We start from the raw sequence: 576,716 nt of genomic DNA, 5'->3' as shown, positions 1-576,716 counted from the left end.
AGCATGTTTTATCAAAGTCTTACACTACGTGCACACCATCACCATTGCCTCAAAACAAAGTGCATTGCGGCGGAATAAGATGTTTTTCTCTATTTTTACTTTCAATATCTCAGTCAATACCATTTATTCCTATTTCATCATCAAATATTGTGCAAAAATGTACACAAAGGAAAGGGTTACTGTCTGCTTTTGGCAGAACTCTGCAGGTAAAGTACTAGTACTTGCACTGCAGAAAGAATGATAGAGATATCCTTCACTTTTATATCAATGGTGCTTCTCACAACTGTATCACCTTAATCTCCTCTTTACACTCTTCTGCTGATTAAACGAGAGCTGGTATTGCTGATACTCAAGTCTTTTCAACACCTTTCTATTAATGCCATGTTCCAGTCGATATCCAAAGCTCCTCTTAGTCATCTTCCTTTTTTGGAGGAGCTTTGAAGTAAGTAGCGAATTCTCAAGAAATGGCAGATAGTTGAGTCTCGGTCTGAATACATGACAGCATATTATGCTGCAATCTCTGCTGAAGCACAGTCAAAGTGAGGGGCTGCCACATGCGCAACAGGAAGCTGTTGAGGCTGAGAAAATTAGAAGGCAACATTTCCTTTGATGATCAGAGGGGTAAGGAAATCAAAGGGGGCTCTTCTTCAAAACACTGAGTTTGAAAAACAGGTGTTGCTCTCATTAAATTATTCACACAACATGTATACAGTACACTGTACTGTATGTGTCACAACAAGTGTTATTCTTTCAGCTTAAGCTTACCCCATCCGTAACACTTATCTCGTTCTACGTACATAGTAAATGTTTAATAAAAGCATATTGGCCATATCCAGAGACATTTGTACATGTACAAGTACATTTGTCTAAAGTAAGTGAATCAATTATGCATCACAGTCATCCTAAGCTGAACCTTCCATAAGAATAAGTGCCGCATGCAGTCATGGTGCTAGTTTTTGGACATTGTGGTATTGTTTTATTTGACACCCCTGAAGTAGGATAGGTTTGTCAATGAGTCGCCTGAACTGAAAAATATTATTAGGTCCACTCTATCTAGTCTTTGGTTAACTGCAACCCTTTGACCCCCCGACCACGGTTTTATAGCTGCAGTTTGGTCCTCCACCCACCAGATGTCAGACTTTGAGTTGTAGCCCTGGTGGTTTAGCACTTCAGGGCTCATGTAGAAGGGCGTACCCGTGAAGGTGGTGGCTAGGTCACAAGACCCCATCAGGAGACAGGACACTCCAAAATCTCCTAAACAGAGGAAAAACATCATTGGGTCGATTCCAAGCTGGGAAAACTGTCCTGTTTCCTTTGCCCATGATGACTTTCTGAAAGGTCTAGGGTATACAGTAAGGTGTGATCAAAACATTGAGAATGCCCACCAATTGGCTGATCAGTGTTGCCCCAAAAGAAAGAAGATGGCTTTCGCTGAAGAGGGAGTTGTGACTCCTTCTTCTGGCGATCTTATGATTTTGGGCAAGACCTTGAGTCAGAGTTGGTCCTTACAAGATGCTTCCACTTCATACTTCATTATGCCATTTTAAATCAACAAGGCGAAATCATCCGAGGTAATTTAGAGAAGGTTTTCAATTTCAAATTGAACAATGAGAACCTAAAGTTATTCACTCAACAGCCATTCGTGACGTTAGAATTATAAGGTTCTATCTCCATTTTTGTAAAAATTGAGTTTTTTACATAATCTGACCCATTAGGTGTTTATTAATGCCTGTGTGGTGTTATTTTTAAAATGTTGACATTTTTGAGTTAGTAATTCATAAAATACAAAGGTTCCATCACACAAAACATAATGGAATGTAAAAACTTTGACGCTCAATATCTCTGAACTGCCCTAAACGGAGATAGAACCTTATAATTCTAAGCTCACGCATTGTTCATTGACTACCATACATTTCAGATGTTGTAACTGTAAAGGAAGTGAACGTTTTCATTATACATTTAACCTAAACAATTTTCATGGAACAAACAGTACATTTGTTTGTTGTGAATGAATTCATATCTCGTGGGGATTGAATGTGTACGTTAAACAGTTTTGTATTAATTATCTCCCTTTGTACACAAAAGTCTGCTGTAGACATATAGAGAGAGCCTTTGAATTTAAAATGAGAGACTTAGCCACTTGCTCATTTTAACATTTCAAACAAACATATATATATATATATATATTTTTATAAACACCAACTGCCATGAGCCCTGGCTGCAAGGAAACTCACCGATTTTAACAATGTTCCTTTTCAGAAAAATATTTTTAGCCTTCAGATCTCTGTGGAGAATGCGCCTGAAAGGATAAATAAACAGGAGTCAACAGACTACAGGCATACTGGGGTATTGTTTAATTAGAATTGACTGTGGAGCCAATACTGTGACCTTTGAAAACCAATGAATTAAAGGGCTGTTCTGCTGCATCCTATTTCTACACCCTTTAACTGAAGTATGCACTTGTGCACTCCCCTACACAGACTTAAGCCTCTTTCACACATAGTTGCCTGTAATTTCCATGGACCTTTTGCTTAACACCAGCAAAACAAAGGAGTTGGTGGTGGATTTTAGGAGGAAGAGAAGGACCCCAGCCCCCAACACCATCAAGGGGGTGGAAGTCGAGAGGGTGGACTCCTACAGGTACCTGGGAGTACAAATTAATAACAAACTGGACTGGACTGACAACACCGAGGCTCTTCTCAGGAAAGGGCAGAGCAGACTGTTTTTCCTGAGAAGGCTGAGGTCTTTCGGTGTCTGCAACAAGCTGCTGCAAATGTTTTATCAGTCGGTGGTTGCCAGCGTTCTGTTCTTCGCCGTGGCCTGCTGGGGTGGAAACATCTGTGCCAGGGATTCTGCGAAGCTAAACAAACTGGTGAAGAAGGCCAGCTCTGTGGTGGGGACCGGGCTGGACAGCCTAGAGGTGGTGGCAGAACAGAGGATGGGGAAAAAACTGGCGGCCATGCTGGCCAATCCCTCCCACCCGATGTACTGCGAGCTGGCGGGGATGAGGAGCAAGTTCAGCCACAGATTTGTTCTCCCCCGTCAAAGTACAAAAAGATTTGGACAGTCCTTTGTTCCAGCTGCACTCCGACTCTACAACCAGGCCCTGCAGGGTGGGGGAGACCTGGAGCTGGAACTTTGGAACTTGGAACTTTTTACTTATTGAGCCTGCACTGTTTTATGTATTTTATTGAATGTTTTCTGTTTTCTGTATTGAATGTTTTCTGCCCTAACTGAGCTGTTTGACAACAAAATTTCCCCATTGGGGACAATAAAGGTTTTCAATCAAGGAATCCCAAACTGTACTTTCCATGGAATTATACATGGTCTCGACCAGAGTAATTCCCGAGCGGATTTCCCTGGTCAGTCGCATTCAGACATACGTCGACCCTGGAAATTGCATGGTATCTACTGGTATGTGTGAAAGGGGCTTTAGATGAGAATAGATTGGAGTAAGAGACCATGCTTAGACCAATCCTATTCTTTAAATGCATAACTGCATATTTCAAGAGAAGGGCGGGGAAAAGAGACACAGCATTAGTTATGATAATGTTGACAGTGTGCATAATGCTGTCTTGGAACACTGAGTTGGAAGTTCAATATCTCACTCTTATCTCATCCTTCATTTTTGAGAATTGGGGTCCTCTACTTGGGGTCCTCTACTCTAATAGTAGAATGAATTCATGTACTGTACTTATCCATACTATAATTGTTTATATCATATGCACACAGTACTCAAATTCTTCACCCTAGTTTATACTGAAGTAGGCATGTAATGGTTATGGGAGGTGGAGCAAGTAGGCATGGTGATGTGGAGTCAACCTGTCATGCATGTAGTGGAGTCCGAGCAGCAGCTGGATTAGCCAATCGGTGATGTGCGTCTCAGGCAGATTCTGCCCTGCTTCTCGCACTTCCTCTAATTTACAGTCCAGGTCCCTGTCCTGTAACATAGACAGACATACACACACACACACACACGCACACACACACACACACACACACACACACACACACACACACACACACACACACACACACACGCGCGCACAGACACACAAACACAGAGAGAGAGAGAGAAAACATACATAAGCATTTTAACTCGACATTCTAAAAGTTTGGATTTCAATTCAAACAATTATGATATGGTTAAAGTAGAGATTCTCAGCTATTATTTACTCATTAGCATGCGATAATTGCCTGAAGTCTGCCCATTGACCGCACCAGGCACTGAGTATCTTCTCTGGTTTGTTTTGAGGTATTTTTGCCTAAAATAGTATAATCAGGCCAGTCAATATCTTTCCACTTGTTGGCCCTGAAAAACTCCCATGTTGCTATGGCAGTATGTTTTGGGTCATTTTCTGACTGATGAAGCGCCATGAATTTGGAGGTATTTTTGCACTCGAGCAGACAGGAAGTTAAACCAGTTCTAGTGGCAGCTATACATGCATACAACACTCCCTCCATCATGTTTCACAGATGAGGTGGTATGCTGTAAATCCTGGCCAGATCCTTTTTCCCAAAAAACTTTTCACTTGCACTTTGGTACATGAGAATAATCTATTCTATTCTAATATTCGTGTATACTATACATATCTGTCCACAATATCTTTTTACAGACCTCTGCATGCTTTTTAGGGTACTTTTTTTTGGTAAACGATAATCTGACCATCATTTTTAAGCGTATGGTTTGCACCTTGCAGTGAAGCATCTGTAGGTTGTCAGTATTCCGTGGATGGTAGACTCTGACACACTCATGCCTACCTCCTGGAGAGTGTTCCTGATATGTGGGACAGTTGTTTTAGGGTTTGTCTTAATTAGGTTGAGCATTCTTCAGTCATCCACTGTAGTAGCCTTGGCCTACCATTTGCGATTGCTGAGCTTGCCAGTGTTTCTTTTTTTCTTTTTAATGATGTTCCAAACTGTTCCTTTTGGCAAGCCTAAGGTTTTCACTATGTTTCTGATAGTTTTTCAGGTTTTTCTACCAAATAATGACTTTTTTGGTCCTCATGTTGACCGACACCAATAGAAGACTCCAAAGGCAAATGCAAAGCCAAGAATGAATGCTAGACATTGACTCTTCTGCCTGCACAGATGATGTAAAAGAACACACTTGACTTACCTGAAACACCTGTCCAGTCAATTGTCCCATTACTTTTGGGTATGTTAAAATAGGGGGACTATGCATTAATAGTGTAATTTCTGAATGGTGAAACCAATAGGCTATGTACACAAATTCCATCAAATAGAAGCTGAGAATGTCTACTTTAACCTCATATTAATTGTTTGATTTCAAATTCAAAGTTGTGAAGTGTAGAGGCAAAATGAGAGAAAATGCTTCACCGTCCCATTACTTATGCAGGGTATATGAACAGGATCTCACACAATACCACATTGTGAGTAATGCCTAAAAACATACGGTGTTCATCCCATTCCGGAAAGTCCATTAATATCCCATTCTGCTGAAAATGTGTATGCAGATAAAAGAGCTTCCAATCCCATTCATCAAAACCCCTGAACAAAAAAAGTCTTTTATTAGCTGCCATCAGTGCTTGTGGCCATTTAAATTTATATGGGTCTCAGTCTCGCCCCATTCACCCTAATGGGAGTTATACAGCAACCAGTGCACTGAGAGCCTTTATTGGCACTGTGGGGGCGGTTGATAATGGGCTCACTCAGAGAAGATAAGGAGATCTATGATACATTCCGGTGTGTGTAGGTGTGTATGTGTATGCCCGCTTGTGTGTGTGTGTGTGTGTGTGTGTGTGTGTGTGTGTGTGTGTGTGTGTGTGTGTGTGTGTGTGTGTGTGTGTGTGTGTGTAGTAGTAGTAGTAGTGTTTATGTCGGGCAGGGATGCATTTGTTTTGAATGAAGAGGAGGGTGATCCCACAATATGAGGTACAGAAAGAAACACAGTGGTGGGAGAAAAAAAGGAACACCGGGGGAAGAAATACGAGAAAACAGCACAAAGATCAAGGGACTCCGACCTGCTGTAATCTATACTATACAAGATGAAAAGAGAGATAAAGGGAAAAGGTATGCTTTATTTCTTTCATATATTTTATTCTCTTTTTATTTTCAGATCAGAGGGTTACAGCTTGATGAGCTCAGGAGAGCGAAAAGGAAAAGAAAGAGAGGGGCAGTAAATCAATTGCTTCATGCTCTGTCACTCTATGCAGTCCATTACTCCTTCACTCCAATCTATACATTAGAAAAGTGGAACATCGAGGGGAGTCAGTCCATGACTACAGGCTACCAATAATAATGCTACTACTACTACTACTACTACCACTACTACTACTACCACTACTACCACTACCACTACTACCACTATTGGAACGAGCTGCCCACTGCTGTCAGGACAACAGAGTCTCTACCTATCCACTGCCATCTCTTCAGGCTACATCTTAACTGTCCCTCCGAACAGTGGAAAACAGACTGCCAGCGTCAACCTCAGCAGCATGTGTGCATGGCCCCTTGTACATGGCCCCTTGTACTGTTTCTCAGTTTCTCCAGTAATAAAAATAAAATAAAAAATAAAATAAAAAAAGTTTTAGTAGAAGGCGATAATAGGGAGAAGGTTTTTCCTCCTATCAGTGGCCCCGGGCCCGAGCTAGAGTACTCTTCCTGCAACGAATGGTGGACTGCTGATTCACATGCTTAGTATTCAAATGTATTGATTGTAAGTCGCTTTGGAATAAGGCGTCTTCTAAATGCCAAAAATGTAAATGTAAATGTAAATGCATGGCGGGACTGCTGCGGCTCTTACTGTTGCGGCTTTCACACTGGCTGCGTGTCTTCTGTGGCTCTAACTGCGAAGCTGCTACTGCCAGCCCTATCGTTGTACATTGAGTTATGCCTGCAACGCGTGCGGCATGTGAAAAAATAGGTGAGAGCGCCTCACACACGCTGTATGGCTGCTCTAACCCGTTAACATGGGCGCCGAAATGAAACGCACACGCACTGCGTGTTTTTTCGCCGTTACTGAAGTCACGGTATATAGCTAAAAATAGACTGTCTCTGTTTTCTAGTGATTTTGTAGGCTTCTTGTTGGACATAACTGTAAAACCACACTTAAATAATAAATGATAAACAACTTTGGGCTATATTTTGAAACCATCTCAGTTTTTATTTCAAAATAAAATATGAAATAATAATAACATTTTAAATAAAATATGAAGATACATCTGCAAAGTATCCACCGATACAAACTTTATATTTTATATTGAAATTGTACCTGTTGATAGTTTACCATGACACAATCATTTAATGAATGCATGTAAATGCTGGATTCCTACAATGGAGGTAAGGGTGAGTACATTACTATAACTTTTTATCAATTTATTTTATTGTACTTTTATATTACTATATATTGTATATTGTATATTACTATAAGAATAGAACACCATCAGCTGGCTGTTTTTGCATTTTTTTTATATGACAATGCATTTATCATGACATGAATTGTATCAATGCCCAGCTAAATGTTGAAAGAATCAAATTGATCATCAGTTGGAGGTGCTGCACTTTCAGATAGTAGCGTGTAGGATTAATTTTGATAAACTGCTCTGCGCACATGGCTATTGTTTACTGGTTACTATAAAGTTGACTTTACTAGTCAAGTATACACCGTCATCAAAAAGAGCTAATCAACATGCCAATTATTTTTTTGTCAGTATTAAAATGTATCAATTGCTGCACATAGCCTGCCAGCTAGCATCAACACTTTGTTTACAGTGCTGCACTGTCCTGGCTTTGCATCAAGTTCCCGCATGGCTCCGGGATGCTTCCGCTTCATGTGCTCGTGCAAAGCAGTTGTACTGCTCTCTGGTATGCCATTTGGACTTTTCACAGTGGACAAAGTACCATATTATTGGGTTTTTTGTATTCCCAACCTTAAGACACTCTGCGTCTCAGCGTTCTGGAGGAACCCTCCTCAGCACAGACAACGGGGTTTACCTCCACCATCTTCAGAAAAGAACGATGCATACAATGTGTTGTCCTCCCTGGCTTGTTCAATTAAAAGGCACTGCAATTTATAAAACAACTCATTGATCATAAATATGCAAATTTACACATTTACATAATCAGAAATCATCGACTAATCATTGCATCACTATGTCTATGACTAAACCAAAGTGAATATACTGGATTGTTCAAGGTCAGGAATGAGACTGCAGTGAGTGAGAGACTTCAAGAGGCTCTGAGACGTGCCAGATGCTGATCAAAGAAGCAATTCATAGAAATAGACAGTGTGTCTTCTGAGATCAGACCTAGGGCAATTTGTACTTTTGGGAGATGATGAGGTCTTGCAAAAATCTCATGTAGGTGGGCACCACAGTTTCCCCATTAGCTCATCAAGGAACAGTGCAATTATTCCTGTTAACAGCTATTTAAAGGGCCAGTTCACTACTTTTTGACCTCACATTCATTATCTTCAGCATCATCAGTGTCTACATATGCGGAAACTGTGATTGTCACAGTTTGATTGATCATGTCAAAAAAGATAAGAAGAAAAGGTCCTGAGTAAATTAATTGGGACATCGGGAGTCATCAAAAAAACAAAAACTGTAATTTTCCAAAACTCTGGAGTTGTTTTTAATTATTTGGCACACAGGGTAGCATGCTCGCCTTACAAGTGTAGGATGCCAGGTTTAAGCAAGGAGATCCACATAGAGCCTCACTCTTTACTGCCTTATTCTGCTTCATAGGGAAAAGGGTTTGGTGGCAAACGTTGGTAGGATCTGTCTTTGGTGTTGTAGTCTTTGGAAAAAGCAGTCTTTAGTATGGTCAGTCTTTAGTATGGTCAGTCTTTGGAAGAACCAGTCTTTAGTAGGGTCAGTCTTTGTAAGACTAGTCATCGGTAAGGTCAGTCTTTGGGCGGAAAGAAGGGTTGTTTTCGGCAAGGGCCAGTCTTTGGTATGGTCGGTCATTGGTAGGGTCATTCTTCAGTAGGGCCAGTCTTTGGTATGGTCGGTCATTGGTAGGGTCATTCTTCAGTAAGGTCAGTCTTTGGTCAAGTTGGTATTTGGTAAGGTCTCTGAGTCTCTGATACAGTCAGTATTTATTAAAGTCAGTCTTACCTGGCAGTACTCAGTGATGATGCAGAAGGAATCTCTCTCTAGGAAGCTGCTATAGAATGTGAGGATGGCTGGGTGGTGGAGCTGAGACAGCAGCTGGGCCTCCTGGGTGGCCTGGACCGTCTCGTTGGGCCTCAGGTCTCCCAGTGGGATCTCCTTTAACACCTTACTGTGGGTCAGAGATCATAGGTCACAGATGAGATGGAGGGAACATTTAGGATTTTATCATTTGACAAAAGAAAAAAGAATGTTCACATTGTATCACACTGAACAAAAAGTAGTGCATTTCTGCATTGTCAAAATTGGCAGTAACGTAGAGAAAGTAGGAGCCAGAGGGTTCAGTCAGCATCCATTTCCATCTGCAGTCTGTGGAAAAATAAGGACTGGGCCGGATTTTCAATGCTGGAAAATAATAGGATGCCTGTGAACATTCACTTTTTTACAAATATTTACATATTGTCCCTATTGATTTATGCTAAATGTGTGTAATGTCCAATGTATTTTTTGCTGCACAGAGCGAGCATGTTAGCCTGCTAATCTGAAAGAAAAAAAAATGTATTGAAGGAGAGTTTGTTTTTAATTTAAGTTACTGTGCAGTCTGACAAGAATGCCCTCATAATTCCTGATATGCATGAATAAAAACATCTGTGACATGATCATGTTTTTTCCCACGCACAAAATAAGGCTTCGGTGGTAGAAGTGGAGGTGAAGCATGTGTGTGTGCACAAAAACAATCTTTGTGTTCCCGCAAACCTGGTGCTTGTTCTTATAATCGTTGTGCTGCCATTATTGAGATGTATAAAGAAATGAAATGCATGACAAAACATAACAAATATTTTACATTACATACAAACATTTTAAACATTTATTGAAGGATTTGTAAACAACTAAAACGCTCGCTCTGTCAGGGAGGTGGAGTGTGTGCGATAGGACCCGAAATATGGTGAACTACATAGAAACGTATATAAACATGCTATAATATAATAGCATAACAGTGTTATGTTATAAGGCCGCAAATTGTGTTCGTTGCTGCGGAAGTCTCGCTAGCATCCTTCATCAGCAGAGTGGTCGGGACTGCTAATAGTTACTAGCTACAAGCCTGGCAAAATTAGTCTAAAGTAACCAGTGCGCTCCCAACTACAGTTCTGGGCCAATAAGCTGGAAAGGTCCCCTTTGGATTTCGAGCCACTCAATCTTCTTAATTCTAAAATATTTGGCAGTAACTACTTGTGTGATAGGAAGTGATACATAAAAAGGAGGTCTAAAGCCTGAAGCTTTCAATGCTCTTGTTGCTACAGTCAGTGAGTCTGACTGCTCTAGGTAGTATGGTGATGCATTCAGACAGTATCTTAAGAGAGAGAGAGAGTGATAGCCATGTTAATAGGGGTGTACTTTTTAAGCCTTAAGATTAGCAAAAGGCCAATATAAGCTAAACAATGAGTATGGCAATTATGGAACAAAGTAGGATCTCTTCAAAGTAAAATATAAAAAATGGGCACAACATGCTATCCACTCAGTCATACTCTAACCATTTCTTTAACCACTTTTGCACAGTGTGATCATGCTGAAGACACACCGTTAATGACTGTTCCATTAGGGTTAGGGTTGCCGATTTGGGGGTGCCGATTATTTTCTAACATGTGTTAAAGAAATTAAAGAAAGGCAGCCTGCTTCATTTCAAAATGCATAGGAAAAAGGTATTTAATATTTACTTCTATAGAAGGAGAAAATGTACAGGTACGTCAGACAAGTCTGAACGGTCAAAGTTTCTCTCAAAGTCCAGAACATTAATTACATCTCTGTATATATACCCTCAGGTACCCTCAGGTAACAAGTCCGCCCTCGGGTGAGGTCTAGGCCAATCATTTACAAGGGGTGTGGATTTGTACATGGATGAAGATGATGTGGGATGAAGGTTAGGGGGGAACCTGGCCCTCCCTTCCTTACAGTATAACAAAGGTGAGGAGTGATGGCACCAGAGTGAACAATGCAGGGCAATCACTCTGGTGTGACTCAGCATTGTCTTGAGTTTCTAGGGTCAAAGACAGACTATGGAATACAAAAGGGTAATTGCATATATTAAAATGTCTGGCCCAGGATAACAAGTAGGGAAAACAGGTTTCATTGTGTGCTTACAACGTGAAATCAGTTTCTATAGCTTGCTCTAGACAGTCAATTTACTGTTGTGTGGTTTGAATCTTAAATGTAGAAAAATGTCTTATTACATATAATAATTTTCTCTTACACATGTCAGTAATGTTGGTCGTCGCTCTTGTAGTGTGAGAGGGTCTACAAGGTGACTTCCATAGGAATACAGCTATAGGCAATAGAAACGCATGAGAGTGGGTCAGGGAGAAGTGGGTCAGTCAGCTGTCGGTAGAATTGCCTCTCTTGCAGGTTGAGCAAAACCAAAGAAAATAATCACATAATCAATATAGTGTCTTTTGTGTGCTACACAAAATTACATAGCACAACGACAATCCCTATGGAAATGTGAGAGGTTCTCAGGCATTAAGATTCTTTAAATCATGGAGTGGACTGTCTGGCCGGTATTCTGATATTTTGCCATCCCCTGTTGCATTCTGGCCAATCCAGTCTCTCTACCTCGCTCTCTCTCTCACTCACACACACACACACACACACACACACACACACACACACACACACACACACACACACATGCACATGCACACACACAGGCTGTCATCAGTGTGCTAATTGTGTAAGACAGATGTAATTACTAGAATTAGAATATTAGTTCTGGATCTTTGGCCACATAAGGAGGGGAAGGATAAAGAGTTGACTGGAATTCTGTGAAGGACAGGAGGAAGAACATGACAAGGATGTTGATGTTGAGACACGGATGTTGTTATACTTTCTCTTTAATCGAGAAAAAGAGTGACAGGAACCAGTAAGACCCCAAATAACTGGAGAAGCTTCCTTCGAGATGACAGCAACAAGACTGAGCTGTTTCACTTCCTTGCAGAGAAGATTTGTGAAGCACAGACGACAAGCACAGTCATTGTCACAAAAGGAGAATATGCCATTAGCAACACAAGGAGGTCCCTGGATGCTGTGTCTCCATGCTGTCATGAAGAAGACACGTATATTTGTACATGCCAGGGATGCAACAACAGATGGTAGCAAGTCCCTCATCATCAACTAATGACACTGACGTCCTTGTCATAGCAATATCTGTACTGCCATCCTTACAGGACCTTGGTATTGAGAACTTGTGGATTGCCTTTGGCCAAGGAGCCAATCTACGATGGATTCCAGTCCATGAGGTAGTTTCTGCAATAGGGCCTGAGAAATTATATACTTTCATGCATTCACTGGATGTGATGTGGTAAAGGGAAGACTACTGCATGGCAGACTTGGAACATCTATGATGAGGTTTCTGAAACCTTCACCAATTTCAGCCAGCATCCAACATCAGTTAGTGATCTTGACCTGCAACAGCTGGAAAGATGTGTTGACAGATCAAGTGCAGCCACTGGTGTGGACAAAGCAAGACTTGATGTCTTTGCCCGCAAGCAGAGATCGTACAACTCAATTCCCCCAACACAGGCAGCCCTCGGAGAGCATGCCAAGCGTGCTGCTTATCAGGCTGGGATCATCTGGGGCCAGGCTACCATCTCCAGGCCAGACACCAGCAGTCCTGCTGACTGGGGGTGGACACAGGAAGGAGAGACATGGCAGATATGTTGGCCAACATTACCCCCAATTGCAGCCAGCTGTTAGGAACTGACCAAGTGTTCCTGTAAGAAAGGTTGCAACCGGAGATGCAAGTGCTTTAACTCAGGGCTCCCATGCACAGCACTCTGCAGCTGTATATGTGACCAGTAGCAGCTAGAGGAGCACAACGTTGAACACTCAGTCAGGCTTTCAGCAGTTTAAACTTACAATCAGATAAATACAGTTATATTGGTGTTCTTTTTTGTTACTTTTCCAATTAGCAATCTTTTTTGTTGTTTTTGATGTATTTATCTATCTATCTCTTAAAACATAAAAATCGACACCAAGATCATTCAAATCGGCCAACTACACACATTTATAAAAAAAACTACTTCGGGAGGCCAATTTAGTGGCCATCTTGAACAATGGCCGCCATATTGGATTTTCAAGTGGCCAATCAGGCAGATTTGATCAATAAGCCCTTAAGAACAACTAAGCCAAATTGCATGCTTGTATCATAATTTGCACAATGTATCTGTTATCCGCTCCACTATATACACTATAGCACAATTAGCACCAAAAGCAATAACACTATTGCAATAAATACTATTGCAAATACATTAATATACAGTTAGGTACAAAAATTCTGTCTGTGGCCAAATATATATGGACCTAACTGTATATATAGAGGCTCATTTCAAGATTACAGCCAGTAAACACTACTTCCACAGTTACAGTACATGACCTAAAATGTGCAGATTACAGAAAAAAGAAAAAAAAATCTACTGCAGTTCAGGCTTACTGCTGTGAATCTTCTTGATTGTATTTCTGTGCAGTTCCAGTAATCAAATCTAATGGGGGCTGCTATGCTAATACTAAATCCATACTAATGAGCCTGAGACTGGATGAACAGTCGGTTCCCAAACGCTTGTCCCTGTGCCTGTCCCTATCCTACTCCTATTCCTCAGGGAGCCAATCAAAGGCTACTAACGGACAGGACAGACGTGGGCTCAGACTAAATTGGTCCTCAGGTCATCAAGGTGAAGCTCAGACAGTCGGTGAATCTCAATATATTCCGTTTCCGACTCCATAGGAGTCATGAGGTGGAAACACTCCAACTTGCAATCATTACTGTTCAGAAGACACAAAGAGCAGGGTTTTTGGTGAACCGATCTGTGGTTGGGTTAAGTTATATTATAGATATTTTATATTTTATTTTAATTTATATCTTATTTTATTTGTATTTTATTTTATTTTGTTTTTTTCTTTTTAAATTTAGTTTTTGTTATTTTTTGTTATTACAAATGTGTGTGTTTTTATGGTTGAAATGTTAGAGATAAATAAAGATCAAATCAAATCAAAAGATACATGTTGTGGTCGGGTTAAATTAATGGGAAAAATAATTATTACAAATTTAGTGACGACTTTTCTAACAAAAAAACACAGTGACTTTTTGAGGTGTGTTTGGAGATGAAAATTAGAATGATGACATGGCCCGTTTAATCTACTGGTAATCTTTATTAGTGGATTTCTGCGAGAGCTGATTGACGGACCACGATGCCGACAGCTCTCAATGCCGAAGGTTAGGGTCCTGCTGTTACGGTACATGTGGGAATACGGTACATGTGGGAAAACTAGGGTTAGGGTTAGGTGCTAGGGTGCTACGGTTAGGGTTAGGGTTAGGGGTAGGTTATATAGTTTGTTAAAGAGAGGGCTGAGAGAGAAGCGGAGAGCATTCACATGTAGGGAGGGCTGTCGGCACAACGGTCCGTCGGCATATTGATGCGGCACCATATAGCCTTCCGCAGACTGATGTGCTTTTTCGAACCTCTTCCTGATGTCCTCTGAGATCTCCGTTCCCCTTTCCTCTTGATAACACAAAACTGACCAGGTTTCTTATCTCTATTTATCCCACCCAAACTCTTTCCTAAAGATCTCTCCTTCAACTGGTTAAAACATTTTTTTTAAATGTAACACACAGTTTAACCCTAAACAGCTAACACACAGCTACCAGTAACACAATGGTTTAAACAAGAATAATATTCACTTACTCAGGCTGAATAAAAGATGTCTCAGAGAGTAGAGACATCTTTTATTCAGCCTGAGTAAGTTAATATTATTCTTGTTTAAGTCCAAATGTATGTAGCAAAAGGTGGGACCAACTCCATATTAATGTCCATGGTTTTGGAATGAGAAGTTAAACAAGCACATATGGGTGTGATGTTCGGGTGTCCCAATACTTTTGTCCATATAGTGTGTATGTTATAAGTCAAATTATGTGCTGTGCTCGCCTGAGGCAACTGCTTCCCCCATCTTTTCCCCCATACCCTTCACCTAACCAACTCTCCTGGTTTTCAAACGTCACGCAACACGGGCCACCACAAAAATTGCGTTGTACATTTGGAGCAATTGAAAATGACTTTTAAACACACCCCACCCATACATTTGGATTCATTGTAATGGCGCCTACAATGACTATTGTATATCATGCTTCTCATGAGGGGAAACACACAAGTCATCAGAACGTGCAACTCTCTCCATATTCAAAATCTCAAATGACTGTGCACTGTTGATAAATATGCTAAGACACTATCTCATTTCATTTCAAGACTGCAAATCCTTCATAACACTTCCTAGAGGGACTTGGCCAATCACATCAACCCCCCGTCTCTCAATGGTTAACAAAGCTCAAAGCAAAAACGTCTTTTGGTTTATGCAATTGCCATTCAGGTAATTCATCTCTCTTCCAATATCACATTGCAGCTGAGGGGATTCAGAGTGCAGAGGGGCACCCCTCCATGCAATTTCAGAGGACAGGGGTTCTCACGAGCATGATCATAACATTCATCATTGAGCAGTCCCTGCATAGAATAACTGAGCAGGTGTATCGCTATCTCTGGTAGTGAGGGTCTGGTTGGTATGGTCCAAGAATAGTGGAGAGGAATGCCGCTACAACACACGCACGCGCACACACACACACACACACACACACACACACACACATCTTGAGGAATAACGCATTGTTAGATAGAATGTCTATAGTCTGCCCGATAACTCATGACTAGCTGTCCTATACAGTATGTAGGGCAATGAGAGACAAGATGATCAATCACTGTGACTACAAAGCCATGTGACTGTCGATTTTATGTCGTGAATGTGGCAAAGGTGTTAGGTTATTGTTCATCTGTCACCCTTGAGTTCTACCATCATAACAATAAACCAGAGCGCATTTACATGTATGCATACAGTATCCTAATGGGTCCCAAAGGCTCGAATTACAATAGCATTGGTGTGCACTGTGGAATGGGAGAGAGGACCCCAGGCTGAATGACGTAGGTTGAGTGCCTCGACAGCCCAGATACAGAAGAAAAAAAACAGGCAGCAATTAATACCAACGAGGGCCTAGATCTGTCACAGCAAGAGAGAGGGGGAGGAAGAGAGGAAGCAAGAGAGGAGGGAGAGTTAAAGCAAGACAGCTATATTTTCTTAAATATTTCACGTTGAATGTGTGGAGGAGATTATGTACAGTCAGTGACTTCAGAAAGTATTCACACCCTTTCACTTTTTCCACATTTAAATGGTAAATAGCCTGACTTACTGTATATAGCGCCTCATTCCAAAGCGTTTTACAATGGCCTCTCATTCACCCATTCACACACCAATGGCAGCTTGCTACCATGCAAGGCGCTGGCCCGCTCATTGGGAGCAATTTGGGGTTCAGTGTCTTGCCCAAGGACACTTCGACATGTGGCCAGCCGGGGCTCGAACCGCCGATCTGCCAACCTTGCAATCATTAGACGGCGGCTCTACCTCCTGCGCCACAGCCAATTTCTCACAATTTCTCTCTAAATGTCACATCAGTGTTCACATGGCAGACAGGGAGATGAGTCGCGGGGTTACTTCTAAATCGAGTAAGGAAGATGACTGTTTGCACCAACTGACTGCTGTATATTCAGCCTAGAAGTCATTATCATCCATGTGTTTGTTCTTAGGTATATAACTATGAAACATTGAAACATGTTGAGACAGGGGTAAACAACGTAAGACCATGGCAGCAGTGTCAGTTAGTCATTATTTAATTTCTCATTGCTGTGTTAATTGATCATCTAGGGGCGGTGATGAGGACAGTGATTAAGCCGGGCCCTAGACTACAATACTTGGTCAATGGAAAATTTCAATTGAAGATGATTTTTATAGGTCCAGTATGTATATTTGAGCTTCAAAATAGTGCTTAATGGCCATGGTAAATCAGTAGCAATTAAGGAATGACATCACAACGTAAAGGAAGTTTAGTGAAGAGCCCTGTTTTGGCCTCAAAGCTTTGCATGATGGTCTAGCACTAGACTAGCACTAGACTTAAGCAGCTGTTACTTTGTCATTAACATAGCGCCTCCTCTTATTCTGAAATGTTACTCAAAGTCTTGTCACTGAAATAAATATATTCAAATTTAAAAGGAGCAGCATAGTGAGTAATTACTGTGTGTGCAAATACTGACTGCTAGATGTGTTTGTGTGTGTGTGTGTGTGTGTGTGTGTGTGTGTGTGTGTGTGTGTGTGTGTGTGTGTGTGTGTGTGTGTGTGTAAATAAAGAGAGGAAGAAAAACAATTTCTGCCTCTCTTGGCTGCCTGTCATTTTTTTATTAAACAGGCAGTGGAATGCATTGCGCCTCAATCCGAGGTAATCATTTTAACATCGCAATCAAATGATAAGGAGGAGGAGGAAGGTGAAGGGGGTAGTCTCAATAAGGGGGAAGGAGGAAAAGCCATTCATCTTCGGCTGACAGGAAACAGCTGTACCCCAAAGCCTTCTACGTTTGGTGGTCTCAAAGTCGCTCTGTTCCAATTTAGTCCCTTTTTTGTCCAGTTAGAATGCCCTTTGTGTTGGAGAGAGGAGTGTGGGTCAGATTCTGCCACTTGTGACATGAGGACCCCATTCTCGACTACCTCACCACGAGGCGTGATTCCAAATCACCACTGCTACATTCACTCCGCTATGACCTCCCCTCCACTGGAAGACCCATCCATGTCACGGCACCATGTGACAAATAGGATTCAAACGGAGGGTCTCCAATGTTTAAGACCCAATCGTCTATCATTAGGTCAAGACAACATCCTTTAGATCCGAGGGCGACACTTGAGTTTAAATGAGTCAGGCATGGTAGTGTCACTAAGTCAAACTGTCCATAAATGGAGTCTGACAGCTAACCGTTCTGACTCAGGCACCTAGCTCCACAGATACTATTGACAAATCATTATTTAGTAGAGTATGTACTTGAAATTGAGGTAGGGAGTTTAACAGGAATGTTCTCTGGAGGTGTGCCTGGAAATATTGACGATCTAAATACAGAGTGAAGCGGTTCTCAAACACAGGTGTTGTCGTGACTTGAATCCACAACGTTCACTCACAAAATGATGGCATCAAAAACATTCCCAGCCAATTGCACAATTTCATACAATTTCAGATGTTAACAGAGTGCACTCGGTGGAACAAGTGAGCAACAACTTTTGGAAGGAGGAGACTTCCTATTCCTCTCTCTGACTACCCTCAATTGAGATTAGATTCTGGTTTCAGAAGATTACAGGCAGGTTACCTCAGGTCACCTAAACTACACTTGTTTTGTAATGTAATAGGTTCACTGATTTGAATACATACTGTATTGTAATTGGGAGTGTGTGTGTGTGTGTGTGTGTGTGTGTGTGTGTGTGTGTGTGTGTGGGCTCAGGCTGGTGTGTATGTGTTGGGGGATCCTAGATCATGAGGTGAATTACATTGGTGTAACATCTATGCAAATGTGAACTCATGTTGTCTTGTCTTGACACCGACGTTATTTTGTGTTATGCTGACAAACGACTTCATCCCACACTGAGACCATGAGCCATCAATCAATCTGCCAGTTCATGCCAAGGAGCACCATATGACTTATTGGTGGTGATGAACCCCCTGACGTTCAGAGTGTGTCACACAGTATCTCATTTTGAATTTGATTGCAACTGAACTAAGAAATGCTATGCTACCGTTGAAACAATCGTCCAGTATCACTTTAATCAGGAATATTGTTGTTGCGTCTCCTACATGCCTAAAGACCAGAAAACTATTTGGAACAGCACAGGAAGTGGAACTGTGCATGTATATGATACTGTATACGCTCTCTCCAACATCCACACAAAGTGGTCCCTGGGGATGCAGCCTGACTGACAACCTGAGGCTTGCAAATTAGGATGAAAAACAGCCATCATTCTTATGTGACAGTGTGGATCCGTATGTGACTGACTAGCTGGTGGAAAGCCAAGGACGTGGAATATGCAAATCTCTCAGAAGAATCAGACACGAAAATGCTTCACTCAAAAGAAAGTGCAGTTTATGACAGTAGTGCTTACAGTACATTGATCACAGCAGATGGTGATGTGATATCTATTTTACCAGCCCACTACCACTACCTACACTCCAGGAGAAGAAGTCCATGTCATGCAATGGTGTTTGTGTTCCCCCACTTAAGTGTACGTTGATTAATGTGTGTGTCTCTACTATACATGCTATACAGTATGTGACAAAAAAGAGAAACAGCATACACATGAGTGGGTAGCATACAGTATCCTTGGGTTGTGTGTGTGTGTGTGTGTGTGTGTGTGTGTGTGTGTGTGTGTGTGTGTGTGTGTGTGCGTACATGAAGAGAAATCGGACCTTGATGGTCTTTTAATGGCCACACACGGCAGTTTTACACTCTGATCACACACATGCAAGTTTTTAGGTGAACACACACACAAACACAAGCACATGCACTATCTTCGGCGGGTCGCCAGGTGGAAATTGTCCTCTGCCTTTGTAACCCATCCGGGCTGCCATTCCTCCACTGGCAGCCAGGAGCAGCGGTCGCCCTTTTGGCGTGGCTTGAACCGACGCCCGGCGCCCCGGGGACCAAGTAGCGTTCTTCACCGTCGTGGTCAGGGACGGGTGTTCACTTTGGCATGTCTTTCCATGTGGGGGGAAGGAGACCCCTAGTGGACATGGGGGGAACATGCCAACCCCAAGCCACATATATGTGCCACGGCAACCAGGCTTTCACCCTTTTTGGACTCCCATCCAGGTTACTAACCAGGCCCAGCCCTGCTTAGCTTCTGAGATCTGACGAGATCAGGCTTGACAAGGTGGTACGGCCGCACCTTGAGTGTGAGTGTATTTTCAGATAGCAAAAGCACTACATATTTTCCTTGTTTCCATCCAAGTTTATGAAATGAATCCATGTTGGAATGCCTCCCAAGTATTCTGATATAGTTAGAATACAACTATTTAACGTCTACTGTCCTGCCTGTTATCACTATAGAGACACTAAATGAACGTGGAAAGCTGGGATGAACAGAAACAGGGGAAAAAGGACCTGCACCTGGAAAACTGGTGCCATATGCCACACTGCACAGAACAAAGCAAATCCAGGCAGTGACTTAGAAGATCAAACCGCATAAGAATGTGCCACACGCACGCACAGACACACGCACAGACACACACGGAGACAGGTACAGTAACAAGCAGATGCCATATGACTGGTGCATTAACTAGCCTATACTGTATAGCTCTCAGATGTGACTCCTTTGGCTGACATTCAGATGTGATGGTGTGCTATAGGAGACTCTGGTACTGATGAGTGTTAGCAACTGAACACAGAGAGGAGGCAGCACAATGTGCACACACATTAATGTTCACGCCTGGGTTTCCGTTAACCGGCAATTGCCGGTCTTTGTCTCGGTCGCTCTGTGACATCGAAGCCAGCGTGCGCTCCGGCGCTCTCAGAGCGTGTTTACGAACGCACCCCTAGAAGTTTCCAGCCAGCTAGCTGAAGCTGCTACACACACCAGAGCCATGGCGACCGAACGGCAAGTTAAACAACATACTATAAAAGTGACATTGTTTTACTCATTACTCATACGTTTGTTGTCATTCGGCGGTGCTAATAGTCGCTTTCTTTTTTAATTTATTTAATTTATTTTATTTTAGCAGTTTCCCCGAAAGTTAAGTGTTTGTTTTTATATCACTATTTGCACTTCTGGTTAGATGCTAAACTGCATTTTGTTGTCTGGTACTTGTACTCTGCAATGACAATAAAGTTGAATCTCACCTAATCTAATCTAATCTAATCTAAAATAATCTAAAATAATCCCATCACTATTACTCCCTATTTTCATCAGTGTTTCAATCCTTGAATCTGTGATGGAAATCAAGCAAAGCCACTTCAAGTCTCCCCACCACTGACCTTTCCTTACACTCTCGGTTATTCCCTGTGGATTTTAAAAAACGGTGTTTTGGTTTCTATAATGTGGTCTATTCTCAGTGTTGACGAGCAACTCAGGGGGCTTTGAGATGGCTAACAGCTAATTAAAGGAGTAATTCCACTCAAAAGGGTAGAAGTAAGCTGACTGTCTGTCTGTCTGTCTGTCTGTCTATCTGTCTGTCTGTCTGCCTGTCTGTCTGTCTGTCTGTCTGTCTGTCTGTCTGTCTGTCTGTCTGTCTCTCTGTCAGTGTGCTGGACTACCTATGACTTCCATGGTACCTGGGAACGCGTTGTCGGAGAGAAACGCCCTCTGTACAAAGGACCTACTGACCAAAATCCCTGTTCCCCGTAGCCTACATGCTTGCACTGTTACTGTTCAATAAAATGTTATACATCTAGACATTGTGGTATTTCTTTATATACGTATCCCAGACTGCCTATCAATTGTTTCTCAATAAACAGTTATGTTCTTCCCATTGTCATACTCCCGAGCTAAACGAAATGCCTTCCCAACCAGCGAGACTTATAGAAATGACGTTGTTTTATTGATTTAAAAAAAAAAAGAGGGTAAAACTGTAAAGAGAAAATAGAAAACTCACATTAATCCCAAATGTTACGCTTGCCTGGCTCAGGACAAGGTGACAAAAAGGGAGACGACACATGGATAACAATAATAGGAGATTTATTAAAGTATATAATATTGAATTGAAATAATGATAACGTAAATAGTAACAACAACCCAAAAATGGCTGCTGGTCGACAAGGAAGAGACCGAGTCCATCAATTTGACCCCCTCTTAAAGTTCCTGGGACAATCAGGATGATCACCTTCACCTGTGCCCATCAGGAACCAAGAGAGAGGGTCAACAAGACAACAGATAATTGGCGCCCACTGGTGGTACCAGTGTGGATCGTCACATCCCCCCCCTTAAAACAGAGGCCTACTAAAAAGGTCTCTGCTAATTTGTTTCCCAGATTACAAATAATACAAATAATAACAATAGTTTATGGCAACAAAAAACGGTGATCTCTGCCACACAGCCTAAACGTCAAATCCCAACCTCCCCTACAACCTGCCCACCCTCCAGCAATTCCTGGTACCTGGAAAAGCTCTATTTAAGGAGGGAGGAGCAAGAGAAAGAGAGATTAGAGACAAGAGTTTTAGACCGGCAGCATTGATTCACCTGGAAAGGCGCTGGCTCGGACTCTGCAAAGAATGCAAAAAGGTCAGGGGGTTATGATCTTAACAAACGACCACTGGATGGGACCCCCCTCCCACATAACATCAAAGTGCTGCAGAGCCCAAACCAGTGCCAAACAGAACCCAAACAGTAACCAAACAGTAACCAAACCATAACCAAACCATAACCAAACTCCAGGCCCACTCACATCCTCCTCCCACCCTGCTGCCACTAACTCCTCAAAAACATCCATAACTCAATATAATCAAATAACCAATATTAACCAACCCTAACAAACGGGAATCTCCCCTCCTATTACAAACTCCTCCTATAAACTACTCCCATATCAGCCATAATCTTCAGCCCATTTAAAGCGAGTAACTGTGCACACATACAAAACAGAAAAGTAACTAACATACTTCGTAAGAGCTGCCCCGCATCTAACTCAGTAATGACTGACTAACCACTCAGCTAGTCTTCAGTGCGTTCACATGCAACTCTTCCACCAAGCAAATGCCTGGTGGCGCCCCCGCGTTCAACACACCAAAAATAACAAACGAAAACAATAAACAAGCGTTAAGCGCTTCTACTCCTAGCACGGGGTTCACGTATAGCTCTGATGGTATCTAAACCACCCGCCCTACCTATCCTTCTCTGCTTTGCATAGAACACAGCACTCACCAAACTCCAGCCGAAGATCACAGCCAATACCAAGAGTTACGTCCTTGTCAGCACAGTCGGACGGCCAGCTCCCCCTCGTCACCAGCACCCAAACCAACGTACCAAATATACTAAACAATACATTACATCCAATCCAACCAAAACCCAATAACTATAAACAATAACCATGCGGGTCTCCCAATATAGAGTTGGACAAATCCAACAATCCAATCCCGAATATCAACTATGAAAAGGGAGAGAATATTGCTCTCACCAAATTCACTCCCGGACGAGCCCCCAATTTGTTACGCTTGCCTGGCTCAGGACAAGGTGACAAAAAGGGAGACGACACATGGATAACAATAATAGGAGATTTATTAAAGTATATAATATTGAATTGAAATAATGATAACGTAAATAGTAACAACAACCCAAAAATGGCTGCTGGTCGACAAGGAAGAGACCGAGTCCATCAATTTGACCCCCTCTTAAAGTTCCTGGGACAATCAGGATGATCACCTTCACCTGTGCCCATCAGGAACCAAGAGAGAGGGTCAACAAGACAACAGATAATTGGCGCCCACTGGTGGTACCAGTGTGGATCGTCACACCAAACAATTTAACAAACTTCAGTTAACGTAATGTGGAGTCCGTTCATTGATCGATGCTGTCTGTTCAGTTCCCAGTGAGGCGCCCGTTCAGCGCTGGACCCGTTCAGCGCTGGATTTGACGCATGGCATAGCGCGCATGCGTCAAATCATGTTATATTATTATATGTTATATAGCTCGCATCTAATCGTATCGGATGAGAAATAGACATTAAATGGCATATATAGGCCGCTACACAACAGTAATCACCGCGACAAACATTAGATTTGGAAGGAAAAAAAATATGATTTTGGAAAAAAAAAAAAAATATATATTTTAATATGATGACCGGAATATATCACGTTTGTCCGGTAAATCGAATTCTTCCCGGACACGATGTCCGACGGCAAATTTTTCTAACGGAAACCCTGGTTCACGCATTAGGCTACAACAGACTCAATGAAAATTAATGGTTGATGATTCAGTAGCAGTTTAAAACCTTTCGAAATTATGTTATTGATTTTGGTTGCTACTTTTCTTTATTATTTGTGCTCCTGTGGGCTCTGTTGTGGTTCTTTGTGGTCTGGTATTCAACTTTTTGTCTGTGTGTACATACAGTGGGGGAAATAAGTATTCAACACGAACAATTTTTCTAATTCAACATATTTCCATTGCAGCTATTGATATGAAATTTAGACCAGGCTGGTGGAGGCAGAAATCAGAGGACGGGCTCATCCTACTGCGTGAGACGGAATGAGGAATGGTATCAAACACATGATTTCTACCTCCGCCAGCCTCCCCAGGTACAGGCTTAGGGAGCCTCTACTGAGCCTTGTGTTTGGCAGAAGGCTGGTTGATGGAGCAGGGCTGGGGGGGAGGGGGGAGCCCTCCCCAGGGGACGAGGGTATGTCCAGTGGCATCTGTGTGCTCAGAGAGACATGGGGGCTCTGGGCTTGCAAGCAGTGAGGCTTGGCCAGATCTGGTTGCATCATGCTATATGCCCTTTGTACTGGGATCTCTGTCACAGAAACAAATTACTGTTGAGGCGGGGATCATGTCATTTGTTGGAGGCAATCTGTCTGACTTGGGGGAGACTATGCTTGTATCATGATTAGCTAGTGTATATCCTGAGGGGAAATTTAGACTTTGGTCCCTACTCATTTTCATATAGCCTAGGCTACACTAAATACCATTCATCTCGGAAGCTAGAATGTTTCAAACGGTGGGACGAGAAGTTGTCCACAAAGTCTTTGCCTTTTGCTGAAACACCAAATAAACACCATCTCTGTTTACAACTCAACCAGCACGCAATGCACAGAATGAGGGTTAGGGTTAGCTGAGGATGTTTTCTATGCCCATTATTTCGTTGATGAGCAGTGTGCAGTACATTCCCTATGATTCTCGCCTTAATTTACAGCTCTACCTCTAGGTCAATAACTCCCTGGGGCTGGACTGATACCCACAGCCCTGATTCAGTATAGTTAATTGCCAGAGAGTTAGTGAGACTAATATACCAAACAGACACACACACACACACACACACACACACACACACTCAAACTCTCACACTCTCTCACTCTCACACACACAATCCTGTGAAAGCTCATCATTACTGCTGCATGTACAGGCATGCACATGTTGTTTGGGCAAGTCAGTCCATCCAAGACTATTGGATTACCACTGATACTGTACCTCAATAATCTATTGAGCCAGAGGATATATATATATAATTAATTATTATTAATTATTATTATATTATATTCTATACACACACATCATTATACTGAATTTAATTAAACTTAGCAGAGACTACTTTTCAAAGGATGTTTCTCTGGTTCTGCAATGTGGTTAAATGTGTTTGATTAGCACAGATCTAAGAGCAAACATTATCTCCCCTGCGTGCATGAAGATACAATGTGAAAGAAAGTGAGGAGAGGGAAGGGAAAGGATGCTCTTAGTTATATGGCAGATAATGAGGTGAGAGGGGAAAAGCTGTGCAGGTCAATGCTGCCTCCCAGAGGATATATGTGGAACAGCTCTTTGTATTGAGTTTGTCAAAGGAATTAACAAGCCTTTACAGTTTTTCTTGATTGCTCTAACACAAAAACGGGTTCCTGTAACACAAAAACCCATACCCTTACATCATTCCCAAAAACACACACATTTCCCATAACCGTAAACACTATTCACCTGTTTCGACACACACTTTAATATTCAAAACTCCTTCTGCAAAAGTTTACACAAAAGTGGCCAAATAAATCATTCATTGCACTACAGTATGTTGATTCAGCAAACACATGTTCTCAATATAGTTAAGTCATCACAACCTAAACTCAAAGAGCAAACCTTGGGGGATATTCTATCAACGTCGCTAAAGGAAAATCCAGGCTTATTTTTATTTTTTATTTTTTTATCTCGCGATCCTAGATAAACCTCGATTTGCCATTATGAATGAATGAATGAATGGTCTTTATTGTCATTGTTATAGTACAGGTACCAAACAACGAAATTTGGGAGGGGGGGCTCCCCTGGTGCTAGGAAAGAAAAAACAAGAAAAAAAAAAAAAAAGAAGGGAAAGGAGCTGGTTTACATAAATAAAGGCTATGTACACTATCCACTATACTATACTGTACAGATAAAACACTGTGCTGTACTCTATGCTATGCTATACCTATTCTAACAGTTCCTATTTCTCTGCAACCTTATGTACCCTAGGGTTGTCATATTGCACATAGTGTTATTGCACATTCATTTCAAGTGTCGCAGTTTGCAGGCTTGAAATGTACACATTTGTGCCTCGGCACTACATCTGATTTTTCAGTCCAGCAGCTGCCATCAATCCGTCCAGACTGTCCAGGGCCCAGAACCTAGGTTTTTGCTGGTAGAAGCTGAGCTTCAGTCTGTTTGTCCTTGCGAACATGGTCCTGTACCGCCTGTTCGAGGGCAGCCGAGCAAAGTGTTCGTACCCAGGGTGGGATGGGTCTCTGGAGATCTTGGAGGCCTTCCTGAGGCAGCGTGTGTTGTACAGCTCTTCCAGAGAGGGGAGGGGGGCGCCGGTGATCTTCTGGGCCGTTCTCACGACTCTCTGTAGCGCATTCCTCTCTGCGGCTGTGCAGCTGGAGAACCAGTTGCAGATGCAGTAGGTGAGGATGCTCTCCACTGCGCAGCGGTAGAAGGCCACCAGCATCTCCTGTCCGATGTGGTCTTTCCTGAGGACTCTCAGGAAGAAGAGCCGCTGTTGTGCCTTCTTGATGATGGCTGCTGTGTTGTTCTTCCAGGACAGGTCATCCTGTATGTGCACCCCCAGGAATCGGAGGGTTGAGACTCTCTCCACGCTCCCTCCGTCGATGAGCAGGGGCTGGACCTCAGATTTTTTCCTCCTGAAGTCCACGATGATTTCCTGGGTCTTTGACTGGTTCAGCAGCAGGTTGTTAACCTTGCACAGCTTGCTCAGCTGCTCTACCTCATCCCTGTACGCCGCCTCGTCCCCCCCCGAGATGCAGCCCACCACGGTGGTGTCGTCTGCAAACTTTACGATGGAGTTGCTGGGGTGGACGGGGGTGAAGTCGTAGGTGTAGAGGTTGTAGAGGATGGGGCTTAGCACGCAGCCCTGGGGGGACCCAGTGCTGAGTGTGAGGGCTGTGGAGGTGTGGGAGCCCACCCGCACCCTCTGGGGGCGGTCGGACAGGAAGTCCTTGATCCATGCACATATAGGGTGTGATAGTCCCAGGTCTAGTAGTTTGGTCACTAGCCTGTCTGGAAGGATGGTGTTGAAGGCAAAGAGCAGTCTCGCGTAGCTGTTTCCCCTCTCCAGGTGGGATAGAGTGGAGTGGAGAGTCGTCGCGATGGCGTCCTCTGTGGACCTGTGGGCTCTGTAGGCGAACTGGTATGGATCCAGGTTGGGCGGGAGGCGTGTGACTATGTGGGCCCGGACTAGTTTCTCGAAGCACTTGATGATGATTGGTGTGAGTGCCACCGGGCGGTAGTCGTTTAGGCAGCTCACCGTGCTTTTCTTCGGGACTGGGATGATAGTTGAGGTTTTCAGGCATTAGCGACGTATTCCATGAACGCCGATAAAGGAAAATCCAGGCTTGATAATTTGCGATAATTTCTGCATGTCAAAAACCTCTGACAGGCGGAAACAAAATCCCGAAAGACAGTTCCGTCAAGTGTCTTTTTGGAAACATTATGTCCGACCTATTTCGAGATAGATAGATTGATAGTTTGATCTATGGATGATTAGTTAGATAGAAAGAGAAAAATATGTAAACAGATAGGTATGTGTATACCTACCTATATAGCTTGCATCATTAGCAGCAGAGTGGGGTGTCTGGTACAGGGTTTAAGGCAGTCAGCTAGCAATCAGAAGGTTGCTGGTTCGAAATTTGTCTTAGGAGATAGTGGTTGACTTTAATTTAATGTAGCCTAATATATATTTTGGCCATTTAACATTTTAACCCGTTGGTTAGTGATGGCAGACTAATAGAATTGTTGAACAAGAGGATGCTCTCAGACTTCACTTTAACATGGCTTGAAGTGCAGAACACTGCTATTCTGGCTGGTTATTAACAGAGATGTATAACGCTGTTTTGTGACAATATAGGTTTTGGGCTGGTTTTTGGTGGATTTAGTGTTTTTAGACTGTTCGGCTGGAAATTGTCAATCCCATCTGGTAACCCTGGCCTAGAGGCATGTCCATGTGCTTTGTAACAATGGATCCTAACAATGCTTGAGTTGCAAGACAACAGAGAGGAGGACGAGGACCAGGAAGAGGACGACGACAACAATAACAACAAAGACAAGTAATCTTAAATGAAATCCATGCCATGTCATCAAGTGCTCATACATGGGAGAAGCTGGACAGCAACCCAACCCAACCCAACCGTTACACAGTTGCATCCATTAGGCTACTTTCAGAAGGGAAAACAGATCATTTGCCTTGTTGTTACTGTGATACGTGTAATGCAGTGCATATAGACTGAATCTCCACTTTGTTCTCAGTGTAGTTTTTACCACAATAATGGATTAATGGTCAAATTTCATTTTTACAGAACTCCATCTATTGGAGGTAGACAGACACTTCTGAGAAGGAGACTGTCCTGGGGGGTATTCCATCAATGTCGCTAAAGGAAAATCCAGTCTTATTTTGATATGTCTTGCTAATTTCAGTGAGAGTTCCTTTCCCTGAATGTAGCTTAAAGAAATCGCTGCTGAGTAACCACGGCAACTTATGCCACAGAACTAACCATACCAGGTTAACTGTCAAGATTAAGTTAGATGTGTTTCAAAAATGTCCAACAGGCGGAAACCAAATCCCGAAAGACAGTTCTGTCAAGTGTCTTTTTGGGAACATCTGACCTAATGTGACAAAGCATGAATTGTGAAAAGTTCCAAATAACTAGAGATGCTCCGATCAGGGTTTTTGGTGCCGATCACCGATCACCGATCACTGGAATCAGTGATCTGCCGATCCGATATCACCGATCACCGATCACAGCGTCGAAAATGGCAATTGAAGCATTCTATTTATTGTGTAGCATTATTTATGTTTTAAATTATTCTTAACACCATTGACATTGTATATTAAGTATTTAAATGAAATTAGGAGATGAGAAAGTATCATGAATTGACGACCATCTGTTTTATTGAATTCACAACCACCTGTAGCTTACTTCAGGAAAAACAAATAAAATGTGAAAATAAAAATCATAATAAATAAAATGTACACTGTCACATCAAATGTGCAACATTCCACTCGAATGAGAGGAACTAGGGGCTCTTAGAGAACTTGGAGCTTATACTGTAACTGTAGCTTTCCTGAGGAACAATAAACATACCCAAACTAAACTGCAACATAAACAGGCTATAGCCAAATATAAAATACTGTTTCAAGTCAGTCAGTTTCAAGTCATATTTAGGAGGAGATAAGACAGCAAGTCAGCAATAATCAATAAAACAAAAAAACAAAACATTGCACCTAAGGAGATTTCAGACTCAAACCTTACTTCTGATTAAGCAGCATCACTGGCAGATTAGCCTTGAGAAATACAAGCATCTCAGCGTTTTTGGCACTCAGCCTGTTCCTCTTATCATCTAAAATATGTCCTGCTGCTGAAAAGTCGCTCGCTATCTACACTTGTGCAAGGTGCACAGAGGAAGACCTAAAACTCACGCGCTAATAGTTGTTGTTGCTATGGGCCAAGTGACTTCCTGCTCGCGGGGTCACATGACGTCGGTGAACACTACCTACACTACGCTCGTGAAGTCGCGCTGGAACTCTGACCAGCACTCGTGGAACGCCTCTCGTCCAATCAAAGCACTCGGTCCCTTTATGACGTCGAGCCCAGTGTGCGCTTCGGCGCTCTCTGAGCGAATCGACGAACGCAGCAAATGCCGTATGATATTCGTGGTATTGAAAGACCTTGTGTGCGTTCCTCCGCAAGGTATTTCTTTTGAGCAGACATTACAAACGGCATATTTGTTGTCTCTTTCCGACACTGTGTAATATTTCCAGACTGGCGACGCCATTTTGTAAACTGATCGGTCATGTTTGATCGGCCGTTTTGAGAACTCCGATCAAAACCGATCACGGCCATATCGGCCGATACCGATCGGCGCCGATCAGATCGGAGCATCACTACAAATAACATATTAATGAAAATGACCACTTTCACTGTCTTCAAAAGCCGATAGATAGATAGATAGATAGATAGATAGATAGATAGATAGATAGATAGATAGATGTATCAGCTTGCATCATAAAGAGTGGTCTGACTGGTGCAGAGGTTAAAGCAGCTGGCTAGCAATCAGAAGGTTGCTGGTTTGATACCCACCTCAGGAGAGTGCTGTGGACTGTATTTAATGTATATTTCTTGGCCACAATCATTACATCATTACTACTAATGATTACTAGATTACTAGGTCAGAAAACACCTCACCCAATTAGGCTAACAGTAAATGCCTTGCAGTTATGTCCGTTCTCGTAAGTTAGCCTACACCATCATTTTTAACATACATGATTACAAACTGATATTATCTAGCCCGCTGATAATATAGCCACAGTAGTGAATGTTCATTTATTAAAGTATGTATTGTAGGAAATAAGTAAGCAGTAGACCTAATTATTTTCCACGTTTCTTCTCCTCTACCCACCACACCAACAATCACCACCTACCCTGACTATACTTGTACTGTGTTGTATCATAGTAGCTTGTGGCCTGGGGTGGTCTACTGCAACATCATACAAAGCACGCAAATAACCCTGTTCACACACACACTCTCCCTCTCAGTTTCCTGTTCCTTTGTTCAGGCTAACTTTCCAACCGCATCCGCTCTGCCAGTTATAGCTGGAAAGCTACTTTGATGAACAGAATGAGGGCCTAGTCTAAATATACAGCTATACAGTACATGGTAGTTGCAGATAAGTATTAGTACTCTGCTGCACGCCTCCTCTCAAACACCCGCTCCCGTGACCACATCACTCCTGTCCTCCACTCTCTCCACTGGCTCCCCATTAAAGAACGTATACAATTCAAAGTCCTCATCCTCACATACAAAGCCCTCCATAGCCTGGCCCCCCCTTACCTGACTGACCTCCTTCTCCCCCACCGCCCTACCCGTACCCTCCGATCCTCATCCATTGTTCCCCTCACTGTCCCACCCTCAAAACTCAAAGGCTTCGGTCACCGTGCCTTTTCACGAGCCGCACCCCGCCTCTGGAACTCTCTCCCTCAACCACTCAGAGACTCACCCTCACTCCTCACTTTTAAATCCCACCTCAAAACCTACCTGTTCTCCCATGCCTACAGCCTCCCCTACCCCTAGCCATCTCCCCCATCCCTGCCACCCCCGCCCCCCCTGGACATGCATACAACCTCCCCTACCCCTAACCATCTCCCCTAACCCTGCCACCCCCTCCCCCCATGGACATGCATACAACCTCCCCTTCCCCGTTCGTTAACTCTGTGTTCTATGTGCTCATGTTATCTGTTGCTTGTTGTTTCTGTGTTTTCCGTTTTTCCCATATTGTCAGCGTCTTTGAGCCTCGGAAAAGTGCTATATAAATCTAATGAATTATTATTATTATTATTAGTATACAATTTTAAGGAAAGGAAAGGAAACTACACAAATTGTGTGTGCAAAATGTGCAAAGGAGCAATGCCTAACTAGTTGCCTGAAATTACAATATTAACTTGAAATGTGATGTAACTTCACAGTATATATAGCACCATGTGAATGTCAGTGGAGAGAACATCTGTTGGAGGACTACTCACAGTCTCTCCTCCTCCCTGGCCTTGGTGTCCTGTACCAGGTAAACGGAGCCGAAGCTCCCCCTGCCCAACTTCTGGAGGATGCTGTATCTCTTTGCAACCAGGCAGCCGGGGCCCGGCTTCGTCAAGGCTGATGAGGATGTGGCAGGGCGGGATGGATGAGCTTCCAGCTCCTGAAACTTGGGCATCTTGTTCACAGATGCTCACTGGAGTGTTGACGTAGATCTACACATCTGCTAAAGAAACACAGGTATATCCTAATGTCACCATGCTTATCCAATTAGGATGAACAGCTGGTCCCAGTTATGAATAACTTTTAAGAATTCTTTGCCAAATAAAAAATGTAATCTTCTACTAATTTGGTACAAGATATCTTAGGGTTCTTGACTGTTACATCCCGCAGTTGCAAGAACTATCCAGTATTAGGAACCAACATACAGATAAGATATAGCGTGCAGCAACATAGAGCATGCCTATAATTCTAAAACGTTATATACCCGGTGAATTATTGCTCTCTTCTTTGCGATTGTACATGTAACGTCAGTTCAGCTAAATCGGTCCATTGTCAATGTCAGTACTACAGTATCAACTTTGAAGTAAGTCTGTAAAACGCTCTTAATGGGTCTTGTGCACGCATGTGTATGTACTGTGCCTGTGTTCACATCTCACTCGCTCAAAGGTGGAACTTGGTGAAACAAACATTAAACTGTTTGATTGATAAGCTACGCATTATCGTGACGTTAGAATTATAAGGTTCTATCTCCATTTTTGTAAAAATTGAGTTTTTTACATAATCTGATCCATTAGTGTTTATTAATGCCTGTGTGGTGTTGTTTTTAAAATGTTTACATTTTTGAGTTAGTAATTCATAAAATACAAAGGTTCCATCTCACAAAACATAATGGAATGTAAAGACTTTGACGCTCAATATCTCTGAACTGCCCTAAACGGAGATAGAACCTTATAATTCTAAACGGAGATAGAACCTTATCATTCTAAACGGAGATAGAACCTTATCATTCTAAACGGAGATAGAACCTTATCATTCTAAACGGAGATAGAACCTTATCATTCTAAGCTCACGTTATGCCGAGGATGGAACTCACCTGTTTAATACGAGTCGGTCTTTTTTGTGCTTTCAGCATCCATACTTTGTCAGGACTAACTTCCGTGTTTACTCTTGTTACTATGGTCATTTCTTTCTCCTCCAGTTGGTGAGACGGAGGCAGACCCACCTGAAGACACTGCGTCTAAAACACTTTTAATAAAAATAAAAATAAAAAAAGAACTAGGCTATCTGTTTCATTCGAGTTAATTTAGTTGGCCAAATTAAGCATAGCCTGTAAAGCGTCTTTGAGTGTCTAGAAAGCGCTATATAAGTCTAATGTATTATTATTATTATTATTATTATTATTATTATTATTATTATTATTATAACAGCACAACCTCGAGTGTGATATTGCTTGTATACAACAGTTCTACAGCGCCATTTATTAGTTAACAGTAATAAGCGACAACAGATAATGATTTGTTTGTTTATTTAATCATTTATTTTGGACCCACCGACAAAAAATAGTTCCGCAACTGCTACTACAACTGGACTGTTGCCTAGTAACCTGAACACAAACACCCGCAGGCTAGCTACTTTGTATCGTGTACATTTACCTGTACGTTTCCATGTATTGCGCAACCAGTGAAATATGACTCGATCACATCAGATTGTTTCCTGTTCTCGGTGGATGGTCTCCAGTGACTTTTTAGCAAGTTTTCAGACCTGCAAAACACATTCGTCCTCTTCTGATGAGTATGACCATTCATCATTTAACTCAAATGTTATATTTGGAAATATATCCATCTTTGTTTGAAACCAACACACTGATAGATAATCTGATAGATAAACGACCGTTAATCAAGTTATATTACTCCTACTAAGCAAGTTATATTACTCCTACTACATGTGTGTCAGTGGAGGCTCCTCCATAGAGGTGGAGGAGGCCTGGCCTCCCCAATAATTTGAGAGAAGAGAGAGAGATTTAAAAAAGCTATAATTATATTTTTTATCAGACACAACATACAATTCAGAACAATACTTCATCCATTTCTAATATTTATCCTGCAGAACAGCACTCATACACGCGTGTGGCGGAAAAAGGTACTACACGGAGGCCAGGCCTCCTGTCGGAAAGTGGTTTCTCATAGAAGTCAATGTAATGCAATTTTTTTCATGGCAATATGTGATTGGCCAAATCACTGAAAATGGGTGGGCACAGGAGGCCTGGCCTCCGTGTAGTACCTTTTTCCGCCACACACGTATGAGTGTTCTGCAGGATAAATATTAGAAATGGATGAAGTATTGTTCTGAATTGTATGTTGTGTGTCTGATTGACATAGTGTTTGAGTGCTTTTGACATGTCATTGATTGTATGTAGTATGTTGTGGTGAATGTTGTGAGCCTGAGCAGAAGGGACAATAGCTGCTGCAGGCGGACCAGAGATTCATGCCAATTGTTTTGTTTATTTGATGACCCATTGTGCAGGCAATAAAAGCTGCTTCATCCACCATCCTGAGAGTGTCCCAATCCCTTCAGTACCGCCAAACACAAATTAATAATTTTTAACAAAGACAGATAAGAAGAACAGGGAACATTCCATCGCGAGTGAAGCGAGCAAGCGGAAAAAAATTTGGCCTCCTCAATTCTGGAAGTCACCAGCCTCCACTGATGTGTGTGTGTGTGTGTGTGTGTGTGTGTGTGTGTGTGTGTGTGTGTGTGTGTGTGTGTTGGGGGGGGCTGAAGTTAATGATTGATGAACAATAAGGAACTGGGCTCAAGGTGATTCAAAAGGAAGCAGTGTGTTTACACAAAGAGGGGATTAAAGTACAAAGACAACTCCTGAGAATGTAATGAGTCTGACTAATGTCTGTATAAGTAGACAGGTGGATAGAGAGGTAAGAACAGGATTTGGCTGGTGTTCCTTCCGCAACAGAGAAGGACAACATTCAGACAACACATAGCACACACAGGTAAACCTTGCTGCTCTATCATATAAAATGAACACAGACAGAAACAAGTGCATACTCCTCATTACTGTGTGTGTGTGTGTAATGTGTGTGTGTGTGTGTGTGTGTGTGTGTGTGTGTGTGTGTGTGCGCGCCTTATTTCCACAGAAAGAGACTTGGACTACTAATCAGGACCATCATGAAGGTTGAGGACAAGATACAAATTCTGAAATTCTTTTCAGCAGTTTTAAATTCTGTGTTTCTGGTAAGATCAGAAAGCTTTACTAGAACATGACATTCTAAAGCTGTAACCATGGCTAAACAGTTAGATGTCACATGGATAGGGTTAGGGTCAGTAGAAACATTAGCATATAGGCTGTTATTATTCCTAAAACTCTCCAAATCAATGGAAGACCGTCAAGGAATGTCCTTGTTAAGTGAGATATTTCATTGTTAAAGGTAGACTGGTATGATGTCAGGCCTGGACTTTACAGAAAGCTTTATCAAAGATATATGGAGTAAGTAAAGATGTGAACAATGTTAGGCACTCGTTAGAAGTCAGCACATGAGCACAGTCGAGGAATGTGTGCTTTGTCTCTGTGATGGTGTGGACCTGCTCTTTTCCCATTGACGTCATATCTTTAATATAATGTTTATTATTGTTTATTTGTGTAGTTAGAGTCTCAAGTCAATTTAGACAACTCTACGTGACAGCATGCTTTGCTTTCTAACTTCTCTACACAGATTCTGGGATGCAGTGTGCTTGGATGTGCAGTGTGGATCTTGTTCGACAAAGGCAGTTTCATTGCTGTTCTTAGTTTTAGTAAGTGTGTGCGTGTGTGTGTGTGTGTGTGTGTGTGTGTGTGTGTGTGTGTGTGTGTGTGTGTGTGTGTGTGTGTGTGTGTGTGGCGGGAGTGAACTGTCCAAGTTCCTATGTGACTATTTGCTCTTGTAAGACTATTTGCTATTTTTTTGTTTTTGTTTCAGGTCATCTAATGTGATTCAATCCCTAATGGGACTTTTTTTGTATCTATCAAAATGCATTATAACACATGAAAGTACATGCAGGCACTTCAAGCGATTGTGTGTGTGTGTGTGTGTGTGTGTGTGTGTGTGTGTGTGTGTGTGTGTGTTGTGTATGTGTGTTTGTGTGTGTTTATGTGTGTATATATGTCTTTATATAGGAGATGAGGAGATGAACATAGTTGCTGGGGGACTCTTCATCATCGGTTTGGTGGTGATTGGTGTAACCGCTCTAGGATGTGCAGGTGCTTATCTGGGGAACAGGTTGCTCTTACTACTGGTGAGTGTCCATGTTGGGGTCATAATACTGGTCAGTGTCCATGTTGGGGTCATAATACTGGTCAGTGTCCATGTTGGGGTCATAATACTGGTCAGTGTCCATGTTGGGGTCATAATACTGGTCAGTGTTCATGTTGGGGTCATAATACTGGTAAATGTTCATGTTGGGGTTATAATACTGGTGAATGTTCATGTTGGGGTTATAATACTGGTGAGTGTCCATGTTGGGGTCATAATATTGGTCAGTGTCCATGTTGGGGTTATAATACTGGTCAGTGTTCATGTTGGGGTCATAATACTGGTGAATGTTCATGTTGGGGTCATAATATTGGTCAGTGTTCATGTTGGGGTTATAATACTGGTCAGTGTTCATGTCGGGGTCATAATACTTGTGAGTGTTCATGTTGGGGTCATAATATTGGTCAGTGTTCATGTTGGGGTTATAATACTGGTCAGTGTTCATGTTGGGGTCATAATACTGGTGAATGTTCATGTTGGGGTCATAATACTGGTGAATGTTCATGTTGGGGTCATAATACTGGTGAGTGTCCATGTTGGGGTTATAATACTGGTCAGTGTTCATGTTGGGGTCATAATACTCATGAGTGTCCATGTTGGGGTCATAATACTGGTCAGTGTTCATGTTGGGGTCATAATACTGGTGAATGTTCATGTTCGGGTTATAATACTGGTGAGTATTTATGTTCGGGTCATATTACTGGTGAGTGTTTTACTTTGGGGTTACAGTATAATAGTGGGAAATGTACATTTTCGTGTCAAGTTACTGGACAGTGTCAGATTTTAGTGTGTGTGTGTTTGTAACTTGTGTGTTCTCTTTCTCTTCCTCAGTACATGGGACTCCTCATCATGATTGTCCTTGGTCAGCTCTTTGTCACATTTGTCCTATTGCTAAGTCGTGGGAAGGTAAGTCAGTGTACATTTTCATTATACATCGCAGAGAAGAAAACACTGTAGGTCCTACTATGTGAGAGTAGTATACGTATAAAGTGGCTTTTTCATGGCAAACATAATTCTTAGGAATGGTAGCCAGAGCTGGCCTACTTTTGCCACAGGGAACAAAATTGTACAGCCACATTTGGATGCCGCTAGAAATCTCTGCTGACTGGGCTCTGTTTTACAACATGTCTGTATTCATTTCTGCATTCTCATGTTGTACATCAAATATCAACAAAATGATATAAACGTTCAAATGTGAAATAACTTATTTTGTCATATGCTGACAATTTAACCTGGTCAATTGGTGGTGTCAGGACACTGGACAAATGCTGCACAGTTTTGGATCAAGCAGAGTGATCAGCACTGGTTTGTTGTCATAAAATTAAAACTTCTGCTTATACAGATTGCAGCTTAGATTCAGTGGGTCGTCTTTTGACACTGGGGGCGTTTAGCCACCAAGCCGTAAGGTCTTCAAGCATCTGCCAAGCTGGTTCTTATAGACAGGTGTGCTCAGACGGACAGACAGACAGACGTGCACAGACAGTTGATCTCCAACAGACATACTACATACATACAGATGTGTCTCTTCAGATCGAAGACACCCTGACAACATCAGTGAACAGTATGATTGCTGACTATGGAATGGACAGCCCAGAATTACAGTGGAAACTTCTGGACAATGTGCAACACTACGTAAGTAAAACCACTAAAATGTCTTTCCCATACTGTAACATTAATGTAACAAAAGCATAATATTATGCCCTGTACCCAGTGTTGGGGAGTAGTTCCTCTACATGTAGTTGAACTATCAGTTTAAGAATTCAGACTAGCTTCACTGCCCGTACCCTGAGGTGACATCACTGTTACACAGTACTTTTATGTTTTCAGACTGAGCACATGCTCACTTATATTTCACATTGTAGGTATGTAGAAGGCCTTATAATGAGCACATTCAACTTAGGCAAGACACAAGTAAGCTTTTTATCTCTCAAGTAAGCCTTTCAAGGACACTTTCTATGAGCCTCACACAATACAGTATAATTCACTATATGCACTATAACTCATTGTAGGCATGTAAAAAGTCTTCATAATAGGCCTATATCATAATATGCTATCTCTGTTTATTATACTTACTTGTAACAGGGATGGCATTTGTGTTTTAAGGTGGAAGGCTGTGCTAATGTTTTAATAGTATGTTGATAACATAAGGTACTAACATTTTGATTGTTTCTGTGTTCGAAGGGGGAGTGCTGTGGTAGAGAACATCCTTCTGATTGGTCAGAGAACACATTCATTAAGGCAATGAATCTGAGTGGCCACACAGTATTCCCCTGTTCTTGCTTTAACTCCTCTGAATGCCCCACCCTCCCTGGATACAAGATGCTCTTTGGAAATGGAACAAACATCCATTCAGAGGTAACATTCACACTCACACACACTCTCTTTCTTATCAGCATTGTTCACACAGACATGCATTGCATATCTCCTCTCACTCTCTTCCTCTCACACAGATATCTAATATCTTTAACACTAGTCATCCCAATGAGGGGTCTACAGGCGTGACACTATAATAAAATAACTGTGATTGTGAAACCCATGTCCCCTTCCTTCCCAGATTTTGTTTAAACCACATTTTTAAACATGTTAAAATCTGGAAGCATTCTCATGACTACCACACAGTGGCGGATACAGAAAGTGGCTGATGGGTAGGCCTGGAAAAATCTGGGTGGGCCTGAGTGAAACTCATCACCGCACGTTTTAGACCTATGTATGAGCAGCCAGATGGATGGAACACAACCGGGCTCGCGATCATAGGCGCCGATTTATGTTTCTGCCCGTGGGTGCTCGAAACATTTGGGTACGACCAACACGCATGCACACACGCAAAATATTCGCAGGGACTGCATGGAGGAGATCACTATGCAGACCATGAAACGAACGGAAAATAAATAAAGTACCTGTCTACCCAATGCAACGGACAGCCAAACAAGTTATTATAATACACACACGCAAGGCATTCAAGCGCACGCAATTCAATGAATTAACCAATAACCATCAACTATGGAGGACCAAGTCTGACAGAATTAACAATAAATATATAGGTACATAAATGAATGTATGAACAAATAAATGAACGAATACACACTAGGATCCTCTGTGATATTCCTTGAGCAGACAATTCCGCAGTTTCCACAAAGCCTACTGCTCGTTCTTTAATTACCCCTCCATGAATGAATCGAATACAGACAGCAACTAGCTCGCGCTTGGATAGATCTTTATACTCATCCGCAAGTATGGCATAATATGTGGATTGCTCATGCAGTTCAGACTTTATCTTTCGAATTAGCAGTGAGGCTGCAGCCTCAAGCAGCTCATCCTGAATGTGATGGCTTAGGAGCGTGGCATTTCGAGGCAGTTCCTTCAGTCTATTTTCAATTTCTGGATCATATTTTGACATGAACTTGAATAGCTCCAAGAAATTACCTTTATTGAGCGCCTCTTCCGTTTCTCTGTGACCTCTTAGTGGAATTTCCAACTTGGCACACAACATAGCAATGTCTAACACAACTTTAACATGTTGCCGGTTTCGCTCTATGAATGAAACGGCATCACCGTGCATTTGATTTAACACTGTCCCACGGCTTTGGGGTCCATGGCTTTGCCTGTACCCATCCAACTTGGTGAGGGCAACAGCATGCGGCTTGCTAGACTCGTGTTTGTCACAGGCCTGCCGGAGACGTTTCCAATTTTTGTATCCATCTCTTATAAAAGTGAACTCCGTGTGCGCCTCTGGGAAATGTCGACACACTATACAAAAAAATAAAATTCTTTACTATATTCCATCCACTTGAACTTCTCGTACCAATTTCTACTGAAGGAGCGCGATTTCCCATCTATTACAGTGGTAGTAGGGAATGTTACCAGCTTTGGTTGAGTGGCTGGTTCCTCCATGGCTGACAGATCCGACGGTGTAGTCCTACCAGTTCTTCACAAGCCGGTGGCAATGACGGTCGCAAGACAAAACTATTCACATTACAGTTAGTTAGTGAAAATTAAACTTTAAAAATATTTTATTATTAAAAAATATGTATTTTTATGAATCTGACTGGGTGGGCCAGCTGTCAATCTGGGTGGGCCTAGGCCCACCCAGGCCCACCCATAGATCCGCGCCTGCTACCACACCTTTTTTGATCTCCAATCACGTCCTGAGGGGTGATTGATACCTGCTCCCAAAAGCGTCCATGTAAAAGTCCATATAACTGACCTTACAGTTATAAATAGCTTACCCGTTTCAACCGTAATGGTGATATAAGCAACATAGACAGACAGACAATAACAGTTGTTGAATAGAGTGCAGCTCAAATCCAGCCTGCAAAGTACAGACACGTACCCTTCATAACACCCCTGTATGTCGAAACCAGAGGCGTTGTTATCTTGAAACATCCAGGGCTTCACACAGCCCACGTTTCTGCTGTGTTTTTGATTGACGGGTGGTAGCTTGCGCTAAATCGACGGCAATGTGCTAAATCGATGGTAATGCGGTAGATTTTTTCAGGATCTGGAGGTCCGGGGCTATTCAGAAAACATTCGGGGCTCGAGTCCCAGATGCCCAGGCCTAAGAACGTCACTGGAACGTACATTTTATTTACTCACGCCATCTGTGTGTGTATTTCTCCACCTGTGTGTGGCTAGAGTAGCTTATGTGATCTACGCTCAGGAAGACAGACAAAATTTGCCCTGATTACAGGCATTTGAAATACTTTAGTGCGTAGTAGCGCGATTGCTTGTTATAACCCAGCAGACAACATCAATAATAAGCCCTTAAACATATTTTGAGTTGAGTTCTTCTGATGTCAGCTTTCTAACCATACCAAATGTGTGTCAATAATGAGCGAGAAAGAGCCAGTTACAGTCACAGTATTACTGAATATTGATTTGGAGAAATCCACTCCTGGTGTTTACTTACTTATCTTTGAGGTAATGGCTATTACACTTGCGGAACCATGGATACTCGTTTACAGTTGATGCAGTTGTAACGAGCTAGCATCTCAAACTGATAGCTCTATTCACCTTATCATTTAAGGCATGACAAGTAGGTTTACACTATAATTTTGCCTTTAAAACAAAGTGAAATGGATAGAAAAGATGTTATTCTAGTGAAATATGTTTAAATCTCAAAACAGCCCCATGTAAGTGTTTTTGACAAAACGAGTCATTATATGCTAATTACGGGTGGCGTCATGCAACTAGAAATTATATCACATATAGGCCTAATCTATGTTCTTTGTTATACCAGGGCTGTGAAGAGAAGATTAGCAGTTGGCTGAAAGAGAATATTCTTTCGATAGTGGGCATGGACATGAGCCTGATAGTCATTCAGGTAAGTCACTATGTTGCCAGTGGCATGCTTTACCAACCAAGGAGCATAATATGTTACCGTATCAAAATATATGCATTCAGGTCACCTGTCACTCAAGCACGGAATAACCCCAACATACATTCAGACATTCGGACTAACTACCCTATTCTACCCTATTCGTGTTCAGCCTCAGTATTGAGCAGTCCTCTTCTCTCCACAGGTGCTGCAGTTTGTGGTGGTCGTGTTCTTATACCAGAGTTTTGGTCAGAAAGCCAGGCTCAGACGTCACAGTCAGTTGATCAGTTCAGAAGTAGACCCAGAGCCAAACCAGACGTACTCCAACCCAGAAGACACCTACCATGAGCCAAACCACACCGACTCCAACCCAGCCCATAACTACCACGAGCCAAACAATGCCTACTTCGAGCCAAATCACGACTCTCAAAATATGTCTTCTTGAAATCTCTGTCACGCATTTCTTTTGGGTTTCACCGAACATTCCCATGGCATTTATTTTTTAAAAAGGTCCATAATTGTTTATGTTCTGGGTGTCAAGGTATCTATAATCACAAACCATCATATATTGACATATTCTTTACCAAATGTACCCTTTTTTACCTCAATTTTGAACCATGCCCGTAGACCTATTTATTGGTAAATTATAGAAAAAACAGCTAGACAACATTAGAATTTGAAAATTGTGTTTTTTTTTAAACTGCAGTCATCTTGGATTTCTGCCCTGCACACCTTTTTCTTGGATCCCAATTCTGAATGTAATTCCAATGGCGGTGTGTATTGTTTCTGGCCAAATAAGGTTGATTCCAGTCTGACTGATGTTCTACAATTACTTATATAAAAATTCATGCCATGGCTGTTTTTTAGAGCCACAATCGGACAACAGAAACATTTCTCTAACTGTACTTCTATACAGCGCTGACGTCGAGTCTGAACATGCCATGGTGGGGGAACATGCAAGGATGGTATCAGCAAGCATGGAAACCTTATGAACCATGCTAGACTTGCAGGTCCAGAAGTCTGCAACAATTAAGAACACTAACACTACAGTATATAAAATTGCATTCTGTGTGCAGTATAGGCCAGTACATGCATTATCATTTTGTATATTCTCAAGATTATTCATTGTGTTATTTTCTTACTATGCTCCTCTTACTGTATTTTTAAATAATGTATGTAAAGCACTTTGAATTGCCCCTGTTGTATGAAATGTGCTATACAAATAAACTTGCTTTGCCTTGCCTATGGCCTTTACCTGTCTGTCAGTCAAGCACTTGAGTTGAGATTCCTCAGCTTGACCAGCTGAGCTTATCTCACAAAGTGCATCATATACACTGGCATGGATACCCTCTTGCAAACGGCTTTGCTCCCTGAGTTGTCATCATCGTCATCAAACATGTCTGCCTCAAGAACAATAATGGATCTGTATCAACAACAACATTGGGATCATATCAATAATTGTCAGTAACCTTACCCAACCTAATAAGAAACATTTGATAATGACAAAAGTACAGGCTCTCAAAGGATAGTAAAAGGAAATTAAATATTGATGGATAAGGGATTGGTGTGTGGAAACTGGAAATAGTTTTTGCATGGCCAATCCTCTTCTGAGTTCTTGACAGGGAGTGAATGTCCACAATATCTGTGTCAGATGCTTTCTCTTCATCTTCCAGGATGCACAGGATATTGAAGTAAGAGTGACAGAATATGTGAGACATATCAAAATGTCTCACATATCAAAAATGTCTCACATATCAAAAAGGTCTCACATATCAAAAAGGTCTGTAAAATTGTCACGTTCAATCTGTCCAACTTCCGCTTTATAAGGGACTACATGTCAACAGAGGCAGCTACCATGTATGTCCACGCCATGAACTTCACACACATCAACTACTGTATAACAAGCTGGTCACAAGCAAATCCCACAACCTGCAAAGCACTCGAGTCACTATACAAACAAACAATCAAAACACTAGACAAGAAGCCAAGACACTTTCACCACTGCACAATACTGAAGAAACACAACATTCTAAGCTGGGACAATCTGAAAACCTACACACACCTCTGCCTTGTCTATAAAACCATCCACAATTTAGCCCCACCACCACTTAACATCTTCATCTCACGACCAGGAAGTACAGCACGCACCACAAGGGGTGTCACCAGAGGGGACTGCACCATCCCATTTAGGAGGAGTGCCTTTAGTCAGTCTGCCTAGTCAGTTAGAGGGTCACGAGAATAATTAGGCACCTTTAAATCATTTAGAAAGCACCTAAAACAGTGGATGATCAACACACACACCTGTCAACATTGAAATGTCCTGTCCTATACCTGTATGTCATACTTGTACGCTACATGTATGTCATTATGTCAAAATGTATGTGTACCGCCTAACATGTCTTACCTGTACAGTCTGTGTTGCTTGCTTTTAGTCTGCTTACCGTGCTTATATGTTGCTTGCTTTTAGTCTGCTTACCATGCTTATATGTACCCTCCTTTTAACCACCTATGATTAATGTATGCTCTTTTAACCCCCTATGCCCTTAAGCTAAATGCTTGTCCTGTCTACTTTTTTGTGCCTCGGTCTACTTATATTTTATCTTTTAAATGTACTTTTCTCCTCCAGGGAGTCGTATAAAACATCATGGCATAGGGACTGTGGATGAAAACTAGTATTTACAATGTATTTTTGTTTTATTAATATGCACTGTCCCTTGAATAAATAAATGAATCTGAATCTGAGAACAGGTGCCAATGTCACCTCAAAGTATAGCCTACTGTTGGCACGTCATTTGCCAAATTAATAATTAATAATTAAAGCACTAATAATCCTCCTGTTTGTTATTTTTAATACACTGGAGATTTACTTACATTGTCCGATAATGCAGCAGTCAACACCTCAATTGCCTGAGGATACATTCAGATTCAGTGAGAAAAACTCCTGATCACACATGAATGTAAACAGCTTTTTACCCCCATCCTATTATGTTCATATGATTGAGAAACAAGTTGAACTAACCAAGAGTTGAACTGATCCAGTACAGTCTGGAGATGTGCTCTGTCCTCATTTTGGTCCAGTGAAGAAGAGGATGATGATGATGATGATGATGATGAAGAACATGTTCTCACATGGGTAGTATCAGCTCTGCATTGTCAGCACACCTTGGGATGTGTGCTGCTGAAGTTTTTCCTCAGAGTTGTTTGGGGATGTTAAACACACTACCCATAGAGAGAACATACTGTAATTTATTACATGTATAATAAAGACTCAAGTAGTCATCCGCACAGCTGTGTGGTTCAGGTTTAGTGTAGTCCCAAGGATCCCATTTAGCATCTACCGTTATGGATTGGGCTTTAGAGAAACACTTCACAGAAAATAACTGACAGGAAAGATGGGTGAGAGAGAGAGGAGGGATGACATGCAGGATATGTCGACAGTCGGAATCGAACCAGGGACCCTGGGGGCGTGCACCCATTTAACAATGGCCAGGGTGCAGAGTCTCTTTTATGACCCGCTTCCAGGGGTGAAAGTGGTTTGAGTTTCTTACAGGAACTATAGGCTACTACCCCAACCTTCATCGTTTCATATTGTTCTCCTCCTGCCCCCAGCTTCATGCATCCCTGAACACACACATCGTGGTGTTGGTGTCGAAATTAGAAACACTTTAGGGCTGCCAAGTTTCACCAAAAGTTTGGAGTGAGAGTTTTTGGTGGTGGAGCGACCCAAAACTGTGGACGTTTTGGTAGCGGCGGCCCCTCTCTCCCACACAATTATTTGTGCTAGTTTCCTGCAATTTTAAACCAGCACAAGAAATGAAAATAATTGGAACATTTGATAAAACAAGAGAAATTCAGATAATATATCTTAAGTCTTAATAAACAAATACCTACAGAGTCTAAAACAAAATTGGGCCTCATCAAGTGAACTCAACCCCTTGGTCAGCAGCAGAAAGACCCGTGGTCATCATCTTATATACAGTGCATTGCTCATAGATGGCTATCATGTTATACAGTACATACCAGGGTTTTTCCTGGGTCAGAATCAAGCCTTGGAGGTTGATGTTGTGCGCGCGCAGTGCGCCCACATTTTCTTTGAGGGACCCCCAATTGTTGTATTTGTATTGTAAATTGTAATTATTATTATTATTAATAATAATAATAATACGATGCGATTTGAAAGTACCAGTAGGCTACCAGATACGTATGCACATATTTTGCTACCAGGGTTGCCAGATGGAATTGACAATTTCCAGCCCAACCAGTCTAAAAGCTGCCGAATCCACCCGTCCAGTGTGACCAAAAGTAGCCCAATGTGGCAACACGGCTTGCTTATGGAAGCATATAGTGGACTAAATTCAAATGTTAATGCAATTTGAGATTGCATTTGCATGTTCCACTTTTGCATGCATTCTTTCAGACAATATTCAAATTCAAATGCAATTCTAATGAGCGGATGTGTTTCCTAGAACATATAAATGCAATTGCTAATCACATTATTGCATTACAATTTGAATATTGACTCAAATAACGCAGGCAAAAATGGCAAATGAATATGCTATTTTGGGATTGCATAGTCATTTTCACATTAGAATGAAAATTTGAATTTTGTCAGCTACAAAGCGGATGTGTTTACTAGAACATGTAAATGCAATTGCGTATCACATTATTGCATTACAATTTGAATATTGACTCAAATAACGCAGGCAAAAGTGGCAAATGAATATGCTATTTTGGGATTGCATAGTAATTTTCACATTAGAATGAACTTTTGAATTTTGTCAGCTACAAAGCAGCGCATGACTTTGAAAATTAAATGTCAAATGGCTTTGCATTATCATTTTAATATTGACAGCGAATGTGCACATCAGGTACATGAAAATGAAAATGCAAATCATTAGAATTGCATTTGAATTTGAATATTGTCTGAAAGAATGCATGCAAAAGTGGAACATACAAATGCAATCTCAAATTGCATTAACATTTGAATAAAGTCCACTATATGCTTCCATACGGCGCGACTGTAATCCCGGTCGGACTGTCTCAGTGCCCAGTGCTGCCCACCCAACCACGTCGCGTCGCGTCGGGTCTACTGTAAAGCGGGTTAACATGTCCTTTTCAAAGGTATTAAAATAGACGCAACGAAATATAACGTCAGCCATGTGTTTCCTTGTTGGAAATTATGGATTGTGATTGCTTCTGCACTCTGCAGCAATCGGATTTTGATTGACAGGCAGCTGCATCTCTTCCCCCAACGGCGTTCCGGCACAGAAAGTCTTGCCGGAACGCAGCACCGGACCGTTCCGGCCCACTTTCACCTATGCCCGCTTCAGATTTTCACTCCCTATTTGGGTGAGGTGAAGAGAGGTTCACATTGTCTTTATGCTGAAAAGAAATGTGTGCACAAAACAAGATTAAACAAGTGTACAGTAAAGAAGTGTACAGTAAAGACCACACACACATTATGTTGTGCTCCCCAAAAAAGGAGAGTGATGGGGAAACCTGGGAATGACCTTTATTCATAAACTTTTAATTCTGTTTTACAGTGTCTCTGTTTTACAGTGCTGTGTCCCTGTGCTCACACGGAGGGCTTTCCGCTTGGTACGATCAACTTCTATAGTAATTTGGGCACCATTATGCTACCATCGTACTAACTCTCTATTGATAGACAGACGGACGGACGGAGAGATACTTCAGGGAAGTGGGTAGATAGTTGGTTTGTTGAGTGGTGGTAGAATTGGTTGGTCAATGGATGAGAGGTTTTGGAGTTACAAAAAGCTTAATAGTTTAAAAGGTTTAATGGATATCAGAAAGCTTTTATCAGGGTTGATGGTACCTTAAATGCATTTTTCTTCTGAAGGGAGGCTGTCAAAAGGCTTGGGTTTATAGGCAGGAACAGTACAGTACAATTAAATACAGTAAAATTCTTCATAATTTATGAGGTCAGAATCAAACTTTCAATATACATTCTCAAGAAAATAAGAGTCCCCATTTTTAAGCTACAATCAGTTGAAGAAATTCCTATTTGCATAGATTAAGACTAAAGGGTTCTTATTGCTTGAACCAAGTTTTCTTGGTACACTATTGTATACTTGTCTACATGTCATTCATTCTAGCTTTACATTATTGTCCTTGGTCTGAAATATGTACATCCCCTAACCCTAACCCTAGCCTGTTTGATTAACTAATCAATCCATCTGTATAGCCCTAAAAAGGAATACTCTTCAATGGGTACAGTATACCATACAGTGTCATATATTTACAGTATATCCAAAAAGAGCTTCACGATTACAGATTGTGGCTTTAATGTCTGGCTGTCATTACACATCAAACAAATTCAAGTAAGGAGTAAAGCATTACATCCTCATCGCAAATAATTTGACTGTTGAAGTTCTGTACTTCCGAGCTAGAACCTATTGAGCCCACAGATAAAGTATTGTATCAGAGAACATTAAAATGAAAGCAACTGTAACAGAAAACTATCTGAACCTTTCATTTGACCATACCTTTATATAATTATGTTCGTTTGTACGGTTGTAGGTTGCACCTTGATTCTAGGTATACAAATTGCAGTGGATTAATATACAGTACAGTAACATCAAACCTTTTGTAACAGATGAGCATTTCTAACATTAGCTTTTTCCTCTATATCCATGTGTAACATGGCAGGGTTCCATTCAAGAATGGTGACATGCAGTTTGAAAACTATTGAAAGAAAATCTAATTCAATCAATAGTTGAACTGTCAATCAATCAGATATGAACAATTGCAGGCGGCGCAAGCAAGTTAGCATAATCCTGTCCAACATGTTTGGCATTTTGAAGAAAGATTTTGACAATCTGAAGAAAGTTTGGGTGAACTTGAAAGGGTACAAATGCTTCAGAAGCAGCACTTCTTCCTCTGTCTGAAAGGTTACACTTGGTATGATAAATACAGTTATTGAAGTGCAATTTAAGCTATATTGTCTGTCTGAAAAGGTTTTTGGTAGGCTAATAATTGTGATACGGTCTGGTGAAAAGGTCATATCTTCTTCAACTATTTTCAGATGTCAATGTATGACACATCATTTTAAAGCTTACAACCTGCCTTACTTGGGGACCTTTTAATCAGACCATGTCACAATTTAGCCTGGGATTGATATACTGACAATTAAAGATTGTGATCTGGTTCTGCTCTGTAAATCAGCTGTAGTTCTATATACCCAAGGCACCTGGCAAACGAAAAATATCTGACCCGGATCCGAGTCTAGTATAATTTATGGACCCGGCTGGGGTCCTGGGTCAGGTCTCAGATTTTCGGATTTGGGCGAACCCAGTAATTCTTTGGTCTGCAAATGCATGTTTTGAAATGTTGTGTTCTTGAATGCAACCATGCAATATATTGTATGCAGTGATAGGCCATGGCTGAGTAGAACCACCGTATGTACAGACAAACAGGATACATTGGTAGTGAAACATTAAATGGTGCCAATTTGGTCAGCAAGATTGTAAAGGTTTGAAGGATCAATCCCTCAACAAAACATAATGTAACCACTCTCCCAATGACTACATTCAAAGTCATTCATAAATAAATAGTGTGGTTGTACACACTTAAAGTCTTTAATTGTGCAAGAAAAGTGCTGTACGTCCAGTCAAGGTGTCATATGGGCCAGCCGACCTTTGAACTTCCATGTCAGTCAGCATGCACTTCCTGGGTGCTCCAGTGTTGACCCACCCATCACTTTTCCACTCAAAATGTCCACTCTTTATTTTCTATATGTACACTGCCACTTTGCACAACGTGCTCCTCACTTGTTAATTTTTTCATCAAACCTGGAGAAAACAAAAAAATGTCACTATGGGAAGTTACAATTAACCTCCCCAAATCCATATAAATATCAGACATCAAAGCATTGTTTTCTTATGCATATCCTTACTTGCTTGTGTGGGATGCATAGTAATATTAGGCATACAAAATAGACATCCCCCTTTCGTATTATTATTTTTTGATTATTATTATCTTTAGACATACTGTGTGTGACAGCAGGTGGTGAAACTGGGAAGTCGGCAAGCAAATGTTCTGACTTTTAATCAAAAATGTAAATAAATGTCAACATTGTTTAAAATCAATGACACACTCACTAGTCAAGCCAAAATATTGAAATGCAATGGATTCGGTGAGTAATCCCCACTGCTACCTAGTTAGTGTAGAGTAGTGTTGTTCCCGGTTTCAACAGCTGCTATCACATATGGCTCATTCACACTATGCTAAGACTGCAGACTAGTATTTTAAGATATGGTTATTGTGGTGATTACTGAGTAAAGCTCAATGTCAAGCACTGTTAAGCCAGCTTAGAGATCTCAGAGGACTTAGGGATCTTAAAGTTATTGAACGCCAGTAGAAAGTTCAGAAAGTAAAGTGAATGTTTTAAACTTCTTTCACACTTGGAAGTCGTCTGCATTATTCAAGTGTGCAATACTTGCTCAGTGGTGACCCAATCGCACACTGGAGAGCTTCAGTGTGGACAGGCTTTTTTACTCCAGCTTGGCAATTACTACTCAACTAACAATTAAGACCTTGATGAGTTGTGTTTGCGCTGGGCTGGAACCAATGCCTGTTCACCCTGTGTTCCAGGTCCAGGGTTAGTGGCCACTGTGCTAGGCTACTCCGGTGTCTAAGGGAAGCTAGTCACTCACTCTCGGATGCAGTCAGGAATCTGCAAGCGTTCCATAGGGATGTAATCTGACAGCTCCTGCAGGGTTCGGATGAAACGGATCTTCCTACTGAACTTCTCGCTGTGTAGAACATAAGGGTCAAAGGTTAAAGATCAACATGATACCTAACTCTTAATGTTTACGTCCTGCACGTCCACAACAAAGTTTTGAGTTCGAGCCTTATCTCTTTTGAGTTTGAGCCCTAAGTCACTTTCCTTTCTGTCTCAATAAAGCACAAAAATAAGAAAGGAGGTTGGAATTCCAAGGAGAAAGAATTAAATTTTTGATTGCTCACCTGATGAAAGGCTTGACAACTGTGATCAAAGCTTTGATGTACCAGGCCGGGTGGACCACAAACAGTCCTTTCAGATCCTTTCTCAACCTGAGAGGAGAGCAGCACAGTTACTAAGGTAGACCCACATTCAACATTTTACACTATACTAAATTATGTATACAGACATTCCATTTAGATTTGAGCAGTGACCTTTTCAGACCTCACAAGAAGTGCACTCAAGTCTAACAGTGATGTCACATCTGTCTCAGAGAAGCCGGGACTTTTTGCAGTTCAAGCCAATAATCACTAGGGTATTATTGTATCACAGGTTTCTGCCCCCAAAAGTTCTATCCATCACAACATTGCAAATTTGCCCAACAAGTTTATTGTGTCTAAATGACACATTTGGGGAATTATAAGCACATAAGCGTGGATATAACCCTCAAAACTCACATTGTTTGTCTTGCCCACCCGTTATTACGAGCTCACTCATAGATGGATTCCCGGCTACATCTCTGTCCCCTGGAAATCCTACTCCTAGTAAACACTACCTTACACAGGAAGTATGAAATACAAGTAGATGGCTTGTCAGAGATCGGGCTTTCCCCCTCCAGACAGATAAAAATGCAGCGGAGATATAGGGCATAGGCTACACACATCACCCAGTAGGTATTGTCTCGGAACTTGTACCTTCTGTCTATGGAGGTGTAACACTGCCGGAGCCACTTGATAGCGGGCATCTTATTCCTGGGTGCCATGCCACAGAGGTACAGAATAATGTAGTTCTCCGAGACCATCAGGTCCAGTGTCCCCACAATGTACCTGTGTTTACACAACAAGGCATAGATCAGCACTATACTTTCAATATCAATCCTTTCTATATACCGGTAGTCCCCTCTCCATACACACAGTTTCAGTAGCATTTTCCATCATGATGGATATCCAACGATAAACATACAATGTTAATGCAACATCAGTTTAAAAAATGGGGTAGTGGGACTCTACTCACCTGAAGAGGTTATCCATGACGTAATCATAGTTCTCCATGGTGTTCTCTGGCAGGTAACAGGAGGAGAACATGATGATCGCATTCATTCCCTCCCCGTAATAACCTAGAGACCAGTGGGAACAATGTGAGAAATCACATGCAGTCATGGTGCAATCTTTCCAATTAATTTGGGAACCAGGGACTCACTGATACAAATTAGCTTTGTTTTTCTACTCAATGTATGGTATCTGCTATGCTATCTCACCTCCGTGAGAGAGCACCTGGAGGTAGGGCTCTAGCACGCTCATGTTGACGTGGGTCTCGGTCCCCGCAATGGAGAAACGCCGCCACCGGCGCCCCCTGCTGTCCACCTGGTCCAGCTCCATGGAGCCCATCTCCGCCTGGTCTAACCCTGAGGTGCCAGACACCCCCTCCCCCTCCCCCACCTGCCCTAGCCTGGGGAGGTCATCTGGAGGAGAGGCAGGGTCACAAGGTGGTGCAAGTGGTCAGAAGTCAGTTGAGAATTGTGGATATTGCAATTCTGTATCCTGCATTTGTCCACTTATTGTTGCACTAAATCTGTACTTTTAACAGTTCTGCCTTTTACCACGGTACGTGCGAAATCTACATATTTATTGTTTTCATGTCTGTATCAGGGAGACGTTTTGGGGGTAATGTGGTATTTGTCTACCGTTGCTTACTTACTGTTGCTGTATCATACTGTGTGTGGAGGCTGTATTTGTGTTCAGGCAATACCTTTCTTACTTAAAATGCACGTTTTGGTCACCAAAATAGGCAACCGGTTATATGTAGTTATAGGGAGACATCTACTGGATTAGACTTTCCACTGCCAGAAGTGCTGTGCAATTTATTAGTAGCTGGGGGAATCATCCAACATTGCATTCATAATGTGCCCAATTTACATGCTTTCTGTCTGTCTGTCTGTCTGTCTGTCTGTCTCTCCAACTCAAGCTCAAACTATTGGTCTGTTTGTTTGTCTTTTTCGATCTTGCTTACCCTCATACTAATCCTGGCTGTCAGTCCCTGACTCTCTATCATCTCTACTCCCCCAATCTCTCTCTCTCTTCCTCACCCTCCCACTCCAGGTCGTGCATGCTGTTGGGGAAGGTGCAGGACTCGCTGTCTGACGGGGTCTCCAGGGCCTCCAGGTTGATGTCCAGCTCTGTGTCATCATCGGCTGAGGGAGAGAGGGCCGCGGCCGAGTAGCCTTCGTCACCTGACACCACGCTGCGATCCGTTGAATCTGTGCGTTCCAGGGTCAAGCTGATCGTGGGAGCCACCAGACGCTTCATCCTTCCGGGGTTCCCAGACAGGGCCAAGCTGGTGGGCGGAGCTGGGTCCAAACACAGAAAGGTACAGTGGGATATTGAGTATGTAAATGAGTATGCAGTTCTGTCAAAATGTTGAACTATGCACCAAAAAGGTTTTTGCTTTACAGTTTAAGCTTATAAGCTTAGAAGATGCTCATATGTGTATTTATGGTACTGTCTAATTCCAATACCACCTGAATTTCCCTTGAGAAAAATTAAGATCAGAACAATTCAATTCAAGAGTACATTTAGAATTTATAAATAACGTTCCATTTTGTTCCATTGCCCCTTCCCCCTAGAACCTTTCCCCCTTCCTTTTCAGTGTCCACCTGACCAAAACCATTAATACTGTTGGTCAATATAGAATTAATAGCTTGAACAAAGATCATGTTTATGAATAGAAAACAGGGAAGATTTACTGTATTTTAAATGTTCATTTTACCGGGTCTCTCTCCATTGACCCCTGGGCTCTCTTGTTCCTCCTCTTGACTATGGGTGTCTTCTGGAAGAGGCCTGGAGACAGGAGTATTGTATGAATATGCAGATTTGCAAAGAGATATGAAGTTATTTCTAGCTGAAAGGTTTGGACTGATATAAGGTGAAGCAAGCCCACCTAAATATGCATGTTCGCCAGTTGTGAGTAAGCACACATGCACACTAACACCACTTACTAAAACGATTATTCATTGGTGGCCAAGTACACACAAACTCATGCAAGGGACAACATTTTCATATCCATCCAAAAAGGCAAATATTTCCCCCTGTGTTAACAGATGACAGAGACATTGAACGACCCATCCCAGTTTTCCTTTTGGTGGTTAAATGTATGTATAATTTGTCCTTGTCTGAACCGGCCAAGAGGTGGACTACCACAAGCTTGCCACTAACCTGGGGAACTCCTCATCCTGCCACTCCTCCCTCAGCTCCATGTCCTGGATGTAGGGCACCGCTTCTGGACTCCTAGAGGGAAGACAGAACAATACAGCTGTGTCTCAATGGTCTGGCTCAAGAATTTCACATTTTTGGAATGGAACTTAAACATGTTACCCATGTTTCTAGTCATTCTTCGTGGCCACTGACTTAAAAAAGACTGGATAGATTACAACCATTTTCACTCATTAAGTGTTATCAGAACTTTGAATAACATTAGGAGAGTAAACAATATTGAAGACTATTTGATATCTAGCAAGTAGCAACGTCTTGATCCCTAACTCAGAGATTAAAACTGAGATTATGCTACTGTTCCAAAGCACAGAAATCTCATATGAGGTATGACATATACAAAGTAGTTGGCTGCAGTGTTGTACAAAATGATAATGTCAGGACCTTGGTGCCATGATCCTTGACCCTGAACGTAGCCTGTACACATCAAAAACACATCTAGAGCACTTTCACCTTGGCAACATTGCTATGATCTGGAATTTTGTATCGTTTCATGACCCAGAGAAATTGATTCACGCTTTCATAATATCACAACTTGATTACTGTAATGCGTTACTATCTGGCTCCTCCAACACAGCCATAAGAAGTCTGCAAATGGTCCAGAACGCAGACACCAGACTTCTGACTAGAACCAGAACATTTGATCACATCACCCCTATCACCCCTATGTTGATCACCCCTATTTTATCATCGTTACACTGGCTGTAAGTCAAACCGCGAACAGATTTCTAGGTCTTGCTTTTAACTTATAAAGTATTAAATGGCCATGCACCTGATTATTCAGTAGACCTGATCAACCCCTACCAACCCACTCACACTCAGACCCAAAGATGGCCCCACATAAAAAAAGAATACAGCTGGAGGCAGGGCTTTTTCGTACGGAGCACCACTTCTGTGGAATATCCTGCCTGCCTCTTAGAGGGGGATCAGAGACAGTTACCATTTTTAAGTCCAACCTCAAGACCTTTTGAGCTCTGCATACGGTTGCCTGTAGCAACTCTCCCTCCTCCATTACCATTGTCATTATCTCACTGTGTTAATAGTGTTTTATTCCATATTGTATATACTGTTTTTATATGTCTTTGTAAAGTGTGCAGAGACACCTGTGTGAAATGCACTTAAAATAAAGTTTGATTTGATGCCCAAATCCACATACAGAGATGTTAGGAGTGTATACCTCCAGAACCCCATTGCCTATATAACTTGAATAAGATTTAAGATTTAAATCATAGGCTTCTAATAGTTCTTTTAATTGATTCAAAACTATTTAATAGCTGTCTGTCTGTAAACTGATTAGAACCATTTTATAAATCCCCAAAAGGTAGACCCTAAAGGCACAATATGGTATCTGGCATCTGGAAACATAATCTGTCCAATGCTAATTTGTTATACAGTAAATGCCTCATGAGCTAAGCACATCTTCTTACCTGGCTGCTGGCCGACTGACCCCAATGCCAGCACGGCAGTCACGCTGCCCGGCTACTGTGCTGCTACTGTGTCTCCTAAGATGTTCTACTTCCCCCCTTGTACTGCTTCTCCTGTGTCAATTTATAATTTATTTTTTATAAAAATAAAAAAAATATATACTTTCTTTCTTCTTCTATCACGACGACTGCCATGGCCCCTGGCGTGAGCTAGATTACTCTTCCTGCTACGACTGGTGAATTGATGATCATGTCAATGTCATGGACTGTCCGTTTCACTATAATGAGAGATATTATCTGTTTTTCAGAGGGGTTAAGTTACTTTTCTTTAGCCCCATCTCTCAGCTGTATATTAAAAAGAAATACAGTAGTAGTATACTGTTTTGCTGCACAGTGTTACCAACATTCTATGGTCATTGCAATATGCTCATTGGTCAATACAGATAGCTCAATAACAACAGTAATGCGCAAACCTGACCTCAATGAACATGAACATTGTTGTTGGGCTTGTTTGTTCATGTGCCGTCACACAGCTATGTTGACACAAAGAGAATCATGGGAGGCGTGTCAAGGCGACACAAAAACATCACTATGATGTTAAACTTAAAAGAGAAGCTTCTTCTGGTAGAGCTGCCCGTGGACCTGTTTTCTTAATATCTAAAGAGCTCCAAGCTCAAACACACATGGCTCCCTTTGACACACATGTCCAAGTGCCGTGGCTAGGGAGAAAGAAAACACACCACAAAAGTGAACAACTGGTCTTACTCTGTGTGCGTCCTCTAGTTGTCATTGACCTGCACTGCCAATGTGACACTTGACAAGGTCTCAGGGCAACTGAGTCTAACAGCACCCTCTGCCAATATGCCATGAGTAGTCCATAAAAATACGGACTAGGCATCTTTCCTGGAAAAACTCTTGGACCCATTTAGATTTGTCAGTTGTTTTATATATACTGTAGATTATTTCATTCAGAAATGTATACAATATAGACATGTGCTTCCCATACGTCCCACCTTAGCATGATAAAAAAACATTCCTTTACTGTTGCTTGTATACATATACACACTATTATGCAAAATAGCAGATGGCATGATGCATGTATTCAAGTAAGCAATAGATATATATCCACTTTTACTTCTTCATTATTATGTATATTCAGTTGTGGAAGTCTTTTGAAAGGTGATATTGTGGTGGTCGTAACAGTTATCGTCCCCAAAACAGGTAATGGAGTTGTTGAGGAAAGCGTTTGCTTTCTGTGTGTGTGTGTGTGTGTGTGTGTGTGTGTGTGTGTGTGTGTGTGTGAGAGTGTGTGTGTGTGTGTGTGTGTGTGTGTGTGTGAGTGTGTGAGTGTGTGTGAATGTAATCAACATGAATATTTTTTCGAAGAGGCTGTCACCAGATACAAAGCCCACTGATTGGCTAAGATAAAGTAGCCTAGTATTTGCTTTGGGGGTTACCTCAGAAGACTTCACTTGTATTAATTCACTACAGTTTAATAGACTGTTCTGCATGATTGGCCGTTTATGAAGCGGAAAGGCTGCCAGGTATGTGACCTATGTTTGTTTGTTATTTCCATATTTACACAATGGGATTGGGCAAATACAGTATACTGTTGGACACAGGAAGGTAGATTTGAAGAAGTAAAAGTGGGAACTAATAACCCGATCTCTCTCTCTCTCTGTCTCTCTCTGCCCATCTCTCTCTTTCTCTTTCTGTCTGTCCATCTCTCTCTGTCACTCTTTGTCTGTCCATCTGTCTCTGTCACTCTCTGTCTCTCTCTCCCTCTCTCTCTCTCTCTCTCTCTCCCTCTCTGTCTTTCTCTGTCTCCCTCTCTCTCCCTCCCTCCCTCCTTCTCTCTCTCTCTCTCTCTCTGTCTCTCTCTCTCTCTCTGTCTCTCTTTCTCTCTCTCTCTCTCTCTGTCTCTCTCTCTCCCTCTCTCTCTCTATTTCTCTCTCTCATTCTCTTCTCTCTTTTATACAACAGTTCTACAGCGCCATTTATTAGTTAACAGTAATAAGCGACAACAGATAATGATTTGTTTGTTTATTTAATCATTTATTTATTTTGGATCCACCAACAAAAAATTGTTCCGCAACTGAACTAGGAACTGGACTGTTGCCGAGTAACCTGAACACAAACACCCGCAGGCTAGCTACTTTGTATCGTGTACATGTACCTGTACGTTTCCATTTATTGCGCAACCAGTGAAATGTGACTCGATCACATCAGATTGCGTTGCTCCATTGTTTCCTGTTCTCGGTGGATGATGGTCTCCACTCTCCAGTGACTTTTTAGCAAGTTTTCAGACCATTCGTCCTCTTCTGATGACCATTCATAATTTAACTCAAATGTTATATTTGGAAATATCCATCTTTCTTTGAAACCAACACACTGACAGATAATCTGATAGATAACGACCGTTAATGTAGTCTAATTAAAGGTCATTTAATAGAACACCTGTGCGGCGGTCGGTGCTTGATTGATTATACTTTATTGTATAATTGATTATACTTTATTGTCTTGGGCATGGTACTTTCATGCTTCAAGTGCAACAGAGACGATACATACAACATACAGTAGGCAAAGTAAACAACAGGACAGCAACAAACATTGAGTGACATTGCGTAGGTACGAGGCCGCATCACAGCCGTGCTGATATTCAGTATAACAGCACGACGTCGAGTGTGATATTGCTTAAGTATCACTCCGCCCACAGGTGTTCTAGTAAATCACCGTTAATTAGACTACATTAACTGGCACATTTACATTGATGTGCACTGTCCCTGTAAATTGCATAAATTAAATCATTAAACAAGTTATATTACTCCTACTACATGTATGTGTGTGTGTGTGTGTGTGTGTGTGTGTGTGTGTGTGTGTGTGTGTGTGTGTGTGTGTGTGTGTGTGTGTGTGTGTGTGTGTGTGTGTGTGTGTGTGTGTGTGTGTGTGTGTGTGTGTGTGTGTGTGTGTGGGGGGGGGGGGGTTAATGGTTAATGAAGTTAATGATTGATGAACAATAAGGAACTGGGCTCAAGGTGATTCAAAAGGAAGCAGTGTGTTTACGCAAAGAGGGGATTAAAGTACAAAGACAACTCCTGAGAATGTAATGAGTCTGACTAATTTCTGTATAAGTAGACAGGTGGATAGAGAGGTAAGAACAGGATTTGGCTGGTGTTCCTTCCGCAACAGAGAAGGACAACAGTCAGACAACACATAGCACACAGGTAAACCTTGCTGCTCTATCATATAAAATTAACACAGACAGAAACAAGTGCATACTCCTCATTACTGTGTGTGTGTAATGTGTGTGTGTGTGTGTGTGTGTGTGTGTGTGTGTGTGCGTGCGCCTTATTTCCACAGAAAGAGACTTGCACTACTAATCAGGACCATCATGAAGGTTGAGGACAAGATACAAATTCTGAAATTCTTTTCAGCAGTTTTAAATTCTGTGTTTCTGGTAAGATCAGAAAGCTTTACTAGAACATGACATTCTAAAGCTGTAACCATGGCTAAACAGTTAGATGTCACATGGATAGGGTTAGGGTCAGTAGAAACATTAGCATATAGGCTGTTATTATTCCTAAAACTCTCCAAATCAATGGAAGACCGTCAAGGAATGTCCCGTTAAGTGAGATATTTCATTGTTAAAGGTAGACTGGTATGATGTCAGGCCTGGACGTTACAGAAAAGCTTTATCAAAAGATATATGGAGTAAGTAAAGATGTGAACAATGTTAGGCACTCGTTAGAAGTCAGTCAGCACATGAGCACAGTCGAGGAATGTGTGCTTTGTCTCTGTGATGGTGTGGACCTGCTCTTTTCCCATTGACGTCATATCTTTAATATAATGTTTAATATTGTTTATTTGTGTAGTTAGAGTCTCAAGTCAATTTAGACAACTCTACGTGACAGCATGCTTTCTAACTTCTCTACACAGATTCTGGGATGCAGTGTGCTTGGATGTGCAGTGTGGATCTTGTTCGACAAAGGCAGTTTCATTGCTGTTCTTAGTTTTAGTAAGTGTGTGTGTGTGTGTGTGTGTGTGTGTGTGTGTGTGTGTGTGTGTGTGTGTGTGTGTTAATATGTGTAGCGGGAGTGAACCGTCCAAGTTCCTATGTGACTATTTGCTCTTGTAAGACTATTTGCTCTTTTTTTGTTTGTTTCAGGTCACCTAATGTGATTCAATCCCTAATGGGACTTTTTTTGTATCTATCAAAATGCATTATAACACATGAAAGTACATGCAGGCACTTCAAGCGATTGTGTGTGTGTGTGTGTGTGTGTGTGTGTGTGTGTGTGTGTGTGTGTTGTGTATGTGTGTTTGTGTGTGTTTATGTGTGTATATATGTCTTTATATAGGAGATGAGGAGATGAACATAGTTGCTGGGGGACTCTTCATCATCGGTTTGGTGGTGATTGGTGTAACCGCTCTAGGATGTGCAGGTGCTTATCTGGGGAACAGGTTGCTCTTACTACTGGTGAGTGTCCATGTTGGGGTCATAATACTGGTCAGTGTTCATGTTGGGGTCATAATACTGGTCAGGGTTCATGTTGGGGTCATAATACTGGTCAGTGTTCATGTTGGGGTCATAATACTGGTGAGTGTTCATGTTGGGGTTATAATACTGGTCAGTGTTCATGTTGGGGTTATAATACTGGTCAGTGTTCATGTTAGGGTTATAATACTGGTCAGTTTTTCATGTTGGGGTTATAATACTGGTCAGTGTTCATGTTGGGGTCATAATACTGGTGAATGTTCATGTTGGGGTTACTGGTGAATGTTCATGTTGGGGTCATAATACTGGTCAGTGTTCATGTTGGGGTCATAATACTGGTGAGTGTCCATGTTGGGGTTATAATACTGTCAGTGTCCATGTTGGGGTTATAATACTGTCAGTGTCCATGTTGGGGTTATAATACTGGTCAGTGTCCATGTTGGGGTCATAATACTGGTCAGTGTCCATGTTGGGGTTATAACACTGGTGAATGTTCATGTTGGGGTTATAATACTGGTGAATTTTCATGTTGGGGTTATAATACTGGTGAAAGTTCATGTTCGGGTCATAATACTGGTGAGTGTTTTACTTTGGGGTTACAGTATAATAGTGGGAAATGTACATTTTCGTGTCAAGTTACTGGACAGTGTCAGATTGTAGTGTGTGTGTGTGTAACTTGTGTGTTCTCTTTCTCTTCCTCAGTACATGGGACTCCTCATCATGATTGTCCTTGGTCAGCTCTTTGTCACATTTGTCCTATTGCTAAGTCGTGGGAAGGTAAGTCAGTGTACATTTTCATTGTACATCGCAGAGAAGAAAACACTGTAGGTCCTACTATGTGAGAGTAGTATACGTATAAAGTGGACTATTCTAGCATCATGAGACATCCTAACTCTTACTTAGAAGACATTCCCTAAGCCAGCAGTTGGTATAAAGTACATATCAAATAACGTATTGAGCCCACCCTTTCATGCCAAGGAATTGATGTGTCTACAGTAATGTCTATTGATTGTCTACAGTAATGTCTATTGATTGAACTGTGTGGTCAATCAGTTATATTGCACTTCTACTTCACCACAATTATCTCTTTACACAATCACTTCCCAGCCAGCAGACAATTGTGGGCCAGATCTTTTCTTGTGGTGGCACATGGGCTGAGTGCCAGAAACGGCAAGTATTATATGGGCCAGACCTGGTCCGTGTGTGGGGGGCCAGCCCTGGTCCGTATGTGGGGGGCCAGCCCTGGTCCGTGTGTGGGGGGCCAGCCCTGGGTGAGAGTTGCTTATGGGCCAGTTCTGGGATGTAATATCTGGCCCTGATATATTGCTGTAGTTACTGTGCCATCTTTGGTCTGAATGCAGTTGACCAGTTGGCACTTGTGATAACTGTAAGTCTGTCTGGGAAGAATCAACATTTGATTACCTCAGTCTAGTAGACAATGAGAAGTGTTTTCCTCTGCTCAAGGATTCGACATTTGCTAGATAACAGATACATTTGAATAGTTCACCTCCTTTTTTTTTTTTGTCATAGTCTTTGATGCCAAGAAACTCAAGGCAATGTTGATCCACACCAGGGGGGTCGCTCAGCTTTTGTTCACTCTGGTGCTCTCCTTTCTTACCTTTGTTATACCGTAAGGAAGGGAGGGCCAGATTCACCCACATCACCTTCCTCCCTCTTCCTCATCTATGGCCTTTCCTCAACACGATTGGTTTGACCACACCTGAGGGCGGGTTTGTTACCTGAGTGTATAAAAATACATGTCCCCCCTGTGTCTGGACTTTCCTGAGACGTTTCACTGTTAAAGACTTGTCTTAACATGCTTGTAAACTGTTCTCCTTTTGCAAAAGATAATTAAATAGCTTTTCTATACAATCTGAAGAAACCAGGCTACCTTTGGCTATTTTATAATTAGATACTTAAATATTTCCATAACAGCCCTGATACCTTCCTGTCATTAATGGCCCACTTTTAGTCTAAATGTGGGGGACCAGTGATAGGCGAGAGTTGGAATTTGCTCATGGGCCAGCTCTGGTATAAGGAATGTGGCCCTGGTACAGTAGGTCAGAGTTTAAAAGCTGTATGCTTTTACAGTACTGCAATGGCAGTAAGCAGTCAGCTTGACTATTTGCCATGTTTTTTTTCCAGGTAATTGACCTTGGCAAAACAACCACCTGAACATTTATTTTAATTAACTCAATATAATGTTTCTCAGTTCAGCGCATCTCAGCAGGAGACCATAAGGACACGAAGCCAAGAGCGAAGCTCGTATCAATAATGTTTTTGTTAACGTCGAACGGATTTCACATGATGAAATGAGAGCTTTCATGATCAAGTGTGTACATTCCATGTGCAATGACGAGAATACATTTCAGGGATAATGGGAGCAGGCATCATGGGCCACATCCTTATGCCGGCCAAGGTCTGGCTTTTTCATGGCAAACATAATTCTTAGGAATGGTAGCCAGAGCTGGCCTACTTTTGCCACAGGGAACAAAATTGTACAGCCACATTTGGTTGCCGCTAGAAATCTCTGCTGACTGGGCTCTGTTTTACAACATGTCTGTATTCATTTCTGCATTCTCATGTTGTACATCAAATATCAACAAAATGATATAAACGTTCAAATGTGAAATAACTTATTTTGTCATATGCTGACAATTTAACCTGGTCAATTGGTGGTGTCAGGACACTGGACAAATGCTGCACAGTTTTGGATCAAGCAGAGTGATCAGCACTGGTTTGTTGTCATAAAATTAAAACTTCTGCTTGCAGCTTAGATTCAGTGGGTCGTCTTTTGACACTGGGGGCGTTTAGCCACCAAGCCATAAGGTCTTCAAGCATCTGCCAAGCTGGTTCTTATAGACAGGTGTGCTCAGACGGACAGACAGACAGACGTGCACAGACAGTTGATCTCCAACAGACATACTACATACATACAGATGTGTCTCTTCAGATCGAAGACACCCTGACAACATCAGTGAACAGTATGATTGCTGACTATGGAATGGACAGCCCAGAATTACAGTGGAAACTTCTGGACAATGTGCAACACTACGTAAGTAAAACCACTAAAATGTCTTTCCCATACTGTAACATTAATGTAACAAAAGCATAATATTATGCCCTGTACCCAGTGTTGGGGAGTAGTTCCTCTACATGTAGTTGAACTATCAGTTTAAGAATTCAGACTAGCTTCACTGCCCGTACCCTGAGGTGACATCACTGTTACACAGTACTTTTATGTTTTCTGACTGAGCACATGTTCACTTATATTTCACATTGTAGGTATGTAGAAGGCCTTATAATGAGCACATTCAACTTAGGCAAGACACAAGTAAGCTTTTTATCTCTCAAGTAAGCCTTTCAATGACACTTTCTATGAGCCTCACACAATACAGCATAATTCACTATATGCACTATAACTCATTGTAGGCATGTAAAAAGTCTTCATAATAGGCCTACAGTATATCATAATATGCTATCTCTGTTTATTATACTTACTTGTAACAGGGATGGCATTTGTGTTTTAAGGTGGAAGGCTGTGCTAATGTTTTAATAGTATGTTGATAACATAAGGTACTAACATTTTGATTGTTTCTGTGTTCGAAGGGGGAGTGCTGTGGTAGAGAACGTCCTTCTGATTGGTCGGAGAACACATTCATTAAGGCAATGAATCTGAGTAGCCACACAGTATTCCCCTGTTCTTGCTTTAACTCCTCTGAATGCCCCACCCTCCCTGGATACAAGATGCTCTTTGGAAATGGAACAAACATCCATTCAGAGGTAACATTCACACTCACACACACTCTCTTTCTTATCAGCATTGTTCACACAGACATGCATTGCATATCTCCTCTCACTCTCTTCCTCTCACACAGATATCTAATATCTTTAACACTAGTCATCCCAATGAGGGGTCTACAGGCGTGATGTGACACTATAATAAAAGAACTGTGATTGTGAAACCCATGTCCCCTTCCTTCCCAGATTTTGTTTAAACCAAATTTTTAAACATTTTAAAATCTGGAAGCATTCTCATGACTACCACACCTTTTTTGATCTCCAATCACGTCCTGAGGGGTGATTGATACCTGCTCCCAAAAGCGTCCATATAAAAGTCCATATAACTGACCTTACAGTTATAAATAGCTTACCCGTTTCAACCGTAATGGTGATATAAGCAACATAGACAGACAGACAATAACAGTTGTTGAATAGAGTGCAGCTCAAATCCAGCCTGCAAAGTACAGACACGTACCCTTCATAACACCCCTGTATGTCGAAACCAGAGGCGTTGTCATCTTGAAACATCCAGGGCTTAGCCCAGCCCACGTTTCTGCTGTGTTTTTGATTGACGGGTGGTAGCTTGCGCTAAATCGACGGCGATGTGCTAAATCGATGGTAATGCGGTAGATTTTTTCAGGATCTGGAGGTCCGGGGCTATTCAGAAAACATTCGGGGCTCGAGTCCCAGATGCCCAGGCCTAAGAACGTCACTGGTCAAAACGCAGGCTTATTACATTTTATTTACTCAAGCCATCTGTGTGTGTATTTCTCCACCTGTGTGTGGCTTGAGTAGCTTATGTGATCTACGCTCAGGAAGACAGACAAATTTGCCCTGATTACAGGCATTTGGAATACGTTAGTGCGTAGTAGCGCGATTGCTTGTTATAACCCAGCAGACAACATCAATAATAAGCCCTTAAACATATTTTGAGTTGAGTTCTGATGTCAGCTTTCTAACCATAACAAATGTGTGTCAATAATGAGCGAGAAAGAGCCAGTTACAGTCACAGCATTACTGAACACTGATTTGGAGAAATCCACTCCTGGTGTTTACTTACTTATTTTTGAGGCAATCCGCTTGTTAAGTCTGACGTCAAATGTGACGTTTAGCCATTTCCGGGTCCAAACCAGAAATTCCCCGCACCAGAGTACCTGTGAACTACAGCGGTAGAATGACAGTTTAATCGTTTTTTAGACTCGGATCTATTCATACAACAAGGGACACAGCACTTTCCCGTTTTCTCCATATTGTCAGGGTATTTGAGCCTCGGAAAAGCGCTATATAAATATAATTAATTATTATTATTATTTCGGCATTTCGAAGACAGCGCCTCAGCCAACGTTGGACCCGGAAACACGTCACGACTTAACAAGCGGATGGCTATTACACTTGCGGAACCATGGATACTCGTTTACAGTTGATGCAGTTGTAACGAGCTAGCATCTCAAACTGATAGCTCTATTCACCTTATCATTTAAGGCATGAAAAGTATGTTTACACTATAATTTTGCCTTTAAAACAAAGTGAAATGGATAGAAAATATGTTATTCTAGTGAAATAATGTTTAAATCTCAAAACAGCCCCATGTAAGTGTTTTTGACAAAACTAGTCATTATATGCTAATTACGGGTGGCGCCATGCAACTAGAAATTATATCACATATAATGTATGTTCTTTGTTATACCAGGGCTGTGAAGAGAAGATTAGCAGTTGGCTGAAAGAGAATATTCTTTCGATAGTGGGCATGGATATGAGCCTGATAGTCATTCAGGTAAGTCACTATGTTGCCAGTGGCATGCTTTACCAACCAAGGAGCATATGTTACCGTATCAAAATATATGCATTCAGGTCACCTGTCACTCAGGCCCAGAATAACCCCAACATACATTCAGACAAACTACCCTATTCTACCCCATTCGTGTTCAGCCTCAGTATTGAGCAGTCCTCTTCTCTCCACAGGTGCTGCAGTTTGTGGTGGTCGTGTTCCTATACCAGAGTTTTGGTCAGAAAGCCAGGCTCAGACGTCACAGTCAGTTGATCAGTTCAGAAGTATACCCAGAGCCAAACCAGACGTACCCCAACCCAGAAGACACCTACCATGAGCCAAACCAGACGTACCCCAACCCAGAAGACACCTACCATGAGCCAAACCAGACGTACCCCAACCCAGAAGACACCTACCATGAGCCAAACCACACCGACTCCAACCCAGCCCATAACTACCACGAGCCAAACAATGCCTACTTCGAGCCAAATCACGACTCTCAAAATATGTCTTCTTGAAATCACTGTCACGCATTTCTTTTGGGTTTCACCGAACATTCCCATGGCATTTAGTTTTTAAAAAGGTCCATAATTTTGTATGTTCTGGGTGTCAAGGTATCTATAATCACAAACCATCATATATTTACATATTCTTTACCAAATGTACCCTTTTTTACCTCCATTTTTAACCATGCCCGTAGACCTATTTATTGGTAAATTATAGAAAAAACAGCTAGACAACATTAGAATTTGACATTCTAATTAAGGTGAAAAACAGGTACATTTGTCAAAAAAGGTATTAACTCAACATCTGAATGTGATTTTTTAAAAAAAAAAAATTTAAGACTGCAGTCATCTTGGATCCCAATTCTGAATGTAATTCCAATGGCGGTGTGTATTGTTCCTGGCCAAATAAGGTTAATTCCAGTCTGACTGATGTTCTACAATTACTTATATAAAAATTCATGCCATGGCTGTTTTTTAGAGCCACAATCGGACGACAGAAACATTTCTCTAACTGTACTTCTATAAAGCGCTGACGTCGAGTCTGAACATGCCATGGTGGGGGAACATGCAAGGATGGTATCAGCAAGCATGGAAACCTTATGAACCATGCTAGACTTGCAGGTCCAGAAGTCTGCAACAATTAAGAACACTAACACTACAGTATATACAATTGCATTCTGTGTGCAGTATAGGCCAGTACATGCATTATCATTTTGTATATTCTCAAGATTATTCATTGTGTTATTTTCTTACTATGCTCCTCTTACTGTATTTTTAAATAATGTATGTAAAGCACTTTGAATTGCCCCTGTTGTATGAAATGTGCTATACAAATAAACTTGCTTTGCCTTGCCTATGGCCTTTACCTGTCTGTCAGTCAAGCACTTGAGTTGAGATTCCTCAGCTTGACCAGCTGAGCTTATCTCACAAAGTGCATCATATACACTGGCATGGATACCCTCTTGCAAACGGCTTTGCTCCCTGAGTTGTCATCATCGTCATCAAACATGTCTGCCTCAAGAACAATAATGGATCTGTATCAACAACAACATTGGGATCATATCATCAATTGGCAGTAACCTTACCCAACCTAATAAGAAACATTTGATAATGACAAAAGTACAGGCTCTCAAAGGATAGTAAAAGGAAATTAATTATTGATGGGTAAGGGATTGGTGTGTGGAAACTGGAAATAGTTTTTGCATGGCCAATCCTCTTCTGAGTTCTTGACAGGGAGTGAATGTCCACAATATCTGTGTCAGATGCTTTCTCTTCATCTTCCAGGATGCACAGGATATTGAAGTAAGAGTGACAGAATATGTGAGACATATCAAAATGTCTCACATATCAAAAAGGTCTGTAAAATTGTCAAGTTCAATCTGTCCAACTTCGCTTTATAAGGGACTACATGTCAACAGAGGCAGCTACCATGTATGTCCACGCCATGAACTTCATACACATCAACTACTGTATAACAAGCTGGTCACAAGCAAATCCCACAACCTGCAAAGCACTCGAGTCACTATACAAACAAACAATCAAAACACTAGACAAGAAGCCAAGACACTTTCACCACTGCACAATACTGAAGAAACACAACATTCTTAGCTGGGACAATCTGAAAACCTACACAAACCTCTGCCTTGTCAATAAAACCATCCACAATTTAGCCCCACCACCACTTAACATCTTCATCTCACGACCAGGAAGTACAGCACGCACCACAAGGGGTGCCACCAGAGGGGACTGCACCATCCCATTTAGGAGGAGTGCCTTTAGTCAGTCTGCCTGGTCAGTTAGAGGGTCACGAGAATGGAACCTGATTCCAGGGCACCTCAAAGAATTAGGCACCTTTAAATAATTTAGAAAGCACCTAAAACAGTGGATGATCAACACACACACCTGCCAACATTGAAATGTCCTGTCCTATACCTGTATGTCATACTTGTACGCTACATGTATGTCATTATGTCAAAATGTATACGTACCGCCTAACATGTCTTACCTGTACAGTCTGTGTTGCTTGCTTTTAGTCTGCTTACCATGCTTATATGTACCCTCCTTTTAACCACCTATGATTAATGTATGCTCTTTTAACCCTCTGCTTATATGTACCCTCCTTTTAACCGCCTATGATTAATGTATGCTCTTTTAACCCTCTATGTTATGCCCTCCTCCTAAATAGTATGTTATGCCCTTAAGCTAAATGTCTTACCTGTACAGTCTGTGTTGCCTGCTTTTAGTCTGCTTACCGTGCTTATATGTACCCTCTTTTTAACCACCCATGATTAATGTATGCTCTTTTAACCCCCTATGCCCTACTTATGTCTACTTTTTTGTGCCTAGGTCTACTTATATTTTATCTTTTAAATGTACTTTTTTCCTCCAGGGAGTCGTATAAAACATCATGGCATAGGGACTGCGGATGAAAACTAGCTTTCGGGCTAACTCTGGCGTATTTACAATGTATTTTTGTTTTATTAATATGCACTGTCCCTTGAATAAATAAATGAATCTGAATCTGAGAACAGGTGCCAATGTCACCTCAAAGTATAGCCTACTGTTGGCACGTCATTTGCCAAATTCATAATTAAAGCATTAATAATCCTCCTGTTTGTTATTTTTAATACACTGGAGATTTACTTACATTGTCCCATAATGCAGCAGTCAACACCTCAATTGCCTGAGGATACACAGATTCAGTGAGAAAAACTCCTGATCACACATGAATGTAAACAGCTTTTTACCCCCATCCTATTATGTTCACATGATTGAGAAACAAGTTGAACTAACCAAGAGTTGAACTGATCCAGTACAGTCTGGAGATGTGCTCTGTCCTCATTTTGGTCCAGTGAAGAAGAGGAGGAGGATGATGATGATGATGATGATGAACAGGTTCTCACATGGGTAGTATCAGCTCTGTTCATTGTCAGCACACCTTGGGATGTGTGCTGCTGAAGTTTTTCCTCAGAGTTGTTTGGGGATGTTAAACACACTACCCATAGAGAGAACATACTGTAATTTATTACATGTATAATATAAGGACTCAAGTAGTCATCCGCACAGCTGTGTGGTTCAGGTTTAGTGTAGTCCCAAGGATCCCATTTAGCATCTACAGTTATGGATTGGGCTTTAGAGAAACACTTCACAGAAAATAACTGACAGGAAAGGTGGGTGAGAGAGAGGAGGGATGACATATGTCGACGGTCGGAATCGAACCAGGGACCCTGGGGGCCCGTACCCATTTAACAATGGCCAGGGTGCAGAGTCTCTTTTATGACCCGCTTCAGATTTTCACTCCCTATTTGGGTGAGGTGAAGAGAGGTTCACATTGTCTTTATGCTGAAAAGAAATGTGTGCACAAAACAAGATTAAACAAGTGTACAGTAAAGAAGTGTACAGTAAAGACCACACACACATTATGTTGTGCTCCCAAAAAAGGAGAGTGATGGGGAAACCTGGGAATGACCTTTATTCATAAACTTTTAATTCTGTTTTACAGTGTCTCTGTTTTACAGTGCTGTGTCCCTGTGCTCACACGGAGGGCTTTCCGCTTGGTACGATCAACTTCTATAGTAATTTGGGCACCATTATGCTACCATCGTACTAACTCTCTATTGATAGACAGACGGACGGACGGAGAGATACTTCAGTGAAGTGGGTAGATAGTTGGTTTGTTGAGTGGTGGTAGAATTGGTCAACGAATGAGAGGTTTTGGAGTTACAAAAAGCTTAATAGTTTAAAAGGTTTAATGGATATCAGAAAGCTTTTATCAGGGTTGATGGTACCTTAAATGCATTTTACTTCTGAAGGGAGGCTGTCAAAAGGCTTAGGTTTATAGGCAGGAACAGTACAGTACAATTAAATACAGTAAAATGCTTCATAATTTATGAGGTCAGAATCAAACTTTCAATATACATTCTCAAAAAAAAATAAGAGTCCCCATTTTGAAGCTACAAATCAGTTGAAGAAATTCCTATTTGCATAGATTAAGACTAAAGGGTTCTTATTGCTTGAACCAAGTTTTCTTGGTACACCATTGTATACTTGTCTACATGTCACTCATTCTAGCTTTACATTATTGTCCTTGGTCTGAAATATGTACATCCTAACCCTAGCCTGTATAGTATCCATCTGTATAGCCCTAAAAAGGAATATTCTTCAATGGGTACAGTATACCATACAGTGTCATATATTTACAGTATATCCAAAAAGAGCTTCACGGTTACAGATTGTGGCTTTAATGTCTGGCTGTCATTACACATCAAACAAATTCAAGTAAGGAGTAAAGCATTATATCCTCATCGCAAATAATTTGACTGTTGAAGTTCTGTACTTCCGATCTAGAACCTATTGAGCCCACAGATAAATTATTGTATCAGAGAACATTAAAATGAAAGCAACTGTAACAGAAAACTATCTGAACCTTTCATTTGACCATAGCTTTATATAATTATGTTCGTTTGTACGGTTGTAGGTTGCACCTTGATTATAGGTATACAAATTGCAGTGGATTAATATACAGTACAGTAACATCAAACCTTTTGTAACAGATGAGCATTTCTAACATTAGCTTTTTCCTCTATATCCCTGTGTAACATGGCAGGGTTCCATTCAAGAATGGTGACATGCAGTTTGAAAACTATTGAAAGAAAATCTAATTCAATCAATAGTTGAACTGTCAATCAATCAGATATGAACAATTGCAGGCTGCGCAAGCAAGTTAGCATAATCCTGTCCAACATGTTTGGCATTTTGAATAAAGATTTTGACAATCTGAAGAAAGTTTGGGTGAACTTGAAAGGGTACAAATGCTTCAGAAGCAGCACTTTTTCCTCTGTCTGAAAGGTTACACTTGGAATGATCAATACAGTTATTGAAGTGCAATTCAAGCTATATTGTCTGTCTGAAAAGGTTTTTGGTAGGCTAATAATTGTGATACGGTCTGGTGAAAAGGTCATATCTTCTTCAACTATTTTCAGATGTCAATGTATGACACATCATTTTAAAGCTTACAACCTGCCTTACTTGGGGACCAGACCATGTCACAATTTAGCCTGGGATTGATATACTGACAATTAAAGATTGTGATCTGGTTCTGCTCTGTAAATCAGCTGTAGTTCTATATACCCAAGGCACCTGGCAAACGAAAAATATCTGACCCGGATCCGAGTCTAGTATAATTTATGGACCCGGCTGGGGTCCTGGGTCAGGTCTCAGATTTTCGGATTTGGGCGAACCCATGAAGACCTCTACCTGGGAGTAATTCTTTGGTCTGCAAATGCATGTTTTGAAATGTTGTGTTCTTGAATGCAACCATGCAATATATTGTATGCAGTGATAGGCCATGGCTGAGTAGAACCGCCGTATGTACAGACAAACAGGATAAATTGGTAGTGAAACATTAAATGGTGCCAATTTGGTCAGCAAGATTGTAAAGGTTTGAAGGATCAATCCCTCAACAAAACATAATGTAACCACTCTCCCAATGACTACATTCAAAGTCATTCATAAATAAATAGTGTGGTTGTACACACTTAAAGTCTTTAATTGTGCAAGAAAAGTGCTGTACGTCCAGTCAAGGTGTCATGGGGGCCAGCCGACCTTTGAACTTCCATGTCAGTCAGCATGCACTTCCTGGGTGCTCCAGTGTTGACCCACCCATCACTTTTCCACTCAAAATGTCCACTCTTTATTTTCTATATGTACACTGCCACTTCGCACAACGTGCTCCTCACTTGTTAATTTTTTCATCAAACCTGGAGAAAACAAAAAATGTTCACTATGGGAAGTTACAATTAACCTCCCCAAATCCATATAAATATCAGACATCAAAGCATTGTTTTCTTATGCATATCCTTACTTGCTTGTGTGGGATACATAGTAATATTAGGCATACAAAATAGACATCCCCCTTTCGTATTATTATTTTTGGATTATTATTATCTTTAGACATATGTGACAGCAGGTGGTGAAACTGGGAAGTCGGCAAGCAAATGTTCTGACTTTTAATCAAAAATGTAAATAAATGTCAACATTGTTTAAAATCAATGACACACTCACTAGTCAAGCCAAAATATTGAAATGCAATGGATTCGGTGAGTAATCCCCACTGCTACCTAGTTAGTGTAGAGTAGTGTTGTTCCCGGTTTCAACAGCTGCTATCACATATGGCTCATTCACACTATGCTAAGACTGCAGACTAGTATTTTAAGATATGGTTATTGTGGTGATTACAAGCACTGTTAAGCCAGCTTAGAGATCTCCGAGGTCTTAGGGGATCTTAAAGTTATTGAACGCCAGTAGAAAGTTCCGAAAGTAAAGTGAATGTTTTAAACTTCTTTCACACTTGAAAGTCGTCTGCATTATTCAAGTGTGCAATACTTGCTCAGTGGTGACCCAATCGCACACTGGAGAGCTTCAGTGTGGACAGGCTTTTACTCCAGCTTGGCAATTACTACTCAACTAACAATTAAGACCTTGATGAGTTTTGTTTGCGCTGGGCTGGAACCAATGCCTGTTCACCCTGTGTTCCAGGTCCAGGGTTAGTGGCCACTGTGCTAGGCTACTCCGGTGTCTAAGGGAAGCTAGTCACTCACTCTCGGATGCAGTCAGGAATCTGCAAGCGTTCCATAGGGATGTAATCTGACAGCTCCTGCAGGGTTCGGATGAAACGGATCTTCCTACTGAACTTCTCGCTGTGTAGAACATAAGGGTCAAAGGTTAAAGATCAACATGATACCTAACTCTTAATGTTTACGTCCTGCACGTCCACAACAAAGTTTTGAGTTCGAGCCTTATCTCTTTTGAGTTTGAGCCCTAAGTCACTTTCCTTTCTGTCTCAATAAAGCACAAAAATAAGAAAGGAGGTTGGAATTCCAAGGAGAAAGAATTACATTTTTGATTGCTCACCTGATGAAAGGCTTGACAACTGTGATCAAAGCTTTGATGTACCAGGCCGGGTGGACCACAAACAGTCCTTTCAGATCCTTTCTCAACCTGAGAGGAGAGCAGCACAGTTACTAAGGTAGACCCACATTCAACATTTTACACTATACTAAATTATGTATACAGACATTCCATTTAGATTTGAGCAGTGACCTTTTCAGACCTCACAAGAAGTGCACTCAAGTCTAACAGTGATGTCACATCTGTCTCAGAGAAGCCGGGACTTTTTGCAGTTCAAGCCAATAATCACTAGGGTATTATTGTATCACAGGTTTCTGCCCCCAAAAGTACTATCCATCACAACATTGCAAATTTGCCCAACAAGTTTATTGTGTCTAAATTACACATTTGGGGAATTATAAGCACATTATAAGCGTGGATATAACCCTCAAAACGCACATTGTTTGTCTTGCCCACCCGTTATTACGAGCTCACTCATAGATGGATTCCCGGCTACATCTCTGTCCCCTGGAAATCCTACTCCTAGTAAACACTACCTTACACAGGAAGTATGAAATACAAGTAGATGGCTTGTCAGAGATCGGGCTTTCCCCCTCCAGACAGGTAAAAATGCAGCGGAGATATATTAGGGCATACACACATCACGCAGTAGGTATTGTCTCGGAGCTTGTACCTTCTGTCTATGGAGGTGTAACACTGGCGGAGCCACTTGATAGCGGGCATCTTATTCCTGGGTGCCATGCCACAGAGGTACAGAATAATGTAGTTCTCTGAGACCATCAGGTCCAAGGTCCCCACAATGTACCTGTGTTTACACAACAAGGCATAGATCAGCACTATACTTTCAATGTCAATCCTTTCTATATAGTCCCCTCTCCATACACACAGTTTCAGTAGCATTTTCCATCATGATGGATATCCAACGATACACAATGTTAATGCATTTAAAAAATGGGGGGACTCTACTCACCTGAAGAGGTTATCCATGACGTAATCATAGTTCTCCATGGTGTTCTCTGGCAGGTAACAGGAGGAGAACATGATGATCGCATTCATTCCCTCCCCGTAATACCCTAGAGACCAGTGGGAACAATGTGAGAAATCACATGCAGTCATGGTGCAATCTTTCCAATTAATTTGGGAACCAGGGACTCACTGATACAATTAGCTCTGTTTTTCTACTCAATGTATGGTATCTGCTATGCTATCTCACCTCCGTGAGAGAGCACCTGGAGGTAGGGCTCTAGCACGCTCATGTTGACGTGGGTCTCGGTCCCCGCAATGGAGAAACGCCGCCACCGGCGCCCCCTGCTGTCCACCTGGTCCAGCTCCATGGAGCCCATCTCCGCCTGGTCTAACCCTGAGGTGCCAGACACCCCCTCCCCCACCTGCCCTAGCCTGGGGAGGTCATCTGGAGGAGAGGCAGGGTCACAAGGTGGTGCAAGTGGTCAGAAGTCAGTTGAAAATTGTGGATATTGCAATTCTGTATGCTGCATTTGTCCACTTATTGTTGCACTAAATCTGTACTTTTAACAGTTCTGCCTTTTATCACGGTACGTGCGAAATCTACGTATTTATTGTCTTCATGTCTGTATCAGGGAGACGTTTTGGGGGTAATGTGATATTTGTCTACCGTTGCTTACTTACTGTTGCTGTCATACTGTGTGTGGAGGCTGTATTTGTGTTCAGGCAATACCTTTCTTACTTAAAATGCACGTTTTGGTCACCAAAATAGGCAACCAGTTATATGTAGTTACAGGGAGACATCTACTGGATTAGACTTGCCACAGTCAGAAGTGCTGTGCAATTTATTAGTAGCTGGGGGAATCATCCAACATTGCATTAATAATGTGCCCAATTGACATGCTTTCTGTCTGTCTGTCTGTCTGTCTGTCTGTCCGTCTCTCCAACTCAAGCTCAAACTATTGGTCTGTTTGTTTGTCTTTTTCGATCTTGCTTACCCTCATACTAATCCTGGCTGTCAGTCCCTGACTCTCTATCATCTCTACTCCCCCAATCTCTCTCTCTCTTCCTCACCCTCCCACTCCAGGTCGTGCATGCTGTTGGGGAAGGTGCAGGACTCGCTGTCTGACGGGGTCTCCAGGGCCTCCAGGTTGATGTCCAGCTCTGTGTCATCATCGGCTGAGGGAGAGAGGGCCGCGGCCGAGTAGCCTTCGTCACCTGACACCACGCTGCGATCCGTTGAATCTGTGCGTTCCAGGGTCAAGCTGATCGTGGGAGCCACCAGACGCTTCATCCTTCCGGGGTTCCCAGACAGGGCCAAGCTGGTGGGCGGAGCTGGGTCCAAACACAGAAAGGTACGGTGGGATATTGAGTATGTAAATGAGTATGCAGTTCTGTCAAAATTTTGAATTTTCTTTTTGCTGAACTATGCACCAAAAAGGTTTTTGCTTTACAGTTCAAGCTTATAGAAGATGCTCATTATGTGTATTTATGGTACTGTCTAATTCCAATACCACCTGAATTTCCCTTGAGAAAAATTAAGATCAGAACAATTCAATTCAAGAGTACATTTAGAATTTATAAATAACGTTCCATTTTGTTCCATTGCCCCTTCCCCCTAGAACCTTTCCCCCTTCCTTTTCAGTGTCCACCTGACCAAAACCATTAATACTGTTGGTGAATATAGAATGAATAGCTTGAACAAAGATCATGTTTAGGAACAGAAAACAGGGAAGATTTACTGTATTTTAAATGTTCATTTTACCGGGTCTCTCTCCATTGACCCCTGGGCTCTCTTGTTCCTCCTCTTGACTATGGGTGTCTTCTGGAAGAGGCCTGGAGACAGGAGTATTGTATGAATATGCAGATTTGCAAAGAGATATGAAGTCCTTTCTAGTTGAAAGGTTTGGACTGATATAAGGTAAAGCAAGCCAACCTAAATATGCATGTTCGCCAGTTGTGAGTAAGCACACATGCACACTAACACCACTTACTAAAACGATTATTCATTGGTGGCCAAGTACACACAAACTCATGCAAGGGACAACATTTTCATATCCATCCAAAAAGGCAAATATTTTCCCCTGTGTTAACAGATGACAGAGACATTGAACGACCCATCCCAGTTTTTCTTTTGGCGGTTAAATGTATGTATAATTTGTCCTTGTCTGAACCGGCCAAGAGGTGGACTGCCACAAGCTTGCCACTAACCTGGGGAACTCCTCATCCTGCCACTCCTCCCTCAGCTCCATGTCCTGGATGTAGGGCACCGCTTCTGGACTCCTAGAGGGAAGACAGAACAATACAGCTGTGTCTCAATGGTCTGGCTCAAGAATTTCAAATTTTGGGAATGGAACTTAAACATGTTACTCATGTTTCTAGTCATTCTTCGTGGCCACTGACATAAAAAAGACTGGATAGATTACAAACATTTTCACTCATTAAGTGTTATCAGAACGTTGAATAACATTAGGAGAGTAAACGATATTGAAGACTATTGGATATCTAGCAAGTAGCAACGTCTTGATCCCTAACTCAGAGATTAAAACTGAGATTATGCTACTGTTCCAAAGCACAGAAATCTCATATGAGGTATGACATATACAAAGTAGTCGGCTGCATCTTGGTGCCATGATCCTTGACCCTGAACTTAGCCTGTACACATCAAAAACACATCTAGAGCACTTTCACCTTGGCAACATTGCTATGATCTGGAATCTTGTAGCGTTTCATGACCCAGAGAAATTGATTCACGCTTTCATAATATCACAACTTGATTACTGTAATGCGTTACTATCTGGCTCCTCCAACACAGCCATAAGAAGTCTGCAAATGGTCCAGAACGCAGACACCAGACTTCTGACTAGAACCAGAACATTTGATCACATCACCCCTATCACCCCTATTTTGATCACCCCTATTTTATCATCGTTACACTGGCTGTAAGTCAAACAGCGAACAGATTTCTAGGTCTTGCTTTTAACTTATAAAGTATTAAATGGCCATGCACCTGATTATTCAGTAGACCCGATCAACCCCTACCAACCCACTCACACTCAGACCCAAAGATGGCCCCACATAAAAAAGAATACAGCTGGAGGCAGGGCTTTTTCGTATGGAGCACCACTTCTGTGGAATATCCTGCCTGCCTCTTAGAGGGCGATCAGAGACAGTTACCATTTTTAAGTCCAACCTCAAGACTTTTTGAGCTCTGCATACGGTTACCATTGTCATTATCTCACTGTGTTAATAGTGTTTTATTCCATATTGTATGTATTGTTTTTATATGTCTTTGTAAAGTGTGCTGAGACACCTGTGTGAAATGCACTTAAAATAAAGTTTGATTTGATTTGATACCCAAATCCACATACAGAGATGTTAGGAGTGTATACCTCCAGAACCCCATTGCCTATATAACTTGAATAAGATTTAAGATTTAAATCATAGGCTTCTAATAGTTATTTTAATTGATTCAAAACTATTTAATAGCTGTCTGTCTGTAAACGGATTAGAACCATTTTATAAATCCCCAAAAGGTAGACCCTAAAGGCACAATATGGGATCTGGCATCTGGAAACATAATCTGTCCAATGCTAATTTGTTATACAGTAAATGCCTCATGAGCTAAGCACATCTTCTTACCTCTGCTGGCCGACTGACCTCACCACCTCTATGCCAGCACGGCAGTCACGCTGCCCGGCTACTGTGCTGCTACTGTGTCTCCTAAGATGTTCTACTTCCCCCCTTGTACTGCTTCTCCTGTGTCAATTTATTATTTATTTTTTATTAAAAAAAAAAAAAAAAAAACTTTCTTTCTTCTTCTATCACGACGACTGCCAAGGCCCCTGGCCTGAGCTAGATTACTCTTCCTGCTACGACTGGTGAATTGATGATCATGTCAATGTCATGGACTGTCCGTTTCACTATAATGAGAGATATTATCTGTTTTTCAGAGGGGTTAAGTTACTTTTCTTTAGCCCCATCTCTCAGCTGTATATTATAAAGAAATACAGTAGTAGTATACTGTTTTGCTGCACAGTGTTACCAACATTCTATGGTCATTGCAATATGCTCATTGGTCAATACAGATAGCTCAATAACAACAGTAATGCGCAAACCTGACCTCAATGAACATGAACATTGTTGTTGGGCTTGTTTGTTCACGTGCAGTCACACAGCTATGTTGACACAAAGAGAATCATGGGAGGCGTGTCAAGGCGACACAAAAACATCACTATGATGTTAAACTTAAAAGAGAAGCTTCTTCTGGTAGAGCTGCCTGTGGACCTGTTTTCTTAATATCTAAAGAGCTCCAAGCTCAAACACACACGGCTCCCTTTGACACGCATGTCCAAGTGTCGTGGCTAGTTAGAAAAAAACACACCACAAAAGTGAACAACTGGACTTACTCTGTGTGCGTCCTCTAGTTGTCATTGGCCTGCACTGCCAATGTGACACTTGACAAGGTCTCAGGGCAACTGAGTCTAACAGCACCCTCTGCCAATATGCCATGAGTAGTCCATAAAATACGGACTAGGCATCTTTCCTGGAAAAACTCTTGGACCCATTTAGATTTGTCAGTTGTTTTATATATACTGCAGATTATTTCATTCAGAAATGTATACAATATAGACATGTGCTTCCCATACGTCCCACCTTAGCATGATAAAAAAACATTCCTTTACTGTTGCTTGTATAAATATACACACTATTATGCAAAATAGCAGATGGCATGATGCATGTATTCAAGTAAGCAATAGATTATATATCCACTTTTACTTCTTCAAATCTACCTTCCTGTGTCCAACAGTATACTGTATTTGCCCAATCCCATTGTGTAAATATGGAAATAACAAACAAACATAGGTCACATACCTGGCAGCCTTTCCGCTTCATAAACGGCCAATCATGCAGAACAGTCTATTAAACTGTAGTGAATTAATACAAGTGAAGTCTTCTGAGGTAACCCCCAAAGCAAATACTAGGCTATTTTATCTTAGCCAATCAGTGGGCTTTGTATCTGGTGACACGCTCACTACACCTGAGAGGTGATGTTCGGTACAGTCGCCAGATTAAAAAAATCACCTTAGTTTCTCAACCACTATGCGTATGAAGTTCATCATTCCAAACAGTTAAGATGATCTGCCCAGCGCATACTTTAGAGCCTACTCTCCGCCGCCCAATAACACCGGTTGCATGACATGTGTGGTCAAAGTATCCAGCAAGGTATCCCACAATAACAATGTCCACACATATTTTCAGATACCACATACAAATTAAATCTGGATTTCAAATAAATAAATGCCAACCAAAGCCTTTGAAAGTATTTAAACCATATAAAGCGAAAACATTGTGTTTGTGACACTCACCTGTGTTGTAAGAACATTTGGTCATATGGGTGATCATGGATAAAAAAAAGACTCATCGCCTAACAGTCTGCAACAGTCACTTGCGCAACATCTTACAACACAGAAAGGAAACTGTTCTTGTGTTACTCAAGTCTCTCTCCCCTTTTCAAAAAAAACATCTATTTGTATAGATGAGAAGAATTATTTAAATAAATATTAAATAGATCTGCCAGTGGAGTGAGTATGGTCTCTGTGTGTGTGTGTGTGTGTGTGTGTGTGTGTGTGTGTGTGTGTGTGTGTGTGTGTGTGTGTCAGGAATATGTGAGTTTGTGTGCCTTGAATTCAGTGATATCAACTTTGTTATCTCAATAGGTGTCCTATTATCACTGAATCGGTGAACATGTAAAAGTGGAAACCTGAAAATCGTGTTTGGTCTCATCTTCAATGAGCTCTATAGCACATTCCATACCCATTGTGTAATGTATCATTTAGACAAGAGAAAACATTTCGTCAATGGGTCTACGTATTATGATGTATGTACAGTACCTGGCACGCCTATGCATCACTAGAGGAGGCTGTAGAGAGATCAGTCCTTTAAACATCCCTTACATAGACACACCCTGCATTCAAGGCACATTAATTTCACTATAGTCTCCAGATCTTGGCCTATAGCCACAGGCAGTAGTTCACAGACAGTCTCCATTAAAACCCCAACAAACCCACAATATTGACAGAGCACATTGCCTAGCACTGAGCTGCTTCACCATCTTGTGGAGTTAAGTGTCATAAGACACAGTGTGACGTGGACGTTTGCCAAAAAGGATGATATTAGTGAAAAGGGGGTGGGGAGAGAAGACAGCCGCTGTTGCAGTGTTGTTGTTGGAGCGTTAAAAGGGTACTGTATATCCTCCATTGTCCTCTATGTTAAAGGTAACCCGATCTAGTAATGGCAGCTTCTTACTAAGGCGGTGTTTTGTTGCCTTGGCCTATGGAGGGTAAGAATGTTGCTGCTGGATTGAGACATTAAATGTTGAAACAGCTTAACAAAATGATGATGCAATGATGAGCAAAACTACACTTGTTAAAACATGACCTTGGATTAAAGGAGGTTCCTCCAGAAGGAAGTGTGTTGGATACAAATGTGTTCTCTGCGTGGCTGGAGGATGGATGGATGATTCAGCAACTATGGTGGATGCACAACTAGACCAGCCCAGTACAGCTCAGCTCTGTAGTGTAAATTAGAGTAGTGTGAGTATTTAACATCAAGATCAATATGATGTTATGTTATAATAGGGTATAATAGTTTTAGATGTATTGTTACTTCTTGGATCGTTTTCCCAGACGCAGATTAAGTCTAATCCTATCCTGAAATGTTGAAAGTTCTTTCGTAGAGATTCTACATTGAAAGTGGAAACATTAGAAGTGAAGTGGCAAGGCTCTGCATCATTTAACATGTGATTAAATCCAGGATTTTGCTTAATATGTATCGAGTAATCCCCCCTCCCCTGTACAGACTATATTATAACTACAATTATTATTTTGAGGCTAAATTCATCATAGAATACTATGGGTAAAAACACAAGGCTTCATTTTACAACCTGAACACTTTCAATATCACTAGTGAGGGCCTTTAAATATAGGAGAACAAGGCATTGTTGAATACAACAGTGTCCCTAATTTGAGCATGGTTAACACTTTGGTCCCTAGGAACTGATGCATCAATTCCAATTTCAAAAGCCACAAATCAAGCTTTAATCTAGGTCTGTTCCCCAAGAAGCAGAGGAAGTTTGTTGTGCCGCGACTTCCTGGATGGATGAAATCTCCTCTCTTCACTGCCAGTTTATTTACGCAACAGTGGGTTGTGATCTCTCACTCCCCCCTTCAGTAAGTAACCTGTCAATAGAACGGCCTCATGACATAGGTGTTTGAAAGGGAGCGCATGAGACCAACACACAACTCAAAACTCTCACACTCCAATAGTGGACACCCACATGCTATTTTATTTCAGGAAACCTACTCTACTCATGTGACACTAAACGATGGGTTTCCACAAAATCAGCTGTCAAGCCGTTAAGATTTATGTCCAGTTTTTTGTTCAACAAACTCACCCATTTAGCATATACTGGTCTCCCTGCTCAGAGTAGGTTCCCATGTTGTCCACCTTATCCACCAGATCTGATGTCCACTTCAGTAACGCCAGGACGCATCAGGGAACATTTTACCTCCAAACAGACTGATCTCATCTGCCTTTCTCCTGAGGAAGTCTTGATGTGGTTGGGTTGATGTGAGTATTGTGTCTTTATCTGTCAGTGAACTCACCCCCGTCCCTACAGGTTTTTCTGCATTTCAGCTCCGACCTGTTTAGCACTTCACTCCCTATTGGCTGAGCTCACCGGGGCGGCCACAGGGATTAGTCAGTGGAGTGGAACGCTTCAGAGAGCCTTGCCAGGAGAAACATAGTACATACAACAGGTAGAAACATAATACATACAGAGGAGCAGCACAGCTACATAGTATTTTAAGTCACATGATAAGTGATGTGTCCATTCTATACATGACAGTTCTATCTGCAATGTTCTAAATTATGGCTTCCTATTGGAGTGAGCCATATAGTAGGAGCTGCCCCCATGTTCCAACATACATCACAGATGGTGAGGTGAAATAAATAGTCAAAAGAAAAAGACAAAACAGAATGTGCTGCCCTCCATGGCCACACTACGAATGTAAAATACATTTTTTAACATTTTATCCAAAGCGACTTTTGTCTAGTCAGTCATCATTAGAAAAACAAATCTATGCTAGGACCAGGAGCCATTGGCAGTCACAATGCTAGAAGAAGGGAGAATTAGTTTTTAAAATGATTATTAGTAAAAAAAAAAGAGGGATTTAGACTCTTTTTAAGGCAACATCTTACATCTACCTAAATACCTTTAACGCAACACAAGTGAGCTAATTAATGAGACAAACATCTTTTTTAATACTTCAAATGTTATTTATTTTAAACACATCAGAACATGTTGCTATGTCTAAAGGCAGTCTTCTGGGGTTTTGCTACTAGTTTCCATACAAAAAAAGTCATATGTTGGATTTTCTGAAGAGCATATTTCTTTTAATTGGATTGTCCTGTTTTGAATTGCAACCGAATTAAATCTGCTAATGAATATACAATTTTAGTGTAGAATAGGCCTAGAGCTGCATTTTAAACATTGCTCATCAAGGATGGAAACATTACAGATGTTTGGCACTATAAGAACACAGTACCTTCAGGTAGTGTAGGCATTTAAACAGGAGAAAAGGTTTTGAGTGCGACTAATAACACATTCTTGGTTTCTTCCGTTTCAAGAATTTGCACGAGCCTTGTTTCAGATTGATATGGATGATTAGGATTACATATTTCTTAACATTGTCATAATCCAAAACATTAATATTGCATCAACACTGTCAGAGGGTAATCATCACTGGTACCAAGTGCTTTAAACTAATCAAATTTAGGGTAGCATATCTGGCATAAAATCAAATCATATTCTCAGATTATGTACAAGCAGCCTATGCAGTAGGCTATATCTCGGATTTCATTTGGGGAACATACTATATACCGGTATACATATAAATTCATCACTACATATCATTCAATATAGGTTGTTTTGAATCTTCTCATATTTGTATCGATAATTAACTGTCTTGCGGTGCATCGTTACATCCCTAGTATCTATGCAACAAACAGTATAATGCAAACACACAAAGACGCACACTTTTCATCTAGGTGCCAAACGAAACGATTAAACAAACAGAACTGTGCAGGCTTACTTTGAAAAAAGGTTTTGCCCTCCAAATAGAACTGAACTCCACTAGAACATCAATGGAAAAACATGCATACCCATATAACCGCAGGCATGGTTTGCTTCAGTACCGTAGTAAAAAAAGATCCTTGACTAAATCTTGAATTTACCAATCTGGAGGAGCAATCTTTTCTTAGAGACATTTCCTTCACCTTCAGGATGATCAATGACTTTTGATGTATTTTAAGGATGACTTTTTGTTATCAACCTCAGCGAAAACTAATTTCACGAACAGTAAAATCACACCAAAGTGTAATGTTTAGAAATGTGTTGTGTATGGCAATTTCAAGTATTTTTTTCCAGAAATATGTGAAATCCTGAGATGCTACACTATATTTGTATATTTTCAGCCACTAAATGAGCGCTCACAAGCCAAAAACAGAACATAAATTCTGTAGCATAGCAGGATTTAAGAGATGCAATATAGGATAGTTAGGAAGTTAATTCTTCAACAACTTTTTCCTGACTTCACATTAAACCATTTTCAGGGACCGTGGGAGCCCCGTCAAACCACTGACCACAATCCTCTGAATAAGAGAAAAACAATCCGTTATCCCCTCTAAAAGACTTATCCATTATCTTGCCTGAAAATGTATACCAGTGTTCCCAGTCCCTGTTCTATCTAGCTGTACTTCACAACCCTGCATATTCAGAAAATACTCAAAACTTACTTGCAAAGAACATTGATCGGATTTGACTGCAGATTTTGTAGTGTTTTTTTCATTTTGTCCAGCTCCTTTGTTCAACTGGATTTACATAAATGCTCTCCTTTAAAGAGGAACTGAAGATAAAAACAACGTTTCCTGTTGAAAACGGTCAATGAACTCAGTATTTTCATGGTTCAGCTTTTTTTAAATTATTTTTCGAGAACAGAATGATTGGTGGTGAACTGTGATCCTGATTCACCCTGATAAGGTTTGAAGGTTGTGCTTTCGCTGGAACATCAAACCACACCTCACAGAAACACAATCTCCATCTCAGTTACACTTTAGAAACAGGGGAGGAAAATCAAGGCAGAGTAAGCCAGTGCAGCCCCCTTTAAGAAAGAAATCTCTGGCCATCCAGGTGCAAGATGAGGGGGCGAAATGGGGTGACCAGCAGTGGCTAAGATGTCAGTGCCCCTCCATGTTTTTTTGCTCTTCGTCGGCCATCTTGTTGAACTTTTCCACAAGGGCCTCTTCGCTGATCTTGGGCAGCCCACTGTCCAGGGGACATCCCTCCACCAGACTGTTCATGGGGGTGGGAGGAAAGTGGGAGTCCTCCTCTATCCCAGCATCCACAAGGTTCTCCAAGTTACCACAATGCTCCCTGTCCCTGAGGAAGTCTTTGATGATGGGCAGGACCTTCTTGCGGGAGGCCAGTGTGTTGCCCTGGAGATAGGCATCGATGTCGGAATAGGGGCTGCCCATTGGAGACAGGCTCAAGCTGGGGTTCTGCGCGTGCTCCAAGGCTCGGGTTATCTGCAGGAACACAGAAAACACAATGAAGACCATCCAGGTTGATGGAATGAAACAGGCTGCTTTTTTGGCGTTTTTAATTTAAGTAGTGCTCTATTGACCAACACTGTAATACAGATCACAGTGAATAGTTTAATGAAAAATGTTATTGATATGAACTATGAGTAATACTTTATTTGATTATTGTTATCTTGATGTATAGCTTTAATGTATACTTTGCCTATCCACAGGAGGGATTAGGGTTAGGGTTAGGGAAGACTTATAAGAGCAGAGGTCTAATGGTAAAATGATCATGAGGGGGTACATCGGCAGAGATTAGATTACATTAATCTTTATTGTCATCGCAACGATGCGTTGGCCGGTTTTCACCACCTGTTGCAGGGCCTTAGGGTCGGACACAGTGCAGTTGCCATACCACACTGTGATGCAGTTGGTGAGGATGCTCTCAATGGTGCAGCGGTAGAAGTTGGTCAGTATCCTGGTAGAAAGCTGGGCTTTCTTCAGTCTCCTTAGGAAGTATAGGCGCCGCTGACCAAGGAAGAGGTGTTAAGGGTCCAAGAGAGGTCCTCGGAGATGTGGACCCTCAGAAAATTAAAGCTGGGAACACGCTCCACCTCCATCCCATTGATGTAGATGGTGAACTGTTCACAGCGTCCAGGTTTTTTTAGAAGAATATGATTGGATTAAGTAATACAAAATGTGGAGCACCACTGGTTTAGATGTAGACACCCCTCTGTCAGGCACTCCTTTCTGACACTGGAGTTGACTGTCAGTACAGCTCTATGTACAGCTCTATTCTGGCTGAATTGGTACAGTATAGGAAACAGGAGTCATGTAGTTCCTACCTTCTCCCTGTAGAGGGTGCTGGAACTGTAGACAGCCAGCTGTCTGAAGGGCTCACTGTTGTTCTTGAAAGAGATAGTCATGGCCACCAACAGATTGTAACTGCGTTTGTGGCAAAACTCACACAGCTCCTGCTGTAAGCTTTGTCTCTGGAGAAAAGCCTGTGGGACGACATGTATTGATAAATGAGTGAGTGAGTTTGTTTGGTGGTGAAGGAGGTGTGGTCTCTACTAGCTATACAGGAAGACCTTTGGTGTTTAACATGCTTTCCCCCTGCAAATCACACACTCCACAAAGGTTCATACACACAAACATCGAGTCTCCAATAGACTCATACATATTATAGAAGTGCAAGTGCACTCCTTGCTCGCATGAGCAAACAGACACACACACACCCTGTCTCAAACATATTGTTTCTATTTTTGGCAGTGTGTGGTTTGTGGGTGGTTACACCCAATTTGTCATGGGGTATGTTTTCTGTTCATGTTCAATGTTCATTGGCTGCAACATTCCAGTGCTCATGATTTGAGTGACTGTACAGGGTGTGTGGCAATAACCCAGGGAGGGCCACTGATAACAGAGGTCACAAGTTTGTATATTTATTTATTTTTTGAACATGAAAACTAGCAACAGGCAGTGCACTTGTACACATGTGTTTAAACAGACCACTATGTTTTTCAGATATTCACAATGAATTGCTATGATAACAGAGAAGTGAGCACAAGGTACAGTGAAAAACCTTTGTATGTCAATGATATTCAATGCCTAACATGCACACCCACCTCCAACGTCATGTATATGACACTGACTGCCAGGTTCAGACCTCCTCCTGACACTGCTTTCATATCTTTCAGGAGCATCTGCTCAGTGGTAAGGCCTGTCAGAGAGAGTGTTCTATGAATGGTCAGGAGAGGCAAGGTGTACGGACATGTGTATGCTATACCTGAAGAGTGTGAAATGTAAACAAATGTGTGGTGGCCTGGGAAAACCCGCCGGATGTCGCTGGCGTTCGTTTGTGGCAAAGAGCAAAAATAGACGGAAATCGCGATTTTGATATTATGTGGTATTCTAGTACTTTGAACTCCATACTACATTATGGTGAATAAACATTTTAAGAAAACAAAAGAGAAAGTACTTGTTTTATACCGACGAGGCGAGCAGACTAACACCGCATCACAAGCAGACAAACGAGACCGGCCGATCTGGATAGGCTCCTCCCCCGACCCGGAGGAGAAAGGAGTCGGGGGCAGCATGGGGGCAGCATTTCTTACCTTTCACTTTTTTTGACATGATGCATTAAAATGCTCATAACTTTTTAAAATAAAGGGCTATCTCAGTCATTCAACCAGGTATGAATAGCTGAGAACTTCTAATTTATGGAAATATAAAAAAATTAAAATGTCAAAATGCTACCATGTGAAGGGTTTTCCCAGGCCACCACACAAATGTTATTTCCTTTTCGGAGCATTTGATCTCTTGCTTCGCTTTCAGTTCTGAGGTACTGTACCTGACACGTCAAACTTGGCATTCTGCAGGGACTGGAAGAGTGTGCCCCTCGGTGGCAGATTAGGGAAGCGCGTCTCCAGGAGGACGGCATACTGGCTATCTTTGGGGGTGACCTTCCCTGCTTCGGGGGCCATGTTCACACAATCTAATACTATGGTGCCTGCAGTCACAGAAAATAAGGCTTCGTTTACACCAATGCATGCAATAAAGAAGACAATTCTGTTGTTTTCACACACTTGAAAAGGGGAGGTCTGTAATTAACTCAACTACACAGGACAGTCAGTCATCTGCATCAGCCTTCATAATAGGGCTGGGCGGTAAAACTATCAATAATTATTAAAATATGTGTTGATTCAATAACAATAAAGATGTTATGTCTGTTGGTATAAGTATATAAGTATATCCTATCTTAGTATCAGTTGCATGGCTTTATACAAAGACAATTGATAATAAGCAACATCTTGTTTTATCGTTAAGCCTTGTGCCAACTACACACAGCCTGTCTTTCGCAGAGGAGCTAGGCCTATTGACTTTTGAAAACGTTCTAGAAGAGTCTCTCTTTTAAAATGTCATGCAAAAGAGAATAACAGATACAAATCAGACCTATTGATCATTCCTACTACCCATCATGCCTATTTTTGTTGTCTGGTATTGCCTTGAGACATTTGAACACTCTGGTTTCTTCAGGTTTCAGTCATAATATTTAAATATGAGTATTTGTTTTTTTAAATGAAAGTACACATAACTGTCAGAGTAGTAGTCAGAGTAGATCCCCATTATATCATCAACCCAGCATGCAGCTGACTTTCATTTAAACAAAATATGGCATTGAACCAAAAGACGTTGATGTCTATGGCATCTGATTAAAGATTGCAATTATAGGATCAGGGTTAATCACCTAATTGCAAATATAAGACAATGTCTCAAAGATGGCAAAATGGGACTAATGTTGGGCAAGACCGTGTTGTTGTTGACATTGTTGTTTTTATATCTTGCTTATTTTATTGCTGCTATTGTTGATTTGTTGTTTTTATATCCTGCTTATTTTATTCTTGTTTTTGTATTCTGCTGCAAAGCCAATGTCGAATGAAGCCGAACCCAAGAATATTACTCTGTGTACCCGTACATTGATGTAATAAAAGCAATTCTCTATGGTAGAGGGTGTGTGGAGCCTGATGGCATCGGGAGCAAGTTTGATCTACGGCCAAAACAGTAAATCTAAGTAAGATGAAATATCTTAAATCAAGGTAATATATGCTTGTTTTTTGTCTGACTGCGGTCCTTTTAAGATATCTTTTACTTTAACCAATGTGAATCCTCTGTCACCATCAGCAATGGCTTCAATTACCGTATAAGAGCTGAGCCATCTGTTGGTCGAGGATCGCAGGGGCCTTCTGGAAGATTCGCTCGGTCACCAAGGTGGCGCAAGAGCCCACGGTCTCTATGGTAACAGGACAAGAGGGGGAAGGGGCTCTCTCCAAGCGGTGATGGTCTATCACATCCACCACCGCCTCCTCCAAATCACTGTCAGAACTGAAAAAAAGCAAACAATAATTGGATCATTTACTGTTTTCTTATTTTTTATTTCTCTAATAAGATGCTATTCCGGCGATGTCATGTTCGGATTCATTGGATAGCAGTCCTGCGAACTGTCGGTAGCAAAGAGAACACATTACTGGAGAGGATTTTTTTTTATGGACCATGAGGACAACTCAGGGTAAACATCTATGTTAATCTAATCATGAATATAGGCTGAACGTTACAAAAGATGAATAAGTAGTAGCACAAATGACGTATGATACAACATCTTGACGCTTACCTGGGCAGCACGTTGTGGTCCACCAGAGTGAGGGCCAGCTGCCCTGACAGCTGAAGACCCCGTAAGTCCACATCATCTCGGAACAGCAGGTTATCTTGGGAGAGACCACTCTCTCTCAGCAGGAAAACATTGTCTGTGCGCAGTGGGAATTCTCCCCGGGGAATGTTCAGGACGGGCAGAGGAGTTTTCCCAGAGTCAAGTGTCTGGTAAGGGGAGAGAGAGGTATATGTGCTCCGACTCTATATCAACTCCCTGACAGATGATGTATGTCACAGGTTGGACTCTGTTCTCAAACAGTTTTGTGTCGTGTGACTTGGTTTTCTGTGAATTATATTTCTGACATTGCAGTGGTTTGCAGATTGCTGTCTTTTTTATTTTGGTGTTGTGGGGAGCATGGCGCGTTCTGGCCTGCAGTGGGAGCCAGACTGTGGTGGATGGATGGATGACGGTCTGATTACGGACAGGTGTCAGTCAGTAATCAGACTCGTTATCCAACTGGTCTATTTAACCTGTGTGTGTTTGTTCCCCTGAAAGTAGGACGAGGTAGGGAAAAGCTGCCGCTGAGGGAGAGCAGCCGGAGTCACGTGCGCGGAGGAGCGCATGTCATTATTATTACTTTGATTGCCTTTTTATTATTTAGAAACCTCTCTCCAGCACGTCAGTGGCGTTGCTGAACCTGTACAAAGACAATAAACCGTGTTTAGTGCACCGTCCCTGTGTCGACCTCCCTCTGTGCCTAGAGACCTTTACAGGTGTTTACTTGGTTTGTAGTGAATTAGAATGTATTTATTTTTTTATATCTTTAATTGCCATTGTGCCAATGTTATTTTATTTTTATTATTGTTTGTATATGTATTGTTTTATATGGTTTGATTATTGTTGATACCTGTGCCTCTTCACCCCTCCTATACTAATTGCATCATTGACCCTAAAGAGACAATACTACCAGCCAAGGGAAGGCATTGCCCTGCTGGACCTATGGGAGTGGACTGGGGGCTGGACATTGCTCTGTACCTGGATACAGGTGGCAATTGGGCAGGTTTGGAGGAACAACCTGAAGGAGAAAGACTGGCAAAGTGGACGCCGACCGCTATTGCAGTGACGAGAGACGGAGCACAAACGTGCACCCACAAGGCTCCTTGACACACACCTGGGTAGTAGGCAGCCGCTTACTCCCAGGCCGATCGTAAGTAGGAAACCCTACTATAGAGGATCCATGGGAACAATGTAATCAATTACTCCAAGGGTGACAAAACCTATGCCTGGTTGGATATGCACACAGGTGAAATGGCTGTCACTCCTTAATCAATCAAAGATACCCATTTGCTGACATGATAGTCCCAGGAGATTAGGTTTTGCCGCATGAGCACCTTTACCTGTTTGACATGATGTATTCCAGTTTTGAAATAACTATGCAAAAAAACGGCACCCAGAAATCTCCCAAAGACGGCTTAATATCCATAAATATCATCTTTATACCCAAAACTGCGGTGTTCTAACTCTTACCTTGGACAGAAAGTATGCGTAAACCAGGGCTGACACCATGGAGTCAAGGTCGCAGGCTTCGTTCCCCAGGACCACATGGAACCCAGGGTCGTCCTCTGTGTTCCCCTAGGGGCCGTAGAGTAGGATGCACAAGGTTAAAGGTCTCTCTGGCTCTCCATATGCGTATTGCTGTATTCCACATCAGCCTCTAGACTAGCCCGCACTCACTAGTCACTCATGTGGATCTGATAGGTGTAAACGACATGGCTATGTACAGTGCCTATATGAAGTCAACACGTCCTGCACAATTTTCACATTTTGTTGCATTATGTCACCGACTCTAGCTCTTACTCCTTGTCCCCTTTTTTCTTTGTCATGAACTAAAGCATGAGTTGACTTATCGGTTTGATGTATCTGTCCTAAATGTATGTGATAGTGAAGGGTGTTTTTGTTGACATTTGGGATGTTGTAAAAATGTAGGCTAGGCTCAAATAAGATTTAAGACAAAAAGTATTGCTGCTGGAATGTAGTTTCTATTGTAGTTTCATATTGTTGACACTGTTGTTTTCAGATCAGTGCAGATGAAAGAGGAAACAAGAATAAGAAGACTTTCTACCCCTCCCGGTCTCGATCCACTAGAATTAGCCTATACATTTACACTAAAAGCACTGTGTGCTTGTTTAATGTTGATTGTGTGTGTGTTGCCAAACTTCTTCACCGTCTCCCCTCTGTACTTTCAGACCACTCTAAAACTGAGTGTAACTAGGTTGTGATGCTCTGCCCATCTTCATCTCTCTGATCTCACTAATCTAGCTCATACTGTTGTGGTTCAAAACAAGCCAGATATGATCCTCATCTGTGTTCTCTGACCTCAAATGAGCTCCATATAGCTCCATTAAGACTTCCGGTTTCTCTTCAAAATAAAAGCACGTTAAAAAAGCAAGTAAAACATTTAATGGAAAGTGATGGGACCACAATTTTGTCTCTTATTTTTGGCTGAAATAAGGACAAATTACCCAACAGAAAGTATATACAATTTTGGAAAAGTAATGTTGACCTTTAGAGAGTAGACATGGTGCAATTACGCCTATTATATTATATTTGTATAAACTAGAGTGTAGAGAAATGTTGTTCAATAATTTCAATTAATCTCTGGTACCACTCTACTCGACAACACTTCTAGAATATGGATCAGGTGAGTTTTGAGTCTAAAAGCAATGTCTTAGCAAATGTTGATGGCTCCTTACTCTGGCCATACAGCTCAAAGTGCCCTATCTAAACTGGATAGGACACATTATGGTCCGTACAGAAATATTTTTCAATCAGTAAAATTAATCTGATACCATTAAGGTGGGTCAAGACGGCATTGAGTAAAAAGCCAAGGATAGGTACAACAACAACAACAACAACAACAACAACAACAACAACAATAATGATCATAATAATAATAATTTCACTAAATGGCCGTTTAAAAGGCTGCTGTAGATGTGTATTCTTTGCATTTTCATCAGGTATCCGGCTAGCGGTCGTGCAGACACGTGATGTTCTGATAACTACAACTTGCTTTCAACATCTTGGGGGTAACGTTTGCCAGCTCACTGAAAGTGACATGGGACATAATCTGCACACGTTGGAGCTTGACAACATGCAACTACTCGGAATGTCATGTCAGGATTTCGTAAAACATAGCAAACAAGCTAGCGAGTTAGCTAGCTAACAAACTAAAAATAGATTAAGCACAACTGAGCCAACATGCGGGACTCTTGACATAGAACTAATGACGACAGAACTAATAACCTTCACGTTTCATGATGCGAGGAACGTTACCTTCAGCATATCGCTGCAGCTCCTCAGAAAGGTCTCCATGCTTTATTTACACCTGTGCGTGAACTGTACTGGCTTAGAACGCAACATTGGCCACACGTGATCTGTGTTCTCTGAGCTCCAAAGTGGAACTCCGCCCACCTATTTCCGGTCATTGTAAACGCATGTAAATTAGGATTTCTTCAAAATAAAAGCGCTCGTGGTCTGGGGTGGTCCAGTGGTCTAGCACCGCGGTCTACAGTGCACACATATGCCCATGTCGGCATGGGTTCGAATGACCTCTCTCCTTTCTTCTCCTTACTTTCCTGTCTGTCTTCACTATGCCTGTCCAATACAATGAAAAATATGAGTGGGACTGCCCCCACTCAGAAAAAAATAACTAAAAAATAACTACCGGTAAATAAAAGCGCTCAAGTTAAACTTGTTTAAGCATTTAGAAATACTAATGGATAAAGGAACCACTAATGATATGTAACTGTATCAGGTAATAAACATGTACTCCTCTCAATGTATTATTTCTGTTTTAAGGGTTTATTTATTTCTAATATCCAAATTATTCTAATATCCAAATTACCCTGATGAAAGACTTCTGCACTGCATAGCGAACACATAATGGACTGAAGGCTAGGACATGATTTTTACTCAAGCGAGTTTCAACCGGGGTTTCAATCTGGGCCCTTTATATTACTCTGTCCCCCAACAGTTAAAAGTGCCACCTCTAGATTGCATAAGGGAACACAAAATATTTTCCCAGACTGAACATGATTTTTACTACCACTGCATTCAACAATACTTGTAGCTATATGCCAAGTATCACTGAACACTGATTTGGATAAATCCACTCCGTACGTTTATGCTATTCTATTTTGAGGTTGGCCTAGCGAATAGCAATTAAGATACCGGTAGGCATTTTTTGTCTGACATTTAGCAAATCACATAGGGTTTACAGTTCCGCTAATGAGTGTATTGCCTTTCTTTTCAGCCAATTAACCTTTTAGCCAGTTAGCTAGCCAGTGAGTTTACACTTGGTGCAGTTATAGAGCTCCGGACGTCACGTGACTCGAGTCACGAAACTTGGTTTACGGCACCATATTGGCAGGTATTCAGAGCATGGCATACTTGTGTCCTACAAAAACATGGAATCATGGGACAGCAAAAAACATGGAATATGTCACAAGCATCAGCTTTATTTCACTTTTGAACATCCTCAGTAGCATGTCACACCTGTTGGGACAGTTTAGGTGTTCACTGGAAGGGTACAACAGACTCACAAACATTTGTAAGAGTACAATATACTGTATACAGACTGGATAACATTAGCTTCTAACGTTAGCTAATGCTAACGCTATTTGCCAGCCTTCTGCAAACATATCTGAGACCAAACCGGGCTACTTAACTGCAAGAGATCCTCCGGCAAGAGAATATGTCCACTATGCAGTGAAATCGGCGAAAATTAGCTTCAAAATTCATGAATAATAATAGAAGACTGGACGCTCTCCCGCTTTCTACTACCGCTTCTACTCTGCCAAAATGGTGGCGTTAAGGACCATTACTCGGATTTCCAGGTTGCGTGACGTCAGCTCCCGGAGCTCTATTTCAACAGCCTTCAGAACTCTAAATTTGTTTAGTGGTTAATAGAAGCGCCACGAGTGGGCCAGTGGGGTCATGTGACCCAGTGAGTAAAAAATATATCTTTGCACTCAATCAACTTACTTTTCATTCTCCACGCTGATGAATTCAAAGCATTAAGACATCACTGCACAACACAAATACAAATGCCCACATGACTTGACAAAGAGCATGTACGATAGGTTGAAACATTGTTTGTTTCTACCACAGCCATATCTCCTGGGGGGTATTTCATGAACATCACTAAATAAAGCAGCACTTAATTGAAAAAGCCCAGTTACACTTAACGTTGACTGTGATTTTGGACTCAAGCCGTTTCATTAACACAATTTAATGCTAACTCTGGCCAGGCTTGTAAAAGTCTTGCTTTGGGCAGTGTTCAGGTTCAGGGTGGAGGAGGAGCAGTTGTCCAACTTGACATGCTGGGGTCTGTTGGTAAGGAAGTCTAGGATCCAGTTGCAGAGGGAGGTTCTGAAACCAAGGTCTCTGAGTTTGATGACCAGTTTGGAGGGCATGATGGTGTTGAAGGCTGAGCTGAAATCACCTCCTAGCGTAGGAGTTGCTTGTGTCGCGGTGGGTCAGGGTGGAGTGAAGCGCTGTGGAGATGGCGTAGACCTGTTCTTGCGGTAGGCATGCTGGACTGGGAGTCTAGTCCGGGGTTACTGGGTTAATGAACGGTCTTTACAGTATATAAATCCCTGATTGCTAACAAATTATTCATCCAGGAATTTGTGTGTGTGCACGCGTGCGTGTGTTTGTATCTGATGATCCTCTGATGCCTCTTTAACGCCTATCAGTGACCTAGAACACATCATCACCACATGATGTTTGTTACAATAAGTCATACACAGCATACAGCAACATTGAATGTTATAACAGACAATGTATGAGTATTAGTGCCATTAGAATCCTCAATACAGTCAGTGTTTGAGTCTTACCTGTGATTGTCCCTGGCTTCACCTCAGAATAGACAGGATCTGCCTCCTGTGGGGTTGACAGTTGCGGTTGTTTCTGTAGGGGGTTGGGGACAAAACATCAGGATATAAGGTAAGATTAATGTAATGAGGTTAAAGAACTGTTAGGATGATGATGGTAGGATAGGAAGGAAGAGAAGTCAAGTCAGGTTTTATCTGAAGTATATTACATAAGAGTCTTAACATACTTTACAGAGAAATAAATATATATTTGTTATATTTACAGAGATAGATCATAGGTCACTTCAACAGGTCTTGCTCCTGCTTCACATTATGTACTGTATCTTTTCATTCTATTGTATTTGTTTAATTTAACCTTTATTTAACCAGGTAAGATGCATTGAGGTAACAGCATGTAAATATAGGCTATGTTAGATATTTTTGTTCAGTGTATGAACTCTGGCACACACAGTTGTGTGTTTTGTACCTCCCAGTGTAAGAGCGTGGAACTTGATAGAAGCTTGTCTTTTGTGACCCTCTTTTGTCATATCATAGAATCTAGTCGTCTATGCTCTAGTGATATAAGTTAAATGCTTTGGCTTGTTATTTTTCCTAAGTCTGTTCCTGTCTACTCTGTGTATTACTGCAAGTAAAGTGGCTTTGCCTTTCAACTGCAACTTTGTCTGGTCTCTTGGCACCTTGATCCTACCCCCCACACCTTATACATTCAGTCTTCATTTATTTGTCCTTGCAGGAGGGGATTTTCACAGCTATCACTGGCCATACAGCCACACAATCAACACCTTCATAATGTTTATTCCCCATATCATAACATTTTATATTGAAGTTCATACAAACTTGTTACAATCCCAGACATTCAATAATCAGCAATCTGGGTTATGGATGATGGTCTTACCTGTAGCTGCACCTGTCTTCACCTCAGAGTACACAGAGTCCTCTTTTGGATCAGTTTGTGTGTCTGGAGAGGATCAGAAATCTGAATTGTTGAATTCAATATTTTAAAGATCCTGAATCACTCTATGTTACTTTTCACACTTCATAATAAGTGTATGTTTGATATTAAGATTGACAGTGGGCATGTGGAACATTTGAAACCCACCTCTCTTTCTCTTGGTTTTCCCTAAGCTTTTGAGTTGGATCTGAGCGTAAGTCACGTCACTGAGTCCAGCTGCTACACCATCTGAAACACGATACAGCACTCTCTACTTATGACTAGAATCTATGTTTGTCATTATGTGGGACAGAACCAGCACCTACTCATTATTATTCAGCTTAAACGCAAAAAAAACATTATTTTACCATTTTGATCTTTATCAGCAGCCGAAATGGTGTCATTTGTGCCACCTGCTGGATTGTAATGAAAAAGACAGGTTAGGAGGTTAGAAACCACTACATGGGGGCAGAAGTACATGTTTCAGAGACGTTGGCAATGTTTCCGTTCATAGTGCATTTTTCAGCCCAGTTCAGGTTGTTAAAAGCATGCTCAGCTGGCCCCACAACACTTCTGGTGCCGGCCCGTTTATTCCTGTGCTGAGGTGCGGGTAACTGTGACAACGTCTAAAGCCACCCGTGTTGAGGGCGGGCAATCTAATCATGAGGTTATCCAAACACGTGTCAACTCAATGGTGTTAACCAGGGTTCGAGTTATGTGGGAGCCAATGGGAGCTGAGCTCCCATAGAGATGGTCTGAGGCTCTCTGAGCTCCCATGAAGGCAGTCAAATCAAAAATCTGTGGGGGTCGCTAATAATACATTACCACAACTATTATTTGATCAAAATGTCAATGTAATGAATATTATTTAATTTATATTATAAATATTGTAAAATAAACACGTTTTCCAAAAGAACTACGCGCACCATTAATCTCCTGTGAATGACAGTATGCCTTTGACTGCCTGCACTTCACCACCAAGACACCATGGGGCGCAGTAGAATATTGTGCAAGAGCAAAAGGTTGATTAATCAGCTGTGCGGTAAACCGTTGGAACACACAGTGCACAGCTGATTAATCAATTAAACCAATAGAGTGAGACACCAGTTGCCTTTCAGGAAGTAGTGAGATCGTGCACCTAGCCTATTATTGAGAAGCAAACATTCATTCATTAGCTATACAGGAGTATATACATACAGTAGTAGCTACCATGCCGCCCAAAAAAAGGCCACTGCTGCCGACCGGGTCATCAAGCCTAGAAAATTTCGGGTTTTTATCAAAGACAAATTTGACCCTCTCCCGTTCATCCAATCTTGGATAAAGAAAGGACATCGGACGTCAGCATCATGGGTTAGGACCGCGACCGCAGCCTACTGAAAACAGACCACTTTGGTCTATCTTGTCTCCGTAAAGGTACGGTGGCTTTTACTTTTTACTAACCTAGTGTACTAACCTAATGTATTTTTCGCTCCTTCTGTATAGCAAAAATAACACAATTATTGGCCGAGATACATGTGTGACTATCGCTTTTATAGCTGTTGTTTCATGTGGGGCTGTTGATGTGGTGAAATGAGTAGCCTGCAGCTGTAGCGTCAGGATATGTTGGGATTTGAGGATGAGGATGATGTTTCGGTACCGGTACCGTTTTTAAAGTATCGATTTGTCACCGGTATCGAATAAAACCCAAACTGTACCCAACCCTAACTATATGTTTACATGCCAACTAATTAGCTAATTCATTTCTGTCATTTAGAGCTGAGGGGAGCAACAGAGAGACGGACAACAGGACAGCAACAGAGAGACAGACAACAGGACAGTAACAGAGAGACAACGGGAGAGGAGAGCAATAGAGACAGAACTGAATGCACTGAACCTTTTTTTTATTCTTTGCATTATTAACACTGTTGTGTTATTGTGTTATTAAAGTGTTTAAGTGTTTTATGGTAAAGCATTATGAGTGGTGTGTGTGTGCAGGTTGCTCGTGAGTTGTATATTTTGGGGAGGGGGGAGGCTTGTGTATGGGGGCAGGGGGGTCCTCACACAAAGGAGTAGCCTAGGGCCACTGACCACCTTAATCCGCTACTGCCTATAGCTAATTAAAACTTGTAAGTCCCATCGCTGTGTGGGCATGATTCGCGCGTGCATGAGAACATTTCGCACTGTTATTTTGGAGACCCCCACAGAGTTCAGCTTATAACTCGAACCCTGGTGTTAACACATTATTTATTTTAACTTTAGCTCCAGTGCTGGAAAGGACAATGTGAAAGGAAATTCCTATGCCAGCACAGTAGAGCTCTGGTTAGACTAGTAATGTGTTACGAGTTACAAAGTAAGTGACAAAGATCTACACTAAGACTGACCGTGCTGCAGAGGTGTATATCCAGCATCAGGAGCCTGGCTCTGATTGGCTGCCTGGTCCCCATCTGACCTCAGATTGGTTTTCTGGGACAGGGTGACCCTGTCGAGAGAGAGAGAGAGAGAGAGAGAGAGAGAGAGAGAGAGAGAGAGAGAGAGAGAGAGAGAGAGAGAGAGAGAGAGAGAGAGAGAGAGAGAGAGAGAGAGAGAGAGAGAGAGAGAGAGAGAGAGAGAGAGAGAGAGAGAGAGAGAGAGAGAGAGAGAGAGAGAGAGAGAGAGAGAGAGAGAGAGAGAGAGAGAGAGAGAGAGAGAGAGAGAGAGAGAGTCTGAATATGTTAGCATAGTTGGATGAATTCATCCCCAAAAATATTTTTCAAGATCTTTGTGGGAAAGTAGTTTGTTGATGCAAATGCAATTTCACTGCAAACAGACTGTAAATAATCACATATTCTCAAGTTAGTTTACAAAAATAGGTATACTCACACAAATATTGTGTCAAAACAGCAACCTGTTATGACAAATGCATGAACAAAAATATCATATCTTGTCTATTGGAGTGTTATTCTTTTCTACATTGATTTAAAATGTGTAACGATTTCCCCCAATAGTGTATTCAGAAGTAGAGAGAACACAATCATCTGGGTGTAGAATCAGTAAATAGCTAGTCTCACCTTTGACCTTTTTGTAGTGAATTAGCAGGAGCAGTAGAATGAGCAATAGAACAACAGCTACACCCAGCCCCACAACCACTCCTACTACAACTGATGAAGAAGGCCCAGAGGCTGCGAATGGAGAGACTGATGAACACCAGCAAAATACCAGAGTTAAGGAAGGGTAAATGAGGTAGACGTATTGAAGAGCATGAAGGGAAACATAATCAGGTGGATGGATTCCTTGGGCAATCTTGACAATTGAAATATGTGTGCTTGATGATGATACAATTAAAACACTATCCTTCTCACACACACACGCACACGCACACGCCCACACACACACACACACACACACACACACACACACACACACACACACACACACACAAACACACACAATTAAACAGATGAGAGGGAAGCATTTGAGTAAAGGTGTTTTCTCACCTCTCACTGCCACCCAGCTCTCCGGAGATTCTCCCCTGTCAGAGTATTTACACTTGTAGGAGCCTTCATCTGACTTTGATACTGTAGGGATGGTCATCTCTCCTGTGGTTTCATTCACGATGAGTCTTCCATCTTTATAAAAATCAGCCTTGGAGTTTGAGTTAGCGGCCTGATACCTATATCTACAGCCCAGAGTCACAGAGTCCCCTTCAGTCGCAGGAACAGCAGAGCTCTCCAGGATCACATTTTTTGCTGTGAAACATTGAAATGAATATATCCTGTCGTTGTAAGCACACACAATACATGAACATCTTGAGCTTATATTGCATTGTGTGATAAATATGATGATTCAATTACAAAATTAAATGACATACAGTATCAAACATTTAAATGCTGAACATTTTAGTAAATAGTAGTAAAATGTACGTACTGTGCACAGTGATGTTGACAGCATTGCTGTACTCTCCTGATCCAGACTCACACCAGTACACTCCACTCTGCTCCACAAATGTGTATTTAATGGTACATGTGGATCCTGTTCTTATTCCAGAGTAGATTGGGCAGTCTGATACCAATCTTTTCTTAGTATAACTCTTCAGTCTCCATCCAGTAGAATTGACCTCACAGCTCAGTGAGAGAGACTGAAGTGAAAACTGCTGGGTTCTGTTGGTACTCACCCTGAGAGATACTGAAGAATGCCGACCTGATACAAAGAGAAACAGAACCACCAGATAAAGGGGAGATATTCTGTAACTGACAGAGACATACAGAAGTCCAGCAGTAACAGAGAAGAAGGACAGATAATGAAAAGAGGCATACCTCCTGACCAGAGGAACTGAGGTTGGCTGTAGAGTGTATAATAGACTGGGTCTCCTCTCCCAGCTCTACACACATATCGCCCTGTGTATGTGAGACCAACAGATCTGAGAGAGTAGGAGGAGATTCCTGCAGTTCCATCTGTGTTGTCTGACAGGAGAGTAAGAGAGTAAGACTGGTCTGGTAGAGAGGGTAGCCCATCGCTGTAGGGAACAATCTTGTACCAGGAGAACCTCCAGCCTGTAGAGGGCACTGTAACTTCACAACTCAGAGTGACTGAGTCCCCAGGGTTTAGCCACCACGAGGGAGAGATACTCAGGACAGGCTGGGGTTTATCTGTTAGAAAGCAGACAGATTCCCACATTGACTTTTTTAGGAAGATTTTTTGTTTATCAATTATACTCAGACATACTGGCACAAAATACAGCACTGCATGCAGCCTTTTATACACTCAGTCTTCAATGGAATACAGTCATAATTGTAATGGAATTGTTTTGTCTAAGTGTTTTATCACCAGTTAATCACTTTCTTCACTGATTAGACATTGTCTGTCCCACTGTCAGGAACACTCCCAAAGGTAGGTGTGAATGTGTCAGACTACCATCCGCAAAGTACTTCACCAGCCAAACTACAGACGCTTCACTGCAAGATGCAAAGCACTAGTTATCCTCAAAAAGGATGGTTACTTACAGTTTGTTAACTGTTGCTCCTGGCAAACAAACTCCCTGAAGAAATCAAACAGGCCCAAGGCCTTAAAATATTTAAATCTGTTTTGCAGCTGTTATGATTAAGCACAAACACTTCTATCAATGTCTTTTTATTACTATTGTCTTATTACTTCTTATATTTGCTTTTATTCATTGTAACTTTTATTTTCTTACTATGCTGCTATTGCTGTATTTTCAAATAATGTTTGAGCACTTTGAATTGCCCCTGTTGTATGAAATGTGCTATACAAATAAACTTGCCTTGCCTTGCCTTGCCTTGCCGTGTACAAAAACATCTGGTCAGCTCAAGTACAAGCAAATGTCTCCAAATTCATTGGATGGCAATTCATCAACAGTAATGAACCAAAACATACTGCCAAAAACCAACCAAAAAGTATAAAGTTCTTGACTGGCCAAGTCAATCTTCAGATTTAAATTTCCTAATAATTTCTGAATCTGTACACAAATACCGTCAAATAAAAGCTGAGAATATTGAATAACCTCATAGTAGTTTGAGCCAAAAAGAAGAAAAATCCATACCTATTTCTTTACAAGGACATTGTTTACAAACAGTGAAGTTGTGCAGTAATTTAACCATAGGGTATTTATAAGTTATATTCTTTGAGAATCAATCAGGGAGTTAACCATTGAACTGTTTCTAAAATCCCAGATTCTACCATTAAAATGGGGCCCATGGTGATGGTCAAGAAGGCTCTGAAACGAATAAGAGATGTGCTGACTTACCAGTTACTGTCAACCTGACTGGATCACTCCAATCAGAATACTGTTGGCCACTTGCGTTTCTACCAACACATGTGTACTCCCCACTGGTGTTCTCCCCAGTACGACCGAGTGTCAATTCAGGCTCCATTCTGTTGGTCTGGGTAAGATTACCATCCCGTTTCCAGGAGTACTTCCAGTCAGTGACTTGTCCCTCATCTATCTCACATCTGATAGACTCTCCGCTGAACACCTGTGACCTGTCAGGCTCCTGCCTCACAGCAGCCTTTGGTTTCCCTACACAAATTGATTGATTGATTGAATTGAAAATTGATTGAAAACTTTATTAGAATGTTTGCAGAAGTAGGTACATGAAAGTACATATTACATACAAGGTCAACTAAAAGGATAAAAACCCAAGAAAGCCACTGGCTTATTTCAATTGGGGTCCTTGATTTTCAATTCATCGTTACATGTAAGACAGACATAAGAAAAAAACTAGTACTATCTACAAGATAATACAGACAAATAACTATTACTATCTACAAGATAAACGTACATCCATCATGGGAAGAACAATACAACAAAACATAAGGTATCGGGTAGGACAGGTGGGGACATACACCACAGGTGGGGGCGGGGGACAAAACACAAAGTATGTACAGTGGGTAGTTCGGGTCTTTAATCTGATTTTTGATTTAGAGGGTCCAGTTACGGATTGCAGCCTCCTGTAAATGTTTTTTGAGAGTGGTTTTGAAGGTGGGCAGTGTTTTGCACTCCTTTAAGATTATAGGAAGGGCGTTCCACATTTTTACTGCATAGTTTGCAAACGAGTTTAACCCCTTGTTTGTGGTGCAACGCGGTTGAACGTGGTTCGTGGAGCTTCCTCTGGTGTTGTATGTGTGGACGTTGTTCACTTTTTGGAAGTATGTTGACAGGTACTTGGGTGTCTTTGTGGTGTAGCGTATCTTGAAGACCAGGCCCAGTGCAAGCTGCTGCACTCTGTCAACTACTCGTAGCCAATCAAGGCTCAAAAAATGAGCAGCGGTTAGATGTGTCCTAGGGTTGAGGCCTAGCAGAAGCCTAACCAGTTTATTTTGGGCTGTCTGGAGTCTTGTTTTATGGGCCTTTGTGGTTCTATAGTACCATGATGTTACGGCATAGTCGAAGTGACATTGAATGAGAGCTCCTGATAGGGTCCTCAGTGTGTTTTTACTGACAAGTGAGGATATCCTGTACAAGAATCTAGTTCTATGGTTCACTTTTTTGATTACTTTTGCTGCCATTTTATCTCCGGAAAGATTTGCCTCTAAGATGGAGCCCAGGTATGTAATATCCTCTTTTCTTGTGATAGTAATGTTACCCACTTTTATTTTAAAATTTTCAGCCTTTCTGAGTTTAGATGGGGATCCGTATAGGATGGTTTCAGTTTTACCTAGGTGTATTGATAGTTTATTGTCAGCTAGCCAGATGCAGATTCTACTCAGTTCAGTGCTTAGCGCTTTTTCCACCTGCAATATGTCCCTGTCAGAGACCAGCAGAGCCGAGTCATCCGCGAACAGGAACAAATTGCAATCACATGCTGATGACATGTCATTCACATATATTAGGAACAGTAAGGGTCCCAATATGCTTCCTTGTGGAACGCCGCAGGTCACTGGGAGGGGGGGGGACAGTGTTCCGTTCACACTAACCACCTGTTCCCTCCCCTCTAAGTAGGATTGCATCCAGCTCACCGATGTTCTATCGAACCCAATTGCTTTCAGTTTATCTAACATGGAACGCCGCAGGTCACTGGGAGGGGGGGGGACAAACACAACCACATTACAATTACTGTATCTTCAAGTATTATCACGAGACAGCAATCACTGAATACGTTTCACCTATTGGTTCACCTATGTTTCACCCATTTTGAAGAGTGTATAGCGCAAATTGAACATACATACATACAGTCCATCTCTTTACATACACTATAGAAATAAATGGACATGTTTTTTCATGTAATGAATTAACAGAATGAAAGAAGAACACATTGAGACGAGCAACAGCTGTGAAAGAGACAGAAGCATAAAGAGATCGAGATGATCAAGAGAACTAATATCAACCATCACCTTGCGTGTGTCCAGAACATAGGAACACTGAAACAAAGACAGAGAACGTCATGACTGAAAATCTGAAATACAATAGTGAAATATCATGCCATTTTCGAATACCTAAGCCATCTTATGTGGTCATCGTGTGTCTTTACTCATACCTTTTACTTTAATCAGCATCCAAACTATGCACAAAGAACTGTAGACAGCAGGGTAGATGTTGTGACAGAAAATCACTCAAAGCCATTGATAGGGTGTGACCTGTCTTAATCTACTGTACTGTACAGTACACCACACTGATCAACCCCACTGGCGTCTGGTTTACAACCTCACAGAGATGACACTGATTAAACAGCTCACTCTGACTAAAAACACAGTACTCGCAGAGCAACACACAGACCGCTACTGGAGTTATCTATGTATTCAGTATTCACTCTCACTTTCCAAACAATTATCCTCTCTTACATCACTCTTGCCAACTGACAAACACAGTACTCACAGAGTAGTAGCACACAGAGCAAGGTGTGCTTCATTCTCTCCTGGCTTCGATGAGTGACTCTCTAAGCGACGTGCATCTTCTCACTCCTCTACTTCCCATAATTCTCAGACCAAGATCACGCCTCTGTAGTATGAAAGAGGGAAACAGAGAGATGGTGAAAGAGAGAGAGAGAGAGAGAGAGAGAGAGAGAGAGAGAGAGAGAGAGAGAGAGAGAGAGAGAGAGAGCACTGTGGCTTTGTGAAAAGTTCAAAAAAAAAAATATCACTAACTTCTGCTTTAGTTCCTTCCCTTCCGTTGAACAGACAAGGGGGATGAAGCAAGACTACAGATGTGAGATCAGTGTGAAAACAGTGAGCCTGAATACTGGCCCTGGAGGGCCATAGCACTACAAGTTTTTGACCCAGCTCAGCAGTGACTCACCTGATTCAGGTGTGATTCAAGGTTTTGAAGATCAGTTGATTAGTTCACTAGGCTGTGATAGCGATAGACTGGGGCACAAACATGGACCCACTGCGGTGTTCCAGGGTTGAGTATCACTGGTTTAAAAGCAATGTATCATGGGTTGATGTCTAAAAACGCAGATGCTAAATATTCCCCCACCCTGCAGGGACAATGTCATAATCACCCTCAGATTGTTGATAATGTGGCAGCTCTTGCCATGTAGCTGACCTTGTGTCAGTTCCTGAAAGCTTCTTGGCTAGTTATGTAGTACTGTCCTTCTCCCAAACAATCTAGCTGCAAAGCTGTGAGCAGGTCAATCTGTTGTGCCTTTCAGAAGGGAATTCATTACATTAAAAACATACATACCACAGCAGTCACATGAATAACTATCCCTTCCTATGTGCAGATTACTGTAGTAGCATAACTACCAGGACAGGACACATCAACATTAACTGGCATTCCAACATCAATGCCTGTCTGAATATTTTGCAGAACCAGTAAGACTGGAATGGAAGGCCATAGTGTGTAGCTGAGTGTTCGCCATCTAAGCTCTATACTGTTAATAGTCTACTTTTACTAAACATCTACTAAGGTTAGGCCTACCATGTGACACCAGATTACCTGAACAAAAAAACAGATATACGTATGTGACAGGGTCTGGTAATAATGTCTCCAAGTAGGGAACGGTCATTTTTCAGTTTTTTAGATTATGAAAGTGCTGATTGTAAGCTTTCAAATGATGTGTCATACAATCTGAAAATAGTTGAAGATATGCTTACTTGAATGTTCGTACACCTCAAATGGAGAAAATCGCTCTGAATAATAACACGTTTGCCACCATCGTGTTGGTAGCTACCTAGCAGCTAAAAAGAAAACATTGCTATGTACTGTAGTAACCACTACTTAGGACCAGGTATAACAAGCACAACCAAGGTAGGAACAGACACCGGCAACAGGGAGCAGTTCAGCCTCACCAGCATATTTAAAGACAATCTGTGTAGAGGAATGGGCCAAAATCACACCTGAATACTGCAGGCGATTAGTTACTTCATACAGAAAGCACCTTGAAGCTGTCATTACAAACAAAGGCTTCTCCACTCGTGTTCAATACTTTTTTTCCTGTTTCATTCCACTTTATTCCACATAACTTTATTTACGGACTTAAATGTTTAGATTTTTTGTCTGGATTGTTTGAGTTAATACCAAAGTCTGGTGCAAACTTCACTTGAATAGACTCATTGGAAATACATTTGCTGGACAAAATATCGATGTGTTCAATACTGATTTCCCCCATTGTATGTGACACATTCTACTGCTTTGGTCCTCATATCGGCAACCAATCAAAATGTTCAGACTTTTCTTTTGAAACACGGAACTACGTTTCAACGTTGTTTGAGAATCACAACAAAAGAAAAGAAAGGAAAATCATTACGTCGGATCCCGCTATGAGGACCAAAGCATTAGGGCATGTCACATATTGAGCATGAGTTCGTATTAGGGATGGGACGATACACTCAACTCATGATACGATGCACCTCTCGATACAGGGGTTCACGATACGATACAGTCACGATACGATATCATAAATAAAACAAGATCAGTGTTTCCCCTAGGTTTGCTGCCTTGGGGGGGTGGCCAGCGTCATGTCCAGGGGTTGGAGGAGACACAGACAGGACTGACAGACAGGTCCATTAGAGGAGGGTCAGACAGACAGACAGGTCCGTTAGAGGAGGGTCAGACAGACAGACAGACAGGTCCATTAGAGGAGGGTCAGACAGACAGACAGGTCCATTAGAGGAAGGTCAGACAGGCAGGTTCATTAGATTAGGGTCAGACAGACAGACAGGTCCATTAGAGGAGGGTCAGACAGACAGACAGGTTCATTAGAGGAGGGTCAGTCAGACAGACAGGTCCGCCTGTCGCCCCCACACTGCAGAACAAGGCTCTACTAATCATGTGTTTAACAGGCAGCATTAACACACACACACAGACAGTCACACATTCAGACACACACAGACACACACACACACACACACGCACAGACACACACACACAGACACACACAGACACACACACACACAGAAACACAGACACAGACACAGACACACACACACACACATGCACACACACACACACACACACACACACACACACACACACACACACACACACACACACACGCACACACTCTGACACTGCTTCTAATAAGAGGGAGACATAGCAAGCAAGACGTATATATATATATATATATATATATATATATATATATATATATATATATATATGTATATATATATATATATATATATATTATAACATCTGTGACCAAGCCATTGATTGGATGTTTTTGGGGAAAAAATACAATTCTATCTATTTTGACACTAAACAGAGAATATTCAAGTTGTTCTGTCGGTGTAAATTAACATTCCCAAGACCAAATCATTGGTAAACATGAGTTTCTCATGAGACTTTCCTTAACTTAGGTGGCTGATAAGGTTCAAATGGATAGCTATGTTTTCAGGTTATTTATTATCTGATATGGCCCATACGCAACATTTAGTTTTACTTTGGGCTGACTAGGTAGGATAAGGAGAAGTTTGTATAATTGTTTGGTTACACATGAGTGGATTACTTGAATACTCTTGTTGGCCTCTAATAGTATTTTTTCAACACTGAAAATGTTTATGTATGTAAAGCCTACTGTAGTTGTACTACATAAGCGTCTTTGAGTGTCTAGAAAAGGGCTATTTAAGTCTAATGTATTATTATTATTATTATTATTATTATTATTATTACAATGAATTTGAGGAACTTGTTGCAGTTATGACACTTCCTCCATCTTTTAGCAATAATAACCATGTCATTTTGACAACCCAGAAAATTATAAATTGTGTTTACATTTTGCTGGGTTGTCATGGTAACATTAGGCTACATGTCAGAGTGACATCATTGGAGGGTTCCAAGGGTGCATTGGGTGCAGGAAGGTCCTGACAGAGTGATGATGTCATAAAGGGGTTGCCAGGTGATATTCTAGAAGGTGAGAGTAGAACAACAGATGGTTTTAGCAGTTGGTACAGAGACACTGAAGAGGTTACGTGAGTACGATATCTTTGGATAATGATTATGTAACAGGTTGTAAATAGGCTAACTAGTTTGGTGATGGTGAAATTCCTGCTAAAAATGTGAATGTTCGTCTCAGGAATGTGTTCAAACAGCGACATCTACTGGTAGTAGAACATCTATGAAGTGATAATTTATGAAGTAATAATGTATTACTGTAACTTAGTTGGCACTGTGTCTCGGATGTGATGCTTCTGTTGCTGCAGTGTGAACTATTGATGGGTATATAGGCCCTAGACCTCATGGATTTAAAGATGTTTAAAAAATGGAGTCTGGGTGTGGCTGCGCGGGTGCGTGTGTGTGTGTGTGTGTGTGTGTGTGTGTGTGTGTGTGTGTGTTATTTTATATATAAATATAAAATACGTCATTTCACATTCTCTTCCTTGTTCAGATGTTTGTAGAAAGTTATAGAAATGCCAAATAAGAAGAAGAACCAGGGAGATGACTTCAATTTCCAGTCTGCTTGGCAGCTTGAAAAGGAGTTTCCCGATGACGACATCACCTTAACCGAATCTCTGGCCCACAGAGCAGAACCCAGAGGTGTGTGTGTTGTGTATAGCACAACTGGGCTACAGATGTCAACTTTTAGTTTTTATATTTGGCAGCCTGGGCCATGTTCATAAGTCTGTTGTTAGAGGCCTTCATATGGCTGGTCTTCCTAAGAGAAGGGCCAAACAGTTAGCAAAATACTGCTCAATATCCGCTATTATTGGTAGCCGCTCAATATGGAGAAGGCGGTGCTTCCTGTACCCATGAGCGGGATACTGTCTGTCTTATTGTATTGATACTGTATCTGTCAACCCACTGGTATCATCTGGTGCGAATAACATCCTGTGTGTGGCAGAACTGGTTGTTGGCTCAGCATTACTGTAACAGATTGTTTCTATGATATCAAAATGCACTGTTAGTATTTATGTCCTTTAGAATTATACTTTGTATGTGGACATAAATAAAGCATCTAAAATGTGTGTGTGTGTGTGTGTGTGTGCGTGCGTGTGTGTGTGTGTGTGTGTGTGTGTGTGCATGCATGTGCGTGTGCGTGTGCGCGTGCGTGTGCGTGTGCGTGTGCGTGTGTGTGTGTGTGTGTGTGTGTGTGTGCGCGCGCTGAGTAGAGATCAACGTGAGTGTGTAAATTACCGGAGAGTCTTGAATTACAGATTTGCGCTTTAAAAATGTGCCTTGACAAGTAAAAGTCTATGGGCTTGACGGCCCGCCTGTATTAATAGAGTGTTTTAACTTTTTAGGTTAAATGATTCACTTTAATTGGTCCCAGAAGGCCTTGCGGCAAGACGTCATAGACGTTGACAGTTTAGTTTGTTGGTTTTTGAGAAATGCAAATTGTAACGTCCAGAATTAAAGTGAACATCCAATAACTCGTTTATTGTTTGAAAGTGCTCAAAAGTGTATGCCAACAGATTTTTTAATATAAAGAAGCTTTTGCTTTATAACCCGACGTCCTAGCCATCATTTAGGAAGGTAGAAATACAACAAGGATACAGATTTTTGGCACGTTGGCACGTTACTTACTTACTTACTTACTTACTTACAACTGATGCTTCGATCACAATGTCGCGCAATATCTATACGTCAGTCACTTTTGAAGTTCAAACAGCCTCACAGTCATCCATGAACTCATAGGGGACAAGTCATTCTATAATAATAATATATAAATATAAAATACGTAATTTCATATTCTCTTCCTTCCGTTTCTTATATCGTAGTCATGAGCAGGAGCGCTCAGAGGAAGCTGGAGGAGGAGAAGGAGAAATGGAGGGCCGTGGTGAAGGCCAAGTGGAGGGCCGTGGCCAAGGACTCTGAGCTGGAGGCCAAGGACTCTGGGCTGGAGGAGGAGAAGGAGAAATGCAGGGCCGTGGTGGAGGCCAAGGACTCTGAGCTGGAGTCCAAGGACTCTGAGCTGGAGTCCAAGGACTCTGAGCTGGAGGCGGAGAAGGCCAGCAGCGCTCTGGCAAAGGCGGAGTTGGAGAGAGCGAGGGAGGAGGTGGAGGAGGGCCGACAGAGAGAGAAAGGCCTCCTCCAAAAGCTCCACGATATGGAGCAAGAAAAGAGGAGCCTCGTCTGTGACAACTCCGACCTGGAGAAGGAGAGGAGCCAGGCCCTCGCTGCGCAGCGAGAGACTGAGGGGAGCCTGGCCGGGGTCAAGGCGACCCTCCTGGAGACCGCCAACGCCACCAGGGAGGCAGAGGACCACATCAAGGCCCTGCAGAAAGAGGCCCTGGAGGACAAGCTGGCGGCAGCTGAGAAGGCTCAGGTGCTTGACAGGGAGGTGGAGAAAAGCAGACAGAGAGAGAGAGACCTCAAAAGAAAAGTCCATGTTATGGAGCAGGAGAAGAGGAGTCTTGTCTTGAGCAGAAGAAGAGTCTTGAAGGAGATGAGCCAGGCCCTCGCTGCCCAGCGAGAGACTTCGGAGAGCCTGGCCGGGGTCAAGGCGACCCTCCTGGAGACCGCCAACGCCACCAGGGAGGCAGAGGACCACATCAAGGCCCTGCAGAAAGAGGCCCTGGAGGACAAGCTGGCGGCAGCTGAGAAGGCTCAGGTGCTTGACAGGGAGGTGGAGAAAAGCAGACAGAGAGAGAGAGACCTCAAAAGAAAAGTCCATGTTATGGAGCAGGAGAAGAGGAGTCTTGTCTTGAGCAGAAGAGGAGTCTTGAAGGAGATGAGCCAGGCCCTCGCTGCCCAGCGAGAGACTTCGGAGAGCCTGGCCGGGGTCAAGGCGACCCTCCTGGAGACCGCCAACGCCACCAGGGAGGCAGAGGACCACATCAAGGCCCTGCAGAAAGAGGCCCTGGAGGACAAGCTGGCGGCAGCTGAGAAGGCTCAGGTGCTTGACAGGGAGGTGGAGGAAAGCAGACAGAGAGAGAGAGACCTCAAAAGAAAAGTCCATGTTATGGAGCAGGAGAAGAGGAGTCTTGTCTGTGACAACTCCGACCTGGAGAAGGAGAGGAGCCAGGCCCTCGCTGCCCAGCGAGAGACTGAGGGGAGCCTGGCCGGGGTCACCTCCACAGCCTCGGTCACACAGCCTCAGAGGGATGCTAGTGGGAAGAAGAAGAAAGGGAAATTCAGGAAATTCTGTTCAATGGTGAAGCGCAAGGTAAAACAGAAATATACAGTGAATTTATAAGAGAGCCACATTCCACATAATTTCACATTAAGGAAATGTAATGTAAAGGTAAAGTCTTACCAGTTTATCGTAAAACAACAGACAAGCTATGCATTGTTGTTGTAGGAATACTGGGGTTTTAAGAGATATGTTCTGTCATTGATTCTTCTTCTGTAACAACTGATATAGTGCAAGAGGACCAACCAGGCAACCATGGACGAGTCTTCCATCTTTATAAAAATCAGCCTTGGAGTTTGAGTTAGCGGCCTGATACCTATATCTACTGCCCAGAGTCACAGAGTCCCCTTCAGTCGCAGGAACAGCAGAGCTCTCCAGGATCACATTTTTCGCTGTGAAACATTGAAATGAATATATCCTGTCGTAAGCGCGCACAATACATGAACATCTTGAGCTTATATTGCATTGTGTGATAAATATGATGATTCAATTACAACATTAAATGACATACAGTATCAAACATTTAAATGCTGAACATTTTAGTAAATGCAGTAAAATGTACGTACCGTGCACAGTGATGTTGACAGCATTGCTGTACTCTCCTGATCCAGACTCACACCAGTACACTCCACTCTGCTCCACAAATGTGTATTTAATGGTACATGTGGATCCTGTTCTTAATCCAGAGTAGGTTTGGCAGTCTGATACCAATCTTGTCTTAGTATAACTCTTCAGTCTCCATCCAGTAGAATTGACCTCACAGCTCAGTGAGAGAGACTGAAGTGAAAACTGCTGGGTTCTGTTGGTACTCACCCTGAGAGATACTGAAGAATGCAGACCTGATACAAAGAGAAACAGAACCACCAGATGAAGGGGAGATATTCTGTAACTGACAGAGACATACAGAAGTCCAGCAGTAACAGAGAAGAAGGACAGATAATGAAAAGAGGCATACCTCCTGACCAGAGGAACTGAGGTTGGCTGTAGAATGTATAATAGACTGGGTCTCCTCTCCCAGCTCTACACACATATCGCCCTGTGTATGTGAGACCAACAGATCTGAGAGAGTAGGAGGAGATTCCTGCAGTTCCATCTGTGTTGTCTGACAGGAGCTGTAGAGAGTAAGACCGGTCTGGTAGAGAGGGTAGCCCATCGCTGTAGGGAACAATCTTGTACCAGGAGAACCTCCAGCCTGTAGAGGGCACTGTAACTTCACAACTCAGAGTGAGTCCCCAGGGTTTAGCCACCACGAGGGAGAGATACTCAGGACAGGCTGGGGTTTATCTGTTAGAAAGCAGACAGATTCCCACATTACATTTTTTAGGAAGATTTTTTGTTTATCAATTATACTCAGACATACTGGCACAAAATACAGCACTGCATGCAGCCTTTTATACACTCCGTCTTCAATGGAATACAGTCATAATTGTAATGGAATCGTTTTGTCTAATAAGTGTTTTATCACCAGTTAATCACTTTCTTCACTGATTAGACATTGTCTGTCCCACTGTCAGGAACACTCCCAAACAGGGGGGGCGACCGCCCCTCCTGGTGCCCCCATGGTTGAAAAAAGTCTCTCTTAAGTGCCCTTTTGAGTGGCAAAAATATCCTTTTGAGTGGCTAAAGTGCCCTTTTGAGTGGCGAAAATGAGAGGATGTGCCCTATTGGTGCCCCTCCAATGGTCTAAACTTGACCGTGTGCCCCCACAGTTGAAAAACGTCGCACTAAAGTGCCCTTTTGAGTGGCAAAATTAGAGGATGTGCCCTATTGGCTGCCCTTACAATGGTCTAAACTTGACCATGTGCACTGATGGGGTCCCATGTTGTGCAGTAGGTGCCTTTTTTTTCTTTTCGCCCCTGCCCTTCAAACAGCCTGAGTCCGCCACTGCTCCCAAAGGTAGGTGTGAATGTGTCAGACTACCATCCGCAAAGTACTTCACCAGCCAAACTACAGACGCTTCACTGCAAGATGCAAAGCACTAGTTATCCTAAAAAAGGATGGTTACTGACAGTTTGTTAACTGTTGCTCCTGGCAAACAAACTCCCTGAAGAAATCAAACAGGCCCAAAGCCTTAAAATATTTCAATCTGTTTTGCAGCAGTTATGATTAAGCACAAACACTTCTATCAATGTCTTTTTTATTACTATTGCCTTATTAAATGTTTTATCTATTTACTTCTTATATTTGCTTTTATTCATTGTAACTTTTATTTTCTTACTATGCTGCTCTTGCTGTATTTTCAAATAATGTTTGAGCACTTTGAATTGCCCCTGTTGTATGAAATGTGCTATACAAATAAACTTACCTTGCCTTGCCTTGCCGTGTACAAAAACATCTGGTCAGCTCAAGTACAAGCAAATGTCTCCAAATTCATTGGATGGCAATTCATCAACAGTAATGAACCAAAACATACTGCCAAAAACCAACCAAAAAGTGTAAAGTTCTTGCCAAGGCAATCTTCAGATTTAAATTTCCTAATCATTTCTGAATCTGTACACAAATACCGTCAAATAAAAGCTGAGAATATTGAATAACCTCATAGTAGTTTGAGCCAAAAAGAAGAAAAATCCATACCTATTTCTTTACAAGGACATTGTTTACAAACAGTGAAGTTGTGCAGTAATTTAACCATAGGGTATTTATAAGTTATATTCTTTGAGAATCAATCAGGGAGTTAACCATTGAACTGTTTCTAAAATATATAAAACACATAAATACTCTTGGCCAGAGACCAGCTTTCCCACCCCAGTCACCAGCTCATCCAGAGTCTCCCATCTGGAAAAATGTTCCAGTCTATCAAGACCAAAACCTTGCACCACCGGAACAGTTTCTTCCCCGTGGAAGTGGGCCTCACAAACAAGCCCAGCCTCTTATTGACTCTGGGATTGTTTATTACAATGTTGTTGTTTTTTATTATATTGCTGTCTGTGTCTTCATGTCTTATGCACCAACCACACCAGGTCAATTTCCTGTATGTGCGAAGAATTCTGATTCTGATTTTGATTTCTATCCAATCATATTTTTCCCTCTGTCTGTCACCTCTGTCTGCCTGTCGCCTTATAAAAAAATAAACTTGGCGTGAAAATGTGTCAAAATATGTTTTTTCTTTCACCATCTTCTCCCCCCCCCCCAAAAGGTCATATGTGAGGTCACATTCACTCACAAGTCCAGTCTAACAACTGGTTTAGCGACCCGTTTAGACCTGGTCTGTGACAGTTTTCCTGTACCAGCATGTGTGCTGACACTGGGGGTGTCTGAACCAGTCTCATGTCCGACTGTGTTGCCTGACTCTTGACTGGTGTCCTTGCGAACAGGTGAGACAGGCTCTGTGCTCTGGAGCAGGCACCTCTTGGAGATGTCGACGGTTACGTCAGAACGTTGCTCCCTTGCTGTGTCTCGACGAAGTAAGAGTGTGGCGTGACTCTCTCGCTGGTCACTACTGCAGGAGCTGTCCAGGACTTCTGATGGTCCAGTCCAGCTTAGTGAGAACATGACCACCTGGCTGCAGAGACCTCACCCCATGACGTCGGTTGTAGTAGAAGGCTTGCTTCTTCGTTTGGGCCTCATCCTTCTGCTTAATCCGTCGCTTATAAGGCCATGTGGGTTGCAGGTTTCTCCCTAAGGTAGGAAGCATCGTCCTGGTCTTCCGGCCCCATTGGGAGGTCAGCTGGGCTGGCTCCCGTGGTGCTGCATGGAGTCGACCAATAGCACATATAAAGTCCATAATAAATAAATAAAGAGTGCAATGAGAGGGTCCTTCTGTTTCAGGATTCTCTTGGCAGTCTGCACGGCCCTTTCTGCGTGACTGTTTCTTTGTGCATTGTGCGGGATTGAGGTGATATTATGATTGAAGTCGAGCTCACAGGCTAGGTCTTTGAACTCGGCACTCAAGAACTGTGGCCCGTTGTCACTCATATGCAGTATCTCTGCCTATCTAGACTAGGTTGTTGTCATATGCAGTATCTCTACGTATGTAGACTAGTATTCTGAGATAACGAAATAGTTCCGTTTGTTATGCTCACACAGGTCTAGGGCTATGCATTCCCATGGTCTGTCAGGGAGCAGGGTAGAGATCGACGGCTCCTTCTGCTGTGCTCTTCTCAACTCACAGCAAGACTGACATGAGGAGACTCTGACCTGATGTGTCTGATCACAGTCTGCAGCTTCTCATATGCTGCTGTGGCTGCTCGGATGCTGTCCGTCTTCTGTGGAGTAGCAGGCATGTTGTCAATGACTGCTGCGATGTAGCACTCTACATCTGAGTGTATGTCCCTCTCCTTCTCCGTGTAGCGCAAAGGGCTCCTTGACAGCGTGTTTGCCACAACGAGGGTCTTTCCAGGTGCATACTCAGCCCTGGCTTTGAACCTCATGAGCACCGTAGTAGAACTTTGTCCAAGTCTTTGCTGTTCATTAGTGGGACATGGGGTTTGTGATCTGTCACTAGTTTGAAAATCTCGAGGCCATAAAGGTATTTCTCTAAACTCTCACAGGCCCAGATACTCGCCAAACACTCCTTCTCGATCTGCACGTATCTGGTTTCTGTGTTAGTCAATCTGCTGAAGCAATACACTACTGGCTTCCAGTCTTCTCCATGGAGCTGCAGTAGCACACCACTAATCCCATAGCTACATCAACTGAGATTGCGGTGGGTCTGTTGACGTCGTAGAATGTCAACACAGGCGATGTCATCAGGAGCTCTTTGAGCCTCTCAAACGCTGTCTGTTGAGCTGGCCCCCAGGTCCATGCTGTCTTGGACCTTAACAGCTCGTACAATGGCAGGCCCACTGTGGACAGGTTTGGCACATATTTAGCAAGATAGTTTACCATGCCAAGGACTCGTTTCAGGTCCTGCACGTTCTCTGGTGTGGTGAGCTCTCGGATAGCCTCCACTTTGGCTGGGTCTGGCCGCACACCAGAGGCGTCGATCACATGTCCCAGGAAGTGTAGCTGTCTCTGCCTCAGCACACTTGTTGAGCTTAAGTCCAGAGGACTACCCTCAAATAAAAGTTGACAATCTGTACTTTAACCTCATCTGAATTGTTTGAATTCAAATCTAGAGATTTGGAGTATGAAGCTAAAAGAAAGAAAAAAATGCTTCACTGTCCAAATCCTTACACAGGGCCACTATATAAAAATAAGCCAATGGTAAAAAAAAAAAAAATGTTGAGCTGGAAAGATAGACATGGGGCAATGAGTCTACAAGGTGAGTCAGCTTGGGGTGGATCCACACACACACACACACACACACACACACACGTCTCACACACACACACACACACACACACACACACACACGCGTCTTCATATGCTCTATTCCAAACACAGCAGTCTTACCATGGATGCCAGGTTCCTCTGCAGCATCTTGAGCCTCCTACTATCTTTCATCGAAGGTAAGCAAGCCACAGGGTAACACACTTCACGCTGTAAAGCCAGGGCTCCAATTCTTGCCAAACAGGCTAGTATTGGGTGGTCAGACACACTTTTCAGTGGTTTCGAGTTTTTTTTGGTTTTGTTTTGTAAATTCTGTTTCTGGCAGTACTGCCCTGCTCATTTTGCTATGTTCGTCATATCTTTAAAGTCTACCTTGTCTTGACTAAAACTATAGCTGTGTTCCAAAATGCATTCTTGTACTCTATCCAGAGCGTATACCAAGTACGGTATATTATGCTCTACCTAGAGTACAAGAACACATTTTGTAACACAGCCTATTTCTCTCAAGATCAATTTGACTAAAATATTTGTATTTTATACAAAATAAGCCCTCAGCTCAAGTCAACAAAAAAAGTCCTAGAATTTGATTTTTCTTTACATTTTCATAAGGAATAGGAAACAAAGTTTGATGATCTCAATGATCTCAATTGTTATGCTTTACTCAGGACTAAACTTTCATGAAATGTCAGCTTACAACTAGCCCATAATTACTTTAAAGTTATAATAAGTGTGTATACTTTGAAGATGACAACTGTTGATATAGGATGTAATTATTTTCCAACTTGAAAATGAATCGAATTTCACAGAACTTCACAGCAGATAGCAGTATATCACCATACCTAAGTATTAGAACAAGAAGTGTGCTCTGAATGTGAGATGATGTAGTACATGAGGTGCTAAATAAATATACCTGGCTTCATGTTATTCCATTGTGTCTTCATCTAACGTATCAAACACAGGTTTAATACATAAGAGCAGAAGTATCTCAAACGTCAAAATATTGCACAGACAAACCCCTGCCCATTCACAATGAGTCATGGGAAACAACATCTACAGCTGTTATTTTTAGCAACTGCATTATGGAATATATGTCTGAATGTGTCAATAGCCTTATTTGATATTCTTGTTTTTTTCCTTTTTGGGGGGTGTCCACCTTTTTGGTGGTATGCATCAGAGTGCAGCTTTAAAGCAAAGCTTTTAAGGCAATGTCACCAATTGTACAACTCAACAGCAAGTTATTAGCTGTCTACAGTCAGGAAGTATACAAATGCTAAACATACTTGAGCAAATAATCAGTGAAGTGTCACATTAAGATGGCAAACTAGAACTGAAGTGCTTCATGTACTTTCAGTTTTCAAACTCTTTTAAAAATATTTTTAATAATGTCATCAGGTGGGCTTGCTTCAGCTATTCTTCGAGATAATAAGTATGTTGATGAACAATTGTTGGACTTGCTGAAGCAAGCCCACCTAATAATAATAATAATAATAATAATAATAATAATAATAATGATGATGATGATGATGATGATAATAATAATAATAAAAATGATAATAATAATAATAATAACAACAATAACAATAATATTAACAATAATAGCCTTTAGATTATTATTATTATTATTATTATTATTATTATTATTATTATTATTATTATTATTATTATTATTATTAGTAGTAGTAGCAGTAGTAGTAGTAGTAGTAGTAGTAGCAGTAGTAGTAGTAGTAGTAGTAGTAGTAGTAGTAGTAGTAGTAGTAGTAGTAGTAGTAGTAGTAGTAGTAGCAGTAGTAGTAGTAGTAGTAGTAGTAGTAGTAGTAGTAGTAGTAGTAGTAGTAGTAGTAGTAGTAGCAGTAGTAGTAGTAGTAGTAGTAGTAGTAGTAGTAGTAGTAGTATTATTATTATTCCAATTCTGCCCATTGCGACTCCTCCTCCCACACCTTTTAAGCTATTCACACCAATCCAACTTTAAATGCAGAGATGTCACTTTTGCTGCACGTACACCATTTAAATGATGATAAAAATGAATAGAAATCTCAAAATTATCAAATGTATCTCTGATAAAAATAAAAAATAAAGTTATCGATTGAACTTTTTAAACTATTAAGCTTTGTGGAACTCCAAAATGGTGTAACATCATGTTGATTTAGGTCAGAATTCTGTGAGCTCTTTTATTACTGCAACTGGTATGGTACTTTCAGGACTCAAAAACAACAGGAGGACAGGACTCTGATGAACATGTTCTACCAGTTAGTGGTGGCCTGCGCAGTGCTGTACACAGTGGTATGCTGGTGGGGCAGCATCAAGGAAGGTGACACCACCATACCCTGGACATAGTGGAGGAGGTGGCCAATAGGAGGATGAGGACCAAACTCCTGGTCATCATGGACAATCCCTCCCATCCCCTACATGACATTGTGACAGAGCAGAACAGCTACTTTAGCAACAGACTATTAGAACCACGTTGCACTAATGAGCACTATAGGCGATATTTTCAGCCTACCGCAATAAGTCTGTACAGCTCCTCTTCTGGCTGGCTCGATGGATGTGATCAGAGTCAGGCTGGGGGATGTTAAATCATATTGAACTGTTGTATTTTTAATTCAATTGCCACTTCGATTTTGTCACTCTATCTATCTATCTATCTATCTATCTATCTATCTATCTATCCTCTCTTTCATCTATCCATACATCCAGCCAACCAACTAACCATCCATCAAAATCATATCTACTACCATAATAAGACCATCTCACTCTCTTTCAATTACCCAGCAAATCTGCTGTATACCAAAATAAGACTTTGCAAACCCATAAAGTTTATTCTGGAACCTGTTCCCCACCCCCCCCTCAGCTGCCCAAGATGACGGCTGGTCCATGAAGGTGTCCCCTGAGGTGAGGGCTAGGGAGGGTTACCCGGTGGTGCTCCCCTGCTCCTTCACCCACCCCCACCACATGCTGCACTCATCCCTGAAGGTGGTGTGGCGTCTGGGCCACGGCCAAGGCTCGTCTGTGCTCTTCCATTGCTCCAGCCCTAGTGGGACCAAGACCTGCCAGCCTGGGCACCTGCAGGACCAGCGCTATCGCCTGGAGGGCAACCCTCGCGAGCATGATCTCTCCCTACGGATCAACAGTGCCGCCTTGCAGGACAATGGACGCTACTACTGCCGCGTTGAAGTGCCCGGGCATGCCCATGCCAGCTATGAGGACAAGATGGGCACAAGGCTTAGAGTGGAGGGTAAGGGCAACGATTGAAATGTTGGTTGCAGGCATTCTTACACTGCATTAAAGTGAAAACTTAAAGAGATGAGTCATGAGCTCATTACAGAAGGTTGGAGTTTTTGGCATAATAATAGGAGACAAGTTTCGAACAATGTAGGATGGTTAACTCTCTGGTACTATAGACTAGGTGTATTGTTTAGGAGAACTGTTTGAAATCTGAGAGAGTAACCAAATGGGTAATATCGTTGATATCGGTACATGTTTGTTCATCTGTCCTTTTTGTGTATATGTGGGTGTGTATGTGTGTGGGTATTTTTTGTGTGTGTTTGACGTGACTGTCATTGTTAGCTGCCCCTCGGATCTTGGGCTTGTCTGTGGAGGGCAATGAAGACTCTGGCTACAAGGCGCTGTGTCTCGTACAGGGCTCCCCCTTACCGGACGTCCAGTGGCTGGGGTCAGACGAGCTCCTGGAGGGGGCTGACACCCCCCCCCTCTCCCAGGAAGACCCTGGGCAGCACCAAACCACAAGCCAGCTCCGAGATGTCCTCCCTGGACAGCACTACACCTGCAGTGCCTCCAATCCCCTGGGAAAGGACCAGGCCACCCTGTACGTGCTGCCCCCGAGACTAGTGGAGGTCACCGGGGAGGCGCCTCCATTCCTGCTCCTTCTCTCACTTTCTCTGGGGGCCAAGGTAATCCTACTACTGGGGATGGGAGCTTGGATGGTGTATGGAGCGAGACTGTCATGGTTCAAGTGCTGGTGGGGCGGCTGTGGCACAGGAGGTAGAGCCGCCGTCTAATCATCGCAAGGTTGGCAGATCGGCGGTTCGCGCCCCGGCTGGCCACATGTCGAAGTGTCCTTGGGCAAGACACTGAACCCCAAATTGCTCCCAGTGAGCGGGCCGGCGCCTTGCATGGTAGCTTGCCGCCATTGGTGTGTGAATGGGTGAATGAGAGGCCGTTTTAAAGCGCTTTGGATAAAGGTGCTATATAAGTGCAGTTCATTCATTTCATTTGGTTCAGATGACATTGAGTGAATTGAGTTGAGAATTGCTGGTGCCACTTATTAAGCGATTTTAGCATGTAATTCAGACAATGCTGTTATTGAGTTATTGGAGAGGATGCAACTAACTGTTATTAAAGTAGAGAACAGATAAGCAGAGATATTTTCACTACTGGTGTATGGGGATACTACTGGCTTCCCTTTAATTCAATATACATTAATATTAAAACCATCTATGTCTTTTATTCTATATTTTAGGATGTGGAACAGGGTTGGGGTGAATTTGATTTCAATTTAATCAATTCAGGAACAACAACAAACACAGAAAGAAAACTGTAGATCTAAAAAGCTTCACAGTTTCAGTTGTTTGAGAAATCATTGAAAATAAATTGTTATATAAATGTTTTCTTAATTGACTGATTTGAAATTTAACTGACCACAGCTCTCATATGCAACACAGAAGCACATGGCATACAGCTTGACTAAACCACAAAATCACGACACTGTGAGACTAGCAGATACAGAGTTGACACTAAATTGTATTCAATGTTTCCTGTTACATCAGAGTTGGCTATATTGTATTCATGGTTACCAGCTACATCAGCGTGTGCCTAAAGTGTAGACGTTGCGCGATATGTATGATACTCAAAATACTGTTTCTCATTTTGTGCACATAGTCTCTCTTCAGTCCCCTGCCTTGTAGATGTTCTGTATGTTCATGGCCTGTAATGAGCTTGTTGATCTGAAATAGCCATACATTACCCTACATTCATTTTATGTTGGTGGAGGTCATCTCCAACTTTCAGACACACCCAATTTCAAATGCAGACAATGACTTTCCAGGATAACACAAATACATGATTCTAATTGCACAGCAATAATAATAGATAGCTGGGCTCATATCTCAACAAAACTATTTGATTTGGAAACAATGTTAAGTGCATGTAACATTGAACATGTTTTCTTCTTGCATTAGAATATTTTTGGTGGTTATCCTGGTAACTTTTTACATCCAATTAATTAAATTGGGACCTCAGTCTCACACAGTATAGGGGCTTTAAGACGTAAAATACATAGCATCAACACAAATACAGCCTCTCACACAAATATGCAAGCATTTAATTTTAAGTTGAATTATATGAACACACCCAAACAACATCTAAAAACATAATTGGCATATACTGTAGGTGGCACTTGCCTTTGCTCTATAGGTTAAACATAATATTTGTTTTGTATCCAGCACTATTTCAATTCATGTCTAACACGTACGGTACTATAATTGTCTCTATGACAAATAAGTGATTTTACATTCAACAATAAAAAAACAAATTTTGCTCAAGTACTCTAAGATTGTTGAAACAATCAAGTTTGTAGTACACCTATAATATATGAATACAAATAATATGTGCATGCTCTAAAAAACAGTTTTGTGTACATGCTGTACACTCGACCAACTGTCCTTCTACCAGGTAAAGTACTGTAATGAATTACTGTACCACCTATACCAGGTACACCACAAATTTTTATGCAGCAGGTACATTAGATGCTCCCTAAACAAGGACACTACTGTGTGGACATTCTATGGTGCATAGTCTCTAGCAATCCATACCAGCTAATGCACCACATCTGGAAAAAATCCATCAAGCTTTTAGAACTTAGGGTGTTCTACAGATACATGTGGTTCATGAGTTAAACATGAAATGGGGGAATCAGAGGAAGAGGGTAGGTGGAGTTCAGAATGACATGGGGGAATGTGCTTACCAAACTCCCAACCAGTCCAAAGGCAGCTCAGAACGAAACTGACAATCATTTTCAATGATCCCCACATGGGTAGTGTTTCAACATCCTAATTACAATTCCAGGAAAAAAAAAGACTTCAGCAATGTCCATTTAAAAAATATATAGCTGGCTAGCAATGTTAGCTTAGTTGATGATGACTAAACTATATAAATGCTGTCACAGCACCGTAACATCTCTGTACTGTGAGTCCCAGTTTAAAAACTAACAGGGATCTATGAGACATGCTGGACTGCATGCAAAATATATAATATATAATATATGCCATTGACTGACGCTTTTATCCAAAGCGAATGAGTACATTTCAGTATATATGGTCCCAGCGGGAATCGAACCACAACCTAAGCATTGTTAGCGCCATGCTCTACTCACAAAAGCAACACATCTGTGAAGCAAGGCTTGCTTGAAGCAAGTTCAAATTAAAGTTTAAAATGTATTTAGCATTACATTACATACAAGTATACAGTGCAACAAAATGCTTGGGGCAGAGTAACTCTTCAACAATATGACAGCATCAACAACAATCAACAATAAAATGTAATAAATAGATAATAGCGCAGTATTATGCTCTGAGTCTATTTACTTTGGGAACAAGATCATTGCAGAGGCATAGATGCAGAGAAATAAGCACAAAATATCAGTAAGTAAATTCACAAATAATCTCAATCATCCTGAAACTAAGTAGGAAATAATAATAAAAACAGTGTTTACGCAATTGTTGTAGTCATGCAGGTATAGGCTACTTCCAATAATTGAAATTGCAGAATAATTGAGGTATGAAGAATATAAACTTTGCTGAGACCTAGTTTGCTAGTTCGGAAAGCCTGGGGAAATCCTTTGCAGAAAGTAGTGACAATGAGGTGGAAACCAGTTTGAATTGAGTGATGCCATGCAACACATCAAACCAGTCAAATACCTTGCTTGGGAGAAATGGCCAAAAAAATCAGTGTAGTTTTTCGTCCAGTTTTTTTTTTTTTTTTTTCAATGGTGAATGCTAGCATAGGACAATAATAACTCTCTGCAAAATAGTCCTAACTGGTCAGAAAACATAACAACAAGCAACCATTTCTCCAGACCCAAACTGTGGTGTGAGAATGACATGATTTAGACGTATGGCTAGTGAATGAATGAATGGACTTTATTGTCATTGCTACAGTACAGGTACCAAACAACGAAATTTAGGAGTGGCTACACAAGATTAGCATATGTAATTTGTTTGGAGGCAACACGTCTGACCTGAGAGGCTAGGATTCAAGCACTAGTTCACAGGGAAGTACACTGGATCTTTGTAGCAGACGGCTTGGAGAGCCTTACAACAGCTCTCGTCACTCCATGCAAAGTCAGCCTTAGGATCTAGACTCATTACAGCACACTGGCCCTGCATGGGGGTGCCCGGCTCGCTCTCTGCCCAGTGGGTAAAGTCAACTGGGGCCCTGCTCAACCAGTACCACTTCCCTGTTTGTGAGCTCCGACGGAGGCCTATCCACACTTGCCCCTTCCCCACAGACTCCCTCAGTCTCTTTGTCACATCTTGATAAAAAGACTGGGTGTTGAGGCTGATCAATCTGAATCCTCTTGAGTGGCAGTACTGCAGCGACTCAGGCCAGCCATCTTCCTCCTTCCCAATTTCCACAACATCTGGTCTCAGAAGACAGCCTTGGGAGTCTTTGCAAACACACACAGAAAAAGAACAAAAGATGAATTCATACACTGCAAAAACATGATTCTTTTCTATTCAGACTAGTAATGTTAAGAGTGTTATGTTATTCATGTACTTAACAAGCACTGTGTCTTAGCACATTTCACTGCACTGGGAAATATATTTTGCTTATTGTAAGCCATTTATATGAGAAATATAATTTCTCAATTATATTCCAGTGCAGTGACATTTTACCTGGTAATATTTATTAAAAGCAGTAAGACAATTTTAAAGCTATAAACATTGAAATTTTTGGCATTTAGTAGACAATAGTAGCCTTATTCTAAAGCGACTTACAACGTACAATCAATACATTTGACTAAGTTAGTGAATCATCAATCCACCAGTCGTAGCAGGAAAAGTAATCTAGCTCAGGCCAGCGGCCATTGGCAGTCGTCGTTTTTTCCTCTCTTTAGTAAACCATTTGGCAGACTTAGAATTAGAGATTACAGGGACAGTCTCCCTGGAGTAATTTAGGGCTAAGTGCCTTACTCAAGGGCACACTAGTGGTGGTGTTCCCAGGTGGAATTTTAACTCATGACCTTCTGATCACCAGTCCAAGTCACTATCCACTAAGCCACCACTATCTCTATGTAAATGTGAACATGTATAAACTGTTAAAAAGAAGAATACAGCATGATCAAACTTAAACACGTATTAAAGTCCTTCTTATTGATAATGGATTTTAACATTAAAGGGACAATCTGAGATTCAAACAATAACAAAGTGGTCAATTGCCACTTTTTTGGTAAACAGTTGGAGAAATGTAACCACTCCCAAATTCATAGACAGAGCTATGGATGCAAGGACTCACAATCCATGAGATGAAAATAATAGGTTAACCATGTTGTGAAGCTACACAGTTTTTGTTTACAATTACATTGCTTACAAACAATAGTAGAACAAGCTTATATTTGTGTTTTTGATGGGGTAAAGCAAATTAACGAAGCTCATGAGGGATTTATTATATTCTTCAAGAATACATGTCAATATATCATTCATTTAAAAGTGATTGATGTACCAATCCAAGATTGCACCTTAAACTAATTTATTCTGAACAACTGAAATTGTAAAATGTGAAGTGTGCACTTGTTATTTCTATATAGTGTGCGTCTGCAATGAGAGACAGATAAATGTCCCCATGATGGTTAGTTAGAAGGAGTTGTGAATTGAATTGTACAAGTCCAATAAATATTATAATAAAAATAGGTTGAGTAGTAGTACAGGTATGCAGAAAATTAATATTACAGGAACTAAACTGCTCGGGAACACCATACCTGGATCATTGCTGAGGCTGAGAGCTGGATTCCCAAACATCTTTCCACTGGCTTTATCCAATCCCAGGTAGTAGACAGCCATTTTGGTGGAATTATGCCAGAACACATACTTCAACTTTTGTGGTTGCAAGTCAATAACTGCCCAGGAGTGCTCCGTCCCCTCCATGGATGTCCAGGTGGCTGTAAGTTGATCTGTCCCTAAATGCACCCCACCTGTCTGGGCTGTGGGGGCCACTAGTAAGGCTTGGTTCCTAGTGTCCGGGAGGGAGTGTAGGAGGTAGCAGGATGACAAGTCGTTCAGTGGGATGAGGCTGAAGAGAAGGCCAGGCCTGTAGAGGGTGAGGGAAACAGGACCAGAGGTCTCAACCAGAGAGGAGCTGCCGGGGAAGCCAGGGTAGAAGGGCAACTCATGCGCAGACAGATAGGAAGGCAGCTCTGGGGGTCCACTGAGGAGAGACACGCTCTGTTTGGACATCAACAGAAAGACTGTTTCATTCGGGGCTCCTTTTGCCAACCAGGAGGGCACCAGAAAACGTGATCCCCAAGAGGGGACAGGGGCCAGAGGAATAACCAGCATGGTGCAAGTACAGTTATTTATCGCAGCACACGGATGGCTAAACAACACCGCCACAGGGTGAGAGGCAGACACATGCTGCAATGGTTGTGACTCATTGATCCAGAGCTGGACAAGCTCGTATGATTTGAGCCTGATGATCTCGTTTCCCCCCCCATCCGCCCCAGAGACGGTGACGTTGTTGTCTGTATCATTAATATTACCATTAACGATAAGAAGTCTAAACAAGGTATTCTGTGAGTCTTTTAGAAGCCCGGACGAGGAAGCACCTGATGTTAAGGGGAATGGATGTTTCATCTTGGGTATCGGCGGGATGCCGTACTCTTTTCCCCAGCTCTCTACAGGTGGAACCAAACTTGTCTGGACACTGTCACCTCTTTGGTTGATGGCATAAACAGTGATGTCGTTGTTGCTCGATACAACCAATGTCTTGTCGGAGACCGTCGACCAACCGAGATCTGAATTTGGTAGGGTTACCTCTTCCTCCTGTCCTGCCGACAGATATCTGTATTGTATCACTCTATCCATGGTGACATTGACCTCGGTGTCACTGTAAAGGGCTGTGATTTTGACCCTGTTTTGAACATTGGCGGGATGGTAAAAGGCAATGTTCTCAGGGAACGCTGTGATGAACTCTTTGCCATAGCTAGTTGGAGAGGAGAGGGCTGTGGATTTTAAGAGAGGGAAGGCATCTTAATGCTTAAACATTTAGAGTTTCCCATTTTGAAAACGTTGCTCTCAGAGAAGTTAAAGCATCCAAAGCAACCAATTTGTGAAAAGAATTGTGCTATTCTTAGTACAGTACATGTAGGCCTAGAACTAGAACCGTAGTTGCATGTTTCTATTTGTACCACATTTTAATGAGACAAAATGATAGGGGGGAAAGAGAGAACGTAGCCCAATCAAGCCCTTCACAATGTTTAGCTGCCACAAGAACTGGCTACTTTTCTTAATTGATGATGTAACTGCTGATGGTGGAATGTATTCTGAAGTGTACAGAAACATTGTACCTTTTTCAGGGCCAAAGAGTGGAATTCCCATAACTTATACAGGGCTTTAATGCAAATTTGCTAATATTCCTTTGATCTCTTTTCTCTTTATTGGCGCTATTTAAAAGACAGGATAACAGTATGGTTGATGAATTTGCTTTGTGTGAATGATAGAACAGACATTAGAAAAGTGGGGCACTTTAGAATACTGGGATGCACCCAAATTATCTGTCTTTCTCTCTAAATCTTGTGATGTGGCAGAACTCGAGAGCTACTGTGTGGGACTCACTCACCTGGATAAAATGATGCTATGATTACAATAATTCTCATCAGACCCATGACTACCAGTGGGGCTCCACTCCAGATGGGTACAACAGATACTTCAGGCTGGAGTTTAGCAGGAAGCTGGGCTGTTGAGGTAGACAAAATGTGTCACGGCTTGGTGAAAAGGTCTGCATGTCGGGAATTGTGAAACCTCACAATCGAGCCAAACAAGTCTTATTGTGAAAAAAAGAGAACATTTAATCAATCAACATACTATTCACGGGACTGTGGTTTGTCGATACATCTTCTGATTTGTTTTTGGGTAAGTGAGTTAAATGCGTTGTTTACTAAGCTGTGTGCATGTACAAGTTTGTATGTTTGTTGCCGACACACAGACAGTGAGTTACATGCAAGAGCCAATTGTGTTAGTTTGTTAACTAGTGTACTGAGTTACATGCTAAGCTGTGTCAGTGTTTACTAGGCTAGCCACACAGGTGTTAGCTTGTTAGTTAGCTTTTTGTGTTAGGCCTACAATGGGCACCATTCTCCTATGTTATCCTTGACACACATAGCTTTAGATGTATGGATAAACCTCCATTAGTTTACTACAGTTTGATTCTTGTGTATGTTTCTTTGAAACCATTACATTGGTTGATTTGTTGATACTCTATTCTCATTCTTCCTATGTGCATTAATGTGATGTTGTGTGCTAGATAAAGGTTATGTTAAAAGAGCATAATCATAAAAATAATAATAGCAAAATAATAAAACAACATAATCATGACCATGTTATCACAGAGTTCACCATTAATGTGTAATGTTCACACACATAGTTAGCAACACATAGACTCGAGTCATCGGACCATGTCTAAACTCTAAACTGATTTCTTCTAACTTAAAAGCATGGTCATATCGTATTGGGTATTCTTAATGGAATCTAGGATCTGATGTGATCGAGTGTCTGTCACACAGGGATGAGCAAAGCATTGTCAGTCATTTTAACCATGGAATATCTTTCGGAGTCAGATATAACATAATGTTAACTTGTGTTAGTTGATCATGTGAGCACTTACTGTATGTTGAGTTCACTCATTTGGGATATGTCTTATGTTTGACCTGTCCTCTATTCTTCAGTGTTTTATTTTCATAGTTTTCATGGGAACTTACTCACATTAACACATACAGCAAAACAGGCCCTTGACCTAGGCTAATATCGTTGTATTGTTTTATTTCTTTCCTTCGAAAGACAAGGTAGCAACCTTGGTTAGGTGCACCACAGGTTTTACATCTAGTCAAATGCCCAGTCTAGGACAAGCTAGTTTGTGATGGCAGGAAGTTATTTGCATCATGACACACATGAAAGTTTTCTCTAATGTGCTCTTTAATTTAAGAGAGGTGAGTAGCCAATGTTGATAAATAAGTCTTGTTTTATCCTGACACAAAAGCAACTGGCCAACCGTTTGTTTTGGTATTAAACTGATAATTCAGCCTATTTTCATGTTTCGGTCAATATCATCTTACCCTGTTGTCTTCATAGGTCAGTAGTGAAAGCTTCTCCAGTTCTACATTCTCTACTTTGCTACCATAGCAAAGGCTAACAGTATGTATGTGTAAGTTGAGCTGGGCTGGAGAAATGTGACCACTTCTAAACAAATTCATAGACAGATGAAACGTCTTAACAGTCCATGATATTTAAAAAAAGAATATATATATATATATATATATATATATATATATATACGGTATATATATATATATATATATATATATATATATAGTTTGAAACACTTTTTTAAATGTTATGTAAATTTGACAATGACATTGTTTACAGTCAGTAAATAAACCACCTTATTTTTCAGGTTATGATAAGGTAAGACAGTATTGCTAAGTTTATGAGGCATTTAACTAACTGATATGTGACACTGTCTGGTGAAAAGGTCTGCATATCGGCAATTCTCAAGTCGGCAAATTTTAAAAAATAAAAAAATAAAGTGTTTTCTATTTTTTTGTCTAAGTTTGACTAGGCTAATGTCATACTAATATTGAGCTCTGGAAATGAGGCATCGAGTGTAGGCTGAGTATAGGCTACTGTAATACTGAATATTGTATAACATGATGCGCCAGTGAAGCTCAGCAGTGGACATTTGTTTAGTTTTACTAACACGTGTATTATTTTTTACGGCTGGCATGAGGTGGTACCACTGGTGTATATCATGAATATAAATTACTATTGAACATCAGATTAATTCCCAGACCCCTCTAACATAACAAACACTCAAATCTATTAATGGATAAACTACTTGAAAGTGACATCCTATTGTATAAGTGGATTACATTCATTTGAGGTAGAACAATTAAATAATTTCTGGATCTACAGCATAACCTTAGCCCTGACCATAACCATGCAATGTATGTAGTTTAACAACTAATAATAACAATATTTCTTTACAGAGAAATACAATCACTATTATATAATATTTATAGTTATACAGATTGACCAATAGGGTTTAAAATAAAATGCTTACATTGGTCTAAACAAAATTCCAAAGTCAACATCTCTTACCAGAGGGCAGATACACTCTTCCCACCTTCTCTCAGTATATTGAGTCAGGGAAGATTCAATCCTTTTTTTCCTCCTTTGGACATGTAAGGACACATTTGACAGTCAAACTCCTGACATTTGGCAACTCTTTGCATAGGAAGATGCAAAGGTTTGGAGGATTGGGGGGGATTGACTGCTGTAAGTGAATTGACAGAATCTACACTATGATACATTCTGCCATAACATGTCATTGTCATTACAACAGTTGACATTCCGTTTTAACTAAATCATTTTGTATTGACTGAAACTGTAATGGCATTGTGCTCACTGTACAGCCCAGGTCAATGCTGTATTAATCACTGCTCAGCCCAGGTCAATGCTGTATTAATCACTGCTCAGCCCAGGTCAATGCTGTATTAATCACTGCTCACCCCAGGTCAATGCTGTATTAATCACTGCTCAGCCCAGGTCAATGCTGTATTAATCACTGCTCAGCCCAGGTCAATGCTGTATTAATCACTGCTCAGCCCAGGTCAATGCTGTATTAATCACTGCTCAGCCCAGGTCAATGCTGTATTAATCACTGCTCAGCCCAGGTCAATGCTGTATTCATTTGTGGATTTCTGATTGTTTAGTGATTATTGGGATTTCCTTCATGAGTACTTTTTCATCATTGACATGCACATGTGATTTAAATTAATTATTGTCCAGAACACAGTGCAGTGAAGAAAACTGTGCAGATCAGTGATATTCAAACTTGGATCTGGACTGCTTAAACCCAATCACAGTCATCTTATCACTATATTTAAGTGTCCTGAGTGAGTTAGCAGATTGTTTAATGGAATTCCAGTTAATACATTGCCAAATAAATTACAATATCAAGAGCATCCCAAATGGCCAAACAATCATTTTGAGTAGTGACCATTCAGATCATTATACAACATGTTCAACTTCATACTGTAGTTGAGAAAGACAAACCAAATTCAAAACAGCTGTTACGTCCACATGTGTCCTTGTTGTGTTTCCTTCCCTTCTGTGTTCTCCTCTATCATTCTCCATCCAGGTGTTGTCAATTGGCCAATCATTCCCTCATTCATCATCCCACTCCCATCCAATCAGAAGGCTGCCCATTCTCCAATCAGAGGGCTGCCCGTCTGTTTAAATGCTCCTCCTTGTCTCCCATTGTTAGTTGACTGTTTGGTTGTGTTTTGTTTGTTAGTTTGTCAACTCTTAGTTTCTTAGGTTGTTTGTGTTATTTCGTACGTACCTTTTCCATTTAGTTGTTTGTTTAGAGTAAGATTAAGTTTGGTTGTTTGTTTGTTTGATTTAGTATTTGACTACAGTTTATTTTCTATTTTTGTATTGTCACACACTAGCCATAGGAAACAGGCGTAGGTGAGATACCCTTGGGTATACATTCCATCACGTAGCCGCATCTATGTTAAATACAGTAGGCAAAGGAGCGGCTGTCATTATGTAGAATTGTAATCACTGGTAGGGTCACACTTTATTATTTTGTTTCTTTGGGTTGACACCGCTCATAGTCTGCCTGTTGTCCTATGGCTTGTGTTTTTGTACACCACAAAGTATTTGTTTATTAAATCATTGCACTTTAGTTCGTTCGTGTTGTGCCTTTTGTATAGTTTTTTCCCTCCCACACTACAAGTGGCAACTTCCTTACACCCTTTATGTTACGGCTCCCCCCTACACCCATCAGACCTGGGGTTCGTAACAACAGCAAACAAGCAAACAAATCTCTATTGTCACATAACCTTTTTCTGTGGGCATTTTGTTATTGATGTGTCATTGCCCAGTATCACATATAATAAAACAATAAACTAAGCTCAGACGAAGGCGGATGGAGGATGTTCTTTGTAATATCTTCTTGGCCCTTGCCCCTTATTAGAGTATGTCATCTTAGCTGTATCTCTGATCTCTCTAAAAAAACAGACCTCTAGCTCTCCCAATGCAGCCAGAGAGCTATTATGCATGTTTTCTCAATGGGTTACAAAAGATGCTCACTTAAACCTGGCTGCTAAACTCCAACAGTTTGATGTGGGCTTCTCTTATTGACAGAGCATGAAGTATGAATTATCATACCTGAATATGATGTTGAAAACAACAAGCCCTGGCTAATTAGTTTATTCCTGAACAGGAACAAGGAGCATGGACTATAATGGAAAGTATTTGACCACTAGACCTAACTACAGTATGTTGTAAACAGAGAGCAGACAGTAAATACATTCATATGTACACACACAGCAATAAGCAATGCAATAACAGTTAACTCATTAGTGCCGAGGGAGAATGAAGTCACCCAAATGGTCAACATTCTTGAGTGGGGTGACTTTATTCACAAAAAAATCATAAATTATGATGCTTAATTTTTGTGCAATATTTTTGCGAGGTTAACACCACAAAAAACTAGTGGTGTGTGTACCGGAATTCTTTGACAGTTAGTGAGTAAAAAAACTAACAAAAAAACACACCAAGTCAATTTCCTGTATATGCGAATATACTTGGCAATAAAGATAATTCTGATTATGATTCTGAAGTAAGAATTAATAAGTAGACATATTTTCAGATATTCTGTATTAGATAAATCCAGCAACAAAATTGTCCCAATTGTAGTCTGAGAATAACAAGAAGCAGGCTTTAAGACTTTAAGATGTTTTATTTCATTTCATTATATAATTCCGAAAATGTAATTGTAATGAAAATAAAGGTGTTCTGTCAACATAACCATCATTCTGATAGATTGCAATGGTCGTTGGGGTCCTCTATTTCAGAAAGCCACTTCTGAACCTTAGCGTTCGTCTCTTCTGCCCCCCTCTCCATCTTATTCCTGTCAGAGAAGAGGTTGTCCCTTTTGGCGTTGGCCTCCAGGGACCTCCCCTGAACCCTCTTCATGTCACTTCGACAGCGGATTTCCTTCAGCTTCCTGTAGTAGACCCTGCAGCTGAAGCCCTTCTTCCAGCCCAAAGTGATGTGGGTCTGCAGAAACGACAGGCTGGAGTAGTACCACAGACAGCTGGCACAGCGGTATAGCAGTTCCCCGTTGATCTTCTCCAATGCAGAGGAGGCTCTCAGAAAGTGGAAATCGAGGTGGTCCGACGTAGCCTGAGGTTCTACCAACTTTCTCCCGCCTCTCCTCACTGTGTGTGTGTGGGAGAGGTCTGCTGGCTTCAAAGGAGGGCAAAGAGAGACTCTGGCCCCAAGTACACAGAGGGGCTCTGCTCCTCTAAATGCCTGGGTGTGGGGAGGGCACCACAGGGTACCTGGTAGGGAGAAACAATGCTGTTGTATCCTGGTTGCATATCTATCAGTGTTAATTCTCAGTCAATCTAATAAAATAAAATACACTGTAATTGTAATACACATTTGCACAATTTTTAAAAAGCGTTTACGGTACCTGTCCTATCCCGCAGCCTATTCGAGACACAAGGATCTCTCAAGATAACTTGTGAGGACTTCATCTTTACCACCACTAAATAGAACACAGGAGAAAGTGTTCTGTGATTTTGTCAATTTTCAGAATTCCCAAACAATTATGTCATAATTAACTGTTCCTCATTAATGATGATGAAATTTGCAGGCCATTGTAGTGTCATTGGAATAAAATAACAACGAGTTAAAAAGGGAATACATTTTCATGTTTTTAAATGAGCAACATGAAGGTAATAATAAAATAAACTCCCACTTCTTACGGACGGGATCGCCTTTTCTTTGGCGACTCCTTGGTGCCTCCCTCTGGTGGCTGATGTGTTCCATGTCAAGATAAGTCTGTTCCTAGCGCAAGTACTGAGACATTGATCTCACTGTGTATTTGTTTTCGTGTTAGTCTGTATTTTGTATATCTGCCTTCGTTATTATCTCAGTAAAGACAACTTTCATTCGCTGCCTACAGCCTGCTCCTTATTCTGCACCGCACCTGGGTCCACACCTCTCAACAAACCCTTATACCCGCCCACATTAATTATTATACTAATACTGGGTAGGACCTCCCTTTGCTCTCAAAACAGCCTCAATTCTTCGTGGCAGCGATTCCACAAGATGTTGGAAACATTCCTTTGAGAGGAATTCCTTTGGTCCATGATGACATGATTGTATCACGCAATTCCTGCAGATTTTTCAGGTACACTTTAAAAACTGTGAATCTCCCATTCTACTACATCCCAAAGGTGTTCTATTGGATTCAGATCCAGTGACTGGAAGGACACTGAAGAAAACTGAACTCATTGTCATGTTCATGAAACCTGTTTGAGATGACTTCTGCGTTGTGACATTGTGCATTATCATGCTGGAAGAAGAAGGGTACATTGTGGCCATGAAGGGTTGACATGGTCAGCAACAATACTCAAATAGGCTGTGGCATTCAAGCGATGATTGATTGGTATTAACAGGCCCAAAGTGTGCCCCACACCATTACACCACCTGAATGAATGAGATGGTGTCACACCCTCCACTTCCATCTAGCCTGCAGTACCCCTCCTCCCCTGCTCTCTTTGGTTTTCTCTCTTTGGTTTTTTTCTCTATTAGCCCGCAAATCAGTTTAAAGTGGCACTACTGATTACTGATGGACACACCTCATTCCCATTTTTGTAAGTATTATTTTGGTTAATAGTTAATAGTATAAGTTAATAAATATTATGTTATTCTATTGATTCTGAGTGTGGTCTCCCCATTTTGTCTCGATCCATGAGCCTAGGTTACGACACAGGCTAAAACAAGATTTTTTTCAGAAAACGTATTTTCTCTCGATCCTGACAAAATCCCCAGTCCCTGCCAGTGACAAACATACCCATAACTTGATGCCGCTACCACTTGCACTAAACTTAATGCTTTGTAGTAAACCAAATAAACACATTTCCAGTCACTTTCTTTGCTGTATCACTTGAATTCTTTATTGCAAACACAATTATGGATATGAGGTAGATTATTTTTCCATTAAAGCCTATTTATTTTCAAAGAGTTTTATTCTATTTTATTGTATCTGATAAAAGGCATATGAACGGAAATTAGGCTAACCTGTGTCACGCCAGAAGCCTACATGTAACCTCTTGCACTTTTCAATAAAATGGTATAAATCTAGACATTGTGGTATTTCTTTCTATACGTATCCCAGCCTGCCAGTGGCGTGCAGTCAGGTGAGGCAGGGTAGGCAGTGCCTCACGCAGGCATTTAAGAAAGAAAAAGAATATCAGTCTTTTTAAAATATTTTTTTATTTATTTTTTATCTCAAAAATATATATATATATTTTTTATTTTACTAATTATTCTTAACTTTAATGTGTTAAAATGTTGTTAAAATAAAAATAAATGATGTAAAATGTGTTGTTTTAAAAATAGAATGCATGCCCTGGCACCAGGAGAGTTTGCTCCCAAAGCTAGCTGATTGCTGGCGAGAGGCTGAGGCAGACTGTGCTTGCCTTGTGCCTCTGTGCTATGCGAAGTGATAGACCAACGGTTTCGTAGGTTTGCGCATGCGTAGTCTGTTCTCACATTGTCTTCATTGATGGACGTTGAGGCACCGTGCCACGCTGCCTCTGACTGTCTGACAGCATGATTGACAGTTTGCGTTTGGCTTGTTTGGCTTGCCGTAGCGGCATTCCTCTGCTGTTTGCGCCGCGGTTCTACATTTCCCCAGCTAACTTGCGATCTCGGCATCATGGATATCCAACAGTTAAAAAGATTTTCAACCTTCAGTTTTGAGCAAAAAGTAAATGTGATTGAAAATGGGAGGGCAACACCTGATCTATCTCAATTAATCCAAAGGAAGGGACAGAAGATTGTACGAACATTTCAAACGGAATGGTACAAAAAAAAGGACTGGCTGTGTGGATGTAGCCAGGCTAACAAGCTATTCTGCTTCCCTTGCCTATTGTTCTCGTCTAGCGACAGCGTGTGGGTGAAAGGGGGCTACTGTGACCTGAACAATTTTCCAAGAGCTTTAGAGAAGCATGAAAAATCCATAGCCCACATCCACTCTCAGATGGCCTTGAAAACCTTTGGCAAAAGTCGCATAGACATGGCCCTGGATGAGCAGCACCGGCTGCATGTTACTGCACACAACGCAAAGGTAAAGGAGAACAGGGAAATCTTGAAAAGCCTAATTGATGCAACATGCTACCTTGCTAAACAAGAATTAGCATTTCGGGGGAACGACGAGAGCAGTAGCTCCATCAATCGTGGGAATTATGTCGAACTTTTACATTTGATGGCAGGAAATGATGAGAAATTAGCTGCACATTTAAAATCATCAACTGTGTTTATGGGTACATCGAATAGGATTCAGAATGACATTATTGAAGCAATCGGTGATGTTGTAAGGTTTCATATAAAAAATTACATAAAGGCTGCATCATTTGTTGCACTCGAAGTGGATGAAACCACGGATATCACAAACAAAGCCCAAATACGTGATTTTTCGATATGTCAACAGCGACAGTGAAGTAAAAGAAGCCTTTTTGGGATTTGATGACGTGAGCAATGACAGGCGGGCACAGGCAATATCAGAATATGTATTGGCTGTATTACATAAATATGAGTGCATTGAAAAGTTAGTCGCCCAAACCTATGATGGAGCTGCAGTGATGGCCTCTGAGCTCAACGGAGTACAGGCAAGAATAAAAGAAAAAGTGCCAGAAGCTACCTTTACGCATTGCTATGCACATAAATTAAACCTAGTCCTTTCACAATCAGCAAAATACATTCCAGAGTGTAAAGTGTTTTTCAAAACTGTTGAAGGGCTCGCATCATTTTTCAGCAAGTCTACCAAACGCACACATCTACTGGATGAAATTGTGAAATCCCGCATCCCTAGGGCATCGTCTGTTAGGTGGAACTCAAACTCCAGGTTGGTACAGACTATCCTCCAACACGTACCAGATCTCCGCCAAGTCTTCCGGACAATGATGGAGAACACTGATGAATGGGACGGCGAGACTCTCGCTATGGCCTCTGGATTTCATCTGTGGCTTTCAAAAGCATCCACCTATTTTCTCTTGAATGTTTATGGTGACATATTCAACGTGACAGACGCGCTCTTTCGTGTTCTTCAGAACAAGACAATGGATATTGGCCTATGTTGTGTGCGCGTCAGAGACACCATGTGTGTGTTGAACAATCAGCGCGAACAGTTTGATAGTTTATATGATCGTTTTGAACAGAAATGCAATGAACTGAATCTTTCGGAAGACAATTCTCGCCACAGCAGATCCCCCAGAGATGAGAGGAGGAGACTGTTTTACAGTGTTCTTGACAACATCACTGTACAAATGAAGGCCCGGTTTCACAATATGAATGAGCTTGCTTTCCTTGGCCTCGATATTTATGATATAGCTCGCATCTAATCGTATCGGATGAGAAATAGACATTAAACGGCATATATAGGCTAGGGTCGAGATGCTTCTAGTAGACCTGCTAATGAACGAGACAGACGACAGAGGGCGTGTGTGAGTTCGCCCCCCTGTTTGTGTGTGACTACATGTTCCCTGATGAGAGCCTGGCTGACGTGAGCGAGCGGCTCAGAGAAATGCTGGACCTGCACATCCCAGAGTCCCTCCTCCTCTCCCCCGAGCCCCGCCCCCACGACCCAGGGACAACCTTTCACACATATGAGCCTTCCCAGTATATTCCATGGAATTTACCAGCTCCTCCCACCTCTACGGAGGCTCCGCCCACCTCCACAGAGGCTCCTCCCACCGCCACAGAGGCTCCGCCCATTGAGGGGTTGAAACACCAGACTAACGTCCAGTACTACGCTGGTGTCGCCATGGCAGCTGCAGTCGCCCTCATCGCCACGGTAACCTCGCTGCTCTACCTCAGTGACTGATGGCTCAACACACACACACTGTATGGAAAGTTTGATAGCATTGTGCTTTACAGAAGACGCTTTGTATTGGAGGAATAGATAAAATGAAATAAAATTCGAAGCTACAAAGTAAATCGTGTGGAGTGCTATCAATAAAAATGTGCGTTAGAACCTATCCCTGTGTTCTAAAAGACACGGCTTTAGCCAGGAAGCTTAGCCGTGACAAAGTTGCTAGCCACAGATGGAGCCCCTTCCATGACTGGGCGCGCGCAGGGACTCGCCGCTCGTCTTGCTGCCCTCACGCCACAGATGAAACCACTGCACTGCCTGATACACCAGGCCGTTCTCTGCGCCAAGCTAAGTGGTGAGTTAAAAGGCACCATGGACAATATAATGTCGATGATCAATTTCATCAGAGCCACCTCGAGTCTACAGCACCGTTTGTTTCGCAAACTTTTGTCAGATATGTCAGCCGAGCAGTGATTTACTTGTACATAATGACATTAGATGGCTAAGTAAGGGTAACGCACTAAAGAGAGTTTGTGAACTCAGGCACGAGAAAAAGCATTGTCAGATTCTGAAATCAAGCTGTACAGCAGCAAGCATGAGGAACGAGGGAAAGTGTCATCCATTAGAATTCGCAAAGCGTTACCCAAACCGCTCTACAACCTCACACCGATGGGTCTGCCTAAGGCAATCAGGCTGAAGAAGAAGGAATTCAGTTTGGAGGAGATTTACACCAATAAAAACTTCACCAAGCCTTTGGAATCGCGTCTGGAGATCCTGGAGTCAACTCGCTGGTCCCAACTTTGTTGTCAGGAGCAAGTGGCATACTGCCGAAAGAAATGTCGCTGTGGGAGACATTGTCTGGTTAAGTGACCAGAACGCTACTAACCCCTCAGGAAGACAGGGCCCTGCATTCCCCAAAAAATTGATAGAAATGAGCCATTGAATTGTTGCACTCTCTCCAGCAATTCCCAGTTCCCGGTGTACCATTCTGTAAGTATTTTCTTCTTGGGGTAATAAAAAACCTAATAATGTTCTTCCATGAAAATTCTCTCCATTGTCCAGAGCTAGAGGTGGTGGATTGTATTTTACATATGTTCAACCATTCTTCCTCAGTTAGGACTATGTTTGCTTCCTTCTCCCACTTATCCCTAACATATAAGGTGGAGTGATTCTTGGTGGACTGTATACTCTTCTGTATAATTCTTGACACCAGTTTCTTGTGGGTGTTGCCCTTATACGCATCAATACAAATGTTGACGAGACTAATTTCAGAAACCTCATTATTCTTTATATTCTTATAGAAGTAATGCCTCAGTTGTAAATACCTGTAGAAATCTTGTTTCTCTAGGTTGTGATTATCAATAAGATATTGAAAGGCCTGTATTGGATGAAATTAGGTAGGGATGTCCCGATCCCATTTTTTCACTACCGATACCTGGTCTTCAGGTATCTGCGATACCGATATCAATCCGATATTTGTATTTATTGTTTTACTCCTGAATAATAACAAATACTTCCCCAGTATAGTCCACAACATTTGGCTATTAAAGACTGCCAGCCTTTATTCAAGCAACAAAAACAGTAGTCACTGTTACTCACTACTCAGTGACCAACTGGTTTCAAGTTAAAACAATTTAAACAGCAGCATTCAGCATTGTAGAAAAAAATGAGTTACTGTCTGATTTCTAGTTGTAGTGCCTTCAGTTCTCTTTCAGAGTATTCGTTTGGTATCTCACTATGGGAACGCCCCCTGCGTGACCTCATCAGAAACTGAATTACACTGCGCCAGCCCATTGGCTGGCCCAGGCGACGCTTGTGTCACGAGGGACGGGACCCTCCGCCTATATAACACGTACACACGGCATCTGTCGTCCTTTGGTCGCTTCTCACTGGTGCTGATAACTACTGTGCGGGTGGCTAAACAGAGAGCTAAACAGTCCACAGATACGAGCGACCACAACACACACACTGTATGGAAAGTTTGAGCGGCAGTAACGGCCGCGCGCTGCACTTAGTATTTATTCTTTATTATTTTGAACGTCTCGCTCAGCCCGTCTGTGACGGTGCGGTGTGTTAGCCCGTCAGTGACGGTGCAGTGTGTGTGTTAGCCCATCAGTGACGGTGCTGAGCCGTGCTGTACGTTAACAAACACGTTTGTACAGCTGTTCCTTTGTGTCGACCTTCCTCTGTGCCTAGAGACTCTTACACTAACGTTACCACCAGGTGCTAACCAGCTACGGTAGCTAACGTTACCACCAGGTGCTAGCCAGCTACGGTAGCTAACGTTACCACCAGGTGCTAGCCAGCTACGGTAGCTAACGTTACCACCAGGTGCTAGCTAACTAAGGTAGCTAATGTTACCACCAGGTGCTAGCCAGCTACGGTAGCTAACGTTACCACCAGGTGCTAGCTAACTAAGGTAGCTAATGTTACCACCAGGTGCTAGCCAGCTACGGTAGCTAACGTTACCACCAGGTGCTAGCTAGCTACGGTAGCTAATGTTACCACCAGGTGCTAGCTAGCTAAGGTAGCTAACGTTACCACCAGGTGCTAGCTAGCTACGGTAGCTAACGACCGTGGTAAAGTTGTTTTTATATTCGACATTCAACAGACATTCACATTCGGCATTTTAGGGACCGTGGTAAAAGTAGTGAAAAACCCAATGGAGATATGGCTGTCCTGATCAATAACTCTGCCAATATTGGGTCAAAACACCTCAAACCAATTGTAGATTGTTCTGGGAGTGCCCCTCCAAAAATGGCAACCTTTGTTTAACTCAAAAACCCTATGGAGATATGGCTGTCCTGATCAATAACTGCCAATATTGGGCCAAAGCAGCTCAAACCAATTGCAGATTACTATCGGGGAGGTGACAGCAGAATCTGCTGTAATCACTGTAGCACAACAATACAAGGCTTAGGCTATCAGTAGGTGTACTTATTTCTGTCAAGGAGCAGATTTTCTCAGACTCAGCAAAATGGACACAAAATGTTTATTGAAAAAAAATATTGGCACAAAAAATAAACTCTCCTAACCAGCTGGAACAGAGAGGAGAGAGGGAGAGGAGGAGAACAAACAGCTGATATGACGCACAGAACAACACTGGTGGGGAGGGGTGAGGCGTCGAAGTCGTTAGTTAGAACAGGGCACTGCACATTCTGGTGTAGTCACTGAGCTGCTCAATGGGCCCTGTGGAATGGAGGAAGAGCGAGAGAGAGAGGGAGAGAAGGGTCAATGCGTAGACAGGCCACATAGCCTGAACCCTGGCGTAAAGCTTTTGGACTGGGACATTTCCTCGCATTTAATTCAAACCCATTCTCTCTTTCTTTCTACATAATATTTACTGACATATAATTCAAAGACATTCTCTCTTTACTTCTCCATATATTCTGACACATTAGGCTGTGGTGTTCAGAAAACAATGCCACCAGTCCATAGAATGGGTGGTGATAGTCTTATTTGGGATGGAAATGTGTTTTTCCTTGTGTCAATGGGCTTTAAGGTGATACATTCCTATGTACCTGAGTTTACCCTTTTTACTGTCACAGCAAAGACGGCACTTCCAGACTGGAGCTCGCTTGGCCTCCTGAGTCATACTCAGACACTCTGAGTGGAACCACCTCATGCACACAGAGCAGGCAATCTGTAGAATTGAAAACAAAACTATCACTGAGAGTAGCACATGATACTAGATTCAAACTACTTCAGATTCAACTACTAGGTTCAACTACTGAACCTAGAAACGGTTACATAATGTCTTACACCCTCATGATGCATGTTATCGTCATGTAGAGTTAGTGAGTGGAATAGGAAAAGCTAAAGTGTAGATCTCCAGACATATAGCACAAAACAGTTGATTATCCAATGTCGCCCTTTTGTTTTTACTAATGTCCATGTCAACTAAGGTATTAGTTAATACAGTAATGAGAATGAATTAACAGTTAACTTATGGTATTTTGTACATTTATAGTAATTTAAGTTTTACCAAATCACATGCTCATGAATTGAATACTGGACGGTGTGTAGCCCAACGGTTAGACCATTGGAGCAGAGACCAAAAGGGCCTTGCCACTTGATGGTAATTGCCTAATGCTAACAACATTGTGCCCACGAGCACAGAAACACAATACTATCTCACAATATTGGCACATTCTATAAACATCTGCTAAATTACACAAATACTGCAAGTTTAGTGTGACTGCATTATCTGCCAAACAGAGATACATAAATAAGTAATAGGTGTGACGTCATCTGCTATAGCTAACGTGCTGTAATCTAACATATTTATTCATAAGGAAGTAGTTTACATAGCAGAAATATGCAACGTTAACGCTAATGTTAGCTTGTCAGCTAACAGTAACGGCACAAATGTTTTCGGTACAACCCCTAACTTGGAAAAGTCCGAACGAACCCCCTCCTTGTCAACGCCCACCTGGCTGGAGTGTGCCGATTCAAAGAGGAACAGAAAATAGAATTCTCTCGTATGACGTCACTGACAAGTCAATCCGTTTTCGTTTTCAAAAGGAATATCGAACTGACAAAACATACACGGACCGGGTTGGTTGTAGCACCCTCAGATTTATTTTTATTTTTATTTTTTTTATAAATAAAACACCATTTATTGTCTCATTCAGGTTTCTAAACTCTTTAACTAAAAACGACTCTATAAAAAGGAGAGTGAATGTCCTATTAAGCAATGTAAAGTAAATTAGTTACTAGTCAGTTAACAGACGAACAATGTAAGTAATGCAAGTAAACTGAAGGCCAAACACAACATTAACAAACACACTGAAAGTCAAAACAACAGACACTGGTACACACTACACACTGGTACACACTACACACTGGTACACTACACACTGGTACACACTACACACTGGTTGATTAAAAATAACAATGCATCTGAAGCAGCTTCAAACATATATCATCTCAGTTCTAAAACTATCAAGGACAGCAGAACAAAGCTGAACTGCTTCTTTCCGTTGTGGTCCTTCTTTAAAACACTTTAAGATAAAACACTTTCAGGCTGGGTCTGTCATCCATCCCCTCTCAGTGGCCTTGCTAGATGATGATATCAGACAGGTCATGGACCCACCCCACACGCCTCCAAGGCACAGAGGCCTTTTGTGACTTATATTCCCTGGACCCTTAAAGGGCCAGGCAGAGACCTGAGTTGGATTTTTATTTCCCTGTATTGCTTATTCTTTAGTAAATGTGCCGTGAGTTTTCTCAAAAGCTTCGTCGATAACCCAGTTCAGAAGATAAACACAATTCTGTATATAAATATGAATCTCCCTGACCTGAATGGCAATGAGAATGAGTTATCCTACTACATGGACAAGACATGGGTGCAGTGTGAGTCACCCAGCTGCCTGAAGTGGAGGATGGTACCCAAGGTTAACGATGGAGGGGCTGAGTTGTATCAGTGATATGGAATGTGAGGACAGGCTACAGATTTGCCACTTCAAGCCTGAGGAACTGCCCTATCAAGAGAGAGACATTGAGAATAAAGAGAGACAGTGAGAAGATGTTAAGGCAGTGTACTTCAAGACAGCCAGGGAAAGGTCAGCCAGGCAGCATAGAGGAGATAGGTGACATTGTAGTGGACAATACTATGATGTACATAATTCACCTGTGTGTTTGTTTATGGGGAATTGTGTGCGGGCACTTTAATGCCGGTCACTGGGGTGTGACGTATGGGGTTACAGGTAACATATAAGGAAGTGTTGTGTGTTGCTATTGGCGCTATGTCTTCAGTTAAATAAATGCCGACACGGTCGGCTTTATACTGGCAGCAAGTCTCCGTTTCGTTTGTACGCTCCAACTCCTACAACATGTTGATCATCGAGGGCTTCAGATTTAAGAGTGCTATGTGTAAGGAGGACTTGATGCTGTTCAGTTAACTTCACAGCTTTGTGACAAGGGGATTCAGAGAGTAACCAAGGCATTCACAGAATCTCTGTGTTATGTTTGGAGTAAGGATCACACAACGTTCTTTACTTGAAAATCAACCACAGACAGGAGCAATACATCACAGATATAGGCACATCACTTAGGCTTCACATCACAATCCAAGAGCAATCGATCATACATGAAACACAATAGTGACAAGAAATCAAACCCCGAGTATCCCCAATTAACCCTATGTGTGGACACAACATTCCCCCCCCCCCTGGCGGAACTTCAAGCATGGAAGGTAGACACAAAGTCCTCTAAGTGGCCAGGGCGTGAACGTATACGGACAGGTCGTGATGGGGACGAGGAAGGCTGAGGCAGAGGAATATCTACGACCTGTGTAGGGGCTTCCTGAGGTATCGGGGCATGTAAGTCCCCTGAGGGTATAGTACACCGTAGTATAGGGTAATATTATTGTGACCAGGTTACAATTGGTTACAATTATAGTATATTATTATATACCTCCGCTGGGGGAGGGGCCTCTTCTTCCTCCTCTTCCTTGTCTCCTCCCTGACAGAGAGAGAGACAGAGAGACAGAGACAGACAGAGAGAGAGAGACACACACAAAGAGACAGAGAGAGAGAGTTCTCTTGAGAACTGATTCCGAAAAATCATTTTCACACTTTTTTTTTTTTTTTTGAAAACCTGATTTCTGATTTTTCTCCTGAAATCTTCCATTTTCTCCTGCATCCTGCTGATCCCTGCGCGCTGATCGGCATACATCCTACATATATGTAGTATAGGGTAATATACATATACCTATATAAGGGTAATATATACTGATGTGCACATTAAAATCAAGTAAATTCAAAAGACTTTTTTTTCAGTGTACAGTGTGTTATGTACAGACAAGGGCAATGGATATCAATCAGTCACTCAGTTGTTAACAATCACTGTTTTGTTAAAGCAAACTTTAGCAAATCGAGTAAAAAGAAAACACAGATTAAAATACATTTGAACAATCCAATAAAAAGTAATAAATAGAAAATAATCAGATTGAAGTCTATTCATTTCATGTTCATTTGAATACATAAAGTCTGCAGTATAAGTTAATAAAGTCAAGCTACTGTATATAAATACATCACCAGCATGCACAATATTGTATTATCGAGAATATTGGAGCAGTTATTTTCTTACACTGAAGAAACAGTATAATAATAGGCAATTGCATTTCTTGACAATTAAAAAAGTTATATATGTAATTCTGGGTATATATATTCTGTGGTCCCCTGAGGGTATAGCAGCGGGAGTTTCATTGTCTATGTCCGGCGGGGCTGGTACCTTCCGGAGGCGACTGGCGTGCCATCAGTGAGGAGGAAGGTGGCTAATCCTAACTGACGGGTGACTTGGAAGGGGGAAGACCAGAAAGAGGCCATTTTATTGTCCCGGTGGGGCCTACGAACTCTGACCCAGTCTGAAACCCTGATGTCTGGCACCCTGACCCGTTTGGAATGGTTAAAGCGCTGCTTCATCCGCCTCTGCTGACGGGTGACTGTGGCTCTGACCCCAGGGGACTGTGCCGAGGTTGTAACGGGGCGGAGTCTGTCCAGGGGCAGGTCGAGTTCCCGGCCCAGCATGAGGAACGCTGGGGAAACACCCGTCGTCGAGTGTTGCGTGGCTCTATAATGGAGCAGAGGGTGACGAATGGCCTGTTTGAATGAACACCCTTGGGCCAGATGCGCTCTAAGTCCATTTTTCAATGACTGATTGAAGCGTTCCACCCCCCCGTTGGCCTGGGGGTGGTAATAGGCTGTACGGATGTGGCGGATGCCCTTACTCTCCAGGTAGGAGGTGAACTCTGCAGAGATCAGTTGGGGGCCGTTGTCAGTTGTAATAGTCTTTGGCAGCCCCCAGCGGGCAAAGAGAGAGTCCAGGAAGTCCACAATGACCTGAGAGGTCACCGAGCCCGTAGTGGTAAGCTCTGGCCACTTGGAATGCAGGTCATAAACGACCACCAAAAAGCGTTGGTGGTGAGGAACTCCATGGATCTCCCCACAGATGTCTAGCTGCAGGTGCTCCCAGGGCTGAGAGGGCCAGGCCAGAGGTTGCAGAGGTGGGGGAGCCTGGTGTCCGGTCTTTCCACTCACCAGACAGGCAGAGCAGTCCCTAACCAGGGCTTTTTATTTTTTTATGAATAAAACACCATTTATTGTCTCATTCAGGTTTCTAAACTCTAACTAAAAACTACTCTATAAAAAGGAGAGTGAATATGTCCTATTAAGCAATGTAAAGTAAATTAGTTACTAGTCAGTTAACAGACGAACAATGTAAGTAATGCAAGTAAACTGAAGGCCAAACACAACATTAACAAACACACTGAAAGTCAAAACAACAGACACTGGTACACACTACACACTGGTACACACTACACACTGGTACACACTACACACACTGGTTGATTAAAAATAACAATGCATCTGAAGCAGCTTCAAACATATATCATCTCAGTTCTAAAACTATCAAGGACAGCAGAACAAAGCTGAACTGCTTATTTCCATTGTGGTCCTTCTTTAAAACACTTTAAGATCAAACACTTTCAGGCTGGGTCTGTCATCCATCCCCTCTCAGTGGCCTTGCTAGATGATGATATCAGACAGGTCATGGACCCACCCCACACGCCTCCAAGGCACAGAGGCCTTTTGTGACTTATATTCCCTGGACCCTTAAAGGGCCAGGCAGAGACCTGAGTTGGATTTTTATTTCCCTGTATTGCTTATTCTTTAGTAAATGTGCCGTGAGTTTTCTCAAAAGCTTCGTCGATAACCCAGTTCAGAAGATAAACACAATTCTGTATATAAATATGAATCTCCCTGACCTGAATGGCAATGAGAATGAGTTATCCTACTACATGGACAAGACATGGGTGCAGTGTGAGTCACCCAGCTGCCTGAAGTGGAGGATGGTACCCAAGGTTAACGATGGAGGGGCTGAGTTGTATCAGTGATACTATGTTTTCTTCTTTTTTTTTGCCCTGAGAGGATGATGGATCTATTTAAATGTGTCATATGTGACATCTATCATTAGCCTGAAATATGTGGTTGTAGTTCACATTTCAATATATGAACTGCTAGGGTTGTAGACAGGCAGGTAGACAGACAGGCAGACAGACAGACAGAATGGCAGGTAGACAGACAGACAGACAGAGAAGCAGACAGACAGGCAGACAGACAGAGAAGCAGACAGACAGGCAGACAGACAGAGAAGCAGACAGACAGACACAGTCAGGCACACACACACTCACACCTCTCTGTCTGTCTCACACCTCTCTGTCTGTCTCACAAATCACTTAGGGCCTAGGCAGGTGTGAACATTTTTTAAGCAAAGAATGGTTAGGCTTCATGCAAACATAGGCTTTACAGGTTTTAGTTCAACAGTTGAAATTCAGACAGAGAGACATTAAGACATTGATCAGCAAACGTTACCTAAATTGTGAATAAATTGATTACCCGTAATTTGTGCTGTAAGGCTTTCAAACCTCCCGTAGTTTCAATCCGAGACAGTCGATCTGTTTCAATTTCTTCTTCGAATGCTTCAATTGTTTGGCGCGTGGAGACTCCCATATACTGTCTTAATGTGATTGGTCGACAGAATTCAAATGGGGGCGGAGGCATGTGTGATTGGTTATTATGTATGTATATCTTAGTATTGTGATTGGTCTGCAGAATTAAAATGGGGGCGGGTGCAGTGTGAGTCACCCAGCTGCCTGAAGTGGAGGATGGTACCCAAGGTTAACGATGGAGGGGCTGAGTTGTATCAGTGATATGGAATGTGAGGACAGGCTACAGATTTGCCACTTCAAGCCTGAGGAACTGCCCTATCAAGAGAGAGACATTGAGAATAAAGAGAGACAGTGAGAAGATGTTATTACACGGACCGGGTTGGTTGTAGCACCCTCAGATTTATTTTTATTTTTATTTTTTTTATAAATAAAACACCATTTATTGTCTCATTCAGGTTTCTAAACTCTTTAACTAAAAACGACTCTATAAAAAGGAGAGTGAATATGTCCTATTAAGCAATGTAAAGTAAATTAGTTACTAGTCAGTTAACAGACGAACAATGTAAGTAATGCAAGTAAACTGAAGGCCAAACACAACATTAACAAACACACTGAAAGTCAAAACAACAGACACTGGTACACACTACACACGGGTACACTACACACTGGTACACACTACACACTGGTACACACTACACACACTGGTTGATTAAAAATAACAATGCATCTGAAGCAGCTTCAAACATATATCATCTCAGTTCTAAAACTATCAAGGACAGCAGAACAAAGCTGAACTGCTTATTTCCATTGTGGTCCTTCTTTAAAACACTTTAAGATAAAACACTTTAAAACACTTTAAGATAAAACACTTTAAAACACAACACTTTAAAACACTTTCAGGCTGGGTCTGTCATCCATCCCCTCTCAGTGGCCTTGCTTGATGATGATATAGTGTTGCGTGGCTCTATAATGGAGCAGAGTGTGACGAATGGCCTGTTTGAATGAACACCCTTGGGCCAGATGCGCTCTAAGTCCACTTTTCAATGACTGATTGAAGCGTTCCACCCCCCCCGTTGGCCTGGGGGTGGTAATAGGCTGTACGGATGTGGCGGATGCCCTTACTCTCCAGGTAGGAGGTGAACTCTGCAGAGATCAGTTGGGGGCCGTTGTCAGTTGTAATAGTCTTTGGCAGCCCCCAGCGGGCAAAGAGAGAGTCCAGGAAGTCCACAATGACCTGAGAGGTCACCGAGCCCGTAGTGGTAAGCTCTGGCCACTTGGAATGCAGGTCATAAACGACCACCAAAAAGCGTTGGTGGTGAGGAACTCCATGGATCTCCTCACAGATGTCTAGCTGCAGGTGCTCCCAGGGCTGAGAGGGCCAGGCCAGAGGTTGCAGAGGTGGGGGAGCCTGGTGTCCGGTCTTTCCACTCACCAGACAGGCAGAGCAGTCCCTAACCAGGGCTTTTTATGTTTTAATAAATAAAACACCATTTATTGTCTCATTCAGGTTTCTAAACTCTTTAACTAAAAACGACTCTATAAAAAGGAGAGTGAATATGTCCTATTAAGCAATGTAAAGTAAATTAGTTACTAGTCAGTTAACAGAAGAACAATGTAAGTAATGCAAGTAAACTGAAGGCCAAACACAACATTAACAAACACACTGAAAGTCAAAACAACAGACACTGGTACACACTACACACTGGTACACACTACACACTGGTACACTACACACTGGTACACACTGGTTGATTAAAAATAACAATGCATCTGAAGCAGCTTCAAACATATATCATCTCAGTTCTAAAACTATCAAGGACAGCAGAACAAAGCTGAACTGCTTATTTCCATTGTGGTCCTTCTTTAAAACACTTTAAGATAAAACACTTTAAGATAAAACACTTTCAGGCTGGGTCTGTCATCCATCCCCTCTCAGTGGCCTTGCTAGATGATGATATCAGACAGGTCATGGACCCACCCCACACGCCTCCAAGGCACAGAGGCCTTTTGTGACTTATATTCCCTGGATCCTTAAAGGGCCAGGCAGAGACCTGAGTTGGATTTTTATTTCCCTGTATTGCTTATTCTTTAGTAAATGTGCCGTGAGTTTTCTCAAAAGCTTCGTCGATAACCCAGTTCAGAAGATAAACACAATTCTGTATATAAATATGAATCTCCCTGACCTGAATGGCAATGAGAATGAGTTATCCTACTACATGGACAAGACATGGGTGCAGTGTGAGTCACCCAGCTGCCTGAAGTGGAGGATGGTACCCAAGGTTAACGATGGAGGGGCTGAGTTGTATCAGTGATACTGTTTTCTTCTTTTTTTTTGCCCTGAGAGGATGATGGATCTATTTAAATGTGTCATATGTGACATCTATCATTAGCCTGAAATATGTGGTTGTAGTTCACATTTCAATAATGAACTGCTAGGGTTGTAGACAGGCAGGTAGACAGACAGGCAGACAGACAGACAGAATGGCAGGTAGACAGACAGACAGAAGCAGACAGACAGAGAAGCAGACAGACAGAGAAGCAGACAGACAGACAGACACAGTCAGGCACACACACACACTCACACCTCTCTGTCTGTCTCACACCTCTCTGTCTGTCTCACAAATCACTTAGGGCCTAGGCAGGTGTGAACATTTTTTAAGCAAAGAATGGTTAGGCTTCATGCAAACATAGGCTTTACAGGTTTTAGTTCAACAGTTGAAATTCAGACAGAGAGACATTAAGACATTGATCAGCAAACGTTACCTAAATTGTGAATAAATTGATTACCCGTAATTTGTGCTGTAAGGCTTTCAAACCTCCCGTAGTTTCAATCCGAGACAGTCGATCTGTTTCAATTTCTTCTTCGAATGCTTCAATTGTTTGGCGCGTGGAGACTCCCATATACTGTCTTAATGTGATTGGTCGACAGAATTCAAATGGGGGCGGAGGCATGTGTGATTGGTTATTATGTATGTATATCTTAGTATTGTGATTGGTCTGCAGAATTAAAATGGGGGCGGGTGCAGTGTGAGTCACCCAGCTGCCTGAAGTGGAGGATGGTACCCAAGGTTAACGATGGAGGGGCTGAGTTGTATCAGTGATATGGAATGTGAGGACAGGCTACAGATTTGCCACTTCAAGCCTGAGGAACTGCCCTATCAAGAGAGAGACATTGAGAATAAAGAGAGACAGTGAGAAGATGTTATTACACGGACCGGGTTGGTTGTAGCACCCTCAGATTTATTTTTATTTTTTTAATAAATAAAACACCATTTATTGTCTCATTCAGGTTTCTAAACTCTTTAACTAAAAACGACTCTATAAAAAGGAGAGTGAATATGTCCTATTAAGCAATGTAAAGTAAATTAGTTACTAGTCAGTTAACAGACGAACAATGTAAGTAATGCAAGTAAACTGAAGGCCAAACACAACATTAACAAACACACTGAAAGTCAAAACAACAGACACTGGTACACACTACACACTGGTACACTACACACTGGTACACACTACACACTGGTACACACTACACACACTGGTTGATTAAAAATAACAACGCATCTGAAGCAGCTTCAAACATATATCATCTCAGTTCTAAAACTATCAAGGACAGCAGAACAAAGCTGAACTGCTTATTTCCATTGTGGTCCTTCTTTAAAACACTTTAAGATAAAACACTTTAAAACACAACACTTTAAAACACTTTCAGGCTGGGTCTGTCATCCATCCCCTCTCAGTGGCCTTGCTTGGAGATGATATAGTGTTGCGTGGCTCTATAATGGAGCAGAGTGTGGCGAATGGCCTGTTTGAATGAACACCCTTGGGCCAGATGCGCTCTAAGTCCACTTTTCAATGACTGATTGAAGCGTTCCACCCCCCCGTTGGCCTGGGGGTGGTAATAGGCTGTACGGATGTGGCGGATGCCCTTACTCTCCAGGTAGGAGGTGAACTCTGCAGAGATCAGTTGGGGGCCGTTGTCAGTTGTAATAGTCTTTGGCAGCCCCCAGCGGGCAAAGAGAGAGTCTTTGCCCGCTGGGATATAAGGTCTTCTTTACAGGTTTTTCATTTTGTATAATTGTAACGTACAGATCTATTGGAATCATGTAGATAGTAGCTGTGATTTAAGTAGTGTTAACTGATTAAAACCGTTTTATTTTCCCCCCTGCACTGCCAGATGCAAAAACAAGTGTCATGTCCATCACTGCATACCCTTTATTTTTCCGTTCAACACAACACAACAGAAAAGGAGCTCCGTTGCATTGTTGAATGTATTGCAGTGTTTCCCCCCTGCCTGGATCCGTTTTGTTATTATTTTTACATAGTTTTTCTATGTAAACTCTTTAACTAAAAACTACTCTATAAAAAGGAGAGTGAATATGTCCTATTAAGCAATGTAAAGTAAATTAGTTACTAGTCAGTTAACAGACGAACAATGTAAGTAATGCAAGTAAACTGAAGGCCAAACACAACATTAACAAACACACTGAAAGTCAAAACAACAGACACTGGTACACACTACACACTGGTACACACTACACACTACACACTGGTTGATTAAAAATAACAATGCATCTGAAGCAGCTTCAAACATATATCATCTCAGTTCTAAAACTATCAAGGACAGCAGAACAAAGCTGAACTGCTTATTTCCATTGTGGTCCTTCTTTAAAACACTTTAAGATAAAACACTTTCAGGCTGGGTCTGTCATCCATCCCCTCTCAGTGGCCTTGCTAGATGATGATATCAGACAGGTCATGGACCCACCCCACACGCCTCCAAGGCACAGAGGCCTTTTGTGACTTATATTCCCTGGACCCTTAAAGGGCCAGGCAGAGACCTGAGTTGGATTTTTATTTCCCTGTATTGCTTATTCTTTAGTAAATGTGCCGTGAGTTTTCTCAAAAGCTTCGTCGATAACCCAGTTCAGAAGATAAACACAATTCTGTATATAAATATGAATCTCCCTGACCTGAATGGCAATGAGAATGAGTTATCCTACTACATGGACAAGACATGGGTGCAGTGTGAGTCACCCAGCTGCCTGAAGTGGAGGATGGTACCCAAGGTTAACGATGGAGGGGCTGAGTTGTATCAGTGATACTATGTTTTCTTCTTTTTTTTTGCCCTGAGAGGATGATGGATCTATTTAAATGTGTCATATGTGACATCTATCATTAGCCTGAAATATGTGGTTGTAGTTCACATTTCAATATATGAACTGCTAGGGTTGTAGACAGGCAGGTAGACAGACAGGCAGACAGACAGACAGAATGGCAGGTAGACAGACAGACAGACAGAGAAGCAGACAGACAGGCAGACAGACAGAGAAGCAGACAGACAGGCAGACAGACAGAGAAGCAGACAGACAGACACAGTCAGGCACACACACACTCACACCTCTCTGTCTGTCTCACACCTCTCTGTCTGTCTCACAAATCACTTAGGGCCTAGGCAGGTGTGAACATTTTTTAAGCAAAGAATGGTTAGGCTTCATGCAAACATAGGCTTTACAGGTTTTAGTTCAACAGTTGAAATTCAGACAGAGACATTAAGACATTGATCAGCAAACGTTACCTAAATTGTGAATAAATTGATTACCCGTAATTTGTGCTGTAAGGCTTTCAAACCTCCCGTAGTTTCAATCCGAGACAGTCGATCTGTTTCAATTTCTTCTTCGAATGCTTCAATTGTTTGGCGCGTGGAGACTCCCATATACTGTCTTAATGTGATTGGTCGACAGAATTCAAATGGGGGCGGAGGCATGTGTGATTGGTTATTATGTATGTATATCTTAGTATTGTGATTGGTCTGCAGAATTAAAATGGGGGCGGGTGCAGTGTGAGTCACCCAGCTGCCTGAAGTGGAGGATGGTACCCAAGGTTAACGATGGAGGGGCTGAGTTGTATCAGTGATATGGAATGTGAGGACAGGCTACAGATTTGCCACTTCAAGCCTGAGGAACTGCCCTATCAAGAGAGAGACATTGAGAATAAAGAGAGACAGTGAGAAGATGTTATTACACGGACCGGGTTGGTTGTAGCACCCTCAGATTTATTTTTATTTTTATTTTTTTTATAAATAAAACACCATTTATTGTCTCATTCAGGTTTCTAAACTCTTTAACTAAAAACGACTCTATAAAAAGGAGAGTGAATATGTCCTATTAAGCAATGTAAAGTAAATTAGTTACTAGTCAGTTAACAGACGAACAATGTAAGTAATGCAAGTAAACTGAAGGCCAAACACAACATTAACAAACACACTGAAAGTCAAAACAACAGACACTGGTACACACTACACACGGGTACACTACACACTGGTACACACTACACACTGGTACACACTACACACACTGGTTGATTAAAAATAACAATGCATCTGAAGCAGCTTCAAACATATATCATCTCAGTTCTAAAACTATCAAGGACAGCAGAACAAAGCTGAACTGCTTATTTCCATTGTGGTCCTTCTTTAAAACACTTTAAGATAAAACACTTTAAAACACTTTAAGATAAAACACTTTAAAACACAACACTTTAAAACACTTTCAGGCTGGGTCTGTCATCCATCCCCTCTCAGTGGCCTTGCTTGATGATGATATAGTGTTGCGTGGCTCTATAATGGAGCAGAGTGTGACGAATGGCCTGTTTGAATGAACACCCTTGGGCCAGATGCGCTCTAAGTCCACTTTTCAATGACTGATTGAAGCGTTCCACCCCCCCCGTTGGCCTGGGGGTGGTAATAGGCTGTACGGATGTGGCGGATGCCCTTACTCTCCAGGTAGGAGGTGAACTCTGCAGAGATCAGTTGGGGGCCGTTGTCAGTTGTAATAGTCTTTGGCAGCCCCCAGCGGGCAAAGAGAGAGTCCAGGAAGTCCACAATGACCTGAGAGGTCACCGAGCCCGTAGTGGTAAGCTCTGGCCACTTGGAATGCAGGTCATAAACGACCACCAAAAAGCGTTGGTGGTGAGGAACTCCATGGATCTCCTCACAGATGTCTAGCTGCAGGTGCTCCCAGGGCTGAGAGGGCCAGGCCAGAGGTTGCAGAGGTGGGGGAGCCTGGTGTCCGGTCTTTCCACTCACCAGACAGGCAGAGCAGTCCCTAACCAGGGCTTTTTATGTTTTAATAAATAAAACACCATTTATTGTCTCATTCAGGTTTCTAAACTCTTTAACTAAAAACGACTCTATAAAAAGGAGAGTGAATATGTCCTATTAAGCAATGTAAAGTAAATTAGTTACTAGTCAGTTAACAGAAGAACAATGTAAGTAATGCAAGTAAACTGAAGGCCAAACACAACATTAACAAACACACTGAAAGTCAAAACAACAGACACTGGTACACACTACACACTGGTACACACTACACACTGGTACACTACACACTGGTACACACTGGTTGATTAAAAATAACAATGCATCTGAAGCAGCTTCAAACATATATCATCTCAGTTCTAAAACTATCAAGGACAGCAGAACAAAGCTGAACTGCTTATTTCCATTGTGGTCCTTCTTTAAAACACTTTAAGATAAAACACTTTAAGATAAAACACTTTCAGGCTGGGTCTGTCATCCATCCCCTCTCAGTGGCCTTGCTAGATGATGATATCAGACAGGTCATGGACCCACCCCACACGCCTCCAAGGCACAGAGGCCTTTTGTGACTTATATTCCCTGGATCCTTAAAGGGCCAGGCAGAGACCTGAGTTGGATTTTTATTTCCCTGTATTGCTTATTCTTTAGTAAATGTGCCGTGAGTTTTCTCAAAAGCTTCGTCGATAACCCAGTTCAGAAGATAAACACAATTCTGTATATAAATATGAATCTCCCTGACCTGAATGGCAATGAGAATGAGTTATCCTACTACATGGACAAGACATGGGTGCAGTGTGAGTCACCCAGCTGCCTGAAGTGGAGGATGGTACCCAAGGTTAACGATGGAGGGGCTGAGTTGTATCAGTGATACTGTTTTCTTCTTTTTTTTTGCCCTGAGAGGATGATGGATCTATTTAAATGTGTCATATGTGACATCTATCATTAGCCTGAAATATGTGGTTGTAGTTCACATTTCAATAATGAACTGCTAGGGTTGTAGACAGGCAGGTAGACAGACAGGCAGACAGACAGACAGAATGGCAGGTAGACAGACAGACAGAATGGCAGGTAGACAGACAGACAGAAGCAGACAGACAGAGAAGCAGACAGACAGAGAAGCAGACAGACAGACAGACACAGTCAGGCACACACACACACTCACACCTCTCTGTCTGTCTCACACCTCTCTGTCTGTCTCACAAATCACTTAGGGCCTAGGCAGGTGTGAACATTTTTTAAGCAAAGAATGGTTAGGCTTCATGCAAACATAGGCTTTACAGGTTTTAGTTCAACAGTTGAAATTCAGACAGAGAGACATTAAGACATTGATCAGCAAACGTTACCTAAATTGTGAATAAATTGATTACCCGTAATTTGTGCTGTAAGGCTTTCAAACCTCCCGTAGTTTCAATCCGAGACAGTCGATCTGTTTCAATTTCTTCTTCGAATGCTTCAATTGTTTGGCGCGTGGAGACTCCCATATACTGTCTTAATGTGATTGGTCGACAGAATTCAAATGGGGGCGGAGGCATGTGTGATTGGTTATTATGTATGTATATCTTAGTATTGTGATTGGTCTGCAGAATTAAAATGGGGGCGGGTGCAGTGTGAGTCACCCAGCTGCCTGAAGTGGAGGATGGTACCCAAGGTTAACGATGGAGGGGCTGAGTTGTATCAGTGATATGGAATGTGAGGACAGGCTACAGATTTGCCACTTCAAGCCTGAGGAACTGCCCTATCAAGAGAGAGACATTGAGAATAAAGAGAGACAGTGAGAAGATGTTATTACACGGACCGGGTTGGTTGTAGCACCCTCAGATTTATTTTTATTTTTTTAATAAATAAAACACCATTTATTGTCTCATTCAGGTTTCTAAACTCTTTAACTAAAAACGACTCTATAAAAAGGAGAGTGAATATGTCCTATTAAGCAATGTAAAGTAAATTAGTTACTAGTCAGTTAACAGACGAACAATGTAAGTAATGCAAGTAAACTGAAGGCCAAACACAACATTAACAAACACACTGAAAGTCAAAACAACAGACACTGGTACACACTACACACTGGTACACTACACACTGGTACACACTACACACTGGTACACACTACACACACTGGTTGATTAAAAATAACAACGCATCTGAAGCAGCTTCAAACATATATCATCTCAGTTCTAAAACTATCAAGGACAGCAGAACAAAGCTGAACTGCTTATTTCCATTGTGGTCCTTCTTTAAAACACTTTAAGATAAAACACTTTAAAACACAACACTTTAAAACACTTTCAGGCTGGGTCTGTCATCCATCCCCTCTCAGTGGCCTTGCTTGGAGATGATATAGTGTTGCGTGGCTCTATAATGGAGCAGAGTGTGGCGAATGGCCTGTTTGAATGAACACCCTTGGGCCAGATGCGCTCTAAGTCCACTTTTCAATGACTGATTGAAGCGTTCCACCCCCCCGTTGGCCTGGGGGTGGTAATAGGCTGTACGGATGTGGCGGATGCCCTTACTCTCCAGGTAGGAGGTGAACTCTGCAGAGATCAGTTGGGGGCCGTTGTCAGTTGTAATAGTCTTTGGCAGCCCCCAGCGGGCAAAGAGAGAGTCTTTGCCCGCTGGGATATAAGGTCTTCTTTACAGGTTTTTCATTTTGTATAATTGTAACGTACAGATCTATTGGAATCATGTAGATAGTAGCTGTGATTTAAGTAGTGTTAACTGATTAAAACCGTTTTATTTTCCCCCCTGCACTGCCAGATGCAAAAACAAGTGTCATGTCCATCACTGCATACCCTTTATTTTTCCGTTCAACACAACACAACAGAAAAGGAGCTCCGTTGCATTGTTGAATGTATTGCAGTGTTTCCCCCCTGCCTGGATCCGTTTTGTTATTATTTTTACATAGTTTTTCTATGTAAACTCTTTAACTAAAAACTACTCTATAAAAAGGAGAGTGAATATGTCCTATTAAGCAATGTAAAGTAAATTAGTTACTAGTCAGTTAACAGACGAACAATGTAAGTAATGCAAGTAAACTGAAGGCCAAACACAACATTAACAAACACACTGAAAGTCAAAACAACAGACACTGGTACACACTACACACTGGTACACACTACACACTACACACTGGTTGATTAAAAATAACAATGCATCTGAAGCAGCTTCAAACATATATCATCTCAGTTCTAAAACTATCAAGGACAGCAGAACAAAGCTGAACTGCTTATTTCCATTGTGGTCCTTCTTTAAAACACTTTAAGATAAAACACTTTCAGGCTGGGTCTGTCATCCATCCCCTCTCAGTGGCCTTGCTAGATGATGATATCAGACAGGTCATGGACCCACCCCACACGCCTCCAAGGCACAGAGGCCTTTTGTGACTTATATTCCCTGGACCCTTAAAGGGCCAGGCAGAGACCTGAGTTGGATTTTTATTTCCCTGTATTGCTTATTCTTTAGTAAATGTGCCGTGAGTTTTCTCAAAAGCTTCGTCGATAACCCAGTTCAGAAGATAAACACAATTCTGTATATAAATATGAATCTCCCTGACCTGAATGGCAATGAGAATGAGTTATCCTACTACATGGACAAGACATGGGTGCAGTGTGAGTCACCCAGCTGCCTGAAGTGGAGGATGGTACCCAAGGTTAACGATGGAGGGGCTGAGTTGTATCAGTGATACTATGTTTTCTTCTTTTTTTTTGCCCTGAGAGGATGATGGATCTATTTAAATGTGTCATATGTGACATCTATCATTAGCCTGAAATATGTGGTTGTAGTTCACATTTCAATATATGAACTGCTAGGGTTGTAGACAGGCAGGTAGACAGACAGGCAGACAGACAGACAGAATGGCAGGTAGACAGACAGACAGAGAAGCAGACAGACAGGCAGACAGACAGAGAAGCAGACAGACAGGCAGACAGACAGAGAAGCAGACAGACAGACACAGTCAGGCACACACACACTCACACCTCTCTGTCTGTCTCACACCTCTCTGTCTGTCTCACAAATCACTTAGGGCCTAGGCAGGTGTGAACATTTTTTAAGCAAAGAATGGTTAGGCTTCATGCAAACATAGGCTTTACAGGTTTTAGTTCAACAGTTGAAATTCAGACAGAGACATTAAGACATTGATCAGCAAACGTTACCTAAATTGTGAATAAATTGATTACCCGTAATTTGTGCTGTAAGGCTTTCAAACCTCCCGTAGTTTCAATCCGAGACAGTCGATCTGTTTCAATTTCTTCTTCGAATGCTTCAATTGTTTGGCGCGTGGAGACTCCCATATACTGTCTTAATGTGATTGGTCGACAGAATTCAAATGGGGGCGGAGGCATGTGTGATTGGTTATTATGTATGTATATCTTAGTATTGTGATTGGTCTGCAGAATTAAAATGGGGGCGGGTGCAGTGTGAGTCACCCAGCTGCCTGAAGTGGAGGATGGTACCCAAGGTTAACGATGGAGGGGCTGAGTTGTATCAGTGATATGGAATGTGAGGACAGGCTACAGATTTGCCACTTCAAGCCTGAGGAACTGCCCTATCAAGAGAGAGACATTGAGAATAAAGAGAGACAGTGAGAAGATGTTATTACACGGACCGGGTTGGTTGTAGCACCCTCAGATTTATTTTTATTTTTATTTTTTTTATAAATAAAACACCATTTATTGTCTCATTCAGGTTTCTAAACTCTTTAACTAAAAACGACTCTAAAAAGGAGAGTGAATATGTCCTATTAAGCAATGTAAAGTAAATTAGTTACTAGTCAGTTAACAGACGAACAATGTAAGTAATGCAAGTAAACTGAAGGCCAAACACAACATTAACAAACACACTGAAAGTCAAAACAACAGACACTGGTACACACTACACACTGGTACACACTACACACTGGTACACACTACACACTGGTACACACTACACACACTGGTTGATTAAAAATAACAATGCATCTGAAGCAGCTTCAAACATATATCATCTCAGTTCTAAAACTATCAAGGACAGCAGAACAAAGCTGAACTGCTTATTTCCATTGTGGTCCTTCTTTAAAACACTAAGATAAAACACTTTCAGGCTGGGTCTGTCATCCATCCCCTCTCAGTGGCCTTGCTTGATGATGATATAGTGTTGCGTGGCTCTATAATGGAGCAGAGTGTGGCGAATGGCCTGTTTGAATGAACACCCTTGGGCCAGATGCGCTCTAAGTCCACTTTTCAATGACTGATTGAAGCGTTCCACCCCCCCGTTGGCCTGGGGGTGGTAATAGGCTGTACGGATGTGGCGGATGCCCTTACTCTCCAGGTAGGAGGTGAACTCTGCAGAGATCAGTTGGGGGCTGTTGTCAGTTGTAATAGTCTTTGGCAGCCCCCAGCGGGCAAAGAGAGAGTCTTTGCCCGCTGGGATATAAGGTCTTCTTTACAGGTTTTTCATTTTGTATAATTGTAACGTACAGATCTATTGGAATCATGTAGATAGTAGCTGTGATTTAAGTAGTGTTAACTGATTAAAACCGTTTTATTTTCCCCCCTGCACTGCCAGATGCAAAAACAAGTGTCATGTCCATCACTGCATACCCTTTATTTTTCCGTTCAACACAACACAACAGAAAAGGAGCTCCGTTGCATTGTTGAATGTATTGCAGTGTTTCCCCCCTGCCTGGATCCGTTTTGTTATTATTTTTACATAGTTTTTCTATGTAAACTCTTTAACTAAAAACTACTCTATAAAAAGGAGAGTGAATATGTCCTATTAAGCAATGTAAAGTAAATTAGTTACTAGTCAGTTAACAGACGAACAATGCAAGTAATGCAAGTAAACTGAAGGCCAAACACAACATTAACAAACACACTGAAAGTCAAAACAACAGACACTGGTACACACTACACACTGGTACACTACACACTGGTACACACTACACACTGGTACACACTACACACTGGTTGATTAAAAATAACAATGCATCTGAAGCAGCTTCAAACATATATCATCTCAGTTCTAAAACTATCAAGGACAGCAGAACAAAGCTGAACTGCTTATTTCCATTGTGGTCCTTCTTTAAAACACTTTAAGATAAAACACTTTCAGGCTGGGTCTGTCATCCATCCCCTCTCAGTGGCCTTGCTAGATGATGATATCAGACAGGTCATGGACCCACCCCACACGCCTCCAAGGCACAGAGGCCTTTTGTGACTTATATTCCCTGGACCCTTAAAGGGCCAGGCAGAGACCTGAGTTGGATTTTTATTTCCCTGTATTGCTTATTCTTTAGTAAATGTGCCGTGAGTTTTCTCAAAAGCTTCGTCGATAACCCAGTTCAGAAGATAAACACAATTCTGTATATAAATATGAATCTCCCTGACCTGAATGGCAATGAGAATGAGTTATCCTACTACATGGACAAGACATGGGTGCAGTGTGAGTCACCCAGCTGCCTGAAGTGGAGGATGGTACACAAGGTTAACGATGGAGGGGCTGAGTTGTATCAGTGATACTATGTTTTCTTCTTTTTTTTTGCCCTGAGAGGATGATGGATCTATTTAAATGTGTCATGTGACATCTATCATTAGCCTGAAATGTGGTTGTAGTTCACATTTCAATATATGAACTGCTAGGGTTGTAGACAGGCAGGTAGACAGACAGGCAGACAGACAGACAGAATGGCAGGTAGACAGACAGACAGAAGCAGACAGACAGGCAGACAGACAGACAGGCAGACAGACAGAGAAGCAGACAGACAGACAGACAGAGAAGCAGACAGACAGACAGACACAGTCAGGCACACACACACACTCACACCTCTCTGTCTGTCTCACACCTCTCTGTCTGTCTCACACCTCTCTGTCTGTCTCACAAATCACTTAGGGCCTAGGCAGGTGTGAACATTTTTTAAGCAAAGAATGGTTAGGCTTCATGCAAACATAGGCTTTACAGGTTTTAGTTCAACAGTTGAAATTCAGACAGAGAGACATTAAGACATTGATCAGCAAACGTTACCTAAATTGTGAATAAATTGATTACCCGTAATTTGTGCTGTAAGGCTTTCAAACCTCCCGTAGTTTCAATCCGAGACAGTCGATCTGTTTCAATTTCTTCTTCGAATGCTTCAATTGTTGGCGCGTGGAGACTCCCATATACTGTCTTAATGTGATTGGTCGACAGAATTCAAATGGGGGCGGAGGCATGTGTGATTGGTTATTATGTATGTATGTCTTAGTATTGTGATTGGTCTGCAGAATTAAAATGGGGGCGGGTGCAGTGTGAGTCACCCAGCTGCCTGAAGTGGAGGATGGTACCCAAGGTTAACGATGGAGGGGCTGAGTTGTATCAGTGATATGGAATGTGAGGACAGGCTACAGATTTGCCACTTCAAGCCTGAGGAACTGCCCTATCAAGAGAGAGACATTGAGAATAAAGAGAGACAGTGAGAAGATGTTATTACACGGACCGGGTTGGTTGTAGCACCCTCAGATTTATTTTTATTTTTATTATAAATAAAACACCATTTATTGTCTCATTCAGGTTTCTAAACTCTTTAACTAAAAACGACTCTATAAAAAGGAGAGTGAATATGTCCTATTAAGCAATGTAAAGTAAATTAGTTACTAGTCAGTTAACAGACGAACAATGTAAGTAATGCAAGTAAACTGAAGGCCAAACACAACATTAACAATCACACTGAAAGTCAAAACAACAGACACTGGTACACACTACACACTGGTACACTACACACTGGTACACACTACACACTGGTACACACTACACACACTGGTTGATTAAAAATAACAATGCATCTGAAGCAGCTTCAAACATATATCATCTCAGTTCTAAAACTATCAAGGACAGCAGAACAAAGCTGAACTGCTTATTTCCATTGTGGTCCTTCTTTAAAACACTTTAAGATAAAACACTTTCAGGCTGGGTCTGTCATCCATCCCCTCTCAGTGGCCTTGCTTGATGATGATATAGTGTTGCGTGGCTCTATAATGGAGCAGAGTGTGGCGAATGGCCTGTTTGAATGAACACCCTTGGGCCAGATGCGCTCTAAGTCCATTTATCAATGACCGATTGAAGCGTTCCACCCCCCCGTTGGCCTGGGGGTGGTAATAGGCTGTACGGATGTGGCGGATGCCCTTACTCTCCAGGTAGGAGGTGAACTCTGCAGAGATCAGTTGGGGGCCGTTGTCAGTTGTAATAGTCTTTGGCAGCCCCCAGCGGGCAAAGAGAGTCCAGGAAGTCCACAATGACCTGAGAGGTCACCGAGCCCGTAGTGGTAAGCTCTGGCCACTTGGAATGCAGGTCATAAACGACCACCAAAAAGCGTTGGTGGTGAGGAACTCCATGGATCTCCCCACAGATGTCTAGCTGCAGGTGCTCCCAGGGCTGAGAGGGCCAGGCCAGAGGTTGCAGAGGTGGGGGAGCCTGGTGTCCGATCTTTCCACTCACCAGACAGGCAGAGCAGTCCCTAACCAGGGCTTTTTATTTTTTTATGAATAAAACACCATTTATTGTCTCATTCAGGTTTCTAAACTCTTTAACTAAAAACGACTCTATAAAAAGGAGAGTGAATATGTCCTATTAAGCAATGTAAAGTAAATTAGTTACTAGTCAGTTAACAGACGAACAATGTAAGTAATGCAAGTAAACTGAAGGCCAAACACAACATTAACAAACACACTGAAAGTCAAAACAACAGACACTGGTACACACTACACACTGGTACACACTACACACTGGTACACACTACACACTGGTACACACTACACACACTGGTTGATTAAAAATAACAATGCATCTGAAGCAGCTTCAAACATATATCATCTCAGTTCTAAAACTATCAAGGACAGCAGAACAAAGCTGAACTGCTTATTTCCATTGTGGTCCTTCTTTAAAACACTTTAAGATAAAACACTTTCAGGCTGGGTCTGTCATCCATCCCCTCTCAGTGGCCTTGCTTGATGATGATATAGTGTTGCGTGGCTCTATAATGGAGCAGAGTGTGGCAAATGGCCTGTTTGAATGAACACCCTTGGGCCAGATGCGCTCTAAGTCCACTTTTCAATGACTGATTGAAGCGTTCCACCCCCCCGTTGGCCTGGGGGTGGTAATAGGCTGTACGGATGTGGCGGATGCCCTTACTCTCCAGGTAGGAGGTGAACTCTGCAGAGATCAGTTGGGGGCCGTTGTCAGTTGTAATAGTCTTTGGCAGCCCCCAGCGGGCAAAGAGAGAGTCTTTGCCCGCTGGGATATAAGGTCTTCTTTACAGGTTTTTCATTTTGTATAATTGTAACGTACAGATCTATTGGAATCATGTAGATAGTAGCTGTGATTTAAGTAGTGTTAACTGATTAAAACCGTTTTATTTTCCCCCCTGCACTGCCAGATGCAAAAACAAGTGTCATGTCCATCACTGCATACCCTTTATTTTTCCGTTCAACACAACACAACAGAAAAGGAGCTCCGTTGCATTGTTGAATGTATTGCAGTGTTTCCCCCCTGCCTGGATCCGTTTTGTTATTATTTTTACATAGTTTTTCTATGTAAACTCTTTAACTAAAAACTACTCTATAAAAAGGAGAGTGAATATGTCCTATTAAGCAATGTAAAGTAAATTAGTTACTAGTCAGTTAACAGACGAACAATGTAAGTAATGCAAGTAAACTGAAGGCCAAACACAACATTAACAAACACTCTGAAAGTCAAAACAACAGACACTGGTACACACTACACACTGGTACACTACACACTGGTACACACTACACACTGGTTGATTAAAAATAACAATGCATCTGAAGCAGCTTCAAACATATATCATCTCAGTTCTAAAACTATCAAGGACAGCAGAACAAAGCTGAACTGCTTCTTTCCATTGTGGTCCTTCTTTAAAACACTTTAAGATAAAACACTTTCAGGCTGGGTCTGTCATCCATCCCCTCTCAGTGGCCTTGCTAGATGATGATATCAGACAGGTCATGGACCCACCCCACACGCCTCCAAGGCACAGAGGCCTTTTGTGACTTATATTCCCTGGACCCTTAAAGGGCCAGGCAGAGACCTGAGTTGGATTTTTATTTCCCTGTATTGCTTATTCTTTAGTAAATGTGCCGTGAGTTTTCTCAAAAGCTTCGTCGATAACCCAGTTCAGAAGATAAACACAATTCTGTATATAAATATGAATCTCCCTGACCTGAATGGCAATGAGAATGAGTTATCCTACTACATGGACAAGACATGGGTGCAGTGTGAGTCACCCAGCTGCCTGAAGTGGAGGATGGTACCCAAGGTTAACGATGGAGGGGCTGAGTTGTATCAGTGATACTATGTTTTCTTCTCTTTTTTTGCCCTGAGAGGATGATGGATCTATTTAAATGTGTCATATGTGACATCTATCATTAGCCTGAAATATGTGGTTGTAGTTCACATTTCAATATATGAACTGCTAGGGTTGTAGACAGGCAGGTAGACAGACAGGCAGACAGACAGACAGACAGAAGCAGACAGACAGAGAAGCAGACAGACAGACAGACACAGTCAGGCACACACACACTCACACCTCTCTGTCTGTCTCACACCTCTCTGTCTGTCTCACACCTCTCTGTCTGTCTCACAAATCACTTAGGGCCTAGGCAGGTGTGAACATTTTTTAAGCAAAGAATGGTTAGGCTTCATGCAAACATAGGCTTTACAGGTTTTAGTTCAACAGTTGAAATTCAGACAGAGAGACATTAAGACATTGATCAGCAAACGTTACCTAAATTGTGAATAAATTGATTACCCGTAATTTGTGCTGTAAGGCTTTCAAACCTCCCGTAGTTTCAATCCGAGACAGTCGATCTGTTTCAATTTCTTCTTCGAATGCTTCAATTGTTTGGCGCGTGGAGACTCCCATATACTGTCTTAATGTGATTGGTCGACAGAATTCAAATGGGGGCGGAGGCATGTGTGATTGGTTATTATGTATGTATATCTTAGTATTGTGATTGGTCTGCAGAATTAAAATGGGGGCGGGTGCAGTGTGAGTCACCCAGCTGCCTGAAGTGGAGGATGGTACCCAAGGTTAACGATGGAGGGGCTGAGTTGTATCAGTGATATGGAATGTGAGGACAGGCTACAGATTTGCCACTTCAAGCCTGAGGAACTGCCCTATCAAGAGAGAGACATTGAGAATAAAGAGAGACAGTGAGAAGATGTTATTACACGGACCGGGTTGGTTGTAGCACCCTCAGATTTATTTTTATTTTTATTTTTTTTATAAATAAAACACCATTTATTGTCTCATTCAGGTTTCTAAACTCTTTAACTAAAAACGACTCTATAAAAAGGAGAGTGAATATGTCCTATTAAGCAATGTAAAGTAAATTAGTTACTAGTCAGTTAACAGACGAACAATGTAAGTAATGCAAGTAAACTGAAGGCCAAACACAACATTAACAATCACACTGAAAGTCAAAACAACAGACACTGGTACACACTACACACTGGTACACTACACACTACACACTGGTACACACTACACACACTGGTTGATTAAAAATAACAATGCATCTGAAGCAGCTTCAAACATATATCATCTCAGTTCTAAAACTATCAAGGACAGCAGAACAAAGCTGAACTGCTTATTTCCATTGTGGTCCTTCTTTAAAACACTTTAAGATAAAACACTTTAAAACACAACACTTTAAAACACTTTCAGGCTGGGTCTGTCATCCATCCCCTCTCAGTGGCCTTGCTTGATGATGATATAGTGTTGCGTGGCTCTATAATGGAGCAGAGTGTGGCGAATGGCCTGTTTGAATGAACACCCTTGGGCCAGATGCGCTCTAAGTCCACTTTTCAATGACTGATTGAAGCGTTCCACCCCCCCGTTGGCCTGGGGGTGGTAATAGGCTGTACGGATGTGGCGGATGCCCTTACTCTCCAGGTAGGAGGTGAACTCTGCAGAGATCAGTTGGGGGCCGTTGTCAGTTGTAATAGTCTTTGGCAGCCCCCAGCGAGAGAGTCCAGGAAGTCCACAATGACCTGAGAGGTCACCGAGCCCGTAGTGGTAAGCTCTGGCCACTTGGAATGCAGGTCATAAACGACCACCAAAAAGCGTTGGTGGTGAGGAACTCCATGGATCTCCCCACAGATGTCTAGCTGCAGGTGCTCCCAGGGCTGAGAGGGCCAGGCCAGAGGTTGCAGAGGTGGGGGAGCCTGGTGTCCGGTCTTTCCACTCACCAGACAGGCAGAGCGGTCCCTGCTTTTTTTTATTTTTTTATTTTTTTACATTTGCAAATACAAACTTTATTTAAATGCTTGGTGTCAGCTTAACATGCTGTACAACAAATTAACCAAGAAAAAAGCAAAGACAACATGGATAAAGAATTAATAATAATAATAATAATAAATGTTATTTATAAAAGCACTTTACATTAAAAATCTCAAAGTGCTACAATTAAAAACAAGAAGATAAAACAATAAACATTTTCAATTAAAAGGCAAAAAAAAGTCTCTATTAAAAAGGTGGGTTTTAAGGCCTCGTTTAAAAGCATCCACAGACTGTGGTGCCCTTAGGTGGTCAGGGAGAGCATTCCACAGCCTGGGAGCAGCTGAGCAGAAGGCCCGATCTCCCATGGTTAATTAACAAGAGTTTCAAATGAACAAAGAATTTACAATCATACTCTTTTGCAAAAATGTCATTTTTTGGCTTGTTATCTATGCAGGCTCTGAGAATGTCTACCTCCAGGAACTATGCCAGACATCACAGCACAATTAAAAGGTATAGGAAACCCAGTGGGTGGTATAATGAACGAGAAAGGGCTGTGTCAACCGAGGGGTGGAATTGAAAAAAAAACATCAAAAAACGACATCAATTCAAAAGTAATATATTTAAGCATATGCAACAGGGTGAAAAAAGCAGACTCTGCACTCAAACGGAATGAGGATTTGGACATGAGTGTTATGCTATGAAGAGACGAGACAGTAAGTGTAGAAGAACTCGCACACTGCATTAACTTTAAGGAAAACTCCTTAGAGAGAGATTAGAAAAATATTGTTTTCTATTGTTTTAAGTGCTGGACAAACATTTGGGTCAGGTGACCATCATCAGTGTCACCGGGCAACTGACAGACATGCTATTATTATAGGGCCACAGGCCGACACAGGTGTTGATGATCAGGGTCATCAGGATTACACAATCATGGGCTCAATAAAAAAAATGTACATAGCAAAAATAGAGGCGGGTTAACTGGGACACTATATATATATATATGTTACGGTACATGTGGAAAAACTAGGGCCAGGTGCTCCATCGACTTGGTACATGCTGGCATGTCTAACCCCAACCCTAGTTTTCCCACATGTACTTTTTTTTATTTTATATATATTTTTATTGAACAATAGACATTCGGAAGTCAATGTACGTACATTCAAGGTCCACATTTCCCCCCCTTTTTCTCCCCCCCACCCCGGTCCTATACACACATTCTACTACATTTGTACTGACAACAAGCATCAACACAAGGTAAATTATTCATCATCACTTGTCATAAAAGAAATTTAAAAATTAAAAAAATAAACAAGAAATAACATACTACAAAAACAATGCAGTGGAGACATCATCCAGTCTTACAGAAAGTTAGATATAACCCTGTAGGTAGTTTGCAGAGTGGTCAGTGTCATCTCTGAATTAGGCATTAGAATAAGTTTAATTGTCCTGTAGTGTCTTTAGTTTAGACATGTAATTAGTGATAGGGCCCCATACAGATTCAAATTTTCCTGGTGAACCCCTCAGGTCATATTTAATTTTCTCCAGGTGCAGAAACATCATGAGGTCCTTGAGCCACAGAGACGTTTTGAGGGCGTATGAAGATTTCCAATCTAACAATATTCTCCTTCGTGCCAATAATGATGCGAAGGCAATGCTGTCAGAAATGTTCCTCCTATCAGTCATCTGACGGTCTGGTAAAACCCCAAAAATTGCCATTTCTGCACACAGTGTTAGCACTACATCCAAGGCCTCAGCAAGGTGTTTGAAAATATTTGTCCAATAATTTTGTAGGTGAGGGCAAGACCAAAACATATGTGTCATATTTGCTGGAGGTATGACATCTATTACAGGGTATATTTTAGATAATCTAGAGTTGGTATAATAAATACGATGGACAACCTTAAATTGTATCAAACTGAGCCTGGCACAGGATGTGCTGTCATTCACCCGAGCTAGTGCATGATCCCATACACCATCATCTATACCCTGACCAAGTTCATCTTCCCAACCTAGTTTAATCTTATTCAGAGAGGTTCCTGTGAGAGAGAAAATCGAGGCGTATATTTTGGAAACGAGACCTTTTCCTGATGGAGGGATGTCTAATATTAAATAAACTATTGAATCAGGGGGTTTATCTGGGAAAGAGGGGTTGTTCACTCTGGCCCAGTTACGTACCTGGAAGTACCGGAATAGTTGTGTTTTGAGGAGACTAAACTTGTCACACAATTGACTGAAGCTACAAAAGACATTGTTAATATACAGGTCTTTTAGTCTGACAAGCCCTGACCCCTGCCACATAGAAAATGCTATATCAGTATAGGGAGGCTGGAAGAGATGGTTCCTGCAAATGGGGCTGTGAATAGATGGCTCTCGGCATCCATAAGTAAGTCTGAATTGGCACCATATTCTTAAAGTTGCGACGACAATTGGATTGGTCGAATTTGATTGAGATTGATTGAGATTGATTGAGAAGGTCGAGTGGGCAACCGAGATGAAAGCAATGCCAAAAGAGAGGTAGACGGGCAGGATTTTGCTTCAAGCTCACACCAACTCAGTGTTGGTTCTCTAAACCAGAGGATCATTTTGTGGATATTGGCCGCCCAGTAGTAGTTTTGCATGTGAGGCAACGCCAATCCACCTTCTGATCTAGGTCTCTGTAGGAACTCTCTCTTGATCCTGGGAGTCTTGCCTTGCCATATAAAGGAGGAGATCAATTTGTTGATTGCACAAAAAAAGGATTTAGGTAAGAAGACCGGCAGACATTGGAAAAGGTACAAAAAGCGGGGAAGCACATTCATTTTTATGCAATTGACCCTTCCAGCAGTTGTTAAATGCAACCTATTCCACCTTTCCAGGTCTGACTTTAGCCTTTCAATCAGGGGCGGGAAGTTGTTCTTGTAAAGATTTGACAATCCTCGGCAGATATTCACACCTAAATATTTAAATGTATCCCTCGACAGTTTAAATGGGAGGCTACCCTCAGTGATCTGAAGAGCCAAGTCGTTTCCCTTGAGAAGATTTTGATACAGACAACCATACAAATTGTACCTTTTGTATTTTTATGGAAAAAGCCGACAATAACTTTCAGCCTAACAAAAACCTACTGAGTTTTGGGGGGTTGACTTGACACAAATTACATGTTAAAAAAAATTTCACTTTCACTTTCTGGGACATCCCACATCAGGGTATCAAGTCCAATACTATGGTATAAGTCCCTAACCACCCTAAACTAAAAAAAAAATCACTTTCACTTTCTGGGACATCCCACATCAGGGTATCAAGTCCAATACTATGGTATAAGTCCCTAACCACCCTAAACAAAAAAAAAATTCACTTTCACTTTCTGGGACATCCCACATCAGGGTATCAAGTCCATTACTATGGTATAAGTCCCTAACCACCCTAAACTAAAAGCTTTGCCAAAGTGCATTATGGGACATCCCACATCGACATATGTGAAAACCAGACCTCTAGCTCACAGCTAGGAGGGGTGTTATGAATTCTCTGCACTTACGAATGGCCGATCAAGCCGAAACGTTGGGTAAACACTTGTCTCACCAAGATGTTCCACATATGTGAAAACCAGACCTCTAGCTCACTCAGGAGGGGAGTTATGAATTCTGGCCACAGGGGGGGCCGCAACCGAGTCGGGGCTCGGATATGTGTTCGGCGGGCCCGAGCCGATTCAGGAAATATTAGAACGGCGTCTGTGGCTCGTACGGTTGCGACACAGCGGTACTTTGACCTGAAGTGCCTAGGCCGAGAAGCCTGAATTTGAGTAATTTTTAAATGCTTTTCGGTCAGCGCGGCCGTTCCGAGGCGCAGAGACGCACCGTTTTCGACGAGGTCATTCGTAAGGGGCTTGGCACCCGTACTCTGTCGAGTTTTTTCTGCTAGGCGCGACCGAAGATGTTCGACATTTGTGAAAACCAGACCTCTAGCTCACTCAGGAGGGGAGTTATGAATTCTGGCCACAGGGGGCCATACAATGGACTAGAGACTTGAAAACAATTTTGTCTGAAAGCTGGCATCCCACTGATGGTGTGTGTCTTTTTCTGTTCCCCTGGCTACATAGGAAGTGTCCCAAAAGTGAGCCTAAAGTTCAGGAGGTCGCCAATGTTAAATGGCTGAGTGGGGAGGGGTAGGCGAATAGTGAGTGACTAAATTGAGCGCTGTTTGGTGATACATTGGGCTAGAGACTTGAAATCACTTTTGGATGAAAGCTGGCATCCCAGTGATGGTGTGTGTTTTTTTCTGTTCCCCTGGCTACATAGGAAGTGTCCCAAAAGTGAGCCTAAAGTTCAGTAGGTCGCCAATGTTAAACGGCTGAGTGGAGAGGATTAGTGAGTGACTAAATTGAGTGCTGTTTATTGATACATTGGGCTAGAGACTTGAAATCACTTTTGGCTGAAAGCTGGCATCCCAGTGATGGCGTGTGTTTTTTTCTGTTCCCCTGGCTACATAGGAAGTTTCCCAAAAGTGAGCCTAAAGTTCAGTAGGTCGCCAATGTTAAACGGCTGAGTGGATAGGGGTAGTGAGTGACTAAATTGAGTGCTGTTTATTGATACATTGGGCTAGAGACTTGAAATCACTTTTGGCTGAAAGCTGGCATCCCAGTGATGGCGTGTGTTTTTTTCTGTTCCCCTGGCTATATAGGAAGTGTCCCAAAAGTGAGCCTAAAGTTCAGTAGGTCGCCAATGTTAAACGGCTGAGTGGATATGGGTAGTGAGTGACTAAATTGAGTGCTGTTTATTGATACATTGGGCTAGAGACTTGAAATCACTTTTGGCTGAAAGCTGGCATCCCAGTGATGGCGTGTGTTTTTTTCTGTTCCCCTGGCTACATAGGAAGTGTCCCAAAAGTGAGCCTAAAGTTCAGTAGGTCGCCAATGTTAAACGGCTGAGTGGAGTGGGGTAGTGAGTGACTAAATTGAGTGCTGTTTATTGATACATTGGGCTAGAGACTTGAAATCACTTTTGGCTGAAAGCTGGCATCCCAGTGATGGCGTGTGTTTTTTTCTGTTCCCCTGGCTACATAGGAAGTGTCCCAAAAGTGAGCCTAAAGTTCCGGAGGTCGCCAATGTTATAATCACACTAAGAGTCACACTACCGGACATATACCATTGGCTATGACGGGAGTAGAAACACAAGATGTTGCTCAGTAGGTTCATTAGGTCATAATGGTCATTTTAAGCCGTCAGCCAGCCCGCTACGACCAGGGGAAGTCATGTTAAACTGAAGTTAAAACACAACGAGATTGCTAATCTAACACCGCTAATCACACTAAGAGTCACACTACCGGACATATACCATTGGCTATGACGGGAGTAGAAACACAAGATGTTGCTGAGTAGGTTCATAAGGTCATAATGGTCATTTTAAGCCGTCAGCCAGCCCGCTACGACCAGGGGAAGTCATGTTAAACTGAAGTTAAAACACAACGAGATTGCTATGCTAACATCGCTAATGCGGAAGTCCCTTGTACAGTATCTATATGTACACTACATATATGTACACTATCTATATGTACACTATCTATATGTACACTATCTATATGTACACTACCTATATGTACACTATATTTATGTACACTATCTATATGAACACTACATTTATGTACACTATCTATATGAACACTATCTATATGTACACTATCTATATGTACACTATCTATATGAACACTATCTATATGTACACTATCTATATGTATATGTACACTATCTATATGTACACTATCTATATGTACACTGTCTATATGTACACTACCTATATGTACACTATCTATATGTACACTATCTATAGAGAGGGACAGAACCCTCTCTATAGATAGAGATTGCTATGCTAACATCGCTAATCACTAACGGGGTCACACTACAAACATTGTGTAGTAAGTATGGCGTAAATAAGACTTGGGTAAGAATCTGTTGGTGTTTTTGTGTGTGCACACTGAAGACAGACATCTTTTAATTGTCTACTCAGTCCTGACAAAGGAAAAGACAAACTATTTTATGGGATTCCACTTTTTTTTAAATCTTAACCCATTATTTGTTGGCACACTGCCACAGGTACTGGTGTGTGTGTGAGAGAGAGAGAGGCAGACCCTGGTACTGGGAGTTCATACTACCCTCCACAGTCTAATATAATATAACATACATACATCTTCTGTAGTACGATCATGGCCTCCTGCCTCGGCCTCTTCTTAATTTGCGTTGGGGATGAGTAGATGTGAATGAATGAATGAATGAATGAATGAAAACCTGAATGAACCTGCGACGAGAACCTCAATGAATGAAAACCTTTATTGTCCCCAATGGGGAAATTTTGTTGTCAAACAGCTTAGTTAGGGCAGACAGAAAACATTCAATAAATAAATAGATAAAACAGATAAATAGATAAAACAATGCAGGCTCAATAAGTGCAAGATAAAGTGCTCAAGTGCATGTAGTCCAAGTAGCAGTCTTAACGGCCTCTCAGCTCCAGGTCTCCCCCACCCTGCAGGGCCTGGTTTTAGAGTCGGGGTGCAGCTGGAACAAAGGACTGTCCAAATCTTTTTATATGTGGTCCTCTGTCTGAATTTAAAAATATATAATAATTAAGGGCATAAAGATTTGATGAGTGTCTTTGGAATAATTCCTTTGACAGTAACACAGCTAGCTACAACTAACACAGTAACACAGCTAGCTACAACTACTTTATAGTACTTTAACACCTGAAAACACCTGGAGACTCAGGGTCTGACTGTGGATTACAAAAAGGTGTTCTGTTTATTTAGCATTCAGGATGTCACTTACTTGAACCTAATTACATTTGTCCATGATTGGGTAGCAATGAAACTCATTGTATATATACTGAAAATGTAAGAAGCATATATTATAAATAAATAAATAATGAGTCATTAGTAAATAAGAACGATATTCCATTTGTTCATTTGCTTCTTTAATGAAATAACTGCAAAATGACAATAATCAAACAACTCCTGAGCAGGGCGAATGCAGGTGTACACATTATAACAGTAGTCTATCAAAATGCACCTAAATATATGACCGTAGTGCAATATTCCCTAATTAGCTTCCCTGGTTACAGGTACTGACAGGTGCCGCGACGGGAAAGCTGACTCAAATGGCCCCCAAATTTTTTTTTTTTTTGCCATTTTTACAAATGATGCTTTACACAAAATCAAGTTTTCGCCGCTTGTAAATCTCGTTTACGGCAACCCTTTTCGGAATTGGGGGGGTTGAAAGGTCCTCAATCTGAAAAAAAAAAGAAAAAAAAGAAAATAAGGGCATAAAGATTTGATGAGTGTCTTTGGAATAATTCCATTGACAATGGACACAAATGATGCTTTCAGCTGTGTAGTTGTCATAACCGTTTAATAATCATATTAATGGTGATTACCACTGATTTCATCAGGTTGTAGCCACATAATACTTACGGGAGGAACAGTTGTCATAACAACACCGGAAACACCTGGAGACTCTTGATGATCCTCTCTTTCCCCCTCGTCCTCCTTCCATTTCACAAAATCACGTTTTCGCTTGTGTACGGCAACACTGCTCATAATTGGGGGGGTTAGGGTTGGTGAAAGGACCTCAATCTGAAAAGAAAAAAAAAAGAAAATAAGGGCATAAAGATTTGATGAGTGTCTTTGGAATAATTCCATTGACAATGGACACAAATGATGCTTTCAGCTGTGTAGTTGTCATAACCGTATAATAATCATATTAATGGTGATTACCACTGATTTCATCAGGTTGTAGCCACATAATACTTACGGCAGGAACAGTTGTCATAACAACACCGGAAACACCTGGAGACTCTTGATGATCCTCTCTTTCCCCCTCGTCCTCCTTCCATTTCACAAAATCACGTTTTCGCTTGTGTACGGCAACACTGCTCATAATTGGGGGGGTTAGGGTTGGTGAAAGGACCTCAATCTGAAAAGAAAAAAGAAAAGAAAATAAGGGCATAAAGATTTGATGAGTGTCTTTGGAATAATTCCATTGACAATGGACACAAATTATGCTTTCAGCTGTGTAGTTGTCATAACCGTTTAATAATCATATTAATGGTGATTACCACTGATTTCATCAGGTTGTAGCCACATAATACTTACGGGAGGAACAGTTGTCATAACAACACCGGAAACACCTGGAGACTCTTGATGATCCTCTCTTTCCCCCTCGTCCTCCTTCCATTTCACAAAATCACGTTTTCGCTTGTGTACGGCAACACTGCTCATAAGGGGGGTTAGGAATACCCTTGGTGAAAGGTCCTCAATCTGAAAAAAAGAAAATAAGGGCATAAAGATTTGATGAGTGTCTTTGGAATAATTCCATTGACAATGGACACAAATGATGCTTTCAGCTGTGTAGTTGTCATAACCGTTTAATAATCATATTAATTGTGATTACCACTGATTTCATCAGGTTGTAGCCACATAATACTTACGGGAGGAACAGTTGTCATAACAACACCGGAAACACCTCGAGGGTCTGACTGTGGATTACAAAAAGGTGTTCTGTTTATTTAGCATTCAGGATATCACTTACTTGAACTTAAATAAATTTGTCCATGATTGGGTAGCAATGAAACTCATTGTAGGTCTATCTATTGTATGCATTTAACTGAAGAAAACAGTGCTACAATACTTGCAAAAATATAATGCTCACATCCTGGTTTGTTTCCTCCCTCTCTTCGTCCTCATCATCCTCTTCCTGTTCTTCCGAATCCTCTCTTTCCCCCTCTTCCTCCTCCTCTTCAGAATCGGAAGAATCTTGAACCCTAAACCGACGGAACTTCCCCTTCCCCTTCCCCACAGTTGACATAACACCGGAAACACCTGGAGGGTCTGACTGTGGATTACAAAAAGGTGTTCTGTTTATTTAGCATTCAGGATATCACTTACTTGAACTTAAATAAATTTGTCCATGATTGGGTAGCAATGAAACTCATTGTAGGTCTATCTATTGTATGGATTTAACTGAACAAAACAGTGCTACAATACTTGCAAAAATATAATGCTCACATCCTGGTTTGTTTCCTCCCTCTCTTCGTCCTCATCATCCTCTTCCTGTTCTTCCGAATCCTCTCTTTCCCCCTCTTCCTCCTCCTCTTCAGAATCGGAAGAATCTTGAACCCTAAACCGACGGAACTTCCCCTTCCCCTTCCCCACAGTTGACATAACACCGGAAACACCTGGAGGGTCTGACTGTGGATTACAAAAAGGTGTTCTGTTTATTTAGCATTCAGGATATCACTTACTTGAACTTAAATAAATTTGTCCATGATTGGGTAGCAATGAAACTCATTGTAGGTCTATCTATTGTATGGATTTAACTGAACAAAACAGTGCTACAATACTTGCAAAAATATAATGCTCACATCCTGGTTTGTTTCCTCCCTCTCTTCGTCCTCATCATCCTCTTCCTGTTCTTCCGAATCCTCTCTTTCCCCCTCTTCCTCCTCCTCTTCTTCAGAATCGGAAGAATCTTGAACCCTAAACCGACGGAACTTCCCCTTCCCCACAGTTGACATAACACCGGAAACACCTGGAGGGTCTGACTGTGGATTACAAAAAGGTGTTCTGTTTATTTAGCATTCAGGATATCACTTACTTGAACTTAAATAAATTTGTCCATGATTGGGTAGCAATGAAACTCATTGTAGGTCTATCTATTGTATGGATTTAACTGAACAAAACAGTGCTACAATACTTGCAAAAATATAATGCTCACATCCTGGTTTGTTTCCTCCCTCTCTTCGTCCTCATCATCCTCTTCCTGTTCTTCCGAATCCTCTCTTTCCCCCTCTTCCTCCTCCTCTTCTTCAGAATCGGAAGAATCTTGAACCCTAAACCGACGGAACTTCCCCTTCCTTTGGCTCTGCTTTTCCACCGCATTCTCGCACATGTTCCTCCTTTTATGGATTTCTTCTGCCGTGTCATAGGCCTGGTAAAATCTCTCACTAGTGTCCGCGTCATGGCACATAAGCGTACAAATTTTATTAGTTTCCTCTTTCCCATAAGTACGCCGGGCCTGCGACAAAGATACAATGGTAAATGGACTGCATTTACTGCATTTCTGGTTGCTGGGCGAGGACTCTACCTCCTGAGTCACTGCCACCCAACAAGTTCATCAATTAATTAACCACATTCCAAAATATTTAAATAAAAACTAGAAATGTTTGCTTACATTTGTTGCCATTGATGCCCTGAGCTGGCTAAAGGTGGGCTTGCCTGGTAGGCCCATCCTGGCCCACTCCTGCCGAAAGTATTGCGGCAGCCTCGTGCACGGGCCGCCGGCATTGTTGTGGAAGAAATATTTTGATTGAATATTCATTTTCCGGCGTTCAACAAGGTATGCCTTCATCCAGCCTATTTCTTCCTCTTTGACTGGCATGGCGGCACCACCAAACTTCCTTTTTGTCTTGTGTTCCAATACCTATTAAATAATACATTTGGGTTAGACTAAAGAGCTACCACGAGCTACCAATTAGTTACTACTAGGAAATTACCAGCAATTACCATTACTTACCGGTAGTTAATAGTAGTAGTTACGGATGCTTTTATATATTACAAACACAGACAATGTCAATACACAGGCATAGAAATGCATGCCGTCCACCAGACAGGCTGAAAGCTAAGCTGTTGGACATTATGTTGGAAAAGGTGTGCTTTCAATGACCAACCACTATATGGCCCTAGAGCTCCTATGCAATATGGAGCAATAGAATGGAATGGAATCATGTGTTTTATGCCATACCAACAGGCTTTAAGCCATACCCATTCACTCATATAGCACTCATATAGCATCCAACATGTGTAATATAACATAACCATATAACTTTTAAGGTATTAGTCCCTATCAATAAACATTGTGGGCTCACTATATGCACACTACAAGCTATCAGTGCTGGTAGTCAGAGAGAGAAGGAGAGCATTGTGAAGAGGTGGAGCACTGTGCCCTCACAGCGAAAATGACCCGATTCACACCCTGGTTTGATTCTCACCCTGGCCATGCCCTTTCTGTGTGTTGTCCTTTATTTAAATAGGTGATCACATTGAGATCGGAATCTCTTTTTCAACTGAGACCTATATGCACGTAAGAAGAGTCATTTCAATGCCTATAAAACGCCAGGGACTAGTAACATAAAAGTGGATGTGTGTCTATTGTATATTACATAAGGTGGACGCAATATAAAATTAATACAAAATGTATACTCACTCTTATGACCGAGCGGCCATCTGTGTCCACCTCCCGGTTCTCCACCTCCGCCACTGTCATGTTGATCAGTACCCCTGTCCTATGGCCAGTTAAGGCGATGAGGTACCCACCCAGCAGGCCGAAGAAGCGTTCTTTGAGGCTGTTATCTCCTCGTTGCCCTTTCATTTTCTCTGCAGAAAGCACAAAAACAATAAATCATTTGTCTCCACCCTACCCCTTTGTCCAGCACCAGACTGTAAAGCAATTTATGAATTTAACATATGAAGGCCCATTAAAGGTCTGAAGGACCATCCAAGATGCCTGTGAATAATACTAAATATTTATTTTGAAAAAGGTACCCTTGAGCAAGACACTTAACTCTGATTGCTGTATAAATGGAAAACATCTAGCTACTCACTTAGAACATCTGCAATCTGGCCTGGGGCCTTCTTTATTAGGCTCCAGTGAGCGGCGACACTGATGAGGTTTTCTGATTTTTCTTGGCGAACCTTCTGGCGCCTCGCCACAACATCCCTGCTGAGGTCCTTCATCCGACATTTTAGTTCTTGCAAGACCCGGTTGAGGGACTAGGGAGACCCTTAAACCGTCTGGCCTCATATCCTTCAAATACTTGATGAACGTCATGACGTCCATCACGTACTGTCGGATTGTAGTGACAGCTAACTCCTTCGACCTGAGCACGCCAACCCATCTAAGACAAATACATATTATTTATTTATTATTTTTAGGTTAGCAGGGACACACACATATGGGCATATATAAGTCCAATCCACCTAGCATGCATGTCTTTGAACTGTGGGAGGAAACAAATGCAGGTAACAGCCCATACAAATGGCAAACATGTTTTTCTCTTATGTTTACTCACTCCCGAGCCAGTTTTGGGTCATTGAGGTGAAGCATTGTTGCGGGCGGGATCCCCCCTTCAGCCATGTGCACCATAAACGAATTTATGCGGGACTTCGTTTGCGAAGCATTTTCACTCTTCTTCCTTGTAGGATTTAGCCCTGTCACATGGCTGTGATATTCCTTTAGAATGTTCACTGAAGAAGACAGAAAAGTCAGTCAGAGTAATGAAAATGCAGAATAACCTAAACTAGAATTTAAGTCTATAAATAAATAAAAATAAATAAAAAAACAACAACCACAACCTTCAGCAACCACACTAATAATGGCATTATAATTACACTTACTGTATTCAGGAACGCCGGCTTTTTTCGTTTTGGGGGACCTTGAAATTTTTTTTTTGCGCATCCGTTCGTCCGGTGTTGGCCTATAGGAGTCGAGTTTTGTCTGAAGAACCTCCAGGCTCCTCTTCAGAACCTGGTTCTCCACCCAAATTTGCCTGTACTGTGGGCACTGCTGTTTGCATCCAACAGGAATGGGGCTTGAGGGTGGCCTGCAATGTGGGCAAAATGGGCATCCTCTAATGGGTGTTGAGAATCCGGGTGTTGAGGGTCCGGGCGAGGGTCTCGGGTCTCGGGTTTGAGGGGCCGCGGGGGTTGAGGGGGCCTGCTTGCGTCTCGAGGAGAGCACCATCCGGCCCCTCGATCTCCCTCTCTGCCCCTCCTGCTTCACCCTCTGGCCCTTCCTCATCCAGCCCCTACTCACGCTCTGCCGCCGGGTCACCTGGGTACCTCTCGGATGACCTCCGGGCCGCCTCAACCACTGCCTCCTCATCGATTCGGTCAAGGTGACTGACCATTGGCAGGGTTGGTTTTGTTGTCCTCAGGATGGCCAGCTCCTTCAAAATATACCGGTCCTTAGCCTGCTTGGTAACGAGCTCGATTGTGTCAGACTTGGGAAGAAATAAGAAGAGCTGAGAACCTTTTCGGTAACACTTTACATTACACATTGACAAGAACAGGGTATTGACATGTTTGGGATGTTGGTGGGTGGGTTGGTTATAATGAGTGGGCTACTTATAGAGGGGTTGTTGGAGAATGTTGGGCAGTTATAGCTGGTGGCCATAGTTGGGTAGTTGGTGAGTGTGGAGTAGTTTTAGTGAGTGGGGTATCTGTAGTGGGGTGATAAGCCCATTTTTAGGCTCAATGGGTATAACAACTTACAGATAAATGGTGTATCTTATCAAGATGGCGCTTTATGCGTGCCACCTTCTTCTTTGGGCACTGAGACACCGGGCAGTCCAGTTTTACGGCGAAGCTATTTAAATCAGGACAAAAACACATGGTAAGTGCACTTCACACTTGCTCACCCGCTCTATGGGAGCAGATAACTGACATAATTCAGATAATGCTCTTTTATGACTCAAATTGATAAAAAATGCCCAGACCAATATAATGATTTGTGAGGCCCAAAAGCCTGTCATTGCATTTCCCCATTAACTTACCTGCCATTGTCCAGCTTGAGCAGGAGGCCCAATTCTTCCTTATTTGTGACTAGGTGTGTGAGTATCAGGTGCTGTCTTAAGCTGACGTATTCATTGCAGCACAGTGGACACTTGCACATGCGTGGCATCTGTTATAGAAAAATAGAGGAGAGGAGGGGAGAAGAGAGGAGAGGAGATGAGAGGAGGCACACACACAGACACACACACACACATTTTAAACTTGAATACAGTGGCATTCTCAAGGTGTTCTTTCAACACTCCATCAAGGGTGGCCACAAAATTCACCAACCCACGGAATATTCCTGGATTAGCTGAGGTCTCACTCTCATCATGTCCACGCAAAGCCAACTCAAAGGCTCCACAAAATTTCACACAGTCTATAATTCTAGATAGGATGTGTCGATTTTTTCTCACCTCTTCGTTGTGCTTTCTAATGCCAATTCTGTAGCCTTCGTCGAGCTGTTCAGCAATGCTAAGCCTACCAAAAAAACTTAGCCTCATGCTATTTTCAATATGGCTGCGGCTACTTTGATGCCTTTTGCATTTATCTGAAAGATGTTTGAGGTCGTTTACCCCCGTCTTTGTCCACAACGCCTCGGTGCCGGCACTTTGAAAAAGCAAACACGGAAAGCAATAAAAGGCATTACTTACACCACATCCAGTTAGCCAACTCCGTTTCTCATAAACCGTGCCAGTGAACGCCCTGTTGTAAACTCGTCCCCGATCTCTTGCTTGTTGTTTTATTTTCAAATCGGGTCGTTCCGGTCCAAGCTCTTTAATCCGTTTCTGTTGTTGAATTGAACGCCTTGAAAACGGGTTTTCTTTAAGCGAGACAACCGAATTGTCTTTTAATTCAGAAGCACTTCTCCCAGTAGAACATCCAGCAGACTCCATTGTTTCACTCTCAAAGTGAGGCGCCAAAGTCACATAACAGTAATGAGGTCTACAATTGGCTATGGGGAGTTGCCTCCCCTTCCTCCATCTGGGTGATCAATTGGCTATGGCGGAGATCCCTCCCCCTCCATCCGGATATGATCCTTACATTGTAAACAACTAGCTGCGGTCCAGCTGCGGACAGCAAATCTATCACTCGGAAGCTCGATGGACCAATGCATTGTCTGCAAGGACGCACATTTCTGCGCCCAGGCCAAGAAATAGAGACAGCCAATTGGAGCGCTGCTACAGCTCACGTGTAAGCGAAAAGTGTTCGTCCTGGCATAGACATCCATTGACCGGCGCCCCGCGTGTATTTTAACAGTGAGTTTTACACACACACACACAGATAAAAATGTTTATTGTATTTGAGGATTTTTAATGAATGCTGATAGGCGCCGACAGAATATCAGCCGCATTTTGTGAATAAACAATGTTTATTTATTTTTTTACAAATCGCAACTAGGAAGTGAAGGTGGGGGCGGCGCCCCAGCGCCCTCTATCGGCCAGCCTTCACTGGCGCTCACTGACCCCGTGTAGGACATGGTGTGACAACGTGATTTGAACACGAACCTCTAGGAGTCCTAGAGCTGTGTGACTTCTCTCCTGTGTGTTTCCTCTGATGTTTCTTTAGGGTGTTAGGTGAAGCTAAACTCTTCCCACACTGACGGTCAGGGTATGTATGTTCTCCTCTGTGAGCCTGTGGTTGTTTGTGGTTTCCTGACATGGTGGAGCTGGACTCACTGTGAGCCTGGGTTGGAACTCTCTCCTGTAAGAGTAGGAACATATACAGGATTAGAAACATTTCATTCAACCTTCATTCAAACAGGGGAAAACACACTGAGAACCATAACGTTATCCACGGTGGTCTGCGAGGAGAAATCCAGTCAAACTTTCGGAGGTAAACATGATAATCCGGTAGAATTGACAAGCTGCTGTAACTGTATAACTTCCATACAGCGAGATGGAGGACTAGTCTCGTGTCAGGTGTCAGACGTCTCCAAAATCCAACTCACCCAGCTCCTTCTTGATGATCTTCAGCTGCTCCTGCAGGAGGTACATCCTGTCGGTCAGTTTGATCTTCTCCTCCACTGTTAGAATTGGGAAAGGGGAGCTCCTCATCTGGGGTGTGTCAGGGGTTTGGGTGCAGGGGTCTGGGTGCAGGGCTCTGGGGTTGGGTCCACGTCTACTTCTATCCCTTCATCAAACACACCCTCGCCCAGGTACAGGGTCACAGGGTTGAACTGCTCACACAGCTCTGAGTTGACTGCAGAGGGACAGGAGAGCCCGTGGCCCTGGCTCTGCAAGACACTGTGAATGTACACGTCCTCCTCCGTGTCCGTCTCACACAGGAAGACCTGCAGGAAGTCTGCCTGATAGCTGTGCAGAGCCGCCCACAGGAGGCGCTCACAGCACAGCTTCCGGAAGGAGGTGGTGGCGTTCAAACTCCAACTGCCACCCATAGGCTTGATTCCAGAGAGTGATGAGGGGACTGCTTGGGCCGGGAGCACAGAGTAACAAGACTTGAACTTGAGGCTGGTCGTGTCCACAGTGGCGAGGTCCACGTAGTACACCTCCACCTGGGTCAGGCTGAGGAGGCGGTGGATGACGACCCGGTAGAACCACATGTCTCTGGGCGCCACGCAGCACACCTGGCCCTGGCGCACGTAAGGTGAGGGAAGGGAGTACCGCTCCGACACCTCTGGATAGGTGTAGCAAGACCTCATCTCCACCATCATGCTCTCCCAGGCGTGGGCCTCCTGGGTCTTGTTGAAGCGGATGTAGAAGTTGCTGGGTGACTCCACGTACTCCACCAGCGCCTGGATCACCTCCCTAGGGTCCCTGGGTGTGGGGGCCCTCAGGCGCTGGCCCTGCAGGGCATCCAGAGGAACCATACCTGTCATACACCGTATCTGCACGGCAGGGAACATGACCACCATCTTTTTACCAAAAGAAGAAAATAACCTTGTAGAAGGAAATTGTGGAAGTTGTCCGAAGATGTGCGAAGATGTCAGGTGTTTCTGAAGTTGTCTCATCTCGTCATCATTAGTGACGCACCATTGTAAACCTGACTCAGGATTTTGTCAGGGCTCAGTCCAGCTTTCTTGAGCTCATCAATGATGACACCTGTTAGTGTCTCTGCATCCCCCTTCTCTGACGTGGACATTACCAATAGGCGCTCACTGACCCCGTGTAGGACATGGTGTGACAACGTGATTTGAACACGAACCTCTAGGAGTCCTAGAGCTGTGTGACTTCTCTCCTGTGTGTTTCCTCTGATGTTTCTTTAGGGTGTTAGGTGAAGCTAAACTCTTCCCACACTGACGGTCAGGGTATGTATGTTCTCCTCTGTGAGCCTGTGGTTGTTTGTGGTTTCCTGACATGGTGGAGCTGGACTCACTGTGAGCCTGGGTTGGAACTCTCTCCTGTAAGAGTAGGAACATATACAGGATTAGAAACATTTCATTCAACCTTCATTCAAACAGGGGAAAACACACTGAGAACCAGGCCTCTTTTGCAGTTGCCCCCTGTCCACAGTATCTATACTATTACAAAACAACACATAATGAACCTTTATTTTACCAGGGAATTCCTTTGAGACGAGTCTCATTTTCGAAGGAGCCCTGGGAATGCTCACTCGCATTCACTCGCATTCTTACTCATTCATACTGCATGTTTCATTCATGTGGGAGGAAACCGGAGTGCCCGGAGGAAACCCACACGGCACGGGGAGAACATGCAAACTCCCACAGTGATTACCAGGAATCTAACCCAGCACCTTCCGAGACCGGGATTCGAAGTTTTAAAACAGTATAATGGTTACATTAACATCAACAATGGAGCTTAGGGTTAGAGAACTCAACAGGGCAGAATACATTGCAATGTTAAACCAATAAATAGCATAAGATGTCCTGTTTTCTTTAATGAAATGAATTATAAATCATCAAAACATGTTGTGTTACATTAAACATTTAATTGATTAAGACTTTTAAAAAGAAAATATTTTTGACAGTAATGTCCTCAGGTGGATTCGAACCCGCGGCTGAAAAGACGGCAAGAAAGGGTCAATAAACGGTTAAAAATCTCCGTTATAGCAATACTCGACTGGCCAGACTGTGAGGCAGTGATCTTAACCACTCTGCCACCGTGCCACCCACCAGCCACTTACTGTGACTCATCCTCATAGGAGTGCCCGGTCTCCTCATAGAAGGATAAGACCACCTGAGGACAGCGAGTCTTTGCCTCACGGGCCGGAACCAGATCAGCCTCGTCTGAGCCCTTCCATTTCATCAAGAACCACATCAGTCCACCACTGCTGTCTGTTGCGCCGATGATCCTCTCTGGGTCAAGGTTCCTGGCAAAGCCCCGTGGCTTTTCACTCTCTTCCTCTTCCTCCACTTTAGCTATTTTGGCATAAGAAATATTTTCACATAAGAAATACAGTTGAATACAGACATCAATACATCACTTAAAACCACAATATATGAAGAGAAACAATTATTTTAAAGATGTCCTCTATCAACACCATAAATTCCCTGGGTGTGGGGGCCCTCAGGCGCTGGCCCTGCAGGGCATCCAGAGGAACCATACCTGTCATACACCGTATCTGCACGGCAGGGAACATGACCACCATCTTTTCACCAAAAGAAGAAAATGACCTTGTAGAAGGAAATTGTGGAAGTTGTCCGAAGATGTACCGAAGATGTGCGAAGATGTCAGGTGTTTCTGAAGTTGTCTCATCTCGTCATCATTAGTGACGCGCCATTGTAAACCTGACTCAGGATTTTGTCAGGGCTCAGTCAGGGCTCAGTCCAGCTTTCTTGAGCTCATCAATGATGACACCTGTTAGTGTCTCTGCATCCCCCTTCTCTGACGTGGACATTACCAATAGGCGCTCACTGACCCCGTGTAGGACATGGTGTGACAACGTGATTTGAACACGAACCTCTAGGAGTCCTAGAGCTGTGTGACTTCTCTCCTGTGTGTTTCCTCTGATGTTTCTTTAGGGTGTTAGGTGAAGCTAAACTCTTCCCACACTGACGGTCAGGGTATGTATGTTCTCCTCTGTGAGCCTGTGGTTGTTTGTGGTTTCCTGACATGGTGGAGCTGGACTCACTGTGAGCCTGGGTTGGAACTCTCCTGTAAGAGTAGGAACATATACAGGATTAGAAACATTTCATTCAACCTTCATTCAAACAGGGGAAAACACACTGAGAACCATAACGTTATCCACGGTGGTCTGCGAGGAGAAATCCAGTCAAACTTTCGGAGGTAAACATGATAATCCGGAAGAATTGACAAGCTGCTGTAACTGTATAACTTCCATACAGCGAGATGGAGGACTAGTCTCGTGTCAGGTGTCAGACGTCTCCAAAATCCAACTCACCCAGCTCCTTCTTGATGATCTTCAGCTGCTCCTGCAGGAGGTACATCCTGTCGGTCAGTTTGATCTTCTCCTCCACTGTTAGAATTGGGAAAGGGGAGCTCCTCATCTGGGGTGTGTCAGGGGTTTGGGTGCAGGGGTCTGGGTGCAGGGCTCTGGGGTTGGGTCCACGTCTACTTCTATCCCTTCATCAAACACACCCTCGCCCAGGTACAGGGTCACAGGGTTGAACTGCTCACACAGCTCTGAGTTGACTGCAGAGGGACAGGAGAGCCCGTGGCCCTGGCTCTGCAGGACACTGTGAATGTACACGTCCTCCTCCGTGTCCGTCTCACACAGGAAGACCTGCAGGAAGTCTGCCTGATAGCTGTGCAGAGCCGCCCACAGGAGGCGTTCACAGCACAGCTTCCGGAAGGAGGTGGTGGCGTTCAACCTCCAACTGCCACCCATAGGCTTGATTCCAGAGAGTGATGAGAGGACTGCTTGGGCCGGGAGCACAGAGTAACAAGACTTGAACTTGAGGCTGGTCGTGTCCACAGTGGCGAGGTCCACGTAGTACACCTCCACCTGGGTCAGGCTGAGGAGGCGGTGGATGACGACCCGGTAGAACCACATGTCTCTGGGCGCCACACAGCACACCTGGCCCTGGCGCACGTAAGGTGAGGGAAGGGAGTACCGCTCCGACACCTCTGGATAGGTGTAGCAAGACCTCATCTCCACCATCATGCTCTCCCAGGCGCGGGCCTCCTGGGTCTTGTTGAAGCGGATGTAGAAGTTGCTGGGTGACTCCACGTACTCCACCAGCTCCTGGATCACCTCCCTAGGGTCCCTGGGTGTGGGGGCCCTCAGGCGCTGGCCCTGCAGGGCATCCAGAGGAACCATACCTGTCATACACCGTATCTGCACGGCAGGGAACATGAACACCATCTTTTTACCAAAAGAAGAAAATAACCTTGTAGAAGGAAATTGTGGAAGTTGTCCGAAGATGTGCGAAGATGTCAGGTGTTTCTGAAGTTGTCTCATCTCGTCATCATTAGTGACGCGCCATTGTAAACCTGGCTCAGGATTTTGTCAGGGCTCAGTCCAGCTTTCTTGAGCTCATCAATGATGACACCTGTTAGTGTCTCTGCATCCCCCTTCTCTGACGTGGACATTACCAATAGGCGCTCACTGACCCCGTGTAGGACATGGTGTGACAACGTGATTTGAACACGAACCTCTAGGAGTCCTAGAGCTGTGTGACTTCTCTCCTGTGTGTTTCCTCTGATGTTTCTTTAGGGTGTTAGGTGAAGCTAAACTCTTCCCACACTGACGGTCAGGGTATGTATGTTCTCCTCTGTGAGCCTGTGGTTGTTTGTGGTTTCCTGACATGGTGGAGCTGGACTCACTGTGAGCCTGGGTTGGAACTCTCTCCTGTAAGAGTAGGAACATATACAGGATTAGAAACATTTCATTCAACCTTCATTCAAACAGGGGAAAACACACTGAGAACCAGGCCTCTTTTGCAGTTGCCCCCTGTCCACAGTATCTATACTATTACAAAACAACACATAATGAACCTTTATTTTACCAGGGAATTCCTTTGAGACGAGTCTCATTTTCGAAGGAGCCCTGGGAATGCTCACTCGCATTCACTCGCATTCTTACTCATTCATACTGCATGTTTCATTCATGTGGGAGGAAACCGGAGTGCCCGGAGGAAACCCACACGGCACGGGGAGAACATGCAAACTCCCACAGTGATTACCAGGAATCTAACCCAGCACCTTCCGAGACCGGGATTCGAAGTTTTAAAACAGTATAATGGTTACATTAACATCAACAATGGAGCTTAGGGTTAGAGAACTCAACAGGGCAGAATACATTGCAATGTTAAACCAATAAATAGCATAAGATGTCCTGTTTTCTTTAATGAAATGAATTATAAATCATCAAAACATGTTGTGTTACATTAAACATTTAATTGATTAAGACTTTAAAAAAGAAAATATTTTTGACAGTAATGTCCTCAGGTGGATTCGAACCCGCGGCTGAAAAGACGGCAAGAAAGGGTCAATAAACGGTTAAAAATCTCCGTTATAGCAATACTCGACTGGCCAGACTGTGAGGCAGTGATCTTAACCACTCTGCCACCCACTTACTGTGACTCATCCTCATAGGAGTGCCCGGTCTCCTCATAGAAGGATAAGACCACCTGAGGACAGCGAGTCTTTGCCTCACGGGCCGGAACCAGATCAGCCTTGTCTGAGCCCTTCCATTTCATCAAGAACATCAGTTCACCACTGCTGTCTGTTGCGCCGATGATCCTCTCTGGGTCAAGGTTCCTGGCAAAGCCCCGTGGCTTTTCACTCTCTTCCTCTTCCTCCACTTTAGCTATTTTGGCATAAGAAATATTTTCACATAAGAAATACAGTTGAATACAGACATCAATACATCACTTAAAACCACAATATATGAAGAGAAACAATTATTTTAAAGATGTCCTCTATCAACACCATAAATTCCCTGGGTGTGGGGGCCCTCAGGCGCTGGCCCTGCAGGGCATCCAGAGGAACCATACCTGTCATACACCGTATCTGCACGGCAGGGAACATGACCACCATCTTTTTACCAAAAGAAGAAAATAACCTTGTAGAAGGAAATTGTGGAAGTTGTCCGAAGATGTACCGAAGATGTGCGAAGATGTCAGGTGTTTCTGAAGTTGTCTCATCTCTTTTTGCAAATCTATCATGTTATGTTATGTTGTTTATAAAAGTATCAGCTTGAATCAAAACACATTTTACGTGGTGTTTAAAGTGTTAACTTAAATAGTGTTTCATTTTATTCATCTTTATTCCAAAGGCACCAAGTGATGAGGAGGACGGCTTTGTGAACCGGAAAAGCTTTCACTCCATCAATACGCAGGTCATCTGTCATCTACGGATGATCATCTGTCATCTGTCATCTGTCATCTACGGATGATCAGGTCATCTACGCAGGTCAACGCTCCGGGTTACAGACCTTGTTGCAAAGTGGCCAGGTAGCACCCACGACTCCTTCATACTGAACAATTCAGGCACAGGGATTGTTCAGCTCTCCCTCTCGTTAGCTGAATGGGTGAATCTTCTGCTTACTCCGGCAGTTACTAGAGTTAAACTGGTCTCACTGTTACTTTATGGTATATGCCTGCTCCTAAGAATGTTGTTTACTACTGAGAGTGGGCACACTTAAAGTATGTTTAAGGTTAAACAATGAGTATCACAAATTGGGCATATAGTCACACAAAAACGCATCATATCAGGAAAGAAGTCAGATCTGCTAATTGTTCTGACAGAGAAGACACAACAGGAACCTCCAGGTACTTTTTTTTTTTTTTTTACAAACAAGTTGTAATCAGTCAGTAGCATTAAGTAATATCATCAAATTACCATTTTTAGTTCTTTACAACCTATAAAATGTTTTGAAACTCTGTTGTCCATAATAATTTGGAACAGTGGATTTTGAGTTTATTGAAAAAAAAAATAATAATACTGTTATCATTGGGAGGTTTGTTCAATAAAATTTGAATTATACTCTAACGGTTGATGACTTGAAAATTATACTGATTGTCATTTGCATCGACTATTTAGGAAAATCTCATCATCATAAGGAGTAGACCATCTGGTAGACCTACCTAAAATTACTCAATTGGGACAGCTGGGTTAGGTTGAATGTGTGTGATTAACTAGTGGAACCATTTATACGAGCCCCATATATTTCTGACTCTTGACCACTATACATTAGGCTACTACTTATTTGTTTTAGGGTATACAGACAATTTATTTGAATATCTGGACATCCAAGCTATGTGATGTGTGTTTGTTAGGTGTGGTTTCTCTTTTTTCTTTTTTACTTTATTTTATTCTACTTCATTTATTTTTTACGTCCTTTTTTGTTGTTGTTGTTGTTGTTGTATGCGTCTGTGGGTATATATGGATGCTGTATCATTTGATTACCTCTCTGGCTGCTCATGCATTTGTATGACCCACTATTTTATGTTTTGGGAAATGATCAATAAACAAATATTTAAAAAAAGAAGAGGAGGTGGTGGTGGCTATGGAGGACATAGTGGAGGAGTGTGTCAACCTCCCTGAGAGAGAACCAGAGCTCACCCCTGAGAGCCTGCTGAGAAAGGTGTCATTGGAAGGGGACTTCCATTCTCTGCTGCCCCCTGATGCAGACCGCAGTACTGCAGCTCAAATGTTCTTCCAACTGTTAGAGCGGATGACTGGCAGAGAGCTGGGTGTGTGTCAGGGGCATCCCTACGGCCCCATCACTGTCATCCCCTCCCACTCCCCCCGGACAGCCTGAGGTACAGAGTGGGACCTGGAACCCTCTCACTGACGCTACTGCTTATGTTAAGGTCACCATGGTTACGTGTCGTTGGCTTTGAATGTTTCTAAAAACCGGAATTAATTGTTTGATCAGTAATTAGTTGTTGGTTGTTAGTCACATGTTTCTTTGTGTTGTTATTCTGCCAGTTGTGTATGTCTGCTGTGTGTTTCAGGCAGACCGCAGTACTGCAGCTCAAATGTTCTTTGTCTGTTTATTTAAAGTCTGTACGGCTGACTTTAGTGTTGTATAAGTTATAAGTAAGTTAGTAGTCTTATTTCAGGGTGGCAAGGCCTTCTGTTGACCAAGTAATGTTGGCTCATAGTTTCTTCTGAAGCCTTACTTTTCTAGTTCCTCTTCTGGAGCCACCATATAAAAGTGTACTTTCACCTGAAAAAAATAAATAAAAAATAAATAAGTAAATACGGAATTAGTTGTTTGATCAGTAATTAGTTGTTGGTTGTTAGTCACATGTTTCTTTGTGTTGTTATTCTGCCAGTTGTGTATGTCTGCTGTGTGTTTCAGGCACAATTTTACCAAAACGGTTGTGAATACATAAATAATAAAATGGTATTAATAAATAAAAAAATAAATAAAAAAAGAAGACATTCAAAGAACAAGCACTAGCTCTGGTGCACACCATCACTGGGATGAGCAATCCATTCCTAGATGATACCCCCGAGCTTCTAATGCTGGACACACGAAATATAACTGACGAGTCTGTGGTTAACACAGTCCGCAATGTGGAATCAGTGGGCAGAGATCAGTACAACAAGTACCATGAGAGAGTGATCAGGAACCGCACACACTCCATTCACGAGCCCATCAAAAAGAACTCACTGCCTCTCTTCAGATGCCCAACACCCCCCAGCCAGCACGCCCACGTGGGACCCATATGGGTTCAATGCGGGCTACTTGGGTACCAAGTGGGCATGGGCTGGAACTGGGCAAATTATGAGGGTCCCACATGGTCTGCATATGGGCTAACTGGGCATGGGATGGAAGTGGGCAAGCCCATGTGGTTCCCACGTGGTCTACATGTGGGCTAACTGTCATGGGTTGGAAGTGGGCAAGCCCATGTGGTTCCCACGTGGTCTACATGTGGGCTAACTGGCAGGGGTTGGAAGTGGGCAAGCCCATGTGTGTCCCACGTGGGCTACATGTGGGCTCACTGGCATGGGTTGGAAGGGGGGGGGGGTTAAGTTAAGACTTTGACAGGGGGCCATTTTCGAAGTTTTGAAAGTGAGTAGAGTTTTACACTCCTTTACTCCTTTGGGTAGGGCATTCCACATTTTTGTTTTATAGCATGAGAACGAGTTCATTCCCTTAATTGTTGAGTCAAATCTGGGTTGAACATGATCAACCCAGATAATAATAATTAATAATAATTTATTTTTCTGCCATGCAATCAACTTCACAGTCAATTGTTAGAATTCTTGTTCTTGCTCTAGGCAAGGGGTCAGCCATATTCGGCCTGGCCTGCTCTATTGTAATATTGAGCAACATTTTAAATTCTAAATGTGTGTCAATGTATGGCCAACGGATGGCGGATATGATTTTTTAGTTCCCATACATGGCTCTATCCTGTGTCCATGCTGTTCTACCCTGCTGACCAATGTAAGGCTCCTATGTCCTTAGAGTTAAACTGGTCTCACTGTTACTTTATGGTATATGCCTGCTCCTAAGAATGTTGTTTACTACTGAGAGTGGGCACACTTAAAGTATGTTTAAGGTTAAACAATGAGTATCACAAATTGGGCATATAGTCACACAAAAACGCATCATATCAGGAAAGAAGTCAGATCTGCTAATTGTTCTGACAGAGAAGACACAACAGGAACCTCCAGGTACTTTTTTTTTTTTTTTTTACAAACAAGTTGTAATCAGTCAGTAGCATTAAGTAATATCCTCAAATTACCATTTTTAGTTCTTTACAACCTATAAAATGTTTTGAAACTCTGTTGTCCATAATAATTTGGAACAGTGGATTTTGAGTTTATTGAAAAAAAAAATAATAATACTGTTATCATTGGGAGGTTTGTTCAATAAAATTTGAATTATACTCTAACGGTTGATGACTTGAAAATTATACTGATTGTCATTTGCATCGACTATTTAGGAAAATCTCATCATCATAAGGAGTAGACCATCTGGTAGACCTACCTAAAATTACTCAATTGGGACAGCTGGGTTAGGTTGAATGTGTGTGATTAACTAGTGGAACCATTTATACGAGCCCCATATATTTCTGACTCTTGACCACTATACATTAGGCTACTACTTATTTGTTTTAGGGTATACAGACAATTTATTTGAATATCTGGACATCCAAGCTATGTGATGTGTGTTTGTTAGGTGTGGTTTCTCTTTTTTCTTTTTTACTTTATTTTATTCTACTTCATTTATTTTTTACGTCCTTTTTTGTTGTTGTTGTTGTTGTTGTATGCGTCTGTGGGTATATATGGATGCTGTATCATTTGATTACCTCTCTGGCTGCTCATGCATTTGTATGACCCACTATTTTATGTTTTGGGAAATGATCAATAAACAAATATTTAAAAAAAGAAGAGGAGGTGGTGGTGGCTATGGAGGACATAGTGGAGGAGTGTGTCAACCTCCCTGAGAGAGAACCAGAGCTCACCCCTGAGAGCCTGCTGAGAAAGGTGTCATTGGAAGGGGACTTCCATTCTCTGCTGCCCCCTGATGCAGACCGCAGTACTGCGGCTCAAATGTTCTTCCAACTGTTAGAGCGGATGACTGGCAGAGAGCTGGGTGTGTGTCAGGGGCATCCCTACGGCCCCATCACTGTCATCCCCTCCCACTCCCCCCGGACAGCCTGAGGTACAGAGTGGGACCTGGAACCCTCTCACTGACGCTACTGCTTATGTTAAGGTCACCATGGTTACGTGTCGTTGGCTTTGAATGTTTCTAAAAACCGGAATTAATTGTTTGATCAGTAATTAGTTGTTGGTTGTTAGTCACATGTTTCTTTGTGTTGTTATTCTGCCAGTTGTGTATGTCTGCTGTGTGTTTCAGGCAGACCGCAGTACTGCAGCTCAAATGTTCTTTGTCTGTTTATTTAAAGTCTGTATGGCTGACTTTAGTGTTGTATAAGTTATAAGTAAGTTAGTAGTCTTATTTCAGGGTGGCAAGGCCTTCTGTTGACCAAGTAATGTTGGCTCATAGTTTCTTCTGAAGCCTTACTTTTCTAGTTCCTCTTCTGGAGCCACCATATAAAAGTGTACTTTCACCTGAAAAAAATAAATAAAAAATAAATAAGTAAATACGGAATTAGTTGTTTGATCAGTAATTAGTTGTTGGTTGTTAGTCACATGTTTCTTTGTGTTGTTATTCTGCCAGTTGTGTATGTCTGCTGTGTGTTTCAGGCACAATTTTACCAAAACGGTTGTGAATACATAAATAATAAAATGGTATTAATAAATAAAAAAATAAATAAAAAAAGAAGACATTCAAAGAACAAGCACTAGCTCTGGTGCACACCATCACTGGGATGAGCAATCCATTCCTAGATGATACCCGAGCTTCTAATGCTGGACACACGAAATATAACTGACGAGTCTGTGGTTAACACAGTCCGCAATGTGGAATCAGTGGGCAGAGATCAGTACAACAAGTACCATGAGAGAGTGATCAGGAACCGCACACACTCCATTCACGAGCCCATCAAAAATAACTCACTGCCTCTCTTCAGATGCCCAACACCCCCCAGCCAGCACGCCCACGTGGGACCCATATGGGTTCAATGCGGGCTACTTGGGTACCAAGTGGGCATGGGCTGGAACTGGGCAAATTATGAGGGTCCCACATGGTCTGCATATGGGCTAACTGGGCATGGGATGGAAGTGGGCAAGCCCATGTGGTTCCCACGTGGTCTACATGTGGGCTAACTGTCATGGGTTGGAAGTGGGCAAGCCCATGTGGTTCCCACGTGGTCTACATGTGGGCTAACTGGCAGGGGTTGGAAGTGGGCAAGCCCATGTGTGTCCCACGTGGGCTACATGTGGGCTCACTGGCATGGGTTGGAAGGGGGGGGGGGTTAAGTTAAGACTTTGACAGGGGGCCATTTTCGAAGTTTTGAAAGTGAGTAGAGTTTTACACTCCTTTACTCCTTTGGGTAGGGCATTCCACATTTTTGTTTTATAGCATGAGAACGAGTTCATTCCCTTAATTGTTGAGTCAAATCTGGGTTGAACATGATCAACCCAGATAATAATAATTAATAATAATTTATTTTTCTGCCATGCAATCAACTTCACAGTCAATTGTTAGAATTCTTGTTCTTGCTCTAGGCAAGGGGTCAGCCATATTCGGCCTGGCCTGCTCTATTGTAATATTGAGCAACATTTTAAATTCTAAATGTGTGTCAATGTATGGCCAACGGATGGCGGATATGATTTTTTAGTTCCCATACATGGCTCTATCCTGTGTCCATGCTGTTCTACCCTGCTGACCAATGTAAGGCTCCTATGTCCTTAGAGTTAAACTGGTCTCACTGTTACTTTATGGTATATGCCTGCTCCTAAGAATGTTGTTTACTACTGAGAGTGGGCACACTTAAAGTATGTTTAAGGTTAAACAATGAGTATCACAAATTGGGCATATAGTCACACAAAAACGCATCATATCAGGAAAGAAGTCAGATCTGCTAATTGTTCTGACAGAGAAGACACAACAGGAACCTCCAGGTATTTTTTTTTTTTTTTTTACAAACAAGTTGTAATCAGTCAGTAGCATTAAGTAATATCATCAAATTACCATTTTTAGTTCTTTACAACCTATAAAATGTTTTGAAACTCTGTTGTCCATAATAATTTGGAACAGTGGATTTTGAGTTTATTGAAAAAAATAATAATAATACTGTTATCATTGGGAGGTTTGTTCAATAAAATTTGAATTATACTCTAACGGTTGATGACTTGAAAATTATACTGATTGTCATTTGCATCGACTATTTAGGAAAATCTCATCATCATAAGGAGTAGACCATCTGGTAGACCTACCTAAAATTACTCAATTGGGACAGCTGGGTTAGGTTGAATGTGTGTGATTAACTAGTGGAACCATTTATACGAGCCCCATATATTTCTGACTCTTGACCACTATACATTAGGCTACTACTTATTTGTTTTAGGGTATACAGACAATTTATTTGAATATCTGGACATCCAAGCTATGTGATGTGTGTTTGTTAGGTGTGGTTTCTCTTTTTTCTTTTTTACTTTATTTTATTCTACTTCATTTATTTTTTACGTCCTTTTTTGTTGTTGTTGTTGTTGTTGTATGCGTCTGTGGGTATATATGGATGCTGTATCATTTGATTACCTCTCTGGCTGCTCATGCATTTGTATGACCCACTATTTTATGTTTTGGGAAATGATCAATAAACAAATATTTAAAAAAAGAAGAGGAGGTGGTGGTGGCTATGGAGGACATAGTGGAGGAGTGTGTCAACCTCCCTGAGAGAGAACCAGAGCTCACCCCTGAGAGCCTGCTGAGAAAGGTGTCATTGGAAGGGGACTTCCATTCTCTGCTGCCCCCTGATGCAGACCGCAGTACTGCGGCTCAAATGTTCTTCCAACTGTTAGAGCGGATGACTGGCAGAGAGCTGGGTGTGTGTCAGGGGCATCCCTACGGCCCCATCACTGTCATCCCCTCCCACTCCCCCCGGACAGCCTGAGGTACAGAGTGGGACCTGGAACCCTCTCACTGACGCTACTGCTTATGTTAAGGTCACCATGGTTACGTGTCGTTGGCTTTGAATGTTTCTAAAAACCGGAATTAATTGTTTGATCAGTAATTAGTTGTTGGTTGTTAGTCACATGTTTCTTTGTGTTGTTATTCTGCCAGTTGTGTATATCTGCTGTGTGTTTCAGGCAGACCGCAGTACTGCAGCTCAAATGTTCTTTGTCTGTTTATTTAAAGTCTGTATGGCTGACTTTAGTGTTGTATAAGTTATAAGTAAGTTAGTAGTCTTATTTCAGGGTGGCAAGGCCTTCTGTTGACCAAGTAATGTTGGCTCATAGTTTCTTCTGAAGCCTTACTTTTCTAGTTCCTCTTCTGGAGCCACCATATAAAAGTGTACTTTCACCTGAAAAAAATAAATAAAAAATAAATAAGTAAATACGGAATTAGTTGTTTGATCAGTAATTAGTTGTTGGTTGTTAGTCACATGTTTCTTTGTGTTGTTATTCTGCCAGTTGTGTATGTCTGCTGTGTGTTTCAGGCACAATTTTACCAAAACGGTTGTGAATACATAAATAATAAAATGGTATTAATAAATAAAAAAATAAATAAAAAAAGAAGACATTCAAAGAACAAGCACTAGCTCTGTTGCACACCATCACTGGGATGAGCAATCCATTCCTAGATGATACCCCCGAGCTTCTAATGCTGGACACACGAAATATAACTGACGAGTCTGTGGTTAACACAGTCCGCAATGTGGAATCAGTGGGCAGAGATCAGTACAACAAGTACCATGAGAGAGTGATCAGGAACCGCACACACTCCATTCACGAGCCCATCAAAAAGAACTCACTGCCTCTCTTCAGATGCCCAACACCCCCCAGCCAGCACGCCCACGTGGGACCCATATGGGTTCAATGCGGGCTACTTGGGTACCAAGTGGGCATGGGCTGGAACTGGGCAAATTATGAGGGTCCCACATGGTCTGCATATGGGCTAACTGGGCATGGGATGGAAGTGGGCAAGCCCATGTGGTTCCCACGTGGTCTACATGTGGGCTAACTGTCATGGGTTGGAAGTGGGCAAGCCCATGTGGTTCCCACGTGGTCTACATGTGGGCTAACTGGCAGGGGTTGGAAGTGGGCAAGCCCATGTGTGTCCCACGTGGGCTACATGTGGGCTCACTGGCATGGGTTGGAAGGGGGGGGGGTTAAGTTAAGACTTTGACAGGGGGCCATTTTCGAAGTTTTGAAAGTGAGTAGAGTTTTACACTCCTTTACTCCTTTGGGTAGGGCATTCCACATTTTTGTTTTATAGCATGAGAACGAGTTCATTCCCTTAATTGTTGAGTCAAATCTGGGTTGAACATGATCAACCCAGATAATAATAATTAATAATAATTTATTTTTCTGCCATGCAATCAACTTCACAGTCAATTGTTAGAATTCTTGTTCTTGCTCTAGGCAAGGGGTCAGCCATATTCGGCCTGGCCTGCTCTATTGTAATATTGAGCAACATTTTAAATTCTAAATGTGTGTCAATGTATGGCCAACGGATGGCGGATATGATTTTTTAGTTCCCATACATGGCTCTATCCTGTGTCCATGCTGTTCTACCCTGCTGACCAATGTAAGGCTCCTATGTCCTTAGAGTTAAACTGGTCTCACTGTTACTTTATGGTATATGCCTGCTCCTAAGAATGTTGTTTACTACTGAGAGTGGGCACACTTAAAGTATGTTTAAGGTTAAACAATGAGTATCACAAATTGGGCATATAGTCACACAAAAACGCATCATATCAGGAAAGAAGTCAGATCTGCTAATTGTTCTGACAGAGAAGACACAACAGGAACCTCCAGGTACTTCTTTTTTTTTTTTTTACAAACAAGTTGTAATCAGTCAGTAGCATTAAGTAATATCATCAAATTACCATTTTTAGTTCTTTACAACCTATAAAATGTTTTGAAACTCTGTTGTCCATAATAATTTGGAACAGTGGATTTTGAGTTTATTGAAAAAAATAATAATAATACTGTTATCATTGGGAGGTTTGTTCAATAAAATTTGAATTATACTCTAACGGTTGATGACTTGAAAATTATACTGATTGTCATTTGCATCGACTATTTAGGAAAATCTCATCATCATAAGGAGTAGACCATCTGGTAGACCTACCTAAAATTACTCAATTGGGACAGCTGGGTTAGGTTGAATGTGTGTGATTAACTAGTGGAACCATTTATACGAGCCCCATATATTTCTGACTCTTGACCACTATACATTAGGCTACTACTTATTTGTTTTAGGGTATACAGACAATTTATTTGAATATCTGGACATCCAAGCTATGTGATGTGTGTTTGTTAGGTGTGGTTTCTCTTTTTTCTTTTTTACTTTATTTTATTCTACTTCATTTATTTTTTACGTCCTTTTTTGTTGTTGTTGTTGTTGTTGTATGCGTCTGTGGGTATATATGGAGGCTGTATCATTTGATTACCTCTCTGGCTGCTCATGCATTTGTATGACCCACTATTTTATGTTTTGGGAAATGATCAATAAACAAATATTTAAAAAAAGAAGAGGAGGTGGTGGTGGCTATGGAGGACATAGTGGAGGAGTGTGTCAACCTCCCTGAGAGAGAACCAGAGCTCACCCCTGAGAGCCTGCTGAGAAAGGTGTCATTGGAAGGGGACTTCCATTCTCTGCTGCCCCCTGATGCAGACCGCAGTACTGCAGCTCAAATGTTCTTCCAACTGTTAGAGCGGATGACTGGCAGAGAGCTGGGTGTGTGTCAGGGGCATCCCTACGGCCCCATCACTGTCATCCCCTCCCACTCCCCCCGGACAGCCTGAGGTACAGAGTGGGACCTGGAACCCTCTCACTGACGCTACTGCTTATGTTAAGGTCACCATGGTTACGTGTCGTTGGCTTTGAATGTTTCTAAAAACCGGAATTAATTGTTTGATCAGTAATTAGTTGTTGGTTGTTAGTCACATGTTTCTTTGTGTTGTTATTCTGCCAGTTGTGTATGTCTGCTGTGTGTTTCAGGCAGACCGCAGTACTGCAGCTCAAATGTTCTTTGTCTGTTTATTTAAAGTCTGTACGGCTGACTTTAGTGTTGTATAAGTTATAAGTAAGTTAGTAGTCTTATTTCAGGGTGGCAAGGCCTTCTGTTGACCAAGTAATGTTGGCTCATAGTTTCTTCTGAAGCCTTACTTTTCTAGTTCCTCTTCTGGAGCCACCATATAAAAGTGTACTTTCACCTGAAAAAAATAAATAAAAAATAAATAAGTAAATACGGAATTAGTTGTTTGATCAGTAATTAGTTGTTGGTTGTTAGTCACATGTTTCTTTGTGTTGTTATTCTGCCAGTTGTGTATGTCTGCTGTGTGTTTCAGGCACAATTTTACCAAAACGGTTGTGAATACATAAATAATAAAATGGTATTAATAAATAAAAAAATAAATAAAAAAAGAAGACATTCAAAGAACAAGCACTAGCTCTGGTGCACACCATCACTGGGATGAGCAATCCATTCCTAGATGATACCCCCGAGCTTCTAATGCTGGACACACGAAATATAACTGACGAGTCTGTGGTTAACACAGTCCGCAATGTGGAATCAGTGGGCAGAGATCAGTACAACAAGTACCATGAGAGAGTGATCAGGAACCGCACACACTCCATTCACGAGCCCATCAAAAAGAACTCACTGCCTCTCTTCAGATGCCCAACACCCCCCAGCCAGCACGCCCACGTGGGACCCATATGGGTTCAATGCGGGCTACTTGGGTACCAAGTGGGCATGGGCTGGAACTGGGCAAATTATGAGGGTCCCACATGGTCTGCATATGGGCTAACTGGGCATGGGATGGAAGTGGGCAAGCCCATGTGGTTCCCACGTGGTCTACATGTGGGCTAACTGTCATGGGTTGGAAGTGGGCAAGCCCATGTGGTTCCCACGTGGTCTACATGTGGGCTAACTGGCAGGGGTTGGAAGTGGGCAAGCCCATGTGTGTCCCACGTGGGCTACATGTGGGCTCACTGGCATGGGTTGGAAGGGGGGGGGGGGTTAAGTTAAGACTTTGACAGGGGGCCATTTTCGAAGTTTTGAAAGTGAGTAGAGTTTTACACTCCTTTACTCCTTTGGGTAGGGCATTCCACATTTTTGTTTTATAGCATGAGAACGAGTTCATTCCCTTAATTGTTGAGTCAAATCTGGGTTGAACATGATCAACCCAGATAATAATAATTAATAATAATTTATTTTTCTGCCATGCAATCAACTTCACAGTCAATTGTTAGAATTCTTGTTCTTGCTCTAGGCAAGGGGTCAGCCATATTCGGCCTGGCCTGCTCTATTGTAATATTGAGCAACATTTTAAATTCTAAATGTGTGTCAATGTATGGCCAACGGATGGCGGATATGATTTTTTGCCCCTCAGGGCGCCGGAAGTAAATGGACAACTTCTTCTTTATTTAGGCAAAAGAAAACAATTATGATTGCTAGGGTTACACTGTTGCACTGATTATGAGGAGTTGGGGAACATGAACCCAGACTCTGAGGATGAGGAAGCGGGTGAGGGGTACTGAGCCTCGGTGACTGAAGCTGTCAGCTGTCTCGCCACGCCGTTTATAAAGTGAAAGGGAACAATGTCATATCTGTTTACTAAGAATATCTTATAGTATCTGCTTAGGGTTAGCTGTAACAATTGTACAATGCATCACCGTGTGTATCTTCCTGAGCTCAATCACCTGAGGTTGTAGTAATGTTTGTTTCGACAGCCAAACTGCGCTTGTTCATGATTGCCTCCATGTGTCAATTCCAAAGTGTAAAAAAAAAAAAAAAAAGTATTTTGCAACTGACAGGGTTATCAGCCTCTGAATAAATTCTGTCTGGGAACAAACATGGATTTCTTAATCTCCGAAATGTATGATGATAAACATGTTACTCCTCAAGCTAAGACCTGTTTAATGTTGTTGTTATCTAGAAGGGGAGGAGTTGTAGAGTATTTGGGTTTGCATGTATTGCTCTAGCATTGTTTATTCTACCTGGCCTGAGTACGTTACGTCACCACGTTATTACGTACCTGTTGGACGTACCTCCCAGGATTCCTATGTAGGACGTGACATGCAATGTAACGTGGTCATTACTCCAAGTAAAGAAGCTAGTAAACTACAGTCCGTTTCTCCGTGTTTATTTGAGTAGCCTACTAACCACAGTAGGTACACAACATTGCAACAGTTACTAGCTGGTGGAATGAGCTCCCCACGGCTGTCAGAACGGCAGAGTCACTACCCATCTTCCGTCGTAGACTGAAGACCCATCTCTTCAGGTTACATCTTAACTGCTCCTACGTCTCCTAAAGACACCAGCTTTCCCCTCTACTGTGTCCCTAAGAACTTCTATTGCCCCCCTTGTACTGTTTCTCAGTTTCTCCAGTAATATATAAAAATAAAAATAAACTTTTAGTAGAAGGCGATAATAGGGAGAAGGTTTTTCCTTCTATCAGTGGCCCCGGGCCCGAGCTAGAGTACTCTTCCTGCAACGAATAGTGGACTGCTGATTCACATGCTTAGTATTCAAATGTATTAGGATCGCTAATCGCTTTAAGTCGCTTTGGAATAAGGCATCTGCTAAATGCCAAAAATGTAAATGTAAATGTACCCCGAGGTCACCCAGGCCTTCAACTACATGGCAGCGAATCCGCACAGTCCCGTGACCATAGATGCCCAGCAATTTCAACTTCTGGAGCGCTACACAATCGTCCTTTACGACAAGACGAGTGATGTGGAATCTATTAATGAAGCACGGAGAGAGTTGTTCTGCCAGAAGAACAGAACCATGGAACACATTCCACCAACACAAGATTCCCTTCTGCAGCACTTGAAGCGAGTTGCCTACCAGTCTGGGATCTGGGTAACATCTGAACTGGCTCAGCAGCCGACACCCAGTCCTGTGTGGAGCATTCTACCAATGGCTTCAAAAGCCTGCACTGAACTGGTTAAATGTGGCTGTAAAAGCGCAAGTGACTGTGGTGCAAAGTGCTCATGCAAGAAAGCACACTGGAAATGCACAGAGCTTGGCAGTTGTAAATGTGACCGATAATTTGATGATATAAAATGCTTTGTTATGTTAAAAAGTGAAGCACATAAAGTTCAATTCAATTAATGCATGTTGTCCATTTTTCAATATACATGCCATTGAAAACATACATATGAATATATGTCCAGCTGCTTAGGAACCGAGTTGAAAATTATGGATACATTGCCAGAATGAACATATTTATTTGATCTCGGCACAAATAATCATCTAGTGATATTCTCAATAGCTTTAATGCATTCCTTGACCCAGAACATGTATATTTAGACACCAAGATTGACCTTCTATGTGGCTTGGAAGCCGAGATATTTGCACTTAGATTTTACATGGCGGCCACCTTGGAAATCCAAGATGGCTGCCATCGAAGTGGCTCCCACCAAAAATTGAAAGCTATGGTGATGTAGAGCACATGGAAAAAATGTGGTGCTTTTGTCCGGCGCGTCCCCATCATTTTGCTAAGCTGCCGCACTACTACAAGAAGGCAGTGCAACAACTACAGGACCCAGAGGCAACAAATGTAGAGGGACTCAAGTTTGACTCTGTTTTCAACTCTCTTGAGTATTTCCATGTATGCCAGCCAGGGCTCCCACCATGTATAGGACATGACTTGTTTGAAGGCGTAGTAGCCTATGACCTTACCCTTTACTTGAGGTATTTTGTAAAGGTGAAAAAATGGTTCACATACACACAGCTGAACCGACGAATCGCACAGTTCAAATATGTGGGTTCTGATGCTGGTTCTGCTCCTTGTGAAGTGAGTAGAAGTAGTATGAAGATTGGTGGGCAGGCAGCTGAGAATTGGTGTCTTTTGAGACTTCTACCAGTGATTATTGGGGATAAGATGTCAGATACTAAGGATCCAGTGTGGCAGCTACCGATCTGGTCTGTGCCCCCAAGATATCTGTCCCTCAAATCTGTTTCCTCAATGTTCAGATTCAAGATTATCTTGAAACAAGGAAAGAGCTATTTCCCAGAGAGAAACTCAAACCAAAGCATCACTACCTCGTCCACTATCCCTCTTTGATTATGAAACTTGGTCCACTCATACGGTTGTGGACAATGAGGTTTGAGAGCAAACACTCATACTTCAAAAGATGCATAAGGAGGACACAGAACTTCAAAAATGTGTGTCAGACACTTGCAAACAATCATCAGCTGCTTCAGTCATATCTGAACTCCAGCTCTTTCTTTGCTGCAACTTTGCAAGTCAAAAGCTTGTGTCCTTACCACACCGAGTTGTACAGTGACAAAGTGCGTGATGCGGTTGAGGCAAGCTCGCTCCCACATCCTGAGATGGTGTCAACAGAAGTGCAGTGGAAGGGTACCCTGTATAGGAAGGGCTTTTTTCTATGCATTAAGAATGAAGAGTCAGTGGAATTTGGACAAATCGAGCTTATTCTGATGAAGGAAAACAAGTATTTGTACTTCCTGGTGACACCACATTCCTCATCCTATCTGGCAGAGTATGGCCTCTATAACCTTGGAGAAGCAGCTAGACAAATGGTTTGCATCAATGCTGAACAGTGTTTGGACTTTTATCCACTAGCTGCATATAGTCTATGTGGAATGACAGTCCTGTCCCTTAAACACAGTGTTCTGGATAAGTAGCTTACTGAATTAGCTACTGACGATATATGGGTAGCTGATTAGTTGGGGGAGGGGATTGGAATCTCAGTTCTATTTGATCTTGATTCTTGGAGTAATGATTCGATTCGATAATTTATTCAGTACATTACATTTTAAATTGCTGCATAGGGGTTAGGGTTAGGGTTAGGGTTATAACTCTTGTAGTAGGCATAGGCTAGGCTCTTTAATCTTTTAATCCAAGCATTCTTACATTTGTTGGGAATTTGTATTAAAATAACTAGAAGTGATAAATCATGTACTATGTGCTCATTTAAATAATATGTGACTGAGGTCAGTTGAGAACAATAGGAAGGTCACGCAAAGCCAAAAGAGAGGTTCTGTTTTTGAGCGACAAGAAGAATACAAGCTCCTGACTAAAAGAACGTTTTATGATTCAAACTGCCGGAAAATTACTTATTTTTACCTATGTGCTAAACAACCATTTTACACCTGCTTGATATATACATGATATTCTATTTTTCTGTACTGATTTTATACTTTCATAACTAATGATTAATGATAAGTCTATTCTTCTAATACTATATTTTAACTTGTAAATCGAATCCTAATATTACTGTGTAACTTCAATAGTTGTGTTTTCACAAGACATTCTGATAAGGACACTGACACACTGCTCTGCTCACACCATGATATCACCAGGACAACGGGAGGCCAGCAGGACACACTGCTGATAACACACAGTACACTCTCGCGCACCCACACAGAGAGAAGTTGAAGGCCATGCTAACGAGCAGCTGCAACGGATTTTGTACGGACAATTGGAAAACTACTAGATAGGGGGGGGGGGGGGGGGGGGGGCACGACCCAGCCCCAAATGTAAAATCAAATGTATAAAGACTGTGTACGAAGGCTAAAGGAGACTCTTGTTTGGTGGAGCCCCTGCAGTTAACTTGTTGACGGCTAGCTGAGACGGGCCTGCAGAGGTGAAACTAGATGAGACTTTTCCATGGAAATGAACTATTATTGCTTGCTGATGTGCTTGAATAAATATTATCTTAATGAACAGTTCAGTAGTGGTGCCTAATATTTGATTGGATCATATCATCTTAAGAAGTGATATCAAGGACGTCTCGTTGAGATTAAACGAACTCGCTTGTAAGTGACGACTCAATTAAATCGATTCTGGAGAAGTTGATCGCCTTACAATATACTCATTGAGTATGCTAGTATGCAGTATGCTAGTACGCTATTCCGAACACAGCCATAGCCTGCTCGCGACCAGAATAACTCGGGAGGTTGCATAGCAACCAAACTGAAATGTAAACGATGACAAGCTGCTGTCCAATGAGGTCGCAAGAGTCAGGGCATTGATTGGAGTTTATAGATATTATATATTAGATATTATTATATTAGATATTATTATATTAACAGATATTAGGCTAACAGATCCATTTTCATGGCAGAAGAAGAAGACACTCTTTTATAATGAGCGAATCGTCTATGCTACACAACACAAATCCACATATGTTCTAGATGTGTACACGATTAGCTAAGTTCTCTAGCCCCGAATTGTTGTTGACAGAACACAGATCTAACAAGACGAACCCGGATCGCACGCTGCTCCTCAACAGTCAAGTTCAGTTCACATAACCAACAACACTAAACATGTCATCTGAACAAATTGCAATCGTCATGGATGACAAAACATTCAACGTCAACAAAAGCAAATTGATTGAGAAAAGCGACTACTTCCGTGCACTGTACCGTTCTGGGATGCGAGAGTCCAGAGAGGATTCCGTCCAGCTGCAAGGACTGAGCGTGCCCGGGCTGGAACTGGTCCTGGAGTTCATCGACACGTCCGAAGTGCTGGTGGTCAACGAGACACTGGAAGACCTGATCGAGACAGCATCTTTCCTGCAAGTCACCTCGATCCTCAAAGTCCTCACGTCGGAAATCCGACAGGACAACTGCGTGGAACTCTACAGCCTTTCCGAGGTCTACGGAACACACGACCTCCGCAAAGCCTGCCTCAAATACATGAGCCGTCACTACCACCCGATGGTGCGGAGGCGCGAGTTCGGTAACTTACCGGGTCCCCTGCGCCACCAGGTCAGGGGGATGCGCATGAAAGGCACGGCCACTCTGGTCGCTGTTACTACGGAGAGATACTGTTATGTATCTCGCTGTTATTGCTACGGAGAGTTGGAGCAGCGCTGGAAGCCGCTCGCAAACAACCTGCCGCCGTACATGGTCAATGTCCGAGACTACGGCTCGGCCGTGTTGGACAACTACCTCTTTATCGTCGGTGGGTACCGGATGACCAGCCAGGAGATCTCAGCCGCTCACTGCTACAACCCGTGTACGGACGAGTGGAACCAGGTGGCCCCGCTGAACCAGGAGAGGTTAGCCTGCTATGTATTTAATGACCTCCGCTCTGACCCTGTTCCCTTAACAATCATTTAAACAAAAAAGATAACCATGTTATCTGTCCGTTTGTTGTTTTGTTTTGAACTCCACAACCATGAAGCCCCATGCTAAACCCGACTAGATGTGATGGATGGGAGGCAGGGGGAGGTAGACAGACAGGCACATTCTAATGCGTGGAATGGAATCAGTATCAGTTCGAGTCGGGTTACCACTTCTCATTTCGTTTCCATGCATTACAATGAGCCCCGTCCTCTGATTTCTACCTCCTACTAGCCTCCCCAGATGTGATATGTGCCCTGTTGTGTGTTAATTTTCTTAACATGTTTGTGTATCTGTATCTGACTCTTTCCTGCTTGTCAGATCGAACTTTAAACTGCTAGCCGTGAGAGGGAAGCTGTACGCCGTGGGAGGCCAGTGTCTGGGCACGGTGGAGTGTTGTCTGGGCACGGTGGAGTGTTTACAACCCAGAGCAGGACTGGTGGACCTGCGTGTCCTCCATGCCCGACCCCCTGGTCGAGTTCTCGGCCTGCGCGTGCCAGGGCATGATCTACGTCATGGGTGGCTACACTGCCCGAGGTGTGTGTGGTTAGTATTAAGTAATTAGTCCCAAAGAAAAGCGTTGTTAAAAAATAATCATTGTTATTAGAACACTTGAACTGTTAAAACAATCGCATAAAACAGATGAACACACTGTCCTGGGTGCCTTGTGTTTTACAACAACAGGGTCTCGTGATGAGTTTGTATTCGCGTGTGTGTGTGTGTGTGACAGACAGGAACACCAGCGTCCTCCGCTACTGCCCCACCTCGGACGCCTGGACGGTGTTCCGCGCCTGCCCCGCCCACGTGCGCGAGCAGCAGATGCTCTCGGTGGAGGACACCATCTACCTGGTGGGGGGGTACACCCACGAGCTGGAGCAGCCAGGCCGGAGCCGGGGGCGCCAGCGGACCAGCCAGACGGAGGACATGCTGACGGTGCAGTCCTACAACATCACCACGGGGGAGTGGCTCCAGCTGAAGGAGAACACCTCCAAGTCGGGCCTGAACCTCACCTGCACGCTGCACAACGACGGCATCTACATCATGAGCCACGACGCGAGTCTCAGTCTGCCCACCAGCCTGAAGCACCGGGTCTTCCTCAAGTACAGACCTTCTCCCCACTAATCCGAAAGCGATGAGTGGGGCCCATAAGGCTCCCACTAATCCTAAAGCGATGAGTGGGGCTCACAAGAATTCCCACTAATCCGTAAGCGATGAGTGGGGTTCGCGCAGCAATGTGATTTCTGCCCAGTGCTCTGAATGTCAAAGTGAAGTAATTCAATGAAACGCGGGTAAACGGTGGAAGTAACTATGACTCTCTTAAAGTAGCCAAATGCCTCGTCATCTAATTAGTGACGCGCATGAATGGATGAACGAGATTCCCACTGTCCCTACCTACTATCTAGCGAAACCACAGCCAAGGGAACGGGCTTGGCGGAATCAGCGGGGAAAGAAGACCCTGTTGAGCTTGACTCTAGTCTGGCACTGTGAAGAGACATGAGAGGATTTGTAAGCCCAGGAAGGACATAATTCACGTTAAAAATTATTTTGGAAGGTTAAGGAATACTTGTATTATCGAGTGGAAAGTCCGCTAGCTAGCGCGGGGCTAACAACATGGCGTCGCTGAGGAAAAACGAAACCTTGAACATCATCTAAAAAGGTAATAAATGACTTTAATATCGCGTATAAAGTTCATAATAGCGTGTATAATGTTGATAATATAGCGCTTAATGTCCACATTGTCGAGTGTAACGACTATTTATCGTGCATGAGGCCATGGAAAAAGATAGCTTGGTGAAAACGAAAGTAGTCAGGATGCTATAAACAATGCAACATTGAACAGCATCTAAAAGGTAATAAATTACTTTAATATCATGAAAAACGTTCATAATAGGATTTGTAAACCCAGGAAGGACATAATTCACGTCAAAACTTTTTTCTGAAAGGTTAAGAAATACTTGTATTATCGAGTGTAAAGTCCGCTAGCTTAGCACGGGGCTAGCGGAGGTTTAAATAAAAACATGGCGTCGCGAGAGGATAATGAAACTTGAACAGCCTCTAAAAAAAAGGTAATAAACGACTTTAATATCGCGTATAAAGTTCATAATAGCGTGTATAACGTTGATAATATAGTGCTTAATGTCCACTTTGTCGAGTGTAACGACTATTTATCGTGTATGAGGCCAAGGAAAAGATAGCTTGGTGAAAACGAAAGTAGTCAGGATGCTATAAACAATGCAACATTGAACAGCATCTAAAAGGTAATAAATTACTTTAATATCATGAAAAACGTTCATAATAGGATTTGTAAACCCAGGAAGGACATAATTCACGTCAAAACTTTTTTCTGAAAGGTTAAGAAATACTTGTATTATCGAGTGTAAAGTCCGCTAGCCTAGCACGGGGCTAGCGGAGATTAACAACATGGCGTCGCTGAGGAAAATAAAACTTTGAACAGCCTCTAAAAAAAGGTAATAAACGACTTTAATATCGCGTATAAAGTTCATAATAGCGTGTATAACGTTGATAATATAGTGCTTAATGTCCACTTTGTCGAGTGTAACGACCATTTATCGTGTATGAGGCCATGGAAAAGATAGCTTGGTGAAAACGAAAGTAGTCAGGATGCTATAAACAATGCAACATTGAACAGCATCTAAAAGGTAATAAATGATTTTAACATCGTGTGTAACGTTCATAATAGGACTTGTAAACCCATGAAGGACATAATTCACGTTAAAACTTTTTTCTGAAAAGTTAAGAAATACTTGTATTATCGAGTGTAAAGTCCGCTAGCTTAGCGCGGGGCTAGCGGAGATTAACAACATGGCGTCGCTGAGGAAAATGAAACAATTTGAACAGCCTCTGGAGGTGCCAGACTAGAGTCAAGCTCAACCCGAGAGACAGTCCTGCCTGTCTGAGAGACAGTACTACCCGAGAGACAGTCCTGCCTGTCTGAGAGACAGTACTACCCGAGAGACAGTCCTGCCTGTCTGAGAGACAGTACTACCCGAGAGACAGTCCTGCCTGTCTGAGAGACAGTACTACCCGAGAGACAGTCCTGCCTGTCTGAGAGACAGTACTACCCGAGAGACAGTCCTGCCTGTCTGAGAGACAGTACTACCCGAGAGACAGTCCTGCCTGTCTGAGAGATAGTACTACCCGAGAGACAGTCCTGCCTGTCTGAGAGACAGTACTACCCGAGAGACAGTCCTGCCTGTCTGAGAGACAGTACTACCCGAGAGACAGTCCTGCCTGTCTGAGAGACAGTACTACCCGAGAGACAGTCCTGCCTGTCTGAGAGACAGTACTACCCGAGAGACAGTCCTGCCTGTCCGAGAGACAGTACTACCCGAGAGACAGTCCTGCCTGTCCGAGAGACAGTACCACCCGAGAGACAGTCCTGCCTGTCTGAGAGACAGTACTACCCGAGAGACAGTCCTGCCTGTCTGAGAGACAGTACTACCCGAGAGACAGTCCTGCCTGTCTGAGAGACAGTACTACCCGAGAGACAGTCCTGCCTGTCTGAGAGACAGTACTACCCGAGAGACAGTCCTGCCTGTCTGAGAGACAGTACTACCCGAGAGACAGTCCTGCCTGTCTGAGTCTTATTCTCACCCAGAACAATCAATCGGAGTTGCACCCCGGTGCATCTATCCGCAGTTGGGGTGTCGCAGGCAGCCTGGTGTTGCCTTCGTCCCCTTAAATACAGACCAGGACGGCCCCGGTGGGAGTTTCGGCCCAGGCCGACTCGCCCCCGCGCTGCCTCTGCTGGGCCAGGCCAGGAAGCGACACCGCGCTCCCGTATGTTCGGGCGCGGCTGCCGGGGAGACGGATCGGTGGGATTATGACTGAACGCCTCTAAGTCAGAGTCCCCCCTACCGGCTCAACGTGCTGCCCGCGTTACGAGTGCGCACCCGGGGTGTTTCGTTACGGTGAGCAGTGGCATGGCGTGGAACGACCGGAGCCGCCTCTGACTTTAAAGACCGTGAGTCCCGGCCCCTCCGGGGATCGGGCCACAACTAAGCTCAAGAAATCGGCAGGTCGAATCCAAGGCTGTGGCAGCTCAAGAAAGGATCTAGTTAAGAAAAGGCATTGTGGATCATCGTGGAATCAAGCGCTGTATAGGGTCATCTATGATGATGTATACCTCTCCCCCTCCGCATTGCTCACCGGGTTTCCAATTGAGGATTCCTAATGGAGCGACTCGGGGCCGTCGATAAAACCTCCTAGTCAAACATGGAGCCTAAGCGGGGATACGGCCACGGGGGCTGGTCCTGGGGCAAATAATGACAGTCGGCCGGTAGGGCGAACGATTATAACGCACCCCTGGGGCGGTGGTGTGATGGATAAGGGCCGTCCTTGGATTGGTACGCCTAAAAGGTCCGAATGCTTGTCATAGGGGCGTGCTGGGGTCCGGGTCTCGAGTGCGAGAGCCTAGCTGCGTGCACACAGGGCCATGGAGTCTCTCTTTTCCCTCCCCCTCTCTCTGTCTGCATCCCTCTCTCGTGTGCACGCAGCGTGGGCCTCATTCGAACCACGTTTATTGGGACACATGTGCGCTAATCACCAGCCCGGATTAAAGGCGTGTGGCGGCCGCGAGTCCACAAGTGACTGCGACGGTGACGGGGCTTGCGCGCTGACGGTACCGTGCGCCGGTTCGCGTGCCGGGACCTCCGGGCGTCGGCGCTGTCCGGTGAGCGGGACTGCGTTAAACCGGTCTGTCGTTCGCCGGGCGGTGCCGGCGTTCGGGGGTTTCGGCGCACGGACGCGGGCCGGCGTTCGGGCCGCCGGTGTGCAAGTCCTACAAACTAGCCTGCGTAGCCTGGACACGGGGGCGGCAAAAGTCCGCAGGTGCTCTGGCAACAGCATGCATTGCATTGCTAGATACGATGACGTCCCTTCTGACCTGACACTGGTCAAAGAAGCACCCCGAAGGCTAGGCCTAGTCAGGATGACCAACATTGACCAACACGGCAATGAAGGAAACCGTAAGGCTAGGTGCTGACGGGGTGGGGGCTGGGAAGGAAACACTGGAACTGCGCTAGGGGCTCCCACTCAGATCAGTAAAAAGAAGGAGGGCCTAGACAAATTGACGGTAGTGGGATACACAGTACTCCCACTAATCCGAAAGCGATGAGTGGGGCCCATAAGGCTCAACATAGTCTTATTAGTCTTAACATGATCTTAACTAGTCTTGACATAGTCTTAACATAATCTTAACACAGACTCAACGTAGTCTCTAGTCAAGATAGACCCATAAGGCTCCCACTAATCCCAAGGCGATGAGTGGGGTTCGCGCAGCAATGTGATTCCTGCCCAGTACTCTGAATGTCAAAGTGAGGAAATTCAATGAAGCGCGGGTAAACGGCGGAAGTAACTATGACTCTCTTAAGATAGCCAAATGCCTCGTCATCTAATTAGTGACGCGCATGAATGGATGAACGAGATTCCCACTGTCCCTACCTACTATCTAGCGAAACCACAGCCAAGGGAACGGGCTTGGCGGAATCAGCGGGGAAAGAAGACCCTGTTGAGCTTGACTCTAGTCTGGCACTGTGAAGAGACATGAGAGGTTTTGTAAGCCCAGGAAGGACGTTAAATTCACGTTAAAACTTCTTCTGAAAGGTTAGAAATACTTAAATTATCGAGTGTTATGCCAGGGCTAGCTAGCGCGTTGCTAACGGAGGTTAGCAAAATGGCGTCGCGGGAGCAAGCAAACAGGATGGAACAGCCTCTGAAAGTGTATTCTACGGTCTGACGCTAAAGATGGAAACGACTACCCGACCCCACCAGTTAGGTCGCTCTGTCCCAAAAGCGACCCCCACCCGGCTGACCGGAGAGCCTGGGTGCGGTAGTGAACTCCCCGGAACTGGCCACCCTGGAAACTGGTGTGCCAGGACGAAAGCAAAGGTTTCCCACGCAAAGGTGACGACTCACCGAAGACCCAAGGAAGACCAACCATCCACCCACGGACGTGGACCCGAATCTGAGCCTTCTGCCCCCCCGCAGAGAGGGGAGAAGAGTGGGAAGACCGCCCCAACACATAGGCTAATCCTCCGCCGGAATTGGAGGGGGACATGGGGATCCTCACACAGGGATAGGAGGCCAGGAGGAATAGCTTCCAAGACACCCAGAGCAGAAGCTAGGACAACTGCTGACGTCCAAGTGACAAAGACAACGGTGGAAGACAACGGCGGTGGAGATAAAGCAGGAGTCCCTTCAGGACCCCTCCTTCTATGGCTACCAGGAAGCCAATACTGGTGTGAAACATGTGAAGCAGGGCCATACACCATAGGGAGGATTGTAAAACACTACAAGGCCTCGCACAATGAAGTGGTACTGAAATTCGGGTGCCGAGGATGCAGAAGATCCGGTAACACATATCACTCGATCGCATGTCATGTCCCCAAATGTGAGGGGACAAAGGTGCACAGGATCGAAGGGACAGACCAAGCGTTCTCATGTAGTACATGTGGAAGCACATTTGCAACGCGAATCGGAGTCTCACAACACCGGAGACATAGACACAAACTTGAGTGGAACAGAGAGAAGGCCCAAGCCCCAGGTCGAGACAAGACAGGAGCGAAGGAACAGAGGTGGAGCGCCAAGGAGGGGGACGAACTCCTCAGATTGAGAGCCCTATACAAGGGAAAAACCAAGATCGAGAGTGCTGCATGCATAGCAGCAAAGATGGGTAAGACAACAGGACAAGTCAATTGGAAATGTCTAGACCTGGACGTAAGAGCAAAAAGGAGGGTAAGGATCACCAACCCAAGAAAGACCATACCATCTCATGGCACCTACAGTGACACCACCCCCCCCAAAAGGTGTACAAACTCAATTGTTAAAGGCATTGAAGATGAGGGCTGGTGAAGCGGGACTCACTAAGAACGAGGCAAAATATACGGAATACAGCACGATAACCAAGGTGCCAGACTGGTCCAAAGAAAGGCCTTGGAAGCCCGGAAACAAATGAGCGTCCTCATGGAAATCAGAGAACACCAAAACCCCACTATTGTAAAACCCACGAAGGATGAAGGAAAAGACTCACATGGATCCGGAACAAGGGAATACGGAGAGTATCAAATCCTATTCGGAAAGAATGAGGCCAGACTGGCCGCCCTGGTCCTAGACGGCGGAGAGGAACATAGGTGCAAAATCCCTATGGTAGAACTTACCGAAGTTTTCAGAGACAGGTGGGATGGGGTGAAGGAATACGGAGGACTGGGTCAATACCGCACAATAGGGGGCGCAGAGAACCATGAGTTCGCAAAGCTCATTTCAGCCGCAGAGGTATCCAACGCATACAAGGCCATAAAGAACGGATCAGCCGCGGGCCCAGACAGAATCTCCAAAAAAGCAGTGATAAGCTGGGACCCAACCGGAGTGCGACTCGCACAAATGTACAATTGCTGGCTAGCCTCCGGGGTCATACCAAAAGCCTTTAAGGAGTGTAGGACCATACTACTACCGAAGTCCTCGATCCTAGCGGAATTGGAGTCGGTGGGTGGATGGAGACCCATCACCATCGGATCAATGGTGCTAAGGATATTCTCAAGGGTAATGACAAAGAGATTAGCACGAGCATGCCCCATTAACCATCGGCAGAGGGGCTTCATTGCTGCGCCTGGATGCTCTGAGAACCTGATGATGCTTCAAACCGCCATCAAAAAGAGCAGGAACGATCGAAGGACATTGGCGGTAGTGTTCATCGACTTCGCGAAGGCCTTTGATTCCGTGTTGCATGAGCACCTGCTGGACGCTCTGCAACAAAGGGGCCTGGACGAACACATCCTGAAGTTGATTGGCAATTCGTACGAGGACTGCAAGACGGTAATAGAGACCAACAGGGAAACGTCTCCGGCCATAGCAATGAACATCGGGGTCAAACAAGGAGACCCCATGTCCCCATTGCTATTCAACATCGCAATGGACCCCATGATCCAGACATTGGAAGACCAGGGATCCGGCTTCCGAATCAGTGGCAGCAACACAGTCACAGCCCTGGCTTTCGCGGACGACTTAGTGTTGCTAAGTAACTCATGGGAGGGCATGGAATCCAACCTGCTGATCCTGGACGGATACTGTGAGCTCACGGGACTCGAGGTGAATCCCAATAAATGTCACGGTTTCCTGATAAAGCCGATCACAGTATCCAAGACGAGGTCAATCGTAGTAAACGAATGTCCAAAATGGATGGTAGGAGGCGGGGAACTGAATCTGATAGGACCCGACGAGACTGAGAAGTACCTCGGTCTCAAAGTAGGTCCTTGCCTCATATCGAGCCCCTTCAACCCATTAGAGAAACTAGAGGCCTGGGCGGGAAACATCGGTAAGGCACCGCTCAAACCTTCCCAAAAAGTGGAACTGTTAACTCGGTACGCCATCCCTAGGCTAATATACACGCTGAACCACTGCAATGTGGGAGTGAAAGCTCTATGCGAAATAGACGGCGTGATTAGGAAGGCGGTAAAAGAATACCTCCACTTACACCATTCAGTGTGTAATGGAGTGATATACTCAAAGAATTGCGATGGTGGACTGAATATCCCGAAGCTGAGCAGAACCATACCTGCTATTCAAATAAAACGCTGGGACAAGCTTAGCAGATCAGAAGATAGGCTGGTGAGGGAAACCGCTATGGAGGCGTTCAACCAGGACAAATTATGGAAGAGGGCGGGGGGTGACCCGTTGAAGGTACCGACCCTAGGGCAAGCAACCGGTGTAGACATAGAGGGACCTGAGGACACAATGACGGTAGCAGCAGACCCCAATTCACCGCAAAGAAGATGGCCAGCCCCATGTGACTGGCGCAGAGAGGAGTACCAGAGATGGGTAGCACTACCAACGCAAGGCCTGGGCGTAGAAGTGTAGAAAGACAGGATCAGCAACAACTGGCTGGCCGATCCGGTCCAAGCACACCTAAACCAAGCACAATTTATGGCCGGGCTTCAGCTTAGAACCAACACGTACCCGACACGCGAGGCGCTGGCCAGGGGCAGGAGTGATCAGGAGACCCTATGCCACAGGTGCCATTCCGACTCGGAGACTCTGCCGCACATTCTTGGAATGTGCCTAAGCGTGCAGAAGTCCCGCATGAGGAGGCACAACAAGGTGTGCAAAATCCTGCAAGACGAAGCCGAAAAGCACGGATGGACCGTAGATGCGGAACGCCACATCACAGACGATAATGGAAATAAATGGGTTCCAGACTTGGTTTGCCGGAAAAAGGATCGCATGGCGGTGATCGACATCACTGTCTGCTTCGAGACGTCGGTGGAAAACTTGCAGACAGCAGGGGCTCAGAAAGTGGCATACTACTCACCGTTGGTGCCCCACCTATTACAAACAATGGGGCCCCGTGGAAAAGTAAAAGTCTTCGGCCTCCCGGTAGGAGCCAGAGGTAAATGGCCTACCCAGAACCACGAGGTGTTGAAATTGCTGGGGCTGAAGACAAAAAGAAGGGCCCCCTTTGCCCAGCTGGTGAGCAGGAGAGTGCTACTATACTCACTGGATGTATTGGGTGACTTTTACAATCCTGTAGAAGAGGAGGCAGAACACACCCAGGGAAGACCGATGGAAGAGGACCACTGAAAGACAAAGGAGACAGGGTGCGACGATCCACACTTGCAAAACAGAGAAGGATAGGTAGGGCGGGTGGTTTAGATACCATCAGAGCTATACGCTAACCCCAACCACAGTCTGTTAGACCCCAGCCCCCCCAACCACAGCCTGTTAGACCCCAGCCCCCCCAACCACAGTCAGTTAGACCCCAGCCCCCCCAACCACAGTCAGTTAGACCCCAGCCACCCCAACCACAGTCTGTTAGACCCCAGCCCCCCCAACCACAGCCTGTTAGACCCCAGCCACCCCAACCACAGTCTGTTAGACCCCAGCCACCCCAACCACAGTCTGTTAGACCCCAGCCCCCCCAACCACAGTCTGTTAGACCCCAGCCACCCCAACCACAGTCTGTTAGACCCCAGCCACCCCAACCACAGTCTGATAGAACCCAGCCCCCTCAACCACAGTCTGTTAAACCCCAGCCCCCCCAACCACCCAAGTGTGTTGGTCTGGTGGTGGAGGAGCCCTGCTTACTAAGTCTGGTGGTGGAGGAACCCTGCTTACTAAGTCTGGTATAGGTTGGTATGGTATAGGTATAGGGTATAGGTTGGTATAGGTTGGTATGGTATAGGTTGGTATAGGTTGGTATGGTATGGTATAGGTTGGTATGGTATAGGTATAGGGTATAGGTTGGTATGGTATGGTATAGGTTGGTATAGGTTGGTATGGTATAGGTATAGGGTATAGGTTGGTATTGGTATGGTATAGGTTGGTATAGGTTGGTATGGTATAGGTTGGTATAGGTTGGTATGGTATGGTATAGGTTGGTATGGTATAGGCCAGGGGGACATTTGGCGATGCCTGCTCACTCATGGAGATGGAGATAGGTGATAGATAGCCAGGGGTTGGAGGAGTCCTTTGTGGCGGCTAGGGGAGGTTGTAATGAGGTTGGAGCCAGGTCATTGAGCATCCACCGGAGTTTACATTGACATTTTGGAGGGCAAAAAGAAAGATGTTTCTGAAGGCACAGGTCTTGATACAAACACACCTTTTCAGAAACTTTTACTTCAGCCATTGATTAAAGTGAATGTCTGCAGGGGAAAGCTGAGAACCTTAGTTGTGGAATGTGCTCCCTAGTTTTCTACTGAATTGAATAGACCAGTAGTGGAAGTGCTTATTTAACTGAAATTAGTGTCCCCACCTTTGATTAGATGTTATTACCATTACAGTATGTGGGCATTATTGGTTATTACAGTGGATACGCATCTCAGCGGAAGGACCCAGAAGCAGCTAGTGGAGTACGTCAGGGACAGCGGCGCACGGAGGACACCATACCAGAGAATATCCTCTCGGCGCGGACATGTCGCCTTGCAGAGGCTGCAGCGGATATCTACAGAAGATTGCAGTACTTGAAACAAAGATATTTCAACTGAAGGACTCTGCGAACCGAGTGGCACCGAGTCAGAATTCTAACGTGAGTAGCACCCGGCCCACTGCCCATCGGGGAAAGCCGGCGCCCTTGACTCTGCTTCCCGCAGACAGTGACTCTCAACCTGAGATTAGTACCGCGACCAGCTGGCCGTCAGTGGCTACCCAACAGCTACTGTGTGAGCCTGGATTAAAGGGGCAGCAAGCTAAGGATGCTACACCACAAGCTAACAATGCTAGTTCAGGGCCCACCTTAAAACCAGCTACCAGGCTTAAGCAGCACCAAGGTAATGATGCGACAAGACCAATAGCAACTTTAATTATTGGTGACTCTGCTGTAAAGCATATCAATATTGGCAGTAAGAGGAACATAAAAGCATACTGCTTCCCTGATGAGATGGTTTATAACATAACAGAAAAAATCCCAGAAATCCTGTCTGCCCATGAAGATGCGAACAAGATTATTCTACATGTTGGAGCCAAACAGCAATCAGAAATACTGAAACGTGACTTTGTCAAACTCCTAAAGATGTTAAGATCCTTGAATGTTGAATCATACATTAGTGGTCCCCTGCCTTCAAATGGACGGAGAGTTAACAGATTCAGCAGGCTACTCGGAATAAGCACATGGCTATCAACTACTTGTCACCTGCATGAAGTAAACTATATTGACAATTTCAATCTATTTTGGGAATGCAGAGACCTCTTCAGCAAGAATCAGATGGGATGTGTGGACCCGTGGCGCTCTTTCTATCCCAAAGCCAAACAATTTTCTTTTTACTCCCATGTTCATAAAACATTTTCAAGAATTGATTATTTTTTTATAGACAGCTACTTTCTTCCCTCTGTTGCAAGCACGGAGTATTCAACCATAGTATTATCGGATCATGCCCCATTGCTACTTGACCTCTCATTCACACTATTACAAAAAACACGCCCTCCTTGGAGACTGAACTGTTCGCTGCTAAAGGATGAGGGGTTCTGTGATATGATCTCTAGGGTGATCGATGATTTCTTAATAACTAATACTTCGGACCATGTCTCACCATCTCTACTCTGGGAGACTTTGAAGGCAGTACTTAGAGGAGAAATTATATCGTATTCAGCGAGCCAAAACAAACAGAGAAAACAAAAACAGGAACACCTTTTGAGTAGCATAGCAGATATAGACCGTAAACTATCAATATCTCCATCCCCTGAATTAGAAAAGGATAGACAAAACCTACAGATGGACTATAACTTGCTCTCAACGCAAGAAACGGAGAAGATGCTTTTAAGATCGCGTGGATTTTTATATGAGCATGGGGAAAAGGCAGGCCGCCTTCTGGCACACCAAATTAAGATCAATTCGGCCTCCCATCAAATTAGACAGATTAGGACCCCTTCGGGTGAACTCACAGCAATTCCATCGGTTATTAATGACACATTTAAAACATTTTACTCTGGACTGTATGCGTCACAATCCCCAGCGGATAATGCAGACAGGACAGTATTCCTTAACAATTTAGCATTCCCCTCCATTACACCTGTTCAAATGGGTGTGATGGATCAACCTTTAAAACCCAGTGAAATTATGGATTCGATTAAACTAATACAAAGTGGCAAGGCCCCCGGCCCAGACGGCTATCCAATAGAGTTTTATAAAAAAAATAGTGGTAAATTAACTCCCCTCCTTTTAAGAATGTACAGTGACTCCCTGGACCATGGTGTTTTGCCCCAAACACTTACGGAAGCGTCGATAACTTTACTCTTGAAGCCAGGCAAGGATAATTCTGATTGTGGCTCCTACCGCCCCATATCACTCTTAAATACAGACTATAAGATCCTAGCCAAAACACTGGCCACACGACTTGAAGCAATCATGCCAGACGTTATATCATTGGATCAAACAGGGTTTATGAAGAACCGACATTCCTTCTCCAATATTCGCCGCCTTCTAAACATCCTTCTCTCCCCTGCGTCTGATGAGACCCCAGAGGTGGTGGTCTCCTTGGACGCAGAAAAAGCGTTTGATAGGGTATCTGTTTGAGGTCCTTAAGAGGTTTACCATCGGTCCCAAGTTTGTGTCCTGGGTAACGTTACTATACTCTTCACCTAGGGCCTCTGTGAATACTAATGGAATGAACTCCCAATATTTCACTCTGGGTAGGGGGACTCGCCAGGGGTGTCCACTAAGCCCATTATTATTTGCTATAGCAATCGAGCCGTTATCAATCGCCCTTAAATCTGCTAGTTTCAGGCGTGGAATTATTAGGCATGGCTCTGAGCATATACTCTCGCTGTACGCGGATGATTTATTGTTGCTGGTTTCGGATCCCAACTCTACGATTCCACAGACGGTTGAATTATTAAATAGGTTTGGAACGTTTTCAGGCTATAAATTGAACTACTACAGACATGAAGTACTTTTTTTTATTTCCAAATGTTAAGATAAAAAAATAATAATCAATAAAACAGATGGATAAACATTCATTCCCGTTACAGGAAGAAGCTACAGAACAGACTTCTTATGGATTGGTTTTTTCTTCCCATTTTCTCTTCCATGCAAATCTCAAGCTGCTTTTTTTATCTGCAAAACACAAGGAAAACAACTTATTCCCAAAGTATCTTTGTGATTGAGCTGACTACTGAACACATCCCTTTCCCTCCCGTTCTGTTCCCCTGGCCCCTACCCCACAGTTAAGTGTTGGGGGAGACGCCAGATGGGTAAAAGGACTTACCAGTCAGATCCTGAACCTTGCTGCCTGAACAAAAGCTACCAAACATGGTTGACAAGCTACTTCACAACCTTGAAAAATGTATTGTGTTAGTATTTTGACAACAGGCCTATTATATGAGCCTGCTCTCCTCTCATACCATTTTGCCACCCTGAGAAAAATATTAATATCAGAACCAATCACAAACCCTTTTTATTGAGTGCCCAAAACCCCACCCTGAATATTAACATGTAATTTGTGTCAAGTCAACCCCCCAAAACTCAGTAGGTTTTTGTTAGGCTGAAAGTTATTGTCGGCTTTTTCCATAAAAATACAAAAGGTATGGTTGTCTGTATCAAAATCTTCTCAAGGGAAACGACTTGGCTCTTCAGATCACTGAGGGTAGCCTCCCATTTAAACTGTCGAGGGATACATTTAAATATTTAGGTGTGAATATCTGCCGAGGATTGTCAAATCTTTACAAGAACAACTTCCCGCCCCTGATTGAAAGGCTAAAGTCAGACCTGGAAAGGTGGAATAGGTTGCATTTAACAACTGCTGGAAGGGTCAATTGCATAAAAATGAATGTGCTTCCCCGCTTTTTGCACCTTTTCCAATGTCTGCCGGTCTTCTTACCTAAATCCTTTTTTTGTGCAATCAACAAATTGATCTCCTCCTTTATATGGCAAGGCAAGACTCCCAGGATCAAGAGAGAGTTCCTACAGAGACCTAGATCAGAAGGTGGATTGGCGTTGCCTCACATGCAAAACTACTACTGGGCGGCCAATATCCACAAAATGATCCTCTGGTTTAGAGAACCAACACTGAGTTGGTGTGAGCTTGAAGCAAAATCCTGCCCGTCTACCTCTCTTTTGGCATTGCTTTCATCTCGGTTGCCCACTCGACCTTCTCAATCAATCTCAATCAATCTCAATCAAATTCGACCAATCCAATTGTCGTCGCAACTTTAAGAATATGGTGCCAATTCAGACTTACTTATGGATGCCGAGAGCCATCTATTCACAGCCCCATCTCTTCCAGCCTCCCTATACTGATATAGCATTTTCTATGTGGCAGGGGTCAGGGCTTGTCAGACTAAAAGACCTGTATATTAACAATGTCTTTTGTTGCTTCAGTCAATTGTGTGACAAGTTTAGTCTCCTCAAAACACAACTATTCCGGTACTTCCAGGTACGTAACTGGGCCAGAGTGAACAACCCCTCTTTCCTAGATAAACCCCCTGATTCAATAGTTTATTTAATATTAGACATCCCTCCATCAGGAAAAGGTCTCGTTTCCAAAATATACGCCTCGATTTTCTCTCTCACAGGAACCTCTCTGAATAAGATTAAACTAGGTTGGGAAGATGAACTTGGTCAGGGTATAGATGATGGTGTATGGGATCATGCACTAGCTCGGGTGAATGACAGCACATCCTGTGCCAGGCTCAGTTTGATACAATTTAAGGTTGTCCATCGTATTTATTATACCAACTCTAGATTATCTAAAATATACCCCAATGTCACAGATGCCTGTAATAGATGTCATACCTCTCCAGCAAATATGACACATATGTTTTGGTCTTGCCCTCACCTACAAAATTATTGGACAAATATTTTCAAACACCTTGCTGAGGCCTTGGATGTAGTGCTAACACTGTGTGCAGAAATGGCAATTTTTGGGGTTTTACCAGACCGTCAGATGACTGATAGGAGGAACATTTCTGACAGCATTGCCTTCGCATCATTATTGGCACGAAGGAGAATATTGTTAGATTGGAAATCTTCATACGCCCTCAAAACGTCTCTGTGGCTCAAGGACCTCATGATGTTTCTGCACCTGGAGAAAATTAAATATGACCTGAGGGGTTCACCAGGAAAATTTGAATCTGTATGGGGCCCTATGACTAATTACATGTCTAAACTAAAGACACTACAGGACAATTAAACTTATTCTAATGCCTAATTCAGAGATGACACTGACCACTCTGCAAACGACCTACAGGGTTATATCTAACTTTCTGTAAGACTGGATGATGTCTCCACTGCATTGTTTTTGTAGTATGTTATTTCTTGTTTATTTTTTTAATTTTTTAATTTCTTTTATGACAAGTGATGATGAATAATTTACCTTGTGTTGATGCTTGTTGTCAGTACAAATGTAGTAGAATGTGTGTATAGGACCGGGGTGGGGGGGAGAAAAAGGGGGGGAAATGTGGACCTTGAATGTACGTACATTGACTTCCGAATGTCTATGTGGGAAAACTAGGGTTGGGGTTAGACATGCCAGCATGTACCAAGTCGATGGAGCACCTGGCCCTAGTTTTTCCACATGTACCGTAACATATATATATATATAGTGTCCCAGTTAACCCGCCTCTATTTTTGCTATGTACATTTTTTTTATTGAGCCCATGATTGTGTAATCCTGATGACCCTGATCATCAACACCTGTGTCGGCCTGTGGCCCTATAATAATAGCATGTCTGTCAGTTGCCCGGTGACACTGATGATGGTCACCTGACCCAAATGTTTGTCCAGCACTTAAAACAATAGAAAACAATATTTTTCTAATCTCTCTCTAAGGAGTTTTCCTTAAAGTTAATGCAGTGTGCGAGTTCTTCTACACTTACTGTCTCGTCTCTTCATAGCATAACACTCATGTCCAAATCCTCATTCCGTTTGAGTGCAGAGTCTGCTTTTTTCACCCTGTTGCATATGCTTAAATATATTACTTTTGAATTGATGTCGTTTTTTGATGTTTTTTTTTCAATTCCACCCCTCGGTTGACACAGCCCTTTCTCGTTCATTATACCACCCACTGGGTTTCCTATACCTTTTAATTGTGCTGTGATGTCTGGCATAGTTCCTGGAGGTAGACATTCTCAGAGCCTGCATAGATAACAAGCCCAAAAATGACATTTTTGCAAAAGAGTATGATTGTAAATTCTTTGTTCATTTGAAACTCTTGTTAATTAACCATGGGAGATCGGGCCTTCTGCTCAGCTGCTCCCAGGCTGTGGAATGCCCTTTTTAATAGAGACTTTTTTTTGCCTTTTAATTGAAAATGTTTATTGTTTTATCTTCTTGTTTTTAATTGTAGCACTTTGAGATTTTTAATGTAAAGTGCTTTTATAAATAACATTTATTATTATTATTATTATTAATTCTTTATCCATGTTGTCTTTGCCCTTTTCTTGGTATATGTTGTACAGCATGTTAAGCTGACACCAAGCATTTAAATAAAGTTTGTATTTGCAAATGTAAAAAATAAAATAAAATAAAAAAAGCAGGGACTGCTCTGCCTGTCTGGTGAGTGGAAAGACCGGACACCAGGCTCCCCCACCTCTGCAACCTCTGGCCTGGCCCTCTCAGCCCTGGGAGCACCTGCAGCTAGACATCTGTGGGGAGATCCATGGAGTTCCTCACCACCAACGCTTTTTGGTGGTCGTTTATGACCTGCATTCCAAGTGGCCAGAGCTTACCACTACGGGCTCGGTGACCTCTCAGGTCATTGTGGACTTCCTGGACTCTCTCTTTGCCCGCTGGGGGCTGCCAAAGACTATTACAACTGACAACGGCCCCCAACTGATCTCTGCAGAGTTCACCTCCTACCTGGAGAGTAAGGGCATCCGCCACATCCGTACAGCCTATTACCACCCCCAGGCCAACGGGGGGGTGGAACGCTTCAATCAGTCATTGAAAAGTGGACTTAGAGCGCATCTGGCCCAAGGGTGTTCATTCAAACAGACCATTCGCCACACTCTGCTCCATTATAGAGCCACGCAACACTATATCATCATCAAGCAAGGCCACTGAGAAGGGATGGATGACAGACCCAGCCTGAAAGTGTTTTAAAGTGTTGTGTTTTAAAGTGTTTTATCTTAGTGTTTTAAAGAAGGACCACAATGGAAATAAGCAGTTCAGCTTTGTTCTGCTGTCCTTGATAGTTTTAGAACTGAGATGATATATGTTTGAAGCTGCTTCAGATGCATTGTTATTTTTAATCAACCAGTGTGTGTAGTGTGTACCAGTGTGTAGTGTGTACCAGTGTGTAGTGTACCAGTGTGTAGTGTGTACCAGTGTCTGTTGTTTTGACTTTCAGTGTGTTTGTTAATGTTGTGTTTGGCCTTCAGTTTACTTGCATTACTTACATTGTTCGTCTGTTAACTGACTAGTAACTAATTTACTTTACATTGCTTAATAGGACATATTCACTCTCCTTTTTATAGAGTCGTTTTTAGTTAAAGAGTTTAGAAACCTGAATGAGACAATAAATGGTGTTTTATTTATAAAAAATAAAAATAAAAATCTGAGGGTGCTACAACCAACCCGGTCCGTGTAATAACATCTTCTCACTGGCTCTCTTTATTCTCAATGTCTCTCTCTTGATAGGGCAGTTCCTCAGGCTTGAAGTGGCAAATCTGTAGCCTGTCCTCACATTCCATATCACTGATACAACTCAGCCCCTCCATCGTTAACCTTGGGTACCATCCTCCACTTCAGGCAGCTGGGTGACTCACACTGCACCCGCCCCCATTTTAATTCTGCAGACCAATCACAATACTAAGATATACATACATAATAACCAATCACACATGCCTCCGCCCCCATTTGAATTCTGTCGACCAATCACATTAAGACAGTATATGGGAGTCTCCACGCGCCAAACAATTGAAGCATTCGAAGAAGAAATTGAAACAGATCGACTGTCTCGGATTGAAACTACGGGAGGTTTGAAAGCCTTACAGCACAAATTACGGGTAATCAATTTATTCACAATTTAGGTAACGTTTGCTGATCAATGTCTTAATGTCTCTCTGTCTGAATTTCAACTATTGAACTAAAACCTGTAAAGCCTATGTTTGCATGAAGCCTAACCATTCTTTGCTTAAAAAATGTTCACACCTGCCTAGGCCCTAAGTGATTTGTGAGACAGACAGAGAGGTGTGAGACAGACAGAGAGGTGTGAGACCGACAGAGAGGTGTGAGTGTCTGACTGTGTCTGTCTGTCTGCTTCTCTGTCTGTCTGCCTGTCTGTCTGCTTCTCTGTGTCTGTCTGTCTACCTGCCATTCTGTCTGTCTGTCTGTCTGCCTGTCTGTCTACCTGCCTGTCTACAACCCTAGCAGTTCATATATTGAAATGTGAACTACAACCACATATTTCAGGCTAATGATAGATGTCACATATGACACATTTAAATAGATCCATCATCCTCTCAGGGCAAAAAAAAAGAAGAAAACAGTATCACTGATACAACTCAGCCCCTCCATCGTTAACCTTGGGTACCATCCTCCACTTCAGGCAGCTGGGTGACTCACACTGCACCCATGTCTTGTCCATGTAGTAGGATAACTCATTCTCATTGCCATTCAGGTCAGGGAGATTCATATTTATATACAGAATTGTGTTTATCTTCTGAACTGGGTTATCGACGAAGCTTTTGAGAAAACTCACGGCACATTTACTAAAGAATAAGCAATACAGGGAAATAAAAATCCAACTCAGGTCTCTGCCTGGCCCTTTAAGGGCATTGGAGGCGTGTGGGGTGGGTCCATGACCTGTCTGATATCATCATCTAGCAAGGCCACTGAGAGGGGATGGATGACAGACCCAGCCTGAAAGTGTTTTATCTTAAAGTGTTTTAAAGAAGGACCACAATGGAAATAAGCAGTTCAGCTTTGTTCTGCTGTCCTTGATAGTTTTAGAACTGAGATGATATATGTTTGAAGCTGCTTCAGATGCATTGTTATTTTTAATCAACCAGTGTGTAGTGTGTACCAGTGTGTAGTGTGTACCAGTGTGTAGTGTGTACCAGTGTCTGTTGTTTTGACTTTCAGTGTGTTTGTTAATGTTGTGTTTGGCCTTCAGTTTACTTGCATTACTTACATTGTTCTTCTGTTAACTGACTAGTAACTAATTTACTTTACATTGCTTAATAGGACATATTCACTCTAGAGTCGTTTTTAGTTAAAGAGTTTAGAAACCTGAATGAGACAATAAATGGTGTTTTATTTATAAAAAAAATAAAAATAAAAATAAATCTGAGGGTGCTACAACCAACCCGGTCCGTGTATGTTTTGTCAGTTCGATATTCCTTTTGAAAACGAAAACGGATTGACTTGTCAGTGACGTCATACGAGAGAATTCTATTTTCTGTTCCTCTTTGAATCGGCACACTCCAGCCAGGTGGGCGTTGACAAGGAGGGGGTTCGTTCGGACTTTTCCAAGTTAGGGGTTGTACCGAAAACATTTGTGCCGTTACTGTTAGCTGACAAGCTAACATTAGCGTTAACGTTGCATATTTCTGCTATGTAAACTACTTCCTTATGAATAAATATGTTAGATTACAGCACGTTAGCTATAGCAGATGACGTCACACCTATTACTTATTTATGTATCTCTGTTTGGCAGATAATGCAGTCACACTAAACTTGCAGTATTTGTGTAATTTAGCAGATGTTTATAGAATGTGCCAATATTGTGAGATAGTATTGTGTTTCTGTGCTCGTGGGCACAATGTTGTTAGCATTAGGCAATTACCATCAAGTGGCAAGGCCCTTTTGGTCTCTGCTCCAATGGTCTAACCGTTGGGCTACACACCGTCCAGTATTCAATTCATGAGCATGTGATTTGGTAAAACTTAAATTACTATAAATGTACAAAATACCATAAGTTAACTGTTAATTCATTCTCATTACTGTATTAACTAATACCTTAGTTGACATGGACATTAGTAAAAACAAAAGGGCGACATTGGATAATCAACTGTTTTGTGCTATATGTCTGGAGATCTACACTTTAGCTTTTCCTATTCCACTCACTAACTCTACATGACGATAACATGCATCATGAGGGTGTAAGACATTATGTAACCGTTTCTAGGTTCAGTAGTTGAACCTAGTAGTTGAATCTGAAGTAGTTTGAATCTAGTATCATGTGCTACTCTCAGTGATAGTTTTGTTTTCAATTCTACAGATTGCCTGCTCTGTGTGCATGAGGTGGTTCCACTCAGAGTGTCTGAGTATGACTCAGGAGGAATTCAATGAGGCCAAGCGAGCTCCAGTCTGGAAGTGCCGTCTTTGCTGTGACAGTAAAAAGGGTAAACTCAGGTACATAGGAATGTATCACCTTAAAGCCCATTGACACAAGGAAAAACACCTTACTATCAATGACTGAATTGTAACACATTTCCATCCCAAATAAGACTATCACCACCCATTCTATGGACTGGTGGCATTGTTTTCTGAACACCACAGCCTAATGTGTCAGAATATATGGAGAAGTAAAGAGAGAATGTCTTTGAATTATGTCAGTAAATATTATGTAGAAAGAAAGAGAGAATGGGTTTGAATTAAATGCGAGGAAATGTCCCAGTCCAAAAGCTTTACGCCAGGGTTCAGGCTATGTGGCCTGTCTACGCATTGACCCTTCTCTCCCTCTCTCTCTCGCTCTTCCTCCATTCCACAGGGCCCATTGAGCAGCTCAGTGACTACACCAGAATGTGCAGTGCCCTGTACTAACTAACGACTTCGACGCCTCACCCCTCCCCACCAGTGTTGTTCTGTGCGTCATATCAGCTGTTTGTTCTCCTCCTCTCCCTCTCTCCTCTCTGTTCCAGCTGGTTAGGAGAGTTTATTTTTTGTGCCAATATTTTTTTTCAATAAACATTGTGTGTCCATTTTGCTGAGTCTGAGAAAATCTGCTCCTTGACTGAAATAAGTACACCTACTGATAGCCTAAGCCTTGTATTGTTGTGCTACAGTGATTACAGCAGATTCTGCTGTCACCTCCCCGATAGTAATCTGCAATTGGTTTGAGCTGCTTTGGCCCAATATTGGCAGTTATTGATCAGGACAGCCATATCTCCATAGGGTTTTTGAGTTAAACAAAGGTTGCCATTTTTGGAGGGGCACTCCCAGAACAATCTACAATTGGTTTGAGGTGTTTTGACCCAATATTGGCAGAGTTATTGATCAGGACAGCCATATCTCCATTGGGTTTTTCACTACTTTTACCACGGTCCCTAAAATGCCGAATGTGAATGTCTGTTGAATGTCGAATATAAAAACAACTTTACCACGGTCGTTAGCTACCGTAGCTAGCTAGCACCTGGTGGTAACATTAGCTACCTTAGCTAGCTAGCACCTGGTGGTAACGTTAGCTACCGTAGCTGGCTAGCACCTGGTGGTAACATTAGCTACCTTAGTTAGCTAGCACCTGGTGGTAACATTAGCTACCGTAGCTAGCTAGCACCTGGTGGTAACGTTAGCTACCGTAGCTAGCTAGCACCTGGTGGTAACGTTAGCTACCGTAGCTGGCTAGCACCTGGTGGTAACGTTAGCTACCGTAGCTGGTTAGCACCTGGTGGTAACGTTAGTGTAAGAGTCTCTAGGCACAGAGGGAGGTCGACACAAAGGAACAGCTGTACAAACGTGTTTGTTAACGTACAGCACGGCTCAGCACCGTCACTGACGGGCTAACACACACACACTGCACCGTCACTGACGGGCTAACACACACTGCACCGTCACTGACGGGCTAACACACACACACCGCACCGTCACAGACGGGCTGAGCGAGACGTTCAAAATAATAAAGAATAAATACTAAGTGCAGCGCGCGGCCGTCACTGCCGCTCAAACTTTCCATACAGTGTGTGTGTTGTGGTCGCTCGTATCTGTGGACTGTTTAGCTCTCTGTTTAGCCACCCGCACAGTAGTTGTCAGCACCAGTGAGAAGCGACCAAAGGACGACAGATGCCGTGTGTACGTGTTATATAGGCGGAGGGTCCCGTCCCTCGTGACACAAGCGTCGCCTGGGCCAGCCAATGGGCTGGCGCAGTGTAATTTAGTTTCTGATGAGGTCACGCAGGGGGCGTTCCCATAGTGAGATACCAAACGAATACTATGAAAGAGAACTGAAGGCACTCCAACTAGAAATCAGACAGTAACTCATTTTTTTTCTACAATGCTGAATGCTGCTGTTTAAATTGTTTTAACTTGAAACCAGTTGGTCACTGAGTAGTGAGTAACAGTGAGTACTGTTTTTGTTGCTTGAATAAAGGCTGGCAGTCTTTAATAGCCAAATGTTGTGGACTATACTGGGGAAGTATTTGTTATTATTCAGGAGTAAAACAATAAATACAAATATCGGATTGATATCGGTATCGCAGATACCTGAAGCCCAGGTATCGGTAGTGAAAAAATGGGATCGGGACATCCCTACCTAATTTCATCCAATACAGGCCTTTCAATATCTTATTGATAATCACAACCTAGAGAAACAAGATTTCTACAGGTATTTACAACTGAGGCATTACTTCTATAAGAATATAAAGAATAATGAGGTTTCTGAAATTAGTCTCGTCAACATTTGTATTGATGCGTATAAGGGCAACACCCACAAGAAACTGGTGTCAAGAATTATACAGAAGAGTATACAGTCCACCAAGAATCACTCCACCTTATATGTTAGGGATAAGTGGGAGAAGGAAGCAAACATAGTCCTAACTGAGGAAGAATGGTTGAACATATGTAAAATACAATCCACCACCTCTAGCTCTGGACAATGGAGAGAATTTTCATGGAAGAACATTATTAGGTTTTTTATTACCCCAAGAAGAAAATACTTACAGAATGGTACACCGGGAACTGGGAATTGCTGGAGAGAGTGCAACAATTCAATGGCTCATTTCTATCAATTTGTTTGGGAATGCAGGGGTGCTGGCCCAAAAAGGTGACAAAATAATTTTCACTGAAAACGACGGAAATTATCATTGCGCGGCGCCCAGGCACCTTCCTATGATGCATGCTATAATTTTTCTATACAAGCTCTGTTCAAGGGACACATATAAAGCCTGTCAGTGTTATTCAGACCTGTGAAGCAGCGGTAACAATAATGAAAACGCATCTATTAGAATTAGAAGAAAGATGTATTTATTTTGTAAATATATTTTGTTTGTTTTAGTTTTTTGGGTTTGTCACTTAAAACATTTATTCCCACATACATGAAACCACACATCAAACCCAAAAAAGAAAAGTCGCTTTGGATAAAGGCATCTGTTAAATGCCCAAAAATGTAAATGTATCATGAGACTTGTTAACCAAGGGCAGTGTGGTGAGTGGGAATGTAACGATGGACATATGTGCTGAGAGAACATTCCACAACAAACAGTATCAAAACTAAACTTCAAAATGGGAATTTCTTAACAAGGTTCCCATACGTAGGGACGTCTACAGCTCCATGAGGGCTTTTATTTCATTAATGCGTGACGCCTTCTTGTCGGTGGGGTTCTTGGAGCCGAAAGCCTTGTCCACCAGATCCTGCTTCTGCCTCTGAATCGTCACCATGGTCTCCTCCACAGAATCCTTCACGATGAACTTGGTGATGAAGACGTCTCTCTTCTGGCCCAGGCGGTGACAGCGATCCACACACTGGTCCCCTGCTGCAGGGTTCCATGCTGGATCCATGAGGAAAACACGGGAGGCGGCTGTCAGGTTGAGTCCCACCCCGCCAGCTTTGAGTGACAGCAGCATGATCGTGGGGCCGTCAGGAGCGGGGCTCTGGAACTCATGGATGACCTGGGGCCGCCTCTTCTTTTTTTTTTTTTTTTCAAAGATTCTAACATTTTTACAATATAATTGAACACATTTTTTCTTGTTTCCCCGCCCCCTTGTATCCACCCCCTCCCCCCCCCCACCCACCATTGTGCGGCAACGCCCAACGACAACACAACAAAAATATTATAATAATAAGACAAAACACACATGCCTACATACACACACACACACACACACACACACACACACACACAATAATACATTCATTAGGGATATAAAATCTATATGTGGTTGCCATTTTTACAAAGTCCTGACTCTTATGTCTTATATTATAGTATATTTTATCTAATGGAATGTAGCTAGAGATTTCATTTAACCAATGTGATATTGTAGGAGAGTAATCGGATTTCCAATGGATTGCAATACACTTCTTTGCAGCAATCAAAGCAAGATCAATATATATTTTTAGAAATTCATTCCAAGGATCCATATTGATTGTGCCTAAAAGACACAAGCGAGATGATTTTGCAATGTGAATATTTAAACATAATGCTATCGTGTCAATTACAAAGTTCCAAAATGTTAACAACAAATTACATGACCAAAACATATGGTAAAAGTCCCCTTTCTGTTTTTTGCAGCGCCAGCACAAAAAGGACATTTCATTATTCATTTTATAAAGTTTTGCAGGTGTATAATAAGTTCTATGCAAAATTTTAAAAAGAAGGAGTTTGTGCCTCATATTGTAAGAACATTTATGAACTTTAAGACAAAAGAAAGACCAGTCCTCTTTACTTATATCCATGTCTAAATCCTTTTCCCATTTACACCTCGTAGCATCTGTACTTGTAGACAAGCATTCAAGCAGAGATAAATAAACTTGAGAAATACATTTAGAACTTTGAACCTCCTTATTGATAAGGCCTTCTATTTTTGAGGGCTTGGGTTCTTCAAGAGTGCCTTGAGTTGTCTGTATCATATGGCGGATTTGAAAACATCAAAATAAATGTGTGGAAGATAAATTATATTTTGACTTTAACTGAAGGAAAGAAACAAATGTACCACTGTCGTAAAGATGTGTTATTTCCCTTATCCCCTTGTCGTACCAAGACTTGAAGGTGTCATCATTAAAACAAGATGTAAAATTGGGGTTTCTCCAGAAAGGAGTATAGGGCGAAAGGTGTTCCTTGTGACCCATACGTTTATGGGAGTTCTTCCATATTAGTAAACTGTTAATAATAATAGGATTATTTGTGTTTTTTTTTTACCTGTTGTAAACCAATATAAGGCAGGTATCTCAGTTCATATGGAAGAATGTCATAAGATTCCAGTCTTGACCATGCGCTAGATGAGCTAGAGAACCACTGCCTAATCTGGGTAAGTTGGGCAGCCAGAAAGTAAATGTTAAGGTTCGGTAGGTTTAAGCCACCATCATTATATGGAAGTTGTAAAACTTGTTGGCTAATCCTTGGTGACTTACTCTCCCAAATGAAAGAGGAGAAAATGCTCTGTAATATATAATGTATATGCTTGTATATGCATATGTAATGCTCTGTAATATTTTGAACATTTATTTTTGAACAAATAAAACCAATTCTGATGAAGTCCATCCCACCAAGCACATCACTTGTGCTTTTTTGCCTTCTTTGCCTGTACCAGCACTTCCAGTGCTTTTTTTTTCTTTTTTGAGCAGCCATGTGCCTCACTGTGGCTTGCCTGTCATCCTCCACTGCAGTCTTCCTGCTTTGTGCAGCACTGGCTTTGGCTGGCAACCAAACTCTTCCTGCCTCCCTTTTGTCTTCAACAGGGCCTGTTGTCTGCAAGCCTTGTCTTTTGAGCCTGCAGTGTAGATGTTCCTGCATAGGACCTTGTCTACCTTTGAGAACTTGACATCCTCTCTCCTGAACATCTGTATTGCTGTCTGACCTCTGGACCTGAGGGCATACTTGGTTGTCTGGATTGGTTGTCCCTTAAGGTGTCCATGCTCATTCTGGTGCTTTTGCAGTCAATAATATCTCCCATGGCACTGAACGATGACTCCACCATTGGTCCATGGAAAATGGAGAGCGCTGCTCGAACCACATGGTTGAGGCCTGGGTAACTTCCAGTGTCAATGACATTTGCCCACCAGTTAACCATGTTGTCCCCATCAGTGTACAGGGGAAGGGTGGAATTTGTGCTGAATTTGACAACTTCCAGTGGCACGTCAAATTGGGGTGTGGCACCAAGTGGCTCATCATCCCTGCCAGCCACTTCAGGAGGATGCCTGTCTCTGAGTGTCCCCTCACCAATGGGTCCAAGGCAGACAGTGACTGCATGGTCCTGCTGTCCAGTGGCAGCTTTTTCTGCATATAGGCTGCTGTCGACATGTATGCAGTCTTCGCTGTTTCGAGAAACTGCAGCACACTCTGTAAAACATTAAAACGATTGCAATTAAATCATTTTACCTGGAGAAATGTATACATGTTTGATTTGCCGTTTTTAATACATTTACTAACCTGATTACGTGGATTTCCTGCCTTCAGTTTCTCCGCCACCTGTCCGACATACAGCTCACAGAGAGGCAGCATTTTGTCCTTGAAATCCAACTCCATGATATTCTTTGGGGTGGTATGCAGATTCTCAGCCTTGATAAAGCACCCCATGAAGGTTTTCACAACTTCAAGCTGCTTGTCATGCAGCTTGTGGACAAGGGTTTGGCTGCCCTGTGAATAATGGCATTATTATAAAATGCTACAACAATTCTATTACCATACACAGACATGCAGTTGAGGGTCTGTTTATATCACAATCTAACTGATGAGAGAATACAAGGATAGGCCTATTTAGTTTATCTATCAGAGATTGATAATTCACTAATTCATTAGTGTGAAAACACACACCTGGAACACCGTAACATACTCCTTCATGATGGGAAGGACGCCGAGGTAAATGCTCAGCTGGAGGTCTGTGTTGCGACTCTCAAACCAGAGCTTCTTCCACACCCTTTCTTTCCTGTCCTTCCCAACTTGCGTCATTCCTGGAAGAGAGAGATTAAATACAATATGTATGTTGGGCTACATACAGTATACAAGAGGATTAATCACATAAGATTGTTGGCGGCTGAGGCCCCCCTTTACAATATTAGATTAATTTAAGGAATTTTTGGGGGGGTCCTGGTGGAAAAATTGTATCCTGGCCTTTGCCCGCTCACCAACACTGTGGTCCTTGTATATCTCATTCTCCACTAGGGCTGTTACGATTATTCGACGTCGTCGACGTCATCGACTACGTCAATACGTCGGTTTGCGTAATATGCGTCGGTTAGTCGTAAATAAACAAAATGGCGACTTTTTATTTTTATTTTTTTTATTTTTTAAACCTTTATTTTACCAGGCGAGACAATTAAGTGTATGAGTGAAAAATGGATAGCTACTAGCTAATGTTACACAAGCAATGTACCTCACCACAGTTCGTATGTCTTGTCTTCTGGTGTTAGTAACGTTAGCTATGTAGCTGGCTAGCTACGGTAGCCTATTGTCATTGTGGTGCGAGCACCTACTGTACGTTATCTAGCTCGTAGCTCGCATGCTACGTTAGCATCAATTTAGCTAATCATAACATAGCAGCGAGAGTAACGTTAGCTAGCTATGTAGCTACTAGCTAGCTATGTGTTGTGGTGATGGACAGACTTCTAAATGGCCATGTTGGCATTCAAGTTGGCTAAACATAGCAGTGAGGTGGAGACAAATCCGTTTATTTTTTATTTATTTTTATTTTTTACAGTACAAAAATTATCGTTAGACTTACCGATAAATTAGTCGTTAGACTAATCGACTAATCGATAAAATAATCGCTAGATTAATCGTTAGAAAAATAGTCGTTTGGGACAGCACTACTATATCACTGTGGATCTTGTATATCTCCAATTTTGCCGGCATTGTGGATGTGGTGGCAGGAATCTCCATCAACATCTAGGAGGTTCTGACAGTACTTGGACCTTATCCTGGTCTCCAGCCCGGACTTACTCCCTCGCATGACGTTGCAGGAGTCCATCATCATGCTAACCATGTTAGTAAATGGAATTGTGTGTTCCTTGAAAAAGGTCACTAGGGCCTTTTCCAGATGTTCAGCAGTGCCCTTTAGTACTTCAATGGAGCCAAGGTGCTCGACGACCACATGCTTCAGCTCCTGATTAAAGTAACCAACAAGGATTGACAGCACCTTCTTATTGGAGCTTGATGTGCTCTTATCCAGGTTGATGGAGAAAGGGCTTGACTGAATGCTCTCAAACGTCCTCTCTGAGAAGGTGTACAATGATTGCAGCTTGGCAAGAGCTTGTAGTAGATCTCAAACTTCTCCCGCGGGTCCTGGGGCGCATGCCCAAAGACGAACCAGTGCAGCTTGGCACTGATGCTCCACGCCTCTGAGTGTAGCTTGTCAAACACCACGGGCGTCTTGATGGTCAGTGACAGCTGATACATGGGCATCTTGATGGTCAGTGACAGCTGATACATGGGCATCTTGATGGTCAGTGACAGCTGATACATGGGCATCTTGATGGTCAGTGACAGCTGATACATGGGCATCTTGATGGTCAGTGACAGCTGATACATGGGCATCTTGGTGCTGCGGCCACAGTCGGGGATGAGCCGGTGCTTGGGGTGCAGCTTGCCAGGCCCCACCCGGGAGTCAAAGTCCAGCAGGGCCTTGTTGAGCTGTGCCACCTTTCGTCCTCCTGGGCGAGGGAGAACAGGTCCACCTGGTCGCCTTTGGACTCCAGCACGGCCTCCAGCTCTTCCTTGCCTTTACAGATCATAATAAATAAATAAAAAAGCGTCTGCTGAATGTCAGAAATGTAAATATAAATCTCAGATCAAATCTGAATTGGGTATCAGAGTACTCTAATGGGCATCAGGGGCCTCATTTATAAAGCTTGCAAAAAAACTACTTTGTAAAAACAAAACGTGTGATGCATGATAAATCTACAACCCAAATCTGATGTTTTACATGAAGACCAATTTAATAAGTAATATGTCCTGAGCATCATGTCCTCTCAGTATTTATTCTATCTATCTCTGATGGCTAAAATGTTTTTTTTCCAAATCCAAAAGTGCTATTATCAAGAGGATGTACTGTTGAAGGAGACCTGGGAGGAAGGTAGGAGATGGCTGATCATGCAGACAGTCGGCAGCTGAGGGCAGTGGTCATGTTCAGCCACATACGCAGAGAGTGACCGTTTCTGCGCGATGAGGCTTTCAATCATGTAGTGGTGTGTGTTCTAGGTGCTGTTCCACCTAGTTTGAACGTCCTGCTGCAGACGCTTAGGCAACATATTTAGTTCTACTTGGATATCCTGCAGCCGTGAATATGCCAAGGGTGAGTGTTTGAAATGGCCTACCATTTTTCTCCCGTTGGCCAGTGCATCACTCACGCTGCGCACACACAACAGTCCCTCATGCACGATAAGCTGCATAGTGTGCGCAAAGCATCCCAGACTCGCCACTCCAAGTTGATCCATGCCCTTCTTCATATTTTTTGCATTGTCTCTTAAAACTACATGGACTGCTTTTGTTCATCTTCCATTTGAGCAGCATCTCCTCCATGGCTGCCTTAATGGAATCCCCAGTGTGTGAGCCACGGAACTCACGGGCATGCAGCACCGCTTTCTTCAAAGTAAAACCTGAGTCTATCCAGTGTGCTGTGAGACTCAACAACGACATTGGACACACGCCTGAGCTCCAGATGTCTGTTGTGAAGCTAATAGCGCCGACATTCTCCAAGAGTTTGGCGAGGAACTCACACACTTCGTTGTGCATTTGAGGGATGGCTTTTTCGGTTATATGATGGCGACTGGGCAAAGTATAGCGCGGGTTGCTCAATTAAGCTCCGAAACCCCAAATTCTCTACCACCGAAATTGGTTGGTCGTCGAGCACAATCAACTGAACTAATTTCTCCGTTATCGCTTTCACAATTTTGCTGTCTGGGGGGAGTTTCTCTTGCCTCTGTATTGATTGTAGCAATGTCTGCTGTTGCAGGGGCTTTTTCTTTGCAGCAGACGCTTGCAGGTATGCCTGGTGCTGTTCCACGTGGCGTTTTTTAAAAATGTTTAATTAAATTAGTGGTGTTACACCGACTAACATCGCTGCTACCCCTCGAAACTGTGAATTTGCAAAGACTGAAGTATTCCCACACCGCTGACATGACTCACACACAGGTAGCTACTAGCCAACTCTCATGCACGTGACCACTGGCTACTACTGTTGTCATCACGTGAGTGACACACCAGATCGAGAGCGCAGATCGTGCGATCCGCGATCCAGCGATCCGCGATCCAGCATTCAAGTCCAATATCGCAGCGATATCAGTATCGGATCGGGACATCACAAACACAAAAAATGCAGATCGAGAGTGCACGCTGGCGTTGCTTCTTCGCCGTTTCTCCACCTGAAATCTATGTGTATTGCAGTATACAGAGTAGATTGTCCTACAAAGACACTTAGATTTAGTAATCTAAAAATTAATTAGACCCCTATACTTTCTTTTATTTATTTTTTGTTTCTTTTTATTTTACTACTCGATATTTTCAGTTTGTAAAGCGTCTTTGAGTGTGACCTTTTTAGAGGATGTGAATATAAACATGTACATAGTCAAAAATGTATGAGAGTTTGAGTACACACTTACCAACCGTTGCATTTCTTGCTGCACTTTGTTAGGTCTCCTAACAGGCTGGCCAACCCCAAGGGAACCACTTGCCCCAGCTAGTGTGCCCACGGGCTGGCGCACTGTGGGGGAACTACTGCTGCTAGGTTGTGGGCAGCTTTGTCTAAGGCAGCTGAGAAGATTTCTAACAGCATTTTCTACTTCAGAATTCTCTCCATGGAAGAAATTAAATGTAGCCTCTCGCATTATAGATTGCAAGTTTTCTGAAATTGACATATCATTAGCTAAATAAGCATAAAAGTAAAATAGGTAAAATAAGTTTAAAAAAAGCTTGTAGGGTTAAACAACAGTAGCTCTACGCTAGCTAAGTTAGCGCAATCACAATCAACCCATGTTAGATAGCTAGCTTACGGCCAAGCTCCACCATGGCCATCGAGCTCAAATGTCAAATGTGCGTTACGTCCGGAATTGGGATCAAATGCATTGTAATCAATGAAAGGTCAACACTTGCTGCGTTGTGTCAGCGCTGCGTTGCGTCAGTGTTGCGTTGCGTCCGATGGCTGCGTCAAAAGTAAAAATTCTGCGAAGTTAGATTTTTGACGGCGGACGCATAATGAGATAAATTGTATATTTACAATTGTAGTTGTTGGTTATAATTGTATAGCCTATTGGTTGTTTTCTGGTGTTGTTTTATTGTTTTGCTCTGTTTGTAGTCTACTTGATATTATTATATTATTTTGGTATTTTTTAATCAGCTGTTAAATCACCACAGCGGTTAATAGAGATAATACCAGATTGAACATTCTTGTAGCCAACTACTACTACTAATTGCTATTCACGCGAGTCAGCTGTCAATCACCACAGGTGCTTGAAAGCTTGTTGCAGGAATGGACGACAAACGGCTGATCCTTGAGGTCGAAAAATATTATTTTTTATATGCGACAAATGATCGATTGTACCATGATGCCCAGGTGACGGACCGAGCATGGGGTGAGATTAGGTCCACACTTGGATTATCAGGTAAAATATAATGCTACACATCACAATGCTAACGCCAGCTAGCTACGTATGATTTTCAATGTTGGATGAGCAGCTAACGTTAGCTAGATAGTTAGCTAGCTAGCCTATGAGCTTATCATATAAGTGCATAACAACTGTAAAGCCGGTAGTTTAGTTTTTAAGTTAGCCAACTGCTTGTGGGCTCTATGAATAAGATAAGATAAACTAGATAGACTGGAATAAATACAGATACTTAAAAGTAGAGATCACACTGCTATGAACGTTTATTTTGTATGTATTTACAATAAACACTAACCAGCCATATGAACACTATTCATGCTATATCATAATCATATTATGAAGAGGGGAGTCCAGACAGCAATAATTTCAGACCAGTGGTGCTAAATGCTAAATGGATGCATTTGCTTGGAGGAAAAAGGAGAATTATCTAGGTAGGCTATATGGAAAATGACATATTTTTTTTCCCTAAAGGAAATTATTCATACATGTTGCGAGGATTATTATTATTCATTATTATTGTAGCACTACACCTGTTTCATACTGTTAACTGTTAGGCTGGCTGGCACTGGACCCAAGGAGGTGACTCTGAGACAGCGTATGCAAGGAGCCCGTGGGCGCGTTTATTCAAAAACTGGGGAGGGGAATGTGCGAAGTGTGTGGTGCGTTTAGTGGGATGGTTGTGGGGTGTGTATCTAAACTATGTGTGCGGAATGCAGGCTATGTGTCTCTAACGTGGGTGCGGGGAATGGTGTAGGCAGCCCTCCCTGCTCGATCGGCCCCAACAGGTCGTAGTCGCAGAGCCTGCTCTAGCCTTTGCCCACAATCGTCAGGCTCTAGCTGCAGGGCCCTGGCTTCCTGAGGGGTTAGTAGCGTTCTGGTCACTTAACCAGACAATGGGCCCTATTATGCACTTCTTAACTTGCCGTCTTAAGTCTTAATTAAGACGCACCGCCAGGTTAAGACCTACCGCCACCCTTATTATTATTACCACCCGCTTCATACGCGCTACTGCTATTATGCCAGTGTCGATAGGCGCCCACACATAAGACGTAATACTCCCGTGCATATATTACTCATTGTGGGAGTGTTCATATGTTAATGAAGTGCGTTAGGCGCCCCTGCTATTATGCGATCTGACTTTGCTCCTAGCGCTAAGAAGTGGTTTGAAAAGTTCTTAAGTTTAGACTTCATGCACGTTTTGAAACACGAGCGCGCCTCCGCGGTTTGCGCATGCATGTGGGCACACGGCAAGACGTCAATTACGGTCACAGTATAAATGCTTTATTTCAGAAGGGAGAGGCAGAGAAGCGCGGTGACCTCCTTCTTAGGACTTCCATAATAGCATAGCGCTAATGACTCAACGCAGCCGGTTCTTAAAGGGAATGGCACCTGGCACGCTGATTGGGTTGATTGAGAAGACGCCCAAAACACACCCATGACTAATTTCTTTGCTTAGCGCCGGGTTTTAGGCGCCCACTACCGCACGCATAATAGCAAAGTGGCCTTGACCACGCCTCCACGTCTTAAGTTTAGATCTACCGCCTCGTCTTATTGCTTAAGACTTATGAAGTGCATAATAGGGCCCAATGTCTCCCACAGCGACATTTCTTTCGGCAGTATGCCACTTGCTCCTGACAACAAGGTTGGGACCAGCGAGTTGACTCCAGGATCTCCAGACGCGATTCCAAAGGCTTGGTGAAGTTTTTATTGGTGTAAATCTCCTCCAAACTGAATTCCTTCTTCTTCAGCCTGATTGCCTTAGGCAGACCCATCGGTGTGAGGTTGTAGAGCGGTTTGGGTAACGCTTTGCGAATTCTAATGGATGACACTTTCCCTCGTTCCTCATGCTTGCTGCTGTACAGCTTGATTTCAGAATCTGACAATGCTTTTTCTCGTGCCTGAGTTCACAAACTCTCTTTAGTGCGTTACCCTTACTTAGCCATCTAATGTCATTATGTACAAGTAAATCACTGCTCGGCTGACATATCTGACAAAAGTTTGCGAAACAAACGGTGCTGTAGACTCGAGGTGGCTCTGATGAAATTGATCATCGACATTATATTGTCCATGGTGCCTTTTAACTCACCACTTAGCTTGGCGCAGAGAACGGCCTGGTGTATCAGGCAGTGCAGTGGTTTCATCTGTGGCGTGAGGGCAGCAAGACGAGCGGCGAGTCCCTGCGCGCGCCCAGTCATGGAAGGGGCTCCATCTGTGGCTAGCAACTTTGTCACGGCTAAGCTTCCTGGCTAAAGCCGTGTCTTTTAGAACACAGGGATAGGTTCTAACGCACATTTTTATTGATAGCACTCCACAAGATTTACTTTGTAGCTTCGAATTTTATTTCATTTTATCTATTCCTCCAATACAAAGCGTCTTCTGTAAAGCACAATGCTATCAAACTTTCCATACAGTGTGTGTGTGTGTGTTGAGCCATCAGTCACTGAGGTAGAGCAGCGAGGTTACCGTGGCGATGAGGGCGACTGCAGCTGCCATGGCGACACCAGCGTAGTACTGGACGTTAGTCTGGTGTTTCAACCCCTCAATGGGCGGAGCCTCTGTGGCGGTGGGAGGAGCCTCTGTGGAGGTGGGCGGAGCCTCCGTAGAGGTGGGAGGAGCCGGTAAATTCCATGGAATATACTGGGAAGGCTCATATGTGTGAAAGGTTGTCCCTGGGTCGTGGGGGCGGGGCTCGGGGGAGAGGAGGAGGGACTCTGGGATGTGCAGGTCCAGCATTTCTCTGAGCCGCTCGCTCACGTCAGCCAGGCTCTCATCAGGGAACATGTAGTCACACACAAACAGGGGGGCGAACTCACACTGGGGGAGGCGGTGCAGGGGGGCGAACACACGCTGGGGGAGGAGGTGCTGGCCACACACACGCCCTCTGTCGTCTGTCTCGTTCATTAGCAGGTCTTCTAGAAGCATCTCGACCCTAGCCTATATATGCCGTTTAATGTCTATTTCTCATCCGATACGATTAGATGCGAGCTATATCATAAATATAATAATATAGGCTTTCATGATTCGAATGCGCGCTATGCCATATGTCCAGCGCTGAACGCGCGCCACACTGGGAACCAGGGCTGGACTGGCCATCTGGCATACCGGGCATTTGCCCGGTGGGCCGCGGTAGTTTTGGGCCGAGCCGACCGGCAAAATTAAATTCAAAAAAAAAAAAACGTTTTTTTTTTTTACCAGCCGGCCCGGCCGAAAGCTACCATCGAACGGCCCATAAATCGAAAGCTACCATTGAACGGCCCATAAATCAGGGACAGCGGCCCATTGGCTGATTTTCTGTACAGACACTGGGCTGGCCCAATCAACAGAGAGAAGGGGGTCAGGGGTCACGCACGCACGCAGCACCAGACCTCCGTCTCAGTTTCGCGGTAGTTTTGGGCCGAGCCGGCCGGCAAAATTAATTTAGTTAGCCTGGATAGTTACTAGATAGATACTAAGAGAGATGGAGCGCAAAAGCACACTAAAACGGAAGGGAGGCTGGGAAAAACTTAGGGAGAAAAACAAAAAGAAACTCGAGGCAGATGCTGCCAAATGTGTAAACATTAGGGACATGTTTGCTGCACCCTCAAGTTTACCACAGCAGCAACAGCAACAGGTTGAAGAGGAGGCTGGCAGGGAGGAGCGGGAGCAGGGTACAGATACAGAGTTTAGAGAGGATACAGAAGAAGCGGGGCCAAGTCAGCCTGTAACCGTTGACCCGGTAAGGAAAATATAGGTAGCTGTGTAGGGGTGTAACGGATCGCCCCCCACGGTTCGGCACGCATGTGTACCGCGGATCAATTGCAAAATGTAACCAAGTAATAATATTACTTAATATTAGTTAATATCCCTTTTAAATCACAATGTAGAGTTGCCATGAAAAGATAGACGCGACAGTTGCGTGCTTTGTTTTACTCTAAAGCGCAATGATAGGTTGATAATGGAAAAAAAAATCTAGAACAACAAGGCTGCGTTCGTAAATTCGCTCTGGAATCTGATCACTGAGTACACTGGTCTACTTGCACTGGTACCATTGCTTACTGTATGTAGTCGTCTTTGTAGTGGTTTGGGGGAATACTACAGTTTGTCATATGACTGTACAGCACAGTATATAAGACGAGTATATAAGGCAAGTATTTTTGTGCTGGTGGGTGTGGTCCGACCGATTGGGGTGGGCCTGTCTGGGCCAAAAATGCCAGGGCCTAATTTTTGTCCCAGTCCAGCCCTGCTGGGAACTGAACAGACTGCATCGATCAATGAACGGACTCCGCATTACGTTAACTGAAGTCTGTTAAATTGTTTGGGATTAATGTGAGTTTTCTATTTTCTCTTTTCAGTTTTACCCTTTTTTATCAATAAAACAACGTCATTTCTATAACCAGGTCTCGCTGGTTGGGAAGGCATTTAGTTTAGCTGCCTGTCAAATCATACTTAATCGGACTCGGGAGTATGACAATGAGGAGAACATAACTGTTTATTGAGAAACGATTGATAGGCAGGCTGGGATACGTATATAAAGAAATACCACAATGTCTAGATTTATAACATTTTATTGAAAAGTGCAAGAGGTTACATGTAGGCTTCTGGCGTGACACAGGCTAGCCTAATTTCCGTTCATATGCCTTTTATCAGATAAAATAAAATAGAATAAAACTCTTTGAAAATAAATAGGCTTTAAATGAACTTGCAATGCGCATAGGCTAATTTCCGTTCGATGTTAATAGGCCTATAGTAGCCTATGCCTTTTCTCAGATAGGGGATAGCCTTAAATAAAATAGCCTGCTATTCAGGCTTTCAGTAGCTCAGTCCCACATACTGATGACATGCGATGCCATTTTTTGCCATGTGAAATGCAACTTGTAGCTGAGAGTGCAGCTTATTGTTAGCCGTTTCATTAGCCTGCTCACAGTGGCCTTTCATAGCGGTTTGCTGTTGCCTCAAACTGACCGCCGATGTGGTCACTGCACCGACTGTGATCAGTGAGAGCCGACATTCTCATATTCGTTGCTCCTCTCATGAATCCGTTATTCCTCCCCGATTTTTTGCACGGTGAGCAGAACATTTTTCCTTCCCCATCTAAACGCAGCCAGGGGACATTTTCTTTCCATTCAACTCGGAACCCTCGAGACTTTTTGGCTGGAGGAGCCACTACGGCACTACTTAAACTTTGTCTTGCCATGTTTACCTCTCGCTCGCTATGGTGCACTTTGAGCTGCAACGTTTGCAGGTTAAAAGTGCTAGCCTATACAAATAAAAGTTATTATTATTATTATGGTGGCCCGCTACGCAGGGTTGCCAGATGGGCCGGGTTATCGCCGAATGGGCTACTGGGTTTAGCGGTAATAGACTGATTAGGCTGTAAATTGTCAATCCCATCTGGCAACCCATACCGGCGTCAAATCATATAATAATAAAAGAAATATATAGCCTATATATTCGTCTTTTTTAATATAGAAGGAATCAGAATGTGACAATTAAACTTTAGCGAATTGTATTCAAATTGTGCTTAGAGGGAATTATTTTCACCGGACATTATGACCGAAGAGGTTTAAATTTGTCGGACTTCAACACATTTTACCGGACAAAGACCGGTAATTACCGGTTAACGGAAACCCAGGAGCATGATACACCAAGATCCCTTTCAGTGAGGTTTTTATCAGAAGCTAGCTACAGAGGTAACTTGTTAGCATCAAGCTAAACTCTTAGCTAGCTAGCTACATGTTGTCATGGACTCACCAAATGGTGGAAAAGCTGCGACGTTGAACAACGTCACAAAACGCCGTTACGTATCCTCACACATGTTTAAGTGGGTATTGCGTGGGTAAAGTGAAATTACGTCTTTGTTTTGAGCGCCAGTGCGCGTTTTATGCGCACGCACGCGAAACAAAAATCGTGCACGCGAAAACACTGCTGTGCCCCACCCAAAATTTTTTGCACCAGCCGCCACTGATTTTCAGTGAATAAAGTCACCCCTGGCACTCAAGAATGTTGACCATTTGGGTGACTTCATTCTCCCTCGGTACTAATGAGTTAACTGTTATTGCATTGCTTATTGCTGTGTGTGTACATATGAATGTATTTACTGTCTGCTCTCTGTTTACAACATACTGTAGTTAGGTCTAGTGGTCAAATACTTTCCATTATAGTCCATGCTCCTTGTTCCTGTTGAGGAATAAACTAATTAGCCAGGGCTTGTTGTTTTCAACATCATATTCAGGTATGATAATTCATACTTCATGCTCTGTCAATAAGAGAAGCCCACATCAAACTGCTGGAGTTTAGCAGCCAGGTTTAAGTGAGCATCTTTTGTAACCCATTGAGAAAACATGCATAATAGCTCTCTGGCTGCATTGGGAGAGCTAGAGGTCTGTTTTTTTTTTTTGGAGAGATCAGAGATACAGCTAAGATGACATACTCTAATAAGGGGCAAGGGCCAAGATATTACAAAGAACATCCTCCATCCGCCTTCGTCTGAGCTTAGTTTATTGTTTTATTATATGTGATACTGGGCAATGACACATCAATAACAAAATGCCCACAGAAAAAGGTTATGTGACAATAGAGATTTGTTTGCTTGTTTGCTGTTGTTACGAACCCCAGGTCTTATGGGTGTAGGGGGAGCCGTAACATAAAGGGTGTAAGGAAGTTGCCACTTGTAGTGTGGGAGGGAAAAAACTATACAAAAGGCACAACACGAACAAACTAAAGTGCAATGATTTAATAAACAAATACTTTGTGATGTACAAAAACACAAGCCATAGGACAACAGGCAGACTATGAGCGGTGTCAACCCAAAGAAACAAAATAATAAAGTGTGACCCTATCAGTGTACAATTCTACATAATGACAGAGATACGACATGAAACATGTCAGAATGCAGCACTATCATGCACAGATCAGCCTTATAACATGTCATTTATATATATATATATATATATATATATATATATATATATATATAGATATAGATATATACAGTAGATAGATAGATAGATAGATAGATAGATAGATAGATAGATAGATAGATAGATAGATAGATAGATATATAACGTTAGACAGGGAGCGCAGATGTATTTTTATGGCGTTCCGAAATGAACGATATGAGGCTGGGAGGGAGAAATCACAGTATACCACTAGAAAACACTAGACTCCACCACTGATAACACTCAATACATGATGATGAAAGGGGTTGATATGCTACGTCTGGTCAAAGGGCTAACGCCCCCTGTTGGTGGTAAAGGGTCAGGGACTTGGTTCAAAGATAATCATCATGTATCAAACAATCATCTAGTAATCAATCAAAATAAATAAATAGGTAAGGACACTTTGAATTGAAATGTTGTTTAAATATTGTTACATTTGTCTGGGAAGATGTGATCCTTCTTGATGCAGAGTATTTATTACTTTTAAAAAAAATATGTTATAGTTTGCGACCTAATTCTGATGATTGACAGTCAATTGTATAGTAATTCATAGTATAGTAATTGTTTGGATAGTTACAGACAGGTAATGTCCTGGATCTGTAGTTGCTAGTCTGACACAAGGTATACATGTGTTGATGGACAAATAGAAGTCAAAGTTTATTAATCCCATTTTTTATTGGCTTTAAAGTACTCCTGATTCAGTGCCTATATTACAATAATTCCTTCCTTAATGCAGAGTTACTATATATACACAGTACAGCAGATAGGGTTTCAAAGGGTGAAAATGTAATCAATATGCTTTTGATTTTACATTTTACATTTCCATCATAGTAGCCACATACTCATGTTAGTGAACTGATTTGTCAGTCAAATAGAAAAGATTAGATCAAAGCAAATAAAATAGATGAGTTAGATGTGTAGACTAGTGACTCATAGACCCATAGTTGACAGTGAAGGTTCGAGGTTGTCTGGGTAAACTACTGATGGGTTTGGACACATCACACCTGAACAGCCCCTGGTCGTAGCAGGTCACACTGGCTATGGTGAGAGCTCTGCCTCCATCACCAAGCTCAACTCCCTCTTTGGCAGTGACCTCCATTCAGAGAAGGGAACGAACAGACACTCAAATGTCTGAGCCTCATATTCAGCCTCAATAATGACAACACCATAAACCAGGATCAGTATAAGAAGATATGACATCATAACATGCTTATAACAATCCTTATATGTGCTTTGAATGCAATAAAACTATGCTCTAAAGTTTTACTCACGCGTCATTCACCCCTCTTAAAAAAAACAGTATAATTATGCTTTATCTCATTTACCATTGTGTTGTTTAGTCTTTCTCTTAAAAGTTAAAATGCAAAACAAAAATACACATTTAAAAAAAAAAATGAAATGTATTATGTACTATTTCCAGCTGCCCACTGGGTGGTGCAGGACGTGTCTCTGTGTGAATGCAGGAGCAGACTGAGAACAGTGGTGTGTTACTGTGGGGAACATGGCGCGTTCCGGCCTGCAGGGGGAGCCACAGTTACATTCTGTGAAGTTATTTTGTGGCTGGAGTATGCTCTTCTTACTTCTGTTCCTGGAAGATTGAAGTGAGATTGTTTAATGCAAAATCAGCAAATACAGTAAACACACACACACACACACAGTAAACAATGCAAATCACACACATCACTTTCTTTGAGAATAACTAAATAAATACATTTTCATTTCATTTCTATTTACATGTACAGTATATTTAATTTTATAGTCAGTCACATGAAAGGTTGTGTGGCCTGATGCAAATGTACTGTAATCCGGCACGCAATAGCCTACATTATCTTAAGCATATGTAACATGCGTAGGCAAATGTGCGGCTAATTTCTCATCCTTTTCTGCCATCAAATGTAAAAGTTCGACATAATTCCCACGATTGATGGAGCTACTGCTCTCGTCGTTCCCCCAGAAATGCTTATTGTTGTTTAGCAAGGTAGCATGTTGCATCAATTAGGCTTTTCAACATGTCCCTGTTCTCCTTTCCCTTTGCGTTGTGTGTGCAGTAACATGCAGCCGGTGCTGCTCATCCAGGGCCATGTCTATGCGACTTTTGCCAAAGGTTTCCAAGGCCATCTGATAGTGGATGTGGGCTATGGGTTTTTCATGCTTCTCTAAAGCTCTTGGAAAAGTGTTCAGGTCCCAGTAGCCCCCTTTCACCCACACGCTGTCGCTAGACCAGAACAGTAGGCAAGGGAAGCAGACCAGCTTGTTAGCCTGGCTACATCCACACAGCCAGTCCTTTTTTTTGTACCATTCCGTTTGAAATGTTCGTACAATCTTCTGTCCCTTCCTTTGGGTTAATTGAGATAGGTCAGGTGTTGCCCTCCCATTTTCAATCACATTTCGTTTTTTGCTCAAAACTGAAGGTTGAAAATATTTTTAACTGTTGGATATCCATGACAGTGGCGGGCGGTGCATTTCACACCTAGGCCTTCAGTGATGTCCGACACATTCCTACCTGAATTATTCTACCTCTTAATACCATCGTTATGACGCCATGGCTCTAGAAACTAGACAGAAACACAGTATAACCGGGCGTTGCATCACCTTAACATAGTCAGACAAGTACAACAGAGTTATATTAATATTTCCGAAGCATTTTTAATCAATAAATCCGCATTTACAATGAAGAGTGTTAAACTAACATATTTAAGATCGCTACATTACCCACGTCTGTCGTCTCGTCCACCATAATAGCGACAAAGGGTGCCTTTTTAATCTCCATTTTGATCTCTTCTCCCATCACTTCAGAAATAGCAAAAATCAGGTCGTTTTGTATTTTGCCTGACGTCCCAGTAAACACTTTGTTTGTGGACAGGTGGTAATGTAAATCTGGCTTTCATCGTGTCCCCTAAATGAAAGTTATTGTTTACCCAAAAACAGGACACAATCGATCAGTATTATCGATCAGTCAACGAAAGGGTGACACTTGTTCGTTGAGCTGTAAATCCACTCGCGTGTCCCCAAAGGTGTTCAAAAATCCCACATCTACCGGCATAGTTACGCATCTCAATAGTGAATATCAATAGTGCGTATCAATAGTGCGTATCCAATCAAAAGACGTGCTGGGTGCTGACATCATTGAGCCTTACAGCAGGCGCCGTTGTTGCTATTGCTCACCAACTCGAAATCTACGTAGGTTTCCACTAGGAACGCCACAGGTTTTCTCGATCAACGTTAAGTTACAGGTCGTATCCGCGGCACGGTTTATTGTGCAGGCGGGCAGATTTTGGAGCCCCCTGGCAACACATTTTGATTGGATAAAAGCTCTAACATAAAAGCCAGCCCTCCAAATCTCAATCGGAGACTGGAAGCAGCGCAACCAAGAGGAAAGCTATTAAATGAAGAGAATAGACTATGGGGAATCATTAATACATATTTGTGGAAAAAATATATTAAAATAAAATGTATATTCTGATGATGTTTAGGCCAGCAGAGAAGGCCTTGCTGGCCCTGACGGCACACCACTGATCCATGATGCCGATCGCAAGTTAGCTGGGGAAATTTAGAACCGCGGCGCGAACAGCAGAGGATGCCGCTACGGCAAGCCAAACAAGCCAAACGCAAACTGTCAATCATGCTGTCAGAGGCAGCCTGCACGGTGCCTCAACGTCCATCAATGAAGACAATGTGAGAACAGACTACGCATGCGCAAACCTACGAAACCGTTGGTCTATCACTTCGCATAGCACAGAGGCACAAGCACAGTCTGCCTCAGCCTCTCGCCAGCAATCAGCTAGCTTTGGGAGCAAACTCTCCTGGTGCCAGGGCATGCATTATATTTTAAAAACAACACATTTTACATCATTTATTTTTATTTTAACAACATTTTAACACATTAAAGTTAAGAATAATGAGTAAAACAAATAAAAAATATATATATTTTTGAGATTAAACAATATTTTAAAAAGACTGATATTCTTTTTCTTTCTTGAATGCCTGGGTGAGGCACTGCCTACCCTGCCTCACCTGACTGCACCACTGGTTAAATGTCAAAAAAGGGCCAATAGTCAAATAGGAACACTGCAATATGTATCATGAATAATTAAGAAAAATATCACCAATGTTTATAATAAATTAATACATTTTCCATTCCAATTGATTTCTTTATACCATGCAGTTGTAAGCTCAGTTTAATTGTTGTATTTCCCATTACACAAGTATAACACATGTATTTATATCATATTTTTATATCATATTTTTATATCATGTTTTTATATCATATTTTTATATCATATTTTTTGAATGAATGAATGAATGGTCTTTATTGTCATTGCTATAGTACAGGTACCAAACAACGAAATTTGGGAGGGGTGGCTCCCCTGGTGCTAGGAAAGAAAAAAAAGAAGAAAAAAAAAAGAAGGGAAAGGAGCTGGTTTACATAAATAAAGGCTATGTACACTATCTATACTATACTGTACAGATAAAACGACTAGGGTTGTCATATTGCACATAGTGTTATTGCACATTCATTTAAAGTGTCGCAGTTTGCAGGCTTGAAATGTACACATTTGTGCCTCAGCACTACACCTGATTTTTCAATCCAGCAGCTGCCATCAATCCGTCCAGACTGTCCAGGGCCCAGAACCTAGGTCTTTGCTGTGTTCAGGGCCTGGATGGCCCTGGGGTAGAAGCTGAGCTTCAGTCTGTTTGTCCTTGCGGCCATGGTCTTGTACCGCCTTTTCGAGGGCAGCCGGGCAAAGTGTTCGTACCCAGGGTGGGATGGGTCTCTGGAGATCTTGGAGGCCTTCCTGAGGCAGCGTGTGTTGTACAGCTCTTCCAGAGAGGGGAGGGGGGCGCCGGTGATCTTCTGGGCTGTTCTCACAACTCTCTGTAGCGCATTTCTCTCTGCGGCTGTGCAGCTGGAGAACCAGTTGCAGATGCAGTAGGTGAGGATGCTCTCCACTGCGCAGCGGTAGAAGGCCACCAGTATCTCCTGTCTGGTGTGGTCCTTCCTGAGGACTCTCAGGAAGAAGAGCCGCTGTTGTGCCTTCTTGATGGTGGCTGCTGTGTGCTGTGGGGGCTAGGCCTACTACAGATACAGCAGCCATGTCTCATCACCGTGGAGTACGTCAACAGTGAGTGAGTACACTGGTTCACACTTGCATTGGTATACTTGCTGTCCATGTCACTTACTCCGCTCTATAGTTTTTTTTTTACAAATGGTATATTCAACAGACTGCCAGCATGTTGATCGGCGGTGTCGGACCGATTGTATACATACATATAATCTAAATAGGTCCATCGTCACCTCCGCCATCATCATCTGGTTCCCCGCTGCAGCGGCCAAGGACAAGGCCAAGCTGCAGTGGGTGATACGCTCGGCGGAGAGGGTGATTGGCTGCCCTTTGCCCCCCCTTGAGGCCCTGTTTAAAAGTAGGGCTTTGGGGAGGGCCAGGAAGATCATGGCTGACCCCGCACACCCAGGACACGGTCTCTTCGCCCCGCTCCCCTCAGGCAGGAGGGTGCGGTCCCTAAAAACTGTGAAGGCCCGACATACACACAGCTTTTTCCCCACAGCCATCCGGCTCCTAAATGCCGCTGCCCCCCCCCCCCCCCCCCCCCTGACCTGACCCCTATCTATCTACCCTCCCTCCACCCCCACCCAGAGAGTTTTGGACTGTCTGGATATGAACACTTGAACACTTGATCTCTGCACTTTATATTTATATTAATTATGACTCTTGCACTTTGATGTTGGTTTGCACTGTCTTGTCCTGTCTTGCACCTGTCCTGCTGTAAACCGTGCTCCATTGTTCCAAACCAAATTCCTAACATGTTTACATGTCATGGCAATAAAAGTCTTCTGATTCTGATTCTGATTCTGATTCTATTGCTATTGCTATATTGCTATACTGTATTTTTAGTTTGCTATTCTACATTTTGCCTTAAAAAAGCAGTACACTCCTACGTTAAATGCAATTATTGTAACTCGCTTCGAATAAAAGCGTCGGCTAAATGACTGTAATGTAATGTAGGCTAATATACTATACTATAAAGTCAATCACATAGCCCATATACTATACTATCAAATAGCTGATCAAAAATGTCAAATGTATTGTTATCTCATAACTACACATAGCGTAGCGCAACAGCCTGTAATCTGGATCATTCTGATCTAGATTACATTAACGCTGGGCCCTGGTAACCCTGGTAACTGGGAATGCTGGGCCCTGGTAACCCTGGAAACGCCGCAAACCCTAGTGGCCACTTGTTGTACTGTTCTGGTTCTCACTTGTAGTAGTTCTGCCCAAAAAGACAATTCCCAATGTAATTCCGATGCAAGTGTGCAGTAACACACTTGTTAGTCCAGAGGATTCACAGCCATCAGCTGGATTCATAGTCGTTGCTTTACAACGCTCCTGTTTTTCGAAGTCATGTGGTTATTGGGGGGAGAGTGAGCGTCAATTACAGCGGCTTAAGACCCTCCTCCCTCAGTGAGGCAGATGTGATAGCTGCCTGCCCTAGTGCTTTTTCATCTCAGTTTTATGACAGGTCAGCGAGCCTAAATGTCTTTACACCAGTGGCGGCCTGGCGGGCTGTGAATTTTTTACACATATGCCTTCAGTGATATCCTCTCGCAATTACATTTTGCAGAATATGAGCCACTGAGTCAGCAGTTGTGGAGTAAAGGCCACTTGTGTTGTGTTTCCTTGTTTGCTGTAATGTGTCCTAGGTTCTGCAGTCTCTCCCACAAATTGATTCAAATGTGGTTGCGGTTAGGTTTAAGGTTCAGGGGAAGGGTTTGGTTGAAGGTGTATCACCTTATGTAGGTGTTACACCGAGATACAGCGTGTGCAAATGTGAACGTGCCCGTCAGCCCAGTAATGTAACCTGAAACGTGTTGAGCATGGATGCAGAATAAATATCCCCCCCTCCCGTTTCTGCATAGAACTTCAAATATATTTTCAAATGATGTTGAATTTGTGAGGGGGCACATATTTCTCATCATTTTTTATTATATATATATTTTGTATTATTATCAATATATCCATACAACAAACTATTTCAAGGCAAGGCAAGTTTATTTATTTATTTGGAGATCTGAAAAGTTAAAAACTGAAAAATCTGATAACAACAAACAAAATGCAGGAGATATAAACCAAACCAAGTAAGACATTGTGAAAAGGTGTGTTTTAAGACTGGATTGTGAAAGTGGTGAGATTGTCAATAAATAATTGTCAATTTGATGGGGAGCCAATGAAGTTGTTGGAGAACTGGAGTGATATGGTGAATGGAGGGATTTCTAGTAAAGTTTTTTTCTCTGCTAACCCTAACCCTAACCCTAACCCTTGTTGCTTAGGGGTACCAGATATTAACCCCTTCATGCCCGAAATGCCAAAATCCCAGATTTTTATTTATTTATGAGATTTCATGCAAAATACTCAAATCAAATGCATCAAATTTATGTTCACTCATGTTTACTCATAAAGGAGGTCGTGTACAATGTATTTTTTGTGTTACTATTCATTACTTTTTTTAAGTAAGTAAGTAAGTAAATTATATAGCACCTTTCATACAAGAAATTCAGCTCAAAGTGCTTTACAACAGGAATAAGAACATAAAGTAAGGCAGTGGCTTGGTCGAGGACTTGCTGGAACGGTGCATCCACATTACCAATGGCTGATAGTTCGTACTCAGCTTTCAGGACTTTGATGACAGAGCCTTTTCCAAACCCCGATTGCATCCCGATATGGCATGGGCTGATGAAAGGTTCTGAATGCTTGGCCAGTGTCGACTTGATGTCCACTATTGCCCTTTCCTTGCGGGGGGATTCCATGATGAGTGGTACATCCAGTCCTGCCTGAAGGTGATGGTGAAGGAGGAGGACAAACACGTCTGTGTCGTCAGAAACCACAGAGATCTGATGGGCTTCTCCAGCACACATCAGGACTTGTTGGACAACGATGGTGTCAGCTTCTTCCTGCTGATCTTCTTGATCATAGTGGTTCCTTCTTTCTTCCATCTTGATCTCGATGGGGCATGGGTCCTCCCCTGTCACCACCAACTTGTGTTTGTTGGTGCTCCGTGGATGGAAAAGCCTGTCTTGGGTCAGTTTCTCATATAATAACAGGTTCATCTGTTTCTTGTTGTAAATGGATGACAACCTTCTGGGCCGGTAGCTTTGTTGATAGGAGGAGATTATGTTTCTTGTTGACCCCTGTCTCTCTGACATCTCTGGTGACAGACTTGATACTGTAATCACGACAATAACAACAACAAACGCATGCACCAAACGCCTGCTGGATAAACTCCAGGGAAACATCAAATGGGCACGAATGGAGATTAAACCCAGTAAGTCCCGCAGTATCTCCATTGTCAAAGGCAAGCTTGCCAATGAGAGGTTCCACGTCAACAACGAGCCAATACCAACAGTTCTGGAGAAGCCTATCAAAAGCCTTGGCCAATGGTATAGCGCAGAACTCAAAGCAGGTGGAACAACTCAAGCAGGATATAATCAGTGGCCTCAAGCAGATCAACAACACTGCTCTCCCTGGGAAGCTGAAGCTGTGGTGCTTTCAGTTTGGACTGCTGCCCCGTCTCATGTGGCCAATTTCCATCTACGAGGTCACACTATCCCATGCCAACCGGCTGGAGAGACTGGTGAATGCACAAGTGAGGAAGTGGCTTGGACTGCCGAGAGGCCTGGAAATGACTCTCACAGAATCCCGGGATCCATTCGTCAGAGGTGCTGCTCCAATCCTAGCAACGGGGAGGAAATGGAAGCCATCTGCAGCAGTTGCGGTGGCAAAGACCGCCCTCAGACACCGGGATATAGTGGGGCATGTCCAACATGGCAGAGGGGGCCTTGGCTTAGAAACAACAACACCCACATGGCAAAAGGCTACTCCAACAGAACGGCGGAAGATGGTGGTTGAGGAGGTGCGCCACCAGGAGGAAGCAGCCAGGTGCGCCAAGGCAGTCTCCCAAGCCCAGCAAGGCCGCTGGATGAAGTGGGAGAGCGTGGAGAGGAGGAAAATCACGTGGAACAAGCTGTGGAGCATGGAGTCTAATAGGCTAAGTTTCATCATCAGAGCCACATATGATGTCCTGCCCTCTCCTACCAACCTACATCTCTGGTATGGAGAGGACCCAGCCTGTCTCCAGTGTGCAGCCCCAGCAACCCTCAAACACATCTTGGTGGGTTGCAAGACCAGTCTAACTCAAGGAAGATACACCTGGCGCCACAACCAAGTGCTAAAGTGCTTGGCTGCCGAACTTGAGCACAAGAGGGTAACCACCAACGCCATGCCTCTAAATGCCCAGACTACCTTTCCACAGAAAACAACCTTCATCCGGGAAGGGGAGAAACAGCGGACCAAGCCATCACCTCCAGACTCAGGCCCACTGAACGCAGCCCGGGATTGGGAAATGCGGGTAGACCTCAGCCAGAGGCTCACCTTCCCACCCGAAATTGCAGTGACCAACCTGCGCCCAGACCTAGTCCTCTGGTCCAAGTCCTGCCGGCGTGTCTTCATAGTAGAACTGACGGTCCCATGGGAGGAGGCCATCGATGAGGCATTCGAACGGAAGAGGCTGCGGTATGCCAACTTAGCAGTCGAAGCAGAGGGGCGGGGCTGGAACGTGAAGGTGTGGCCAGTGGAGGTGGGCTGCAGAGGCTTTGTAGCCAGCTCCACCACAAGGCTCCTGAGGGCAGTAGGGATCAGAGGACAGGCCCAACGGAAGGCAATCAGAGAACTGTCCACTGCAGCAGAACGGAGCAGTCACTGGCTGTGGCTGAAACGTAGGGACCCAACATGGGCTCCCAAATGACCACGTGGTGCCACCGTGCGACACACACCCAGGCCTGATCAGCCTGTGGTGGGCCAACCTCGGCAGAGGGTGTCTTGTGATAACTGGCCGAAACACCCAATGAGGTCGGGGACCACAACTGAAGATGTGTCGTACTGGTGGCACCACGTGATCATTGCAAAATTCCACTCCACCCAAGAGGACATCTCCAACTCCACTCAATTGTTGTGCTGAATATTTAGGGATTTTAACAACCAGTCCTATTAAGAATCCTGATGTCTGGTGTCAAAACCAGTGACCGCTGCGAAAGGGCAGCTGACAACCTGGGAAAGACCTGGTGACGGCCTGAAGAGACAGCTGACAGGAGGGAACAGACCCCAACGGGGCTGGCATGGGTTAGCTACCCGTGTTGGCAGGAGCCTTTCACTACACAGTGACTTGGTTCCACCCAACTATGGCTACGAAAAATTCAAAAGGAAAAACACCCCTAGAGTCTGCGAGAGCGGGGGCGGAAGATGACTCATCGGCGGATCACACGGTAACAGACCCTGGAACGGAAATGACAACGAATCAAATGATCAGCACGGTAGTTGACGGAGTAACAACACTGGCAGGACACAAGCTACAAAGCTGCATCTGTGGCTGGAAAAAGATAACATCAGAGAAGGGTCTCAAGATCCACCAGGGCAGGAAAAAGTGCCTAAGAGAGCTTAGCGAGGTGCCTCGCATTGACCACTACTTCCTCAGAGGTAGGGCAAATCAGTCGAGTGAAGCCCAGTGGCAGGATATTCACCACAGTCCACAGGGTATCAGAACCCCAGACGAAGCTCAACCAAGCACAGATCCATCAACGGACATGAGTCCAGAGCCTATCCAGCCACAGACAGCAGTGGAGAGGAAGATGAATGGACGAAAGCCTCAAATCTTGTGGCCTAAAGCCTGCCAGAAAAAGGAGTGGGAAAACACAGACACAGACCTTGTCCATCTTCTAGAAGGTCTGAAAGGAGGCGTGGAAAGAAAACTGGACAAGATTGGAGAGATAATTTACAGCTATGGAGCAGAGAGATTTGGGGTGAAAAGTAAGAACCATGGGACACAGAAGGAACCATCAGCCCATCTCAAGTCCAGGAGACAACAAGAGATTGAAAGACTTGTGAAAGAAAGAAGGTGCCTGAGAAAACAGTGGAAGAAGGCCACAGAAGTGGAAAGGAAAGGACTTGAGGCACTACAGGCCGACATCAAGCGGCGTCTTGCAACACTGCGAAGAGCAGAATGCTTGAGAAAGCAACACAAGAAGAAAGAGCGAACGAGGACTGCCTACTACAGAGATCCCTACAAGTTCGTCAAAGACCTCTTTGTCAAGGAGAAAACAGGGACCCTCAAAGTACCCATAAGGGAACTAGAGGAGCACCTGAGGAAGACCTACTCTGACAACCAGAGGCATGTGCCAGCCAGCATTCCGGATGACATGCCACCAATCCAACCACCTGAGCACCAGATGGAAACAAGGCCCCCTACATGGAGCGAAGTTGAGAGCACAGTAAAACGGGCAAGAACAGCCTCAGCCCCTGGGCCCAACGGCCATAGTACCTGTCGAAGATGAGGTAGACGTCACTGTCTGACAGGTATGAAGTCAGTCTTGTCTTTTCTTAGGGAAAGATTTCTTAGGGAAAGATTTCAACCACTATGCCTTGTGGCTCTGTTCAGAGGCTCTAAAGCGAGTGGCACTCCAAAACGAGCTGTAGGGGTAGGAAAGGGAATCGGGATCGGGCCCAAGTCCGTCACCAGAGATGTCAGAGAGACAGGGGTCAACAAGAAACATTATACAGGGTCATCCCTATGTTCCCATAACCCAATGGTCCCACAGCCCAATGGTCCCACATTTCTAATATTTCATAGGTGGGCTAGGGATAGGGTTAGGGTCAGTGTTAGGGTCAGTGTTAGGGTTAGGATTAGGGCTAGGGCTAGGGCTAGGGTTAGTTAGATTACTTAGAAATGTGGGAACATTGGCCGTGGGACCATTGGGCTGTGGGACCATCGGGCTGTGGGAACATAGACACACTCCCCATTATACAACGGATAGATCCGGTCCATTGTCTCTATTGGTCAGTTTGCGTTCTAGCCGTGCTGATATCCATGATATACGCACGGCTAAATTACTCCGCGTTTGTATATATTACCGTTATCGAAGTAACATTCTTACTGTTGCTTAGCAACCAATAAACAACTGTTCAGAGGATTAATACACTTAAAACATAGTTCCATTCAAATACATTAATTAAAAGTTTGTCTTGTCTTTCTTTTGTGAAATATTGATAGATAAACGTGGTAACCGTTGTATAAAAGCGTTATGGAACTCGAAGCTTCTCGTTCCATAAAGCGTAATCATCTCCTCTTATCAACAAAGCTACCGGCCCAGAAGGTTGTCTCGTCATCCATTTACAACAAGAAACAGCTGAACCTATTATTATTATATACACAGTCACCAGCATGAAGTCCTCAATCTGCGCCTTGGACCGCATTCCCTCCTCCCTAGTCAAGGCCTGTCTCCCCACACTCACCCCACTCATCACAAACATAATTAACTTCTCCCTGTCCACCAGCATTGTCCCCCCTGCCCTCAAGTTCGCTGCTATTACACCCATACTTAAAAAACCCGGTCTCGCCCCTGACACCCCCAACAACTACCGACCCATTTCCAATCTCACCTTCCTGTCCAAAATCCTTGAGAAAGTTGTTGCTGCCCAACTCAAATCCCACCTCGACTGCAATAACCTGTATGAACCATTCCAATCTGGCTTCCATTCCAAACACAGCACTGAAACAGCACTACTAAAAATCACCAATGACATACTCCTTTCTGCCACCTCACCATCCTCATCCTCCTCGACCTCAGCGCCACCTTTGACACCATCAACCATTCCATCCTCCTCGCCCGTCTCCAACACATTGGCATAACCGGCACCGCCCTCTCCTGATTCAAGTCCTATCTCTCAGACAGATATCAATACATCTCAATAAATAACAGTAAATCCTCCACTGCTCCAGTCACCCACGGTGTCCCCCAGGGTTCAGTGCTAGGCCCCCTCCTCTTCATCCTGTACATCCTTCCCCTTGGACAGGTCCTCCGCCGCCATAGCCTCCGCTTCCACTGCTATGCTGATGACACCCAACTCTACCTCTCCTCCAAAACCATCTCCCCTAACACCCACTCCATTCTCACTACCTGCCTCAACGACATAAAATCATGGATACAATAACATTTTCTGAAACTCAACTGCAATAAATCGGAAATCCTCATCATCGGCCCAAAGTCCCTCACCCGTTCCACCCAGACATTCTCACTCAACATCGATGGCTTCACCGTAACCCCCCCCCAACCACGTCCGCAACCTCATCTTTGACCCCAAGCATCATCTTTGACCCCACCCTCTCGTTCCTTCCCCATGCCAACCAGGTCACTAAATCAGCTTTTTTCCCACATTGCCTGCACCCGACCCTCCCTGTCCTTTTCCGCTGCTGCAACTCTCATCCACGACCTTCATGACTTCCCGACTCGACTACTGCAACAGCATCCCCTACGGTTTAACAACAATAACATCCTAAACAAATTCCAATACGTCCAGAACTCTGCTGCCCGTCTGCTCACCTCCACTTGCTGCTGTGACCACATCACCCCTGTCCTCCAAAACCTACACTGGCTCCCGGTAAAATACAGGATCCAATTCAAAATCCTACTCACCACTTACAAAGCCATCAACAATCTGGCCGCTTCCTACCTTGCCGACCTCGTGCCCCTCCACACCCCCTCCCGTTGCCTCAGGTCTGATGACCAAACCACCCTCAAGACCACCAGGACCAAGCTCCAGACCTGGGGTGATAGGGCCTTTTCAGCCACAGCCCCGTCCCTCTGGAACGCACTACCTCAATTAGGCCCCTATACTTCTATTTACCTTTTGTTTCTTTTTATTATTACTACTCAATCTTTTCAGTTTGTAAAGCGTCTTTGAGTGTCTAGAAAAGCTTTATATAAGTCTAATGTACACTACCGTTCAAAAGTTTGGGGTCACTTAGAAATTTCCGTATTTTTTCCGTAGTTTTTTTCAATGAAGATAACATTAAATTAATCAGAAATACACTCTATACATTGTTAATGTGGAAAATGACTATTCTAGCTGCAAACATCTGGTTTTTAATGGAATATCTACATAGGTGTGTAGAGGCCCATTTCCAGCAACCGTCACTCCAGCGTTCTAATGGTACATTGTGTTTGCTAATCGCGTTAAAAGCTAATGGATGATTAGAAAAACCTTGAAAACCCTTGTGCAATTACGTTAGCACAGCTGAAAACAGTTTTGCTGGTTAGAGAAGCTATACAAATGGCCTTCCTTTGAGCTAGTTGAGTATCTGGAGCATCACATTTGTGGGTTCGAGTATACTCTCAAAATGGCCAGAAAAAGATAACTTTCATATGAAACTCGACAGTCTATTCTTGTTCTTAGAAATGAAGGCTATTCCATGTGAGAAATTGCCAAGAAACTGAACATGTCCTACAACGGTGTGTACTAGTCCCTTCAGAGAACAGCACAAACAGGCTCTAACCAGAGTAGAAAGAGAAGTGGGAGGCCCCGGTGCACAACTGAGCAAGAAAACAAGTACATTAGAGTCTCTAGTTTGAGAAATAGACACCTCACAGGTCCTGAACTGGCAGCTTCATTAAATGGTACCCGCAAAACGCCAGTGTCAACGTCTACAGTGAAGAGGCGACTCCGGGATGCTGGCCTTCTAGGCAGAGTGGCAAAGAAAATGCCATATCTGAGACTGGCCAATAAAAGGAAAAGATTAATATGGGCAAAATAACACAGACATTGGACAGAGGAAGATTGGAAAAAAGTGTTATGGACAGACAAATCGAAGTTTGAGGTGTTTTGATCACACAGAAGAACATTTGTGAGACGCAGAACAAGTGAAAAGATGCTGGAAGAGTGCCTGACGCCATCTGTCAAGCATGGTGGAGGTAATGTGATGGTCTGGGGCTGCTTTTGTACATGCTAAAAGGGATTTTGAATAAGGAAGGCTATCACTAAATTTTGCAACGCCATGCCATACCCTGTGGACAGCACTTGATTGGAGCCAATTTCCTCCTACAACAGGACAATGACCCAAAGCACACCTCCAAATTATGCAAGAACTATTTAATGAAGAAGCAGGCAGCTGGTATTCTGTCTGTAATGGAGTGGCCAGCGGAGTCACCAGATCTCAACCCCATTGAGCTGTTGTGGGAGCTGCTTGACCGTATGGTACGCAAGAAGTGCCCATCAAGGGAGGTGCTTCAGGAAGCGTGGGGTGAAATTTCTTCAGATTACCTCAACAAATTAACCGCTAGAATGCCAAAGGTCTGCAATGCTGTAATTGCTGCAAAGCAATTTGACGAAAGCAAAGTTTGAAGGACAAAATTATTATTTCAAATAAAAATCATTATTTCTATCCATGTCAATGTCTAGACTATATTTTCTATTCATTTTGCAACTCATTTGATAAATAAAAGTGCAGGTTTTCATGGAAAACACGAAATTGTCTGGGTGACCCCAAACTTTTGAACGGTAGTGTATTATTATTATTATTATTATTATTATTATTATTATTATTATTATTATTATTATTATTATTATTATTATTATTATATGAGGAACTGACCCAAGACAGGCTTTTCCATCTACGGAGCACCAACAAACACAAGTTGGTGGTGACAGGGGAGGACCCATGCCCCATCGAGATCAAGATGGAAGAAAGAAGGAACCACTATGATCAAGAAGATCAGCAGGAAGAAGTTGACACCATCATTGTCCAACAAGTCCTGATGTGTGCTGGAGAAGCCCATCAAATCTCTGTGGTTTCTGATCACACAGACGTGTTTGTCCTCCTCCTTCACCATCACCTTCAGGCAGGGCTGGATGTACCACTCATCATGGAATCCCCCCGCAAGGAAAGGGCAACAGTGGACCACTATTATACTAAATCAAGTCGACACTGGCCAAGCATTCACAAGAAATTGTCAAGAACCTTTCATCAGTCCATGTATGAATGTAATACCATATCGGGATGCAACACCGTAGCGTCTTACTATGGGTTGGGAAAAGGCTCTGTCATCAAAGTCCTGAAAGCTGAGTACGAACTATCAGCCATTGGTAATGTGGATGCACCGTTCCAGCAAGTCCTCGACCAAGCCACTGCCTTACTTTATGTTCTTATTCCTGTTGTAAAGCACTTTGAGCTGCATTTCTTGTATGAAAGGTGCTATATAAATAAAGCTTTACTTACTTACTTACTTAAAAAAAATCTTTCAAATTAATGAATAGTAACACAAAAAATACATTGTACATACATGAGTATGAGTAAACATGAGTGAACATAAATTTGATGCATTTGATTTGAGTATTTTGCATGAATATTTGGCATTTCGGGCATGAAGGGGTTAATATCTGAAATGCACAAGGGCTATCACAGGGCACCTTCCTGTATTTTGAAGAGGTACCCCCAAGCAACAAGAAACAGCAGAGAAAAAAAACTTTACCTGACAAAACAAGGTTCATCCAAAAAAAAAGAAGAAAAAAAAAGCTTTGGCTCCCGGACTATCAGTGTTGTTTCACATCTTCACTCTCCTCTTTGGCTTTGAGTCTTGCCCTTTCATAGGTCTCTGCCATCTTCTCTCTGAGTAGCTCCTTTGACGTTGTTTTTGGTCTGTCCTGCTTCTCATTTCTCTCTTCTGCCTCCTTTTCCTCTAATGCACGTTTCTTTTCGTCCTTCTCCTTCTCATTTTCTCTCTTTCTCTGTTGCTCCTCCCAGTCTTTTATTTTCATATCTGCCTCCTTTATTTTTTGCATCACAAGTTCAATTTTAGCAAATTTTTTCTGTTCCTCCCATTTCTCTTTCTCTTGCTTCTTCTCCTCTCTCCTCTCCTGATACTGTTTTATCTTCCGTTGATAGTCTAGTACTCTGGTACTCTAGTGCCATTCACACATCATTACTACCAGTCTTTAAAAGGTCTGGGGAACACAGGAAACAACCCAGGTAAAAAATCTATATCTTCTCCTGAACCGATAATGCACTTTGATTTTGTGTGCCTGTCCAGGCGAAACGCCTCCATTTCTACCACTAATACACACACACACACACACACACACACACTCACACACTCACACTCACACACCACACACCACATGAGAACATCATTATGGCGATGCTAGGAAGAGATGGAGCCATCCCCCCACCCTCCCCTCTCCCCCCACCACTCTCCCCTCTCCCTCCACCACCCTCCCCTCTCCCCCATCACCCTCCCCTCTCCCCCCACCACCCCCCTTTCTCCCCCCCACCACCCTCCCCTCTCCCTCCACCACCCTCCCCTCTGCCCTCCACTACCCCAGCACCCTGAGAGGGGTGCCTATCAGCCCACCACCCTCCCCACCACACCACCACCCTGAGAGGGGTGCCTATCAGCCCACCACCCTCTCCCCCCTTCTCTTTTGTTCCTTCTCTTTCTTTTTCTTGTCCTTCTTCTGTATTTTCTTTTCAGTCTTTAGTCTCCTTTTCTCTTCTTCTGCAAACCTTTTATTTTCCTTTTCCTTCTCCTTATTCTCATTTTCAAGTTTCTTTATTCTCTCTTTTGCGTTCTTTTTTTCCTCCTTTAGTCTCCTTTTCTCTTCTTCTGCAAACCTTTTATTTTCCTTTTCCTTCTCCTTATTCTCATTTTCAAGTTTCTTTATTCTCTCTTTTGCGTTCTTTTTTTCCTCCTTTAGTCTCCTTTTCTCTTCTTCTGCAAACCTTTTATTTTCCTTTTCCTTCTCCTTATTCTCATTTTCAAGTTTCTTTATTCTCTCTTTTGCGTTCTTTTTTTCCTCCTCTAGTCTAATCTTCTCTTCCTTCTCTTTCTCTTTCTTCTCTTTCTCTTGCTTTTTCTTATTCTCTTTCTGTTGCTTTTTTTCTTCCTCCAACTTCACTTTCGCTTGCTTTTTTGCCTCCTCTGATTTCAGTTTCTCCTCCTTCTGTCGACGTTTCTCCTCCTTTTCAATCTCTTTTTTTTCTTGCTCAAGGCTCTTCTCTTTCTCTTTCTTCTCTTTCTCTTGCTTTTTCTTATTCTCTTTCTGTTGCTTTTTTTCTTCCTCCAACTTCACTTTCGCTTGCTTTTTTGCCTCCTCTGATTTCAGTTTCTCCTCCTTCTGTCGACGTTTCTCCTCCTTTTCAATCTCTTTCTTTTTTTGCTCAAGGCTCTTCTCTTTCTCTTTCTTCTCTTTCTCTTGCTTTTTCTTATTCTCTTTCTGTTGCTTTTTTTCTTCCTCCAACTTCACTTTCGCTTGCTTTTTTGCCTCCTCTGATTTCAGTTTCTCCTCCTTCTGTCGACGTTTCTCCTCCTTTTCAATCTCTTTCTTTTCTTTGCCAGGCGGTGAGTGACGTCCCACTGGGGCCTCTTGGGGGGGATGAAGGAAAGAGTCAATTCTCTGTGGAAAGAAAAAGCACTAAGGCTTAGGCTGTGTTCGAAATGGCATACTAGCATACTGCATACTGCATACTAGCATACTCAATGAGTATATACTGTATACTGCCTACTAAATTCATAATAAGTATGCCAATACCAGCCAACCGTTTACACTGCAGTATGCATACTGCATCCCAGAATGCATTTCGCCGGTCCAGGAGCGGGGATTTTAAATCCTCTATTTAAAAATATATTGGCTAAAAGCTGTAATTTTGGCTCTACAAGTGTTAACATGTCATTTTATGAAGTTTTAATATGTTTTCAGGTGAGAAAGTAACCATATATATTCCAAAAATGTGATGTATGTATCTGATCTGACGTTACCTTAGTTACCGTAGATACCCGCAGATACTACTTCGACATAGTCCGAACTTAATAGCTAAACAAGTTGTAAAAAGATTTACAGATTTTTTTACATACTACTCATAAACATTTTAGCTAGTCAGATCTCGCATACTGTACAGTGTGAACGCTCTGGCATACTAAAATCTAGTATGAGTAGTATGCTAGTATGCCATTCCAAACACAGCCTTACAACGTAGCACACAAACCCAACACCAGATGAGTCACATAGCATTTTTCGTTTTTTTCTTTAAAGCCCATGTGACTTCCACCTATGGGTGTTGTATTGCCACAAAGAGCATGGTGGCGCAGTCGGACCTGTATAGGAGGGAAGACTACACCGGGAGGAGATGGCATGTCATTCATCAGGGGAAGAGGGCCAGGCGGTGAGTGACGTCCCACTGGGGCCTCTTGGGGGGGATGAAGGCAAGAGTCCTACAACGTAGCACACAAACCCAACACCAGATGAGTCACATAGCATTTTTCGTTTTTTTCTTTAAAAAAAAAAATCGGACAAAATAAATCCACAATTCCAAACGAATTCTATTACTCAACTACATGGAGAAAATATTGGCTATACCCAGCAAACACAGTTGAACCTTGAAGTTAGGCTGTGGTGAGGTTGTGGACAACATTCTCGGAATAGTCGGCTGTAGTGTGGCAACATGTTGGAAGGCACCTACCAGATGGGCTAAAGGCTAAAGGCTCCGCAGTTACGTTGTCGCGACCCTTAGTAGTATTAAAGTAGCATTTCATTGGCTACCTTCTAACAACGTTGCAACCTCACAGGAGGTTAACACACAGGCAACAACTTGGCTGTGTTTGCTTGGTACCTTAGTGTCATAGCATTGGCATAATAATAATAATAATAATAATAATAATATTTATTTGAAAAGCACTTTTCCTGCAAACTTTGCAACTCGAAGTGCTTTAAAATATCCACACAGCATAAAAAAACAAAAAAAACAATAGTAATCAATAAAACACAATAGCAATAATATAAACTACTTAATAAAACAAGAATAAGCCATACAGTCCACAAAGATAAACAAAATAACTAAATAATATAAAATATACTATACGATTTAAGTAAATATGCAAATATATACAAATATATAGATTCATCAACTAACATTAAAAGATACATTAGATATTAATAATATTAACATGAATACCATTATTAGATATAAGATATTATTATTATTATTAAATGGAAAGAGAAGACAAAGCTAACATACCGAAAGGGGGCGTCGTGGAAACGAAGAATTCCTCCTTTTTCTACCCCTCCTTAACTGTAGAAGTATCTCATTCTTCTTTTTCTCTCTTTCTTTCCTTTTCTCCTCTTCTTTCATTAATGTTGCTTCTTTTTGATTGAAAAGGTTTTCTCTCTTAACAACCTTTATGTGGTCCTCCTCTTTAGTATCCTCTTCCAGCATCCTACACTGTAGAAGTATCTCATTCTTCTTTTTCTCTCTTTCTTTCGTTTTCTCCTCTTCCAGCATCCTACACTGTAGAAGTATCTCATTCCTCGATTTCTCTCTTTTTTTCCTTTTCTCCTCTTCTTTCATTAATGTTGCTTCTTTTTGATTGAAAAGGTTTTCTCTCTTAACAACCTTTATGTGGTCCTCCTCTTTAGTATCCTCTTCCAGCATCCTACAGTATCCTTCCAGTACCCTCTCTTCTTCCTGTAAACTTTTCATGAGAAGCACTGCCTCTATTAGCTCTGGTTCGAGACATTCAAGATTACCCGGATCTGGAAGGCAAGGGCCGGGGCGCTTAGGCAACGGGCGTGGAGGGGGGGAAGGCCGGCCGGCTGGGAAGCCAGACATGAGGGTTAGGGAGCCCATGTGAGAGGAGCCCATGTGACTTCCACCTATGGGTGTTGTATTGCCACAAAGAGCATGGTGGCGCAGTCGGACCGGTATAGGAGGGAAGACTACACCGGGAGGAGATGGCATGTCATTCATCAGGGGAAGAGGGCCAGGCGGTGAGTGACGTCCCACTGGGGCCTCTTGGGGGGGATGAAGGCAAGAGTCCTACAACGTAGCACAAAAACCCAACACCAGATGAGTCACATAGCATTTTTCGTTTTTTTCTTTAAAAAAAAATCTGACAAAATAAATCCACAATTCCAAACGAATTCTATTACTCAACTACATGGAGAAAATATTGGCTATACCCAGCAAACACAGTTGAACCTTGAAGTTAGGCTGTGGTGAGGTTGTGGACAACATTCTCGGAATAGTCGGCTGTAGTGTGGCAACATGTTGGAAGCCTACCAGATGGGCTAAAGGCTAAAGTCTTCGCAGTTACGTTGTCGCGACCCTCAGTAGTATTAAAGTAGCATTTCATTGGCTACCTTCTAACAACGTTGCAACCTCACAGGAGGTTAACACACAGGCAACAACTTGGCTGTGTTTGCTGGGTACCTTAGTGTCATAGCATTGGCATTATAATAATAATAATAATAATAATAATAATAATAATATTTCTTTGAAAAGCACTTTTCCTGCAAACTTTGCAACTCGAAGTGCTTTAAAATATCCACACAGCATGAAAAAAACAAAAAAAACAATAGTAATCAATAAAACACAATAGCAATAATATAAACGACATAATAAAACAAGAATAAGCCATACAGTCCACAAAGATAAACAAAATAACAAAATAATATAAAAAATACTATACGATTTAAGTAAATATGCAAATATATACAAATATATAGATTCATCAACTAACATTAAAAGATACATTAGATATTAATAAATAAATGGAAAGAGAAGACAAAGCTAACATACCGAAAGGGGGCGTCGTGGAAACGAAGAATTCCTCCTTTTTCTACCCCTCCTACACTGTAGAAGTATCTCATTCTTCTTTTTCTCTCTTTCTTTCCTTTTCTCCTCTTCTTTCATTAATGTTGCTTCTTTTTGATTGAAAAGGTTTTCTCTCTTAACAACCTTTATGTGGTCCTCCTCTTTAGTATCCTCTTCCATCATCCTCCTTAATCCTTCCAGTACCCTCTCTTCTTCCTGTAAACTTTTCATGAGAAGCACTGCCTTTATTAGCTCTGGTTCGAGACATTCAAGATTACCCGGATCTGGAAGGCAAGGGCCGGGGCGCTTAGGCAACGGGCGTGGAGGGGGTGAAGGCCGGCCGGCTGGGAAGCCAGACATGAGGGTTAGGGAGCCCATGTGAGAGGAGCCCATGTGAATTCCACCTATGGGTGTTGTATTGCCACAAAGAGCATGGTGGCGCAGTCGGACCGGTATAGGAGGGAAGACTACACCGGGAGGAGATGGCATGTCATTCATCAGGGGAAGAGGGCCAGGCGGTGAGTGACGTCCCACTGGGGCCTCTTGGGGGAGATGAAGGCAAGAGTCCTACAACGTAGCACACAAACCCAACACCAGATGTGTCACATAGCATTTTTCGTTTTTTTCTTTAAAAAAAAAATCTGACAAAATAAATCCACAATTCCAAACGAATTCTATTACTCAACTACATGGAGAAAATATTGGCTATACCCAGCAAACACAGTTGAACTTTGAAGTTAGGCTGTGGTGAGGTTGTGCTAAAGCACAAGGGAATATCATATCATTTAATATATTTAATAATATGATGCAGCCATTTTGCAGAGACTATACAGAGAGTAAACACAGGGCCCATACTTAGTCTCTTCACCGTGTTCCAACTAATTGTGCATTATTGTATCACATTCACACACTCTATTCTCTCACCTTGATCCAAGGGTGTAGTAGACATTCCTCTGCTGTCATTCTCTCTCTGTTTGAGGAGATAATCACAGAATTACTAGTACCATACAGATGTGTACTGATATTAATCAACAAATGTATTGTAATCATATGTGACACGGTCTGGTCAATCGGTCCGCAAGTCAGCATCTGATTTGATGTTCGGACTTTTCTTTCGAAAAATGTTAACACATTTTTTATAATGACACACTCGCTTATCAACTAACACAGCTTGTTTTGTGAGCCTGCTGACAATGTAAAGTAGTGTTATAGTTAACTAGGTAGTAGTGGGAATTACTCACTGAATCCATTGCATTGCAGTATTTTGGCTTGACTAGCGAGTTCGTGTTGTGATTTTCAAAAACTTTGAAAAGTATTTCCGTGTTTCAAAATAAAAGTCGGAACATTTTGATTGGTTGCCGACTTGCGGCCCAAATGACCGGACCGTGTCACATATAAATTATATCAAAATATGAGTAATAGATTGTTTGATTACATTGGGTCTTTAACCAGCAGTTTTTCAATAAAGTCTTTGGCCATGACACTGGTCTGGCTGAAATAGTTCTCCTCAAACTCGTAGATCATCCCCACAACCTTCAGTAGTGTCTCATCATCATTATCTCCTTGAAAAGGGGACATGCCACTCAACCTGTAAAATAGGGTGGTGTTAGGGAGACATTAGGGAGCTAGATACTAGCTAACACTGTAATACTGCATCCACAGTGAAGTTCAACCTGTCAGCTTATCTTTGGATACTCACAATATGTAGGTTATGACGCCAATACTCCTGTATAGACAAGAGATACAAAGAGTAATGAAAGACTGTATTCAAAACAAGAAGAACTACATCTAGCCTACCACAACTATGACTACTGCATGGTTAATCCAGGAGTGTTAGGGCCTATGGTATCCCTCTTTGTCTTATGAACAACTTAAGATACAAATGAAAATTAATATAGTTTAATTTGTCAGTATAATGCACCTATTTGCTCATAGTAACATGTAAAATGGTTTACCACATGTCAGCGGCCTCACTCAGGGGTTCATAGTTGATCACCTCAGGGGCTGGGAGGGAGTGAGGATGGGGGGAGGAGTGAAATAGCAGAAATGTCATTATTCATTCATTGCACATTTATCTGTGCACTAGTTGTAAAAGTTCATATTCTGACAAATCATACTTAAAATGTGTTGTTGACTCGTCCCTCTCTTGTATTTGTTCGTTTTAGTACACAGAACTAGGGGTGGGCATCGACGATCGATAATTGATCGATAAGGATCTTGGTCGATCACAAAATAAAAAAAATAAAAATTGTGATCGACCAAATGTTTTATTTTGTGATCGACCAAGATCCTTATCGATCAATTATCGATCGTCGATGCCCACCCCTACACAGAACCTTAGTTTCCCAAATCTGTGCAAAAATGATGATAATGGACCATTAAAAGTCTAACACACATAATCATACCCAATACCCAATACAGAGCAATACTGTAATACTGGTGATAATGGAGAGGGCAGGATTAAGAACCAAGAGATGAAGAGAAATTAAAACAATCTACTCTGCAACATGAGTGTCGGTCATGCAGTTAAACAAGGCCGAAAGTCACCCTCACTGTGTACAGTTTGGTAAGCACATCATTTTGTAAAAAGCATTGGTTCTGTAAGGCACTGACAGTGTCTGTAGGCTACAGTAGAGCTGCCAGGGAGGGACCTGATACCATAGCTAGCAACCACATTTTCCTGGGAGAAATTAAAGTTTTGAAGAAGCCTCCATTGATGCCAAATAACACACCCCAGCCTGTGGAGTCAGATGGCCATAATATGAACACAGAACAAGTAAGTGCTGTGAGCTGTGATTCGGTCATAGGTACGAGGCCGCAGGCAATCACAGCCGCGCTGATATTCAGTATAACAGCACGACCTTGAGTGTGATATTGCTTTTATACAACAGTTCTACAGCGCCATTTATTAGTTAACAGTAATAAGCGACAACAGATTATGATTTGTTTGTTTATTTAATCATAAAAATAAACAAAAAATAGTCCCGCAACTGAACTTCAAATGGACTGTTGCCTAGTAACCTGAACACAAACAATGTAGTCTAATTAACGGTCATTTAGTAGAACATCTGTGCGGCGGAGTGATACATAAAGTCCCAGTGCTGTTATACTGTATATCAGCACTCATGGAATGCCTCTTGTCCAATCAAATCCAATCAAATGACTTGGTCGGAACTAACTGTTGTATAATATAATATAACCTAGATTTGCATCAAATGCCTTTCTAAAAGACCAGACTGTCAGGTGTCCTGGACCTTCCCCTGTGGCTGAGCCCTGTATGTGTACCATTTCGAGAAACACGCATGGAGAAATTACTTGTTTTCAACTCTGATATTAGAAACGAATATTTCTGGACAAATGTTATTGTTGTCATATAAACTGTGTAGAAATGGTAGGTGCTAAAAAAAAATTGTATGTTCCAACATTTGTAATGTTTTGCATGAATGTGCAAAAGGGATAATAACTGACAAAATTATATATTTGTATAACAGTGAGAAAGGAAATGAAAGAGTGTTAAGAGAGAAACATGTGGTTCACCCCCTTCGACCATACAGGTCGGTAGCAGGTAGAAGCGTGAATGACTTTTGTTCTTCTGTCTGCAACTGCCACAGATACAGCAGCTCATTGTATTTGAGTAACACTGTAAGATGCACACACATGTCTATTGCACAATATTGCACACAAGACAGACAAATAGATAGAGAGATATGGGTTCATTCTACTGCAGAATTTTTACAGTGTTTCTGTGACTCAGTTGTAACATGTTCCCCCCTGCATTTCCTGCTGGGCCTATGTAAACTTCTCACCTAGCCAGAAGCCTTCTCTCACTACCCCCTGCTCCCACACCGCACGCTCTGACGTCACATCCTGTCCATAACCACCACCACTACCCGTTTGTTGTCTCCATGACAACCTGCGCAGGTTTCGCAAGGTTCAAGCTAAATAAAGACTGACAGATAGACATAAAGAGAGATTGCTTAAACAAGTCCAAATATTGTTCTTCAACATGCTTTTTGTAGCCTCAAATCGTCTCATCTGGTTAACATGGTGGAATGTTGATTTTAGGCCAACATTCCTAGAGCCCTTTTGTTACTGCAACTGCCGTGGAACTTTCCGGACTCTTATATAAAAACAACAGGAAACCTGCAGAACACATTCTGATTACTCAACAATGCACTCTCTTGGCTACCAGTTCTACCCCACTGAAGCCACTCTCAACCACTTCAACACCCAACTATACCACTCTCAACCTCTCAACCATCTATCTATCTATCTATCTATCTATCTATAGTAGATATGCTTTGCTATTGACAATACATTGCCAAAATGTCTTTGCCAACCGCATATTGGGGTAGTGGTGGTCTAGTGGATAGTGAGTTGGACTTGTGATCGGAAGGTTGTGAGTTCAAATCCCGCCTGAAGCCACACCACTACTAGTGTCCCCTTGAGTAAGGCACTTAGCCCTCAGTTACTCCAGGGGGAATGTCCCTGTAATTCGTAATTGTAAATCGCTTTGGATTAAAAGCGTCTGCTAAATGTCAAAATTAATTAAAATTAATATTGTAACTGTCAGACAGACAGACAGAAAGAAAGACACAAAAGCCAGTAGACACATCAAACATACACGCTCGCATGCTCCTCAATCACACATACCGTACACAATTAAATGTTCTAAGACCACTGAAAACACCCACATCAGACATAGACTTCTAATTGTTCATGTGACCATTGTGAGAATGTGGGTTGTTCCACTTACCAATGTACTGCGGGGTACCACAGAGACTTCTGTACTCCTCCCCCGGTGTGAAGCGGTGGGCCAGCCCAAAATCAATGATTTTGATGTGGGGGTGTGGCACTGTCTTATCAACCAGCATGATATTCTCTGGCTGAACAGAGAGGAGAAACACTTGTTACTTACGTGAAGCGTTCAACAATGTAAAATATCAAGGTGTCAGAAGAGTGTCCGAAGTTTAATAAACATGTAGTGGAGGTGGTTCAGTGAACCACAGTACAGTACCACAGCACAGTAGGATGATAATAACGGACCTTGCCTGAGATCCGAAGACTTGCATTAGCTCCCAGAACTAATGCCTGGGCTTTAGCTCCACGGGCTAACACAGTCTAATGGAAGACCACGGTTTGAACCTAGTAGGTCACACCAGCTACAAGACCATGATTTGAACCTAGTAGGTCACACCAGATAGGGGGAACCACCTTCCCATTTGTCTATAATACCTCTAATTTCTACACCCATTAAATCTCCCCTTTTTCTGTGATTGCGTCCCAATTGTCTGTCTTCGCTCCCTTCTCAAAAGGATTGGATCATAATATAACTGCCAAGAGGGGTGGGAGGGTACGAGCAGATGGGGTGATTATTATTATTATTATTAGTGTTCCTACTACGTAGTAGTATTGTTATTGGTCTTTATTTGTTTTTTACTCTGTGTGTTTACTTTATACTTTATACTACTTACCTTTGCTTTTGATATGTTGAAAACATTTACTTTCTCGAATGCTCCTTGTTGTGCTCCTTTTCTCTTGCTGATTTATTTCCTGCCCATGTTCATCACTACATTTTCTTTACTAAAAGCACATTTCCCCCATTCTAGTGACTCTTTATTTGATCGTGATTTGGATGTGAGGACAGAGGGTGTGAGGACAGATGTGAGGACAGAGGAAGTGAGGACCATGCGCCCCCTGTGTGTCCCCCTCTCACCTTGAGGTCAAAGTGGGCGATGCGTTTGCTGTGCATGAAGCCCACTCCCTTCAGGATCTGCTTGAGGAACTCGATGGCCTCTTCCTCTGACAGGTTCTCTTTCGCCACTATGAAGTCTAACAGCTCCCCTCCGCTGATACTGTGGCATGGAGAGGAGGGAGGGGGCGTAGTGAGGGAAGGAGAGGGGAAGGTGAGGGTGACAAAGAGAGAGAGAGAGAAAGAGAGAGAGGGAGAGAGAGAGAGAGAGAGAGAGAGAGAGAGAGAGAGAGAGAGAGAGAGAGAGAGAGAGAGAGAGAGAGAGAGAAAATATGGGAAGTTGATTGTATTAGTGCTGCTTACTGATTACAAGGAAAGTCAATAGTTCTGTCTGTCTATACAGGCCGCTCCATTAACAGCTCAGACAAGTACTGAACCAGCACAAAGGCACAAACTCACTCCCTCACTCCCTCAATCTCACACACACACACACACACACACACGCACAGAAACAACCTCAGTCGGCACACTTATTCTGATTACATTAGATTGCATTTGTGACTCTATGTGTGTGTGTGTATGTGTGTGTGTGTGCGTGTGTGTGTGTGTGTGTGTGTGTGTGTGTGTATGTCTCACACATGTGTGGATCTCTGCATTGCTGCTATATGTATAGGAAGTGGGTGGGGCCATAGGGAGCCAGTGTCTGGCTGTTAAGATTAGAGGTAGTAATGATAGTTGATTCTCGTTGTCTTCCTATTAAACAGGATAGGTGAGGTGATCCAGGGGTGGGCATCGACGATCGATAATTGATCGATAAGGATCTTGGTCGATCACAAAATAAAACATTTGGTCGATCACAAAAAAAAAAATATAAATTTTTTTTTTTTTGGGGGATCGACCAAATGTTTTATTTTGTGATCGACCAAGATCCTTATCGATCAATTATCGATCGTCGATGCCCACCCCTAATCCACACAATGTTTTCTATCATACCCACTGTGTCCTGAGGGGGCAGACACACAGACACACACACAGACAGGCACACACATGTGACACGGCATGATTGCATCTGCACATTATGAGCAATCATGTCTGACACCCATGCGATATACAACAGACCACCACAAAACCAAACACACACACACACACACACACACACACGTCACAACAGAGACAGACCCTGTCACTGTACCAAACACGTCATCCAGCTTTGTTCTGATCCAGAGTCTCACTTTCGCCCCATATCAGTTTTCCTTCTAGACTAACATCACTTGGAAGTAACACCAGTCTAGTTTTATCTCTTTCTTTCCTACAAAGTCTCTCTAACTCCCTATGGTCTTTGCCCTTTTAATTTTTCATTGCCTACATTTTCCTATTTTTTTCTTTTCTAATCTTTTCTTTTCTAATCTAATCTAAGGGAGTAACCTTAACCAGTTGTTCAAAACTTAATCTGGATCAGATTGATCCCGATTCTTTTCTCTGATCGAGGATCAAATCGAGCTGGCTGATCCTGATCAGAAAAAAAAGAAAGAAAAAAGATCTGATCCTGGATCAATCCTGGATCAAAGAATCGGAATCCAGATCAAAAGTTTTAAACAATTGGGCCAGATAGACAGATCCCATAATCGGACAGGCAGAGAGAAAGACAGACAGGCTCCTAGACAGGCTTCTAGACAGGCTCCTAACACGCAGTGGATACAGAAGTTGGGCTTTGTTGCCATAACGTTGACATGTTGCAGCACTTCGTGCCTCCTTCTCCATCCCTTCATCACATCCCACTTCATTCACAGCTCCACAATAAGCTGTGAATGAACACCTCCTCTCAAACACCTCACTCTTTCCACCCAACACCCTCTCCTCCCCATCCTCCATCTCCTTTTCTCCATCCCTCCATCCTATACTCACAGCTCCACGATGAGCACCACCTGGGCGCGGCTCTCGAACACGTCCCTTAGCGCCATGACGTTGGCGTGCTGCAGCGCCTGCAGGATCTCCACCTCTCTCTCCACGTCCCTCCTCTCCATACCCAGCTGGCTGCTGGCGCTCCTCCGCAGCTTCAGGAATTTCCCGGCCCAGCGGACTCCCGAGGAGCGCTCCCGCACCGCCCGCACCTGCCCAAAGTTACCACTATGGGGAGGGAGAGGTGTGGGAAACATGGGTTTCTTTGGTTTATTTTCTGGAATACTTTGGTTTGATTGAGCCTGCCTGGAGTGGTAGATGGGCGGGCTTGCACTTTTCAGACTATTCCCGTTAGTTCCATTGTACCAAGCTCAAATCAAGTTCAGATAAGGAGAGAAAACTATATAGGACAGGCACCCAGGTTTCATGTTGGTACTGCTCTGGGTCAAATATGTACGTACAGTGCCCTGCATAAGTAGTGGGACAGTGAAGCATTTTTTCTTCTTTTGCCTTTGAAGGTTTGGCTTTGAAATCAAACAATTACATTTGTAGAGATTATCAGCTTTTATTTTTATGGTATTTTGTACATATTGGATACATATATATACACATGCATATCTTCTTTTGCCTCTACACTCCAAAAATGTGGTTTTGAAATCAATGATGGTATTTTGTACATATTGGGTGCACCATTCAGAAATTACAACACTTTTCTCCATAGTCCCCCTTTTTCAGGGTACCCTAAAGTGATGGGACAATTGGCTTGACAGGTGTTTCTGGTGTGTTACGTCACATAATTTTGCAGTTATAAGAGAGCTCTCAATGTCAATTGATTCTAAGCTTTGCATTTGCCTTTGGAGTCTGCTATTGGTGTCTGTCAACATGAGGACCAAAGAGACAGCAATAAAAATGAAGGAAGCTGTTACAGCCACAGTGTGGTTGTGTGTGTGTGTGTGTGTTTACTGCCGTAATGTGGTTGTGTGTGTGTGTGTGTTTCTGTTATTCCCTGTGTCTCTCCCCAGGTTATTGTCCTTCCCCCTTCCTATCGCCATGGTGATGGCATAAGGGAGCACACCTGTATTCACTTGCTCATCAAGGATGGAGGATAAAGGACAGGTGGAACTAACAGATGGTGCCAGTGGGCAACTGTGTGTTGGTTGCTAGACAGATACTACTGTAGTATGTTCCTGTGTGTTGGTTGCTAGACAGCTAAAGCTACTACTGTAGTGAATTTCTGTGTGTTGCTACAATTTGTAGCGTGTACTGGCGTCAGTAACCGTGACTAATTTTTTTAGACGGAGTGTGTCTGTTAGTATTGTGTTTGGCCACTTTAATTGGCTTCTACCTTGTTAAACAATCTATCATTTTCTCCCTGTTTTTGAAAGTAGTTTTCAGTTAAGTGTTTTTCTGAAAACTGTTTATTTTTAAGTTATACAATAGATTCTTGGTTTATTTATATTCTCCTGTCCGCCTCTTTGTCCTCCGGTTCATTTCATTATTACTTGCCGCGTCCCCTGGATATTATTTGGGGACATAACAGAAGCGTTTATGAGGCTGAAAAGAATCTAGAAGAAACATAACCAAAACCTCAAATGCAAATGCAACTGGTAGGCCAAGGAAGGCTTCTACAGTGGATGACCGAATAATGTGCACCACAAGAAAAACCTGAACTTCACTAGCAGAACTAGAGGCGACATTGCAAGACACAAACCACAAAAACAGGATTATGGTTTGCTAAAAAATACCTAAAGAGCCTGCAGACATCTGGAAAAAGATGAGAGAAAGATTAACATGTACCAGAATGATGGAGTAAAGTGTGGAGAAAAAAGGGAACTGCCCAACATCCACAGCATAACACCTCATCTGTGAAATATGGTGGAGGGGGTGTTATGGCTTAGCCATAGATGGCCTCCAATAGACCTGAATAATTGTCTTCATTGATGACGTAACCGCTAAGCTAACCCCAGTGTACAGAAACATTTCTTCAGCCCAAGAACGAGCCAATGCCTCCAAACTCATTAGATGGACATTCATCATACAGCAGGACAATGACCCAAAACATACAGCCATAGCAACTAGGGAGCTTTTCAGGGACTGGCCAAGTCAATCTCGATTTAAATCCTTTTGCATTTAAGCATTTTGCTAAAGAGGAGACTTAAGGCAAAACCTCCTCAAAAGAAACAACTGAAGATGGCTGCAGTACAGGCCTGGCAGACCTTCACCAGAGAGGATACCCAACTTTTGGTGTGGTTAATGGGTTGTATACTTTGTATACAAAGGATTAAATAGGGTACTATATGTCTAAAACGTGTTGTAATGGCTGCATGGTGATAGCAACATCCACAGAACACTTCAATAAAAGCTGAGAATCTCTACTTTAACTTCACTCAACTTTTCAAGTATAGATCCAAACGAAGAGCAGCACTATTTTGGGTGAGGACTGAGGGTTAGTCTAGAGCCAGAGTGGTGAATGTCATAGCTCTCTCCTCTCTCTCTCTCTCAATGTAACCCCACCTCTACAACTTCTACCTATCTAAATAAAGAAACATAAAGAGTGAAGGAGGGTAGATGTCCACTCTCCTTTAAAAAAAGAAAAAAGAGGAGTCTGAGGATCATCATTGTAGCTGCATCTCTACTCATACCTCCTAGTAAAGATTTGACGTGTGTGGCCTAGCAGTGTAACTACTGTCTAAACATACACACTTGTCTCTGGAGTTTACTTCTTTGTTTTTTTAATAAGGGGGCGTTTAATTATTATTATTTTTTTAAATCCTAATAACACTTCAACACTTTTTGTGCAGCAGTGTGTTCAACATTTCATATGATGTTCAATTTAGATCAATAACAAAACCAACTAATTTACATACATTTGTTATGTTATTTACAGTAGAGAAACAGTACCGGGGGTAGTGGGGATGAAGAGGTCTTTAGGAGAGACAGTAGTACTCTGTACGATTATACTCTCTCACCTGCCCAGCACTTCTCCGATCTCATAGTAGTCCTCCACATTCTGTAGTTTAAAAACAGCCATTCTGATGCTCTTCTTTCTCTCTCCCTCGTTGTCCTCCACGTCTACTGCATTCTATATAAGTTATAGGGATGACAGAACATACAGTATGTGTAAGGTTAACAGATGTAAATCATATGAAGGATAGGACATGCTTATTTGCACGAATCAGACCATGGAATCCAGGATGATACACAGACCAATGTGAACGCAAGAGAGCCATAACATTCCACTGAGGCATATACAGTACACTAAGGGAGAAGGCAGTGAGACTGAAATGTGTTATGCTACTGATGTGTGAAGAATCCTGGCATACAGTCATAGAAAATACTCTCCAATGGGGTTCTTACAGACACAAACTGTCATTTGGGATGCCTTTCTTGGATATATTAATGTATATATACCCATGTTGATTCTTGAAAGATATTTGTTCCGTCTATGAATTTGAGAGTGGCACATTTCTCCAAACCCATCCCTCAGCTTTTTGTGGCTGGGCTGGCGTTTAGAAATGATGGATTGTCCCTTTAATGGGTACCATTGAAGAGAAGCATTTGAAAGGCAAGGTGAACATAAAACATGTAGTAACAGCTTAACATGAAAACTGAAAAATGCATTCACACACAACTACTGGTACTACTACAAACACACATTCAATTTCACATCCTGTACTGTAAATAGACCCATTGATTTGTATCACTTTCTTGAGTTAAATCAAGCTTTCTACTCCCTTTTAAATATGCATTGATCAAAGGCCATAATGTGTGTGTGTGTGTGTGTGTGTGTGTGTGTGTGTGTGTGTGTGTGTGTGTGTGTGTGTGTGTGTATGTTAACTTGAACAAAAGCCAGTGTCCTGATCTGAACTTAGACACGGCAACAATGGCCTTTGATATTTATATAGCACAGATCATTTGTTTTTCTGTGTGTGTGGGTATGTGAGTGAGTGTGTGTGTGTGTGTGTGTGTGTGTGTGTGTGTGTGTGTGTGTGGTCATCATGTATAAATAACACAACTATAACCTGTCACAGCCTTAATGAAGTCACTGGAGACACTCTATGAAACTTGCAGAAAATGTGTGTGTGACATCAATTACAGTAAGCTGGTACTGATGTATGTATTCCTGGCAACCAAGATCACAAACATATAAGTTGTCTATTGTTAGCCAATCACGCGATTACAAGGCACGGATGCATGCGACAATGTCACGTGAAGTCTTATTTAGAAAATGAACATCTAGTTGGGGGCCTTAGGGCTATATGAGGCCTAATTAGCATATTTCCAAGATGGCGGCTCCCCGAAAATGAAAAAAAAGAAATTGAAAATAAAAAATAAAAACTCCAATATTTACCCATTTTTAATGTTGGGGAGCATGTGGGAGGGCCAGACCTCGTGAACTTAAAGACGGTTACAATTTGAAGTTATTTTTTCTGAGTGGGGCAGTCCCACTCATATTTTTCCTTTTTATTGACAGTTACAGTGAAGATTTAGACAGGAAGGATGGGTGAGAGAGAGAGGAGGGATGACATGCAGGATATGTCCCCGGCCGGAGTCGAACAATATGACGTTGGCTCCTCCTTAGTAGTGAGTCCTAAAAAGCTTCGATCATGTCAACCCAAAGCCTGTGGCATTCATTGTGTCATAGCCTATGTGAGGGGGAGTATGGATGACCTTCCAAGTATGGATGACCTTCACAAGGCAGTAACAGATAATGTTGATTCCAATCTGAAAAGCTGGGCAGAATCCTGTAAACATTTTTAGCTTCTTGGTAGATAAGTTACACAACCTTCCGATGTGCATGCAGCAGGTGTGTACTACATGCCAAATGTTATCTCATGTTGCGATATGCAGCAAAACGGCAAGCATCTCATGACACTGCCAGACCAGGGTATCAGAAGGGGAAGCATCTACCAGTGAGTGGGGGACAACCTTTGACCATCTAACTATTGCACAAATTGTTGCTCTAGTTGAGGATTCAGATCCTCCTTCACAATCTCCTATTACGGCAACTCTACAGGAACCTTATAAAAGAACACAGGTGTTTGTGTCTGATTATGAACCCCACACAACAACATTCAACAACATCTCCTCAGCTATCTGCCTGAATAGAGTGAACACCAGAAGGGGAGGGAAACCTACATCGCAAACAAGGAACAAGTGGCTAAGAGGAACAATTAGCTCAGGATGATTGTAGTTATCAGCGGCAGGAGAGAGGGGAGGGAGGCTATGACCAGGGAGGAGGGCAGGGGGTCAAGTTGGCAGGTGGATGGCTTGGATTTCCGGATGAGTTTAGATAAATCGGCAGCAGAGGGGAGATGGAAGCAGGAGAGAGGTACAGAGAGGGGGGATGGGGAGATAGGGGAGATGGACAACTGGACATAAGAGGGGTCAGTTGTTGGTGGATGTTGGCTATTTTTGAGTTGAAAAATGACATCAGAGAGTTACAGTGGTCAGTGGAGTAGAAGTGTGGGGGAAGGGAGTCGGGGGGGGCGGAGTGAGTTGTTGACCACTGAGAACAGGGCCCTGGTGTTCCCAGCACCAGCAGTGATTTTGTCTGTAAGATATTGGGATTTGGCTGAGGAGAGGGCGTCTTTGTAAAGGAGGATGTGGGCATGGTGCATCTGTTTGTGAACAGTGAGACCGGTTTTTCTTGAAAGCCGCTCCAGCTGACGTCCTTTGGCTTTCAGCAGACGTAGGTGAGGGGAAAACCAGGGGGCAGAATGGGGGAATGAGACAGTCCGGGTTTTGAGGGGGGCGAGTGAGTCCAGCAGAGTTTGGAGTCCATCATTGTAATGAGAGACGAGCTGATCAGGGGTGCATGGGGGGGTGATGATGGGGAAAGTGTCGATGCCTGTTATGAGATCTGCTAAATTATTATGTCTGATGTTGCGGAAGGACATAGTACGTGACTGTTTGGTTTTGGATAGAGACAAACTTAAGTTAAATGAAACAAGCATGTGGTCAGAGATGGGGAGGTCAACAGCAGAACAGTTGAGGGGAGTGACACCTGAGCAACAGACCAAGTCCAAAATATGACCTTTAGAATGGGTAGGGAAATCAATATATTGTTGGAGACCAAAACTGTCCAGGCAAGAGATGAAGTCCTTAGTGAGAGCATGATTACTATTATCCATGTGAATATTTAAATCACCTAACAGAATTATGTTGGATGAGAGTGAACAGATGTGGGTGAGAAATGTGTTGAATTCATCAAAGAAATCCTTGTTTGGTTTGGGTGGGCGGTAGATATTAACTAAAACAGTTGGGGTAGGTCCATTTAGTTGTAGAGACACAGACTCAAAAGAATGAGACACTGGCAGAGTGACAGGAGAGACCTTCCAGGACTCGTGGTGGATTATCGCGAGACCCCCCCCTCTGCCGGTGAGACGAGACCCCCCCCTCTGCCGGTGAGACGAGACGCCCACAGCAGGTTAGACACGCCTACATTAGGTTAGACACGCCCACATCAGGTTAGACACGCCCACCGCAGGTTAGACACGCCCATATCATGTTAGACACGCCCACAGTAGGTTAGACACGCCCACAGCAACTAACACCAGGACGAGGGTCAGGGGATGCACAATATCAGGCTGGATGCTTAAGTGTCTAATCAGGGTCACCAGGTGGAGTATTGTAAGACCTTAACTGGGTTCAAGTTCGTGGAACACTTGTTGATTTATAAATATGTCTGAAGCCTCGGGTTGCACTTACAACTACCATTACGAGGCGGACACACTCACACACACACACACACACACACTCAGACACACACACACACACACTCAGACACACACACACACACACACACACACACACACACTCAGACACACACACTAACACACACACACACACACACACACACACACACTCAGACACACACACACACACACACACACAAACACACACTTTTGGCTCTTAGATATCTCACATACCGAAAGGGGGCGTTGTGGAAACGAAGAATTCCTCCTTTTTCTACTCATCCTTAACTGTATCCCCGCGGACAGTCTGTCTATCATGTACCGTTATACATATTTAAGTAAATATGCAAATATATACAAATATATAGATTCATCAACTAACATTAAAAGATACATTAGATATTAATAATATTAACATGAATAACATTATTAGATATAAGATATTATTATTATTAAATGGAAAGAGAAGACAAAACTAACATACCGAAAGGGGGCTTCGTGGAAACGAAGAATTCCTCCTTTTTCTACTCATCCTTATGAAAGTAGCAGACTGTAGCAGAAATGGTATATAATATATATATATTCTCAGCGGACAATCTCTCTATCATGTACCGTTATACAAGTCTGTATGTACCGTTGTCACACAAAAGTTTGACCAAACCATTCTATTATAGGTTTATTTTGACGCCATAGTGCCGTTGTCACACCAACCCATTCTATTGGGTTTTTATGACGTCATGGTGTATTTTTTACGTCTGCGGTCAAACTTCGGAGGGCGCGCTCAAACAGATATGTTTGCATGATAATAATAATAATAATGATGATGATTATTATTATTATCATTATTATAATCATAATCATAATCATAACCCTTTTTTGTATAGCACTTTTCCTGCAAACGTTGCAGCTCAAAGTGCTTTAACATATAAATACAAATGATGCAATTCAACCCCCTCTCTGCAAGCCAAGCACACATATCTGTATACGCCTGTCTTCCTCATAAATAAATATTGCCTATGTTTTCTTTCCTGTCCTGATTATGATAGTATATGTTCTGTGCATAGGCTATTATGTCCCTGTTAAACCTACGGTTAGACTTTCAAACGTTCAAATGTTGCAATATGGTGATCAGACGTTGGTCAGCCTCAAATTCGTTCTATGTATGTGTGCTGATTTGTCAACTTATCAACAAGTTATGCTGCTATAAGCCTATATTTTGTTTTGGTCTGAGTTAGTTAGCCTTTGGTTGACATGATATGATTTATATATTGTATAACGAATACAACTCGCCCCGGCTCCCACCAATCAATGTCATACAGGGACTGTTTTCCTGACAATTCACTCGCCTCTTCCTCGTCTATACTATATGATATTATAGTAATAGTATTATTGTAGTATGCTTAGTACTGTATCAACAACTCATAAACGTAAACTGCGCAATATCGATGTTGATTATGGTGTTGAAATTGCACCTACTTTCCTTGCACCTACTCTGCCTATGATGTATTACGGATGTAATACGGTATTATTAATACATAATAATAATATATATGTTTAAAAGACTGGGCTAACCCTGTTGTGTCCACACATAGGGTTACCGGTACTTGGGGATACTCTGCAGGGTTGATACGGTGATTAATGTATGATCGATTACTGTGATTGTGATGTGTAGCCTAATTGATCTGTGATTTATTTGTATTTGTATTTTATTTTTTATTTAACCTTTATTTGACCAGATAAGTCAATTGAGAACCAATTCTCATTTACAAAGACGATCTGGCCAATTGGCAGAACAGAGGCAAGTCTGTACACAAAACACAACACAATATATACAATATAAAACACAACCCAATATAAAACATGAATGCCATGATACACATGTATCAAAAACATCTATACATTACAATACAATATGTAAAAGACAGCAGGGACCAGGGGGAAGTTAACTTAAAAGCAGGTGCAGTGATCCGAGACAACATGTAAAAGTGAGTGTTTAAATAGTATCATAACACCTTTAGATCTCCTAGAGCCATGAGAGAAGAAAATAGGGCCGTCCCATTCATTATGCCACTGCGCCTCGTCAGAGATTATAGAATGTGTTTCTTGTAAACAGATAATCTGGTGATTTTTTTCTTTAAGCCAAGAGAAGACTGTGAGCCTTTTTTTTAAATCAGCTAGACCGCTACAATTATAGCTGCCTATAGTTATTTGATCCAGGGTCATGTGAGGTTATGGTAAAAATGAGTGTTTAGATCTATTCTGGTGTCATGATAATAGTATTTTGTGGTTATGTAATGATAATACTCCACAGAAGGTACATTTTGGTAGTAGTTAAGGTATCCTCCAATACACAAAAAACATAAAACATTGACCATAAAAGAACAGGCTAGACCACATAGCGGAACAATAAACAAAAGACAAACATATAACAGCAGATAACATAGATGCGTTAAGGACACTAACGTTTTCAGTCATCCTCCTATTTGTGAGTAACTGTTTTTTTACTGCTCCTATGGTGAGTTACTTATTTTCTATATTTTTATTTATAACGTAAAATGTGTTTTTAAGTTAAACAATTTAGGCTACTCACTGCCTTGTTTAAGAGGATTGTTATCTGACTGTAGTGTCTAGTTTGGATGTGAATGAATGAATGTGTGCAATAGCAACACAAATAAAGTTTTTTCCCCAAGGAAAACATGCTTGTTATTTCTGCCCGATTTTTTTCCCCCGATTTTTTTTGTTGATATCAAAATAAAAAATAAAAATAAAAATTTATACAAAAAAAGCTTATTGATTAATCGATAATTGATCGTTAATTCGTTACGATTATCGAAAAAAAAATGTTGATCGTTTGCCCAGCCCTAACACGCACACACACACACCCTGCTCACCGCCTACAAGAACCAGCAGGTACACACACACACACACACACACAAACACGCACACACACACACACCCTCCTCACAGCCTACAAGAACCAACAGGTACACAATACAACTTTATTTAAACACTCTAGGACCAGCAGGTATGAATAAAACTTTATTTAAACACTAGGACCAGCAGGTATGAATAAAACTTTATTTAAACACTAGGATCAGCAGGTGTTGCAGCCATTATGTCTGTGCTGGATGTCATGTTTACTGTTGACCACTGAGTGGCGAGGGCATAGGAGTGCACAGGTATATAGGTGAGCTCACCGGTAGCCACAGGTGTTACTGATTGAACTGGTGAGCACACAGTCTTTGACCGTGTTGCCACACGCGAAACTGTTTTAGTGTATCATGTTTTTATATTAAAGTAAACAAATGATTGCAACGTACAGAAGTCGTCGGTGTTGGTATCACGAGTCAACTAAAGTTCACAGTTCAACAGTCGCGGTGACTAAGGAGGAAACAGTCACCACATTTAAGTCAAAGACTGTGCTCATTTGGGCGAGTGGACTAATTGGTGAAGTGTTGCGCTTCAAGAAAGAAGAATTGGAAACCGATGTATGGAACCGAGAGGACCAGTGGACAACTCGACTTCAGTAAGCTATCCATTTCAGATCCACCCGTTTCAGAGCTCTGGGTGAGTGATTGAATTGCTACAGCGGAAATCTGCCGTTGAGTGGTGAGTAGCCAAGTCGCTGGAGATAATTTGTTTGAAAACAAAGCGTAAACAAATGACTGAATACAATGGCTACAGCGCAAAGTAACAATTGTGATGATGCACAGCTGGTGGGCGTGGCTACTGCCAGCCCTGTGGAAATGAGCCCAGAGGATTTAAAACGCAAAAGGCAGCTCACCACAAAAGCTTTGCTAGACAAAATAGACACTTTGCAAACAAAAAGAAAATGTCATTTGAACAAAGCAAACAAACTAAAGGAGACTATTAATAAACTGATGTCTAACAGCAACAAGGATGGTAAAGAACCAGTGAAATGCGAGTTTGACAAGTTTAAACTGATGTGCCATGACGCACAAAATGCACACACAACTCTATTACCTTTGCTGCCAGCCGACGAAGCTGACAAGCATGAAGTGTGGTATAAAGCCAAAATGTTGAGTGTCAATGAATTTACAGATGTGGTTACAAAATGGTTGGAATGTGAAATGGATAATGAATCGACTGGTGCAGTTACAAAATGGTTGGAAAGCAATAATGATGTTGATGGAGCTGTGAATCACTACAAAATTGACGACGAAGATGAGGTGCATCCTTATGACAGTGTTTCTAATGTGGGAACGCAGGTTTCAAGTAAACGATCACAGAAGAGCCGTGGCAGCTCAAGGAGTGGCCGATCTTCTACATTCTCATTAAAATGCATTGAAGCTGCAGCCGAGAAAGCTGCACTAGAAACGCGCGCTGCTGCTTTGCGTGACAAACATGTATTGCAGGAGCAGGCTGAGCAGCTTCGGAGGAAACAGGAACAGCTTGAACTTAACACCGAGATTGCAGTGTCTTCTGCTAAACTAGCAGTGTTTATGAAATCTGATGGAGGGAGTTCAATTAAAGAATCGTACACAAAGAAAGGTGCAAAGACAAAGGAAAGGAAAACACCTCTCAATCCTGGGGCCAATGAATTCAATCCATTTCCAAGCACTGTTATGAAAAACATGTATGTGCAGCCAAAGCAAAATATAGGCCTACAGTCTCATTCACAATCCAACCAGAAGGCATCAAGGTTAAAGAGACATGGAACAACAAACCAAATGATGGATTCTGGACAGGTCATGGAATCTTCCCACATTCTGGATGCTGCACAGGTCATACAATCTCCTCACATGCAGATTTCACACAGTCAGGATTCTGAACATGCCGTTCAATCTTCTCACGGTCAGGCTAACCGTGGTGTTGTACCTTCTCCTAACACCCAGGATGGCAATATTTACAGTCTACTTCAATCACAAAATCAAATAACGGCGCTCTTGGTGCAACAGCAAAACATGAATTCCCTTCCAATAAGAGAAATTCCAGTGTTTTATGGAGATCCTCTGTCATACAGAGCTTTCGTCCGAGCATTTCAACACTGTGTGGTAAATAAGACCAACAACAAAGGTGATTGTTTGTACTTCCTACAGCAGTACACAAGAGGGCAGCCTCAGGAGCTAGTCCGCAGTTGTCAACTTATGCCTCCCGACAGAGGTTATGAAAGAGCAATGGAACTGCTGCAGGAGCATTTTGGGGATGAGTTGAAAATTACCGCTGCATATGTGGACAAGGTGCTTGGCTGGCCATTGGTGAAGGCTGAGGATGTCAAAGGACTGCAAGCATATTCACTCCTTTTGCGTGAGTGCTGTAACGCAATGGAAGAATTGAAATACATCAATGAACTTGACATGCCAGCTAACATGCGAGCCGTGATTCAGAAACTCCCCTACAAGTTGAAAGAAAAATGGAGAACAAAGGCGTGTGAGCTTTGGGAGCGCCATCAGCGCAGAGCTCAGTTGTTAGATATTGTTCTTTTTGTTGAGCGCCAAGTGAGAATTGCATCCGAACCTATTTTTGGAGATTTACAGTACAGTAGCTATGAAAAAACAACTAAGCCTGTAGAGAAGAAACCATTTGGTGACAGGAACAGATCACCATCAAGGATCAAGGGAAATGCCTATGCTACAACTATTGTAAACACTGAACAGAGTGATGTTGCAGAGTCTACAAGTAATGACAGAAGCAAGAGACAAAGTGTACAGTACAAGACTACAAAATCAAATCTGTGTCTGTGTTGCTCCCTTGAGCATGGGTTGGAGCAATGCCCACAATTGGAAAAGAAAGCACACACACAGAAGATAAGTTTCCTGAAGGAGAAAGGCGTTTGTTTTGCTTGTTTGCAAACTGGACATATGAGCAAACACTGTGAAAGGCGCATGAGTTGCAAGGTGTGTGGTCAGAAACATCCAAGTGTTCTCCACATAAACATGGAAAAGAAAATTGACACAGATGGGCTACAGAAAAAATCAAGTGACCACACACACATCTCTACCTTTTCTGGACATACAGGAGCCGGTAGCAGTGACGGCATTCTCTCAATCCTCCCAGTGCAAGTTAAGTCCTCCAAAGGTGACATAATAATTCAAACATATGCATTTTTGGACCCAGGAAGCACTTCAACATTCTGCTCTGAAAGCTTGATGACAAGGTTGAAAATGACTGGAAGGAGAGTAAAGGTTCAGTTGCGTACCATGGCGCCAGATCAGGAAGTTTCTAGCTTTATTCTTCAAGGTTTGGAGATTGCTGGCTGTAACGATGGACAGTTTTACAGCCTTCCTGAAGTTTTGACCCAAGAGAAAATGCCTGTGTCAACATCTAATATAATCTCAGATGAAGAAGTGGCGAAGTGGTCATATTTGAATGGCATCTGCATCCCTCACATCCAAGCCCAGGTGGAATTGCTGATTGGCACCAATGCCTCCAGGCTAATGGAACCCTGGGAGGTGGTGAACAGTGTTGGAGAGGGGCCGTACGCTTTTAAAACCCTGCTGGGATGGGTGATAAGTGGACCCCTCCAAGGAATCTGCATCGAGCAAAATGACTGCTCTCCGGTGGTTGTGAATAGAATTGCAGTGGATAAGCTGGAGGAGCTGCTTGTCAATCAGTATAATACAGATTTTAACGAGAAGACCTCAAGTGAACAAGAGGAGATGTCCAGAGAAGACAGGAGATTCATGGATGTCGTGTCCAGCTCAGTCCAGTTGCAAGATGGACATTACAAGATGAAACTCCCCTTCAAGAGAGATGTTGTTATGCTTCCAAACAATCTCAGTGTGGCTAAACAGAGAATCTGTGGATTACGGAAGAGGTTTCTGCGGGACCAAGCCTTCCATCGTGAATATGTCGTTTTCATGGAGGATGTTATCAGCAAAGGATACGCGGAGAGAGTACCCCAACATCAGTTGAATCAGCCTGATGGTAAAATGTGGTATATACCCCATCATGGAGTACGTCACCCCAAGAAGGGAACACTGCGGGTCGTTTTTGACTGTGCGGCCGAGTTCAAGGGAACATCGCTAAATCAGCAGCTGGTGCAAGGGCCCAATCTGACCAGCTCTTTGGTGGGAGTGCTGACCAGATTCAGACTGGAACCAGTGGCAGTCATGGCAGATGTGAAAGCCATGTTTCACCAGGTCAAGGTTGCAGATGAACATACTGATTTGTTGAGGTTCTTGTGGTGGCCAGCAGGTGACATCAAACAGGAGCCGGTGCAGCACCGTATGACTGTTCACCTTTTTGGTGCGGCCTCCTCACCCAGTTGTGCGTGCTACGCCCTTCACAAGACAGCGGAAGATAACAAACACAAATTCCCTGCCGAAGTGATTAACACCCTTACACACAACTTTTATGTGGACGATCTGCTTAAGAGCTTGTCAACGGAGGAGGAGACTGTGCACATGGTTGAGGACCTAATGGCACTATGCAAAGAAGGAGGATTCCAGCTGACAAAATGGACTAGCAATAGCCGTAAAGTGTTGCAGGCCATTGCCAAGGAGCACAGGTCAGCACCTATGCATGACCTGGATCTTGACCAAGACAAGTTGCCATTGGAGAGGGCTTTGGGCCTACACTGGTGTGTTGAGACGGACACATTCACATTCAAGCTCGCCATCAAAGAGCAGCCGCACACAAGACGTGGAATCTTGTCCATGGTCAGCTCTGTGTATGATCCTTTGGGATTTTTAGCACCACTTACACTCGTGCCAAAAATGATGTTGCAGGAGCTTTGTCGCATGAAGTATCAGTGGGATGATCCAGTGCCTCAGGTTCTACAAAAGAAATGGAGAAAGTGGTTGACTGACCTTGAAAGGGTGACAGACTTCAGAGTCAGTCGATGTTTTAAACCAAAAAGCTTTGGACAACCAACAAGTGTTCAGTTGCATCATTTTTCTGATGCCAGCCAGGATGGATATGGCACTGTCAGCTACATCAGGATGCAACATGAAGAGAGCAGTCACGTCGCCTTCGTCCTTGGCAAGGCAAGGGTGGCGCCCCTGAAGCAAATGACGATCCCTCGCATGGAGCTCACAGCTGCTGTTGTCGCAGTCAGAGTTGACCGAATGCTTCAAGCAGAACTGGGCCTTGAACTGGAGAAATCTGTATTTTGGACAGACAGCACCTCAGTTCTCAAGTACATCAAAAACGAGGATAAAAGGTTCCACACATTTGTTGCCAATCGAGTGTCCACCATCAGGGAAGAATCTGACATATCACAGTGGAGATATATCCCTACGGCACAAAATCCGGCAGATGACGCCTCAAGAGGACTGAGAGTGGAACATCTTTTGACACAAAACAGATGGATTGAAGGACCAGAGTTTCTGAGAATGTCAGAGGGGAAGTGGCCAAGTGAAAGATCAGACTCAGTCATTGTTGAAGGTGACCCAGAGGTAAAGAGGGATCTCATGGTAAACGCTGTTGTGGTTGCCGACAGCCCTAATGCCACTCACCAGCTAATGACATACTTTTCAGACTGGAAGAAGCTAAGAAACTCTGTTGCATGGTTCATGAAGGTGACAAGGACTCTACTAAAGTTGAGTCAGAGGAGAAGGCTTTTACAGGAAAAGGCCCAAGTGAATCCTCATGTTCAAGTGGAGGATGAAATGCAGCAGCTGAAAGGTACTCTTGGTGGACAAAGTCTGTCGGTGAAGGATCTTCAGGAGGCGGAAACAGCCATAATGTACTTCAGCCAGCAGGAAACGTTCCACAAGGAAATTGAAGCATTGACATCTGGTAGTTCTGGAGTAAAACGGGACAGTGCTATCTACAAGTTGGATCCTGTGCTGCAAGAGGGGTTGCTGAGAGTCGGAGGGCGTTTGGGCAAGGCGGCAATGCCTGAAACCACAAAACATCCCGTCATTATCTCCAAGGAGCATCATGTGTCCTCTTTGATTCTGAAGCACATCCATAACCAGCTGGGTCATGCCGGACGAAATCATATGCTCTCCAGGTTGCGCAGAAATTACTGGATTACAAATGCCAATACTGCAGCGAGGAAAGTGATTTCAAACTGTGGAGTCTGCAAGCGACAAAGGGCACAACCAGGTGAACAGAAGATGGCCGATTTACCGAAAGAGAGGATTTCTCCCGATCTTCCTCCTTTTACAAATGTGGGAGTGGACTATTTTGGACCAGTGGAAGTGAAAAGAGGACGCAGCAAAGTGAAACGCTACGGGGTCATTTTCACGTGCATGGCAAGCAGGGCAGTCCATCTGGAGTGCGCCTACTCATTGGACACAGACTCGTGTATCAATGCTCTACGAAGATTCATCTGTCGGCGTGGGCAAGTTGTGCACATGAGATCGGATAATGGAACGAATTTCATCGGAGCAGAGAGGGAGTTGAGAGAGACGCTGGCTTCTCTGAACCACAGCAAAATCCAGAGAGCTTTTCTGCAAGATGGAATCGAGTGGAGTTTCAACCCACCTGCTGCGTCCCACCACGGAGGTGTGTGGGAACGAATTATCCGGATGATAAGGAAGATACTTACCTCCGTTTTTCAGCAGCAGACATTGGATGACGAGAGCTTTCACACAGTGTTGTGTGAAGTTGAGGCCATCTTAAACGATAGGCCTATCACAAAGGTATCTGATGATCCAAATGATCTTGAAGCTCTTACTCCCAGTCACCTGTTGACAATGAAAGGACTGCCTGTATTACCACCAGGATTGTTTAAAGATGAAGACTGCTATGGCAGGAGACGCTGGAAACAGGTGCAATACATCTCAGACTTGTTCTGGAAAAGGTGGATGCGGGAGTATTTACCTTTACTCCAGGAGCGTTCCAAATGGAATAGAGAGAAGAGGAATCTTGTTCCAGGAGACGTGGTTTTGGTAGCTGACTCTACCGCTCCTCGCAGTTCTTGGCTGTTGGGCCGAATACAGGACACGTTTGCGGACAAGCGTGGATTTGTACGTTCTGTGAGGGTCAAGACCAAGACTAGCGTTCTGGTCAGGCCCATCACCAAGCTGTGTCTTCTGCAAGCGGCACAGTAACTGTCGTTTTTTTTTGGGATTATGGACTATGAATTTTTTAAGAAAACCTCTTGCTACAGTATGTATGGTGTTGCTGCATAATGGCTTTGTTGTTTGAATTGTATTTGTTAGTGTCTCTAGCCAATGAACAAATAGGAGCCGGAGTGTTGCAGCCATTATGTCTGTGCTGGATGTCATGTTTACTGTTGACCACTGAGTGGCGAGGGCATAGGAGTGCACAGGTATATAGGTGAGCTCACCGGTAGCCACAGGTGTTACTGATTGAACTGGTGAGCACACAGTCTTTGACCGTGTTGCCACACGCGAAACTGTTTTAGTGTATCATGTTTTTATATTAAAGTAAACAAATGATTGCAACGTACAGAAGTCGTCGGTGTTGGTATCACGAGTCAACTAAAGTTCACAGTTCAACAGTCGCGGTGACTAAGGAGGAAACAGTCACCACAGCAGGTATGAAGAAAACTGGAAGAAAACAAAAGACCGCCACCCCCAAACCAACCCCACCACACTACAACAACGAACATGTTATTATCCGAGATAATTATTGTCCGAGGGGGGGGGGCGGGTCTGGCTGTTGTTGCTGCTGGGGGGTCGCGGAGCCCTCTGGATCACCTCCACCATGGCCCGGCCTCCCCCTGCCCCCGCCCACCACCACCCCCACCGTCCCCCCCAGCCCCCACCCGGGGTGCTCGGAGCCCTGCAGCAGCAGTCCGCCTGCTGGAACTGGACCACCACGCTACGATGCACCTGCTCACCTGGAGGAACCGCAGAGGAGGAGGAGGAGGGGGGGGGCAGCTGGCCTAACACCAATCCTGGAACACGATCTCCCCCACCTGGGGATGGGCGGAGGAGGAGGAGGAAGACAAGGAGGAGGAGGAGGAGGAGGAGCAGGCCTTCTGGATCACCCCCCCGGTGGTGACGGCGGACGGTATGACGATGGAGGAGGGGGGGGGGGCTTGGCTGACCGAGCGAGGAGGAGGAGGAGGGGGAGGGGGGGGGGGGCAGAAAGAGGAGGAGGAGGAGGGGCAGCAAGAGGAGGAGGAAGAGGAGGAGGGGCGGTGGCGTCTTCCGGCCGAGGCTTTCTGGGTCGTCCTCTTTTCCGTTTGGGCGGCGTCCCCGGCCGAGGCTTTCTGGGTCGTCCTCTTGGCCGTTTGGGGGCCGAGGAACGGGCCCTCTGGAGCACGGAGGTGGGCGGGGCCATGGCGGTCGCCACGGTGACCGTGGTGGCGGAGGAGGAGGAGGAGGGGGTCTTCTTCTCGGGGGGGTAGGTGAGGCTGACGGTCTGGGGGAGGATCATGACGGGGAGGGGGAGCCAGTTCTTGGGGGCCAGGGAGTGGGGCGAGGAGCGCACGGAGAGCGAGAGAGCGGGGGCCGGGAGCGGGGGCTTGTCCGGGACTAAGCTGAATGACAGGATGCGGGGCAGGTGCTTAATGAGGACCTCCACCTGGGGGTCGCGACCCCCGGGGGGGGGCGGGGGGCCCTTGGCCGACTTCTCCATGGATGTCTTGCCCCCCTGGGATGCCTGGTCCTCCTTCTCCCTCTTTTCAGAGCCGCCTCCTTCGGTCTCCGAGCCGCCTCTTTTGGACGGCAGAGGGTTCTTCTTGATCACCTTGTGAGGCTTCGGAGGACCTCCTGAGAGGGCAGCAGAGGTGACCAGCTCCGCCTGGCTGCAGCGGGGGTTGACGATGTGCTCCTGCACCAGGAAGCGGGCGATCTCCACCACCGTGTCGAAGGAGCGCTTCAGGATCTTCTGCGCCCAATCACAGATGAGCTTGCACGCCGCCTCCGTCACCTCCTGCTTGTAGGTCTGCACCAGCTCCGTCAGCTCCGACGGGTCGTTCTTCAGGTCCAGGTTGGGCAGCAGAGGCATGTTCAGAACCGTCTTCCTCCGGATCCCGCTATAGAAATATTTGGACTGGCCCCGCCCCCCCAGCCTGTGGGCCTTGATGTTGGGGAAGATGTCACAGATGATCTTCCCGAAGTTGGCGGCGGTCAGGTTCCTGTGCTGCAGGTTCTCACAGTACCGCCTGTAGGACTCGTAGACGTCCTGTTTGGGCAGGCAGGTGTCTGCGTGCTCCTCCAGGTGGCTGCGTATCCAGTTGAGACTGAGGTAACAGACAGCAGAGAGGAAACAGACTGAGGTAACAGACAGCAGAGTTGGTTTGTTTACATGATAAACAACACAGTCAGCAGAGTTGGTTTGTTTACAGCGTTAACAACAGTCAGCAGAGTTTGTTTTTTTAAACAATATTTTTAGTATCATTTTTATATACCAACATCCAAGACGAGACAACAAAAGACAAAAAAAGAGAAACATACAATAACAAAATTCACAAACATAGACACACACAACTTGCATCAATTTTGGATTGAATGAAAAAACAATACAAAAACAAAACTTTCCTCCACTTTGTATAAAGTATTCTATCCTACATGTTCTTCATGTATGGTTCCCACAGCTTGTCAAAGTCTTTCCGCTTGCCTTTAATGATGTAGGTTAATCTTTCCAGACCAATAGATTCCAAGAGCCCCCTCTTCCACATTCTCAATGTTGGAGCGTCCATACTCTTCCAGCATAGTGCTATGGCTCTCCTGGCTTGAAGGAGTCCAAAGTCCAGAAGTTTGGTCTGTTTTGATGTCTGTGTGGAGTCCTCCGGATATATTCCAAGCACACAGAGTTTTACATTTAACGGTATTTTGGCATTAAATATCTCAGACAAACATTTTATTACATCTTTCCAGAAATGTTGGAGCTTCGGACACTCCCATAGACAGTGAAATAGAGTACCTTTGTCATCTACACACTTAACACAAAGAATCAATGCGTGAGTGAGTTTTATATGAACTTGAGTAACGAGAGTATTCCCTTTTATTTGGATTCTGCATCCTCCATACTTCAATTAAACTTAGATCATTCATAGGTAGTCAGAGTTTCCTAGTTTGTACAAGAGTTGCATCAATTTGGGTGGATCTATCCATCTGTGGATCGAGGGCACAGTTAAAATCCCCTCCGATAATATGAAGTCCCTCCAAGGCAGACACGGTTAGAAATATTATTTGGAAAAATAATGGGTTGTCCTCATTAGGGCCATAGATATTTATAAGATAAATTTTTTGTGACAAGATGTTACCTTGAACAATAATATATCTTCCATATGGATCTTGGGTAGTTTTTGTGACTTGAAATGGTATTGATTTATGTATCAGGATAACTACTCCCCTTGCATAAGTATTATAGCAAGCATGAAACACTTGGCCTGGCCATCTTCTATTTAAGGTATGATTGCCAATCATACCAGGATGCACACACAGCTTGTCCCAGGTAGAAAAAAAAAGCCCTAGATATTATACTTAGCTCCCACATCATGCCTACCTAAATATGTCGGGAGAGGGAGAGAGAGAGAGCGACAGGGGGAGAGAACGAGGGGGGGGGGGGGGGGTGGCTATACACAGTGAACACCATCCATCGATAGATGTTTGAAAACCAGTTAAGAGGAAAGTATGAAGTCCAACCCTCCAGTAAATTGCCACTACAATGGAACATGTAAAAAAAAATAAAAAATAATAATAACACACAAAGCATGACATTGTAGCGTCCAACATATAACCAGTACGCGCATGTATGACTCCAAGAGTACATAGTGCAGTAGTTCAAAACATCAATGTCCACAATGCGTAATTATGTCACTGTGTCAGGACCAAGAGACTAAAGCTGTGTCCGGTGTGTGTGTGTGTGTGTGTGTGTGTGTGTGTGTGTGTGTGTGTGTGTGTGTGTGTGTGTGTGTGTGTGTGTGTGTGTGTGTGTGTGTGTGTGTGTGTGTGTGTGTGTGTGCGCTCTCACATGTATGACTCCAAGAGTACATAGTGCAGTAATTCAAAACATTAATGTCCACAATGCATAATTATGTCCCTGTGTCAGGTCCAAGAAACAAAGTTGTGTCTGGTGTAATGCATATATATGTGTGCATGCGTGAGCGTGTTCGCGGACGGACGAGGACCAAGAGTGTGTAGGTGCGTTGGGGGGAGAGGGGAAAGGAGAGCGGGAGAGGGGTGGGGGCTGGGGGTGTAGAGCGATGGAGAGTGTGGGAGTAGGTTTTCAACCCAAGGTGATGGCCAGGGGGCTAGCTTTCAATGGTTCAATCCAGAATAGTATAGCAGGCTACTTACAGTTGGCTAGGAACAGAGGTTTCTCACTATAACCATTTCATACCCTTTGCGCGTAGATCTTTCTGGATTGGAAATAGAATGCGTCGTCTCGACATTACCTCGGGAGGGTATTGATCATTTACTGAGAATGGGGTACCTTTCAATTCGCGCCCTCTTTCCAGAATCGCCGTCTTCATTTTGAAATGAGTTAGCCTGGCAAGTATTGGCCTTGGCTTAGATGGAATCTTTTTGCCAAAGCGATGCGCTCGTTGGAAGTTGATCTTCGCCACCAATTCATCAGACATTTTCAGATTGTGTCTAAGAAACTTCTGAACCTTGTCTTCTGTTTTTGCATAATCCTCCGACTCATCTTCCTTCACTCCAGTAATTACGATATTCTCTCGCATACTCCTACACTTGAGATCGAGGATTGCAGCGTTTAGTTGTTTGTTTTCAGCCTGCAGTGTAGTTGAGATGCATTTGAGTGATTTTACGTCCTTCTGGAGCTCGGTGTTTGTTTGTTTCAACTCCGTGATCAAATTGTTATTAAATTCTGTTGCCACCTTCAAAGCCTCAAGTTCAGATATTAGCAAGTCGAGCATGTCTAACTTGTCGAGTTTTTTAAGTTGGGATTCTATTTTGGCAAGGCGATCCCTGTCTTCTACTGTGAATACGCCGTCCATGATTGAGTGTTTGGCCGGCGGACGCGTCTCGTCTGAATCACTTGTTGAAGACAGTTGATCACGGAGTCTTTTGTCTTGCCGTTCTTCCTTGAGGGCCATATAGGCTGTGTCAATGTAATTTTCTATTTCTATTAAATCATCCAGGTTGATGGTTGATGAGTTAGCCTTATTAGTTCATTTTTACCAAAGAGAAATGGGACAGAGCTGATCGCAGTACTACCTTACATCATACCGGAAGTTGGTCTCCATTTAGTTATAGGCCCCTACAGTCCAGTTCTCCATTTTAATAAAGTATAAAATGTCCCTAAGCCACACACAGTGAGATGGAGGATTGGTGGATTTCCACTGCAGCAAAATCAAACGTCTGGCCAGAAGCGTTGTAAAGGCGACCAGGCCAGCTTTATATGATGGTAGTGAGAGATTGGCAGGGAGCACACCAAAACAAGCTGTTAGGGCCGTTGGCCAGATCGGAGTTTCAATGCATTTTGAAATGGTTTGGAAAATGTCAGACCAAAAATTATGTAGGGAGGGGCAGGACCAAAACATGTGACCGTGTGTGGCAGGGGCCTGATGGCATCTGTCACAGGTGGGCTCGACATCATCATAAATCTTAGCTAGTCTAACCTTAGTAAAATGTGTGCGATGGACAACTTTGCACTGAATCAGCCCATGCCTAGCGCAGATTGATGACGAGTGGACCCTACGTAGAATTTTCTCCCACAGGTCTTCTGTAATTTCTCCACCTAGGTCCTCCTCCCATCTCCTTTTTATATCTTGCAATGAGGAAGGGCGCAATGTAAAAATAAAGTTGTACATAACAGATATAATGCCCTTTGTATTAGGTACAAGTTTCAGAAAGGGGTCAGTAGGGGTGGCAGCTGGGAGATTGGGAAATTGAGGATTGATATTATGGATAAAGCTACGTATTAGCTAAGTATCTAAAGAAATGTAGTCTCTGGAGTGAATATTTCTCAGACAGTTGTTCAAATGATGCAAATGTGTTTTCTATATATAAATCCCTGAATGTTGTAATACCAAGAGTGGACCAGGATAGAAAACCTCTATCCATCAAGGAGGGGGGAAAGACAGGATTAGCCGCAATTGGGGCTAATAAAGAAAATGATTTTAAACCAAAATGTCTCCTAAACTGATTCCAGATCTTGAGTGTTGATTTAACAATAGTATTTTTTGTTTATAGAGTAGAGGAGAAGTTTAAAGGTGCATGTGCAAGAGCTGTCAGTGACGCAGGGCTAGAAGAGGAGGTTTCCAGCTTCAGCCACCCAGGTAATAAAGGGGAGTTCTCAAACCGAGCCCAAAACTGTAAAACTCTGAAGTTGGTTGCCCAATAGTAACATCTAAAATTAGGCAGGGCCAGGCCTCCTTGAGGTTTAGGTCTCTGCAATAACTTCCTACCTAGCCTAGGGACTTTACCGTTCCAGATGAATTTTGATACCAGGCTGTCAATTTTACGAAAAAATGATTGTGTAAGAAAAATTGGTAAACATTGAAAGAGGTATGAGAGTTTTGGTAGGGAGTTCATTTTGACCGAGTTAACTCGTGCAGATACAGACAGAGGTAATAATGACCATCGTTCAAAATCTTCTTTATAGCCAGATATTTTACCAAATGAGTTAAGTGTGTCAAGGGTAGCTGGAGTGGAGGTTGATAAATTAGAAACATATAAGAGCAAATCATCTGCGTACATAGAAGTCTTCTGTTCAACACCGAATCTACTAATCCCAGTTATGCGAGGGTTCGATCTGAGAGCAATGGCCAATGGTTCGACTGCAATGGCAAATAGTAATGGGCTCAAGTTGCAGCCTTGACGAGTGGAGCGAAAAAGGGGAAAGTATTCAGAATAGGTGTGGTTGGTTCTGACTGAGGCTGTGGGGGATGTATAAAGTAATTTCACCCAGCTAATAAAAGTTCTACCCAAGCCGAACTTCTCCAGAGTGTGGAAAAGGTAGCCCCACTCGACCCGGTCGAAGGCCTTCTCGGCGTCGAGCGAGATCACAGCTTCTGACATTGATGAAGTGGAGGGGTTATACATGACATTTAGAAGACGCCTAATATTGGAAAATGAGTATCTGTTTTGTATAAAACCGGTCTGGTCAGGGGAGATGATAGAGGGTAAAACAGGTTCTAGACGCATAGCTAATAATTTAGAGAGAAGTTTCAGGTCTACTGACAATAAACTTATAGGGCGGTAGCTCCCACATAAAAGAGGGTCCTTGTTTTTTTTCAGGATTAAAGAAATTGAGGCCTGAGTAAGTGTGTGTGGCAATTTGAGATGTTGAAATGACTCATTATACATATCCATAAGGGTTGGGGCCAGTTTATCAAAGAATTTGCTATAGAATTCAATAGGATAGCCATCAGGGCCTGGGCATTTACCTGCCTGCGTGGCATGAGCGGCTCTCCCAAGTTCCTCTATAGTGATAGGCTCATCTAGTTTCTTAGCCAAGTCAGAATCAACCGTGGGAATGTCAAGTGGGTCAAAGAAAGTGTTAAAGGTAGAGGGATCATTAGGTTGCTCAGCAGTATAAAGTGAGGTATAAAATTGCTTAAATTGATCATTAATTTGTTGCGGATCTGTGGTTATACCTGTCGGAATTTGGATTTGTGGGATCAAATGTGCCGCCGATATCTGTCTTAATTGGTGAGCTAGTAGTTTGTTTGTTTTGTCTCCGTATTCATAGTAACTGCTTCTAGATTTCAATAACAGTTCTTCAGTTTGGGTGGTGGAAAGAAGATCATATTTTGCTTGTAACAAGAGGCGTTCCCTATATAAGTCTGGCGATGGAGTGACAGAGTACACTTTGTCAATCTGTGTGATCTGTGTGGTAAGATTTAGCAATCTCTTCCTCCTAGTTTTTGTTTCATGCTCTCTCCATTAGAAACATTAGAAACATATTTATAATTACCTTTATATGTTCACTCTTTTTTTAGTACTTATAGGGAACAGTTGTGTATATAGTACCTACAGCAGGCTCGACTTATTAGAAGTCGGCACGCAAAACGACAGGATAGTTAGGGCGGATTTCCTGGAGCAATACAACATTGACACGGACATCGCCAGGCTACCGGGAGAGCCCTGGTTCACAGTCCCCTCCCTGAGGCGGAGACGCCGGCGGCGGGATCGTAGGAAAAAGCGAGGCCGGAGGGGAGGCCTGCTAGCAAGGCTAAGGAGAAGCCCAAACAAGCCAGCTATTCCAAGCATTTTCCTCTCAAATGTCAGATCCCTGACAAATAAGATGGATGAACTGAGACTACAGGTGGCAAAAAACAGCATCGTAGGGGATAGCTGTGTGATTATTCTGACCGAAACCTGGCTAAATGACAACATTGTGGACGCTAACGTTAGCTTAGAGGGCCGAACGCTTCATCGCGCTGACCGCACGGAGCTTAGCGGTAAGTCAAGAGGAGGTGGGATCATAATATCGACGAAGGATAGCTGGTGCTTAAACACGAAAACTGTAAGTAGCCACTGCTCACCAGACCTAGAATACTTGACTGTTAAATGCCGACCCACATACCTGCCTAGGGAGTTTAACGCGGTGCTAATTACATGTGTGTATATTGCACCTAGCTCAGACAGCAAAGTAGCATTGGCGCGACTATACGACGTCATTAGTAGCCAACAAAGTACTGATCCACAGGCTATCCACATCATAGCGGGGGACTTTAATCATGTCGACCTGAAGGCAGTACTACCCAAGTTCTACCAGCATGTAAAATGTGCAACGAGAGGAGAAAAAACACTGGATAAGGTATACACCAACATCAAACGTGCTTACAAGGCTAGTCCGCTAGCTCATCTAGGCATGTCTGACCATGTGTCAATCCTCCTGATTCCTGCATACACCACAATGGGGAAAAGTGCTCCCACCACCACTAAGACTGTCAGAACCTGGCCAGAAGGGTCCGCTCCACTGCAGATCTGCCTAAATGACACCCTATGGCAGGAATATGAGCATGAGGACCTGGAACAGTACACGTCGTCGGTTCTGAACCACATAGTGAACTGCACCAACTCAGTCACCGTGGACAAACGGGTCCGGGTCTACCCCAACACGAAGCCATGGATGACTGGGAAGGTCCAAAAACTGTTAAATGAGAGGGACAACGCCTTCTTCGCAGGGAAGCGCACACCGCTGTACAGCTCCACCAGGGCCAACCTAAAGCGCGGCATCAAAGCGGCCAAGGCAGAGCACAGAGAGAAGATTGAGGAATGCCTCCTGAGCAACGACTCCAGGCGGATGTGGCAGGGGGTTCAGCAGATGACAAACTTCAGAGCCAACAGGCTCACAGCCGCAGAGGACGACCCCCTGCTGGCGGGAAAGCTGAACACCTTCTACGCCCGGTTCGACGAGGGGCGAACGGAGGTAACCACAACACAGACACCACTCTCTCCAGCTCTCAGCAGCCTCACCCTCACAGAGCACGAGGTGAGACGCGTACTGAAGGCGGTGGACCCCACCGGGGTGGAAGGCGGTGGACCCCATCGGGGCCGGATGGCGTCCTGGGACGGGTGCTGAGAGACTGCGCCGACCAGCTGGCCGGGGTTTTCACCAACATCTTTAACCAGTCCCTGTCCCAGGCCACCGTCCCACCCTGCCTGAAAACCTCAACTATCATCCCAGTCCCGAAGAAAAGCACGGTGAGCTGCCTAAACGACTACCGCCCGGTGGCACTCACACCAATCATCATGAAGTGCTTCGAGAAACTAGTCCGGGCCCACATACTCACACGCCTCCCGCCCAACCTGGATCCATACCAGTTCGCCTACAGAGCCCACAGGTCCACAGAGGACGCCATAGCGACGACTCTCCACGCCACTCTATCCCACCTGGAGAGGGGAAACAGCTACGCGAGACTGCTCTTCGTGGACTTCAGCTCCGCCTTTAACACCATCCTTCCAGACAGGCTAGTGACCAAACTACTAGACCTGGGTCTATCACACTCTATATGTGCGTGGATCAAGGACTTCCTGACCGACCGCCCCCAGAGGGTGCGGGTGGGCCCCCACACCTCCACAGCCCTCAGCCTCAGCACTGGGTCACCCCAGGGCTGCGTGCTAAGCCCCATCCTCTACAACCTCTACACCCACGACTTCACCCCCATCCACCCCAGCAACTACATCGTAAAGTTTGCAGACGACACCACCGTGGTGGGATGTATCTCGGGGGGGGACGAGGCGGCGTACAGGGATGAGGTAGAGCAATTGAGCAAGCTGTGCAAGGTAAACAACCTGCTGCTAAACAAGTCAAAGACCCAGGAATTCATCGTAGACTACAGGAGGAAAAAGTCCGAGATCCTGCCCCTGCTCATCGACGGAGAGAGCGTGGAGATGGTCTCAAACCTCCGTTTCCTGGGACACATCATGCGGGATGACCTGGCCTGGAAGGACAACACTAAAGGCACCATCAAGAGGGCACAACAGCGGCTATACACCCTGAGATGCCTCAAGAAACAACACAGCAAGCAGGAGATGCTGGTGGCCTTCTACCACGGCGCAGTGGAGAGCATCCTCACCTTCGGCATCTCCAACTGGTACCACAGCTGCACGGCAGCGGAGAGAAACGATCTACAGAGAGTCGTGAGAACAGCACAGGGGATCACCGGCGCCACCCTCCCCTCTCTGGAGGAGCTGTACAAAACACGCTGTCTCAGGAGGGCCTCCAAGATCTCCAAGGACCCGACCCACCCTGGGCACGAACACTTTGTCAAGCTGCCCTCGAACAGGAGGTACAGGACCCCGGCCGCTAGGACAAACAGACTGAAGGACAGCTTCTACCACAGGGCCGTCAAGGCCCTGAACACAGAAAAGGCCTAAGTTCTGGGCCCAGGACAAGTCCGGACGGATTGTATGGCAGCTAGTGCTGAGGCACAAACATGTACATTTTCAAGCCTGCAAACTGTGACACTTTAAAAAAAATGTGAAAAAATACTTTTTGTGCAATATGACAACCCTATTTGACTATCTGTGCAGTATAGTACAGTGGATTGTGTACATAGCCTCTATTGATGTAAACCAGCTCCTTATCTTCTTGTGATTTTATGCATCTATGCTTTTTCCAAAATGTGTTTCTTTTTCCTTTCTTAAACACCAGGGGAGCCTCCCCTCCTAAATTTCGTTGTTTGGTACCTGTACTGTAACAATGACAAATAAAGTCTATCTATCTATCTATCTATCTAACATTACCACATCCCTTTAATTACAGAGCATATCACTCTCTCCATTAGAAACATCTCCACATCTTCTGAACATTGTTTTTTATTATTATGTTTTGCAATGTCATAGCTGTAGGGTAATCGAACATCACCTGTTTACATATCCAAACATTTATATTTCAAGTAATATACTGTACTGTGAAACCAAATTGTCACATTGTCACGTCAACAAAAGGTAAAGAACAAGAAATACATAAGAAAGAAAGAAAGATGTGAAAGTCAAACAAATATTTGTTGAGTATGAACTTGCAATTGTCCCTTGTTGAGTATGAGATTGAGATTTGATTTCGTAGAACTTGACATAAAATAGGCATTTTAGTCATATTCCGTAAAATTAAAAGGAAAATATATGTAGATATTCAATTGACAAAATCTTTTGCCATATGAAAAGTCCACATGAATGACTAACATGGAGGACTGGGATTAAGGAGCATGTCACCTAGCATTTTGGTAAGAATGGTAAGAATGGTAAGAATAGTAAGAATGGTTTAGATAAGAAATGATCTCTCCCCTCAGATATGTCTTCAGTGTTTCCCACAGTAAAGAAGCCGAGATCCCTGGCGTCTTATTAGTGTCCATAAAAAAATCTATCTGCTTGGAAAGAAAGACAACAAAGTCTTTGAATGTCTTCTGTGTAGACATTCCTTCTTCATGGTGTTGTTGTATATTGCCTTCTTCTGAAATATACTCCTGCTCAAACTCTTTTAGGAGTCGTGCTTGTTCAGGCCCTGCGATCATCCACTTCTTGAATGCTGAGGGATTCTCGGTGAGTCCCACTGCACCCCCAGAACCCTTCACCAGATCATTATTCTGCTCATGAGCCTGGTCTATCGGTATGCTTGAGAATCTGTTTGTGGTCTTGGGAATAACCCAGTGACCATGTTCTTCAAATTCATTGTGAACGGACGAGGGCAAGCTTTCCATGTCGCGGATGTGGACAGGAATCCATCTGGCATAGTTCTGGTGATCAAGGGCGAAGAACCATGGGACGAGAGCCTTCAGTGACTCCACAAAATCCTGTTCTCTGTGGGCACGTACAAATATCAGACCCATTATTTCCAAGTTGAGGATGGTATCCCAGTACTGGAATGTTGGACTCTTGGTGATCATATCTTGTCTCCAAGCTTCTTTGATCTTCTCATCACGTGGTCCCTCAGTCACCATGTCCAAGAAGGCATCCTGCTGCAGCTTCCCCAGTGCCAGAGCGCTCACTTGGTGGGCATGTCTTGTCCTAGTGAGGTGGGATGCTTTGAGGAAAGAGTCAGCTGTGCCAGAGGATGCGATACCAGCCTCAGTCAGTGCAGTGGTCCAAAAAAAAAAAAAAATCACATAATGATATTCTCAATAGCTTTAATGCATTCCCTGACCCAGAGAATGTATATTTTGACACCAAGATTGACCTTCTAAGTGGCTTGGAAGCCGAGATATTTGCACTTATAGATTTTACATGGCGGCCACCTTAGAAATCCAAGATGGCCGCCATCGGCCATCTTGATGAAGTGGCTCCCACCAAAAATTGAAAGCTATGGTGATGTAGAGCACATGGAAAACATTTGGTGCTTTTGTCCGGCGCGTCCCCATAATTTTCAAATATGGTCTTAAGCCACCGCACTTAAGGTAGCACTATTAGGTAGTCTCATGTTAGGGTTAAACAGCCCTGTCTCATGTTAGGGTTAAACAGCCCTGTCTCATGTTAGGGTTAAACAGCCCTATCTCATGTTAGGGTTAAACAGCCCTGTCTCATGTTAGGGTTAAACAACCCTGTCTCATGTTAGGGTTAAACAGCCCTGTCTCATGTTACGGTTAAACAACCCTGTTTCATGTTAGGGTTAAACAGCCCTGTCTCATGTTAGGGTTAAACAGCCCTGTCTCATGTTAGGGTTAAACAACCCTGTCTCATGTTAGGGTTAAACAGCCCTGTCTCATGTTAGGGTTTAACAGCCCTGTCTCATGTTAGGGTTAAACAGCCCTGTCTCATGTTAGGGTTAAACAGCCCTGTCTCATGTTAGGGTTAAACAGCCCTGTCTCATGTTAGGGTTAAACAGCCCTGTCTCATGTTAGGGTTAAACAACCCTGTCATGTTCGGGTTAAACAGCCCTGTCTCATGTTACGGTTAAACAGCCCTGTCTCATGTTAGGGTTAAACAGCCCTGTCTCATGTTAGGGTTAAACAGCCCTGTCTCATGTTAGGGTTAAACAACCCTGTCTCATGTTAGGGTTAAACAGCCCTGTCTCATGTTAGGGTTAAACAGCCCTGTCTCATGTTAGGGTTAAACAGCCCTATTAGCATAAACAACCATGTCATGTTAGGGTTAAACAGCCCTATTAGCATAAACAACCCTGTCTCATGTTAGGGTTAAACAGCCCTATTAGCATAAACAACCATGTCATGTTAGGGTTAAACAGCCCTATTAGCATAAACAACCCTGTCTCATGTTAGGGTTAAACAGCCCTATTAGCATAAACAACCATGTCATGTTAGGGTTAAACAGCCCTATTAGCATAAACAACCCTGTCTCATGTTAGGGTTAAACAGCCCTATTAGCATAAACAACCATGTCATGTTAGGGTTAAACAGCCCTATTAGCATAAACAACCCTGTGTTGTTGCTCAGACATTTGTAATGAATTAAGGAGGATTTCACAGTGGGGAATTGCTGCCTTACTGAAAACGAATTAAACCTAATTAAACCAGGACTTTGTCCAACGTGTTAATGAGACAGATTAGAAAAGAACAATTCCCTAGACTCAGTAACTTTGTCTACTACTGTGGAACCTTTTTCCAGTGGACTGCAGAGCTCTTAGTATGGCTTTCCACTGGATTGGCAGTGACCTGAAAACTACAGTATCTGCATTGGGATACTACAGTATTATTCATACATTTGAAGAAAAGAAAATAACTGCCCTAAATTAGTATAATCTAGTATAACTTAAGGTAGCACCGCACTATAAGTCTCAACTGTTCTTACAGGAAACCGGTCTGTCACGTGTTCCATTTCTTTTGTAGGCACTAAGCAATACCTGCAGCAGTGACTAGCAGTACTGAAGTTTTCAGTAAAGCCACCTATAGAGTGGGATCCCAAATTGTCACCCAGAATACATAGGACTGTTGCCCGCACCACCTGGCCAGATGACGTGACCAGTCCATGTCTCTCAAGCTCTCTCATATCTGACAGCATCCGTGCGAACAACTTTTCATGTGCAAAGTACTTAAAGTATCTCTCAGGGCACAGAAGCAAAAGCTGCAAGTTGTCAACACTAGAACGATAGATGGGCTCGAAGTTGGCAAGTGTAAAGTATACGCCTACTATTTTGCGCTTTTTCTTTGATGATCCAAGAGGGTTCACTACCTCAAATGCGTCCTGGTACAAGATAATCTTTAAGCTTATACCTGGCTCATTGAATAAGTCGTTGGACTTGAAAACAGATCCATCACAAACATCAGTGAACACATTAGTAGAAGCAGCATTATTTTGTGGCTTCACACACTCTTGCCACACAGCAGGGTCTTTTAACATGGATTTTAAAGTATCTTTAAGTGGGATATATTGTGCATAGCACTCCCTCCTATTCTCATCTGTGCCAAGATAAATAGCCTGTGGGTGCACATATGAAAAGTTCTTTTTGAAGAACTGCTTTCTTCTGTACTCAGTGGAAAGATGAGAGCTGCACGAAGAATGCAAATCTGCTTCTCCCAAACAACTCAAAACACTGTCAATATCAGTCTCAGACAGGTTTGTTTTAGCTGCCATTACCTCCTTGAATTCCTTCTTAGTGTACTGATGACAAATGTCATTCAAACTGTCATTCTTCAACAATAATCTGTATTGTTGATGATGGAATGAGGCATTTAGCCTGCAGACGCATGTAAAACAGGCATAGATTCTTTTGATACAGGGCTCTCATTTCAGTGTCATCTGGCATGTTGTCAGATCTACTTGCTCTATGACTTGCATCTAAATCACTTTCAACCTCAGCGGGATCCTGAGTAGACTGCGATTGTGTAGGGGTTACAAACAATTCTGTTTTATGCTTATGAACCCTTGAGATATGTGCAGTGAATGATGATTGAACTTTAAAGGTTTTGTTACAATGTGCAAATGGACATTTTACTGTCTCTTTTTTCAATACATGTGATCTCAGATGTGCAAGGAGATCCTTGAGATCAGTACATTGTTTCTGACAACTTGCGGTCTCACATTTGAATGAACTTCCTATATCCTTTCTTTGTGAAACAGAGGTGGTCCTGTGGTTACGGTAAATATGTGCTTTCAAAGCACTAAACTTGAAACTGAGTTGACGTGTGCAGTCAGCAAAACAACAAGGGTATTGCTTGTTTGCTTCATGTCTATGTAGTACCTGATGGTCAACATAACTTTTAACCGTTTTCAAAGACAGGCCACAGGATCGACATGTAAAAGGACCGGACATTTTGCGTGTGTGGTGCTATTGATTTAGCAAACTTGTGTATGTCGCCTAACCTGTCCTAACTCTGGAAGCTGAAGTGCAATCCAAATCTGTTAAGAAAAAATAAAAGTGTAAGTGAAGCAAATTTCGGAAATGTTATTTCAGAGCTAGCTAGCTACATCGTTTGCTACACGTGTACATCAAGCAGACCTAGCTAGCACTTATCTTTTAGACAGTGTTTCGTTATGGTAAAAATACGGGAAAATATACATTTGCAGACTAATGTTTATGTAATGACTATTTCAAAACCATGACTTAATGCATAATATCAAGTTCTCACCTCTTAATATCAAGTTCTCACATCAAGCAGAGCTAGCTAGCTACATCGTTTGCTACACGTGTACATCAAGCAGACCTAGCTAGCACTTATCTTTTAGACAGTGTTTCGTTATGGTAAAAATACGGGAAGATATACATTTGCAGACTAATGTTTATGTAATGACTATTTGAAAACCATGACTTAATGCATAATATCAAGTTCTCACCTCTTAATATCAGGTTCTCACTCGCGGGACACCGGAAAATTGTGAGCATGACCAGAACATTCCAGAATGAGGGTGTAAGTCTCGGATTTTCCCTGCCTCTCGGATTTTCCCATCCGGCCATAGGTCCTACCCTTTCCGGCCATAGGTTGCGCTATGATTCGCTGTGCCAACGATGACGACGAAAACCCATTATTAGATCTGAAACAGGGCCCCTTGATGCATTTTTAGGTGGCCAGTGTTTTGCCGGTAAACAACAGACATCCGTATTCTTCATTATAAACTTCCGTTATGCAATAAAATATTCGTCATATTCGTTAAAATTCTTGCCTGGCATTCTGTGTTTTTAAGTGAATCGACAAGGTAGCCACCTGCTAATCAAATGTGTTAATTTGACCAGTTAGTTTTGAAATGTTACATTAGCAGAAGGTAGGCTTACAAGCCAACATCAGAGATTGACAGTGGTTGGGGTGTAAGCGAATGCATTGTGTAGACAACACACAATTCACAGGCAAGTAGATCAATCATATCCTCTGGCTCATAGAGTGCAACAGTTGTTCAGTTCAGTTGTTCTGCCTATGTATCCTCTTGAGGATAAAACATGTGAGATCAGGTTTTGTATAGATTTGTAAAAATGAACATTAGAACCTGAAATGAACTGATTGAAAAGAACCGATTGATATGAACTGATTGAAAAGGGCCTATTGATATGAACAGATTGAAGTGAACAGATTGACAATAGCAGGCCTATTAAATACAATGGCAGTCAAAACTGTCCTTTTGAGCCGTCTTTGGGTCTTCAATATATACAAAGGGGTAGAGGAGCACCAAAATATTATGTCCTGCCTCGAAGGAACGATGAGAGAGGGGCACTGTAATCCACTGTGTCGCGCCTCTGTAGTGGATGAGGGGCACTGTACGGTAGTGTCCTGCCTCTGTAGTGGATGAGGGGCACTGTACGGTAGCGTCCTGCCTCTGTAGTGGATGAGGGGCACTGTACGGTAGCGTCCTGCCTCTGTAGTGGATGAGGGGCACTGTACGGTAGCGTCCTGCCTCTGTAGTGGATGAGGGGCACTGTACGGTAGCGTCCTGCCTCTGTAGTGGATGAGGGGCACTGTACGGTAGCGTCCTGCCTCTGTAGTGGATGAGGGGCACTGTACGGTAGCGTCCTGCCTCTGTAGTGGATGAGGGGCACTGTACGGTAGCGTCCTGCCTCTGTAGTGGATGAGGGGCAGTTCCTCAGTGCTTTTTGGCCAGGCTGGTGTTTGAGGCCACTGCAGAAGTCAAGTTGTGCCGCTTGACTGGTCGCCCAGCAGACAAGCGCCTTTTTGAGCCGCAGCTCTGCTTCCTCCGTGCCACAGCTGTGGGCTGGCAGCCAATCATTGAGCCTGGCCGTTTGGCGGCCCGCCTCAAAGTGACTGCCCGTCTGCTGGTCAGAGTACTGCTCCTTCCAAAGGTGTGGTCAGCTGACAGTAGTGCAGCTGGGTTGTTCTTCAGCAGCTGATGCTGTTTGGCCATCTTCACCAACCCAGCGAAGAAGAGGGGATCCTCTTGGCCTCTTCTTTTCAGATCCTCCATCATGTTATCCACGATGGAGGCACCACCAGAATCTGTGATATCCAAGAAGAAAATAGGTTTGAATTAATTTACATACAGTGAAGGAACAGTTCTAAAAATGTCCATTATCCGCAATGCTATCCCAATCTCAGCAGAATCGTTGAATACTACAGTGCTCTGTCTGTATGGCAGTCACACTGAACCACATTCACCACTATTAACAAACTCTGTTAACAATGATGATGATACAGGATGATACGGACCAGGCAGAGGAACATGTACTTCAGACCCCTGTCTGTCCAGCTGGACAGGTGCACAGCTCAGACTCCATGTCCACCTCATACATTGCTGTCGACCCCTTGACCTTGAACAGCTTCTCCTCAATCTGTCAGACATTAAGAAAGAGAAGATTCTGTTTAAACACTAACTCAGTGTTGAAAGTTTCTGTGAATCTAATAGTAGTAGTAGTAGTAGTAGTAGTAGTAGTAGTAGTAGTAGTAGTATTTAAAACTGTTACCTGCTGAATGTCGCTGGCTTCAATGCTGCTGTCATGAGCCAAGAAGCGGGAACGCTGGAAAGCCTCTCTGTGGCCAAGGGCAACATCAGTGATGCGGGCTACATAGTATGTCTCCAGCCGGGAGGTGAGCATATCAAAGAGCTGCGGAGGGTTGAACGCTTTGGTCCTCAGCATGATCTTGTCTTTGAGGACACGCATCGCCGCCTCCACAAAGTTATTTGTGTCGTTCCCTCGAGTACGCAGCTCCACTCTGAAGCTCAGCGCCCAGTCTTCCCTCCTGTTGTACAGCCGCTCCAGGTAGACCAGGTATTTACGGTACCTGGAATGGATTACAAGACAAAAAGTGTATTACATTAACTATAGAGGTGCATCTCCTTCTGTATGTATGCAATGTTACAGGCATGAAATGTGTGAAATTACCATTTGTCAACTAAGTATCTTCACTATTGTAAAGCTAACTGTCTCTAAACTCCACACTAACCTGACAGCAACTGGATTTTCCCTGGCCTGCCTGTACAGCCTGTCTACCTCAGAGACCTCCCTGCTGTACAACATGTCCCTAATGAAGGCAAAGAGGGTTTGCCTGTCTCCCTTCTCCACATCACTCTCCTTACTCCACAGCCACCTCCAGGTAGCTTGGAGGAGGTGGAAGGAGCAGAGCAGCAGTGTAGCCTCAGGAAATGCCTGAACATTAACTGCAAACTTGAAACAGTCAAAATACAGTGTGCTAGGAAGGCGCATGCGCGTGTTAGGACCAGTGTTGCCACAGTTACTTTGAAAAAGTATTCTGATTACTGATTACTGATTACTCCTTTAAAAAGTAATCTAGTTACTTTACTGATTACTTGATTTTAAAAGTAACTAAGTTAGATTACTAGTTACTTTTTTAGTTACTATTGGCAGCTGCCTAGGCACCCGACCCCCCCCCCCCCCCCCCCCCCGCAACATAAAAATGAAAACTGGTTTTGCCAAAACTCACTTTATTTTAACAGTAACTTAAATTACATAATTAAACTTTAAACAATAACTTAAAACAACAAAATAAAGAGTCTTTCTTTGCCACACCCAACATAAATACTTGTTTTTAAACAATAAAATAAATATAATCTTTATTTAACAGTAACTAGCAAGGAGTGGTTTCACAAAACCTAAAACCTACCCTGACCATTCAGATATGATCCTAATATAATCCTAATCCTAAACTGGGTGAGTCTGAGTTTATCAATGAAGAGTGAACTCAGCTGTCAAGACTGGAAGGAGGCCATGAACACGCTATGGAGGCCATGAACACGCTATGGAGGCCATGAACACGCTATGGAGGCCATGAACACACTATGAGTGAAACAGTGGAGAGGGGCGAGTAAACCAGTGGTTGTATCTCATTAACAGAAGCTTCTCAAACCTCTTGTCAGAAAGTCTGTTCCTTCTAGGCGTGAGCACCAAACCTCCCAGACTAAAGAGCCGCTCTACAGGAGCGCTAGATGGGGTTGGAGTGTTATACTTCAAGAAAATGTTCTTAATGTTTGGATACTGATTCAGAATCTGAAGCTCATGCCCTGACCTCAAGTAGTCCATGACTTCCTTTTCTGCCGAGAAGGTCTCCTCTGGCTCGGCCTCAAAAGCAAAAAAGTCCATCTCGCCTTGGTTGGCAGTCGTGGTGGGTACACTGGCAGGGCTCTGTGCTGCAGGAGCAGTTTTGCGACATTCTGCTGTGAGAAGCTCCTTTACTTGCTCCCTCCTACCTTCATCTCTCAGCCATCAGAGTTTGAATTTTGGACAGCTAGCACCTGCGAGAAGGGCATCTTTGTTGTCCAGCACACTGGCAAAACGAGTCTGAATTTAATTATCTTTAAGATGGAACAACATAGCATACCTGCACTATGGCATCTGGAAGGCCTGCAGTCATCTTGGATAGGGTGTCTTTCACAGCAAGGGTCTTCTGCATCAGGACTTCAAGTGTGGGCAGTAAAGTCCCATACGGACAGTCACCTTGTAGGATATCCAGTGCTACAGTTAGAGGCTTCATGACGGTACAGTACTCATGCAGGTACTGGTACTCCTGGTCTTTGAAGCACTTCACTCCCAGCTTGTTGCACAGAGTATTCAGCTCATTCATGGGGATTTCTGCGATTCTCTTTATGGCTTCGTAAAAGGAATTCCACCTTGTGGATGTCGGTACCAGGAGCTTTCTTTTGTTAACCTCCTCCACCGTTTCTGACGCAACGGTAGATCGGCTTGCTTTCGTCCAGAGAGCTGTGCATTTTGCTGTGCTGCTCCTATACACAGCCTTGCTCTCTGGTTTGGAAGTAATGTACTTCTCCACATCACTTGTAGAAATAAGGTTGAGGGTATGTGAAGCACACCTTTGGTGCGGGGGAAGAATCAGCTGGCCATCACTATCATCCTCAGCTGATAGGATTTCTGACACATCTAAAAAAGTGACATCATCCGTGGCCGTGAGAGTGGACTCCTCCACCGTCTCATCATCGGACTCTGTGACAGCAGGCTGATGGACTTGAAATGCCTTGACAAAGTTAGATCCATTATCTGTCACTGTTGCTACTACTTTGTTGATTAGTCCATATGAGGAGTGAATGTTTTCGATTTCTGCACCAATAACATCATACGTGTGTCTACCGCGGATTCTCCTACACGCCAATGCAGCCTTGTTGCGCTCTAATGTGGATCTACTAATCCAGTGGAGCGTTACTCCCATATAGCTCCTATTGTTAGCTGTCCAAATGTCCGCTGTAGTTGACACATAGTCGACCTCGTTCAGCGCAGCCTTCAGATTTTTTTCCATCTCTGCATACTCCTTCTCCAAGTACGAAGAAAAAGATGTTCTGTGAGGTAGCTCGGCATTGGTAGTAGTGGGGATCTTGTTAATGATGGCACGGAAAGAGGGCGAGTCAACTGTGTTTATGGGCAGCATTTCCTCTACAACATACCGCCCGACCAATTTATTAAACTCTCCCACACTTACAGGTTGTGATTTTTTTGTAGGCCTACTTAAGTCCAGCTTTTGTTGCTTGAGCGGTGTGGGACCTCCTGCAGAAGTCGAGGCCGCGGTCTCTGGGACTTTCTCTGCAAGCTTGACTGTGCTGAGATTCCAAATGTTTCTTTAAATTTGATGTTGTGCTTTTACCACAGGACAATATTTTCTTGCCAGCACAGAGTGTACAACGAACATTTATGTTCTTGTCATCCTTTGCTGACACAAACTCAAAATAATCCTTATATTTCCAGCTATTTAACGCATATCTCTGTTCTCGCTCCATTGTGTAGGCTACGCTTCTGTTTACACTGTGCAATCAGCGTGGTGATACACGTGAGCGATTCTGCTGCAACCTCGTGTTGAAAACGTGAGCACTGACGTCACTCCCCAAGACGCGAGAAAAGCAAACAAATGTTTGTTTACTATCGAACATTACAAAGAAATACTGCATTTAGCCTAAGTTATGAGGTAGTAACGCAATAGTAACGCACAGTCACTTGAATAAGTAACTTTAATCCGATTACTGATTTGGAAATAGTATCGCGTTAGAATACTCGTTACAGGAAAAAGTATTCAGATTAGAGTAACGCGTTACTTACCGGCATCACTGGTTAGGACGCATGGGGTGTGAGTAGCTCCGGAGTTAATGCCTAAAACTGTGGAATTATAAAGAATCCAGACATCAAACCTGTATAAATACAACGGGTAAAGTTAAAGTCTTTATCTGGCTTATTGTTGCTGAAGTCCGAGATAGCGGACACTTAGTCTAAGTCGGTATAACGCAAGTTCAAAACCAATCGGACCAAACATTTCAATATGCCTCCAAAGACGAGAGATCAATCGGAGAGAGACAATGAACAATTAAACAAGATCCAGGAAAGCATAGACAAAGTTCTGGCTACTGTTATTTCAGTGGATCTTAGAGTGAAATCGCTCGAAAGTAAATTTGACTCACTCGACACAAAAATAGAATCAATTAATCAGATAATCACCGCGAAAGAATCGAGGCAATGGAAATTAAGATGCAAGCGCTGGAGGAGGATTATGACTCTTTAGAGAACAGAATGCGTAGAAATAACCTGCGGATTCTCGGCATCCCGGAGGGAGAAGAAAGGGATGATTTGACCGGCTACATGGTCAAGCTGATAATAGAGGAGCTAGAGGTGGAATTAAAATCAGAGGACCTGGAGAGGTGCCACAGGCTCGGGGTGAAATCGAGAACGGATAAATACCCACGCATCGTGATCTGCAAACTGGGGAATTACCAAACAAAAATGGACATTCTAAAAGCGCAGAGTAAGCGAGAAGAGCCACTGAAAATTCGACAAAAGGAGGTTCGCTTTGTCCAAGACCTATCGGCTAAACTAAGAGGAAGACGTGCGGAATATATACGGATCAGACAGGTGCTTAACAAGGAGAACATTAAATCCCAGCTACGCTATTCATCTGAGCTGTGGGTCTGGAAGGGCAAGCAGAAAATGGAATTTACAAGTGCAGAAGAAGCCCTCAAGAAACTGAAAGAAACATTCCCATTTGATGAACTGCAGAATATAAAGGAAATTACGAAATGGAAACCAAGAGCGCGCACTGGGCCCAAGTAGGCCTATTTCCTGGGCCTCCGTCTCTCTATTATTCTTTTTTTTCTTTTTTTTTCTCCTCCTTTGATTGACACAGGAGAACGTGATCTATTCGTCTGGCCCTCCGTGAGAATGTGGACTATTCGTCTGGCCCTGCGGGTAAGGTCCATGGACAGTTACCAGTAATTAGAATTAAGATAGCCATACCACGACCTGCCCAGTAGATGGCAGTATGGAGCTTCTTATTTATTTATTTTCTTTTTTTGTTTTTGTTTCTCTCTCTCTCTCTCTCTCTCTCTCTCTCTCTCTCTCTCTCTCTCTCTCTCTCTCTCTCTCTCTCTCTCTCTCTATTCTACTCTCTTTCCTGCTTTAGTATGGGGGTAGGTGGGGTAAGTGGGATGGGGAGGAGGGGGGGGGGGTTGGAGAGAGGGGGGACTGGATGGGATGATGTTCTGGTTATTAAGAAGATGCTACATAAACAAACTAATTATGACCTGTTTGTATTTGTGTAAAAATATTAATTTATTATTATCAATATGGCTTTATTGGAATACCATTATTACAATAAATTTACTGTCTCTCTCTCTCTCTCTCTCTCTCTCTTTCTATTCTACTCTCTTTCCTGCTTTAGTATGGGGGTAGGTGGGGTAAGTGGGATGGGGAGGAGGGGGGGGGGGGGGGTTGGAGAAGGGTGGGGCTGGATGGGATGATGTTCTGGTTATTAAGAAGATGCTACATAAACAAACTAATTATGACCTGTTTGTATTTGTGTAAAAATATTAATTTATTATTACCAATATGGCTTTATTGGAATACCATTATTACAATTAATTTACTGTCATTATTTTGTTTAATACATGGATTTGAAAATGCATCTTACCATAGGCAAAATATTCCACAGACATAGTGTTGTGAAGGCCCACAGTTTAGAGCCAGTTTTAGTTTCCCCAAACCAGCCCTATTTTGCCCCTGTTATTTACTTTATTATTTTCTATACTATTCCTGTACGTTTATGAAGGTGTATGTATTGTTATTGTAATGTTTATGTATATGTTTAATGACGTGGTATATCCGGGGTGTGTCCGTGACCCGGATGCTAGGTTCGGTGGTGTATATATAGGGACGGAAGTGCTCTGTGAGTCAGAGTGTGATGAGAATCCGAGTGATGAGAGCAACGAGAGTGAGAATAAGCAGAGAGAACACGAACTCGATCTAAGATGGCGGAGTCAGTAACACGCACACCGTGCTGAAGCTGAAGACCCGTTTAGTGATTATCGAGTTTACAACTGTGATAGCCCGTTTAGCTGTGTCCCCGTTAGCCAGCCTTGCCAGCAGCCGGCTGCGAACGTTGGACCAAGCGAGACGCCAAACTGGACAGAACCGTCGCCTCCACGAGCGGACTGCGACCGAACGCTGACTCCATCGGAGCTTACCGTGAACCACCCGGACCTGAGCCCTTCACACCTCGGCGTGGACTACGAAGAAGGCCCTTTCCCTTCTAGTTGCTACGTCACCCCCCCCCCCTTTGTCTGCTACCTTCCTCGACGCACATGTGAGCTCCACCCAGGCCTCAACGAGCTCATTCTCAGTCCGGGACTTTAAGCCTTTTCCAGGCCAGGTACTGTGAGTGAGTGAGTGTGTGTGTGGCCGGCGGGGAGGGAGTATATTTTGGGAGGTATATATATATATCATTTGTATAATAAATGTGTTTGTTCATCTTTGCTCCATTACCGTGTGTTTAGTTGTTTGTATGCTAAGGCTAATGCTAATTCCAATGCTAATGCTAATGCTAATTCCAATGCTAATGCTAACGATGGTAATGCTAGTCTAAAGGTTTGCTGGCGCCCCCTACCTCTATCCTCCTACACTGCCTATTTAGCTCAGAGTTAGTTAGATAACCAGCCCTTCCTAAATTCTACAGTCCTTTTAGCTACTCCCTGGTTACAATTGGTCCTTCGAGCCGGATAGGTAGTGTAGTGATAGCATGGCTGAGCGCAGCCAACCAGACCAGACAGTTACCCCCCCTTCTCCGCCCCCTGAGCCAGAGCCACGACCACAGAGAGTCCCGCGGTTGCCTCCGAGGTTACAGGAGTATGAGCTTGAGCTCGAAAGCTCACTGAGTGGTAGTGAGGAGCGCACTCCACGGGATACAGTGGTCGGAGAGGCCGAGGTGTCCGCCGGCGCGCGGGTGGCTAGCACCGAGACAGCCATCAAAGAGCACCAGCCTGAGGATGAGATGGCAGAACAGCAGGGTTTTGCCGTAGAAACGGAAGAGCAGGAAGGAGAGGCCCGGTCCGACAGCGCCTGCGGGCGGAAGAGGGAGGGCCTCAGCCTTAAAGATCTGCCTCCCAGTACGGCGCGCTCGAGACCTAGCTCCTGCCGTTCAGTGGCTTCCTCCCGGTCCAGGGTTTCCGTGGGCAGTTCTGCCTCTGGGGCGGATAGCATGCACTCCAGAGGGAGCAGTGCCGTGCTGTCAGAATGTATGCGCCAACAGGCCGAGATGGCGTTAGAGCGGGAACGCCTCCAGTTCGAGCGTGAACGCTTCCAGATGGAGGGGGCGGAACGCGCGGCGGCGAGGCAGCGCCAGGAGGCGCTAGAACGTGAACGCCTCCAGATGAACGGAGCGGAACGTGCGGCGGAGAGACAGCACCAGGAGGCGTTAGAGAGGGAACGCATCCAGATGGAGGGGGCGGAACGCGCGGCGGAGAGGCAGATGGCGAGAGAGCAACTGCACGCGGAGACGATAGCGGAAGTGATGCAGACCATGCGCGACGTGTGCATCAGCAGAGCTCCGTCGGCCCGTAGCTCCAGAGCATCATCCGCACGGCCCTCTCGAGTGCCATCTCCTGAACCCCCCGCCGATGGCTCCATGACCCCCGCCATGACTGTCCAACTACAGGCCCAGCTGACCACCTGGAAGGAAGAGGACCAGGGACCCGACCGCTACGCGGCCCAGAGGGAGCCAGCGTCGCTGCCCGGGAGGGGAGCCATTTCCCAAGAGCGTAGCACACCCCTAGGTCCTCCAGGGAACCAAAATGCCTGCAGGCCGGACACCCAGACCGTCACTCCAGCCCCGATCATCCACTACAGGATGTTTCCCCAGGTGGAGGGACCCAAGTTCCCCTTCTTCAAGGACGAGGACAGGAGCCAGTATGTGGAACTACGCATCTGCCTAGACACGCTCTTGGACGACTCCTGCTCAGAGTCCTACAAATATGCGATTCTCCTTCAGCATGTGAGGAACCCCAGAGCCCACAACATGGTTCTGGCCCATGCCTCCGCACCGACACCTTACACCAGAGCGCTCGCCGACTTGGATGCCCGCTACGGTCGTCCCTGGAACCACGCCCTTGCTGAACTGCAAGCCCTCGAACAGCAGGCCCCCATCAAGGATGACCGGGCGCTGGATGACTTCGCGCTCCGCGTGCACACCTTGGTTGGAATGCTGAAGACGCAGGGCCCAGCTGGCGCCAGCGAGATCAACAGCACCTCCAACGTAGAGCGGCTGCTCCGCAAGATCCCACGCTTCCGGCAGGAGAGGTTCCGGCGACAGCAGCGCGTTCGTAACCCCGGGAAGTTGGGTCTGAGCATGGCTGCCTTCGCGGAGTTCCTACTGGAGGAAGTGCATGACACCAACGTAGACGCCATGGGTTACGCTGAGCCGAAGAAGGAGAGGGAGAAGGGAGACCGCTGGGACGGGCCGAGCTCGAACAGAGGACGCCCAGTAGGAGTGCTGCACACGGAGGAGGAGCCTCGGAGAGAGAGGAAAGCCCGACCTGAGGGAAAGGATTCCTCTCAACCCCCTCAAAAGGGACGGAGAGGTCCACCACCATGTCCGTACTGCACCAGCGAGCACTGGTTCAATGAGTGCAGTGACTTCAACAACCTGAGTACCGAGGCCAAGCAGAGGTGGCTCGAGGAGAACAAGAGGTGCTGGAACTGTGGGCGCGACCATCTGGCTAAGAACTGCACCTTGAGGAGAAAGTGCAACCGCTGTGAGGAGGTCCACCTCAACATCCTACACGAGGTCTCCCTCGCCAGGTCCACGGAGGGCACCAGAAGCCCTAGGTCCGGTAGCGCACCGGAAGAGGCAACACCTGTCTACTACCTAGACCCAGCCCGGAGCAGCGGCTCCAAGGTCCTACTGAAGGTGGTGAAGGTCCGACTTCACCACAACAACGCTGTGTACGACACGTACGCCGTTCTAGACGACGGGTCGGAACGGACCATCCTTCTCCAGGGGGCAGTGCGCCAGTTGGGGCTCCAAGGGACTGCGGAGAAGCTGACTCTGCGCACGATACGTCGCGACCTTAAAGAGGTCACCGGGGCGAGAATCAACTTCTCTATCTCCCCGGCGGGGCGGCCGTCGGACAGATATCGGCTTCGGAATGTCTTCACCGCAGACCAGCTAGCGCTCTCCCGCTACGACTACCCCCTGGAGAGATTACGCGCAAGATATTTCCACCTACGGCGAGTAGACCTACATCCGATAGAAGGAGCGGAGCCAACCCTTCTCATCGGCTCGGACAACGCTGAACTGATCGTGTCGCTCCGTCCTCCGCTGAGAGGACCACGAGGCTGCCCGATGGCTGTTAAGACTGCGCTTGGGTGGGCCCTCCAAGGCGCTACCGAGGGGAGAGATAGAGACGGGAGAGCTACGTCATCCCTCCATGTCCGAACCGAAGAAGTAAACCAACCAACCGGACCGCCTGGAGTGGAATCTATTGCTGCCAGTGCACCTGGAACAGTTAGTACCACAAATGGTTCACCACAGGATGACCAACCAAAGAAGAAGTCTCTGTGGACAGAGCATAAGTCTCTGGATGGGAAGACCTACTTCTACAACACAGAGACTAAACAGTCCTCAGGGGAGAAACCAGACGACCTGAAATCTCCTGCTGAGCAAATGTTGTCTAAGTGCCCGTGGAAGGAGGACAAGTCTGACACGGGAAAGCCTTACTACTACAACTCCCAGACTAAGGAGTCCCGGTGGACCAAGCCCAAAGAGCTGGAAGATCTTGAAGCGATGATCAAAGCGGAGGAGAATGGGACGGTAGAAGCTGCAGCTCCTGGCACCGCCCCCGTCCCCACTCTTCAGGTTGATCCTGCTGCTACCATGGCGACCATGATGGACATGGAGGCCATGGCGGCAACAGCTGTTGCCGAGGAACACCTGCAGGTGGCCATGCACCCTCACGTGGCCGAGGTCAGCATTGACGCACCCGTCAACTCCGTCGAGTACACGTCAGCCATGGAAGTCTCAGCCAGTATTGTAGACGCCTCCAAGGAGGAAAGGCCGGAGTTGGCGAAGAAAACGTACAAGTGGAACCCAAAAGAGGAGGCCAAGCAGGCCTTCAAAGAGCTTCTGAAGGAGAAGGGTGTTTCATCCAACGCGTCATGGGAGCAAGCCATGAGAATGATCATCAACGACCCACGCTACAGCGCCCTGCCCAAGCTGAGTGAGAAGAAGCAAGCGTTTAAGGCCTACAAGGCTAAGAAGGAGAAGGAACAAGCCAAGCAGCTCAGGAAGAGGAACTGGGAGGCGCTGAAGAACATTCTGGACAACATGGCCAACGTCACCTACCGCACCACCTGGTCCGAGGCCCAGCAGTACCTGCTGGACAACCCCACCTTCGCTGAGTACGAGGAGCTGCAGAACATGGACAAGGAAGACGCTCTGATCTGCTTCGAGGAGCACATCCGCGCCCTGGAGAAGGAGGAGAAGCAGAAGACTCTGCTGAGGGAGAGAGACAACTTGTCCGAAGGTGCCGTGGTACTGGTGATCGACCAGTCCCTTCCACGCGCCGCCTGGCAGACAGGCAGAGTGACCAAGGTCCTGCCGGGTCCGGATGGAAGGGTGCGGACGGCCATCGTGGACGTTGGTGGTCGCACTTACACCCGACCTGTGGCACGCCTGATTGAGCTCCCTCAAATTACGAAGGACACTATCACCTCCTACCTCACGCTGCTAGAGCAGCCTAGCCAGTGTGCCTTCCCTAGTTAACTGAAACCGAGGGTTTCATGGGGCGGCTGTTGTGAAGGCCCACAGTTTAGAGCCAGTTTTAGTTTCCCCAAACCAGCCCTATTTTGCCCCTGTTATTTACTTTATTATTTTCTATACTATTCCTGTACGTTTATGAAGGTGTATGTATTGTTATTGTAATGTTTATGTATATGTTTAATGACGTGGTATATCCGGGGTGTGTCCGTGACCCGGATGCTAGGTTCGGTGGTGTATATATAGGGACGGAAGTGCTCTGTGAGTCAGAGTGTGATGAGAATCCGAGTGATGAGAGCAACGAGAGTGAGAATAAGCAGAGAGAACACGAACTCGATCTAAGATGGCGGAGTCAGTAACACGCACACCGTGCTGAAGCTGAAGACCCGTTTAGTGATTATCGAGTTTACAACTGTGATAGCCCGTTTAGCTGTGTCCCCGTTAGCCAGCCTTGCCAGCAGCCGGCTGCGAACGTTGGACCAAGCGAGACGCCAAACTGGACAGAACCGTCGCCTCCACGAGCGGACTGCGACCGAACGCTGACTCCATCGGAGCTTACCGTGAACCACCCGGACCTGAGCCCTTCACACCTCGGCGTGGACTACGAAGAAGGCCCTTTCCCTTCTAGTTGCTACGTCACCCCCCCCCCCCTTTGTCTGCTACCTTCCTCGACGCACATGTGAGCTCCACCCAGGCCTCAACGAGCTCATTCTCAGTCCGGGACTTTAAGCCTTTTCCAGGCCAGGTACTGTGAGTGAGTGAGTGTGTGTGTGGCCGGCGGGGAGGGAGTATATTTTGGGAGGTATATATATATATCATTTGTATAATAAATGTGTTTGTTCATCTTTGCTCCATTACCGTGTGTTTAGTTGTTTGTATGCTAAGGCTAATGCTAATTCCAATGCTAATGCTAATGCTAATTCCAATGCTAATGCTAACGATGGTAATGCTAGTCTAAAGGTTTGCTGGCGCCCCCTACCTCTATCCTCCTACACTGCCTATTTAGCTCAGAGTTAGTTAGATAACCAGCCCTTCCTAAATTCTACAGTCCTTTTAGCTACTCCCTGGTTACACATAGGTATTAGAGGAAGGGTGTGGGAGCTAAAAAAGACCCTAAAATGGCATGGCGCCTTAAAGTACCAATGGTACTTCACTTTATGTTTAATGTATGTTTGTGGTTAGTAAATATATGTGAGATGTTAAATGTTTGCTTAGCCCAATTCTGGAATGAATTTATGTTTGGATACAGTTTGTACCATGTATGCCTGAATAAATCGTCTTTAGAACTGATCATTATGATAGTTTGGAAATTATATGTTTATAAAGACCCTTTTTTGTTAGCCCTTTACTCTGTCCCGATATGACACGAACATTTTTTTGTTTTTGTTAATGTGGGAAGGTAAAGGAAAAAACCTGGAAACAATGGACCTAAAGACTAATAAACTTCAATGTATTACTTGGAATATCCACGGTTTACGGGACAGTACTAAAAAACTCCTGTCTCATCTAAAAGGTCTGTTGGCAGATGTAGTTTTCCTTCAAGAGCTGCACTTTAGGGAAGGGGAAATTGATGGACTGAAGAAGGACTGGGTGGGAGAAGCTTATGCATCTACCTATTGTAGCAATAGTAGAGGAGTGGGTATCCTTATAAATAAAAAGATACCTTTCTCTCTCCTATCCCAGCATATAGACCAGGAAGGTCGCTATTTAATTTTGAATTGCACTCTATATGGCGAACATTTTACACTTATGTCTTTATATATTCCCCCAGGAGCTAAAATCGATTTTCTAGATACAATTCAAAGTAGGATAGATAGTATGGAGACAGGTATTATTATTTTGGGGGGAGATTGAAACCACACATTTGAAAAAATTGACAGACATAGTGTTAAAAAAGGAAACTTTAAGTTACCCCCAAGAAAGCTGAAACATTTTATCTCCAATAATTCTTTACAAGACACATATAGTCCTTGGGCCAAACCCCCAAATTGAACATTTCATTACCAAATTCTGGGCAAATCCTAGATGTGATTTTCTTATTCCTATACATCCCTAGATTATGTTTTGATATGATAGACCTTTTGGTTTGGCAGCTTATTAGTAGTTATCACCTCGTAAAGGTACGGAGTGCTTTTTTCAAAACCGGAGTTTTGCCTAAAAAAGTCCCCTGCCATATATTGCTCCCCTTCGTATGATTCGCGCCTAGCTGTGGTGTGGTTGTGATAGAGACATGAGCCCTTTCATGTTCTTTATGCGCCTGAGTCTCCTAAACACGTAGAGACCAACCCCGAGTCGATCAAAGCTTCCTGCGCTGAGCTATGGTAACTTTCCCGCACCTACCCCCTACCGGTGAATGCCTATTTTTTGCGGTTTTCCGGAGTTATTGTGCGGTAGGTGCGGGAAAGTTACCATAGCTCAGCGTCACAACCACATCACAACCACAGCCCGAGCTATGCGCGACTGATGCGGCAGGGGACTTGTGGACCCGAATGCAGGACACTGAGGCGGAGTCAGATGAAAGGTCAAACCCATGGATGGGTACATTTATTGTTTTCTGAATGTGTATGTTTAAATATACAAATGATACATTATCTACTTAAAATATGCATTAATTTACATAGTTTTCCAGAATAAAAATCTAATCTGTAAAAACAAATTTAAAAAAAACTAATCTAAGCAAGCCTTTAGAATATTGATAATAACACATAGGCCTACTGTAAAGCCCTTTGAATTGCCCTTGTTGTATGAAATATGCTATACAAATAAACTTGCCTTGCCTAAACCCTTTTTGAAGGTTTTGTTTATGTCCAGGTATCACACATCTTTGTGCATACTGTTGTGTTCAATAATGGAGACTGAACTCAGAGCTTCAAGTTGGAACGTGTACTCCATTTAATCAAACACGAGTCTCACACAAAACGTAATACGGCACATGTCGTAAAGCCCAAACTGTCGTAAACACAGACGTAACATTTCCCCCCCCCTCACACAACCTAGGTGTGATACTCAGTCATGTAATCACGCAAGTGCTCGGGCCTGTTGCGTGCTCGAACCAGACGTGGCTCTGGTGCAGCCACAGCCACTGGTGGCGGCTCCACGCCTTGGGGCTGAGCCTGGTAGGCCGGGGTTGCTGCCTCATCCAACCGTGCGGCTGGCAAGACTGTGGAAGAGGCCACACTCAGCGCTGGGCCAGGGGGAGGCTGCACCTTACGCAGGCGGGTAGCATGCCAGCGAGTGCCGTCGGCGAGCCTAAACGAGGCCGGGCCAAGCTGTTTGCTGACCTGGACAGGGTCAGACCAAAACGACTGGAGTTTGTTGTCCCGATGAGGTCGTCGGATCCTGACCCAGTCCGACACAGCGATGACAGGTGGCCTAGCACGTCTGGCCCTGTCGAAACGATCCTTCATCAAGCGCTGGTGTTTGGTGACTGTGGCTTGAACTGGATGGACCGGGGGCTGAGCTAGTATAGGGCGGAGCCTATCGAGAGGCAGCTGGAGCTCCCGCCCCAGCATGAGGGAGGCTGGGGAGACTCCTGTAGTGGCGTGTCGCGTGGCCCGATAATGCAACAGCGTCTGGAGGAGGCTGGTGGTGAGCGTGCACCCTTGTGCCAGGTGGGCCCTGATGCCATTCTTCAGGGTTTGGTTCAGCCGTTCCACCCCCCCGTTCGCAGCAGGGTGGTAGAACGCTGTGCGGATGTGGTGGATCCCTTTACCCACTAGATAGGAGGACAGTTCATGGGAAACCATTTGAGGACCGTTGTCAGTCGTGATCCTCTTGGGCAGGCCCCAACGCGCAAACAGAGCGTCGAGAATGTCGATCAGCACCTTTGCTGTGACCGAGCCCACAGGTGTCACCTCTGGCCACTTAGAGTGGAGGTCGTAGGTCACAACGAGAAAACGCTGGTGATGTGGTACCCCATGCAGCTCGCCGCAGATATCCAGTTGCAGGTGCTCCCAGGGTTGAGATGGCCAGTCCAACGGCTGCATGGGCGGGGGTGGAGCTGGAGCCCTGGTCTTACCACTAAGGAGACAGGCAGTGCAATCCTTGACCAGGGTTTCGAGTTCCCTGTCGATGCCTGGCCACCACACAACCTCACGACAGCGCTGTTTGAGCCTGACTATGCCCAGGTGACCCTCGTGCGCCATAGCAAGGATACGCGCCCGAAGGACACCTGGGACCACAGTGCAGAACCCGCGAGCGACACAGGTGTCATTCCAAACCGACAACTCCTCCCTGATCCTGGAGTAAGTGAGTAGCTCGTCAGGTACTCTTACCGGCCACCCCTGCGTGATGTAGGTTGAGAGTGTAGAGAGGGTGGGGTCATCGGCTGAGGCATCCCGGAGCTCCTTCAGCGACACCGTCTCCTGAAGGGGTGTGTGGAGGAGCTGGACGAGGTCATGCTCAGCCTGGTCCAGTCCGGGGGTCAAGGTTGGGGCTGTGGGTGGGCTGGGGATTGCGCGTGATAGCAAGTCGGCTACCACGTTGTCTCGTCCTGGCGTGAACTGTAGCCGATAGTTGTACTGTTGCAGGCGGTCGGCCCAGCGGTGGAGGCGGAGTGGCTTGTGACCGGTGCCAGACGTGGCCAGGAGGGTGATGAGGGCCTGGTGGTCTGTCCTCAGTGTGAATAGCCGTCCATAGAGGTACATGTGCCAGCGCTCACATGCCCAGAGGCATGCTAGGGCCTCTCGCTCCCCCACCGAGTACTTCTGTTCCGTGGGGCTGAGAGCACGGGAGGCGAAGGCGATCGGTCTCTCCACCCCCCCTTGCAGCTGGGACATCACCGCACCAATGGCTGTGGCAGAGGCGTCGCACGTGACAAGAGTGGGGCTGGCCAGGTCGAAATGCGCCAGGACCGGTGGCGAGGTGAGTTGGGCCTTCAGGAGGCGTACGGCGTCTGAGCAGGCAGACGTCCAGAGCCAGGGCTCGTCATGCTTCAACAGCTTCCGCAGCGGTGTGGTTGTGGCCGAGTACTGTGGCAGGAAACGGAGGTAGTACGCCGTCATGCCTAGAAAGGAGGCCACCTGAGCGGCTGTGGTGGGCTCCGGGACATGATGGATGGCCTCGGTGTTCGAGTGCAGCGGGTACGTGCCATCAGCTGAGAGGCGGAACCCCACAAAGTCGATGGCTGGGGCGGCGAATACACACTTCTCACCATTGAGTGTCAGGTGATGCTTGGCCAATGCACTGAACACACTGTGGAGACGCTCGTCGTGGCTCTCGACGGTGGCCCCGTGAACCACGATGTCATCAAGATAGATGGCCACACCTGGGATCCCAGCGAAAATGGAGGCCATGATCTTTTGGAAGCAGCTGGGGGCGGAGCTTAAACCGAAAGCCATGCGTTTGTAGCGGAAAACCCCTCTGTGAGTGATGAACGCTGTGAGGTTGCGGCTCTCGGGGTGTAGTGGCACTTGGAGGTAACCCTGACGGAGGTCCAGTTTAGAGAACACGCTGGACCCGTAGAACTGGGCGGTGAGCTCCTCTATCGTTGGCAGGGGGTATTTGTCAGGGATGATGGCCTTGTTTACCGCTCTCAGATCCACGCAGATGCGCAGCCCCCCAGACTTCTTCTTCGCCACCACCAGGTTGGAGATCCAAGGCGATGCGTTCACCTGCTCAATGATGTCGCTATCGAGCATGCTCTGTAGTTGAGAGGAGATGTCATCGCGGAGAGCCAGGGGGGAGCGGCGGAGGGGCTGTATAACAGGCATCACTGTAGGATCTAACAGAGGCTGGTGGGCAAAAGTGTCGAGGCAGCCTACACCGCTGAACAGTGCAGGCCACTGTTGCTGCCAGGGGGTGGAAACGGTGTGAATCTCTGAGCCAGCTGTGTCTAGCAGGGTGAAACCGAGGGCGTTGAACAGGTCGAGGCCTAACAAGTTGGTCCCGTGGCGTGCAACGTTGAACCTGAAAGCCGGCAGTGTCCTCTCCCCGTACTTCACAGGCAGCTGAAAAGAGCCCACAATGTCAATCTTAGAGTTGGCATAGCCACGCAGGGTGGTGGAGGGCAACCCCAGGGGCACATGGGAGAAGAACTGTGTATAAGTCGTCAAGTTCACAAGGGACACTGTGGCTCCAGTGTCTAGGAGGAGCGGCAGAGTGACATCACCAACCACCAACGAGCATGTTTTGAATGGCGCTCTTCCTGAGCTGACATTATGGATGACTGTGGTAGGTGACTGGGAAGCTCTAGCTGGGGCAGACCTGCAGACCTTGTGAAAGTGGTTTAGTCTCCCGCAGTTGGAGCAGGTTTTACCACGGGCTGGGCATGTCTGAGCTCTTGAATTGTGTGCAGAAGAGCCGCAATTCCCACACGGCTGGTGTGGCTGGTCGCGTGACCGAGAGGCCAGTAAAATGCTCTCCCCGCCGCTGGTTGCACTCACGTGGAGGAGGGGCACCTGTAGGCTGTGCGCGCCCTCTGCCGGTGAGCTGGGAGAGGCTGAAAAACTAACTGCACATTCTAAAGCTGTTTCAACCTGGACCGCCATGTTCAGAGCTGCTGATAATGTAAGTTCATCATTTTCCAGTAACAGTCTTTCCCTAATCTTGTCACAGTTCGTGTGCAAGATGAGTTGGTCTCTTATCATCTCGTTCTGCAATGCCCCGAACTTGCATAAGCTCGCCAAGCCCCGCAGATCAGCCACATACTGTGTCACTGTCTCACCTGTTCGTTGGTGTCTTCGTCTGAATATGACGCGGCGGAGAAGAGCGCTTTGTGGAGGGGCGAAGTGTTCCTTCAATAGTTCCACAGCGTCTGTGTATCTCGCCGCAGTGCCAAGAGTTCCAAACACGCGCTGACCCTCCGTTCCCAGGCAGTGCCGCAGCAGCGCGCATTTCCTCTTGTCTGATACATCCTCCAAACCGGCGGCTAGGATATATGTTTCGAAAGAGGAAATCCAGCGGCCCCACGGAATCGGTGGTTCTGCCGGGACTGCTAGGAAAGGAGGGGGTGTTGGTAGAGAACAATCAGCCATCGCTCGTCGCCAATGTTGTGTTCAATAATGGAGACTGAACTCAGAGCTTCAAGTTGGAACGTGTACTCCATTTAATCAAACACGAGTCTCACACAAAACGTAATACGGCACATGTCGTAAAGCCCAAACTGTCGTAAACACAGACGTAACACATACATGTTCAGTGAGTGAGTCTGTAGCCTCTCGGTGTTTACATGTTCAGTGACTGTTGCTGGTGACCGCTAGGACCAGGGGCGGCGCTAGGGGGTGGCTACTGGGGCTCAAGCCCCGGATGTTTTCTGAAAAGCCCCGAATGTTTTACTTAAAAAAAATAAAAAAATAAAAAATAAATCTTGAGTAACGTGCAGTACCGGAGTCCAACAGAGAGGCAGCAGCTGCGCGACATTAGCCTGCGTACTGCGTAGCCTGCCCTGCCCTGAAGAAGAAGTGATCTCAATCAGTGCCTGACTTGCAAAATTGTAAGGATGGATATCCCAAAGTTGTTTTCAACAAAACAAGCGCCAAGAACTGTTGCAGCAGCAGTATCAGCAGCAAGAATGACATCACCAGCAGTGATGACATAGATGATGTTTCAGGTTTGTGAATCTTATTAGAAAGGTGACTGACAGGCCCCGCGGTGGTGTAGCGGTCTACGCACTGGCCGCTAGTGCATGCTGCCCACCGGGGCCGGGGTTCGTATCCCGGCTCGCCAGATCCAGAATATGGCCGAGGCACACGGGAAGCGGCATATTGGCCGGCCGCTTCCGAGGGGGGGTATAGGAGTATTTCTGGACTAGGATCCGTCGCGCAACACCGCCCCCTGGGGTGCCGGAATAACGGTACTGGGCTCGAGGAGCCAGTCAGCCTAGTGGCCAGTCAGCCTGGCGCCCTCCTCTGGGACTGCCGGCCACGGGGTCGGGCGGCGGATCCAATGCAATAGACAGGGGATAATTGGATGCTAAGTTGGGTTAAATTGGCTACCAAATTGGGTGAAAAAGGGATAAAATCTGGAAAAAAAAAAAGAAATAAAAAAAAAAGAAAGGTGACTGACTCACTGACACTACTTTTCCGGTTTGCTGATGCTAGCTGGCTATCATAACATAACGTTATGTTATAATGAATATGAAACATAGCAAGGTACTGTTACGGTACATGGTAAGAAATCAAACAAAGGATAATACTTATACAAATAAAGTGAATAACAGGCTGATAGTCTTTGATATCTGCACTCTGGTTGACTGAGTAACAAGTGAAAAAGAATGATGTAACGTTAATGTTACAGCTAGTAAACATGGAGTAACCACACTAAGTATGCCCTTATGGTAGTATGTATGTATACAGAACATGACTCAAATCTATCCTAAGATGTAACGCTAACTAACTAAGTTTGTTTAATGTCCCAGGGGGGATTTGATTTCACAGTACTATACACAGGCCAACAATACATGTAATATATCGTCATATAACACAGGACAAGACTCTAAATACAATATAAGTGGTGAGCACAGAGTCTGCCCTGATATACATACTGTAACATAACTAGCCTCAGCCCATCAATTATGTAATTCTATACAAATATAAATGATGGTGACTGACTGACAGGGGGAGCTACGTGTGCTGACCTCCCTCTGTGCCCAGAACCACCACAATTAGTTTGCTTCATTAAAGGGTGTGAATGTATATGTGTTCTCCAGTGCCTTTTGTCCGCTTTAAGGTGGTGGTAAGTTGAAGGTTGAAGGCAAAATTTTCCGGCGCGCTCCGCGCGCACATTACATTCTCCCTCTGGGCTAAGCCCCGGATCTCCTACGATCCTAAATCCGCCCCTGGCTAGGACCATAGGCAGATGCCTTGTTGGTAAGTAATTTGTTCAAAGTATTAAAACAAATAAAGTGTGTGTTCAAATGAATTTAGCTTCATTAGCCCCAGACAGATCCATATTTAGAGATAACAAACTTACCTCAGTTACCTCAGGTAACTTTAGCTAGCAAGCTAGTTTAGAGTTAGTGGTAAAGCGACCGTGGGTTCCCTGAAAGGCGCTATATGAATGCAAGTTATTATTATTATAACTAGATAGCTAGCTAGTTAATAACATTTTAGTTAGCTAGTTTAGCTAGCAAGTAGCCTGCTGTGTACCCAGCCTTGAGACACGTGTTTATATTGTAGTAATATTAGGGTCATTTTTTTTCATAGGGTGCCATTTGGACTTCATAACTTATATAAAGGACATATCTAACTTGCTGAAAAACATGGTGGTCGAGCTCAGGCACCTAAATTGTATTATATTTAGATATATTAACAACATAGGCAGGACATAGGACATAGACATAATTGTTTAATTGTGTTTTCAGTGCATGATTGCTATTAAAATACTTTTTAAATAGGAATTCTTTATAATTATTATTCATAATAAATAACAATTGACTACACATGAAAACACTAATGGAATTAGTATTTGTCCAAATTTAGACAAAATACAACCTGATTTGTACTGGGGAGGGAAAAGGCACCCTATACAAAATGACCCATTAAATATTTTTTGTTTATAATAAGGATGGTAATTTAATGTCAAACTAGATGTATTCCTCTATTTCAGAGACCCACATCATCAGCAGTAAGTTTAAGTTTAATGATGGATCCAGGCGAATGCAGCAGCAACCTGCCAAGAAAGCGGGCCCGCATGGACTGCATCATCCACTGCTCTGATGATAATTCCAACCCAAACCTGGTGTCACCCCAAAACCTGGACTCATGGAAAACTTTGTTGAGGGCGGCAGAAATCCGAAAACATCGGCCAATTTTGGACTTTGACAAAAACGTATGTGAAGGAGTTATTCCACCAGTGCGTTATCATCGCTGCTGCCGTAGTATTTTCACACTGAAAAAAAACCTGGATTCGATCACAAAGAAAAACAAAACTGCCTCTGACTCTAACCCTAACCCTGAAAAAGTAAGTTCAAGAAGACAGTGTAGAGATGTGGCAAGTGAATCCACAGTGTATGATAATGTGTGTATCTTCTGTGAGAAATTAACAATATCTAAAGGGCAAAAATACAAGGGAACCTTTCATCCAGTGTTCAGAGCTGCGTGCGGATGAAAGGATCAGAGAAGCAGCAGTCACCAAACTGGACCACAGAATGCTTGCTATCACAAGTAGAGAACTTGTTGCTGCTGAGGGCCATTATCATAGGTCCTGCTACCGTTCCTATACACGTGGAGAGCCTGCTGCCAACTCAAGGGACCACGGTGGAGATGCATTTGCATATGAGGCAGCAGAAAAACATGCGTACGAGGTACTGTTCTCCTATATTACAAATGAACTCTTCCCCAACCCAGAAGTGCTACCCATGAGATACCTATCACCGAGACTTCAATCAACTATGACATCTCTTGGTATCAGCCAGATGAAGGACTCGACCAAGACCCACCTCCGCCGTAGGATGCACAGCTGCCCAGGATCAGAGATGAGGCTGACGTACAGTCCATTGTTGATATCCTGGAAACCTGCTGGGTGAATCCACTCAGTCCAGACCAATGTGAATTTGTTAGCTTGTCAAATGCAACTGTTGCCCCGCCAGATGTGGCCAAGGACCTGCTTGATGCCCGTGAGATAGGAGAGCAAGCATATCAAGCTTTCAAACATGAACGTCTCGAGACAACTCCGCCAACTACACAGTTCCATGACAAGATGACAAAGAAGAAGTTGAAAACATTCTCAGAGATCCAAAAGAAACCACGCAGCAAAGGAAAAGACAAGGAAGTTGCCCTGATAGCAGATAGAAATCTCTTTGGCCACATGGTTCTGGTGGCCCAGAGCCGAGAGCTACACATGAGTGATGTGTTGGCTCATCCCCTGGGACCACTGCCATGGGCCCTAGCTAATGGGGATGGATCTCTCCGCAAGACAAACAAGGCAGCTCTTGCCAGAGATTTGGAGAAGAGTGTTGCCCCAGCAGATGTCATCCCAGAACCATCAACAACCATCATCGATGGAATGAGCTTGGTACAAAAGATGAAAGGGAATGACAAGACATTTGCACAGCTGGCAGAATCAATCCTAGCGAAGTTCCTGCATGAAGGAGGCAAGAGTGAACGCATTGATGTTGTTTTTGATGTTTACAAGGACATGTCAATCAAAAATTCTGAAAGGGTGAACAGAGGTGCAGATGCGGGGATCCAATTCAAGAATATTGTTTCTGGCCACAACATCCAGCAGTGGAGAAAACTGCTCTGCAGCGCTGCCAGCAAAGCCAGTCTGATCAAGTTCTTAGTTGAGGAATGGAAAGGACCCAATCACAGAAATAAACTACAGGACAAGACCCTATATGTTACCTGTGAAGAAGTCTGCTTCAAAATCAGCAAGACCCAGTGGAAAGAGGTAACACAGCTCAAATCCTCTCAGGAAGAAGCTGACACCCGCATGCTATTGCATGCTCTCCATGCAGCAGAGTCTGGCTATAAGGCGGTGATCATCACGGCTGACGACACAGATGTTCTGGTACTGACTCTGGGTTTGAGCAAGGACATCCCATGCAGAGTGTATCAAAAATGTGGCACACAGAACAGGACAAGATTCCTGGACATCACTAAACTATGCCAATCCCTTGGCGATAGTGTTTCTGGTGCCTTGAATGGCATGCACGCATTCACTGGCTGTGACACTGTCAGCGCGTTTGCAGGGCGTGGGAAAGTGGGGACCCTCAAACAGTTGAAGTCAGACATGACATACCAAGATGCCTTCCTTGAGCTGGGTCGTACTTGGGATGTCTCCAATGAGCTCTTCAAGAAGCTGCAAGAAATCACATGTCGCATGTATGTACCCTCTACAAAAACTACATCTGTCAACCTTCTTCGGTACCAACTGTTCTGCACCAGACGTGGGGAGGTTGAGTCGAGCCAGCTTCCACCTTGTGAGGATTGTCTATTCATGCATTCCATTCGTGCCAACTATCAGGCTGCAATCTGGAGACGGTCTCTTCAAACCCAGCCATCTGTACCAAGCCCCAAGGAGCACGGGTGGACCACAGACGATCAGGGACAGCTGGAAATCCAGTGGATGCGCGGTTCCCCAGCACCAGATGCTGTCTTGCAGTTGCTCTCCTGCAAGTGTGTGAGGTCATGCAAACCACCACAGTGCACATGTATCAACAATGGCCTGAAGTGTACAAACCTGTGCAAACTACAAACCTGTGCCAACCAACACAGTGAGGAAGAGCCTGCTGCACATCTGACAGACTCAGATGTGGATGAAGATGCAGATGATGATCTGACCTGAAATACACTCCCACCTCCGCTTCATCCCATGGTAATGTATTCCTAGTGTTTCATATTGTGATCTCTGTCTGTGGTTGCACTCCTGCCTTACTGTGTATTCTACTCTGTCCACAGGACCTTCACCTCCCCTGGTCTGCTGTGCACCACTGCCCCAGGGCTTCCCACACCAACCACAGGACTCCATACACCTACACCTTTCACTGCCTTGTGGGCTAAATACATTTTAAATTAAACATTTCTGAAAACTTGTAATACTAAAAATTATTGTCTCAATGTAAGTAATCAACTGGGGAAGTTTCATGGTGATATCTATCATAAAATGTTTTACCCATTAAAAAAGTCCCCTGCCATATGTTGCTCCCCTTCGCGTCAGTCGCGCATAGCTCGGGCTGTGGTTGTGATAGAGACGTGGGCCAGGTTAGCTTTATGCGCCTGGGTCTCCTGAACACGTAGAGACCAACCCCGAGTCGATCAGAGCTTCCTACGCTGAGCTATGGTAACTTTCCCGCACCTAGTTTGTAGACTAGCCAGCAGTACCTAGCAAAGGTCAAATGCAAAGGTCTATGAATGTTACAGAACAGTTTCTATGGCCAACAGGTGCCTCACCTTGGTTGAGCTTAATCTCAGAATCCAGGCTAGACCCTATTGAAAATGTTGTTTCAAACAAAACCTTATGGGGAGGTATTTATCAGTCAGTTGCCTCTTCCAAATCATAAGGTCATGGAAGTGGGACTCCAAATGGAAGCATGGCTGAAACATTCTCCATACTTTGATTGGGTCAGCTATAATTTCATCACATCTCTTTGTTAGCATTATCAACCACTACTACTACAGTGTCTCGCTGAGGTATGTAAACAAAAAGTATGCTGAAAACGTGGAAGATAGGATAGGGATGAAGATAATGAGTATGGAGAAACAACGGAAATGTGTCGGCAAGGAAGTTAATTCAAATGAAAGCCCTTGGTTCTTCAGATATTTCTGTGAAACCTTAAAGTCTGGCCTAGCATGATTAGGGTGCCTAAAACATTCATTTTAATCCACCCAAGGTCCCCTTTGATGCCAGGGGAAAGCTTACCACCCCCTGGCTGTACAACTGGACCGCCTGAGGAGTGTTCTTTATGCCACACCATCACTTCCAGTAACTGGATGTATAAATAACCTGAGATCAAATGAAGGGGATTAAATGTTTACAGTCTCAAAAGGAGCATGTCTACACCTCTGACCCAAAAAGATGCCCCCCAGCATGTAGGGGCCAATCTTACTAATCACACACACACACACACACACACACACACACACACACACACACACACACACACACACACACACACACTGATCTACACATGCAAGTACACATACTGTATCTTCTGGCCCCTCTCATCATATCATTCCAGTGACATCTTACATCTTACTCTTATCTCAGGTTGAGACCATGGATTTATAGGGTTAGCATTGGGCTGGTCTTTTTAAATAAAACACACAATACTACAGTATTTATGAAGCTAATGCTGTGAACTTCTTTTAATGATAATGTCTGAGGAGTTTTTAATGGCACACTTGCCCTAAGGACAACTGGAAGATCTTTATAAGCTCACTTAGGAGATGAGGGTTTGCTCGAACAACAAATGCTTCCATAAATAAATATATGTATTCTGTTGCTATTGGGTGAACGTTTTGATAGAATGACTAAACGTAGATCTATGGCTTGATGTCTTTCGTGTCTATGATGTCTTTTGTGTTGATTGTTAAAGCAAGCTCTCCCTCCTCCAACTATCCTTCCGCTTACACTTTGGGAAGATGTTTGGCTTTCCAATATCTGCTTTGCTTTGTCTAGGTGACAAAAATGTCATGTATGTTGTTATTGGCAATTTAAGAGTTTATGAAACAATTATGTCTCAAGGATTATTTCTGAAATACAAATACTGACTATTCTTAAGAGATTCAAATTCTTGCACCTTCTCAGGAACAATAACGATCATAAAGTATTCCATAAGTAATCCATCAGGATTATAGCCTGCTAACATAAACCTCATGGGGGCAAACTCTGGACGAATATTAGTCTGCTAATCTCTAAGCTCCTTACAGGCATCAAATACATGCACAGTAGTTGCAATTACAGATTCTCTTCGATTATATTCAATAGCTTATACGGCTTCATACATTTTCAAAGTTTTGCTTGTGAGGACTAGATATCTATGTAGCCTATTTTCAGTGTTACATTCAGATTCATATTCACATAACTAATTACCATTATTGCTTTATTTGTATAGGTGTCAAGCTAATGGAGAGGTCAGCTCGGAATAAAATAACTATATTCAAATAAATGTTTGTTATAAATTGTTTCCAAATGTTGTTTACATCTGTTATGGCTAAAAGTAGACATGTACCAATACCAACCTTATGTAGTCTGTTATGTTATGCTGTTATTGGTCCAACAAATACTACTATCTTTGGAAGTCCTACATTGCCAACTTTGCCCATTATTACTACATTGTTGGTGATTGATGCATAACTACTACTATGACTCAATGACAGACAGTGGTTTTGTGATATAGGCCTAGTTCATGAATTCAGCTCCATTCATAATTTACATTTGGCTAGAGCATAATATGTTTAACAAGTTATCTTAATAGTCGGCTGCGGCAATATAAAACATAGCCCTAGTTGTCACTTTGTAGTTAAAAAACTAACTAATCATTGCCACTTCATACTGTGGAACTGGAAGTCCCTTGACAAGGTTGCCCATCAGTCGTCTCTAGGTAGTCTAAAGGCCGGACGCTGAGATATGACATTGTAGCAAAAACAACTGGGGTGACGCTGCTAGACATTAAAAAACAGAGATGCATCAGTCTACTAGAGAATAGAATTGGGAGCGTCGTCTAGGCAGCTGTTTACTTTCGGCTAGTTTTCGGAAACATGTAACCAAAAAAGAACAAACATTGGACATGTAAAGAAAGGAAGTGAAAGTTTGAGGGGTAGTGGAAGGGTAGTGAAACGAATGGACGCTTTTGTCATTACAATATTATTTGATGAAAATTGCTGTTTTCAGGGTTTGTCGACGTCATATCCCAGAGTTTACCTTTAAGGCTGGTCTTATAATATAAGCAAGCATTAAGCATTATATATATAATATATAATAATAATAATAATAATAATAATAATAATAATAATAATAATAACCAGAATAATAATACTAATAATGACAAAAATGATGATAATAATAATAATAATTATAAATAAGTTGTTCATCTGCTAACAGCTTGTAGACATACTCTAATCATTGGTTTGGATGAGTACCATGATTAAAAATCATAACTTGTTGCACGACGTATGAATGACCCGCAGCATCCCTTTGTCACAGGTCCAGCCTGGATGGGCGGAATATACCCTCCCATTTGCCCTTTCTCGTCAGACCATTGGTCAAGTGAAACAGATTGCTTAGATCCGAAAGGAGAACTAAAGCTGTCAATCTAAACGGGGCGGGTTACACATTGGGTTAATCGTATGTACAAATGCTATTCGTTCGAGTTAGTGGCGGTGACACGTCAAAGAGCAATTCGTAGTTCAATATTCAAAGTGGCTTGGGGACACTAGGGAAGAGAGAAGTTCCACCGCGGAGTTTGGACAAATGGAGGAAGACAGCAGTGAGCAGATGAGACCACTCCTGACATCAGTAAGTACCTCGTGTTACATTGTTTCCCTTATTATAGGTTCAAGTTCCTGAAATAAGTTGTTAGCTTTGGTGGCTACAGTAGCTGTTCCTTTTAGGGTACACGTTTCTCAGAGAAAAGGAAAGGAGAAGAAAGAAATTAGGGTGGGTTATCTATTTTTGCAAGCACACTTCAGACGAAAGCGAAATGGAAATGTCAACAATGAGAATCGCGAACAATTTCCTTGCTTTTTTATGCCAGAACGTGTCAACCGGAGATACAAAGGAAAGGCTTTCGACTCCTAGTCATTGAGTTGGGGTGCCAGGAGGAAGTAGCTCTTGGCCTCGCTAACGGTGATTGAGGCAGTGATGTTGGGAGACAAAAACCTTTCAATGTAACGATGACATGTGCGCGCCCCCAGACACAAACACACGCACGCACGCAAGCACACACACACACACACACACACACACACACACACACACACACACACACACACACACACACACACACACACACACACACACACACACACACACACACACACACACACACACACTCTGTCGTTTGATGTACTTATCACAGCTAAAAACAAGACAGGGAAACACAAGGTGAATTCAGGTGACCCTAAGATATTGTACAATTAAAGTAAGATAAAATAACAGTTTAATGAAAAAGCAACAACATGTTATAACATTACAGGGACATACTGTACATGATAAACTGAGGTAAGTAAACGCATCCAATTACAAATACAGGGGACAGGCTAAGATCTGTTATTGTGTTTGTGTGTTCTTTCTGGTGACTAAAGAGAGGGTTCAAGTTCAAAGTTAATTGCCATGTGAGATCCAAGCACCTAATATGATAATATTCCAATAAAATACAATAACGCGGTCATGGAACAATGCAATAGCAACAGTGACTAATAGGCATATGATATTGCACTGCAGCCATCTCTGAGGAATGTTTGCTCTTCAATAGAATTTAAATCTGGAGATTAATTTAGCCAGTTAAGAAAAAACTGTATGATGAAGCGCCATCCAATGGATTTGCTTGTACTTGAGCAGACAAGATGTTTCCGTACACTTCAGAAATCATCCTGCTGGTGCTGTCTGCGGTTAGGCTTCATCAACAATGAAGTTAGCCACTTCCTCTGTAGTTCAGCTGGTGACATATTCTGCGGATTGTAGTCTCTGACACATTCATACCTATGTTCATGATCTTTTTTTTATTATGATGAGCATTCTTCAGTCATTTCACAGTGGTTTACCAGGCCGTTTGCGATTGCTGAGCTCACCGGTGCCTTTTTTCTTTTTACTGATGTCCCTAAGGCATCTGCCCAAGATTTACAGCATACCACCTCATCTTGAAACATGGTGCAGGGGGAAGGGGGGGGGGGGGGGTGTTAAGTTTGAGCATGTATAGCTGCCACTAGAACTGACTCACATGTCGTAACTGATGACTAACTGCTGACGGCAGCAGCAGAGTGTATTCTGAAGTGTACAGAATCCTTGTGTCTGCTTAGTTTAAGCAAATGCCTCCATATTCATTAGATGGAGCTTAATCATACAGTAAGACAAAGACCCAAAACATACTGCCATAGCAACTAGGGAGTTATCCAGGGCCAAAAAGACTGGTCAAAAAGTGGAAAGGACTTTAAGTCAATCTTCAGATTTAGCCTAGGCTAGGCTATATCTAATTGAACATTTCATTTCCTGATAAGATTTTAGGCAAACAGACCTCAAAACAAACAACAACTGAAGATGTCTGCAGTACAGGCCTGACAGAGCATCTGTACTCAGAGAAGATACTCAGCATCTGGTGGGGTCAGTGGGTCGCACAATTAAGCCAGTTATTGCATTTAAAGGATTTTTGATCAAATACTAAACGTGTGCTTAATTTGGACATTTGATAAATGTATCCTATTACTTTTAAGTACCCTGAAATAGGGGGACTATGCATAAAAAGTGTTACAAGTAATTTCTGAATGGTGAAACCAATATGTACACAAATACCATCAAATAAAAGTTGAGAATCTCTACCGTAACCCTATAGTACTAGTTTGATTTAAAATCCAAACTTTTGGAGTGTAGAGCCATAGGAAGAAAAAATGCTTCACTGTCCAATGTTTTTAATGCAGGGGCACTGTATTTATGGACCATCTGGCTGCTAGAGACATTTCCCCTGGGAAGGTTGATAACTAGTGTCAATAGTCTAATATGCCTGTCACAAAGTTATGTGTTACAGCCTATGTGCGGGAGCATTTCGAGGGAACTAGGCTATAATTACGTGGCGTATTAACACTGCAGAATTCCAAGGTGTCGTAGTGTGTGTAGAACACTGGAGGTGTGCATTAACAAGGATATCCGCACTCTTCTGGTTGTTTGAGGAGTCAATTATTAACGGCTAAAATAGCTGTCAGTGGAATCCTCGCAAAAAAAACCTAGGAGATTCCATTTTTATAAACACATCAATGCACTCCAGGGTGTGCATTATCTGCATGCTTACCGTGGTTACTGAACACTCTGTCATGCATTCATGCTTGCTTATACTGTGTCTAATTACAACAAATAAAGAAAAAAAGGAGAAAAGATTGAGCGATGAAAGAAAGAGTGATAGCATTGCAGCAATTATTGCTTTTTGTGTGCTATCACACATTTTCCAACCCTATGGGACCTAGACCTACCAGAAAATCACTGAGACATTGTTCCTCCAAATTATACTGATGGCCAAAGTGTGAGGGTCTGGCTCATGGACTGAAAGGCATCAAAAACTATGACAGTATTTAACATACCGGTAATAGTGAATCATACCTTTAACTGGGGTGGGCTGTCACTTCTTCTTCTCTTTTAGCCCATGCATGTTTATGAGTTGGCTGTATCACAAACAGATGTTGGCATTCATAAAGCCAAGACAACACTCCACTCCATGACTCCATTGCTAGCAATGCAGTCACACATAGGCTAGCTCCCTTTGCAATTATTACCAGACTCAGTAAAACAGTCTCCTACTAGTCTACATTTTGAATTGTCTGTTATTAGATGATCCATCAATGAAAGTATCAAATTGACAAAGATAGTGTCGCCTGATTAAACATGTCAGAAAAGTCCCGAAAGAGGTGCTCAAACCTCTTGAAAACCGGGTAGTCTGCTAGACTCATCTTGAAACCCTAATCAAAGAGAACGTTTTAAGCTATCTTTACATTTACATTTTTGGCATTTAGCAAAGGCTTGACTTGAGGCCCACTTGGTGGATACATATCTGACTCACTGCCTCTTCTCAGTTTTGCTTACTTGGTTAATTGATTAACTCATTTGAAGCTTATTTAAAACATTAACAAACATCTTTGAAATATAGGCATAGTTCTATATCCCCACACTGACGTGTCAGTTCCACGGCCATTGCCGTATTGATTTGCTGCAACGCCCTTGGAAAAATCCAACCCACTGTGGCTGAAGTGCAACATCTGATAGGCTTGTTGTGAAACAGTAGCTCATATCTTGCGTCTTCACTTGCCCAACTTGTGAGTTTATATTAATTGAATATTTTAATTGAATTGCTATTATTGTAATAGTAATAAAAAATAATTCTGAATGAGCAATAATGGCAGCCTGGATGAATTACCTGAGTAGCTTATGAGTTCAATTTGGAAAAGGACAAATTAGCCTATAGTATGCTCATATGAGAATGAGTTGTCTTGTGTCTTGATTGCCATAATCTGACGTTCTGTGTGTTCTTTTTTAAGTCGATAAGACAGTTTCCCGATTCTATTATTAAATTCATAATGTTTCTGTTGCGAAAATAACAATAGTTTCTTAGTATCGCATGCAATTGGCATGCTGACTCCAGGAATGTCCACCAGAAATGTTGCCTGTGAATTGAATGTTCATTTCTCTACCATAAGCCGTCTCCAAAGTCGTTTAAATTCTCGGAAACGCCTTTGGAGACACTCAATTCAATTCACAGGCAAAAAATTCAATTCACAGGCAACAGTTCTGGTGGACATTCCTGCCAATTGCATGCTCCCTCAAAACTTGCGACATCTGTGGCATTGTGCTGTGTGATAAAACTGCCCATAGTGGCCTTTTATTGTGACCAGCCTAAGGCACCACTGTGCAATAATCATGCTGTCTAATCAGCATCTGGATATGCCACACCTGTCAGGTGGATGGATTATTTTGGCAAAGGAGAAGTGCTCACTAACACAGATTTAACAGAGAAATAGGCCTTTTGTGTACATAGAAAAAGTCTTAGGTCTTTGATTTCAACTCATGAAAAATTGGAGCAAAAAATTGGAGCAAAAACAAAAGTGTGTGTATATATATATATATATATATACACACTTTTGTGTATAAAGTATATACACACTTTTGTGTATATATATATATATATATATACACAAATATATATAGGCCTATAGTATATATATATGGCATATATATCACCAATTCAACAAAATTCTTGACCCAACCACGGTGGTGTGTTTACTGAACTGCGCAACACTTTCTTAAAAATGGTGGTTAAGGAGCCTTGCTTCATAATGGTTGTTGCAGGTAGACAGTATATCCGGGTAGCCTAATTGTGTTTTACTGTGTTAAAGCCAAGAGTATTGTAAACCACAGTGTTCTGCTTCCTTGGTGATGATCTCTGATGACGTCTGTGGGACTGCACTCTCATGGAAAGAAAGTCTCTTCAGTAATTTTAAACATTTTTGGAACAGCAACTCAAGCTGATTTTACACAAAGCAACGTTCATGCAGTCGTAGGTGCATGATCAACAGAAACACATCTAGTAGTAGAGATTAGTATTTTTTCCACCTTGTTCATTTGTCGTTACGTAGAGTGAGCACTGTGGTGTGTAAACTGTAGTGTTTGTTTTTGTGGTGTGCATGCATCTAGCGCTTCCTCTCTTTTTTTATTTGTTCAAGATGGCTCTTGCTTGTGGTGCTCTTGGTGGTGCTGTGTTGCATCTATCAGAAGAGCCAGGTCTTGCAAGCTGCTGACATGAATGTTTATGCTCATAAAAGTATCACAACAAAGATTGTCAATCACAAATGTAATTTAGATTAAAGAATAAATATCTTCAACAACAAAAAAGTCCATCATCTGTCATCACCTTTCAAAAGTATTTGCGGACAATAGCATCTTGCATTGCACCACCACTCAGTCTCTCATTTAGAGGGAAATCCATAGGTGGGCCTAGATCATCAGCAGGTGCAAGGGGCTCTGGGGGATCATGGATGTCAGAGAGGGGGACTCTGCGATGGACAGCGATATTGTGTAGCACAATTACAAGCCAGTGTTATGCGGCATGGTCGTTGGGGTTCCACTCTCAAATAGTTGAGGCATGCAAAACGCCTCTTCAGTACTCCATTATGATTGTATGTCCTTTATGTATTTAAAAATATAATTTGACATTTATAGATGTCTCTGCAATGTGGTCTCTTGTCTTCCTTGTATTATTTTTCATATCCACTAGATGGAGATCGGTAGGATTAAAGCACTGACATTCAGGATCTAGTAATCTTGAAAAGTCTGAATCTGGATCAGGGTGATCCTATCCTGAATTGCTTTGACATACTGGGACAAAATCTGTCTGAGTTGTCTGATCCTGGATCACCCAAAAATGGATTTCAAAATCTGATCGGATCTGATTGAGATTAAAACCTTTGAACGACTGAGCCCTGATGATAAGATTTTGATAAGACAAAGCATCACCAGAGAAGATACCCAGTGTCTGGTATGCTCGATGGGTCATAGACTTCAGGTAGTTACTGCATCCAAAGCATTGTCAACCAAATACTTAACATGAGGGCTTAATTTGGTCAGGAAAGACAGTGAAGCATTTTTTCTTCTTTTGACTCTGTTTGACTCCTTTGTAAAGTAGGCTATTCAGACCTCTTCACTTTTTCCACATGTTGTATTATAGATTTTCTGATGTGCAAAAATGATATTTAAATAATTAATATCATATAATAAATATGTAACGATTAGTCGACTACGGGTTTGAACTGGAAATTGACCCAAATAATTTCTTGGTCGGGTACAGTACCATCCCATAATGTAATGTCAGTCCTCTGATTTGGGCCAAATGTATGAGTAGGGGGTAAGTGTGCACTGCTTATTCAACCCAGAGCTTTAGACGGCAGGAAGTGTTTCATTGTCCCAGGAGATTCAGCAGCTATGACGCTGGCAGGGCTGAGCTGACAAAGGCTGGGGTAAAGGCAACACACACACACACACACACACACACACATACACACACATACACACACATACACACACACACACACACACACACACACACACACACACACACACACACACACACACACACTACAGCCATGAGGTAATTTGGTTCAGGCCTACTGCACCCTTGTACCCCGCCTAGCCTGTGTGACCTCCCCTTGCAGCCTGCTGACAGAACAATAACAGGGCTCTCCCCTGCCTCCTGCAGTCAGACTCCAGTGTTTTTGCTATATATTCAGCCAGTTATTCTGCCATGGTAAAAAAATACATTTTAAGATTTTTATATTTCTGCAAAAACACCTTTGTTCCCAAATATTACTTTGCTTTGCTATGTTCCAATTTAAAATCAGTCCTGCTGGTGCGAGCCACAATTATAGCCACCGTTGATAAAAAATGTGACAACTGTCAACTCAACTTTCCTTCATAATAATAAAATAACCCCTCAAAATGTAGTTTCAGACATGTACTTGTAGTGTCAGACACTAGCTGTTCTGCGAGTCCACTCCCCTAGAACATCCCTGGCAGTAACAACATATTTATTTCAGGTAGGACACTTTTTCAGAACCAAAATAGTGTCCATAAATTAATTATGACTTTTAATGGATCTCATTCCTTGATCTCTACCGATTAAACATGGGCATTGCAACCTTTGGTAAGCTTTAAGAAAGCTTGAATGTTACATATTGGATTTTTTTTAATAATTAAAAATATTATCCTAAAAAATGTGTGATGAATTCTGGAAACCCAGGTATACAAGTATACAAAACATGTTTCTGCATCTGGCTCCGCAAATTCCGCGGGAAGAAGTTTGTTTATTATTATTTCAGTAATCAAACAAAGATAAAACAGTTTTTTTTACAATTCTTTAATAATAATTTTTAGATACGTAAAATTAACATAAACATGAACATGGAAATGAGCCAGCCACCGAAGACATTTGAAACGACACTTTATATACAACTCATACTGTAACAGAAAACCCTGTCACAGGCACCGTGCACCGCCCACTGAAGACACGGGTGCATTGTGTGGATTGATGGCAAATTATTTTTAATTTAATTTTAAGTTGAAGTGAAGGTCTGATTACTTTCTGAAAGCACTGTATGTCGTCGCTGACAACTGAATAAATAACCTGTTTAGAACCTAGTCCTGGAGAAACTCCATCTCTCTCTGCCCCGCCTCCTTTTATCTGCCTCTTTAATGATCAACCCCCGCCTTTCACTCCCTCTGGAAGACGTGCGTGTGTGTGTGTGTGTGTGTGTGTGAGAGAGAGAGAGAGAGAGAGAGAGTGTGTGTGTGTGTGTGTGTGTTAGACAGAGAACACGAGAGATTGGTTGTGAGGGCATTAGAATATCATAGACTCTGGTTTGATTGGCTGCTCTGAGCAGCTGTTTACTAGAGTACGTCCGTCTGGTTCCCTTTTTTTTTCATGCTCCTTTCCATCCCACCCTCGCCTTCCCTCTTTGTCTTTCTTCACCTCTGTTCTCACTTATATATACTGTCGAGTTATATACCCTTTGGAAATGCATTACTAATTCCCATCTGGTGAAGATTTTAAAAAGCACACAAATACTGTGGAAAGGCAAACCCTTCCACCATCTCAGGGAGGGCAGAGATGACACAAGTAGCTTGATAGTGATACTTTCCCCGTTATGGAGAGGAGAGAAGGGGAGCATGTGCTGCATATGGTAAGTCTGTTTACCTCTCGGAGAGAGAGAGAGAGAGGGAGGGAGGAGGACCGTGGCAATGACGAGTCTGAGGGAGAGTGCATAGATACCTTTTATCTAAAGGAAGATAAATAAAAGAAGGGGGTGGCAGTAGCTTGAAACAGAAAGAGTTGCTTAAGTAGGGTTCTGCCTATATATCCAGTGTTACGCTTTCCACAATTCTGTCCTTGAAAATAGGCGTACCATTTTTACAGTTATTTTCATTTTACATTGTGTAGGCTAAGCCTATCACGTTGTAGGCTAGGTCTTGCTTGCTCTTGTTGTTTTTATCTGTTTTTGCTCAGCTGAGTGTCCTTAAAAGGAAGTGAGAGAGAGCAGGGGATCCAGTGAGAGCAAGAGAGAAGCAGTTTTGAGTAACTTACTTACTGACTGGCATTTATATGTGGTCTTGATTTGTTTTATCCGTATTAAATGGGGCCCGTTGCAGAATGTTGAGTTCAAAATGAGTTTGATAGTGTGTGCGTGCCCATTTGTTTATTCTGATGAAGGGTGTGTGTGTGTGTGTGTGTGTGTGTGTGTGTGAAAGTCGTTGCATGTATAATGTTTGACATGATACCATTTTACCGACGATACAATACCAGGCCAACTATCATGATACCTCTGAAAATGATGGCACATGTTTGGCACCTGCTCACAAATAAAGCTGCCGTAACTTAATGTAAATAAACAACAGTTCCAAGATACAGAACAAGGGAGAGAGATATAGTCTAAATCAACACAGAATAAGAGGGTTTATTATGATATTCACATGACATGAAAACAAGTAGGCTAGTTGTCTTCTTCTTCTCTTGTTTCTCTCACACACACATGCACACTCCCCCTCCCTCACACACTACCCCGTGCACACACACACACACACACACTTTTCTCTCAATTAATGCCAGCAGTTAGATCAGGATGTGTGCTCATGTTAGCATGCTATGCATTTCATTCCATAACAGTAGCTTCCGTCTGCTGCTCGTGGAGGACACAGCATAGCCCCACAGTAGGCAAGTTGTAATCATTCAAATATTGACAAATAACCCTAGCATGTCTGTAGCGATTCGGCATTGAAATTAGCTGGCAGAACCTCAGACCATCTCTAACCCATAAAAATCCCATGCAGAAAAACAATGGCTCGGCCAGTTAGCCAAAGTGTTGCAGACTTTTTCTTCCAATGTTCAGTCCAGAAGCTGCCTTTTATCCTCTTCTCTTTGCAATAACGCAGTGAGCCATTCTTGGTGAGTCACTGGTGAGGTATTGTATTGGTTAGTTTCAGGTTTCAATAAGGAGTGTAACTGCACCTAGGGGGCACATTTCAGAAATCCTGTCAACTACCATTTTACGTGGGTCACTGCATAGGTTACCCATTTCAAATGTGCCATCTGAACATGGTCAATAGGACAAGGACAACTCATAATGCTCAGTTTATTGTGATATCTGCATCGTCTATATTGCCAACCTGTGTGACCACTAGAGGTGTAAAGGATCGCCCCCCACGGTTCGGCACGCATGTGTACCGCGGATCAATTGCAAAATTTAACAAGTAATAATATTACTTAATATTTGTTAATATCTCTTGTAAATCACAATGTAGACTTGCCATGAAAAGATAGACGCGACAGTTGCGTGCTTTGTTTTATTCTAAAGCGCAATGATAGGTCGATAATGTGCAAAAAACTAGAATCTGTTGTGTACTCACTACACATGAAGCTGGGAATCCACAACAACAAGGCTGCGTTCGTAAATTTTCTCTGGAATCTGATCAGCATTCAAGGAACGCCTCTTGTCCAATCAAATGACTTGGTCCCTTTGAATGAATGAATAGTTTAATGACCGCACGACCTAGGTCGGTGGAATTTGTTTTCGGTACAGCTCAAAAAGCAGTGTCAAAAAACATACACACATTTTACATGACTATTACATGGACATGAAACACACATAACCACAAGACAAGACAGAACATATTTATGACGTCGGACCCAGTGAGTGTTCTCAAAGTGAATTTACGAACGCGGCCCAAGTGTATCATGGCGAGTGCTAGTAACATTAACGGCGGAGAATAACTCAAAATGCGTCTCGTCATTTAAATCCCACGTATGGGAGCACTTTGGCTTCTCTGTCAATTATGAAGGGAGGCATGAAAAAGGTAGCTCGACAACTTCTGATAATGTAGGCATTTTTTTCATACCATGTTCAAAGGAAGGGTTCACTTTATTATTTAGTTAAAAGTGGCATAAAACATGTTTATTCATCTGCTTTAAAGAGCCCAGTGATTCACTGCTGCAACCAGACGCCTCCCTCTCTCATATTGCACTATCTAACGCCTCCCTCTCTCATATTGCACTATAATTTAAGTTGAATGTGTATTTCAGTATAATATGTAATGTTTGAGTGTAGAATATGTTATACCAATTTTGTTATTTTGGTGTTACCAGTTTTGACATTGAATGTTGATGTTTTTTTTCACATAATAAAAGTGGTGTTTTTACAGAATTCAAGGAAAAAGCAGTTTTTATAAAAACAATTGTGTCGATCCGAAAAATTATCCGATCCGTGACTCAAAAACCGTGATCCGATCCGTGAGTTAGGTGATCCGTTACACCCCTAGTGACCACCCACAGAAACACTCAAAATTAACCAGCTACACAATTCCACGAAGCTAGCAATTCCATGGCTCGGGTGGGAGCATTTGGTTTTCTTGGGATGAATAAGAACTTTACCCCCTCCAGAGAGGTCAAAAGGGTTGTGTGTCATGTGGTATACCTGGCAATCAGAACCTACAACGTTGATGTCGACAGAGCAGCTCCAACAGTGTTTTAGACCTTTAGACCTTTGCCATCACTCTGGTACATGTTCATCTTTGTCTCATCTGTCACGACTTTCTTCCAGAACTCTGTAGGCTCTTTTAGGTTCTTTTAGCAAATCGTAACGTGCCCATGGATAAAACCGCCAGTCTTCCAATCTCTGATCTCCAATTGTACATTCAGAAATACATAATAAATACATTCCAGAGATAAAGACACTGATTAAAACAACCAGAGCCATACAACTGAGGTTCAGAGAATGTAAATTATAGAGGCTAATGGAAACAGTCATGGTAAAATGTGTTTCTCCATGGATTCACAGAATGCTGTGCTGGTAAACTTAGCTTTAAATTCTTAGACCAGAACCACATTTTTAATTCCAATTAGGTAAAAAGCAATGCTAGGGTTAATTTGAGAGACATTTTGGAGAGTTATATGGAGTCCAACTCTTCTCCCAGAGAACCTATATACAGGAGAACTTCCACAAAACATGATATTTTATCAGCATGGGTAAAGAGAAAATGTATGGGCTCCAATGGAGATTTCCCCCAAAAATGTCTTAACAAAATTATTTATAGATATTAAATGGGAATCTGACTTATTTCCAATGATTGGTTGACATGGTTATGATGCAAATACGAAATGTGTACAGTATTCCATTTAGTCAGGAATAGGTAAAAGGGCTATGCTATACATTTGATCTAGTGCTAACTAACAGTATTTTCAAAAGTCTAGTCTTACATAGGAAAGTAAATCTGAGGCACACTGTCTTATGAATAATTTTTTTAGCCTTGTTACTGTATGTATGCCCTCTTCTGTCACTGCCATAGGAACTGCACGTTTTACTCAGTTGAATGGGAAAGATAGGAAGTGCAACAGCTGTGGTTCTACAAAGGGTGCATTCATTTGTCCTGAAAATACAATTTCAACACAACAATGACATTTCAAAAGCTCAGGGAAAGCAACAGTTTTCTTTTGCACTTAGGCCTAAACTCATTGTAACTTAAGATTCAAAGGTGTTGCCCCATATGGGCGGATGTAGCCACATGTTGAAGTGTCCTTGGGCAAGACACTGAATACCAAATTGCTCCCAATGAGTGGGCCGTCACCTTGCATCGTAGCTTGCTGCCATTGGTGTGTGAATGGGTGAATGAGAGGCTATTGTAAAGCGCTTTGGACTAAGGAGCTATATAAGTCAGTCCATTTGTACCATATGCTATTCCATTCATGTGTTGGAGCCCCCCGAACTCTCTCTGGCACACTGAACCCCTCACCCCTGCGAACACACAGGCACACACACTTGCACACTAGCTATAAATAAAAATCATATTTAAGGCTAGCGGCTAACAGGAGGTGGTCTAATATTTACACACACACACACGCTTGCACATGTACAGTGCAGGCATACTAGGATTATTTTAGCAGACATGTTGACTTTATTTGCACTAACTAGCCTAGATAACCTGCTTTAGGGTGTCTCATAATTTAGCCTGACCTTCAGCTTGGAGTATTGGGCTCCCTAGCTTGCTCTGAGGTGAATGTGATTGAGAGTTGGCTGACAATTGATAAAGGACTTCTGGGTTGATGTTGTCAGTCTGAGGACCCCCACAGCCAGAGCTCCTTCGGTATGTGGCTGTGGGAATGCTTGTCTGTGTTGGGGTATTGTGATAACCCTATCACTGAGGCTGGGGTGAATTTGCACACACAAGCTAGAGACGACCAGAAGTAGAACAGGGTCCTGCCCAGGGTTTCCGTTAGAGAAATTGGTGCTGGTCAACGTCTCCGGGAAGATGTCAATGTCCCGGACAAACGGGAGAAATTCCGGTCATCATATTAAAATATAAGTGTTTGTCGTGGTGATTAGCTGTTGTGTAGCCTAATACCATTCTGTGGCGTTTAATCCTTGTAGTGCATAGCAATATTTATATTAAACAATATTTTGAGTAACAAAAAAAGAGATTTAGTTAAGGTCATTTTACATTTATCATAAAAAATGTAAATAATTGAGATTAATTACTACTTCATGATGTCATTTTTTATGTCAGCAACACACATAGATAACATAACTACTGTCCATTCAAATGTATAATATAGGGGGTTTTATGCCATGACAGCAATCATTTTATGGAAGAGAAAATGGTGGATATAGCCTAAACCTACCTCAAATCAACAGTTTGTTCATTCAAAAGAAGAAAGAAAAGCACTGGTGAGCTCAGCAATCACAAATGGGCTGGTAGGTAGGCCAAGGAATACTTCTACAGTGAATGACCAAAGAATGCTCATCATAATTAAGAATAATTCCATAATACTGCTTAATTTGGACATTTATATGAATCATTACATGGTACCCTGAAATAGGGTGACTGTCAGTGGAGTGAGTTCATGGTGGTGATTGAGTGCATGTTCCTGGTAAGGAAGCAAAGACAAAAAGAGCGGAAACAAATAGTTGAGACCGATTAAAAGGGAACAATATTTTGTTGTTGTGTGTGTGTTTGAGGGGGAGAGAGCTAGTTTAACACTGTGTTCTGGCGCTGTGTGGACTCAGTGCTGGCCCATGCCCAACACAAATATTTACCTCAGGACTGCAGGTGCTATCCAGCTGCCTATGGTTTTTCCAGTACTGGATGGAAATCCCTCTCTTTGTAGTTCTCCTGTGTGTGATAGCCTACTACTTCTGCTTACAGTTGTACTCTAGGATCTTTCTTTCAATAGCTCAGTATTTTTATGTTGAGTGATCGTTATTTTGTTTGATTCCTGTTTGCAAGGGAATATATTGTGAACTCCTCCAGGCTATCAGTCAGAACAACCATCCTAATTTCTTTGGACAGTTCAGATGCTAGGGCCCAGGCAGGTCTGGCGCAGGTCTGCCACCTGTCTTTAAACCGAAGAATGATCCATCATTGCCCTGCATGTGGTCTTTTGGAGATGGATTTGGTCAGAAAGTGTGTTAGGGCCCCTCCTAAGTGTATTAGGAAGGCCCAGAAGAAGGAAGGCCCAGAAACAATGTTCTTCTTTTAATGTACTATGTAGCCTATGTTATACTTGTTCTGTCCCTGTAGCAAAATTTGCTACTTCTAACCTCTCTCCATTCACTCCAGACTCCCCATTATTCCTGTCTCTGTTGTTTGAGTCTATTTCCACTCATTGTGATGTCTTCTTTCAGGGGAACGATGATGAGGCGGTGGTTGACTTGGGAAAGACCAGCTCTACTATCCATACCAACTTCGAGAAAGAGGAGTTAGAAAGTAAGTCTGTGTTTATATACACACACACACAGAAAGTATCGAGTTAGGCCCGTCCTATCTGTGTAATATACACACACAAAGTATCATGTAAACCCATCTTCACCAGTCGTTTTGTATACATGGCCACAGGGCATGGGTGATTTGCAAATTCAAAACATTGCTGTATTACACACACACACACACTTTCTCTCACTCCGATATCCTGGAAAATCCAGTCACGTTTGTCGCCTCGTTCTGCCGTCATCTGGGGATGGAAGTATGCATTGACATCACACATTCCATTGAGCGCTGAAGTTGGAGTCAATAGGGGGAAAATGAACTGACAAGAGTTTGCAGAGAGTTTGTGATTCAGATTGGACACACACACACACACACACACACACACATGCACATGCTACCACATAAACTAACCACTCAAGCATGTAGATCTATATACTCAGTCATTAGATGCGCTGGAGAGACAAGACTTTGTGAACTGTTTAAAATGTGAATACTGTAGTGAACCTTGTGGGAATGTTTTAGCTGCTGCTCCCAATCCCTCTCTGCTCCAGCTCTAATGGTATTCGTGTGGATTAGGCTGTCGCTCCAACTTATACTAATTAAATAGAGCCAGACCTCTTGTTCCCCCCCCCACACACACACACACACTGAGCTATGATTGTGGTGTGGTTCACTGCTGGGGCGCACAGACACAGGCTCCATGTTTCACTCCTAGGTCTTTTCTCAACCTCCGTCCTTACACCAGAATTTTTAGGCAAGGTATTTAACCTTATCTCAGGCAGGGTAGGTCCTACTGAGATCAATGTCTCTTTTTCAGAGGAGTCCTACTTACAAACATGAAACTGATTATAAATGTGCATTCAAATTACAAACACATTAACAATGAATTCATTACACAGTTAATTTACACAATATAATCAATTAAAACATGTACATCAATTGGATGACAGATTCTTTATCAAGGACTTAAACTGACCAACTGACCAAGTGACACAAGAATTACATTTTAGTACATTTTGGGAGTCTTTCCAAGTACTCGGGGCCCAGAAAAAAAGGCCTATTTACCTACTAGATAGTTAGCCAATCTTGAGATCTGGTGAATATATTCTGGAGAATACTTTAAACTGCAGGTGGAGGGAAGTAAGGTGAAAATAGGAGTTTTAATGTGTGATTTAAATCACATTGGGAAAGACTCTGGTGACATTAGCAGCTCCTTCTCTCCACCTCTTGCCAACACTGCTACCACCCCTCCCAAACCCACTGCGCTACACTCGGTCTCTGGCTTATCAGATCTTTCCCCCCTCTCCCCTGATGATATTCTAAAACTGGTCACATCTAAGTGGGCAACCACCTGCCCTCTCGATCCTATTCCCCTCCCCCCTTCTCCAATCCATTTCTAAAGACCTCCTTCCTTTCCTTAACACTGTAATCAATTCTCTATCCACAGGATCTGTTACAACTGCCTTTTAGACAGCCAGAGTCAAGCCTCTTCTCAAGAAACCAACTCTTGACCCGTCTTCTGTCCACAACTACAGACCGGTATCCCTTCTTTCCTTATCTAAAACCCTTGAATGCATTGTATCTAACCAACTGTCCCACTATCTCCCTTCAGAACAACCTCCTTGACCCTCACCAATCCGGCTTTAAGGCTGGGCACTCTACTGAGACTGCTCTCCTTGCTGTCACAGAGGCCCTCCACTCTGCTCAAGCTTCCTTCCTCCCTCTCCTCTGTTCTCATTCTTCTGGATCTGTCTGCTGCATTCGACACAGTAAACCACCCGATCCTTCTCTCCACCCTGTCAGAAGAACTGGGCATCTCTGGCTCTGTCCTCTCCATGAGCCCTCACCACTGGGGTCCCCCTCCGTCCCTTACCGTTCTCTCTCTACATCAAATCTCTTGGCTTGGTTAATTTCCTCACATGGTTTCTCCTACCATTGCTAGACGACACTCAATTCGTCTTCTCTTTCCCCCCCCTCTGACTCACAGGTGGCAACACTTGTTTCTGCTTGGATGTCAGCCCACCACCTCGCGAGCTCAACCTTAACAGGACTGAGCTACTCTTCCTCCCTGGAAAAGCTTGCCCTCTCCAAGACTTCTCCATCACAGACCTCCTCTCAGACAGCCAAGAACCTTGGGGCGATCCTTGACAACCACATATCATGTGTGGCGAATATCACAGTGACAGCATGCTTCTGCCAATTCTTCCCCTACAACATCAGTAGGATACGTCCATTCCTAATCAGAGAAGCAGCACAACTCTTGGTCCAGGCACTTATCGTCTTCCGCCTTGACTACTGCAACACACTCATGGCTGGACTCCCTGCCTCTGCCATCAGACCTCTGCAGGTCATCCAGAATGCTGCTTTGCCTAGAAAGTCTACAACCGCTAGGTTTGAATGAGGATTTCAACATGAGTGTTGTGCTATGAATAAATTACTTTAGACACTATGTTCTATGCTCTATGATGGCCTATGATGGCCATACTGCCTGATGTCTGCATGTTTGTAACATTTCTTTATTGTTTTTTGTTCTGCTATGTATATATATTGTAAATACTTGATGTATTTTGGTGTTTTCTGTCTTATGAACATGTATTTTGTAGTCCACTAAATCTAGGACTACAATTCCCTTGATGCCTAGCCACTAGGTGACACAGGTGTTGTGCATTGGTTGATCGAGTGATGTTGTTTGAACCCGTTATACCACTGTATTGACTTGTCTGAAGAAGGTCGATGACTGAAAGCTTGCACAATAAACTACGTTTTTTGCACAGATTTGAGGGTTTTTTTGCTAATTATACCAACTTGACATTTCACTTTTTGGCATGGAGGTCTATGGAAACCAAAATATAAAATATTTTAGTCAGTACTGTGCTTACACCTTTTTAAGCTATTCAAACCATTTCAACTGTAAAATGTGCCAATAACGCTAAATTATCAATGATGATCAAAGCTTTCTGATACCTATTAAATCTTTTAAACTATTAAGGTTTTTGTAACTCCAAAACATCTCATCCAGTTAACATGGTGGAATGTTGATTCAGGCCAGCATTCTGAGGAGAGCCAACATTGTTACTGCAACTGCTATGGAACCTTCACAACTCTTGAATAAAACCATCAGGAGAACTGCAGAACACTTTCTTAGAATGATTACACAACAACGCACTCTACCAGTTCTACCCCACTGAACCCACTCTCAACCAATTAACCAACCAACTCTACCATTCTTAACTAACCAACCCTCTACTCAGTTGATTGAACTACCCAAGGCTCATCTATCTATTAGGGTTGGGCTGCAATATGTTAATGCCGTATACCGTGGTATTTGAAAATAGCAACGGTGTCCGTTTCAATACCATCATTAAAAAAATCTGCTGCGCAGGGTGGGCATATACAGTATAATAAACACCTTAAGAGTGTTTGTCCATCACTACTGTCCATGTGGTTGAAGACACTATGAAAGTGATGACAGAACTTTTTGCAGACAGTCATTTGTCAAATAAATAACCTGTCCACATTTCTTTTTTCGAAGCCTCATAATCGCATGTCACGTGACGCACATTCTTCAGCCCTGCTTGTGGAAAGTGTTCGAGCATGTTCTTGGAAAGGCCGGAGCTATGGTTTTGATCCACTTTTCACCAGCTGCATCACTAATTCATCATTTGAATTTGGTGGCTCCCTCAAAGCCATACAATTAATCCTGCGGTGCTACTGTTTACCACAGTAAAATCTGGGGGCGGTTTAACAGTCAAAAATTGGATACTGCCAAATCCATCTATCTATCCTTCTCTCATTTATCCATCTATAGATCTATCTAACTAACTATCCAACAATTCCTCCATCCAACTAACCAACCAACCATTCATCCACCCATCCAACTGTATGTGACTGTATTTTTATGAGCAAAGTAGGCTATAAGGGCGGCAGTGCATGAGAAAAGCACCCAATTTGCCCCATGCGAGTTTCCGCTGGACCAGGAGAGATGGTGTCAATAATCAAATCAAATCAACATTTTAACAATATACTAAATGTTTTAGGGTAAGCATAGGTAATACCCTATTATAGGATGCTGAAATGCGGCAACATACATATCACATCTGTACAACACCATACCAAGGAATAAACAATATCGCCCAGCCCACTTCCACTGTCTGAGTGAATGACCTCTGACCCTCTGTACTTCCTCACTGCCCCATAGGTCACAGGGCGGTCTACGTAGGGGTCCACATTCCCCTGGATAGACAGAGCAAACGCAGGCATCGCCACCGTGGCCACAAACACCATCGTAAGAGGAGAGACCGTTCGGACCGGGAGGACGGGCGAGAGTCTCCCACATGCGGTAAGACTGCTCTGCATAATGTCGTTGGCACCCTGCAAAGACATGTTATCTTCAAAAAGACAACTTTTCTGGAAATTAGAATAGGCCTAATGAAGTCATCTTTACATCCAACAGCCTGTGTTCTTGGGATTTCACAAGGTGTTTTGAATTACCTTTTTTGGTCCGTGAGTCACGAAACCTTCACAGAACATGGAGGGAGATGGCTATCAATTTATGTAAAAACAATAATTCAAATCTAAATCTGTCAAAATTTGAGCCACAAGGTTTTTCCAGCATGATATCAAATATCCAATGCCACCTAATTATCTTCATCTAACCCTGCACCCAACAGACACCCCTTCCCAGAGGGTGCAGTTCATCTTGGGCACGGAGGATGACGACGAAGAGCACATTCCACACGACCTCTTCACAGAGCTGGATGAGCTCTCCTTCAGGGAAGGACACGTCTACGAATGGAAGGAAACAGCCAGGCATGGGCCCTCCCTTCACTTCAGATCCCTCACTCGTTTCATACTTAGACGATATCAACAGTTTGTTCTTATTATTTTTGTGTGTGTCTGTGTGTGTGTGTGCGCAGATGGCTGAAGTTTGAGGAGGACGTGGAAGATGGCGGCGAGCGCTGGAGTAAGCCCTACGTGGCCACGCTGTCCTTACACAGCCTGTTCGAGTTGCGCAGCTGCATCCTCAATGGCACCGTCATGCTGGACATGAGAGCTAACTCCATTGAGGAGATTGCAGGTGGGTGTATACGCCTCTCTGCTGACATCTGGGGCGGCTGTGGCTCAGGAGGTAGAGCTGGCATCTAATGATCTCAAGGTCGGCAGTCCGGGCGGTTCGAACCCTGGTTGCATGGTAGCTTGCTGCCATTGGTGTGTGAATGTGTGTGTGAATAGGTGAATGCGAGGTCATTGTAAAGCACTTTGGAATAAGCCAGACGCTATATAAGTCAGTCCATTTACATTTCAGTGTTATACCAGTCTGTGTGTTCGTCTTGATCCACTTTAATATCAATGAGTGGTGATGGAACCCCTGAATAGGAGAATGTCCTGTGTCGTTTATTTCTTTTTTAACTCATGTTTTGTGTACATGTGAAGGAGGGTTAGTTTGAGAGTACAATATGAACCTTTCCTTTAACCTCTATCCTTTGTGATTCTCCCCCCTCCACACTCACACACACACACACACACACAGACATGGTGATAGACAGCATGGTGGCGTCGGGACAGCTGGAGGAGAGTGTAAGAGCGAAGGTGAGGGAGGCCATGTTGAAGAGGCACCACCACCAGAATGAGAAGAAGCTCAGCAACCGCATCCCGCTGGTGCGCTCCTTCGCTGACATCGGCAAGAAACACTCGGACCCACACTTGTTGGAGCGAAACGGTGAGGCCCGCCTTGTCGCCACACTCCTCTGTTTCTTCTTCCTCGCTTTATTTCTCTTTATTATCTTTCGGGGGGAAGAAGGGTGTACTGTACAGGGTTCCTTTCCTTTCTATTTTGCTAATGTCTATGTTGACACCCAGATTGTTGGAGTTTGGACATCTTTTGACAGATATTCCTCAGAACAGAAGTGGGTTGAGTTTGTAAAGATGCGGGTACAATTGGCTGAGGTAACTTGAGTGACACGACGACGGGCCTCTCTGTTTGGTGCATGTCCTTGTGCTATTGCAGAGGTTCTCAACCCTCTCCTCTGGGACCCCCAGCCGCTCCACATATTTGATCTGTTCCACCACCAGCACACCTGATGGTGCACAACTGATCAAGTACAAAGCAATTATGGTTTGTACTTGATCAGTTGAATCAGGTGAGCTGGTGGTGGAACAGATCATGTGGAGCGGCTGGGGGTTCCCGAGGAGAGGGTTGAGAACCACTGTGCTAGTGTGTGATTTGCCCATTTGTGTTTTGTTGTTGATGACTGAGCACTGTGATAGTTTTATAGGATTTGGGTTTGCAGTGTATTGTTCTGGAATGAGGGTGAGAGTCTACCAATATGAAGCTGAAAGGCTACCTCTTTGCAAACTGCTGTTTTAGCCAACCAAATGAAGCCAACTAAATGAGTTATGCTAATGTCCTAACTTATCAATCTGTCTTCAGTTTAGTCATTGTGATTGGATAGCTTCCACTTGCCTCCTGTGATTTGTTTGTATGTGAGTGACCCTTGGGCAAATCCTTAGTATTGTAGTAGTGTGATGTAACCTGGGACAGTTTCCCTAACATTGCACAATGTTGCAAAAGGTTGCTCAACGTGGTTGTTATTCCAAGGAACGTGTTCACTCCTGTTTGTAATGTAACAGCTATCCTGATCTTCTAATGACTCCTGGTTCAATGCAGCTCTGCTGCTTACATTGTACTTTGTTCGATTTGGCTCTGTGTCACGTTTCATTGAATATGCCCCTGTAATTTCTGTAAAAAGGGGGTAGTGGTGTAGTGGGGGTAGTGGTGGTCTAGTGGATAGTGAGTTGGACTTGTGATCGGAAGGTTGTGAGTTCAAATCCCGCCTGAAACCACACCACTACTAGTGTGTGCCCTTGAGTAAGGCACTTAGCCCTCAGTTACTCCAGGGGGAATGTCCCTGTAATTCGTAATTGTAAGTCGCTTTGGATAAAAGCGTCTGCTAAATGGCAACATTTTTTAATTTTTTTAATTTTTGGGGGAACTTAATATGCTTTTAAACCAAATCTCTCCTGCCTGCCCCTCCTGCCATGACAAGCATTGCTCCTCTGCTTACATGATTATGATTTCCCCCTCTCAACTTAATTTCTCTGAATTCTCCCTCTTCCCTGCCCTCCTTTTTTTATTTTTCCTCCATCCCTCCTACTGTCCTGTTCTGTTTTACCCACCCAACCTCTCTTCAAGGTCTCTTTACCTCCCGCCTCTCCCTCCTGCACCGCACCTCCTCTCCTCCTCCAACGCAGCCTTCCCCCCGCCACCCCTCCAGGGAGTCCCGGGGGTCCCTCCTCCTTAGCCACCCACTGCACACACACACACACCCCCTCCCTCTATCCAAACGGCACGGCTCCCCGACCCCTTCCCACCCCACTCTTGACTGACCCAGAGGCACTGCTGGATGCTAGGGTGTGTAGGGCAGAGTGGGGGGGTGGGCGTATCCCCATGGTGGTGGTGTTCCCGCCGGAAGAGGAGGAGGCCGGACCCTGCCCGCCCTGCTCTGCTGCTCCCCCTTCCAGAAGGCAAATATCCAGCATGAGACCACTGTTCCTCCTCCTCCTCCTCCTCACCTTCGTCATCCCACCTAACCTCACTAAATCTTCCCACCTCCTATCTCATCTTTTCAACAGTTTATGAGTGAGAGTGCGTGTGCGTGTGCGTGTGCGTGTGTCATGCCGATGTGCACATTGTGGAGAGCATGTTTGTCAGGAATCTGTGCGATATCATTGCAAGTGCTTCATCAAAGGCAAATGGACTGCCTAGGCTTTGTCACCAGACAGAGACGGTATGGGGAGCTTCACACAGATGTGTTATGTGTGGATCTCAAGTTCTGATCCAATGCGATCATGCGAATTGCAATAAGAACCAGGTACTGACGTAGGGCTCCGTTGGACCACATTCCAGGACTAATCTGCCTAATCCCAGCTCCTATAGTGTTTGTGTTGACTGAGTGGGATGGGCAGGGGGAGTTGAAAGGATAGCTGTAGCAGATGATGTTGCCTTCCTACAACAGACCTATCTTTTCTTCTCTTTTGTTCGATCGATTGATTTGCCTAACTGATTAAATGAAGATTCAGTGATATGACAGGCAGAGGAAGAGGTGATTCTCTCTCCAGCCTTCTTCAGTGAACCCTCTACTCATGGCCATGTCACATCACTGAATCATTGATGTTGATGTTCTGGTACAAACAAACCGTTGAGTTATTTTTACCACTCAACTGACCACTTGTACCTTCTTCCCCTTCCTCCTGACCCCCACCCCCCTTCCTCCTTTCGGGCAGGTCTTTTGGCATCCCCACAGTCTGCCCCTGGGAACCTGGAGAACAGCAAACCCAGCGAGTCTCGCATCAACGGTGCAGGTGGCAGTCGAGAAAACAGCACTGTAGACTTCAGCAAGGTAACGCTACCTCCTTCCTGCTGTGCACCCAGACAATCAACCTCTCAGCCTTACTGTCAAATTAAACAAAACGTGTTTGAGCAGTGATTGTTAGTCATCTACAGGGGATAAAGAAGTTACCCATTGCACCCTTAAGGGACAAGATGTTGCATCTTTCAGGTAGAAATAGCACTTCCATACATCACATGAGCACTGCTCAAGGTGGCACTGCTCCACTCTTTCGGGAGACCTCTGTGTGATTTTTTTTAGGGATATCATTTTTTTTCAACATACTAACATGTTTATACATTAGTTTCTTAAATGGTTACAAAAAAAGCACAAAACGTTACTGTTTTCCTAATGTGCCATGTAAAACTTGCACTGGAAGTGTGCAAAAAAGAGATAACGAATGAAAAGGGGTTGAACCCAGATGAGTGTGATCTGAAATAAGCTGTGTTGTATCATGTACCCTGTTTGTCCCGACCTCAGCAGGACTGCCACTGTAGTTGTGGTTCACTGGGAGGGGGCCCCCGGAGGCCTGCAGTAAGTCCTCTCTCTTGTCAATCACTGGCTTTGGGCCAATCAGTGGAGTGTTGTCCCTTGTTGTACCGTGTCAGTAGCCAGTGGAGTGTCGTCCCTTGTTGTACCGTGTCAGTGGCCAGTGGAGTGTTGCCTGCCAGCGACGTGTTTGTTGTGTGTAACTTGTTCCATACTTCAACTGAAAACTGATGAAGATGCTTTGATTATTGTGACATAATCCAATGATTGTAGTCAGTGTTGTGAATTTGGTACTATCCGCTTGTGTAAAGTAGGCTGTGGAAATACTTTTCAGGGCACTATAACATATTGAGAAGAAAATAAAATGTGATCCTTACAAAATGATAATAATAAATATATCTAAAACTTTTGCCTAAATATAATTCTGTGTAGAGATGAGACAGTATTGTTTCTGAAACGTACAATACTTTTCCAACCATACTTGCAAAACAGATGTGGTTACATTTTGCAGTATGTGCAAATGTACTTTCAGGCATCAATAGTAGACACGTGAAAAAAGTTATTTCCCTGATGTGTCTACTTTGGGTCTACTTTGTTCCTCTTTATTGCGCATAACTTTTTATGGATTGGAGTGTTGCAATTGCTTTAGCTGTGTAGTTTTATTTACTGAATACCAGTGTCTGGTCTAAATTACATGTGAATAGCTGCAATGGAAATATGTTGAATTAAAAAGTTGTTGATTTGTTGAATACTTATTTCCCCCACTGTATGTGTATATATCATCCAGTCTCAGGTCAGAGCTGGGACCATTTATATTGTTGCTTTTGACACCGGTATGGCCTGGGGAGGTCCAGTGGTCTAGCAACATGGCCTACAGTGCATGTCCATGTCAGCGTGGGTTTGAATGTGGCCCATGCCCTGCTTTCTCTACCATCTCTATCCAATAAAAAATAAAATAAAATACTTGAGTGGGGATACCACATTTTACCTAACAAATAAACACAGGAGCTTTGCCTTAAGTCTGAGTTTTGTGTTTCCATTGGCACAAAAAAAGTAACCATTGCGTCATGGATCTACCTTAACGTGGGGTCATGGGGACATTTTTGGAACTAGGCGTGTGACCTGTACTGTGCCATCCCATTGATTGTCCCGGCTAATCTGTGGGACTGCTACTGTACGTTACAAAAGCATGAACATGCAATATAAACTGTTAATGTTGTTGTAGTAATCAGTTGTTTTATCTGTTGATCATTGTGTCATTCAAATGTGTCTTGATTCATTACACTATGTATGTTATTCATTTATTTAATCTTAGATGGACTCTTCTCCTAACGTGATCCTAATCAACAAATAAACAAACATACAGACAAACAAACAAAACCTTGACAATCAAACAACGTTGAGGTGTTCTAGCTCCTTTACCCTCTGCCCTTTGACCCTTCAGGTGGACATGAACTTTATGAAAAAGATCCCCCCGGGCGCCGAGGCCTCCAACGTGCTGGTGGGGGAGGTGGACTTCCTGGAGAGGCCCATCATCGCCTTCATCCGGCTGGCCCCTGCTGTGTTGCTCACTGGCCTGACCGAGGTCCCTGTGCCCACCAGGTTTCTACCCAGACTTGCTTAGGGGGGGCGCTTAGGTGGCGTAGTGGGCTAAGCGTCGACCGTGTAACCGCAGGGTTCCCGGTTCGATTCCGGCCGCGGACATATCCTGCATGTCATCCCTTTTCTCTCTCTCACCCATCCTTCCTGTCAATTCTCAACTATCTCTATCACAATAAAAGAAAAATGAAAATATGAGTGGGACTGCCCTACTCCGAAAAAAAAGACTTGCTTTGGGGCTTTACACACTGAACCATACTGCGCTGTGCTAGCTCACATTATCCCTTCTAGTACTGTTACAGCTACTATGGGGGATGAGTAACCAGGCCAGCACTGCACACTCAGCTTGTGTGTGTGTGTGTGTGTGTCTGCAGTTATGGCAGACATGCAGATGTACACTCACAGAGAACTTTATTAGAACACTTATATATTAATACTGGGTAGGACCTCGCTTTGCGCTCAAAACAGCCTCATTATCTTCGTGGCATTGATATCACAAGATGTTGGAATCATTCCATTGAGATTCTGGTCCATGACATGACGTTCAACTCCTGGCTGGCTTGAAAACATGTGAATAAGAGGATCACCACACAAACCTGTCAGTGATTTTTTTTTTTTAATGAATACAAGTGGCAACTGGGCTGACTAAATTCGTTGAAGATAAAGTTAAGCTATACAAGCTAGGCCTATTTTTATTTTTGCATACTGAGGCTATATGGCTCAAACTGCAGCGTACAGTGCATACTCATATGGAGGCAACAACCATTCTCTTATCAAACATCCTTCATATCTCTTCCACCTTAAAGTTAAAGTTCTGTATACAAGCTAGACCAAATGTTTTAGCCTACCGAGGCTATTATACTGTACAAATGCAGCGCTTTGAAACAACTCATACAGAAAACTACAGTAGTCTTGCAATGTAAGCATATCCGTCATGCTCAGTGATGGTGGTTGTTTTGCTGAGGTGAAAGACCTGGGGGGAAAACAAACTCACAGGCGCCGTTGCGGGACTCCCGTGACATCGTCACAGCAGTGGGAAGTTTCTAAACTTCTACCTACTGTATATGTACAGTATGTGTGTGTTGGTGTATGTATCTGCTGTACCTTGGTTAAAGCTGCGCTGTCACTGGATAGGTTTCTCTTCCTGCTGTTGGGGCCGTATGGGAAGGGGCCACAGTACCATGAGATTGGTCGATCCATCGCCACTCTGATGACTGACGAGGTAAGCTTTGGGTTGGTACAATTAAATGTTTAGTATAAATACAATATTCTATTATAGTGGCTTCAGGCAATTTTTGCATGCAATGGATTGTTGACCAAATTATTTTAAAATGATTTGGTCAACAATCCTTTGCATTCAATAATTGCCTGAAGCCACTATGATGAAATATTGCATTTTTAAATTACTTTTGAGTCAAGATATCTCGCTTTGATTCCCTCATTAGTCCTGATGTTCCAAATTGCCAATTTGATCAGGCGAGGTCCTTCTGTTGAACAGCGCAAGAGCTAACATGCAGCTCTCTGGGAATCTCAGGAGTGCAAAAACCTTTATCTGACGTATTTCAACGCATTATGATACTTTTTTAGGAAGTAAACACAGACCTTGCGTTTCCATAGCTATGATACAGTTACACATGACATTTAGATAGTTTGAGACTTGCATTGTGGATTTTGGGTAAACTTCCCCTATAAGCACTCCAATGTCTGACCTTGTCCCTTGGCAGATTTTCCATGACGTAGCTTACAAGGCCAAAGACAGAGTCGACCTCCTCTCAGGGATTGATGAGTTCCTGGACCAGGTAACGGTGCTTCCCCCAGGAGAGTGGGACCCCACGATACGAATCGAGCCCCCCAAGAGCGTCCCGTCTCAGGTGAGGGTTCCCTACCCACACTAATTCAGCTCATGAAATAGGCCAAAGAAAATGAGAGAATTATATGAATAAAATTCAGAATGGGTTGCCAGGAAAAAGTAAAAGTGATTGATAAATTAATTCCAAAGATGCCAAAAACTGGTTTTGTTACGACTATTTTACAGAGTTAACTTATAATGCTTGCTGACTGCAATTGAACATGTAAGGGTGATGATGGCTCTGTTGTAAGGCAATGTTGGGAGTTGTGCAGTAACCTGGTCTGGCCTGCTGGCGGTATATTCCCCATCCACAGGAGAAGAGAAAAATACCCTCACTGCCCAACGGCTCGGCTCACACGTCTGATAGCATCAAAGAGATGGAACACCAAGCAGGCCCAGAGCTACAGAAGACCGGGAGGTGAGACACACATACACACACACACACACACACACACACACACACACACACACACAGCCAGAGCTCGAAAAAAAATACATGCTAATTACTTGCATACTGCATGATTATATACCTGGCACTAATAGAATATCAAAAGGAACCTGTTTTCCCATGGGCATCAACTAACCTTCTGTAGAATAGATTTTGAGCAAAAACTTACAGTATAAGTGCATTTATGTTAATATTTTGCTAGCGAACACTGACAGCTGTCAGGCAGGCCAGTGAAACTCTCATAGCTAAATGTGAGTTGACTTAATTTCACGTCCATAGCAATGTAGCGTCTAGGCACAACCCATCCGGCACTGCAGGCAGGCTCAGGCAAACGACCATCGTATTTAAAATACTGTGTGACACACATGTCACCCACAGTCACAGACACATTGGATTTGTTTTAAGTCCCTTTTGGTGAAAGAAAACAGAGTGGACCCCTCAGAACCTCATTACATCAGCATTAAAGTAGAGAAATTAGCTTTTTCATGAGGTCGGTCTCGAAGGTTTTTCAGGTGTCCACTTGAGTCTTCTCACATTTCAGTATATGGTCTGTTGGTGAGATGGTGACGGTCCTGCTCCCTTCTTCAGAAACACAGGCTTCTCCCATTATGTAAAAAACACAGCTTTTCTTCTAACTAAACCTAGGCAAATAAAAACAAGTGTACAGTAAACATGTCCCCCATACATGATGTAGCGCCCTTCCATAAAAGGAGAGTGATGGGGAAGCCTGTGAATGAAGCAGATTTATTCATAAACGTTTTACTATGAAACAATGCTGTGTCCCTGTTGAGCACAGGGGTGCTCCTCTTGGTGCCATCACCATCTGTGACCAAAGAGAACAATTGTTTGGCCGCCATTAGGCTACTATGGTACTGACTCTGTATTGATATAAGATGCCTTTACTTCAAACAGATATTTCACCAATAGGCTAAGACAAAATATTGTGCAGTCATTATTTCCATCAGCCTTGCTTCTTACAGCTTTGTGTTGATTTCTCATAATTATTCCCAAATTCGTTAGCAGAGACAAAATATTTGCACAGACAAATAATTATTTGGTTATTAAGGCAACTGGCTAGAAACCTAGTTTCCACAACTCTGCTTTCCATATTGATGTAGTGACAGTATTAAATTATGCTGCACTTTGTTAGGCTACACTCATTCGGCTGCATTCTTAGCCAGACTGAAAAGTCACCGGAACCTTTAGTGCTTGATCAATTGAAATTTGAATTTCAATTTATCAGTCTTGCTTTCTATTTCTCAAAAATATTATTCCCAAATGTGTTAGGCCTACTGCATTAGGTGCTGTGTCCATCAAACACGCTTTTTCCTACAATAAATCAAGGTCTGACACTTTTGTACAGTGGCCTTAAAAGCAGAGTGGAAAAAGACATTACAGTTGTTGCCAGTGTACCTGATGCAGTGCTTTAGGCGGCAAGGCAGCGAGCAACAATTAGTGATTATACAACCACGAACTTCATAGGCATTTCTATGCTAGTAACAGTGTATCTTTTCTAGCAAGATGGGGTAAAATACATTAAGAGAGTGTTTGATTTATACAAAAAGAGTGTATATTTCTTTCAGAAATTGTAGTGGAAGTCAAGACATCGTAATTTTCCACTGAAGTGGCCGCCAGTATCAGAGAAGCTGTATGACTGAAACTAGCTGGATGATAGTTACCATAGATCAACTGGATTCTAGAAATGCTCTTTTTTTCCTCACTCTTTTACTCTCTTCCACTGTCTTACTCTCCCTCTGTCTTCTTTGACTTGAATCTTTCACTTTCATCACGTTATTCTCCCCCATCCCCCTCAATCTTTATCTCTAATCTCTTTCTTTTCTTCTCAATTTGTCAGGATCTTTGGGGGCTTGGTGATGGACATTAGGAGGAAGGTTCCGTTTCTCTTCAGTGACATCCGGGATGCTCTCAATCTGCAGTGCCTGGCCTCCGTCCTCTTCCTCTACTGCGCTTGCATGTCCCCCGTCATCACCTTCGGAGGGCTACTGGGAGAGGCCACCAAGGGAAACATAGTAAGTGCCAAGGTTGGGGGTTAGTGGTCGACTCCTTCATTGATATTGTGATGCAGCCACTGATCAGTATTGTCATGTATTTATTGGTATCGCGATTGATTTATTGTAAATAATATTCTAAAGGTTGGATACAGGTATTCAGCAATGTTCACACTACCCTCTGTCTATTGTCCCAAACACACAAGATAAATGCTGTTGGCATGTGCTGCAGCTGTACCGTTACGTTCAACTAGAGGGCAGTGTTTAAAAGGTTCATGGTTGAATGATAGTATCGTGGGGGTACTGTGACAGCAGTAGCGAGTCAACTGGCCTTTTCAACATGTTTTATTTGAGGCATTTCACCTCTGGAAAACACCCACCATTGTTGAGCAATTATAATGAATAGGCTTGTTGTGAAACAGTAGCCCATGTCTGTGTCGTCATTTTCCCAGCTGATATTAATTGTATATTTTAATTACATTTTTAATTTTGTATTTGTATTATTGTGTTATGTTTTTTTTTCTTCATTCTAAATAAACAATAATTACAAACTGGATGAATTACGTGACAGTATCCTGTGAGTTGTTTTAATTTGTAAAAGGTCACTTAAAATTTCAAAAATAAAAAATTGAATAAAATGGCAGATGTGGAATATAGTATGGGTTTCCCCAACCATACGAAATCGGCGGACCAGACCGAGAATCCAAAACTGGGCACTTTAGTTATATATTTTCTATAGGGGTATATATTTTCTAGGGGTTTTTTATATTTATGTTGTGGATTATGACCAAGGAAGCTCAAACAAGAGCCATTCAGATTAATTGCGGGATGATAATCAGGGATGTCATTCATTCTCTCTCTCTCTCTCTCTCTCTCTCTCTCTCTCTCTCTCTCTCTCTCTCTCTCTCTCTCTCTCTCTTTCTCTTTTCCCCCCCACTCCCCCCACACAGAGTGCGATTGAGTCTCTGTTTGGGGCATCTCTGACTGGCGTGGCCTTCTCCATGTTTGCGGGCCAGCCTCTCACCATCCTGGGTAGCACCGGTCCAGTCCTAGTCTTTGAGAAGATCCTCTTCAAGTTTTGCAGGTGAGCTAATTCTGGGGCTACATCCCAATCATTGCCATTCTTCTCAGCAACTGGACAGTTTCTGGCTAACGGTGTTCTGACCTTTTGTCAAGACGGTACAGTTGACTCCTTTCCCACCTCTTTTTGTCTTGCTGCTTGCTCGTACATCATCCTCTCTACCCACCTACCAACTGATGTATTGTATTTTCTGTGGGTTACGTCTTTTAGATTTTGGAACTTTCTAGTCTGTTATTAACCGGTTAATGTGGCTTGGTTAGTCAAAAGCAAAAATAACCAACATTTGCATGCATCCCTACCCCTAAGCGGCCTTCGGTTCAGTTTGTGTGTGTACCGAACGAATGCAGAGCTCTTTTACCCACTGAAAAAATCTCAGCCAGTACGCATGCGCACACACACACCACAGAGAGATTGTTAGTAATTCAGCAGTCTTTACGACGAACACAGATAAACTAGAGCTTGAAGTTCCTCCAGCATCCCTTAAATCTCCTGTTTGGGGAAAATTACAGTTTCTCAGTTACCTACAATGACAATGGACAAAGACAGGTGGATCAGACCAAAGCTATATGCCGGCATTGTTCAACTGCAATCGGGTATGCAGCTGGCTGTGCGTCGAACTTGCACACTCATTTGAGTCGACATCACCCGATTGTGAAGATCACAGGTAAAAAAAACTGAGTGAAGTGCAAATCCAGCTATGGCATTTAAGCAGCCTCTCGCTAACAAGTCAGACAAAACAATAACAAACGCTATAGGTGTTTTTATAACAGCGGACCATAATCCCTTGTCGAGAGCACAGGTTTTAAACATATGTTGAAAGTAATTGAGCCTTGTTACATAGTAGTTCCCTCCTCCACATTTCAGCCAGCAAATCATACCAGCCCTTTAGAAACAAGCACAAACTACAGTTGTCCACGACTTATCCAAGGCATCACTCTCATGACCTATGGATGGACATCTATAGACATCTACTATCTATCTATATGTATGACACATAATTTGAATGCTTACAATCTGTAGTTTCAGAATATGTAAAAAAACAAAAAAATTACTTCAGCAACTGGTTGATCAAAAGACTGTCTTGTGGTGTCACATATGAACAATACTGCTCATCTGTTTTCAGTCCTGTGTAGTTTATTTGACCATTTTGCAACCAAGCACATATATTACACGGTCAAGTCCAGGACTCCTCCCTCACATGGGGAAGAGCAGGAAGCCAGTGAAGGTGCTGTGGTGGTTGCTGTTGTCCCAGATCTGGGTCTCCTTCCAGAGTACCATCTGGAGCTTGTCTCCTTCCTCCAGCAGGAAGGTAGCCCCGTTAGAAGCCGTGTCGCTGCCCTCACCAGAGGGCGACTCGTGGGCGATCAGCATGATCTGGACTCCGTTCTTGTAGAGCACGGAGCTCATGGGGTAGTTGGAGGGGGCATTGGTTGTGAAGTGAATGTAGTAGACGCCACGGACTGGTGCCTCGAACACACCTGAGGAGCAGATTATTTTCAACATGTTGTACAAAAAAAGTGTGTGTGTGGGTGTGTGGTGTGTCTGTGCATTACCTGTCTCTGAGTCATATGCACCACCGACATTGGTCAAGACATCTCTGTAGATTAGTTCTTTGTTGTTAAACAAAGTCTTTTGGAGCCCATTGCCTCCCAATGATGCAGCAAATGCCACCTTAGGTATTTCTGCCAACAAAAAAATAATAATTCAGCCTACTTAGCAGCATGAAGACATCGGGTCAATCTCTGGATCAATCTCTCTGTTCGTATGTCACACATCTTTTGTCCGTTTGTTTTGACAATATTTTTTAAACTTCAGTTGTTTTTAAATGCTCCCCTCGAATTATTTTTATAGTTTTATATAGACCACCTCAATACTCTACTATCTTTTTCAATGAACTTACAGAGTTTTAAAAGATGAAAATGGCAATGTTAGTTAATGAGTATCTACTGTCAACATCACTAAAGTTAGCAACAGAAAGCTAGCTAACGTCAATGTTAGTGTTAACACAATAACGTAAAATTGTTGGCCGCCAGCTAAATGATGGTAATGTTATTGTTGGAATCCGGCATGTTTACAGTTAGTTTGTAAATACTTTTAACTACGGTAACCGTTCATAAATTAACTGCTCTCTATGATGAGCGCTCTGAAACCAGAGCAGATTTGCAGAGTGTATTTATGAATGTATTTGCGAATGTGTTTATTATTAAGCTTTGTCTTTTGATGTGCTTGCTGCTTATAGCACAACCGTTTATGCTTATCAACAGATGCTAACTGCATAAGAAGAAAACGCTGACAGTTTTCAGCAGCCAGCTTCTCGAGCTAATTTTATTTATGCTCAAATGTTATGTTCAGATATTATACAGTTTTCAGAGACTCAAGATAATAGCTTGTGTTGACACTGAACCTGTGTAGGCCTACTTTTTTTCCACTCAGAAAATGTATCAGGAATCGATAAGAGTGTCGATAAAGAATCAAACTGATAAGCAGAATCTATAATGGAATCGGTATCAATAACATCTTATCAATTCCCATCCCTACTCGTGACGGTGCAGCTAAAGTGATATGGTGCAAAGAGAAGAGTGCAAAGCTTTTCAGACCTCACCTTTTGGCCAATTGACTGTTTTGAAATAGTGCAGGGCTCGACATTAAGGCTTGTCCACTTGTCCGGGACAAGTACATTTTATGTTCGGACAAGTGGACTTCCTCCTGCAGTTGTCCGATGGACAAGTCAAAACAAAAAAAGAAATCAATATGTATTAATATCTGCAAACATGAATTCCTCCTTCCGATCTGAATAGTAAAAAAAAAAAGCAAGCAAAGCGATGCCGCGCCTCATTCTCGCTATTTCAGTCTCTCGTAGTTCATTATCGTCATAGTTCGTAAATTCGCTCAGAGCGCCAGAGCGCACACTGCGTTCAACGTCATAAAGACGTGATTGGACAAAAGGCATTCCATGAGTGCTGATCAGATTCCAGAGCGAGTTTACGAACGCAGCCATAGTGTTGTGGGTCTCCTGTCACTAGTGCCATTCACGTGAACGCGTATTCGCTTCTTCTCAATGCCGCTTATTTTCATGTAGTTCGATGCGATCGTATATTTTAGGTTTGAAGTTTTAAGACCAGCACATCGCAATACGAACTTCAGAATGACACTAATTATAGATTTCTCAATTTGAATATAGGATAGGCTACTATCCAAAAGCTAGCAAATAAGATTGCTTCCATTGGGGAGAGACTATAGTTACAAACATTTTTTGTAAATATTCCTAGATATTCATCCCTTTTGTGGCCAATCTTAATCAAAAAGGGTTAGGGTTAGGGGTTACGTTTTTAAATAATTACAAAATATTGAATACATTTGAAAATTAAGGATACATCATTATCAAATCAATAGTAGTCAAATGTGTTATTTGCATACACATACACTCACTGGCCACTTCATTAGGCACACCTTGGGGTTGGACCCCCTCTTTTGCCTTCAGAACTGCCTTAATTCTTTGTGGCATAGATTCAACAAGGTGCTGGAAACATTCCTCAGAGATTTTGGTCCATATTGACACTATAATATCACGCAACAGCCCGCCTGGCACCAACAACCATGCCAGGTTCAAAGTCACTTAAATCACCTTTATTTCCCATTCCATTTGAACTTCAGCAGATCGTCTTGACCATGTCTACAAGCCTAAATGCATTGAGTTGCTGCCACATGATTGGCTGATTAGATATTTGCGTTAACAAGCAGTTGAAAAAGGTGTACCTAATGAAGTGGCCAGTGAGAGTATAATATATTATTATTCATATTATTGCTTTTTCAAAATCTTTGGATTTGGACAAGTAACTTGAGCTCTCGGACAAGTAAAAGATACGTTCACTTGTCCGAAGGACAAGTACCTGAAAAAGCTTAATGTCAAGCCCTGAGTACTGTCAAATAATCAAAATAAAAAATAATCAAATAAGCACTTTACGTAACACGTTACTTGCACTAGCAGAGTCTTGAATATCAAATATACATATTTTATTATCACATTCCGCTTTATATTCAGGCTAGCTACTGTATGTTTGTCTCCAGACATGTTTGTTGTCATGGTGTTCTTTGATCGTAACCATGCCACTCTTACTGAAGAGGTTTCCTACCTTTGATGGTCTTCAGATCTTTCTCAACCGTCTGCAATCTCTGTGTCAGTTCTGTCAACAAGGAGCAGTAGTTAAAGGGATAGTGCACCCAAAGTACAAAGTCTATACACTTCCACTTTACAGTGTCATAGAATACAAACATACCCACTGCACACTTAATGACACAAACACACACACTGAAGAGTACTTACACACAGGCCCCATTTTTGACAGCGTAAAAATGCGACAACACACAAGCTATCAAGAAGAAAATGACACAGCATGCATTTAAAATATATAATAGTGCAACATCCTTGAGAGGCTAGCAGTACTATTTGCCATGTCAACATATCAATCCCATTCTTTATACACACACACACACACACACACACACACACACACACACACACATACACACACACCCACCCATAGAAATGAAAAAATAACACTTTTGGGTAACTTTTTCTGCTAAACCACACTCTGCAACTGAGAAAAAATAATAGCCCTTTCTCGAGTATGTAATTATTAATCATTATTAGGCCCTTTTCATTTCCACAATGCAGTAAACGCAGACAGAATCACATAATTCAGATATAAATCATTTATTAGCGTTTCATTATTAGCATTTCAAACTCTGACAAGCTATGCCACATTGAAAATGTGGTTATCCATGTGCCCAAGCTTACCCCTGTTCTGAGTCATGAGGCCCGCCATGAGGATTCGAATGTCAGTGATGTTCTCAAACTCCAAGCTGTCTCCGATCTCTTCCAATGCGGTGTCGTTCCCTCCCGCTTGGGTGGCTGCAGCCAAACACAGGCAGGCTAGGGTCAACAGCGACAAGCAATGTGGTGCCATGGTCTCTTACAGGATGTGTGTGTGTGTCTGTCTGCAGAGAGAAGGGCATCAAGTAACGTTGATCCTATTCCCCTGTGCTTTTATAGAGACTGCCAAGCACACACACACACACACACACAAATTGGAGATCTCCTCCGTCTGGTCTCACAGTGGGGAAATCTTTGTTTACCAGGTCATGGGGGTTGACTATTGATCCTCTTAGCATGCTGAAGAGTTTTCAGGGTTTCTAGATTGTTACATAACCAATGGTCCAACAGTGGTCTTGTCACAAAAAAGGAGGAATTGACTCAAGCCATGGGAAATGCCACCATTATGTTCTGTGCCTTCAGGGCAATCAATGTAGTGTGTGCATATGTGTCTAACTCTCTCTCTCTCTCTCTCTTTCTCTCTCTCTCCTCTCCAGTGACTATGACCTGTCCTATCTGTCTTTGCGCACCAGTATCGGTCTGTGGACAGCCTTCCTGTGCCTTGTCCTTGTGGCCACTGACGCCAGCTGTCTGGTCTGCTACATCACACGCTTCACCGAGGAGGCCTTTGCCGCGCTCATCTGCATTATCTTCATCTATGAGGCCCTGGAGAAGCTCTTCCACCTGGGGGAACACTACCCCATCAACATGCACAACCACCTGGACAACCTCACCTTCTACACGTAACAACTACAAAAATGGCCTCCATTTTCACCGTGTAAAATAGGAGTCCTGTATTATAACTAAACTTAGCTTCTAAAGTAATGACTCCAATGTTGGGTATGAGATGAAAGGGTACTTAAGTAAATACTTTCAGCTGGGTAACATTTTACAACTTGAAACTGCTTCTAACTATTATAACTTATTATCAAAATAATGAATCTAGATCAGCAAATGCCATCTCTCTTACTCGGCATCTTCTTCAACTGAACTTTCTCAGCCGCAAGACATTATGCTAGTAGTAGTAGTTCTGTTGGTGTAAATAGCTATCTGTATCTGTCACAGCATTAACACAATGAGGTAGTCATGACAGCTGACTTAAATGCCATTACACATGGTTAAGTGGAGGGTTGGTTAGTTGCGTATTTATTTTATGTGATGTGCTGACTCCATCTCAGGTGTCAATGCTCTCCGCCGGCTAACGCCACACCTGAGATCCAACAGCTCTGGAACCGCAGTGAGCTCACCCCAGAATCCATATCTTGGAGCGAACTCGGTGTGACAGTAAGTTTGTGTGTGTGTGAGCTGATTATTATTTGATATGATCTGATCTCGGGCCCAATGATGACATGACTCCCTCTTACTCTCCCTCTCTCCGTTGTAGGAGTGCACTAGGCTCAGGGGGGTGTTTGTGGGTCAGGCCTGCAGCCACGACGGCCCCTACATCCCTGACGTGCTCTTCTGGTCCGTCATCCTCTTCTTCACCACCTTCTTCCTCTCTGCCTTCCTCAAGCAGTTCAAGACCAGGCGTTACTTCCCCACCAAGGTCTGGGATTAGGCTAAATGTGTGGGGATGTCAAGGCTGATTAGGCATGCTAAATGTGTGGGGATGTCAAGGCTGATTAGGCATGCTAAATGTGTGGGGATGTCAAGGCTGGTCGCAATCTTTTTTTTTTTTTTTATTGGTTTGGCAAATACATAGTCAGGAGATTAGTAATCCAGCATCAATAGAGCTCTGAATAAAGTTTATACACTTGAAATTTACCATTTGTTCAACAAAACTTGCTATCTCTGAAAATGACTGTGGTGGAACTTGAAGTTGAAATTCTTCTTTTCATTTATTTTTTACATTCATTGTTTCATTTACTAAATCAAATAGAATACAAATTGTGGTGATTTCGTATTATGTATTGCTTATTTTTGGCCAGCAAATTTAAAATGCTGCAATGCTGCTTTCCCTCTCTTTCAGTCCTTGTCGTTGATTGTCACACTGAATCTTTTCTTTGCAGGTGCGCTCTACCATCAGTGACTTTGCAGTTTTCCTGACCATCATGATCATGGTCCTGGTTGATTACCTGGTGGGCATTCCCTCTCCAAAACTCAATGTTCCTGACCGCTTTGAGGTATGTGGAATTTTCTCTGTTGTTGTAATTTTCTTCTAATGAATGGCATGAATTGTGTATGTGAATATGTGATTCCCATTTACAAAGTATGTTGTTAAAAAGTTGATTTCCCAATGTAGATGGCCCCAGTGGGATGGTAGTATTTTTGCATTCAATATTTACAGTTCACCGTTCAATCACAGACTTGGAATTGCACAAGCGTGACATAACACACAAACAACTGCTCAACTATGTTGGGGATCTGCAAACTCCATGAACCTGATCTCATGAACGTCAATATGAGTGTACAAGGACAAAGTTATTTGGCATTTGGCAGACTCAGTCGGGCTTCCCCATGGCAGTTTAAGTTCTGTTCGGATTATACCTGGTACAAGTAAATCCCCTCATGTGCGAATACCGTGACATCAATTTAAATAGTATTGCCCTTTTTCTAAAAGTCCCAAAGTATTCAAAAGCTAAATTGAATGCTATGATGAACCCCCCCCTCCCCCCCTCCACACACACACACAAACCCAGCCACATCCAACCCACACAAACAACCCCCAGGAAAACAACATATTAGCCATTTGTTTGTCAGTGTTTCCCACAGGATGTTTTAGACTGTGGTGGGTGGACCTCGGACCCTTTAAACTCTTTCGTCAACAGGAGGGGGATGTTATCGATAGCACTAAATTGTATGGAGATTAACGACAGCGCTAAATCACATGGACTTACAGTAGATGCATTGCAAATCCCAAAGATCACATAGCTCACGCGTAAAACTCACATCGTCCGCGTGTACTATGTGTTTGTTTCTTTACAAGACAATGCCGAGACAAATTAGACTATGGCGGGTCGCCATATGTCGTGTAATATGTTATTCTAAAACTATGATCTGACATATCCACACAAAACATCAAAATGTTACCTATTAAATAACATCTTGTTTTTGCATCTGATCATCATATTCTAATGTTATAAGCAGTTTAGTTTGTGTGTCTGGTTTTTAGGCAGACATTTGTGAAATAGAGCATTAATCTTAAGAGTTTAACGATGGCATTAATGTACCCGGTACTGTCCACAGCCCACCTCTAAGAACCGTGGTTGGCTGATCTCTCCGCTGGGCACCAACCCCTGGTGGACTATGCTGGCTGCAGCCGTCCCTGCTTTACTCTGCACCATCCTCATCTTCATGGACCAGCAGATTACTGCAGTTATCATCAACAGGAAGGAACACAAACTGAAGGTGAGATGAAAAGAGGGATGGCCTGGGTGATAGAGAGCCATGGAAATGCGGGTGAGTGTGGAGGAAGGGAGAGTGGGATGGGGTGAGAGAGAGGATGGCATGGAAACTGGGGAAGAAAGATAGGTGGGGGAAGAAAGAGAGAGGAAGAGCTTTGGGGGAAGTGATGGATAGTGGAAAGGTTCAGGACTGGGAAAAGAAAGGGGGTGGACAGGATAGAGGGAGAGAGTTGGATGGGGAAGAAATGGACAGATGTAATACTAATGTAGTGTAATGTCACTGGCTTCCTTTTGCATAATGCAATGCATCTACAGTAGCTAGGATTTCTTTTTTTACTTTTATTTTATTTAACCCTAACAGTTATACACAATTTGTGTGTGTGTGTCTGTGTCTGTGTGTGTGTGTGTGTGTGTGTGTAATATATTGTTATCATTGTCCGAATGCCACACCTGACGTTATCTCTCTCTCTTTCTCTCTCTCTCTCTCTGTCTCACACACTCACACACACACACCCTCTCCCACTGTAGAAAGGCTGTGGCTACCACCTGGACCTGCTGGTGGTGTCGGTGATGTTGGGCGTGTGCTCCATCATGGGCCTACCCTGGTTCGTGGCGGCCACGGTCCTCTCCATCTCCCACGTCAACAGCCTGAAGGTGGAGTCGGGGTGCTCGGCCCCTGGGGAGCAGCCCAAGTTCCTGGGCATAAGGGAGCAGAGGGTCACCGGCTTCATGATCTTCATCCTTATGGGCTGCTCTGTCTTCATGACCTCTGCGCTGAAGGCAAGGGTGTCGCCGTGTGTGTGTGTGTGTGTGTGTGTGTGTGTGTTCAGTTAATGTGTCTTCGTTTTCAAATAAAGCGTCAGTTGATGCATTACATTTTTATATACATTTTAAAATTCAAGGTGCAGGATGTAAAATTCAAGCTTTCTAATTGCTCTAACAGTTCTATGTTACTGTGTTTAATACGTTTGGAGGTCTAACTGAATTTCGCCTCTGTGGCAGATTTCCAAAGATGAATGTCCTTTTTAAATAAATGTAATAATAATAACTTTTATTCAATGTCTTCTTTCTCTACCAAAACATATTTATTGATGGCACTAGAGGTGGTGTGTGGGTGACAAAATAAAAATAAAAACATCTAAATAACGAAACAACCATTTTTTCCCTTTCTAGTTCATTCCCATGCCAGTACTCTACGGGGTGTTTCTCTACATGGGCGTTTCATCACTCAAAGGCATCCAGGTGTTTATGTGTATGTGTGTGTGTGTTATCATGCGTGTGCCATCACTGTTTTACTGTCTTTGTGTGCTATAGGCCACTATTTTAGTGTATGTAAGTGTGCATGTGTGTGCAATGGGTCTCTGTTTTATGTGTTTGCAAGCCTCCATGTATTTGTAGTGGATCACTGTTTTAGTATACAGCACATGTGTGCAGTCACTGTTGTACTGTAGCGACTGAGGGAGAATTCAAAGTATTTCTAGTGAGTCATGTCCCATGTGTTAGTACGTTTGTGCTGCAGTGGTTATTATTGTTTTGTTTCAATAAAAGTTGTGTTTGGTTCATCCTCCTGTAGTTCTTTGACCGTATCAAGCTGTTCGGCATGCCTTCCAAGCACCAGCCTGACCTGATCTACCTGCGTTACGTGCCCCTGTGGAAGGTCCACGTCTTCACCCTAGTCCAGCTCACCTGTCTGGTGCTTCTGTGGGTCATCAAGGCTTCCGCCGCCGCCGTCGTCTTCCCCATGATGGTATGGTGACTCTGCACACAGGCGTCTACACTACATGCATTACGGATATTATAATAATATAACCATTATTATCTTCAACTTTTTTAATGATGGAATTCAGTCCACCTTGTAGTATTTCTTCATTCATTGAGAGAGAGAGAGAGAGAGAGAGAGAGAGAGAGAGAGAGAGAGAGAGAGAGCGCTATTATCACAGGGCTACAGGAATAGTAGTCAGATTTTAATGTTTGAAATGTTTTTCAATTCGAACAGATCACTTTTGTTGACACTGATCGTGTGTGTGTGTGTGCGTGCTCTAGGTCTTGGCTCTGGTGTTTGTGCGGAAGCTGTTGGACTTCTTTTTCACTAAGAGGGAGCTGAGCTGGCTGGATGACCTGATGCCTGAGAGCAAAAAGAAGAAGGAGGATGATAAGAAGAAGAAAGCAAAGGAGGTGTGTGTGTGTGTGTGTGTGTGTGTTGTGTCAATCTGAGTGCTGATGGACTGTTTCACTGACGGCTGTTTCCATGGACACAGATTGATCTTAGTCTTGGACTAGATAACATTTTCTCTAAAATGCATTTTTGTCTAGGATTAGTCTTATGCAAAGCCTGTTATTCTGCAGACAAGGCCAAAGGTTGAACTAGAACTCTGTGCAATGGATGAGGGTCACTAGAAGGAAGTTGCGGTGTACCTTAACACTAGAACAGCCATGGGTGGGGTCATTTGACCTAGTGAGTAAAAAGAAAATTCTACCTTTGCACTCGATAATGGTAAACAATTGGTAATCTGACACCTGAGTATGCTGATTACACAACTACAAAAGCTTAGAATATTCTACTCTAGTTATACGCACTCTAGATTATAGAATATTTCAAGGCACAAAATGTATAATAGTGCTTTATGTAGAGTCTTATTTATCTTGGTAGACAGCCCAAGTCTCCTGTAAATGGGCCTTGACTCCTGCACACCCGGAGATGACTAGTAATCATGCCAAATAGTGTCGGGTATTTCGAACGCCATGACGCTGTCTTTGCTAGCTAATTTCACAAGTAATTTTCTATGCTAATGTTACCAAGTTGGCTAATTAACTGATGTACCAAACCAACTCACATCACATCAGCCAAAGTAGTGCTAAATATAATTTCATAACTAGAATTTGTTTCCAATCCTAGCTAGCTTACTTACTTACTTATCATCTAGCAGCATGCCAGTCATTTCACTGTGCACAGCTATTACTGTGCCAAATGTACATTTGATAAGTAAGTCTGTTCTGGATGTGTTGTTATAAGAGCTTCATGTAGAGTAGAAGAAAATGACCCCGGTGCTCCCATGGTTGTAGATGTGCTGTCCTCCTCACTCACTGTTACTGTGCTTGGTTGTAGGAGGCACAGCAGATGCTAGATGTCCATGACTGCATAGGACACCCATACGACGAAGATCCTGTTAAGACCCTCAAAGTTTGGTGAGTACGGGGGGGGGGGCATTCAGTTGCCATGGATACAATAGTAACAGAGGTAATACACTATGAAGAGGAGTAGGTCACAAACTGCAAAAGTAAAATAAAAATGTAAATTTTAGGATTTTTTTTTGAGACAGACGATATATAGTACATGCAAAAACGGTTTATTCTGGGGGGTTTTAAGGTTAGAATAGTTTTTTAAAGAAAGTACTGTATTTTCAAAGTCATTAGTGTGGGATTATTTCAGTGCGTTATATATAACACTTTATAACAATATTTCTAAATATACAGTATCTTAAGAAAATCATTGTCCACTTACCATAGCCTATCATTGCTGATCCTCAATGCAGACATCAGGCATATATTATTTTTCAAGTGGCTTGAATTTAGATCTAGCAAGCCCAACTCTGCAGGCACTGTGTTTTGTCCAGATAACTGTGTGTGTGTGTGTGTGTGTGTGTGTGTGTGTGTGTGTGTGTGTGTGTGTGTGTGTGTGTGTGTGTGTGTGTGTGTGTGTGTGCTTCTTGTACCCATGAGCTGGTATTGTACACAGTATTGATACGGTATCTGTCAATCCACTGTAATCATCATTTGGTGTGAATAACATCCTATGTGTAGGCATAACTGGTTGTTGGCTCAGCACTACTGTAACTGACTGTTTTCATAAGGTCAAAATGCACTGATAGTATTTATGTCCTTTAGATATTGTACATTTATGTGGACGTAAATAAAGCATTTAAAATGTGTGTGTGTGTGTGTGTGTGTGTGTGTGTGTATGTGTGTCTGTGTGTCCTGCAGTTCAGACCCCTCTGTAGTAAACATTTCTGATGAAATGGCCAAAACCGCGATATGGAAAGCTGTTGCCATGAGCTCTGAGAGTGCCAAAGCTCTGAAACCTAGTGCAAGGTAGGCTATAACTCCTCTGAGTCATTATGCTTTCCACTGCTCCTCTCTCAAAAACATGCTCCCTTTCATCTAACTTCCATGACTCAACCTGGAAAAGAGGATATAAAGTAGGTGACAACAAAATCCCCATTTAAGCTATTTGAGGGCTGTTGGATTTCCATAATTGCTTACACTTGTGAAGTCTCCTTAAGAGATTAGTTTACCTGAATTCCTTCATTGATCCCTCAAAGATAGTCTTTGGACCCCAAATTTTGATTGCTCACTAATTTATATACGGTAATGTCCTTAGTGAGTCTGCCTACCCCTCTATAAATCACAAACGTTAAAAATCTATGTTAAAAATCTAAACCCATTTTTATAAAGAAAAGGTTCACTGAGTGCAAAACAGCTTTACCGAAGTCCAAGAGAAGTAAACATGTTTCTCTCTGTAATCGCTGTGTAATACCACCCTCTTCTCTTAGCCAGGTCAGAAGTTGAACCCAGATCTCCCACTCACGTGTTTTGTGCGTGTTAGCATTAAACTTAAGATAACCTTTCAATGACTTTAGGGTTAAGCCAACTCAAAAGGCAATAGTTTGTCCAATGTTAATAGTGCTGCTTTTAAAAAATAGTTGTTATATTTTGAAAATAGTTTGCATTTTCATTCAGAATATTTTGTTTCAATTACCCAAGTTTGGGTCAATCCCAATATCTCAGTTTAGAAAGTTAAGTGTGGTTTGGCTAAGCATGTCTTCCACATCATCTCATATACTTGATGATGATGACGACGACTTCAGTAAATTGTTCATGGTGGTGATTATGATGAATTGGTCGTGTGTGATAATCATGTTAATCATTATTGCTGTTTTCTCTGTTCACAGCCAGGAGAAGGTGTCCTGTGTTAAGATACATTTGGAAGACGATCAGGGGGCAAAGATTGTTGATGCAGAGTCTTTCTTATGAGCTGCTTACCTCTCTTGTACACCAGGGGGCAGTGTCGCCGTTTAATGACCCTGCCCTAGCAGCCACTGCCATACCAAAGCCAAGAAGGCAGACCAGGGGGCACAATGGGCTCTGTGTTACCATGCTTGAGTTCTTATTGTGAAATGAGTCTGTGAGAAATTAATCTTTTATTTGATCATGATTTTAAGGTAAAAAAAAACAACAACATGATTTTACATTCAGGTGTACATGGAGAACCACTGGATTATGTTGGAGTGAGTTCAGGCTTTTTAAAATATCCATAGATTGTCTGCGACATGTTCTGAATCATGTTCTGAATCTGTCCTTGTATCACATCTGTGTATAATATTATAGCATTATGAACAAGGCAGTTTACCCTCTTATCACACCCATAGTGTGTTTATCATCATTGTCCAGTACACGTTATACACATATAGAAATGTATAAAGCTAAATGTGTATAGCATGTATTTATTAATAATACATTGCACCCAAGTGGTTAAAAGAATGTGTTAAGAGTCCAAGGTACCCAGTTTGAGATCAAGCAGCATCAAAGCACCCAGAATGGCTCGACCACAACAACTCTCGAGCTCAGTCTGAAACACACCTGAAGTTTATTTTTTATTGTTTGTTTAAATTTGTGTGTGTGTGTGTGTGTGCGTGTGCGTGTGCGTGTGCGTGTGCGTGTGCGTGTGCGTGCCGTCGGAGAGTCATGTCCACTTGAGGGACTTGATATAGTGAAGCGTGAGGGCACACTCTCCTGAACGGTGGGGATAGTATAACGAGCCTGTATAAGGCCTGTTAGCAACCCCGCCAAGGGAGTTAACTCTCCTGGGGTTGTGGTTAGCACGGCCAGTTGGTATGCGGGAGATCGGGGTTAGAGACCCACATGGGGCAAGTTACTCTCCCAGTCCCGTTCGCTACAATATACTCTTAAGGGTTTTACCTGCACAATGTCCATAGGTGTGTGTTGGTTGAACGATACTTAGTAGAGCAGAACCGGTGCCTTTGGCCTCAACACAGTTGAGGATGCTAGAACTATTCAATATTCTTCTTGCTGTACAAGATAATATAGCCTGGGTTTTATCTATGGTAGTTTGCTGACGAAATCTTAAAAGACCTGCCGTACCCTTGCTAAGATGATGGTGGAAATGACTTTTTATCCATTAAAATGGTTTACATTCAATGGAATATTTACTGTTATGGGATATATATTTTATATTGTTTTTTTTATCATCACCATTGTTATCTATATATGGATTACTATATGTATAGCATTTGTATTTATTTTGAGTGTCTCTACATTGTAGAGTTTGTGGTCGGGGTGGGAGGGTTGAAGGGTTGTTGTTTGTTTTGACCAGCCGTTTAATTAATTACTTTAATTTCCTGTCAGTTATATCTGTGCACTTTAGGTACGCATGCCACATCGCGAAAGTTGGGAGAGACTACATGTACCTTTTCTATAAATATCTACTAAGATCAGTCTCAGGAAGTCATGGGCTCAGCGAGGTCCTCATCTCTCTTACTCACTCACTCTCTCGCTTCCTCACTCTGAAGTCAACTAGCGCTGCCAAATAATGGACCCTTCTTCTTCTTTGCTCTTTCTTTCTCTTTTTCTTTCTCTCTGCCTCTCTCTTCCTTTCAACCTCAAGGCTTGGCTAGGTTTTTTTTTTAAAAAACGCTTAATGCTAAGAAAAATATTTGTTCCAAGTTCTAATGAATAGGAATTGTATTGTATTGTATTTTAAAATCAAATACTGTTACAGGAGGCCATACTGGAACATAAATTAGATGTTCACGGAGTCTTCAATAATGTGTTTAATGAATTGAATCATGTGAAATAACATTCTAATTAAATTACGTTTATGTTGTAGTGTTAAGCCAAATTGATTGGTTGATTGAGTGTAATTGTAATAAATAAAGAGAGGACACCCATTAAGACCAACAATTCAGATGACTGACAGTTCTTGCCTAAACACCATATTGATTTAGCCAGTTATTTACCTTATTGATAGAAGTATATGTCAAGATAAAGCAACTGTGCTTTTCCCCTCTGTTTAAAAAAATACGGTATAGACTTTTGCAAGAGCTGTTTGTCTCCCTCATGGGCATTTATTGCCTCATACATGTGAATGTTTTAAAATGTATGTGTTCTTTTGTCACTTGACAGTGAAGTGCTTTAGCAATGGGACTGGTTTAGGACTTGCTGAACACTGGGGAGTTTATTAATAGCTGTCTGATGTGCCATTCCTCAGTGGCTTCCCTAAAGGACAGTAGAACACAGAACAAAGTTCTGCAGAACTGTTAGATAAGTTCTGCCACCAGTGTTGACCACAGATTATTGAGATGTATGTCAAACCTGGATGGGTCATGTCATGAGGTTTCTTTATAATGTGACTTATCATTTCAGTCCAGTAGCCAAATCCAACCTCACCTCATGTCACAGTTTGGTTTGATGTCAGTTAAGTTGTTAATGATTGTTCTTCAACTGTACAATGAATAGTACCTATACTATTCTTATGATGAGGTGGGGACGAGAGGGAAGTGCGTAAAACAGGCAAAATAAACATATTTTTTGTAATGGAAATGACATTGTAAAAGAAAAGCAATAAATGTTATTACATTGTAGCAGTCTTTGTGGGCCTTCTTTGAGAAATTCTTGGTTGTAACTGCATTGGCATGGGCTTCAGTCATAACCAAGGTGCAGCCTATGGAAGTAAATGTTGAACATGTTTGATAGCTGTGTTACCATGATTACAATCAGGAACATCATCAACAATTTATCACCTCGCTGTCATCAGAATGACCACACACCCTTTTGGGGGAAAGCAAGTGTGGAAAAGTGCTGGTGCCTTATTGGAAAAGCTAGTGTCACCATGCCTAAAAGCTGCTGGATACTATTTTACGCACCAAATATTTTAAAAAGTCCTCGTTTATTTTAATTGAATACTCTTCCCCAAAGAGCGGACAGTAAAAGAAGAGATCTGTTGGTTCAATCCATTCGCAGAGGATGCAAATGATAATCAGTGGGACCATTCCAGTCAAGTCCTTACAGTAGCGTGGTCAAATGTTCTGGCCGCAATATTATTGGTGGACGAGTTGAAAGTTCTACGTCCACTGTCAGGCAAAATAGCCGTGTTGGGACTTTAAACTGTTCAAAATGTCCCAAATAATGTGAAATAGTGTACATTTACCTTTTAATTCATGTAACTTGCTCAGCCATACATTACACCGAATGTCTAGAGCAGGGGTCACCAACTATATTTGTCCAAGTGCCAGAATTTTTCAAAGCATACACTGTGGGGGCCGGACTTTGTGTGTGTGTGTGTGTGTGTGTGTGTGTACCCTAGTTATGGAGTGGAACCCTAGTTGTGGAGTGGAACCCTAGTTATAGAGTGGAACCCTAGTTATGGAGTGGAACCCTAGTTATGGAGTGGAACCCTAGTTATGGAGTGGAACCCTAGTTATAGAGTGGAACCCTAGTTATGGAGTGGAACCCTAGTTCTGGAGTGGAACCCTAGTTCTGGAGTGGAACCCTAGTTCTGGAGTGGAACCCTAGTTATGGAGTGGAACCCTAGGTATGGAGTGGAACCCTAGTTATGGAGTGGAACCCTAGTTATAGAGTGGAACCCTAGTTATGGAGTGGAACCCTAGTTATGGAGTGGAACCCTAGTTCTGGAGTGGAACCCTAGTTATGGAGTGGAACCCTAATTATGGAGTGGAACCCTAGTTATGGAGTGGAACCCTAGTTATAGAGTGGAACCCTAGTTCTGGAGTGGAACCCTAGTTCTGGAGTGGAACCCTAGGTATGGAGTGGAACCCTAGGTATGGAGTGGAACCCTAGGTATGGAGTGGAACCCTTGTTATAGAGTGGAACCCTAGTTCTGGAGTGGAACCCTAGTTATGGAGTGGAACCCTAATTATAGAGTGGAACCCTAGTTATAGAGTGGAACCCTAGTTATGGAGTGGTACCCTAGTTATAGAGTGGAACCCTAGTTATGGAGTGGAACCCTAGTTACGGAGTGGAACCCTAGTTATAGAGTGGAACCCTAGTTATGGAGTGGTACCCTAGTTCTGGAGTGGAACCCTAGTTCTGGAGTGGAACCCTAGTTCTGGAGTGGAACCCTAGTTATGGAGTGGAACCCTAGTTATGGAGTGGAACCCTAATTATGGAGTGGAACCCTAGTTATGGAGTGGAACCCTAGTTATAGAGTGGAACCCTAGTTATGGAGTGGAACCCTAGTTATGGAGTGGAACCCTAGTTCTGGAGTGGAACCCTAGTTATGGAGTGGAACCCTAGTTATAGAGTGGAACCCTAGTTATGGAGTGGTACCCTAGTTATAGAGTGGAACCCTAGTTATGGAGTGGAACCCTAGTTACGGAGTGGAACCCTAGTTATAGAGTGGAACCCTAGTTATGGAGTGGTACCCTAGTTCTGGAGTGGAACCCTAGTTCTGGAGTGGAACCCTAGTTCTGGAGTGGAACCCTAGGTATGGAGTGGAACCCTAGGTATGGAGTGGAACCCTAGGTATGGAGTGGAACCCTTGTTATAGAGTGGAACCCTAGTTCTGGAGTGGAACCCTAGTTATGGAGTGGAACCCTAATTATGGAGTGGAACCCTAGTTATAGAGTGGAACCCTAGTTATGGAGTGGTACCCTAGTTATAGAGTGGAACCCTAGTTATGGAGTGGAACCCTAGTTACGGAGTGGAACCCTAGTTATAGAGTGGAACCCTAGTTATGGAGTGGTACCCTAGTTCTGGAGTGGAACCCTAGTTCTGGAGTGGAACCCTAGTTCTGGAGTGGAACCCTAGTTATGGAGTGGAACCCTAGTTATGGAGTGGAGCCCTAATTATGGAGTGGAACCCTAGTTATGGAGTGGAACCCTAGTTATAGAGTGGAACCCTAGTTATGGAGTGGAACCCTAGTTATGGAGTGGAACCCTAGTTCTGGAGTGGAACCCTAGTTATGGAGTGGAACCCTAGTTATAGAGTGGAACCCTAGTTATGGAGTGGTACCCTAGTTATAGAGTGGAACCCTAGTTATGGAGTGGAACCCTAGTTACGGAGTGGAACCCTAGTTATAGAGTGGAACCCTAGTTATGGAGTGGTACCCTAGTTCTGGAGTGGAACCCTAGTTCTGGAGTGGAACCCTAGTTCTGGAGTGGAACCCTAGTTCTGGAGTGGAACCCTAGGTATGGAGTGGAACCCTAGTTATGGAGTGGAACCCTAATTATGGAGTGGAACCCTAGTTATGGAGTGGAACCCTAGTTATAGAGTGGAACCCTAGTTATGGAGTGGAACCCTAGTTACGGAGTGGAACCCTAGTTATAGAGTGGAACCCTAGTTATGGAGTGGTACCCTAGTTCTGGAGTGGAACCCTAGTTCTGGAGTGGAACCCTAGTTCTGGAGTGGAACCCTAGGTATGGAGTGGAACCCTAGGTATGGAGTGGAACCCTAGGTATGGAGTGGAACCCTTGTTATAGAGTGGAACCCTAGTTCTGGAGTGGAACCCTAGTTATGGAGTGGAACCCTAATTATGGAGTGGAACCCTAGTTATAGAGTGGAACCCTAGTTATGGAGTGGTACCCTAGTTATAGAGTGGAACCCTAGTTATGGAGTGGAACCCTAGTTACGGAGTGGAACCCTAGTTATAGAGTGGAACCCTAGTTATGGAGTGGTACCCTAGTTCTGGAGTGGAACCCTAGTTCTGGAGTGGAACCCTAGTTCTGGAGTGGAACCCTAGTTATGGAGTGGAACCCTAGTTATGGAGTGGAACCCTAATTATGGAGTGGAACCCTAGTTATGGAGTGGAACCCTAGTTATAGAGTGGAACCCTAGTTATGGAGTGGAACCCTAGTTATGGAGTGGAACCCTAGTTCTGGAGTGGAACCCTAGTTATGGAGTGGAACCCTAGTTATAGAGTGGAACCCTAGTTATGGAGTGGTACCCTAGTTATAGAGTGGAACCCTAGTTATGGAGTGGAACCCTAGTTACGGAGTGGAACCCTAGTTATAGAGTGGAACCCTAGTTATGGAGTGGTACCCTAGTTCTGGAGTGGAACCCTAGTTCTGGAGTGGAACCCTAGTTCTGGAGTGGAACCCTAGTTCTGGAGTGGAACCCTAGGTATGGAGTGGAACCCTAGTTATGGAGTGGAACCCTAATTATGGAGTGGAACCCTAGTTATGGAGTGGAACCCTAGTTATAGAGTGGAACCCTAGTTATGGAGTGGAACCCTAGTTATGGAGTGGAACCCTAGTTATAGAGTGGAACCCTAGTTCTGGAGTGGAACCCTAGTTCTGGAGTGGAACCCTAGTTATGGAGTGGAACCCTAGGTATGGAGTGGAACCCTAGGTATGGAGTGGAACCCTTGTTATAGAGTGGAACCCTAGGTATGGAGTGGAACCCTAGTTATGGAGTGGAACCCTAGTTATGGAGTGGAACCCTAGGTATGGAGTGGAACCCTTGTTATAGAGTGGAACCCTAGGTATGGAGTGGAACCCTAGTTATGGAGTGGAACCCTAGTTATGGAGTGGAACCCTAGGTATGGAGTGGAACCCTAGTTATGGAGTGGAACCCTAATTATGGAGTGGAACCCTAGTTATGGAGTGGAACCCTAGTTATAGAGTGGAACCCTAGTTATGGAGTGGAACCCTAGTTATGGAGTGGAACCCTAGTTATGGAGTGGAACCCTAGTTATGGAGTGGAACCCGAGGCACCTGTGTGTGTGTGTGTGTGTGTGTACCCTAGTTATGGAGTGGAACCCTAGTTGTGGAGTGGAACCCTAGTTATAGAGTGGAACCCTAGTTATGGAGTGGAACCCTAGTTATGGAGTGGAACCCTAGTTATAGAGTGGAACCCTAGGTATGGAGTGGAACCCTAGTTATGGAGTGGAACCCTAGTTATAGAGTGGAACCCTAGTTCTGGAGTGGAACCCTAGTTATGGAGTGGAACCCTAGGTATGGAGTGGAACCCTAGGTATGGAGTGGAACCCTTGTTATAGAGTGGAACCCTAGTTATGGAGTGGAACCCTAGTTATGGAGTGGAACCCTAGTTATAGAGTGGAACCCTAGTTATGGAGTGGAACCCTAGTTCTGGAGTGGAACCCTAGTTCTGGAGTGGAACCCTAGTTCTGGAGTGGAACCCTAGTTATGGAGTGGAACCCTAGGTATGGAGTGGAACCCTAGGTATGGAGTGGAACCCTTGTTATAGAGTGGAACCCTAGGTATGGAGTGGAACCCTAGTTATGGAGTGGAACCCTAGTTATGGAGTGGAACCCTAGGTATGGAGTGGAACCCTAGGTATGGAGTGGAACCCTAGTTATGGAGTGGAACCCTAGTTATAGAGTGGAACCCTAGTTATGGAGTGGAACCCTAGTTATAGAGTGGAACCCTAGTTCTGGAGTGGAACCCTAGTTCTGGAGTGGAACCCTAGTTCTGGAGTGGAACCCTAGGTATGGAGTGGAACCCTAGGTATGGAGTGGAACCCTTGTTATAGAGTGGAACCCTTGTTATAGAGTGGAACCCTAGTTATGGAGTGGAACCCTAGTTATGGAGTGGAACCCTAGGTATGGAGTGGAACCCTAGGTATGGAGTGGAACCCTTGTTATAGAGTGGAACCCTAGTTATGGAGTGGAACCCTAGTTATGGAGTGGAACCCTAGGTATGGAGTGGAACCCTAGTTATGGAGTGGAACCCTAGTTATAGAGTGGAACCCTAGTTATGGAGTGGAACCCTAGTTATGGAGTGGAACCCTAGTTATGGAGTGGAACCCTAGTTATGGAGTGGAACCCGAGGCACCTGTGTGTGTGTGTGTGTTTGTGTGTGTGTGTGTACCCTAGTTATGGAGTGGAACCCTAGTTGTGGAGTGGAACCCTAGTTATAGAGTGGAACCCTAGTTATGGAGTGGAACCCTAGTTATGGAGTGGAACCCTAGTTATAGAGTGGAACCCTAGGTATGGAGTGGAACCCTAGTTATGGAGTGGAACCCTAGTTATAGAGTGGAACCCTAGTTCTGGAGTGGAACCCTAGTTCTGGAGTGGAACCCTAGGTATGGAGTGGAACCCTAGGTATGGAGTGGAACCCTTGTTATAGAGTGGAACCCTAGGTATGGAGTGGAACCCTAGTTATGGAGTGGAACCCTAGTTATGGAGTGGAACCCTAGTTACGGAGTGGAACCCTAGTTATAGAGTGGAACCCTAGTTATGGAGTGGTACCCTAGTTCTGGAGTGGAACCCTAGTTCTGGAGTGGAACCTTAGTTCTGGAGTGGAACCCTAGGTATGGAGTGGAACCCTAGTTATGGAGTGGAACCCTAGTTATGGAGTGGAACCCTAGGTATGGAGTGGAACCCTAGTTATGGAGTGGAACCCTAGTTATGGAATGGACCCCTAGTTATGGAGTGGAACCCTAGTTATGGAATGGAACCCTAATTATGGAGTGGAACCCTAATTATGGAGTGGAACCCTAGTTATGGAGTGGTACCCTAGTTCTGGAGTGGAACCCTAGTTCTGGAGTGGAACTCTATAGTTATAGAGTGGAACCCTAGTTATGGAGTGGAACCCTAGTTATGGAGTGGAACCCTAGTTATAGAGTGGAACCCTAGTTATGGAGTGGAACCCTAGTTATGGAGTGGAACCCTAGTTATAGAGTGGAACCCTAGTTATAGAGTGGAACCCTAGTTCTGGAGTGGAACCCTAGTTCTGGAGTGGAACCCTAGTTCTGGAGTGGAACCCTAGTTATGGAGTGGAACCCTAGGTATGGAGTGGAACCCTAGTTATGGATATATATATATATATATACGTATATATATAATTATTTTATTTAGGCATACTATTGTATATAGTACTATTAGCATATTACTGTTTAATATTTTCATTTTCTTACTAAATTAATGTTATTAATGATTATTAGCCTATTATCAGTGTGAACAGACTCCTGACACCTATTATCCAACCAGCCACCAGGGGGCAATCAAGATATTTTGGCGTGCTGTGTGCCAAACTAAGTGGGGATCTGAAAGAGGTTATGGACAAAACAATGAAAATAATTAACTTCATCAGAGGAACTTCCAGTACGCAGCATCACCTGTTCCGCAAGTTTGTGCTGGAATCTGAAGCCATTCACGAGGACCTCCAGCCTGATTTTAAGAAGTTGGCGTCAGAGGGGAGATGTTAGTTCTCTCATTAACAAAATGTGAGCATTGCAGACATAGGATTTTATTGTTGCTATGTTAAATGGCATGGTTTATTCATTGTTAAAGTGTAATTTAATGACCTGGTTATTACCGTTTTATTTGATATAGGCTACAGATGCCAGGCGATACCAGGATGCCGCGGTGAACGTTTGACTGACCGACTTGAAAACAACATTTCTGGCAATGAAGGCCTATCATTTGCCATGCTATTTTTTTTATTTAAGTGATGTTAATCTTTTTCATTTTCTGACTGAGAAGTTAGTTATTTAAGTCACTGTTAATGTTACGAAATGTTAAACAAGAGCAACAAAGAGTGAAAAATAAAATAAAACGAAATGTTAAATAGGCCTATGAGTACTATGTGAAAAAATTAAATACAACGAAATGTTAAATGAGAGCTATGAATTTGTCCTCATTCTTGCATGAGAATAGCGCTACGTCTGCCGCATTCCATTTAATAAAAGAGGGGAATTAGTTTCAGCTTCGCTACTGCTATTTAGTGCCCAACCAGAAGCAAGGCTGCAGCTTTGTGAATGAGGTAGGTCTGACTCCTCCTGCATTGTAAGAACTATATGAATCTATGATATATGTTCTAAACGGTATTTCCCTCATTTTCGAAAAAAAAAAAAAAACGTTAAAAAAACCCGTAAAAACATGACTATTCGGCGGGCCCGATGGAAAGCTTTGGCGGGCCGCCTGTTGGTGACCCATGAGACTCTAGACTCTAGAGCATCATAGGTTGCTCATTGAAAACAAGTTCTACAGAGAAAAAAATGCATTCTGAGATACAGGTGTCTCTTCTTCGGAGGTTGGATACACGCTGGCTTCTATTCACATGAAATCACTCATTGATCATGCAAATAATTGTTATTGTCTTGCAGTCTATATGCATATGCTACCTATTATGGTTGAAATTGATAAGCTATTCACAACTGTACAGTCTGTTTCGATTAACCGTGATGAGCTATGATGAGGGAGCGCAAATGGACCATTTGGGAGCAGATGTTAATCATACCTCACTGACTTGGGAGACTTCCACGCAATTATGTTTAAAACAGGCATTTAGATAAAGTCAAGGGAGAAGGTGTGCATGGTTTTCACAAGTTATTTTATTATATAATATCACATTGCACCCATGGATGTCAATTTGGTATGACTAGTGTTCAGAGCTGTACATAAGACAAGAAATATGTTTTCTTTTCTTTTTTAGGAAAACTAGATCAGAGATTATTACTCGAACTACTACACTAGAGCTCATCTTAGTTCTTTGCCTGCTCACATCACAAACCATCTATATGAAAACGATGTTATTACATTTTAGACAGCTTTCTAGCCAGACTCTGCATGACCACCCGTTTGACAAGGTCACTGTACAGTGCCACCTGGTGGACATGTCTGTCAACGACCTGGTAATCAAACCCATCTGGTTTGCCTGTCACCAGCTGGCATACGCCAGTCTCATCAAAGCCTTCGCCCACAGTGACAGCCAGCAGCTGTGTGTTCTGTGCCATGGCAGCGGCAGAGGTTCTGGGGATAGCAGCCCGGGCGGTGGCCACAGACCTCCCGTCTGTGAAGATGACCACCTTCCTGGAGACGCCACGAATACTCTCCCTCTGGATGGTAGAGGTGAGAAAGGTAAGGGCGGCTGGTAAATCGGTGGCCCCGTCCATATAGCGCATAGATACTAGCCCTGCCAGCACGGCCTCTGCTCGGTTTGTAAAGGGCACTTCTACTTTTTGCCGCTGGTTGTCACTGTACTGTATGACAGACAGGCGGAGGAACCCTGCCACATCCTGAGACAGCAGCGAGGTAGCAAACTTCTCCACAAATTGCCTGGTCCTCTGGAAGTTGGCCTGGCCCACACTGGACGAACCATCCAGCATGAAGACAATGTCAGTGGCCTTCTGAAAGTTGGCTGGGGGAAGAGTGGACAATTTTAGAACAATACTAGTTGTAAATTCTCTCAAGGCATCTTTTGTAGTAGCAGTTCTGTTAAGCTGTTACCCATTGCTACTCTATAAACATTTAGTGCTGCAGGTGAATAAAGTCAAATGTCAACCTTCTAGAACACCAAAAATGCACACATAATGATGCTTAATTTTGTAGCTAATGAAAGTATTATTGCTAGGTAAATACCACATCAAATACTTATAAAGTACTCTAGGTGGTGAGTATTACAGAATTATTTGGCAGTTAGGGAGTTAAGGAGACCAGAGATCATGACCCTGCCTATGAAATGTAATGAGAATGTATATGCTCTATACAACATCATTTTCAGTGTTTCTTGGTGCTTCACTCACTTTCCTTGAAGGAGAGGGGCTGTCTTACCTGGACAGGTGTAATCTGGACACTTCTTATCTGAAAACACAACACAAATGGCACAGCGCTTAGATGCAAGCACTGGCCTCTACACAGATAACACCAGTGCCAAAGTACTACAATTATTATTATTATTATTATTATTATTATTATTATCATTATCATGCCCTGATAATAACAGTGCCTTGCATGATACCCAAGGACACTTACATAGTAATTTGTAATTTTCTTATTTGAATGTGTCTTTAAATTGAAAATCATACAAATGTGGATCGCGTTTTATCCTCTATTGATTCAGGATAATGGACTTATTAAGTGAGCATAATAAGCATTGTTATTGTTGTTCTGGTCATTTAAGCAGTTTATGGCAATTTTATAAGTAAATGGAGCTATTCAAATCAGTTTTATTGTGTCGTTAGTACAGCCAGCTTGGATTATGCTTGCCACCCACAATGTTTGCTAGCCAACTAAAGCACTTGGTTGATAAGAATATTCAGCCCTTGATCTAAACCGCACACTCCCTGTTTAGCCTCGTAAGGACCAGGGGGGTAGAGTTGTGTTTAAACACTAAATAGGTCCTGAGTAGGCACCATTGAAGCCCAGGAGTGACTGTGGAAAAGCAATTGGCCCTGGCATGCCCCACAGCTAGCATTAGTCATTGTAAATGAGGGTGGTTAGCATGTCCATATTGTAGCTCATCTTAGCAGATGAAGCCCTGGGCCTAGCCAGTATAAGTGAGTGTTAGCCTGGATGTAGCCAACAAAAATAAGGTATTGCTTGTATGTAACTGATGTTGGCAGACAGAGCCCATACTAATATCTTCTCAGTTGTAGCCCTTGAGGCCTAGCCTCGCTTACCTTGGCAGATGTAACCAGTGACATTGTTGAAGAAGGATTCCTCCAGTAGGTGTGAGTGGTCAGTGATCTTCAGGTAGAGACCAGATGTGGCTGTGCCCAGACAGGTGATCTCTTCCAACATGGTGTGATAAGCTGCCCGCCTGAAGATGTCCCCAATGCCAATGCCCACTACCTGTGAGATGGAGTACATTTTGCTAAGTTTCAAATTATACTATGTACAGTACAGTTCTGAACCCCTGTGCCACCATGCAGCTCTCTCTTTCCGTATTGCCCTGTCTCCCCTTGCTATCCCTTACTTTTAAGTTTGGCACGGAGCAGAGGGAAGAGAGTGGTTTGGAGTCCCGGGTGTCTGACCGTCCATCCGTCAGGACTATGGCCACTTTACGGGAGAGTTGAGAGCTGCCGAATGCCCGTCGAGCAAAATCGAGCGCCTCTCCTGTATAGGTGCCACCTGCAATCCAGCGCATGTTCTTCACTGCACTGCAGACAGAGGGTGCCAATTATAAGTCAGTCAATTGATATCAAGTACCGTAAGTATTATCATTCAGAGTAAAATGTTATCAGCATGTGAAAAGTACAGTGCAAAAGAGTATAGTGAATATATAAGCAAGTTTTGTGACGCCGTCATCTATTAACATGGGTAATCTCTAATGATGAGTAATCTCTAATGATGAGTTGACACATCCCGATAGAGTTTCTGTGTTTATTATTATTAGGTCACAGGAGTGTCTGTTTATATGCTCCTATCTATTTGTACATATTTTATAATATTGTTTATTTCATATTGTTCATTTATTTCCTGACCTTTTTAGCTGTGACAGCGAGGTGATTTTAGGGTCATCCATAGACACCAGCTCCTGGGTCCCCTCATGGCTGTACTGAACTACGCCAACACGAGAGCCCGGCTCGTTCTGAAAATACACACACATGCAATAACCATACCAGAACTGTCACTAAGTGTCCACAACTACAACTTGACATGTATGAACCACTGAATGATATACAACCCCTAAAGGGCCTGCTTCTTCTTCATAATAATAATAATAATAATAATAATAAATAATAATGCATTGCATTTAGACTGCCTTTCTGAAGACCCAAAGATGTATTTTGTGTTTTAAATTAGTGTTAAGCCAAAGCCAAAGATTTACTGCCACCTGTCATGCTGGAGTGTTTCAAGTTTCAATTGACATTATGTATGACAATAGAGTATAAGGAAGTGTGTGACTGTAAAGTATAATTCTTACTTGCAAGCTCTCCTCTTCACATACAGTATACAGATTACACAATAATGTAGTAACATCACCCTGTAAAGTTATGTTAGCACTTACCTTACAATAAGGATACAATAGTCAACATGATTTAATGCCATAGTAAACATAAATGAATAAGACTCACTCTCTAGATGGCTTGAAATATGACAGCAAGGCATGATGGTGTTGCTTCGCAGAGCTTTTCCCCACCCAGAGAGGATTAGACATACATCCACCCACCTTGTTCTTGTTGAACTTGGTGATCTTGTTGATGACGCGAATTATAAACTCTTTCTCTAGGGTAAAATTCTGCAGCCCCACGCTCTCTGAGCTGTCCAGCACAAAGAGAAGCTTCACCGGCCCACACTCACACACTGGGAACATAAGGTGTGTGTGTGTGTGTGTGTGTGTGTGTGTGTGTGTGTGTGTGTGTGTGTGTGTGTGTGTGTGTGTGTGTGTGTGTGTGTGTGTGTGTGTGTGTGTGTGTGTGTGTGTGTGTGTGTGTGTGTGTGTGTGTGTGTGTGTGTGTGTGTGTGTGTGTGTGTGTGTGTGTGTGTGTGTGTGTGTGTGTGTGTGTGTGTGTGTGTGTGTGTGTGTGTGTGTGTGTGTTAAGTAGGTAAGTGTGGAAAGGAGAGAAAGGGGGGAGGAAGCAGTGCACCAAGAGGTAGGTTCAACATGTTTTGATAATTACATCCACTGTATATGCCTCTAAAATAGATGAAAAAAACAGCAAATAAATATACTATGAACGTCAGTGGCTGTGTTAATTCAAGGCATACATTATATCAGAATATCAATACTATTAGTGTATTTGACTATTTCAAATACAGACTTACTGGTGCTAGTGCAGAGTAATATATCATTATTTATTTAGTTCGTTTAGTTATTTATTTATTTAGTTAAAATCCAAGCATTTAAATTATGGCATTTGACAAGGTTGCTGCTGAACACTTTCGGAAGGTCCTGAAACTTACCACAGCACGCTGTAAGAGAAAGACATAGATACATAAAAATAAAATTTTAAATATTTAATGTGAACAACTACTATACAGTATGACATAATGCCACATCAGCCACAACTCCTATAGTGTGTGTGTGCGTGTGCGTGTGGAAAATGTGTATAGCCTACTCTACAGTACACAACATTACAATCTGCACATTTTCCCTTTGCTCTCTGTTGTAAAGTACATTCTTGGATTGGTCTCTCTTATTTACCAGCAAGCATATTATGTATGAATATTTTGTTTACCATGTTGTATATGAAGATATATTTGATTATTCTTATGTGCCCAGTATGTGGCTATAATGTGTAGAATTATAAACGTGTACTGTATCTGGGTGCTGTATATGTTCCAGGACTTACAACACAGTTTCTGAAGGACCTCTAGGATCTCACACTCCTATGAGACAGGGAAAGACATCTATTAACCATTGCATTCCAGATCCCTAGTATAAAGATACTGCAGAACATGTACAGTGGGGGAAATAAGTTAATTAATTCAACATATTTCCATTGCAGCTATTCACATGAAATTTAGACCAGACATTGGTATTAATTCAAATTGTTCAACATTGTTGAAAATCAATGACACACTCTCTAGTCAAGACAAAATATTGCAATGCAATGGATTCGGTGAGTAATCCCCACTACCACCTAGTTAACTACAACACTACTTTACAGTGTTAGCAGGCTCACAAAACAAGCTGTGTTAATTGACTAACGAGTGTGTCATTGTTTTTCAACAAAGTTTTCATAATAAAAGTCAGAACATTTGACATCAGGATAAGCTATTTTGCATTTTTTTCTGTGGAGGAGGCAGGCTAATTTACAAGCGGCCAACTAGTGGGCGTTGTGTGTAAATAGCAGCTTAGCATTGTAAAGAGGCTCTTATACCGTAGTAGGCTGTTCTAGTTTTAAGATAACGTCCCAGAAGAGTCCCACTTCTGCAGGTGTTTTGGCTTAGCGTTAACAAACCCAACAGTGCAACATGTGCTCTAACACCAGGGGTGCAGTATTCCCCATCATCCCTCTCCTCTTTTTTCCTAACTGCATTTCTACTGTCTAAAGAGAGATACCCTGAGGGCCCCCCCTCATCCACAACCCCCCCACCCAGAAGAGGTACTCACGTCTGCCCCTGGGTGACCCACTGGCCCAGGAGAACCCTACACATTGAACAGGAAAGTCATGAATCAGACGGAAACAGAAAAAACAGGGGATTTAGTTAGAAATTTGAATTGACGTTGCTGGTATTGTGGGACTTACATTCTCTCCTGCCAAGCCGGGGTATCCTTTTGGCCCCTGAGGGCCTCCTTGACCTGGCCGGGCGTTCTGGGGAAAGATTTTATTTTTTTACTCAATGTGTTTTTTATTTAGTTTTCAGAGACATTACAGTACGCAACAGACATAAGCACACAGACAAAACAGTGAAAACAACAACAAAAAAACATAATAAATAACAGTTCACAGAGTACTTCTCATATATAATACAAAGCCATGTTTAAGAAGTAAGAGGCATTGTTAGACGTTCCACGTAAGAAATGAAAGGCTGCCACACTGCACTAAACCTCCCAGTTCATCCCTGCAATGTGTATCTCATCTTTTCTACCTTGAGAAAGTACATGACATCACAAATCCACCTGCCAAACAAGGGAGGACGATCATTCGTTCTGAGGAAAGATTTTGCATGAAAGAGCAAAGATAAGAAAGGCATTAGCCATGTTAGATATGGCTATCATTAATGTAAAGGGAACATATAACAAGCCTGCTAATACTCTTTGGTGCTGTGGCTGACAGCAGTATTGGAGAGTCCAAATTATTAAATGTAAGAAAAGAAAGACAGATAGAGAGGCAGACAGATGGATAGATGTAGGTCGAAGCCGTCTGTAATCACTGCCATGACCTACATATTTGCCCCATATTTCTCTGTTGTATTTAACCATGTATTACAACAAAGTGATTTGCATAGCTGTGGAGAGGCTTACATCATCACCACGGTCACCTGGCAGGCCGATGTCCCCCTTCAGGCCTGGGAAGCCCCTGATACCCTATCATAGAGGGGCAAAAGACAGACGACTGTCATTCACAAAGTGAAATGAGTTGGAATGCATCCCACATAAATGCTTTACTTGTTTATTCAGCCAATCAGGGAGTTAGGCAAGATAGTTAAGTCTTCACTATGGGTGTGTGTGTGTGTGCGTGAAAAAGTAAACAATTGTTTGTACATTTTCACGTAAAGCATCCAAAGAAGACACACACACTCCCTTCCTTGTACAGTGTTAGAGTGGGAATTTGCCCTCTTTTGTTGTGCCATTTTCCTTAGATCCTAGCTTCCCTCAACCGCATTTCATGCCCGAGGGCTGGAACATTCCAGGAGGCATTTAAGCCAAAGCATGCTTAATTCCTTGCTGCTCTAGCAAAACAAGCTAAACAAGTGAATTAGCTACAGTATGTGTGTGTGAGTAAGAAAGACAGACTGACTTACCTTAAGACCTGCGGGTCCCCTCAGACCAGGGTATCCCTACAAAATAAAATAAAAATAGAAGAGCAAACAAGGTAGCAAATTATTTCACTGGATACTTGAATGTAACTAAGTCATGTAATGTCATAATCACAATGATCACATCGCTTTGGCTGGTAAACTACCAACCTGGAACCCAGCATACCCAGGTTGGCCTTTACCCGGTGTCCCATCGTCACCCTGAAGAGAGAATCAAAAGATTAATGAAGGAAAAGAATATGAGCATGATTAACAACTGAACAGCATAAAGTGTAGCAATGGCCTGACATATCCAATGTATACAATCTGTATGGGCTCCATTTACTGTCACATAAGCAAAACGTAAGTAAGAAGTTGGCCATGATTCCTGTAATATTTCAAATAAATGGTGTGAGACATAATCTAAGGGGTATTTTGAATACTGCAGCTAGCATACGTACCCATCCACTTCTTGTGGTTTGAAAGGCCTTGTGGAGGTTTTTGACGAGCACAATTCAATTCCGTTTTGCCTCTAAAGCACATGCAGCTTTAATTCAACGTACTCGGCACAATCTGCAGTGAAATCCAGTAATGGGAGTAATAATTGTCTAGCCCAGTTACAAGTCTCTTTGCAACTGAACACAGTCCAATTCATTATTGACTGTAAAGCCAAAAACAAGGTGTGCTGATGATGCAGAAAGACAGGCATGCCAAGGCAAGTCATTGTATAACACTAGTCTCCCCTGGAACAATACCGACTCCACCATTGGAATTACATTGACAACTGTCTTTTTGGGGAGAATTACAAGTGAAAATGACAATGTTACGAAGAGACTAGAGAGGCCACTAGGTTTTGCGGATTGATCCCCTGGTAAGATGGTGTCACCGGTCGTCCAAATAACTGTTGTGATTTGTTCCTACAATAATCTCAGAAATACACACATGCACGCACACACACACACACACACACACACACACACACACAAACAGTAGCAACTTTAGCCAGTTGTGTCATTGCATTTACATTTTTATACCATTCTCCCACCCCGTGGTCACTCACCCTGTCCCCTATGGGCCCTGCTTCTCCAGGGGCTCCTGCGGCTCCGCTGGGGCCTTTCACACCCTGAGCAGTAAAACAGACAGAGGTCACAACATGCTAGGAGCCCTCTGTGAACATGATGTATATGCTGTCAATGTGAACAACTGTTATGGTTGTGAAATGACCAATGTGATGATTGTGAAATGACTTGCCAACTTACCTCAGGTCCACGGGAACCTGTCTCTCCTTGGTAGCCCTTCAGTCCAGACACTCCACTTCCACCCTTTCAAGGGTGAGAGAGAAAAACGGAATACTTAGACCATTATCAAATGAACTGGATGGACTGGTGGATCAGTTCAGTATTGAGTATATCACCATAGTCACACCAATATCCACCATATCCTATACTGTAATAAAACCACCTTAGAGGATCGTTAAGATATGGAACTAATGAAACAGGCCATACGTCTGAGCTTATAGGCTTACAACACTACATCCTATCCAACACAGTCTTCATAATCAAGTCAAACCATACATGTAGGCTAGTTTAGATACCTACTAGGCAGCCGAAGCCCTGTTGACTAGACAAACGTAGCTTTAACAGGAGGCTGGCTTGTGGAGTTCATAACACTATGCTGTTTCCAGTGGCGTAACTACCATACATGCAGGTAATGCAGCTGCATTAGGGCCCAGAGTAATGTGGGGCCCACAGCCCTCGAACTATCGTATCATATTCATGATAAGATCTCAAGCACAGAGTCTCTACAATATAAACTGATTCTAATATATACTAATACCTCAATGTTACATTTCTAAATTAAATGTATATAAGGATTAATGCTGGGTGATCTGATGTTCAAAAATGTACAAAGAGCGCGGAGGAATTTGGGGTTATGTTTGACACATGACGTGCGTAACGTTACTAGAACGTAACTAGCTAGAGAACAATCACTGAGAGAGAAACAATGATGCCCAAACACCAAAGTGGATTTCAGAAAAGAAAAGCAAAAGAAAGAATGTCAGAAAAAAAATCAAGCTCCATAAAACTTTTGCAAGAAAAACACAGCTGAGGAAAAGACGATACCTCCGGCTACAGCTAATGTTAGCGCGCTCCCGCCAACCCTCCCTGTAGGTGAACGTGAGGGCCGGCTCATATTTATTTTATATTATTTATTTGACTGTTGTCAATGTGCGGGTGGTGCGCCTTCACCAATATGTTCATGATCTGCGTTGGTTTTTATGGTGCTCCGCTGGGCAGATTAATCAGTAGCCTATACAGGGTTTGAGTTATGTGGGAGCCAATGGGAGCTGAACTGTGTGTGAGTGTGGCTGCGGTGTGTGTGCGCGACTAGGGCCCACTCTGGCCATCTTGCATTAGGGCCCAGTACAGACTTGTTACGCCACTGGCTGTTTCCACTTTAATAGAGCACATAAAATGATCTCTGACCCCTCCCACCCTGCTCACCACCTGTTTCAACTGTTGCCCTTTGGACGGCGCTACCGATCCCTGGCCACCAAAACATCCCGTTTCAAAAACAGTTTTTTCTCCTCTGCTATAAGGACTCTCAACACCTGACTCACTGCACTAACCCTGACAGACGTACTGCACTTTATAAATTGTAAATATGTTCTTGTCTTGTGGTTATGTGTGTACATGTCCATGTGATAGTTATGTGCAATGTGTGTATGTTTTTTTTGACACTGCTGTATTGAGCTTTCCACCTGTACCGAAAACAAATTCCACCGACCTAGGTCGTGTGGTCATTAAACGATTCATTCATTCATTCATTCATTCAACATTTTGTTACCATGACGAAAATTCTAACAGTGTATGCTAAATGCAATGCTAAAGTGTAACAAAGTGACTTTCATAGAGAAAATACAGCCAAAGTCTTCAGAGAGGGGTTCGGTCATAAGAGTGGAGTGTCTGCAACGTGTTTTGGACATATTTCCAGAATTAATGGAGCTCTATGGCGCCCAAAATATGACACAGTATCAAAGGGAGCAACATATGTAAACATAGGCCTATGACTAAAAACTGTCTGGGCCACACAACTATGACCACAGTGAGTGCCAAACCAGGAACTAATGTAAAACATCCTTTTAAAACATGTATTTTCAGTCACTTGAGGAATTACAGCAACAACCTGTTCATCACTTCTCTGTACTGAGGTCATGAGAAGCAATGTACAGTTTGTATAAGTGAGATTGTCCGGATTACAGGAGGGTGTGCCTGGCTAACCTGACAAAAGAACAAATGATGTCCAGTAACATAATGGAAAGAGAACACTCACCTGTGAGCCCACGTCCCCTGGCCTGCCTTCATGACCCTGCGCTCCAGCAGGGCCTGGGGCACCCTGAAGGGATAAAAGCGTTATACTGTATTTGGTAAAAACAGACAAATTTTTCCCTCATCAAAAACATTCCAGCTTGAAAGATATTCTGAGAAGAAATTCTGAGGTTTCAAAATGAATGGTGCATAGACTATTTCAGGGGCTGTCATTCTGTGATCTCTACCGATTAAACATACAACACACACCAATAAGTGTGTAAAAATAAATAGTTCTGCATGTTTTGATACAAGACAATGTTTGAGTGAATCAAAGCCTGATGGAAGGCTGAAGGGGGGTGGGGGCAGAAGGGGGGTGGGGGCAGAAGGGGGGTGGGCGGAAGGGGTACCTTATCCCCTTGTGTGCCGCGTACTCCTGCATGTCCTCTGAGCCCCATCTCTCCTTTTTCACCCTTGAGAGATGTGTGAGAGAGAGGAATAGATATTCCACCAACATGATTCAGTAGTAGAACAATAGTGCTTTTAGGAAAGTGAGGAAAAAAAGACAATGACCTACAGCATCCTCTCTGTCATGATTCTGTGTAATCCAGAATAATCTATTGAGTTATGTATTCCTGTGTCATTTTGTAGATTAATTATAGCTCTCCTTCATAATTTGCACTGATTGAAAACGTTTACATCCATACCGCTTTGCCAGGTGCTCCAGATGGGCCGAAGTCCCCCTGTGAAGATGGACACAGATGGACACTTTTTTTAATCTGTTCATTTGACTCATATCATTTCACATGGATATTCTTCATGCTTTTCAAGTTATGCTTTTTTTATTGCGAAAATATCACAGGCATGGACATGGACCTGTCTGTGACTATGATTTTGGAAGCAGTCGGATGGATTGTAACACACAGTACTTACATCATCTCCTCTGTCACCTTTATTTCCACGCACTCCCTTTGATCCAAGCTCTCCCTTTAGACAGAGGGCAGAAATACAGTCAAAGAGGAAACCTCTATTACTTGTGATTGATTAATTGATTGATTGAAGATTCTTAAACACCAATGAGAAAATAGTTTACAATAAGCATGTCATGACAGGAATACATTAACATAGACACATTCAACAGTACAATAGGTTAAGTTGTGAACCTGAACCTTGAACCTTGGTTGGTTGGTTGGTTGATTGATTGATTGATTGATTGATTGATTGATTGATTGATTGATTGATTGATTGATTGATTACCTTGGCTCCGGTACCTCCAGATACTCCAGGAATGCCTGGCTCTCCAGGGGGTCCTGTTTCTCCCTATACATACACACAGAATCATCAACTCCATCGTGACATTTAAACTAAATCTCACACACACATCAATACTACATGGAACAATCAAGATACTGGATGTAAGTAAGGGTGTTGTGTGGTTACCTTTTGTCCAGATAAACCGTAAGACCCTGAGTCTCCTTTCTGTCCCAGAGGTCCTGGCTCACCCTATCAGAAAGAAGAGCACCCGTTACAAACACTACCCCTCAAATTTGGCAGAAGAATAATCTAGATATACTGAACAGCAATGTTTTCTATCCAAATGTGACATGTTGGTTCCCAGATAAAAGACCCCTCACATCCTCTCCTCCTAATCATACCATGGCTAAGGGCCTTAACCAGGCCAGAAGCTCCTATATGCTGCTGCCCCCCCCCCCCTGACCTGACCTGACCCCTATCTATCTACCCTCCCTCCACCCCCCACCCACAGAGCTTTGGACTGTCTGGACATGAACACTTGAACACTTGATCTTGCACTTCTTATATTTGGTTTGCACTGTCTTGTCCTGTCTTGCACCTGTCCTGCTGTAAACCGTGCTCCACTGTCCCAAACCAAATGCCTAACATGTTTACATGTCATGGCAATAAAGTCTTCTGATTCTGATTCTGATTCTGATTCAGAACAAATACAGCTGCTGTAAAGTGATTTGGCCTAAGAGAAAGCATGCTGGGAAAAAAGACCTCCCCTTGTGATGCTGCTTACAGCCTAACTTCCTAACATGGAATTACCGCAACTGAGAATGTTGAACATCAGGGGGGTTAATGTCTCCTTCGCCTTTCACATCTCAAGTCTGGTGTAGTCTTTGACAAGAGCCCAGAGATAGAGTAGAATAGAGTAGATAGCTCGGTCATATGAACCTACACCTTATTCTAGGAACTTACCTCTGCCCCCTCATCTCCATTACAACCAGGCAGTCCTACAACACCATGGTCACCCTACAGAGAGAGTGAGCGAGAGAGAGAGGGGAGAAAATAAAGAGAGAGATAGAGATACAGAGAGAGTAAAAAAATCTACTGAGTGTCATGCGTTAACTGACAGTGTCGGAACATGGCAACTAATAAAATGTATAAATAAAAACGTATTATGTTTGTCAGAGGGGAATAGAGTCATAGTCTGCACAAAAATGTAAGGTCTTCCGTCTCGTTATATATTTTCTTGGCTGTATATCTATCTACCTTCCCTTGTGGCATAAAATACATTTTCTACACAACAAACACAATGTAACTGCTGTAGCAGTTTTAAACTTATTTTGGACAAGCACCATCCCATCTATTAAATGTTTAGAGTATTGTACAGTTTGGAAAAAATCTTTGATGTACTGTATGTAGCTTGAAAAAGATTAAAATGAGGCTGAATTTTCATTGAAATTTTTCCTGAAAGTGTTATAGGGGAGACTGGGGCTGTGTTCGAAATGGTATACTAGCATACTGCATACTAAATGACTATATACTGCAAACTGCCTACTAAATTCATAATAAGTATCCTAATGTCCTAATATCCTGTAAGTGTCCTAATAAACGACACATTACAGGAGCAGCAACCAGTCGATCTCTCCTCATTTCTCTACTGTTGTCACTTGTCAGCGCCTGGATTATTTTTGTTGAGTTGTGTGCATACTATCCCCCTTGTTTGAATAATGACATGATGTTTGGTCATGATGCAATATTTCTCCATATTCTCATTATTACCAATGCCCTATGTTATGTGATTACCGCAAAATAGCCACTAGCAGAGATAGAACAAGCTAAGACTGCAGACAATACATTGTAATTCATTCTCAACTTGTTTTCCCAAACTCTTTAATCATTTTGGAATATGAGTGTGTATGTTTAATATGATGTTAATTGCCAGTATTTAATTAATTAAAAGGTCTTGATTATCTTGTTTTCATGTTGTTTGTAGGTTTACAGAGCGATGTCCGTGTTAAATTCATATGAATGAGTGTGCCATGTGTTAAGGGAAAGGTAAAGAACGAACCACGACGCCATCCTTCCCGTCCACTCCATCCACTCCTCTGTCACCCTGGGACAGAGAAACAATAGAATAAATCAACAGAGAAGTCCATCTCTCGTCCTTGGGTTTGAGAAAGGCGCTATACAAATCTAAGATATTATTATTATTATTATTATTATTATTATTATTATCTCACTACAGCTTTTGAGTGCATTGCATTTTGAATTTAGTAGATGATCATGTGAATTGAATATAAAATGTGAGTGAGTGAGTGAGTGAGTGAGTGAGTGAGTGAGTAGGTGAGTGAGTGAGTGATACATACAGTATATAATGCTTCTGCTAAATGGCATATCTAAATAATCAATGATTTGATATAGCATAAGATAGACAACACACCTTTTGTCCAGAAGATCCTCTTGGCCCCTATAGCGTGAGCAAAAGAAAGAACAAAGACTTTGACAGCTGATCATTCTATATAGTTAACTGTAGTACGAAGGTTATACGTGAATTACTATCAGTCAAATGACAGTGAGAGGGATGCTATCTTACTCTGTCCCCAGTAGAACCACGGTCCCCCTTTAAAGAAAGAGAGTGATACAACCGGTAAGAGATACAATGTAAAGCATAATGAAATAGTGTTAATAAGCCGCTTATAAGCTATTATTGTTAAATATTCTGAAAATGATCAGTTCCTTATCATGGCATTGGTATGGGCTTGTAATTGTATAAGTGTTACCTGTCCTCTGGGTATTAAGCCTAATAACTGTAATCAAGTGTAAAACTTTTATTTTTATTTTAGCAACTTCTAGGCAATTCAAAAGCACTTCTGTGCCTCATGTATTGGGAGCATTATTCCATTATGGCATTTGGTCCCTCCTAGTCAGTTTCCAATGTATCTCAAAATCCGCAAAATCGTCATCTGATGTTAACACCATTGAAAAAAGGAATCCCCTCAGCAAATCACATATGCCTATTTATTCATTATTTAGCCTACTTGGTATTCTAGTTCAGAAACACAACATTAGAATTGCTAGATTGTTCGCTGCTATCCTGTTGTTGGTGCGTTAACTCTGGGCTGTATTTCACATGCACAAAACATTAAATGAGCGTTCCAAAATGCAAGGGTGTTGAAACCCCCTTCAGGGTGAACTAGCTGTTAAATAAATGTGAATGTGAAACAACCATTACTTGTTGATATCCTGAAGGGTAAATGGAATTTGTTTTTTGTTTCTCAAAATGTGCGAAGGACGACTTCAAAAGTATGATAACAAGTATGATAAAGTTTGCTGATCACTAATATTGAAATGTAACATCCCTTTAAACCAAGAGGACATCCTGTCTCAGGCAGGGCTACTCATCACGAGAGCATAATTTCAAATGACCTCCACTAAAGCCAGCATCATAGGCTATAGATTCAAGGTTAATTATGACTCTGACCTTTTCTCCCCTGTGTCCTGGAGGTCCCTGGTCACCTGCTGTTCCCTGAGAGAGAAAGACATGATTAACATGATGTCCAAAGTCATTTCATATTCAGGCTATTGAGAGAGAGACATGATCAACATGATGTCCAAACACATTTCATATTTATGCCACTGAGAGAGAAAGTCATGATCAACATGATGTTCAAAGTAATTTCTTATTCATGCTATTTCATGCTCATATTCTGCTACTGTGTCTCACACCAAATCTACATTGGGAACTTACATCTCTGTCATTTATTAAGACCCTGTGTTGTTTGTATGGCTCATATGATCATTTACTTTGTATCTCATTAGGCACACAGTCAGTTTAAAGGCCAACAAACCGTTGCAAAATAAACTTTTGCTCATGGTTATGGGGAGGTGTGCACACGTTTGTGAGTGCAGATGTTTTGACTAGTGGCCATAGCATCTTCAAGTATATCATCCATTTGAGATTTTTAATTAGAGCTTTCATCCTGATTTAACACGTATTACACTACGCAGTACAGGTGGATTTGATATTGGGGGTTTTGTCGATAACATTTGCCTAGATAAGCAGCTATGTATGCCTCCGATACAATTTGTTGAAAATAGACTCCAAAACTGTATTAGATCCAGGAACCTCATGCATAGCTCAGCCAGGCTGTGTCACCATTTTATAAAGCCCACCTTTACTCCCGAACTTCCAGGTTTCCCTGCAATCCCTTGTCGCCCTGGAGATCCCTGGAAAAAGAACAAGCACACTTTTTTAAAAACCCTAACCCTAATCCTAAGTAAAAAGGATAAAGACTAAGAAATAAAGGAATAAAATAACCAAGATGCCCAATACTGACCAATGTTGTTCCATTTAATGTTAATAACGGCATATGTATAACTGTATATAACTTGTGTGTCTTTACAGTGCCTGGGGTGTCCTTGGGCTACTTTGGAGTTCGTTAGAAATGCCTTTAAAAAAGCTTTTCCACCTGTATGTATTTATAGCCTATATATATCTGCCATATATCATACCTCCAGAATAAAAGTCAGGAAAAAAAAATCTGAATAAAAGTCTGATTATTTTTTTTTCAGAATAAAAGTCTGATTTTTTTTTTAACTTTTATTCAGAAAAAAAGGTTCAGACTTTTATTCTGGAGGTATGATATATGGTAGATATATATATATATGTACTGTAAAAGAAGCACTAGGCCTATGATGGAAGCTCTGATCATATTATCTTAAGCCCACATGTAAGATCCTATTGCCTATTGGAAAATTGGGATGACGGGATGGAAAACTGTAGGCTATTCTTAGAATGATAATCTAATATGGAGGGTTGTTCATTACCACTGCTCCTGTCCAACGTAGTGGTAATGCCATGGTCTTACTGTATAAAATACAAGTTAGCCTGACAACATTGGGTTAAAGCAATCAGATCCAATGATTTCTGACCATCTGTAAGACGGGTTGCAGCTAGTTATGATTTATGTCATTTGTATGACTGGACAAGCACAAGATAGAATGCACCTTAAAAACCAACAAATATCAGAAAAAATCAAGTTGACTCACTACTACCGTAGCTTAACCATGAACCTATTTCTAACTTTGACCTACTGTACTCAAGAAACCTCAGTCAATGCGCATGACAGTGACTGTTATCAGTGTGCTTGGCCTTTGCACTAAGCACGCGCTGTGGGAACTCTAAGGTAATCAATGCACTAATGTTGGAGGGAACACCAATAATTTCAGCACTGTCAGTAAATAATACTAACGTCACACGTCTTCACTACTTGTGTCTGCTGCAACAAAGACACTGAGGTAGACTGCCGTTGGGATGGCAGTCTGAACCTTATAAACACTGGCTTACTGTAGGAAGTTCTGATGTATTCCCCAAATCAAGCTACATCAGGCATGTTATGTTTACTCAATATCATTCTGTTTTCACTCAAAGGAAAAGGAGATTGTCTTACTGCTTCCCCGCCATCACCAGGAGTGCCTTGGAGACCTATGGGAGCCTGCAGATGAAAAAAACAGAATGAGAAAATGTTTTGATTTAATTGGGGTCAGATTAATAATACAAAATAATAAGATATAAATAATATTTAAAAATGCAAGATATTAGTCTATTGCATCAAGATCAGGCTTACCTTGCACTCAAATCCACAACACTGAAAATAAATAACACAATGAATCAATAATAATTATGCATTGCATTGAAAGATTTGACTCATATTGATTGAGCTAATAACAACATGAAAACATAATTGTGACAAATGGAAGTAATGCACAATAAATAGTGTGGTACAATATGTGGAGTAGAATAACTGTAAATGCTTCCATAACTTGAATAGCATATAATATTAGCTCAGTTATTGATGTGCAAAAAAAGGCCTTTTGAAACCCTTTTGTCAACAGATTACAGTGTTCTGTGTAAGTAATGGGACAGTGAAGCATTTTATGCTCTTTTGGCTATATTCCAAACGTTTAGATTTTAAATCAAACAATCACTATAAAGTCTATATACGTATATTCTCAGCTTTTATTTGATGGCATTTGTGTACATATTGGTTTCACCATTTCGAAATCCTAACTCTTTTTATACATAGTCCCCCTATTTCAGGGACCCAAAAGTAATGGGACAGATGTATACAATGTCTAAATTGAGAAATCATGTTCATTATGGTCAACAATACTTTGCATGCAATAACTGCCTGAAGTCTTTTTGTCATTGTCCCCACCACACACTGAGAGTCTTCTCTGGTGATGCTATGCCAGGCTTGTACTGCAGCCATGTTCAGTCGTTTTGAGTCTTTTCGCCTAAACGTTATCAGAAAATGAGAAGCTTCCACGTTTTGGAGAATTCCCTCGTTGCTCCTGTTTGGCAGTATGTTCCTGGGATCCTGGGAATCCTGGGAAAAACACCTCTCTACCTCTCATCTCTCCTGCACTTCTCTCACAACAGTTACCACTCAAGGTCTAGGGATCTCATCAAGCTCACCATCCCAAAACCCTGCACTGTTTTCGGCCGCAACTACTTCAGTTTTGCGGCAGCAAACGATTGGACCACAGAACACACTCAAACTCACAGCACTCACATCACTTACCATTTTCAAACATAAACTTCAGCAGGTCATAGTTGCCTGTTGTTCCTGCTGATTGCCGCCCCCCCCCACATACACACACACACACCGTTCTCTTTTCACACACAAGTTAGTTGACTTTGTTTCTATTTGTTTTTATTTATTTATTCTTCACTATCTTTGCCGTTCTCATGTATTGTATGTATTGTTTGATGTTGACCCTGAGAATTTCTGTTTATATGTTTGTTTTGATTCTTGCCAGGGCCTCTTGGCCAGATCATCATTGAAAATTTAGAATTTGTTCTCAACTGATTTTATCTGGTTAAATAAAGATCAAATAAAATAAAATAAATAAATGTTTTGGGTCATTGTCTTACTGTTTGATAAAGCACCATCATGGCTGTAATCATCATTCTGTAATCTTCAGAATACATACCAGTTACAGCATAAATTAAGACAAGTGTTTGTGGCAGCTGTACGCCAAATCACACCCCCCTCTACCATGTTTCACAGATGGGGTGGTATGCTGTAAATCCTGGGCAGTTCCTTTTTTCTCTTAACGTTCCACTTGAAATCACTCTGGCTCATCTTATCTGTCCGCAAGACCTTTTTCCAGACCTGCAGGCTTTTTAGGTACTTTTTTGCCAACTGTAACCTGACCATCCTTTTTGAAGATAACTAGTGGTTTGCATCTTGCAGTGGAGCCTCTAGTTCTGCTGCTGACATATTCAACGAATGGTAGACACATTCATACCAGCCTCCTGGAGAGTGTTCCTTTTCAGGTCTTTATTATGGTGAGCATTCTTTGGTCGTCCACTCTAGAAGTCGTCCTTGGCCTACCAGCCTGTTTGCAATTGCTGAGCTCACCAGTGCTTTTTATTGTTTCTTATGATGTTCTAAACTGTTGATTTTGGCAAGCCTAAGGTCTTTGCTATGTTTCTGATTAAAAAAAAAGTTTGCCTAATAATGGCTTCCTTGACTTTCATTGATACCTCTTTAGTCCTCATGTTGACAGACTCCAAAGGCAAACGGAAAGCCTAGAATCAATACTAGACATTGACAGCTCTCTTATGTCTGCACAAATGATGATGGAACACACCAGACTTATCAGAAACACTCAATCCAATTGTCCCATAACTTTTCCCTAAAATAGGGGACTGTGTATACAAGTGTATGAAAAGTGTTGTAATTTCTAAATGGATACACCAGTATGTACACAAATACTCTAAAATAATAGCTTAGAATTTCTACTTTACCCTCATAGTAATTGTTTGATTTCAAATCCAAACTTTTGGAGCATATGGAGCCAAAAGAAGAAAAGAAATGCTTTACTTATGCAGGGCACTCTATACTGTATGAATAATTGTTTTCTTGCATGGGCTGTTTATGGTATGCTGTTTGTTTGATTACAAACATAAAATTCTGCAAGACTCACCAATTGTTCGGAATCGTTGTACTACAGAAAAAATATAAGATACAGAGGTTTGATTAAGAACCGTGTTAGCATAGATATATGAAGCTTATAGTAAGGACATACTGTATACATGAGGGATAGACATACAGGTAGACCAAAACTAGTAAATTAAATATGTTCTCCTTCCCTGAATGCTACCGATTAAACATAGTCATTACAACCATTAGGAAGCTTGCATGTTACATATTGCACCTTCAAAAGTGACTTCCTGCAGATGTCATGTGACACTCACCATGGTAGACACAATGGTGTTGATGGTGTTCTTGACGACCTGTGGGTCCTCACTGTTGGCTGATAGGTTGTGCCTGTGATGCACATCTGTTGCTATGGAACCTAGTCTGTTATCCTGTCGAGAGAGAGAGAGAGAGAAAGAGTGAGAGAAATATCAGAATCAGAAATAACTTTATATCATACCACTTATGAGGGTAGTGGTGGTCTAGTGGATAGTGAGTTGGACTTGTGATCGGAAGGTTGTGAGTTCAAATCCCGCCTGAAGCCACACCACTGCTAGTGTGCCCTTGAGTAAGGCACTTAGCCCTCAGTTACTCCAGGGGGAATGTCCCTGTAATTCGTAATTGTAAATCGCTTTGGATTAAAAGCGTCTGCTAAATGGCAAAAAAAAATATTATTTTATTAATTAAAATTACTTAAACCTCTAGCAACGTTGGTCTTTCTCCCGCATTTTCTGTTTTCAATTAACTTACGTGAGGTTGTTTCCTATTACTTAGAAATCAGACATGGTGTGGTGCATCACTACCAAACTATGGTTGTGTTTGACCACATGGTGCCACTATTAAAAATGTTTTGGCTTATAGAAGACATGTTATTTTTGCTAATCTAATCAAACATTTTACATGGACAGACATTTGTCCATAGATCATGTATACCAAATGTCATGCCCATCCACTAAAGCAGCTTTGGAGAAGAAGATGTTTAAAGTCTGCTTCAATATTGAAAACACAACAGTGCATTTCTCAGACGTTTCAAACGAGTTACCAGATGATGGGGTGTGATGGCCACACTGAAGATGCGGATGTCCATGGCCCTGGCCTCAGACACAGCATAGGCCACACCGCCACATGGCTCCTTGTAGCCGTCCAACGGGTGCCCGTCGGTAACCACCACCATGTACTTGTTACCATGGTGAGGAGAGCTAAAGTAGAATTGAAGAAAGAAAGAAAAAGAAAAATGTGCCTCAAATAAGACCCATTTCATGTATAATTGTTGAGTATGCAATTATTTCACACACATGCCTTTGTGGAGGAGTCCTTTGTGATAACCCTAACACCAACCCCAGGCATCCATGCAGATAAATAAATAAATAAATAGATAGATAGAAAAATAGATAGATAGATACATTACTCAATCCAATGACCAATGTGCTCACCCTGTCATGAGCTGCCCAGTTGCCACAGAGATGGCACAGTCGGTGTGGGTGCCCTTGCCAATGTAGTGGATGTCCTTTATGGCTCTCTTGAGCTGGGCTCTACCAGTGGCCTCCTTAGTGCTGGTCAGTTCCTTCATCACCTTCACCTCATCACTGTAGTGCAGCACTCCCACATTCCATGTGAGGTTACGGTCGCAGCGGTAGTACCTTTGTGTGTGTGTGTGTGTGTGTGTGTGTGTGTGTGTGTGTGTGTGTGTGTGTGTGTGTGTAAAGACAAAGCACAGTGCATTTCATGGATGTGCACATACAGATCCAGATTGAGCCTCATCCTGGGTTAAATAACATGAGTATAAAATGTCCATACATTTGTAGTGTAGGATACATTGTAGATTACAATACATTAAGATACATTGTAGTGTAGGACTAGGCTTTAATCTGTGTCTGGGGAACCAGCCGTAGAGTGTGCAATGTGCATATAATTTACCTACAGCTCATGTCAGCACAGAAAGCTAAATGTGGCATATTGCAATACCGAATGTGTGTATTCATTTTAGGTAAAAGTATGATGACATAGGCAGTAGGATCAGTCAAAGCCTCACTTATGATTGTTTGAAAATCATAAAACATCACTGTGCAGAGACTTCCTGCCAAAACCCAGGTATATGCCGTCCCGCTCATTACACCCTGATATCAGGCAGATGTTATTATGGACCATGGCAACACACTCTTCCACCCACAGAGACATTGTTCTTTTGGTTCTACACTCCGAAAGTTTGGATTTGAAATAAAAAATGTAGGTTAAAGTGGAGATTCTCAGCTTTTATTAGAGGGTGTTTGTGTATTGCTTTAACCATTCAGAAATTACAACAGTTTTTATGCATACTCCCCCTATTTCAGGGTACCCTAATGTGATGGGACAACTGGCTTCACAGGAAGTCTGCTATTGGTGTTTGTTACAATACAGGTTTATGTTGTACTGTGTAAAAAAATGTTTTAATTATGTTATCTCTCTAACTGGAGTGTAACATGGCAACATACTTAACATACGTTAGACCTTAGAGAGAATGTTTGATGACTAACAACAAGTCATTAGCTGATCTGGTATTTAATCAGCTTGACTTTGCCAAATAGAGGAGACATCTTTTCAAACATCCTTCACAGCTCGTCACCACCTTGCGGTGGCTTTCACCAGCACTTCACACTTCTTTACAAATCGTGTCTGCTGCAGCAGTAGCATTGAGGTAACCTACCGTTGCAACAGCGGTATAATCCTTGTAAAGTCTGCCTACTGTATTAAAGATTTATATTTAATGCATGTTCCCCTCTGCTCTTACGATGCTCTTAAGATGCACTTACCAAACGTTGTTGTCCAGTCGACTCAGTTCGATATCTCGCTATGGGATATGCACCCCTGCATACCCTATTCGCTGAAACCCTATTCAATCATTCCTGGAAAATGCCGGGAGCGCTTTGCATGACTGACCCTTCCCCAGCCCGGCCTATAAAGGCTTATGCATAGTGCATAGTGCTTAAGGTTTTCATAGTCCATAGTATTTCGATTAATGTTACACAATGGTAGCAATTTCAAAGCATTTCTCCAATTTCATCCTTCTGCCAGCGGAGAAGGTTGCTAATTTCGCAGTTGCTAATTTCTCCAGTTTCTGTGCGTACACATGGGTCCCAGTGTGCGTGGAGGAGCGCACATTTTCAGGCCAAGTAGTTTTTTTTATAAATCCAAAAATGTGCGTCAAAGTTGTGTATGCACGTTTTTGGGCATACTAAAGCTTTATAAATGAGGCCCCAGGACTCTCAAGTGTTCTGCTAAGACTACTGGCAGAGTGATAGAGCTGCGTATTTCACCATCAGTTTGTCCTGCAAACAGGAGATTTCTGAGGTTTGCCTACCAGGGCCCAACTTACGAATACCTAACCTTACCATTCAGTCTATCTCTGGCCTCACAGACAATCACATAGTATGTCAAAGTGGCCCTAGCTTCCCTCCAGTAAAAAGGCTTGAGGGTCCTCACTTATTTGGACAACTGGTTGATATGTGCAGACAACTCGGATCAGCAGCAGAGCCCACAACAATCCTGATGTCGCACCTGCTCATCCTAGGCTTCAGGATCAATCATGCCAAAAGCTTGCTCACACCGATCCAAAGGATAAACTTTGTCGTGTGTCTATCTCCCGTGGTGTGCCTGACGCAAATTTCAGCTTTGGAGAGACCCCTTCCTCCTACTAATAGGATTCCCCATAAAATATTAGAATTTAATTTAATTGAAAGTGAGTTGTTTATCGAATGAGACATTGTACGGATGCCTCTGAAGTAGGAGGAATGACATTGGTGGCCTGAGTTGCAGGCTGAGGGGTGAAAGAAGGGTGAGTTCACTCACTATCAAGGGTAACACAACACCCACTGCACTGCCCAAACATCTTGTGGCAAGAATGGAATGCGCGTCATAACATGCCATGACAGTTAATGACAACCAACATTGTTGCTCTCATAACGGACACTGCATGACAAGAAAAGAGAGTTGAACACGTTTATCTTTTCATACATAATAATTAGCATCAGTCAATCACAAGCATTTGGCTGGTCGCCCCAGAAAAACAGGCAACATCATGGTCAATCTTCAGAAAATATTGCAAGGGCTGGTGGTGTGGTCGCAAGCTTCAGTTCCAGGCCAGCCAACGAGTAACACACCCAATTCAACAAATCATCTTCAATTGGCTTCCATCAGTAGAATAAGGCATTTCTCTTTGCACCTCACCAGGTTACCCACTGCTGGTTCATTACCAACAGGAGACAGGCAAGACCATTGTGATGACACTATTTTACATTTACCCTGTTTCCAATGGTATTTACCTGGTGTTTAAAGGTGTGTGATGATAGCAATGGGTACTGTGTGATAGCTGATAACAGATTATACATTGCCTGGTATCAATAAGTGCCTGGTGGTGTGTATTGTGATGAATGAACAATAAAAAAAAGTCTCTCCTAATACACTGTAATGCAATTACCGTTTCACCATGTACCTTCTCAGCAAATACAGATAAATAGTGGACCATAAAACAAAGTGTCACCAAAACTGCATAACAGAGGGGTCACACACCTGCTGTTGAGTTGATCTACAAAGTCCAGGGCAAACTGTTTGATCTGCTCCACGAAGGCCCCATAGGGCTTGGCTCTCAGGGCAACACTCTCTGAGGTGTCCAGGATGATGTATACGTCAACTGGGCAGTCTATGGCAAAATGGGAGATAAGGACATGATACAGTGATTATAAAGTTACGATTCCTGGCCAGTGTTACAAAATGCTACAGCTATTATTGTAACCCTATAGCTCTCATGTTATATTATTAGACAGTACAGTATGTGTACATGTTATACTCTATATTATAATAATTTATTTATTTTTCATGCCAATTTTAAGTTATTGGTATAATAAGTTGTAATTGACATTATTAAATATAATTATTGAAAGTATTACCCAGATTCACTGCCATTATCAAGTAAAACATGTATTGCATGTACCTGAACTGTAGTACACAGCATCTTTTAAGAAGTATAATACAATAACATTATACTATGGTGTAATCTAGTTATTAATTATTAATTATAAGCAAAACCTAACAATCTAAATGTTAAGAAACAACAAAAGAAATCACAATTGTTATTCTTTGTGCAGCTTGATCAGAAGTGTGACTAAAATAAGATGTTTAAAAAGCAGCCTGTGGACCCAACTAAATTCTGTGGACAAACTCAAATAGATGATGCATATTGTTTGTTAAGCAGAATAGAAAAAGAAAAGGGACAGGAGGTTGACGTTGTTTTTGCGGGGGACGACAAGACCCCTGCTACCTTGCCTCGATATTACCCTTTTTGCCCTGCGCTTTCCGCTCCAGGTAATGATTGTCGCCTCTGGCCCGGTTACAGATAGACAGACAGTGCCAAGCTGAGTACAATCACTGGCTGGAAATCTACGTGAAGTAGAATTAGAACCTGCCAAGATGGAACGATTTACACGGTTTTGATGTGAGTAGGCAAATAGCCTTAGTACCCCAGTTTCGGGAGACCGAGGTTGATTCATATTTTTGCTGCAATGCAAACTAACAGGTAACGCTCATAAGGTGGTGGGTGGCTGCTTCATCCTTGGAGGTTGGTTTGCGGTACGAAGTGGTTAAGAATACTATTCTTACCTCAGAGGCAGACGTTTCGCAACCATAAAAATGTCGCTGATAAGACCTTTTGTGGAGTTTGCCCGTGAGAAGGAAACACAGTTTGATTACCTATCATCACATCAGCTTCTGTATCTGGAGAGAACACAACGTACACAATCATTTAATGTAATAACCATCCTACAACGATCCTACCATGGTCACCATTTTCCATGCTATTGGGTGAGCAGGCACCATGAGTCAGCGAGACCAGTGAGAAAAGCAGAATTGCACAGGCCAAGTTCATCTTGGAGAGTTCCTCTGAGGATGTTGGGTAAACGTTGCTTCAGGAAAACCTATGACAATATAAAACACATCATCAGGCTGAGAGTGATTCATGTTATATCTGTCAATGAGAAACACAATACAAAATGATTGAGTAGAGTGAAGATTGTGAATGGTTAGCACTATTTTATTTTTTATTTTATTTTTTTTACCAAGAAACAGACAACTATGGGTACTCTTGCTTATTGTAATCAATCTCATAGAAACAAAAAAGTTATTGATAAGTTATAATTTAGAAATGACCATTTCTCTATGCCCTTTCTCACTATCACAAAATCGTCATCCAAATTCCACCCATAGGAGACATTTGCACCCTTACTTAATACTAAACTGTAATAACTTAAATTATCTTATTTAAAATGTACAATCATGCACCTACATGCTTTCTTCACAGACAATTATGGTCAACAACAGTTTGCGTGAAAAGTAGTATTCAACATCATAAATGTTGAATTTGACATCACCCTCTTTACTACAGTATCATCACAAAAAAGTGTGTGTGACCATTTCCATGATCACTGAATCAGCAACCAACAGAAATATGTTTCCTTACCACCTTTAAGAACAGTGGTGTGGTTCTAAACTGATAAACGATATTGTTCTGAACAGTTAAAAGTCAGGCATGTGGTTAGAAACTGAAACAGAGCCACATCTCTTACCTTTCTCTTTTTTGCATATCTTTGAAAATGTGGAAAACACCTCAAGTTTGCTATCTCCAGGTGAGTTTTCTGCTCCCCCACATTTGCTCTTTGTGCAACAGGAGAAGATGGGGCTCCTCCCACTCTCCTTAGCTTCCTCCAAACACATTTCACACGTCTTTACAGGAGCTTCTCTGCATTATTGCACAGTGTCTCTATCCTGGACCTGAGGAGACCTCAGGGGTGCACATGTTTATTCCACAGTGATAGACTGAACCCAAAGTGTTGATAAACCAATACAAATCTGTTCAATCCATTCAATCTGATATGGACTGGTCTACATTGCCATTCTTCCCTCAGGGTGAAACAGCTAGATCCGCTGTGTCCACTAACATGCAGCTACATGCGTCTCGCATTCAAATGTGCCCGTCTGTCAGCGCTCAATCCATCAAGGCCCTTTGTTACCTGCAGTGACGACTGACATACCATCATGCTTTAAGGAAGGTGGAAAATGTTCAGTGTGTGGGGCTTACCATGGGAATAGCTAGGACACAAAGGGGTTTTCATGATAACTGAAAATAAATTCCACACTTATTGTCTCTACATCCCATCTTCACCAATATCCTTTATTGTTGTTCAGTCAGGTATGCTGAGGTATCTGCCTGTGTTATGATCAGGTTAGCCTCTGGGCACGGGTAATTTGAGCTCCATCTGTGTTGTTAAGGATCACCGTTTTCATCCAGGCCGACAAATGGAAAAGCCGGGTCAGCCCTATAGTGGAAAAGCACCAATTGACAACCAGGTGAGACGTGTGTGGAGTGTTTGGCTAACTACACTCCACTACACACTACTACACAACTAACCTCTGTCATCAACAAGATCACTTTCTGCAAAGTTGATCTTCAATTTTGACAAGGTTGTTTGTCCAAGAGGAGAGTCATGGGCACCTTCAGATAGTCTCTCTTGCTGCACAGATTGGCATCATCAAAGGTACTCTGTTAAATGGAAGAGTTAATTAACAAACGCTGGGACCATACTGTATCCAGAAAGCAGAAGCAAATCCATGGGCCAGCCAGTTCACGAAAATGTAAGTTAGTCCACGAGGAAACATGCTGCCTTTTCAAAAGTGTGTAACTGCCCCAAGCTGGGTCAATGACGTGACGTGTACATTTTGTGTCCGAATGTAATATTTTCTAAAATTAACAATTAATATATATACATTATGTTAACTAACACTATTTGCTCCCCTTTATAGAATACACAAAGAGTTTATGGTGATTTGTTACAAATTCAGGCACTTTCAGCTCTTTAAAGGGTTGAAAAGTCATTCGGTACAACCGTCCGAACACAAATGCAACCAGCTAATGTGCCATTCAAATATCTAAAATGATATTACAACTATTATATAAACATTCTGGCATTATTTTACAAGGGTTTCTAACAATATACTGCAAAATGGTTAAGGATTTTTATGTAGAAATGTTTGCTTTCCTCAAATCACTTTTGGCATGAAAAATTTATTTCACTGATATCATTCGGAGCAACCAATTTCAAGGCACCATTTTGGATATCGATATGACATCATTAAGACCCATATGCAGCAGACCCTCTGAGTGAGAAGAAAAGTAGCCAGCTCTCTCTTGAATGTTTGATAAATGCACTTTTCCGCTCCCTGTTATGAATGTCCTCAAATATCACATCATTTGGTACAACCACTAAAACACACTGAAAATGTTGAAATATTTTAGAAAGATATATTTATTATGAATTATTATATTGCTAAGTTCAAGCTCAAGGTCAAGTTCTCACATAGGTAGCTAAACATGTGCCTGTTTTAAAATCATTCGGTACAACCAGAAATAATCATTCGGTACAACCAGAAATCTGTTGTAAAAAAAAATATTTGGTTGTACTGAATGATGACAATCTATGCTAGTCCTATTTACACATCTTTGGGTGCAAAATATAAAATATATTATTAATGGAAAATGTGTTATGCATCATTTAACTTTTTAACTTTTTGCACTTCTGAAAACCTTATCTGTCATTGACACTTTTCCTGTGTTTTGATTCAGAGTGTGTTTCTCCGCTAATCATTTGAAAGCTTACAATCTACATTTTCATAATCTGGAAAAAACAGAAAGATTACCATGAGGACTTGAGGAGTTTTTAACCAGACCCTGTCACAATTTTCAACTTATGATTGTCAAATTCTATTTTGATCACCCTTTAATTATGGAGGAGAAAAATGTGAATACATAAAAATACAAATTCAGGGTAGAGGGAATAGGGGAAAGGATTTGGGCCTGTTTCTGATAGACCCAAGAGTCTGACGAGCACAAGTGAATGAGATGTTGAGTGAAGCAGTGAGACAGACAGCTTATCTTTGGAGCCTCAAGATGTATGGGCCGTAGATGAGGAGGGAAGAGAGTTGGGAGTGGGGGAATGGAATGGAGGGGAAGAAACTTGGTATCTACTGCTGCATGATGATAGGCAATTCAGGTGACTTCCTCTCTTGTCTAGTGCTAAATCCCATACAACACACCCAAAATATGTTTGTGTGTCGGTGGGTGTGACCATTTGGACATGTTTTTCTCCAGGTTATGCATTCCTATAATTCAAATAGTGAATAATATAGGGAGGAAACATTCCTGAAACATGGCACATAGTGCCAAAATAACCTACATAATGCACTTACAGTTTGTGCATCAGCCTGAGATAAAATGTCATAAGTAATTACTCAAACTTCATAACACAAGGTTAATTTAGGTGAATACCATATTTCATTTAAAATCAATTTACCAGGGAGGGTAACACATGTCACGGTAAAGCAGACTCTTTCGATCTTAACAATGACACTGTGAAATATCAGTATAATTACTTTGTTACTCCCAATAAATAATGAAAGGGTGTGGGCTGGGTGCTGGTGTAGCTGAGGTGGTTTGTAACCATACTCATGTGATGTAATCTTATCACATGAAGACATGCCAGCCCAAATATGGACAATGAAGATATCTTCTTGTCCTTGTGTTCTAATGTTTGTGTTGGCGAGCAGGTGATTTAAACGGATTCAAGGTAAAACTGAAAAGCTTATTTTACTGTGTTTCAAAATGTCATTAAATGTTGAAGTGCAAACTAATGCTGGGGGCAACATTACTCTTCTTGAAAACACACACACACACACACACACATGAAGTTTGCAGTATGTTCAATAGATCTAGGAGCAAACATGTCTTGATGTTGATACCCGCCTGTAGCCATTGCCTCTCTGTGAAAGAAAAAAACGTTTTTGGCCGAGCATTCTTTGGAGAGCTCTATTCAAAGATAACTACCAAGGTTTGTCATGCCTAAGTTTCAATAAAAAAACAAATAATACTTGATTTATTGTGATGGCTAGAATTATAACAGTAGACTATAGGCATAGTGCAAAACACTCAAATGACAAATATTGAGTCATTGAGAACTAGTTGACATGAGTGTCAGTCTTGCAGTTAAACTAGGCCTAAAGTCACTCTAACTGTGTGAAGTTTAGTAAGCACATAGTGGAAAATCTATTGGCTTCTACAGGCTGTATAGTAGCCTATATAGCCTATACTCTTATTTCAGTAAATGAGACTAATACATTGCCTGCTGCAAGAATAAATGCCTCTGTGTATATTGTGAAAATAAATTACTCAATTTGATTATAATCACATATTATTTTAGTTAAAGTATTTCAATTTACTTTTAGCCTAATGCGGCCTCCGCTTGAGCTCTGACAACCTGACCCCATTACCCCCTATAGACACTGCCCAGCACAAACAAGAGTGGCTACTGAAAAACTCTGGCTGTAGAGTTAGAGAGACATAAAAAATATTGTAGAGAAGATGTATGAAGTTGTGCAACACATTTTCGGGTATGCATACAATGAAACAGTGTCTGATCTATAGGCCAGCAGGCCAATGTGCGCCGTCTCCTCTTTGAGGTTGACAGGCTCATGCACATCTGCAGTACCTAACAATACATATTGCACATAGTGATAATTACATTGGAGTCAGATTATCAATATTAGATATGTTTTGCTATTAACAAAATATAGCCAAAGGTCTCTGCCAAGCTTTTGTGTGAGAAGTTAGAACTGATATTATTATTAAAAGCTTGACAGCTACATGGACAAACTGGATGTGAAGAATGTTTTCCGTCCGTTCTGCTCTGCCAACAAGAGGCACATTTCCCATTTTTGGGTGCTGCTTATGCGCTCTAATCGTTAATTAATCGCTTAATCGCTTTCTAAGAATAACTCTTTGTTTATTTATTTGCTAAGCCTTGAGTTGCAAGAGCATCAAAGCACATTGTGAAAGGCCACATATACTGTATATAGCCAATGTGTGTTGGTGCAATCAGAAAGATGAACGACAACGTGTTTGGTATCAGTGCTGGGAGGCACACAAGTAATCAATCATGTTACAGCAATTTCACTTTTCAATCTCAATTTCACACAAAACAGTAACATCTTTTTCATTTTCAGAATCATTTTTACATTCTTTACCTCATGTTACAGCAATTTCATTTGATTTGTTTACACAGTACATATAAATACAACAATTAAAAGAAAAAGAAATCCAGGACAACCTCATAAACCAATAAGGGGAAGCATACAGTATGGGGGGGTGGGGGGGGGTGTATCAGGTTGGAAGTACCCAGTCAGCCTTGATCTGGGGCGGGTCGCTCTATGAAACTCTATGAATTTTCGTGGCTGCACAGTGTACAGGTTTTTTACCTTTTACCTCTGTCATTATGTGAAGCGCATTGAGTCGCATCTTGTGAGAAATGCGCTATACAAATAAAACTTGATTTGATTTGATTTTCATGGCAAATATCAGGCTCGTGAATGGCAGCCAAAGCCGGCCCACTTTTGGCCTAGGGAACAAAGTTGTACCTGGATCACATTCGGATGCTGGTAGAAAACAGACGTGGGCCAAATATGGGCTGTCATTACCCTGCTGACAGGGTAACAGTTATACATTTCAGCCTCTTGAACTAAAGAAATGATCAGAACAAAACTAAAATTGGCTGCAATCAATGGGCATACATTATTCAATGAAGAATATTTGGCAAAAGTATTGGAGCTGATTCATAAAGGCTGGTCAAGCATGATTTCCATTTAGGTATTGCATGTTTGTGTGTGTCATCTAGCTCTTAAGGGTGTGAGGGTGGATGGCAAGGCTTATCTTCAACCCAACAACATCACAGACTTAACATGTAGACAGTGATTGATGCCAGAACACCAAGAGACATTGAGCTTCTTCTACTACTTCCACCTGTAGAGAACAATGAGAGAGAGAAGTGATTACCTTAAATGTGTACCTTCAACAGTATATATAAACACTTTTTATAAGTAGCTCCCCCTATTTCAGGGCACCAATAGTAATGGGACAGATGCATATAATCCAAATCAAGTCCAAATCAAGCACTCATGTTTACTCATGTCTGAAGTGTACAGAACCTTTTTTGTCTGCTTGAGCACAAGCAAATGTCCCCAAATGCATTGGATGGCGCTTCATCATATAGTAAGACAGTGACCTAAAACATACTGACAAAGCCACTAGGGTGTTTTTCAAGGCCAACAAGTGGAAGGTTCTTGACTGACCAAGTCAATCTTCAGATTTAAATTCAATTGAACATTTCATTTAATTTCCTGATGATAAGGTTTTGGGCAAAATATCTCAAAACAAACAACAAGTGAAAATGGCTGCAGTACAGGCCTGGCAGAGTATCACCAGAGAAGCCTGGTGGGGTCAATGGTTTGCCGACTTCAGGCAGTTATTGCATGCAAAGGATTGTCAACCAAATGTTAAACTTGAGTGCTTAATTTGGACATCTATCTATCTATCTATCTATCTATCTATCTATCTATCTATCGAGACTTAGATAGATAGATAGATCGATCGATAGATAGATATACAGTAGTTTTAATTTCCTGCAAACAAATTTACAACAAAATATAATATATGTTCATGTAGGATACGTCTTATGGTGATTAAACGATTGCTGGAGAATCTCATGGATTTTATCTTACCATCCTTAAGCAGCATGCCCTCAGTAAAGGAAAGGGAGCCATTATTCGGGGCTGGATCTATGCTCAATAGCTTGCACATTAGAGGGTAGATGTGGACACTATCAAAGGGTTCGGCTAGATAATTCCTTTTGAAAGCTGGGCCAAATGCTCTGAAAATGGTTTTCATGTCCATTTCACCATTGTGGTATCCATGATCTCCTTGGTTCACATCGACAATGAACCTCTGTAAAAAATAAATTTAACAAATCATTAGAATAAACTAAGTAACACTCAAAATAAGGATATATTGGAAGTGGAACATTCGTGTTTACTTTCGTTAGATGTACGCATGCAGGTTGTTTCAAGTGTTAAGAGTGTAAGCACAGGTATCGGATATGGGCCATTTTAAAAAGTAGATGTAAGCAGGCGTTAGAAAATCATAATTAATCAAATAAATCTGAACTAGGCATTACGACCTGCGGTGTAAATGCAGCCATAATTTCATCTGATATGTGCACGAAATGTGTCTAACCAAATAACATCTAACATTAACATCTAACATTAATATTAATATTTTTCTTAATACTTTTGACAAATGTTATAAGCAACTAATATTATGCCAAAATTCCCCTCTGAAGACTTGCAATACATTATTAAAACTTAACTTTAACGCTGTAACAAATTGAGAGAAACATAATGCACAGTCTTCAGAGAAGTATTCTATCATAATATGAGTTGGATTGTTTGTTTGTTGACTGTTGGTAAGGTTTTTTGGACACATTTACAGAATATACTATGCAACCATTGTTCTCTACCGCGTCCACTAGCATTGCAAAACATTCTAACATGGAGATGCTTTACAATAACTACCCAATTAAATAGATTTTGTCTAGATTAACTGATGATACCCAAGGTAAGGTGTACATTAACAAGAGTGAATTGTCCTTTAAAACAAGTGTCTGTAAGCAGGAAGATGCCCGCTGTGTGTGAAATGATATCACACTGTATACAGTATGTAGATGAGTACAAAGTCAAATAAGTAAATACCTACCGAGTTTAAGTTGAAACCCAGATCAGCAACGACAACAATAGGCGGGATTCTATCGTTTTTGGCAAAATGAAAGCTTTCAGGAATATCTTCTTTCCTGTAAACTGTCAAGTTTGGCGCCTTCATAAGTGCTTCATAAACCTCCTGTTCCTTCCCTTCTCTTGGTTTTATCAATCCAAACCCACCATAGTCAAGGAGCTCAAAACTAGTTAACCTAAAGAGATTTATGTAATCTGAGAGGATTATTTCATCTACTAAAGGTCTTTTTTTAACCATCGTCATGCCATGGTCAGATGTGATGATCACATTGAGGCTATCGTTCAGATTACTCCGCTGAATGGCTCTCCTCAGGTATCCAATGAGACGATCAATCTGCTGTATTATCAATTTTCGTGCAGATGTGTCTGACCCATTATTGTGACCTACATTGTCAGGCTCTCCATAGTACAGAGTTACAAAGTCAAAATCTTCCTCTGTGAACCAACTCAGCACAGTGTCAATATTTTCCTCCCACTCTGTTTCGTTATCATCTGGGTGACCATATTCCTTGGCCACTGCACGGTTTACAGCTTGGCCACTGTAATTGACGGCTCCTCCCGGATAGAAAAACGAACCTGTTTTCAGGCCCTGCAGGAACAGAGAGTTAAAATGGACAAATATCAAACAATATTATTGGTTGCGGTAATGCTTCTGATTTGTGACAGGGAAGACAGTTATATATTGTAATTAAGGCACTGTGCAATGAAGATAGATCTGAATAAAATAACAATAATATCTAACATCTCACTCTAAAGAATGGGTTTAAAGGTAGGATCAGCTACAGTATATGACAAAAAGGTCTTGTGAAAAAGGTAAGAAGTAGGGCAATGTCATGTAAGCTTTCAAATGATGTGTCATACAATGAAAAAAATAGTTGAAGAAGATATGCTTATGTGAATGTTAGTAGCCTACCCGTCAAACCAAATACCGGAGAAACTTGCTCTGAATCAAACACACACAAAACAGCTGCTAGTAGCTAGCCAGCTAGCAAGGAACATCACTAGGAACATCCAACTGCATGTTTAGCACATCACAACTTGCTGATAGAACATCAACATGATCACACAGTCCTTGCTTTTGAACACGTCCTAAAACGTAAGTTGTTTACAAGCCATGTATCACTTACCCAGTAGCCTACAGCAGACTATACTGTGAATCCAGTTCATAAATGTGTATTTAGTGATCCTAAAACTGTTTATTACAGTATACTGAGTGGGCTCTTCAACACAACAGGACCGGAAGAGTATCACTAGAGAAGATCTGGTGGGGTCTATGGGTCGCAGACTTCAGGCAGTTATTGGATGCAAAGGATTGTCAACCAAATACTAAACACAAGTGATTTGGACATTTGATTAATCTGCCCTATCACTTTTGGGTACCCTGAAACGGGGGGACTATACATAAAAAAAGTGTTATCATTATCAGTTTCTATACTGTAAAAAAGCATTTAGCATTATGATTGCCAATGGCCCCTGGCCCAATGATTACTTTTTCCTGCTATGACTGATGGATAGATGATTCACTTACTTAGTCAAATGTATTTTTTGTAAGTAACTTTGGATAACGGCATCTGCTAAATGCCAAACGCAGGGCATTGTATTATTGTGTAGAACAACGGACATGACACTCTGTCATTTGACAATATCAGCTCTATGCTCGGTATTTCTATATCTGTAAAGTGGAACACAACCTTGTCGTCACTGATATACATACACACACACACGCACACACACACACACACACACACACACACACACACACGCACACACACACACACACACACACACACACACACACACACACACACACACACACACAGGATACTTTGGTTAGATTCATTAGGAGCAAGGGCAACTGTTGTATGTATTTTGGTTAAAACCGCTGAATGAGATGGCAAGGTTTTATTTCGATTTTGGTTTTACTTAAACTCAGATAGAGTAGTCTGAGCTCACCTTTTAGGAGCTCTCTTTTGTTATATTTGTTACTTTGGTTTGTACAGCGCCTATAGTTTGTGTCTGCCTCTTTTGTTTTCGTTTGAACCAGTTGTAAAAGGACCATTTAATTTCCTGGTAAATAAATAACATGAATAATATGTTTTTACCGGGTTTATGTTGCTTCCCTTTCCCAACCACGAGCTGGGATTGTAACAGTAATCATTGCTGAACAAGAAAGATACAATTTGGGCTGCAGAACTCATTAATTTATTAATTAGTGTCTTGAGTTGTGTTACATACCACTATAATATTAAAATAAATGTTAATTAATTCGCAGGTGAAATGGGTGAACAGGCAGATTTTCATGTGGCCCTCCTTTGGAGAAGGCAGGTTTCTGAAAGCTAGCACGACCTTTGTGATCATACTATTGCAAATATATTTCCATTTCCATTTCCATTTCCACTACTCACCTGATTTTGTGCTGTGATCCATAACGGCAAGACTCCATTATCCCACCACTCTGATGTCTTTAAAGTAAGCGTAATAGGTAGTTTTAGGTTAGTTGTGGTATTATACATCATATTGTGGACAACTCCATGGTCCTCTATCCATCTTCCTGTGAATACAAATTATAAGAAAATGCCTTGGTAAGTGAATAACAGAGTTCACCAGAAGTCATCATAATTACTGTGTACGTCTATGGAAGGGGGGGGGGGGGGGGGGGAGAACCACAAGCTTCCTACTGAGTGAATGTAGCCAGGAGGAAGGACATAGCTCCACCATGGTTCTACCCTAGAGGGTGCTGTAGGTGTCCACAAACAATCTCCTGTGAGTATTTCTTATCAAGACAATAATGATTATAATGAAATAGCTTCTATTTGGAAGCTACCTTGCCCTAACCCTAACCCTAACCCTAACTTAAGCCATCATCATAACCAAAGCATGACAAACGTGTACATTTATTAGATCTTGATTAAATTGATGTAGATGTTTATATTATTCATAATGATTCTGATGATGACACTTGTAAGATTAATGACATGCGGTTATGTCGTTTTCTACCACAAAACAATTTATACACAGTCCAAGAGCATCGATTTGTCCACATTGAACTTGAAATGTGCAGTAACCTAATGTGATTAGAGTAACAACATATAGCATATTAAAAACAAGTGAATTGCAATTTATTTATATTTATATTTTGTCAATTTATATTTTGTCAATTTATATTTTGTCAATTTAAACCATTTCCCCCAGATATTTAGTAAATATTAATACATTTTGCTCAGATACTTAGTAAATATTAATTGATTTTCCTTGTGAAATTAATTTGTACTTACTAAATATTTGTGGGCTATATTAACTCATAATTTGGCATGCTGTTACTAAATCCAACACATTTTAACTGTTGTTTTTATTAACATTATTAACTACTTTTTTGTTGTTGTTGTTGTTCACTTATTCAATACATTTTAATCAAGTCTTAGGTAATTAAAAATCTATGTTACAGTGTGGCTGTGATAGTCATTGATGGCACTCAGCTGTACCTTGTGCCTACGAACATATAGAACAGGCGTTCCGATATCCATAATACAGAACTCTCTCTTGTGTGTAATCACTTAATAAAAACACTAGTAGAACATATACAGTATATAAATGAAATACTCCTCATATACTATAGTTTGGCAGTTATACCTTACCAGTGATGGTGGTAAAATGAGATGGGGATGTCATTGTGATCATCGGAGGAGTGATGTACTTTGCCTTCACTCCATCTAATACCATCTGGTCCATATGTGGTGTGTCGACATCTTGGTCATAGTTCCATCTAAATCCATCAAAGGAGATTACCAGCAACTTTGCTTGTGGCCCGTTGGCCACTGGTTTGCAATCTATATAGAGAAGAATCGCAAATACTGAAAACAACTCCAACTTCATCTTGATGTCCTAGTTTGTCTGCACACTTTACTTTGCTTGTGGACTGGACTGATCTATGGACTGATTTTATAGTCAGATTGATCTGGGAGATACGGCTCTGCCAAGTCTTAGTTATTGAAAGATACATTTGTTTTTTTTGTTGAAAATGTTATGTTATCTCTTGTTATCTAAAATATATTGCCTAGATAGAAAGCAGTCTTTGGACCCACATAGTCAGCACACCAAGATCATTTTGTCTTCTCAGCAACAATATACTGCCAATTCTGCTGGCCTGGCTTGGTCCTGGTAGCTTTCTATGTAATTATGTACGTTTTTTTATTCATTATTCAAATGCTACACACCTTGAACTGAGACATAGTTGATTGATAATTATGACATTATAATATATAAATTCACTATTTCTGTCATCCTTTATTAAGCTAAATGTGATATTGCTGTAGTTAAGTTAAACACACACACACACACACACACACACACATACACAAAGCAACATTTAGAAAACATAAATAAGAGATGCTACAGGATTCAGCCACTAACTCTAAAATGACCATTCACAAGCCAAAAAATGGGTCCCTGAAATAGACAGAAATATTGTTGTTGAAGTATTGAAGTTATCTGGCGCTTCATCTTATTAAAGCACTTAGGCCTATGAGGGCTAAACGAATCAAGCTTTACTCAGTTAGGGGGCTAGAGTTAAGTTCAAGTTCAGGTTCAGGCTTCCTCAATACCACAAATGCGGATCCTAATTCAACACCTGCCGCTAATTAAAGTCAGACTTGAATAGTGCTAGTTCTTCAGAGAATCGAACACTGATGTCAATGCAGAAAGCTGTGAGTCCTTGTCCCGTTTTCATTGTTGCTGTAATCAATGAATGTCAGCTACTGCCTTAAGAAACGTTTTATTTAATAATAATTAGAAATTCTGGTCATGATGACATGATTGCATCACGCAATTCCTGCAGATTTTTCAGGTTTTTTCCCATTCTACCACATCCCAAATGTGTTCTATTGGATTCAGATCCGGTAACTGGGAAGGCCACTGAAGGACACTGACTACCCTTGAACTTAAGTGCAACCTTGAAACCATGATTCATGATATAATCTTCTGGATAGACGTCAAAGATAAGTTGGCCTCTAGTACAGTTTTAAACTGGTTAGGACATACTGTACGTATCTAACCAGCTCAGAGTTTTTTTATTGCGCTTGACAGGAATAATGATTCTGGTTGATAAACAGATCACATAAATCAAATCACTATGCAACTGGATCCTGGACTGCCTGAAGGGCAGACCTCAGGTGGTGAGGATTGGCAGCATCACCTCTTCCACACTGACTCTCAACACGGGGGGGGGGGGGCAGGGCTGTGCGCTCACCCACTGTGTGGTTGTTTCCTTTCAACGGAGGACACAGCTGCATTTTCCGAATCAGGAAATTAATTGTGGGCGAATTGAACCTTGCTACCTTTTACGGAGCGTAGAGCATGTCGCTTATCATGTGAATGGCCAAGCTACTGATACCATACCCATACTCACCATGTAAAGACGTTGACCTTGTGATGGGCACCAAGAGCCAGTGTGATAAGATAAAGAAGGGCCTGAGTAAGGTCATTAGATTAGTTGTCTAATAACATTCCACTCCTTGTATTTTAAAACTGAAGAGAGGCCCATGGTTCCTCAGACACCTTTGTACTTTGTACCTTGTATGTAAGTATGTCACATTCTTTCTAAAAGCTTCCTAATGGTTGTAAAGTCGATCTTTAACAGTTAGCATTAATGAACGCTGTTTTGGTTCGGAAAGAGCACTTTCTAAAATGGAGTGTCCTACCCGACACTGTGGTTTGCAAACAAACATGTTGTTACTGCCAACTGGGTGTTCTAGGAGAGTGGTCTCACTGAATTGTGCCTTTCTGTCTATGGTGGCTGCCTCTTTGAATCATGCACGCATGCAGAACACAACACAACACAACAGCTAATGTTCGACACTGCTAGTCCATTTCAGAGGCATATATTATTATTAACCAAAACTGTCCGATGTGGAAAAAGATTTTGTCTGCAGCCAAAACATCTAACCTGACTCAGGTAGTGACAATACCAACTAGAATGTTTACAAACAAGTTTGGTATTATAACATCAACTTTTTATCACATTTTTACTAACATGCCCATTGGTCCAAAGCTATTGGTAGCACAAGGTTGCAGTGATCATAACTTGGTTGCAATTATGAGAAAAACCAAAAGACCTAAGGCTGGCTCTAAGATAAAGTATAGAAGATCTTGTAAAGGGTTCAATCAGGAGTTATTTGAAGAGGAGATTAAGAGCGTGCCATGTGCAATGGCTGAATGTATGTAGAGAAGAAGATCCGGAGAAAGCACTGAGTTTGTTTATGAAATGGCTATATATGGGTATTACAGACAAACATGCCCCAATGAGAAAGTGGACTGCCAGGTCAAATGGTGCACCAAGGATAGATGATGAACTGAGGAACTTGATGGGCCAGCGCGATGATGTAAAAAAAAAAGTTGCAGATAGAACTGGTAATCTATCTAATAGACATAGATACTGTAAACTAAGAAATGCTGTGACCAAACTTAAGTGCATCAATATTCAGATCCCCCAGAAAATAGATTTCACTGTTACCATCAGGTGCATTATCCAACATTTCACAAATAACATCAAGATATTTCACATCCGCACTAGGTGGCCTTAGCAACAGCCAACTAATATGGGTTTTAAATGTGGTAGGTGTACCTGCAGCCACAGAGCTTCTATCTCATTTATCATTAAGTCATTAAGTGTTTTGATTGGAATATGACCCTGGACATAAATAGCTTTGTGTGTGCTTTGTCTGTGCAGCATTTACAGTGATGCAGCCTCTGCAGACACCTGGGCATTCACCATTCACCATTCTCCAGTGCTCTTGAGTATGAATGAATGAATGAATGGTCTTTATTGTCATTGCTACAGTACACGTACCAAACAACGAAATTTAGGAGGGGTGGCTCCCCTGGTGTTAGGAAAGAGGAAAAATAAATAAAAATCACAAGAAGGGAAGGAGCTGGTTTACATAAATAAAGGCTATGTACACTATCCACTGTACTATACTGTACAGATAGACGACTAGGGTTGTCATATTGCACAATAGTGTTATTTCACATTTATTTAAAGTGTCGCAGTTTGCAGGCTTGAAATGTACATGTTTGTGCCTCAGCACTACACCTGATTTTTTCAGTCCAGCAGCTGCCATCAATCCGTCCAGACTGTCCAGGGCCCAGAACCTAGGTCTTTGCTGTGTTCAGGGCCTGGACGGCCCTGTGGTAGAAGCTGTTCTTCAGTCTGTTTGTCCTTGCGGCCAAGGTCCTGAACCGCCTTTAGTAGCGGTGTGTTGTACGAATCCAACACAAGTTATTGCACAGGATGTACCTTCCTGATTTGTCCTGTGCGTATGGAAGGCGATCAACGCAAATACCGTCTTAGAAATGCCATGTCCACATGTCGAGTTTTGACGTGTCCACACGTAATATTTTTACTTCACACGTCACATAGATTTTTTGCGTTTTAAGAGGCAAATACCTCTCATAGCCAACGGGTTGTTCCATTCTACTGTCTAATAGGTGTTAGGGTTAGAAAGGAAGCCTGGAGGCACAGCGATTCTTGGCCTTCTTCTTTTGTTGTTTAATAGGGGTCATTCATATGTTCCCACAACCCAATGGTCCCACATTTCTAATATTATTATTTTTTTCAAAATTAGGCCTTATGTTCCCACAGCCCAATGGTCCCACATTTCTAATATTTCATAGGTGGGCTAGGGATAGGGTTAGGGTCAGTGTTAGGGTTAGGACCAGTGATGCCGGTAACGCGTTACTCTAATCTGAATACTTTTTTCTGTAACGAGTATTCTAACGCGATACTATTTCAAAATCAGTAATCGGATTAAAGTTACTTATTCAAGTGACTGTGCGTTACTATTGCGTTACTACCTCATAACTTAGGCTAAATGCAGTATTTCTTTGTAATGTTCGATAGTAAACAAACATTTGTTTGCTTTTCTAGCGTCTTGGGGAGTGACGTCAGTGCTCACGTTTTCAACACGAGGTTGTAGCAGAATCGCTCACGTGCATCACCACGCTGATTGCACAGTGTAAACAGAAGCGTAGCCTACACAATGGAGCGAGAGAGAGAGACAGAGAGAGAGAGACAGGCAGAGAGAGAGAGAGAGACAGACAGAAAGAGAGAGAGAGAGACAGGCAGAGAGAGAGAGAGAGACAGACAGAAAGAGAGAGAGAGAGAGAGAGGCAGAGAGAGAGAGAGAGAGAGAGAGAGAGATAGACGTTGTAAAATGGTGTGGTGCTTCGGTGAAAGGAACATCTTCTCTGAGGCAGCGTGTAGCTCTGTTCCCTAGTCAAACTGATTTGGAAACTATCAACACTCTGCTTATACATTTCCCCAGTGTGGAAAGCAATGCATACAAAATGAAGCCTGCTGTATTTATCTATCCAGCTATCTCTCTTTCTCTCGCCCTCTCACTCTCTCTCTCTGTCTTTAAGTTATTGTTTAAAGTTTAATTATGTAATTTAAGTTACTGTTAAAATAAAGTGAGTTTTGGCAAAACCAGTTTTCATTTTTATGTTGCGGGGGGGGGGGGGGGGTCGGGTGCCTAGGCAGCTGCCAATAGTAACTAAAAAAGTAACTAGTAATCTAACTTAGTTACTTTTAAAATCAAGTAATCAGTAAAGTAACTAGATTACTTTTCAAAGGAGTAATCAGTAATCAGAATACTTTTTCAAAGTAACTGTGGCAACACTGATGCCGATTTTCCCATTTCAGCGTTTCAACTTTCCAAAGACAAACAGAGGGCACTTTATTATGTCATGCTCCCTTCCTGACATGGGACTCCTGAGCCAACAGGTAATCGACTTGTTGACTGTTGGCACTGATCAGCAGAAAGTCTTCCTTCATATGAAAGGTGGCAAAAGAAGCGTTGCAGTATGTAATCACCAATGTAACTAGAGAGGTCAGGGTCCATGTCACTTTCATAGTGAAAACACACAAGAGACCAGACAGAGAGGGTAAAATGAAGCATAAAACCTTTATTGAACAGCTAAAGATATGTAAATAACATGGGGGGGGGGGCGGTGGGAAGAGACGCACTGAAAACAGTCCTAATATGAGAACAGTCCGGAGGCAGGAACAGGGCCACTGGGACATTTATCAGGTGATGGGGTGCTACTGTGACTCATCCTGCCCGGTGATTCCCACGCTGCCACCTGAGCCTCTCCTCATAGAGCCTCTCCTCATAGAACCTCTCCTCATAGAACGCTATGACCACCTGAGGACAGCGAGTGTTTGCCTCACGGGCCGGAACCAGATCAGCCTTGTCTGAGTTCTTCCTGTAGAGCAGAGGGAGAAAAAGAATAGCTCAGGACTCATACTAATTATAGACCTTTAGTAGCAAGTTTGATAAACTTCCATCATGTCAGTCATGCTCTCATTTCCATGGCAACCCAAAGCTTACAATCTAGCAAGGACAGAAGCGTATTTATTTAAGACATTTCTGAAAATGTCCCTAATAAAAAGGCAGATTCACATAAGTGTAAACAAAAGTTGGAAGTGCATTATGAAAAGTTCTGTGTCTAATGTTATCTATCTGACGTTACATGTTTTGTGCATGATAGTGGTGCATTTTAACATTTCATGTCGCATTTCCCCCCTTTGATGGCATATGACGCTATTGCACTTATTAAACTAAAACTGCGCTCCGTGTCTACTAACGTTATCTACCTAATGTTACATATTTTACGGCTGATTTGGGCATGATAGTCATGCATTTTGACATATTTCCATGTCGTATTTCCCCCCTTTGATGGCATATGACACCCGAATTTAACTAAAGCCACGAAGTTGTTGCACGGTTGTCCTATATCAGTGCAGACTGGCACGGTAGGAGCACAGTTGATAGCCTACAGAGCACTGTTATTCTGTCATGGTCTGATAATGAAGCATTGTTATTTGTTATTTGATGACTTGATTTGACGTGTTTGATCGATTGATAGTGTAAAACTTAAATTGTGAATGAATCACTAACGTCAATGTTTTTCTATGACACTACTGATGACCCATCAGGGTCTTGAAGGGTTGTCCCATTTAATTGGGAAAGATTTCAACCACTACCTACGCCTTGTGGCTCTGTTCAGAGGCCTTGGCTCCAAAGTGAGCAGCACTCCAAAACGAGCCTTAGGGAAGGGAATCGGGAATGGGCCTTAAAAGCCGTCCTAAAACCCCCCTAGCAGCCATAACTCTCCCCTGACCCCCATCTAAGACCCTTTTTCAGTTAGGCAGAAAGTCAAAAAAAATTATTATCAAACTTACACCTCTGGTTTTATCAACCCACCACCATCTGCCAATGTTATTTTACTAAATTAATCAAATCAATCAATAAGAATAACCGGTTACATTTCTAGTCAACGGTTAATCTAAATGGTAAATGGACTGACTTAAAGCGCCTTATTCCATAGCGCTTTACAATGGCCTCTCATTCACCCATTCATACACCAATGGTTGCAAGCTACCATGCAAGGTGCTGACCTGCTCATTGGGAGCAATTTGGGGTTCAGTGTCTTGCCCATGACACCTCGACATGTAGCCAGCCGGGGTTCGAACCAACGATCTGCCGACCTTGCGATCATTAGACGTAATCTAATAACTGTTAATCATGAACACCCCCAATTTCAAGTATTGCCATGTAGAGTTGGGTTCCAAACAAAGTTGGGTTCCAAAGTGACTACAAAAAGCAATACGAGTGAACGTGTGATTTGAGTGGGGACAACAAGTACGAGGTCGGCATTTGTGCATGTGAGACTCACCATTTCATCAGGAACCTCAGTTCACCACTGCCGTCTGTTGCGCCGAGGATCCTCTCTGGCTCAAGGTTCCTGGCAAAGCCCCGTGGCTTTTCACTCTGAAACAGACAACACAATAAATAAATTACCATTTACCACAACACAGATCAGCTCTCTGGGAACCTGCATACTTTACCTTTTTATGTGAACTGTAAGTAGGCTACACCTTGTGCAAACCAGGTCACATGAACCAGCAATGGCTCATAACGCAGGATCCCCATCTCCCGTTTGCGTAGCAGGACACTAGACTGTTGCAGGGCCTTACACCCAATTAATGTACCCCCCCCCCCCCCCCCCCCCCGCCCTCAGGGTGGACACCGAGACCCCATTTAAACCTTGCATTAAAACATTGTGTATCCAGATACTGTCCATATTGTGATTGTGTCTACATGAAAGGACAGGTGTAAATGGACACGGCTATCTAAGTGGGTACAATCATTGCATGCACATACACTTGATAACCTCAGCTGCAGATCAGTCAGCACACCCACCGTATCCTCCTTCTTCTTGGCTTTGTTGTCCTCAGTCTCTGGCTCCTCAGTGGAGGACTTCCTTTTGTTATCAGGCTTCTCCATTACATTCTTCTGGGATTCAAGGAACGCTGAAATCAGCTCCGGACAGTCCAGGTTTTCCGCAGGCTCCCATGTGTTGTCCGTCCTGAAATATAAAAAAAATAAATGATCACCAAGCCAATAATTCACATTTAATTCTACAAACATAGCCCCATACCAGGGAAGCACTTCCAGGTTGTACTCACTCTGGAAATCCTTTCCATTTCAGAAAGTATTCAACCTTCCCATTGACGATACGTCGGTCCATTATCTTCTCTACAACAAACTCCTCCAAAGGTGGCTCCTGCTTCATGTCCTTCTTCCCCTTTCCATTCCCCTTCTTATCCATGTTAGGCTGCAAAGCAAGAGGGGATTTCATATTTTGAAAGAGATGAGTGATTTTAAAAGCTTGATGTGATCCATCAAAGGCTATCCTGGTTATCAATAAAACAGTTACATTTTTCATGTAAAACTTTGGTGACACCTAATGTTAGTTAGGCCTTATAGGCTATGTCCTAGGTGGAAAGTTTACACTGCCTAATAATACCTCGAACAGCCGTGTCTATGTTACCTACTCAGGGTATATACAGGAATCTTGAGGTTAATTTCAATACCTTTCTAAGACTTTTTAAAGACCATGTCAATATTTTTCCAGACCTCACCGCCACTAGGGGGAGCTGTAACCGTTGACATCAGTGACACCTTTAACTTAATAGTTTTAGTTTGCAATAGACTAGAACACTATCACACAACACCAGTGTTTCCTCTACATGCATTTCATCGTGGCGGACCGCCACGATGGAATTTCCTCCGCCACCATTCAGATTTCTCAACCCAAAAAAAAAAAAAAAATTTAGGCCGCTTTTCAGACCTTCACAGCGCTAGACACACCCACAAGCGCTGAAACTGGACCAGTCCGTGTGTGTCGCGAGTATTGAACTTGAGGCTGCGTTCGTAAATTCGCTCTGAGAGCCCCGGAGCGCACACTGGGTTCAACGTCATAAAGGGACCAAGTCATTTGATTGGACAAGAGGCATTCCGTGAGTGCTGATCAGATTTCCAGAGCGTATTTACGAACGCGCCCTGGCTGTCACCCGAACACCGCGAGCTAGCGTAGTGTAGTGTAGTATAGGGCTGTTACGATTATTCGACGTCATCGACTACGTCAATACGTCGGTTTGCGTAATATGCGTCGGTTAGTCGTAAATAAACAAAATGGCTGCGGCCAGTGCAAACACGGAGAGAGTTAGCGATTAGCGATGTTAGCTTATAGCCAGTTTAACAGAAGTAACTTCACTTTTAACATTACTTCCCGTGGTCGTAGCGGGCTGGCTGACGGCTTAAAATGACCGTGATGACCTGTAGACCTTATCCAGCTATAGTCTTGTGTTTCTACCCCGGGGCATAGCCCTATTATCTCCATATTTATCTCCTAAAACAGTACTAGCTAAGCTGTTGTGTTTACCACAGTCCTGTTCTGACTGGTCGCGGGCCGTAAGTGATGCTTGTCTCACAACGGAACAGTTTGTCAGTGTGTGTGTGTGTGTGTGTGTGTGTGTGTGTCTGTGTGTCTATGTGTCACGCATGTGTGTGTATCTTTGTCTCTGTGTGTCTGTGTGTGAGTGTGACATGCTCACATTCCTCCACAGTAATGCCTGAGGTGGAGGGGGGAGAAGGGAGAGAGGGGGGGAGAGAGCTAAGGGGGGAGGGGGAGAGCAGAGAGAGGGGGAGAATGTTATGTTTGTTATTGAGATTGTTATTGTTAAAGATTGTTACTGAGAGGTATACGGTATTCCGGTTAGAATTTCACTTTTTTACAGAATTTACTGCATTACTTGCACTTTTCCTTTTACTTGAAGTTAACTTTTATATTTTATAATATTATATTTTATGTTGGACTGTAAGAAAGAGAGGATCTTTTTTGTTGTGTGGAATATTGCCCTGCAGTGCAAGAATAATTGAATAAAATACTGAAATGTTGATAAGAGAAGTTTTTGACATTTATTTTGGGGAAATTAAGTGATACATTAACCGAACAGTAAAAAAAATAATCGTTAGACTAATTGTTAAATTAGTCGTTAGAATAACCGAACAAATAATCGATAGATTAATCGTTAGAAAAATAGTCGTTTGGGACAGCCCTAGTGTAGTATAGGATGCGTAGTGTAGTGTAGTGTAGGATGGAGAGAGAGAGGAGAAGCCTCTCTATGTGTTACCTATGTCCAGTGTACTAGAACCACTCTAACAGGAGTGTTTGTCCGTGAATAACACCGGCTATGCCCGGGGTAGAAACACAAGACTATAGCTGGATAAGGTCTACAGGTCTACACGGTCATTTTAAGCCGTCGACCAGCCCTCTACGACCACGGGAAGTCATGTTAAAAGTGAAGATACTTCTGTTAAACTAAGCTAAGCTAAACATCGCTAATCGCTAACTCCCTCCTGGGCTTAAAGTGACAAGTAATAACGTTGTGAAAAAAAACGTCAGATCAGTGTTTTTGTTTTTATTGACAACGGAATTACATGCTGGAAAAACATGCAGACACAGACAATAAGAGACACACGGGAGAAGTACAGGAAAACATTTTATTTTTTTGGGCCATCCTCGAGTTTTGGCTGAAATTACGTCGTTGTTTTGAGCACGCGTGCGCGTTTCATGCGCGTGCACGCGAAAAAATCGCGGGCGCGCGCAGCACTACCCGCCACCATTGTAAAAATTCCTGGAGGAAACACTGAACACAATGTCCGGTTCATCTTTGTTTTTTTAATAAAACTAATAAATTCACGAACTTTTACTAAACGTTTTTAGGACTCAAACTCTTTGGACAGAGTCTAATTCAGAAAAATACCTACAAAATTCAAGACCTCATAAAATCGTGATAAGACTTTTTAATACTTATTAAGGGTCTTGATTTTCCCAAAATTGATTCATCAACTTTTAATACTTTTCAAGACACTTTTCTAGCCGGGTCTTTTGCAGCTAGCTCGTTAGCTCAACACGTCGCACTGTCCTGCCTGGCTCTGTTCATCTTTGCATTATTCACCAAACTGCCCTAAACCTCACGTAACATTAACACGTCGAACGAATCGTCATTATTGGCTGTAAATATTGAAATATTGAAAACGAAAAGCCGGTTCATTCTCTACAGGCTGTTCTCTCACACGTGGAAAACGCTGTGGAGGAAGTCACGAGCGGTGGGGTTAAACTGCAGGGGGAACCGAGCGAAACTGCCTTAAACCGCCCGTCTGTCGTTGTTTTTTTAAATCTCGCCTCAAACTACGCTTTTTCTCCACTGTCTTCTTTCATTAGTTTGATGCGACTTTGAGTCTGGCACATCAAAAACCTAAACACCATTATGGCCTCTGACTAACAATTCAAAAGGAAAGTAGATCTCTCCACATGGGACAGTCTCATCACCCCGTTCGTGTTTGTTTTGGTGAGGGCGACGTGTCAGAGACATGCCGTGAGCTTAGAATGATACGGTTCTATCTCCGTTTAGAATGATAAGGTTCTATCTCCGTTTAGAATGATAAGGTTCTATCTCCGTTTAGAATGATAAGGTTCTATCTCCGTTTAGAATGATAAGGTTCTATCTCCGTTTAGGGTAGTTCAGAGATATTGAGCGTCAACGTTTTTACATTCCATTGTGTTCTGTGAGATGGAACCTTTGTATTTTATGAAATACTAACTCAAAAATGTCAACATTTTTAAAAAGTGCGAACGAATCGTCATTATTGGCTGGACATTTTGAAAACGAGCCGCCTCGCTCCTCACCGTGGGCTTCTCGTCGGCCATCATGCGTGTTTCTCTCTGCATGTGCGTGTTTCTCTCTGCGGCACAAACGTCAGACAGGACAGCGCCAGACCCGGGTTACTCTTCTTGTTGTAATGTAATAATGTCCTCTAACTAACTGGCATGTTTTCCAGTGTCAGTTTGAACTAATTATTAGTTTAGTATTTAGTATTAGCCGTGCAGAGTTCAGTAGCTAGCTGCTAGCTCGGACATCGCCGAGGTAAAGATGTGAAATGAAAATGAATGAAACTCACCTTCGCTGTCTTCACGGTCGGTGTGTAACCCTCAGCCATGGTTGTTTTAAATAGTTGATGCGGGAAAATCGTCTTTAATGTTATTATAATTCGTTACTCAGATGAACCTGTCGATGCTGTGGTGCTGTGAGTCTGGAGACGAGAGAGAAGAAAGAGACTGATGGATTCCCGCTAGTTATATTTATACCATCTGTCTCAAGGCTCGCGACTGTAAAAAAATAAAAAAAGTATTTGTGACATTTCATTGGACAACGGGTATGTTAGTATTTTCTAATTGGAGGAACTGTTGTCAATCAATCCTCCTAAATTGTCCCGCCTCTCAAACTAGTTTAATTGAAGGGTATACCGCCTGTCCACTAGGTGGCAGTATCTTTTGATTGATTGATTGAAAACTTTATTAGAAGATAAATAAAGCACCGCGTAACGCGTTAAGTAACGCGTTACTCTAATCTGAATACTTTCCCCAGTAACGAGTATTCTAACGCGATACTATTTCCAAATCAGTAATCGGATTAAAGTTACTTATTCAAGTGACTGTGCGTTACTATTGCGTTACTACCTCATAACTTAGGCTAAATGCAGTATTTCTTTGTAATGTTCGATAGTAAACAAACATTTGTTTGCGTTTCTCGTGTCTTGGGGAGTGACGTGACGTCAGTGCTCACGTTTTCAACACGAGGTTGCAGCAGAATCGCTCACGTGTATCACCACGCTGATTGCACAGTGTAAACAGAAGAATGGAGCGAGAACAGAGATATGCGTTAAATAGCTGGAAATATAAGGATTATTTTGAGTTTGTGTCAGCAAAGGATGACAAGAACATAAATGTTCGTTGTACACTCTGTGCTGGCAAGAAAATATTGTCCTGTGGTAAAAGCCTGAATGGTCAGGGTAGGTTTTAGGTTTTGTGAAACCACTCCTTGCTAGTTACTGTTAAATAAAGATTATATTTATTTTATTGTTTAAAAACAAGTATTTATGTTGGGTGAGGCAAAGAAAGACTCTTTATTTTGTTGTTTTAAGTTATTGTTTAAAGTTTAATTATGTAATTTAAGTTACTGTTAAAATAAAGTGTGTTTTGGCAAAACCAGTTTTCTTTTTTATGTTGCGGGGGGGGGGGGGGGGTGCCTAGGCAGCTGCCAATAGTAACTAAAAAAGTAACTAGTAATCTAACTTAGTTACTTTTAAAATCAAGTAATCAGTAAAGTAACTAGATTACTTTTTAAAGGAGTAATCAGTCATCAGTAATCAGAATACTTTTTCAAAGTAACTGTGGCAACACTGGTTAGGACTAGGGTTAGGGTCAGGGTTAGGGTTAGGGCTAGAGCTAGGTTTAGGGCTAGGGTTAGGGTTAGGGTTAGGGTCAGTGTTAGGGCTAGGATTAGGATTAGGGTCAGTGTTAGGGTTAGGATTAGGGTTGGGGTTAGGGTTAGTTAGATTACTTAGAAATGTGGGACCATTGGGCTGTGGGACTATCGGGCTGTGGGAACATAGACACGCTCCCATTTAATGGCAGTTGGCAAACAAATTTTAGGTGCATTACCAGTTAACTTTATAATAGTTAACTTTATAATGATGATGCTGTTTATCGCATTCAATATCTAACAATCCTTTCGAAATCTATGTCTGCTTGTAATGTTACCAGTCCTACCACTAGGCGTCACTATGCCATGTATAATGCTGTATGCCTGATCTAGTGGGTTACATGTATCACAATATTTCTTCAGAGGAAAAGAAAATGTGATTTTTCTAATAGATTCTATTGTCCCCTATTTCCTGGGGCTCATATAGATGTTACAGATTAAGTTTCAGTCCAATGACTGATATGAAGGGGTGAAATTTAGGGGAGGATGACATATTGAAAGACAACATTGCCCATTGGCATATGAATATAAAAAAAATAACTGACTGTGACCTAACCTTTAGGGCCTTAATTTGCACACATATTGTACAAATCTGTATCACATTGAAAAAGCTTCCAGAGTCTTATCAGTTCAGTTGGGTTTTAATGGTTTTTAATGTCCAGTTGTATGAGTGTATGTATGAAATGAACAATAAAGAATATGTGATAGTGCCAATGTCTGTGTGCTTTGTCAGTGTTGCCTCTGTGTCATGACACTCCAAATCAAATCAAACTTTATTTGTATAGTGCATTTCTAAAAAATGGTGACACAATGGAGAAAATGTTGTGTCATCCATGCATCCATGCATTGATATCAGCAATACAATCTGAATGAATGAATGAATGAATGAATGGTCTTTATTGTCATTGCTATAGTACAGGTACCAAACAACGAAATTTGGGAGGGGTGGCTCCCCTGGTGCTAGGAAAGAAAAAAAAACTAAAAAAACAAGAAGGGAAAGGGGCTGGTTTACATAAATAAAGGCTATGTACACTATCCACTATACTATACTGTACAGATAAAACACTGTGCTGTACTCTATGCTATGCTATACCTATTCTACCATTTCCTATTTCTCTGCAACCTTATGTACCCTAGGGTTGTCATATTGCACATAGTGTTATTGCACATTCATTTAAAGTGTCGCAGTTTGCAGGCTTGAAATGTTCACATTTGTGCCTCAGCACTACACCTGATTTTTTTTCCATCCAGCAGCTGCCATCAATCCGTCCAGACTGTCCAGGGCCCAGAACCTAGGTCTTTGCTGTCTATCAGGCAGTCAACCATGCCGTAGTCATTGGTTGTTACTGAGATATAACGCTTGGTGTCGTCGGCACAGCTATGGTAGCTAATGCTGTGCCTCCTAATGACAGAGCTGAGGGGTAGCATGTATAGGCTGAAAACCAACGATTCTAGAATGGACTCCTGAGGAACTCCATGGGTCACACTATAGTTTTTTGAGTTATGGTCACCAAGGGCCACAAAAAAAAGAAAAGTCCTGAACCAGTTTAAGACTGGACCAGAGAGGCTGACACAGTTTTCCAGTCTCTCCATAAGTATGTTATGGTCCACAGTTTCAAAAGCTGCGCTCAAGTCTAGAAGGACAGAGAGTTTTTTGGAGTCAGCATTAATTCTAATTTCATTTGAATTAATGAATGAATGGACTTTATTGTCATTGCTCCAGTACAGGTACCAAACAACGAAATTTAGGAGGGGTGGCTCCCCTGGTGTTAGGAAAGGAAAAAAAAAAAAACTTTTAGAAAAAGAATAAAATCACAAGAAGGAAAGGAGCTGGTTTACATAAATAAAGGCTATGTACACAATCCACTGTACTATACTGCACAGATAGTCAACTAGGGTTGTCATATTGCACAAAAGTATTTTTTCACGTTATTTAAAGTGTCACAGTTTGCAGGCTTGAAATGTACATGTTTGTGCCTCAGCACTAGCTGCCATACAATCCGTCCAGACTGTCCTGGGCCCAGAACTTAGGCCTTTGCTGTGTTCAGGGCCTTGACGGCCCTGTGGTAGAAGCAGTTCTTCAGTCTGTTTGTCTTAGCGGCCGGGGTCCTGTACCTCCTTTTCGAGGGCAGCCTGATAAAGTGTACGTGCCCAGGGTGGGTCGGGTCCCTGGAGATCTTGGAGGCCTTCCTGAGACAGCGTGTGTTGTACAGCTCTTCCAGAGAGGGGAGGGGGGCGCCGGTGATCTTCTGTGCTGTTCTCACGACTCTCTGTAGCGCGTTTCTCTCCGCTGTTGTGCAGCTGTAGAACCAGTTGCAGATGCCGTAGGTGAGGATGCTCTCCACTGCGCCGCGGTAGAAGGCCACCAGTATCTCCTGCTTGTTGTGTTCTTTCCTGAGGCATCTCAGGGTGTATAGCCGCTGTTGTGCCCTCTTGATGGTGCCTTTTGTGTTGTCCTTCCAGGCCAGGTCATCCCGCATGTGATGTCCCAGGAATCGGAGGGTTGAGACTCTCTCCACGCTCTCTCCGTCGATGAGCAGGGGTTGGATCTCGGACTTTTTCCTCCTGAAGTCTACGATGAATTCCTGGGTCTTTGACTTGTTTAGCAGCAGGTTGTTAACCTTGCACAGCTTGCTCAGTTGCTCTACCTCATCCCTGTACGCCGCCTCGTCCCCCCCCGAGATACATCCCACCACGGTGGTGTCGTCTGCAAACTTTACGATGTAGTTGCTGGGGTGGACGGGGGTGAAGTCGTGGGTGTAGAGGTTGTAGAGGATGGGGCTTAGCACGCAGCCCTTGGGGGACCCAGTGCTGAGGCTGAGGGCTGTGGAGGTGTGGGGGCCCACCCGCACCCTCTGGGGGCGGTCGGTCAGGAAGTCCTTGATCCACGCACATATAGAGTGTGATAGACCCAGGTCTAGTAGTTTGGTCACTAGCCTGTCTGGAAGGATGGTGTTGAAGGCGGAGCTGAAGTCCACGAAGAGCAGTCTCGCGTAGCTGTTTCCCCTCTCCAGGTGGGATAGAGTGGCGTGGAGAGTCGTCGCTATGGCGTCCTCTGTGGACCTGTGGGCTCTGTAGGCGAACTGGTATGGATCCAGGTTGGGCGGGAGGCGTGTGAGTATGTGGGCCCGGACTAGTTTCTCGAAGCACTTCATGATGATTGGTGTGAGTGCCACCGGGCGGTAGTCGTTTAGGCAGCTCACCGTGCTTTTCTTCGGGACTGGGATGATAGTTGAGGTTTTCAGGCAGGGTGGGACGGTGGCCTGGGACAGGGACTGGTTAAAGATGTTGGTGAAAACCCCGGCCAGCTGGTCGGCGCAGTCTCTCAGCACCCGTCCCAGGACGCCATCCGGCCCCGAGGCTTTCCTGGGGTCCACCGCCTTCAGTACGCGTCTCACCTCATGCTCTGTGAGGGTGAGGCTGCTGAGAGCTGGAGAGAGTGGTGTTTGTGTTGCGGTTACCTCCGTTCGCCCCTCGTCGAACCGGGCGTAGAAGGTGTTCAGCTTTCCCGCCAGCAGGGGGTCGTCCTCTGCGGCTGTGAGCCTGTTGTCTCTGAAGTTTGTCATCTGCTGAACCCCCTGCCACATCCGCCTGGAGTCGTTGCTCAGGAGGCATTCCTCAATCTTCTCTCTGTGCTCTGCCTTGGCCGCTTTGATGCCGCGCTTTAGGTTGGCCCTGGTGGAGCTGTACAGCGGTGTGCTCTTCCCTGCGAAGAAGGCGTTGTCCCTCTCGTTGATCAGTTTTTGGACCTTCCCAGTCATCCATGGCTTCGTGTTGGGGTAGACCCGGACCCGTTTGTCCACGGTGACTGAGTTGGTGCAGTTCACTATGTGGTTCAGAACCGACGACGTGTACTGTTCCAGGTCCTCATGCTCATATTCCTGCCATAGGGTGTCATTTAGGCAGATCTGCAGTGGAGCGGACCCTTCTGGCCAGGTTCTGACAGTCTTAGTGGTGACCTTATTTGTCACCTTGAAAAATGAAGTTTCTGTGCTATGGTATAAGTGAAAGCCTGACTGGAATGGGTCATAGCTACAATTTGAGACTTTAGGAATTCATGAAGTTGCTTGAACACAAGTTTATATTTATCCATCTCTGTATATTTGATCCACCACTGTATATATACATTTATATGCTTACCTATCTATAACCAGAACTCATTATGTAGTGTTACAATTGCATTTTGCTATTTCTTTTCAAGGTGGAGAATCGTTATACATGGAGGAATCGATGGATTCAGTGGAATGATCGTGTTCCTCCAAGCTTCACAAAACAACAGAAGCAGCACTGTGATGAAGCAGTTCGTTCAGGCGGTTTACGGATTTGGTGTCCCCTCTAGAGTGAGATGTGATCATGGTGGAGAGAATAATGCTGTTTGCCTCTTGGTCTTGGTCTTTTCTAAAACTAAACGGCCCCGCTGAAAGTTTAAATTGGATCGTTCTTAACCACACCTCTGGCTTACGTTTATACTCAGGGTTCAAGTTATAAGATGAACTCTGTGGGGGTCTCCAAAATAACAGTGCGAAATGTTCTCATGCACGCGCGAATCATGCCCACACAGCGATGGGACTTACAAGTTTTAATTAGCTATAGGCAGTAGCGGATTAAGGTGGTCAGTCCTTTGTGTGAGGACCCCCCGCCCCCGCCCCCATACACAAGCCTCCCCCCTCCCCAAAATATACAACTCACGAGCACCCTGCACACACACACCACTCATAATGCTTTACCATAAAACACTTAAACACTTTAATAACACAATAACACAACAGTGTTAATAATGCAAAGAATAAAAAAAAGGTTCAGTGCATTCAGTTCTGTCTCTATTGCTCTCCTCTCCCGTTGTCTCTCTGTTACTGTCCTGTTGTCTGTCTCTCAGTTGCTGTCCTGTTGTCCGTCTCTCTGTTGCTCCCCTCAGCTCTAAATGACAGAAATGAATTAGCTAATTAGTTGGCATGTAAACATATAGTTAGGGTTGGGTACAGTAACAGTTTAGGTTAGTACACTAGGTTAGTAAAAAGTAAAAGCCACCTTACCTTTACGGAGACAAGATAGACCAAAGTGGTCTGTTTTCAGTAGGCTGCGGTCGCGGTCCTGGAACCCATGATGCTGACGTCCGATGTCCTTTCTTTATCCAAGATTGGATGAACGGGAGAGGGTCAAATTTGTCGATCGGAGGCCCATTTAAGTCCACGAACAACAATGCGGTAAGGCTCCTGGCTTGCAGCCGGTTCCTGTTCTGACTGTCAGTGTCATTGCATCCAGAAAAGCCCCTCTCACACTCTGCAGAGGTCGGAAGAAAAGTGTTGCTCGCCACTATAAGTCTTTTCAAGGTTTTACCCTGCTGTTCCTTGTCTTGTAATTTCCAGTCTCTGAACTCACTGACAGCATCACTCGAAGGCTCTCCGAGAAGTTTAGCAAACTTCCCCACCTCACGCTCTCCAAATAGAACAAGTTCTGCCCTCTCTTTTGGCCAGAAGTGCTGATCCAGAGGCTTCAACATGCTTACCAGCTCACTGTCAGGGAGACGCTTGGTGAGATTATCAATAATTGACTGGTAAAATTGGGACTTGTTTATTTTACGTTGCGTTTCGGTGAGAGCAACCTCTTTGAACTGACCGCTGGTTATGGCCATTTTGACTTTCATTTCTGTTTTCCCTCCCTGGTCCTTCATGGCAGAGAGCACCTCGATCGTTTGGTGAATGTGGCGGCTTGCATCAATCAGGGATGTGTCGCGTTTCTGTAGTTTCAGGGAGAGACTTTGTAGTTCACGTAACACGTCTTTCATTGTTGCTAAATCAGAGAGAAATCCAGTGGATGTCAGATGCTTACGTAAACCAGTGTACTTGGCCTTCTCCATACCGGAACGTGAGCCATCTTCACTAGCTGATTTAAAGTGACGTGCTAACACTGGAAAATCCTTCAGCACAGCTTTGACAGTGTTGAAACTGCTGGACACCCATCTTATTGTAAACACTTTCCCTATTTTCAGTATCTGCAGGTTCAGTTCCGCAGCTGCTTCCTGTAATTCCCTTGCATTTTTCGAGGACTGGTGGTAAAGAGCATAGAGTTTTGAGAGGAAAAACTCTAAATGATTACAGCCAGTCACCTCCTTCAATGAGTCATTCACCGCTAATTCTAACCGATGCGCGAGACAGTGAACTGCCTGCAGCCGAGGGAAGTCCCGTTTCAGTCTAGCTATGAGTCCATTCACTCTCCCTGTTAGCACGGCCGCCCCATCTGTGGCTATGCTAATTAGGTTTTCCCGAAGAAATTCGTCATCCATTCCCGCTGATCGAAGGCTGTTTTTCAGTGCATTGCACAGGGACTCGGCATCTGTGCCCTGGTCAAGTTCAACTATGTCAAAAAACACATTGTCCACATCTCCATTTCCAGTGACATCGCATCTGACATAAATAATCATGTACGCTCGTCCATGAATTGTGCTTTCATCTATTGTTATGCTAATACTCGAATTAAGTGATTTGACATTAGAAATGAATTTATTTTTCATCTCCTGTGCAATGTGCTCTACAATCTGTGCACATGAATGATCTGATCAGTGAGTAGGGCCGACTATCGCGCCATTCATCTCATTAAGCTTCATGATTGGATTCAGTTTTGTATATGGCATCCTTTCTTTAGCCACAGTATAGGCTGCCCTGAACGAACTTGCTGTCTCCTTGTACATAATGGAAGTGAGTGCTGCTACGTTCTTAGGAAGCACTTCCTTTTGTTTAAGCTCTGCTATTTCAACAGCTCGTTTATGAGCATGACTGTCGCGGTGTATATAAATCTTTTTCCGCAACTGCTTTTGAACGGGGCTACTTACTGTCCCATTGATCCAGGCATCCGCCAAATGCACTCCCCACTTTTTCTCTGAAAGTAAAAGAGTCTTTGCCTCTTTACAGGCAAGGCATCCAAGGCCATCCTCATTTGCAAATAGCCAGGGGTTTCTTTTTTTCCAGGATCTCCACTGATCTTCTCCCCAGTTCTGTGGCGTTGCCTCCCCTACCTCTTCATTCTGCCCCTCATCTGAACTGTGTGTGGGTGTTGCGCGTTCAGGCCTGGTAGCAGAGTCCTCAGTAGTAGCAGCAGTAGTAGCAGTAACAGTAGCAGCAGGGCTAACGTTAGGTGTCATAGCAGGTTTCTTTGATAAAAACCCGAAATGTTCTAGGCTTGATGACCCGGTCGGCAGCATTGGCCTTTTTTTGGGCGGCATGGTAGCTACTGTATAATATACTCCTGTATAGCTAATGAATTAATGTTTGCTTCTCAATAATAGGCTAGGTGCACGATCTCACTACTTCCTGAAAGGCAACTGGTGTCTCACTCTATTGGTTTAATTGATTAATCAGCTGTGCACTGTGTGTTCCAACGGTTTACCGCACAGCTGATTAATCAACCTTTTGCTGTTTCACTATATTCTACTGCGCCCCATGGTGTCTTGGTGGTGAAGTGCAGGCAGTCAACGGCATACTGTCATTCACAGGAGATTAATGGTGCGCGTAGTTCTCTTGGAAAACGTGTTTATTTTACACTATTTATAATATAAATTAAATAATATTCATTACATTGACATTTTGATCAAATAATAGTTGTGGTAATGTATTATTAGCGACCCCCACAGATTTTTGATTTTACTGCCTTCATGGGAGCTCAGAGTGCCTCAGACCATCTCTATGGGAGCTCAGCTCCCATTGGCTCCCACATAACTCGAACCCTGTTTATACTGACGTAGGTGCCTGCAGGGCGTGGCCTTCCATACGTAGCGACTGCGTAGGGAGACCGTAGACTCCTACGTCAGTAATTTATGCACAACGTCAGTAATATATACACAATGTACTCGCTGCGTAGTTGTCGACATTAATGATGCGACCCTCCTCATTAATATGTATGACTTCCTTGATTCAAGGTCCCTCATTAGCCACAACGTGTGGACACAGCAAAAATCTACGTGTGGACACGTAAAAAAATCTATGTGTGGACACATCAAAATAACACGTGTGGACACGGCATTTCTAAGACGGTATTTGCGTTGATGGCCTTCCATTATGTGCGCGCTACCAGAGTCTCCTCTGTTGCATAATACCCAGCGTAGGTGCCGGATGAAGCATCAAGCATGAATTGTCTTTAGGAAGTATCTATCAACGTACCTAAGATAAAACGACAAGGTGTTACATTTGAGCCACATATCAACAGGAAACCAACATTTATTCCACAATCAAATTACAATCAAGTTCAAAGAAGAAAAAATATATTACATATTATAATTTCCTTTGCTATTTCCTAACAGGCATACAAAAATATTTATTTTTCCTTGCAATTTCTCTTAAACTTCAAGTAACCTACATAGGCCTACAGTTAAATCAACAGGTGGTCAGTAATGCCAACCTTGTAGCACTTAAACAGATTATTTCATCAAAAGACAGAAGTTGGTAAAACAGAAGCGGTCACATTTTCAACTTGGTAAACATGTCTAAATGTTTTGCTCACAAACCTCCTATAGCCTACTGTACATTGAAAATCTTAAACTGTTTGAAACTTCAAATGTTGGTTCAGTGAGAATCACGCTTTTGGCTAATCAGCATACGTTAAGTGCTTCAGATTGCTTTCTGCAAATGTGTAAAAAAACAAAAAAAAACAGCTTCACATCCACCATAGTCAAGTAAAATCAGTTACATTGAATTACAGCTTATATTGCACGTAGACATATTCTATAAAACAAAAGAGGTTTGTCTTGTCTTTACATTATTTACAGAATGGATGTACTGGGAGTTGTTTCCTTGTGGAAAGGCGCAGCATCATTGTGCACATGGGGTAAACTCCTCTAAAAGCCCTCTTTGAGCATTTCTCCACTCAAATATAAACAAACATGTTTTCCATGGGATTTATTTTTTGTATTAAAGAAATTGTACTTCAATTTAATTTTTTAATTAATAGTGACATCATTACAGTGTCATATACTCATAAAAGATCCGCGCATGGCATTGATCACACTGTGGTTTTCATTAGGGGTGTGCCGACCATGTTGTACATCTGTTAATTAGGAATTGATTCTCGTAATCGGATGACACTCATTATTGGACAACCAGGAGTGGGATTTAAATGCTAAAAAATCAGGGGGCTTTGCCAGTCAGGTTGCGCAAGTCAGTCAGAACAATAATAACGAGTGCCTGTCACCATATCTCCTCAGAAATTGCAAGGGGGCTAGCGGAGATTGGCATTATGATGATGATGATGATGAAGATGATATTATATTGTAAAAGAATAAATAAAATATATTAATCTTTTATTTTAAGTGTCTGTAAATATAATACCTTTTGCTTTTGTAATTAACAGTTACAGTATTGTGTATATTATATTTACTGGCACACAGAATCAAAGTTCAATAGTTTCTAATACAATATTCTTCTAATACAATATTCCCACAGTTTCAGAAGGTATGCGCTTTTATCTGAGGTAAACACAAACTGCTGCACGTTCTCTACTCACCTTTTGAATGAGACAGGGTGAGGGACAGTTAATGGCTAGTGGAGTAATTATTTTGAGATAGAAAGGAATCTTACAAAATGTATACAAATGTATGAATGGGCAAATAAAATAAAACTATTAATTAACCAATACATAAATTGAGGTCCTATGAAAAAAAATCTATAGCAAGAAGACTAAGAGTGAGTACAGTACAATTACAGGTAAAACATGAGGAATAATGAGACATTTCAGGGAGTGTAGCATAATTTCCCCCTTCCTATACCCATCAACATGAGAGCATTTCAGGGTTGTAATTTTAAAGCAACCAACACACCAATATCAGGAATATGACACATTCAATATGAGTGTAAAACGTCAAGGTCTGCTATTTGGAAACCACACATTCAATATAAGGACTGTATGAGAATCCTGCTAATAGTTCTTCTATAGATTTTCAAGTGTTATATACATTGATTTCAGAGGGGCCACACTAAACAGTAAGCATGACATTGGTGCAAATCCTGCAGGTGTAAACATCTAAAAAGCCAGAAATGTGTTTCTATTTCTGTCAAATGCAAATACTATATTAATAAATACATGGTTGAGATATTAAAAGAATATCTGCTGTAAATCTAATCTCAGAGCCTTGAATCTCATCTCTCGATTCAGATGCAAGGGGCGTAGAAAGTAAACACTGGGTACAGGTTGTCAGCAAGTCTCCAACTTCCTAAAGCTTTTGCTGAGTCACTTGTGATGCCTCCTCCGTTTCGCCCTGCTCTCTGTTTACAACCCGAACTCTGTTCCATCATGCCCTCACAAGTTTTTAATCCCCATTGGACTCTACGACTTTCTCTGCCAAGATCTCCTGGAAGGTAGAGAGTTGCTTCATCTGTTCCGTCTGCATAGAGTGTCTCCTCATCAGTTTCTTTTTCATCTTGAAGTCTGGGCCCCGCTTAGGCGAGGAAGGGGCCACTGGAACCAGTATCTTGGGACCAGAGTGGACTGGAGATGTAGGCTTGCCATTGGCTCGGATATCTGGGATGGGCCGTTGGGGGTTGACATTGAGCGGTGGCAGGAAGCCAGGCCTAGTGTGGGATATGTGGTCCAGAAGCAGTGTGCCTGAGCCCCGGCGCTCCAGCAGGCCGGGGGGACGCCTGCGCATACTGATAGGAGACACCGAGTTGGGGATGCTCTCCAGGGACTCTCGGGACGAGCTGGTGAGCAGGGAGAGGGGGGAGGCATTGTACTTCCGCCGCTCCACCGACACCCGCCCCGAATCGGGAGACCCAGGGATGGACTCAGGGCACAGGTGCGTGTCTGACTCATAGTGCTCCATCCGGGTGAGTTTCGGGTGAGCCAGTGTGCGTGCCGCCACCAGCCCTGGTCCTCCGCCAGTAGTTTCCTGGGGCTCTGGTGCCGTGTTCCTGCGGTACAGGATCTGGTGCTGCTGGACTTTGTCGGCCCAAGAGTAACTGGAGAAAGCGGCACAGTCTTCAGAGCAAGAGCGGTCAATAAGCTTGGGAGAGGGGGGGTTGTGTGTCTCGATGCTGTGCCGGCGCGACAGGAGAGGCCTCCCAGGGCCTGAGATAGACAGACCATTAATCTCTGTAAGGATCCTGCCCCCACCTTCCTCCTGCAGGTCACTGTCCACCCGTTCCTGGGGGACTCCGGTGAGCACCGAAGGCGCCACCAACCCCCAAGGCTCTGAGTTAAGCCTCTTCAGGAGCTTGCGTGGTGGTGGCCTCTTCTCCCCTGGTGGTCGGGCAGAAGGCAGGGGCAAGGCCGACGTCAACGCGAAGCTGAAGATACTCTCCTCCTCTCCTTCTGCTTTCTTCACTGCTGGAGAGTTGGAGGTGTAGATCTCTACCTCAGAGGGTGACATACATGGCACGGGCGACAGTTTGTCTTCCACACCTGGTGAGGGAGGGGAGTTGAGGTACTGCTTAGTTTTCTTGGTGCCCGATGGGGAAGTGTCAGTGGTGATGATGATCACCTCTTTTCCCTTGGCCTTGCAGGCATCCAGCAGGACCTGCAGGGTGTCCCGGTCACCTCGGTTGATGGCGTGGACCAGGGCAGAGGAGCCTGAATAGTCCTTGAGGCTGGGGTCGGCTCCATTCTCCAGGAGCAGGGACACCACCTCCTTGCCTCCCTGCTCAGTGCAAGCATGCATTAGAGCAGTCCGCCCGGACTTGTCCTGTATGTTTGGATCGGCACCTTTCTCCAGGAGGTAACGCACCATCTTCTGGCGGGTCTGGAGGTCATCATAGCCAGCGATGCAGGCAGCTGAGATGGGGGTTTCTCCCCGCTCATTGCCCTCATTGATGTATGCTCCCCCCTCCAGGAGCAAACGGGTCAGTCGCAACTTGCCCTGGAAGACGGCTTTGAGGAGGGCATTCCCCTCTGTGTGCAGGGGGCCTCCATCTCCCATAGTGCCTCCTCTTCCTTCGTTTAAACCTACTGTGTCCTGCTAGTTATCTTAGCAACTCACGATCATTCTGAACGATAAGCTGGAGAGAGCCTGTGGAGAAAAACAAAGAGAAACCATCAACATTATATTGAGTAAACCTACAGTACATGGCAGTTCTGTGAGAGGTCTTTACATAGTGCTTACAAAAGCGTAGGTTTTTCTTCCTAACGGGGAAGGTGCTGTGCAGGACTTTTGAATAAAGACAAGTTGAAAAGCAGGGCTTTTTTGGATGCATTTTAAGATCTGGTTATGGCAATGATTGAACTGGACATTGCACATTACAGTTCCATAATACACTTCTACTAGAAGAGGGAGAGCACAGTTTTTGTGGATTGATTTATAATTAAAACAACTTTGTTGTTGTCAAAACCATGTTTATATTTGTTTATATTTTAGACAGGAGTAAGGATTTGGGGTTTGAGAGAAAAGTAACCGATAGTAGGCTATATAAATTACTGACCTACCCCCGTCCTCCAGCATTGAGTGTTCAGTAAAATATGATATACGTACAGTATGATAATATGATTTGGAATATGATATTTCTTTTGTACAATGAGTTGTTCTGTAGGAGCATGCCCCCTATGGCAACGTTTCTGCTAAACCTGTGGCATAATCATTGGCACTGACATTCATAATCATTATGCTCTGATGGCAATGACGTTGGATTGTTTTGTCTGTTAAAAGAACTACAGATGATGACAGGGTGGATGCAATCTCTTTGACAGTCTTGCAATTTCTGCTCATCCTGATCACCTCAATTATCACAACAGGGACTTGATGATGTTATGGCAACAAACGTAACATACATAACATAGCCTAGTGAGGCTATTAACAAATTCACGGCCTAACAGACCCCCTAGCCACATTAGACAGATCACAGAACCATGATGATCTCTGCTGCGTTTAGTGAGGCGATCAAGATGTTGAGAAGAAAGTAGTCGCAAAGCAGTGGGGTCCCTGACCAACTTCTAACCCTGCTTCTCTTCATTTGCCAGTGTCACACACACAAATATACAGATGCACACACGCAAACACACACACACACACACACACACACACACTGCCGCTGTCGATGGCAGCCTTGTATTCACATGCTCAGAAGACTGTCAATAGCCCAGTTTCCACAGAGACTATCTGGGTTCTGTGTAAATGGGTGAAATGCCAGGATGGTCATTTGCAACTGCATTGTGTGCACCCATCAAGGTTGTTCATGTGCCACCCTATGGCCTAAACCATGCTCCCCAACCCTCCCCTCCCACTTTACCTGCATTTCACTGATGTGTGTAAACAAGATGATCTGGGTAAATCATGGTTAATCAAGACCTGTGAAATGGGGGGTCATACAAAAGATACTGGGAAATTTCATCCAGAAGAAAGGCCTAGTCTAACAATGAGATATGTCCATCCATAACAATCTGCATTGCAATAGATACTTACTTTTGAAGCAAGTATACAGTGAATTACAAACCATTGTTGATCACTGTTTCAAAAACAGGACATTCTATCAATGTTTCTTGGTCAGGTTCTTTTGACTATTTATATAAATAATTTGTATTGTTGTATATTCTGTTGCCCTTAGAGTTGAACAGGCAAGCGTCAGGCTGCATTTACTGGTCTTCCGAAAGCCATTGTTAAATTGGTGTTATAGAAGAAAAACCATGTATACAGTGCTGCTTGAACGTTTGTGAACCTTACAGGGATAGTCTTTATTTTTGTATGAACTATTACAATTAACTTATAAAATATTTATATAAACCCCAATTCATAATAAAGACATTCCAAATATATATCTGGATATATCTGATTTTATAGCCTTCGCCAGACTAATGTGCTCTCACTACCCTCTTCCTGATGTCCTCTGAGATCTCCTTTCCTCTCGCCATGGTGTGTTCTCCATTCACCTGCGTGGGTAACATAAAGCTGACCAGGTTTCTCAATCAATCCCGGCCAAACTCTTTCTTAAAGATCCCTCCTTTGATTGGTTCATTTTTACCCAATTATTTACCCATCTGATGTAGTTACAGTACCTACTTGTTTTAACCAATGCAACTTGGGGTTCCCTTATTTTTGCACCTGCACTAATTTCTTTATCATTTTGTTTTTCTACTACACACATGATTTCCTGTAAACCGACATATGGAATTGGTAAATATACACCTATTATGTCAGATAATGAAATGATTAAATACAGATTTCAGGGTAAAAACAAACAAATATATAGCATTACACAAGAGGTTCATATACTTTCAAGCAGCACTGCATATTTTCCAGATCACATACAGATTCATCTGATGTCTTATGCATACCGGTATGTACTTTGGGTGGTGCTCTAATTGAGTGAGTTCCTCATTATAAATACCTGGTCATCTATATTGATGATAATATTTATTTTAAATAGAAAATCTAATTAAGAAAGTTAGAATCAGACTCTGCTTTCATTATTGGAACAAGTCCTGCCTCTCCTAGGAAACGGATAGTCCAACTGACGATTTTACCTGTGATTCACTATGGTGATATTTTATACATGCATGCTCCCACTAGCACATTGAAATAGGATGCCACAGCACACTCTGGTTTATAACCAGCGACAGATATACCATCATTGTACCAGAATGTGGGTTGGGCTACTCTGGCTAATCGAAGATAATGCCATTGGCTTATTTTTGTTAATAAAGCACTTTTCCCTAAACTACGTTGTATTTTAACTTACTCTCAAGAGTAGGTCACCTCGAGCCATTACAAGAACGTTAGAAGATTTATTCATTGAAATTGGATAATTGTAACTGTTTAAGTAGGTCCTTTGTTATGAGATTCCTATCTAGTGTTTTTTTCTGTTATCCACAGCTTGTTTTAATCTTAATGTTGTGCTTATGTCCTACGGGTTTATATTATTGTGGGTTTCTTTTTTTTTTCAAATATTTTTTTTTATTTCCATTTTTTCTCCCTAGCTGCTTTTATTTTCTTGAAATATTGTGTTTGGTCTGTCTGTTTCGTTTATCCCCATGTACCTTGTTCTTACAGGGCACTTCAATAACAGTGACTAAGGTCTGAGTAGGATCTCCCCTGTATAAATAAAGGTATAAATAAAGGATACATACAAAAATGAGGGACTGTGTCTGTCTCGTTACCTATGGCTCAATTCAGTACCATTAATTTATCTGCCAACCAAGCTTGTGATGATAAGTGATGTGTGTATGACATGTAGAAATATGTAAGACAAACAGACTGAAGGACTGCTTCTACCACAGGGCCGTCAAGGCCCTGAACACAGAAAAGGCCTAAGTTCTGGGCCCAGGACAGTCCGGACGGATTGTATGGCAGCTAGTGCTGAGGCACAAACATGTACATTTTCAAGCCTGCAAACTGTGACACTTTAAAATAATGTGAAAAAATACTTCTTGTGCAATATGACAACCCTAGTTGACTATCTGTGCAGTATAGTACAGTGGATTGTGTACATAGCCTTTATTTATGTAAACCAGCTCCTTACCTTCTTGTGATTTTATGCATCTATGCTTTTTCTCAAATGTGTTTTCTTTTTCCTTTCCTAACACCAGGGGAGCCACCCCTCCTACATTTCGTTGTTTGGTACCTGTACTGTAGCAATGACAAATAAAGTCCATTCCATTCCATGTAGACAGCACATATAAATACAGGTATATTGGGATAACAACAACCTCTGGTCCTTGAAACCATGGGTTATATTTCTGTCTCCATTCCAAAGATACAGCAACATTGATTCTCTCAACAGCTCTCAGCTACCATACATCTGTGATAGATCACAGCAGGGCAGGGGCTCAGAGCAAAGACTCTAAAGTAGACATAGATGCTCCTACACCTCTATGCTGAGACCTACAGTGGAGAGAAAGACAAGCACACTTGCAGCTGAAAATACAAAGATCCTAAAGTAGAGATATAGTTGCCACTCCTGAAGTTCTGCCCAGATACCTTGTTGTGCTAGTCTGTTTTCATGGGTCACGGATGAAATAAGGCAGAGCTGTCTTGACTTTTTTAAGAACTTTGGACTCCATCTCTGAAGCATGAGTCATCATTGCCCATGATGGACCCGGAGCATTGCTACTGTTAGATAAGGATGCACAGCGGTCCTTGTGCAGCTACTAATCCGACGCAGATGTATGCAGCCTTCGTGCCTCTCTCCCCTTTACTATTTACAACAAATTGGCTTATTTAGGTTAGTTATAGTCTGGGTGCTTCTACCTGCATTCTTTACAAAATCTACTACAAATTACTATCACTAATCACTATTATCATTATCATAGATAGGGCTAATTGTGTTTTAGATTTGTGTTGACCAACAGTCGTGGTTACACCTGGTCTTAAGATGCGACTCTTGCTATCCGAGCATGAGGATCAGATCACTTTTCAATTGTGTCTGCGCTTGACATAAAGAATAAAAAACAACCACATCCAATCAAGGTTGCTGAATTTGTCATAACAAATGGTCATATCGAACCTTGAAACATAACACAAATAAAAGCAAATCATCACGCATCTAATAACAAATGACCATGTCGAATTTTAACACTTCTATAAGAAATGACCAAGTTGAATATTGAAAACACACACCAGTTAGAAATGACTACTTCAATACTGAAAAGACAAAGTAAGCTCCAACTGATAACTTTCTTGCACACACATACATCGCTTTTAGTCATCTCTCCCTTTTTATGTACAAGTGATATTTTATTTTTAGTTAAGTATGTTTTCTATTTGATGCATTAATTCAATTAGAAACTCAGTGTAACCACTGTCAATCAAAGCCCTTCTCTTGTATATGTTGCTTCAAGATTCAATGTGGTCATTTGTTATTCAAATGAAACGTGTTTATGTTTCATGGTTTGATATGACCATTTGTTCAGGGAGAGTTATGTGAAAGGTTTTCCCTCAGTTGTCCGTCCTTCACTTCATTTTCACAGAAAAATATTTTTGCTTGAGGGTGGGTAATACATTTTCATATTTCATCATCAATAACCTCATCATCAATAACAATCACCTGTTAAAAGCTGATATTGTCAACACGCTTGAGTTTGACAATACCCTTGTCTAGAGTCCAGACACAAACAGAGCTCAATGTGTCCAAAATACCATTGGAGGTTGTCAAGAAGATCTGGTCACAATCTGTTCACATTGTGACTTTTAATTGGTTACACCTGTCTAGAAATGTGAGCACAACTCCGATGTGGTTCAGAATCTGAATGTTAATACCAGGTCTAACCACAGCCAAAGGCGCCTACAGTAATGTAACATTCTAGTTAAGAACGCAGAATGCTGGAGCTTTTTGCTGTCAGCATGGAGGACAATTTGTCATTCTCCTGTCCAATTTCCTTTGTAATGACTAGGAATAAAATACATAATAGCAGAATATATTTGAAGATCAAGAAATAGTTTAACTCTTTCTCGTGGGAGCAATCATTGCTACAGTTCTTTTCTGCAGAAAAGCAAAGACGAACAGTACACTTGCTGCATAAGGTGGTGGTGAATCCTCTGTTTGTCTTCACTGGCAAGTGTGCAAATATGTCATTGCATTCGGTGGGCGGTGTACAGATGCCGTCTTGGCTGGGACCCCATTTGGTGAACTCCCATCACCTGAGGATGGTCTCTTCTGAGGATTCAGAGGGCTCCTTGATGTCACCTTCTGTGTCGCTGGGCTCCCATTGGCTGAAGACGGTCGCCCTCTCTTTGGTGTGCTGAGAGTTGTTGTAGCGACTAGATGGAACCAAACATAAATGTCGCTGAGAGACACAAGGAGGGTTTTGATGATACTTGTATGACGCGCCAAAACAATTAGCTGAGTTCCAAAAATACGTTTCATAGCATTTATTTAAGAGGAAAATCTAAAATAATCAACGTAATCAAAGCCAGAAATGACGATCAAAAGCATTCAGGTAGTACAAAAGCTTTCAGATATGGGTATTAATTCAAAACGATACATATAATACAGCGACCCAACTCTCCTCTTTTTTGACAAGTGTACTTTATGGTACACTTGAATAATGATATGCCTTCCTCCTGGAGACTGTTCTTCACTTCGCTGGATGTTGTGAAGGGGTTTTTCTTCACCATGTAAAGGATCCTGTGATCATCCACCACTCTTGTCTTCCATGGACGTCCAGACCTTTTTGTGATGCCGAGCTCACCAGTGCGTTATTTTAATTTGACCACTCCTAATGTTCCCGGTATCTCTCTGATGGATATTTGGGTTGTTTTTACAGCCTAAAGATGGCCTGTTTCACTTGCATTGAGAGCTCCGTTAACTGCATGTTGTGCGTATACAGCAACAGCTTCCAAATGCAAATGCCACACTTGGAATCAACTCAGACCTTTTACCTGCTTAATTGATAAAGAAATAATGAAGGAATAGAGCTCTGGACATCACGTGACTCGCGTTGTTTACGGCGCCATATTGGCAGAGTAGAAAAAAATGGATACCAGCGCCAGTGGCAACTTCAGACCATCTGAGTTTACGTCCCACTTCATTGACCAAGACAAAGAACGCTACATCGCTAAACTAAATATATTGAACATCACAATACCCTTACCCTAAAGCTGAGAGTCTGCACTTTAAGCCCATTATATAACTGTAACTTGAAGATGTTCTGGTAAACAGCTAAAATAACAAAGATTCTGTCTGTGTCCAAATATATATGGACCTAACTGTATATAGGCCTATGGTATATGGCAGTCTCTGCATGATTCAAGACCCGGGTCGTAGCCATATTTGTAAAAGGGAGCAACCAGGCAATTGACGGCTAATTCGGTCATGTGTGAACGGTGAAAATGGTCTTTTGTTAGCTAGTTGTCCTCACTCAATTGAATTTCCTTGTCCGTATTCAAAACTTGAAACTTGAAAATGAGTCTGTTATGTCTGCGTTTACTTCTGGCACCATGTTGAATGACCATACGGAGGGAATGCTTTATAAAGTGAAAAGTATTTGTAACAACACAGCAGCTCATCAAGACTAGCTAAGATATGCTGGTCGAGATCTGACATGCGCAGTAGCAAGTACAGTGGCTGCTATGATGGTAATTCAAATGGCATGTTGTGAATGCTCTACAATAATCAAATCAATAGTTTTCTACTGTTTTAAATGACAATTATTGTATTGGATGAACGACTGCATTGTTACACTTGTAACTGTCTATCTGTCATGTTTGATAATAATATGTAATAATATATATATATAAGAACCACACCTTATGTAAATTATATTTTATTGTTATTTGCTTAAACATGTAATAAAATACCTGAATATTTATCTGTTGTTAGCTGTTATCTCCTGTCTCCTAGTTATTTCAGTGGCAAAGTCTTTTTCTGTAAAAATGTATGTTAGTTGAAATAGGGTGATATTCTGGGGCAGATACTAACAGTCGTAATATGACTTGAGCTGGCTGTTATCGGGCTGGGCCCGATAGAGAGATCTTCTGTGCTGATATCTCTCAAGCTGAACAAATTATCAAATGAAAAAAAATCTCAAAGTTGATGGCAAAGTGTTTTTCACTAAGATTATTCTTAGTTGAAATAGGGTGATATTCTGGGCCAGATCGGACTAGTCATGATATGACTTGATCTGGCCGCTATCAAGGTCCGTGCTGCTCTCTTTCAAGTTGAACAAATGATCAAAATGAGTTTTGTTAAAGCATTTTCAAACAGCTTGTAAATCAGCGCAAATTATGTTTCCGATAATTACACAATAATGCTGGTCGGAAAAATAGTTATTTTAACCTTGATTACAACCATTTAGTTTTTTCTGTTTTTCTGTCAAATGTATTTTAGTTGAAATAGGGTGATATTCTGGGCCAGATACTAACTAGTCATTATTATATGACTTGATCTGGCCGTTATCAGGCTAGTTCCAATTCGTCCAGGCCCATTGGTGCTTTCTGGGTCGTCTTGGTGCAAGCACTGGTTTGTTGCCATTGATTTAAAAGCACTTCCATAAGGAAGTCACCATTTCAGTAAAAAAAAAAAAAAAACTCTTGGGATTGGTGTCTTGCTGTAGCTCCATTAATGTTTTTCTCTTGGAACTGCAGTAGATTCACCACTATTTTTAAATGACAGAAGCAAACGCTGACACACAGAACGACAGAATTTACGTCCGGTCAACACCTTTGAGTTTGACGGAGGGGTGTCTGTCACGCACCTCCTGAAATGTTGTTATGTCGCTGACGCCGTCATAGATCGTCCTTGACAAGGCTACATTTCATCACCAGTACAATCCATCACTGTTTGGCTTGATGGGGGAGTGAGTGCCATGTGATCAATAATGAAGACAGTATCAATCTCATGTCTCTCCTCCCTAGAAAGTGATGGATTGTATGGGTGTGGAGGACTGAGGGCACTGATAGAGCTGAGTTAAACTAATATTTGTGCATGTTTGCAATTAAAAGTAGAGACACTTTTAAGTGAATAAATGAATAATATCATGCACATTATCACATCCTCGCACACAATATGGACTCAAACTTTGTGACGAAATGTCACACTTAAACTGACATGAAATGCATCATGTCACCACCACCTTACATCATGAAACACAGATAGACCTGCGCTTTCCAATCAGAGAACAACTGAGCATCTCTCAAACATTACCAAAAGTATTTATCAATTATAGTATTAAGCATATTATTTCAATTACCATATTACAATTCCACCCTAAACATAATGCCAGATAAACATAACTGACATAGGCTAACTTACTTAGGCCTTCCATAATCGTTGCTGTCCATGGTTCTGAACCAGTCACGCCTGCCAACATGAAAAAAAGACTTGGGAAGGAATGCTCTAAATTCACATTAGGCCTACTGCTGTTTTAGGCTATGTACAAGACTTACATCAATTGATCATCTGTTCAAACAATATCGGGTCCAGGGAAATGTTGACCAAAACCGTTTTTGTGACATTCTACATCTTTCACAACACACAGGGTATGTTGTTTCTACATTTAAACCACAGTGAACTTCTTCCCTAGGCCTGAACACAGCAAAGACCTAGGTTCTAGGCCCTGGACAATCTAGACAATTTGATGGCAGCTACTAGATTGTAATCAAGTGCAATACTGAAACACAACTGTGAACATTTCAAACCTGCAAACTGCGACACTTTAAATGAATGTGCAATAATACTATGTGCAATATGACAACCCTCGGGTACATAAGGTTCAGAGATAGGAAATGTTAGAATAGGTATAGCATAGCATAGAGTACAGCACAGTGTTTTATTTGTATAGTATAGTATAGTGGATAGTGTACTGTATATAGCCTTTATTTATGTAAACCAGCTCTTTTTCCCTTCTTGTTTTTAGTAAAAAAATATCCTAGCACCAGGGGAGCCCCCCCTCCCAAATGTCGTTGTATGGTACCTGTACTGTATAAATGACAATAAAGACCATTCATTCATTCATTCAAGTTGTACTATTCAAGGTGAACGTAGCCTAGGAAACATTGTACAATATACTACAACCTAACTGCATGCGACAGAAAAAAAAAGCGGAATTACAAGTCGGTTGAATGTGTCAATATCAGATAAAAACAGATGTATTTCCCCCAAGTTTTAAGCATTGCGTCATTACATTTGCTGAGATAAGAAAGCAATAGAATATCGTAGTATTAAAGTGACACTGAAATGTCTCATTATAGGCTATCCCTCACCCTCTCATCCAAAAGACGCCCGGACATCTCAACATTCCATCATCCACTCCAGGGGATTCCGACCGGCTATAGCCTCAATTAAGTGAATCTTGCTGCTCTCACAAGCTCTTCATTTCACGATAATGCTGACAATGCCGACGATCTCCCATGTTTGACATGCAACAGCCTTTAGACTACTTAGAATATGGAAATGTACGGCAATTCAGAATAAATGTAATAATCTATTATTAGATTTGCTTCTGGTGTAGCCAGTTGAGTAGCCTAGTATTGGCATCCTTTAGCAAGGTTCCACACATTGGAGAAACCATTGCAACTATCAAATGAACACGAATGATTTGCAGTGATGTGTTCAACAGAGAGCGGTGCAAATGATGTTTAGAATCCAGGGATATGAAACGAGGAATAACTTCTAGTTAACTGTCTTGTTAATTGCACATTTTTCGTCGATGATGGTCTTTTTGTCCAAATCTAAATCGTTCACTTGTCTTTGATAATAGTCATCTCTATAGTGTTAATGATTGTGTTCACAATCCGTTGGATAAATCAAAATGCATTAACCACTATGAAGGTAACACTTAATGACAACAACATATAATTGTGTAATCTAATAATGCGAATGTAACGTGCATGATACACCAATGGCTACAACCACTATGAGGCTGAAACAAGCAAGGGTCCTTACCATAAAATGCTGCGTGTTTAATTCAGATTCATTTGGCATATGGGCTTTTCTGATTAAAAAAGCCCGTCTTTAGTCTGAAATGCTCCGCAGATATTGTGGTGGTGGTACCCTGCGTTGAGCCTTCCTGCTGCCTCCCCTTCCTCCTCCTCTTCCCCCGTATCCCTCCCGCGACCACGGGTGTAGCAGACGCGCAGAGCCGGCGCGCGGGGGTGGGGTGTGGGCCGCTACTCTCAGAGCCGCGCGGGGGTGGGGTGTATGGGGGTGTGGGCCGCTACTCTCGCGCTCCCACACACTGAATTCGCATGGAAGGAGGAACGCGGTGAAGATGCTGCGCGCAGACGATACGCTCTGCTGATTTTTTAATTTTATTTATTTTTAAAATATTTTTTATTCCAGTATAGAAGATATGTACATTGAAAAAGGCATGAATATTTTCTGTTTTTCTCCCTGCCCTCCACCCACCCCTCCCTCTCAAACATGTCTGCATACATATATACATATAGATTTGTCCATCTAGCCACACACATATAAACAAGTTACCAGTTTTACCAACAATTTAGCGAGTAGATAAAAAAAACAAATATCTGTATGGTAGTAAAAAAACATTTAAAAAAAACGTTAAGTAAAGAAATAGATAAAAAATAAATTATAAGAAATTATATATTTTTTAAATATATTCATACATACATACATACGGAAAAAAATAAAATTATTATTATTATTAATAATAATTATGTTATCTCAGACATGGAGAGAGAAAGAGAGAGAAGAGGAGGAGGAGGAGGAGGAGGAGGAATAAGAAGACTTTCCCTGACATCCTATGGACGCGCTATGTTTGTGTTCAGCAGCCACCCAGTGTAATGTTGATCGATTCGAGCCAGACAGACAAGATGCAACATTATGAAGTTAGGCTTCAATGTACTAAACAAGGGCAATCGTTATGCAAACCATATAAGCATGATGGAAAAACATTGCCTGTTGTTTGGTTAGCAAAAAAATGGCATTACATTCGAGAAGAGACAATTCAATATTGCTGTGAGTGATAAAGTGTGAACAATCCCCTCTACTCCATGGGTACTATAACCAGGGACATATGTACCCCCTCTTCTCCGCTCAGGGGACATTATGTACCTATCTATTCTCCCCTTACCTCAGGGTCATATATACCCCCTCTTCTCCCCTTACCTCAGGATCATATGTACCCCCTCTTCTCCCTTCAGGGGACATATTCTCCACTCAAGAGACATACAATATGTACCCAACTCTTCTCCTCTTACTTCAGGGACATATGTACCCCCTCTTCTCCCCTCAGGGGACATATATGTACCCCCTCTTCTCCCCTCAGGGGACATGTACCCCCTCTTCTCCCCTTACCTTAGGGTCATATGTACCCCCTCTTCTCTCCTTACTTCAGGGACATATGTACCCCCTCTTCTCCCCTCAGGGGACATGTACCCCCTCTTCTCCCCTTACCTTATGGTCATATGTACCCCCTCTTCTCCCCTTACTTCAGGGACAAAGGGTATGTACCCCCTCTTCTGTCCTCAGGGGACATATGTCCCCTCTCTCTTCTCCCCTTACTTCAAGGACATACACCCACTGAACACTTTATTAGGAACACCTGTACACCTTATCATTCATTCAGCTGGTGTAATGGTGTGGGGAATGTTTTCTTGACACACTTTGGGCCCATTAATACCAATCAATTATCGCTTGAATGCCACAGCCTATTTATATACACAAGAGTATTGTTGCTGACCATGTGCATCGCTTCAGGGCCACAATGTACTCATCTTGTAATGGCTACTTCCAGCATGATAATGCACCATGTCACAAAGCAAAAGGTCATGTCAAAGTCGTCTCGGTTTCATGAACATGACAATGAGTTCAGTGTAGAATCTGAGTTAGGAAAGACCGCTTTTAGTTTTTATGCAAAACAATATCACCAAGATTGGACTCCCTAGTGCCTCTGAGGCAATTTAAGGTGCTGGTAATAAACAGTGTCAAAGAGGACTGCATATGTTTTACATAACTCATTGGTATGGCTTAAATTGTATACTTTTCATTTATTTTGTTTGTTTGAAATGTCTTTCTTGTTGGGTTTCTTGTACTCTCCTGTTGAAATTGAAATTGAAAAAACACCTACGGCTAATCTGCACCATTTTGTCGCCATATGATGTCTTGTATGTAGTCAATGGCCTACCATCCATGTTATCCATGTTTTCATTTAGGTTTCAATACAAAACCATTTAGTTTTTTTCTTCATGGATATTTTGATATTTTATTAAGGATCCCCATTAGCTAGTGCCGTAGCAACTGATGATATCATATACTTGGTATACTAAAGTCATGTACCACTGCTTTTAACTGAACACACAGGTTTAACTGAAAACTTAAGGAAAGACAATGTTCTGTGCTCACCATAAAGAAGGATCATTGCATTGGTAAAGATTGAGAGGAGGAAATACTTGTACAACCTAGACTGCATAAAATACTAATTCAGTGACTGTTGCTATTATGGAACACAGTTTCTATGGCAACTGATTTGCTGGATTCCTACAGAAGCGTTCCCACAGTGACACACGCATATGTGCACATGCACACAGACACACACACACACACACAGCTGTAAGGCACTGTCTGATTGACGCTGCTTGTGCACCCCTGATTCCCCAGATGGGGTGTAATCATTGCCAAGTACATTGAGATGATGGGCGCCTTTGCTAAAAGAAAGGCCATTTGATCCTCAATTAAAAAATAGGAACAACTTGTTTTCATATATATAAGGTTATGGAATTTTAAGGTTATGGAAAACACATTTTATAATGGTTATATGCAGAACCCTCTATAGAGAACCTCGACGGGTGCTATGAAGCATCAGATTACTTAAACGGTTCTTCATTTGAGGGTGCTATTTGGTGCCAAAAAAGTTTCCCATACATGGGCAGATTATTAAACAGTTCTTCATTAGAAGATTCTATGTAGCACCTAAAAAAAATGTCCCATAGGACATGTACCTAGAACCCTTTTATCTTTGAAGAGTTCTACCTCGATTGGAAAAATAATATGGTGTGAATCAAAGCAACCAAACAAGGTCCATCTGAATTATCAAACAAAGAGTGCACCCACCTGGATTAATGAATGCATTATTATCTCAGGTAATAACACAATGAACATTGGGATCGTTTCTCACTTATGAAATCATTTCTAAGGACAAAAGAAGATGACATGGTTAAAAGCCTAACATAGAGCCATCCTATGATGGTCAACCTCAAACAGAAGGGGTTTGATCAAAGCCTACACATTATTGTAAACTGGTTGCAGGCAGGAATGTGCATTTTATAATTTGCCCCGGTGTATTCCCTCCCTCCATGTAATTGGTTAAATTCTTCAAATGTACTACGATTGTCACAGTCAGCATCACATGAAATCATTTGACAAAAATAAATAGATTAAACCAGCAAGTCGTGAGCTTAGAATTATAAGGTTCTATCTCCGTTTAGGGCAGTTCAGAGATATTGAGCGTCATAGTTTTTACATTCCATTATGTTTTGTGAGGAGGAACCTTTGTATTTTATGAATTACTAACTAAAAAAATCTAAACATTTTAAAAATAACACCACACAGGCATTAATAAACACCTAATGGATCAGATTAGGTAAAAAACTCAATTTTGACAAAAACGGAGATAGAACCTTATAATTCTAACGTCACGAAGTAAAGAATCGATAGGCTATACTGGGTCTTTTCCTCATGGCAGGGCCATGAGATCAAATGGCTGTCTGAGAATGGTCAAGTGAGAACCTTAGAGATGCAGGATCAGGTTTATAGCAGGTAGACCGTCTTTGATTGATCAGATTGTATGTGATTGGTGTAAATGCACAAATGGTCTTATGCATCTGTAGATTACTTAATGAGTAATGGTTTTGGACCCTATTGATTTGCACTAGCATTTACTCGTCAATGCTACAAAGAGGCTACTGCTGTTAAGACAATAAACAAAGCACTGGTGTAAAAAGTAATTAAATTGAAAGGAGATTTGGTTAGTGGTAAATTAGATAGGATTGTTAATACCATGAAGTAACATTATGGCAAGGCCATGTTCAAGTTTTCTCTAAATATGACTGCTTTACAGAACAAACAAGCATATATACCACAAATGCTCCCTCTGTCTGTTTCTGGAAATGAGGAGACCGATGATAAAATTCATACTTCAGTATGACATCCACAACTAAGCCAGTCAGTGCTAAGTACTACAGAGTAAGGGATATTTGTAGTGAATGAAGAATCACCATTAAATGCCGTTCATACTGCTTCAATTAATCCATCATATTGACTACTGTACAACTAAAGTTACACTATATGGACAAAAGTATTGGGACAGGCGAACATCACACCCATATGTGCTTGTTGAACTTCTCATTCCAAAACCATGGGCATTAATATGGAGTTGCTCCCACCTTTGCTGCTATAACAGCTTCCACTCTTCTGGGAAGACTTTCTACTAGATTTTAGAATACTATTATATATATTATGGTTGCAGGGATTTGCGGGGATTTGCTCCCATTCAGCCACAAGAGCATTAATGAGGTTGGGCACTGATGTTGGGCTAGAAGGACTGGCTAGGAGTCAGCGTTCCAATTCATCCCAAAGGTGTTCGATGGGGTTGAGGTCAGAGCTCTGTGTGTACAGGCCAGTCAAGTTCTCCCAGACCAAACTCAGAAAACCATGTCATTAACCTCACTTTGTGTATAATTTGTGTGTAACTGTAGTATAATTTGTGTGTAACTGTAATATAATTTTTGTGTAACTGTTGCCACAAAGTTGGAAGCATACAATTCACTAGAATCGCATTGTATGGTGTACCATTAAGATTTCCCTTCACTGTGCTCACCCAATGCAATATAATAATAATCCGGGTTTGTCTGTAGAGTCCATTTTTACTACCGGTTATCAGCAACACTTAGAATATGAATGAAGTGAGTTTCAAACATGAGGGGTGCCATTCAGTGTTCTTGTTTTTTTAGGTACTGTTCAAGCTCCTGAAGAGAACAATACAGATACAGTTGCGAAATAAGTACCGGTATTTAACACATCAACAATTTTTTAACTCAACAACTTTCCTTTGCAGCTATTCACATGAAATGTAGACCAGCCATTGGTATTAACTCAGTAAAACTACACAACTAAAAACATTACAATCCCCCCCAAAATGATGTGCAATAAAGGTACGAAAAAACTAATCTCTCACAGTGATCAGTAGGATTTTGGCTCTATGTTGATTCTATGCAGTGCAGCAGTCTTTCATCAGGGTAATTAGGATATTAGAAGAATCACAAACCCTTAAAAACAAAATAATACATTGAGAGGATTAAATGTTTATTCACAGATATAGTTAGTTACATTTGTGTCGTATCATTTTACTTTTAGAATTTCTAAATGCTTAAACAAGTTTAACTTGGCTTTTATTTTGAAGAAATCCTCATTTGCATACACTCGAGGTATGTGGGAAAGCTTTCAAACTCGGCCAGTGACGTAGTAGTGACGTAGCAGTGTAGACGCGCAAAAATGTAAACAATAACATAGCTCGCAGAATTTGTTCAGGGGGTATTCCATCAACGTCGCTAAAGGAAAATCCTGGCTTATTTTTGATAACTCTCGCGAGACTTGTCGGAATATGCCTGTATATTTTTAGGAACTCTCGCGACTAAACCTGGATTTTCTTTTAGCGATGTTGATGGAATACCCCCCTGCCTCAAAATGTCAACAATAACAATAGCTCGCAGAATTAGTTCATCTGCCTCTTGATGTTTTCGTTTGTTTGCAGTATTTTCTTTAGTATGACTACATAGGTGGGAAACCGTGGAAGACGTGTATTTCGTTGCTATACAGCAATCACATCTTCTGGATATTCTTATGAGAAATCTTATTTGACAACTGTGTGACAAGCCACTGTTGGCTAGCTATCTAGCTAGCAAGATAACGTTAGCTTCCAGGATGTTAACGTTACCTGACTAGGCTTGATAGGCTCAAGCAAGGCACTTCTAGGTAAGAAGAAGGGGTTTGATAATCTTTGGAAAAAATATGACAATCCTAGTTAGTTAATACTATTTTGTTGAGCAGCTGACACGCTAAATAGGCAGTTTATATATGGCTAGCCGTCTTGCTTGCTAGCAGTAAATTATACCACCAACTTGAGTTTAGAATCGATGACTACTATTATCGATTAATAGTAATAGTATCGATTATTATCAACGTAGTTATGATACATGCTCTTTGTTTGTAGTTACGTGTATGTCATCGATATTTGCAGACAGTTGAAAAGTAGTAGCCTTGCACCATTTGCAGTGAGTTGAAAAGTTGCCTTTTACAATGTGACGCAGTGTTTTGGCAAATACTGTGTCTCCTAGTTTCAGCTCGTTGCGTCATGCCCTGCCTGTACTCATCTCCCAAACGACACTCCATATCATCATGAGATTGGGTTATATTAGTGTCGTCGTAAAGGCTGGTTGTCTCTCCAATCTCGTGAGTTTAGAATGATAAGGTTCTATCTCCGTTTAGAATGATAAGGTTCTATCTCCGTTTAGAATGATAAGGTTCTATCTCCGTTTAGAATGATACGGTTCTATCTCCGTTTAGAATGATAAGGTTCTATCTCCGTTTAGAATGATAAGGTTCTATCTCCGTTTAGAATGATAAGGTTCTATCTCCGTTTAGAATGATAAGGTTCTATCTCCGTTTAGAATGAGTAGGTTCTATCTTCGTTTAGAATGATAAGGTTCTATCTCCGTTTAGGGCAGTTCAGAGATATTGAGCGTCAAAGTTTTTACATTCCATTATGTTTTGTGAGATGGAACCTTTGTATTTTATGAATTACTAACTCAAACATGTCAACATTTTAAAAATAACACCACACAGGGCATTAAAAAACACCTAATGGATCAGATTATGTAAAAAACTAAATTTTGACAAAAATGGAGATAGAACCTTCTAACGTCACGATGTATTGAAATAAAAATAAAATACAGATACAGTATCAGATACAATTTAAAAAAGCCACAGTTTTAAATAAAATCATTTTTATTTTTTGTTTCACTCATCCTAAGCGAGCTAAGCAGGGGGTTCGCTAGCTAACTTGAACTCCAACTCGAGATTTGGTCGGTTAGCTAGCTAACTAACTCCCTACTTGCTATTTAATGAGACATTTGGCAAGCTTGATGTCCGACAAAGGGGACAACCACACGATGAACAATTAGTCAGTGAAAGAAGTTTTTATTTATTTATTACAAACTGTCTTGGCGGGGTACATTTTATTTCAACATTGACACTTGGTAAAGGTTTGTTGGCATTCCGGACCTCTACCTCCCCCTACTTGTGACAATAATATTGACGATAAATCATTGTACATTAAGAAACGAAAATGTACGGTAATTGTGGTGTGGAGTGTCGTGTTTAGAATTGTCCACCATTGCTTTGTGTGATTGCAGGTATAAAGTACATTTGTATGGGTATTAAGCAGCCTTAGATATTTTCGTGGAAATCTCCAAAAGGAGTGTTATGTCAGAGCTACTCATCCATCCCCCGGTATTGTCATGCATTGCCTATTGGCTCTCCTTGCATTTCCTTCCTCTGGTAGATCCAGCTGACTGGCTGTCTGTGCCAGGTTCTGAGTGGATCATGGCGGTCCGGGGGCGCGGCCGTGGCAGAGGGCACATGAGCTTCAGTATGGAGGCAGTTGGAATTGGGAAAGGGGAGAACCTGCCCCCCTCTATTCTCCAACCTACTCCACTGTTCCCTGTGAGTGAGGGTTTGTTGGGATGGTAATCCTACAGCTGGCCCAAGAGGACCTCAGCTGTATATTAGGTCCAAGTCTACCCTACTATAGATACCATGGGGCTTCATACTTATGCCCCAAACTTGTTCCAAACTGCTCCAAACAGTCAGTGCACGCAATTAAGTAGGTTTAGTTGTCTAAAATGGCGGATAACAGTTTTATACAGCGGCTTCGGAAAGTATTCAGACCCCTTCACTTTTTCCACATGTTGTTGTGTTATAGACAAAAAAAGAAAGGTTTGTCATCAATCCACACAAAATACAGAAATACAGAAATACCTCATATATAGTACATATGTATTCAGAAAACTGCTACCCTGAGGCCTGGAGAGACAATCTAAAAAGTTGAATGGCACAGAGGAAAAAAATGGTCTATAATATTACACACTGTGGATTAGACTAATTGAGGTCAACAATAATTTGATTGACTGGAGGTTTGAAGTGTGAAGAAAGCATGCCATGAGCATGTTTAGGGATATTCTCTTGACAGAAATGTGGAGAGTTCTGTTTTTTTGCCCCTATAGCCCATGGAACACAAACCTGTGCCCTTGGTGCTGGGAGAAGAAGCAGAGTACATGTTGGCACTGAAGCAGGAGTTCAGGGGAGCCATGAAGATCCTGCCATTTTATGTTCGTCCAGCAGCCCCCAAAAAAGGTACGCCTGGGAACAAAGAAAGAACATTTAATCTGTGTAGATACAGTGTCCTGCGTAAGTAATAGGACAGTGAATACTTTTCTCTTCTTTCAGCTCTGCTCCAAAAGTTTGGATTCGAACAATCAACCAATTACTATGAGGTTGAAGTAGAGATTGGTGGGATTTGTGTTCATATTGGTTTCATGCATAAAAAGCTTGAGCTGTGCTATCTCATCCATTTCTTTTTCACGTCACTTTTTTTTGGTCTTTTTATTTGATAACCCTAACTATCAACATACTAAAGTAAACATTTTGTTTTTCATTTTCTCTTAAATATATATTTTTGCAATGTAAACAAACCGTTGTTATGATTGTATCTTGAGATGGATTATTTGGCTTGAAGCACAAGAATCATAGCTTTGAGAGGATATACATGACTACCTACGTAAACATAGGAACATAGGAAGCATGTACAGGGCAAGACAATTAGCATATGGCGCTAGGGCCGGTGGATGGATAAGAGGCTACTTTAACCCAAGATGGACTTAATTTTGCAGATTTATTTCAAGGAGTAACCATTCAGTTAAGTTTTTGTATTTCTAAATACATAAAATACATTAGCCAGCAAGCTACTGTAAATGTATAATAACTTTTCCCTGCCGGTTGCAGCAATTCTCGGATCGTGGGTGCCACGCTCAATTTTGGTTGTATTTGGTATTGGTATTGCTAAAACACAGAGATCATCCTCTCTTCAACAATGGCATTTGTAAAATCTGCATTTGACTGATATGATAAGGCAAGCCAAAAAAATGTAATAGTCGATCATCAAAATTAATTCTGACCCACATCATTCTATCATTTAACAAAGGGCTGGTGAGAAATTTTTTTGTAGAACGCATTCAGATTTATTTCCGCAGCAGTAGGGGTTGGATTTTTTTCAAGGGCACTGCAGGCAATCAGCAGGGTACTGCCTGTATATTCCTGCCCTGCTCAGTATTCAGAAGATGGTAGTGTCTGACACATCCACACTAGCCTCCTAGAGAATGTTCCTGATCTGTTGGACAGTTGTTTTTTTCTCAATGATCACTTCCACTGTAGAGGGCTTCCTTGGCCTACCAGGTCAGGCTGTTTGTGGTTGCTGAGCTCACTCGCTTTCTTTATTTTGAATGATGTTCCAAAGCCTAAGGCCTAGGCTACACCTGATGGAACGCCTGACTAACCAGAAACACATGTCAAGCCAATTGTCCCAATACTTTTGGTGCCATGAAATGGGGGGACTATGTATACAAAGCTTTGTTGTTTCTAAATGGTGAAACCAATATGTACACAATTACCCTCAAATAAAAGCTGGCAATCAATAGTTTTCACTGTAGTCTTGAGCTTTAGCCCCAGTGTGTTCCATGTTTGTTTTATCTCCTCACTTGTTCTGTGGTTTCCAGATGTGGAGCGGTACTCTGATAAATATCAAAACAGTGAACCTGCGGATAACACCATTGAATGGAATCCAGGTAGGTCAGCATAGCTCTAATGGAATCAGTGACCTTGAAAATGGTTGAAACTGACTTTATCCTGGAAAATGCACTTATGATCAAACCTAGGATTCCCTTTATTGTGTTAATGTCACATTCTATAGATGATTAGCAAGCAGTCTACTTAACCCATGGGTCACTGGCCAAAGGCTTTAAGTAGCATGCCTATATTTACATAAAGGCAATCATATACACTATGTTGTACAACAACACTTAGGGGCTGGTTTTTACTGTTCATACAATTGGAAAATGCAATCTGTGAAAACCATACTTGTTCTTGAAAGCTATGCAAATTGGAAACACATTCTGAAGCCAGCTTACATATCATTCACTATGACATATTCATTGACTGTCTGCTGAAAAGTAACTTAAAGCAGGCTAGAACAATACACAAAGCACCGTGCTCACCTCTGGACTCAGTTTTCCTTTTGCAAAATAAGCCCAAAACTGCAAAAAACAGATCTGATTGCAATGTTTAAGGACTGGAGAAATGATTGACTTGTTTTATCTTTTGGTAGTTCCATACCCCAACGTTAACTGGCCGATATAGCACATTCCCAAAACATGTAGGCAGACACCAGGTTGACAATAACACAGTATTTTTTTTTACAATACAACAGTGATGTATGTCAACGTTTCTTTAGCAATTTACATGAGAAGATAGTGATTATGCGTTCTCCCCCACTGAATACAACAGCCTTGGAATGGCCTTGACCTGAGATGCACAACTAGTCCACCGTGGCTCATTCTCACTGGTTTCCCTCTCTCCTTTCCCTTTCCCTCGTACCTGCCTATTTTCCATCTCTTTTAAAATGCATCTCTTTCAAGAGTTCAATTCACAAATGTGTACCATGATCTGTAAAAACACTAAGACAAACATATAATTTACTATCCACACACAAACACTTTTTTATTTGTATTTGTAAACTATTATTTTAATACATGAAAAACGTATATAATGCAATCACGTAACTCCATCTCAGCGGTGTCAGCCACAATTGAGTATGTAAAATCCAGATCAAAGCTTTCAAGTGACCCAAACCATGTCAAATGATGGACATTGAGCTGTCAATCAGAATAGGATGTGCTATAATAGACGCTGGTTGGGAATATGATGTCGGGTTTCTGTCCTTCAATTTTGAGAACCTGCCCTGCATCTTTTTGATTTGGGCATCTTTATATGAAAACAATATTGTGTGTGTATTGGCTATCTACTTGCAACTATAAAGCCAATACTTGGCGCACCATCAGAACAAAGATCTTACGCATCATGCATGCTGGCAAAGAAGTTTCACTGTCCACAAGGATTCTCACGTTTTGTTGGTTTATTCCAAGTAGATCAGGCAAACAATTCCATATCCATGCAGCTGACTGAGATGTTACTACGAGATGTTTAGATGATATGTTTGGATGGTAAAAACCGTATGCCCACCAGGTGCACTTCCTAACCCCACTAGCAGCCTACCTAAATACCCTATGAGTGAGGTCTACCTGTGTGAAGTCCCCCTAGTGACCAAAATAATAAACAACATATGGAAACAATAACTCCTGATACTTATAAGCAAATACAATAATCAAATACAATAATAAACTACAACTAATAATTATACTAAACTAATATCAAAACAGTGAAATGGCTTCTACAGTGTGTATGAGAGATCCATTAATGTGCCCCCCCTCTCTCTCTCCCACTTGGTTTCAGACTGGAAGAGGCTCCCCAAAGAGCTGCGAATCCGGGTCAGAAAACCTCAGAAAGAGAGTAAGTGGACTATACAAAGTTAGATTACAGTTTTTTACGGTCGCTAAGTCCCAGTTAAGCAATATCACACTGCGGCCTTGTACCTACGACCGAATCACAGCCGTGCTGATATTCAGTATAACAGCACGACCTCGAGTGTGATATTGCTTTTATACAACAGTTCTACAGCGCAATTTATTAGTTAACAGTAATAAGCGACAACAGATTATGATTTGTTTGTTTATTTAATCATAAAAAAAAACTAAAAATAGTTCTGCAACTGAACTTCAAATGGACTGTTGCCTAGTAACCTGAACACAAACATGTAGTCTAATTAACGGTCATTTAGTAGAACATCTGTGAGGCGGAGTGATACATATAGTTAAAAGTCCCAGTGCTGTTATACTGTATATCAGCACTCATGGAATGCCTCTTGTCCAATCAAATTACTTGGTCGGAACTAACTGTTGTATAATGTTCAATACTGAAGTCACAGAGTCACAACACTTCATACAGTCAGCAAGGCAGAAGTCCATGTGGGCCAAACTGTGACTTGCTGTGATTTGTGCATTGCTTTCATACAAAATGCATTCAATGACCACGTTCTCCAAAATCCATAACACTTCTCTCATTCAAACTCCCCCACCTGCACCTTCATTTTACACAAGTAAATGTAGTGTACTTTGAAGTAAATGTACCGTAACTTACTTTCTGCAAAGATACCCAAAAAAAAAAAAAACGTTTAAGGATAGAAGCAAAATTGCGGCATTTCTGATTCATTCTTGTTGCCTAATACTTGACAGACAGTTGTACAGTCAACTATTCTGTCTATGATTACTATAAATCAAACAATTTTTATAATGATATATTCATTCTTGTGAAAATCATTCAAACTATGTAATGCTCCCTGTTGTTAGTGTTTTGTAAGTCAGAATGTTATGAATGACTGTGTATGCTTTCTGGGTGAACATTGTTGCCAGTGTATGGTTGAACGAGCTTCTTTTGAGACATGAATGAAGTGATTGGCCAACATGCGTGTTAGTAATGCAGACTGTATGAAGAGTTGTGACTCTGTGACTTCAGTATTGAACACTGTGACTTAGCGACCGTAAAAAACTGTAATACTTTTAATAATTGACCAATTGACATTATTATTGTCATGTCATATATGGCCATAATGTCATACCAATTTTGAACAATGTTGATATCATAAGATTCTATTTGTTTTTCTTCTTTTCCCTCTATTCAAGATACATCTCTAACTCTGGAGACACCAGTGGGACCCAAACCCAGTAAAAAGCCCCGATTGGACAAAGAGGAGATAATCCGTAAACTAGAGGTAGGATCTCGTCCACAACACTGAATGAATAAACTTCTAACCTCATGTCTATTACTATAGGCACATAACTTCAGTCAATACACTTTTCACAGACTCTGTGTGCGTGTATGTGTGCAAGGATGTACATAAAGAGTCCTTAGAAATCTGTATGTGACAACAAGGGAATAACTGTAATTTAGCTGCAAGCTTTGAGTATTTGATCTTTGGATGAGTATCTTCAGTTACCTTGTATTCATTTGCTTAATCTTTCAGACGCTCGAGAAGAAAGAGGAGGAAGTGAGTTCAGATGAAGAGGAAGGGGAAAAGAAAAAGCCAGAGGAGGAGGAGCAGGAGGGAGAGGAAGAGTATGATGAGGAGTTTGAAGAGGTATGCATCCTTTTCTATCTATCTCAGAAAAGTATTTGAAATAATACAAATAAAAGATTAACAGGATCTTAGCCTCATGGCAAGGTCACAGGATCAAACCCCTGTCTGAGAATGGTCAAGGGAGACGATCTATAACAATTCATGTGAGAGGCCACGTCCCCCTAAAAATCCTTCTTTCACTGACTCTGATGGTTCATAGGGTGGATGTCCCCTTTGACAGGAATTTGTTTTTACAGTCGCATTGAATGTGTCCTGAAATGTAATGTGTCCCTGCAGGAGACAGACTACATCATGTCGTACTTTGACAATGGAGAGGAGTTCGGAGGGGATAGTGACGACAACATAGATGAGGCCATTTACTGATGCATACCCTACTGGATCTCAAATCAACTTCCTACCCCCTATGCACTTGTCTAAACCTGGGAGGATTGGATTATCAGAGGGCACAATGAAGCTGATAACCATACTGCTCACATCTATCCAATCTTCTCAGACCTACACAAGTGCGTTGTGAGATTGATATGCAACACTCCAGAGCTGAATGTCAGAGTTTGATAGTAAGATTGATCTCTTACAGGGCATGGCATGTTATGCTTTTTAAATGGCGGTGTGTGGTGGTTTTATCTAAGCATGTCATTACTCAGAACCTAAAGTAGGTCTCCTATACCAGCCATTCCCCGTTTTAGTTTTAGTATTTTTCTAGTTTTCTTTTTACTCACTTTGTATAAACATTACTGTACATATTGAAGGTCAATATCAAGGTGTAAGACGTCCATTTTTACATTTTATTGTTCTACATATTTGTGTAATCTGTATTTAATGTTGAATCGTAACAAAAAAATCTAACTTTTATATTGGTGGGTCATTCCATGTCAAATCAACAAACACGACAGCCACCATCTCAGATTGTTCTCAAATGGATGTTTAGGTAGAAACAGATATGATATTTCTGCATAATTATTTTGTAGAAATATTAGTTTAATCCCTGAGAAATAAGATTAATTGATTGTATCCAAATTGGCCATTTTTATTTTGTGGCATTCATGTAACATTCAACTGAATTCAAACCCCAACTCTGATTTGGTCCTACCTAATAATAATAATAATAATAATAATAATAATAATAATTGAGACATGATTGAGACATTATCTTATTTCTCAGGGACTCAACTATATTTCTACAAAATAATTATGCAGGAATACATATCTGTTTCTCAAGATAGAAACCATTTCAGAAAGACCTGAGACGGTGGGTGTCATGGCTTGTTGATTTGACTCGGAATTAGTCCCTTGTTATGTTCTTTAGTTAAAAGACAATGTGAAAATGTCATTAATAAAATACCCTTTGTTTATGCAGAATTTCGCTTTGTAAAAAAAACTATAAAAATAAATAAATGGCAGCTCATTTTTAAATACAGGGTTGTTGTCTACGTCAGTGAACAAATGTTTCAAGAAAACGTAGGAAATTGTAAGACAATTAAAGACATGGTTACTTTAAAATGTGGCTTAGGTCAAATGTTTTTAGTATCTATGAAGGGAGACTCGTGTTTAGAGTCAGAGGAACCTTTTGTGTGTGAAGGATGTAACCTCCACCTCACAGAGGAGGTGAAAGGGAGAGACGATTATATTGTATTGCTCTCCAGGACGAGCTGAGACAGCATACCTCCTACAGCTCACCCCTCAGTAGGGGAGCTTTTCAGCCAGGGTGCCTTCCCATTGCTAGACTGGTCCCCAAACAGGTGGTCGCAGATAACAAGAAAACCAGGCAGGCAGCTGAGAGTGACGCTCCCCAGATTTGCGATATTCGCAAACCAGATCCAGTGAAGGCCTGATTGGAGTTTTTGGATTATGTGAATAGGGTTAGTGAAGCGACTAAGCTACAGTAGGTCATTGTTTAATATATGAGATCTTCAATGACAGCAGAGCATGGTTACCGCAACAGTGGTAGTGAGTTTATTTGCCTTTTTCTTGGAAATATTACACCTCTCAAAATCAACCACCAGGGGACATCCTTGTGCAATCCTCATGTATAGGCATACCTCAATGACACACAGACTGAAGTTGTTAATGTTGTGTGTGTGTTGTAGAGGGAAGATCTTAACATACTGTGTGAGATAACTATATACTAAATTATATGTACATAATGTGATTACAGGCCTAATCAAAGTGAGTAATTTAATCTCACAGTAAACTGAAGTGTTTATTCTCACATCAATCGTATTGCATTTGTCTCCTTTACCAACATCATTTTCAAGATAGGCTACTACAGAACCGATGGTCATTTCTAAATTAAGATTTCATGTATTGCAGATGGGAGCAGGAGTACATGCAATTATAATCTTCGATTTTGAAATCGGAACATTGCTGATTTCAGGGTTGGTATTGAGACAGGGTAATTTATAGTCACAGTAAGCAGAGGCGTTATTTTCCACAACAATGTAATATGTAAGAGTAGGCTACAGAACCGATGGATTTCCCAAAATGATGTGCTTACTAAACTTCATGCAGTTATAGTGACTGGCGGCTGGCCTGTAGTTTAACTGCAAGACTGACACTGATGGAATATTAATTTTAAAAAAATCTCCTCCTTTTAGAATTCTCTCCTTTCTTGATCCTGGCCTAAGTTTTAAACAGTACCGTATTTTTTATAAGTCACACTTTTTTTCATAGTTTGGCTGGTCCTGCGACTTATAGTCAGGTGCGACTTATATATCAAAATATATATATCATTTCATACTGACTGACATGAACCAAGGAGTAAACATTACCGTCTACAGTCGCGAGAGGGCGCTCTGGGCCGCTCTGGGCTTGTGACAACTATATGCTGTTCCTGTACCACTGAAGAAATGAACTGAAACATTAACGGGAGCGTGGTGAACTTGCTTACCGGTAACTTGCGTGTTGGACTCGCTGGCTTGTTATGTTAATTTAGCCTATTCAGCCTCCCAGGTATGTTCTTTGTGCTATTGTGTAGCTGAATAACTGTTAATGTGTTACGTTAACATACCGGACACCTATTCAGCCTGTTGTTCTGTGTGCTATTGTGTAGTTGAATAACAATAACCTTTCCAGGTTAAATGTCTGTTCTTGGCCTTGGATTTTGTGAAATACATTTCTAAATAAATGCGATTTATAGTCCAGTGCGACTTATATATGTTTATACTCCGGATCGACTTATACTCTGGAGCGACTTATAGTCCGGAAAATACCGTTTCATAAGTCGTGGTATACATTTAAATTGACATTTTTGCCATTTAGCAGATGCCTTATTCTGACTTACAATCAGTACATTTGACTAAGAAAGTGAATCATCAATCCACCAGTCGTAGCAGGAAAAGTAATCAAGTTCAGTCCAGTGGCAGTCGTCGTGATAGAAGAAGATTTTTTTAGACACTGGAGACACAGTGCATGGGGGTAGTAGATGTCTCAGGAGAAGCAGTTAAGATGTAGACTGAAGAGATGGGTCTTCAGTTTCCGACAGAAGATGGGAAGTGACTCCCACAACCGTGGGAAGCTCATTCCACCAGTGGGGAGCCAGCGTAGTGAACAGACGTGACCGGGCAGCGTGGCTGCCGTTGGCGTAGAGGTGGTGGGGCCAGTCGGCCAGCAGCGATGGAGGAGTGGAGTGAACAGGCTGACGTTTGGTGGGTGACCATTGCTTGCAGGTAGGCAGGGTGTGTCCCTTTTGCTGCCCGGTAGGCAAGCACCAGGGTCTTGAATCTGTTGCAAGCTGCTATCTGGAGCCAGTGAAGGGTGCGAAGGAGGGGGGTAACATGAGAGAATTTGGGGAGGTTGAACACCAGACGGGCAGCAGCATTCTGGATGAGCTGCAGAGGTCTGATGGCGGAGGCGGGTAGCCCGGCCAGGAGTGCGTTGCAGTCGTCAAGGCGGTAGATGACCGGTAGTCATCGGTAGTGACTAGGTCAAGAGTTGCGGTGCTTCGTTGCGCTGAAATGGTGAATTGTTGGGCTTGGGTCTACCAACCCCAACCCGTAAAAACCTACATGCTACAGAAACATTGGTGAAAACCCAAAAATCCCAAAGTCCTGGTAAAGAAGACTCTTCAGCATCCCAAGCTAAAGAGCAAATGACGACGTACACAGAAAATCGCAAGGAGACAGTGCATCCGAAGCTTCTGACCCTTAGACGATCCACCAACATAGCAACATGGAATGTGCATGTATGCAGGAGGAAAGACAGCAGTAATAGCGGAGGAGATGAGGAGGTACAGACTATCTCTCCTTGGTCTGGGTGAAACCAGGTGGCTCCAGTCAGGGTAGGTCAAGCTGGTGAGCGAAGAGTCCATACTGTACTCTACTCTACATACTGTGATACAGAAGCACTCTGCACCACATACAGAGGGAGTAGCGTTCATGCTTTCCAAAGAAGCACAGAGGGCCCTTATCAGCTAGGGACCATCAACTCAAGGATAAATTCCATACTACGCATAAGAAAATAAACCTCCAAGTAGTACAATGCTATGCCCCCACATTGGTTCTCCTTTCTTTAGGGAGTTTCATTGTGTGCCAGCCGTGCAGCCAACGGCCAGTATTCCTTATGCTGCCGAGGATAGGGCTAATGAGGAGTCAGGTACCAGGGTAAGCCCAATATGTTTCTACTGTAAGAAACGTAGTTAACCGAGTTGCTCTTAAGTTGTTGCTTTAGTCAAAATGCCTCATTGAGTGTCAGGGGTTGAGGAAAAAGTTGAAGTTGAAGTTTGCCCCATTTCTGATGCAGGGTTTTGTGTCATTGGGTGGTAAGGGTAGTAAAGTGCCAGTGCCAATTCTGAGAGATACAGCGACTTCCCAGTCATTTATTCTGAAGGATTTGTTGCCCTTTTCTGACAAATTAACTGCAGCGTCTAGTGTGTTAGTTCAAGGGTTTGGGATGGATTATGTGGGTGTGCCTTTGCATACAATTGCCCTTGAGTCAGACCTAGTTACAGGTCAGGTAGTGGTGAGAGTTTGGCCATGTGTTCTGATTGAGGGGGTGTCTTATTTTGGGAAATGATTTGGCTGGCGGTAAGGTCTTGGTGAAGCCTGACGGCTGTCCCTCTCGTTTCCTTATTTATAAGATACCTTATTTTATAAATAAGTAAAATAAAGTACAATAACAATTACAATGGGTATTTGCAATAATTCACACATTGCTATGACAGCTTTTTAAACTTAAGATGTACAACATAACATACAAATAACCTTTACCGGTAATAATATTGCACGTTGTCTATCTGTAATCTTACTCTTATCTTACTTTCATGAATTGAATGCAAATAAGGCTAATAATTTCAGCTAACTCTAACATAAGTTTTCTAACAACATTAACATTGCTAGCTAACGCTAGCTAACATTAGCAAACGTATAAGATTAATACAAGTTACTTGCTGCTTAATGTTACATTAGCTAACTTTATAAATTACAGTTGTATCTAAATATTAAGGTTGTATTGTTTGCCGTGTTATTGGTGGAGGTCACGTGGAACTATGAGGCATGCTATATACTGATCGTATCGTTTCTTCTGGCATACACAACTTCAGACGTCACTTCCTTCTCAAGGCTGGGGACTGGAAGGGGTCTGACGGTGGAAGTGGGACCCCGTCAGATCCCTTCCTAGAAGCTAGACCCTTCTCGTAGTCATCAGCCTTTAACATTGATATACCAGTAGTTAATCTCAAATGTCACCAGCCAGATATAGAAGTGACTTTACAAAGACAGCTGCGTACATCAGTCCCTAACCTGATGATCCCACCTAAGGGGAATCATAAAAGGGCCCATTGACAGAGGCCCTATATAAGGACTATTAAACACCTTTATAGTGTAAGCACTATCTTGCATCTACATCTTCCAAGAGGATGCGCTTTAAAACATGATGATTGAACTGAAACACTAATTGCTTGTGAGATTGCAAATCTCAAATCTGCAAATCTCCATCTTCGTCTATAATATATGAAGGGTATATACAAGGGTAAAATACTGTATACCGTGTATATATATATATATATATATATATGCAGACAATGGCCATATGTACTCTTCCACTTGCTTTCATCAACAATAATGGTAGTAATCAACTAGATACTGTACACTGTACTGTACTACATCAGTGTCTGTTTTAAAAAGATAGTCTGACGTTTCTAGGCCTGGGTTGTATTGCCATCTGCCCCACACCTCTTCTTACAACTACCACAGTCCATGAGCAGACACAGTGAGTCAGCAATGACCTACAGTACACCACCAAAGCTGTGTTACACGACACCCAGGGAAGCCATGACCCACTTCAGATTCTGAACATTATACAAAGATCACTGTTGTGAAATGTGGTGAACAGCCGTAAATCTAGGTGTAGAAATGAATGAATGAATCACCTTGAATTGGAGGTCACAGTTATACATCTGAGAGTTACGTGTTAGGCAGAAATGCTGGAGATGCAGACAATTAGAAAAGAGTTCAAACTGTAAACAAAGTGTTATATTGGCTGAATTAAGTCTTCAATCTGGTGCTTTGCCAAATGTGGAATTAACTCAATAGTTTGACATTTGCTGAATGTATGTATTTATGTAGGCCGTAACGGTGTATGAAGCCTTTGTAAGATATACTTGCTAATGTGTGATTATATAATCTGCCAAATGTTTCAATGCTTCTATATGTTTATTAGTGACCAGATAAAGACCTATTGATATTCATCTGATCTCTGTATACGGTTAATTTGGGATCAGACATGAGCTCAGATAAATGTATGTCAGAGTGCTAAAAGCGATATTCTAAATCTAGAAACGGTATCCCTGTTTGTGGACCGTTAGTCATCTTAGCCAACACACTCTTATTCTGATACACATGCCAAGACAAGTCAAGACCACGCAGTGAATGAGTGCAAGTGAAACCTCTACCAATCAAAAACTACGTGACCGGTACTATTAGCCAATAGGATAGTGTGACCAGCTCATGATCACAGAAAAATTATATCATGGGGGAAGATGGGGGTGGAGTGTCCTTGAAAAGACATAGGGGAAATCAGGTGAAAGCAAAATGAACCCATCTCTCAAAGGGGTACTGTAAATGGTTAACCTTTGAGAACCTGAGAACCCTTTGCTGTTCCTCAAGCTTAAGACAGCTGAGACAGAGAGTGTGAGAGGGAGGGAGGATGCCTTTTTGAGAGGGCTTGCTCTTTGGGAACAGCTGCAGAAGTGAGTAAACAACAGCATAGGGTTTCTAGTGGGTTGCTACTACCTAACTTGGTGAGATTGTCATTGCCGGTCATTCATCCACCCCATCAGTATGCTGGCTGTGATGCATGCATACAGGGCTGTTTACTGTAGTTCTTGTCTCCTTGTTTTCCTTGCCATGCTGCAGACAGGTACTGAATTGGACATGCAAAAACATGGACATGGAGAGTCCAAATAGAATGTACTGATAAAGTCTTGTGAGGTGCCAATGACTGTCACTACGGCTGTACTGCGGAGCTGCTACAGCCAGCCCAATCTTTGATAATGGCCGTCCATAATATACTTTTTAAGTATATTGAAAAATGTAATTTCACTTCATTATAAATTGATCTGGGTTCAGTCTAGCTGCTGTCATCCATCCTTAATGAGCGGTTTGAAAAGTGAAACAGTTATAAGCAGAAAACAGTCACTTTTGTTTACCCTCTTTCAGAGCAAGAGTACTTAATTACCTCAGCAACACCTACTATACCTATATGGCTTTTCATTTGAAACAGATAGTGAAAGTGTTGAGTAGAGAGAGAGAGAGAGAGAGAGAGAGAGAGACACTGTTTAGAGATGTCTCGAATTGTCATAGAATTTGTTTAATTCTAATTTATTTGCATTCATATTTTTTCAAACTGCAATGTCCACACTTATTGTTCACTTACACTGAACAAAAATATAATATAACACTTTAGTTTTTGCTCCAATTTTTCACGAGTTGAAATCAAAGACCTAAGACTTTTTCTATGTATACAAAAGGCTTATTTCTCTCAAATTGTGTTCACAAATGTGTTTAAATCTGTGTTAGTAAGCACTTCTCCTTTGCCGAGATAATCCATCCACCTGACAGGTGTGATTAGACAGCATGATTCACAGTGGTGCCTTAGGCTGGTCACAATAAAAGGCCACTCTAAAATGTGCAGTTTCATCACACAGCACAAGGCCACAGATGTCACAAGTTTTGAGGGAACGTGCAATTGGCAGGAATGTCCACCAGAGCTGTTGTCTGTGAATTGAATGTTCATTTCTCTACAGGCGATAGGCGTGTGAGGGGCTGTATGGCTGCCGTTAACATGGGCGCCGAAATGAAACTCACATGAGCATCCAGTGAAATGTCACTATGCCATCAAGGCCGACAATGACACTCTATTTAACTGGACTTCAGTTGTGGAGGAATGGAGATTGCTATTGATTTTTAATGAGTGCGCTTACACCTCACACCACAATCAAACACAGTAACTGCAAGATGTTATTTTTCTTTTTGAGATCGGTTGACTTGAAAATCGGCACAACCATTTAGGGGAGGAAAATCTTTTAAATACACCATCCAAGGAGGGCACTAATTGACTGGCAGGGCTCAAGCCATTTTAATTTCCAATTTGTATTGCCTTGCTGTGGGACTATCAATATTTTTTAGAAAGCTGTAACACAATAACATTTTCTTAATTTATATAATAGCAGGGTCGCATTGCACACAACTCGTGTGTATTGCGACCGATACTGAATGATACGATATTGAATACAAAAGCACAACCCCCCCCCAAAAAAAACATTTTCATCTACAGCCTTCTATAGTCATATTTAGGTTCGTCTAAGCATCAGCCAATAGATCCAAGTAGATTCTTTTAGAATTGTTTAGCCAAGTGGTATGCGCACACCCTAAAGAAAGACTTGGCAAAGGTTTGGTTTAATATGCCTCAAGGAGCAACAGCAGCAAAAGAAAAATGGTTGCCTGCTCCATAAAGTTACCAAATTATTTCCATTGCTATTTGGTAGAAATAAGTCAGTGGCTTAACTCATTGACCACTGCTTTGTGCTTATAGTATCAGATCAAGTCACTTTCCGTTGACAGCCTGAAGGGAATAGGAAGGCCACCTCTGAGTTGCAGTGTTGATAGTTTGCTATAAGTGAATACATAATTGTCATAGACATGTTACTTTTCCATGTAAACAATTATGTCTCCATTCACACACAACAAATAAGGTAACTATTAAAACACACAAAGAGAATGGTAGTTCAAAACTAAATATTTATTTTTGTTGTGCATAGAAAACAAACCCATGGGGTTTCATTAAAAAATCAACACCTCAGTTCTTTCCTTTGTATGTACAATTTCAAAGCATAACAGGTCAATGTCATTTGATACATTCGGTTGTAGCTATAACAAGCTAGTTCCATACAATTAATTATAAACAACTCAGTTTATATGATCATCTAGTCAGATTTGGAAGACTATAAATATGTTCTTTCCTGACAGTTCTAGAACAATTTGCGTACTAGAAAGTGCCATATAAAATAGGCCTACATATCCACATAAAAACTTGCTGTATCCTTGGGGATATGGGCAAAAATGTAGATAGTCTACGTTCATGCCTATTTGTTTTCAAGCCTACAAATACAACACTGCCCCTTTAAGGAAAATAGCTCTTTTGCTGTACTTGCTTTTCAAAGTTAGCTAGAAGTGTACAGCTTTTATGCTCTTTTACGAAGCAATCGTTTCCCAATTGCTGATCAAACATAAGGTACAGCCTACAAAGAGTATCAGCGAGTATCTAGGACTTATAGAAAAGCGTATCTAGGACTTATAGAAAAGCGTATCTAGGACTTGAACAAATTCAAATGCAACATGCCTGGAACAAAAGCACAGCTTGCAAAGATTCAGTCACAATTCCCACATTCAAGGAAAACTTTGATCTGGTTGAGGAAGAACACAGATGCAGAAATCAGTATCGCTGAATGTGCTGTACATTTGGATATGGTTCTGCAGGACATTGCATAACTGTATCATCATCGGAATTATCCTGATAAGCCAAATGTTGTCGGTATAAATGTTGGTGACGTAGATATATTTTCTGTTTATCCCCCAACTCTACTGTAACCCTTCATTACTTTTATCAGCCTATCCTGACATGATAGCTGTTCACATTTCAATGTATGGACATCAAATCCATCATTGCTTAATTCAAGAGAATAGGGCAACTGTCAAAATGGCCAAACAACAAGTACATACTGTAACTAATGTGGAATGACTAGAGGGTTAAGCCCGGTTCAGACCGGACGTCTGTGTACACGCAACGCGTGTCCGTGGCAGAACTGTGGCGGCTCTCACTGTTGCGGCTTCGTTTCTGCTGCAGCTCTAACTGCGGGGCTGCCAGCCCTGTCTTTGTATATTGAGTTTTGCCTTTGTGCGCATGGCAAACTCAAAAAATAGGCAAGAGTCCGACTCTCTAGCTGGCGTGCCGCAGCAGCCAGTTCTCAGTTCCATGTCTTAGGCTCTGATCCCTGATGGAGTTCTCAGGGGTGGGGATCCCTCACAAGGGTGGGCGTCCCTCACTTTCCATGCTTCCCAGCTGCTCCTCGTTTGCCAGTCTGCAGTCCAACCTCTGATCTCACTCAGACTAACAGTGTATTATTGTATTATTATTTTATTGACAAAAAGTCAATAAACTTGCTTGTTGCTCAGAAGACTTGAAGAACACAGGCATTGCTGTTGAGGTCCTCATCAACCTAGGAGAAAACAACAATAGCGAGAAAAGAATCATCTCTTTGCCTTAAACTCACCCGATGACAACTACTACAAGTGCACCTTTTGTAGCCAATAACCAGGCTCTCTTTGAAATAATCAATGCTTGGTTGAAATAACACTGAATATGTTTACACAATATCTCAATATCTAAATTAGCAAGTGTGTTCACGTCATCCTAACACTAACCTCAGAGTATGCAGGTGGAGGAAGGTATTGGTGCTCCGGGGCGTGCATGAAGAGACCAGCGTCATCATCCACGTCGTAGTCGTCCAGCAGCGGTGTGAGGGGGCTTTCGACGCGACAGTCACGAGAGATGTTGCTGTAGCTAGGGGGCCCGGATGGGAGTTGCAGGGAAGCCCAGCTGTTGGAGGGGGTGCTGTTGACCATCGACTGTGTAGCCTGGCTACACATGCTGTTGGTGCGACTGCCGAAGCCATTGCAGGGGATGGTGCCAATCACCAAGGGCAGCTCCAGGATAAGCTTATCACTTCCAGGGATGTGGACATAGATCTGACAAGATGAAGGAGGAGAGGTGGTTAGAGTGGTTCTCGAATGTTGAAAACATGGATGAGTGTCAGGGGCCAGCACAACAATGTATTGGTATCTAAAATGTTTCTGTACAATTTGAGTGCTTCCATTTCTAGGTCAGGATGATTCATATTGACTGTACAACTAGAAATATGTCACATGACCATTTTTTTTTCTCTCCACAAAGCAGAGATGTATGGTTATTCAGCAGTAGGATTCCAGTCATAATCCATCTTTTCTAGAGGTTTAAGCCAGTTCTCTACAAATGTAGTGAGTAAATTCACAATAATGAACAACAGGTTGATTTTGAGATTGCTGCTTTAGTTTCCGGCTCACCATGAGGGCATAGTCCATGTGGATAATGTCACAGCCCACCAGCGAGGGCCTGAGCTTGGGCACCCTGATGGTCTTGCCCTGCCACATGTCGCACATGCCGGAGATGATGTGGTTTCCTCGCACGGCCGAGAGCTTCTGCCGCACCATCTTGGTCCTGCCGTTGGCCTGGTAGGTGTGCTTCGCCACGATGGCCGCCTTGGGAACCACGATGCGTGAACAGCTGTTCTCGAACTTGGCATTGATGCAGATCTCCTCGCCTTCGCAGAATCCCTTGCGGTCAATCTTGGCACTGATGGACACCTGGCCGTCGGGTATGAACATGAGGGTCACCTTCTTCTCTTTTGAACCCGCTGCTGGAGCCTGGGGAAAATGGGACAGTGAAGCTGAATTTTTCTTCTTTTGGTTCTATACTCCAAACGTTTAGAGGTTAAAGTAGAGATTCTCAGTTCCCCTGTTTCAGGGCACCAAAAGTAATGGGACAATTGGCTTGACAGGTGAAAAACGTGAAACTTAGGCTTTCCAAAAATCCTATTACTAACTAGTGTATGTGAATGGCAAATGTGTATCAACTTTTCTATATTCTAAATATTTGAAAGCTCACGCAAACAATACTACCATTACTATAATATATGAATTAGGGAATGTCACAAGTTGAAGTAACAATTCATTTGTTTAATCAATGTCTAACACCACCACATATTCCTAGTGTTGACAAATTGACTTATTTGTTATGCGAATAGGGAGTTACTTACCAGGAGGTCAGGGGTGTTGATGTCCAAAGGCTCCTCCACCTCAAAGTGTTTCTCACACTGCAAGGCTGGCTGACAAGACCTTTCCATCACAGCCCTGACATAATACCTAACGTAGCCGAACTTCCCCTTGTAGGAAGAAACCAGCTGCCTGTTGACATAATAAGAAGGTGAGACATATAATCTAGGATCTTGGGTAAGAATTTCAACAAGCAGTTTGATAAAAAGCCATTGATGCTTACCCAGACTGAGGCAGCTCGAAGCCAAACATGTACTCATATCTGTTTCCTGGTCTGAGAGTGACAGAGCCATCGGAATCTGTGAATGAGAAAATGCAGTTAGGTAAGTCCGTTAATTATTCTGAGACGATCTCAAGTTCAACGCTGTAGGCTACTGTATCATATGTGCACACCACAGCACAGGTCAACTTTCACCCAGAGCTCATCACCATGACATCAACACCAGTGATGCACTTTCAAGTTGCTCAAATAAACCTATGCATGACCATCCATACTTTATGGCTAAAACATTTTATTTTATTAACGCTTTTTGTTAGGATTTTTAAAAAATGCGCAGTGTTGGGTGAACAGTATCTTTGTATAAGCACTGCGTAAATAGCTTACTGTAGCTGAATGACTGGGGTGCATTATTGTGGCTGCAGTGAGTGGTAGCTTAATTCGCATGAATTAAAGACATTTAAGAGAGCATAATATACATTTCTTCACTGAAAACAGTACCTCTAGGATGGTGGTCCAGGAGAAGAACATCTTCGTATTTGAGATATTCTATTTCCTCGCTGCACTTCTGCTTTCCCTTCGCGTACTCCACTTTGGCGCATCCGATTCCAAACACTCTCATCGCGGACAACTTGGTCACGTCGGACACCTCAACCACGATGTTCCCGGCTACCTTGTCGCCACTGGAATAGTACGCCTTGGTAGGGTCATGAAATACAACCTCAAATGTCTTTAGTTTCTTTGTCATAATAACCATTTTGAGAATTTCTCAGTCTGTCTGTGACCGCTACGTTTTCTCTGATAAATGATAATGAATTGACAAAATGAGCTGAAGCTGCAGTTCGATCACTCACTGTATCCTTTCTGTATAATAATATTTTTAGCTATACTATCACCTATACTTTGGAACTGACTGTAAACAGTTTGCATCGGTTTTATATGGACGTCGACGGGGCATCCCAAGCTTGTGCTGCACACACTCCCAGTGTCCCGTTACAATACTTGCACGCAGTCAGAAAATGCACAGACCGAATTGCCGCATGTAGAGTTCTCTCATTGGTCCAAATCGCTTGTTGGTGTTATTGTCTTGCCCAATCAACGCACAGAAGAGGCGCGTGGGCGCCGTGTGTGCAGTCTGGATAAGTTACATATAGGCATGGTGAAAGGACGCAGAGCATGCCCCTAAACTAAAAAAGAGACATCCAATCATTCTGACCACTGATATGGTACATGACATGTGTTGGAGAGGGCTGTAAATATATAAAATATGTCAGAGACTACCATCCGCAGACAACTTTACCAGTATATACAGCAGTGGAGGCTCCTCCATAGAGGTGGAGGAGGCCTGGCCTCCCCAATAATTTGAGAGAAAAGAGAGAGATTTTAAAAAGCAATAATTATATTTATTGTATTTATTTATTTAACAAAAAACATATTTTTATATTAATATTATTTCCGTTTTGTTCATACATCTGAAATTTTCCATGGCTAAAACCCAATATTGCAATTGTAAAGCACCTACAGGCCAGAATCCCTATCCGTTTGTATTGAGGGAGGCCAGGCCTCCCCAGGAAAGTGGTTTCTCATAGAAGTCAATGTAATGCAATTTCTTTCATGGGAGTGATTGACACATGGTCAGACATGCCTAGGCATGCCCAGACATGACTAGTACTGTATATTATTACACTTATTACACTTTATTGTATTATTGTATTATTTACTGTATATTATTACACTTATTACACATTATTACACTTACTATTATTACACTTATATTATTATACTATTATATATTATACAGTACTAGTCATGTCTGGGCATGCCTAGGCATGTCTGACCATGTGTCAATCCTCCTGATCCCAGCCTTCACTCCCATGAGGAAAAGTGCTCCCATCACCACTAATGGGGGTGTGGCAGGGGGTTCAGCACATGACAAACTTCAGAGCCAACAGGCTCACAGCCGCAGAGGACGACCCCCTGCTGGCGGAAAAGCTGAACTCCTTCTACGCCCGGTTCGACGAGGGGCGAACGGAGGTAACCACAACACAAACACCACTCTCTCCAGCTCTCAGCAGCCTCACCCTCACAGAGCATGAAGTGAGACGCGTGCTGAAGGCGGTGGACCCCAGGAAAGCCTCAGGGCCGGATGGCGTCCTGGGACGGGTGCTGAGGGACTGCGCCGACCAGCTGGCCAGGGTTTTCACCAACATCTTCAACCAGTCCCTGTCCCAGGCCACCATCCCACCCTGCCTGAAAACCTCAACTATCATCCCAGTCCCGAAGAAAAGCACGGTGAGCTGCCTAAACGACTACCGCCCGGTGGCACTCACACCAATCATCATGAAGTGCTTCGAGAAACTAGTCCGAAACTAGTCCGGGCTGCGTGCTAAGCCCCATCCTGTACAACCTCTACACCTACAACTTCACCCCCGTCCACCCGAGCAACTCCATCGTAAAGTTTGCAGACGACACCACCGTGGTGGGCTGCATCTCGGGGGGGGGGGAGGCGGCGTACAGGGATGAGGTGGAGCAGCTGGGCAAGCTGTGCAAGGTTAACAACCTGCTGCTGAACCAGTCAAAGACCCAGGAAATCATCGTGGACTTCAGGAGGAAAAAATCTGAGGTCCAGCCCCTGCTCGTCGATGGAGGGAGCGTGGAGAGAGTCTCAACCCTCCGATTCCTGGGGGTGCACATATAGGATGACCTGTCCTGGAAGATCAACACAGCAGCCATCATCAAGAAGGCACAAAAGCGGCTCTACTTCCTGAGAGTCCTCAGGAAAGACCACATCGGACAGGAGATGCTTGTGACCTTCTACCGCTGCGCAGTGGAGAGCATCCTCACCTACTGCATCTGCGTGTGGTTCTCCAGCTGCACAGCCGCAGAGAGGAATGCGCTACAGAGAGTCGTGAGATCGGCCCAGAAGATCACCGGCGCCCCCCTCCCCTCTCTGGAAGAGCTGTACAACACACGCTGTCTCAGGAAGGCCTCCAAGATCTCCAGAGACCCATCCCACCCTGGGTACGAACACTTTGCTCGGCTGCCCTCGGACAGGCGGTTCAGGACCATGGCCGCACGGACAAACAGACTGAAGCTCAGCTTCTACCCCAGGGCCATTCAGGCCCTGAACACAGCAAAGACCTAGGTTCTAGGCCCTGGACAATCTAGACAATTTGATGGCAGCTACTAGATTGAAATCAAGTGCAACACTGAAACACAACTGTGAACATTTCAAACCTGCAAACTGCGACACTTTAAATGAATGTGCAATAACACTATGTGCAATATGACAACCCTCGGGTACATAAGGTTCAGAGATAGGAAATGTTAGAATAGGTATAGCATAGCATAGAGTACAGCACAGTGTTTTATTTGTATAGTATAGTATAGTGGATAGTGTATATAGCCTTTATTTATGTAAACCAGCTCTTTTCCCTTCTTGTTTTTAGTTTTTTTTTCCTAGCACCAGGGGAGCCCCCCCCTCCCAAATTTCGTTGTTTGGTACCTGTACTATATCAATGACAATAAAGACCATTCATTCATTCATTCATTCATTCATCTTCATCTTATAACTACAGAGGCTACGATAGTTACTGGAGGTAGATTTAGTCGAGTCAATCTAACAAAAAAAAAGGGCCCAACCCAGGAGAAATTGCAGTAGTAATGTTTCATAGTTTTTTTTCCCCTGCATCATATATTAAAAGTCTTACTTAATGAATTTATTGGATCATACTTTTTTCGAGGTCAGAAAATGTTAAACAATGTTTTAGTGATGCCATATGGGTAAACTTGTGTTAATATTGGAGGGTCTATGTATACCTATCCAACATCTTTGGTGTCTTTTTGGGGGTACATTTCAGTTTCAAAACTATTACAAAATGAAAAGCTGATGGACATTTGAGTCCATCCACATCATTCTACAGTGTGTGTGTTGCTGCTGGCCAATTGTAATGCTTTCAGGCAACAACCTTCAGTGAGAAGTTGTGGTCTTTGGGACCTCCCAGTGACTGATTAGTGGTACTGACCTAGATTTAAACAGCAATTGAAGTGTACATATTCTCCTTTTAGCACCAACCCTCCCAGAGATACTGAAATCTTGAATTAATCAGAGCAGTCATATGTCACCTCCCTGTCATCAGAATGACCATGCCCCCTTTTGGGGGAAAGCAAGGCCCGATCCCAATTCACCCTTCCGGCTCCGTTTTCACCCCTCCGGCTCTGTTTTGCGCGTTCACGTTTAGGGTAGTGGTGTCCCAATTCATTTTTCATCGAGGGCTAGGGGTAAGGGGGAGGGCTATCTACCGCTTCGTTTGGAGATTTTTGGGGGGCACGTTTGATTCGGAGCCATGACCCTACCCTCCGATTCGCATTGCGAATCATCTACAGAAATTCTATTTTGCTCTAGTTATGTGTACATAGAAAAAGCCTTAGATCTTTGATTTCAACTCGTGAAAAATTGGAGCAAAAACAAGTGTTTATATTTTTGTTCAGTGTAGATTCAAGTCACTTATTATTATTACTTCAGAATGTACATAGGATAGAAGTGCAGCTAATCCACTAAACAAAGAGTCCATCAGAAGTTATCAAGGGTACAGATAGCAGATGGTGGGCAATACACTCCTATCACAGACAGGACTAAACATTCATATTGATTTGGGACATTGAAGGACAGCAGAACAGATGCAGTAAAATTATGTTTTGGCAAAAATAGCCATCCCTCCTACTCTCCCATCTGTCCTAAATATGGCGTAGTCATAGGATACATCATTGTCAGGCACTGACAAATTTAGCAGAGATCATAACAATGTTTTTGCATGCTTAGCCCATGTGTTGATGAAGCCTCATTTTATTTATTAGGCTTTTGGCTTTTATATGTAATAGTCCAAGGCCTCCCCTGAGATGCAGGCCAATTTGCTAGCCTGTACTAAAACAGGTTTTATTGGCAGTGTAATGGATTGAGGTTACCATAACAGGGCTAGGACTCACATCCCCTCCCCACTTACAGTTTTTCCCAATTGCTAAAACACAAAAGCCAATTCTCTAAACCAAATGACCAGTTCTCTAAACACATTTAAAAAAAAAAACTAGCCCCCATTTGCCAAAACCATAAACACATTTCACATGAAGACACAATTCACAAAACACCTTTTCTCATAAATCTAAACACATTTTGTCTTGCTAAAACACAAGTTGCAAAAAACTTTGCTCAAATTCTCAAATTAAAGCTCATGTGATGCAAAATGCTTGCCACAGTCAGCAAAATTTGAACACAATGAACACAGCTGGCTTCATTCATTAAACATAACGACTCAAAATGTAAGACACTTATTGCAAATGATTGTGGTGTGTGTGTGTGTGTGTGTGTGTGTGTGTGTGTGTATGTGTGTATGTGTGTGTGTGTGTGTGTGTGTGTGTGTGTGTGTGTGTGTGTGTGTGTGTGTGTGTGTGTGTGTGTGTGTGGTATAGTTCCATAAATACATAAAAAAACATCACACCCTGAACATTGTTTTCAGTGAGTATTGTTGTGTGTAATGGATCCTCTGTAGTGTTTGCATTGAGTTGTGATACAGTACAGTAGTGTACATGTTACGGTACACGTGGGACTACGGTACATGTGGGAAAACTAGGGTTAGGGTTAGGTGCTAGAGTGCTAGGGTTAAGGTTAGGGTTAGGATTAGGGGTAGGGTTAGGGTTAGGGTTAAAGTTAAGGTTAGGGTTAGACATGCCAGCATGTACCAAGTCACCCTAGCACCTAACCCTAACCCTAGTTTTCCCACATGTACCGTATTCCCACATGTACCGTAACATACATACTGTATTTTATGTAGATTTACATACTGTTCATATGAAACACACAAATCTATGAATGCCCAATACTCTACAGTGATATATTCTGAGAACAGATACTGTAAGGTTTCTACAAATGTGCTTTGGCAGTTGTGAAAAAAAGAACATTCTCACACACTGAACATTGTGTTTTCAGTTGTTTTGTTGTAGTCTGTAATGATGCGTATAGTGTTTACATTTTTGCAGGCTTTGAGCAGCTGTTTTGGTGTGAAAGTTTGAGTTTTGAAGAGAGAAGGTGTGGTTTTGTTTATGTAGCTTTAGAAAAGTGTGTTGTGTTTAGAGTTTTGGGAAAATGGAGGAAGGTTTTGTGAAATGTGTTTTAGCAATTGAGAAAAACTGTAAACACAACGACTCAAAATTGAAGACACATGTTGCAAATGATGTGACCAGACCTATAAAAGCCAGTACAGAGTGCACAGTTTGCTGAAGGTTCCAAACGAACACAATGAAAGGAGGCAGAGTCAGAGGAAGAGGAAGAGGAAGAGGAGAGAGAGGAGCACGCCCAGGAGGAAGAGGAGCACGCCAAGGAGGAAGAGGAGCAGGCCCAGGAGGAAGAGGAGCAGGCCAAGGAGGAAGAGGAGCAGGCCCAGGTGGAAGAGGAGCAGGCCCAGGTGGAAGAGGAGCAGACCCAGGAGGAAGAGGAGCAGGCCCAGGAGGGAGAGGAGCAGGCCCGGGAGGAAGAGGAGCAGGCCCAGGAGGAAGAGGAGCAGGCCCAGGAGGGAGAGGAGCAGGCCCAGGAGGAAGAGGAGCAGGCCCAGGAGGAAGAGGCGCAGGCCCAGGAGGAAGAGGAGCAGGCCCAGGAGGGAGAGCAAGACAAACTCGCACCATCATTACAGATGAGATGCGAGCAACAGTCATTGACCATGTCATTGTCCATGGCATGACAATGGCTGAAGCAGGACTAAGAGAAAACCTGAGTAGGTTCTCAGTGGCCACCATTATCCGGGCATTCAGAGAACACAACAGGTATTGTACTGTATTGCTGTGTTGGTCACTACAGTAGATTTTTTACAGTATAGTGGAGTACAATTGGTTTCATCTCAGTTGCTATAATATTATATTATTATTAATATTATAATATTATTACAAAACATGTCCATTGATGCTTCTACTGAATGCATGTTTTTTACAGTAAGTCAGTAGAGTAATGCATGTTTGTTTCTCTAGAGTTGAAAGAATGCCACATGGAGGTGGGAGGGTTGCCATATTTACACCAGCACAAGAAACCTTCATTGTGGATATGGTACGGGAGAACAACACCATCACACTCCGAGAAATCAGGGACAGAGTCATTGCTGACAATGTCAACTTTGAGAACATTGACAATGTCAGCTTGTCCACAATCGACAGAGTTCTCCGGCGCCAAAGGGTGAGCATGAAGCAGGCCTATAGGGTACCCTTTGAGCGCAACTCTGATCGAATCAAAGACCTGCGTTACGAGTATGTGCAAGTAAGTATACATCCATGTTCACAGTACAGTGGGTGCACATACTTGCTCAGTGGCCTACAGTACTACTGTACAATACTGTGCTACTGTATTGACTGTTGTTCTGAACACTTTCACATTTTCACAGAGGATATTCCAGTTGGACTCGATGGCCAGACCTCATGAGTACATCTTCCTGGATGAGGCTGGGTTCAACCTCATGAAACGAAGGCGAAGAGGCCATAACATCATTGGCCAAAGAGCTATTATTGAGGTTCCTGGCCAACGCGGGGGTAACATCACTCTTTGTGCTGCCATGAGTTCAGAGGGGCTTGTCCACCGGCATGCTGTCCTTGGCTCATACAACACACAACGTCTCCTCACCTTCCTGGCAGAGCTACGAGACATCCTCCTGGACCGCCAGCAACACAATCCTGGGCCTGCACAACATCCCATTTATGTTGTAATTTGGGACAATGTTCGTTTCCATCGAACGAACCAGATTAGAGAGTGGTTTAACATCAACCAACAATTCCTGAATGTCTGTCTGCCACCCTACTCACCTTTTCTCAACCCCATAGAGGAGTTTTTCTCGTCATGGAGGTGGAAGGTGTACGACCGCCAACCATACACAAGAGAGAACCTCCTCAGGGCTATGGACCTGGCCTGTGACGACGTGCCTGTGGAGGCCTTCCAAGGCTGGATCCGCCATGCCAGGGCGTTCTTCCCACGTGGCCTGGCAAGGGACAATATTGCCTGCGATGTAGATGAGGTCCTGTGGCCCGACCCAGCTCGACGACGTGATGCTGCACAATGATTGTTGTGTGTGTGTGTGTGTGTGTGTGTGGTATAGTTCCATAAATAAAAAAACATCACACCCTGAACATTTCAATGAGTATTGTTGTGTGTAATGGATCCTCTGTAGTGTTTGCATAGAGTTGTGATACAGTACAGTAGTGTACATGCTGTATTTTCTGTAGATTTACATACTGTTCATATGAAACACACAAATCTATGAATGCCCAATACTCTACAGTGATATATTCTGAGAACAGATAATGTAAGGTTTCTAAAAATTTGCTTTGGCAGTTGTGAGAAAAAAAAGAACATTCTCACACACTGAACATTGTGTTTTCAGTTGTTTTGTTGTAGTCTGTAATGATGCATATAGTGTTTACATTTTTGCAGGCTTTGAGCAGCTGTTTTGGTGTGAAAGTTTGAGTTTTGAAGAGAGAAGGTGTGGTTTTGTTTATGTAGCTTTAGAAAAGTGTGTTGTGTTTAGAGTTTTGGGAAAATGGAGGAAAGTTTTGTGAAATGTGTTTTAGCAATTGAGAAAAACTGTAACACTTTCCAACACCTAACACCTTCTCCATATTGTCAGATAGGATCTGTATGTCTGTATGATCAATATGACTATCAACAGATCATTTTCACACACGCGGCATGCAGAAAAAATAGAGTCTGAATCTCTTGAGTAATCCCCACTACTACCTAGTTAGTGTAGAGTTGTGGGGATTACTCACCGAATCAATTGTAATTGCAATGTTTTGGCTTGACTAGCGACTAGTGTCATTGATTTTCAACAATGTTTAAATTTATTGACATTTTTTCAGAATAAAAGTCTGAACATTTTGATTAGTTGCCAACTTGTTCCCGCATTCACCAGCTGCTGTTACATATTTGTTTTATGCAAATACTATTGTTAAATAGCAAAATATATCATGATTTTACAGTTTAAATGTTATTTCCCAGAAATAGTCAAAAACGGATTTGACCTGCCTACTCTCATGTGGCTGGCTGGATTGAAATTGCAGAGCAGTGATGAAGCATACTGGGCTATAACGCAGTTCAAACAGTTCTGTCCACATTAATGTACAGATGTACAGATTAACCGCAGGGAAGCTTCCCAATGGGAAATGTATAGATTAACCGAGATATGTAGGCCTATACATAGGCATTTCCATAACACATACAGTACATAAATGTTTTTGTCTCCGATAGAATACAATTTCAGGGCTGACTTAATTGCAATGAATTATGTTTAATTACAATGGGCTTGCTAATTGTCAAACTGAAATGAAACAGATTTTGTTTCCCTTAATCCACTTTCCCACCCAAAACAATGGGCTGTGTAGGATGCTTCTGTAACGTGAAGTCAAACTCTTGTTTATCAGCCTATTATCACAATACTCTCGTCCTTGGATAACGAGTGCAATGCTTGACGTTTTTTATTCAGTGACAAATTAGAGTGAAATCGTTCAACTCATCAGAATCAAATACAGAGGATACCTCAGGATCTACTAACTGGCAACATTTTTGTACAGAGACATTCAACACAGGGGGGGGGGGGGGGTGAAGCTGCTTTTGGGTTTAAACCTAGTTTTCACCTCAGAATCAGAGTCTCATTAACTGCCCGTCTCACTAACTATGCGGCGGGGAATGGTATAGTCTTTGGTCAAAACAGACAAAACATCTTAAACAGTTCAATCTTAGCTGTAAATGGGTGTGCTTTTTGTTATACGATGCGAATGACAAACCCTTGGGCAAGACAGAAAGTTCATTGGTACTCAGTGGCCTGTTGAAAACAGTCCCCCAGTGCCCCCTACCTCCCAGGTTGGTCCTTTCTTGTGGGTGAGCGTGTTGATCCTGCTTTGCCCCCCCAAAATGGTGTGTTGGAAGCAGCTCTTCCATTCCTAGAGTGGTCTGTGGATAGACCGGATGTCATGGCAGGTCTCCTACCCGACAGCCATTGACAGACTGTCATTCTTATAGTCCCAAGTGTCCCAGTGGTACATGTTTTATCTGTCAAGTCAGTTGTTTCATCCTCAATATTGAATTATTCTTTAAACCAGGTCTGTATGTTAGGAGAGAAATATATATAATGCTGTTGGTGTGATCCTCTGTGGCTCAGTTGGCAGAGCTTGGCTAACAACACTTACGTTGTGGGTTTAATTCCCACTGGGTCCATATATACTGAAAAATATATGCACTCAATGCATTGTAAGTCGCTTTGGATAAGCGCTAAATGGCATATATATATGTTACGGTACATGTGGGAATACGGTACATGTGGGAAAACTAGGGTTAGGGTTAGGTGCTACGTCGACTTGGTACATGCTGGCATGTCTAACCCCAACCCTACTCCTAACCCTAACCCTAACCGTAGCAGCCTAGCACCTAACCCTAACCCTAGTTTTCCCACATGTACCGTATTCCCACATGTACCGTAACATATATATATATACATGTGGCAGAAGCTGGTGAAACCGAGAACAAGTTGCCAACCAATCAAAATGTTAAGACTTTTATTTACTATATACTTAGAATTTATTTATTATGAAAAACATTTAACATTTTTTTGAATAAAAGTCGGTCCACCAGTTGGTGACTTGTTCCCGGTTTCACCAGCTGCTGTCACATAGAAATGAAATGCAAGACGCACACAAGAGTTTTCTTAACCATAAGTACACAGCTTCAAAACTCACATTGCTCACAATCTATCATCAAATACTTGCACAGAACACATTTATTAACATTAGAGAAATATCTGTAGATATATATATATATATATATTTATGTTTTAATTATTGTCACTGGAGATCTCTAAATGTGAGAAATTGTGTTTAGAAAGTAAATATACTGTACTAACAATGTATTTTGAGCTTTTTATCAACGTTTTTGATAAAAGTCTAGACATGATACACAATGTAAACATTCTTTATCAAATAAGTTACATTAAAAAAACTGTTGTTACAACTCAGCACTGCATACAAAGGTTGACACAAAGAAAATGACATGCATAATAAATTAGTGATAAATTAGTGTTCTTACAGAGTTTAAGAAGTTTAAGAACTGTATTCTATTTACATTAAATAAACTGCTGAATTCCAGTTCAATAGTTCATTACAAATTGAAAAGGATAAAAAGTGATATCAAAAAGTATTCAGAACACACCAATATGCTCTGTTTAAAAGATCAAATATATCCTGGCAGGATGTACCATCTTGTACTAGAAGTCCCTTAAGCATGAAGTTAGGCGTATCTAAACTTAACTCTTTGCCACTGATTTTTGTCCCAGATAATTAACTCTACTTTTAACTCATTCCAATCAGCATCCTCTTCTCCCTTCAGTAGATGATGAGTAAGGCACTAACTGGTATCTATTGTATTTACGACAAAATACCAATATAGAAAATAGATAATAAAATGTTGTAGTTAGCAGCAGTGTGGCCATTAACACTGATCCAGACAAAAAAAGATCTGTGGCCACATGGTTCCAAACAGTTGAAGGTTGTCGTTGCATAACCTGTATAATGACAAACCCATTCATACACCCATCTGTGTTGCTAATCCTATACACCCCGCCCCCTACCAGTCACAAGGTTCACACACACTGGCCCGACCATAGAGCCGCCAGCCGCTCAGCTAGCACTGCCACAGCCAGCACCACGGGCAGACACTGGACGGGTCTGTCTGCCGCGGCGGCCAGCCGCAGATGCACCTTATCAGGGTCTGTGATCATACCCCGGGCATCTTCTAGAGCAGCAACTGCCGCTGTGCTAGAGTTGACGTCCCCAGTGGTAAGCAGGTCAAACAGGCAGGCCTGGTAGTACACGTCCCTGGCTGGGAGAAGGGCTGCGCAGTGGGCCTGGGCGGCAGCGTATGGTTGCAGGGAGGAGGAGGAGTTGAGGGAATAAGATGAGAAGGAAGACGACGGAGGACGGGGTGGTCTCTCTAGGCGCTGAGACTCTGGGCAGCCCCACACGCACAGCTGCAGGTCCTGCTCGGGAGAGAAAGCCTCCGCGATGGCACGCGGCGAGCGCACAGACAGGCCCAAGGAGTGGCCACTCTGGCGCACAACCAGGACGGTGCCAATGTGGACGGCGCGGATCTCTGCATGGCGCCCGGGGTTCTGTGAGCGTATGCTCAGGCTGTGCTGGCCCCGCCGTTCACCGCTGGTCACTGAGCCATCAGCGAATGCGGCTGGCACGTTGTCCAGCTCCGCCAGGTAGATCTGTGGCTCGATGCACTGGAGCCAGTTCTTAAAGATGATGGTGATCTGTCAAGGAGAGAGGATAATATATGTGACGGGGTCTGGTGAAAAAGTCCCCAAGTAGGGAAAGGTCATTTTTCAGTTTTTTCCAGATTATGAAAGTGCAGTGATGTGTCATACATTGACATCTGAACTGCATCTTTAGCACATCACAACATGCTGAGAGAACATCAACGTGCTAAAAACACATAATTAGATTATCACACTGTCCTTGCTTTTGAACACGTCCTAAAATGTAAGTTTGTTTGTACAAGCCATGTACTAGCGTATTAACGTTTCTAGACAGCTGTCCGAGTAGATCTAGTTAGAGTGCCTAATGTCAATGCTTAATGTTCCCAGTTTCTTTTGTACAAGAACTAAAGTGTTTCATGCCAAGCCATACAGAAGCTGCCTGAGTGCACACACATCCAATCAAGAATGTTCACTTGATGCAAGTTGGAAATGTATGTGAATTAATTGCTGTAGCCTAATTTAGGTGTAGGCGTACAACATAAGCATGGGCTACTTGGCATTTCAGATGTTTTAACTTGGCAGAACGCAGTTAGTTCAACAAAACGGTTATCAATCAATTTCAAAAGGGACAGCTGTGGATTTGGCGTTTTGTAACATCAGCCTACGATGAGTCTGCAAAATTACCATTTCAAGAACTCTTGACATTAAGGTACCATTTGTAAAGGGCTTATAATAAAGTTAATACATAATTTATAATCAGTTTATTATTCAGTGATAAACCATTTACAATTGACCATTTATTTGACAAAGTGAAAACACGTTTTTAGAAATGTTAGTACATCTATTAAAATTGAAATACAGAAATACCTCATGTACATAGGTATTCAGACCCTTCTTAAAATTATCAAAAATGTCTTCAACAAATCACTCAATAAGTTGAATTGAGTCCATCTTAACGCTAGGATAATAGTTAATGTAATTTTGGAATTAGACTCAATTCAACAAATAAAGCAATCTGCACTGAGAGTCTGATTTACTAAGGCCATGTACACACTGCCAACTTTTCGCTCGACAATCGGAGTTCCTGTACTGAACAGTAGTCACTCCTTATTCTGTACGTACACCATATCATAGCGGAAGAAACACTGCTGTATGTATGATAAACAGGACTCGGTCCTGACTGAGAGTACTGCTGCCAGTTCTGTGGGTGTGCCAGACTACTGCACAGACAGCCAGTGCACATCCACTACCAGTAGTCAACTCTGATTGTTGTACTGACACTCATGGCTTTCCTCATTTGCATAGTAACTGGAGAAAACTTCGGTAGTGAAAAACTGCTTTTTTTTCAGGACTTACTTACTTACCGCTCTTGTTCGTAACAGGGACTGTGTGAACTTGACAGGATGAAGTTCAGGTTGAACTTTACAGGATGATTTAAATAAAACAAAATGGAGACAGTTTTAGCTCTATTTTTGGTGTACGTATATCGTATTGAAAAAACAGGCGCAAATTGCTAAATGCTCAGTGAGTCAGGCCCTGAGTGTTTGTAGTCTGAACTGTGCTTTCTGTTGAAGCATGTGTACTCTCTAGGACAGATCGCTAGTGTGAGTATAAGAGTGCAGGTCTTTTCCAGTCACTGGATCGACTACTCTGTGACACACACATACAATACTGTATCCTTCATGAATGAATGAATGAATGAATGACTGAATGAATGGTCTTTATTGTCATTGATATAGTACAGGTACCAAACAACGAAATTTGGGAGGCAAATTTGGGAGGCAAATTCATGAGCCACAACATAATTTATTCACCGTGTCTGTAAGGTGTAACAGTGACTACTTTGTTATCTTGACAAATATGAACAGGCTAAGTTGACTGGCATCCAGGCTACCTTTTTATCTACTAACCTTTGTCAGGGCTGTGGCGTATCCCCCCCCAGCTCTCATAGGCGCACTGGTGGCCTGCACGTAGAGGTACTCGTTATCGATGAGTGGCCAGGCCCCTTTCACGGCACAGGTCTGGAACTCGTCGTGGAAGGTACGCACGTGGGGGTCCCCGAAGACTCCGCAGTGGAGGTACTCCGGAGCCCGGCCCTCTCGCTGGAAGTAGCCCTTCTCATAGAGGCAGGTGTCCCTGGAGATGGGGGCCTGGGGTAGAGGCCGGGGCTGAGCGGTGGGGCCCGTCCTGGGGCAGCTGTGCTGCTTCACCAAGTCCTCGATGCCCTGGGCGGCCGAGTGGTAGGCCAGATCGCCTCGGCAGGCCCGGGCAGTGCGGCGGGTGCAGAGCGCGTAGGAGCGCAGGGCGCTGCAGTAGCCCGTGTTGCCCCCCTCCCTGCTCCCGCCTCCACCACCACTGCTGCCACTACCCCCCAGGTCCAGCGTGGCGGCTACGAAGTCAGAGTTGCACCTCAGGATGCGGCAGGAGGCCCATACTGAGGGAAAAGGGAGGGAGATATGGTTCGCAATTCACCAATAGTCACCGTTTATTGCATGCCGCACCATACCGTTACTGCAATGACACTAATTTGTATGAGCATTGATTAAAAGTTCAACCCTCAAGTACCAGTAAATCCTGTCTTCCCAATCTAGGTTCAAATAAAACCCATATACACATAAACATTTTCAGTTGAAACCATCCTGCATGCATAACATTGACAAATACTTCTGTACTTTCTACTATAAACACAACATTAAGATACAAACATACGTGACATATTGCAACCAGCTCTAGACAACTAACATTGTCTAAATGATGAGCATATTTCCAACATACTGTAAGTGTTTGAGGTGTCAAAGTTTCTTGATACTTTAGTTTGAGACAAAAAACTGTGCATAACTGAGACTTACCTTGAAGGCAGCACAGGTGAACCAGAAGCAATGCCACAACAACGCCGCGCTTCCAATGCCATGACAGCGAGGTGTGGTCAATGCTGAGGGCCAGTGTCCCCATCCCCTCCCAGCCTCTGAAGGCTGCCTGCAGAACAGGCTCAGCACACTGGTTACAGCTGCCGGACAGAGATATCTACATTATACTTCATTTCTCACACTTTACAGCCCCGGCAGAACCAGGCCATAAAAATAATAATAATAAAAAACAAAAAATTGTCTTCCTTTCTCGAGCACTGTGACTGCCTGTGGCACTGTGGCACTGTGGCAATTGTCATTGCAGAGTACAAGTACAAGACAACAAAATGCAGTTTAGCATCTAACCAGAAGTGCAAATAGTGATATAAAACATGATAGTGATATGTACAGTATGGCAGTTACTAGTAGTTAGAGGTATATACAGGAGATGGATAGCAGTAAGCTATGTACAGTTAAGGTAGCTATGTACAGTATGGTGTATACCGATTAATAAATTAGAGGCTATATGTGACAGGGTCTAGTGAAAAAGTAGGGCACGGTCATTTTTCAGTGTTATGTATGAAGGTATAAAAGTGCAGATTGTAAGCTTTCAAATGATGTGTCAAACATTGAAATCTTGAATTTCACATGAACCTCAAACCAAGTACCGGAGTAACTCGCTCTGAATCAAAACAGACGTCACAACATGCTGATAGAACATGAACATGCTAACATAACACATAACTACACATAATTAGATGATCACGCAGTCCTTGATCATACAGTCCTTGTTTACAAGCCATGTATCACTAACCCAGTAGCCTGAAGCAGGACGGGACATGATACAGTGAATCCAATTCACAAATTATAAGTATTTAGTGATCCTAAAACTATTGTTTGTTGTATTGAGTGGGCTCTTCAAAACTTAAACTTTCGTAATATGAAGGTAAAAAATAAAAGAAAACCTTTTTCTTTTCTTTTTTTAAGAATCTTTTTGGTCATTTGTGCAACATGAAACCTTTTCACCAGACCCTGTCATATACATTATGTATTGCAAGTCGCTCTGGATAAGAGCATCTGTTAATGACGAAAATGTCAAATGTAAATGTGGAAACAAGCACTTGCCCTCTACTCTTAGGAACTAAATCTAGTTTTGAAGGAATTTGATTGTGAGTTATAAGTGGTGCGAGTGGTCTTTGTCTAATTATCCAGGGAATATATAAAAAAACGTGTGCAAATAAGCAAGAAATGATCAGGTCAAAGTGATGAACATCCATAGAGACGTTAGTAAACACAAGTGGTAGATGTATGGATGTAAGATTTTATTTTCTTACGATTGTTGTCTTTATTTGCACTTGACACCACGGACCTCATTGTCTCTTAGCTTGTTTTATAGCATTTTCGCTTTTTAATTTGTCTAGTGTGTAATATTTGGGATATGTTATATGTGTATATGTTTGTGAATATGTGAATATGTTTTTCTGTTTTTGCACCTTCAGAAGAACCACTACAATTTCATTGTATAGGCAACTGTACAAGGACAATAAAGTCTATTCTATTCTATTCTATTCTAAACAAACCAGGCAGTACCTAATTCGGAAACGATACTCTCACTCCTTCCTAAATCTCTTTGTAGTTTTCAAAAACCATGTGAGTAACCCTGCATCTACAGAATGCATTTGGACTCATAAGTCACATGACTGCACACTTGTAACACATTCTGATTGAGGTAAACCCAAAAAATTGGAAGTGTCCCTTTATGAATGTCCCTTTGTGAATGGGAAAAGAAACAAGGAAACCATCATCTCCTGGCATGACATCCTACCCCAGAGTCTACCTTTAAATACTGTATAGGCTCTGAGGCAATAGAATGTAAACATTGTGGGTGTACCTGTAGGCTTTCTGTAGGCACTTTATGAAAGATAAAATGTCACCTGCCAACAAATTAGGCTATAGTGTAATCAAATTCAACCTATACCCTCATTACATTTGTTCATCATGCTTAATTTCTAAGCCAATATGAGTTGTCAGAGTGCCGCTAATATGACAAAACAAAGATTTATTGTAAATGTTGCTTCTACAGTACCTTAGTAAATGGATGCTAACTTTGTTTGAAATAATGATGTAGTGAAAAATAATCTTCCACTCTCCTGGGACCCATCAACTGCAGTCTGACGTCATCTTTCAGTTTGGGCATCCACAAGATCAGGAACATACAGAGGAACCTGTTGACAAGCATGAACTAAATCAGAGCAATACAAAATATGGTGGTCAGATTCATGGAAAGGACAAAGTTGCCAAGTTGATTAAGTGTTTTCTTTTTCTTTTTTAAAAGGGCGTCTCTACAAAACTGACCACTATCCCTTTACAATTCATGTATTGTTTGAAACTGAAAATAATAATAGACCCTTTCGTCCTATAAGCACAAATATTTTCCCTGACAATGTATAGGCACTGTACTGACACTGACTATAGAATAGTCACCAGTACATGTTATTGGAAAACAAGTATAATGTACAGTATATCTTACCATCTTTGCTGCACTAAGTAGTATCAAAAACCCATTTTGAGTTATTTAACTTCCTCATGTCAAGAAAAGAACTGCTTGTTCATTGGCTAACCCATGCCAATGTTTTCAAAGGGACGTTTTGCAATTTGGACTCCTCTCCCTCTGTTTGCCAGTAGTGAAGAGCAAACAAGACAGAGAGAAAATAAGTAAAAAAACAACAACTAAAAGCTGTGCCTCTCTTTGTCAAGTCCAATTTGGAAACAGATAGCGTGACAGTGTGGAGATATTTAGGCTATGTTAAAACTGCAAGAAAAGTGACGTAATCTGATAAAAAAATGATAAAGGTTTTACAAGTGACCTATATCAGATATGTTAATTTAGACAGATCGCATTCATGATCATTTTGCTACTACTTTTTTAAGGGAGTAGCTTTAAGGGGGATTTTGTTTATAAAACACTTATATCAGAGCACCTTGAGACAAATTGCATGTAAGAATTGTATCAGATACACAGTGCCCTGCATAAGTAACAATTACTATGGTTAAAGTATAGATGCTCTGCTTTTATTTGATGGCATTTGTGTAGATATTACTTCCACCATTTATTTTAGGGCACATAAATAAGTAATGGGACAGATTAATATAATGTCCAAATCATGTTTAGTATCTGGTCAACAAATCTTTGTATGCAATAACTACCTGAAGTCTGCAACCCATTGATCCCACCATTCGCTGGGTTTCTTCTCTGGTGATGGTTTGCCAGGCCTGTACTGTAGCCATCTTCAGTTGTTGTTTGTTTTGATATATTTTTGCCTAAAATCTTATCATCAGTAAATGATATGCATGTTCAATAGGATTTAAATCTGAAGATTGACTTAAGCCCTATTCGCACATGATTAGTATTATCTGGGGACCTCTGGTAATTTGTAATAATGATGGAGACCGTCTGTGTTCTTAATCTTGTGCAAATCGTGTCCGTAAAAATGTCCATAAAAATTCCACCGCAAATGACCTACCATAATTCGTAGGACTCATAGGTCTTGTGATAATTCTTATCCCGTGCGAATCGGCATGTCTGTGATTTGGGATTAGTGTTTTCTCTGCCCCATTTTCGAACACTACAGAGACCTGGGATGACCACAAAGAGGCCACGATTTACTACATCGAACGTGCGAACAGAGAACAATGGAGGCTGCGATGGAAATTATATTATATTTGTTTGTTATTTCTATTTATTAAAATGGTATTATAAATTACTCTTCGCGAGTCCAGTGCCTGTTTTTCTGCGCTTATTGTTCATGAAGCAGATGTTACACAAAGCCTTGACATTATGTCCGGGGGAATGTCATTAAATTCCAGTAAAACACAGACTTTGCTTATGTGCGAATACGCCACACGAAACACAGATGTCGGGGGGTAATTTCTAAATTACATCACCAGATAATACTAGTCCCATGCGAATAGGGCTTTGGCCAGTAAAAAAAAAACTCACTTTTCAGCCCTGAAAAACTCTCTAGTTGCAGTATGTCTGGGGGCCGTTGTCTTACTGAATTATGAAGCTCCATCCAAATAATTTGGAGGCATTTGCTTGTGCTTGAGCAGACCAGATGTTACAGTACATTCTGCTGTTACATCATCAATTCAGAGAAGTTGGCCAGTTCCAGTGGAAGCCATACAGTACATGCCCAAACCATAACACCCTCTCCACCATGTTTCACAGATGAAGTGGTATGCTGTGGATCCTCCAGCTCCTTTTTTACCCGTTTTTTTCTCCACACTTCACTCTTGCCATCACTCTGGTACATATTAGTCTTTGTTCCATCTGTCCACACAATACCTTTTTCCAGAACTCTGCAAGCTCTGTTTTAGCGAACCTTAACCTAGCCATCCTGTTTTTGTGGCTAACTAGTGGTTTGCACCTTGCTATGTAGCCTGTGTAGTTCTGCTGGTGAAGTCTTCTGCAGACGATAGTCTCTGACACATTCACACCGACCTACTGGAGAGTGTTCCTGGTCTGTGGGACAGTTGTTATGGGGTTTTTCTAAATCACTGTGAGCATTCTTCAGTCATCCACTGTAGATGTCTTCCTTGGCCGACCAGGCAGTTCTTTCTTTCTGTTTACTGATCTTCCAAACGGTAGATGTTGGTAGGTTTAAGGTTTAGGCTATGTTTCTGATAGCTTTTTTCTGATATTTCAGCTTCATAATGGCTTTTCTGACTTACCGGTACATTGACGTATCTTTGATACCGGTACTCATATTGACAGTCACTTTGCAGACTCCAAATCCAAACACCTAGAAAGCCTAGAAATCAATACTATAGGCATTGAGAAGTCTCTTATACAAATGATGTGACAGAACACACCTGTCAAGCCAATTGTCCCATCACTTTTGGATACCCTGAAATGGGGGGAAAATGCATAAAAAGTGGGCATGGGCCAGATTGTACAATCTGTGCTATGTGTGGTTCTCTTTCTCTCTCTGCACTAACACTGATACCTGACCTTATTTCCAGTGTGTGAGACTGGTGCAGCGGACACCAGGACAGTCACAGGAGCAGGAGAGAGCCTAAATAGAGCTGGCTATATATACCAGCTGCCACCCTACCCCTTCCAACCATGTGTTCCCCTCTGGTCTGAAATAGCCGGAGCTTAAAAGCAGGTGGGCCAATGGCAGCCACATCAGAGAGAGAGAGAGAGAGAGAGAGAGAGAGAGAGAGAGAGAGAGAGAGAGAGAGAGAGAGAGAGAGAGAGAGAGAGAGAGAGAGAGAGAGAGAGAGAGAGAGAGAGAGAGAGAGAGAGAGAGAGAGAGAGAGAGAGAGAGAGAGAGAGAGAGAGAGAGAGAGGCAGGATGGGAAAGCAGCCGTCTAGAAATCTGATACATCACCGACATACATGTCAAACAAATCTTTAGCTGAATTAGACTTAATGAAGTGGATGATTCTGCCCCCAAACCTGTTGTCCTCTCCAGTTTTTCTCCCATTTCCTTTTTAATGCCGAGGACTCGTGTCCTTTTGTTGTCTGGTGGGCATTGTGTTGGCTAATGTGGTGGCTGAGGTCTGGAATGCAGGCCAGTAGATTGTGATGCAGCTGCACTTTTTGAGTGGGGGTATTAACAACTACACTCTGCAAACTGACACTGACATCCCCCATGGGGCAGTCTCCCAACACTGATGACATACTGTACTGTTTGTTCAATGGGAACAACAAATAATTAGCAAGTGTGTACACACAAACACAGACCGTCGACTGAGAATTAAACACAAACACAGTACTTTCTAGGGGCAATGCTACAACGGCAACCTCCTCGCCCTCATTTAACACACACCCCCCCCCCCCCAAAAAAAAGATAATCACACACTACCGCATGATAGCCTGAAAACAGTCACTGGGCCTGATCTATGCCAATTGCTGACGTCACTGGGGGTACGGGGTTGGACACACGAGTCCATGAACACTACTAAAAGCTAAAAGCTGGGTTCAAACAAGACAAAACTTCCGGGTCTGGTTTGTGGATTTGTTTTGCCAATTTAATTACTTTTCTACATTGATGATCAAGATTATTTTAAAATAATGTGAAAACAACATTAGTTATACTTGTTTGCACCTAGTGTGCAAAGTCAATTAAGCATGGTAATAGTGTCTAACAGCATGAGTGTCAATTTAGTATGGTGTCACAGAGAAAAAGATGGTTCACAATCAAAAATGCTAGGATTTGCTTTCTTCATTTTGCTCTTTTTATTTTGATATGTGACATGATCTGGTGAAAAAGTCCTCAAGTAGGGCAGTTTTCAGTTTTCAGTTCAGTCGCTATGAACATTTAACTGCATGTTTAGCACATGTATCACAACATGCTGATAGAACATCAACACATAATTAGATGATCATCACACAGTCCTTTCACACAGCTTTTGAACATGTCCTAAAACACAAGTTTGTTTACAAGCCATGAATCACTTACCCAGTAGCCTACGGCAGATGATAGAGTGAATCCAGTTCCCAAATTAAGTAAAGCAAAGCAAAGTATTTAGTGATCTTAAAACTGTTGTTTGTTATATCGAGTGGGCACTTCAAGACTTAAACTTTAGTAATGTAATAAAGAAGCTTTTTGGTCGTTTCCACGACTTGAGAATTGCCCACATGCGGACCTTTTCACCAGACCATGATACATATGCAACAGGGGATCAAGCACAGGCATTCCAGAATGTTGCCTTCCTCAGTGTCACCTAGCATGTTTAAGTGTGAACCATCTTTTTGTCTGTGACACTTTCAACCACAAAGCTGAAAGAGGGTGATGACTCTTTTTTAAGTTCAACGTAGTATGGTAACAGCATCTTCATTCTGGATTCAATAGGTTATGATAAATGGTTCATTTTACTGCATGCATAATATCATAATGAGATCCATACACCTAACCTTATAATATTTGTATTATGTTTTGTTCCTCTCCTATTGATTCTGGTTCCTTTTAAAGGTTTCCAACTCAAATCCAACGATGTTCTTGCCACTTTCACCTTTGACATTACGTTTTGCTGGACTTGGAATGGAACAATTCTTTTGATTGGCATTTTTGAATTGCTAAAATACACTGATTTAAGGACTTGATCTTAACAATAAGCATTTATGCAGCTGCATAATCATTATTATATATTCTAAAACCGTCCTATACCATACAACAAATATGGAAATTGTATAATATTAAAACAATTATGACTACATATTATGAGACGACATGGCCATGATGACTTTCCTCACTCTAGGCCTATATGGGGGTGTTTCATCAAACGATTGCCGCTGTGGGACAAATGTGACCCACGAATAAAAAAAACGTCCTGCGATACCCCTAGTTTATGAAATAATGTGAATTGTGGCAGCACTTCTAAAATAAGTAAAGTGGTACCAATTTATAGGATTAGCATTCTAGGTTGGGAAATAGCTATGTTGATATTTGGTACAGGCTTTCATTTACTATCTTTTTGATTGATTTAATTACATGTCCTATTTGAATCCCTTTTGAGATCTGACTTCTGGTCACAATCAAGAGGCAGAAACAGTAGGCTAATGTGTGTGTGTGTGTGTGTGTGTGTGTGTGTGTGTGTATGTATGTTTTGTGTGTGTGTGTGTGTGTGGTTTGTGTGTGTGTGTATGTGTGTGTGTGTGTGTGTGTGTGTGTGTGTGTGTGTGTGTGTGTGTAGACACAGGTGTCTTCACGTTTGTGTGTTATTGTGTCTGTGTTTATGACAGTGTGTGTGTGTGTGTGTGTGTGTGTGTGTGTGTGTGTATGGGGGGGGGGGTAAATTACATTTCATACAATTACAACTCTTATACAATTACAATACTATTCTTCTGAAAACAGTCCACGACGAGGTCTATTACCTCACTGAATAGGAAGTATGAAGTTGTTTGAGAGACGCAAACAGCATGCCCAGTGCTCAGTGCTGTGTGTAGCCTGTGTTGTTTGAAGTACAGTAGCCCCACAAAGTCAAAGTCAAAACAAACTGAGTGTGCTGGAAAACCCAGTAAGTGCAAAGGTCATATTTAGAGTTGGCGTTCAATGGAATTTCGCATTCAATTTTGCACTCAATTATTATGTAGTATTATTATGATAACCAGGATTATGTAGGCCTAGGCATGTACATTCAGGAGTGGTTATGTATGTCTCCAAACGGTGAACAACTGTTCATCAGCCCGGGATTCAATCATGAGGAGGAAGCAGCACAATCTGTCCTGTCAATGACTCACCTGAGGCGCGTCGCTCCGAATGAAAAGAGGCACAGCGGTGCGCATTCATAGTGTCCGAACGAGCTATTATCCCGGGTGTCCCATCTCCAACTGGCTCTATTGCAAGCCGACTTTTCCTTCCTTCCTCCCTCGTTGTCGGCTTTCAGATGAGTGAGATTTTTCACAGTGTTCCTCCACGAGTGCGTAAATAAATCACTCACGACAAACACCTGTTACTGGCCGCAACAACTGTCCGCTAAAGCGCACACGCTCGTAGGCACCGAGGGGCTATTTAAACCACCACAGCAGGGATGGCAACCTGTTCTATTTGCAACCTGTTGTTGCTGGAGTGTTTTTTAACCCCCAAAAAACATAGGCCATAATTACAAAAGAATATATTGTTTTTAAGAGGGGCAATTCATACACAATGTTATGTCACATTCAGCGTCAATTACAAAAAAAATACATCTAAAATAAGCAAGTTCAGAGTAAACATGTTGTCCCTATGAATGATGTAGCCTAGCGCCCCTCTATAAAAGGAGAGTGATGGAGAAACCTGTGAATTTATACATTTATAAACGTTTTACTAAGACACTCTGGTTGTCTGTGTTTTCCAGTGCTGTGTCCCCCGTGCGCCCAGGGAGGGCTTTTCTGTTGGCGCGACCACCTTCAGTGACCAAAGAGACAAAATGATGTGGGCGCCATTAGGCTTCTCTGTATAAAACACCTCTACTTCAAAAATAAATGTCAGCAATAGGCAGGCTAATACAACATATTTGCAGATGCAACTGTTTTAGTTACAAATGCAACAAATGCAACTCGTGAGCTTAGAATGAGAAGGTTCTATCTCCGTTTAGGGTAGTTCAGAGATATTGAGCGTCAAAGTTTTTACATTCCATTATGTTTGGTGAGATGGAACCTTTGTATTTTATGAATTACTAACTCAAACATTTAAACATTTAAAAAATAACACCACACAGGCATTAATAAAAACCTAATGGATCAGATTATGTAAAAAACTCAATTTTGACAAAAATTGAGATAGAACCTTATAATTCTAACGTCACGAACTGGCAACTTGGCTAACCCTAGACAACTTTGGTTTCACTATTATTTCGGTATTAAATTATGCAGCATAGTAGGCTACTTAGTACAGGCATAACATTTTACTCAAAGTATTATTTCGAAACTCGTTAGGCCAGTTGCATTCGTAGCCAGACTGAAACGTTATCGGATCTTGTAGTGCTTATTTGATTCCTTATCAGTCTTGCTTGACTGACAGCTTTATGTTGATTTCTCAAAATGTGATTGGCCTACACACTAGGCTACACTCCACGTTGCACCCTATTATGACTTTTTTTTTTATGATGAATCAGTGTCACCTCGAAACTCCTAATGGCATCTTTCACCATAGTATCGTAACATTGGGCCAATCAGTGCCATTTCGTAAATGCCGCATCTGTATGTTAAGAACCATCATCACCCATGTTTCATAAAAAACTGTCCCATGGTGTCGGGGAAAAGCGTGTGACATCCTAACGGACAAAGACCGAATCATAGTACCCTCCCGGCCTCCCCCCATTTAATCGGTGGGGACAAATAAAGTTGTATCACCTTTCGCCTCCTGTTCTCTTATGTGTGGTTCTCATTCGTCATGTGACGCTTCCCAGCGGCGCGCAATAGTGGCGCGAAATTCCACTCTGATGACGGAGTAACAGGTGAATTCCTACTCCATGAAAACACACCCCACACCTCTCTGTCGATTACTGACAGTACAACATTGCCGTTTGTAATAGTTCCATCATTAACAGAAATGGAATCTCTGTCTCAGACAGCTATAGCCAAGAGATTCCAACAGTTCTGAGAGGAACACACACGTTTGGCGGACGTGTTGCCTCTCCTGCAGAGAATGTGTGGAGCTGTGGGACGTGTTCAGAGGGAAGTGTTCAGAGGGACGTGTTCAGAGGGACGTGTTCAGAGGGACCTCCACGCCTCAGTGAGCTGTGGGACGTGTTCAGAGGGACCTCCACGCCTCGGTGAGCTGTGGGACGTGTTCAGTGGGACGTGTTCAGTGGGACGTGTTCAGAGGGACCTCCACGCCTCAGTGAGCTGTGGGACGTGTTCAGTGGGACGTGTTCAGTGGGACGTGTTCAGTGGGACGTGTTCAGTGGGACGTGTTCAGAGGGACGTGTTCAGAGGGACCTCCACGCCTCAGTGAGCTGTGGGACGTGTTCAGAGGGACGTGTTCAGAGGGACCTCCACGCCTCAGTGAGCTGTGGGACGTGTTCAGAGGGACCTCCACGCCTCAGTGAGCTGTGGGACGTGTTCAGAGGGACCTCCACGCCTCGGTGATCACCGCATAGTGGCCTTTGTTTGTTGTGGCTGTGGAGGCGGGGCGGCAGACTCAGCTCTGGCTGGTCTGGAGCGGGAGGTCCATTGTGAGGGAGATTTTGGGAAAGGCAAGGAAAGCACTATCTTCGGCTCCAGAGACTTGGAGAGTTAGATGAGAATGCAGACTAGAAAACTGATTTGTGGAATTCCGGACAGAATAAGGGCTTTTTTTTCCAACCACCGGTGAGTTGGTTTCTGATTGTTATCCAATACTTAGAACTTGTTGTAGGCTATTATTTAAAGCTAAGATAATAACTAAACTCCAGGGTCATTGTGTTTTGAGGTAGGCCTAGCTAAAGTGTTCAAACTAAATGTATTTTAGTTTTTGTACTAGGTTCTAATCTAGCTCTTGGTGAAATAGGCAGACACACGCTCCTCGTAGGCACTTTTTCACTTTAAATGCGCACCGCAACGGAAAGAAATTGATCGATAATGCGTGAGTTTAGAATGATAAGGTTCTATCTCCGTTTAGGGCAGTTCAGAGATATTGAGCGTCAACGTTTTTACATTCCATTATGTTTTGTGAGATGGAACCTTTGTATTTTATTAATTACTAACTCAAAAATGTCAACATTTTAAAAAATAACACCACACAGGCATTAATAAACACCTAATGGATCCGATTATGTAAAAAACTCAATTTTGACAAAAATGGAGATAGAACCTTATAATTCTAAGCTCACGAATGGATACGTGTTTTTACACAGAAAACCTTTTTTGTTATCTTTTTTTTCCAAAGAAAATCTCTCTTTGCTGCGTTACAGATTAGCCCTGGGTCGCTAGGAGACCTGTTGCCGTGGTTACTGGTCAGGCTATTAACATGTCTGGGTTATTCACCAGGCTCAGACCAACAACAACATGCCCTTCAAACATATCATTCACAGGTTTACTCACCCCCGATGCTCATCAAGGAAACTTTGACCAAGTTTACGGACATCTTTTCCAAACAAGCATATTAAGGAATTACTCATCAGCAATCAGTGAGGCGTGCATATGTGATAATGTTATTATGAGGATGAATTATATGAACTATATTGATATATATTGAATTATATATATATAAACACACACACACACACACACACACACACGCACACACGCATACACACATACATACATACATACATACATACATACACGTTTTCATAGGCCTATATGGATTAATTGCAAATTGTGGGGTGTGAGGCCTATAGAATCTAGATTTCATAACGTGATGCCATCACTTTGATCTTGTGCGCATCAAAGTAAACCAGTTTAGAAGGCTTGAGACAACGACAATGTCTCTCTGCTAAAAAAAAAGTTTTCTGTACGAAGTGTTTTTGCAAACACATGCTATAGTCGTTCTTAAAGGTTTAAAGGTCGTTTTTCTACATTATTCAGCTATTAGAAAATGATCTGCATTTTACTTGGTCTAAAATATGTTCCGTATCCATGAAAAAGCATGAAACAAAATGTAGGGGCCTACATGTCCCTTCAGAATTTTTTGGGGGAAAACGTAGGCCTAATTTAAGCTAATTGCCAAAATTCCACCATGTGTAAAGCTCATAGCCTATTGGTGGACCTTGGAGCCAGCAATGGCACTATTGGGAACATTGAATTCACGTTATACTTTTGCTGTGGGGCCTGCATGAGACTGCTGTCAGGTGATGTTGCTAAGAATGGATGCAATTTGTAAACCAAAAGAATAAAAACTAAATATTTCTGAAATAAATATATAATATTGCCTGCAGAATGTTATTCTACTGAGAGTGGTTAGAGTATGATACGGATTTACATTAAAAAAAACTATGCCAGAACTATACTGCTTAATATCCATACAGATTAACTGTTCATTACCCGAAGACACTATGGAAAACTCCAAACATGGCAGTCCGCATCGCAATGGACCTATCGCTAAGCCACGCCCCCTTTGAAAACTCGGACAAACAAACAACCAGTGACTGAATGACATTCAATGACTTACAATGGCGGGAGCTGGCAAATTTCGGATTTCTGATTTACCACAGCAAGTATTAGACATGTTTTTTTAAAGATGACAAGAATATTTAGTCTAGATTAGAAGCTTTTCACCATCAGATATTAGCGAGTTGTTTGTCCGAGTTTTGTGACTTTTGCTGTGACATGATTGGACAATTTCTATTTTGGGGCGTGGCTTAGCGATAGGTCCATTGCATTTCCAGCTTCTTCATTTACGATTATGGTGTTTAGCCAATCATCCTCTGGTTTATCACTCTATGCAGAAATGCGGAGTGTCATGAATGGAGTTGTCCACTGTGGCTTCAGGTAATGAGGGGTGTGTAGTGCCGGAGGAAAAAGGAAAGACGTAGGCAACGTAATGATAACTGTTTAATCAAAATAACAACTTGTACTCTCAGTACAGGACCAGAAAATAGATCACCAAAACTCTTGTCTCTAAACAGGAAGGTGCAACGTTAATAATCTTCCGCTCTGCCCCTAGTGCCAGAACTGGTTCCCTCCCACTACACAACCAACAGTAAGAGGAGAACATGAACCCATAATGTAGTCACTACACCAGCCCCCCCAGTGTTCACCTCAATATTGGAAATCCTCACGGCGAGGAGGGCGTATGGCCCGGCCCCTACGATCGTAGGTAAAGTCAGGAGGTGCGGGAGGAGGTGTGACATCGCCCACCACGTCCTCCTGCAGGGAAGGACGGGGGGCAGTGACGACCGGGGGCTCGCGAGCTGCGGGGGGTTGTCGGGGTCGGAGGGGGGAATGTCCAGGGCGCGGCAGGGGAGGTAGGACTGGAGGCCGGCCTCTGCGCGGTGGCAGGGCCAAGTCCAGGGGCAGTTCAAGGTCCAAGTGGGCCGGTTTGAGGCGATCAACGGACACACACTCAGGCCTACCCCCCATGTCAACCATGAAGTTCTTGGCTCCGGCCTCGATGACACGGAAAGGCCCGTCATAAGGAGGACGTAGTGGAGTCCTGTGGCCATCATGACGAATGAAAACGAACCTCGCTGAGTGCAGCTCCGGGGGCACCCTCGAAGTAGGGACACCATGCTGCGTAGTCGGGACCGGGACGAAGGTCCTGGCGCTGTCCAGCAGGGAGGCGCGCTGAGCGGCGGCGGACCAGGGCTCCGTTGACTTGGGAATGAAGTCACCGGGGACCCGCAGCGGCTGTCCAAACACCAGCTCAGCGGACGACGACTGGAGGTCCTCCTTAGGCGCTGTCCTGAGCCCCAGCATGACCCACGGCAGCTTGTCAAGCCAGTCGCTGTCCGTGAGGCTGGCTCGAAGGGCGGCCTTCATGGATCGATGGAAACGCTCACAGAGCCCGTTCGCCTGCGGGTGATAGGCGGTCGTGCGGTGGAGCTTGACCCCCAGATTCTCCGCCACCGCTGCCCACAGCTCTGAAGTAAACTGTGAGCCACGGTCAGAGGAGAGATCAGCAGGGGTGCCGTAGCGGGAGACCCACACCGCGATGAACGCCCGGGCCAGGTCGGGGGCTGTCGTTGAGGAGAGCGGAACTGCCTCCGGCCAGCGAGTCGTCCTGTCCACCATGGTAAAGAGATAGGTGTATCCGTGCGAGGGGGGCAGCGGCCCTACCAGGTCCACGTTTACATGATCGAACCTCCGCTCAGGCACAGAGAACTGCTCCAGGGGGGCCTTGACGTGTCGATGCACCTTGGCGCGCTGGCAGGCGATGCACGTGTCTACCCAGGCCCTCACATCCCTCTTGAGCCCATGCCAGACGAATTTCTCTGACACCAGCCGTGAGGACGGTTTCCTACCAGGGTGAGACAAGCCGTGTATCGCCTCGAAGGCGGGGCGCCTCCAGTTGGCGGGGACCACCGGTCGTGGCTGACCCATGGAGACGTCGCACAGGAGCGTGGCCCCTGCGTCACCGAAAACCACCTCTTCTAGGCGCAGTCCTGTGTCCGACAACTTGAGAGCCTGGACGGCGGGGTCGGCGGCCTGGTCTGCAGCCATGCGCGCGTAGTCCAAACCCAGTTGGACCGCACCAACCACCGCCCTGGAGAGACAATCCGCGACCTGGTTGGACTTCCCAGCAACGTGCTGGATGTCTGTGGTGAACTCGGATATGTAGGCGAGCTGGCGCTGTTGGCGGTCGGACCACGGCTCCGCCACCTTGGACATGGCGTGCGTGAGTGGCTTGTGGTCCACGTAGGCCGTAAACTCGCGGCCCTCAAGTAAAAAACGGAAGTGTCTGACAGCAAGCCACAGCCCGAGGAGCTCCCTGTCGAATGTGCTGTACCTTTCCTCTCTGGGAGACAGCTGGCGGCTGAAGAATGCAAGAGGCTGCCAGGCGTCCCCAACCCACTGTTCGTACACCGCTCCCACAGCAAAGTCAGAGGCGTCCGTGGTGAGAGCAGTGGGTGCCGAGGGCGAGGGGTGGGCCAACATGGCAGCGCGGGCCAGGGCCGCCTTGGTGTCCTGAAAGGCTTTGACACGCTCCGCCGTCCAGTCCACCGGCTGCTTCAGAGTCTTGCCCTTCTGGGCATCGTACAGAGGCCGCAGGATGTGAGCGATGTGGTGGAGGAAGCGATAGTAGAAGGTTACCATCCCGATGAACCCCTTGAGCTCGCTGATTGTGCTGGGGCGCGGGAAAGCAGCGACAGCTTCCACCTTCGAGGGGAGGGGGGTCACCCCCTCTGCGGAGACCCGGTGCCCGAGAAAGTCGATGGTGTTCCGTCCGAACTCACACTTCGCCGGATTGACAATCAGCCCATGTTGGCTGAGCCGTGTGAAAAGGGCCCGGAGGTGGGACAGGTGCTCCTCCTCCGTGGTGCTTGCGACGAGGATGTCATCCAAGTAGACGAAGAGGAATGGTAGGTCCCGGAGCACCGAGTGCATGAGGCGTTGGAAGGTCTGCGCCGCGTTCTTCAGGCCGAACGGCATCCGCAGAAACTCGAAGAGTCCAAATGGCGTGATTACGGCCGTCTTAGGGACGTCCTCGGGGTGCACCGGCACCTGATGGTACCCCCGTACCAGGTCCACTTTGGAGAAGAAGCGTTTGCCTGCCAGGTTCGCTGAAAAGTCCTGGACATGTGGGACCGGGTAGCGGTCAGGCTTGGACGCGTCGTTGAGGCGGCGGTAGTCCCCACATGGGCGCCACCCGCCGTCTGACTTAGGGACGATGTGCAGGGGAGACGCCCAGGGGCTGCTCGAGCGCCGAACGATGCCCACCTGCTCCATATGCGCAAACTCCGCCCTGGCGATGGCCAGCTTCTCCGGGTTGAGGCGCCTGGCCCTGGCGTGGAGGGGAGGCCCCTCGGTCTCGATGTGGTGCTCCACTCCGTGTTTCACCGTGGGCGCGGAGAAGGTGGGCTTGGTAAGGTCGGGGAATTCGGCGAGCAGCCGAAGGTACTGGTCACTTTCGGCGAGCGTATTGGACCACCCGCTGTAGACCGCCTCCCCCTGCGTACAGGCGAAGGAAGCGAAAGTCTGTGAGTTGACCAGGCGCCTGTTCCCCACGTCCACCAACAGGTTGTGGGCGCACAGAAAATCCGCACCAAGGAGGGGAAATGTGACAGCCGCTATGACAAAATCCCACGAAAAGCATTGCCCTCCGAAGCACACGTCCACCGCCCTAGTGCCATAAGAGCAGATAGGTGTGCCGTCCGCGCCTGCCAACTGCGGACCACGCTCCTCCTTCGCCACATCCGATCTCTCTGCCGGAATGATGCTCCACTGGGCACCTGTGTCACAAAGGAAACTGCGACCAGAGGCGGTGTCTTGTATGAAGAGCAGCCTGTTGTTGACGCCAGCGCTCAGGGCCACTACTGAGTGCCGGCCCCGCCGTTTCCCGTCGGTCCGAAGGTGCAGGGTGAGCGGCACCGTTTGGCCTTGGCGCCAAAAGTGGCGTGGTAGAAACAATGGCCCGCAGCGTTACCCTGCTGGCCAGAAGGTCTGGCGTCATCCTTCGCTCTCCTGCGACGGTCGGGTGGCGGGGCGGCCGCGGGAGCGAGCAGGTCGGGGGACCGTTGAGGCATGGCCAAGACGAACCGGTCCGCCTCCCTGGCCAGGGCGCGGGGCTCCATGATGGCGGTGTTGGCCAGCGCCATCCTAACTTGAGCTGGCAATGTGCGCATGAACAGCTCTGTGAAGAGGATCATGGGGTCTTCTGTACCGAGCAGGTTTAGCATCCTCTCCATGCGCGCAGAAGGCCTCTCGTCACCCAAGTCCGACATGGCAAATAGGCGCCGCACCCTCTCCGCAGTGGACAGTTCAAATGTCTCTAGAAGCAGGGCCTTGAGGCGCTCATATTTGTTCGTCGTCGGGGGAGCAGACAAAAAACCTACCACTCGAGCTGCGGTGGAGCTGCCCAACATTGCCACAGCATGGTTGTACCGGTCGTCGTCGTCATCGATGTCACTTTTGTTGAAATGTGCCTCTACAATAGCAAACCATGCAGCAGGCGTTGAGTCCCAGAACTCTGGTAGCTTGAGAGTGGGAGTGTGCGCACCACGCGTTACCCTGACAGGGGATGGTGATGGCTGCCGCTGGTTTGAACGTCTTCCTCGCCCGGACATTTTGCAGGATTGTAATGTTCGCTCGCTGGTTTTTGTACACAATTACGTTAACAAAAATCCACGTCGGGGGTCACCAGTGTAGTGCCGGAGGAAAAAGGAAAGACGTAGGCAACGTAATGATAACTGTTTAATCAAAATAACAACTTGTACTCTCAGTACAGGACCAGAAAATAGATCACCAAAACTCTTGTCTCTAAACAGGAAGGTGCAACGTTAATAATCTTCCGCTCTGCCCCTAGTGCCAGAACTGGTTCCCTCCCACTACACAACCAACAGTAAGAGGAGAACATGAACCCATAATGTAGTCACTACAGGTATAAAGTTAATCTGTATTGATATTAAGCAGCCCTTTGGATATTTTGTGGGGCCGGAGAAAATCTCTGATGATGGAAAGTACTGGGATATTTTCAAAATTGGCATAAGTTATGCCGAAACAGCTATGGGCACTCGTTTTGATTTAAGTTGATTTAAGCTCCGGCAAGCCAATACCACAATACTCCAAATCATGAAATGATATTATGGACGATGACGTCGCATCTCGGCGGCTAACGTTGTTCAGTTCAGCCATCACATTTCTAACGTTGTTCAGTTCAGCCATCACATTTCTAACGTTGTTCAGTTCAGCCATCACATTTCTAACGTTGTTCAGTTCAGCCATCACATTTCTAACGTTGTTCAGTTCAGCCATCACATTTCTAGTTTGAACAGGTTTGAGGGCAGAGTTTCCATCAGTATGGGGAAACGAGGCCCAGGCCTATTAGCAGGCCTTTAGGCTTTAAAGGGATCATTCAGGTTTTTCAATGTTAGACCTATTCCTCCACTTACTTAGAGGGTTGTTGCTCATCCAGTCACTTTTTTTTCGTTCATATTTCGATGGGATCACCTGCAAAATTATATGTCATTATGCCTTTGAATAGAATGGACTAGCTACATGTATGCCTAAATGCTCGCCCCGGAGCCAGACAAAGAAAGCTCAAGAATGGAAATATGATGGATGTGTCTGAATGAGCTTACAACACTCCCATGTAAGTGGAAAATGAGGTCTAACATAAAAAAAACCCTGAACTATCCTTTTAAGACCCAAGTAATTGACTGAGGCCATTTTCTCTCCCTCAGTGACAGGGTCGATCTCCAGTATGGTGGAGGAGTAAGTCAACTTACCCTAACCAGAGGCAACAGGATGGAGCCTTGCTTCCTGAGGATCCAGATTTCATCTGAACCTGTCCCAGGGCCAGGCAGGTGTGGGATGTGGTGCACTGTTGTACGATGTCCTCCCAATATTGCACTCGTCCCGGCCTCCCAGACCCAGAGGAATATAACATCTTCAACATTAACGTTTTTTTGTTTGTAATAATGTATGTCCTGGGTAATGTCTTTTACCTTTAATACTATATGGCCATGGTACAGCTCCACATTCTATGAAGTCATGGTAATTAAAACATGACAAATGTAGCCTAGTATGTTTTGTGATGCATACTTATGTACAAAATCTGTTGTTGACCATTGTCTATTATCAATGCAGTCACACAGAATAAAATGGAAACATCTTGCTAAAAAACTAAATTGTGAGACTTTTAAAGTCAAACCTACTAAAGATAAACAGGTCAACCGTTTTCCACTGAAATCCCAGTGAATTCATTCTATACAGTTAGTAGGCCTCTGACTCTTAACTGCTCCCCCTTGTCCACACCTGACCATTGGCTGGATAGCTGCCACTTGAGGACCAATGCCAACTCCGCCACTGCCAGGACTGGATTAAAATTCAATAACACTCCCGTTACCTCTGCCCTTGTAGCCTCTCTCTCAGTTCAAAGATGACGGGATGGGTGAAATAGCAATATTGCAGGTAATCCATGTAGCACCCTATAATGTAATAACTTCCTGATAATGTAATAACACCTGATAATGTAATAAAATGTCCTCTTAACTCCATCGAAAATGTAATAAAACCCAACAATGTAATAATTGACCAATAATGTAATTAAATAACCTGACTGATATTGTAATAACATTTTTACTGATAATGTAATACCTTATTACATTATTGGGTTTTATTACATTTTCGTTGGATTTAAGTGGACATTTTATTACATTATCAGGAAATTATTACATTATAGGATGCTACAATCCACATTGGCAACATACCAATTAGGTGAGCTATAATCATATCACTTTAAGTCTTTGCACATCAGTGTGATTGCATGGGTAGAGGAAAGGATTCAAATTATCAGATCTTCTAGGCACAATATTCTGGTCCCCTGATCGGTTACTGCAGGGATTAAGAGTCAATAGTAGGACATCCCAGCATTCACAGAATAATGTGCCTTCACAATTTTGAGACATTTAGGATTATAAATAAACCTTCAAAGATGGCTAATAGGTCAAATGAGTTCATTTTTCAATAGTCAAGGAGGACATTATTGCGAGACAAAAGAATAGCATGCTGTAGTCCTTGAGCCTCGATTACAGATCAAAGAAGATGCATTGATCATTGATAAAAGTACAATTTTGTCAGGTTATCACATAGTGAGTACTTCAAATTGTACAGTAGTGTATATTCATTTCTATATTCAACTATACCTAACAACTTATACAGCATGAATTGAATTGTCCTTGATGTTTTCAAGAAAAAAGTGATTATTAATGCATTAACAAAACATCCCAGCGAATGGTGGGTTTCATCTGGTTATACTCCAGTAGTCTCTTATAGTGTATATGTTACGGTACATGTGGGAATACGGTACATGTGGGAAAACTAGGGTTAGGGTTAGGTGCTAGGGTGACTTGGTACATTCTGGCATGTCTAACCCCAACCCTAATCCTAACCCTAACCCTAACCCTAGTTTTCCCACATGTACCGTATTCCCACATGTACCGTAACATATATAACACATCAAAACACACAGGGGCAGATTTGTCACGGTTTTGTGGGTGGTTTAAGTTGTTGGAGTTTTTGTGTTTTACCTCTTTAGAAGCTTAATAGTCATGCATATGCATTGTAATATGAGTTGAGTGCAGTGTATTCACATTCAATCAACTCCAAATGTATCAAACAATGCAATTGTGGTAAGGTGACCGATGGGAAGTTTATCAATGCTCAAAAGATGATTTTTCATGGAAGAATGAAGGAATTACGGTGTTTGGACTTGTTGCGGATGCCACTCGTTTACTGTTATATACATTTGCTGCTATTAGTTTCATTGTTGCCGAATCAAAGTAGCTGTGGCCATAACTGCAGCCATTGATAAATCTGTGTCCTTCTTTCACAGGCAATGTATCTCTGGCACAACTCCTGTTATCCTTATAATGGCATCAATCAATCAATCAATCAATTGTGCCTGAGGAAGCTCCTCCCTTCATTATATATTATATATATATATATATAAAACAAATACTGTATATCATAGGCTTCATATTCATGTTAATATCCAAGGTTCTATATTCATTCCTATGGTTTGCTCTTATGAAATGCGGTGCAGAGGCATAACAGACTGGGCAGTCAGTTGAGTCCTGGTGTCTTCTCCATGGAGATACTGACAGGCACAGCACTCTGCAGTTATATACTTACTTATACTGTATACTGTGTCAGCAAGAGTGTTTCTACATATGACTGGATGGGCTCAGAACAGCAGTACTTCTAGTAGCTCCATTTCTTCCCATGTTGTTGTTTTTTGTACTGATAGTCAAGTATAATTGATCAGCATATGTGATTGTCAACTCATCAAAGTTAATGGTCAAGGTGATACAAATAAAATAAAAAAACAGTGTTTACAAGATATTTATTGTGATTGTGTGTTACTTTGTTTTGTATTTTTGAGATTGTGAGGTTATCTACACCTACAATAATCAAACACCTCTGAAAAACACTTCTACTAGAATTGATCAGCTTTATTTCATATTCAGTTACTGGGCATGAACTCAAAAATCTACACATGTATATACACAAATCAATGCAGATCCACCTTTAGTCTAAATAGAGACATAAGTCCACTACTTAAGGCCAAATAACATGGGTTAATAACTGCATGTTATTTGTGTTTCTTGTGACATTATGTTATGTACTTATTGTAAGTCAATTTGGATTAAAGCATCTGCTAAATGAGTTAAATGTAAATATAATTGGTATTGTGCGGAGACAGTATTATCTTGTCAAAAAGTTAACTAATGAGTTTCATATACAGAGGCTAAAATGTACAGTATTGATCAAGTTCCCATTCCTATAAGATTATCTTAAAACCACAATCCAATCATTTGTGAAGCAATTTTGTGATATATAATTGTATGATATATACCTATTGATTATTGAAGAATATTACTTATAGTTGCCTAGTTAACTGTCTTACCCCTTTTCATAGTCGGATGTTGAATTACACTTACACCTGTCTGTCGATAATGCCTATTGATAAGGAAACATTTGATGAAAATGTAATTCATATTGGTTTAGAGGCACTTGTGTAGTAATGGTGGAATGTGCAGCATATATGGGATACATAGCTCCACGGACAACAGATAGAGAACAGAAGGATCTTCGAGCTGCAACGAAAAATGCCTATATAAAGTTTTTGTCTTCTCTTTGATCGTGTTTGAGGAGGAAATGGTTGGCTTTCATTAAAACCTTTTTGTAAGCCCCTAGCTATTTGTTGCTGAAATATATCACTCGATAGATGGATAGTGGAACACATACTAAACTGTCCCGCATTTACTTGTATGCTGAGGGTGTCGTAAAATATTTTTCATCCTTTGTGTCAAAGTAGGAAGTCCTGCAGAAATGTGTTCATAGATACAGTATATTTAGGACAACGGACTGTCACTCTAATGTGTCTACTGTCACTCACTAAATAACAGTTAGCATATTAATGAATTCACTGTGCACAGAGACACTGCAGAAATACTTTTTACATGTAAGACAACCTCAATCCTCATACTTCAGCCAGCACATACTCCTCAGTAAAAACATTTTTTTTAGAGATGTTAGAGATGATGGAAAAACCAACAAAAAGATGACCATCTTTGAGCTGTTCCAAGGACACAGAACATAAGCTGGGCCAAGAGACACAGAACATAATAGCATTATTCCTATAATTGCTGTAATCACACAGCAATTGCACTCATACGTAACAGTCAAACGCGATTGCTGACATTCACACCACCATCATTCAATGATACCACCATTCATACAGTAAGAAACAAATGGCAAAGACAACACTACTCTACTACACTAAACACAGCAGACACACATCCAGATATATACAGACATTAGTATGCATGTTCTTTGCTCCATACTTTCTTGAGAACATTCTACTTTTCCAGTCCGGTGTGACACTTATGTTGTCCATTGGTTTTGTTCCTCTATTATCACAACCTTAAAAACCCCTTCCCTTCACACATGGGCAGACACAGTCACACACGAACAGCAGTTGAACGTCTAAATGGAGATGTGTTAAGAGTGTGTGTGGACAGTGCTGGGCTGGCAGGGTGTCGACATGCCCATCGCTCACACATCCACTCACGCCTATCAGACCTTGAAGTGCATCAGGGTGTGTTTACGGTGTGGTCTGAAGTCATCTGGAATAGAGTCTGAGGAGGAACACAGGTATATAATAGTACAAGTAAACATCAATGAAAGCAGGAGGATGTCGCACACTCCAGCAGCAAAACCTCACAAAAGCACTTTATAGGCAATTCCCATAATATCTCAAACCTGCAACAATCCCTAAAGACGCAAACAAAATATCTGGGGTAAGACATTGACCTGATGCTTCATTGAATAGCTATGGCAAATCATACATTCTATTAGTAACCATTCTAGCCTTTACAATGTATAGTCCGTCAATTACAAGTACTTAGTTTAATATAAGAGGTGTATTGTTTAGAAACAGTATACAAGTACTGTTGTTGAATAAACATGTGGTATGTTACCATTGCATATGTAAATACAATTAAGTATTAGGTACTGTATACGGGTGCTATTAAGTACTCAATAGTGGTGCTATAGTATTAAGTACTGTATACTAGTGTTGTTAGAGGGTAGTGATACTATAGCTCAGATTGAGGGGAAGTAATGTACCATTGCAGCGGTAGCGCAGGTTGGACCAGATGATGTTCTCCTGGGAGAAGCAGAAGACGCCCAGTCGGCCGCCCCTCATGGTCGTGTCAATCACCACGCCCGAGTCAGCCACCATCTCCGTCCCCTCATACAATTTCACCCTGCCACAGATTAGTAACAGACCGATGATCCCAGAGAAATATCAACATAACATTGAGCAAAGGTAAATGTGTGCGCTAGTAACATGAGGTTTCTCATCAAAAGTCCATAGTCATTTGTATTTCTGGTCTGAGGTGAGTGGGCAGAAAGGGACGTCACGCTTTAGACTTTTTAAGCGCTGAAGACTGATCTTGTTGTTGCATACCTCACACATCAGCATAGATGGTAAAAGAACATTGAGAAAAATTAAATGCAACCAGAGTGAGGATCTTCAAATGGATGATTTGGCTGAGCTATTTCAGCATTGGGAAGGGCAGTGAGAGGGGACTGAGAGAGAACTAGAGGGATTGAGAGAGGAAAAAGGAGGGAGACACAGGGCTGGACCCAGCCTCTGTCCCAACCGCTGCCTGGAGTGCAGTGCTGCAGTGGCCCATTCACCGCCTCTGCACAGCATACAAAGCAGGTGTCTCTCTGTTTGCCTCTGAAAAGAACCTCCATGCCTCTACAAAGACCTATCTCTCTCTCTCTCTCTCTCTCTCTCTTTTTTTCCCCTTCACTGGTCCCCACTGGAGAGCCCCTGACCACCCCGCCTCCTCCATCCCCTTCACACTCATGCCCACATAATGGGCACCAACATTTTTTTGTGAAAAGACGAAGAAAAGTTTATCTTGAAGATTTGGTGCTGCTGATAATATATTGCAAGAATAAATAATGTTTTACTGTAGTTTTTCACTGTTGCCTGGAAAAGATGTTTGTGTAACACAGCTTTATTACAGTATTATGTAGTTCTACTTGCGCAAACATTGTATAAATGACATTTTCTGCAGATATCCTACTGTATACATGTATAACATGTTTCTTACGTTATGTAATCTATCAGACATGACATCCAGAAGTATGTTTTAAAATATTTCAATTTCCTTCTTCCTTCATGTCCTTCACTAAGACATTTTCAACTGTTTGCTCTTGCTCGCTCTCTCTCAGACCCCCCACTCTACAGTAGTTTCCTTGGGATCTGCATATGAACGGGTGCCTAGCAAATTCTTGCCAAGGATTTGGTTGACATGACAACAGGGACAACAGAGAGCCAGGGGGGCCTGGTCTCTCTGTAAAAGTCACAAAGAGGTTCTGGAGGGAAAAGATATGGAGCAATAATTGAGGAATAGCCACTAACTTGAGACCCTAATACTCAGAAGTCCAATTCTTGAGTTATGAGTCTGTCAGAGACTTGATTATGACGATAGTGACGTCATTGCTTTAGAGCGATTGAAGCATGTGGAAGTCAACAACACTACACCGACCTAATCAACACAATGTAGAAAATATGCCAATCGCCTGGGTTATTGATAACTAATCGTACTGTCAAAGTGTTCAGCATTTGGGTACTTCAAAGGGGTGTGACAATACGTCTGGCCTGTAATTAAATAATTTAGCCTTAGCTTTCCATACACATAAAAATGATACAATGTTATCTTTATTTAACCTTTATCTATCCAGGGAAAACGCACTGGCCCAAGGTCTCTTTTGCAGGTGCGCCCTGACTACAATATCAATATGATTACAAAACAACATGTTTTGTTTGAAATGAACACACACCAGACAGTGCAAATGTTGTTTTAGTTCTTTTCTGTAAAATTGCAGCCAGGGCAGCTTTTCAGATCCGGGGTGTGTTATATTCTCTAATGAATATGTAAACATCACCATCGCGAGAAACGTATGTTGAGAGTTTCACTTCAAATCAGAATGACTACTCATAACAAACAATAAACCTGTCAATAATTTGTTATTGTTTGTGGATAGGGGGGTCTCACCTGATGTAGCCCACCTGTGTTTAAGGTTAGGATCTGTGGCTAAGTGGGTCTCCTGATGAAGCCCACCTGGGGTTAGTGTGTGTGTCTGTGGCTAAGGAGGGGTCTCCTGATGTAGCCCACCTGGAGTTAGTTTGTGTGTCTGTGGCTAAGGAGGGGTCTCACCTGATGTAGCCCACCTGGGGCCTGTGGCTGAGGTGCCAGCGGTAGGAGGTCTTGTCCCTCCAGCCCACGTTGCGGGGGTCCTGCCACAGCAGCTTCACCTCCCCGGACGTGTCCCCTGAGTGCCACAGCGCATTACGCAGGTACTCCCCAGGCCCAGTAAGGGACTTCACAGCCTGTGTGTGTGTGTGTGTGTATGTGTGTGTGTGTGTGTGTGTGTTGGAGAGCAGGGGGGCAGAGAATGGGGGGAAGAGGGTAAGAATGGGATTCATCATCAGTATCACAGAACCTTCTTTTCTTTTGCTCAAATGTTTAGTTCTCCTAACTGAGACTACTACACTACTTCAACTTGGCCCTACCGTGACATATCTAAACCAAAATGTTTACAAGTTATCCAGCAATACAGCAAGTATTACAGAGGCTTCCACTGTAGCCCTTACAGAAGGTTCTATGTAGACCAAAAAGGGTTCTACTCCTGAACCCTCTGTGGTTCATCTTTATGGTTCCAGTTAAAACCATTTCCCCCCCCCACCTTTTTACTGACCTTTAGCTGCAGGCCCGGCTGGGCTGTGGACCTGAAGGGGACAGACTGACCTTTAACTGCAGGCCCGGCTGGGCTGTGGACCTGAAGGGTACAGACTGACCTTTAACTGCAGGCCCGGCTGGGCTGTGGACCTGAAGGGTACAGACTGACCTTTAGCTGCAGGCCCGGCTGGGCTGTGGACCTGAAGGGTACAGACTGACCTTTAGCTGCAGGCCCGGCTGGGCTGTGGACCTGAAGGGTACAGACTGACCTTTAACTGCAGGCCCGGCTGGGCTGTGGACCTGAAGGGTACAGACTGACCTTTAACTGCAGGCCCGGCTGGGCTGTGGACCTGAAGGGTACAGACTGACCTTTAACTGCAGGCCCGGCTGGGCTGTGGACCTGAAGGGTACAGACTGACCTTTAGCTGCAGGCCCGGCTGGGCTGTGGACCTGAAGGGTACAGACTGCCAGTAGGTCTGCTCCGTCTGCTTCCACATCACCACGTAGAAGCTGGACGAGTCCTGGTAGCCGAAGATGAAACCCGCGTAGTCGTCGTCCGTCACCGTGTTGATGTGGAACGTCCCCTCAAAGTCCACCCCGTTAAACGCTGTGTAGCCTGGGAAGGTCGTTCAGTTCACATCAGTGTTATTTGGTTCAGGGCAGTCAAAGTTTCATTACATTTCTTATGTGTCTTCATTCCAATTAGATTAGTCCTATTGAGATAGGTTATCTAATTTGTCAGTGATTCATGGCTCGAAATGTCATTGGCATAAGATCATTGTTGAGAAGGCTAGCCCCACGACCCAAAGTAAATACAATACAAGACAGGGTGAAAAAAAACTAAGATATCAAGAAGGAAAATGAAAAGGGATTGGACCAAGTGCAACAATCAAAGATTGTGGCAGGTGTGGCATATCCAGACTGGAGCAGATTGAATAATCTCAATTCGGTTCAGCACCTTTTCAGTGCACAGCGATATTAAAGAACATTGATCTGTGAATGTGATTTAGAGGACTATAAAGAGCCACAGCTCTGGAAGGAGGAAGCGGAAGAACACATGACACAAACTGGAGACAAAGCTTGGATTAGGCTGACAAGACCGACTTACCCACAGCTAAACCAGGATCACTATTCATGGTCTGAACAATTTCCATGCCCTGTAAAAAAGAGAGAAAAAAGGACTGCTATTATCATGGTTGTGTCTAAAATTAATCTTCCATCCATTTGTCACACAAGGACATTCTGTAGGAACAAGTTAAAAAAAAGCACACACAAATGAAATGTTTTGGTCAGACTTGTGTTACAGTTTACTTAACTGTTACTGTTTGTAACAATAACTGTTGTATGTAATGTGTAACAAGTATTTAAATTACTCATTGTTAAACTGTATTTACACTAGCCATGTGTGTACAATGTAGCAAAGAGTAAATACACTGTACTTACAAGAAGAGTAATATGGACACTGAAAGGTTACCAAGATTTTTTTTTTAAATTACCAAGTCAGTTGATTGGTTAGTGAGCTTGGTTAGTCAATTAATTAGCATATGCTTCTGTTTATTAACAAGTCAATCCAAAAACAGTTCACTATAGGAACATGTCTTAACTTTACTTTATTCTGTGGTGAACTATTCCTTTATCAGCACAGACATTCAAGGTATTATCCCCTAGTTGTCACTTGTTCACTTTAGCTAGAGAGGGCAATGGTCACCTGATTGAGCACCACCCAATTAGGGTCGATCTGGGCGTCACCCTCCGGGTCCAGGATGACTGTCTGATAGGCTCTGAAGTCAGTCAGCGTTACCTCAGCACTCTCAGGGCAAACGTCAATCAGATCCATGACGGAATCGTTGTCGAAGTCATTCTCACACACGTCACCCACCCCGTTACCTATGAGTGCCACACAGAAAGAGGAAAGAGGTGGCGATAGTACACTGAGCAAAAATATAAATGCTTTTTTTTTTTGCTCCAATTTTTGTTGAGTTGAAATGAAAGACCTAAGACTTTTTCTATGCACACAAAAGGCCTATTTCTCTCAAATTGTGTTCACAAATTTGTTTAAATCTGCTCTTCTCCTTTGCCAAGATAGTCCACCCACCTGACAGGTGTGGCATATCCAGATGCTGATTATACAGCATGATTATTGCACAGATGTGCCTTAGGCTGGTCACAATAAAAGGCCAATTGCAATTGGCAGGAATGTCCACCAGAGCTGTTGCCCGTGAATTTAATGTTAATTTCTCTACCATAAGCCATCTCCACAGGCGTTTCCGAGAATTGGAATTGGAATTGGAAACGGCTTATGGTCGAGTGATGTTCCTTCCACTTGCAGATAATGGCCCCAATGGTGCTTATAGGAAGATTTAGGAGTTGAGAAATCCATCGGTAACCAGTGCCATTACTATGCTGCTCAACAATCTTGTTAGGAAAGGTCTTGGTAGAGCTCTTTGCCTCTACCCATCATGAGATGTTTCTTGCAGGAAAACCTGGTGACAAATGATCAACTGAAGAAGTCTCTCTTGGCCTACCAGCCCTTTTGCGATTGCTGAGTTCACCAGAGCTTTCTTTCTTTTTAAATGATGTTACAAACTGTTGATTTTAGTAAGCCTAAGGTTTTGGCTGTTTCTGATAGAGTTTTTTATATTTCAACCAGGAACATCTGTCGAGCCTATTTTCCAACACTTTTGGTGACCTGAAATAGTGGGACTATGTATAAAAAGCGTTATAATTTCTAAATGGTGAAACTAATCTTAAAAAAAACATTGAACTAAATCTGATAATCTCTAATTCAACCTCTTCCAATCCAAACTGTTGGAGTATAGAGCTAAAAGAAGACAAAATGTTTCCTCTTTACAATACTTATGGAGGGCACTGTACATTCAAGTTGGGATGCACTTGGGATCGGAACTGCTAATTTAATGGTTACTAGGAGTGTGCAGAGTACTCATTACAGATTTTGGACATTTTACTGATACAGTCATCACCTTTTTATATTATCCGTAATCTGAGGGGATTCCTTTCTATCTCAATGAAATAACTTAATTGGCCAGTTTAATCAAATGAAATGTCTGGGAAAATGAATGGGAGATGTGTGCGATATTGTATTGTATTAGAGCGGCGTAGTGCCCTCCTCGAAAATAACATGAAGGAACCATATGTGAGGACATGCTCGCTAACAATCCTTCTGAACGACTTGTGCAGCTCCATGGAATTCTAATCCACCTGCTTATAATTGTACGGGTTTAAATCACACTTTGTTTGTCCTAACATGAGTATCTTCTTCCAATTAAAAGTGTCACATGCTACATAATGGATACAAGTACGGATACAAGTACAACAAGATTGGCAAGCCTCTCATGGTTACCATCAGAATCCTTCTGGTTGGGATTGGTGATGAGCCTGCAGTTATCTCCCACATCAGGAAGTCCATCATTGTCATCGTCGTCATCACAGTCGTCCCCTATTCCGTCATTGTCAGAGTCAAGCTGGGAGCTGTTGGGAATCTCTGGACAGTTGTCCCGGGAATCCTGGTGGCCATCACCGTCCCTTAAACACAGACGGAGAAAATCTAACTGTTTAGTTACATTTCATCACACAGTTACTATTTTATCTTGTGTTCATTTTGGATATACATGGTAGAATTGTAATTGACCAATAATTACTTAATTATGTCCACATTTTTCTATGTGTCTCTGACACAAATGCTTTGCTGCTACTACATAATATTCAATGCTATGTACTGTAGTTACCAATTGTACTTGAAGTACCAAAACGTATCCATTGTTACAACATAGTTTCTTAGGATTACTATATTTAATACCAGCTGAAACTGTAAGAGAAGGACAGGAGATCAGTTATTATCTGGGTAACTGACTGCTTCTGCATAGAATGAGATGTATTTTGTTTGTACCAAAATAGATTTGATCCTGTTGAATATCTATCATATGTGGACGAGAGGAGAAAGGAGTGACTGGAGAAGGAGAAGGCCACAGCAGGTGGCAGTGAGTGTCTTGAGGGTCTTCAGGAGGTGTATCAGATGTATGCTGCAGCAGGTATGGCACTGTATGACATCAATGTATGATAGCGCTAGCAGTGTGTGTGTGTGTGTGTGTGTGTGTGTGTGTGTGTGTGAGTATACACTGTATGACTAGTAACAGTGTGTGTGTGTGTGTGTGTGTGTGTGTGTGTGTGTGTATGTGTGTATACCATATACACTGTATAAGGTCAGACTCACGTGTCCTGGTTGGTGTCGCACAAATCCCCCACCAAGTCGTTGTCAATGTCCGTCTTGAGGAAGAGATTATAATAAGACAAAAAAAGAGAAAGAGACCACTGGTGAGGATGATTCTAGTGGTCTTTATAACAGGTCCTTACATCTGGCAGACGGTATCAGAGCACCCTGGCCCAACCCAACAGGTTTGGAATAGCTGTTACCCACAGGCCATAACACTGTTAAACTGATACCACCCACCCCCCTATATTATTGTTATTGTTTTTATTATTGTTATTGTTTTTATTATCTTTATTACATTTTATTGTTGATTGATTTGCTCTGCCCCGAGCATTTTTCGGGGCATTACCTTTTGGCCACCCTTTATAAAATATTAATTTATATCATACTATTTGTTTAAGGTGAGACTATACCAGACCTGGATCAAAATAAATAACTTTTGAAATACAAATAATTTGAGCATTCGCTAAAGCCTGCATGGAGTGCCAGGTGGGGGCTTTGCACTTATAGGGGGGTATTCTATTTGTTCCATTATGACAGACAAACATAATCATTTTAAAATACGCTTTGAACCAATCACGATACGATTTTCTCACGATTTCTTTTTTACAAAATGAGATTGCAGACAAATTATGACTGAAAAAGATTATTTTATTTATTTCTCAGCCCCCCCCCCCAAAAAAAAAAAAAATAATATTTTTTTATTTCTGATGGAGGGTTTAACTGCAAAGCACAAACTATGCAATGAAAGCATATTTCCTTTACTTTTTATGATTACGCCCTCTGCTGTTTAAAAAGAGTATCACCATTCATTTTTCATCTCACTGATTTGAAATCATCACATATTGGTATAGATAATTAATTGTCTCGCGATGCATTGTTACATCCCTATTGAATACCATAAAACAGTTCTGGTCAAAATACCTGGCTCCATTTTGTGCACCACCTCTTGATTCATTGATATAATCCCTGGCACTGTGATGTCTCTGGAAGGCTGCCTGGCCCACAGGCACCCATACAGTGTAGTTCGTTTTCTGTCCAGAGTTGGACATAGTGAGACTAATATTTTGGGTTATGATAAAAATTAGGTAAGGTTGTACTAAGCTTATTAGCCATTTATAAAGCATATTTTTTGAGAATGAGTACACTATGTATCACAATTAGAAATGACCATTGAAAAGAGGTACACATGCCAGATTGTGCCAGTAGAAGGAAGAACTACTCTGTTTCCTATAAGAGTGGCTGAATATTGTTTGTGGATCCAGTCTGTGGGTAGTGAGACAATGCTCTGTTTATTTTGTTTATTTATTTGCCTTCCCAGGGACAACAGATGAAAATAAACCTTTTGGCTAAATCTGCCGCATTTATCAGAAACATAGATCAATGTGCACTGTCCTGTTAAATAATTGTAATAAAATAAAGTTACCTGCATTGGGTTGCTGATCTCAGGACAACTGTCACATGCGTCCCCTACCCCGTCCCCGTCCCTGTCTGTCTGCATGGGGTTTGGAACCTTAAAGCAGTTGTCCAGGACATTGGGGATACCTGAAACACAGGGTGGCCAAGAGGAAGAAGTCATAGATCAGGTGAGGGGTTTTAAGTTGGCTTTAAGTGTGTGTGTGTGTGTGTGTGTGTGTGTGTGTGTGTGTGTGTGTGTGTGTGTGTGTACATACAATGTCCTCCATGGGTTTGGATAGTCTCACTAACATACACCACAGATTCAATCAACAAACATTATTTAGTAGAAAAGGTGCTTGAAATGAGTTGGGGAGTTTAACCACAATTGTCTGGTTGGGTTTTGGCTTGCTACGCATATTGACCATGATGGTTTTATGAAGGGTGTGGTTCTAACTTGGGTGGCAGTGGTGTTACCAAGCCTTCCTCGTCATGACTTTCTGCTGTTTTTCTTGGTTTCCTGCAAGGTCTTACAGACATCTTTTTATTTAGACCTTTTATAGTATGCTACTCTTTACTTGTGAATATTACTGTACTGGATATATGGGCACAACTTAATACTGGTACATGCCAAATATCAAATGTGTTAATGACTATGAAGGGAGATTCCTCCGCGTCATCCTTCACCTCTCAGAGACATCCTCCACCTCTCAGAGTCATCCTCCTTACATAACAATTTCCAATTTTTCAATTTTCCAATCCATCTAACACTGAGTAACTTAAAGTACATAATCTCCAAGATCCCAATAATATAATTCAGTCAGTTTTGGCTGTCCCAGCGAAACAGGGGAAATTGTTATTGTTCCATTAACTCCTGACTGTGGTAATGCCAGGCACCATGTCACTGTAAATAAGAATTGACACACCTGATTAAGATTAAATAAATAAATGAATAAATAGACTGTCTGTCAGAGTTTGCGCCTCTCTCTTTCAGCGAGACCGACGAAGCACTCAAAGAGTCTGTGTCACAGGGTCTCATCCCAACTCCAGTGTTAGATAAGAGTTTTGTAAAATGTTGCTAAAATCGTGGATCAAAATAAACATTCTATCCAGACAAAGCTTTATTATTATTATTATTATAATTTAAATAATTTTGCCATTTAGCAGACGCTTTTAATCCAAAGCGATTTACAATTACGAATTACAGGGACATTCCCCCTGGAGTAACTGAGGGCTAAGTGCCTTACTCAAGGGCACACTAGTAGTGGTGTGGTTTCAGGCGGGATTTGAACTCACAACCTTCCGATCACAAGTCCAACTCACTATCCACTTGACCACCACTACCCCATTATTATTATTATTATTATTATTATTATTATTATTATTATTATTATTATTATTATTATTATTACTTGGGAAGCCTGTACTTTCTGTACCTTCACCACCAATCAAAATAGCTGGAGTCAAAATAAAAACTAAACACTTATGAAGGACACTTTATATGTGTATATGAAAACAAATACACACCATCTCCGTCTATATCATTGTCACAGGCATCCCCTTGCCCGTTGGTGTCTGTGTCTCTTTGATCACTGTTGGGGACATTGGGGCAGTTATCGCAGGCGTCACCAAAAGAGTCAGTGTCTGAGTTCTGCTGATCTTTGTTGGGCATCAGTCGACAGTTATCCTGGGAAATGTTACTGACAGTGAGCTACAAAACGACCAATAATCTCATTTGCTTCATCAGAATCCTATTTGCCTTATCATGATCATCATTCATATCATCACCACCTTACTATCGCTCACATGGAAACACATACAGTACTTATGCATGCACATATACAATCCACACACACACACACACACACACACACGCACACACACGCACACACACACACACACCTCAACGTTCTTGATCCCGTCCCCGTCTGCGTCCTCATCACACTGGTCTCCGATCCCGTCGTTGTCAGCGTCCTCCTGTCCTGAGTTAGGAGTCTTAACACAGTTGTCCTGGGAGAGGCCAGACCACAGCCGGGTTAGGTTGTTAATATGTACATATTAATAAAATAATAATATATACGTATGTTAATAATAAATACGTACACTAATCAGCAAATACATGGCAACAACTGGTATTTTTACCTAATAGTGTCTCAATGATGACTGGGGTCAGGAAGTTTTGCTAACTATGTGACTTAACCAGTAAAAGCTCAGGGAGATCGTCTGGTCAGGAAAAACTCCTACTCCTGTCCTACCGTAAGGTTACTACATTATTCCCATTATTGAATAAAAAATGTATTGGATGTTATTCATCATTTACCACCATCACACCTATGCTGTAAAGCTAGTCACTACACACTGAACTCCTTAATATGCATGTGTCAACATTAGGGCTGGGGCAAAATCCTTTCATGTTCAGGAAGTGTTTTGAAACTAAATTTACAGCAGAATGTAAAACAATCACCATTTGGTTGCTGACCATTGGAACATACAGTGTACCCAGATATTCATATATATATATAAAAGCAGACCTGTTTGCAGTGTTTGTTGTTGTCCATACAGGGGAGAGGGCGGTCTGGGTATCCATCTATGTCTGTGTCTGTCCCACATGTGTTCCCATTGCCAGCCCAGCCCACGTTACACTAAAGAGAATGTAGAGAGACATTAACAGGTACAGTACTCTGCGTACAGTGAAGCTGTACACTTCAATGGATTTGAAATCAAAGATATTAGTGTACAGTGATTTAGTGGTATTTGTGTACATATTGATTTCAGAAATTACACCACTTTTTATACAGTGTGCCCATTTCAGGGTACCCAAAAGTAATAGGAGAGACTGATCAAATATACAAAATAAGCACTCATGTTTAGTATTAGCCTCTTTAAAAAAATAAAATAAAAAATGCTCCACCACCCCCGCCCCCATCCACCCAGTCCTAGATGTCACAAAGGCGTCAGCATTTATTTGACATCAAAGTATCCGAAAGCTGTGGAATTTCAGTAGTAGTCGATATGTTTCTATAAGATCCTTTGTTTTTGATGGAGCCCTCTATTAACATAATGGACCTTAACCAACCTACACCTTTTCTACACCAAAAAAAACTGTACTATATTTTCTGTACCTTTGAAGACCTCACTACTGCAGGAACTCACCGAGCAGTAGACCTCTCCGTTCCTCTCGATTATGCAATGTGCATTGACATCACAGGGGTTGAAGCTGAGCATGGCGCAGGAACTACGGGCGACGCAGCCCGCCGTCTGGTTGCCCAAGAAACCCACCTTGCAGCTGCCACACCTGAACGAGCCCTGGGAGAGGGAGGGGGAGGGACTTCAGTGTCATTTGTGGATTTTGGAAACTACTGATCCATTTGAACAGGAACATTAACATACGAGCAGTGAAAGCATTGGAAACTACTGATCCATTTGAACAGGAACATTAACATATACGAGCAGTGAAAGCAGACTTACAATGGTGTTGGTGCATATCGAGTTGGGTACACAGGCGTGGGCCACTTCAACACACTCATCGATGTCTGAACATTCCTATGGAGACCAAGAGTTACTGGAATCAGGAAATCTATAGTGTGTGTTAACTAGAAAACTGAAAAGTGTGTGTGTGTGTGTGTGTGTGTGTCTGTGTACCTGCTTGTGGTTCTTGGCATACTCCAGTCCCACCCCAGTAAGGGGTGGACCCCAGAGACCCGGGGGACAGGGGTCACAGGAGAAGCCTTTATCTGTGTTGATACACGCACCAGGGGAGTAACAGGGCTGGGTCACTGAACACTGACAGCGGAAGGAGAGGAAGGAGATAGGGAAAGAGAGAGAGAGAAGGAGGGTGAGGAGAGACCAACACAAAAATATAAAGATGAAAAGAAAAGGAGGAGGAGGACAAGAGATAAACACAAAAAGAGACAGACAGACAGTTATAGTGTCCATTTGAAATATGAGCCGTGCAGAGCGCTTGAAGTGTTAAGAAGTGTTATGTTTTGACATGAGAGTGTTAAGTGTTATGTTTTGCTCCACTGTCACCCTACAAACCTTGCCAAGCGTCAAGCTTAATTCAGCTTAATTCAATCCACCATTCAATGACAGGCACACAAAAACGTAGAATGCAAACGTTACCATTTCTGGTATAACGTGCTTTTTTTTTTGGAGATTTGGGTAAATACTGATGAGGTTAACCTTCATAAATGCAACTGTTTTGTTTCATTTTCACTTTCTGACTGAATGTGTTTGCAGTACCTCGAGTTACCCCAAGCGTAATGAAAGTGAGAGAAGAAGGCACCCTTATAAATGATATTATTATAATATTGTTGTTATTGTGCTGTACCTCGTCAACGTCCTGGCAGTGGGTGCCGTTGCCTGTCATGCCCTCAGGGCAGGGCCCACAGCGATACCCTGGGAAGTCAGAGGTCTCCATGCAGGACACCCCCTTAAAGCATGGGCTGGGGCTGCAGCGGGAGCGGGGCTCATGGAACCCTGGGGAGGACACCAAACATGGACACAACATCTTTTTTTTTTTTTTTTTTGTGGGGCAGGCCCACTCATATTTGTAATTTTATTGGACAGGTACAGTGAAGACAGACAGGAAAGTAAGGAGAAGAAGGGAGAGAGGGCATGTCAGCAGGGCATGGTCCGGATTCGAACCCATGCCGACATGGGCATATGTGTGCACTGTAGACCGCGGTGCTAGACCACTGGACCACCCCAGGCCACTGGACACGACATCTTTAGTTGAAGCTTTCCCATATATGATTATATGTGTATATACAGTAGTCTAGGAAGCAATAGACTAGATATAAACATAACATACAAGCTATAGGTATAATGTAGAGTGAATTATCCCTTTAAAATCTACCAAGCATAATTAACAGAACATAAGGATGGAGTTGAACCTTTCTCTACACGTTGGCTTACCACACACTTGGCACTCCAGAATGGTGTTCCTAATCAGGGACATCTCCTTCACCTGGACAAGGGAAGAAGATCAATGAAAACACACATTCTGCACGCGCACGCGCACACACACACGCACACACACACACACACACACACACACACACACACACACACACACACACACACACACACGCACACACACACACACACACACACACACACACACACACACAGACTCACTTGTTCTCTGATGTCCTCTCGTAGCTCCCCCAAGATCTGGTTGAAGATTATCAGTTGACCAATCAGAGCCTTTGTGTGGTCACCTGACATTGAACCACCACAGAACAGACAATCAATATAAAGTCTATATGTAAAAAAAAAAAAAAAAAAAAATTGCTGCATCGTCATTATAGTATTAGTATACAAAGAAATACAGGGGGGCGGTGGAGAGAGCTGAAGAGGAAATGCAAATAGAAAAAGAGAGAGTATGTGGATGTGTGGAATGAATGGGCACATACAAAATCAAATCAAAGATTACTGTGAGGTTAAAGTAGAGATTCTGAGCTTTTATTTGATGTACATATTGTTTCAGAAATTAAAACACTTTTTATGCCTAATCTCCCTATTTCAGGGTACCCAAAAGTGAAGGGACAATTGGCTTGACAGGTGTTTCTGGTTTGTTAGGTGCGTTTCATCCTCTGTGCAGTGATCAACTGTCAATGTCTAGTACTGATTCTACGCTTTTCGTTTTCCTTTGGAGTCTGCTATTGGTGTGATGGGGACCGAAGGGACACGAGGACAACATGAGGACCAAAGAGATGTCTATTCAAGTCAGGGAAGCCATTATAAGACTGAAATATCTGAAACTTAGCTAAAACATTAAACCTACATTTAACCAGCCTGGTAAGTCAAGGTAGACTTCTGCATTGATGCAGCAGGATGAAATGTACAGAAACATCTTGTCAGTACAATCACATGCCTCCAAACTTATTGGACGACACTTCATCATACAGCAGGACAGTGACCCAAAACATACCGCAACTAGGACGTTTTTCAGGGTCAAAAAGTGGAAAGTTCTGGTGGCTAAGTCAATCTCCAATTTTAAAGCCTGGTGAACATTTAATTTGCTGAAGAGGACCATCAGGAGGTCCAGGATCCAGTTGCATAGACTGGGGTCAGTGCCTAGGTCCCTGAGCTTGCTGTCGAGTCTGGAGGGGACTATGGTGTTGAATGCCGAGCTGTCGTCTACAAACAGCATCTTCACATAAGAGTTTCTCTTATCAAGGTGGGTGAGGGCTGTGTGTAGTGCCATGGCAATGGCGTCATCTGTCGATCTCTGTCCTCAGTAGGCAAATTGGTGGGGGTCTAGAAAGGGTGGCAGCTCCCTGCAGATCAGGATCTTGATGATCTTCTCAAAGCATTTGCATACTATGGAGCATGGGCGGAGTTTGTGGGGGAGCCAGGGCCCCCGGACGAAAAGATCGATGGCGAAAAAAAAAGCCTCTATAAAAAATAAACAAAATAGAATAGAAGTCCAAGAAATATTCAAATAGAAATAGAATCAAAGAACATAGATACTCATTATTGTATTTTAAACTGTTTTTCAGGGCATGAGGTCAGCTCACTGCCTGGGCCAGGGGCACTCCATTTGCGCCTTGCCTGAGCGGAGTCGTTTCCGTTTTCCCTTCAATCAAAAGTTCAGTGATTTACAGTGCAGACAGACAGACAGACAGACACTTGACAGGGGGTCATCCCTATGTTCCCCGGGTCCTATGTTCCCCGGGTCCTATGTTCCCCGGTACCTTAGCTCCCTCACGAAAAAGGGTCTTATGTTCCCCCGCTCCGAAAAAGGGTCGTATGTTCCCCGCTCTCTAAGGTTTCCCGCTCCCGAAAAAGAGTCCTATGTTCCCCGCTCCCGAAAAAGGGTCAAATCGGGCAGGGCAGTCTCGCTCACCGTCAGCGTGTGGAGGTGCCCACGGTTGTTCTATATGGATGATCGGTGACATTATTCTCTCGTCCGACTTCGGAAGCTAAGCAGGGTTGGGCCGGGTCAGTACCTAGATGGGAGACCACCTGGGAATCCCCGGTGCCTTACGTTTTTACAAAGTAGAGAGACGCGCAACGGCCGGGGGAGAGGCGTGCCTGTTGCGGGCAGAGACACCTGCTACCTGGGGGGGGGGGGGGGTTGCGCTTCAATGCGAACTTAGCCTCACTTCTCTGGGTGCTATCGTCGAAAACGGCACACCTCAGTGACCGTATGAAAATGGGTGAGATAACCAGCCTTGAATGGACTCGATACAGTTCTCCTATCGAGACTGACAGACCGAGAAGCAATGTTCTGGAAAGGGTATGGCCTTGCATAACCATGTCTCCGTAAGACAGATAATATGGCAGTCCCTTGTTCACCTTTATGTCGTCCAACTTGTTATTCAGGGTTCGTACATTGGCTAACAGGATACTAGGGAGTGGAGTTTTACCTTCTCACCGCCTAGCTCTGACCGCGACATCCTTTCGCCAAAATAAACAAACCGCTGCAATGTTTCTGTCGAGTGTACCCAAACACTTCTACGACGCCATCTTGTCATGACCAGAGAAGATACCCAGTGTCTGGTGGGGTCGATGGGTCACAGACTTCAGGCAGTTATTGCATGCAAAGGATTGTCGACCAAATACTAAACATGAGTGCTTAATTAATAGATAGACATCTGATAAATCTGTCCCATCACTTTTGGATACCCTGAAATAGGGGAACTATGCCTAAAAAGTATTGTAGTTTCTGAATGGGAAACCAATATTAATATTTGTGTATATGTTACGGTACATGTGGGAACACGGTACATGTGGGAAAACTAGGGTTAGGGTTAGGTACTAGGGTGCTACGGTTAAGGTTAGGGTTAGGGGTTAGACATGCCAGCATGTACCAAATCGACGTAGCACCTAACCCTAACCCTAGTTTTCCCACATGTACCGTATTCCCACATGTACCGTAACATATATATACAAATACCATAAAATAAAAGCTCTCTAAATAGCTCTCAAATAAAAGGACCTCTACTTTAACCTCGTAATAAAATCCTTCAAATCCAAACTTTTGGAGTGTAGAGCCAAAAGAAGAAAACATTACTTAGACAGACTGCTGTATTTGGACACACTCACCTAGAATGGAGTTCACTTCCCCATCAACTGTAGGAAGGGTTGAGTCAGTTGAGAGTCATTTTAAACACCCAAGAATATACTATACTGTATGTACTTCTCTAAATTCTCAAGAATTAATTTAATCATGACATAAAACCTAATCAGTATTAACTTACTATAATTTTTAAACATTCATACCTTTGATCATTTATCAATAAAAGCCTTATAACCGTCTCACTGTCTTATCTTACATTCACTTTTTACTACTCATGGATGTGTGTAAAGATTGCTCTATACTTTACATATTCTCCTCCAATGCTTTCTGAGGAAGAAGTGACAGTAGGACTGAAGAGAGGAGGCGATGAATCACGTTTCTAACAGTTGAGAAAAGCTTTGTATGTACCTGTGTTGTACGCTGAGGAGTCACCCTGGAAAGGACAGTCAGTCAGGGCGCCAGCTGTGGCCACAGTGCCCCCTAGTGCCACTTTGAGGGACTCCACGGAGCCCTGCAAAAAGTCAATCAGAATCAGAATTAGAATCTGTATTATTTGTATTGCCAAGTATATTTGCAAATACAGGAAATTGATTTGGTTGGTGCATAAGACGTAAAGATACAAACAACAATATCATAAAAAAACAACAACAATGTAATAAACAACACTATATAAGCAAAAATAGTTTAAAAAGAAGTGTCCCACCATAGCTATTGACAGGGACATACAAGTTCACTTTACATTGACATTTTTATTTTTATTTTTTTTTTTTCCCAGATTTTATCCCTTTTTCACCCAATTTGGTAGCCAATTGAACCCAACCTAGCATCCAATTATCCCCTGCCTATTGCGAAGGATCCGCCGCACGACCCCGTGGCCGGCAGTCCCAGAGGAGGCCGCCAGGCAGACTAGCTGACTGGCTCCTCGAGCCCAGCACCGTTATTCCGGCACCCCGGGGGCGCTGTTGCGCGACGGATCCTTGTCCGGAAATACTCCTATACCGCCCTCGGGAGCGGCCGCCCAATATGCCGCTCCCCGTGTGTGCCCCAGCCATATCCGGATCTGGCGAGCTGGGATTCGAACCCAGTCCCCGGTGGGCAGCTTGCACTAGTGGCCAGTGCTTAGACCGCTACACCACCGCGGGGCACTACATTGACATTTTTGACATTGACATTGTGCAAGATTGTGAAGGGTCTTGAAAGTGAGGAGCAGAATTTTGAAGTCGATATGGTATTTAACAGGAAGCCAATGGAGTTGTTGAAGAACTGGAGTGATATGATCTATGGAAGGGGTTCTGGTTATGATACGGGGCGGCTGAGTTTTGGACCAGTTGGAGCCTACGCAGAGATTTGTGATGGAGTTGCAATAATCAATACTGCTTGACTGCTGCCACCTTCCTACACTGTATTTTCGAAATCAGTGCAGATGAAGGAGAGGAGATGGTGAGTGCAAGGCAAATTACACTAGATGAGGCTGGCAATTGATTTTACATTCAGCCTTTGGTACAGTGACTGCAGTGTACACTGTCATTAAGAATATGTTGATTTATTTAACCAGAGAGGTCAATTAAGAACAAATTAATGTTTATTTCACCTGTAGCCTTGCGTAAGCCTTGTAGCCATTCCGAATCTCCACCATCTCCCCCTCTGCTGGGAGAGGAACCAATGGTGGGAGACGCTGGCTGGAGTCAGCCAATCGGCAGTCGACATAGAGCTCCAGGTGGAGGTTGTCCCTGCGCAGGCCCCCGACCCGGAGGATGATGGAGTGTGTGCGCCCGTCAGCCAGGTTGGCGTTCTGGAGGTTGACGGTGTGAAGTTTGCCATCCTCTCTCACGTAACGCACCAGCGCTACAGTAGGCGAGGGAGGGGGTAATGGGGGAGAAAGACAAAAATGAAGGACTCTATACATGACCATGGTAGCTGGTAATATTAGGAGAAGAGAACATATAAAAAGAAGACTAGGAGAGAAAGGGGGGGGGGGGGTTAGAGCTTGGAAGAGAGATATTAAAGAACTGTAAATGTTTATGTGAATAACAGTGAGGTATAAGTAGAAGAGAGAAGAAGAGAAACAAGTAGAGAAGTAGGGAGAGGAAAAAAGGTGAAGTGATGAGGGGAGCAAAAGGAGAAAAGAGTGAAAAACAGTGAGAGGGAAGTTTGCATACATACCATTTTTCTTTGATCCACTACACAAACAAAATATCAACATTTCACGCCACAACTAAGCCTTTAGCTAAAGTTCTGGAGGAACTAATGAAGGTCAAACAGAGTGATACAATACCCGAAAATCATGTATACAGAGACAATACCTTTGTTGATTTTGCCCATGATGGAAAGCTCCAGGTATTTCTTGTTGTCTTGTTTGTTGTAGAGGCCCAGCAGCACCCCGCCCAGCTTGGGTGGCAGACGGAAGGTGGACACAAGGTAGATGTCACTGAGTGTGGTCATGGCACCTGCCACCTTCTTCACTGCTGCCACACTCTGCTTAGAGTCCTGCAGACTCAGCATGTCAATCACTGGAGAGGAAGAGGAGAGAGAGAGGACGTAGATGGAGAGGAAGAGGAATGGAGAGGGAAAAAATTAAGAGATCAGAGGAGGATCAGAGGATAAGAAAAATGGATTCTATTTCATGTCATGTCTCAATTATTTATTGTGTGCATTTAATGTGTATTTTTGAGATAATGTACTTAGCTAACACACTTGCTTGGATCGTTTCTCATAATACCACAGTCCTCAGTTTAAGGCCAACAATCGTTTGCAAAGGACGCTTTTACTCATGGGAGTGGGGAGGTGTGCCCTTCTCGGTGCAATCAGGTAATTCATTTCACATTCTTTTCTATTTTAGGGACCCGATGTTTTGGCTTGTGAGCGCTCATTTTAAAACTAGTGGCTGAAAATATACAAATATCCTATATAGCATCTCTTTATAGGTTTACGATTGGTTAAGGTTTAACAGTTAGGGTTAGTGTAAGGGGTTATGGTTAGAGATGGAGAAGCCTGTTCCTAGTTCATAAAGGTAGTAGCATTCCTAATCATTGTGACAGAGCAGTTAATGCTCACAAATACAAAACCCTACACTGATACATCGTAATATGAAAACCGAGTGGGCCACAAAAGAGAAAAGGAACAAGAGCAGGAGACACACACACACACACACACATACAGACACAGACACAGACACAGACACAGACACAGACACAGACACACACACACACACACACACACACACACAGACACAGACACAGACACAGACACAGACACAGACACAGACACACACACACACACACACACACACACACACACAGACACACACACACACACACACACACACACACACACACACAGACACACACACACACACACACACACACACACACACACACACACACACACACACACACACACACACACACACACACACACCTTCACATAAGTTCACATAACTGTTTGATAATGGAGTTGTTGGGCAATGGTCAGGAGCTTTGCCAGAAGCAAGCTGTGAGGACTTAAGGGGGAGGGAGAGAGAGAGAAAGAAAAGGGGGAAAGTATGTCTAGGAAGTCCGAAAATAGTTGGCTTCACACGTCCTCTGCTCCTGTTCAAGAGGATAAACGTATGAACACACATGAATAGAATGAGGGGGGGTAAAAACAGTTTCTCACTACAAGAGGGAAATGATCTCCATCAGCCTTAATGATAAATCAAGTAAAAAATAAAAAATAAACGTTTTACATTCAATGTTTGTAAATAAGATTAGAGTCATTTTGATTGACCCTTTATTTATTTATTTCAAGTGTGTCCTGATAACAGAACAAAAAAAGCAGGGGGTAACAGTGCAATGAAGCAATAGTGGAATTTACAGTAAATGAACAGCAAAAGTCGAGCTATAACGGTGGAGCAGAGAAAGGGCATCCTGCCGTTCTGATTTGACGCACATGGAAAGTAGCCCATAATAAGGCACACTGCTTAATCACAGCTACAAATCAGCTTCGAGTTCTTACCAATATTCATTATAGGGTTAGTGTTTGTCTATTTATTCATGGTACAAAACAATAACTTTTCTTTCAGCTATGTGCCAGGCGTAAGCCTAACACAGAAAAGGACTGTTCTTGGAAATAACTGAGAACAAATTATGTCCACTTCATTTTTAGTAGACAAGTAACAAAATGCACCCCACCTTTGTGGTTTCACGGTCTGTCATTACCTTGCATGTCTTGCTTATCCGTCGGCTCACACTTTGCAACGAGCAGATAGATGGACAGAGCCAGCAACCCCGGCACCACGCGCCTCGCACCCATGTCCCGAGACATGATAGACGAAGTCGAAAGTCAACAGACGTAAATAACCATCCGTCGAAACGTCCACTTTGATGTTGATGAATGAAGCTTGGTTTCAAAGAGAGAGCTACAGTCACATGCAGGGCGATTGGACCGCGGAACCGCTTCAGGAGCCGATACTAACGTGGACTGGCTGCAGACGCTCGAACCCCCCAGCCAAAGCAGCTCTGCGCAGAGTGGATGCGACAGAGGGCGAGCCTGCTGTGACCTGGCACGTGCGACGCCCAACATGAACTTCTTATGAACCATTGGAGATGGACAGAACTATGGGCTGGTTTCTTCTGCAGACAAGGCTTAAGCCTAGTGCTGTAATAAAATCACACAATTAATGTGAAAATGTCAATTGAAGAGATTCAGCCAGGTCAATAACCTTGAAAATACCAAAGTGCTGGTGGTGGACTTCAGGAAGAAGAGGCATGCACAAGACGCCCTCACCATCAACGGGTCTGCTGTGGTCTGTGGAGAGGGTCCACAGCATCAAGTTCCTGGGGGTTCACATGATCACCAACGACCTCACCTGGGGTTAACACACCAACCAGGTGGTGAAAAAAGCGCAATGTCGCCTCTTCCATCTCAGGCGGCTGAAAAAGTTTGGCTTAGGGTTTAAGAAGATCCTTGGGGCCTTCTTCAGAGGCACAAACGAGAGCATCCTGATGTGTTGGTGCATCACTGCCTGGTACAGGAACTGCACTGCCCAAAATTGCAAAGTCAGAATCAGAATCAGAATTTATTTTCCTCTTTTTTTGGTGCTGCAAAGGGTAGTGTGGACAGCTGAGAAGATCAGCGGATGTGAGCGTCCCTCAGGATTATTAGGGACCCCAGACACCCCAATCACAAACTGTTCAAGCTACTGCTGTCTGGTAAATGGTACAGAAGATAAAACCCACAGGATAAAACCGGATAAAACCCAGAGGCTGACAAACAGCTATTTCCCCCAAGCAATCAGGCTCCTGGAAGAATACAAAAAACTGCCACCCCCCAACCAACCTCACGCACACTACAAAAATGAACATATTACAATATTATAACTACTGCACACTATTGGATTACTTGAATACCACATACACCAAAGCCAAATACTCTCTCAGCAATACCAAGAGGTATAAGGACAGAATTGAACAACTCGTCAGCGATAATAACACCAGAGCTGTATGGAAGGGACTACAATCTGCCACGGGCTACAAGAAACCCCCCCCACCCCCCCACCAGCCTCTGCCGACCCGAATCTCCCTGACCAATTTAATGTGTTCTGCACAAGGTTTGAAGCTCCACGCAGGTCCCCCCCTCCACCTACTCTGCCTCTCCTACCACTGATACCTCACCTGCTCCACTCTCCATCTCTGTGCATGAGGTTTTGGACCCTCTTCAAAAACCAGAACACCAGGAAAGCTTGTGGCCCAGACGGGGTGCTGCCCACAAGTGTTGCGCCAGTGAGCTTGCTCCAGTGTTTACAGACATTTTCAACCAGTCTGTAAACTCATTTAGAGTCCCCACGTGCTTCAAATCAGCTGTCATCATCCCGGTGACAAAAAAGCCCAAGATCACCTGCTTGAATGACTACTAACCGGTCGACCTCACCTCTGTAGACATGAACATATTTGAACGCTTGGTTCTGTCCTACCTCAAAGCTTCCACAGACCATCTCACGGACCCCTGCAATTTGCATACAGACCCAACCGCTCAGCAGACGACACAGTCAACTTGGCACTCCACTATATTCTGCAACACCTGGACAATCGGAACACCTATGCCAGAGTCCTGTTTGTGGATTATAGTTCAGCCTTCAATACCATCATTCCTGACCTCCTCCACAATAAACTGGCCCAGCTGAATATCCACCCCTCCATCTGTCAGTGGATTACTGACTTCCTCACCAACAGAAGGCAGTATGTCAGGATGGGCCCTCATCTGTCTCAGCCCCGCACAGTGAACACCGGTGCTCCTCAGGGCTGTGTGCTCTCCCCCCTACTCTACTCCCTGTACACCAACGACTGAAACCGGAGGGAGGTCGGCCACCTGGTGTCCTCGTCTGCAGCCAATAACCTGGAACTCAACAACACCAAGACAGTGGCGGTGATTATGGACTTCCGGAAAAAGGCTCCAACTCACTCTCCACTGGTCATCAATAACTCCCCTGTCCTAATAGTGGATGAATTCAAGATTCTGGGCACTACCATCTCCAACACACTAAAATGGGATAACAACATCAGCCATTTAGTGAAAAAAGGCCAGCAGCGTTTGTTCTTCCGTCAGCTGAAGAGACTTCACATCAGTCGTCACATCCTGGTCCAGTTCTACAGGGCCGTCATAGATCCTCATCATCCTAACATCGTCATCATCCTAACATCTTCCATCACTGTCTGGTACGACTCTGCGTCTGCCCGATCCAATGCCAAGCTACAAAGAATCGTACGGACAGCTGAGCGGATGATCGGCTGCCCCCTGTCTCCCATCACAGACCTCCATAGCTTCAGATCATTGAAGAGAGTACGCAAGATTGTGGCTGACCCCTCACATCCAGCTCACAGCTTGTTTGAATTACTCCCTTCTGGACAGCGGTACAGGGCCATGAGGCCAAAAACATCACGCCACTTGAACAGTTTCTTCCCCAAAGCCATAGCCCTCCTCAATAACTCCTGATCATTGCACCTTGCACTTTATATGTTTTTGCACTAAGTTGTACAGTATATTTATTCACTCATATTGGTACTATATTGTCTTTAGTATTGTTGTGTTGTCGTCTTATTGCTGTATATACTGTAGCTTGTTCTGCATGGAGAATACCAAGTCATGTTCCTAGTGCACTGCACATGGCGAATAAAGTTGAATTGAATTGAATTGAATAATTTACTACCGTACTGTATTTTATTATATAATAATAATAATAACAACTTTTTATTTGTATAGCGCTTTTCCTGCAAACGTTGCAGCTCAATGCTCAAATATGGCATTTCATATCATCATACACAGAATTGCACTATTGAAGCCACTGTAAAATCCATTACTTTATCAATGTAGGGTTACTTTTTTACTTACTTACACCAAGTATAAATAGGTCTACTGAATGCACCATCAAATTGCTAGTTTTGGCGTAGCTGGTAAGCTTATGTACTTTCGGTCATTACACAACTATATAAATCTGGAAAAAATAAGGCTTTGAGACCATATCTGTGTCATGCTTGAGAAAGAATTTGCCTTTGCTTATTGTTGACTCTGGCATTATAGTTTATTTCCCTTTATACAAGAGAATCTGTGGTTCTTAAATTACAACATAGCTTGAACACTGGGTTAGTGGATGTGGGCTAAAACAAACATCGGCATATACAGTAACAACAGTTAAATTACATAAATACTTTTTTGAATAGAACAATATATTTTTATTAGACAGGTAGTTCAGCGAAGCGCCGTCATGCTAGAATGACGATACCTGACGTAAGACAATGCTCCCTCCCAGCAAGTCTCATGCTCTCCCCCTTGGCTTGGGCAATGTTTGTTTTTGATTACTTATGAGCTGCCATGGAAATGTGTGTTTAACAGCAGATGATGGAGGAAATATCCCCCTCATACTTTTTCTTTATTGGACCATGAGTACTGGATATATAAAACATAGCGCTACTTATTTCCACACTTCGCGGCATGTAACTTTCCAAACAAGTGTGTTAAATATATGGGTTAGTTTGTAATATCTAATGTCTGGCTTTTTCATGTAAGGTTTTTCCTGAGGGGAAAAATTAGTGAATGTCAAGCAATTGAGTCAAAATTCTTGTCCTGGTTGAGTTCAATCTGTTATGACTCATCGTTTTTGCACTATTTAACAAAATACAGCCGAATCTGACCCCCATTTGAGGCGGGCAATGGTATGCATTCCTTCTTGATGCATGGAAAAAGATGGCAATCCTCTACAAGCATTTTTTCCTACTCTTTCAATGGGAATTCTTTCCCAGATCATTTTTCAAGGTCATTAAACTCAGCCCCAAGAGATTTCATTGAAAGCAGAGAGTTTATTTTAATCGTTTGGGGATGACTTCTAAGTGCAAGAGGGAAACACGAGGGTATTACACATTTTCCAAATGGGGAAACACGGACACAGACACAGACACACACACACAGACACACACACAGACACACTCACAGACACACAAAACCAAAAAACCTGAATGAACAGGAGCCAATGTGGGATTCCTTGCCGGTGGCGTCATGCACAGCTGTATGTCTCCAGGGTCCAGGTCAGAGTAAAACAAGTGATCAGGGCAGCAGAGAAGAGGGATGCTCTGGAGGCCTGAGACCAGGTGCCTGCTCTCCAGTCACAATGTGTCATGTCCCAAGAAAAAGAGAGATACAACTCTGATCTAACAGTTTCTGGAGGATACTCATGTAATCCGCACATTAATCCAACTTTCATAAGAAACAAATAACAAGCTACCTGTCAAATGTTCCTGTCAAACTCATTTTAATTTCTAGAAACCATAAGTTACACACATTACATTGAATTGTTCAGAAACAAAACAGAATATAATGCATTTTATACCTCTTAGGTAGGAATGTAGAGCATACAGCAGAAGCCACTTGAAATGCATCAAACAGATAGATTCCAAGGGGGACTCTGACAATTAATGGTTGGAACTTGGAACACTTTGTTGAAATGATCCTGGTCGTTCCATTCAACAGATGGAAGGCTATGACATGTGGTACAGAGACGTGCATTAACCAAACTGAAAAACACACAGTAAAAGGAGCTTGGCAATGCTAGAAAGAGAGTAAAATAATAACAAATCAAACTCTGTATGATGAGGAGATGGAATGCTATAAACCCTAATGCAATATGCTATATTACAATGCTATATTCGAAAAAGCTATTAAAAATAACTGACATTACAGTACAGATGTATTAAATAACTAAGACAAGACATTATGGCCCAATCCCATTTCACCCCTACGGCTCCGTTTTCACCCCTATGGCTCGGTTTTGCACATTCACGTGTAGGGTAGGGGTGTCCCAATTCTTGTTTTAATTTAGGGTAGGGCTGAGCTGGAGGGGTATTAACAGCTCTGTTTGGAGATTTTTCAGGACCAGACTACGTTTGGAGGCATGGCACTACCTCCCAGGATGCCCTGCAAAGCATCTACAGAAATCTGATTTCGCTCTAGGCAAAAAAATTATGATAACCACCTTATTATCTTAGTTTAATGTCATTTCAATGTATTATAGACCTTTTCTTTATAACACACATAACAAAAAAAAATCGCTATTATGCCGACAAGTCAGAACATTCCAAACGTAAAGTCCAGCGTGCTTCAGCCAAGTTTAAGATCAAAGGGTTTTGGTGCTCAGCAGTAGAGGACAATATAATAGCAAAACTATTACCTGGGCACTTCCATTAGACTACCCAAAGCAAGACACCAGAGCACTCATATCTGCATGTTTGTCACAGGGTGACACTTAATTTTAAGTTATCTTTCTAACATTAGGTTGATTTGTGCATGATAGTCGCGCATTTTTACCTATTTTGACCTATTTCCATTTGTCACATTGTCCCATTTTCCCCCTTTGGTGGCATATGACGCTATAGCTGTATAGCAGCACTTAATAAACCAAAACACGCAATCTAATCCGAGCAGTTGTTATTATGTAATATTATTGATGGTGTGGAGAGCAGTGAGTGGGAGACTGGATGCGAGTAGTGAGCGACACCAGACTCGCATGATAGCAGCGACGGGTTTTATCATGTAGCTGACTAATGTTTCTCCAGCGTTCCCGTCACATCGGATTTCAGAGCGCCATAAAAATAAATCTGCGCAGATGTCTAACTTTATCTATCTAACGTTACATATTTTAAGGCTGATTTGTGCATGACGGTCTCGTATTTTTACATATTACCATGTCGTATTTCCCCCCTTTGATGGCATATGACGCCAGGCAAATTAAAGTTATATCAGTGCAGACTGGCAGGGTAGGAGCACAGGTTGCTAGCCTACAGAACCCCGCTATTCTGTCATGAACTGGCCTAATAATGAAACATTATTCTTTTTTATTTGATCACATTTGATCGATTGATAGGATGAAACTTATGTTGTGAAGTTTCGCGAGCGTCCATGCTATGACACTACTGATGACGTATCGGGGTCTTGAAGGGTTGTCCCATTTCATAGGGGAAGATGTTCAACCACTACGGCTTGTGGCTCTGTTCCGAGGCCTTGGCTCCAAAGCGAGTGGCACTCCAAAACAAGCCGTAGGGGTAGGAAAGGGAAACGGGATTGGGCCTATACAGTATCTTTCATTTAAGTGCATTGTTCCAACCAGTCTCTTTTTGTACATAATACTTTAGAGACCATACGCATTGCCTACAGTGGTGGTCAATTTGGCAAGATAATTAATGTGCAACTGTTGCATAAATATATAATATTATAATAAGAATAATAAGAATAATATATACTTTTTTTTCCTTTTTGTTTTTGTTACCTAATTATGTTCCCTCTATAACATTACTAGATAAATAAACTAAAAATAACTAAATAAACTAAATCATTTGGATAAGATAAAGCACCAAACAATGGAAGAAAGCAAAACAAAGCAATGGAATGAATTATCTCTCTGAAATTTCAATCTATAATTTGTATGCAATGGCAGATTCAAAACAACCAATGGAAAACACTCAAGCCCAAGACATCCTGATGCTCTCTTAAAGAGACCCTAACCCTAACCCTTTATGCCTTTAATTCCACAGTTACCCACTGGTCATTCACCTCTTTCTCCTCCTTAAGGAGAGAGACGACCAGGACCCAAATTAATTATAGGCTATAATAGGCTAAGTATAAGTATAAGCTAACCAGAGTTTCCTCCTTATTGTTCAGTCGTATCCAGAGGAGATCTGCAAGGGGGTAGTCAACAAATAATTAGGGTCCAGTGATCGGTTTCTTTATTTCTCCTCCTCCAGTTCTCAATCCTCTTCCTCATCTTCTTCCTCCTTGTGGAAGGAGAGTGCTGGGAGGTCTTGGGCATGGTCTAGCGCCTCCTGCTGGACATGATAAACCGAGACAATGCCAGTCAGAAGGGCGTAGCTCAGCATGGCGCCCAGCGCCACCACGACCGAGAGAAGCTGCTTGCGCCTCTTTTTGGGTTGGTTGTCAACGTCGCCTCCTTCAGGCTGGGGTGACACCTTGCAGCTGAAGCCCTCTGCAAGCGATCCAACAACAAAAAGTATAAAACTTTAAAGTCATTTCTAGCTTGTAGACAAGGTTATGTCAATGAAGCTGAAAAATAACCTACTGTAAAATGTATTTTAGTAGCCTAGTAGGGTGTTTATTTGCTTCAACAACGGAGTGTACCCAGCGTATATTGGAGACAGGCTATTATCGGAGACCGGCGGTTATTCTGTTTAACCCTGCCAGGTCATTTGGTCAGGAAACATTCTTGGCCCTCCATATGACATAGGTTATTCATATCAAGTCAATCACAGTATCTGCATGAGGTCACTCACCCCGCCCATTGATGGGAAAGTAGAGGACCAGGATGTTGGAAAAGAAGGCGGTCAGATTGTCAAGGGATTTGAGGTGCTGCTGTAACCTTCCGTTGGGCAGTCTCATCTTCAGGATGGGCGCCAGGTGGCCAAAGACATAGGCGTCCAGAGACGAAGGCCTGGAAGGGACAGCCTCATGGTGAGAGAATACAAAAGAATCCTCATGCAGTTGTTTTCTAACTTGTGAAGCATGGTGCATACAGCATACAAAGGGAACAAACATAACTGATTGAATGACACAGTGGAAGGGAAAACTAAAATGTAAAAGCTCATTTGGATTTATTTATTTATTAATTTTTCACACAACCTTCTCCACATTTTAAATGTGTTTTTTTGCTTTAGTTATGTGAACCTTTGAGTCAGTACTCAACATAACAGATTAGAAACTTTTCAGATAAGTCTCTACCAACACAAAAGAATAATTTACAGCAATATTCACCTATGCGTCTTGGTGAGTTGCCCATGGTCTACCAAGGGGATTGTTTATGGACAGTAACCTTCAAGTGTCTCTACAGACTTTCAACCTCGTTTATGTTCCAATGTGTCAGGTCAGTACCATGCAAAGCCTGTTCTCAGTGCAGCAGGGGCCCCAATTTTTGTCCACTAAAGGCCACTGCGCAACATTAGTTTTAATGGGCATGGCCGTTAAGTTGGTATATTTTTTCAGCAAAGTTTCAGTTAGTCTAAAGGTGGAGGGCCATGAAGATGTCTATTGTCCTCACCAATCAGGATTTCACTGTAAATGCTGGAATTAAATTATTGTATATAATGTACTGCAACCATGAGCTGAAGTGTCTATAAGCACTCAACAACCCTGCAGAAGCACTCCATATTCCACCTGCTGCGTGTCTCCAAATGCTGTAACGGTTTAAATAACCTGTTGCAACTTTTCACATGTTTTTTATAATTTGCGTACAAATAAATAATTAGCCAATAATTGTTTATAATAAAATAAATAAATAGGCAATGATCCTTTACCTCTTGCAACCCCCAGTCAATAATCAATAATAATTACGTGCCACTTTAGTGTAGTGTTTGTTAGTGTGCGTTACCTACATGGAGTCCCGTGATGTCCCCCGTCAGTGTTTGTTTTTCAGGTCCTGAGACCATGCTGAGCATGATGGATATGTGTACATTGCATGAGTACTGTACTGTAGCTTGCTGTATGAGTTGTTTCAAACACGCTGCGTTTTGTACAGTGGTATAGCCTCGGTAAGCTAAAAAGTTTGGTCTAGCTTTATACTAGGGGTGTAACGATACATCGATTCACATCGATGCATCGATTCATTGACTAACGATCTGATTACATCGATGCAATGTAAAAATATCGATCTATATCGTCATCTTAAAGATACACCTTTATTTTGAAATGGCACATTCTGCGTGACTGTCACCATTTCCGTGCAGCGCGCGACTAGCAGCGGCAAATTACAAAGTCAAAGAGCGCTGCACACTGTGTGTTCTGCATTTTGTGACTGCGGCGGAGAACAGCGAAGCGGTTTTAGCTGCGACTGCCAAGCCCGCCCACGGCCGACTGTGATTGGTCAATGCTCTAGTCTAGCCGACTGTGATTGGTCAATGCTCTGGTCTGTAACAAAGCATCTGTCTTATGAATGGGCAAAGGCTGCAGGTTGGACCTTACTTACTTTACTCCGGTTTGCTTGTCCAATTTCATTGGATAAACCTGAACAAAATTCCTATTGATAAAATCTACAGGTAAATCATTACTCCCGTAATCAGTGATCTAACATGACTGTCCAAGCATAGCCTTACCTTTCACCAATCAACACATCATATCAGATCAGTGCTTCCTAGAGGAAGTGTGATGGATGGCCCTATATTAAAAATTATCCTGACCTGCGTTCAGAGCGTAGTGTTTGTCCTGAACATGTTGATCAGTTAGTTTTTTTGAAGAAAAACCTCCCAAAGAAGAACACTGGAGGATATACTTATTATATAACACTGGAGGATATACTTAACTTATTTTGGTTAAGAAGAATGTATATAAGATGTACTGCACTGTACTGCATTTGCACTTATTATTTATTATTATTTTATTATTATTTATTATTATTGCACAAATATACTGTAGGTTTGTGAGACTAGTGAATGGGTCTATTTTTCTTTTTGTAACAGAAGAATACTGTATAATACAATATGATTTAAATGCTGGATACCTGGAAGAGCTCACAAATAAAATGGTCAAATAATATTCTAGTTGTTTTTGTGAGTGGATAATTGTGTTAGATTGGCATATGATATCGCGTCATATCGATCATATCGTCATATCGATCTTGAATCGAATCGAATCGAAATCGTATCGTGACTGACATTGTGATATCGTCAAACATTGTATCGTCATACAAACAAATCGATATAATATCGTATCGTGATGAAGCTGGTGATTTACACCCCTACTTTATACAGTAGCTTTACTTCAAGGTGGTGATAAGAACTGTGAAGGATGTTTGCGCTGCATTCGGTAGACACAAATAGGTTTCGTCTAGCTTGGATAGTTCAACTTGGATATCCGACAAATTTATTCAGCCTATTTAGCGCTGTCCATAGCCACTACAAAAAGTAAAGCATATATACTGTATATGATTGAGCACATGACTGCTCAGCTACAATTAAAAGGACCTATATTTATAAGGAGATGGACATCAATAATTGTATTCCTCTTTTTATTTTTTTACCATTGTATACTTCTTTTTATTTATTTTTTACTTTTTTACCATTACTCACTATGCCGTGATACAGGTGAATTACCATAGCATACTGAGGTAGTTTAGAACCATCTGCTTGAACTTACATGTCCCCGAAGAAGAACTTGTTGGAGCCCAGACGCTGGGAAAGAAGGTTCATACACTCCAGAGCATCACGGTACAACTAGAGAGAGAGAGAGAGAGAGAGAGAGAGAGAGAGAGAGAGAGAGCAATGCTGTGAGAAATGTCAACAATAACTCATCAGCTTTCTCACAAAGATACCATCATTTTCAGTTATAAGCACCAATCTCTAAGGCCTGGACTACACGTACTGTATATGGATATTTTTCTAAACGCAAATTATTTTGTACAATTGGGCCTCTCAACCATACGAACACAGCGTTTTCACTCACAAAAACTGAGATTTCTCTAAACGGATAAAAAAGTGAAGAAATAAAAAAAATATCCGATTGAGTGGATCAGTATGGTTATGTTAAACGGAGCTGGTGTCGATGCAATGACGTCAAGCGTCAAGCCGTTCACACATCCACATTGAAGCAAAACGGTTGTCAACAGCAACAATGGCTCATCTTCATTTAGATTTACATTTTTGGCATTTAGCAGACGCCTTATTCCAAAGCGACTTACACTCGATACATTTGACTAAGCAAGTGAATCATCAATCCACCAGTCGTAGCAGGAAGAATAATCCAGCTCAGGTCCGGGGGGCCATTGGTAGTCTCTGTGCTAGAAGGAAAAATCTACTTCTATCACCATCTTCTAAACCTAGTCCTTTTAAAAAAATAAATATATATTATATAGACACTAGAGAAACAGAGAAACAGTACAAGGGGGGCGGGTGTCTTCAGTGGACGCAGTGCTGGGGGGCAGTAGAAGTCTCAGGAGGAACAGTTAAGGTGTAACCTGAAGAGATGGGTCTTGAGTCTCTGACGGAAGATGGGTAGTGACTCTGCAGTTCTGACAGCCGTGGGAAGCTCATTCCACCAGCGGGGAGCCAGTGTCGTCTTCGGTCCACACAAAATAATCCGTTTTTGCTTTCCTCTTGGTCGCCATAACTTGCTTTTCTGTCTGTTTTGTACTTTTCTTTTCTGTCTGTTTCAAAGAGTTCGGTCTGTTTACGTTTTGAGTCACTGCCACCGTTTGATTACAACTGACTGCGCATGCCCATAACGTTCTTCTACGTATGGACAGAGATATTTTTGTGGTGTGGACAGTTTTTTGTTTTTTTTAAAACAAGGGCGAAAATATCAGCTTAAAAAAATATCCATATACGTATAGTCCAGGCCTAAATAATGTGCCATGTTCTTACAGAGCAGTTAGACTGATGTACTAATCTTGGTTGAGCTTTCATCATCCATTTCCAAGTCTCAATCGTTGCAAGTGGTCGTAACACTGACACAAATATGTTCTGATCTAGGGCTTTGCTAAACTTCCACCACTATTCCTCTTGAGTTCCCATGCCAACCATTTACAAAGCGTTATACTGTGTCATGGGCACTGGGGGAGCAGCGCTGAGTGATGTTCCTCCAGGTGCCTGGACCATGTGTCCACACCTCTCTCAACACCCCTTTCCCCCACAGTGTTACATCCCCAGTGGACCCATTCAGACATGTTTCTTACTTTCCTTAGGTTTAGCGATTTACACATCTGGAATTGTACAGCCATTTTAAGGGGATTTAAAGAAAAGTATCTGGTCTAACTAACGGCTGTTGTGTAATTGTAACACAATTTAGAGCAATAATATCATCACTCTAATTTGGCTCAATAATTATAATTCAAAAACAAAAACATCTGGTTGACTGACTTTGTTTATTTAGAGAGACCTTTCTTTGTGCCTGACTTCACTTGTTGCAGTAAAAAGCAATACAAAACAACGTACAACTTTAACAAACTAACACAAATATCAGGTGAGGTGATGTTCTTGCTGGCTGTCCCCGAAAAAAACCTTCCAGCTTCAACTTCACAGCTGTTTGCCGCCATGCCACTTGATTAGTGAAGCACTGAACTTGCTCTAGGTTAAGCTTTCTGAAGGAAGAAAGACACATTTCATGGTGTCATAGCAGCCTGTGACACCCTCAATGGCTGCTGACACGCAACATGTTCTACAGAAAGACTTATGCCAAGCAATGGTAGGGCAAGCCCTACACACTTACCTTAGTCACCCTCCTTTCCCCCCCCCCCCGCTCTCCTTCATCTTCCCTCCCAAGCCTCTCCTTGACCCCCACTCACCTCCTCCCCTGCTTCCAGCCCTCTCTCCCAAGTCTCTCCATGACCCACTCACCTCCTTCTCCACCTCCTCCCCTGCTTCCAGCCCTCTCTCCCAAGTCTCTCCATGACCCACTCACCTCCTTCTCCACCTCCTCCCCTGCTTCCAGCCCTCTCTCCCAAGTCTCTCCATGACCCACTCACCTCCTTCTCCACCTCCTCCCCTGCTTCCAGCCCTCTCTCCCAAGTCTCTCCATGACCCACTCACCTCCTTCTCCACCTCCTCCCCTGCTTCCAGCCCTTGGTCGCCCCTGATGTGCCGCAGTCGCTCCTGCTGCTGGCGCTGCATGTGCCCGGGTAGGAAGAAGTTGAGGGGGAAGGGGATGTGCTCTGCGTGCCAGCGCCGGGTCACCTCTACATAGTTCTTGGGATCGATCCATTGAGCATAGATCTAGACCGGAGATAGAGACAGATGTACAGTGGGCCAGTGGTTAGTACATGACACACTTAACACTAAAACTGCCACAATAGGGTGTGAACGTCCACATTTTCAATAAGGGCAGCCTTCTCTCGTTCACACGATGTAATAATAATAATAATAGTAATAATAATAATAATGGATTTATTATGAATAGTGCTTTTTGAGGGATGGTTTGAAAGACAGTGTGCTGTATTCTTTGATGTGGTCTGGGAGTGTCCCAAAGTGAGTGGAGGCTGCAGTGACGAAAGCCTGGTCCCCCCACAAAAAAACTGGTCAATCAAACATCTTTCCATCACAACTGGGCAACATGATTTTAATATTTGGGGGATATTAAATAAAAGTGTACCAGCCAGTGATAACTGACAAATTATGTTTTGCTGAGGTGAATTCATTTAAATAAAACATCTCAAATAGTCGAGCTGGCTCACTAGTGCCGTCATGGTACGCCGGCAACATTGTCACACCGGGGGCCACATTTTAAGCCCTGGCCTACTGTAAGGAGAATTAGAGATTTGCTTTAGCCACTACATTATTTCCATGCTAAATATGAGAGCGAGAGAGAGAGAGAGAGAGAGAGAGAGAGAGAGAGAGAGAGAGAGAGAGAGAGAGAGAGAGAGAGAGTCAGTGAGAAAGAGTGTAAGAGAGAGAGAGAGAGATTACAGGCACAACATAAATACACAAGAGCAAGAGAAAGAGGTGGAGGAGTTGTAAGAGCTAGCAAGATAATTACACAATTGTTTATTATAGTTATTCTTACTTAACAACCTTCCCAGGAAGATTATTTTTAAGAGATAGTGGAGCGGAAATACATTGTTTGAGACTGTGCTGTTGTTTATCACTAAAGTGTTACTAAGCTACCAGTTGATGCTGTCCTCGTGGCAGAGGAAGCAATGCTTGAGGTATTTCTTTTATGGGGCTCTGTGGCTCTCCAGGTTTCTCTCTCTCTCTCTCTGTCTCTCTTTCTCTATGATTCTCACCAGAGCAGGAATTAATTTCTCCTCCAGCAGAGAGATGAAAGCCAGCGTGTCTGCCCCTTCCTTGGCCGACAAGTCATAGTCCGCATTGTATTTCTGAAAGACAAGGTCACACTTTACATCATAGCGTTCTTATTACTGTACAATAACTTCAACGGAGGGTTCAACCTATTTTCATTTCTAGGTGAAAATATTATCTTACCCCTGACTTGTCCTCATAGGCCATTAGTGAAAGCTTCTCCAGTTCTCCAATACATATACTGCCATAGCAACTAAAGAGTTTTCCAGGGACAAAAAGTGGAAGGTTCTTGAATCGCCAAGTCAACCTTCAGAATTAAACCCAATTGAACATGCATTTAATTTCCTAATGAGAAGATTAGATGAGAAAATACCTAAAAACCAAAGATAGCAGCAGAGGCCTGACAGAGCATCACCAGTGTAGGGTGGGGTTAATGGGTCACAGACTTCAGGCAGATATTGCATGCAAAGGATTGTCGACCAAATACTAAACTTGAGTGACATGACTCTGTCCTGTTACATTTGGTGCCCTGAAATAGGGTGCTTAAGGTATTCTTACAGTGTTCTCATTTCTAAATGTTGAAATGAATATGTACTCAAATACCCTCAAATTAAAAAATCACTCTATTTTAATGTCATAGTAAATCCAAACTGGAGTATAGAACCAAAAGAAGAAAAACTTCACTGTCAGCCTGTGCTGCGGTAACAAAGTGGAAAACAGAGAACCGGAGAAGCTTTCAGTGCTGGCCTATGAGGACAGCCCAGGGAGAAATTATATTTCACCTAAACATGAAAATAGTCTGAACCATCCCTTAAACTAAGTACTGTATATCAGTGCATTATTGTTGCACTGAACGTACACTGTACGCACTTACAGCACTTATTGCTGTAAGCACAATAAGCACAGTGTAGATGAAGTGTAGCAATGAACACGTAAAAATGTTAACAGCATGCTAAAAACTTCTCACCAGCAGGATTCTACAGACCACAAAGTGTTAACTCAGTCTTGCAATCGTCAGGTAGGCTATTCTTACGTTTTTTTAGAAACCCTCTGGAACAATACTACAAGCCACCGTGGCCTGATCACGCCACTAAGCGTTTTCCATGAAAACCATAAGAAGAAAAAACCTGAAAAGTCCTTTATGGGCTTCATCCACCATGGCAGTCTAGGTGTCTAGTCTGAGTCAAGGGTTTTCCATCTAACCTCAGGACAGCAGCGGGGTACAGTCATCCTGCCACTCTGCACGTTTATGCTCAGGAAGGACACCCAGTGAGCTCAGAGAGGGGGTTGTCTGTGTCAGCAGAAGGGGAGAACAAGCAGCATTGTTGTGGTGGTAACACTTTAGTTTTGTGATTCGCATGTAAGATCCTAAATGTGTATCTTATTTGTGACTTGAGATATGCTTGTTTTACTTTTATCTGTTGAATTGTGCTATACATGAAGGTGACAACACCCATTCACTGGGTTCACCGTCTAGACTAGAGGGTGGGGATTCAGCTAGTGTGTGACACATTGTCACTAGTGTGCGCTGTCATTCTTAGACGGTGGGATCTCCATGGCCAGCAGGGGCTAACTTTTAAATCTTTGTTAAGATAGCCATTCAATAGGTATCTTCGTAGGTATAATCCATCTTTGTCTCAGGCCTACTGGATAGTCGTTTATATACCTTGAGGGGTTGGCTGAAAACCCCACCTTTTAGATTCCTCCCTCGTTACTGTTACTCAATGGGATGATCTTATCCGGCCTTTTTCCGCTTTACCACGAAAGCATCCATCTTCTTTGAATTGTGGTTACAAAGTTCCACACAGCAGTAGCTCTTAACCCACCTACCACAGTCAGGGGGCAATAACTATCTTTGCTAATGGTTTCCATATGGGCATTAGCTGAAGTGTGCACTTAATTGAGCTTAGGGGGTGGAGGCAGGGAGGGGTAAGAGCCTGGGAGACATTGCTTTTATCAATGGAAATCTGGGTCATAGGAACTGTTGTTATGTGTCGTGTGTTGTAATGTGCCTGCTGCATGTCCACAATAACACTTCATCCCTGTCTGAGACGGTGGCTTGTTAATCGGGTCCCTTTTCCATTGTTGCTGTCTCAAAATACCCCCTCACTCTATTGAGTTTAGGGACCCACTGTCTTTAGGGAATAGCGGAGCAGAGCTGTGGTGTAGAATGTGAGCTGGCGGTCTGTTGGTCACCTGTTTCCTGAGGTGGATGATGATGTCACTGGGCCGAGAGAGGCTGCCATTCTGGCTGGTCTTCAGGGTAGGGAGGGAGCCTAGCAACACGGGAAAGGCAAACGCCTCGTCAATGATAACACTGCTCATTTACAACCAGTGTGGTGTGACTGTTAAGCTCAGATGAAGAGAGGGAGAAAGAGTGGGGGCAGGGAGGGAATATGAGAGCATTAGAAGGACAAGCAGAAGAAGAGGAAGACAACTCCGGAATGTAAGTTAAATCAAGGCATGTGTATGTACACTATATGGCCAAAAGTAGGTGGACACAATTATCGTCTGGGGCTGTTTTCATGGTTTGGCCTAGGCCCCTTTACGGAAGTTTGGGGAAGGCCCTTTCCAGGTTCAGCATGACAGTGCCCCCATACACAAAGTGAGGTCCATAATGACATGGTTTGCCGAGTTTGGTCTGGGAGAACTTGACTGGCCTGCACACAGAGCTCTGACCTCAACCCCATCTTTCCTGGCTGTTTTCACATCTAACCTCATTGATGCCTCATTGAAGCCTCATTGAAGCCTGAAACCAGGCTTTTCCTTAGCAGAAAGTAGCTACAAAGGGATGGAAACCTGATTGAAACGAGTGATGCCTCGTGACTTGTTAAACCAATCAAATGCCTTGCTTGGGCAGAGCTACAAAAAAACTGAACTCAGTCTTTTACTTCAGGTTATCTTAAATGTTGCAAACTAGCATAGGCAAAATAGTCCTACCCGGTCAGAAAAGACAACACACATACAAAACAAACAACCGTTCTACGGGCATGTGGGGGAAGGGTTTTTGTAATGTAAAATCAAATGGAATCGCATGCACATTGCCCCATCGCTCCGTCCAGTTCAATCCACGCCTGATCTGTTCATTTAAAATTCCCCAGACCTACAAGAGGCATGAGAACAACACGATTTTGCGGTATGGCTACACAAGACTAACTCTCATCTAATCCATCACTTACATGCCATTTAGCAGACGCTTTTATCCAAAGTGAAATGCAGCAGTTTAAAAAAAAAGAACCATGAAAAAATGTTGATCTTACCAGTGGGGCTTCTCCAGGGATTGCCAATCTTATGAAGTTTGAGAGGTGCACCTGCAAACTTTGCATATGCCTGAGGTGAACAGGATAAATAAAAAAATCCATTATTGTAATACAAAATAATTAAAACTTCTGAGCATTAACATTTAAATGTAATCATAACAGAACAAAGAGCTAACTCTTATGTGGATTTAGCTGACAAACACACGAATGCCAGGGTGCCTTGCACTCCCAAAAGTGAGCTTTGGTGTTTTGGTTTTGTTTCATCAAGATTATTTTTTTATCATGGCATGTTAAAAGCTTGTTTTCCAGTGGTTACGGACTCCCTTTATACCCTTGTTTTACTACCCTGCCCCTGTAATCTCACTTAATATTCTCCTCAACTTAAGTATTATCCATGAGTATTGTTTTGCCTCGTGTATTAGCCTAAAATCATACTTAAACAATGAATTAGCCTAACCCTTATTGGGTTTTCACAAAGGCTGACCCTACATGTTCTGTACATCACCCTTCAATCGAAGAGCTCCATCCAACACACATTTCATTCAAGTAGCCTAAGTATTTATATCAATTAAATTCAATCAAGTTAATTACACAATTGTGATAGAGGGGCAAATGTCAATGTTTGGTTGTGTGTAAGAGGCAAGTTCGGCCAGAAAGATTTAGGGACTTTTATTTTGACATCCATTCCTGATTTAATCTAACATACACAACTACATCATATATGACATAGATGTTAGATGTTAGATAAATAAATACACAATAAAAGGCTAGTTATGAATGTGTTGTGTATATGCTGTTCATATAAATTGTTACCATATTCTTCTCTACACCGAAACAGGCCAAATACCCTGGGTTGGGGAGCATCGAAGCAGGACCAAAAATAATACCACTGACATATGAAGGGCATTACCACTTCAATTAGGACAGTCACTAAGGAGCAAACAGCCAGTGTGTAAATACAAATAGGGAGAAAACAACAAAACAACTCGCCCGGAAACAATCCTGGGATAAAAAGGGCCAGACTTGCTTAGGCCGACAGATAAGCTTCAGCATAGTGCCGAGGTTCAGGTTGCACCTGTTTTTGTCCTAAGGGAATGTAACCTGCAAGGCAGAGCATAGTTTGATGTTTGATGTTTTGGCTTTCTTTTCGGTTTCTTATCTCCCTCTGAAAAAGGTATCGCAAGTGTAACAGTTTCAAACATTGCGTTATACAATGATCCCGGGATTAATTTATTTTTACGTTTACTGCGATCCATTAGTGACCCTATGTAGCCTACACTAGTCTACTGTAATAATAACCATATTGTTATCCTGATAGCGTTTACAGAGAGTAAGTAAGTAACGTTTATTTATATAGCACACAATTTACAACGACAAGAGCCGCCCAAAGTGCTTAACAGATCAAATATAAAGAGAAAAACAAGATAAAAGAGATAACATACAGATTAAAGAAAACTGATCAAATAGAAAAATACACTAAAAGCAAGGTGCAGTATAAATAAAAGTGCAAAGAGAGAGGAAACAAAAAGGTATCAAAATAAATAAATAAATGCATGAAGGCATTACACTACACTAAAGTGGCAGGTTGTAACTAAGCTTGTGACAAGGTGGTGAGCGATTGAGGAGAATTGCCGATTTATTTAGCCTAACTGATGAAATGATAAAGATAAATCATTACAGGATTTGGAGATGCGTTGAATTTGGCACGCAACTGCAAGCTTGTTGAGTGCTTAGATAATAATATCATAAACATAATATCATGGTTACATTTGTTGCCTAAAACTGATAGTATTATCATTTGTCAAAAATGATGGTCCATTCCAACATTTGCAATGAGATCCTGATTGGTGAGGAGAATCATGTATATCTTCATGTCATATTCAATCATCTCCATCCACTCATTGCCAGAGACCTGCCTTAACACAAACTAAACTTTGCGGAATTATCAATTTAACGGCTATGCCCACAAGCAAATTGGAACCCATAGACATAGCAAAGGACTAGGCTACACTACACAGGACCTCTCTTCAACCATGGGGAACTTTTTTGTATTAACAATAGAGAACGTCATTTCTTGTTTTGAGAATGTTTGGGTTGAGATGTTGGAAGAATGGACAGCTAAGAGGTTGTGATAGAGCCTGCCCCAATATGTGCCAGCTGGCAGGGAATAGTGGAGCTTTAGCAGTGAGGTAAGAGGGCAAGTAAAGGGGAGTGGTGGGTAGCAGTGCCAGTTATGATGGGACAAACTGTTCCTAAAGAGATACGTTTACGGAGAGGGGCAGGAATGGGAAGTAGTACAACGTACAACACCAGAGGAAAAGGATGTAGTCATAGAAACACTACAATTTGAAACAGAGTAGTTTCCTCAGACAGATGAGTTTAACCTCTAGGCTATAACACATATAGCTGGTAACACTCACATATAGCTGGTAACACATATAACACATAGGCCTACTAGCAAAAGTCAGCTCATCAAGCATGGAACTTATGGCAATCACATTCAACGTTCAACCATGAATGTAGGTTGACAATAATAATGGATATCTTAAGTATTATGCTTTTCACTAGGTCTCCTGTACATTTTATGGCGGCAAGTCAATAGGGAAGATTGACCGTGCAAATGTGAACTGCAGTTTTTATGATTCCATCTGCCTGATAGACAGACATACAATTACATTCCAACAAATGGGGTTTGGCAGACTGGCAACAGACAGACCTGACTGTGCTTGCAGACAGATGGAACGGGAACAGGACATCATGGAAAATAGGAGTAATTTCTTCCACGGTGTGCGCAAGCACTCACAATCCACTCTTTGAGCTGTTTAAGACGCCCCAGGACATTGAGAATGGCCTAAAGTTCAGAGGTATCCAACAATCATCTAAAGGCCATGATGCAACTTAAATGTGCCATATGTAGCCTTTGCCCTTGAAAATGTCACTAAATAACTACGCTGAATCATTACTTATGATGCATTAGCAGTCTGTGAGCTTGCTCTGCCTGAATTAGCTTTTTCCTTACTGTGGGTGTGTAACCTGCGACTTGCATGTGTGGCTCATTGGCTACAGGTCTACTGCCTGGACTCAAGGCCGCAAGCATTTCTCAGTGCTGTTAGCCGTCCTAAGCAACTGAAGCCTTTGTGTGCAAAGTTTGTAACATTTATTCTAATAAGTGTCCTGTTAGAGATTAGAGCCTTGTATGAGTTTTGTTTGGGGAATGAGGGGATTTGTTTGAAACTTCAGGTTTAGCGAATGCGAGTGTCTCCTTTACCAAAAGCATCATGACCTTAAGAAAACAATTTCAATTTCACAGAGGTGTGATCCCGTCACTGAGAAAATTTGTCATCAACTCTAGGCTACTACTTAAGCTAAAGTATTGTTACTATATTTGTAGGTATCATTGCAAACATCAACATAATTATGCCCAATTAGATCATTAATGCTTTTATAAATACTTTTGGAATTTTTGGCATATTTTTGTACTTTTTAAGTACAGATGTTACTTATGTATAGCTCCTTAAATTTTCATTTCTTACAATGAATACACATATGAATAAGCAAAGAGGGGAGAGTTGAGTAACATAATGTAGTATTTGGAAATGTTTATATATTTTTAAAGGTATAAATATGCTTTGGACACCAGAATTGACATGGTTGACCCTTCTGCTAACCATACAACAGATCAATCAAATTGACCACATTAGCATTAGCCAAAAGTTAAAAGAGGAGCTGACACTGGATCTGACCATCACCTTGTTACAGCAAGGATCCAGCTGAAATTTAAATGGATGAAACTCTACCAAGCCACATTACACAACCGGTTCCAAGCACTACAAGTACTACAAAATAGGGATGCTCCGATTTATCGGCCACCGATTTAAATCGGCCGATTTCACTCCAAATGACTCGATCGGTGATCGGCAAAAATGGCCGATCGCAAAAACCGATTTTCTTTTTTTTTTTTTTTTTTTTTTCTGGGGAAGACAGATAACTGAACAGAAAACATAGGAGGACGTAACAGTATGTAAACCATCAAGGCCACGTTTATGATGTCTTTTATACAGCCATATCGACTGACTTGGGCTTCAGGCCCTAACTGGGTGATAGGCCAGACCTTTACTATGCCATAAAAATGGGTCTGCGTTTGCTTGGTGCCTAATGGATCAAAACTTTTGTCTAAAAAGCAAAAAATATTTAGGCTATCCAGTCAGTTATGTATTTTTTTAAAAATCGGTATCGGTATCGGTTGATCTTGAGGAAACAAATCGGTGATCGGTATCGGCCCCAAAAATCCAGATCGGAGCATCCCTACTACAAAACCAAGAAACAGAAACCCCAAGATCACTGGAGCATATGTGGAAAGGTCTGAAAACCATATGGAAAGAGACATGCGAAGAAGTGGTAGGGAGAAGAAAGACAAACAACAAAACCTGTCTATCCACAGAAACATACAAGAAAGTGAATGAGGGAAGGGGGGGGAAAGGAGGTACTAAACAGAAGTAAAACCAGAACAAAAAAGGCGATAGCACAGAAGGAATATGAAGCAGCAAACAAAGAAGTGAAGATAAGTGTCAGAAGGGACAAAAAGAAGTAGGTCTGCATCAAGGATTTCAAACAACAGGCGGAGGAAGCAGCAGGAAAAAGGGAGTCTGAAGGAACTCTACTTAACCACAAAAAAGCTCACAGGCAAGTTCAAACAAACACAAGTACACATAAAAAACTCACAGGGTACAGTCCTCACAACCAAGAAAGACCAACTTAAGAGGTAGACGGAACACTTTAGAGCACTGCTCAACAGGCAGCCTCCTCAACTGACAGCAGAGATCCCACCAGACGCAAACCTGTTGGAAATAAAGCGCAACCCCCCCCAACAAGACAGAAATTAAGGCCATTAAGAGATTAAGGCCCTTGAGAGAAGGCAAGGCAGAGGAGCCGGACCAGATGCCAGCTGAAGCCCTCAAGGCAGACATCGAAACCTTCACCAACATGCTTAACCCTCTCATGAGAGTCATCTGGGAGGAAGAAAATGTCCCGTCGGATTGGAGAGTTAGCAACAGATTCCTAAAAAAGGGGGCCTCAGGAAGTGCAAAAACAAAAACATAATCCTGCTTTCAACACCAGGGAAGGTGCACATTCTACTGGAGAGGCTTAAGAAGGTGGTTGATGAGACACTGAGGGAAAACTAGGCTGGCTTCAGGTAGATAGTAGATAGTATCCTGATAATAGATAGTAGATCCTGTGGAGACCAAATAGCCACCCTCAGGATTATCATTGAGCAATCCATCGAATGGAACTCTCCTGTCTATGTCAATTTCATAGATTTTGAAAAGGCTTTTGACAGTGTGGATCGGGAGATGTGGTGGAAATTGAGGGGGCACTATGATGACATCCCACCAAAGTTCATCAGCATCATGAAGAGCACCTACCAAGGGATGCAATGCCAAGTTCTCCATGCATATCAGAGGCCTTCGAGGTCCTGACTGGGGCGCGGCAGGGATGCTTGCTCTCGCCCTTCCTCTTCCTCCTCTGTATAGACTGGAATATGAAACCGAAAACCAGCAACAGCCGAAGCGGCATACAGTGGAGCCTCACTAAACAGCTAAAAGATCCGGATTTTGCTGATGATTTGGCACTACTAGTGCACACCCACCAACAGAAGCAGAAAAAAACACACAAACTAGAATGAACAGTTTCTTCACTTGGGCTCAAAATCAACTCATCAAAAACCCAAGTAATGCGAATCAACAACAACTGATGATAACTGGTGAAGGCAAGCTTGAAGAGGTGGGTTTTGAGGGCCTGTTTAAATGTTGGCAGGGTGTTGGCCTGTCTGATGTGGTTGGGGAGGGGGCGTTCCAGAGGGACGGGGCAGCGGCTGAGAAGGCCCTATCACCCCAGGTCCGGAGCTTGGTCCTGGTGGTCTTGAGGGTGGTTTGGTCATCAAACCTGAGGCAACGGGAGGGGGTGTGGAGGGGGACGAGGTCAACAAGGTAGGAGGTTGTTGATGGCTTTGTAAGTGGTGAGTAGGATTTTGAATAGGATCCTGTATTTGACCGGGAGCCAGTGTTGGTTTTGGAGGACAGGGGTGATGTGGTCACGGCGGCGAGTGGAGGTGAGCAGATGGGCTGCAGAGTTCTGGACATATTGGAATTTGTTTAGGATGTTATTAGGCAAACCGTAGAGGATGCTGTTGCAGTAGTCGAGTCGGGAAGTTATGAGGGCGTGGATGAGTGTTTCAGCAGCGGAAAAGGACAGGGAGGGTCGGATGCGGGCAATGTGTAAGGAATGAGAGGGTGGGATCAAAGATGATGCAGAGGTTGCGGACGTGATTGGAGGGGGTTACGGTGGTTACGGTGGGGTTACGGTGAAGCCATTGATGTTGAGTGAAAATGTCTGGGTGAAACGGGTGAGGGACTTTGGGCCGATGATGAGGATTTCCGATTTATTGCAGTTGAGTTTCAGAAAATTCAGGTAGTGAGAGTGGAGTGGGTGTTAGGGGAGATGGTTTTGGAGGAGAGGTAAAGTTGGGTGTCATCGGCATAGCAATGGAAGCGGAGGCCATGTCAGGGGAAAACCTGTCCAAGGGCAAGGATGTACAGGATGAAGAGGAGGGGGCCTAGCACTGAACCCTGGGGGACACCGTGGGTGACTGGAGCAGTGGAGGATTTACAGTTATTTATTGAGATGTATAGCTGTCTGTCTGAGAGATAGGTCTTGAACCAGGAGAGTGCGGTGCCGGTTATGCCAATGTGTTGGAGACGGGTGAAGAGGATGGAATGGTTGATGGTGTCAAAGGCGGCGCTGAGGTTGAGGAGGATGAGGATGGTGAGGTGGCCAGAGTCAGCAGAGAGGAGTATGTCATTGGTGATTTTTAGTACTGCTGTTTCAGTGCTGTGTTTGGAACGGAAGCCAGATTAGAATGGTTCATACAGGTTATTGGAGGCAAGGAGGGATTTGAGTTGGGCAGTAACAACTTTCTTGAGGATTTTGGACAGGAAGGTGAGATTGGAAATGGGCCGGTAGTTGTTGGGGGTGTCGGGGTCGAGACCGGGTTTTTTAAGTATGGGGGTTATAGCAGTGAGCTTGAGGGGAAGGGGGGGCAAGGCCGGTAGACAAGGAGGAGTTAATTATGTTTGTGATTAGTGGGGTGAGTGTGGGGAGACAGGCCTTGACTAGGGAGGAGGGAATGGGGTCCAAGACGCAGGTTGAGGACTTCATGCTGGTAACTGTGGAGGATAGGACGGAATCAGTGATTAGACTGAAAGATGTAAGAGGACGACTTGGGGGTCGTGGGGTTTGGAATGGGGGGTCAGGGAGGGTGGTGGGAGAGGCAACAGTCAACTGGTTGTGTATAGTGTCGATTTTGGTTTGAAAGAATGTTAGAAATAGGTTGCATTTGCTGGTGGTGAATGAGTTAGAGATAGTGTCCATGGGCTGGAGAAGTTTGTTGATGGTGGAGAAGAGTGTTTTGGGGTTGCCAGAATCGATGATGGAGGAATAGTAGGCGGAGCGTGCACTGTTGAGGGCTTCTTTATATTGTTGTTGGTGAAGTTTGTAGGCATCCAAATGGACAGGGAGACCAGTTATTTTGTGTAGGCATTCAAGTTGACGGCTTTTGGCTTTGAGATGGTGGAGTTGATCGGTGTACCAGGGGGCAGAGTGAGTGAAGGAGACAGATTTGCTTTTGGTGGGAGCAACCTGGTCAAGGCAGGAGGAAAGTTCATCATTGTAGGTGTTGACCAGTTCAGTGGGGGAGACGCCTGGCGTGAGGGCAGAGTCAGAGATAGAGTCAGCCAGGATAGAGGAGAAGGAGGAGGGGTTAATGGACTTGAGGTTCCGGAATGTTATGGCTCGTGGAAAATGGAACTGGATAGGCCACACACTCAGAAGACAAAACAAATCAATCACAAAGCACCAGGCTCTAACATGGAACCCACAATGCAGGAGGAATAGAGGAAGACCGAGAACCACCTGGAGAAGAACCACAGAACAGGAGATGAAGGCAGAAAGGCTGTCATGGCAACAACTGGAACAGAGAGCACAAGACCAGACAGGAAGGAGGGATTGCATCGGAGGCCTATGCTACCTAGGGAATTTAAAGGCCTCGGTAGGCATTTTTTCTAAATGAAGGTTTCTGGACATAATTTCGTATTTCTCAGACCAGACAATACTTTTCCTGAACGAATTACAATACAAATTAAATTAAAATCTACAATCTAAATTAAAATCTACAATATCAGCCATCAGGGAAATATCATGGAAAGTGAAGATGCAGATTTAGTCTTATTTAGCTAGTTTTCTTTTAGCTAACAAGCCTATCCATTACAATTCTGCAACAATGCCCCCCTGGTGGTTGTTTTCTGAGGTGAAATACCTCAAATAAAACTTGAAAAAGCCAAGTTGCCAAGAAGCTACTGTGGTGGTACCACCGCGCTAGTCACTCAACCATGAACCTTGTAAACTCTGGCCAACTGTAGCTAACATTTTGAGTCAAGGCCAAGCCTATATGAGATTCAATGTGAAACACAATCCACTAGGACCTAGGTCAACAGGTTTAAGGTATTTTAAAAATATTTTTAAAAAAGTAATTTAAAAAAAAGTTATTTTAAGAAAAATAATTAGGGTGGGATGAGGGTTAAAATAGGGAAATGGATGAGGCCTGAGGTTCACTGCTGTACACCAAAATTAGCCAGCCAGTTGGGAAAAATTATCTTAAAAAAACTACAAGGCTGACATCATGGCTACGAATTTATTAGGAAATTCCCTTTTTTTTTTACTTGGTTGTAAAAACGATGAGCTACACTGAATCATTGATATTATTGTACACGTATACAACCCTGCATGGTCTCCAATCCATAAGTACAAGTACTGCAGAGTCCAGACGTCTAGCTATAGGCTAATACTAATATATTAATGTGCATACCATACATTATGCGAGGCCTAGACACTACTAAAAGGGCTAAATAATCAATGTGGCCTATGTGGGGGGAAAAAAAGATTCACACAAACCGCTTGGTTGAGGTTCTAAGACATACAGCATCAAAACACTGACCTCTGTACTGTCACTCAAACAGATGAGAAAAGGCTTCATACACCAACACCACACTCTCAAGGCGAATCATACACTTATTTTAAAACCAGGCAATTTACTTATCCAAGGAATGTAACATGAGGCACTCATCGTCTGGAAACACTCCCATGTAGAAGAAAGACAGATGCTACTGAATGAGATAATTATATGAATGTGATGCAGGGCAATTTCAATGGTATCAGAATGACCCTGGGACTCGATACTTTTTAATTTCAAACATTTGCCAAACAAAAACCTTTGATAGCACTATTACAACTCTATGCACAATGAACGCTTCTAACAATTACAACAGAATGTAGGCCATCATGTAGCCTAGGAGGCCTAGGCTACTTTAAGAACTGTGCAGCGTCAAAGTTCGGTAACAGAAATACCATAATGACCCCTTCCTAATCATGTTTCCCCCCAAACCATTAGGCTATGTGCTCCAAATGAAGATTCAAATATGTCTGCAAAAAGAGTGGGGTGTTAAAATAGCTATAATATCAGCAGGGCTCTCCCCAAAGACTGTAAGAGTGGTTGTTCAAAACGAAAGTGAAAGTGTTTTTCCTCAGTGAATTCAGTGTTTTAGTTATTGCACATTTTGACATGTGACTGTGACTGGGCAATGATTCTTTAACTTACAAAAGTCAAACCATTTCCTAAAAAGCTAAATATAATTGTTGATATTAGTTGACCGGGGACTAAACTTGAACATTAATGAGGTTTGATGTTTTTCAAAATAGGCCTCCTTCATTCTGGTAGATGTTTTCATAGATGCTTTTCCATATGTTTCACCAGAAGTCAAAGCCTTAATACCTATTCTTATGATTCAAGATGATGAGAAATATATTTCTTACTTCATTTCCCAAAAATATAGACTCATTTGACAGCAAATGTAGATGACACATTTTGTCCTCATGGGTCCTTTCACATAGAACTCCAGACATCAACACTCTCACCAACTGTAAATCTTCCTTTGCACACAGGGGGGATTCTGGAAAACTCAATGAAATTGCTCATTTTATCCTCAGTTAGGGTTAGGGTTAGAGTATGTGTCACTGACATGCCTCCAGTTCAGTAGTCAACTTGTGGTTTTGGAGACCACAGTGAAACACAATCTTAAGGGGTGCAAGATGTGCATTTTTCCATCTACCAAAAAAAGTATTTTCCCAAAATGTCATGTCTTGTTCACTCCAGTGGGTTCAGAGATGTGGGTCCAAAATAAACATGTTTATTCAATTGCTTAATTTCTTTCAATGAGCCAGGGTAGAAAACAAATACGATAGTTTACAAATGTCGAGACTGTTTTTCTCGAGACTGCAAGCTAATATAAGCTGTCATAAGGCTTGGGAACACATCAATCATTTTGAGGAGCATGGCATAATGGAAATATTGTGGTTTGCAGCTAGTTCTAGGCTATATGAAACATTTGGATGGCCATGCATAGACAACCACAACCGACATTTGGTTTGACATATGAGGGATGTTCCCAGATTCCAATCTTTACGGTCTGTGTAGTTACTATGACAACTGTGCTATGATGATCCTAGCAGGGATTTCCTGCAAGAGACTGAGAGAAAAGCAAAGAGAAGGGAGTCTGATCACAATTACCAATGGTAGTAAGACACTAGTAGGGACTTCTCTTTGCACTACTAACTTTTATGAGTAGGTATTGATCACATTTGTCCAGCTGTAAGGACAATGCTGACAGAGCTAAATAAGTTTAGCAAAACCAGCTACCATAAAACTGTGCACTGGTTCATGTTGGACGATGACAGGCATCAAACAGGCCCTGCCAATCTTCCCAGAGTGCACAGGGATCATTACTTTGTGCTAAATCTACATTTGTCAACTTTTTTCACCATGGGTAGTTAGTAGTAGTACACCTGGACAACAGTTATATTCATGCCTAATGACTTACTGCATTCCTCTGCTGAATGGAGAATATATTATCGAATGTAAAGGAGTTGCCATGTTCACATCTATCCTAAGTCATGATTGAAACCATTTTTCATCAAATACTTTGGCAACAGCAGTTTCCGACTATAAAATGACATGGCACCAGCCAAGTTATCTAATAATTATTAGGATTATTTGGGTTTGAGGACTGGCATTGCCTCCCAAGCGATAACTCTTCTGAAAATGTCACTATAATTGTTAGGTTCTTATTAATTTCTTATTTTGTTCAGGCCAGTGGCTTTTTATGGTTAGTACAGAGTCATCAGCGGATATGACACACACGCCAAGATATCGCACACAACTAACAACCTTATATTGGGCCAGAGATATCTAACACGCAACATCTCTATTGATGATAGCCATTTCGTGACGTTAGAATTATAAGGTTCTATCTCAATTTTTGTCAAAATTTAGTTTTTTTTACATAATCTGATCCATTAGGTGTTTATTAATGCCTGTGTGATGTTATTTTTAAAATGTTGACATTTTTGAGTTAGTAATTCATAAAATACAAAGGTTCCATCTCACCAAACATAATGGAATGTCAAAACTTTGACGCTCAATATCGCTGAACGACCCTAAACGGAGATAGAACCTTATCATTCTAAACGGAGATAGAACCTTGTCATTCTAAACAGAGATAGAACCTTATCATTCTAAACGGAGATAGAACCTTATCATTCTAAACGGAGATAGAACCTTATCATTCTAAACGGAGATAGAACCTTATCATTCTAAACGGAGATAGAACCTTATCATTCTAAACGGAGATAGAACCTTATCATTCTAAGCTCACGATTTACCCGAACACACGTTCTGTTTGATGCGTCATCGACCCGGCATACAATAGCCAATTGAGATTGATGGACAAGCTCGTTTAACTCATTGATTAGTCTGTCATGTATCTTACGTTAAGGAAGTTAACATTAACGCTAAGGTTAGCTACCTAACTAATAGCCCCCATCCGCTCCCATCGTATCGCTCACCTTGTTTACTATAGCTAGCTAGCTAGCTAACGTCAGCCCAGGTTAGTGTGTGTTTATAGCAACAACAAAAGACAACAGCTAAACAAAAGCAGTCAAGTTATGAGCTTTCTGTGGTAATGCTGGATCAGGTCATACTTTCTTACCAATACGATCAGACACTCGGTGTTGACAGAAGGGAGACCCCAATCTCCGTCCCAACAATATAGCTCAAAGGGGGCAGACATCTTGAATTCATTCAAATGTATAGGCTACCCGGAAGTAATACGTTGTTACCTGTCGTTGCCACTGACAACTTACATATAGCAGGGTTGCCCACCCTCACACTCTTTCAGTGACGCACGCCACACGGGTGTTTGAATGTTTAATCTCATATTTTTATTTAGCCTACTGTAGGTCCATATAATAATGTCATAGACATAGTCTAGCTGGGTCATTTTTTTTATACGGTGCCTTTTCCGTCCCCAGTACAAATCATGTTGTATTTTGTCTAAATTTGGACAAATACTAATTCCATTAGGTTTTTCATGTATAGTCAATTGTTATTTATTATGAATACAATGATATGGGCTTCTAAGTTGTTGTTTTCTACATTTCAAAAGCTTTGGTTAAAGATGTAAATGGGATTTTGCATGGGATTTGGGATGTCCCCAGTGTTGTTCATTCAACTTCAATCCAAAAAACAACTATTAAAAACATATACATTTCCAAATATGTTATTATTATTTAATTTTCCTGATCAATATCTATTGAAATCAAATATAGTTTTAATTTTTTTTTAAATACATTTTGTACAAAAAATTAAGGTTGTATGCTTGGCCCTGCAATCACTGTCCACCCTGTTATGCTGTGTTAATGTCCCTTTTAAAAGAAAACCATATTTCTCAATCACATCACTCTCATGAGGTGACATCACATCAGTGGAGGGGATTTCAAATGTTGTAAGCTGTGTGATTTTCTACCTCTTTTACCATCTGATTTTTATGTTTTCATCCAGTGAGTTTAATGTGGTTGACCATAACGTGTCCACCCTGTTATGCCTAAATATTGAGGAGATCAATCAAATTGAATAATTTCAAAAAAAGTATTTAGTGCAAATTAGATTCCTCATCAAGTATTCATGGTCATTCTAGGCATTATGCTAACACAGGCAGGCTAAAGGCTAACTTTAACTCAAAATGTCCACCCTGTTAGTGTCCACCCTGTTATGTGTCCACTCTGTTCTGGAGACACTCGCCCTATTCAACTACAGAGGGTATTCTAAATAAAATACAATTTAGGTGCCTGAGCTCGACCACTATGTTTTTCAGCAAGCTAGATATGTCCTTTATATAATAGAACATTAAAATATAGATAAATCAACAATTTATTTTTCTAGTTATGAAGTCCAAATGGCACCATATAAAAAAATTACCCAGCTAGGACTCCCACCCTCCATCGGTCATGCAGCATAGTGATTTATATTTTGCATGACAATATACAAGTTACTTTGATTGCCATACACATTATTATAAATACATAGAGTACAACTCACAATTGTGTACTATGATCTGTAAACAAAAGCACAAATGTAATGCACTATCCACACACAAACACTTGATTTGTATTCGTAACCATTATTTTTTAAATGCATTTGTGGACAATGCACGTTACATGTGCGGACAAAAGGTACAATATGTGGATGAAAACAAAAGCAGTGACAAACATCTTCCCAAAGTTATTAATAAAAGCATGGCTTTGTGTACTGTAGGTAGCCTACCAATAATATAATTTTAGAATGCAATTTAATCCCCCTCATCAAATAAAACAGAGCAGCCATCATTCTGCCACTCATTTCCCACAGTGCATTGTATATTCAGCATTATCTTAGATGTTTTGAAGATATTTTGTAAGATTTTAAACTGAAAGATTCAAGTTGTAGAGTCCATTGTTGTTTTATATATCAAACATGGCTTCCATGGCAGGGGGGAAAGGCACTCTTTTAATATACCCAGTGGGGCTCTTGTACATGGAAATTATGTTTTGCAACAAACTCAGTAAAGCAGCTGGCAGAGCCGGCGCCAGAGCGGCATGCACAGGCCATGACATCACCAGCCCAAGTCCAAGTCCAAGGGAAAAAGAGTTCACTTCGATCTGGACAGAGGGGGACAGGAGCCAAAGACCACCACTTCCTCCTAACGATTCCAACCTTAGACATATTGAGCAATCACAGTGAGACGTTCATTCTCATCATCCTATTGAATGAATATAAAACAAGACCTTGTGCAACAGAAAATCCATGGTGTCATGTTGTGTACTGTATGTACCATAATAATTCAACTCTTATAGGTGCCAACATTACTACGATTATTATTTTTACCGGTATTACAAAAAAAGTAAACGTGAAAGCAGCTGTTTGACCTTTTGAAGAGAAAAGGGAGACTCGGATCAAATATTTTATAGCAGGCTATATAATTCTTTAGAAAGAATTTTCTAGAACACTAAAATCCTAATGTTTTACTATGGTAGTCAGTATCACCAGGTGTCTGGTTTATGGGTTGCTCGTGCACCTGGTGGGTGGAATGGCTCTTATTCCCTCAAGTGAGTGAATTTCTAACAAAAGTGTACCTCTGTACTATCCTCTGGTGGACAGACGTGTCAACGTGATGATGTGTCAAATGAAGGAAAATATCACAGGGGGCCTATAGTCAGTATGTCGAGATAACGGTAATACACACATTTTTCCACTTTCAAATACCTTGGAAGGTCAAACATAATCTAGAGGTGGTCTTTCAACACCTCATGAAACTGTTAGGGTCGCAGGATGTTGGGCAGTGTTACTAGAAAATATTCCATGTGAACTATATATTTTCAATTCAGTCCCATGCATGCACGTGTTCTTGTTTAGAGGAGAAGTTTATTTTTCATGTACCCTTGTCTGGTGTCAAATGCACATGATGGGTCCCTGGTGGACAAAATACTTCACTGGTGGGTCTCACAGGGAAAACGTTTGGGGTTTGTCAGTTTTTTTCCCCAAACAATGAATTGTCTATACTGTATCCTCCTTCTAATGGTGGTGATGCTCATCATCACCTACCTTGTTTGTCTGCAGAAGACCTGACCCCTGTGAGTGCTGCTTGTTGACCCTTATGTGACAGGGTCTGGTGAAAATATCCTCAAGTAGGGCAATATCATTTTTCCTTTTTTTCAGAAATGTTGGTACCCCTCAAACCAAATACTGGAAAAACTTGCTCTGAATCAAAACACACGCAAAACAGCTGCTAGCAGTTAGCAAGCTAGCACATAACATTGCTATGAACATCTAACTGCATGTTTAGCACATTACAACTTGCTGAGAGAACATTAACATGCTAAAAACACCTAGTTTTTCCAACTGTTTTTCCAACTGTTTTCAACAGTTTTCCACAGCTTCACTCAAGGCAAGCCATGCTGTCACATAACCTGCCGTTACGAAAGTGTTGTCTGTTACAGTCTGGTAGTCAACAAGATTCTAGATTATAATATTATCATTGCTTGCTTTTGAGTCCAAGGTGGGCATAACATTGAGACGTGTAGTGGCGGCCGGTGTACGCCAGTGTGGGCCACATTATTGAGGGATAGCAGGAATCTAAGTATACAAAACTGAAGGCTAGCACTACACATAATCCAATCTCAAAATGAGCATTTAATCCAATAAATATTGAAACTGTAGACATTATTGTTAATAACAATATGCATTTCAGACAGGAAAGGGTAATACTGTATGCATATGTATT

At 42.7% G+C, this 576,716-nt stretch overlaps 19 protein-coding genes and 2 pseudogenes across 24 annotated transcripts in view; 6 read left to right on the top strand and 15 right to left on the bottom strand.

The window, feature by feature from the left end:
- nek11 (NIMA-related kinase 11) overlaps positions 1-31,905 on the bottom strand; it is a gene marked incomplete at both ends in the record, with an annotated part of 72,671 nt that extends 40,766 nt beyond the window's left edge. The window contains 5 exons of the mRNA XM_080540462.1: positions 1,128-1,254; positions 2,235-2,299; positions 3,823-3,941; positions 9,081-9,246; positions 31,721-31,905. Coding sequence (XP_080396588.1) covers positions 1,128-1,254; positions 2,235-2,299; positions 3,823-3,941; positions 9,081-9,246; positions 31,721-31,905 — 662 coding nt within the window. The remainder of the gene's footprint in view (positions 1-1,127; positions 1,255-2,234; positions 2,300-3,822; positions 3,942-9,080; positions 9,247-31,720) is intronic.
- Positions 1-119,188, top strand: part of LOC308166610 (sialic acid-binding Ig-like lectin 15) — a gene marked incomplete at both ends in the record, with an annotated part of 268,304 nt that extends 149,116 nt beyond the window's left edge. Inside the window, 2 exons of the mRNA XM_080540939.1 lie at positions 118,021-118,404; positions 118,737-119,188. Coding sequence (XP_080397065.1) covers positions 118,021-118,404; positions 118,737-119,188 — 836 coding nt within the window. The remainder of the gene's footprint in view (positions 1-118,020; positions 118,405-118,736) is intronic.
- Positions 34,578-42,591, top strand: LOC308166398 (CD82 antigen-like). Its single transcript, XM_080540691.1, has 9 exons — positions 34,578-34,738; positions 34,883-34,979; positions 35,459-35,537; positions 35,899-36,017; positions 36,866-36,940; positions 37,565-37,666; positions 38,216-38,389; positions 41,271-41,354; positions 41,554-42,591. The coding sequence occupies exons 2-9, from the start codon at positions 34,914-34,916 to the stop codon at positions 41,791-41,793; spliced, it is 939 nt and encodes a 312-aa protein (XP_080396817.1). The 5' UTR covers positions 34,578-34,738; positions 34,883-34,913; the 3' UTR covers positions 41,794-42,591.
- On the bottom strand, positions 50,017-53,968 carry LOC308166197 (BCL2/adenovirus E1B 19 kDa protein-interacting protein 2-like; the record flags this gene model as incomplete). Its single annotated transcript, XM_080540461.1, has 9 exons — positions 50,017-50,119; positions 50,334-50,420; positions 51,003-51,134; positions 51,322-51,424; positions 51,566-51,769; positions 52,394-52,654; positions 53,074-53,144; positions 53,520-53,591; positions 53,958-53,968. 9 exons carry the CDS (start codon positions 53,966-53,968, stop codon positions 50,017-50,019), a joined length of 1,044 nt encoding a protein of 347 aa, XP_080396587.1.
- Positions 58,063-66,403, top strand: LOC308166396 (CD82 antigen-like). Of its 2 annotated transcripts, XM_080540688.1 has the most exons (9): positions 58,063-58,221; positions 58,358-58,454; positions 58,934-59,012; positions 59,356-59,474; positions 60,195-60,269; positions 62,446-62,547; positions 63,102-63,275; positions 64,966-65,049; positions 65,238-66,403. In XM_080540688.1, the coding sequence occupies exons 2-9, from the start codon at positions 58,389-58,391 to the stop codon at positions 65,559-65,561; spliced, it is 1,023 nt and encodes a 340-aa protein (XP_080396814.1). In that variant the 5' UTR covers positions 58,063-58,221; positions 58,358-58,388; the 3' UTR covers positions 65,562-66,403. The 2 variants fall into 2 exon arrangements, with proteins under 2 accessions (XP_080396814.1, XP_080396815.1); XM_080540689.1 differs by lacking the exon at positions 58,358-58,454.
- On the bottom strand, positions 72,145-80,921 carry LOC308166399 (BCL2/adenovirus E1B 19 kDa protein-interacting protein 2-like; the record flags this gene model as incomplete). Its single annotated transcript, XM_080540692.1, has 9 exons — positions 72,145-72,247; positions 72,462-72,548; positions 73,132-73,263; positions 73,429-73,531; positions 73,672-73,869; positions 74,496-74,756; positions 75,187-75,257; positions 75,633-75,704; positions 80,878-80,921. 9 exons carry the CDS (start codon positions 80,919-80,921, stop codon positions 72,145-72,147), a joined length of 1,071 nt encoding a protein of 356 aa, XP_080396818.1.
- On the bottom strand, positions 81,800-91,620 carry LOC308166395 (exopolyphosphatase PRUNE1-like). The gene is made up of 8 exons (XM_080540687.1): positions 91,546-91,620; positions 89,740-89,844; positions 88,234-88,436; positions 87,763-87,947; positions 86,416-86,574; positions 85,691-85,785; positions 84,911-85,069; positions 81,800-84,068 (listed from the first exon to the last, which is right to left on the bottom strand). Exons 1-8 carry the CDS (start codon positions 91,582-91,584, stop codon positions 83,721-83,723), a joined length of 1,293 nt encoding a protein of 430 aa, XP_080396813.1. The 5' UTR covers positions 91,585-91,620; the 3' UTR covers positions 81,800-83,720.
- A 66,986-nt stretch (positions 119,189-186,174) lies between the features above and the next one.
- On the bottom strand, positions 186,175-431,479 carry LOC308166379 (chromobox protein homolog 3-like; the record flags this gene model as incomplete). The annotated part of the gene is made up of 3 exons (XM_080540662.1): positions 431,319-431,479; positions 431,053-431,218; positions 186,175-186,387 (listed from the first exon to the last, which is right to left on the bottom strand). The coding sequence occupies exons 1-3, from the start codon at positions 431,459-431,461 to the stop codon at positions 186,175-186,177; spliced, it is 522 nt and encodes a 173-aa protein (XP_080396788.1). The 5' UTR covers positions 431,462-431,479.
- On the top strand, positions 203,449-208,101 carry LOC308166196 (kelch-like protein 42; annotated as a pseudogene). The gene is made up of 4 exons: positions 203,449-204,185; positions 204,571-204,786; positions 204,980-205,349; positions 207,924-208,101. The product of its transcript is annotated as a kelch-like protein 42 (transcript).
- LOC308166195 (death-associated protein kinase 2-like) lies at positions 262,118-275,187 on the bottom strand (the record flags this gene model as incomplete). The annotated part of the gene is made up of 11 exons (XM_080540460.1): positions 262,118-262,162; positions 263,500-263,565; positions 264,844-264,909; positions 265,490-265,535; positions 266,001-266,153; positions 266,265-266,291; positions 266,521-266,569; positions 269,322-269,451; positions 270,282-270,420; positions 272,163-272,384; positions 275,126-275,187. 11 exons carry the CDS (start codon positions 275,185-275,187, stop codon positions 262,118-262,120), a joined length of 1,005 nt encoding a protein of 334 aa, XP_080396586.1.
- Positions 289,348-301,046, bottom strand: LOC308166194 (DNA-binding protein RFX5-like; annotated as a pseudogene). The gene is made up of 4 exons: positions 300,790-301,046; positions 289,987-290,924; positions 289,625-289,779; positions 289,348-289,454 (listed from the first exon to the last, which is right to left on the bottom strand). The product of its transcript is annotated as a DNA-binding protein RFX5-like (transcript).
- slc4a7 (solute carrier family 4 member 7) lies at positions 333,239-379,075 on the top strand. 3 transcript variants are annotated; one of them, XM_080540658.1, is made up of 25 exons: positions 333,239-333,370; positions 347,272-347,353; positions 351,552-351,692; positions 352,024-352,162; positions 352,270-352,430; positions 352,884-353,072; positions 355,637-355,752; positions 357,674-357,831; positions 358,963-359,050; positions 359,553-359,699; positions 359,992-360,095; positions 361,981-362,155; positions 363,085-363,218; positions 368,586-368,831; positions 369,267-369,372; positions 369,473-369,634; positions 370,098-370,211; positions 371,275-371,436; positions 371,961-372,212; positions 372,606-372,674; positions 373,006-373,179; positions 373,476-373,607; positions 374,539-374,618; positions 375,414-375,521; positions 376,382-379,075. In XM_080540658.1, exons 1-25 carry the CDS (start codon positions 333,326-333,328, stop codon positions 376,461-376,463), a joined length of 3,366 nt encoding a protein of 1,121 aa, XP_080396784.1. In that variant the 5' UTR covers positions 333,239-333,325; the 3' UTR covers positions 376,464-379,075. The 3 variants fall into 3 exon arrangements, with proteins under 3 accessions (XP_080396784.1, XP_080396786.1, XP_080396785.1); XM_080540659.1 differs by lacking the exon at positions 333,239-333,370 and adding an exon at positions 341,129-341,283; XM_080540660.1 differs by lacking the exon at positions 376,382-379,075 and having other exon boundaries at positions 375,419-375,521.
- On the bottom strand, positions 363,961-368,239 carry LOC308166378 (complement C1q-like protein 2). The gene is made up of 4 exons (XM_080540661.1): positions 368,014-368,239; positions 367,349-367,399; positions 364,769-364,897; positions 363,961-364,693 (listed from the first exon to the last, which is right to left on the bottom strand). The coding sequence occupies exons 1-4, from the start codon at positions 368,180-368,182 to the stop codon at positions 364,410-364,412; spliced, it is 633 nt and encodes a 210-aa protein (XP_080396787.1). The 5' UTR covers positions 368,183-368,239; the 3' UTR covers positions 363,961-364,409.
- LOC308166193 (collagen alpha-1(VI) chain-like) lies at positions 386,964-411,037 on the bottom strand (the record flags this gene model as incomplete). The annotated part of the gene is made up of 35 exons (XM_080540459.1): positions 386,964-387,568; positions 387,982-388,011; positions 388,830-389,001; positions 389,126-389,309; positions 389,634-389,740; positions 390,323-390,456; positions 391,057-391,065; positions 391,446-391,482; positions 392,210-392,245; positions 392,346-392,411; positions 393,065-393,127; positions 393,565-393,600; positions 393,730-393,780; positions 394,619-394,681; positions 394,818-394,880; positions 396,892-396,954; positions 397,277-397,339; positions 397,574-397,609; positions 397,800-397,853; positions 398,124-398,186; positions 398,307-398,369; positions 399,084-399,137; positions 400,180-400,224; positions 400,552-400,578; positions 400,705-400,731; positions 401,593-401,637; positions 402,285-402,338; positions 403,562-403,606; positions 403,739-403,759; positions 406,107-406,127; positions 406,378-406,491; positions 407,142-407,298; positions 407,533-407,739; positions 410,645-410,774; positions 411,022-411,037. The coding sequence occupies 35 exons, from the start codon at positions 411,035-411,037 to the stop codon at positions 386,964-386,966; spliced, it is 2,961 nt and encodes a 986-aa protein (XP_080396585.1).
- LOC308166192 (ectonucleotide pyrophosphatase/phosphodiesterase family member 7) lies at positions 411,827-430,782 on the bottom strand (the record flags this gene model as incomplete). The annotated part of the gene is made up of 9 exons (XM_080540458.1): positions 411,827-411,844; positions 413,205-413,215; positions 418,730-418,952; positions 419,760-420,383; positions 422,200-422,345; positions 423,430-423,621; positions 428,922-429,052; positions 430,526-430,620; positions 430,747-430,782. 9 exons carry the CDS (start codon positions 430,780-430,782, stop codon positions 411,827-411,829), a joined length of 1,476 nt encoding a protein of 491 aa, XP_080396584.1.
- Positions 431,480-446,817: 15,338 nt separating the features above from the next.
- Positions 446,818-448,422, bottom strand: ankrd34a (ankyrin repeat domain 34A; the record flags this gene model as incomplete). The annotated part of the gene is made up of 1 exon (XM_080540052.1): positions 446,818-448,422. One exon carries the CDS (start codon positions 448,420-448,422, stop codon positions 446,818-446,820), a length of 1,605 nt encoding a protein of 534 aa, XP_080396178.1.
- A 16,260-nt stretch (positions 448,423-464,682) lies between these two features.
- polr3glb (RNA polymerase III subunit GL b) lies at positions 464,683-473,667 on the top strand. The gene is made up of 8 exons (XM_080541356.1): positions 464,683-464,860; positions 466,449-466,609; positions 467,170-467,299; positions 468,718-468,786; positions 470,510-470,566; positions 471,796-471,884; positions 472,137-472,250; positions 472,527-473,667. Exons 2-8 carry the CDS (start codon positions 466,490-466,492, stop codon positions 472,611-472,613), a joined length of 666 nt encoding a protein of 221 aa, XP_080397482.1. The 5' UTR covers positions 464,683-464,860; positions 466,449-466,489; the 3' UTR covers positions 472,614-473,667.
- A 9,166-nt stretch (positions 473,668-482,833) lies between these two features.
- On the bottom strand, positions 482,834-485,586 carry txnipb (thioredoxin interacting protein b; the record flags this gene model as incomplete). The annotated part of the gene is made up of 6 exons (XM_080541383.1): positions 482,834-482,961; positions 483,167-483,490; positions 483,845-484,204; positions 484,597-484,744; positions 484,836-484,911; positions 485,331-485,586. 6 exons carry the CDS (start codon positions 485,584-485,586, stop codon positions 482,914-482,916), a joined length of 1,212 nt encoding a protein of 403 aa, XP_080397509.1. The 3' UTR covers positions 482,834-482,913.
- Positions 485,587-495,864: 10,278 nt separating this feature from the next.
- Positions 495,865-508,318, bottom strand: hjv (hemojuvelin BMP co-receptor). The gene is made up of 5 exons (XM_080540725.1): positions 508,202-508,318; positions 502,040-502,178; positions 499,957-500,114; positions 499,018-499,541; positions 495,865-497,161 (listed from the first exon to the last, which is right to left on the bottom strand). The coding sequence occupies exons 3-5, from the start codon at positions 500,057-500,059 to the stop codon at positions 496,487-496,489; spliced, it is 1,302 nt and encodes a 433-aa protein (XP_080396851.1). The 5' UTR covers positions 500,060-500,114; positions 502,040-502,178; positions 508,202-508,318; the 3' UTR covers positions 495,865-496,486.
- A 14,286-nt stretch (positions 508,319-522,604) lies between these two features.
- Positions 522,605-543,731, bottom strand: thbs3a (thrombospondin 3a; the record flags this gene model as incomplete). The annotated part of the gene is made up of 23 exons (XM_080540450.1): positions 522,605-522,666; positions 523,157-523,296; positions 525,268-525,440; positions 526,209-526,405; positions 526,898-526,946; positions 527,498-527,676; positions 529,151-529,332; positions 530,021-530,073; positions 531,444-531,562; positions 532,940-533,099; positions 533,315-533,422; positions 533,944-534,054; positions 534,566-534,718; positions 534,881-534,955; positions 535,055-535,195; positions 535,743-535,891; positions 536,330-536,381; positions 536,552-536,634; positions 539,468-539,494; positions 539,850-539,952; positions 541,033-541,286; positions 541,745-541,951; positions 543,638-543,731. The coding sequence occupies 23 exons, from the start codon at positions 543,729-543,731 to the stop codon at positions 522,605-522,607; spliced, it is 2,871 nt and encodes a 956-aa protein (XP_080396576.1).
- Positions 543,732-550,432: 6,701 nt separating this feature from the next.
- On the bottom strand, positions 550,433-573,188 carry mtx1a (metaxin 1a; the record flags this gene model as incomplete). The annotated part of the gene is made up of 8 exons (XM_080540451.1): positions 550,433-550,944; positions 551,249-551,406; positions 554,100-554,176; positions 556,487-556,669; positions 557,677-557,769; positions 559,889-559,968; positions 560,953-561,022; positions 573,108-573,188. The coding sequence occupies 8 exons, from the start codon at positions 573,186-573,188 to the stop codon at positions 550,709-550,711; spliced, it is 978 nt and encodes a 325-aa protein (XP_080396577.1). The 3' UTR covers positions 550,433-550,708.
- Between the last annotated feature and the right edge of the window lie 3,528 nt (positions 573,189-576,716).

This window comes from Nansenia antarctica (assembly GCF_963989245.1).
Source record: "Nansenia antarctica genome assembly, chromosome: 10".
Taxonomy (NCBI): Eukaryota; Metazoa; Chordata; class Actinopteri; order Argentiniformes; family Microstomatidae; genus Nansenia; species Nansenia antarctica.
Note: the sequence above shows the minus strand (reverse complement) of the source record. Positions and strands in the feature narration are given on the sequence as shown.

What these genes read in the sequence shown, in the direction of transcription:
- LOC308166395 (XM_080540687.1), bottom strand. Translation starts at nt 91,584, where the DNA reads ATGGAGACCTTTCTGAGGAGCTGCAGCGATATGCTGAAG. An exon ending in ACGCATACTTTCTGTCCAAG is followed by an intron (nt 88,437 to 89,739) that starts GTAAGAGTTAGA and finishes TCCCCTTACCAG; the next exon opens with ACACTTGACTCTGGGAAAAC. An exon ending in TGCCAAGTTTGACGTGTCAG is followed by an intron (nt 85,786 to 86,415) that starts GTACAGTACCTC and finishes TCTCTCTGACAG; the next exon opens with GCCTTACCACTGAGCAGATG.
- hjv (XM_080540725.1), bottom strand. Translation starts at nt 500,059, where the DNA reads ATGGGGACACTGGCCCTCAGCATTGACCACACCTCGCTGTCATGGCAT. An exon ending in TCACCTGTGCTGCCTTCAAG is followed by an intron (nt 499,542 to 499,956) that starts GTAAGTCTCAGT and finishes CTTTTCCCTCAG; the next exon opens with TATGGGCCTCCTGCCGCATC. An exon ending in ACGCCACAGCCCTGACAAAG is followed by an intron (nt 497,162 to 499,017) that starts GTTAGTAGATAA and finishes TCTCCTTGACAG; the next exon opens with ATCACCATCATCTTTAAGAA.
- polr3glb (XM_080541356.1), top strand. Translation starts at nt 466,490, where the DNA reads ATGGCGGTCCGGGGGCGCGGCCGTGGCAGAGGGCACATGAGCTTCAGT. An exon ending in AACCTACTCCACTGTTCCCT is followed by an intron (nt 466,610 to 467,169) that starts GTGAGTGAGGGT and finishes TTGCCCCTATAG; the next exon opens with CCCATGGAACACAAACCTGT. An exon ending in CACCATTGAATGGAATCCAG is followed by an intron (nt 468,787 to 470,509) that starts GTAGGTCAGCAT and finishes ACTTGGTTTCAG; the next exon opens with ACTGGAAGAGGCTCCCCAAA.
- LOC308166396 (XM_080540688.1), top strand. Translation starts at nt 58,389, where the DNA reads ATGAAGGTTGAGGACAAGATACAAATTCTGAAATTCTTTTCAGCAGTT. An exon ending in TTTTAAATTCTGTGTTTCTG is followed by an intron (nt 58,455 to 58,933) that starts GTAAGATCAGAA and finishes TTCTCTACACAG; the next exon opens with ATTCTGGGATGCAGTGTGCT. An exon ending in TGGACAATGTGCAACACTAC is followed by an intron (nt 62,548 to 63,101) that starts GTAAGTAAAACC and finishes CTGTGTTCGAAG; the next exon opens with GGGGAGTGCTGTGGTAGAGA.
- LOC308166398 (XM_080540691.1), top strand. Translation starts at nt 34,914, where the DNA reads ATGAAGGTTGAGGACAAGATACAAATTCTGAAATTCTTTTCAGCAGTT. An exon ending in TTTTAAATTCTGTGTTTCTG is followed by an intron (nt 34,980 to 35,458) that starts GTAAGATCAGAA and finishes TTCTCTACACAG; the next exon opens with ATTCTGGGATGCAGTGTGCT. An exon ending in TGGACAATGTGCAACACTAC is followed by an intron (nt 37,667 to 38,215) that starts GTAAGTAAAACC and finishes CTGTGTTCGAAG; the next exon opens with GGGGAGTGCTGTGGTAGAGA.
- LOC308166378 (XM_080540661.1), bottom strand. Translation starts at nt 368,182, where the DNA reads ATGGCACCACATTGCTTGTCGCTGTTGACCCTAGCCTGCCTGTGTTTG. An exon ending in AGATCTGAAGACCATCAAAG is followed by an intron (nt 364,898 to 367,348) that starts GTAGGAAACCTC and finishes TTTTGTTGGCAG; the next exon opens with AAATACCTAAGGTGGCATTT. An exon ending in TGCATATGACTCAGAGACAG is followed by an intron (nt 364,694 to 364,768) that starts GTAATGCACAGA and finishes TCTGCTCCTCAG; the next exon opens with GTGTGTTCGAGGCACCAGTC.
- slc4a7 (XM_080540658.1), top strand. Translation starts at nt 333,326, where the DNA reads ATGGAGGAAGACAGCAGTGAGCAGATGAGACCACTCCTGACATCA. An exon ending in ACACTTGTTGGAGCGAAACG is followed by an intron (nt 353,073 to 355,636) that starts GTGAGGCCCGCC and finishes CCTTTCGGGCAG; the next exon opens with GTCTTTTGGCATCCCCACAG. An exon ending in CATCACTCAAAGGCATCCAG is followed by an intron (nt 372,675 to 373,005) that starts GTGTTTATGTGT and finishes ATCCTCCTGTAG; the next exon opens with TTCTTTGACCGTATCAAGCT.